Source organism: Rhineura floridana, chromosome 7 (genome assembly GCF_030035675.1).
Source record: "Rhineura floridana isolate rRhiFlo1 chromosome 7, rRhiFlo1.hap2, whole genome shotgun sequence".
Classification (NCBI taxonomy): Eukaryota; Metazoa; Chordata; class Lepidosauria; order Squamata; family Rhineuridae; genus Rhineura; species Rhineura floridana.
The window spans coordinates 98,973,601-99,463,710 of NC_084486.1; the positions used below are offsets into that span (position 1 = coordinate 98,973,601).

A 490,110-nucleotide genomic window follows, 5' to 3' on the forward strand; every position below is an offset into this window, starting at 1 on the left:
CCTATTTTTGTTTTGTTTTTTTACATTTAATGTATTTTATATGAATTTATAACTTTACAGATGTTTTGAGTTTATCATATAAGGAAAAGAAAGATATAAAATTATAAAAAAAGGTAAAGGTAAAGGTGTCCCTGCACTTGTAGTGCGAGTCGTTTCCGACTCTTAGGGTGACGTATAATGTGGGTAAGTGTCCTCTTTCACTTTAAATCTGAGGGGGATCCTGGGAATAGTGTTGCGCGCCTCCCCAATCTCTGAGCAGTGAGATTTCCGGGGGCCCTGCGCTCCTCCAGGGTTTGGTTTCCTTTGGGAAGAAGGTCAGCAGAGACTGTGGTGTCTTTATGAAATATGGTTTATTTATTTACACACATTCCAACCTGAGCTTAAGATGGAGGGGGTTCAAGGCATCAGCAGTCCAATATCCAGCTTTTCCATCTGGGTTGCAGGAGGCACCCCAAATGCCATGGTGCAGAGAGCCAGTCTCTCTGCCTGCCTCCAGTCACCAGCCTTTCTCTAGACACAGCTAAAAACACAAACCTAGGCTTCAGGAAGGAGGGGGGACGCTCTCCTGAAGAGTTTCAATGACAAAAGGATCTTCCTGGCCCATTCAGCAGTTGCTGGGCACCTAATAGGCCCATTAACTACCTGGCCACTCTATTTGTTTAACAAAAGAAATCCATCTGGCTAGCAGAGCCAGCCCCAAGGCACAGGATTCCAAATCAGAGGCTGGAAAGGGGACCCACAGGAATAATCCATTCCAACCCCCATGCTCATAACAATATATTGTTGTGGGTTTGGAGGTTGAGATAGGTTATTTCTATGAGTGCCCTTCCAGCCTCTGAGTTGGAACCGTGTACCTGGAGATGGGCTCTGCAGCTGAGAAACCTGCTCAGTCAGATAAGTCTCCTTTGTTTGTCTAATAGAGTGGCCAGGTGGGCTAATGGATCTGTCAAGTGCGCATTAACTGGTGAATGGGCCAGGAAGATCCTATTGTTCTTGAAACTCTTCAGGAGAGCCCCCCACTTCCTGGGGTCAAAAGGGAGGTTGGTGTTTTTAGCAAGTCTGAGGAAAGGCTGGGAAGTGAAGATACACAGAGAGGCTGGCTCCCTGCACCATGGCTTTAGGATGTTTCTTGTAAGCCTGATGGAACAGCAAGATCTATTGGACTGCTGATGCTTTGAACCCTTCCATCTTAAGCGCAGGTTGGAATGTGTAAATAAAAACCATATTTCCTAAAAGACACCACAGTCTCCGCTGGCCTTCTTTCCAAGGAAACCAAACCCTGGGCAAATGCAGGGACCCTTGCATAAATATAAACAATATTTATATATGCCATTATTAGCATTAGGCCACATTCACATTCCTCAAGTGGTTGAACAATCAGTCCCTCTTCCCAGAGAACTATGGGAATTGTAGCTTTCTGAGGGAAATAGAAGTCTTCTAACAACCCTCAGCACCCTTAACAGACCATACTTCCCAGGAAGCTTTGGAGGAAGCCATGACTGTTTAAAGTGTAATAATAGTGGAATAAATGTATGGTGTGAACAGGGCTGGCCCCAGGCATGCCGGAGCCCTTGGGCACCAGCTTGCCCTGGGCCCTGGCATGTGCTCATGCACATGTGTGCAACCATGTGTGCGCCCCACTTACCTGTCTCCTGCCTTTTGCAGCTATGTGGGCTGCACGTGCATCACTACCATTAACCAAGATGGCGACCAAGGTTTCCCAAAGGGGCTGAAGCCTCCGCCACCATCTTGCCTGATGGCACACATGCGTGCTATGCGCATGCATCTCTGCCATCAAATAAGATGGAGGAAGGGGCATCAGCACCTTAGGGAAACCTCGGCCGCCATCTTGGTTAGTGGTAGCGCTGCATGCGCACTGCGCACAGCCACAAAACAGGTCAGCAGAGAAAGGGTGGAGCGAGGGAATGGCAGGTGGCTTGGAAGCTCCGCAGATTGCAGAAGGGGAGCGGAGAGGCCCCTCAAGGGCCCTTGTAGCCCCAGGGCCCCTCAGCCAGGGCCCCACCTAGCTACCCTGTGGAGCTGGCCCTGGGTATGAATGTGCCCTTAGTTATTCTAGGCACTGTTTGTGTAGATCACCCTCTTCCAATTAGACTTAAGTGGATGGTTCACAGTAGGGAGGGGGGACATTTAATTTAGTTCACATTTAGGTGAATCTACTTAGTTCACATTTTCTGAAACAACAAGTGAAACAAAACTCAGCCATCCTTCCAAATTCACTGTTCTCTAAATTTTGCAGTGCAGTTCTCCAGCCAGGTAATGTGTACAAAAATGCATATACTAGTATAAAGTGTACATTAAATGCATATATTAGTGAAAATAAACACAGAAATGCATTATGTTAGGAACAATATACATATTAGGGGAAATATGCTTTGCAAAATGTGTATATTAGGCAAAATTGCATACAGAAATATTGAGACATTTGCACAAAAATGCTGATGAATTTTCACAATAACTTTTTTTTAATTGCGAATTGATGTGGAAATGTAGGGAACTGAACTTAAGACTGGAAAAATGAGAAACTGAAAGCAACCAAAATTGACATATTTGTCCATTCCTAGTTCACAATAATAGTGAATTTCATTTCACTGCACTATTTTTAATATGTTAGAGTTTATTAATGGTTGCAAGCCACAAACCATAACAAGTTTAAATCACACGAGATCATAGAGTCGCTTCTCCAGTTGGGGTGGGTTAGCTCTACTTTAATATCAATGAGCCTTGCAGACTTATACCAGTTAGCCCAGTTTTTCAGACTTGCTGGGTGGGATAGTTTTGTGGTAGTAACATAGGTAGCCAGACAACCGGATGTTTTCGTTCACCTGAACTTACCAGTTTGACAATGACTGTTTTAAAATAGCTTGGCACTCTATCAACTATGTAACAGGAAACCATAGGTTTATTAATGCTTCAGTCGAATTTCACTCTATATGCTGCTCCTCCCTGTTCCAGCCCACTTTGCCTTGCCTATCTCCTCCCACCTGCAGTCATATCTTTGTGTATACAGCTTCATCAATGTTTTTGTCTGTTTCAAAAGCAGCAAAGGATCTTTCGGGAGGGGTTTCTTCTCAGCCATACTTTAGCTATGGCTGCAAAGGTTCCTCACTGGCATAGCTATCTTCAGGTGATTCTGTCCCGTGAAAGCCAGAAAGTGGAACATTTCCAGAAAGCAGAGAACATTTTGCTTATTGTACTGGAGAGAGTCAACGCAATGGACCCCAGGTTTATAGTAGACTATTCGAGAAACCTGGAAGCCTTGGAATTTGCCCTCTCTGCTGCAGAGGATGAAATAAGCATGGAGGTTCCGTTGTGTATCGATGGTGATGCTCTCTTGATGGAGGAGTGTTCGGGTGAACACAGCGACTCAGAAAAGGTTAATCATGGGAACTACCAGATGCCAGGATCTTGCTATTTAGGGATACCCAAGGAAGGCACTCACCTTGAAAACTGGACCAATGAAGACGTATTCAGTGTTGTGGGCAGTACTGAATCCAGTGGTCACATCGTGCCAGGCAAGGTCCTTCATCTCCTGAAAGAACTGATTGTTGCTGCAATTGTACACTGCAAGCGTCAGTCTCTTATCAAGCCAGGTACTATCTAAAAGGGAAACAAATAAGGGTGTGTGTGGGGTGTGTGTGTGTGTGTGTGTGTGTGTGTGTGTGTAAGAGAGAGAAAGAAACAGACTGGCGGAAAGGAAAAGACAGACCAATAGAGGCTGCAAGTGAATTCTTTGGGACTTCTGAGTAAACATGTGTAGTATTGGACTTAGAGAAAGGGAAGGAAGAAAAGATCAGAGGAAGCGTACAGGAGGAGGTCAGATGCAGATGACCACTCTCATACAAGTATGTTTCTAAACTGGAATACATAAACAATATGACCCTAATGTGGTTGGGATTGAGGTGTCACAATTTATTTACACCTGGTGGGTGTTTTCATATATAGCTACTTTGAATTGTATACAACAAGATGGTGTATAAACATTTTAAAATAAACTATGTGTGTGAGTGTGTACACACACACACACAAATATGGTAATGGAAAGGTGAGAAAGCTGTAGGCGTGAGGAATCCTTTCTCCACAAAGTGTCTGCTAATGATGTTTTCGCATTTGTTCAATACTACCACAAGTTCTACCAAAACAACATGATATACTGTCTTGAATGGCGAATAGGGTGAGGAGAATAGCCATAAATATATTAATTACTACTGCAACTACTACAGTTCTAGACATGTAACTGCAGTGCAGAAGAGGAAGAGCACACAGTGCCTAAAGAATAAAATAAAACCTAAACATTAAAACATGTTTTGGCATTTCTATGGGGAAGAGGTGGGAGGAAGTAGACTTGCTAGTATTCACTGCTTTTGAAGAGAAAATAGGAGTTGTTGAGTGCTCCCATTTCATATCAGGGAAGCTCACAGCCCTGAAGGAATTTTGGAAAAATATGTGTGTTTTTTAAAGTCCACCAAATGGTGCAGAGATTGAAAGAGTTGTGTCTGCTGTTCTGTGACATTCATATTATCACATTCACAGTCACAATGGCAATTAATCACTTATATGGATGAAGGACTTTATTTTCCCAGAGACTAAATGCTGCATTTAGAATGCACAACAAATATTATACCCACTACAACAGAAATATAATATTGAAGGAAGATTTGAGTTTTATATATTTTTAAATGAGGAAAAATACTGATTTATTTCTCCATAACAAATTGATCATGCTCAAAGGAGACTGACAGACTGCCAGTGAAATAATCTGGCTTGTGTTATGATGAAAAAAACACAAAAGGTGTGTGATCATCACTATCATATTAGAGATCTGGTAACCATGTAGTTGGACTACTGAACTAAACTGCAAAGGTTGTAGTTGTACAGCTCACTTGATCTTTCTCTGGATGGCTTTAGTCAAAGCATCTGTAAGTGACAATCTGTTCCAATGCGTTGGAGAACACAAAGGCTATTGATTGCAAGATTCTCTTGTATACCATGCTTAGGCCTGATGGGCCAGATTATTTTGGCAGATTATATCAATAATGGGAGAATAAACTGAAAGAACAGAACCTCATATTCTATGTATTCCAGAAAATATGGCACTTTTGAGTTTGGAACAGAAAAAATTTGTTGGAGATGCAATTCATTTTTAGGTTTTTACTTTCCTGGTTTAGTTCCTGAATTTTTCTAATATTCCTTTACTGTTACCTTTGGCAGTTCTTCTTTCTGCCTCCTACAAGGAAGGGTGTGGACTCTCCATAATTGGAAGTTTTAAAAATAGCATAAGTATCTGTTGGGCATCTATTTAGCTATAAAATTTCCAGATTTAATGCAATGAGTAGTTCAGATTACATGTAAAATATCTTCCTATGTTGAGATACTGTGTTGATCTGGCAACAGTATAAAACACATGTGCAATAAATTCTTGCAATTGATTCCCATAAAAGGAGTATAACATAGCACACTGCTAACTAGTGCAGCAGGCCCATCTCAAGAGGCATGGCACCTGCTATGACTGGTAGAAGCTGAGACTTGAGGATGAGGAAGTAGTCAGTCATGGCAGCACAAATTTGGAAGCTTGTTAGCAAACTATATTCAGGCGCCAATCCTATATCTACATGGGGAGAAGTATGATTGTGGCATGATACTACCCCGAAGTGTTTGAAAGACCATTTCACATTCAATGTGTGGTAAGCTACCTCAGCCTGATGAAAATGGAAATTTGAGAGTCAGTTGGCTGCAGCTGACCGCCATCCCAGCCAGTGAAGAAAAGCGGAAGACAAATGTAGGAAAAGAGACACTTAAAGCTACTTGTCTAGTCTCCAATCCAAATTGATATAGGCCATGAGCCTTATGCTCCCTAGTAAAGGGGAACATGCCCCAATAAGGGAAGGGCAGAAATAAAAGCTCAGTGGTGCAGGCTGTGTTCTGGTGGGAAGAGCGAAAACAAGAACAGAGAACAGACAGGAACACTGAAATAAGAGATGCTACTGGGCATGAGAAAAGTGATTTTAAAAAATCACATGCTGGGAAAAGTGGAGAAGAGGACATAAAACAGAATGGGTTGGCGCACCTTCCGTATAAGAAACTTCTAAAATGTCTGGAGCTCTTTTACTTCAAGAAACAAAAACACAAAACCTCAACATGACAGAAGTTTAGAAAATTATAACTGGGATGGGGAAAATGAATACAGAGCCATTTCTCTCTCTCATCGTTCATTGCTAGTGCAATCCTAACAATGTCTACTCAGACATATTATGTAAATCCCTTAGAAATATTTTTATTATGCAATATATAAATTCTGATCAATAAAATACCTACCTACTTACATGCATGCATACATACATACATAATTTCCTTTAAAGATTAAAAAAAGTCTTCAAAGCCAAACAATGTATGAAGTACATTGTCTTCAAGTTCATGGTAATAATCACCTTACATTACACAATAACATGGAGCCAACTGCTCCTTCCTTAATTGTGGGCATAGATCAGTCTAGAAAGATTTCTGGTGTGTGGGCCATTATTGAATTTAGCGGGGCTTACTCCCACCTAAGTGGGATTAGGACTGCAGCCTGAAACCCTAGTCATTCAGTGAAATTGATTAGCAGCAGATTCAGGACTGACAAAAGAAAGTACTTCACATGGGGCATAATTATCTTATGAAATTTAGATGAACGTTTGGTCTCTGATCCATCCAGGTGGTTTTTAAGTACTCCCACTAACTGGAAGGATTTAATTGCAATTGTTGGAGAAACTGAGACAAAAAGCAAAACTCTGTTGATAGGGTTCCCGATCAAACATTCTGAGAGATACTCTGGGCCTGTGGCATATGCTCCATGGCAGGTATAGCTACCCCTGCTCTATGGAACTGAAAGAAATATTCTGAAATTAAGTATTGTGTATATATTGGGTAGTTGGCATCTACAGTACTGGCCACATTGACAAAGCAAGCTCATAGAACTGGGTGTAAAGATTTTAGCATTGCTGTCCTCTCATTTCAATGTTAACTTTCTGTTGTAGCCCCGGTAAGTCCACTCCTGTCCTAATGGTTTTCCTCTTGCCCTTACAGTGGCACAGCTGTTTGGTTATAGTTTTATTTGCTGCTATTTTTTTTGGTCTTACTGTTTTAATAGTTTATAATGTTATGCTGTCTTAACATATTGTAACCCACTTTGGGAGGGTAGACATCCTGAAAGGCAGGCAAAACTCTGTTAAAACTAAACTCAGCTAAATTAATGCAAGGGTAATTACAGCACTCTGGTGGAAAGAGGGGGGAAAGCACTAAAGAACATTTAAAGTACATGACTTCCCCCAAGGAATCCCGAGAACTGTGATTTACCCCTCACAGAGTTACAGTTCCTAGCACCCTTAACAAACCACAGCTCAGGATATTTGGGGGAAAGTTATGTGCTTTAAATGTGCTTTAAGTATATGGGGTGTAAACATCCAGAATCTGTTCTGGTTTCTGTGTGTGGAAACCGGCACCAATGCATGCTGGAATGGAATGGGTGTGTGTGTTTTCCTGGCAAGAAGTGCAGATTCTTTTTTAGCTAGTCATAGGATGGCACTTAAGCTGCTGGAGCTTAACTCAATACATAGGACTGAGCTCTCAGTTTTGTGCTTGTGAGTACTGTTCATCTGAGAAGGCACCAGTGCAAATGGATCTGCCTGAGTCGGTCATTCTGAAGGACAGCAGAAGAAATGACTATAAGCTGACAATCAGTTTTGCTATGTACTTCCCTCTTTCCCAAGCAGTGCAGTGTATAGGGGTAGTGCTACTGGTGCCAGCACACCGGAGATTTATACATCCTTGTAATATTTCTTATATTTTACAAATATATAGAAGCAGAGCATAGTGGAAGCAAGCAGATACTTTTACAGTAAGTTAACTGTGCATCAGGTTCCCAGTGAGCAACTTGTGTGTCTCTCCCCCTCTCCCCGCAAGTCTACACCTCAGTACCAGTTAGAAACTCCCAGCTCCCCCTTTCCCAAAATTCAAACTGCAGACTGGATCTCTGTCCCTTCCTCTAGCTCTGAGGGGTATCACTTTCTGAAGGCTGGATTGCAGGCCATAAGGAAAAACATCCTAAGGTCATTATGTGGACCATTCGGGTCTCCCGTTAAAGTTCCTCTGACCATTCATTCACAGTGATAATCACAGAGAAATTGACAATATATCATTCTGTAGTGGCCTTTGCTCTATCTCCTCTGATTGGAAACAAACACCAAGCTAGCTCTGGCCTGTTTCATATTTGAGGAAAGTCCTGTACTTGGTCTCTGTTTGCTTTTAGCCAAGTGCATTTTTCTCATAATCTGTTTGTTGATTTTCAGTCTCTTCTGTGCATGCCATTACACTCCATGGCAGTTGTGTCTTACCACACTGGTTCAGGTGTCCATGTCAAACTAGGAAGGAATTCAAAGAAATCATGCCAAAAAATGAATCAGTCAGTGCCTCAGGGTTTCAGAGTGCTACTTTTGGTTTCATAATCCTTTCAGTCAGGTTTGGCAATGTGGTGAGGGAAGACTTGCCAGTCTGGAGCCAGAGAATTTGCTGTGAAAGGGCCTAATGAGGCAAGGGATTATTTCAGAACATCCAGTAGAGATAGGCTGATGTTTCAAAAGCTAAATAAGTTACAATTCTGTCCATGCATGTTACTTGGCAGTAAGTACTACCGAACTGAATGGGATTTTATTCTGAGTAAACATTTATTTATTTGTTTGTTTATTTGTTTGTTTATTTGTTTGTTTGTTTGTTTATATTCCGCCCTTCCTCCCAGTAGGAGCCCAGGACTGCAAACAAAAGCACAAAAACACTCTAAAACATCATAAAAACAGTCTTTAAAATATATTACAACAAAACATCTTTAAAAGCTTATTAAAACAAAACATCTTTAAAGACATTTTTTAAAAAAGCTTTAAAAATAATTCCAACACAGACGCAGACTGGGATAAGCTCTTTCCTTAAAGATGCACAGGATTGCACTGTTAATTGTATTCTTAGTGAGCACTGGGTGGAATAGCGGTTGCAGTATTTTTTTTTCCTCATAAAGTTGGGTATTCGGGAATGAAGCCTGGAATATACTGCATTGGGGCCAAGACCCCACAGGCTGTCCAGCAGTGACAGCCCTGGAGTCTTGGATCTTTTCTTTTATTAGATTTCTGTTGTACCCTTCAGTAGAAAGATTATCCAGGAAGTTTTCCATACAAATATAAAATCATAAAAATACAATGAAATACCATAAAACAGTAACTAAATGAGAAAAATAAGAGCAGCAAGAAAACCAGATACTAAAACACCGTAGGAAAAGTCTGGGAAAACAATATTCTCTTGCAGCTAAAAAGACAGTAATGTAAATGCTGGGCAAATCTCTCTCGAAGGTGTTCCATAAGTGAGATACCAACAGGAGGTTCAGACAATCTCCCCACCCTTCTGGAGACTACATCAGGGATTTGTGAGACTGCATGGGCTAGCCCTATCACTAACTGTGCTCATCTTTAAAGGAATGTCTGCCCTTGCACTGCAGTCATTTTCAGACTCCTTTCTTTCAGTCTCTCTGTATGGGAGTTGTATAAACCCCCTTCTGAAAGAGAAGGCTGTCCCCAGTTACCACCCCCTTACCTCAGATGGTGGGGGGTATCCTCTGAAAGAGCCTCTGAAAAAGATCGCAGTGTGTGGGCAGGTTAATGTGGAAGCAGACATTCGTTGAAAGGTGAGCTCCAGCCCTTTGAATTGGGTTTGGATGGAGGCTGGTAGCCAATGGAGTTCTTTCAACACAGGCAAGCTGTGTTCTCTGACCAGTCCCAGTTCGTACCCTGGCAGCTGCATTTTGAACGTTTTGTACTAACTGCAGTTTGCAGACTGTATTCAAAGGCTGCCCCAGATATAAAATCATATAATGCATGACAGTGGGCAAACCTGGGCTGGAAGTTACCAGAGCTTGGAAGATTGTGGCCAAGCTATATGAAGTTGCACTGTTGCAGGATACTCAGTGCTTAAGGATTCTACCTATTGAATGGTTATGTAGAAAAGGCAATACATTCATTTTCATGTGCTTGAACAGGGGTGGGGAATCTTTTTCACCATGAGTGCTACTCTCCCTTCTAGGCAACCTTCGGGGGGGAGCACATGCCAGTGGAGGGCAGGGCCAGAAGCTGAAGTGAGCAAAGCAACTGATTTGAATTTTATCTTCGTACAGTAGGCTAGCTTCTACACGCATTCACACACCCCTCTCTACCCAGGCAAGCAAGAGACATTATCAAAGTTAAAGGAGAGTACAAAGAAGGACCAGTGAGAGTTGTGGCCTGGGGAGAGTCCCAAGGACCTGATAGATTGGCCTGGAGGGCCACATTCAAGCCCCAGGCCTGCGATTCTCCACCCCTGTGCTAAAAGATTATGGGGGACTGTTGTTTGAGATAGGGCTGTTAATAGGAACTTATGGGCCTGGAATAAAATGTGTTCTCAGTCCATACTCTCTCTCTGGTATACTACTCTTGGAGGAAGAATGCGATGAATATTACAGCTGACAAATAGATGATGTAGAAAAGGAGCCAGCATGCATGATTGTCCACAAACTGGCTACAGCCTAATCAAGTTCCAGCTCCCCACTTGTTGCTTCCACACCCAACCAGCAGAGGGCATTTTTTAAAAGCTGACACATGCAGGTGGGGATTGCCAGGTGGGTCCACTGACAAATTTCATATGTACCCTCCACACACAGGCCCATGTTCAAAACATGTTTGCTGTAACTTTAAAAGTCCCCCAAGCTATTTTGCTTTTCCTAAAGTGGTTCAATAATGCTATTCAAGTTTGTCGAAAGTTTCTATTGTTACAATCATTTTTTTCTATTATCCTTGTCAAAGTAAAATGCACACTACATTTTTTATTTGATATTGTTGGAAGTGGGGCAAGAGCAACTCCTGTTTTGTTCTTTTATCTATGTTCCACAAGGAAGGTAGAGCTAGGGTCCTCCAGATGGACAGTCTTGTTTACCTTTTACCTGTGACTTCCTTCTGTCGCTAGACTGTGACATCTCTAGGGAAGCTTACCTGCCCCTCCTCCTTCTGCCCTTTCCACTCTTTTGTCCTCTGACTGTCCAGGAGAGAGGAGACATCCCTTTGTCTCTGCTCTCTGCAAGCCACGAGGCTAACCCCTACACCTGGGCGTTATGCCTCCAACTTAGTTAAAACTAGGTTTGCTTTTCTATCTACTATGTATTTCTATAAATAAAGTAGCTTTTCTTATTTTACTAAGTCTCAAGTCTCAGTGATCCTGATGCAGGGTAAAAGCCTGCTTTCTTAGGTAAATGCATGCACACGCTGGCACACTCACATTTCAACATCTGCTGTTACTCTGCTGCTATAGTGTTGCTTTAAACTAAATAAAGCACACAATTACACACAGTGCAACAGATATAGGGTGTATCTTGCTGGCTGTCTCATTCCTGGTGCTTGGATGGAAGAATTCAGAGGGTCACATTCACTTCTTGTCAACCCTCCAGAGGTTGTACATCAGCAGTGGGTGTGGCCACTCTACACTCTTGCATACATATGTGCATACACACACACTGCACCTAGGGATGGAGGAGAAATTTGATTCATTTTGCATTAAAAGCCAAATCAAACAAATCTGCACATTCCAATGTGAGAACAGAAAATCAGCCCTTTTTCAAAATTCATACTTATTCACATTTTTTGATGCAGTTCTTCAACTAATGTTTACAAAAATGATGAGAAATTGTTTGCAAAAATATGTCCATTAGTCAAAACTGCCTACGCAAATATGTTTATTAGGATAAATTCACACTAAAATGCTGGAGAATTTTCAGGAGGATTTTTTTTTTAAACCACAACTTTCTGCAGAAATGTGAAGAACTGCACTTGAGACTGGAAAAGTGAGCAACTTAAAGAGCCAAAATTGACAGATCCTTCCATCCCCAAATGCACCCATGCAGATCAGCTTGGAGGGATGTTATCAGCCCTTCCTGCTCATTAAATTATTGATTTGGTGACTGGGGAGGGGGTAATTTGCATCCCGGTAAGGGTGCTGAGTTGACTGTGTCTGCTTATTCTTTTTTGTTGTTGTTTTTGAAAAAGTTTTTGCTGCAACTACCAAATTTATTGGAGTTTTGGAGGGCCAGGAATAAAATTGTTTGGAGAGCTGCATCAGTCCGCTGAACAGGTTATTATCCCTCACCCCAGTTTTTTAAAAACATATATAAAGTAAGTTCCTTTACTTCAGGGGTGGAGAACCTCTAGCCCTCCAGATGTTATTGGACTCTAGCTCCTATAATCCCTGATAGGTTGGGACTGATGGAAACTGTGGTCCAACAACATCTGGCGGGCCACAAGATCCCAACCCGTGCTTTACTTGGTTCTTCTTCTCTTTAAAATAGTCCTTTCCTTCATGGAAGGGAGCCTGGACACAAGCCGTAGGTATTAACACACCCCAGATGAGCAGAAATCCAAACTCAGCTCACATCAGTTATCCCTGCTACAGAAAGTGATGAAGAACATCATTTATTGTTTTAGAGCTAAGGCAGGAAAGAACAGAATTGGCACAGAGTTCTGGTGGCTGTGAATCCATCTTTCCACTCTCAGAATTCCTCTATATAGAGAGGCTTTCTCGGCAATTTAGATTCTGTTGTGCCAGACTATTTCTGGAACCTGGTTCATTGATATGATGCTAGGAAGTTTTGGCATCCTAGCATTTTGGAAAATGTGGCTCTTTTTATGCTTATAATACCAATACCTGGAAATTCTGGCTCTTAGGGATTCCATACCCCAGAGATTCAGAATGCTATGTTCTGTACGTAATGTACATTCAACTTGTGCCTACAATTTATTCCACAAATAGCTTGTAGGGACCTGGCTTTGCAGTTGTCACAATAATGCTAAATGAATAGGCTGGTCGAATTTTCCTAGCAACCTGTCAGCACTATTGAGAGACAAGTGTTAAAGAGAGCCAATTCTGAGCTTAGGGCTTGTTTACATGGGACCCCAGATCCACATTAAAAATGCTGCTTTTTCCATCGCGATTGATTTTGACAGTTCACATACTTCCGTCCTCGCTACAAATAAATTGGCTGTTTTTCTTTGTAGTATTCACACTCGTGTGCGTTTATTGCTATCAGTATTTCCTTGTTGCTGTGCCTGCACATTAGCATGTTAACTGCGGGGGCGGGGAAGGGGCGGTGTTTCCCTAAACGAAGGAATAGGTGCTTGAAAGAAAGGGAATCGCTCCCACCCGTGGCTGTTAGGCTGCCCCTGCGCTCGATTGGTGTCCCTTTGGCACTCCGGGACAAGCCTCAGCATGCGTTCTGGGAAACATAAAAAAACCCCAAACAATTATCTTTAGAGAGACATTAAAAGCAGCTACTAAAGGAAGCATTGACCGTTTAATATTATCGCTCTCTGTGAGTGGAGCAGATGCTGGGATGAGACACCAAGGCAGCTCCCCTTTCCCCTTACCCCAGCAGCGCCTTCGCCACCCTCCTCTCACCATGGCTGCAAAAAGGGCGCATGCATCAGCCCAAGGGGGGGGAGAGATCCAGCTTTGGGGGGAGCGTAGGGATGCTATGAGGCAGAAGAGGCCCTCCACACACACACTTTCTCACACTCTCACTCTCTCTCTCGCACACACACACATACTAGATGTAAACAACAGCGCCAAAACCACAGCTCCAAAGAAGGAATTTTACGAGCTCCAGCCCTGCTACCCTCGATGAAGGGGTGGGGAATGTGATTTTGTTTAAAGGAGCGGGCGAGGAAATGTATTGGGGGGAAGCGGGAGTAAACGGGAGAAAGGAAGGTGAGAGCAACCAGAAGTTGCTTCGTCAACCACAGGAAACAAAATGACGCCCCAAGACAGTGAAAGGGGCAGAGAAAAGGAAGGATCTAATGGCAAAGAAACTGCACAGCCAGAAAAGGTGCTTAAAAGGTAATACACGGTAGAAGCAGGTGCGGATTTTAAAAGCAAATGCTGGGTTTTTCGCATCCATTTAATCCGGAGTTAAAGGCAAAAGCAGTAGTATGCACGCGTGTTGGGTAAAACGTCAAGTAAATGGTCCAAGTTAAAAGGATGTGCAAAAAGCAGTGGATGCACATTTTTTGGCCATGTAAACAGGCCCTTAGTCTTATACTATACAAGTTTATTTTAACCAATCCAATTATCTTTGTTTGGTTATGATATGAGGAACTCTTCTGAGGTGCTGTTTTTGGAATGTATGCAACAGAGGGAAATACTGAAGACATAAACATATATAGAAACAAACTTTTGGGGCTGGGAATCTAAACTAGTTAAAAAATAGAGGTAGTAAGGAAGCAACTTCTTCAAAAGTAGGTGGGCAAATTGCTGTCTGGATAGCAGAGCATTGGATGAATGTTAGAGAATGTGAAGAGGAGTGGGACAAGCACTATTTGTGTGTTAGAAATTAGCGACGAGTGCTTGTCCAACTTTTTGTATGTGTTAGAACATACTTTATGCCATATATAACAGACTATAATTTAAACCATATAATTCTTTTCCACAAATACAACTTTCTTCTCTCCCATCACCTTCTACTCTTCTATAGTTCTTTCTGCCTACAGTTTTAGTTTTTTCTTTCTCACTTTCTTATCTTCAAAAATTGAAAAAATAAAAGAAGCACACACACAAAAAACGCTGTGATGAAAGAATAATGCTATCTGAAATTGTTTATGTGGAAATCAGAAGATGTTTCTGAGTAAAGGGGAAAAAAGAAAAAAAGAAATTCGCTATGATGATGTCAGTCATGGGCTTTGGACCCTACCTCATACAAATCAATAGCAATATTGCCACTGGTTTAATAAAAGGGGAGGGGAGGATTTTTGTGGCTAGCAACCCACAGGAATTATATTGAATTAGTTCTTGGGCTATACAAATACAATGGGGCACAATCTAATAAAGGTGAAGTCCCTGTGAAAATAACTGAAAAAAACACAAGTAACATCTAGCTTAATTTCAGTGGGACTTAATTGAAATTTACTTTTGTAGACCATCTCCTGAGCATACTGTGCTTGGTATCAAGTGGGCCCTATATTGCTATGTTGTTGCTGTTTTTGATGAAGGTTGCAAGTTGTGTCATTTCTCATTTATATTAGGGGTTTCTTTTCCATTATTTCTGATGGGAGTTCTGTTTCTAAAAGAAATAAGACCACACTGGGAGACTGGAGAAGAGGGGTGGCAAGGCATGCAAATCCATAGTCTTCTAATTGCATTTCTTCCCTTGACCCTCTCCAGGTGAACTCAGTGCTGAGAGGCTAAAGGAAGATGACATGCAGCTGCCTTTGCTAGTGTCCAGTGGCTGGAAAATGATATGCTTCAACATTGTCCCTGTAATAAGGAGAAAGCAGGATGCTCTGAAACTCAACAACAATTGGCAAGACAAGGCGTTTCCACATGGTAGCATGAGCAAAGCCACTCAGGAAGCTGACTACATCCCTGCTAGTTACTATCATTGGAGGTAAGATGTGGTCCTGTATTTTCCCAATAGATGCTACGTTAACATCTTTTACAGTGTCTCAGCTGCAATTGTCTTCTCCAAGGCTTGCTTGCAGTGCAACTAGATTTCTCCTGAGTTGTATGGGGAAGAGCAAAGGGTAGAAATCCAACATGCTTCAGAAATCATACACCTCGGCCACTGAATGACACGCACTTTCTTCACCAGAAAACTGTAGCGTGTCAGGACTGAAAATATATTTCTTTTTAAATGAAAACAGGAATTCAGTGAATGCCACCAATCATTTTCCTCTCTTTTTGTGAACCTAAAGAGTTTTAAGATAAAGTAGGGCAACGGAAGAAACAAAATATTGCACAAACATTAAAATTATGTTGTCAGTGCTGTCCTTAACATTTTAGTCAGTTCTAGAGTGACTAAAGTGACTAAAGTATTTCTACTTCAGGCTCCAGTTTAGCCAAGGAAAATCTTCAAGCATATTCACAGAAATGCTAAAATGTGGATTTTGCTTTGGAATGGATTTATTCTTTATTTTATTATGAATATTTATATCTCATGTTTCCATGAATCATACTCAAGGCAGCTAAAAACAATGATAGGTACATTTTAAAAAGCAAAATAGGAAAACACTGAAAACTAATAAACAAACGGCATTAAAAATCCATTTGGCTAATATCTTCACTAATTTTAGTGTTAGGCCACTTTTGCCAATTAAACAAAATCAGTTTTTGCATTTCTTGTGTTTGTATACTTGAATAAAAAAGCTACATTGACTATAATGTGCATTTGATTGAAAAATGTATATTTTCCATTTTCTATGTACCACACTATGACATTCACAACCAGTGCACTACAGACTAAAAGGTATTCTTAGCAACTTGTAAATTATTTTAATACTGCAGCATAGGGTTTAGCTTTGGCAAAATGCAAGGTTTCCCCCCACAGAAAAATGCTTATGCCTTTGGGGTCCTCCACATTGTCAGGAAATGTCCTGACTCTTATGAGAGATATAAAATATTGGATCCCTATCTACCAGGATGCTTTCGCTGTAGATTATCCCATCTTAGAATACAGTTTAGGTTAGATAATTAATTGCCTCCATAATTCTGTGATAACATGCTATAATGCCAGTTGAGGATACAAGGAATACCGTAACATACAATATCATAGGATCAGTGTTTGATAGTATCTATTTAAAATTGTCAGAGATGACGGATCTGCAGCTTTCCTAGGTAACTTGTTCAGGCATGAGATTCACCAGCATTATCTCATAAAATCTTTGAAGGGTGGGAATCAAGGAGGAGACCAGCCTGGATAGATTGTTTGTATTTTAAGAAATGAAGCAGATGTTATTTTAAATTCTTAATTGTTGTGCTTTTCACATAGGACTATGCAAGACATAACTAATAATTTCTGTGTGGAAAGGGGTACAATTCCAGACCAGGTTCTGGGTGGTTCTATGGGACAGACAGTTATGAGGTGAGGCCTTAGCATCATTTGAGATCCCAAAACAGTTGCTAAATTTGGTCCTTCATTCTCAGAGTGGAAGCTTAGGTTTTCCATAGAGCCTATAAGTGTGCCAGCCTGAACCATGGAAAGAAAGTTGCAGATGGAAGTAGATCATCCAGGTCTGCTCATTCACTTGAGACACTGAGACCCTGCCTACTGAAGACTTTGAAATATTTGAATAGGCTACCACAATCTGGGCAATGCTATAACTTTTGCACAGATGTTTTCAGCAGACAGATAGATTAGAAGAGAGTTCTGCATAAATCAAGAGATATTGATCCTTTGGTGATCACAGCTGCCCATTTATTTGCCTTCACCTTTGTTCTTGGGTCAGATCATTTGAGAAATGGCTCTAGGTACATTCATGCAGTTAAAATTGGATTTATACTTCTGAGTACCATAAAGAGGCAGTGAGATGAGCTGGTGGGCACAGAGGGCAGTTGACCCTGACTTGCTGTGGATAACTGTCCTAGATTTTTAGAGTGGTTTAGTGTACTTTCCCATCATACAGTTGCCATCTTGACACACACATCCTAAACACACTAGACATGAACTCAGAAACAAGATATGTCTGTCCTTGGATGACCTGCAACCAATATTGTCCCTATGAAAATAAGTCAGTTCAACTCATATCAGAATAAAGCAGATAGATGTAATCTGCCTTTGAGAGGATCATTATCTCTCTTTTAGCCTGCTTTTCTTAGAATCCAAGACATCTGTTCCTTAATTATATGCTTCCCTAATTATCAATATGCCAGCTTGGAAGGAGTAGATGGAGGAAGAAAAAGAGTTTTCTTGGTTGGGGCTGTCAACAACTGACCCAGGAGACATGTTTAACACAGTTAACTGTAAAGATCTAGCCAAAGTGATGTAATGGGAAGGTTACATAGTAGAAAGGCATTACAATCTGACCAGTTTGAAAGCATTCCTTTCTCCCCTTTCCCTCTTTTAAAGATCTGTCATGATGGTAATCAAAATCCCAATTTAAATTTGCATACATTCATTTAATCAATGTGTGCAAATGAGAAATGACACATTTACCCCATAATAGCAGTGAGTTCTGAAGCCTTTGCCTCTGTTGCAGCTGAATTTCAAATGAACATCAGGCTTTATCTGGCAAATCAGTATTTCTCCACAGTGTATGATTGAGATACATCTCCCACAGAGGTTAGAAGCAAACAGAAAAGCTATTAGATTTTGCCTGAACAGACATGAAAGACAATGTGTGGGATAGTATTGCCCACAATCCAAGCCACACATCTGTGAGGAACATGATTGCAGCATGAAGGAGAGTTATGGGTTTGGCCATTATACTTAAGGGTGATTTACATGTTACATCCTTGGAGGTATTTGCAGATAAGAGAGTGGCTTGAACATCTGCATACCTAAAACAAAAATAGCATACAGAGTAGTAACACTGGGAAAAGTCAGGCAAAATATTATTGAATTGGCCTAACCCATCCCTGATTACTATGCCTACATAGCGCATACGTGCACAGAATCATATGTGTATTCACCTAATAATGCACAAATTTTATCCCTCAAAATTGAGTGGATATAGTTCATGCGTTTTTGAGCATATTGATATAAGACTCTCTCTATATATATGCTGTGTGCCACAGAGATGTTACAGCAAATGCATGCTGGTCCTATCCGTCACATATTGACTCTATCCAGTTTGCCAAAGGTCTGTATTTCCCTGTTAACCTTGCCTACAGACAAATCTGTGTACTCAAGAATATGGGGATTTGTGGGAACTTGTATCTGTCTGTGGCTGAGATCTCGCTGCTAATGCTTTGCACATTATGTTCCTTGCTATATTATCAGTTTGGAAATAATGCATCCTTCCTCCGGGGATGAGGTGGGGAATGAAAGTTGGCAGTGACTGCCATCTCCATTGCCTTGTATGTAATCTGCAACCTCAGAGGGGCTCAGTTTGGGAAATTAGTGTACTGATATGATAGTTATCTAGTGTCAACTATCTATATCATGGTTGTCAGTGTGAGTTTTGGCACTCTGCTTTCCATGGCATTGAAACAAAGTGCAGCCACAAAGAAAATTCCAACTTGTAGCTGCGTGTTTCTCTTGTTAGGTATTCCACCAATCGCCCTATCCTGAAACTTGTTCAGATTGTGAGCACTCTAAAGGGGCATTGTCTGGACAGTCTCCGCCTCCTTGATCAAGTCAACCGAGAGAACTGGAAAGAAAAAGGGAAGAAAAATGGGCTTACATTTCACCACTTGAAGGTAGGCTTTTCTGGACTGCTAATATTTGATTTTTTTGATGTGGTTTATTTGCCTTGAAGCAAGCTGTTGTTTGTGCCATGGTAGATAAAACAGTGTCATATACTTGGCAAGTATGGGAAAAAAACAAGCTGCTCCGCCTCATTTGCTATTTTAAAATCCCCACACCTAGTAGTATGGAACACTAAGGCTGCTTTTAACACCTGAATCTGTAAACAGCCTATAAGGCAGCCTTTCCCAACTAGTGTGCCTCCAGATGTTGTTGGACCACAACTCCCATCAGCCTCAGCCAGCATTGCCAATGGCTGCGGCTGATGGGAATTGTGATCCAACAACATCTGGAGGCACACCGGTTGGGAAAGGCTGCTATAAGGTATTGCATAAGGATCCTCTGAGCTGTTTCCTGCAGAGCCAGAACAGTCTACTGGATAGCACATATGTGCCATGTAAGTATGGAGTGAGGGAGGGGAAGCACTGGTGCAAAGGCAGAGAAGGCTGAGGTTGGGTCTCAAACCAAAGCTATGACCTTTTTGTGCAAACCTGTTGGCTACTCTCTCTTTAGTTTGAGTCATATGAATTGGGTATAGCAAAACAGATATTCCTAATGTACATATGTATTAAAATGTCTTTCCTTTCGGCCTTAGGCAAGTGACTAGCTCTCACACTGCATCTTATTTGATAATGATAATGATAATGACCTACATCACTCTCAGGTGACCTGTGGTAGAGCCACAGAGAGAACAGGGTGATGGACTAGATGGGCCATAGGCTTGATTCAGCAGGACTCTTCTTAGGTTCTATGACATTGGCTGTTTATTAAGCATACATTCTGGGGTTTTTTGTGGGGAAGTTGTATGACATTGGATTAAACAATTTGTTATCTTACACGTTCCAGTGCCGTTTCCCATAATTTTACTTACAGTCAAAAGTCCAGTTTTTGGAGGAAGCAGGTTTTGTTGCACAAAGGCTCCAAATCCACTTTAATTGTGTAGCCTCAGATTGCCAGTGTGTGATTGAATTCCACTCACAAAACAGTCTGCAAGCACCCCTAACGTGAAGGCAAAGTAGCTAAATACAGTAGGGCCCCACTTTTCGGTGGCCTGCTTTTTGGTGTTCTGCTAATACAGCAGCTTTCAATTAGAGTAAGGCCCCACTCATACGGCGCTTGTTCTGCTTTTACGGCATTTTTTGGGCATCAGGCGCCATTTTATTGACAGAGTTCCGCTTTTTGGCGGGTTTTGCTTTTTGGCGGGGGTCTGGAACATAACCTGCCATATGAGTGGGGCCCTACTGTACTTGAAAGCTGAGAAGTGTTATGAAACTAGATGTGGTATTCATTCTCAAATGTTTTCCAAATGAATCTAGCCTCCCACTTCTCATACATTTTGCTTAATCCAAAATGCCACCAGTAGGGATGGGCGAGAAATTCAATTCAGTTTGCATCTCAAGTGGAATCTACAAATCCACAATTTCTGAAACAACATGAGAACCGAAACACAGCCATCTTTTGAAATTCACACTCATTCAAATTATGCAATGCAGTTCACCAACCAGCCAATGCCTACAAAAATGCATATGTGAGGGGAAAGTGTGCATAAAAATTAATATGAGTGAAAATAACATACAAAAATATATTATGAGAAATTGCTTGCAAAAATGTGTACCTTTAGTCAAAACTGCCTACAAAAATGTGTTTATTTGGAGAAATTCACACTAAAATGCTGGAGAACTTTCATGAGGATTTATTTTTTTATAAAAATTGTAAATTGCTGTAGAAATGTGGAGAACTGAATTTAACACTGGATAAATGAGAAACTGAGAGAACTGAAATTGACAGTTCTTAGTCATCAGACACATTTTTATGTTCTTGTTACACTGAGGGCCAAAGTAGACATGCGGGCGTTCCAAATAAGCAACAATGTTTGAGGTGAGGGGTGGGTAATTAGATCAAGGTTGTGGTGGGGAGGAGTTGTTATTTTGAACCCTTAATCCCTATGATGATTTCTTAGAGCTAATCTCACACCCCAAAAGCTGCTATTAGCCATGGCATAAAATATACATGCACCTTATGTTGTTGTTGTTATGTGCCTCCAAGTCGACTACGATTTATGGCGACCCTATGAATCAGCGACCTCCAAGAGCATCTGTCATGAACCACCTTGTTCAGATCTTGCAAGTTCAGGTCTGTGGCTTCCTTTATGGAATCAATCCATCTCTTGTTTGGCCTTCCTCTTTTCCTACTCCCTTCTGTTTTTCCCAGCATTATTGTCTTTTCTAGCGAATCGTGTCTTCTCATGATGTATCCAAGGTATGACAACCTCAGTTTCATCATTTTAGCTTCTAGTGATAGTTCTGGTTTAATTTGTTCTAACACCCAATTATTTGTCTTTTTCACAGTCCATGGTATCCGCAAAGCTCTCCTCCAACATCACATTTCAAATGAGTTGATTTTTCTCTTATCCGATTTTTTCACTGTCCAACTTTCACATCCATACATAGAGATCGGAAATACCATGGTCTGAATGATCCTGACTTTAGTGTTCAGTGATACATCTTGGCATTTGAGGACCTTTTCTAGTTCTCTCATAGCTGCCCTCCTCAGTCCTAGACTTCTTCTGATTTCTTGACTATTGTCTCCATATTGGTTAATGACTGTGCCAAGGTATTGATAATCCTTCACAAGTTCAATGTCCTCATTGTCAACTTTAAAGTTACATAAATCTTCTGTTGTCATTACTTTAGTCTTCTTGACGTTCAGCTGTACTGCTTTTGTGCTTTCCTCTTTAACTTTCATTAGCATTCGTTTCAAATCATTACTGGTTTCTGCTAGTAGTATGGTATCGTCTGCATATCTTAAATTATTGATATTTCACCCTCCAATTTTCACACCTCCTTCATCTTGGTCCAATCCTGCTTTCCGTATGATATGTTCTGCGTATAGATTAAATGAATAGGGTGATAAAACACACACCTGTGTCACACCCTTTCCGATGGGGAACCGATCGGTTTCTCCATATTCTGTCCTTACAGTAGCCTCTTGTGCAGTGTATAGGTTGCGCATCAGGACAATCAGATGCTCTGGCACCCCATTTCTTTTAAAGCATTCCATAGTTTTTCATGATCTACACAGGCTGTAATCTATAAAGCACAGGGTGATTTTCTTCTGAAATTCCTTGCTCCTTTCCATTATCCAACATATGTTTGCAATATGATCTCTGGTGCCTCTTCCCTTTCTAAATCCAGCTTGGACGTCTGGCATTTCTCGCTTCATATATGGTGAGAGCCTTTGTTGTAGAATCTTGAGCATTACTTTACTTGCATGGGATATTAAGGCAATACCCTGGGATCCCCTTTCTTTGGAACTGGGATGTATAAGGAACGCTTCCAGTCTGTAGGCCATTGTTTAGTTTTCCATATTTGTTGACGCATTTTTGTCAAAATTTGGACAGATTCAGTCTCAGTAACTTGTAGCAACTCTATTGGTATGCCATCTATTCCTGGTGGTTTGTTTCTTTCAAGTATTTTAAGAGCAGATTTCACCTTGCATTCTAAAACTTCTGATTCTTCATCATACGGTTCCTCCGTGAATGAATATGTCATCCTGGCATCTCTTTTATAGAGTTCTTCAGTGTATTGCTTCCATCTTCCTTTTATTTCATCTCAGTCAGTTAGTGTGTTCCCCATGTTGATTATTCAACATCCCTGCTCTTGGTTTAAATTTCCCTTTCATTTCTCTAATCTTTTGTAATAGGGCTCTTGTTCTACCCTTTTTGTTGTCCTCTTCTATTTCTATACAGTAACCATTGTAATAGTTCTCTTTGTCCCTACGTACTAGTTGCTGTATTGTTGCATTTAAGGTTCTGACCGTGTTTCTATTGCTTTTGCTTTCCTTCCCTCTTTAACCATTTTAAGAGTTTCTTCAGTCATCCATTGAGGTCTTTCTCTCTTTTTAACAAGAGGTATTGACTTTTTGCATTCTTTCCTGATAACGTCTCTGACTTCATTCCATAGTTCTTCTGGTTCTCTGTCAACTAAGTTTAAAGCCTCAAACCTGTTCCTTATTTGATCTTTATATGCTTCTGGGATGTTATTTAAATCATATTTTGGCATTATAATTGCTTTGTTGGTCTTCTTTAGCTTTACTCTGATTTTCAATATGACCAGTTCATGATCTGTACTGCAGTCTGCTTCCGGTCTTGTTTTTGCAGAAAGTATGGAACTTCTCCATCTTCTGCTACCAATTATATAATCAGTTTGATTCCTATATTGACCATTTGGTGATGTCCATGTGTACAGTCATCTTTTCAGTTGCTCAAAAAATGTGTTCGCAAGAAACAAATTATTGGCTTCACAGAATTCAACAACTCTTTCTCCTGCTTCATTTCTGTCTTCTAGGCCCCATTTCCCCACAATTCCTAATTCTTCTCTGTTCCCTACTTTTGCATTCCAGTCCCCCATGATTATCAGCACATCTTGTTTTGGTGTGTGATCAATTTCTTCCTGTACTTCTGCATAAAATCTCTTCAGTTCCTCTTCTTCAGTGTTTGCTGTTGGAGCATAGACTTGGATGATGGTTATGTTGATAGGTTTCCTGTTTAATCTCATTGATATAACTCACTCAGACCTTGCGTTGTAGCTCCTAATTGCTCTTGCTACATCACTTCTCACTATTAAAGCAACCCCATTTCTTCTTAATTTCTCATTTCCTGCATAAAATATTTTGTAGTTGCCTGATTGAAAATGTCCCATTCTCGTCCATTTTAGTTTGCTTACACCAAGTATTGTAATGTTGATGCGTTCTATTCCTTGCTTGAAAATTTCTAACTTTCCCTGGTTCAGGCTTCTCACATTCCATGTTCCTATTGTGTGAGTCATACAACTCCGGACTCTCCTTTCACATCTGTGCACATTAGCCTCTGGGCTTCCTTTCAGCTTTGACCCAGCTGCGTCATTAGTCACAGCGCTACTCGTACTTGTCCCTTGTTCTTCCCCAGTAGCTCAGTGAGTGCCTTCTGACCTGGGGGTCTCATCTTCCAGCACTATCTTGTGTTGCATTTTGGATACTCTGTTCATAGTGTTTTTGTGGTAAGAGATATTCAGAGGTGGTTTACCATATGCACCTTATAGACACCCATATTTTCCCTTCCGTGGTTAATAATAGCCTTAGTGAAGGGGTTTGTATCAGACATGGGACCAAGGGGTAAATCCCCTCTTCCCTTGTATTATGGCTCTGATCCAAATTGTGCCCCCTCTCCCCACAGCTCCTTTCTGAAAAAAGAAAACAATGGTGGGAGCTCCCATTGCAGAACTCCTACGCCACATCTTCCTACTTCACATGTTCTGACTGGAAGATGATATGATGGGCAAATTGGCATATTCCTTGTGCTGTTATGAGCTGGCTTCACGCTTTGAGAACTTCAGGTTTATAGTTCTGAAACATCAGTGTTCTCTTCCATGTGCTATCTGTATAGGGTGTGTTGTATGTTTTCTATATTGCTGCAAGCAACTTCAAACTTGATCCTTTTACCATATTTCAACATGCTAATAGCAGGATATCCTATGGTTTCCATTTCATTTTTTGAATGTGCTTCATCTCTCACCACTTCAGCATAGAGAACACGGAGCAGCAAAACATATTTTACAAAAACCTGGAAGTGTGCCATGTGGCTTACAGCCATTTAACTGAAGTTGTTGCACCTTTAATTGTAGCTAACTGTAAGATCATTCCGGGAACAAGGCCAATTTCAGAACAAACACATTTTAGCTTTATAGCTCATTTTTGTTCAGCTTTGTTTGCAAATTGTGTTCTTAATTGTCTTTAGTTTACTAAGCTTACCTGATTTGCCTTGACTTCATGAATCGCTTGGGTATGATAAAAAGCTGGCTTGCAATATTTGCATCTTGTGTCTCTTGACTGTCAAAAGAAGTGCCTAGCAAACCTTCATGCAGCAATATGAAGGCAACAAGGATAAGGTTCCCTCATAGCTAGACCACCAGCTTTGGATGTACTTTAGGGCTGACTATATTGGAATAAACTTTGTAGAGAATAAGCAACCCAAACCTCACCAGCTTCTTGTAGGTGGTGAAGAAAGTGCCAAGGTGGCACCATCCTAGGGCAAATACTCTAAGAAGCTTCCAGACAACATGCATGTTGTCTCCTGCAAGATGCTTTTAAGCCCAATAAGGAAGCCGAGGCAGAGCAACCACCCAGGGGAGAAGGACAAAAATGTTAAGGGCAACTGCACAGGGAAGAAGTGTATATACATGATAGATTTGGGTCATTTTTTGCATGGCAGAGAGATTTGGAAGGCCAGAAATGTAATTTACTTGGTTCAAAATAATTATCCAAGCCATTATAGTAAGCAGCAGTTTAAATGATGCAATAGGAGCCAAAGGCGGCAGCTTACACAATTTAACCCACCTCCCCACGCAGAGCAGTCTTGGGTTTAGGAAGCTGGTGGAACTTACACAGTCTGAAGTTAAGCTGACGTAAGTTACCCCTATTCCAAACTCAGTTCAGGAGTGGGGCTACTGGTGGCTGAGATAGTCCAGGGCTGTCACAGTAAAAAAACAAGCCTTTCAAATAGAGTTTGACTTATATCACCCTTTTTGCAAGCCTAAGTTCCACCAGGTTGTTAGGTCACATGATTGAGCTAAAAGAGGTTTACAATAGGTGTAAGCCTCTCCTTGCCCCATCCTACCCCTTTTTTGGGACTTACCTGGTGTAGGTTCTATTGGCTTAAGTTCCACTGGTTGAACAGCATAGCCCAGGCTGAGCCAGGCTGAGGGAGTTACACTGGCAGAACCCTGGCTGAGCCAGGATGAGGGACTGTTGGCTGAGTCCTGGCCTTGCTGGCATAGCCCAATATCCACCTATTCCAAACTTGCTCATCCTGCTGGATCTTGGGTTTGGAATGCAGTGTCAGTCTCTTAATGCAACAATATGTAGACCCAACCTCTTAATGAACAACCCTAAGCCTGCCACCTTTCTTTCTAATAAATTTTCCAAAGACAGATTTTGATTTCCCCCTCCCCCTTGAATTGCCTTTGCTTACTGTTCATATTTCTTCCTAGATGGTGTTGCTCTGGGCCACTCACTTTTTTTCTTCTCCTGAAGACTGGATGAATCTGGAGGGGTCAGTGTACCGCCTTCTGGTGATTTTGCTTTGCTGCTTGGTGACCAAACATCTCCCTCATTTCCTGTATCCAGAGCAAAATCTGTTCCAGGGCGGTGGCCTGGATCTGAACTCTTTGTATTCCAAAGTGGAGAGTTTTGCTAGCAATCCTGAGCATTTCCTGAAGTTCCATTTTGCCATAAGAGAAGACAACACACACCATCAGGTGGACGATGGTCTCAAAGCCTTGCTTCATCTCCCAGTTGAAGATAAAGCCTACTGGGACACTGCCTTCTTTGATATGCTGCTTGACAAGGTAATATATTCACAAACACAGGGCTTGCAGTTTACAACCAGAGATTTAAATTATGACTTCTTGCCTACGAGGGAGGTATGGGGGCTTTTCCATGGACTTCCAAGTACAACCACTAAGGAAGACATGGGGAACCTGTGGCTTCCTAGATGTCACTAGAGTACAGTTCCCATCATCCCTGGCCAGTGGGAGTTAGAGTCCACCAACAACTGGGGAGCCACAGGTTATTCATGCCACCTGCACTAAGGGTTGATTTTTATTTTATTTATTTTTAAAGGTAATATGATGCCCATGAGCATTTCCAAGAACAAGAAAAAATACACAAATCATATTAAACAGCCTGGGAAAATCAAAAACATTTATGGTGTTAGTTCAAAGAGCTGGTTATAAGTTAATAATAGGCAAGTGCTATTTCACAAAAGTAAGCACATGAATCATTTCAGATGTGATGACACTCTCATGCAATGTGAAATCAACACATGAGTACATAGTTGAGTGACTCCATTCTAACTACTATCTGAAGGTACAACAAACTGGGTGATGATGACTGAGCAGTGAATCAACAGCTATTGATTTAGATGATTTTCACAATCTAAATTTCATACGTTTTAACTAACATTAAGGTTAAAGGGTTTTTTAAAACACCATTTAAAAATACTATGAAAAACAAACTTGGAACCAAAACATCCAAAACTCCTTGATAAAGCTTTTTGATTTGAACTATTAAAATATCTCTCTAGCTTGGCTTAGTTTCATCCTAAGACCTGTAATTCAAGCTGCTCTTTAGGCTACTGGGAAGAAGCGACCGTGTGTTCCTTACTGATGTATGGGACTAAAGATAAAACATACTCAATTAAAAGTCAGATTTTAACTAGCAGCCCTTTCATGCCTGAGCTTGCAGCTTTCCCCCAAGGCTGTAGCTGAACATATCGGCTGTTTTCTCACTAGTTTCAAAAAGCAGAAACTTTTTTTATAGCTGTAATAAATATATTAGCCTGAAATGCTACAAAGTTTTTCAGTATTTTTTAATAAGTATCTGAAATTCATGTTTGGTTACTCCCTCCCCCAGGTCTGACATGGGCAAATGACATGATACAGGCAGCTACCTATACACAAAGAAAATACCCTCTTTTCCTTGGCAAAGCACTTTCAGAAGGGAATACTTTGTGCTGGAGAAAGGATGGCTGGGGAATGATTGATCCCTTCCCCTGTCACATGTTTCTCTTCCAAAACATACCACCACCCATCCCAGCTGAAATGTCACCTTTCTCTAGTACTGTCATGTTCCTGACCCACATCTAACTCACAAGTCCATGAGGTAAAAGCAGCTTTGTGAGCATCTATCAGGGAAAATTAGGCTGGGAAGAGAAGGGTTAAACACCACCCTGTCCCTTTTTTTGTGTAACGCAAGTACTGTGTACAACACATAACGGGATGCTGCAGTTTTGTTACATGCCAGTGTAACGTGCACAGCACAATCTTATGCATGTTTAAGTCAGACGTACATTCTACTGTGTTCAGAAGAACTGTCTCCCTAGTAAGGGTGTTTAGGATTGCAGCCATAGTATGATCAACACCCGTCTTTGAGATCAAAGAATCACAATAAGCTGACTTTTCTCATTCATATAGTAAATGCTGCTAACAAAAGTAGGGGTGTGCAGTGGATTTGGATGAATCCCAAACCAAAGTGGGGTGCTTCAGAGGGATTCTGGTGTTGTACCATGTGGTGAGGTGGGATTTGTAAGGCGGAACCCCCTGAAGTGCATCATGACATCTTGGTAATTCAGATGTTAAAAAAAAATACTGCAGACAAGTGTCTGCTTAAAGTGTAACTAGTCTCTGAGCTTACCATATAAAGAAAGTGCCAGGGTAGGATGATGGGAGAAGGGAATCTTCTATTGTGAGTGACTGGTCAAACTTAATAAGAGGGAATAACTTTACCTGGATTCTCCAGTCTAGTGCTTTGGGGGTGGGTTGTTATAGTAAATAAACAGCCTTGATCTCACATGCTTCTTGCTCTTTTGCAACCTCTGTCTCTGAGGAGCAGGAATGTTATTAGTTCTGGTGGAGAGGTTCAAGCAAGGCTTTTCTTTGCTTAAGCCCAACCCAGTCCGTCTCTTTACCTACCCTTTTCTTTCAAATCCTACAGTTCTGTTTCGTTTATTCATTTTTATTTAATTTTGTTTTTGAGTCATGTGTCTGTCCAAAGTAACTTTATTTCATTATTTATCATTCAAACTATATTCTGCCTTAATAAATGACCTAATAATAATGACTTAATATTGTTTTATTAATGACAAGACATAATCTGCTTTATTAAGTCTATTATAATTATTATTACATTCTTAGTGCCCGTGTGTGTGTGTGTGTGTGTGTGTGGCTGGCTGTTTCTCTGTCTCTGTCTCCCTCTCACACACATGCACATATGCACACACATGTCTGTTACTGGACTACAGTAAAGTACTCAATGTTGATGCAGCAAAGCATCACACAATACACATTTTGTTACTTATTTTCATCATTATTACACAGTCATGTGTTCATCTTAACAATCCATTATTGTGTCTGATAATGAGGAGTCATTTCTGGTTTCAATCTGGGTCAGTCATTACAGTGAGAGAACACCTGCATTCCATTGTGGTCTGGCAGCAACATCTCTCTTATTGGGCCCTGAAAGCTAGCACACACTGAGAAATGTGTGAGGATGACCGAGATGTCCCCTCCAGAAATGGTTAGTTCTGCAGCTCAAACAAGTGTGTGTGTATTGTCATATGCATGTGCGCAAGAGACTGAGAGGAAGCAGCCTCATGAGAAAAAGGGGCCATAAGGTCCACAAAAACAAGGTTGTATTTTGCAGGGAAAAGAACAGGCAGCTTTTGCATCATAGAGAACAGCTTGTCAAAATTCTTGTCAACCATATTGGAGAACATCTGCTGCCAAAGCAGAATACCCCTCCTTCTGATAGATATAGACCTTTAGTCATCAGCCATCCTGTTGAAGGGGAGGGTATAAATCCTTTAAATAAATAATAAATAAATCAGAAATAAGTCTTGTCATTCAGGGACACATGCAGACAAAGTTACCAATCTGAGTTCCAGAGCCACTGGCAGCTCTCTCTCCTAAAGCAGCAGGTAGATCTGGATCTACCAGTAGTTTTTGGATGGTTTGTGGTAAACTGGCAATTATTTCTGACTCCTAATAATTCAACAATGGGCTCCTACTGGGAGGAAGGGTGGGATATTCATCAAATAATAAACAAATAGATAACTAACAATAGGAGAACAAAATGACTCCCCTCTCTCTTGCCTTAAAGATATACTGTGGAAATGAAGAATGCTTGGGGTAACCATAAGAGGCTTTTTATGTGAAAATTTGTGAACTCTGCTCAGTTCCGACACTCAAAACAAATTCCTGAGCTCACAATTCTGTAATTCTAAGGTTTCATCTACATGGGAGCATTTCTTCCCATGTACATTGCATTTATCTTTGTTATAGATTTGCACTGTCTGCAATTCCTGTTAGCTGCCAATCGCTTTTTCCCATTCATACATGAAGATATTCCCTAGGGAAGGATTAGTCTCGGTGTTTCCTTGTGGCCCCGCCCTCTAATTATACATTTCCACTTCCTCTGGTTGCTAAGGTGACCAAGCATGCTGTTTGTTCTACCAACTGCAGTAGATTCCTTAAAAAAAAACCCAGAAGTGCAAACATCTGTGTTTTCCATGCCTATAGTTGGCAGGATACAGCTGAAATACCCATCTTTGTTTGAGCAGTGTTATGATTTTGCACATGTTGGGGAAAAAGAAAATAAAGGCACCATTTGCAGCAACATAAAAAAGGCCAGCAGAATGGAAGAGAGCAGCCAGAAGTAGCTTGTCAGCCCACAGCAAACAAAATGAAAGAAGGGAGGAGGAGATAGTGGGCATGGAGAGGGGAATGGTTGACACACCCACCTAAAAGCATCAGAGCAAAGTGTCTGCAAGCACTAGAGAAATGAAATGGAGATTTTTTCCCCCCTTTTTCGTATTTTCAGTGGATAGGTTAGTACAAATTTACAGGGGGAAACTGCGTGATAGCTTCTGTTTTCTGGTAATGTCAGGTAAACCATGCAAATTTAAAGGAGGTGTGAGTAGCACCAAACACACAGTAAACCACTGTGTAGTTGAGCCCTACGTGTACACATTTTGCATTTAGTGGATATCGGGGTTTTAGCAAAAAAAAAAAAAGTAAATCCTACATGGTTGAAATCTGCCCACCACTGTCCTAAAGTGCCTGCAGGTCATTTCAGAATGGTTACATTGTTTCACCTAACACCTAATTTTTTATTCAGTTTCAGGTGTACCAGATTAAGGACACACAGAGGATCTCTGCTATGTCACACCTCCTGTCTAGGACCAAGAAAGTGGTGAATAACCAGAGCTGAAAACATCAGTATGGCATCCTAGACCTCTCTGCCTAGATGGAATTCATTTTAAGTTTAGCATATTTCCTACGACAAAAAATTATATCTGTTATTAACTGCTTACTTGAATTTCTGGCACTCATCATAATTGCTTTAAGAAGAAAACAGCACACAAAAATGACAATTTCTGATTATAACCTGGTGGAAATCACCAGGTAGAAACTCCATCATTAGGGATGATAGTCCAATAGAAAAAGTGAATGCCTACGGTAATGTTATTTTCCGTGTATAAAGTTCTACAACAATTAAGTGAAAGAATTAAGATATTCATGTACTATAACAACTAGGGGAAAGATTCTGAGTCTCAGCAGAAAAGGCAGGCCTGTGGAATCAGCAGAAGATGTGAGATGCCTCCAAAAAAAGTAGGGCAAGTGTCCTTTCTCACCTTTGCAGGGTTCATGAAAACATGGACAACAGTCTGCGGGCATTCCTGCAGACATCCCTTGATCCTTCTCCTGTAAGAATTCAAGATCTGAGGAAGAAGCACACACCTAAACCTATAGGGATCTATTGCACCAGAGGGGTGTTCTGCAACTTTCCAGTTTTTCTCCGCTCCCCAGTTCTGTGCCTAGGCTGCTGTCAAGTTTGGTTCAGTTTTGCTGTGGGTGTGGAGCAGTAAGGGCAGCTATCTCTCCCCCCCCATCAAATCAAGGTGCAGTACCCATTAAAGCCAGCCATCCTATTTGGGTATTTCAGGCAGAAAATCCCACAAGCACTTTTCTCTCTCCTTGGCAGCAAAAATGCAACAATAATAAATTAAATAATAATTTGCTGGCCTTTTATGACACCCAAAATGTGTTGTCTGAGGCAACTACCTCACTCTTAACTAATGGTAGGGCTAGACTGGTGGGCAGTGCAGCCCAGGAGAGTATAGTAGCTGTAGGCTGTTCTGTGCATGTTTGTACTTTGAACACAGTTTTAGGACATACAGACTTTAGTGCAGCAGCCATTGTAGTAATTATGATTATTGGTATTAATTTTATTTGTCGTTTAGCTGTAAAATATGGTGCTTTGTTGCAAGTAGGGCCTTACAAAAGCTATGCTGGGCCATATACCGTTTTTTTGTTATTGTCACAGAATAAGTAACCTTCTGCATATGAAGAATTCATGGAATAACAGGTTTAAAGTATATCTTTTTGCATACTTGTATCAAAAGGTTTATGTATTTAAAAGTGCTTTCATATAGTCCTAATTACTCTTAAGATCCAATGAATGTATGTTAATTCTTAATTATGGGAAAACAGATATACTGATATGCATGAAATATGAGACCTGGTATCTGGTCATTAAATTAATGCTTGCCTTCCCATTCCTGTCTTAAAGTTTTACTTTAGACATTTCCTTCAGATATCCTTTTACAAATGCTGGCAAGATAATTTTACCAAGTTTCACATGTGCATAACAATTTGCCCAATATTTGTAAAGTGAGTTTTGGAAAGGTACTTGGACTCAGGTTAACCACATCAGTAGTAACTGAGCCGTAGATGCTGGTGCATGTCCCAAACACCCACTGAGATCCCATTTCCCCACAGCATTCACATATTCAATCAACTGAATGACTATGTGGGAATCCAGTATCATAGAAACAAACTCTTTAATGATATAAACAATAGCTCCAAATGCCATTGTGAAGTCATGTTCTATAGATTCTTTCAAGTCTCTCTTGTCCCCTCTCTCGTGTATACACACACAGAAAAATAAGACTGGATGGTACTTTAGCCCTCTGCTCAAGAAACACAGGTTAGTACATGACTGCTTAAAGTTAATGTTGTTAAAGCTTGTCAGATTGGATATTTCTATTTCCTCCTATCCATTCCGCAAATGCTTGGCTTTCAATAGTGAATTTTTCAAATGGCACATTTGGATACTTTTTGTTCTTGTTTTTTTGACAGCTTTTAGGGCACATTCTATGTTTTTAAATCAAGAAGAACCATATAGTGCATAATTTGAAAGGAAGTATGAACCTTCTTGTATAGGCACAGAAATCGACTTTGTGAAGCCCAAGCAATGACACATTTTATGGTGAAACTATCAGGGTCAGTGTTGTATTCTGATTGTACAAATGCAGAACCTTGGTTTGTCTTTCTAGTATTCATGCCGGGGGGAAAGGAATCATATCCAGACCCTTTAATCCTTCAGAGTGAAATAGGGTTAAGGGATCAAGAGGAATTGGGGGGGCAAATTTAGAGCCCCCTTTTCAACCATTGGGCTCAAAGTAGGTTACAAAAATAAAATCCTGACAAAATTATAGCAGAAACAATACACATTATAAAAAGGACAGATCCAAGCGGAATGACAATGAAATAGCATCTAATTGTAAATGGCTTATCTGAAAGGAAAGGACTTGACAGCTCATTTAAAAGGGCCTGTTCCCTGGATCTGTCTCGCAGAACTTGGCAATTGATTCCAGAGCTTGACAGGGCACTAGTCAAAAAGATCATTTAATGGTGGTCACCAATCTATAGATAATGGGATAGATAGCTAAAAAGTTTTTGTTCTCATATCTCAAAAAGTAAGCAGGAGCGCATGGAAGAAAGTGCTTCCTCAAGTATTTTGGGGTCAGGCCATAAAGAGCTTTAAAGGTAAGCACAAGCACCTTGGATTAAGCCTAGAAACAAATCAGCCATCAGTGGACCTCTTCCAGAACTGGTGTTATATGCTTCCTGAGATTAATGCCAGATATTAACCTGGCTGCATATTCTGGACCAACTGAAGTTCTAAACTGCCTTCCAGCCTAGCCCCATGTAGACAGAGCACATTACAGTTGTTGTTGGGAGGATACCAGGATATTGCTAGTATTTAGACCACTCTCTTGCAGGAAGGGGCATAGCTGATGAATCACCCAAAGTTAAAAACATGCTGCTGGCGAGACTTCCGGGAAGGGTGACTTAGCCTGTGCCTGCTTTTGAGACGGGCTCCTGCCTCAAAAGAAGCTTATTCAGATATATCAGTCAGTTTTTTCTTTTTTTTTTGACTGATTAAACTTCTCCCGGGTAGGGAGAAACGAAGAGATTAACCTCAAAGCCTATTTTTGTTGGGACGACCAGATCTCATTAATTTATGGGACGAGGTCCAGCCGACGAAGGTGGGACGGATTTTTAACAGCAAGCTCTATCTGATAAAGCGAACGTTCACCTTATCTTCTAAGAGAGAACGCACTAACAGGCAAGCACCCTTCTTTCTATATTTTTCTTTTACTTGACTTAAATTGTTGCTGTTTAAAAGAGATTTGCCAGATTGATCGGTTTTTGACATCTCACTGGGGAGCCATAACTTCTCTCTGCTACGCACTAATTAATAGCTTATCTCTGTTTTTGTTGCAAAAAGCTGCCCTGGATTTGCATTCTAAAGATATACACAGAAGAGGGATTTCTATTCCAGATTTTTATTTTGAAAAATATTATACTGTTTTGAGACTACTCTCTTTTTGGTCTATTTTATTTTGACGAATCTGTTTCTTGACGATTGCCATTAATTGTTTCGATCCTGGGAACTGCATTTTGTTTACTTAACTATTGGAGAGATAAGGCTGTCTGCTCTGTTTATACTGTGATGTCACCAAGTTTGGAGTATTAACCCAATTGTTGCTGAAATAAGAAGTGGTCTTCCTATATTTTTCTTTTAAAATGGCAATTAAGAAAGTGGCTGAAAATCTGGAAATAACTATGTTTCAGAAAATAATGGATGAGATTGAGATAATGAAAATTGAATTGAGTAAAATGAAGCAGGAGATTAAAGATATAAGGGTCCCTGTGAGAGAGGTGACCCTGGAAGGGGTCCCTGTGAGAGAGGAGACCCCGGAGATTGGAACAGGGGTCCCTGTGAGAGAGGTGACCCTGGAGACTGGAATAGGGGTCCCTGTGAGAGAGGAGATCCCGGAGATTGGAACCAACGTGGAACAGGAACAAGATTTGGAGTCTATGGACTTTAGAAATAAAATCTATTGTTTGGAACTCAATGTTATCTCTGAAGAAATGAATGAAGATTCTAGAGATAAAGTTATCAATGGCATGGATAATCTTCTGGACTGGAATGATGTGATGGAGCCCAATATAGAGAAAATCTATGGAATTAACTGCAGCCATGTGACAATGGAAAAACTTTTAAGAGATGACCCAGTGTATTTTGAAAAAAAGAACAGAGATATGATTTTACAGCAGTATTTCAGCAACCTATTCAGAATGGATGGCAAGAAAATATTTGGGATAGAGGTAATCCCCATCAGACTCTTACTATATGACTATGGCTTTGACAGCAAGATTATTATGGAATACTGATAATGGAAGATTGGATATTGAAATTACTGGACTTAACAAGACTACTGAAGATGGAAGATGGAAAATGGAACTAATAGAGATAATAGAACAATGGCTATTGAAATTATTGAACCTAACAGATTCTGATGTGATGGATTAATTGAAATGTTTATTTTGACTATGGTTATGACAATAAGATTATCATAATTAGTAATGAGATGGATTAATCGATATGCTTATCTGGAAAAAAAAATTGATAGATATATTTCTTAAAGAATTGAAACCTCTCTTTGACTTTTTGTGGAAAGAATAAAGTAATGTTTATGAGATTTGATGATTAAGTAAGATAACTACTGGAGGAAAGTGATTTTATAATATGACTTAAGAGACAGGATTGTTATATATTATAGACTTATAACTGATTTGATCTTTGACAAATGGGAAGTCAATATTTTACTCTTTATTTTTTATTTTTGTTTTTTTTTTCTTTTTTTCTTTTTGTTTAACTATTTTTGATTTTGTTTTTTGTCTTTGAATGTTTTATGATTTTGTCTTGTATGTTTTATGAAAATCTGAATAAAAATTATTGAAAAAAAAAAAAAAAAACATGCTGCTGGCCACTTAACTAACTGTATTTTAAGATCTGTTCTTATGATGTTTTAAAGTGTTTTAGTGCTTTGTTTGCCGCCCTGGGCTCCTTTTGGGAGGAATGGCGGGATACAAATTAAACAAACAAACAAACAAACAAACAAACAAACAAACAAACAATAATAATAAACTAGGACATCAGAGGGATGCCTGCATCTATAAACACTCCCAAGCTCTGAAGCTGAACTTTGGGAGAAGTGTGACCCCATCTAACACTCCACTGTGTTGATACACGGAAAGGACCATACCATATCAAAGACTATTTAAGGGAGAGGCTTTTCTCCACTTTGTATAACAGCAGAGCTCATAGCAATACAAATTATATCACGACTTAAAGAAGTATGAGTTAATATATAATTTACAGCTTTAAAGACATACACACTTCTTTAAAAAGGATATGTGTGGAACTCTGTATCAAATGATATCAAACCCATCCCTAAGCAGAGTTCGAAAACATCTCTCTTCCCGGCTGCTTTTGTGCAATGATGTTTGGCTGTGGACATTCATGGTGCTGATTTCTTCTGATTATATTGCCGTTTCTGGTTATACTGGGCTGTTGTTTTAATGTGCTAAATATTTTACTGTTGGTTGTTTTATAAAGTTTAAATTATATATTTATATGTATCGCTACTGCACACTCTTTAATGTATATATTTGTGTTTGTTCCCTTGTGAGGGTTTTCTTCTGAAAGGTGGGATATAAATGTATTAAATAAATACATAAATAAAAATTCAGATATGAATGAGACAGTTCAGACTTCAAGATTCCTTCCATGTATTCATATGGCTGTTTGGAAGGAACCATTCATTCCAATGACCATTGACTGTCATTTGTTTTAGTACATTCTGACTTATTTATTTGACAGAATTTGTATACTGCTTAATCGTAAAAACCTCTAAGTGATTTAAATAAAAGATGCATTAAAATTATGCAACTCAGAGATTAAAAACACGTTGACCTTAAAAAATGTCAAACTATAAATAAAACCAAATATAAAATAAAATTCCATATTAAAATATATGTCAACTTTATATATCTGAATAGGCTTGCCTAAACAAAAACATTTTTAGCAGGCACCAAAAACAGTGGATTGAGGGGACAGAACCTTTAAGTCTAGATCAAATGTCAAAGGGGGGACCCCCAATAAACCAAGGGTGATTGGTAGCTTACACAGTGGTTTTTAAGGCTGGTTCACAAATGGCCATTGGAATGGGTTATAATTTTGCACCCTGACCTGCGAGTCCCAGAACAAAGCTTGCCATTCTATGGCTATTTGGAAACAACTAATGCATTCCAGTGCCCATTCTCTGTCATTTATTTTCACATATTCTCAATCTGTTGAAGCATTTTCACCTTTGAACGGTACTTCCAAATTCCACAAGAGCCCTATTTTATGGTATTGGTTACTGTGATATCCCATTTGCACATACTAGCTAGACTGAGAAGTGGAAAATACTGTAGATATGTGTGTCCAGTGCAGAAGGTGTAATAAAGAAAAAGAACCAGCAGCTTCAGGAAATGGCTGGTCATTGTTGCAGGAAGAAGAGGACAACCTTGTTGGTGGCTCACTACTCTGTTAAAAAATGGGATGACTTGCCTTAGGCTGCTGTGTACACACTCTTGTTTACTCTGCGTCCAGTGTGCTCCCTCTGCTGATTTGGGAAGCGGTATACACAGACATTAGCCATAATCCATGAAAATGGACTGCTTTCAAGTCGATTCTGGTTTATGGCGACCCTGTGAATAGGGGTTTCATGGTAAGCGGTATGTGAGCTTCATGGCTGTGTGGGGATTCGAACCCTGGTCTCCCAGGTTGTAGTCCAACACATTAGCCACTACACCATACTGGCTCTCACAGCCATAATCCATACCTACCCTGTATTTATCCTGTTGATTCTTATGAAATACTGTGTTGTGATACATTTCCCCCCAAACTGGCTTTGATCCGAATTGGGAAAAAGAATGACCTAGCTGCGTTTTAAGTTGGTCATGTGTACACAGCCTTAGATGTATGTCTCAGTACAGGAATTGTCTGGCAAGGGAGCTCACACAGCCTACAGAAAACAAAAACATGCAGAGGCTCAGGCTCAAGATGATGATATCCCGTATGGGAGGCAATATGCCCCTGAATACATGGCTGCATTTAGTTGCTGGGTTAGATTGGCCTTTGGCCTGATCCAGCAGGATGGTCTTAACGTTCTTAAGCAGTTAAAAGGACAGCAAACATAAGTTCCTCACATTTCGAGGATCATCTAAAGGGGCCATGTCTATTTGATTTGGGATTACAGACTCTCTCTCTCTCTCTCTCTCTTATTTATTTCATTTATACCATGCCTTTCTTTCATCATAGAACCCAAGGCAGCATACATGTGGTTCCCAGGAAGTCTCCCATCCAGGCACTGAACAGACCAGGCCTACTTAGTTTATTTATTTATTTATTTATTAAATTTCTATACCGCCCCATAGCCGAAGCTCTCTGGGCGGTTCACAACAAGCAAGACATCAAAATACAATTAAAACCATTTACAGAACAATTTAAACATACTAAAATACAAATATACTAGCATACTAAGATGCTAAAAATAAGTTGAGATGTTAAAATGTTAAAATTAAAATTATTAAATTTATTAAAATGCCTGGGAGAAAAGGAATGTTTTAACCTGGCGTCGAAAAGATAATAATGTTGGCGCCAGGCGTACCTCCACAGGGAGATCGTTCCATAATTCGGGGGCCACCACTGAGAAAGCCCTTTTTCTGGTTACCATCCTCTGGGCTTCCCTCTGAGTAGGCACCCGGAGGAGGGCCTTCGATGTTGAACGAAGTGTACGGGTAGGTTTGTATCGGGAGAGACCTTCCATCAGGTATTGTGGTCACAGGCCGTGTAAGGCTTTATAGGTTAAAACCAGCACCTTGAATCGGGCCCGGAAACATATAGGCAGCCAGTGCAAGTGGGCCAGAATCGGTGTTATATGTTCGGACCGCCTGGCCCTTGTTAACAATCTGGCCGCTGCATTTTGCACGAGCTGCAGTTTCCGAACCGTCTTCAAAGGCAGCCCCACGTAGAGCGCATTACAGTAATCTAATTCAGAGGTTACCAGAGCATGAACAACTGAAGCGAGATTGTCTCTATCCAGATAGGGACGTAGCTGGGCCACCAACCGAAGTTTCAAAGCTGGTGGCCTCCTGTGTCTTCAGGTTCATAGCCTGGGACCATAGCCTTGGTACACGGGGTCCCAAGGACTACTCGAGAGTTTGTTATTAGTACTACACATCTTTTTATTGTTGCTGCAGAAATAGATGCCCTGAATATTTCTTAAACTATATTCTCAAATTTTAGGCAATCTCAGATTATAATTACATACTATACTGAAACAAAAGGCATAACCTATTGGATATCCCATTGGAGATTAATTTGGGGGTTATTTAGGCTATTAAAAAAAGACAAGGGGGCATCTTATCACATACGAGTGAGGAAAGCAATGAAGAGCTACAAACGGTGAATTAGCAAGCCATTCTTTACGGCGTATGATAAAAGTCATTAGTGTAAAAAACATATGTGGAGTAAAACTGAAAAAGATCTTCCTGGAGGAAAAGGAACAGGGCGAAGTGGGACGGGGGCAGGGTCACGGATTCGGGAAGACAAGACAGCTTAAAAGCAGGACAAGAAAGGCATATAAATCAAAGTGCCTGCGGAGTGGGACTAAAGGAGGCCGCGCCTGAGCTTCACAAAACTCCGCCCCGGTTTCTATGGGAACTCGGATGCGGCGCGGCCCAAGCGACTGAGAGGGGTGGCGAGACTTGGTCAGCGCTGGCATACTGGGACTGGCAGCGTCTCCCCCCCCCCCATCCGAGCGTTGGCTTTCCGCTTAGGGCCAGGCGCAATCCCGTCTCTGTTACGTTCCTCCTTAACCCTCAGCCCTTCTGCGGCTGCTGGGCTTAGTGGCGAGGGTCGTGGGTTCAGGGCAGAGTCAGACTCTCCGTTACTTTTGGCATCCAGACTGAATGGAGGCTGTTCGTGGTGCCACTGCTGGCCTTGGGTGGGTACCCGCTCTCTGAGCGGTGCAGGGGGTTTCCTAGCGATGTCTTCTGCTTGCTTCGGAAAACGAGGTTTCATGTCCTTTGGAGACCTCTGGCGGGAGCCCAGATGCGTCAGCGTGCCTAGGGTGGCCTGTTCTTGGCTGCAGGTGTGCACGCATGGGGGAGATTCGTGTGAATGGTGGAACTGGACTAGGTATAGATGAGAGATCTATGCCAAAGCGTAAGCGGACTTGCAGCCATTCTGACACGTGTCGGTGTGTGTATGTGTGTAGATGGGTGACATTTGGTGAATTTGTGGCAGTGTATGGACCTTGATGAATTTTTATTGTTTATTTTTATGTAAGCATTTATTTATTTTTGTAATGTAAATTGTTTTAAACTTTTTAGCTGCTTTTTAAAAAAGGACGTGGGGAAAAAGTAAATAATATGAATTTACTATTTGAATACCAAATAAAAGCATAATGTGCTTGGACAGGAGTAAAAGGCATATATGTGTATAGTAGTCTACCATCTGAGCATATCTGTATATACAGGTATTTAAAGCTAGTTGCTGCACAGTTCATAGAAATATTATGGTTGTTGCCCATAGGGTATAAAAATGCCTGTGTCCTCAGTAGGGTTAGAGATGGAATCAGGAGTGTGGTTTCACACATACCAATATTGCCTGTTGCAGATGAAGAATATACCTGTGCAGAGCCGAGGATTCCCAAGTAGCAAGGGATCATGAGAAGTTGTACACAGGACATCTGAGGTTTGAGTGTGATGCCTAATGTACTGAAGACTTACAAAAAAATAACTGGTGTGTGGTGTGCCATATACCAGTGGTACCAGTTTTACCCATCACAAGCACTATGGTTTGTCTGTCAGGCCAGTTTTAACCATTACAGGTAACTAGTTGATCTGACACCTCTGATGAATGCATTTTGGGAAAAATATTTTAGATAGCTGGGAAGAGAGAGAAAAGGTATGTATGTGTGTGTGTCTATTTGTGTACGTGTTTGTTTTTCTGTGCAGGAAGTACTTGGCTTATTTATGTGATTTCAGTGACATGAAGTTGTGAAGGATCAGTATGGGGGATTTTTCTTCTGTGGGGTAAACATTCTTATGCACCATTTGAGTATGATCGTTGGCAAAGCGTAGACTTGAACTTTCCACAGCATAGCTGTGGATATGTATATTAGGTTACTAAATTCTGCATTAAGGCATGGCTCTTTTCATTTGGTTGATGTGGTATGATTGGATGCATAAAAATGTTCCTGTGAATATACAGTATTTTATTAAATTATTAGGATACACACTTTCTTAAAATTATCTTAACATAATTTCTTTTTAAAACTGTTGTAAGCCTCAGACTAAAATCATTTTAAAAGTGCTCTTAATTTAATAATTTCTATGATTTTAAGCCTTCAGGAAGATAGCTTTTCCTATTCTTCCTCTTGTTCATGTGTTATGTTTTATCAATTTTTACAACTAATTTCTTTGCAGTATATCAAGTTGGTATTCTATAGCCTTCCCTAATTATACTGTGATGCGGAGGGCTTATCCAGATGGTACTTTTCTCTGCTGTTTTGCCAAATAAGTGGTGGGAGAGTATTGCACAAAGAGGTACTGAGTCACATAGGGATTTGGTGCAACGGTCACTTTGTGCACTAAGCATACTTATTTGCAAGTAAGGTACTTGTAAATCAGTGGGATTTCCTAATGTGTGTTTAGGGTTAGATGACCTCCGTTTGGTAGATTATTAGTGGCTCTTCCTAATTATGATTTCAGGGCAAACAAAGATGAAATAAGAGATGGCATCTCACGCGATGATGAAGAAGGAGAAGAAACTGAAACTGAGATTGAGCCAGAATCTGTACCTGATTTTGAGGGTGATGAAGAAGAGAATAAAGATTATGAGGAAGAAACTAGTGAACAGCAAGATATATTTTGTGAAGATGACCTCAACAATAACAAGATTGAATGTAAAATTGGTGTGCAAGAGTGGCCAGATGGTTCCAGCTATAGAGGAGAATTTGCATTTGATATAAAACTTGGATATGGAGAATTTGCGTGGGACAATGGTGAGGTAAACTGGTTTAATATTTAAAATGTGCTTATGTTATGTGTTCTTGCATCCAAAACGTTGCTATTACTGTACATAATATAATGCTAATGCTAATGCTAATATAATTAGTATTAAATGCTAGTCCCCCTCAGGGTAGACCCATTAAAATTAATAGTCATGACTAACTTAAGTTCATTAATTTCAATGAGTTTACTCCAAGTAGGACTTAGCTAAATACAAGCCAATGATAATAAAAGAAACTAGCCAAGGTAAGTTTTCATATCAAAATCCTCTGTGTAATGCTTGTTTAACAGCACAATCGAGACATGTTTACTCAGATGTAAATCCCGTTGGTTTAGACTGCAATCTTAACTCCACTAGGAGTAAACCCTATTGAATTTAATAGGATTTACTTCTGAATAGACATATTTAGGCCTGTAGCCTAATTCCCTAGTAAGCTTTGGTAATGTTGCAGCCCCCCAAAACATGCACCTTGAAAGGCAGCATGGCTTCTTTTCTGTAGAAACAACAACTTTCAGAAAATCTTAATAGCATTTCCATTGTGTATGAATTACCTGTAAATTGTTATTAAAATATGATTCTTTTGAATGATATCTTGGTTATTGTATTACTGAAAGTTGAAGTTAGGTGCTACTGCAATCTATTGTCTAAAATTATAGGCTGTGGTTCACAACCTTACTATTGGAAGCAGGTTTAGTAGGATCACCCTGGGCTCCTTCTGGGAGGAAGGGTGGGATATAAATTTAATAAATAATAATAATAATAGTATCAGTTAGTCATTCTCAGAGTTGACCTATAGAAATGAATGATCATGACTAACTTAGTGGGTTTACTCTGAGTAGAACTTAGCTGGATACAACTCCTTGCTTTTGTGTTACTTTGGTGATGGCATGGTGTGGAAAGGGCTAGGAGTCTTGACCTAGTTCTCCTCACTATTAGTGCAGGCTTCTCTCACACTTCATGGTCATGATGTATACTTGGTGAAAAAAAAACTGGACCATCAATGTGTGGCTAAGGCTGCAGTCCTTACACACACTTAACTGGGAGTAAGACCTATTGAGCACAGTGAAATTTACTTCTGAGTAAACATGCAAAAAATCAAGTCATGAGCTTCTTGGCATTCCCCAAATTCTGCAAGTGTTTTCATGCCAGTTGTGGAGGATACACTTTTGCCAGAGTTGTTATATTGATGCCTTCTGGATTTGTGATCCTCTGGAGCCTTGTCTCTTGATTTCCCCGCGTTTTGTGGAGAGACCTTTTAGGCTAGTTAAAAAAAAACCAGGCTAATAACTTCTATGGGCTTATTTGCAAAGTTGCTTTTGCATGTGTAGAGTCAGATCCAAAAGGGAGTCATGTGTGTTTGCATGCATTGATTTGTTCAACTGTGCAATTTGTCAACTAACCATAGCAATAAAAATATATTACCAGACCAGCACAATACCTTTTAAGTGCCAGTTTAAGTCAACAGGACCACAGTATCTATTTTAAAAAATTAAATACATCATTAGTTCCTACCTGGAAGTCCTGTAAAGTGGGTGGGATGTGTACAGCTACTTTTTTACAGGCCCCACCTGCTGTTGTTCATTTACCAAGATTACTGTGGTTGAAGGGTAGGCCAGAAGGGAAAATAGCACACAGATTTCTGAAGCGCATTCCCCAGCTCCAGTACATACATCTCTCACTGCCATAACATTCTCTGCTCTGCACAACCCCTATGGTAGCCCCACATCCTTCTTGTCCTCTTGTCCTCTCATTTATCTTACCCAAACATGAGTTTACCATACCATTTAGTATGGACTCAGTCCCAATAAATAAATAACTTAGGCCAGTTTAAAAACTAATTGACTCCAAAAACAGATTAAAACAGCCTCCTTTCTGGTCTCACTAGAGAGCAGAAGTCACGAATGATTCTGCTCCAAATGCACTTTAACTGTTGCAACTTGTCTTTCATCCATTCTTCCACCCTCCTGTCTCACTGGAGGGACTTCAAAAATTGGTGAGGCCCTTGTCTCTTGTTGTTGTCCAGAATGATACCCCAAAGGGACAAGCCTTTTTGGCAGTAACTGGTCACTCTTATTGGTCCCAGAGTAGTAGTTTCAACCCAGAAGTCCTTATTGGTCAAGAGTGACTTCTGCCAATATGCTAGGGTTGCTGCTGGTGATAATTAGCTGGTTAGCCTTTGCTGTGGCAGCACAGTCAGGCACAAGGAGATGAATAATTTTGTTTTTGAAAGACAGTTCTTCCCCTGGCTCACGGATGACCTAGCTGCCACAGTGGTTCATGCCTGCCATTGCTGGCTCTCACAAATGTGTAGATAAGTAATAGACACAAATGTGTAGGTTAATAAACAGTTTGGGTCTGCTACTTGCAAATATAATTACATGTATCTGTTTATTCCTTTTGTCAAATAGATCACTCCAACTTCCTTGTTTATTCTCAGTAATGTTTGCTAGAACAGAATGTAATAAATATTTCTCTAAAATAGTGAGTGTATGCTCATATCTAGTTGTTCTGATTTGAAATGAACGTGATTCACACTAATAAATCTGATATTAATGACATTTTCCAAGACTGTAAATCCTGGATTGAACAGAGTTACCAGCTTGTTTGAACTTTTATCCTCCATATATTCCATTTTTATTAAATGTTGTAATTCTCAATATGTTTCTCTTCAGTCATTTCCTCAGGATGAAGCCAAGTGGAATAACCCTCCCTGACTTGCAAATGAATGCTGCCATGTTCAAACTGTACTGAAAATATTAGTTAAATCCTCTCTTTATTTCTTTCCATAATATTCTTCATGAGAGTGCTGTGGTTTATATTTGCAGTTGGTGGTAACTTGTCACAGTACTTCACCTGTTCTCCATTAACTTCCTTTCTCTTTTATTACAGAGATATGTGGGGCAGTTTTATAAAGACCACCGTCATGGAAAAGGGGTTTACTTTTGGCCTGATAGCTCTAAATTTATAGGGTCATTTTATCTTAGCCGTAAGGAAGGCTATGGTATCATGGAATTTAAGAGTGGAAGAAAGTACCAGGTAACAGAAAGTATTTTTAATTACCATAGTGCTGTTAGATAGTGAATGTATGATATGGAGTTCAGCAAATAACTGCAGAAACCTTTTCTGTTCAATTTTTTCATGAATGTTTCAGTATATTAGTACAAATGTGCTGATTTTAAAATTGGAAAATTAGTACATTTCAAAGTAAGGTTGTCCTTGCTCAACACCAAAACACTCAGCTCTATCTCTCGTTCAAGTCCTCACCAGAGTTGGCTGTGGATTTCCAAGTGCCTGGAGTCCGTAAGTGAATGGATGGGAGGTAATAGGCTGAAACTGAACCCCGACAAGACCGAGGTGCTGCTCGTGGGAGACAAGAGAAGGTTAGGAGATACAGACCTGGTGTTTAATGGGATAAGATTGCCCCTGAAGGACCAGGTCCACAGCCTCGGGGTCATCCTTGACTCCCAGCTGTCCATGGAGGCTCAGGTCTTGGCAGTGAGCCGGGCAGCTTGGTATCAATTACATCTGATACAGAGGCTGCGACCCTACCTTCCTGTCCATCTGCTCCCACGGGTGGTACATGCCCTGGTCTCCTCTCGCTTAGACTACTGCAATGCGCTCTACGTTGGGTTACCCTTGAAAACGGTCCGGAAACTACAGCTGGTACAGAATGCGGCGGCACGTTTAATTAAGAACAGCCGTTGCCGTGATCACATCACTCCGGTGTTAGAAGATCTACACTGGTTACCAGTTGTCTACCGGGCCCAATTCAAGGTGTTGGTATTAACCTTTAAAGCCCTATACGGTTTCGGCCCAGTTTATCTGAAGGAGTGCCTCCAGCATCACCAAATATGCCGCCTGACGAGATCAGCCACACAAGACCTTCTCTCGGTCCCACCAGTTAGAACAGCTAGGCTGGTGCGGACCAGAGAGAGGGCATTTTCGATTGTGGCCCCCACCCTCTGGAATTCCCTGCCCTATGACCTCCGCCATGCCCCCTCCCTGCCAAATTTCTGCCGCGCCTTGAAAACCTGGCTATTTAGGCGGGCATACAAGCTTCCTGGGGTGGGCTAGTCTTATTTTGTTATAGTTGTGGGTGGTTTTAGCTCATTATAGTTGAGGTTTTTTGGGTTATCTGTTGGTATTTTATATCTTGTATTTTATCCTATGATGTACGTCGCCTAGAGTGGCCGTTAACCCGGCCAGATAGGCGACTCAGAAATAAAATATTTATTATTTTATTATTTATTAAAAACAACATAGGACCTGCCCTGCTACTCACACATCTTTTGCTTGAGAACTGCAGTCAGTTTGCACAGGATGTAAAATATGTTCAAGCAAGTGGTGATGTCAGGTAATTGCTGCTGGATATACACAAAACCTTTTCCCCTATTGTGCAGATTGTGTAGTCTTTTGTGTAAAAAAGGAAACTAAAACTGAGAAGAAAATGACAAAAAGTGCTTTGAGTCAGCTTACTGAAGAAAAACCATCTTTATACACACCCAAAGAGTCTGTGTCAGATGTGCCTAGAAACAGGAGCAGATACAGACTTTCAGCTGCTGGATGAGGTCTGCTTCCTCCTTTCTTTGCTCCTCAACTGACACGTGAAAAATATGTGGATTGAATCTTGATTGCCTCTTCCTGCTTATTCTTTTCTCCCCTCCCCCATGCTTCAAGTGAACTCTCTGCTTGTTTTCATTTTAATATTATTATTTTGAAAAACCAATCCTCTTTCTTGTTAAGTAAATCTGCCTGGGGAAGGTGGTGACTTCTTGGTAGACAAAAGGGCCTGCAGTCATTTCAAACAAAGGGACTCACAAAGGGTTAACTGACCCAGTGAAGACTAGAAATACTTGAAACACATTGGTGTGTTCTGACATTAAGGAGGAGACAGGAAGCTTTCAGACAAACTGTGGATAATCTTAATTGTGGTTTGCTGAAACAAGCCAGGCTTTTAAACTATAGTTTGAAGTTGGCTTGTTTCAATAAACCATACTTAAGACTAATCACATCTTGTTTGGGTTTGGACAATACAACAAGGTGCATGGAAGTGAAAGTTTCTGTACTTCTCACAGCTTTTCCACAGGAGGGGAGGCAGGGAAGGCATCAGCTCATGGCCTGCTGGAGTTCCTTCATGTAGTGCCAAACCGTGGTTTAACGTCATGGTTGAATGATGCCATTGGGTTTTGCAAAGCCTGCCTTGGAGCACTTTTTGCTATTTATCTCAAATTGTTTTCCCTACAGTCTGCTGCTGACCCACTCTTTTTCTAGCAAAATTTAGGTTTAAATTCTTTGGGCACTAAGAATTCTAAGCATATATGACCTAGTAGGGCAAGTTTAGGAATTGGGATAGGATAGTTTGGGGTTTCGCAGAATAAAACAAAATATAAAATACAAAACTACTTGTGAGATCTGTTGTGTTTATTTCTATTTATATCTATCTCTTTGGCGCATCAGAGGACCCAAAGATGACTTTATTTGAATTTGGTAAACATGTGGTTCGGGATCCTAGTACATAAAGGATCAACTCTTTCCCAATAAACTGGGCTGGACATTGTGTTAATCATTTGAAGCCATTCTCCCTTTTCCACCTCCAAAACAAGCACAAACAGACCTTCTCTGTAGTAGCTCCCCCCCATTTTTGAAACACTTTCTCCAGGGAGGCACACCTGGGCGCCAACTTTAGTATCTTTTTGGCACCAGATGAAGACTTTTTTTTATTCTCGCAGGCATATGGAAGGTTTAATGATACTATTATTACACTTACTCAATCTGGGCTGTAGTGTGTGTTTTTATAATTGTTGTACTGGTATTGTGCTTTGTTAAATATGATATTTTATTGTATTATATGTATTGTAAATGACTTTGAAACTTTTTTAAACTATAAAGCGATATTCGAATCAAATCAAATGATATAAAATTGCATTTAAAATTAGATACAGTCTCAATATTTACATCTTTTTCTGTACTCTTATGGACCCTACCTTACCATACCCCTTTTGGTTTCAAGCATTGCTTGTCACAAACATTCAGTGCTAATAATAAAATTCAGTGCACATCCAAAAGAATGGATAAGGGGGTGATTTTCAGCTAACTTTTTGTGATAGTGCAAGGAGTTTTCCTCCTCCTCCTGCACACATCCTGCACCATCTCCAAATCTGCTCCAGAGTGTTGAGGAACCTCCACAACAAATTTAAGGGACACGTGGAGGGAGGAGAGGGGGAGATGGTTGCATTACACAAGGAGAAATCCTTGAGCTGATGGAACCTTAGCCTTAGTGCTATGTTGAATTCAATCCAGGATTATTTAGGCACTTAACAGGATCATACCAATAACTTGGTTTGGTGAGATGAGAGCTTAAATTTTACAAAATTATGTTAACTTCTGTTGGTGGATTTCTCTTGCATCTTCTATTTTTTTTTTCTGCTGAAGGGGCTTTACAAGAGTGATGAGCGATTTGGACCAGGAATTGAAACCCATCCAGATGATAGTCAAGACGTTGGATTGTGGCATCGAAATCATATAATTAAACTATGTACAGAAATACCTGGATATTTTACTCTTTCAGATTTCCCAGAACTCGGTGTCTATTTTGATGCTGAGACCAGCAGAGAGTATATTTCAGAGGAGAGCACTAACTTTTTGGATCTGAATGAGAAGGACCCATTTTTCTACAATTACAAGCGTCTTCTTTTAAATGATGACAGCTACACATTGCCTGAAAACATGTACATATACTCAATAGATGCAGATCATCTTCCTCTTACTCGCTCCTTCCTACAAGAATTTGATTTCCAGTATTTTAAGAAAAGGAAACGGTTGGTTTATGAAAAACTGTGGCCTGTAACCAATATAACCCCTTTCTTGGTCAAGATGCAGAAACATGTCTATAAATACAGGTGAACATTGATGTCAGGGAAGGAGTAGATGTTGGGTATAATTTGATAGTACTACTAAAGTTTTCTTACTGCTTTTCAACCAGATGTAGTTCTGGCTTGTGTGACTTTTAAAAAAAGTTTATACCACATCTTATCAACTGCTGCTAAATTAGAAGGAAGCCCTGTGTTTACATCACACAGGCCTACCTAATGCCCCAAAGTCTGTGCTCATTCTTTGGTGCATTCATTTTCTTCCCCCATGACATTACTGGTGGCACTACTTGTCAGGCACTCCTATTTATTTATTTAGATTTCCCCCCCCCCAAATATAAAATCTTGTCACATAGGAGTAGACAACTGGTGGCCTTGGGCCAACCCTGCCTTCCCTTTCCCCTTTATCAAACCTTTGTTTTCCATCCCCCAGTAGCCCTTCCGCCATTGGTTTGTGGAGTTTGAAAAGAGGGACCTGGAAAGAGACATGTGCAAGTAGGAGAGAGTTGGAATTCATGGTCTTTTTTTTCCTGATGTGCCTCTGTCACTCTTTATCAAACCTGAGGAATTGTTGCAAGAAGGGAGAGACAGAGGCCTGGTTGTCACAGAGGTAGTTAGCCTATGATGGGGATATGCCACTTCAGAGTAAATGTGGATGCTTACGTGACTGAATGTTCTTCATATAAGAAAAATACTCCTCCACATAGTTTTTCTCTCATACTGGGGGGGAGGCTAAGATAAAACCCTTCTACTTATCAGCTAGTTCTGTATACAGAGGGAATATTTTAGTATGGAAAGCACTCAGTCCTGTGATACCTCATCACACATGCACATACAACCTGCAGCCTGAAGTAGTACAGATGCAGGTTTATCACCTCAGTAAAAATTGGGCCAGTGACAGGTACACACAGGAGGGGAAAGGGAGTATTCTGTACCCTTTCACTTTAAAGAGTTTTTTGGATGGTCAGAATTGGTGAGAATATAAATACTTGAATGGTCTTTTTCATTGTTTTTGTTAATTTTTAGGCATTGTCAGAAAGACTTGGACTGGGGTGTTAATTTCATTTTGGAAGGCTACCGGAATGGCTTTGGAGCCAAAGGTCCCAAAGAACTTGCTGCTGAAGAGTTGATTAAGAAGTCAGCAGAAGGAAACTATAACAGAGTTGATGAGATTCTGAAGGACAGTCTGGTCCACCCAGACATAGCAGATGTACATGGATACACTGCCCTTGCTGCTGCTGCTGTAAGAATCCAGATCTTACTACGTGTTACACTACCCTAAGGCAAAATAGGCTGGATTTAATTTTCTTTTTCCTATTTATTGTGAATGAATTCCTCTCTTTTAATGGTAATAGCTGTGAAATAACATGATAAACTTCACAAAAGCAGTTGTAAATATGAACACCAAGTAAAGGAAAAATCTCCCATTGCACAATATGAAACCTTATCTGTAGAGTATATCCAGCTCCACTGTCAATCCACAACCTCAAACTATTCCCAATTTTTTTAAAATTAGGATTCAGAAATTGTATTACTTCTGTATGAAAGTAACCCTAATAGTTTTTTCTGCAGATGAATTACCATAATGACATCATCAACCTTCTTCTTGATAGTGGGGCTGATGTGAATAAATGCAGTGATGAAGGATTATCAGCTCTATCTATGTGCGTTATTCATTATTTCCCAGCAGAATCATTTCAGCCCAATATTGCTGAAAGGACCATCACTCGAAGAGAGGTCAGTCCTTCATAAATATGTAAGTCTGAAATGGTGTTCAGCAATTGTTTCTTGTTCTTGTTTTACAGTTGCTTCAAATTAATATTTACTTGAAATAACAGCCACTCACTCAAAGTTGCAAGAAAGAACAGCCTGAAATGTCTTTTGCATTGCAGCTCAGAGACTATGGGATGGAGTGAATTGTCCCTATGGCCATGGCGTTAAGAAAGGTGTTGAGTCGTGACATGATAGTTATGCCCTGTGTATACCCTTGTGCCTCTAGACTAGACCATAGTGTATGGCTGCTCATGAAGATGACTGAGGAACTTTAACATACAGAATGCTGCAGACTGGGTGATAGCAGGCATAAATTGATATGGTCATAGAATCATAGAATAGTAGAGTTGGAAGGGGCCTATAAGGCCATCGAGTCCAACCCCCTGCTCAATGCAGGAATCCAAATCAAAGCATTCCCGACAGATGGCAGTCGTATTACAGCTAAATTGAAAGAACTTTGGTTATGATTTTGTTTCCTAGCCCAATGGAAACAACTGGTTCTAGGTGGTCTGGGGCTTCTATATGAGCCACCCTCAAGATTAAGATTGGCTGGTGAGGCCTTGCTGATATTGGATGCCAAATTGGCATCCACAAGAAGGAGCAGTGCTTTTCAGTGGTAGTCCCAGAGCTGTGTAATACTCTTCTGTGGGTAGTTTGTTTTGTCATTTTGCAAACAGGTAAATATGCTGTTCTGCCTTGCCTTTGGGAGATGTTTCTTTGGGTTTTGCTGATTTTGTTAGGTATTTTCTTATATTTGACATATTACTAAGATTTGGATTTTAACTAATGTTGCCTATTTATTGACTAATTTTACATCTGTGCCACTTTGAGAAAATTTATTGGGAAACTGTATAAAATTCAGTAAGCATATTTGTCTAAATTTTGCATGTTTGTCTACTTGATTTGATGGTGTGCTTTTTTGTAATTTATGTTTATTCTATTGTTTTTCTGTAAAGAAAAAAATGAATTATTACCATATTTTGCATATAGTGAAATAGGACAAAAGAGGTGGCTCGTTTCCTTAAATAATTTTTTTCTGCAGTCAGAAAATAGCTTTGGCAGTATTGTCAGCATGTAATGTAAAACGTAAAAATGGATTAGAAGGACATGTGCATGTGTGCTCCAGGCTTGTAGGATAGCAAGGTTTTAAATTATTGTAAAGGGCAATTATTACCAAAAGGCCAGAAATTTGAGACGTGAGCGCAGTCACAATGACTCACAGAAGTCCAGGAAACATATGTTATGGCTAACCCCCACCTCAAATATACAAACCTGATCCATTGGAGATTTTTTGACATGCATTATATATCAGCAAGGTTTTAGAAGTGTGCATGACCTTTTACAATTATTGCTCAGTGGAGGACAATTTTTGTCCAAGTAGCCCTCTTTCAGTTTTAAAATAATTTATTTCTCCTAGATGTCTTAAAAAACTTGCATAACTACAGGCATTGGGCACACTCAGAGTACACCAGCTGAAATCCATGTTTGTGAGTATGACTAACATTGGATATATTCTGATGGTTCAGAATCTAGGAAAGTCTTGATAAGAGTTCTGTATTTTTTGAGCTCCCTATTCCACTCCATGAGCCCTTGTGTTTGTCCAATTGTTCTAGATTGATAGATTCCTGGGACCTCCAACAGTCACTTTTGAGTATTCATAAATAAAAGTACACCCAATACGTATTTTGAATTCAGACATTTTTTAACAATGATGAAAATAAAGTTTAAAATCCCTATTAGTGCATGTGCTGTTCCTCCCTTATGTTGTGTGTATAGGAGCAAACTTACATACTGCTGTGAAAGAGTTGAGTAGCAGCCATTGCCACTTATGATAGCTGGATGTGTTTGTATCTTACAAGTAGCTTACAATAATAATCTAGTGAGTAGTACAAGTGGTATATAGAGTATAATCTGAAGGCTTGTAGTGCAGCAATCTTGCTGACGTGAAGCCGTTCTGGATAGGAGACTTCATAGGAATGCAGGTATGCTGGTTTGAGTTCCATGGAAGAAAGGTAGCATACAAATATATTAAATAAATAAAAGGAATGTGGTGCATTTGACAACTGTTTCTGTAAAATTCTTAAGGACAATAGCCCAGGTCAACTTCTTCACCATTTTGATTGCAACCTAATACAAATTGGATTTGCGTGAGGCTGAGTGTGTGTGTGTGTATAAAATTAACAGATCCTGACAATGCAGCGTTTTCATGTCAGAGCACAGCAATCTGTTTTTGAAAGTAGTAATATCCCAGTTGTTGGGGGGTTTTTTTGCTTGATACAGGCACCAGAGGAAATCCCAGAGGAAATATCTGCAGGATCTATACCATTTTCACAGTCAGAGGTATCTCAACCATCTCAGCCTTCTCAAGACAGTACAGACATCAAAATATCTTCAACTGCCACCCATGTATCACCTGCAGCATTGTCATGCTCTCTTGAAAAGTCGGAATATGGCACGGATTTTGAGGCTAGGTCATCAGAGGATACAGAGTGCAGTGCTGTAGATAAAAGCTCTGAGACAATATGTGGTGTTTACAATTACAAGATCAAGGTTTCTGCAGAAACCATACAGCGTGGTGCAGCTGCTCTTAGCCAACACATGTTAAAAGTGCCATACTTCTCTGACAGTGAAGAGCTTATTCAGGAAGGCACTATAAGAAGAATGGCAGTATCAATAACAGAGTAAGTGATGAAAGAAGAGCACGTGAGCAACCATCTGGAGCCAGTGACCATGTTAGCATTGCTGTTAGGGCAGTCCCAGCTGGGTCTTCCTCAGGATGGATAGCTTCTCTGTAGAAGATATCTGATTGTGCAGTGAAGAGTTTCTTGCAGAAAGGTTGAAGGACTTCACATGGTGTCTCTGAAAACAATGAGACAATTGCTTGTAGCATTGGTGTGTGTGGAGTGATGGTGGAATGCTCCGCTGAATGGCAGCTGATCAGCAATAGAAGGATCTCATGTTCTTGCCTATAGGTGCAATTGAGGGAGTGGTGTCAGTCCTGTGGGAAGGATCCAGTGACACCTGTCAATCATTGGTGGTGGGCAAGCACCCTGCTCTCTCTCTCTCATATCTAACCAGTAACCCACAATTTGTTTTGATTATGTGGTTATGTGTTCCATATTCATGTACTGTATATGCTGTTGTAGTAAGGGGTCCCTCCATGCAAACTTGTTATGCAGGTGTCTTCCTGAAGCTGAATGTGGAACATGGAGCAGACATAATGGTTCCAGTCCAGCATTTGTTCTCCTTCTTAAGAGGCCTGTGAAAGGATAAAAAAGCTACTGTATCCAGCTTCTGGCCCTGTGTTGTGCAGAATTCCAGAGATCTCGCAGCAGCAAGCTGCTATGTTTGTAGACCCCATTTTGTCTGCAGATTTTTATTATCCCAATTACTGGTTGAAACTCTAAAAAAAATCATTAAAAGAAACAACACTTTGGGAACACAAAACTTTTAATAAGATAGAATAGCTAAAAGCATACTGTATTTCAAATCTGTAGTGACAAAAAACATGCAAGTTAGGGGGTTCCTGTCTGTGTAAGGTAGGCAGTTATGCTGTGCAAATTTTGAGTTTATTAGCATTTTAAAAGCCTCTGCCAAGTGCACGGTGGGTTATTTTATGTTGTACGAGAAGGTCAGAAGTAATGTGAGGCTGCAAGAGATTACAGTAATGATGTATTTACAGCTGCTTGTATGACTTGTAGAAGAATTGCTACAGTTCTGGATACAGTTTGAAAGTCATCAGCTGGCTTCAGCCATCACTGAATTTCCAGTCTCTTATCCAGAAAATTGTTTCCTGTTTTTAGTGCTATCACAGTTTGATTGAGTGGCCTCCTCAGTCCAGTTTTTACACTAAGTGTTCCACATTTATCCTCCAAGCATACTGTTACTGTCAGATGCAAAATATATATTACACCTTCCTAGGCTCTTTGTATAGTTGAAAATCATCCTGACTCCCAGGTTTAGAGGGTAGATTATATCTAGTTGAACACCATCGTCACCTCCAGATTTTCACTGTAAGGTTTAGAAACATTGACATTTGCAAAGTGTTTAACAATTGATGGGGTTCTGTTTTCTGCTGGTTTTTAGACACACAAAGAGATTGACTACAATCAAGGTGTTGCTAAGGAGAGGCGCAGATCCCAATATGTGCCGTATCCCTATGTATGTCCTCTTCTTTGCTGTTAAAGCTGCAGATGCAAATGCAGTGAAAATACTTTTAGAAGCTGGAGCAAGGACTGACATACGACTTCCAACCAGAGTAGGGACACCTTGTTTGTGTGTGATAATTAGTAAAAAAAAAGTAGAATTTCAGTTAGTTATTGGACCAATAACATGAATGCTCTTGTGTGAATTTTAGTGTCTTGTACAAGCCTTCATAGCTTGTAACCTACCACCTCAAATACAGCTCACCTGCCAGATACTTGTCAAATCCCTGTTTCTCCAATCTGATGGAGGAAGCAAAAACAGGGATTTTGGTGAGTGAGCCCCTGGTGGGATGTGTCTGGCTTGATAAGTCACAAGTTGTACAGTCTTTGTCTAGTGGAATTCAGATATTCAGACTCAGCTTTGCTGTTTCAAAGGGGCTATTGCAATGAAACTGTTGAGTTGCTTGAATAAAATACTTTTCCCTAAAAGGAGATCTTTAAAAACACATCTGTAATATGAATCTGTGATACTACCAGCATTTCTAGTTCTTTAAAAAGACTGAGGAATATTTAAAATCTAGGCTTGGAGTATAACTCTAAAATCAAGTAAAGGTATATTCCTGTGCAATGGCACACAAAGTGGTCTATGGTTGTTGTTATGGGCCTTCAAGTTGATTACGACTTATGGCGACCCTATGAATCAGCGACCTCTAATAGCATCTGTTATAAACTACCCTGTTCAGATCTTGTAAGTTCAGGTCTGTGGATTCCTTTATGGAATCAATCCATCTCTTGTTTGGTCTTTCTCTTTTTCTTCTCCCTTCTATTTTTCCCAGCATTATTGTCTTTTCTAGTGAATCATGTCTTCTCATGATGTGTCCAAAGTATGATAACCTCAGTTTCATCATTTTAGCTTCTAGCGATAGTTCTGGTATAATTTGTTCTAACACCCAGTTATTTGTCTTTTTTGCAGTCCATGGTACCCGCAAAGCTCTCCTCCAACACCACATTTCAAAGGAGTTGATTTTTCTCTTACCCACTTTTTTCACTGTCCAACTTTCACATAGAGATTGGGAATACCATGGTCTGAATGATCCTGACTTTAGTGTTCAGTTATACATCTTTGCATTTGACAACCTTTTCTAGTTGTCTCATAGCTGCCCTCCCCAGTCCTAGCCTTCTTCTGATTTCTTGACTATTCTCTCCATTTTGGTTAATGACTGTGTCAAGGTGTTGATAATCCTTGACAAGTTCAATGTCCTCATTGTCAGTGTTAAAGTTACATAAATCTTCTGTTGTCATTACTTTAGTCTTTTTGATGCTCAGCTGTAGTCCTATATTAATAAGCAAGTCAAGCAGACCCACACTTTTTGTTGTTCATTGCAGTTCATTGTAACTGATTACTGCTCCATGTTAACTGGCTTTGTGGTGGTTGAAATTACTTTTACATAGCACATAGATAAGCTATTCCTAGTACTGTCTTCTCTTTTCCCCATGCTGAATAATGTCTCTGTTTTTCACTTCTAATGGTAATTGTAATAATAAATGTAGTTACGTAAACCTATCCTGTTTCCTGAAGATGGTACAGTGGTTCATGTGATAAGTCTATTGGGCTGCAATCCCACAAGTACAGTGGGAATTACTTCAAAGTGAGTATGTATAGGCTGGTGCAGTGAGTCTTCTTTTCTTAATGAATAAAAGCTAATGCTACTCTCCTGTTGCAGAGTGGCTTTTGAGCCTTTGGAGTTGTCTGCTAATGGAAGAAGAGGGGATGGAATTTTCCCTGATTCCCCCTGCAGCACCTTCTATGCTGTTTTGTAGTGTTCCTCAACTCTCTGGAATAGATTTCATGAGTGCATGGGGCTGCAGCAGGAGTGGTGTGGTGGAATTGGAGAAAATAATCTCTTCTCTTACATTAGCACATGTCTCCGCTGGATCAAAAGCTGCTCTTTAGCTGTTTTGCGCGTGGGACAGCAGCATTGGATTTCACCCTATAATTTTATCAGTGCAGAAGAAAATTATTTTTACTGATTGTTATTAGTTTGCAGCAATTCATCCCCATCTCTAGACATTAGAACAGAGAGATTCTAGAGGAATTTAATATTTGTTTATTTATTTGATTTATATCCCACCCTTCCTCCCAGTAGGAGCCCAGAGCAGCAAACAAAAGCACTAAAACACGTTAAAACATAAAAACAGACTTCTAAAAAATATTAAAACAATACATCTTTAAAAACATTTTTTAAAAAAAGCTTTACAAACTTTTTTTTAAAAAGGTTTAAAACATATTAAAACATAATTCTAGCAGACTGATTAGTGTCAGTAATAATGGAAACTTACATAGGAACGCTTGTGTGTGCATGTGTTGAGTTGGACCAGGTTCTCTATCCTCAATTGATCTTGGTGTTATAATGATGTGGTGGGTGTGTACTGAAGCTTTAACAGGGAACGTTCCCAAATAAAGGATCAGATTGAATGTGTGGATTTGCTGCTTTGCATAGACTCTTAAGGGGCAGAGATCTTTCTTTATGAATCTATCTTGCCTGGACTGGTTTTAAATTTAGACCATGCAGCCTAACCAGTCTCATCTTGTGGGAATTTATTGTATTTCTGACTACTTAGCTTCTTAATATGCATACCTCAGGTATTTATGTTACATGGGGGTTAGGTGTCTTTAATTTTAGCAGAAATGGTAAATATATGCCATTGAACATTGCAGTGTGTAGTTGCAGTGTTCAATGGCATATATTTACCATTTCTGCCATAATATAATATGCTAGGACTGCACAGTAGTGAAATATTTTTGTAATTTGTGATTGAATATTGGAGGTCAATAAAGCATTTGTTTTTCAGCTTGGAGGCATAGCTCCTCTTCATATTGCTGCTGCCCTTCCTAGTGAAGAAGGGGTTGAAATAACAGAATTACTACTGCATTCAGCTACAGACCCTGATGTAAGAGCAGAAGATGAGAATGATATATATAGGCTTGATAGGACTTCAGTCAAGGTATGTGTGTGGAATTCCATCACTGTCATCTGTGCAGGAGAAGAGCAAGGAATTAACTTGTTTTTGGCAAAAGTGGTGTGAAAAATAGTTGCATTGTAACCCAATAATAATTATGCTTCTTATCCTGAAACTGTGCTTCTGGAAATAAATGTAGCAGAAAATGGGGTCACAACAATATATATTCAGGGAGTAGAGAGCCAGTGTGGTGTAGTGGTTAAGGTGCTGGACTACGACCTGGGAGACCAGGGTTCGAATCCCCACACACCCATGAAGCTCACTGGGTGACCTTGGGCCAGTCACTGCCTCTCAGCCTCAGAGGGAGGCAGTGGTAACCACCTCTGAATACTGCTTACCATGAAAACCCTATTCATAGGGTTGCCGTAAGTCAGGATCGACTTGAAGGCAGTCCATTTCCATATTCGGAGTGTGGTCAGTTCCAAATATATATCAAATGTTCTATTGCTGTAAGCCTGGCTGTGCCTACTTCCTCTTCCTAAACTGGTTTGCTTTTTCAGGCAAGTGGGTAGAGGGCTATCAACATCTCCATCTAAAAGAATCTGGGCAGCTGGACTAGGAAAGATCGCAGCCCAAGAGTTTGGAAGGACACTGGTAGTGCTGGGATAGATGAACCTGTGGTCTGACTCAGTAAAAGGCAGCTTCCTATGTCTCTACAGCACATGGTGAGCCAGTGTGGCGTAGTGGTTAGAGTGTTGGACTACGACCTGGGAGACCAAGGTTCGAAACCCCACATAGCCATGAAGCTCACTGGGTGACCTTGGGCCAGTCACTGCCTCTCAGCCTCAGAGGAAGGCAGTGGTAAAACCACCTCTGAATACCTCTTACCATGAAAACCCTATTCACAGGGTCGCCATAAGTCAGAATCGACTTGAAGGCAGTCTGTTTCCATTTTCACAGCACATGATTGGAGTATATGTAGCTGTGAACAGTAGCAAGCACCTTTTAACTGCACTTTTAGAATAAGTGATGTAGATTTCTGAGGGAAGCTGTGAAATTCTCATAACAGATTATGACTACCGATTAGAGATAATTCAAGGAGGATGGTTGCTCTTTCACTCTACGGGAGCAGACTGTGAAACTCCTTGAGGTGCCTACAACCTTTCTACACCCATGATTCTCTCCCATTTCTACCTTACCTATAGAATGAACTTACTGAAGCAGTCTCTATTATTAGAATGAATAATGAATTGGGACCACCCAAAAGCTACTACAAAGAATGTACTATTATTCCAGAGGAAGGTGGGAGGACTCCTCTTCATATTGCCTGTGAGAGGGAGGATAATTATAAGGTGAGTGGTACCTGTGGGAATCTCCTTTCCACAAGCTAATTCTTCTTCATTAGCTTTTGTAGTCTGTATCCCTCTGCATCTTCAAAAGTTACATTGGTAAGGAGTTCGTGTTAAAAGGAGGAATTACACATCTCCCACATTGGAAGCCTTCTCTTTCTGGAAAGAGAAATTAGGTTGCTGATCTCAAATTTACCTATCCCAAGGAGAGGATGGATACAGTGTAGGTCAAGAGTTTAGATTCTGAGACTCAAACTAGGGATTCTACCTTCAACCTTCAACCATACTTGAGGCCATGTGTCCAGCGGGTTTCCAATACGCACAGCAGCTGAGGATTGGTAGGCGGGGAGGGGGGGTGGCAGTTATTTATCGGGAGTCCTTGGTTTTCACCAGACCCCCTCTCCACGAGACCAAGTTTGTCAATTGTATGTACTGGAGGTTGGGACCAAAGGGCAGTTTAGGGATTCTGCTTGTGTACCGCCCACCCAGCTGCACAGCAGACTCCCTGACCAAGGTGCTCGAGGTGGTCTCGGCTGTGCGGTTATTTACCCCGAACTTATTAGTTTTGGGGGATTTTAACGTGCATGCCGAGGCCGCTCTCACTGGAGCCCCTTGGGATTTCATTGAAACCATGACTTCGTGGGAACTGCACCTAAGTAATATGGGTCCCACCCATGTAGCCGGTCATACTATAGACCTTGTGTTTGTCTCGGGAGAGGAGGGAAGTGTTCTGAAAATGGGGACGGTTACTTCTAGCCCTGTGTCATGGTCAGATCGCTATTTGGTGAATATGGATCTCTCACTGCCACATACCCTTCACAGGGGACAAGGACCCATTAGGATGGTCCGCCCCAGACGTTTGATGGAGCCTGAAGGATTCCTGAATGCGCTGGGTGATTTGGAGCTTACTGAAGGACACCCGGTCGAAACCCTGGTGATGGAGTGGAACAGGGAGATCACTAGGGCAATAGACCGGGTGGCACCAAAACGTCCTCTCCCCCTGAATAGAACTCAGACTGCACCCTGATATACACCACGATTACGCGGTCTGAGACAGGAGGTGAGACGACTAGAGCGCCGATGGCGGAAATCTTGCGCTGAAGACGATCGAACACTGGTTAGAGCGGCAATAGCAGCCTACCAGCGGGCAACAAAGGCAGCGAAAAGGCAGTTTTTCGCTGCCTGTATTGCATCAGCAGAGTGTTGTCCCAGGAGGCTGTTCCAAGTGGTCCGAAGCCTGGTCGGTCCAGCTGCTCAGGAACCTATGGAACAATCAAAAGCCTCCTGTGACACATTTGCCAAACACTTTGCCGATAAAATCGAACGCCTAAAGGGCAAGATTCCGTACGCCGTGGTTACAAATAGTGTTCCAGAGGCGGCCAGTTGCATTCCGGTCTGCTGGGATCGGTTTCGCCCTCTTCTCTCTGATGAAGTGGACAAGGTGTTCTCTACTGTGAAGCCAACCACTTGCTTATTTGATCCTTGCCCTTCTTGGCTCATTATGAGCTGTAAAGAGAGACTGGGCAAAGGGATCAAGGTAGTGGTTAATGCGTCCTTGGAGGAGGGTGCAATGCCATCAGCCCTCAAGGAGGCAGTGATAAGACCTATTTTGAAAAAGCCCTCCTTAGATCCCCAAGAATTGAACAACTTCCGCCCAGTCTCTAATTTACCATTCTTGGGCAAGGTGATTGAGTGAGTGGTGGCTGAACAGTTACAGACACACTTGGAGGAAGCAGATTATTTAGATCCTTACCAATCGGGCTTCAGGACTGGACATGGAACTGAAACAGCCTTGGTCGCTCTGGTAGATGATATGAGGAGGGTGTTGGATAGAGGAGAACACACTTTCCTCGTCCTCCTGGATCTCTCAGCGGCTTTCGATACCGTTGACCATGGTATCCTTTTACATCGCCTGGAGGGATTGGGAATACGAGGCACTGTTTTACAGTGGTTCCGCTCCTATCTCTCCAGCAGATACCAACGGGTAGCGTTGGGGGATGAGGTCTCAGACCCTTGGCCACTCAACTGTGGTGTGCCACAGGGTTCTATCCTCTCCCCCATGCTATTCAACATTTATATGAAACCGCTGGGAGCCATCATCAGGAGTTTTGGGCTGCAGTGTCACCAATATGCGGATGACATGCAGCTCTATCTCTCATTTAAATCTTCACCAGAGTTGGCTGTGGATACCTTGTCCAATTGCCTGGAGTCCGTAAGTGGATGGATGGGAGAGAACAGGCTGAAGCTGAATCCCGACAAGACTGAGGTGTTACTAGTGGGGGATAAGAGAAGGTTGGGAAATTTAGACTTGGTACTTAATGGGGTGAGATTACCCCTAAAGGACCAAGTCTGCAGCCTAGGGGTCATATTGGACTCCCAGCTGTCTATGGAGGCTCAGGTTTCGGCAGTGAGCCGGGCAGCTTGGTACCAACTTCATCTGGTACAGAGGCTGCAACCGTACCTTCCTATACATCTGCTCCCACGAGTAATACATGCCCTGGTCTCCTCTTGATTAGACTATTGTAATGCGCTCTACGTGGGTTTACCCTTGAAGACGGTCCGGAAACTGCAGCTGGTACAGAATGCGGCAGCTCGCTTAATAAAGCAGAGCCGTCGCCGGGACCACGTCACCCCAGTGTTGATAGAACTACACTGGTTGCCAGTTGTGTACCGGGCCCAATTCAAGGTGTTGGTATTTACCTTTAAAACCCTATACAGTCTCGGCCCAGTTTATCTGAAGGAGCACCTCCAGTATCACCAAATATGCCGCCAAACGAGATCTGCTTCACAAGACCTTCTCTTGGTCCCACCGATGAAAACAGCTAGGTTGGTGCGGACCAGAGAGAGGGCATTTTCAATCATGGCCCCCACCCTCTGGAATTTACTTCCATTTGACCTCCGACATGCCTCCTCCCTGATGGTTTTTCGCCGAGCCTTAAAGACCTGGCTATTCAGGCAGGCCTATGGGATCTCTGGGGTGGGTTAGGTTTTTATACTGTATTACTGAAGGGATGGTCTTAGATAATGTGATCTTAATACTGTGATTGTTGATTTTATGTGTTTTATTGTGTTTTGTATTTTATATTGTTGTACGTCGCCCAGAGTGTCCGTTAATTCGGACAGATGGGCGACTAACAAATAAAATTTTATTATATTATTATTAACCTGTAACAAATTCAAGAGGAAATCTGAAAATACCACTGGAAATACGAGTTCTTTTCCAAACTGCACAATAAAAGAAGTACTTAACTGGTCACTGAGTGGTCGTACATAATAGTAATACCTCAAGGTTTAAACTTCAAGTTAAGTTATCCAGACAATTAAGTTACAGTGTGATAGAGCAGGGGTGGAGGACTTCTGGCCTGTGGGCCAATCTTGGCCTGCCAGGGGGTCCAGTTTGGCCCATGAAGCCATTTTCCCTCAAACTACGCCAACCCACCCATCTGCTGATGTCACGGATGACATTAGCTGGTGGGTGGGAGGACAGGGTTTAAATCTGCATTGGCTTTGTGCCCTGTTCCCAGTGGAGAACAGGAGCCAAGGCAGCAGAGCACCCTCTCCAGTATTGTAGAGCCCAGTTTGCAGCTTAGTACACCACTGAACTAAGGACAATGTAAAGGCTGGACAATGGCTAGAGCACAAGTGGCGAAATATGTGCTGTGAGGCTGATCGGGCACAAGTAAAACATCATAACCATACCTACTGTGTGGCGGTGATGGCAGCAAAGGAGGCCCACTTCTCTGCCTCCATAGCATCCTCAAGTAGCCGTCCAGTTGAGCTTTTTTGTATTGTCAGGGGTCTATTGACATCAACTCCAGGAAATGGAGTTTTAGACCCTTCAGAGGCCCGCTGAATTGTTTGCAAGGCACTTTGGGGTAAAGTTGCTCGCCTCTGTAGCAACCTTGATGCCCCCTCCACATGTACTGTTATCCCCAGTGAGGTGTCCAGTGCAACGTCTCCTGCTGTTTCTTGGGATCAGTTTCAGTTGATGCAGCCTGATGACGTGGACAAGGTGCTTGTGACGATGTGACCAGTAATGTGTCCTCTCAACCCTTGCCCTTCTTGGCTTATTAAAGCTTGCCAAGGCGGTATGACTGAATCAATCCAGGGTGTGGTCAATGCTTCTTTGTGGGAGGGAGTGGTCCCAGCCTCCCTGAAAGAGGTGGTGATCCAACTGCTCTTGAAAAAGCCTACCCTGGACCCACTGGTTTGTGACAACTACCACCCAGTCGCAAATAGCCCCTAGGGAAGATGAATTTTAGAGGGTTGTAATGCAGCAAACCCTCCATGGCACAGAGTGGTAAGCGGCGGTAACGCAGCCGAAGCTCTGCTCACGGCCGGAGTTCGATTCCAACGGAAGGAGGAAGTTGAATCTCTAGTAAAAGGGGTTGAGGTCCACTCAGCCTTCCACCCCATATATACGGTCTGCCTAGTAAATGTCGCAAGACGTCACCCTAAGAGTCGGAAACGACTCGTACTATAAGTGCGGGGACACCTTTACCTTTTAATGCAGCAATTGCAGGTACTCTTGGATGAAACACGTTATCTTAACCCCTTCCAATCTGGGTTCAAACCTGGTTATGGGACTGAATTGGCCTTGGTTGCCCTGATGGGTGACCTTTATTGGGAGAAGGACAGGGAGTGCGACCGTTATACTTTCTTGATCTCTCAGTGGCTTTTGATACCATTGACCATGGTATTCTTCTGAGCTGTCTTGGTGAGATGGGTATCGGGGGCACTCGTTTACAGTAGTTCCAATCTTATCTTCAATATCGTTTTCAGAGAATAGCGATGGGTGATTGTCTTTCGGTCCCCTGGCAGTTGTGCTGTGGGGTGCTGCAGGGTACTATCTTGTTTCCAATACTGTTTAACATCTATATCGAACCTTTGGGAGCAGTTATCAGGAGATTTGGGGTAAGGTGTCAGCAGTATGCTGATGATGTTGAGCTTTATTTCTCTGTAACGTCTTGAATCGGGAGAGACCGTGCAAGCCCTGGACCGGTGCCTGGACTCGGTGGTGGACTGGATGAGGCCAATAAACTGAGTCTGAATCCTAGTAAGATGGAGGTGTTGTGGGTTTGTGCCTCCTGAGTTTGGATAATTGGTCAGCTGCCTGCTTTGGATGGGATCGTACTCCCTCTGAAAGAGCAGGTCCATAGTCTGGGGGTGCTGCTGGATCCATCTTTGTCGCTAGAGGCCCAAGTAACCTCAGTGGCTAGAAGTGCCTTTTATCAGCTTCGGATGGAAAGATAGCTGCTGCTGTTTCTAGACTGGGATAGCCTGACCACTGTTGACCATGCACGGGTAACTTCCAGGTTAGATTACTGTAATGCACTCTAGGTGGGCTGCCCTTGAGTTTAGAAGCTGCAGCTGGTGCAAAATACAGTGGCATGACTGCTCATTGCAGTAAGGTATCGCCAACATGTTATCCCACTGCTGAAAGAATTGTATTGGCTGCCTATTAGCTACTGGGCTAAGTTCAAGATGCTAGTTTTGGTATATAAAGTCCTATACAGCTTGGGACCAGGATACCTGAAAGATCATCTTGTCTCTTATATACCCAGTCGATCACTACGCTGTGCAGGTGAGGGCCTCCTGCAGATACCATCTTATCAGGAGATCAGTTCCACAAAACATAAGGAGACCTTTAGTGTTGTGGCACCAACAATTTAGAAGCCCCTCCCCTTAAATATTAGACAGGCACCATCTCCGTTATCTTTTCGGCGCCTGCTGAAGACCTTCCTCTTTCAATAAACCTTAAGACATTTTGTTTTAATATGTGTTAAAGTCTTTTGTTTTATTATGTTTTAGAGTGTTTTTAGTGTTTTTGTTTGCTGCCCTGGGCTCCTGGGAGGAAGGGCGGGATAGAAATTGAAATAAATAAATAAATAAAACCTGAGCTCTGTTCATCAGCTAATGAAGGGATCTTAAAGCCTTTTGCAAAAGTGCACTTTGAAACAGCTCTGCACTTCTTCTTTGAGTGTGCTTGCAGCAGTGGCAGTTAGGCTCCTTTCTCCTGCCCCTCACCCTGCTGCCACCTGCTCACTCACCTGAAGGAGAAGGGGGAAGGTCCAATGGGAATGTGGGAGCTGTCTTAGAGCCCTTTGCAAAAAGTGCTCTGAAGCAGTTGCCTGCCTTCTCCTTTAAACATCAGAGCAAGCCGGAGGATGGGAGATTTTCCTGCTGTCGCCCACTTGCCTGCTTGCTTTGATGTTTCAAGTAGAAGGGTGATGGTGGCATCATTGCAGGAACTTTTTTGCTCTTAAAAAATACTTGATTTGATTCTTTGAATGCTGCTTATTCCCTGTCTCCATTGCATGTCTCCCCAGTTTGCCTGTCCTTGCAAAGATAAACATCAGGTTGCTATTCATTGTGCTGCAAAGAGACTTCTTATCATAACATAGGGCTAGGATATTGTTCTTTTGGCCCTGAATCGGAGCTATAGCGAGTCCAGTAGTAGAGCAACACTGGAGCAGTGTCAAACTTTGACCACTAGAGGTCCTTAGCACGTCATTAAATTAAAAGGCAGCTTCCCTTTTCAAGACAGAAAGAATTCCTGAGAACTGGTTTAAGCAAAAGTTCAACATTAAGAACAAAATAACATTTAGTTCACAGTTTGGAAGAAGTAGCACTGCTAAAATGAAAAATTGCTAGTTAAATTGTTGACTAGCCAACTACAAATGGAATGTCATTTACAGCCAATCTAGCAGTACATTCAGCTGGGAGGCTGCCTGCAGTCTAAGAATAGCTTATATAAGCAGTTTTCTCAGGAAGGGGGGGAAACACAATTTGCTATGTTTTCACATTACACAAGAAGTGTGTACAGCAAATTTGTGAGACACTTGTGATTCTCCTGTTCCTATATAGCATGTGAAACATTGGGCCCCAAGCCTGTAGCAGCTTTAGAGATACCCTCTTACAGATGCCTGCCCATTCTTCTCTATTGCCATACAGTGATAAGACCTGTGGCAGGGCTAAGCCATCTACACCAGCCTTGGATCAGGGGGTAAGGACAAACCTATTGCTGTAAAGGAGGCATCTAGTGTTTAAAACACTCTCTAGGCCTCTGACTGCAACTGAACCGGGGTCAAACTAGATTTAATACGGACGTTCCATGATCATGGATCTTGTGGATTTTAATAGCCTGTGTGTATCTCTGTGTGTGTGGCAAATAGGATTGACAGAGGGAGGGGCTAATCATTTCTACCCGTGCTATTTTCCTAATTTAAATAAATACCTAAAATTGCTATTTAACTTGCAAGGGAGAACACACTGATACTGTACAAGAGACCTGTACGTTTTCCCCATGGGGCAAATAGCTTGGCTGAAAAAATGGACTGCCTTCAAGTCGATCCCGACTTATGGCTACCATATGAATAGGGATTTCATGGTAAGTGGTATTCAGACGGAGTTTACCATTGCCTCCTTCTGAGGCTAGTCCTCCCCAGCTGGCTAGGGCCTGCTCAGCTTGCCACAGCTGCACAAGCCAGCCCCTTCTTTGTCCACAACTGCCAGCTGGGGGGCAACTATCCTCCTTGGGACTATGCAGCTTGCCCACGGCTGCACAGATGGCAGGCCACGTAACCCCTGAGCCACTCACTGTGGGGGTGATCTTTAGCTGGCCCTTGACAGCCAGGAGACACAAGCGGGGATTTGAACTCACAGACCCTGGACTCCCAGCCAGGCTCTCCTCCCCACTATGCTATACCAGCTCTCATAGCTTGGCCAGGGGATGCAATTTAAACTGGGAAACAGCCAGGGGAAAAGGATTGAACCTGCTCCCATTCAACACTGAAGCCCTGATCTGATTCGTCCCCTGTCACTTAGTGGTGGTTATTGATTTCTTTTCGAAAACTATAGGAGATCCTTACTTGGGAAATTCTGTATCACATCTAGTTGTACCTTCTAAAACAGTTTTGGTGTACCTTTGGCTCTGCATATGTAGATGAACTACAACTCTCATTATCCCTGGCCATTGGCCATGCTTGTTGGGCTGATGGGGGTTGTAGTTCCTCAACGTCTGGTCCCCCAGTTCTTCTCTAAAAGAAGTCATAGGAACGCATTGGTCACCAACCAAATTTTGTAAAGTAGGACATCCCAGTCAGGGAATAGTTATATGTTTGTATTCCAGACACCAAGAGAATAGCAAATAAATATGATTTCTAAATGTGTCCCTTGCCTTTACTTTAACAATATCCAAGCTTATGGTTTAGGATCTGTTGAAATAACAAAAAGCCTGGGTCTTACTGCTTGCTTTAATGGAATTTTCAACATTAGAAGATGAAAACTACTGGAGCATTTTTCAGTTCTCCCACTGTACAGAAACTCTTATACACTGGGAAAGAGAGCTTTTGCCAGATCTCTTCTCCAGTTTTTAGACCTGCATGAATATGAATAGCTAGGGCACCCTTCAAGTCTCTTGCTTTTCTTCCCAATCTCCATTCCTGCCCCCCCCCAGCTATTTTTATTTACTCTTGGATAGCTTTAATAGGGTGGTGGTTGAAAAGAGATAAGATGGGAAGTACTGTTTCTCTGAATTAAAATAGACAGTAAACACTGGTTCAAGGTAATACTCTTTGTGAGTTCACTGGGACTTACTTCAGGTAAGCGGCCATGGATTGTGGCCTAAGGCCAACTAGGAGGTGGTCGTAGTAAAATGGGAAATGTTAAAAATATAGTTCAGCACCATATTTGAGATTTCTCACTGAACAATTAAGTTTTTTATTTGTTAGTTACATTTGATGATTGAGTCCGGTAGATTAACAAAACTGGAAAGTTCTATTTAATCGGCTGCAATGTGTTGTGCCCAATATACTGTCTCATTTCAGGAACTGATTGTTTCATTGACATAGATTTCTTTGCAGTTTTGTATTGCTGCCATCAGTTACACAAATAAAGTCAATAACCCAACTTTTCCTCTCATCTTCTCATTCATAATTAACAATCTGTAATTATGGGAAGTCTTTGTTTATAGCAGGTTAGTCCATTTTTTTCTTGCATTGGTTTTCAGCTATGAAGCTCAAAATAGAAAACTAGTCTTTACTGGATTTATACTGTCTGTTTCATCAACCAAAAGATGTATATTTGCAACATACCATTTCTTTCAGGTTAGAATTAACTGCAGAATTTTGACTGAAATAGCCTTATTTAGTTTTGCAGTTAGATGAATCTCTTCCCATTGTCTCTTTGTTTCTTTCTAGCCTCTTTACAAATGTCTGTGCAACATTCTGTGCCATTTATCAACTCTGTCCCATTCACAACTTTGCCCCATTTACAAATAGTAGTTATGGGTTCACTTATTCTCAGCCTCAGAGGAAGGTAATGGTTAACCACCTCTGAATACTGCTTACCATGAAAACCCTATTCATAGGGTCACCATAAGTTGGGATCGACTTGAAGGCAGTCAATTTTCATTTTATTTTCCTCACTACTCATCTGATGTAACATTTCTGCAAGGCTGTTGTGTAGAAGACTTGCTTTTTCTATTACATTAATTAGATATTAAAACACTCCTTTCATCTTCCAAGAGATATTTGTATGAAAACTTTCAGTATTGGCCAGGATTGAGAAAGCTACTATATAGCTTTCTTTGAAAGACAGACACACTCATAGGCAATATCTTTTTGAAAGTCCTCTCAGTTTCAAAAGTGGTTTGCTGTGTGGCATGGAGGGCACCTGTTCAAGAGCATACAAAGTCCCATTGAGCATGTGGAACTAGTTCCACGGTTCTCTGGCTCAAAACCATTGTCTTATTCAGTGTCCTGATAACATTTGTCATCAATTTTGAATATTTATATAGACAATGTATAGACTTCTTAATGTTAAATAAAAAAATATCGAAGTGGTCAACACTGGGGAAGAACCAAAACACTAATATTAAAACACAGTGTACAATATCCACAGAGAGAAAAGTATCTGAAACATCAGCTACTGAACAGTAAGATTCAGCACTCCTATTTAACATTATCCATCAATAAAAAAAAAGGCTTTAGCTAGTTTCCAAAACATGCTACAGTTGGTGTCCCCTGGATCACATCAATACCTGATGTAGCTAAATATTTGCTCTTTATGTTTGGTCAGGTTGATGGGTTCAAGGCTTAAGTAGGAAAGATAAGCAGGCCATACCTGAAAATCTGTAAAAATTGTTTCCTTCCCTTGCCACTCCGTAAAACCCCAGAGATGAATGGTTGAAGTGCCATTTTTACTTAATTTTTTTTAATAAAAAAACTTTACAGAAATCGGTGTGTCTTTCTACTAGCTTCATTTATTATTTATTTATATTCTGCCTTCTATCTGACCACAGGTCTCCAAGGCAGCTATGATGAGAGGAAACTAAGCCATAGTAAACATAGAAAGATTTATTTTTTTTAAGGGCAGTTGTGACTGATGAAGGCATCGGGGATGATGACAATACAGAACTTCTTTTCCCCAATTCTTGTCTATTAGTTACTGCTCCTGCACCAAAGGCGGAAATTCCCCCAGCCCTGATGCAGAAGCAAGCAGGGCCAGGCAACACCAGGGTCTTTTGCCCTAGGAGTGGAGCTTCATGCCTAGGCAGCCATACAGTCTTGTTTTGTGGTCCCAGCTCTTTCTAGTGGCAGGGGTGACTGATGGAAGCACTGGTGGCATTGGTAAAGTGTTCCCCCCCAGATGCTATTCATGCATTATAGGGTGACATGCAGAGCTTACCATCTAAATTTATTGTGGGGAGGAACAGGCAAGATAAAATGGAAAGAATATCTGCAAATGCAGTTGCACAAATTTACGTTTCCTTTTTCTAAGGTGGGTGAAGGTTAAGATTAAGCCAAAGGCTTTTTCAGTTGTAATATAAGATCACCAAAACATGCACTTGGTATTAAAAAGTTCTGGATTGCAGCTTCTGTTAGTACTGTCCCTGTGTGGTCAAGTCACCTAAACCAGTACCCTCTGTGTGCTTCCTTCACAGAAGTGCATGAACAAGAGTCTTGCAGATGGAGGAGATCTGTTTGTGTGCATTGAAATCCCCATGTCCACAATGCTCTAGGAATATGTCTTTATTCAGAGGCTTAATTCTACGCCTTCATGTTGCTGCATCAAATCCTTAACTTCTGTCATGTCATACTGAACTGAAGTTTTTTATTGGTGTGCATGTTGGTGAATGTCCAATCCAATTTTTCACTTCACAATTAGAGATGTATGCATGTCTTTGCTTTAACATATGTTGTTTTAAATATGTAATTTAATAACAAAAAAAACCTTGGTCCATTATTTTTCATGTTAATTGTATTTTCCTCTTTCAGAATGCAAGCAAAGTTATTCGTCTTCTTTTAGATCACAGTGCAAATCCAAATGTCCTGTGGAGTGGCCATTCCCCTCTTTCGCTGGCTATAGCTAGTGGAAATGATCAGGTAGGTATTCTTCTCTTCACTCCATATTCTTTGAAAAAAGACTAGAACATTGCTGCAATGTGAGACTGATCATTACAACTCTTATTTAAAGAGTAACTGATTGCAAACAATTCATGCAATGACGTTAGTGCATGCAGTGGACAATTATAATAAATCTTCTCTGAAACACATAAAAGGAGAAATGTGCACATTATTATGTAACTGGGTCCTTTCTCTAACCTTTATTGGAATCTTACTGGACTCTTGGACATTGACCCAGGAAAATATTGCTAAGCACAAACTATAAACTACTTTTATAGCCTGCCCTATTTCATAGCTTTGCAAGTATGTTGATGTAGATTTCAATATTACTGTTAAAAACCTGATGGAATTTGGGGTGGGGGAATGAGGACAATGACAATGAACTGTGACTGAAGGCCGAACTGCATTTGACCTGATTCACATGGTTTGGCTTTGTGTGGCTGATTTATTTATTTAACATATAGCTTGCACAAGGGCCCCTGGGCTGGAGTCGAACTGTGGCATGGTGGGAGGAGAGATTTAATCCTTTGGTCCCATTGTGGTCCCAGTCAGAATCCCCCCCATGCCTGCTATTCGCAATGGGAGAAAAACCCTGACTGGCACATTTGGGCCCCCATTTGGGGGCAGCTGCCTCATAGAATCATAGTGTTGGAAGGTACCTAAGAGGGCATCTTGTCCAACCCCCTGCTTATTGCAGGAATCTTGCAACTATCGCATCTTAACAGTTGGCCATTCAGCCTGTACTTAAACACCTCCAGTGAAGGAGAATCCACGACCTTCCGAGGCAGTCTGTTCCGCAGTCTCTTACTGTTAGGAACTTTCTCCTAATATTTAGCTGAATTCTGCTCCCCCTGCAGTTTCCACCAACTGGAGCAACAGGGAATAAGTCTGCTCCATCTCCTGCATGAGAGCCCTTCAGATATTTGATGAAGGCTGCTAGAATGTCCTTCTCTTCTTCTTAGGCTCAACCTATCACTGGATCCCTCCCCATTCTAGTCATCCATTTGTCCACCATCCTCTTGACGTGCTTGAAGCTCACCTGCTACTTTTGCTGCACCCCTTTGCTGTTTCCTCGTGGTGACAGCCTCACATTTTGCTGCCAAGGCAAGACCAAGGGGAGGGAGGCAGCTGGACAGCCAGGGCTGCTTCATCCATCCAGTTAGCCCTGCCTGTCTCTTGGTCATGCTTGCCACCAGTGCAGGGAGATTTAAGAGTGAGACTATAAATTCTGTGAGTTGCTACTCTAATTTAACACAAACTCAAGGTCATGTTGAGCTGTAAAATGTGCATATTGAGACGGTTTCTGATTATTTTTCTTTGTGCTGCATTTACTCAGGCAGTGACTGAGCTTCTGGCTGGTGGAGCTGACCCAAATCTCCCATTAAGTCAAGCAATTGGAAGTGCCCTCTGTGCTGTTGCTAACCCTGCATATGAACACAAGAGGACATTAGTTAATAAGATTGCTTTGGTAAGAGAAATGTTAAACGTTCTGATCCTGGTTTCTCAAATATAGAGACCTACGAGTGGAGAAATAGCAAGAAAAAGGGGGTAAGAGAGCTGAAGGCACAGAGACTTGTAGATATGGGGTGCAGAGAGAAAAGAAAAGCCAAATGAGAGCTAAGAGATAGGGTACAGACTTAGAGATGATGTGTGATGGGGTGTGAGATCCAGAGTGCGCTATTGAGTGAAGAGAGAAAAAGAGGAAGGGAACAGACAGAGGTTCAGAGTGTTACAAAGGGAGGAGGGTGTGTACAATAAGGCACAGAGAGAAAGAAGATAACAGATGATTGGTTAAGAAGAAAACACTGTAGTTACAATTGTAACACAAATGCTTTCATATGGTTAATGTGGTGATGTGTTCTTTTGAGTTAGTGAAAAAAAAAACTGAGTTGTGCTCTACTGCCCCCCCAAAAAAAATTAGTTGACCGGTGAGTTCAACCATTGTATATCACCTAGTTGTACAGAAAGACTTAAATGTTGTCAGCATAAACCTCAGCTCTGACTTGGGTTGTATGCAGTACTTACAAGAGCAGTCGCACGAAACTCCTGAGGTTCTGCATTTATTTCTTTTCTTTCTCTGTCTCCCCAGATTACTACTCTAATAGCAGGAGGTGCAGACATGTTGATGCCAATTACTGTTGGGGATGAGACTAGAACTGCAGTGGGAACAGTGATGGACTATGCACATTTCAAATTCTATCAGGTATCTCTTCAATGCCTAGAACTTCAACATCATGTTAAAATTATGTGAACTTTGCTACTATAATTGACAAAGAAATCAATGCCAAATGCTGCAGATTGCTCTAGCATCTGTTCTCATTTTCCTTAGAACTCAAATTTATCTTTCCATTGACCTTTTACTTCAACAAAATTTACAGAGATTTTTATCAGATGTTGCCTTTGGAGAGAAAATGAATTCACACTTGATATTAAAGTTTCCTTTACATTATTATCAGTAATAGTCACCTTGTAAGATTAGAGGTTGTAGGTAGGTAAAAGGGATTCTAAAGACCAAACTAAATATGACATCAAGAGTACATTTGCGTTTACTGTACACATTTAAAAAAATATAAATAGCAGCTGCTGGGGTGGATGATAATAATCAGGATCACAGCAGGCAGGGAGAGGGAATTTAACCATTTCTTCCTGTGTTACTACACTGACAAAAACCATTATTTTAAAGTTCCTATTTGCGTTGGGAGCACCACTTTTTAAATAGAACAGTGTTAATGTAAATGGCTATGAGGAGAACAAGTGAAACTCAAGCTGCACATACATTTCTTTCCTATATGTGAATAGATCTTTTAATCTCAGGCAACATCTATATATACATTTATCTCTCTCTATAGATGTATTTATCTCTAGAATTATATTTTTATGATTATAAAGACATATATATCTATATATCGCTATAATTCACTGTTTCTAAAACTTGCTTACAATTTGCATACATGTCCTGTGCAGTGCACTGCATAGTCTGATGGTAATTTTCTTGTATTATTACTGGGTAATGAGAGTAATTCTGTGTTTGTGAAAGAAGAACACCCATAAGTCCTTGCAATTTTTAAATGATGATATAGTAGGATAAGAGGGAGTGTTGGATTTATTTATTTATTTATTTTTTTGCAGTTCGCTGCTGTGTTCCTTGGGCTAGAAAATAGGGCAGGAGTGGCCAGTTTCTGTATTCTTGAGGACCACCAGAAAGTGGTCCAAAGGCTGAAAATCTGTTCTCTTTAATAAACTGGCAACTTTACAATGAATCTAATCTAATCAAGAAGTAATATAATCATTAAGCAATCAAGAAGTAATCTAATCATTGAGCAACAAGGGCATCACAGTCACAGAGCACTTGCGCTTGGTGATGGCTGGTGCCGGCTTCGGTTTTGCTACATATTCCCCATGGGAGTTCCAGGAGCACAGAGCTTACCTGAGCTTGATTTCCGATCGCTCTCCTGGTTGGTGTTTTTGTAATATTTGAGATTACTTACAAATTCAAACATAGAATCATAGAGTTGGAAGGGGTCTTGGAAGTCATCTAGTCAAACCTTCTATTCAATGTATGATACAACTGCAGCATCCCTGACAGAAGGCCATCCAATCACTGTGCTTTCCCCCCTTTATTCTGCATACCTCCAGCGAAGGAGAGCACATCACCTCCTGAGGCAATCTGTTTCACTGCCAAACAGCTCATGCCATTAGAACATTTCTCCTAATGTGTAGTCAAAATCTCTTTTCCTGCCACTCCCACCCATTGGTTCTAGTTCTGTCCTCTAGAATAACAGAGAACGAGTCTACTCCATCTTCCGCATGATATTCCTTCAGAATGTTTGTAGGGTGCTATCGTGTCTCTGCTTCTCCTTCTGTTCTCTGGGCTAAACATATCCAGTGCGTTGACACATTCCTCACTGAACTTGGTTTCCAGATCTCTAACCATCCTGGTTGTCCTCCTCTGGATATGTTGTAGTTTGTCAATGTCCTCCTTAAAATGTGGCATTCAGAATTGGACACAGTATTCAAAGAGTATAGGTGGAGGCACAGCTTAACATTCCAACAGCAGCAAAATCCATTGCCCCATAACATTGCCCTCTGGAGAGAAGCACCCTGCATCTCCAGATTCTTTTAGCTTAGAGAGCCCTAAATGCAGCTCAGCTCCCCGCTCTCTCTGACCCTTTTTAATCTCTCAGCTTACTCAGAATGCAGTTCTCCTTGTTTCTTTTCACAGACACTTAGCTTGCCCCCTTCCTCCATCTTATTTAGCCTTCTTGAACTTTTACCAGTAATTTCCATAGCAAAACATATGCTTGATAACTTGGCCTGCTGATCATTAAATAGTTATATGAAGTAATTCTGGCTTCATTTCTCTTTTTCTGTCCAAACCATCAAATTCACAACAGTATAAAAGAGAGATGCAACCCTAAACTATGGGTCTTTTTCTTTCACAACTTTTGAAATCATTTTCCTTTTTCTTATGAGTGAACATTTTTATTATACCATGATTAAAATTTGTTGATGCTGCTTAGGATGCTGGTATTGCCTAGCACCTGCTTTGAATGCGTCTACCAGATGGGTGTCCCTAGCCTAGAATCCAGTGCTGATTTTGCTCTGCCATAAGCACTGCTGGTACCAGAATGCTGCATGCGCCAGAGTGACTGTGCAGGCACCATCATGGGTCATCAGTGGTAAACCCCCTTGCCTGCACAGAACTGCATACAGAAGTGGGTGGATTGGGCCTTTAGTTTCTAAATATGTACATCTTGTTCTAGGAAAGGTAGCAGGTACATATTATGTAACTGAGAGAAAAACAGATTTCGTTGGCTACAAATGATTATTCAGTGAGAATTTTACAGGGTGTTTTAATGCTTATATTACTAGTGTCATACTGGTTTTCCTGTGTGTCTTTCAGGCACGTTTCCTGCAAATATAACAAGGAAGTAGATTTTTGGGATGGTACAGATCTCCATGGCATCATGTGGGTGTTTATGTATTGCAGGATAAGAGATTATTACGTACTCCATACCATGCCTTATCACCAACGGAGCGGGAGACCTTCAGCACCCGCAAAAGGTTGTTGGATTTCCTTAGTGAACGTCTTCGAGAGAGCGTCATGTGGAAAGAAAAACAGTTATGGGATAGAGAGGAAATTCAAAAACTCAAACTTGGTGAGTCTAAATTAAACCTTCAGAAGTGTGAAAATACTGCAATGAATGTTCAGTTTGCATGCAAGCCTTCAATTTTCACATGCAACCCTGACACCTCTTTGTAGGATTTTTTGACCATGAGACCCCAAGAGTTAACAAGGGCAATGAAGAAATCAAAAGTAATTTTATTATATCAAAAGGAAATTGGTTAACTGTATTTACTAAAGATGTTAAACGGAACCGATCAACAGCACACTAACAACTGGCTACATTTAAAGGGTTTAAAACTAATAAAATAGTTAAAATAATTATATAACCTATTATTCTAAAAGCATGCCTGAAAACACGTAATGAAACTAGGATGCAATAAAATTGGTCATAGAAAGTGAGGATGGTAGCATGTTGGCTGAAGAGATGAAGGTGGTATTGGAAGGAAATGGATCCTGACTAAAGCCACTTGCTTTAAAAAGAGAAGGGGATGTGGTCAGAGCAAGAAGGTATTTTGAATAGTGATCTTGTGGAGCTTTGGGGAAATTTTTAGGTAAGAATAGAGCAAAGCAGATGGGAGACATTGAAGCAGTGGATGCGAGTAAAAGTTCTGTTTTTGCATTGGGTGGCTATGGGTCATGAGGGAAGGAGAATATGAGATTTGGGGGTGACACAGCCAAGGAAGAAGAAAAGAGCATAGAAAGGGAAAGAAAGGGAGTAGGTCTCCTTAAGAAACGGGCCTGATCAGGCATGAAAGCAGAATTTAGGGGAAGGGAAGAGAGTGAGGATTTGGCCAGCTGATGGGCTTGCCAGAGAGGAAGGTGGTGGTGGTGGGTTGGTCCCTGTCCTTATTTCTGAGAGATAGCTGGATGATGAGTTGGAGTAGGGATGGAATCGTCTCCTCTTTTACATTTAGTTTTTAAGTGTGGCCCCCTGGTGGTTGTTCATGATCCTATTCCTTTTTCCTCTGATACCTTTTCATTTTTCCAATCTCTTTTTTTTTGCTTTACAGAGAATTATTAATATTATAATCGCTATTTATTCACAAGTCTCCACTGGTATTAATCTTTATTCTGAACTCTGTAATGATTGCCTGTTTACATTCCTTTTCAAGGGAACTGCAGAGCAGATTAAGGCAGATAATCAAGTCAGTGTCTTTCCCCCTGATGCTTACAATCAACACCTTATTCCCCCCTGCTGCTTTCTGTCTGTCACTTACAATCAACAATTCATTGACATCAGTGAAAGGGAATACACATTTGAAGAGCTCACATAGAAAGTAAATCAATAAGAGTATCAACTATTGATGATTTCAAAGCGAAACAAAAAAAACAAATCAGAAAAAAAGAAGAATGAATCGGAAACCAGGCGCGGAGAGTTGCTACTTCAAAATTCTCTCTGCAGAGATAGAGAATATCAGAATAATAATTAATACAATGGTAAATCTGATTATTGCAGAAACAGAGGCCATCGCTAGGTTGGAATCAAAGGTGGCTCTTCAGTAGAAACAGTAATAGAAAAGGGAAGAGGGGTGGTGGTGGTGGTGGTGGGAGAGTCCACAGGAGAGTCCCTGAGCAGGAAAATCAGGTCTCTTTGGGATCCAGAAGATTCCTAGTTGCTAAGGTAAGAAGGTCACCTTTTATTCACAAGTTGGACTTAAACAAATTATATAAAAACAGACTACAAATCCTTTCTTCCTGGCAGTGATTGGATGTTAAAAGTTTTTAAATCCTGCCAGCCAGGAAGAATTTATTCTAAATCTCTGAGAAATGGCCTCAAAAATGCATTTTTACTGCCTTCCAGGTGAATTTGTTGGAAAAAAGAGATTAATATATCTTTAGGGTCTTTCTGGGAGGCACCTCAGACCACTGATTAGTTATTTTGGGGAGAGGGGAGGAGGAAGGTGATTATATCTTGGTTTAACACTTCCAGAAGGAGTTGGATGCTCTTTTAACTTTAAATTAAATGTACAGATGGTAAAGGAAGGCAGCAAAGGTTTACAGTGGAGATAGCAATCAGTGGATTTAGCAGGAGGTGTTGCTTGCAACTCAGCTTGCTTGAATGTGCCCTCCTTGAGTTACTGTAATGGGTGCTCTCTCTTTGCCCCTCTAAACCAAAACAGGTGCAGGCTACTATTCTTACAGTAAAAGCTAGATTTTAGGAGTACTTCATAATGTATTCCTCTGTGGTCAGGGTCCTCATTGTAGACAGCACTCCCAACAGTATAGGAGTTTCACAGTGGTTATGATCCCCATCTCTGCTTTGTGGATTTTCTCTGCTTAGTGCTTTATTCAGCAGGTTAAGGTATTACTACCAATATCATGGGATGGTTCAGGGTAGAGGAGACATCTGGAGGGCACTGGGGTGTATCATTGGAGAAAAAGGAAGATGTGAAGTTGCTCTACCATGTTTGCAATGTCTAGTTTTAGTCTCAGGCCTTGGACGTTTGACTGGTGTGTTTCGTTATTTCCATTAAAGCAAAAATGTTGACCCCGTGGCCCTTCAAATGTTGTTGGACTACAGCTGTGCTGCCATCATTCCTGACCATTAGCCATACTAGCTGGAGCTGATGGGCACTGGAGTCAAATAACAACTGGAGAGCCACACACTCTCCATCACTGCATGAAAGGATTGGATGATTCTGCTAGCAGGTCTGAAAGAAACAAGGAAGTGTTTGATGAAATGACTGCATCAAATTCCATAATATTTGAAACATCATTAAAAGTTCTAGGTGTACACTTACTCTGGCTTTAAGTGAATAATATTTGTTTTTGTGCAGGAGCAAGAAGGATAGATAAATCTGGAGTAGCAACACCAGAAACAGATGCATCAAGGTGAGATCAATGTTCCAAACTGTAACCGAATTCATTTTGCCCTTAGTAGCTTACATAGTCAGTACAGTGGGCTGTCTTGCAGTGTAGTTGCCACTTCCCATTGGGCCTAGCTGAATAAACATAAATACATTTTACTATTCTGTGGTCCTGTTCGTAAGCTGTTCAATATGTTAACCTATTATCAGGGTTTTACAGCAAACTCCCAAACTGATGCTTGAACTTTTTTAATGTGGTGGTGTAAAATTACCAGTTGGAAAAAACATTCAGAAAATAGGAACATGAGTATTGACAGTATTTGTATTTGAAATATCCCATACTATTCTTTCAGACTTGGAGAGAGTGGATTTAGAACAGTGTGTGTCTAAGAGGGAAGTGTTAAACATAATATTCTAATCTCAAAGTTAATATTAGAAAACAAAATATAAGCAAATAAATTCTCAAGTTTTCCCTTCTTTGTTAGCCACGTAATTACTTGCTGTGTCTATTTCAGCAAGTTAACATGTATAAATTTCACTGATGTTGTTTCTACATAATTTCTCTTTTGCAGACTGCTCTTCTTTAAATATTGCTACCAGTGTGGCCGATCAGTTGGTGTGACCCTCTCGCCTTGCCCACGCTGTTATGAGATCTTCACTTGCAGCAAGTCTTGTAAAGTGAAGGCTTGGAATGAACGTCATAAGAGAGAGTGTTTACAAGGTGGGTTGATTTGTCTGGTGGTGTATAGCAAGGTCTGTGTGTATCCAAGGGAGATTGCCAAAATACTACTTAGCTGAATGGTTTATTGCTAGTGGTTAGTTGCATAAAGAGCAACTCTGACTAATGCATCTAAATTTCAGGCAGCACCTATTTATTCACAACAGTTGAATATAAGAAACTTGTTAGTATAGCAGCATCAGTACAGTCTTTCTGAAAGCATGAATCAAAACTGGTAGCATCGCAAGAGACTTGCACATGCTCCCAATCTGGCTGTATGTGGGTTTTTATAAAGCAAACAAAACAAAAATATTTTATGAACTTTGGCATTACGTTTTTATGGTTTTTTCGTAGCTTAAAAAGGTAAAGGTGTCCCCGCACTTATAGCGCGAGTCGTTTCCGACTCTTAGGGTGACGTCTTGCGACGTTTACTAGGCAGACCGTTTATATGGGGTGGGATTGCCAGTTCCTTCCCCGGCCTTTCTTTACCCCCCAGCGTGTGCTGGGTACTCATTTTACCGACCACGGATGGATGGAAGGCTGAGTGGACCTCGACCCCTTTTACCGGAGATTCAACTTCTTCCGTTGGAATCGAACTCCGGCCGTGAGCAGAGCTTCGGCTGCATTGCCACCGCTTACCACTCTGCGCCACGGAGCTTACTTATTCAGAAACATGATGCATCTCTTTGTGACTGTTCCAAAATAGTTTACCAGAGGATCTCCATCATACACCTGCAATATGGTGTTCTGTCACAGTCTATTTCCAGGTTCTCATAGAACTGTAGACATTCACTTTGCTGGAGAAGTTATTGCAGGATATGAGCTTTGTGGCCCAGTTCTAATTTTGTCGTACATAGGGAGCTACCTGATACTGAGGCAGACCATTGGTCCATCTACCTCAGTATTGTTTACACTGACTGGCAGTGGCTCTCCAGGGTTTCAGACAGGAACATCCCCAGCCCTACCTGGAAATGCCAAGGATTGAACCTGGGACCTTTTGCATGCAAAGCAAATGGTCTACCACTGAGCCATGGCCCTTCCCCAAACTTAATTGAGTCTGGAATAGAAGAATGATCTACAATTCTCCTTGAACAAGAATAAGTTGAAATCTTGCAGAAAATGGGACTTCCGGGAAGGGTGACTTCGCTTGTGCCTACTTTTGAGACGGGCTCCCGCCTCAAAAGAAGCTTATTCAGATATAAATCAGTCAGAACATTTTTTTTTTTGACTGATGAAATTTCTCCCGGGCAGGGAGAAACATAGAGATCAACCTCAAAAGCCTGTTTTTGTTGGGAGGACTGGATTTCATTAATTTATGAGAAAAGGTCCAGCCAGCAATGCCGGACGGACTTCCAAACAAGCTCTATCTGATTAATGCGATACGTTTATCTTTTCTTCAAAGAGAAAACGGACTAACAGGCAAGCACCCTTCTTTCTATTATTTTTTTTACTTGGTTTAAATTGTTGCAGCAAAAAGAGATTTGTCAAATGAATCAGCTTTAAAGAACTTCTGGGTGAGCTATAACTCTTCTCTGTTATTCACGAAATTAACAGCTTATCTCTGTTTCTATTGCAAAAAGCTGTCCTGGAAGTGCATTCTAAAGATATAAACAGAAGAGGGATTTCTATTCCAAGGAACATTATATTGTCTGGGACTATTCTCTTTTTGGTCTATTTTATTTTGACGAATCTGCTTCTTCACAACGCCACTAACTGTTTTGATGCTGGGAACTAAATTTGTTTTGTATTCTTGAACATAGAGAGATAAGGCAGGCTGCTCTGTTTATACTGTGATGTCATCAAGCCTGGAATATTAACCCAATTGTTGCTGAAATAAGAAGTGGTTCTTCTTTATTTTTGTTTTGTTTTGTTTTCGTGGTTTTAAAAATGGCAATCAAGAAAGTGGCTGAGAATCTGGAAGTAATTATGTTTCAGAAAATAATGGATGAGATTGAGATAACGAAACAAACCCTGCGACAGGGCAGTAAGGAGCTGAAAATTGAACTGAGCAAAATGACGCAGGAGCTTAAAGAAATAGGGGATCCTGTGAGAGAGGAGAATGAGATCAGAGATGAGAAAAGAAAAAATAAAGGGAAGATACAAGCCCTGGAGATTGGAACAAATGTGGAATTGGAAAAAGATCTGGAGTTTATGGATATTAGAAATAAAATCTACTGTTTGGAATTTAACGTTATCTCTGAAGAAATTAATGAAGATATTAGAGATAAAGTTGTCATTGGCTTGGATAATCTTCTGGACTGGAATGACGTGATGGAGCTTGATATAGAGAAAATCTGTGGAATTAACTGCAGCCATGTGACAATGGAAAAACTCTCAAGAGATGAGCCAGTGCATTTTGTAAAAAAGAAGAACAGAGATATGACTTTACAACAATATTTCAGCAACTTATTCAGAATTGATGGCAAGAAAATATTTGGGATAGAGGAAATTCCCATCAGACTCTTATTATATGACTATGGCTATGACAGCAAGATTATTATGGAATACTGATAATGGAAGATTGGACACTGAAATTACTGGACTTAACAGGACTATTGAAGATGGAAGATGGAATTAATAGGGATAATGGAATAATGGCTATTGAAATTATTGGACCTAACAGATTTTGATGAGATGGATTAATCGATATGTTTATTTGGACTATGGTTATGACAATAAGATTATTATTATTATTAACGAGATGGATTAATCGACATGTTTATTTGGAGAAAAATTGATAGATATATTTCTTAAAGAATTGAAACCTCTCTTTGACTTTTTGTGGAAAGAATAAAGTAATGTTTATGAGATTTGATGATTAATTAAGATAACTACTGGAGGAAAGTGATTTTATAATATAATTTAAGAGACAGGATTGTTATATATTGTAGACCTATAACTGATCTGCGACAAATGGGAAGTCAACATTTTATTTTTTTGTTTAATCATTTTTGTTTTGTTTTGTTTTTTGTCTTTGAATGTTTTATGATTTTGTTTTGTATGTTTTATGAAAATTTGAATAAAAATTATTGTAAAAAAAAAAAAAGAAATCTTGCAGAAAATGAATGAATGAATGAGAAAATAAACTCATTTTATTCAAGTAATTTCTTTTCTGCCAAAATTAGCTGGGTACTCATCCTAGTGAAAAACTACTTTGTATTTGGGAAGACAAATGAAACATTGCCTGGAACAGTGGACTTATTATTTGACGCATAATGGGCACAATGAAAAGGACAGCAACTATAAGAGTTGTATCTCTGCTATGACAGGAAAACCCCTGTGTGTGTGTGTGTGTGTAGGTGTGCACAGGCTGAATCATGATCAGAATTTACACTTATTTTTTTAAAAAAAAATCACTGTTTTTTGTATAGACATAAATAGGGACTTTCAATAAAACATTTCAGTGTATGCTGAAGTACTGAACTCCAGTCGCAGTGCTGTAGTGCTATAGCAACATATACACTGTTGTGCTGGTGCTACAGCACTTTGATTCAGATCTGGGCATGTTGTGCAGCTGGTAGTATGACACAGCTACATACCAAGCCACATACTTAAAGTCAAACCTTCTGTCTATTTTGCTCATTATTGTCTTCACTGGCTAGCAATGGATTTCCAGGGTTTCATACAGGAATCATTCCCAGATATGCCTGGAAACACCAGGGATTTGAACCTGGGACAATTTGCATGGAAGTAATGTGCTCTGCCTCAGAAATGCAGCTTACTGTATGTCATGTGGAGAGTTCTGGGCAAAAGTGGCTGGGTGGGGATGTGTGCCCTATGGCTAATTGGACCACCCCGTTCCATGACACTGTTGACTCATTTTGGTAGAGGATTAATTGGGATCAGGGGAAAGTGCTTTTCTTCTGAGCTTACTTAGTATTTCCCTGGACAGCATCCTATCCTGGGTGGGGCATGTGCACTTCACTGTGCACATCCCTTGACTCTAATTCCCTCTCTTTAGCATACTTTAAGGTTGAGGGCTATCCCCCTGCCTCCCTATTTCTATTCCCCCCCCAACACACACTCAATTGCCCTCAATATTCTGTGCCTCCTAGAGGGCAATGAGTAGGCGCAGCATTGGGCTGGTCCTCCCTACTCCTTATTTTTAAAATTGGCAAACATTTTTCTTCTATATACCTCATGGTTATCACTAAGTCTGTATACTTCCCTCCCAGCTGTGGGTTGTCCCATTTTGCTGTCCTACTGGAGATCACACATGTATCAGTCACTTTGCTATTAGTAGGAATATTATTCTATGTTTGATTCAAACATGGAGTGTAGAGTACTGAGTTTGGGAATTATGGTGTGCAAGAGCATGGACTAGGATTGACAAAAGGGAGACTGAGAGTGTGCAGAATAACATGTTATTCTCTTGGCTGATGTAATCCACAAAAAGTCATAGTTAAAGCACATAGGTGGTAAAGACAGATGGCTTCATTCATCGTAACTGAACTCCTGGAACACTTGGACTTGAAAGTCAAATAGAAGACTGGTAAGAGAATGGTCTCAAAGGGAAGGTCAGGCTCATTCAAATGAATGGGAAACACAATGAGGCCTTGGAAGAGGATTTCTGCTGCCATATGGACTACATACTTTCTAGGTAGTGAAGAATGCTGGAAGTGAAGAACTCCTACAATGTATACATGAATATGATGTGGTTCTAACCACTGTGTTTTTCATAAAGGGTACTGTTTATTTCTTTTGGAATTATAGGAGGCATTCAAGAGGCAGCTGGACTGCCATCAATTGGGAATGCTTTGATTTGGATTCCTGCATTGAGCAGGCGGTTGGACTTGATGGCCTTATAGGCCCCTTCCAACTCTACTATTCTATGATTCTATTATTTTTTTGCTCACGTGATGAAAAAGTAAAATTCCTTATGTATGACTGAAGAGAGAAGATACACACACATCTCATCACATTTGGATGGAGTAATTAAAGCTAAGATTTTCCCAAACTTTCAGAGACTGAAATAGGGAAGTACTAATTTTGAACACCAGAAACATTATGTCTGTAGCTAAAATGGGTAGTGGAAAGCAAAGTCCTACAAAGAGACTGACTTCCTCTTTTCCTTTATAGAAAAAAGTGCCATAGGCAATGTCAATAATATGCTCTGCAAGTTTGTATATCTAACATCACTTTGCTTATCAGAGGTTATGCCAAACTTGTCAGATTGTTGTGGGATCTTTTGCCCATAAGGAATTGGACCAAACTTGCATCAAATAGTCTGAAAATCAGGGATGTGCTGATTATAATCCTAATTCATATCAAGCTTAGTTACATTTGAAACCATGAGCCTCAGATGGATGCAATACCAGACCAGTTAACAAAGCAAGATGGAAAATAAATACCATTTATAAACTGATCCAGTACAATCATCTTCTACAGCGTTAGTCTCACTATAGAGATGGGGTTGAGAGACAGTGACATCCTAAATCAATGCGTTTCCATGACTGAGCAAAGATTTGAACCCAGTTTTGCAGTGAACAGCATTCCTTTCAATGGACCACACTGGAAGATACAGTGAGATCTCCACGATGCAGAACAAATCACCGAATGGATAGGACTTTTAGAGTTTCTGTCCAATTCTTCTACCAAACAGCAATAAGAAAAAAAATCTTAGGATTACCTGAAAATATCAAATGGGGTGTGATTTAAACGAAGGTGGTGATTTTTCAATTGTAGCTTCTGATTTTCATTTGTAGAGTTTCCAGTGATCATGGATGTAGAAAATCTGAGGGTACATTCACATGAAAACTATTGAACAGTGCTCTTAAACAGCAAGTGATATCTATACTGTTTTCACACTATGTATAGTAGCATGTTCCTCATAAGAGGATCATGTTTAGAAAAATTATTAGATGACATCCCAGAGTTCTCATTGCTTTGCATTCTGGAGAGGGATAGATCAGAAACATTTCCATAAACAATAGAATGAAGTATTTCTCTTTTTGAAAAATATTCTTGTTCCCTTGCTTCACTTTAACTTCCTCTCAGTGAACACAGCTGGGGTTAATATATGTTAAGGAATGTTGAACTGAACTGATTGTTCATGTGAATGTAGTCAAGAAAACTTATTTTATGTAAAGACAAAATACCCATACAGAAGTTTTACAACTATGTAATTTCTATTTTGTATGCTGTGTATATCGAAATTATTGCTAAAATGGAAACATGTACTCTTTTAAGAATGTATGTATTGGGATCAGATTCCTTTGTAAATTCCATGACTGCAATAAATTAAATCTCATCATTTATTTTTAACATGGTGTAGAAGTTACTTGTAGTTGACCCTTCCATGGAAGGCACAATTCCTTTGAGGCATTCATAATATTGTGTTAGTGCTGAACATTCTGAAATGTCTTTGCACCTTGTTTTATTGCTGCAAAAGAGGCTACCTCTTCAGCTGAGTCTTGTGAGGAAGCAGAAATTTCATCTGTTATGGAGGGTAAGTAAATAGTCACTACTAATCTCTTTCATTAAGGATATTTTGGTTCTGCTTTTGTTTTCCATTGTTTCACATAATCAGTAATTGTAACAATTAGCTACTCATTTTCTTTTTTACTGAGACTCTGGTGCTGCTTATTATTGTTGTGTATCAGTTTAATTGCTGATGCCTAGTTCCTGTTCTTTTACAGATTTTTTAAGTCGGTATTTTTATCGATGTTTTATTTTTTATATTGCAAGCTTCCATAAGTGGAAGAAGTTGGGATATACATTTATAATATGTATTAATATTATATATTAATATAAAATATATTTATAGTGTCCTTATAGCAAGAGCAAGTACATTGAAGTTATAATATCCTTCCAACATATTTGCCCCTTGGTGTTTCTGTTATGTATGAAGGCCCAGGAGAAGGGAGAACATGCACTGTCTTCTTTATATTGACTTGGTGGGAATGTAAGGGGGCTGGAGGGGTGACTCAGCTTTCTAAATTCACACAACTGTCCTTCAGGTAAGAATGGACAAGGCAAAGGTAGTATCTTTTTTCAAACTTGGGAAAGAGAAGCTGGACTTTGCTACTTGACATAAGACAAACAAATGCTGTTAAGTTTGAGGGGAAAAATGAGCTAGGGTGTATATTTTGTCATATTATAAATTTCTAGTAGGCCAGTGCCAAATGTTTGCTCTTTTCTGTGAGTGGACTTTTGTGTACATTAGTGCTTTCAGAGGCAGCAGAAAAATTGCATAGGGGGACCTGCCAGTGAGACTGTTCTCCATTTTTCATGCCTGTTTGCATCCCTTGAACCTCTTATCTACTGCTGTTTCAGTTTCATTTGTTTCTTTGCTTATAGCTTCATTCTCCTTCACTACAGGACCTCAGCCAATCAGGGATCATATCATGAGTACAATGACTTAACGATGCTATATTACTAGTCGGGTTTGGCTACATGTTGCTATTTCTGAGGGCAAACAAAACTAATTTAGAGTGAAGGTAGTGCTTTCTGGACTAGTTTCATGGGTAATCCCAGCCAATGAGGAAGACTAGGACAACCAAAGCCTATTCAGAGTGATACCTCCTATATAGGTGACCACTTTTGTTCTTTTTGCAACAGTCTCTAAAAGATTGCTGAGGAGGAAGGATGCCTTGATAAAAATGTTTGCAAGAACTACATTTCTTTCTGCTCCAATATTAGTTGTCCTTACCTTGTTGGGAGTGAGAATAGGGAAAACCTAGTCAAACAATTATCAGTCAAGAAGACAACGTAGCTGAACATGCCATGTAGTTTAGATGTTGGAAACAGTCAATCCTTAGGCAAGGGTAGACCTCCTGAGCAGTGTTCGCTCCCCCCTGCTCCATTGCAACCCTCCTTTCCTTTCCATTTTTTGCAATGGTTTTTAGAAATGAGACCAAGACAGGAGATTATATGTATGATGCTTCTGTTCTTTGTGCGTTCTTGTCTTTCCCTCTTTTCCATTATCCTGAGCTGTTTCCTTTCTACAGAAAGATCAACGAGTAAAGGTAGAAATGAGTAAATTTATAATATGCCAGAATAATGTTCTACACCTTTATGGGTTCTCTCTGCCTTCTTCCCCTGAAGCATGGGCAGGAAAGATACTGACGGAAAATGCAGAGGAAGGCAATACACAATTGTAGCAATAATTTCATAGGGCAACTGATCTAAAGGGCCATTAAAGGTAATAGGTGTAATTAACCCCCTCCCCCGCCATTGCATTGAATAATTATTTTATTCCCACCTGTGGTAACTCAGTACATTCTTGCATATGCTTGTTATAAAATTAATGTCAAATATATCTATGTATTTTTGGCAGTGCGGTTGCGTAAGCAGAGTCAGAAGGGCAAAGTGGCTCTATCCAGAAAGCTAAAGGAGGTGAAAGAAGGCAAAGAGGCAGCGGAGAAGCAAACAAGCAGGCATAAAAAAGAAGAGGAGAAGAAGAAGAAAAAGCCACTGAAAGATGAGAAAGAGAAAAAACAAGGTCCAGAGAAGAGCAGCAGTCATGCAGATCTCCCTTACACTGGGAACTATAGTTACATTTAAATGCTTGTTCTGGTACAGCTTGGCTGTAATTTGATGTATAAATGTTATATAAGGGACGATGGGGTAAAAGGATGTTAGAAGATATTATAGAAGAAATTCTGCATTCTTGTCTCAATGCTGAAACCCACTTACTGTTTTTGAAGTGTTGCTAGGTAGCTTTATTCATGGGCTTTGTAGTAAAATGTCTGTATATTTCCAAAGTCAGTTCTTCAACACAAACATAAAACCAAAGTTTTTCACATTTAGGAAATACAGATATATATAAACAGTTCAAAAGACTTGGAATTCTCTGGTGGACCTCCTAGAGGTGCAACACAGTAGCAGCAAGAGGGAAATATCCGCTTGTTTTTCAACCACTGTCATGTCCTTCCAGTTTCTCAGTGTCTGACATATTGATACACGTAAAGGGCTTTAGTATGTTCCTTGTTTCCAGCGGAGGGTTCTCAGTGGAAAGTAGTCTTCTCACAGCTTATGCTTCAAGGGCCAACGACACTGAGTATCTTTGGCAGTCCAGACAGTTTCTTTGTTCAGGCACTCATAGGAAATGGGTGGGGTGAACTCTTTCCCACCTGTAGAGTCAATAGGAATATAAACAGAGCTGGTCCAGTAAGCTCTTAAGCACAGTCAATTCCAAGTCCTTAATCCTGTGAACATTTACTGACTTCAGGATAAAGCCCTTGGGATCTGAGAGAACGAAATGGAAGAATCTGCCTCAGATTCTGTTTACATTAATAATAAAATGTAGAACAGATCCTGATACCAAGCCATTATTTTCAAATGTGGACTCTGCTTGAGAGATACTTCAACGACTACATTTGTGATCTATGCAGTTACAGATCCTGTTGCAGTCAGTGAAATTTTTTTGGGGGGGGTTCAGCAGGTTTTTGTGGTTTGTGATTGCAACTGAACATGAAAAGAAGTCAGACCTTCTGGGCTACAGTACTGTACAGAGTTGTCATGCTTACGGTCATTGATTTTGCTGATTTGTGGCCCCAATATTAAATTGATTGTCTTCAGCTGTGTTTGTGTCAGACATAACAGATTTTAAATGTCGCACAATAAAAATGTTTCTCAAATAGCATTTTCTTATTATTTCTTATTTTAGTAGTGAATTTGAATGAAGGACTACAATGCATGTTAATATCAAATGTTTTATATAAGCATTATTCCATGTGAAAGAATTGCCTTCTAGCCCATGGGAACATAAAGACTTGCTGTGATTCAGGCAGCTGCATCTTCTGGATTGCATTCAGACCAAATCAGCTTAATTCCATGTATTTTTTCTGAATGGTGTTAGGGATTGGGCTATTCATCCTACAGTTTGGCATGACAGTATAGGTGGGTGCTTGTTTGTTTACGTACACAGTAGTGAAAGATATGCAGTTTATCTGTAACATGTAGTTGATGCCTTGGGGTGTTATTTACTCTAAGAAACAGAAATAAATAGTTTAAGATTTCCAGCCCTCACACCTGGAAATTCTGTGGTCTTGATCCCTTGAACCATGAGCACAACAAAAGACTATTTTACACATTCTGACACAAATTAGACATTTTTGGAACAGAGTCAAGAGTGGACTCAGTTTGGGCATCCTCTTCCTATCTTTCTGAAGAGGTAATTCAAATTGGGAGAACTGCCGTCTACAACTGAAGTTTACATGTGTGCTGAAATTGTACCCCTCAATAAATGTGCTGGGTACAGAAGCAGGTTTTGGATGCAAGCATTTTTTCAAGATCTGTGCATCTCAATCCACCACACACCATCCACACTGTGGATTGAAACAAGCGTACAAACTTTTGCAATGGCACTGTTTATCTAGAAATATTGTTCCTATGGTTCTCTGGATCATTTAGCATGCTTTAAAGTTTAAACTCCAATCCTAAATCCTTGGAAATGAGGGCTGATTAATATGTGACAGCTGCTCTATTCATGTCAGAGCTCCATGTGTTTGCTGTAACTCATAAAAAGCTCATCCATGCACTGGCCCATACTTAGGTGGCTGCTGCTCTGGTCACACCATCCTGCCATCTGCACTATTCTGCTCCTGCATGTACACAGACTGACACATGACAAAAAGCTGTTGTGGCATGCCGCTACATAGACATATTTTGGTGTCTGTCAAGTTTAACACCGGCTCACTACGATTACAACATCCAGCCATAAGGTGTTGGAAAGGCATACAGTCTGTTGTCAGGAACATCGATTTTCCACATTCACCACAGTATAGGTGCCCTTAGAACAAATAGCTAGGTGGCTCATTGACTTTAAGTATCAGCATTAATGATGCAATCCTAAATAAACTTCCAAAGGACTAAGGCCAATTAAACTCAGACTTCTGAGTAAACTCAGCAGAGTTCGTTTAGGAATGGCTAGTACCTATGGAGTAATACTCATTTGGATGGGGCATATATTTTAGCAGTATACTGAGGTGGCAAATCACTTCATGCTTTTATTATCAGTCATTTGATGCATACTTTGATTTTCAAGATGCTAGTCTGGCATGGGAGGCACATCCGCATGAGCGGGGGATTGAACGCGGAGCTCTGTACCCTTCATTTCTAAAATATACCAATAGCTGCTAAATACCTGACCGGTGACAACTTTTAGAGGTGCTACACATGTGATATGCACTCAGGCATTTCCTCAAGCAAGAACTGTAATCTTACCACCTTCTTAAAACCAGTTCTCAAGACTGTGGGACTGAAGGATAGCAAAGCTGCAACTTCCAACATGGCAGTCAAGACCAAGAATGCTAAGGGCAAGGCAGTTGCCTCTGCCTTGGATCCAATTTAGGCCCTTTCTAACAAGATCTCTGAATTGCATGCAGACCTCATTAAGAAATGGGGAGTGCAGCTTTCAATCTTTGAAATTAAAATTATAACCCTCTCTGCAAGGCTCATGGAAACAGAGAAATCAGTGGGAAACGCTGAAGTGGGCCTTCGACATGAAACACAAACCAAACTCTGAAGATGTCCCAGAGGGAAGTTCTCCTTAAGAAGATGACCAGGAAAATAAGGGGCGCAGGCAGAATATTTGTTGTTATGTGCCTTCAAGTGGGTTATGACTTATGGCAACCCTACGATTGACTTTTTGCTTACTTGGTGGAAGGAGCTCCTGCCAGTCTTGGAATTATGTCACAGAGGTATTGAGCGAGTTCACAGGAGGCCTGGGCCCTCATCTGAAAGAGAATGACCCCCCTGCAGGATGTAACAGTAGTGTTTATTACTTTTTCTGTAAAAGAGAGCCTGATGAGAGCCTTGGGAGACAAGGGACAAATAGAATATGATGATAAGCCCATCCTTTTTCTTCAGGATTTGAGTGCGGAAACACTCAGACAGTGGTGTGTATTTAAACCCGCTACGGAGCAATTGGGAGAGATGGGCATTAGACAGAGATGGGGATTTCCGTTCACATTGATTACTGAGGTGGACTGTATGCAGCATTGGGCGACCACTAAAAAAGAGATGGCTCCTATTCTCACACTACTCACACTGAAAATATCCGGGGAAGATGAAGACATAGTGACAAACGATGACAACACCGTTCCTGGATGGGAAGAAGTCCCACCAACAACGTGCAAAAAACAAAGACAGAAGGGACTGCAACTTCACAACTCGCCTTATACTTTTACGTTTTCATGCCCGTCTTTTTACAAGAGGTATTGAATTATTGGACTGTGAAGGATTTATTGGGACTACATTGTTGAGAGGTCATAGTTTGTTTTTCAAGACAATGAAGGTTCATTTATAGATTGGAATGGTATGGGTGTCTGGACTGTAATTTCTGTTGGGAGCAGGGAGGAGCATTATGATTCAATTTGTTTGGTAGCTCTCTTGTCTTTTGGCACGCATGGGGAGATTCTTCCAGTTAAGACCGGGCCCAGATGAGAAAGTACTCCCTTGGAAATACACAGTAAGGACTCCTAATCAAACGAGCACCTGTTTTGGGCACGGGGTAGTTGGTGGGATGTGGGGGTGAGGTAGGATGTGGGGGGTTCTGTTGTGTTTTTCAAGTTTTTTGGTTTCTGGCCATGGAGTGTGAGAAGTTGGAGATAGTAATTGTTTGGACACAGTTGCTAAATTTGTGAAACAGGTGGAGTTGGTGGCATAATATACGTCCTGGGGGCCAATGCCTGGCTTCAAAATTATTACATTAATTATTCATGAGTTAGGGGACGTGGTTAAGCAATGGAGGGTCTCATTATTTGAGGCGTCAGGGGCCCTTCATCATGTGCTTATAGGAAACTCACCATGAAGATGAAAACACCCATATTTTGGGCAGCATTTTACGGCTGCAGAATCTAAAAAGGCAAGGGATGTAGTGATTATTTTTGCTAAGGCATTTCCCTTCCAGGCTCACCGTGTCAAAAGAGATCCGCAAGGGTGCTTAATTTTTGTTTTGGGAGCATACGGGGAGGCATCCTACACTTTTGCTTCCATTTAGAGCCCAAATACCTGCCAGTATTTGTTTTTGTCCTCAATGCTGGGAAAACGGAGGACGTTTATTGAAGGAGTGGTCATTGTGGTAGGGGAACTCAACATGGTGTGTGACGGGTGGATGGACAGAAATGTCCATGATATTTGCAAGGTTCCTTTGAGAGACTCTGCTTTCTCCCATCTTTTACAGACACATAATCTGACAGACACATGGTGCTACTGGAATCCTGGGATAAGACACTATACTTTCTTTTCAGTGAGGCATAATTCCCCCCCCCAGTTATATTGTTTTATTGACTGACATACTGATTCCTACTGAGTGCAGCATCCTTTGCAAGCTCAGTCTCCTGGTGCTCCCATGTGGCAGTTTGACTCAAGACTGATGGGCAAAACAGCTGTGATAGATAAAATTGAAAAAGCTATGGCAGAATACTTTCAATTTAATATCACCCCAGAGGTGGAAGCTCATATAGCATGGGATGCTAAGAAAGCTTCCATTAGAGGGGTTTGCATAGCAGAATCTGCTCATCTTAAGAAAGTAGTTAAACCAGTTAGAGACCATCTTATTTCAGAAATGCAGAGACTGGACGTAGCCCATAAATGCACTGGGTCTAGCAAAATCTATTCAAAACTGCTGAAATGTAGGAGAGACTTGGAGGATGTAGATACTCAATTGCTAAGTCTTAATTATATGTAAAACAGATATTCTATGAAGGAGGGAACAGGAATTCCAAACTAATGGCACATGCACTGAAAAAGAAAAAAGCTAAAACCTGGATTCTTGCAATAAGGAGGGAGCACGGGATGTAAATTTTTGATTGAAAATATTATGCCAATTGATATAAGTCAAACTTACCTGAAGAAAAGGCCATAATGGATTCTTTTGACAAGTTACCCCTGCAACTGGTTTCTGAGGAAGTTCAGTCACAGCTTCATAGGGATTTCACAGAGGAAGAGGTAAGGTTTCCTATCTCAAAATTGAAACACAATAGGTCTCCAGCGCCAGATAGCTTTTACAAGAAATTTTTACAAGAAATTTCAAGACTCACTTGTCGTGTATTTAACTTTTATTTAATGTTATTTGGAGCGGGGGTAGAATCCCAGACTCCTGGAACACGTCAAGGATCATTGTTTTACCCAAACCAGGTCAGAACAAGAAAGAAGTGGGGTCTTATCGGCCATTCCCCTGCTCAATCAGGACCAAAAATTATTTACGTCAATTTTGGCATCTAGATTGAGCAGGGTGGTTGCTATTATGATCCACCCGGACCAGACAGGGTTTATCCCCAATAGACACATAACAGATCTGATTCACTGCCTGTTGAATGTTATATATGATAGTAGATGGTGGGATACTCCTTTTGCAATATTATCATTAGATACATATAAAGCTTTTGACTGCCTAGAATGGCAATTCTTATTGAAAGTATTGGGGCGTTTTCAGTTGGGCCATAGTTTTATTTCAGCCACTTCTAGACTTTACCAGATGAATTCTGCTATAGTCCATACAAATAACCTGGATGCACCACCAATACATATAAATAGAGGGACTAAACAGGAGTGTCCTCTTTCACCATTGCTCTTCACCCCCTCCCTGGAACCATTGGTGGTAGCACTGAAATGGCACAGCCGTATGAGAATCCCTATAATAGGGATTTTAAATATCTGGGAGTTTGCATACCCAAATATCCAAACACGTTTTATGCATTGAATTTTGGTTCGATTTAGAAGGTGAAACAAGACTTGCACAAATGAAAACAGTACAAACTTTCTGTTTTAGGTAAAATAGCTGCGGTTCAGATGATAATTTAGAGATTTTATATCTTTTCCAGGTGCTCCCCATTCTCCTCAATCCTTGTAAATTGACCATGTGGCAGATGATTAAAAAAATTGTTTTTCATGGAAAGACCCCTAGATTGGCGATGAAAAGCTATTATGGGAAACCGGATGAAGGAGGATGGACTACCCCATTTGGGATTGTATTATGAAGCTTTTCAGCTTTGACAACTATGTTTTGTCATTGCTATAACAAACTATGGATCACACTGGAGCAGGACATGCTCCAGCGTGATCAATTTGGGTTCTGCCTTTCCAACAAATTACTAAATCTTTATTGCAACAAATTCATAATCCATATACTTTATGTATGTTTATGATTTGGAAGAAATGGCAGCATGCTCTTTCCCCAGTATGCTCACCTCTGCTATCTCTTAGTCACCATCCGGAGCTTGTGGATCTGGGACTCAGATCAATTGTAAGGTCATGGGAGAGACTTGGAATGTTCAGGTTAAAGGATTTCTATGTTAACAACAATCCTATGTCTGTGGAGCAATTTGGAGTTAGGATTAACAACCCAATCTTATCATGTTTCTGGGAGAATCAAATTAGGCATTTCCTAGCAAGCCCCTCTATCAAAATACAGGCTACTCGATCCCTGACTAAGTTTGAAGCCTTATTATTAAGTAGAGGGGCTAGTAGCAAGGGATTGGTACCTGACTTGTACACTATGTTGTTGGATATTTTCACTGGTCCTCTTAAGGGTTGAAATCCCTTTGGGAAGAGAATTTACATATGGAGATTAGTGACTCTAAATGGAAACAATTGTGGTCCTCTAAACTCTACAAGTCTATATCAGACTGAGTTTGGGAAAGCTCCATGAAAGTGGCTTATAGGTGGCATCATACACCATTTCAATTATCTCGTATAACCTCCAGTGTGCCGGCAGTTTGCTGGAATGGCTGTGAAGCCAGGGGGACGTTCCTCCATTTATGGTGGGATTCCCCCCCTTCATAATTTCTGGGTGGAGGTGTTTCAAGAAATCTCAAAAATATTTCAGACGGATATTGCAATTACTCCACAACTTATGCTGTCAAATATTTGGGACTCCCAAATGGCAAACTTTCATGCTAAGGAACTGTTGGCATGGATGCTGGCAGCAGCCAGAATTTCTATTGCACAAAAGTTGAAGATGGCCCAGGACCTTCACTTACCCTTATGGTATAAAACCTTGTGGAATCTAGCAATCTCTGAGAAGTTAATTCGTGAGTTACGAGTTTCCTGTGGGACCGAAGACTCAGAATGCTTTTATGCAGGCTGGTGGGAATTTATTTCATATTCAGCTGATATCGAAACGTGTTGCTCTTTACCTGTCCCAGTGTGGGAAATGTGGATGTTGTGATGTTGTTTTGTTTTATACAATTCTTGTTTTGGTATTGGTGTCTGTCATTGTGGAATACCCTGCTTGGGCCTTGGTTTTGTATTTCATTTTTATTTTTGGATTTTTTCATATAACAAATATATTTAAAAAAGATGCTAGTCTGGCACCTGTTGTATTCTTGTTGAAACTCAGTAAAAACAGAAGAAATAAAACAGCATCTTGTTACAAGTGTCATTCATATACATTTAAGTCTCCAGCCTTTTTTTTTTTATTTATACAAGGATTCAAAGAACATAATTCAACAGTGCAAGATAGTTACAAGTACCTTGGTAACCAAAAGAAATATATAAATGGCCAAGAATGCCAGTAAGTGAAATAGATCTTAATATTGCAGATAGAACTGCAATTTTAAAAAGCCAATGTGTACTGTGGATATATTTGTACTTAAACCTCCAAAAAGCCCACCAGAAAATTATAGGTTGTTTGTCATTTGTAAATGATAAATATCAATGCTCTTAAAGACTCTATTGACTCTCGGCCCGCCACTAAAACAGACATTATGGCACAAAAAGAACAGGTTGTACATCCAAGACTCTGGTTTCTGGCCAACAGCTTTGCAAGGGGCCTGGGTGTTAAGTTCCTTTGCCCATCAGTAAACCCTATAGCAAAGTGGTTTTAAACATCAAAACAGAGCATTGCCATCTTGATAACAAAAAGAAACCTTTTTCAAAAATAAACTTTTTTAAAAAATTACAAAAGCTTCAGATCCTGTGAGCATTAGATACAGCACTTATCAAGGGACTGAGGCTCAAACTACATGTGACAGTTACAGACTCATTTATTTAAATATGGGATGGACCAATTGCATATAGAGAGCAGGATTAGGGTTTAGGTATCCAATTCTTAGAGCAAAAGGGTATATGGGCATAGAACTTTCCCGCATCCATGGTTTACCACTTTGTAGCATACCCTGCCATGTCACTTTTCCCTCTGCTGGGCTCTAATATTGGAAGTAAAGTTGGCTGGACAAAATGTGCCTCAGGGAAGAGGCTATAAGGAGGCAAGTGATGGGTGTGGAATGAGGGTCATCAGTTCCTATTTACACATTTCCTTTTGCTAAACAAAAATAAAAATTAGTTTCACCCACCCAATTCCTGTTTTAGATGTGATGGCACAGACTTAAGTTAAAAACAAAGGCTAACACACAAGGGCCTACTACTATCATATATAGTTTGAGCTTTATATAGGGCCCAGGACCGTGTTGAGCTTACAGCTCCAGTAGTTTGGCAGAAGATTTTCATTCAGGGGAGAGGAAATGGCAGCTGTTTCATTTTTGCCTGCATTTTGTATAGTGGCTCATTTCTCTGTATTTTTACCAACAGAAGGCTACATATACAACACTATTTGAATGTGGCACTCCACTGTTTCTGGCATTTGAACTTATGTTCAAAGGAGGCAGGATATTTGATTTTCATGCCTTATTTATATTCAGAATTATTTAAGAATAGTTTAACTGAAAACAAAAATAAACAGATTGATAACATTAATAATGAAAACAGATGGGGTATTGTTCTGCTTACAAGGGATTTAAAATAATGTGTGCAAAAGCAGGTGTTGCTTGGAGCAAAGAATTGTGCTGTCACCATACTTCAATAACATATTTGCAGCATTCAGGCAATGTTATTGGCACTCTCCAATACCGATTGGGGTGATTAGGAAACTAATTTCTCCCAGTGTTGTAGAAAAACAAATAAGGCCAGAAATGGGAATGATAATTCAACTGAATTAATTTGCTTGCATTCACTGTTTCAGCACTTCTAATGCCACAATGCTAGAATTGCTTTCCCTTGCTTCTAACTGGGCACGCTTTACGATTGATGACAGCTTCTGTAGTTCTGCCTTTTTGAATGCTGTCGTGAGGAAATACAACATTTGTCTTTGACGCAGAAGAGAAATGTTTTCAACATTTATGCAAAGCCTGTATATATATAAAATGTAAAAAATATGCTTTCACAATCCCTGATCCCTAAAAGGAAAGCCATGATATAAAACAAAGTTGATTAACAGCAAAGCTCATGTCAAGGGCTTCCTATTGTTCAGCAGCATGAATAGGATTGCCTTTGTATGCTGTATATTTTTGAAAGAGGAAAAATATGCTTATGGCTGTAAGTCAAATAAACCTAAGAACACAAAGCAGAGAGCTGTGCAAGCATGGATGCATCAACAGCAAAATACATATGTGAATATGTTTGTGTAGATTTGTGGTTGAACATCCCCTCTTACCTCTACTCCCAACCACCTTGATATCAGAGAATATTCTTGCCAAATATATCAGTCAGAAACTTAGCTAAAGTGATGAGGTTGTACTAAATAATGACTGGAGAGCATATGGTTAACTATGCCAACATGAGATGAAGAGGGGCAGTTTCCGACTGATTTGATGACTCAAACTATGGCTTTGATCTGCTTCTTTCAATCAACGTAATAGGTGGTACGGGGGGGGCATGTTCAAAGACCAGCAGTTCCTTGAAAATCTGATGTATCCAAGGAAATGTCCAGGGACATTTCTATTCCCTGGGCCAATCAGTCACCTTCAGGCTTCACTAACGGGATAAGTAATAACACACAAAACCTCACAAAACAGTTTCTTTGCATTATCCCTTTGGTAAAAATTGACTGTTGTCACTATTAACAGTAGGAAGATTTTCAGCCTTAAACTGAAAGCAAAGCTTTCACGACAGAAATCTCACCATGCATATTTCTATGGCAATGTTGCATATTACAATTCTGTATTGCATTTTATCAGTTTGACTGCTACTTTCAAAGGATCATGCAAAACCTAAATCTCACTGCAGTTCATTTAGATGTAGGAGAAATATTTGACTTCAGTGATTAATTTCAAGCAGACAAATTCCTGTATAAAGAATCCCTTTGCTAATCAGGATTATACAGACCAGATAGTCCCACATCAAAGAAAAGGAAGGGCCATTTGCCACTTGCTTAATGGAAAATGATGAACTAACCTCCTATTACAACATTTTGAAAATCTTTAAATTAGAAAGGTGTATTGTTTGGAACTCAGGTAGCATACCCTTGGCTACAGTTAAATAAGAATATGAAATAGTTGCATGTTTTATTGCAGTCAATAAAGAAGATGTTGCCTTGAGGGCAATTCCTCCCCTCCCCCTGTTAAATCCATCTGCCAAGCTCCATTGTGGGCCCCTAAGTGTCTCTTTGTGGCAAATTAATGACCTTAAAAAAATGAGGTACAGAAAGAAGGGCCCAGCATTCAAAGAAGACCAAAAAAGAAAGAAAGAAAGAAAGAAAGAAAACCAGCTCTAGCACTGCCAGGTTATCACAAACGATCAAAAACTTTTATCTCCCTCATTTTGCCAAGATGAATTAAATATAGTCCATATTTTTGGCAAAGTTAAGACCACAACCACCACAGTCTCTTTCACGGCTGCACAAATGAGTTACCGCCGCAGGTACTGTGCTGCAATAGCGGCCAGAGAAAGTAATACAAGAAAGGAAGAAGGCAAAAGTACACTGCTACTATTTCCACTGACACCTTGTCCAGACTGCTTAGGCATTGGGTGTGTCTCTGGCGGCATGGTGCTGGAGCTCTTAGACTGTCTTTTGACACAGATTTCATCAATGCAACCATCACCACTTCCAGAGCCGCTGATGTCGTCACCTGTGCAAGACAAAAGTTGAAATAAGCTTGGCAGTTCTTAAAAATCTGCAAGGTAAACTATAGCATGTGTATAGCCCTTGTCGTAAAGCCAGCGAAGACTAATTTGCAATGAACACAGGATTTGGTATGCAGTGAAGCAGGTGTTTCCACCTTGCCTCACACTTTGCTCACAATGTTGCCCACATTTAACAAGCTGCCAAAAGCTGCTGGGGAAAAAAGGATTGGCAATGGTAAAAGAGAGGCGGATCAAATTCTGTGTGGATCCTTTCAATCCACATCCTCAGCAAATGTAAGTTGGACATGTTCTCATTGTAAACTGTGATTAACAGAGGATATGAATCTGCAATCTCCAAAGGACTGATTAGAGAAAGGAACAGGCTGGTACACTCTAGGTTAACTAGTCTGTAACAAGTGCAGCCGCTAGCGCCATTTGAAATCCACAAAGGTTGGCATCAGTAGGGAATGACTGTGTACCACTTCTGAATTACCATCCTGAGTTAGAGCATCCTCCCAGTCTTAAAGACCTTGCCACTACTGTCTAGTCAGAGGAAAGCTGGTGTTTAATGATGGACAGGCAGACCTGGCATGTATTACGGAGACCAGGTTGGATGAGGCCTCAGCTCCCACTCTTGAGGCCATGTGTCCACCGGGTTTCCGTTATGCACAGCAGCCGAGGGTGGGAAGGCGGGGAGGGGGTGTGGCAGTCATCTATCAGGAGTCTTTAGTTTTTACCAGACCTCCTCTACTTAGGACTAAGTTTGTTGATTGCATGTACTGGAGGTTGGGCCCGAAGGGCAGTTTGGGGATCCTGCTGGTGTACCGCCCACCCCGCTGCACAGCAGACTCCCTGGCCGAGGTGCTAGAGGTGGTCTCGGCTGTACGGGCGTTGTCCCCAGAATTATTGGTGCTGGGTGACTTCAACGTGCATGCCGAGTCCACTCTCACTGGGGCCCCTCGGGATTTCCTGGAAACCATGGCTTCCTGGGAACTGCACCTTAGTAATATTGGACCCACCCATGTAGCCGGTCATGCTCTCGACCTTGTGTTTGTCCTGGAAGAGGAGAGAAGTGCTCTGAAGTTGGGAGTGGTTTATTCCACCCCTGTGTCATGGTCAGATCACTACCTGGTAAACATAGACTTCTCGATGCCTCACACCCTCCGCAGGGGTAAAGGACCTATTAGAATGGTCCGCCCCAGACGCCTGATGGATCCAGAAGGATTCCTGACTGCGCTTGGGGAATTGGAACCTGCTGAAGGCCGCTTGGTTGATACCCTGGTGTTGGAGTGGAATGAAGGGATCACCAGGGCTCTGGACCGGGTGGCACCGAAACATCCTGTCCCCCTGAACAGAGCTCAGTTAGCACCATGGTATACACCACGGTTGCGAAATCTGAGACAGGTGGTGAGACGACTAGAACGCCGGTGGCGGAAATCCCGTTCCGAAGATGTCCGGACACAGGTTAGAGCAGCAGTAACTGCCTACCAAGTGGCAATAAAGGCAGAAAAGAAGAGGTTCTTTGCTGCCTCTATTGCATCAGCAGAGTGCTGTCCCAGGAGGTTGTTCCAAGTGGTCCAAAGCCTGGTCGGTCCAGTTGCTCAGGAACCCTTGGAACAGTCCAAGGCCTCCTGTGACAAATTAGCAAAGCACTTTGCTGACAAAATCGAACATTTACGGAGCTCGATCAAGTACGCCGTGGATGCAGTGAATGAATCAGAGTTGGCCAGTTGCAAGCCAGTCAAATGGGATCGATTTCAGCCTCTCCCTTCTGAGGATGTGGACAAGGTGCTCTCGACTGTGAAGCCTACCACCTGTCTAAATGATCCTTGTCCATCGTGGCTCCTTGTGAGCTGCAAAGAGAAACTGGGCGAGGGGATCAAGGCGGTGGTCAATGCATCCTTGAAGGAGGGTGTAATGCCATTAGCCCTCAAGGAGGCAATTGTAAAGCCCATCTTAAAGAAGTCCTCCTTGGATCCCCAGGTTTTGAATAACTTTCGCCCAATTTCGAATTTACCATTCTTGGGCAAGGTCATTGAGCGAGTGGTGGCTAATCAGTTGTCGACACACTTGGATGAAACGGATTATTTGGATCCATACCAAACGGGTTTCAGGACTGGACATGGAACTGAAACAGCCTTGGTCGCTCTGGTTGATGATATGAGGAGGGCATTAGATAGGGGAGAATTCACCTTTCTTGTCCTCCTCGATCTCTCAGCGGCTTTTGATACTGTTGACCACAGTATCCTTCTACATCGCCTGGAGGGATTGGGAATAGGAGGCACTGTATTGCAGTGGTTCCATTCCTTTCTCTCCGATAGGCATCAACAGGTAGCATTGGGGGAGGAGGTTTCAGACCCTTGGCCTCTCGATTGTGGTGTGCCACAGGGCTCTATCCTCTCTCCCATGCTATTTAATACCTATATGAAGCCGCTGGGGGCAATCATTAGGAGATTTGGGCTGCAGCGTCACCAATATGCGGACGACACTCAGCTCTATCTCTCGTTTAAATCTTCGCCAGAGTTGGCTGTGGAGACCATGTCCAAGTGTCTGGAATCAGTGAGTGGATGAATGGGAAGGAACAGGTTGAAGTTAAATCCCGATAAGACTGAGGTGCTGCTTGTGGGAGACAGGGGAAGGTTGGGAAATGTTGACCTGATGTTCAATGGGGTGAGACTGCCCCTAAAGGACCAGGTCCGCAGCCTTGGGGTTGTTCTTGATTCCAAGCTGTCCATGGAGGCTCAGATTTCGGCAGTGAGCCGGGCAGCTTGGTATCAATTACACCTCATTCGTAGGCTGCAACCCTACCTCCCTGTTCACCAGCTCCCACTGGTAGCACATGCCCTGGTCACCTCTCGTTTAGACTACTGTAATGCGCTCTATGTGGGGTTACCCTTGAAAACGGTCCGGAAATTACAACTGATACAAAATGCTGCGGCTTGACTACTCACAAATTGTCGCCGCCGGGAACATATCACCCCAGTGTTGTTCGATCTTCACTGGCTTCCTGTTGTTTTCCGGGCTCAATTCAAGGTGTTGGTATTAACCTTTAAATCCCTACACGGTTTCGGCCCAGTTTACCTGATGGAGCGCCTCCAGCGCCACCAATTATGCCGCCCGACAAGATCAGCCACAGGGCCTTCTCTCAGTCCCACCAACTAAAACAGCTAGGTTGGTGGGGACTAGAGAGAGGGCATTTTCAGTGGCGGCCCCCACTCTCTGGAACTCCCTCCCGTATGATCTTCGGCATGCCCCTTCCCTGAATGTATTCCGCAAAGCCTTGAAGACCTGGCTCTTCAGACGGGCCTTTGGGACTTCCGGGGAGGGTTAATTTTTTAGGACTAATCGCCTATCACTCTGAACTGCTATTGTTCTTTATTTATAGTTTTACTGTTATATGTATTTTATGTCTATTTTATTATGATGCATTTATTGCAACTAAATTATATGTCGCCTAGAGTGGCCATCGACCAGATAGGCGGCTTATAAATTAAATTATTATTATTATTATTTTGTTCCCAGGTACACAAACCTTACGCAATGCCTACTTAAAGATATGGATATAATGGCCAACACTCTAGAGAAGGAGGAATAAAAGCACCAAGCATTTGGAGCTATGAAATAGCTCTCTTGCACTCTGGCAAGAGCTAGTTATTGAGTGTCAGCAGACGAGCAACACTTGCTGGAGCCATCTTGCCACTATTTCAGTGCACTAGCCCTATACAGAGTAACAGAACTATGAGTTGGACCTCTCTAATGTTCTATTGCTTTCTGAACATGGAGTGCCACAGACCTCCTTCTTTCAGCTGCTAATCAGAGAAGCAGCGGCGTCACTAGCGAGAGTGCGGGGGGGTGCAAACCTCTGGCATGCGCCCTCCCAGGGACATGGACAGGGGTGGTTGGTCACGTGCACGCTCACCGCGCTCCACGCTGATGGTGGAAGGCCTGTCCAGGCTTCACCACCAGCGAGCAGGCGCCTGCTTTCGGCACGCACCGGACTGGGTGCCGGGGGGCAGCGGCGTCACTAGCGGGGTGCGGGGGGTGCAGATCGCACCTGGGTGACACCATGAGGGGGGTGACACCCAGAGCCGCACCCCCCGCACCCCGCTAGTGACGCCCCTGCAGAAAAGCTGTGCTGCCTTCACAGCACAACACTGGTGCCTCTTGTTAGCACTGTACTTACTCGTATCCTGGAAATTCACATCATTCCCATTGTATGCATTGCGCAGTCGATTTGTCATAATCTTTAACTGCATGATTTGCTGGCGAATAGTCATGTCCGGTTTAGTAATGTCTACTTCAACCTCTGGGTTATTGATTTGATTGGCTAGACCGTCTCCCATCACGTCTGGAAGATACCTGCAAAGAGCATGTGTGTTCATGCAGAAAGCCCATTTCAGAGCATCAGATTGCAATTGAGTTAACAGTTAACATACTGACCTGGTTTGCACATTGTGGCACGGTCACAAGGAGGACCATTCACTTCCAAAAGTTTTTTATCATGCAGAACTAGGGGGGACTTTGGTTAGTTAAAACAAACCAGGACCAAACTATGGTTTAGAAGAGGAAGCAAATGCTTCTGGTCTCCCTGGGATCACACCAGGGGAGCGGGGAAAATGCAAACTCAAGGTCTGCTGCTGCTTATGCACATAACGTTACAGCCATTGTTTACAGCTGCATCTGAATCAGGTCACTATCTTGAAATTGCATCTGAACCTTTGCAACTCACCAACATTACTACTACATAATTACTATTAATAATGTTCTGGTCAAAACATTAGTGCTTTGTTTACACTTACAGAGCATGCTTGGTAAGATTGTAGAGACAAGGGCAGTCATAACATTGAACCTAGAATTCTGACACCATGGTTTAGCGAATGGGCTTCTGGTCCCATTCTTTTCATGCACAAATTCCTCTTGCCCTCTCATGAATATACTTTGCCCTGCTAAATTTCCTTCACATTTTGACCAGCCTTACCTGCTTTTGGTCATTCCGTTCCAGCACCTGTCCTCATTCACAGAACCAGATGAAACTTTTTCATTACAAAGTGTGCTTGGGAGGGCAACCCAGAAGTCCTTTATTTCTCTCAGCTTCCCTCTGGCATCTGAAACCTGCCAGATAAAGGAGAATCAAGGCCCAAGGAAGCATTGGTTTTAAAGGTGAAGCTTTTAAATTCTGAATGCCAGGCTTAATCATGGTAAATTGATCCAGAGCTTATGGGTTCAAATACTGGGTAGTTGTTATTTCAAACAAAAGAATGCAAGACTGCTGCAATTATTAACTAATTAATTAATTGCTTGTTACTTGAAAGTCTCCAAGTGACTTACAACTTTGCTAGAACCATCCTGCAATGTTCATATGTTTTAGGACAGAATAAAAGACAGGCTACTTCATCACTTGTGCTGTTTTACACATTGGAAAGCTTTCAAAGCAAAATTCTCCCAAGAAAAATCAAGGAAAACTACTCTTTCACTTGTATCTTATTTTCAAGCATTCCATAGGCATCTGGTTGACCACTGTGAGATCAGGATACTTGACTAGATGGGCCTTTGGTTTGATCCAGCAGACCTCTTCCTATGTTCCTATGAGAGGGATGTGGCATCCAGAATGCCTGAGCTGGGAGCAGGAGCACTAACATGGCAGACGAGCTCAGCAGTGACTAGGGCTAAGAAAAGAGATGGGAGAATGGGCAGGTTACTGTAGGGATGCATTAGCAGGTTGAAGATCAACTTCCTGAAGAAAGTGAAAATGATGGTGAAAATGACATTGGCCTATGCCAGTAGAAAGGTTGAATAATGGCTGGATAAGCCTGTATTGCTTGGCACTGGATGCAGAATTTCATTGACATTTTTGAGAGATGTCCCAAAAAACAAAAGCAGGGGGGAAAGACCATGTTTTAAGAAACTAACCAGAGAAATAAATGGGATGGTTCTAAATAATGTGCTTATAATTAGGGTGCAACATCATTGCGGGGAGTCTATATATTCACTCGAGACTTGATTATACTGAAGATGCCTGTGAATGCTTGAGCAGAAGAAGCAAAGCAGTGGCAGCTCATATTTCACTTGGTGCTGAAGTTATCATGGGGTGAGTTTCTCAAAAAATGCCAATGGTATTATTTAAAGAATAATTAAACTAGGGAGAGGAATTCCATTGCCAGTGTGGTGTAGAGATTGGGGTGTCAGACTAGAACTGGGAAGACTGGAGTTCCAACCACTAACCAGCCATGAAGCTCACTGGGTGACCTTGGGCTGCTGCTACCCTTTCAGCCTAATTTAATCTGCAAAGTTATTGTGAGGAAAACATGGGAAGGGGAGAGGAGAGCCTTGCCCTGGACTTCTTGAAGAAAGAGTGAGATAAAAATGCACTAAATAACATATTCGTAAAGGAAGCCATAGATGTCCTCAGCAGACCCAACAAATATTCTAAGCAATAAGCCACAAAGATTGTTTCAATACAGAAGCTTTTCTAAAAATATTAGGACTAAATCTCATACTCACAAGTTTCTCTGAACTAAGCCCTGAAGGTTTATCTTCACTAGCATACTTCCCCCTCCTCTTCTTTTCCTCAGCACTGGATGCTTTTGGGTTGATTTTAGGATTTCCACAACCTTGAAAGGTCTAAAGAAAACACACCAAACTTAATAGGCAAAGCATTTCTCCACTAAGTCATAGCTGTAGAATATTTCCCCCCAATAATAATATTTGTTTCTAATTTCACATTTACTCACACATGCCATTTTTAATATAATGGCAGTCTAATTTCCAGAAATCTCATTGCTTTTGCAATACAGGAGGTTGCCTTATACCGGTTCAGGCCATTGATCCATCTCCCTTACTAACTGGCAGCAGCTATCCGGAGTTTCAGACCTATTGATTTGTTCCAGTCTTACCTGGAGATCCTAAGGTTTGAACCTGGTACCATTTGCACACAAAAGTGTGCTCTACCACTGAGCTAGGACACTTCCCCCAAATCAAACCTCCTTTCAGCTGGAATTAGACCAATGACTTATAAGATTCAAGGTACTGGTACATCTTGGAACCAGGATACCTAAAAAAATAACCTCACCCCCTATATATCCATACCGATCACTGCGTTCTGCAGGTTTGGGCATCCTACAGATATCATCAGGAGATCCATTTCACATGAAGATGGAACTGGCCTTTAGTATGGTGGCACCTACTTTTTGGAACTCCCTCTCATTATATACAGACAGGCACCTTTTCTATTGTCTTTTCAGTACCTACTAAATATGTTCCTCTTTCAATGAGCCTTCTAAACTGAGTTCTTTATCCAGTTGGCATCTGTACTGGATTTGATTTTTTGTATGTTGTGGTGGTTTTAAATATATGTATGTATGTGTATGCGTGTGTATATATATTTGGTTTAAAAATGTTTTATATTGTATATGCAGTTGTTTTTAACTGTTTTTACATACTAACTTTTTATATATGTTTGTATTATACTGTATAATAAAATACAATATGCCTCATGGGAAACAATTCATAAATTTAATAAATAAACAAAATTCCTTTGTGGAGCAGCACCACTACAGATTTTCTACAGACCTCTGCTCTGCCAGCTGAGCTATCAAACAGACAATAACCCTCCATTATTGTCACTTTCTTTAAGAATGGTAAAAAAACACACCAGATTATAGAAGAAATATCTTTCTAAGGAGGAGTTTACCTTCCTTAAACTCTTTTAAAAGCTGGGATTCTCAAATGCTAGTATCATTATGGACTATTCACATCTGCCTGGAAATCCTGTGACACAGTAATAAACACATACTAGCCCACATACCCTTGCTGGCTCTGCTTGCAATCTAATGGACAACTGTGTTTTGAATGGTTGCATGTAGTCCCAGTTTCAGTAAAATCTTGCACATGGCAGCCTTTAACCATTTGTTGCAGAAGACAATCACTTGGCTAGCTTGACCTGGAGCAGAGTTTCAGATAATTGTCCTATCCTCATAGAAAATGCAGACGTCATCTTTGGTGTAATTTAGCCCATATCAGTGATTTACACAGCAACAGACAGAGAGTGTCTGCTGCCATAGCTGGCCGTTTTTTTTTAATACTTGCGTATAAAATATTCTGAAATTTGTTTTATGGACAAATGAATCTAGCTTCATCACTGTAGCGCACCCATGTATAGTTTATTACTGTGGTTATTACAAAGCAATTCTTCTAGGGGCATAAAAACATGCAAGAACAATGAAAAATAGCTTCTGGGAGTTATAGATTCATTCATTCCCTTGCATTCTCTGAATTGATGGCTCTATTTCTACATTGTATGAACACTATATTTGGTGCAGCACTGCTGTGTTCTCTATCCCTGCTTGGCCTATCAGTGACTTATCTACTTGCCAGTCAGTTCCCGATTCATTCTCCATCAACATCTGTTAGTTACAGTTCTTAGGAGTCATGGGGAAAGCAGCTGGGCTTCAGGAACACAAATTATTCAGTTGTTAACATCAGACTCAATTGGATGGGGAGCAGCACAGTATTAGAACTGATGGAGTGAATTCCTCCATGCAGGGCTAACATATCACATTTGGCTCAGAAACGCAGCTGTGAACATCTTTTAAAATCAAGGGGGATAAGACAGAGGTGGGTGGAATTTTCAGGAAAAGTTGGGTCAGTTCCTATGGCAGAAGGGAGACAGGGTCTGGCAAATATGCACAAATAAAAAAGACAGGTAACATAATAGTACTATTTCCACCTATCCATTACTCACAAAAGGGATGACCCATGCCTTAACATTTCCAAATCTTTATCTTGGAATTACCTCATTTGCCTTGGATGGTGGATATTAAAATGGCAAAGGCTCAAAACTCCTAGGGTGTGCATCTGAAGGCATACGATACAGCCACCTTGCTGAAGCTAAGCAGGACTGACTCTGATCCATGCATGGGTGGCAGACTGCCTAGAACCCCAATGTATAGCACTTCAAATTCCACAAAAGAGTAGTGAGATATAAATACATACAATACATTAAATATACATGTTAGGTGAACTGCATTCTCAGGTTCACAATCTGGTGTTTACCTTGGCTCTTATAGAGTCCCTGTTCTCCTGCATGTTAGAAATGGCTTCTGCAATTCTGGTATGAATTGTACCAATTACTATGTCTACATTGGATGGTCCATCAAAGCGGTCAGCCACCAGCAGCAATGAATCTATCAGGATAAATAACACATACTGTTTAAGAACATACCATGCACACATCTATCTATATAATTATTATATACCAGCACTGGACATGTAGGGTATCTAAGAAGGGATGTTGCATATATTCATTAGTGATAGGGAACAAAGTGCAGCCAAATACTGATACCCTCAGCAGAAGACACTATAATGGTAGACAGACCTTATTAATCTCAGTATTAATACCATTAAGTTCACAGCATACAAAATATAGGGAGAATATGGGCCATGTGGAATTTAGCCAATAAGGAGCACCAATTTTGTCTTCATATTCTTACACATTATATATATGCTAGAAAAACACTTTTCAATTTTAAAAAATGTATTCTTTTTCCACTGTTGAAGTCATAACACCTACGCCCAAGGTTGTCCTGCTACATAACAACCCTGTGAGGCAGAGTCAGGCTGTCAGAGAGTGTCTGGCCCAAAGTCATCCAGTGAGCTTAATGGCCAAGTAGGGATTTAAACCTAGGTCTCCCCAGTCTTAGTCTGACCACTATACCATGCTGTCTCTCAACACCAAATTGGTATTACATGCCATATAAGTATACAGTACCATGTATAGCGCTCAGACAATCTTTTTCAGACAATGGGTCTCCAGAAGAATCTTAAACAGACAAAGATGTCAGCTCCAGTGGTCCAAGCATCACATTGTCATGCTACTTGTATAAAAATTAATAAATTGTAACAATGGAACAAAGGTATATCTTTTTTTATCTTTCTTGTGTTTCCATCAGGTAGGGAATGTTTAAAAACTTTCCTTAACAAAAATGAAGAACAGCAGCTTGCTTTTTAACAGTTTTCAGAAGGAAAAGAAGGTGTTGACTGTGACTAATTTAACTCAGACTTTTCTTAGAGCTGAGCTGAACAAAAAAGCAAACTGACACACATTTTGCATGGTCAGTTGATCACCCAAAAGACATCCAAACGTCTTTCTCACCATCATCCCCAAGGCCCCATGTTCCAGGTTCTTTAGCTCATGCTTCCATTTGTCTTCCTCACAGGATAGAAAGAGGCAGGTTCAGGTCTACTTAAGGTTACACAGTTTGCATAACCCAGTACTAAATGGTAAATCTGGGATCTTCTAGGACTTTTTCAAAGGCCACTTTCCAACCCCTTTGTATTTAAAAGCATCCAGGCCAACAGCACAGGAAGCCTGAGATACAGGTGCAATCCAACTCATATTTACGCTGGTTTGAGGGGAGTTGGATATAGCAGATCCCCAGCTAAGTTGGCAGGATCCCGGCTCTGTCGACAGAAGCCCCTCACCCCAGCTCCACTGCAATGGAGCCGGGATCCTGCTAACTCAGCTCGGGGTTCACTGGGAAAACCCAGCCCGGCAGAAGGGGTGCCGGTGTAAGGCATGAAAAAGGGGGGTTCTGTGGTCATCAGAGGAGTGAGTGAGGGGGGAGTTATACAGTATTCAACTGCTGTTCAGAGGACTCCTGTGGGTCACAACCTGGGCCAAAGTTACGCCAGGAAAAAGGTTGGTCTAAGACAGCCTTTCCCAACTAGTGGGCCACCAGATGTTGTTGGACCACAACTCCCATCAGCCTCAGCCAGCATTGCCAATGGTCAGGAAAGATGGGAATTGTGGTCCAACAACATCTGGTGGCCCACTAGATGGGAAACGCTGGTCTAAGAAAATAATTGCAATGGAAGCCTATCGAAAGTGCTTACTCCTGGTAGGTGTATTTGTGAGAGCTGGCTTTTACTTTCCTCTCCCTGTGTGCAGCTCCAGGCTGAGCTCATGTTCAGATAGCCCTGAGGCTCCTGAATGGCAGCTGGATGCTAGACTTTCCTGCCAGCTCTTCCTCCTCCAGCACCCCTTCCGCCAGCTTCGCATGAGTTGGATTGCTCTGCCCATCTAAAGATAAACTGATGCTTCAAAGACATCTGCACATATTGATAGTGTTTAGAATTTAGTGCAAAGGGACCGTGAATGCATTTATCAATTGATCTGTTTGGTCTCCAGACTGCTCTCTACTAATTAAAAGAAGGAACATGAGCTACACACAAAGGCATAGCCAGTGAATTAATGTTATGCAGTTGTCTGCTGCTCTTACCGATCAGGTTCTTCCACTCAGTGTCCAGGTCTGCTTGATTGGCCAGGCAGCCTTTCAAGACATTGCGGCAGTAGCTGTTGCATGGCTTTACGTTGGACATGCCCCGACAGTGTGCACAGTACATCAGCTTCATAATGGCCCGAGTGCAATATTGACTCAGTGGGACCTTAAAAAAAAAAAATTGCTTAAGTGCCACACACACACACAAGAAAAAGGTTGAAGAAAAGGTGTACACTATAAAACTAAAGGTAAAAAGAGCCTTGACTGCAGACTTACAATCTAAATAAGCAAACTGACACACAAAGAAAGGAAACGGAAGTGATTTGGGGGGACAGGGACAAAACAATATGTACATTTTGAAAACAGCTTATTGTGCTCCTTAAGCAGAGAGGTAAATAGCTTTTTACTATCTGAAATTCATGGGTACAGCCAAATTTATCTCAAATTTAAGTCTATTATTAGAGCTGAGCTGAACAACAAAAAAACAACCCAGCAACATTTCAAGTTCTGTAATGTGGATTTTGATGAAAAGTTGACCTTCAAAATAAACTTCTGTTGAAATCTGAGTATCTTAGACCTCTTGGATACTCTAGACATCTTTCTTCACTTTCTTGACAACAGCAGCAAAATATTAAATATCATTTCTTGTCAAGATCAAAGCAAATATATTGAAACTGAATATAGAATACAATTAAAAGTCAAACAATGGCATAAAATATCATATTGCGGAGAGATAGCCATGTTAGTCTCTTGCAACAAAAACAACAATGAGTCTTCTGGGACATTAAAGGCTAACACATTTATTAAGGCATAAACTTCAACAGGTGCACAAAGTTTTATCCTGAGTAGGTGTATGTATGTGTGCAGAGCCTGGAAAAGTTACTTTTTTGAACTACAACTTCCATCAGCCCAATCCAGTGGCCATGCTGGCTGGGGCTGATGGGAGTTGTAGTTCAAAAAAGTAACTTTTCCAAGCTCTGTCACACATATACATGTATATGATTAGAAGTGTGATTGTAAACAATGAGGTCTGAAATGCAATATATAGAGAGATAGATAGTGATAACTACCTTATTATCAGTGACAAGGCCAAACCAAAGAATAGTAGTTGATAGTACAGACATTGGTATGCAAATTAACACATGTAGTATGATAAAAATCCATTGTGCAGATTGAATTTCTAAGTGATAGCACTGAACAGAGGTGGCTAACCTATGGCCCACATTTGGGGCCCTAAAGATTTTTTGTGCCCCCCTGGCAATGCAAAATTCGTTAGTTTGAAGCAATTTTTTTAAAGTATTTTTGTCTTATAAAATTGATTTCTTGTATGGGTCCCCCACTATGATGCCAATTTATTTTAGCGCCAAGCCAAAGATCCTAATTTTTTTCCATTTAATAAAAAAAATATCGGACACATCTGCTTTGAGACGCAGCCCTTAGAACAGCCTTTCCCAACCAGTGTGCCACCTGATGTTGTTGGACCACAACTCCCATCAGCCTCAGCCAGCATTCCCAATGGTCAGGAAAGATGGGAATTGTGGTCCAACAACATCTGGAGGCACACTGGTTGGGAAAGGCTGCCTTAGAAGGTTAACCTTGTGTCAATACGGTCCTCAGTCTGAAAAAGGTTAGCCATCCCTGGCATTGAACCTCTTGATGTATCGTCATTCAACAGTTTCACATTGCAATCTGCTTTTTCAGTTTGTTGGGTGGGTACTGTAGTCTGAGAAATGTCTGATGTAACATGAAAAAAAAATTATATCAGGCCGTTCTCAGACGACAGATACCCACCCAACAATGGGAAAAACACCACTACCACCACTAGCAGACTGCAACATGAAATGTTGAATTATAATACATGCATTTCCTTACATTCTGACCTCAGTGTTTACACCCCTCTCCCATCATGTATATATGTACTGCTACTCAGGATAATACTTGGTGCATCTGGTGAAGTGGACTGTAGCACATGCCAAAATAAAATACAGATCATAAGCAGGTTCCCTACAAAGAAAAGGCTAAAGAGTTGGGTCTTTTTAGTTCAGAAAAAGAAGTGGGGGTGGGGGAATAAGAGACACACAAAATAGAGGTGTATAAAATTATACACGGTGTTAGAGATGGAAAGTTCTGTCAGCTTCAGTTTTCTCAGTTTCTCATTTTTCCAATCTTAAATTCAGTCCTCCACATTTCTGTAAGTTTGCAATTTTTTTTAAAAAATCCTCATGAAAATTCTCCAGCATTTTAGTGTGAATTTCTTCTAATGAATGCATTTTTGTAGGCGATTGTGACCAATGTACACATTTTTGCTTTCTCATCATGTAATGCATTTTTGTACGTTATTTTCCCTCACATAATCATTTTTACGCACACTTTCCCCTATTTTTTTATATATATAAACATGGCTTGGTTGACGAACTGCCCTGCAAAATATGAATAAGTGCAAATTTCAAAGGATGGGGTTTTTTTGTTCTCATATTGTTTTGGAAAATGTGAATGTGATAGATTTGGCTTGAAATGCAAACTGAATCAAATCCTCACCCATCCGAACATGGTGTGGAAGGTACGGATAGAGAGATAGATATTCAAGAGAGATAAAACAAAGTATGTCTTCACATAATGATTCACATGTATAGAATTAACTGGGTGTTCATAAGCATTACATTCAACAAGTCTATAATCTGTGCACACAGCATTTGAGCTGTAAACTCGTACTGTTATGAGAGGCCTGCCATGATGGCTAGATAGGGAATCTCCATGTTTAGAATCTGCATGCAGCAGCATCCCAAGGCTGGGGTATGACCTTCATACCCCAACTGCAGGCTTCCGAGAGGTACTTCTTGCTTGGTGTAGGAAGCTGTGGGAAGTTGTGAGTGTGGTTCAAAATTTAGCTAGGGATACACAGATGCAGTGCCCCTAGCTGGGTTGGGGCATATAAGCCTAATGTCTGGGATTAAATTCACCTAAAATATTTTAGCTCCCTTCGGTTATCACTGGGTGGCGCTTTAATCCTGCTGTAAATAGCAAGGCAATGAAAGGACACTAGATTTAAACAGCAGAAATTAATCAACCAAACAAAAACAAAACACACACAATCCCATCTATTTTTTAAAAAAAATATCTAAAAGAGCAAGGCTCATTAAAAGCATAATTTAATATGAGCAATTTTCATTTAATATCCAGGATGTGATGAAGCATTATTGTGATATCAAGTAAGGGTGACAAGCAAAAATAATGCTTTAAAAGGGAAAAAGAATGACAGAGGCAAGACTGTTCAGCTGAAAAGTTTACAGAGCAGCAGAAGCTCCTTCCCTTTCCCAGCTAACCAGTCTTCTAGAAATAGGACCACATCATTAGATCTATTTATTAGATATATTAGTTGCTTGATACCTGAAGGTCCCCGAGCAACTTACACAATATTAAATCAAAAACAAATAAAACACACTATAAAACAATAAACAATAACAAAACAATAGCAATAGCACCCCCACGCAGCCACAGGAAGGTTTGGCAGCGTATTAAAACAACACATCATCTCAATCTATCAAATGCCTGGGAGAAAAGGTAGGTCTTTACCTGGCGCCAAAAAGATGACAATGAAGGCGTCAGGCGAAACTCACTGGAAGGGATATTCCATAGATGGAATCCAGCTTGCCCTAATGGAGAAAAACTTCATGGTTCCTTATTTCCAGAGAGGGAGCTGCACTAGTCTATTGCAGCAAGAACAGCAAAGCATCTCATGGCATCCTAAAGCCTAACACAATTTTTATGGCATAAGCTTTCATGGACTACAGTCCACTTTATCATTTTATTGTCTTTATTTAAATGGGCCTTTTAGTGGTCTATGACAAGCACAGGAGAACTATCAAAATGACCTCTAAGCGGTGAGGCAGTATAGCAAGGCCAGTAACAGACTCATCTTACTCGAGTTTTTCAACCAATCCATCCCTGAAGGCATGGGAGAGATATAGTGACAATCCCTTTTTCACCCCAATCCCTCCTCAAAATCCACCTTTCCTGCCAAGCCCTTGGCACAATCCCCTAGTTCTTATGCCCTACTGTGTAACGCCACACTTAGGTAAAGCTAAAGCACGGACAACTGAAACACCTGCACATGGCTTCCCTGGTTACCACTGCCTCTGCTTTCTTCCCTTTCCTCTGTTTTTTTAGGTATCAAATGTTTGGTTGTATAAGCTCTTTGGGGCAGGAACTCTTGTACTCTGTAAAAGACCGTGTACACTTATTGTGGTCTATAAACAACAACAAAACTCCAATGCAGAACTAAGCTCATTGGTTTCCATGGCACACAGCCACAGGGCCTTTGTGAAAGGCCCAAAGCAACTTTACCTGTGCCACAAACCAATCACTCCCATGGCTAAGGGGTAGAATTTGAGGCTTAGAGCCCAAAGCAATGAGGCTTGTTAAAAAAAGAGTGAGTAATATTATCAGCCAATAGGCTGCCAGAAACCTGGAAAACCTAAAGGCCTTAAGTCTGGGGGGAGTAGAGTGTGACCCTGGGAACATGAGAAACATACAAACCTAAGGAAGCACTGTATTATGAATGGTGAAAAACATTTTGTGTGTATAATAAAAAGCAGCAGCAAGAAGCCGTTCGTCTCCTTTTAATTTGTATGACAGAATTACTGTGCTGCTCCTCTCTCTTGTGCATCTCCAAAGCTTGTTTGTTAGTTTTGAAATACTTGATTTCTTAATGCTGCCATGTTAACATTTTCCAGTTACAAGTTCACTCCTGAGAGTGATTCTTATGGAAATATTAAAAACTAGGGGCTCTGCCCCTGCTCGCATTGCTTGCCAACCCCACCTACTGTTGATAGTGCTCCCCCACTTCTCTCTCCCTCCCTCTTCCCCCACAAGTCATCAGTGCTCCTCCTCCCCCCCATGGGTCACCAGTGCTTCCCCTCCCTCCCCCACATGGGTCATCAGCTCCCCCTCCCTCCCTCTCCCCTACAGGTCACCAGCTCTCCCCTCCCTCCCCCCACAGGTTACCAGGGCTCCCCTCCCTCCCCCTAGGTCACCTGCACTCCCCTTTCCCTCACCCCACAGAGCACCAGTGCTTTCCCTCCCTCCCCCCATGAGTCACCAGCACCCTCATGGGTTTCCCACCCACCCACCAAGGCCCAGGCCCAGGGTGCAGTCCTCTGCCAGCACAGCCTCAGATGCCACCCCTCTTACTTCCATCTCTACCTCCACCACGCTTCTCTTGATGCAGCATCACGCTACTCATGAACGCTTAGAAAAATAGTATATAGAAATAAAAGATCGTCTAACTTAACTTTGAGAGTGTGAGCTTTCAGAAACTCCAGTTTACTTCACTTTTTTGCATCCATTTCAGAATCTGACAAAGCAGACTGTAGTCTACAAAACCTCGTGCTCTTCAAAATAAAACAAGTTAACCTTGAAGGTGCCACAAAGATGGAAGGATTTTCTTTTTTTAAAATAAGAAACCAAAGGCTCTGAACCTGAATTTCGTGTGAAAATCATGACTGAAGGTGGGTTTTGACTAACTTGCTCATATTTAGATGCAGAGACCAGCAGGCCATCCTCTGCTTATTTATCCTCTGTTTATTTATTTGGGGCTTTTTTTATTCCTGATGTTCACCCCAAAGGGTTCTCAAAGACATGAACAAAGATTTAAAAGCAAAAAATACTGGTACAATAAAAACCAACAAAGTAGCAACAGCATATTAGTACCATAGCAGGTTAAAACAACAATCTAATAAAAGATCTAAAAAGGCTTGGAGAACCAAAGTTTTTCACCTGGCACTAAAAAGACATAAAACTCAGCACCAGTAAATCTCCCCAAGGAGACTATTCCATAGTGAGCAAGTCACAAGAGAAAAGGCCTTATCTCAGGACACCGTATGTCTAACCTCCAAAGGCTGGGGGAGTCAAAGAAGATTTGAGGACGATCTCCTTCAGGTAGGCTGTTTCCAAGCCATTTAGGGCTTAATGCCATCACTTTGAATTATACCTGGATATGGACTAGGACCCAGTGCTGTTGATGTAAGACTAGTGAAGTATGTTCCATTCATTTGGCCCCAATCAGCAATCTAATTGCTGTGTTTTTCACCAACTGTTTCAGCACATGCATGAATCTTTCCTGTGGACATCAATAGAACGTGAATGGCTGGATCATCTTCATGATCTGGGGGAAGTGCTGCTTTGATCCACTAAATTGTTTTTTAAAAGTATCCCACTCTCATTCTAAATTGCTGAAATATACCTGAAAATGCTGCTTTTAACTGAAATATCAGATTTCTCTATCTAATTCAAAGCTGATGAAAAGTTATATGGGGGGGGAATAGAGAGGACTCTTAAACTACAACATGCAATGATCAACAGATCAATAATAAAACCTTTTTATACTCCCAGGCATTTTAATTTTTTTAAAAAATATTCTATTTAAAAAAAATTGTTTTATAGTGTATTTTAAAACAGTATTTCATTACTGGTATATTCTGATGTTGTTTGGTTTTTGTTCTTTGTTTGTTTTGCTTTTTGATTTTCTTATATTTGTTCTATTCATATATTTTCTTGTTTATCCTCTATGTACACCGCCCAGAGAGCCTTTTTGGCTTAGGGCGGTATATAAATTAAAATAAATAAATAAATAAATAAATAAATAATCAGATTAAAGTCTGTCATTTCTGGGTGGCTGGCAATCAGAGCAGAAAAACTGTAGCCAAACCAAGGGCCAGCATAATTTGTTCCATTTTTAAATAATCTGGTGCAGTTTGAAGACGGCAGATTACAACTGATTTTGCCAGGCGCCATGAATACTGAAATACCTGGCTCCATTCTTGTCAATTGCACTTTTAATTAAGACAAGAATTTCACAAAGACCAGTTCATACCAGGTCAAATCTTCGGGACTATGAAGTCCTTTTTTAATATCACTTGACAACTTAGTGAAGAGCCATAGCAATGCAATCTTTTTGCAAACGCAGTTCTCCAAGTTTCTTCCTTATGGTCTCACTCAGCAGCAGTCGCTGCAGGGATAAAACCTGGTGACTGGGCACCTCTCTCATGAAGATTTGTTCCTACACGTTTTCATCAAGCAGGTGTGGAGGAATGCTCTGCCAGACGCTTGAGATCTGTCTTTACCTTTTAATTGAGGGGAATTAAAGAGGCATTTTCCAAAGGTCATATTGGGAAGGGATCAGGGTTAAAAGCCTTGTTCAGACTTGCCTAAATTTGCTAGTGAAGAATTTCTTTGTTCATAATATATATATGTGCATGTTAATCCTTTGAGAATGAATAAATAATTTAGATAAGTAACAGATCAACGTAAATGCAATGTGATATGCTCTTAACATACATGCCCTGGGCTCCTGCCAGGAGGAAAGGTGGGATATAAATCAAATAATAAATAAATAAATAAATAATTTTCGTGCCAAGGTATACTAGCTAAGAAGTCAACTAGAGATTAGCTCTTCACTTCAAATACACAGTAATATATTGCTTTTTTGTCTTTCTGAACAATTGGCTCAGAGATAGAAGGGCAGCTACAGGTAGTCTTAACTCTGACACAGATTCAACATATGCTTAGGAAGGACTTACCTTCTGTTACTCCCCTTTCAAACTTGACATGCAAGCTCAGCACCATGTTGACCTAGCCAGATGTGTAGAACTGGCAATAGTCTAAGGTGGTGTGACCTAATACCAAGAATGAATGACTGTAGGTTAAATATATAAGCCAAAAGTATTTACTTACAGACAGCTGTGAGTTTCCATCTACCTCCTTGTTTTCTACATTTCACCTTTCTCTCTCTCCCTATGCCCTGCTCTGTCCTGCCTCCATTTCTGAACTGCTTCAATTCATACTTTGCTCCATGGATTCTACTCAGAGGAAAATTGGGGAAAGGCCTCAGGCTTGTGTGCTCCTCTCTATATTGCAACCCCCAACACATAGGAGTCTTCCTCTGCAATGTCTACACATACCCTATCCATCACAATGACGGCACATTCCACTAGTTCAAACATTAAATACCAAATATATTATGACAAAACACATTAAGGGTTTGTGTATACCATCAGGAATACTGGTATAGTTGCAGGTTAAGGGTCTGTAATGATGATAATAGCCTCCACTGAAACAGATGAGTCAGAAATTCCTAATTACTCAAGGGTCATTTTCCTCAGCCTTTATCAAACTTTGAAAAAGCAAATTAGAGAACTAAGGGCCTAACTCCACATTACTTTAAATGCATTGCTTGAAGCGTCATTAGGTGGTTTTTTTCAATTAACGCCAAGCTGGGAGAATCCTGATTGGGATTATAGTGCCTGGAAACTTGGAGAGAGGAGATTTACTTGTTGTGATGCGGGGGGGGGGATCCCCCTGCATAGCAAATAGTGAAACTAAAAGAGCTCTAATTGGCACCAGATATATCACTATTTGCTCTATGAGGGAAGGGTGATTTTTCTGGACTGGAGCTGGAGGGGGAAGGGTTACGCCTCCCCTACTAATGCACCAGAGCTTGGAAAAGTTATTTTTTAAAACTACAACTCCCATCAGCCCCAGCCAGCAAGGCCACTGGGTTGGGCTGATAGGACTTGTAGTTAAAAACAAAACAAAACTTTTCCAAGCTCTGTAATGCACACATTGTGGCTATGAGCACACTAGTCGTCTACAGCAAAGGGTTTCCATTGGCCATATCTGGAGGGGCAACAGGTTGATCTGCCAATCAGTTGCGAAATCTGTCTTGAGCAAATTTTTAAAAAGAAAATACTCAAGATGATTCCACTACTTTTTATCATAAAAAAGGGGCAGGGTTTGACTAGTGTCATGTGTCCCCATTTTCAGAAAAGAGAGGTGGAAATGCACTGGAACCAGCAGAACAGTAAGTATGTCTCTACCCTTAGATCCTAATCTGGATCAGGTCTCCCTCACACACACACTTTATTTTAATTAAAATAAACACCCTGAGGCAGTATGTTCCTGAATACCAGTTGCTGGAAAGTGCAGGAGGGGAGAGTGCTCTTGCACCCAGTTCCTGCTTGTGGGGGATACATTTAAGGTGATGTGTAGTTATGGCTTACTTTTGAGTATGCATGCATAGGATTGTGGTGCTAGTGAATTAATGGTCTGTCAGTACACGGGGTCATACAGTATATACAGGAGTACATAAAACAGAATAAGGTAGGATGTTATTTTAATATTTAATACATCCAGAAATTGATTTTAGAGGCAAATGCAATAGAACAGGCACATCCCTTGGTGTAGCACCTTGTTAACTATAAACACTGACATTTCAAGAATGCTGTCACCAGCCATTATTGGCAGACATGGGGCTTATTACGTTAGTTTAACAGATTAAAATGGTAGCGCCCCAATTTCTAAAGTTTCTTTCACATTGCAGTACTTGTTGCGTTAAGAAATAGTAGCTTTTTCAGCCGATATACCGGCATTTTGTGCATATGTCTTTCACATGGCTGCAATGAACAATGTCTTGTTTTTGTCCCTCACCCATTATACACATGCACACTGTAGTTCCCCATTGTGTAGGAGGTTTAAGATCTCATCCCATCACCAAGCAACCTCTTCCTTTAGCATCTGACATATTTTTTTTTAGTTGTACAGAACAGGGGTGTGTAGGAAAATGCTGCTGCTACCCACACCTATGCCCAAATACCAGTACAATTTTTGTCAGGCAACCCCCCCATGTGCCTAAAGGGTGGGAATGCACTGCATGCCAGGATGCCTGTCATGTGAGTGGCTTCAGCTAGCGAAAAACTCCCACAATTTTCCGGGTTCCCAAGATTGCAAATGGATTATTTCTGGTATTATTTATCATGAAAATTAGCACAAAACTTGCACTATATTCCACAAAATTTCCGCAACTAGTCATGTGAAAGATCAAATATAATGCAGAAATTACCAGGTAAGAAATCGTTAGAATAATGGAATAAAGTGCAGTGTGAAAGCAGCCATTGTGTAGTTATGATACGTACTGAGAGATGCATTGAGCATCCTTCTGTGGATTGTCTAAAGTGTGCGTGTGTGTAAGAGAGAGAGAGAAAGAGAGAGGGAGGATCTGAAATTGTGGGAAAATGGGGCTTAGGAGATAGAAACAAAGCAGGAGAGAGACGTACTGAATTCTGTGAAGCCAATAATTTGTTTCTTGCAAACACATTTTTTGAGCAACCAAAAAGATGACTGTACACGTGGACATCACCACATGGTCAATATAGGAATCGAATCGATTATATAATTCGAAGCAGAAGATGGAGAAGTTCCATACTTTAGGGGAAAACAAGACCAGGAGCAGACTGCAGTACAGATCATAAACTGGTAATATCGAAATTTAGAGTAAAGCTAAAGAAGAAGAACAAAGCAATCATAATGCCAAAATACAATTTAAATAACATCCCAGAAGAATATAAAGATCAAATAAGGAACAGATCTGAGGCTTTAAACCTAGCTGATAGAGAACCAGAAGAACTATGGATTGAAGTCAGAGATATTATCAGGCAAGAATGGAAAATGACAATACCTCTAAGTAAAAAGAGAGAAAGACCTCAATGGATGACTGAAGAAATTCTTAAAATGATTAAAGAGAGAAGGAAAGCAAAAGCAAAGGAGAGAAAACACTGTTAGAACCCTAAACGCAACAATATAGCGACTAGTACATAGGGACAAAGAGAACTATTACAAATAGGTATTGTAAAGAAATAGAAAAGGACAACAAAAAGGGTAGAACGAGAGCCCTCTTCCAAAAGATTAGTGAAATGAAAGGGAAATTTAAACCAAGAGTAAGGATGTTGAATAATCAACAGAGGAACACATTGACTGACCGAGATGAAATAAAAGGAAGATGGAAGCAATACACTGAAGAACTCTATAAAAGAGATGCCAGGATGACATATTCATTCATGGAGGAACCATATGATGAAGAACCAGAAATTTTAGAATGTGAGGTGAAAGCTGCTCTTAAAATACTTGGAAGAAACAAATCACCGGGAATAAATGGCATACTAATAGAGTTGCCACAAGTTACTGAGGCAGAATCTGTCCAAATTTTGACAAAAATTTGTCAACAAATATGGAAAATAAAACAATGGCTCACAGACTGGAGGCATTCAATATACATCCCAATTCCAAAGAAAGGGGATCCCAGGGAATGCAGTAATTATTGAACTATTGCCTTAATATCCCATGAAAGTAAAGTAATCCAAGATTCATTCTACAACAAAGAATCTTACCATATACGGAGTGAGAAATGCCAGATGTCCAAGCTGGATTTAGAAAGGGAAGAGGCCCCAGAGATCATATCGCAAACATACGTTGGATAATGGAATGGAGCAAGGAATTTCAGAAGAAAATAACCCTGTGCTTTATAGATTACAGCAAAGCCTTTGATTGTGTAGATCACAAAAAACTATAGAATGCTTTAAAAGAAATGGGGGTGCCACAACATTTGATTGTCCTGACGTGCAACCTATACTCTGGACAAGAGGCTACTGTAAGGACAGAATATGGAGAAACAGACTGGTTTCCAATCAGAAAGGGTGTGAGACAGGGCTGTATTTTATCACCCTATTTGTTTAATCTATAGGCAGAACATATCATACAGAAAGTGGGATTGGACCAAAATGGAGGTGTGAAAACTGGAGGGAGAAATATCAATAATTCAAGATATGCAGACCATACCATACTACTATCAGAAACCAATAATGATCTGAAACAAATGCTGATAAAAGTTAAAGAGGAAAGCACAAAAGCAGGACTACATCTGAACAAGAAGGCTAAAGTAATGACAACAGAAGATTTATGTAACTTTAAAGTTGATAATGAGGATATTGAACTTGTCAAGGATTATCAATACCTTGGTGCAGTCATTAACCAAAAGGGAGACAACAGTCAAGAAATCAGAAGAAGGCGTTAAAAGCTAAGGGGAGCTCAATTGAGTCTGTTCCTAATCTAAACAAACGTAGCAAATTCTTATTACTCGCGTTTGAAGTTTCAGGGTTTTATTCATGTTTTATTGGATTGAAATTAATGTTTTATAAATGTTTTACAAATACTCTTTTTGTATGTTTTTTTATATTGTAATGGCCATTCGCTAAAAACAATAACAATAAAGTTACTAGAGAGAGATTATTCAGACCATGGTATTCCCAATCTCTATGTATGGATGTGAAAGTTTGACACTAAAAAAGTGGATAAGAGAAAAATCAATTCATTTGAAATGTAGTGTTGGAGGAGAGTTTTGCAGATACCACGGACTGCAAAAAAGAAAAATAATTGGGTGTTAGAACAAATTAAACCAGATCCATCACTAGAAGCTAAAATGATGAAACTGAGGTTATCATATTTATTTATTTTATTTATTTATTAAATTTATATACCGCCCGACTAGCAATAGCTCTCTGGGCGGTGAACATAGAAATACAAAGCATAAAAAATACAATAAATAACACAATATGATACAAAATAACACAATCTAAATCAGTGCAGTAACATTTTAAATTTAAATCAATTTAGATTAAAATGCTTCGGAGAATAAAAAGGTTTTAACCTGGCGCCGAAAGGAAAGCAGCGTCGGCGCCAGGCGCACTTCCTCGGGGAGACCGTTCCACAGGTCGGGGGCCACCACCGAGAAGGCCCTAGATCTTGTCATCACCCTCCGGGCATCCCTATGGGTTGGAACCCGGAGGAGGGCCTTCGTAGCTGAACGTAGTGTATGGGCAGGTTCATATCGGAAGAGGCGTTCCGCAAGGTAACGTGGTCCCGCACCGTATAAGGCTTTATAGGTTAATACCAACACTTTGAATCTAGCCCAGAAACATATTGGCAGCCAGTGCAGGCGGGCCAGGACAGGTGTTATATGCTCAGACCGCTTTGTTCTTGTTAGCAGTCTGGCTGCCGCGTTTTGCACTAGCTGTAGTTTCCCAACTGTCTTCAGAGGTAGCCCTACGTAGAGCGCATTGCAGTAATCCAAACGCGAGGTTACCAGAGCATGTACCACTGATGTAAGGTCCTCTTTACTCAAATAGGGACGTAGCTGGGCTACCAACCGAAGTTGGTAGAACGCATTCCTTGCCACCGAGGCTACTTGAGCCTCAAGTGAAAGGGAAGAGTCTAGGAGGACTCCCAGACTACGAACCCGTTCCTTTAGGGCGAGTGTAACCCCATCCAGGACACGGCATATATCCACCATCCGATCAGAGAACTCGTCCACCAACAGCATCTCAGTCTTATCTGGATTGAGCTTCAGTTTGTTAACTCTCATCCAGTCCATTATCGCGGCCAGGCAGCGGTTCAGCACATCGACAGCCTCACCTGAAGAAGATGAAAAAGAAGTAGAGCTGCGTGTCATCAGCATACTGATGACAACGCACTCCAAAGCTCCTGATGACCTCACCCAATGGCTTCATGTAGATATTAAAAAGCAAGGGGGACAGAACTGACCCCTGTGCGACCCCATATTGGAGAACCCACGGGGTCGAGCAGTGTTCCCCGAGCACTACCTTCTGGAGACGACCTGCCAAGTAGGAGCGGAACCACTGCCAAGCAGTACCTCCAACTCCCAACTTCTCGAGCCTCTCCAGAAGGATACCATGGTCGATGGTATCAAAAGCCACTGAGAGATCAAGGAGAATCAACAGAGTCACACTCCCTCTGTCTCTCTCCCGACATAGGTCATCATACAGGGCGACCAAGGCTGTCTCGGTGCCAAAACCAGGCCTAAAACCTGATTGAAATGGATCTAGATAATCGGTTTCATCCAATAGCGCCTGGAGCTGGCCAGCAACCACTCGTTCTAAGACCTTGCCCAGGAATGGAACATTCGCGACTGGCCTGTAGCTGTTAATATTGTCTGGGTCCAAGGAAGGCTTTTTCAGAAGTGGTCTCACCACTGCCTCTTTAGGACAGCTAGGGACCACTCCCTCTCGTAAAGAGGCATTTATCACTTCCTTGGCCCAGCTACCTGTTCCATCCCTGCTAGTTTTTATTAGCCAAGAGGGGCAAGGATCCAGTACCGAAGTGGTTGCACGTACCTGTCCAAGCACCTTGTCCACGTCCTCGAGCTGAACCAACTGGAACTCATCCAACAAAACATGACAAGACTGTGTTCCGGACACCTCACTAGGATCAACTGCTATAACTTGCGAGTCTAAGTCCCGGCGGATGTATGAGATCTTATTCTGGAAGTGATCGGCAAACTGGTTACAGCGGGTCTCCGATGATTCCACCATGTCCGGAGGGTTTGCATGAAGAAGCCCCTGGACAACTCGAAAGAGCTCCGCTGGGCGGCAAAGAGAAGATTTTATAGTGGCAGCAAAATGATGTTTTTTAGCTGCCTTCACCGCTCCTACATACAGCTTTGTCGAAGCACTAACCAGTGCATAATTGCATCCGTTGGGAGTTTGCCTCCATTTCCGCTCAAGCCGCCTCCTATCTTGCTTCATCGCTCTCAGCTCCGGAGTATACCATGGAGCTGTATGAGCTCTACACAGGAGAGGACATGCAGGAGCGATCATGTCAACCGCCCGGGTCATCTCCGTATTCCACAAGTCGGCCAGGGCTTCAACAGGAGCGCCAGTCCTATCAGCCGGAAAATCCCCCAGAGCCCTTTGAAAACCTTCAGGATCCATTAGTCTCCGGGGGCGGACCAATTTAATAGGTCCCCCACCCTTGCAGAGGGAAGAGGTTACTGAAAGTCTAAACTTCAGCAAGCAGTGATCTGTCCATGACAAAGGGAGTGTTTTGAGACTCCCCACATCCAGATCACTATCCCCATGTCCAGTAGCAAAAACAAGGTCTAGAGTGTGCCCCGATGCATGTGTTGGACCACTAACATATTGAGACAGCCCCATGGCTGTCATGGAAGCCATGAAGTCCTGAGCCGCGCCAGACAAAGTAGTCTCGGCATGAATGTTGAAATCCCCCAGTACTAATAGTCTGGGGGATTTCAGCAATATATCCGAGACCACTTCCGCCAGCTCAGTTAGGGAAGCCGTTGGGCAGCAAGGTGGGCGGTACACCAAAAGGATTCCCAGCCTGTCCCTCTGGCCCAACATAAGGTGCAAACACCCCAGGCCAGTAGTTGCATGAACATGGTGCTTGGTGAGTGAGATGGAACTCTTATAGATGACAGCAACCCCACCTCCCCGACCCTCAGATCTACCATGATGCTGAACCAAGTACCCCGGTGGGCAGAGCTGAGAGAGACCAACTCCTCCCTGCTCACCCACCCAGGTCTCGGTTATACATGCCAGATCGGCTGCCTCGTCCACAATCAGATCGTGGACAAGGGAGATTTTATTATATACCGATCTGGCATTTAAGAGCAGCAACTGGAGATCTGAGAGTTGGCTGAGAGGACTACTAACGACCTTGCGGGTGTGGGAAGGACCGGAACAAGGCACAGCCACAACATGTCTGGACCGCGTTCCCCTTACCTGGCATGTCCTTCTCACAACGCCATACCTTCCTTTGCCCGTCACTATGGCGATTGGGGCCCCCTCAAGTCTCCCCGCCTGGTAGATAAAGCTCTCTCCGAAGCACATAATAAAAACTTATATATACAACAATTATGTGAATGACTAAACATAGATACAAGCATATAAGCATACACACTCACTCACCCATACATTCAGATAGCCAGCCACCATTCATCTCAAATCAGCACACCAACGTGATCCCACACACTGTGCGCGTAGGAGCCAGCTTCAAGATCTCTCTTGGGACAATCTGATGTCAATAAACAGCCATACATACAAACATATAAACATACACACTCACTCACACATACATTCAAATAACCAGCCACCCATTCATCCCGAACCAAATCAACACCCCAACGTAGTCTGTGCGCGAGCTTCAAAATCTCTCTTGAGACAGTCAGATGACAATGGTGGCAGAAAGCATAGGCCACCAATAAACAGCAGCAACCGCAGCGGCCACGATGGAAAAGCACAAGCACAGCCGCAGAAAACGCCAGCAACAGCAGAGGAGCAAGGCCACATCCGTCCCGGGTCACAAGCCGCAAGCACAGCGCCAAGCAGTGGCAGCAGCCAAAGCCCGATGCGGCGACAAAAACAACAGCGAACCACCCGGCAGTGGTCAGCTGCCGTCCCGTCAAGCAGCAAACGCCACCCGACCGCAGCAGAAGGGATCGAAAAGCCAGCAGCAGGAGCAACATGAGAGCCGAGACAACACAGGAGACGATGACCGCAGGCGACAGCGAGTAGGCAGGACCCCCACGGTAGGCGGGACAGGCGACAGCAACAGAAGCAGCCCTGATGACGCCGACAAGCGACAACAAGCAGGGAGGACCCACCAAACAGGCAGGACACCCACGCGTCGCAACAGCAGCAGCAGAAGGAAGGCCCAAGCCGGAGCAGAGGCAAAGCCAACCCAGCGGGATCCGGTAACGGATGGCTCCATGGTATACCCCAGAGCTGAGAGCGATGAAACAATATAGGAGACGACTTGAGTGCAGATGGAGACGAACTCCTGGTAGATACAATTACACACTAGTAGGTGCCTATGGTAAGATGTATTTAGGGGCAGTGAGGGCAGCAAAAAACCAATATTTTGCTGCCACTACCAAATCATCAATCTGCCATCCAGCAGAGCTCTTCAGAATTGTCTGGGGGCTATTACAGGCTGGCCCCAAAGACATGGTAGAACCATTTGAGGTCCACTGTAATGAATTTGCTAGGCACTTCCAGAATAAAATCTTTAGCATCCGCCAGGACTTAGACTCCAGTGTTATAGCAGGTGAATCAAGCGGGGTATCCAGAGCACAGCCTTGTCCCAATTTCTTGGATGAATTTCAGTTGGTACAGCTTGAGGACGTTGACAAGGTGATTGGACAGGTTCGTACAACCACTTCTGTGCTGGATCCTTGCCCCTCTTGGCTAATAAAAGCTAGCAGGGATGGAACAGCCGGCTGGGCCAGGGAAGTGATTAATGCCTCTCTGCGAGAGGGGTGGTCCCTGGCTGCCTGAAAGAGGCGGTAGTGTGCCCACTCCTGAAGACCCTCCCTGAACCCAGAAAATCTTAATAACTATAGGCCGGTAGCAAACGTTCCATTCCTGGGCAAGGTCCTGGAACGAGTGGTGGCAGACCAGCTTCAGACACTCTTGGATGAGACCGATTATGTGGATCCATTTCACTCGGGTTTCTGGCCTGGTTTTGGCACGGAAACAGTCTTGGTCGCCCTGTATGATGACCTCTGTTGGGAGAGAGACAGGGGGAGTGTGACTCTGTTGATTCTCCTTGATCTCTCAGCGGCTTTTGATACCATCGACCAGGGCTGGCCCCAGACATGCTGGGGCCCTTGGGCACAAGCCTGTCCCAGGCCCTAGCGCTCCCCTTCTGCGATTCGCGGTAGGATCGCTGCTGCGGATCGCACGGCAAGAGCTTCGGGGCTCCGCCATTCCCTTGTTTAACCTACCTTGTTCTGCGGTTGCGCACGCAGCGGTGCCCTTAACAAAGATGGTGTCTGAGGTTTCCCTAAGGAGCTGATGCCTCTGCCACCATCTTGGTTCATGGCAGGGATGCGTGCTTGCATTGGCTGCCTGTATGTTTCCGAGCTTGATTCAATACCTGATGGAACGCTTCTCCTGACACGAACCCACCGGTAACATCCAAGGTCCTCCTCCGGGTGCCTACTCTGAGGGAAGCTGGGAGGCTGGCAACAAGGGAGAGGGCCTTCTCAGTGGTGGCCCCCAAATTATGGAATGATCTGCATGACGAGGTGAGCCTGGTGCCAACACTGTTATCATTTTGGCGCCAGGTCAAGACTTTTCTCCCAGGCATTTTAGCATGTGTTTTTAAATTGTTTTTTTTTTTAATTTTAAATTGTGTTTTTAAATTGTTTTTTGTGTTTTAAAATTTGTATATTTGTTTTTCATGTTTTTAATTGCTGTAAACCGCCCAGAGAGCATTGGCATGTTAATAATAATAATAATAATAATAATAATAATAATTTGAACACATCATGAGAAGACATGATTCACTAGAAAAGACAATAATGCTGGGAAAAACAGAAGAGAGTAGAAAAAGAGGAAGGCCAAACAAGAGATGGATTGATTCCATAAAGGAAGCCACAGACCTGAACTTACAAGATCTGAACATGGTGGTTCATGACAGATGCTCTTGGAGGTGGCTGATTCATAGGGTCGCCATAAGCCGTAATCAACTTGAAGGGACATAACACACACACACACACAGAAGACGAAGTGGTTCCAGTGAAGGTATAGCACCAGGGAATGCTCTCCTCTGTGCACAGCCACCCAGAAATGAAAAGATAAATGATTTTTTTGGGGGGTGGGGGGAATCAGGGTGTATTTCCCCACAAACTCCCATTATTGCTTTGAAAAGGTTACTTTGTCTCAGCCCTAATTAAAACCCATTTACATCCTTCATTTTCTGCAAAAATGTCCTTGAATGTGACATATGATTGGAAAGAAAAGTTAGCCTTAGAGACCAGCACCAGCAGAAAAGACAAAATGATCAATGAAAAGATAATCATGAAGAAGAAAATGTGCAGGGCTCTCTGAGTATCACCACAGGATGGTAGTCAAACTACAGACGCAATGACTAAAAAACTGTTTAGCATATGAAGCTTGAGATTATGCATCGGAATGTAGGATTTTTCTACTGATCTGGAGAATTTTTGTTTTTTTAAAAATAGCACATACCTTTCAACAGAAGCCTGGTGCTTGAATACTTCTATCCTAGTAAAGTTATAAAGTTTGTCAATGGGACACACACATTTTGCCTGAGCTTTAAATGTATTAGAAATAAAAAAAGTACACAGTCCATTTCATTTGCCTATTCAGACCTCCAAAAAGGAGGCAAAATCATGGTACAGACACTGCTCTCCAGAGATCAATACATCTAGAAGACTGAGGGGAAATAATCACTCTAAACCTCAACAGTCAGGTGTACAACATATATACAACAATATAGGCTATGGACTCAACTGCATGCAGGGTCTTTCACTTGACCTACTTCCACATGGTTCTCACCACAGGATAACTGACAAAAAATCATGTGGCGAGGTGAGAAAAGCAGTCATGTGAATCCATTCACAGTGTATCTTCTAGCACTGGCCTATTTTACTTAATTCTGCCAAACTGCAAGTATATTTAAGGAGATATGAAAAAATAGATTATCTTGTGGATAACATAAAATGTGCAATTTCAGTCACAGAATCAGAGCTGTTCTTGAGGAAAACCTGCACCAGTAATTACAATGAGGCTCATCTCAGCAGAGTCACCGTATAGCAAAACTTTCTACTGTTGTTAAAGTAAGAATACATCCAAGAGCGATGTTCAAGGGATCTCTACAAGGCCCTTGGAGATAATTATGTGACGACACACACAGCTCTCTCTCTCTGTTCAGTCAGTATCAGGAGAGACAGTGTACAAATGGAGAGAGCTAAAACAATGTCTGGAGGCGGTAATGGGCTGGATGTGGACCAATAACTTGAAACTGAATCCAGGCAAGAAGGAAGTACTATGAGTGGGTAGTTCCCATGTTCAGGAGTTGGCAGAATTACCTGTTCTAATAGAATTGCACTCCCCTTGAAAGAGCAGGTGTGTAGTTTGGGGTGTGTGTGCTCCTGGAACCATCTTTGTCACTCAAGGCCCTTGTGGCTTTGGTGGTTAGGAGCGCTTATGCTCATCTTCAGTTGGTGTGCCAACTACAGCCATTTCTGGATACGAATTGCCCAGCCATGGTTACCCAAGCTCTAGTAATCTCAAACTTGGAATACTGTAAGGCACTCTTTATGAGGCTGCCCTTGAAAATGGTCTGGAAATTGCAACAAGTGCAAAATGCTGCAGCAAGAATGCTGGTAGGGGTAGCAGGCTATGAACATATTACCTGTCTTAAAAGAGCTACACTGTTTACCAGCTGTTTTCCAGGCCCAATTTAAGGTGCATATATCTGCTGCAAGAACAACTTGACGGCAAACAACAAGTGATAAAACACTAAAAACATATTTTTTAAAAATATTTTAAAACATCTTAAACAATTCCAATACAGATGTGTTAGGTCCAAACCCAACACGCGAGTCGCCCTGTCAACCCCAACTCGCTTATTACACCCGGGAAGAGTGCGGAGTTGAGTGCAAATGAACCCACTATCAGAGATCAAGTAACACAGGACAACTCCTTTGCAAAGGGGACCCAATACTTACAAGCCGAAGCAGGTCAGCATGGGAACCTCGTTTATTGGTGTCCTAGGGTTTTACAGGCACTGGGGGTTTAAATTCAATCCTAACAGATGCCTCTACTTAAAAGGCTTGTTGAAAGAGGAAGGACTTCAGTAGCTGCTGAAAAGACAACAGAGATGGCAGTACTCTGCAATAGCCAATTCTGAAATGGTTCCTGTAGTAGGGGGTGTCAGACATTATGGAGGATGATAGGAAAAATCAGTACACTGCTGTTTTGTGTCCATGCACACACATTTACATACATCACTATGTGCACTAGTCAATATTTATTTAAACAGGTTGACCTGGCTCTTCTGCCACAAAAAGCTCCCAGAAAACTTACTGATCAACCAAGTCCCTGCCCTCAGGTTTATAATTTAAGTAAACAGATATGACAGAAAAGGGGAATGGACTAGGAGACAGAAATAAGCAAGCTCAAGTACTAGTTGATAGTTACAAGTTCTTCTTATGACCAACTGAAATGGAAATGGTTCCACGGTATGGGTATTCAGGCAAGCCCTGGGTCTCTTGCACTGGTCCCCTGATCTCCTGTCCGTTCTTCCTTTTTTAAAAACCACCATCTTGCACCCACCATCTTCGTTTGTCCAGAGGCCAGTTTGTGCCGAGTCTTTTAAGTACCTAGCAATGCTCCAAGGAGATGGTGGCGGTGGGGAGCCAAAAATCTCTTCTCTGTTGAGTAACACTGATGAAGTGGCCCTCTTCCCATCCTGTGCTGCAGACTTTTGGATACATTTTCCCATTTCCAAACATACATACACTTCAGAAATTAAACTTATACAGACCTAGGGGAGGAGTTAAAATATGAAGACGTCTAGTGCATGGGAATACACACTTAAAAAAAAAGATCCACACACAGCAACTTTCCAAATGACAAAACAGAAGCAATGGATTTACCCTGGGATACAAAAAAAAAAAAAAAGAGGGACAGTAAGAGGGTATGGAATGTGACTGGGACTCTGCCCACACCTGCCCCAAATCCCTCCCTCCCCTTACCTCCCAGTGCAGGCAGAATCACAGGGGCAGGAGGTACAAGAAGAAGTATTTTCCCTAGCAGATCAGGGACATGAAACAGGCATCGATGCTGCTGCTGCTGCCAGGCAAGTTGCACTCCAGACCCCCTTGAGGTGACTGAGAGCGGGGGAGGGGAATCCTTCCCAGCTGGAGGGAAATGGAGGAAGATGGGTGGGCAGGCAGCCAGGCTGGTGCGCTCGTGCTGCGTCCTTCTAGCTTTCTCGATCCCAACAAGACTGCACAGCTAGATGGCCAGTCTAGAAAACCAGAGATCCAGGGACATGGGAAGCCCAAGGTCTGGTAACCTTAACAGCCTACAATCCCTGCCTCTCCCTTTCCTGGAGCAATCTTGGGGAGGGAGGTAACTGTATGCAGGCACAGTAGTTCCCTCTCTGTGGCTAGGCACGCGCCCAGATAATCCAGACCACCTAATGGGCTAAGCGGGTGCCAGGTAGCAGGGCTATAATCTGGGTCAAACCTGGCTAACCGGGCAATATGGCAACCCTAAGTAGGACTGCCTTTTTATTTACTTGGCTGTGTTGTTTAAAAGAAGCATGTAGGGTAAGATCTGCCAACCTAGAATCCCCCAGACAAGTACACATTCAATAATTTAAAAATTAGCAATTATGACCTTTTCTAGAGCCATTTCCCTATTGCTTCCATAGCAGAGGAGAAATGCATCCAACTATGTATCAATTAGATGCCACAAACACTCAGTAGAACCCAGAGGTGAAAATCATCATCAGGCTAGAAGACTTTCAGGAATCTAGCATGTTATATCCAGTATCTGTTCCAATGCTATCTAGTACTCTAGGCCCAAACCCACTGACTTCTTCCTTTCTCCTGAACTTCACAATGCTATGGTTTACAAGAAACTGTTTTCTGAACTGAATCTCCACTTGTCATTCACCAACCCAGTACACTTCCCTTCTGTCAATCATGTTTCTGCTCATTCTTCTGTAACACCAAGTAATCAGGAAGAGTTTCAGGCCATTATGAATGCTCTAACACCATGCTTTCCTTTCATCAAGGATGCCTTTCCCCCCACTGTCTATTAGAAGAACTAACTCCTGTGGCTGTGGGCACAGTTCAGTAGCTGGGTCTACTCTAATGTGCAATTCCTTGAGCAGCTTCCATTCAGTTCTCTCTCTCTGCATGCATGCTTTTCAATCACTGCAAAAGCTTCTGCAATATATAGAGCCTATTGAAGTGCAAATTGAAAAGGGAGATGGCTGAAACGTTAGAATGATATGAGGTCTGACAGCTGGTGGCAAGGAAAGAACTTCAACTTAGGCAAAATGTGGAGGCAGAAGTCATTAAAAACAAATAAATCACAAGAGTCCTGCTTGTCATGTGGCCAGTGACATACTCCTGCTCTCCAATTACTTACTGGCTCTCTCAGAGACCCTGTTATGAATAGCACATTTCCCTTTCTTTTGTTTGCATCAAATTTACAGTGGGAGGAATCATCATGGATGTAATGTAATGAGGAGGAGCAGGATAGAGTGACATATCCTTGTTTGCCGGTGCAAGTACAAACACAGGTCAAAATGCAAATTAATTTCCTGGGCTTAAACATCAGATATATATTAGGAGAAGGGAATAACAGCAGAAGCTGTTGCCAGCAAGATACAGAGTGGATTTTCAGCCTCCAGCATGCCATGTTTTACCTCTTGTTTGCTGTACTGAAGGGAAATGCCTCACTTCACCACTTAGCCATCTGCTGGATGCAGACTTCTAATTTGATGAGTGGAGGTCAATCATTGGAAGATTGAGACTCTATGGAGGTAATAAAGCCTACCTCTTTGGTAACAGAAGAGCAGAGAGCAAATGAGACACGAATGCATTTACCACAGTCCAGAGCCCTGGATGCACTTTGATACATTCATGGGAACTCTTGAAAGTGCAAGCTGCCCCAATAAATGCAATTGGAAGCAGCCAATCTATGAGAGCAGTGCTCATGCATCCACTGAAATAAGATTCCTTCAACTGTAAGAAATGAATAGAAAGAAGGGTTGCTTGTAGAAGTGAACGCATGATGCCCAAACAGTGGTTCCTGGAACCCCACACCCATGAGTGGACCTTTCAGTAGGCATTTGAATTCATTTCCCCTCACTCTTCTGACTCTAGAGGCACGGAAGAAATGGGAAAGTGTAGTTAGGGGCCAGCTCATTTTTCAGACCCAGCACAAGACTTAGTTTTTATTATTTTCCTGTATTATTTTCCTGTATTTTCTTATCCTTAATAAAGATTATTTTTTTAAAAGAAGGAAAACAAAGATTTAAAAAAGTTTTACTTTGCTCTCATTTGAATTATGTCATTTTCCTGTATTTTTAATTTTAAAAAATCTGCTTGAAGTGTTATATGAGCATGGTGCTAATGAGATGTACAAAGGTGGCACTTTTGAATTATTTTATAATACCACATTTATAAATTAAAGTCCTTGCCACTGTTAACATTTGAATGTTTCTTTCCCGAGTTTGAAGTTAGAGCATCAAAGAAAACTCCCTTCTCCTAAGAATTCTGTCTGATGAGATCAACTGCTAGTATAATTTAAGCATTCACAATTTAGTCACACCCTGATTCTTCTTCAATACCAGTCAGTTCTGTGGTATAAAATATGCCAGTGGCATCAGCCTTCCTCCCCACTAATTCCTTCAAGCCAATCTGTGCACCTATGCTCTAAATAATAACCACTGAATGACACAGCACAGCACATTTTTGCTCAGAAATAGTATAACTTTTCAGAGGGAGATAAACCAACGAAAGCTTAGTTTCTAAATTCTAGTATGCACTCTCAATGCATGCTCTGATTTTTTTTTTACATGTGTGAGTTTCAGCATCAGTGCCGTTCATGGCAAAAGTGCAGATAGTCTATCACTTTCACTGTTGGCTTTCCAACATTTTTAGCAGTGTGGAAGCAGCTGTGAAGTGGCTCCATCCTTTGCCACTCGGAAATGTCAGAATGCCTAGACCATGTGAGAAGACCTCACACAGCATCCCCTTCCCATGCCACTTTGCTCTACTTCTTTGGAGGATAACCCTGTCATGAGAAGAATTTGTGATGTGAGCTCCTCCCATATGACCTCCAATTTCCAACATTATTGGCCAGCAAGGGAAGGAGTTATGTGGCAGAAGCTGCTACACCATAGGGCCTTAAGGCAACTACAATTTTATCAGGATGGCCAAGAGATTTTCTAGAAGACTATGCCAAGTAGCCATATTTTTTTAATTTTTTTTTTAATTCTACCTTGATGCTATGCTTGGTGAGTTTCCAAAAGCATCTGGCTATCCACGCTCTTTAAGAACATAAGAAGAGCCTTCCATCAACCTGTTATCACAGTGGCCAACCAGATGCCTATGGGAAACCAGAAAGCAGGACCTTGGTGCAATAGCACTATCCAAATGTACCATTTCTTCCCAGTGTCCCATCATCAGCTCATGGCATCCTTGGGCTGTTGCTAGGGCTCTCTTGCCCCAGCAGAGACCATTGTGCTGATGCCTGCCTGCCTGTCCATTTCCCTACAACTCTAGGATAGAGCTTTAGTGGCTGAAGTTCACATGGTGGATTCCATTTGCTGTATTTGTCTGATGCATTGCAGGTAAAACAATATAGCACTTCCTGGAGGCTGCTTCTCTAGAACTAAGCCACAGCTAAAAAGAGAGAGGGAAGCTTCCTGGTTGTGCTACACTGCAAGATAACCTCTCTCACAAATGTACACACTGCAAGTTTTAACATGGAAGCCCACTTTGCTGAAGGCAACCTCAAACCTGTCTGAAGTAATACTTTATATAATGTGTACGTACTGCCTTCAAGTCGATTCCGACCTATGGCGACCCTATGAATAGGGTTTTCGTGAGGCTGAGAGGCAGTGACTGGCCCAAGGTCACCCAGTGAGCTTCATGGCTATGTGGGGATTCGAACCCTGGTCTCCCAGGTCGTAGTCCAACACCTTAACCACTACACCACGCTGGTTCTCTTTATCCAAATGTACCACTTTATATAAACTGGAAGATGGCAGTTATCAACAAATCTGTTTCATATGAGACATGTTAAAAATAATTACCATCTGTACTAATTAAGATAAATAAATTCTTGAAATAGATTCTTGAAAACGTCTCAGGAAAGGTGACAACACAGGAATTCTAGCTAATGACCTACCTGAGAGACCTTTCTGACAACATCATTGCCCACACCAAGTCCCTGCACGAAGGAACGGACTGCAATGAAGGCCCTCGTTGCCTTCAGCTTCAGGTCCCTTGGAACCTCTCCAAAGGGTTTATGCTGCTCAGAATGCTTCACCATGCAATCCACGTACTCATCAGGAAGGTGGTACTGAGGATTCATCAACTTGAAGAGCCGCTCTAGCAGGTGAATCCAAAAGTCATTTAGAGCCTCTTCTAGGTTGATGCTGGAACCCCGGTAATAACGCCGCAGCTCACTATACAAGTCTTTGAAAACCTTTATGTTCTGGATGTATAGGTCTCCGTACATACCAGGAAACGTGTCATAAAGGGCCTTCTCAGACTTATTCAACAAATCCTGGAAATAACCTGCAAACAGAAAAAGGAGGGGAAACAAATCAGTGAGAGAATCAGAAATTTTGAGAAAGATTAAAAGAGAAAGATGGTGCTTCAAATAATCTTTGGATTAGCCTATCTAACCATTAATAAATGACAACTGAAAAGGCAGATATTCTCCGCTATGCTGGTATCTTCTTCAGGCACTGAAAAGGAAATGTTAATTGTAATCTGCTCACTTCTTTCTGTTCCTGTGTAGACGCAAAAGCTCTTATTTATCATGCTATTTTCAAAAGGCAGGTGTCCAAAAAACATTTCAACAACATTCCCATGAGTCTTCAAGTCACGGCACCCTATTTTCTCTGGGTTAATGTACAGCTGGAAATTAGCCACAGATTCAGCATTTTGCAAAAACTGATGGACAAATGCATCCTTGCGAAATGTGCCCAAACATATTTCATGGAGATTTTAGAGTGGTGGCAAAAGGTACAAGTGAAATTTAAATGCAATCACACTTCTTCTGACTGTTTAATCCCTAAGGCTAATGTATGCAAATCACTGTGTTAATCAGTATGACAAAAGGCTGACAGGACTAAAAGATGCTAAAAGCTTCTTTTCCATGCCATTACTCCTGAGAGGAACTAATGTGCATAAGCTAACAATCCTATTTAAGATAATATACAAAAAATTAACACATATAGGAAGAATGGTCCACACAGTTCTTAAAACGTTAATACTTGCTCTGTTTTAAGAAGACATGAAAAAGCGCTTGACACCTTACAAAACATTTGCTTTCAAGAAAAACTACACAGTAGATATTTCACTGCTACATTATCACCGATCTCATAATTAACAGAAGACAGCAAATGTTATGTCCTTTCAGAGCATTTTGTCACAGTGCTGTTGACATTTAGGATGAGGCAGTAGTTCCTTTCAACACACATTGGCATAGTGAACATGATGGCCAGAAATAGTAAGTCATTAATAGTGAAAAGAAATGCTACTGTTAGAATATCTTAGCGCAAACCTACGAGGAAAATGACTCCTCAAGGATTTGTCCAAATTTCATGTAAACCATCAATGAAAGAAAGGCTCCTTCCTAGCTTGGGTACCTTGACTGCAGGGTAATATACAGACAAACCTCCATTTTTGCCAAGATCCAACCCAAAGGAAACCAGAAGTTCTTATTACCCTGTTATTGGACGAGCATGAAGATGGCAGAGGAAGAGCCGCAAGCTAAGAAGCCAAAGCTGGAGCCCATTCAGCTTAGCGAAAATATGCTTTTTGGAATAGGAAATCCTCTTCTGGATATCTGTAGGCAATTGTGGAGAAGCACTCGGCAAATGGGGGCTTGAAACCAAAAGAGCAAATCTTGGCAGAGGAGAACCACAAAGAGCTAGAAGCTTCTCTTAGTTCAGTGGGACTACTCTGGACACTGGGATCAACAGGAACAGCCAGTAGACTGTTCACGTCTGCCATTCATATCTATGGGAAAAAATAAAGTGCTGCTCTTGGAAACAACACTGCAGTGGGGGAAACTTCTGTGATGAGTCTACTTCTGTAGTGAATCTACCCCTGGTTATTTTTGCTGTTCTGGTATTGATTTTGTATTTTCCCCCTGCTGGATTTTATTGATTATATTGTTTTTATGTTTTATCTATGAACACTCCATCATAAATTCTAATAATAATGATAATAGAAGTGAAAAGTGGTATATACATTCTCTAAATAAACAAACTATTAGTTTATGTATTATTTATTTATTTATTTATTTTATTACATTTTTAGACCGCCCTATAGCAATAAGCTCCCAGGGCGGTGTACAGCATAATAAAACAGGTTAAAATACAAAAACACAATAAAACATAATTAAAAATTTTCAATTTTAAATTCAAATTTTAAAATTTTTTAAATTTTTAAAATGCCTGGGCGAAGAGGTAGGTCTTTACCTGGCGCCGAAAAGATAACAAAGAAGGCGCCAGGCGTATCTCATCAGGGAGGGCGTTCCATAGTTCGGGGGCCACCACTGAGAAGGCCCTAGCTCTAGTTATCGTTCTCCGTGCCTCCCTATGCGTTGGGACACGGAGAAGGGCCTTCGACGTCGAGCGCAGCGACCGGGTAGGTACATAGCGGGAGAGGCGTTCCGCCAGGTATTGCGGTCCGATGCCGTTAAGGGCTTTATAGGTAAGAACCAACACTTTGAATCTGGCCCGGAAACATATTGGTAGCCAGTGCAGCTGGGCCAGGACAGGTGTTATATGATCAAATTTTTTTGTCCCAGTAAGAACTCTGGCCGCAGCATTCTGCACCAGCTGAAGTTTCCGAACCGTCTTCAGAGGTAACCCTACGTAGAGTGCATTACAGTAGTCCAATCTAGAGGTTACCAGAGCATGGATAACTGTGGCAAGGTTCTCCCTATCCAGATAGGGTCGTAGTTGGGCTACCAGCCGAAGCTGGTAGAACGCATTCCGTGCCACCGAGGCTACTTGAGCCTCCAGTGACAGGAGCGGATCTAATGACCCCCAAACTACGGACCTGCTCCTTTAGGGGGAGTGTAACCCCATCTAGGGCAGGTCGGACATCAACCATCTGGGCAGAGAGCCCCCCCACCAACAGCATCTCAGTCTTGTCAGGATTGAGTCTCAGTTTATTAGCTCTCATCCAGTCCATTATCGCGGCCAGGCAGTGGTTTAGTACATTAACAGCCTCACCTGAAGAAGATGAAAAGGAGAAGTAGAGCTGCGTATCATCAGCATATTGCTGGAAACGCACTCCAAATCTCCTAATGACCTCGCCCAGCGGCTTCATATAGATATTAAAGAGCATGGGGGACAGAACTGAACCCTGTGGGACCCCATATTGGAGTATCCAGGGACTCGAGTAATGCTCCCCAAGCACCAGCTTCTGGAGACGATTCTTGAGGTAGGAGCACAGCCACCGCCAAGCAGTGCCTCCAACTCCTAAGTCCGCAAGACGTCCCAGAAGGATACCATGGTCGATGGTATCAAAAGCCGCTGAGAGATCAAGGAGAACCAACAGAGTTACACTCCCTCTGTCTTTCTCCCGACAGAGGTCATCATACAGGGCGACCAAGGCTGTTTCTGTACCAAACCCCGGCCGAAAGCCCGATTGACATGGATCCAGATAATCAGTTTCATCCAAGAGAGCCTGGAGCTGGTGAGCGACCACACGCTCTAAAACCTTGCCCAGGAACGGAACATTTGCTACCGGTCTATAGTTGTCAAGATTTTCAGGGTCCAAGGAGGTTTTCTTTAGGAGCGGTCTCACCACCGCCTGTTTCAGGCAGGGTGGTACCACTCCCTCTCGTAAAGAGGCATTGATCACCTCCTTGGCCCATCCGGCTGTTCCGTTCCTGCTAGCTTTTATTAGCCATGAGGGGCAAGGATCCAGAGCAGAAGTGGTCGCCCGCACCTGTCCAAGCACCTTGTCCACGTCCTCGAGCTGAACCAACTGAAATTCATCCAATAAAACAGGACAGGACTGTGCTCCGGACACCTCATTAGGCTCAACTGCTACAATATTGGAGTCAAGGTCCCGGCGGATGTTTGCGATCTTATCTTGGAAGTGTCTCGCAAACTCATTACAGCGGGCTATTGATGGTATTATTGCGTTCTGAGGACCAGAGTGTAAAAGTCCCCGAACAACCTTATAAAGTTCCGCTGGGCGGTTAGAAGATGACTGAATGGAGGCAGCAAAGTACTGCTTCTTCGCTGCCCTCACCGCCTTCACATAGAGCTTGGTAGAGATCTTCACAAGTGCAAGACCACAGCCGTCGGGAGTTCGTCTCCATTTGCACTCGAGCCGTCTCCTTTCTTGCTTCATCACTCTTAGCTCCGGGGTAAACCACGGAGCCAATTGAGCTCTGCAGAGGAGAGGGCTCACCGGGGCGATCGTGTCAACTGCCCGGGTCATTTCCGTATTCCACAGATTGACCAGGGTTTCGACAGGAGCGTCAGTTTTATCAGCCAGAAAACTCCCCAGAGCCTTCTGAAAACCTTCAGGATTCATTAGTCTCCGGGGGCGGACCATCTTAATAGGTCCTCCACCCTTGCAGAGGGGAGAAAACATTGTGAGCCTACACCTCAATAGGCGATGATCTGTCCATGACAGAGGAATAGATGTAAAATCCCTCACTCCCAGATCACCATCCCCTGCTCCAGTAGCAAAAATTAAGTCTAGAGTGTGCCCCGAAATATGCGTAGGGCCAGTAACAAATTGAGACAGCCCCATGGCTGTCATGGAGGCCATGAAGTCCTGAGCTGCCCCAGACAAAGCGGTCTCGGCATGAATGTTGAGATCCCCCAATACCATAAATTTGGGGGATCGCAACACCAAATCCGAGACCACCTCCGTCAGCTCAGTTAGGGAGGCTGTTGGGCAGCAGGGTGGACGGTACACCAACAGTATTCCCAGTCTGTCTCGCTGGCCCAACGTAATATGGAGACACTCCAGACCATTAGCTACCTGGATAGGGTGCCTAATGAGAGGGATGGAACTTCCATAGACCACAGCGATTCCCCCTCCCCGACCCTCGGATCTACCCAGATGCTGAACCGAGTACCCAGGTGGGCACAGCTGGGAGAGATTAATGCCTCCCAGATCGCTCACCCATGTCTCAGTAATAAACGCCAGATCGGCCGCCTCATCCACAATTAAATCATGGATGAGGGAAGCTTTATTATTTACCGATCTGGCATTAAGAAGCAGCAACTGGAGATCCGAGAGTTGGCTGATAGAACTACCAGCAATCCTGTGGATGTGGGGAGGACCGGAACACGGTACAGCCACCAATTGTCTGTGCCGAGTTCCCCTCAACTGGCATGTCCTCCTCACAACGCCATACCTCCCATTACCCGTCACTACGCTAACAGGGGCCCCCTCTGGTCCCCCCTCCCAATACCCTATCCTCCCGCCCAGGCACATAATAAAATAAAATAAAAATAAAATAAAAATACACACACACTCACAACATACAGTCATACAAACATCCACTCATTCCATTCAGGTCTACACAACAACCACAGTCCTGTGCTCCATGCGCACCAACGCAGCTCTCAAACCGTTCTTCCCAGGAAAAGCGCCACCTGGAGCCTGGTCCTGCGAGGTGCCCACGTGCAGAGCAGGAGCCCAAGAAGGAGAGAGCAGAGATGTTGGCCAAGCAGCAGCAGCAAAGCAGGCAGATGGCTCTCCCTCCCTGGGCGGTGATGGTCCTCTTCCCTTGCAGGCACTGGATCTCCCAAGCCCCCTCAGCCAGCCGGCTTATATATCCCCTCCAGAGAAGGGACAGGTGGAACAGTATCAGGCACAGCTGGCTGAGTACCTGGAGCCTGGTCCTGCAAGGTGCCCACGTGCAGAGCAGGAGCCCAAGAAGGAGAGAGCAGAGATGTTGACCAAGCAGCAGCAGCAAAGCAGGCAGATGGCTCTCCCTCCCTGGGCGGTGATGGTCCTCTTCCCTTGCAGGCACTGGATCTGTAATTTTGTGATATTGAAATATACGGATGGGGTGGCAATAATTGATCATAGGTGTTATTTAACAATAGCTCGGTTCTCTGGAGTAGCCCTTTGTCTTACATAATTCACTCCTGGCTAGAACCATTCAAGCAAATGATAGGCGACACATAAATTAAATTTTATTATTTTATTATTTATTATTATTATCATATGGTACATTTTGATACCATACTTTCCCTAGTGATAACATAAAAAGGTAAAGGTGAAGGTGTCCCCACACTTGTAGTGGGAGTCGTTTCCAACTCTTAGGGTGACGTCTTGCGATGTTTACTAGGCAGACCGTATATATGGGGTGGGTTTGCCAGTTCCTTCCCCGGCCTTTCTTTACCCCCCAGCGTGTGCCGGGTACTAATTTTACCGACCACGGATGGATGGAAGGCTGAGTGGACCTCGACCACTTTTACCAGAGATTCGACTTCCTCCTTCCGTTGGAATCGAACTCCGGCCGTGAGCAGAGCTTCGGTTGCGTTACCGCCGCTTACCACTCTGTGCCACGGAGGGTCATAGTGATAACATAGGGCCATTAAAAATGACAGTTCATATGCTGCAGCAACAGCAGCAAGATACAATTCCTTCAAATGGGATGCAAACTTACCTAATAAAATTTGTGTAGTATAGCAAATATATAAGATATTGCATTCCTTTACAAAATACCATTTAAAATCTATTAGGAGGAACTGGACTTTGGTTCTGCATTTCATGAACATTCCAATATGAATGTTATTCACAAAGACATTTATAACATACAACAGTAAGCGGCTAACAATAATCATGAACTTAGTCTCCTCATGAAGCACATAATAAATCACTTTATCATTTATCTTAAAGAAACAATATCAGAATACCATATTAAAACTCCACGGATCTCTTCCAGCCCCAGAACAGTAGTTCCTGTCAGGTGACAGTAGTTCTTGTCACTGATAGATACTTTTTTCTGTTTGGTTGCTCTTTAATGTATTCTCTTCACCATTTGGCACCAGCCACTGTGCAGTGGTGAGTTCAGGCAAACCCTGTCCATGTAAGGATGAATAATTTTCTTATGCTTTCTTTCCCCACTTGGAAATTCATCAATACCTGACTTATCCAAATTGCATTTTTGTCAGGTGTTTTCTAGCTGGTTCAAAAGACATAGTAGTGTACTCAAGAATAAAGGGACGGGAAAGAAAAGGGAATGATTTGGGGCATTCTATCCCTGCTCCCTTGGGGGGAGGGTTGCTCAGACAAATCCCCTACTGTTAAAAGCATTCATGCATCAGGGTTGTGGGCTAGCTTTGCTCATGCCACTGATGTGCCTGCCAACAACATCCTTGGCTGACCATGCATTTGAGGAGCATGTGAAGTGATCCTAGGCATGTACTGATGTATACACACAGAGTGCCTACACAAAAGGGGAAATTTTTACCACTCAGGATTCCTCCCATGTGGAGATGAACTGGTACATGCATAGGGCTGCTTCACGCATGGGGTGTGTTCACTAGTGGAGTAGGCTAGCTCATGTGGTTTGTTAGAACCCCAGAAATTCCACAACTGGGAATAGAACTTGGTGTCCAATAACATTGCTCTTTGTTGATGCATTTGGTTCACACTCCAGCACTAGACTGATCACCACTATTTAGGACTGGGAAGGACGTACATACCCGACACCATTCTACTTTATATGTGAGTGGGATGACACACATTTAAAGTCATGGGTCCCCCACTGGCATGTATAATTTGGCTCCACATCTTCTAAAGCCACGTGCTCTGTAAGCAATTTTTTGAAAAGCACTTGCTCTCTTGCTTTGGAATGTTGACAATATTTTGGTCTGCTGCTGACTTCCTACTCTTTTCCTTTTTCCTTCCCTTCTCCTGCTACTAGATAGCTCAAACACATTCCAAGCCAACTTTTTTAAAGCATCTATAACTTTATGCAAATATACAACCTGAGACCTGTGTAAATCATTGGCTATCACTCGTGGCCGAGTAAGATTATCCTGAAATAAATGCATTGCAAGCCATTTGTGAGGAGGTACCTATATTATCAAGAATGGTTACAATAAAATATTCCAACCCCTCCCCCCTTGTGTAACACACTCCTAGAGGTTTGATGCTAGTAGTTATCTTATATTCACTAATGTAATACACATGGTGGTTTTTGACAGAGAAAATAAAATCTCTCAGAGTTCAGAAAACTCACAGAACCTTTTAATTAGGTCCCCAAGGGGTACCTGACTAATAACCAAGTTAGCACAGGAAGGAAATCAACTGCCTGTAATAAAAACATGAGGAGCAAAAGAAACAGGAGAAATGTGTGAAGATAACAAGCAGGTAATCAGTGATATGGGTATATTTCATAATGAAAAGCCAAGAAATACAAGCTGGTTTATTTACTGAGGGAGAGAATGAGTTCAAATCTAAGACTCAACCAGATGCAGAGTCAAAAGGTTGATTCACATATGCATGCATATAGAGCATCCTCATGTCTCAATGACTTGCAGCTAAACGCATGACTGTTTTTATTGGAAAGTACTGTTTAAAGGTACATCAAGTGAATAATATGGAGTTTGATTTATGGAGGGTGTTTCACATGTGGCCATTCACAACTCATCACATGGTATTGCAGTCATCAAGCTTGCTGACACTAACAATATGTATCATAATTTCACCTTAAAACACAAGTGTGCAGATGGCATGCATTATAAATGAGGATGGGTGGACCCACACACATTCACTCTGAAATTAATGTAGAGTAATCACATTAATGTCAGAGACAACCTCTGGAATTCAGAATCCAGAGTCAGATTGGGCTTGGATTAGCCTATGCTTCTATCTGAAGTTGCTGTGTAGAAGGAGAAGACTTGTTTGCAAAGAGAATCATTGCACTGAGAATTCTGGTGCTCCTTAAAATTACTTACACATCATATTTACATTGAAAGAAGCCAGAGAACAAGCAGTCTAACAGATACATACAGAAAAGCTAATTTTCAGCTTTAGGCTGTAAATTCAGATCTCCAAGAGCACTCTAATTTGCTTGTCCTGAGCAAATTCTTCTATTAACCCAAGGGACCAATTTTAAATATGCAGATATTAATTTCTAGAGTCATATCCTCCCTCAAGCAACCTTCACGAGACCATGAACATTTCAAAGTTTACAGTGCCATTCCGAGTTAGCATTCTTCCTCCTGCTGCTAGTTGATAGATTGTTTCTCTGCTTAAAGGCACCCTTCATTTGCATCAGCTCAAGAACAGTTGTTCAAAAAAGGTGTGCTGCAAAACCCTATGAGCAAACCTTGGGATATCTTTTCAGCAGTACAACCAATTTTTTAATTATTTATTTATTATTTGATTTATATCTCGCCCTTCCTCCCAGCAGGAGCCCAATATATAAATGACTGCTGCTTTTGATTAATTATATTGTTCTCCTGGGTTTACTGCTTCATAAGATACTGAATTGTTTTGGAGGTGTATATTTTTTTTTACAAGGAAAGATGGCTTATAGACATTTTAACAGATTCATTAAAATAGTACCATATACCTGTGTATGGCAGGATAAATATGCTGTACTATCATGTGCTCCTCTTTCATTCTGTCCAGGGATACACTGCAGAATTAAAGCACCTTTTCTGAAAAGTATTGTTAACAATTTGACTTCCGTTTTGTTTAGGTTTAGGCTTGGTGACTTTTATGCCTATGTATTCCACACCGGAAGAAAAAGTGTTGCATATTGCTACCATGCCCAGTTTCCAAGGCATTGTCTGTCTGCTGTTCTTAGAGCCACTACTGAGCTAGATGGACCGTTGACGTAAACTAGTTTACCAATTCTCATGTTGTTCTTAGGGCTTAACTACAGACAATGCTGAATGTGTCATCGCCAGTCACCTCAGCGTTTATTTATTTATTGAACAGCAAGTGGTCATCTACGTCCAATTTTTATTGGGACTGCAGCATGCCGATTAATTTTTATCACAACTGCAGCATGAAGGGAGGGGAGATTTTACCCTTCCTTCCCCAGCTGCAATCACCATGAAAATTACCCCCAACTGCAAATAGTGACAGGAAAAAAATTCCCATTGGTGCCAATATCCTCCAAATGCTATGCTCCTGCACCTCCCTTCCCTGTGCCCTGTGGTACTGATAAAATCCCGTGTTTACTATTAAATAAAGAAACATTCCTGATGTGACTGGCAGCAATGCAGCAATGTAGCGTGGCCCTAACATTCCAATAACTTTAGTGAACTATGTGAATATGTGTTTGTGCCAAAAGTACAGCAACTGCAGCTGGTGGGTTGCAGGAGTGGCACAGCAGGCAGAAAAGAATCAGAAACTGAAGCGCTGGTCAAACAGGGGCTTAAGAAAATTAGAACTGAATCTGTAGATCAAGTAGGGCCAGATTAGACATTACCCACAAACGTGTAGATTCAGAGTGAAAAGCACTTTAGATGGGGGTGATTTCAACAGGAAAAAATGGTTTGGTTCTGTCCATTCCCTCTTAATTCAGGAAGAAAAGGAAATAAAAGTGAAAGAAGACTTAGGGGTCTTAGGGATGGACAACTAATTCAGCTCCTCCACCACCACTCCCAATCTTGGTGGCTCAGCTGCTTTTTTTCTTCTTTCCTTCCAAGTTTTGTAACACCTCTATACATTAACAGACAGAAGCCATAGCAAGAGTACTGTTAGTAAGGAACTGTGGAATCGCCTGTTTCTGCTTTTTTTAAAGACACGTTCAGGAGGCTGTGAAGAAGCATCCATGTGGCACCTGCAGAGGAATGGCTGTAAGGATGGACACACAAAACCTCTCCTGCCTTTGGGTCTCCAGTTCCAATGACACCAAGAATAGTACTGGAAGACTGAGTGTGAATTCTGGAATCTCTCTTTAAAAGCTATTTTTGGTCTAATCCTGTGGTTTCTTTCCCCCTGGTAACTATTTGCTTCTCTCTCAAAAGCCTTGTTGAAAGTGTGTTTGCACAGCAGTCTTCATAATGTCAAGAAGTCCTTGGGAATATTTGAGCCTCCTAGAAAAGTACTCTATGATGGAGGGTTCTTGACAGCGAGAAAAATCAGATGTTTAACCATTAGTGGCTGCTTTAGCTGAATCTCTTGGCTTAATCAGCAGTGAAAGCACATGGACCACCAGTTGATACATCATCAGATGTATCAGAGAAATTAGATTATCTACTATGCTTGCTCATATTAAATAACTCATCAACAGTTATCTCTTCTCTTTCTCCACAGTATTCTCTACTGAAAAACTTGCTGTGAGTGAATCTGATTGGCACTCAATTCCTATCCTAAACCACTATTACTTGGAAACAATTACTATTGATTTAAAAGAACTTACTTACAAGTCAGTGCATTTGTGGCCTCATTGTTAATGTTCTAATGAAGACAAGGTTAACCTGGAGTTAAGCTGTGCAAGTTGAAGACTTCAGTACATATGAGTTAGCCTATTGAAAGCAGACTGCAGGGTTTGGCAAGGTTAAACCTTGCACAGCTCTTGGGATATGCTGGTCCAGTAAAATATATCTGATTCTTATTTTGTATACACACATCAATGAGACAAGCATTCCATAGAAAATCTATTTCTTTTTTGTTTGCCTCCATTGCAAATTAGATCCTAGCTGAAAGAAGCTTAATCTCTCCGGTGGATGTGAAATATTCTATACACAATCATCCTAAAAACAGTGTTGTCTGTCTTTGGTTCTGTTAGGGCTGACAGGCTTAATGGCTGGTTCACATATCATGCTAAACTGTGCAAATTGGCTCCTGAAGAGGATATAACACCTGTTTTGTTCCTCCACGGGCATATTGTGGCGTGACAGCTAAACCAAGGTTTGGCTCAGTGTGTTGTCTAAACCTGAGATGGTAGTTATGTTTTTTCCCCCTTGGCTACAGATCATGATTAATGAGGAAAGAGCTTAACCATGACCCTGCGCAGCAGTGTCACTAGCCGGGTGCGGGGAGTGTGGACTGCACCAGGGTGACACCATGAGAGGGGGGTGTCACCCAGAGTAGGGTTGCCATATTGCCCGGTTAGCCGGGTTTTACCCGGATTCTTTGCATGCCACCCAGCGCCCGTTTAGCCCCTTAGCTGGCCTGGATTCTCAGCTTTAATTTTTTAAAAAAAATTAAGTTTCTAGGTGGTCTGGTTCTCGAGATATACATAAAAATGTCAGCCCCCCCCATTAAATCTTTTTTTAAACTACTGTACAGCACTTTGTAGCTTTAACCCCGCCCGTTCAGGATTGCAGCCAATCAGTGAAGCGTTTGGTTGACCTGTGGCAGTGTCTAGTAAACCTCATTGCAAGGCCAGAAAATGGTGGTTTCCCCCCCTGTTTATCTGAAAATCTCATAAATTGGGTAAGTATATACATCTCAGTTTTTTCCCCTCTTGTGTGTAGGAGTCAGATCCTGGGCAGTGTTTTGAAAACCTTCCCAATACTTGCTTTTGCGGGGGTAAAAGCATTGCTAATCCCATATCTAATCCCATTGCTAATCCCATTACCTTGTGTACATCGCCCTGAGAGCTTGTTGCTATAGGGCGGTTTAGAAATGCAATTAATGAAAAATAATGTCCAGAGTAAATCCCACTGAATTCAATAGGATTTATTTTTGAGTAGACATGGTTATGAATGTGCTGAAAATCAATGGGACTTTGGAGTGAATGTAAAAAAGAATTGTGTTTGTGTTCTCTTTCTGTCTCCCCCCCCCTCCAGTCCTATTTTAAAGCAAGTAGGCAGGGCTTACTTAGGTATTACAGTTTTTATTCTGTAGGAAACTAATACTGATTTTTAAAAAAACTAATACTGATTTTTCTGCAATGACCAACTGGTTTGACAATAAACTATTATATGGGCTGTATGTATTTATACATCTGCAGTGTGTGTGTGTGTGTGTGTAGTCTTTCCAACAACCCTGTGAGCTAGGGTTGGAAACCAAGGCAGCTCACAACAAGAAATAAAGCCATTTAAAATCCAATAACCATAAAAACAAGTATAAACAGTTGCAAAACAACGTAAAGTGGCATGATTCAGAATTTTGGGTTGTGTGAATGAAGTTGCTTATCACTTGAGGTTGCATTTCTGTCCCTGTTTGAGCAAGTTCCACTGAATACACTGGGACTTGCTTCTGAATAAATAAACCTAGGATTGCACTATAAATATCTTTATAGTTTGTGTAAATAATAAATATATTTGATAGTCATGCTTATATAAATATTTCTTCATTTATCATATTTTTGGTTTTTGGTTAGGAATCCTGACTGGTTGTGAGATGCTTAGTTTTCTGCCTTACTCATAGGAATCTTGTTGTGGTTGGTATGGTATTACATTTAGGAAAGTGTTACTGCCTTCTGTGTTTTTTTTTCCTATTTGCATTTCACTTATCTTTAACCTCACTCCATTACAGCCATAGAAGCAACAGCAGCATATGCAAGATAATTAACCCATTAGTGATAACAGCAAGAACTTATAATTATTATTTTAATTAAAATAAGAGGCATATCAGTACTTTGAAGAGGACCAGATATTTATTTTCTTTCTGAGCCCAGGACTGGGTCTTTCATGATGCCTGGTGGGGGGGGGGGAGCAGAAGAGTAGTCGATAAGACAGACATCCTGGCATTGGTAATCTAATTAGCAAGGTATGTGTGGGGTTGTTGCACACTTCCAGGCCCAGTTTCATTTTGAGTAGGGAGGTGGAACCTGTGTAGATGTGGTGGATCAAAGGGAGAAGAAATTTTGAGTTAAGCAAAGCTCTGCTTTTATAAAACCTAAGAAACATACAGATACTTTGAATGTCTGAGTGCCTGCACCAGTGGAATACTGGAGGAACTTGTAAAACTTGCTGCAACAGTATTTAGAACTGAGCATGTGGCATGAAAGACTCCTTTTCCTCACATTTTGGCTTGTTTTTCTCCGCCCACCACATCTCTGAAATATATTGTATATGTAATGGTTAACTGTACTGCTGCCCTGACTTACTTTATGTTTGTTGCTATTTTGTGTTTTTATTATGTTTTTATATTGATTGTGCATTTTTATTGTTTTTATTATATTTGTAAGCTATGCTGAGCTCTGTTTTTAACAGCAGAAGGGCAGGATATAAATCCTCTTAATCAATCAATAAATATTCCATAGTGTTGGAAACTAGAGTCTAGGCATTTAAGGCTGAAAATGTTAAGTTTTTTTAAAAAAAGATTTCTCACATCTTTCCCCAGTTTTTGGTGGTAATTCCTAGGCACAAAAACAAAACAACTGGACAATCCAAATATTAATATACAAATAATTTGCATAATATGCAAATTAGCCTGCCGGATTTGTGGAACTGGAATATGGCAACCCTAACCCAGAGCCGCCCCGCCCCTAGGCACCCTAGGTCTAGTACGGGAGGAGGTCATGGGGGTGACACCATGAGTTACCGCACCGGGTGACACCAACCCTAGTGACGCCACTGACCCTGCGTTCGAATAAGCTAAACCAAACCTCGGCTTTGCTGCCATCCAGTGCTCAGCTAAAAAGACCAGGGAGGAGAAAAGTGATGGCAATCTCTTCTCCAGCAGCCACCATGTTTTCACTAAGCCATAGTTTGGCTTAGCATTACCTGCAAAAGCTTCCAGTAACATAATGATTAATGAGTTTCCTACTTACCCATGATTCAAGGCCTGGTTAAGAGAGTAATCTTGGTTGGCTTTAACTGCAGTTTATATCAGTGGCATCATATCTCATAATTGCAGTTAAAGTAGGAGGAAAAATTCACTCTAGAGGCAAGAGCTTCTGTTCTTTTAACTGTGGCTAAAAGATTGGTTTCATTACAGCTGAATAGGCTCACAATTTTTAAGCCCTGATTTTCAAAAATGGAATTTTGTCTTACCATGAATTTCTGTGCACAGATACTGATGTAGGACATTCCTTAAAGACAAAGAAAATTGTGCATGCCTATGCTCTGTTGATGGATGCATCCCTAGATGTGCTTCAGATTGGCATGAGGTCAATAACGGCTATGATGGTGGCTCATAGAAACATTCAGCACAAAGGCACAAAGTTGTTTGGGGAGCCTCTGGAAGCACATTTAATTGAGATCTGTGACAAGTGGAAGCCCTTGCCTTCCCAAGGAGGAGCAAAAGGGATGCCAAAACCAGTAGAAACTGTGGTTGTTCAACTGTTAGATGTAGAGGGGGTTCATTAACTCCACCAAATTCTCCAAGACTCGTAAGAAGCCTTCTTCTGCCTGACATCATCCCATCTCTGATTGTGTGTCCAGTGGGGTGTGTGTGTCAGGCTGTTACTATTTGCCCACCATTGGCTGGTTGTCACTTCAGGCAGGTGGGTCCTGAATAATGTCTCCAAGGCCTATGGACTGGAATTCTCCCGGGTCCTGCACAGCAAATTTCTACTGATTCCTTAGTCATGTCCAGCGAAAGAGCACCAGAACTACATCAAAGCTATCAATCATCTGCTGGACATTCAAGCTATAGAGAAGGTCTCTCCTTCAGATATTTCTGCAGAACCATAGAAGCTTGCATAATATTTTCCCTCAGCCCTTTTTCAATTTGGTTTTTAACTGCTGGCATGCATTATGATGACTATTAAAGAATGCAGTATGACTTGGATTGGTTCCCCATCGGAAAGGGTGTGAGTCAGGGGTGTATTTTATCACCCTATTACTTTAATCTATACGCAGAACATGTCATATGGAAAGCTGGATTGGACCAAGAGGAAGGAGGTGTGATAAGGATGAGGGAGAAATATCAATAATTTAAGATATGCAGACGATACCATACTACTAGCAGAAACCAGTCATGATTTGAAACGAATGCTGATCAAAGTTAAAGAGGAAATCACAAAAGCAGGACTACAGCTGAACGTCAAAAAGACTAAAATAATGACAACAGAAGATTTATGCAACTTTACAGTTGACAATGAGGGCATTGAACTTGTCAAGGATTATCAATACCTTGGCACAGTCATTAACCAAAATGGAGATCATAGTCAAGAAATCAGAAGAAGGCTAGGACTAGGGAGAGAACTAGAAAAGGTTCTCAAATGCAAAGATGTATCATTGAATACTAAAGTCAGGATCATTCAGACCATGGTATTTCCAATCTCTATGTATGGATGTGAAAGTTGGACAGTGAAAAAAGCAGGTAAGAGAAAAATCAACTCATTTGAAATGCGGTGTTGGAGGAGAGCTTTGCAGATACCATGGACTGCGAAAAAGAATTGGGTGTTAGAACAAATTAAACCAGAACTATCACTAGAAGCTAAAATGATGAAACTGAGGTTATCATTTTGGACACATAATGAGAAGACATGATTCATTAGAAAAGATAATAATGCCGGGAAAAAGAGAAGGGAGTAGAAAATGAGGAAGGCCAAACAAGAGATGGATTGATTCCATAAAGGAAGCCACAGACCTGAACTTACAAGATCTGAACAGGTTCATGACAGATGCTCTTGGAGGTGGCTGATTCATAGGGTCACCATAAGTTGTAGTCAACTTGGAGGTGCATAACAACAACAAAGCAAGTAGTATGACTTGGATTGGAAGAAGGTCTTTACTGAATAATTCTGTAACTGAATTTCACAGTAAAGCAGCAAGGGGAAAACACTGTTGAGTAAAGCCAAAACCAAAGGGAAAGGTTTATCTTTTTTTAAGATGAAAAGAAAAGAATGAGAAATTATGGTTTCTATGCTTGACAGAACCTTCAAAGAAAAATGTGAATCCTAAACAGCTATCATTTTACTAAGGCTCTATCTATAGTATAAAATCTATATAACCACTTTGGATGTCCCCAAAAGTATCCTGGGAACTGAAGCTTGCTGAGGCGCTAAAAATTCTCCACTAGAGCTCTCTCCTCAATGAACTACAAAACTCAACTGCCCCCTGGGAAAGAGTCAAATCAGTTGAAACCTGCAGTGTTCTGAGAGGCGTTGGCCATGGTTCATAGGGATAACCAACATGGTGCCCCCCAAGATGTTGCTGGATTACAACTCCCATCATCCCTGACCACTGGCTGTGCTGGGTGGGGCTGATGGGAGCTGTAGTCTAACCACATTGGTTACCTCTTCATAACAAAAATGCTAATTCTGTTTATAAATTATTCTGAATTGCTAGGGCATGGGGAAAAGGTGCTATTTTTTAACACAGTTTGAAGGCAGCTATCTGTGTCAATACATAATATTAATGGTTGCTACCCCACTTTGGTGCTCCATAGCATTCAATGCAGCTCACAAATAAATAAAAAAACCAAACTGAAACAATGAAATCTAATCAACATCTCAATTTTGTCTGTATCACAGTTTATAGATATGCTATATGAGAAACATTGTTATTTGCTCACCATCTAAAATGATTATTATATTTGCATTTGTAACTAGTTTTGTTCTATATGCAGTTAAGAGTTGCTAATGAAGAGATACCTCTGCTTATTTTGTTGGGTCATGTGACACTTGCTTATACCAAGTAGAGAGAGATAGTGTTGAAACATGAATTTACTGGATTTTCTGACTGGTTTATGAGGAATTAATTTGGATCAAGCAACTCACTCTAGACAAGGCTTTCAAAGCCATTTCTCAAGCTGCTCATAAACCTGCTGTTATGTGGAACAATTCTTCTCTAAGTGCATTCTGCAAATGGGCAGTGCCATTCTTAAATGTTAGAAGCTTAGCAACAAATTCTGCTCTAGAAATCTCAGTGTGGGATTTTTCAAGGCTGTAAACTCAGCAAAACTTTCTTTTTACACATTGGCAGATACTGCTCATTGCTAGATGTTACACAGTCTGAATTTCATGTAATGGTATCAGACTGTGATTTTTTTTAAAAAAAAAAATCTTCTGCTTATGTACATCAAATGTTTTCATTATTGCCTTGCTGGCCTTAGAGGTTGACTATTTTTGCCCCATGATATAATACAAACTGAGGGGTGAGTGGGAGGAGGAGAAAATGGCCACAAGAGAGTGGCCATGTGTGTCTGCTTCCACACCAACCTGCCTGTGCATTGAAACATCTTTGGAGACCCTTTTTCCATATGTACCTACCAAATGAGGTGAGATGGGTGGTGACTGGGAAAGAGTGTTTTTTGGTTATGATGCTCCATTTAGGAAATTCCTTCCCCAAGGAAGCTTGCCTAGTGCTTATGTTAGTAGGCAGGGTACACAATATCCCCCTACCAAATGCATTCACTGAGCACATGAGAGGGGAGTGGGACTGTATCAAATGGCATGTATTGGCATACAGTAAAATAAAAAATGCAACCTGGTAACTGTTATTTGTCATCTGAAGTACATGCATGTCAGAGCAGTCTAACTCTCTAGAGAACATCGAGCTGCAAATACTTTATATAATTCAGCTCATTTCTGAAAAGAGGCAGAGGAGAAAGGTATCAAATGCTGTATCACTGTTTCTCAACTTCAAATGAATGTAACTCTCTGAGAAATGGATGGTTGCCAAGGAAGAAATTTTATCGATGACTATCACAGTAAAAGAGACATGAGTGAAATATACTTTCTGTCAGTACAGCTATCATATCTCAAGCATCTTTGGTCTATAAGAATATGAGGAGTAGAAGTAGAGTGTGGGGTGGACTATATAATATTAACAAAGCAGAAAGAAACATGCAACTGTTTCTTTTTGTAGTTTTCAAAACTCCCACGGAGAGGCAGCTACATTTTATTTATTCATTTATTTTATTTATATCCCGCCCTTTCTCCCAGCAGGAGCCCAGGGCGGCAAACAAAAGCACTAAAAACATTTTAAAACATCATAAAAACATACTTTAAAATATATTAAAACACAACAACCATTAAAAACATATTAAAACAAAACATATTTAAAAACATTTTTAAAAAAGCTTTAAAAACATTAAAGAAGTTTAAAAATGTATTTTAAAAAATCATTAGCATGACGCATATTTGAAGCCAGTCTTTATCATCTTAAATCCCAACACTCTATCTCATCCAAAGCACTTCTTAAATCAGCCTTTCATACTGCAGCAGAAGAAATTACGGAGGCAAAAAATAAAATATAAAATAGGTGTAAGCCTTTTGAAAACCAAATTGTGTCTTTTTTGTACATTTGTGTGTGCAAGCAGCCAATCATTTTTAGTGACAATGTAACAGGTCCTACTGGATAAGACCAGGGCTGCATACACACTATTTTGAAAGCACATTCAATGCACCCCCCTAAGAACCCTGGGAACTGTAGTTTGTTAAGACTGCTGGGACTTGATGTTCTGTGAGGTATAAGCTATAGTTCCCAGGATTCTTGGGTGTGCGCAAAATGTGCTTTGAATGTGCTTTAAAGGTAAAGAGAATATGCAGTCCAGGATCTTGTTTCCAGGAAACCGGCAAACATTCACCTGATTTTTTAATTTGTATACCATCTTTCTATGTTACTGTACTCAGCACAGTTTACAACCCATAGACTGTGTTATACATTGCCATTCTAAAGCAACTCAAATAAAACCATGATAACTCAAATATAACAAAAAAACACAAATTAACATGAATCCATTCCCACGCAGGCCCTATCGTTAGGCAGAATGAGGCAGACACCACAATATCAGGCAGCCAAAATTGGGTGTTATGAAAGGACAGTGAATAGTTAATTATTTAATCAAATAAGGAGAGGTGCTTGTGGAATTTTCTGCCTCAGGTAACAGAATAACTTGGCCATCCTTGGACACCATGGGGGTGAGGGGGCACCATTTGCCACTCCACCTAAGGGAGGAAAATGTCTTGGGCTGGCCTTGTCCATTTCACATAAAGTATGATAATATCAATAAAATATCAGCAACAATGAAACAAAATCGCCCCATCAATTATAGCAAATGACTAAGACAACATCAGTAAAAATACAGTAAACCAAAATGCAAAAGACCATGCCGAAAGAACAATTGAGCAGCTTAGTCTCTCCTCCCTGAGCTGTGGGACCTGTTCATCCAAAGGGGGGGCAGTCATGTCACCAAGCCACTCCCATTCTGAGAGCCGAGTACCGTCTACTCCATAGCTTCAGGATCAAAATTATTTGAGTTGGCACTGCAGATCCGGTGACATAGCATCAACTCCTCGTTCTCTTGTAACAGGCTACGTGCCACAAGATATAAAGGTAGTAAGTAGCTGGCCTCAGCATACTCCCTCTGAAAGCCATCTAAGGTAATGGCCACACAACATTTTGTTGCAGCACATCCAGGGTTGTAGTCATGTGGGGTCCAACGGGGTCTTACACCCCTTACTTTTTTGGCAGCAGGGTCCCAATGTCTCCAGCATCCTACAAGTCAATCAGCATGAAAAATAGTGTGTTAGCCACTGAGAAGAGTCTTCTAAAATGCTTCCTTATCATTTCCTGCTGACTGGAGCTAATCAGAGTGAAAAGAGGCGAGTCAGCCACTTTTCAGTAGCAAACACTCCCTCCTTTTGTGCTGATTGGCTCCTAGGGACTTCTGTTGTTGTGGGAGAAAGCATTAATAGTATCTCATACTTAGCCCAGCAGCGAAAAAGGGAGGGGGGAAAGGGTGTGGCTGTGACTGTGACTGTCATGAAGGGACACTGCACTGCTGAATCTGCCACTATGCACTACTGAGCACATCCCATTAAGGCAGCAGTTGAGGAACCTCTGGCCTGTGAACCTAATTAAGCCCACCAGGCCTTGCCATTTGACCTGAGAGGCTGTTTCAGCCAAGCCATGTCTACTTGCCCTACACCTGACATCATATATGTCATCAGGTATGAGGCAGGTGAAGATGAGGCTGGGCTGAAAGGGGGTTTGCAGAGCTTGGAAAGTGGTGAGCATGTGGGTTTGCCAGTGCTCGGATGATCAGCAAACACGATGTCTCTGCCTGCACAGTTTGCTGTTGTCAGAGGGCTTTCTGCAGTCTCCCAAAAGAGGTGACACCAGTAGAAGCTCGTGTGGTGGGGAACAGCCATGAAACTACCCTCTTCTCTGACACTAGCATTGCTATAGCTTACTGGATGGTGTTGGGGTGGGTCAGGGTGATGGCAAGGTCAAATGAAGCACAGTTAAACAAAGCAAAGTTTATTGGGCTGAAACAAATACTGCCATACCAGACAAGTGGGATCACACTATTTCCAAAGAATATCAGGGAGTTGCCTGGAATTACAGGTGGCTTGGTTTAGCTAACTCCAAAGTTAATAGAGGACTGAGTCAAGAATTTAAGAAAACAGAAAGTGAATTCTGACAATATGGTTTGATTTGATGTGGGGAACAGGGAAAGGAAACTAGACTGATTAAATGGTTAGTTGATCAGGAAGTTTATGGAACTTCCCAAACTTTGATAGAAAAGGCTATATAAAATATTTACCCAAACAAGAATTTCAACCAAGCCAAATAAAGATAGAGAATAATTTGTCAATAAAATATGGATGCACTGTAGTTTTGGAGACCAAATTTTGTGTTGTTGGTTAAGATATTGATGCTGTTATATGTTAGACAATATTTGTCTGAAAAGCAGGGTATAATATAATAATAGTTTAATCATAATTTTATGTTTTTCTTTTTCAAATGATCCATTTCCATTCTTAGGCAACAAACTTCAGCAACTCTGTCCACACATGTACTTTACAACATAAGTCAAGAAGATATGCAAATATAGTTATCTTGATGTTTTAAGAGGGACAGGACATATGCATCCTTGCCATGAGGATTGCAAAAGAAATAAGCAGGGCCTTTTAGCAATCCAACATCTCAAAAAGGATAAAGAGAGATTTGTGCTGCAGTGTCTCTGACATAGTGATTCTCCCCAGAGAGAGAAAAGAAGAGGATAAGCCAGATGCTGGAATAACCTTTCCGTTTCAGGCACAATTCTCCTTATCATCTGTTCTTACCACAGCCTCACACAATTTTATCTCTCCCCCATTTTGTCAAAAACCATTTCCTTTGTTACTTGGAAAGAACTAGAACTAAGATGTTTCCAGAAAGTATTATCAAAATGGCTGCCTTCACTGGAACCATGCTCCCAACACTCTCATAAATTCTCTCAAATTTTGAAAATGTGCAAAGCTGATTTAATAATAAATATCAAGGTCGGGTACACTGAAAATGTTAAGGCAACTATTGCTTGTGTGCATTCCTCTTACGTTAAGTAATGTAGTAACATGTAGAATGCAGAATGCTAAAAATAGCTGGCATAATCATTATCACCAATATCAGGGGTTTTCTAGCTCACCCTTCCAACTTGGAACTATTTTTATTATTATTATTATTATTATTATTATCAACAACAACAACAACAACAATAATGATTTTGTATCCTGCCCTTCCCCTCAAAGGAGCCCAGGGTGGCAGAAACATAATCTGAACATTGTTTTGTATTGCTCAATGTGGTGGGTTTCCTCATAAGATGAAGTGTTCATTGTATGGATTCCCCTCTCCCCACACCATCACCATTCTTGGGAGGTGGGTGGGTAAGTTTGTGGTTCTATGGAGACAATTCCTGAGATGCTTGGTGGGCTAACAAACACAACAACTTGCCATTTGGAGAGATTTAAAGCAGGCTTCACCTGATTTTGCTTCTGTTATTGTCAAAATGAATCTGTTATTTTTTTCCATGCATTTGAAAATGCCATATATATATCCATATTGTGGTCAACAACAGCAGGCTCCTAGCTAGGTTCTCCTAGCTCCAGCGAACTGTGGAGGTACCACAGCTAGCCTATAGGGGAGTTCCCAGTTCCCAGGCCCTGGAAGTGAGTCACTGAATCAATCCTTCAGTTTGTCTCATCAAACAGGGAGAATTGCTCCCGTTGGAGTAACCTACAGCTTAGTCAGAGTATATGATCTCTGGAAGCCCTCCATTAGTTCATGTGACTAGTATCATCCCCATCTCAACCCAGTATGCACTCACATACATAAGAGAGAGCTTGCTGGATCAGGCCAAAGGCCCATCTATTCCAGCATCCTGTTCTCACAGTGGCCAGCCAGATGGAGAGATGTTAAGATGGAATGGACAAATTAAGATGGTCTGCCCCTGGAGACTAATGGAATCCATTGGATTCCTGCATGCTCTGGGAGAGTTCCCAATAGACAGAGCAGTTGACTCTGTTGAAGCCCTTGTCATGCTGTGGAGCAACAAGGCACATCAGGTTTAGGTTGCCTCTGAGTGCTCTCTCTGGCATTGTGGAACCTGGTTTGCACCTTGGTACACCAGTAAACTAAGCGCAATGAAACAGGCTGGATGACAGCTAGACCGCACGTGGTGAAAGACATGCTGTAAGGCTAATCGGGCATGAGTAAAACATCATAACCGTGTCTGCTGTGTGGTGGTGAGGGTGGCAAACAAGGCCCACTTCTCTGCCCCCATCGCATCCTTAAGTAGCTGTCCAGTAGAGTTTATCTGTATTGTCAGGTGTCTGTGGACATCAACTCCAGGAAGTTGAGTTTTAGACCTTTTGGAGGCCCACTGTGAATTGTTTGCAAGGCACTTTGAGGGTAAAGTTGCTCGCCTCTGTAGCAAACTTGATGCCCCATCCACACCTACTGTAGTCCCCAGTGAGGTGTCTAGTGCAATGTCTGCTGCAACTTCTTGGGATTGGTTTCAGTTGATGTGGCCTGATGAAGTGGACAAGATGCTTGTGACGAGGTGGCTAGCCATGTGTCCTTGCCCATCTTGGCTTATTAAAGCTTGCCAAGGGGGTAAGACCAAATGAATCCAGGATGTGGTCAATGAGTTATTGTGGGAGGGAGTGGTTCCAGCTACCCTGAAAGAGGGGGTGATTTGATTGCTCCTGAAAAAGCCCACCCTGGACCCATTGGTTTGTGACAACTACCGACCAGTCGCAAATACCATCTTCTTAGGGAAGGTGCTTGAGAGGGTTGTGGCACAGCAATTGCAAGTATCCTTGGATGAAACAGATTATCTTGACCCATTCCAGTCTGGGTTCAGGCCTGGTTATGGGACTAAATCGGCCTTGGTCGCCCTGATGGATGACCTTTATCATGGGAAGGACAAGGGGGAGTGCAACCTTGTTTTCTTACTTGATCTCTCAGCGGCTTTTGATAACATTGACCATGGTATCCTTCTGAACTGACTTGGTGAGATGGGTATCAGAAGCACTGACAGTGGTTCCAATCCTACCTCAAAGGTTGTTGTCAGAGAATAGCCTTGGGTGATTGTCTTTCGGCCCCTTTGCAGTTGTGCTGTGGGGTGCCGGAGGGTACCATCTTGTCCCTGATGCTGCTTAACATCTGTATGAAGTCCTTGGGAGGTGTAATCAGCAGATTTGGGGTGAGGTATCAGCAGTATGCTGAAGATACTGAGCTCTGTTTCTCTGTAACATTTGAATCGGGAGAGGCTGTGCATACCCTAGACCAGTGCCTGGACTTGGTAGTGGGCTGGATGAGGGCCAATAAACTGAGTCTGAATCCTAGCAAAATAGAGGCGCTGAGGGTTGGTGGTTCCTGAATTGGGTAATTGGTCAGTTTGTCTGCTTTGGATGGGGTCGTACTCCCTCTGAAAGAGCAGGTTCATAGTATGGAAATGCTCCTGGATTCATCTTTGTCGCTAGAGGCCCAGGTGACCTCAGTGGCTAGGAAGTGGACCTTTAGTGTTGTAGCACCTACCCTTTGGAATTCCCTCCCCTTAAATATTAGACAGGCGCCATATCTGTTCAGCACCTACTGAAGACCTTCCTCTTTCAGCAAGGCTTTTAAGTAGAGACCTTATCCCAGTCTGTGTCTGTGTTGGAATTGCTTTTTAAGATTTTTTTTAAAAATGTTTTTAAAGATGTTTTGTTTCAATATATTTTGAAGTCTGTTTTTTATGATGTTTTAGAGTGTTTTTAATATTTTTGTTTGCTACCCTGGGCTCCTACTGGGATGAAGGAGGGGATTTAATAAACAAACAAACTAGCTACAGGACAAGAGGCTATTCAAAAACAGTGTCATTAGGAGCTTTATTTTTCAGTATGCATGCATGACAAAATGCTTAAATTAATCTGTTAAAAGTCTGTGTAGCGGCAAACTTTGGGGACAATTATCTGGATTATGGTTTTTAAGCAGCTGTTTCTGCAGTATAAGCCTGCCACTGTATTCTCCTTATATTCCTCAGTGGGTTTAGATTTGAACTTCTTCTGCCTCCGAGTCTGCACTTGCTGCCTCCATGAAGAATATCAGGGTAAATATCTCTGGTTGTGCTTTTACCCAGAATGAAAGCCCTTTATGAAGATGACACACTACAGAATCCACATTTTCAAAGTTGCTCTTAGAGCCACCTTTAAAGCATTAATGAGAGTTTTCATAATTTGTTTTCAAAGTGTAACTCTCTTTCAAAATTACAATTTGAAAACATGTTTAAATGATTTTGATTTTTTTTTAAAAAAAACCCTATAAGCAGTACCGCACAAGTTGACAGATAATTTCACTACAATGATCTGTGCGGTGGGGGTGGAGAAAATCAACTCCACAGAACCATAAAGAACTACAGAGTATAGCTTGTGCTACTTTGCCACCTCTCTAAACACACGAAAGTTCAGAATTGTTACTTTCCACTCCACTACCTTTCAGCATTTGAAAGGGGAAAACAGGTATAATGATTGACATTGCACAAAGAGGAAGCTCACAGAATGACAGTCAGTTAGCAGCTACCATTTTGGCAGAATGTGAAAGAATTTTGGAAGCAATAACTTCAAAATACACATATTGCATACATTAAAACCAGCAAGCACACATTCATTTCAGGATTTCGTTTGTCCATTTCCGCCAAATTCTCACTCTCAGATTATTGTAAATAATCAAGAACTTCAGAATTCAGTACATACTAGGAAGTCTGAGAAAGATAAACATCATTCTGAAAACAGATAGGTATTGTATGGGTTAACCAGATAGGTGCATGTTGGCAGAAGCATGCTAGTTCAAGTACACATCATGAGAAAATAGGTACAGTAGAAAAGTGCACATTCCTGGCATTATAAAAAAATCTAGACCTCATAAAATAGCAATTAAGTAGGAATATGTGTGGGTTAGGAAGTACTCATTAAGATGTACTGAGGCTCACTATCCCCCAGCCTGGAGAATGGCCTCATTCACATGTTCTTTTATCTTTGATGTATTTTAAACTTATATTGTAAGTAAATTTATTACGGTGAAAGACCAGCATATAAATATATAGCATTAAAACAACAAGGTATCATTAAAATTCAAACATCCACAAAATGATTCTGATAAAAAGCCAATTATAAAACCTATATGTGCTATTGATTTGTCATTGCTCTCTGGCATATAATGGCTGCTGCACAAAAACTGGCCACTTTAGCTGTGACTTGAGGAATTTGATCAGACAGAAGATACTCCAGATAAAATGTATCATCTCTACCAGGAATTGTTTGTAAAATCAGGGTAATGAGAGAGAATCGAAGGTCATGATAAAAAACACAATAAAGTAAAACATGACCCACTGTCTCTACTTCCCCTGCATCTTCTAAACTTATATTGGATGCTTTAAAACAATTTTAAGTTGCTTTGAGACCTTTTTTTTGTAGTAAGCGTAATAAATAAATAAATGCACGCTAAGCTAAACCTCATCTAAGTGCAAATGAGCAAGTGTGCTAGTTCACAGTTGAAAACTGTGGCTGCTTCGCTCCTCCTCTGGTCCTGTCACATTATAATGGGAGCAAAGCCATTGTTTGGCGTAGCATTTAGAGATGACCCTGGGCTCATGGTTTGTCTTCCCCAACCAAACCATCAGTAGCAAGCCCATAATGAAGCTTGTTAACAGCTCATGGTTTGGAGCAAGGCAAAGCATGAGCCTGAGTTCAGATGTAATACTAAGCCAAACTATGGCTTAGTTCCCAGTAGCATGGCAGCTACAGGAGTACAGGAGAAGTGAAACAGCTATGTTTTTCTAACTGTGCACTAGCATAATTGCTTATTCACTCTAAGCCATAGTTTGGCTTGGCATAATGTGACAACCAGGTCAGTGTGAAAAACCTTACCTCTCTGAGGGACAACTGCACATTACAAGCACATGAAATTGTAGACCACAGGTCTCTCACTGTTGCAAAGTACCCTCAGAGATGGGTGGAGGAGATGGAGAGGTAGGACTTAGTTTTTCTCCAGCCAGTTGCTGTTGCTCTGAAATTCCTCCCCAGGCATTTTTATCCTGCTATTGTTGCAGATTCACACTTACCTTGCAAACACAGGCCTGAAATTCCACAAATGAGGTGGTGGTGAATAACTGGGGGGTATTTCAGAGAATAAATGCAGCAGGGAGAGGTAAAGCACCCTGCAAAGCCAACTTGCAAAGCGAAAGGGGCGCTTGAGCTATCATTAGATTTGGCTGCAGCAACATTTGTAGTTTTGCTCTGATTGATCAGCAAGTAAAGCAGTGCAGAGTTCTTATATTTCCTGTCAGGGTCAAAGCAGATGTTTCTAGCACCAGCTTGCCTCCACATTGAGACGTTACACAAATACACAGATTCAGAACCATTTTGTCTGGAAACCATCAGCTAGCAAGGTCCAGCGTGTTAGAACAGAATGCATTTGCAGTTCCCACTGACATCTTAATTGATGAGCCAGCTCTACCAGACTGATAGCAGCCTGTCCTCTGCAAAGAATTCTGTTCTCAAAAATAGATTGCTGATAATATGCACTTTTTTTCTCATATGCTATATGTTTAATTGCTCTCCATTCCCTTCTCCACTACAACAGTACTGAGAAAGTTGAGCAAGTGTGGGAGATGGCTGCAGAGAATGAGCTTGCTCCTTAGTGAGCATGTGTTGCTAGGCATAGACAAAAGGAAGGGGACTTGCCTATGGATCTTCTCTTCCCTGACAATAAAAAAAGGTCTGATAAGATGACAATCCATTGCCCCTTTCTTTTACTGCCTCAGATTCTCGGCTAGCATAGTAAAATCACCTGCAGGAAATAACAGATGAGGAATGCCAATGTAGATCATCAACTCAAATGTACAGCTTATTCTGACCGGGTTTGGGGACTTATCTTGTATCCTATCCACTGGATATTATAAAATACCCACACAAGCCCTCTGCTAATACTACTGTCAGTAAAAAAATCCATATGCAATAGCTGTTGTTTGGGGAACAAATGCAACACTTGACTGCATGTCCAGGGTAGTATGCACTTATTATTCCAGAGGATAGTTTCATGGTGCTATCCAGAGCCAATGGATAGCTTCATAATCATAACTCTAGAGCCAGGGCTCACTCTTCTCAGATGTTCTGCAAAGATTTGTCTCCTTGTCCTATTGCTTTAAAGCAGCCTTCCCCAACCTGAATGTTTTAGACTATAGCTCCTAACAGTCCTAGCCACTGTCTGGGGCTGTTAGGAGTTGTAGTCACAATGTAAGAAGAGGCCTGCTGGATCAGGCCCAAAGCCCACTTAATCCAGCATCATGTTGTTACAGCAGACAATCATATGACTATGGGAAGCCCACAAGCCAGACCTGAGTACAATAGCACTCTCCCTAGTTGTGATTCAGGTAACAAACATCTGAAGGACACTAGGCTGTGGAAGGCTTAGAACTCTAAGGGACAACCTCTGTCTCTCATCTGATGCTTCTAAATAAGGTTACTCACTGCTTTATTTAAAATAACACTGCTTGTTCCTTTGAAGGCCACTACAAGCCTGCCAAAAGAGAAGTTATCTAATTTTTGAACACTGTCTTTCTTGGGAGTATAACATTATCAAAATACAAAGATAAAAAGAGAGGGGAGGGAAGAGAAAGAAACAGAGCAGAGGCTGCCATTTGATGGTGCGATCACACTCTGAATGGCAGCTTTGTGTGAACATGAGTCCCCTGACTGAGGATGCTTGGCTGTCATGTGCAGCCAAGCATTTTGCATGCACAGAAGCCTTCACTGTATTTCTGTGCTCTGCATTGATCCCATTTCCAATATAAACACAGAGAAAATGTTTTTTCCCAAGCTTTGGTTTTTTTCATGTTTTGGTGTGCTAATTGCAACATAGATAAAAGTTATACAACAGCAGGAAAGAAAAAAAAAGATGCAGCTCTGTGCCTCTCTGTGTCTAGAGTACACCCACTAGAAAGTCATACTGTTTTATTCACACAAAAAAGGCATTATGGTAATGCATCAGTTAACAAAGTAGATGCATTCTTGGACATTACTTCTTTAACATAAACTTTGGTACCAGAGGTAAGAATAACATGGGAAGAATAGGGATAGGTTCCTACACCTGCTCATAGATGGTGGGGGCAGCTTCAACAGGGGCTTTAAAGAGTGCCTACTTGAGGGGAAGGGTGACTTAGCCTGTGCCTGCTTTTGAGACGGGCTCCTGCCTCAAAAGAAGCTTATTCAGATATATCAGTCAGTTTTTTCTTTTTTTTTTGACTGATTAAACTTCTCCCGGGTAGGGAGAAACGAAGAGATTAACCTCAAAGCCTATTTTTGTTGGGACGACCAGATCTCATTAATTTATGGGACGAGGTCCAGCCGACGAAGGTGGGACGGATTTTTAACAGCAAGCTCTATCTGATAAAGCGAACGTTCACCTTATCTTCTAAGAGAGAACGCACTAACAGGCAAGCACCCTTCTTTCTATATTTTTCTTTTACTTGACTTAAATTGTTGCTGTTTAAAAGAGATTTGCCAGATTGATCAGTTTTTGACATCTCACTGGGGAGCCATAACTTCTCTCTGCTACGCACTAATTAATAGCTTATCTCTGTTTTTGTTGCAAAAAGCTGTCCTGGATTTGCATTCTAAAGATATACACAGAAGAGGGATTTCTATTCCAGATTTTTATTTTGAAAAATATTATACTGTTTTGAGACTACTCTCTTTTTGGTCTATTTTATTTTGACGAATCTGTTTCTTGACGATTGCCATTAATTGTTTCGATCCTGGGAACTGCATTTTGTTTACTTAACTATTGGAGAGATAAGGCTGTCTGCTCTGTTTATACTGTGATGTCACCAAGTTTGGAGTATTAACCCAATTGTTGCTGAAATAAGAAGTGGTTTTCCTATATTTTTCTTTTAAAATGGCAATTAAGAAAGTGGCTGAAAATCTGGAAATAACTATGTTTCAGAAAATAATGGATGAGATTGAGATAATGAAAATTGAATTGAGTAAAATGAAGCAGGAGATTAAAGATATAAGGGTCCCTGTGAGAGAGGTGACCCTGGAAGGGGTCCCTGTGAGAGAGGAGACCCCGGAGATTGGAACAGGGGTCCCTGTGAGAGAGGTGACCCTGGAGACTGGAATAGGGGTCCCTGTGAGAGAGGAGATCCCGGAGATTGGAACCAACGTGGAACAGGAACAAGATTTGGAGTCTATGGACTTTAGAAATAAAATCTATTGTTTGGAACTCAATGTTATCTCTGAAGAAATGAATGAAGATTCTAGAGATAAAGTTATCAATGGCATGGATAATCTTCTGGACTGGAATGATGTGATGGAGCCCAATATAGAGAAAATCTATGGAATTAACTGCAGCCATGTGACAATGGAAAAACTTTTAAGAGATGACCCAGTGTATTTTGAAAAAAAGAACAGAGATATGATTTTACAGCAGTATTTCAGCAACCTATTCAGAATGGATGGCAAGAAAATATTTGGGATAGAGGTAATCCCCATCAGACTCTTACTATATGACTATGGCTTTGACAGCAAGATTATTATGGAATACTGATAATGGAAGATTGGATATTGAAATTACTGGACTTAACAAGACTACTGAAGATGGAAGATGGAAAATGGAACTAATAGAGATAATAGAACAATGGCTACTGAAATTATTGAACCTAACAGATTCTGATGTGATGGATTAATTGAAATGTTTATTTTGACTATGGTTATGACAATAAGATTATCATAATTAGTAATGAGATGGATTAATCGATATGCTTATCTGGAAAAAAAAATTGATAGATATATTTCTTAAAGAATTGAAACCTCTCTTTGACTTTTTGTGGAAAGAATAAAGTAATGTTTATGAGATTTGATGATTAAGTAAGATAACTACTGGAGGAAAGTGATTTTATAATATGACTTAAGAGACAGGATTGTTATATATTATAGACTTATAACTGATTTGATCTTTGACAAATGGGAAGTCAATATTTTACTCTTTATTTTTTATTTTTGTTTTTTTTTTTCTTTTTTTCTTTTTGTTTAACTATTTTTGATTTTGTTTTTTGTCTTTGAATGTTTTATGATTTTGTCTTGTATGTTTTATGAAAATCTGAATAAAAATTATTGAAAAAAAAAAATAAATAAATAAAGAGTGCCTACTTGGTACCCACCCACCCACCGACTCCCACTCCTTTTCCCTCCCCTCCTTCTCCTCTGAATTGTATTGGATCCTTCTCTCCCCAGCCCTAGGAAAAAGCAAGAGATCTCTTTAATGTAAAGCAAACAGACAGGTTGTCAGTTTCACCCTAGCAAAGCAAAGGCACAGACTGATCAGTTTATTGTTAGCAAACAACACAGGCTGGTCAGTTTCACCTTAAAGCAAAGGCACAAGCTTGAAAGTTTATGGATAGCAAAGCAAAGCTAGCCAGTTTCACCTTAAAACAAGTCTTCCTCAAAAGGAGCTTTGTTCTTGGAGGATTGGTTAACGGAGGTATTAGTGTGTACTCTAAGAATAACCAATACATGAAATTTGAGGGAAATATTCTCTAACACAAATACAGCATATTATTTTTTCTATGTTTTCTTACAGTATTTAACCTATAATTCTGAACTATAGCATTATATGTATAGTAGCACCTGTTAAGACAACTACCCTTCTAAGCACTGTGTGGCCCACAGATTAATATTAGATGCTGCTGTGTTGAGTTTTTTTTAAAAAAGTTGCTAGTTCTCATAGTTGTGGATTCTGCGATGGAAAGACAAAGAAAAAGAGAAGGAAAAAAAAGAAACATTCAGTATATTTTCAATATGTTGCTTCTTTTATTATTTTAAATGTGCTCAAGGACTTCTTAAAACATATCAAGTCACTCTCAAAATATAAAAGATTATTATAACCAGAAAAACAGTAAGAAAACCACTGATGTGCCATTTGAGGGCAGATTATGTTCACCTACAGCCACGAAGTCCCCTCCATTCATACAAAATGTACATTTTGGTCACATCCACACTATACATTTAAAGCTTTCCCCAAAGAATCCTGGGAACTGTAATTTAGTCGGGGTGCTGAGCTGACAGAGCTGCCACTCCCAGCTCCTTTAATAAGCTACATTTCCCAGAACTATCCATGACTGTTAAAATGATATAACAGTGCCTTAAATGTACAATGTGGATGTGGTCAACATTTAGAAATGATAGTAATTGTTCTGTGTCTCCCAGTAAGTCTCCAGAGTAGTCCTCGGGGCTACAGAAGCTACCCACAACTGCTTGAAGAACTAACCTCATTTCACAGACATGGTAACAGGAAGTTGTGTTATTTTATGAAGAGATGGATAAGTGTGAACAGTAGTTTTGCTTTATGTTATGCTATTGTTAGGTATGGAAATATTAGTGATTTGATATAAAGTAGATATCGGTTTATTTCCCCATGACCTGACCCTGAACATTCCAGTGGCTGAATGAATAAAAGCCTGATTGATCTGGAATTGTGTTCCCCTCCCATTTCCCTGTGCATATCTATACTCAATGTCTTGTAGAATGTTACAAACTGTATTACAAAAGGAATGCCTGGGCCCCATTTCCCTAGTTGGAGTCCTTGACACGCATATGCTTACAAATGTAGAAATGTAACTTGAGTGTAAATCTTAGTTTAATGATCCCACTTGTAACCGAATCTCCCTTGCTCCTATCTATTCTTTGTTCCTCTGACTCTGAGTGCTTATCTCAAGGTCGTAGAAACTATGCAAGTCTATGCCTGAGGAAAAGAAAGATGTTCCTGGCTTTTGTTATCCTAAGAACCCCATATTCTTTATCTTAGATATTACTATGTCTAGTGCTGTTTTTCTATTCTTTATGACGTCTGCTCCCCACTTTTGTAACCACTGGGGAAAACTATATAATCTGCTCTCTTTCAATAAACGGGGTTCCCACTTCTAAAAGGCATCTTGCTGGCAGGTCTTGGGACCCCTTTGCAAAGGTAATATTGTGTGTTATTTCCTGGCCTCTGGTAATAGATTATTGCTCTCAACTCCGCACCTTCCCGGGTGGATGTGAGCTGAGTAGACAGTGACGGCTTGCGTGCTGGGTTTGGACCTAACACTATCCATGGCAAGCATACTTTTTATCTACTAAAATCAGTCATCAATAGAAAGGGTGGGGGAAAGGGAAGGAGAGAAAAAGAAACCACACAGAGATTGGCTGCCGGTTATTCCTCTGGCCTCCCCCAATCATCTTCCTTACAATTGCCCCGGATCCACCACCAGAATGTTACCTGAGAATAATAAAGGATACCGGGAGGATGTGGCTGGATTTAAAAAAAAAAAAATCTTTACCTTGCCTTCCAGTTTAAAAAAACTTGCAAGGTGGCTTAGAAGTTAAAAGAAAGGATTAAAACAACCACAAAATAGTGCCAACATAACATTAAACGAGCAAGAGCAGATACAATAATAATATCAGCAGCTGAAAAATGGCAAAGTAACAGCAACAACAATTCAGCATATTATGTTGCCTGGAGATCTATGCACAATGCCTAACAGCCATTAAAACCAGAACCAGGAATGTCTCCTGGGAGCAGCATCTGTAAGTAAGACACCACAGCTGAGAAGACTCTTTTCCCTGATGTCTCATGACCATTTATATAAGATACATTTTCTACATATAGAGGCACATGTACTTTTACGCTGGGAGGTCTACATTTGGCCCTAGCTACATTTGTTTAGCTAATGAGCAGTTTAGAGCACTGTAGAGTCATTGTGACATGTAGCCACAGGCTGATGAAATTTCAGTGAAGACCTAGTAGGCTTCATTATTTATTCTTCATATTACAAAACCTTTTAACATCATATTCCAATATGTTATTTCTTCATTTGTTTTATACTGTTTCTTTCCAAATTAAATAAGACCTTTTGTGAGTAACAATAAATTACTGAGATACCAAGTTATTTTAAAAAACTAAAGAAAACAAACCTTTCAATAGCTACGCTGGTGACTTGGTTAAAATATTAAAATACTTTCTGCCATATTACTCCTGACAGAATGGCATGGCAAGGCGCACTGGAGAGGCATGCTCTGTTGATAATGCTAGAAGTTTGGCAAATTATTATTATAGTTGATTAGACGTTTCTAAAATCAGTTAATGAAACCAATTAATCACTGCAGCCCTTGTAATTAGGGAAAGAACCTTAGTTCAGAGGTGAAGCTGTCACTACAAGTATGATCTAACTGATTCTTCCCATTTGAAAAAAGTACAGAACCAAACACCTCTCTGATGTCTGACTTGGAGAGAAATTGGCTCGACTGAAAGCCAACTGCTCCCAGCCTTATTTGCTGCCAGTTTCTCTCCTTTCCTAAACTTACCTTGTGAATGGGGACATGGGGGAGAGATGAGAGAAAGGGACAGGATGGGATAGGTTTTGCTGCCATTTTCTATTCTGAAAAGGAGGGAATCTAGTGACAGAATGACTAGGTATATGAAAGGACTGTCAAGGAGCCATTCAGACTGAGCAGATCTTGCAAAGGGGAAGAACTGTAGCCCATGCAAAATGTCACCAGGTAGTACTGGGAAAAGCTCGTCAGAAACCCTGTACAGCCACTGTCAGTCAGTGTTGACAGTACTGAGCTAGTCAGACCAGTAGTCTGACTCTGGCAGCTTCCTAGGCTTGTCATGAAAATGGCTATTGGTGATATGCTGATGCAATATTATCAGAATTGATTTAACATTACAAACACAAATATGAAGGATCACCTGTTCCTGCAAGAAGTTGCCCTGTTCCTTCAGAGCAGTCCTGGTGCTAGCAGCTGGCCAGGTTGGGCACTGGCCGAGGGCCTCTGTAGCTGGGAGGGTGCAGGTCCCGCTTTGCGATCCCCACCAGCATCAAGTTCCAGGCTGCAACTGCATGGTGGTGCAGATTACAGAGCAAGAACTCCGCTCTTCGAGCTGACATTACCCCCCCCATGCACACAACCAGTGGGTGCTTAAATGGGCCCAGCTGCTTCACCTCACGTCAGTGCGCATGTCTGCCTGCCAATGGCAGGCATACGCCCAGATGCTCAAGGTGAAACAACCAGTGTGTATGTACACGAGCAGGCATGTGCAAACATGCACACATGGGGGGGTAGGGGTCCACGATGGGCTGGTGCTTAAGGGCCTGTGGTGAGCTGGTGCTGGCGCTGCTTCAGTGGTTAGGCAGCTGTTGACTGAGGTACAGGGTCTTTCCTTGGCAGTTCCCAGTTTGTGGAAACATGCTCCCTAGACACATTTGTGCAGTGCTGACTTTATTGTCCTTTAGGTAGCAGACTCAAACAATGTTATTTACCTGCTTGCTGGATAGCATGTTTTCTGTTGTTCCTTTTGTTTATTTTAAAGGGGGTTCTTATGTTCTATTGTTTTTAATGTGCGCAAGCCATCTTGAAGGCTGCTTTTTTTTTAGCAGAAAGGTTTGTACAATCTAAATCAAATATTAATAAATAAGCCCATGTCTCTGAAATATATTTATTACCCCTAGACAGTACAGCACTTAAAAAACTTACTTTAAGTAGATTATGCTAAAAGGAGTTGAGAAGAAGAGAGCTGTGAAAAGAATCGTCCCTTTCCCACCGTCCAAGCCATTCTTTATAAAAGTCAAGGCATGGGATGGAACCTTTATTCAAGTTAGGAGAAAATATTTCCAGCCCAGCTCTCAGTATAATGGGAAGAGAGAATACCAGCAGTGGGAGATAATGTAATCTCATTGTTTCTTCAAGGCTGTCTGCCCCAAGGTTTTCCATACCTCACTCCCAAAGGCCAGAGATTAAACTCTCCCTATGGAGGCTCTTTGCCTTGCACTTTAATACATTTTATTATTGGAGGAGAGGGAAAGACGAGGGGGGACAAATCTGCTACCGAATTGGATATTGACTTTTGGTGGAGCTCGGTTGCCTTTTCTAGCTCAGAAACATGTTGAATTAATTTGTTCGGCACAAATAGACAATAAAACCTAAAAGACCCAGAACATGAGAAAAGCTTATTCTACATTATTCTATCTAAATGAAAAGAAAACAACCCTATATTTGTTTTAAATGAATCCAAGCTCTGTGATTCTCCCCAGTATGGAAAGCGCTGAGGTCAAATAGCGGCTATCCACCCCTGTAAAGATCACATGGAGGAGAGAATTCCATGATCATCCTGTAAATTATCATGGAAATTTTTTTCCCTTAGAGGATATCTAACACTTCCCACTACCCTATGGAATAGGAAGCATATGTATTATTTCATCCCACTTAAAAGTATTATCCACGTTTTGTTTCAGAGCACATAGTGACATTCACTTATTCAAATAACAGCTCCACCACTCAGACGTTTCAACATTTTATACTGTTATCATTTACTTCCTTGACTTGCTCATCCCCAATCTTCTTTCCAAGCGACAAAGTGCTAGTCTTTTCTTACATTCACCTTCTTTTAAATTATGGCTTCTCTCATCCCTCCTCCCTCCCAAGCTTCAGACTGTAAGCTGCTTGGGATAGAAACTAATGGTTTTTGTTCATGCTGTAAAGTGACATGCACACTAATGGTTCCATTGGAAGTCCTGTAAAACCCATTTGCCACGCATAATCTGCATTCTGAAAATAAATTTTAAAAGCTGCATAGTATGCATTCTGTGGTCATTCATAGCTACAAACACTGAGTTCTTTATTGTTATCCACATTGGAGGCATTCTAGGTATGGTTTACAATGTAAATGTCTACATTTCAAAAATCATTTCCTGGCCAAACCACCAATTTCTTTTCAAACTTTCCTTCAAAGTGCAAATTACCCAATGAAGAAGAGTCAAAGCCACATTTTTAGAGTGTTTCAGGATAAATACTTATAGGCTTTCTTTTTTCAAATTACAAAAACTTCAGTGATCCGTGGGCACATGAAACTAATACATGGAGTGCAATCCAGAAAAAGCAAAGTATGCTTCAAAGGGTGTTGAAAATAAGTGAGATGTAAAAGCTTCATGGCCGTGATCACAATTAAGCACTTGTGTGCTGTATTTCAGCTAAAGCTGTGTGCAAATGGCCTCAGAAGAACATAAGAACAAAAGAGCAGCTTGCTGGGGCAGGCCAATTTCTCAAGGAGGAGGAGAAATTCGTCACAAGTCTCTCAAGCAGTGGCAGTAACAGTTTCTTTTCTTTTCTTGCTGCTGCATATGGCAGCAACTGCGTTGGCAGCCTGGCCACCATGCTTTGAATCTAGCATTGATTTAGGGGTGGGGTGGGGAGCCTTTTTCACCTTGGGGGTTGCGCTGCCTCATAGTCAACCTTCTGGGGGTGGCATGTCATGTGGCCAAAGGCAAAAATGGTTGGAACAACAGATGCAACTCTTCCTTTTATATAGTGGGCTGTATTCCAGTGATGCAAAGGTCGGAGGTTTCTGCACACACCTCTCCCCATCCAGGCAAACAAGAGGTATTGCCACATCTCAAGGACACATTCCAGACAAGCAAAAGCATTCAGGGAGGGCTTGGAGCAGGGCCACTGTGGGGTGTAGCCTGGAAGGATGTGACCTGCGGAGGAATCATTGCCCGAGGAGAATGCAGAGGGATGGACAGAGAGGCCTTGAAGAACACATTTAGGCCACAGGCTTGAGGTTCCCCACCCCTGTTTTAGGGTGAAGAAAAATCAGTGAAAATTTTGTAAAGTGGCTTTCATTTTTGGGGAGGGGGGACTTTTCCTGGAGAAAATCTCAATAATTTCTCTGATAAATTTTAAATTTGTGTTTTTAAATTGCCTTTTTTTTTAAAAAAAATGTGTTTTTAAATTTGTATATTTGTTTTTAATGTTTTTAATTGTTGTAAACCGCCCAGAGAGCTTCAGCTATGGGGCGGCATACAAATACAATCAATCAATCAATCAATCGTGACTCTGCTCTGAATTACATCAATAGGACTGGAGTTTGACTGATTCACTGCAAGGGGAGAGGGGTGATTGTAGCCACAGGAATGAATCAAGTGTATTAACAGAGGTTTAGGTTGTTTTGTCTTCTACCTAAGTTGATGAGCACTATTTAGACAAATGCTGGAAGATTTACAATTGCCACAATCTGAATAGACTAACAGTTCTTGCAACAAGAATTGACCATTATTTTATAAAAAAAATACATGCTGCAATTTCATAAAAAACACACACAAATAAAAACAAAGTTCACAGATCACTAGCTAACTGTAGCAGTTTCCCCATCTTTAATTCTCCACATAACCCTGGTGGAACAGAAAAGCAAAGATTTAAAAATTAATAGAGAAGACACCTGCTGAATCTGTGCTGGAAGCCTGGATCAGCAACACTGAAGTTCAATATGCATCTACCCAGAAGTAAGCTCCATTGGAGTCCCAGGTAAGTGTATATTGGACTGCAGCCTAAGCCTCAGAAATTTCCAGTGTTCAAAACTGTGTTTGCTTCCAAGTTGACATGTGCAGGGTTGCAGCTGCGCAGCTTGAGCCTATGCACATTGACTTGGAAATAAGACCTACAGAGTTCAAAATACTATTTACTCCCAAATAAATATGCACAGGATTGCAGCCTTAATTTCTATGTCTAATATTTATCTAAGTTTGGCCAGTTTACAACAAGATCTGTGGCACTTAATTGGAACAAACGAGGAGACATAAGATGAAGCAACTAGCTTGCTACAAAGCAGATGTCAAAAGAGAAAAAAAGATGGAAAAAAGAGGTGACTATCACATTTTGTTTAAATTTGCAACACTGTTGTTCAGTTGTGGAAAACACAAAGACCAGAATAAATGTAAATGACAGATGAATAATGAATTCTTGGGTAAAAGATCAAACATCCTAGCCTTAATATGGAGCATGCAGAGGAATGCAGCCACAGTTGTCTGTTATTAGGAGTAAAAGTGATTGTGACAGACAGCTGTCAATTGGATTGCTACAGCTGGCCTTGCTTCTTTGGTCGTGGTCCTTTTGCGAGTGACTGCATTGGTCCTAACCCTGAGCTCTTCAAAGCTCCTTCCATCTGTTCATATCATAACAATCTAGCTTTGCATGCTGATCGCAGCTGCCCAGTGCAGCTGGTCCCTCTCCATGTTCATTCAGGCAACTGTTAAGCCTCTCTTCTATCACACTCCGCAAAGTCTGACTACCAGGAACTGGAACTAACCCACTCACAACAGAATGAGCATTTCTGAACTGTGACAACCAGCATATCTGAGCATGACTTTTTGAACTAACGTTAACACCAGAGAGAGATTAAATATTTTCTTTAACAAGATTATTATGGGCAATCCCACCCCTATAAACAATGGAACCAAGAAAACATAATCTAAAAGATAAATCACATTAATTCTCTTACAGTGCATTCCCTTGTACATGTCTACTCAGAAGTCAGCCCAACTGAATTCAACAGAAATTACTCCAAAGTAAGTATGTACAGAATTGCAGCCCTTGACTGTATGACATATATTATCTCAGGGGAGCTCTGTGGGAAAGAAAAGAGTAAGTTCAAGGGATCTTTAACGCAGATTAAACAACTTTGAGACTGTAAATCTGAACAGTGCAAATTTAGGGAATGCACAGCTGAAGTACCACCTTTACTTTATTGGATAATCTGTTCGACCTCGGAGAACCAGCTTTTTCTGAAGAGCCTGAGGACTTGCTAAAATAGGCTGGAAAAATACGTGTGTATTTGTATATGCAATTTTATGCACACAATTTTTCACACAAGGATCCTTTCACCTTTTCTAATGGGACACACAACCCAAAGAGTAGAAAATAGAGTTCTGAAAGCCACATGCAGATTTCCAGACTGTAATGCTCTTAGTCAAGACACTACTTCTACTTTATAGCCTTTAGAAGAAGATTTAAAATGTGACACCTGGGCCAGGTTCCAGAGATCTTCTGCCTGTGGGAACAGGCTTCTGCTTGTGGAGCACCTATTTTTCTTTCACAAGGGGTAAAAAAAAAAGCTTTACGTAGAGACACTCTTCAAAATGCCAAGTCCTTGTACATTGTTTGAGCAAAGGCCGGCACATCTACACAAAGAACTGCATTATTTCCCTCTCTCTGGATCCTATCTCTAATGTTTGCAAGCAAGCAAGCTGTGTCTTCAAGTAACCATTTGAGTATGGGAATATCCAAAAATAGCTTTCGGGGCAGAGACCAGATTATATTCAGAGAATATAGCTCTGCATTGTTTATATTAATAACTGTTACTACCGGTACATGCCTTTCTGTTCCATAGCATTTTTGCTCTTAATCCATTTATTTAAGAATACTCAGATTAAATTTTGCTTAATGTAATAAATGTGTTCATTTTATAGATATTTACTGGTTCCACTGATTCCTAGTTCATTTTGCTGGGGAGTGAGAAAGTGCCATCTCTTAAGAAGAGTGTGTGCTCCCTGCCTCTCCAGAACAGCCCATCAGCTCCTGTTGGCACTACAGACAAGATTGCCCATGGTTTATTACAACTGTATCTACAAAATCACAGACTGCCAAACCTGATGACAGCTCCATAATCAAAGCACAATTAGATATATGACCATACTTCTGTCAGCTGGTTTGTGCTGGAAGGTTGGAATTAGCATGCTTTCTAACTGATGCAATGCTCCATATCCCGAGTGAAAAGCAGGGTTGAAGGAAAAGGAAAAAGAAACAACCCAGTGGTTTTCAGGCCCACCACAGTCAGAAGGAATGGTTCAGAGAAAAACAGCCACAAATAGCTTTAAACCAATTAATAGCATCTACACAATAGTTGTCCACACAAAGCAGACCTTTAACATTAATGGGAGTTAATATCTGAAGGGCCATAGGTTCCTCAGTCCTGCTTTAGACTCTTTATGGTACTGGTACCAGATACGCTTGGCAACAGCAAGCTGATGCGAATCTCTGTCTGCCCTCTCATTTCCCCTGTCTGCTATGACACTTTGTATTGATTTACAACCTCTTCCCCAGTCCCTCTTAACAGATTAATTTTGGGGCAGAACACTGAATTTATCTATCTAACTTGCTGTATCACTCCAGAAAGATCTGCCTTACCTCTGCATTCAGCACTGAATCCAGTCTCTCAAGCAGGCCCAGAGCCAGTGGGTAGCCAGGCCAACTACTGGCTGAAGGCCCCTATGGCCCAAAAGGGCCCCTCCTCAGGCTGGAGGGTGCAGTTCCCGCTCCATAATCTGCAACAGCATTGGGTTGCTGGGCCCTGCATCCCTAAGGGGCGGATACCTCCCCCACCATCTTGGGTGATGGCAGGCAGGCGTGCGTGCACAGCATACTAGTTCCCTGATGCAGCAATGCGGTCAGTAGGTGGACCGGGTGGGCCTATTTAGGTTCACACCGCCTACATCAGGAGGAGGTATTGGGAAGCGCGATGACATGGGCCTGTGGCAGACTGGTGCCCAAGGGCCCAGTCATGCCTTATACCAGCCCTGGTCCCCAACAAGTTCTTTCTGCAGCTAATCTTTGACTACAGGAATAGTTTTTTAAAGCAACTTAGGCTAAAGTGTTCCTTCTTGAGTTACGTCAATGCCAAATTAATGTCCAAATTAAATATTCATACGGATTTTTAATTGTATTTTTACTGCTTTTATTTCTCATATTGTTTTACAATTTGAATTCTACGGAATAATGTAAAATGCAATATATGAAATAAAAGAGGCAACAGAAATATAATAAAAAATCATACAGCATCTAGCACAGCATTACAATTGATACAACCTGTCGAGTATGCTTTAATTTGGATTCCTGCACTGAGTAGGGGGTTGGATTTGCCCCTTCTAACTCTACTATTCTATGATTCTATGATAACAGGCAGAGAAATCATTAAGTGGTCTGCCAAGATCATTAGCAATTTTCAAGTGGTCCACGGAAAAGAAAGTTTGGGAGCCACTGATATATGCTAATAGCAAACTCAGATGCTGAATTATGACAGCTATGTAGCCCAAATAAGGCTACAGTGAAACAAGAGTGAAGTTTCAGCATCCTTTGCAGAAGGTTTGCAGAAGTGGAAACAATATTTAGGACCCCCCCTCAAAAAAACTTGTCCAGTCAGGACTGAGCATGCTCAGTGGCCACAGAATGCTGATTATCTGTTGGGGGTGGGGAGAAGACAACATAAAATTGGGAAGGAGGGGAATGGAATGGAGTATTCTGAAAGAATGGCCAGCTGGCTGGCTAGAACATTTAACACTGCAGCATTTTGTTGCAGGTCTCATTTGCTATTTCTATTTGTGAACCAGGTTCTAACCCTAACTATGCAAGGAGCCACTTGGCCCACAATCTAAATATATTTGCAGAAATTCATGTGCATACAGAGAGTACAGAATTCCCTGTTACTTAAAGCAGGCCAATATCTTGGACGACAAGATGCAGGAATTTTAGTTTGCCTCCGAATGTATATACATTAGAATTCTATGTGCATTACCTTAGAAACTTCATTAAAATTTCAAACCTGTATTGTGATACTAAATGACACAGAAAACTGATGAAAAGACCAGCGGGGGAGCTTCAAACTCTCCTTTGATACCTTTGGCGTATATTAATGTTCAACACCTGCTGAGGAGGATTTACCAAATGCATTGACAATGAATAATCTAAGAGACGTGCCAACTGGCAATGCTAGGCAAAGGGGTGGGGGCAGGGACTGACACTCCATCTATGAAAGGCTTGAGAAATTTTGTGAACATGAATTCCATTCACCCTAACCTAACATGCCTTAAAAATGGTGACTAAGTGTCCAGAGTCCAGAAATAAATTTCAGAAGTAGAAATGATATGGTGGCCTGCCAACAGGAAATCTGGAATCTGTTATCTGGCCAAAGGAACACTGCCATACTCTGAACCAATTTTTGCTTTCATTAAGCTGCCTTCTACAGTCTTTAGTCTTTAGTCACAATGTGATACAGTGCTATCCCCATATCCTCATAACTGTCTCTCAAAATCTTGACGTTGAAAGGATTTGCTGCTCTGCCTCGTGACCATAGCTATTTTTACTCAAAAGTAAATCTTATGGATTACACTGGGATTTCCAGAGTTATGCTATACTTGTTTGTTCAGAAATAAGCCCCACTGAGCTCAATGGGATGTACAGGGTGGTATGCAATGCTAGTTCTACTCAGAATAGACCCATGAAGTTACTAGACATGATTAACTTAGGTTCATTAATTTCAGTGGGTCTGCTCTGAGTAGGACTTAGTTGAATACAACCCGCTGTTAGGTAAGCGTGTGTAGGATTGCAGTCTTGGGCACCCTTCACATCAGGTGGGAGGAATATTTAGCCCTCCAGATGTCCTGAACTACAACTCCAATCATCCCTGGTCACTGGTCATGCTTGCTGGAGCTGATGGGAGTTGTAGTTCAGCAACATCTGGAGGGTCAAAGGTTTTCACCACCCCTGCTTTACATGCACCCCAACTGGTACCCAATTTCAGGGCCGGCTCCAGGCATGCGGGGGCCCTTGGGCATCAGCGTCCCCTGGCCCCCCGGTGGGTGGGTGGGTGTGCGTGCGTACGTATGTGCATGCACGTGCCCCCCCATGCCCCCCTACTTGTCTAGTCTTTACCATTGCCCTTAATGAAGATGGTGGCTGCAGTTTCCCTAAGGGGAATGAAGCCTCCGCCACCATCTTTGTTGATGGCACACGTGCGTGCTACGCGTGCACATCTCTGTCATCAACTAAGATGGTGGCAGCAGCTTCAGTACCTTAGGGAAGCTGCGGCCGCCATCTTCATTAAGAGCAAAGCTAAAAAGCCAGCTGACAGGTAAGTGGGAGGTGTCGGGGGCGCGGATCGCGGAAGGGGAGCGGAGGGCCCCTCAGGGGCTCCTGTAGCTCTGGGGCCCTCAGGCCAGTGCCCAACCTGGCTGCCCTTTAGAACCGGCCCTGCCCAATTTCCTCCATGCTAGTTGGGATCAGTGTAAGAATTTCTGCCATGTAGCTTCTTCAACAGCAAAGCAACAGCTGTCCTCTTCGTGAGAGGGAAGGGGTGGTATTGTCTGGGTGGCAGATATGCTGAATATGCAGTTAGAGGAACCATATGGGCAGAAGCCTTTCCATAAACCCTTATCACCATGGAAGCAACCACACTGGTTGAGATATAAAGGGTTCTAATTCCTAGGTAAATATGCTTAGGATTTCATCTTTTTGTCCATAATGATACTCATGGATTCTGTAACAGAGCAATTCCATCTACATTTCTTCTTTTTCTTTCGTAATCTACCTTTTGAATTTACAGTGTAAACCACTGTTTTTGACACCATACTTCATAATCAGGCAAACATTCTGAAAAAATAAACTACTTGAATGATAGCTTTCTATAGACAAATCCAGCTGAATGCCATTCCTGCTTTTCAAAAGGTATCAATTTGATACATATCTTAGAAAAATAAATCTTTTATTCAAAGCAAAACTCAAGTAAATATTGGAGTAGGGATTTTTTTTCCACCTTGTGCTTACAGCCTGGTTTATCTGACTGGTGTACATGAGAGAAATTTGATAGGCAATTTCTGCACAGACAATAAAAAGCAAAGATACAGGAGAATACAGAGGAATGTTAGATCTTGTCTAAGACAGTGGTCTTCAGCCTTTTTAGACCTGGGACCCACCTTTAACCCCAATCTTCAAAATGGCAATAATAACAACAATAATAACAATAACAACAACAATAATAATGTCTATTCATATACATCTTTCTTCCTCTCTTAAAAAGACCCTGTGAGCCACTAGTACAATCTACCTTAGGTTATGGCACACGTCACTAACTGAAGACTAATGGATTAAGGAAATAGCCATCCTATATTACTGAAGTGACATGCAAACAGGCATTCTTTCCAGATGGGTTATCTGATACTTGCACTGTTACATGTTAAAAGTCATATTAAGAATATGAGTTATGGAAAGAAAACACATAATTGCAAGAGACAGTAGATTAGATAGAATAAACTTAACTGAAATCTAGAAGATGCTGTGGGAAAATCAGGAAACTTAATTTGCTCAACAGCAGCAAGAACAACATCCCTATGAATACACTGAAACCTTTTCCATTGTAATTTTATGGCACCGTGTACTTGGATGGATCAAATAATGGCATTTTTAGACACAACTGCATTGTATTGTGCTATTGATATGTGCACATCATACAAAGCTCACACCCTCCAAGGCTACCGACTCCCAGCTCTACCTGTGTGCAATAGGTAAAACATTGAGTAAATTCCAGTGCTAGTCAGAGTATGACATAGTATACTCTGTGTGTGACATAGATATCTATCAGCCAAGTGTTGTTGAAGAAAGCAGCAGAACCCATAAAGGATCCTGGACACATATCCATGAAGTGTGTATGACAGTGCTGGAAATAAAAGCTGAATCACAAGAGAATTCCAGTGTCAGGTCCCTCACATGAAGGAAATTCTCTCAATAACCTGCAGCACAGCATAAAAATCATTCACAAAACACAAAGTCATTACGCACAAAAATCCAATTTTAAAAGTAATGTGCCCATTAACAGTGTGTGTGTGAACTAGACCCAAACTTATTTGACAGGATTAATTTTGTACCTGCAAATGATTAACACTTTATTAGCAATTTCTTGGGAGATTTTTCTTTGGTTTCTTATTCCACACTCTTCTCGGTACTTTGGAAATGACAATATGGAACACCTTGCATACTCAGAATTACCAGACATTTTGTGAGAAGTACCCCTATTCATTAGGTTTTGGGTGTGTGTGTGGTTGTAATAGGAAACTGCAAGCTTTTTACTCCATCTGTGTTCACAACTATAGACAGCTGTACAAAACTAGGCAACAGAAGCAAGAGTCTTTGAGCTATGTCCTTTGGCAGTTATAAAACAGCACAGCTCTACTAGACATTAGAAGCTGTGCTGCTTTATCCCAAAGGAGGAAGAGCCATTTCTGTGCACTGTATTCTGGGCAAGACTCTACATCCCAGGAAGCTATATCTTAACAGACCACAGCTGCCTGACAAAGGACGCAAAGGTTCTGCAAATTATGAGTTGACTTGTGGAAAACATAAATATAAATTCTCTCAATAATCTGCAGCAGAGCATAAAATCATTTACAAATACAAAGGCATTATGCACAAAAATCCAGTTTTAATCCAGTTTCAAAAGTAACATGCCCATTAAAAGAGTGTGCGTGTGAACTAGACCCGATGCAGGATTAGCAACTATGCTGCCAACTTTAGGAATGCTTGCATCTAATATGCTTTGTTTGGATTTGTGTTAATAAACATTAGAGACATCTATGTTCCCTCTTACTCAATGGTAACTAAACCAGTAGCCCTTTTCCTGGATCTCTCACTGCTCGGAGAAATGGAAAGCAACAATATGTTTTCTCTATTGTTTGAGGCAGTAGTGATTAAAGTGCCTGATCCATTGTGCCATCTCTTCTCCAAATTTCAGAGGAGGTCTCTGTGGTGGAAGAAATGGCTTCACATCTGCCATCTTTTTATCTGGATGACAACTTGAAAAAGGTCTACCATGTTTGCTGAGACCTTATTTCCTGATACTATACATTTGCTTTCTAGTGCAGGAGATAACATCAGTGCCTTTAGAAATCCTCAGGTGGCACAAAGGATCAGGAGCCTTAATCACTACTGGCTCAGAGCCCAAAGAACTTCATCTGACTCTGGTTTTTCTCGAGCTACAAACAATGGTTATTGACACCGTGCCACCACAAATGGATGACTTCAGCAATTTTCCATACAAGTATTACAGTCCTTTAATAAACAGCCTCTGAAAAATAAAAGAGTTACCAAAACATTAGAGATTTTAGCGGAACTTTTGTCTGCTTTGAATTTTATCCAAAATAGGCGAGACAGAAATTATGAAACAAATACATAAAAAACACAATTTTCCTAAACTGAAATATCAGTATTTGAAAACTATTATTTTCTGCCTTGAAATCAGTCATTTAATACCCCTTTTTGGAAGGGAAAAAAACAAGTATTTTCTTAAAGGTAAATCACAACTTCATAATATACTTCTCTAATTGTGTAGTATTATTGGAAATGGATTATGGTTACAATCTATTGGAAAGTGCTCCTGAAAACACTTCAGTGGAATGATGCGAATGGGAACTACTTCCCTTATCAAATATATGCAGCACAGACTGTAATTGCTTTACTTACGAATGTCCATAATGTTAGCTATTACCATCCAGATACTGTTGACAGAAATATGAAACAAGATAGCTGCAAGGGGCCTCAGTGGTCATTTATTTACTCTAACCTTCTATATTAGCTTTCAAGTGAAGGTTGTCAATTCCTTTCCTGACTGTGGTTCCCCTACCTTTAGCAACTGAGGCGTAGAAAGAAATATAAGTGGAGCAGAAGATGCTTCTCCTTATCACTGCAACTCCATATTAAGGAGTGAATGCACCTATTAAATTTATTTATTTTCCCAGAATTGGGACTCAAGGCACCTTACAAAAATTAAAACAAATACAACTGAGAACATAAAGTAAAACATTCAGAAAGTTACAATTAAAATGTAATTAAGCTACAGAATTAAAACCGTTTAAAACATAACAATTAAAAAACACAAAATAAAAATAAAATACAAAGTAAACAGCACCCTATTAATAGCCCTTGCAGTCAAGTCTCAAAAGCCTGTCAGAATACAGAAGTTTTCACCTGCGGACAGACGGAGAGCAGGGAGGGAGCAAATCTAACCTCCCTAGGAAGGGAGTTTCAGAGCCTGGGGGCAGCCATCAAGAAAGCCCGCTCCCGTGTTCACACCAGACATGTCTGTGAAGATGGAGGGACTGAGAAACGCCCCCCCATTATCTCAGAACTTGGACTGGCTCGTATGGGAAGATATGGTCCTTCAGATAGCCTGGACCCAAGCTGTATAGGACTTTATAGATCATGGTGTTGTAACAAGGGAGTCCTGTGTGTCTTATTGTAGTTAGCCACAAACCTCCACTGTCAGAGAAGCAGCTGTGCTATGAATAATGCCTCTGACTCCACAGATGCATGCAAAAGAATATTACAAGGCAGTAACGTTTAGATTAACTACAAGGTGACAATTTTGTTATATATATTATTTTGCAATGTAATTCACAATGAAAAAATATTGTTGTTATGTGCCTTCAAATCAATTATGACCTATGGTGACCCTATGTATCAGTGACCTCCAAGAGCATCTGTCATGAACCCACCCTGTTCAGAACTTGTATGTTCAGATCTGTGGCTTCCTTTATGGAATCAATCCACCTCTTGTTTGGTCTTCCTCTTTTTCTGCTCCCTTCTGTTTTCCCCAGCATTATTGTCTTTTCTAGTCAATCATGTCTTCTCATTATGTGCCCAAAGTATGACAACCTCAGTTTCATCATTTTAGCTTCTAGTGATAGTTCTGGTTTAATTTGTTCTAACACCCAATTATTTGTCTTCTTCACAGTCCATAATAAGTAGAATAATCACAAAACAAATATATGCAGAGGGAAAATAATAAATATGAACTAACTCTAACGCTAAACTGACCAAATCTAAACATTAGAGTAGCTACAGTAATATTTTGGGTCGTTATCTCTTCCTTATCCATAATTATTATGATTGGAGGAATCCCAAGCCCATGTGGAGTGCTGTTCCCTTAAGTGCCTTCTCTTTCATGCATGAGCTCTCTATCTTCTCAGACAAGCTCCAGGACTAGGAAGATCTGTTAAGTGAAAATGGGGTAAGTTGTTCTTTTACAAGCAGCACACAGTAATAACTCATGAATGGTGAAAGCCTTTACAGCATTTCATGCATCAAATAAGCTCAAGCCAATGAGTGCATGGTAACAAAGCTGATGCAGTGACAGCAAGTTTGGATTCCCTCATCTGGCCTTTCCCCCCATAAATATTGAATCAGTTGCTAAGGGAATTTTGCTTGACAATATGATATCACTTGGTTATTTTCAATGGTAGCTATAGATCATCCTTGGAAAACAAAGGCGTGTTGTTTAAATCCAGATCATAATTTCTTGTCAATACAGCTGGGGTGGGATAGTCTTAGGAATCCATTTCATAAGCTGCTTTCTTCAGCTGCTAATGCTGCCAATATTGCTTTGCTCAAAAAGAGAACATGATATTTCTCTAGTACAATGGGTTATTCTGGAATGCATTTTAAAAGGGGAAGAAGGGGAAGGCGGTAACATTTTAACAGCAACAACTTTTCACATGAAGAACTGCATTTACAAAAACTGGACACATATTTTCTGATTCCAGTCCTTTCCCACACAAGGTTGCCAAAAGCACTTCTTCCTTGCTCCAAAAAGGATACTCCCATAACAGTGAATTCATCTCAACGTGAAGTTATTAAAGCAGGAAGTTAAAGTAGTCCTGTTAAAAATTATGCTGTAAAGTATCTTAACAAACCATTTGCCCTTTAAAGCATCCTCATTTCAAATGATCAGATAAGCTTATATCTTAACTGAAGGACATGCTCCATTTTTTTTTATTTTTACAAATCTACCCACCTCTGCTCACTGGCCTCAAGAGTCCCCCATTTTCCCACCTCTCACCACTCAACAAGTACAGAACAGGTAGGATTTAGCTAGCATCCCTTACACTGCTGGGCACTCGACCCAAGATTGAAAGACTGTGATTCTACTTCCATGAGCCGAAGGGGGCTATGCAACTGGATCTGTTCCATCCTTAGTTGCCAATAAGTCCCAATGAATTCAATGTGTTTTACTCCCAAATAAATATGCCTAGGATAACTGGCAGACAAAATCATGTTAATTTAGGCAGGCCTTTGGCCCTTAAGCTGGTCTGTAAATATGCTATCATTGGTTTTAACTGGTTGTTTTGATTTTATTGCAGTTTTACTTACATTTTTTAAAACTTATTTTAACTGTATATCATTGCGATTTTACTGTATTTGTGCTGTATTTCATTGTAGTTGTGTTGTTAGCTGCCTTGAGCACCATTTGGTGGAAAGGCAGGCTACAGATATAATAAATAACAGGCTAGGTTTTCTTCAACAGTAGTTGCTCATGATGCATGGCAATTTGCTTTTGAAATGGAGATGAGTTTCAAATATGTAGTGTGAGGAAAAAGAAGCCAAAATTCTATTCTGAGGTGCGAAACCCTTGTGATCCTTTGGATTCTGCAGTAGCTTTTACCGTATCAAACTATCCACTCCCTAAGATTGTTGGATGAGATCTTCCTGGTCGTGCCATGACCTGCAGAGGCTTGTTCAGTGGTGACCAGTTGTTTTTGGTATGTGCCTTCAAGTCGATCACAACTTATGGTGACCCTATGAATCAGTGACCTCCAATAGCATCCGTCATGAACCACCCGGTTCAGAGCTTGTAAGTTCAGGTCTGTCGCTTCCTTTATGGAATCAATACATCTCTTGTTTGGTCTTCCTCTTTTTCTACTCCCTTCTGTTTTTCCCAGCATTATGGTCTTTTCTAGTGAATCATGTCTTCTCATTATGTGTCTGAAGTATGATAACTTCAGTTTTATCATTTTAGCTTGTAGTGACAGTTCTGGTTTAATTTGTTCTAATACCCAATTATTTGTCTTTTTTGCAGTCCATGGTATGTGCAAAGCTCTCTCCACATTTCAAATGAGTTGATTTATCTGCTTTTTTCACTGTCCCACTTTCACATCCATACATAGAGATTGAGAATACCATGGTCTGAATGATCCTGACTTTAGTGTTCAGTGATACATTTTTGCATTTGAGGACCTTTTCTAGTTCTCTCATAGCTGCCCTCCCCAATCCTAGCCTTCTTCTGATTTCTTGACTATGGGGTCCATTTTGGTTAATGACTGTCCCGAGGTATTGATAATCCTTGACAAGTTCAGTGTCCTCATTGTCAACTTTAAAGTTACATAAATCTTCTGTTGTCATTACTTTAGTCTTTTTGACGTTCAGCTATAGTCCTGCTTTGTGCTTTCTTCTTTAACTTTCATCAGCATTCGTTTCAAATCATTACTGGTTTCAGTGGTGAGCAGAGGGAAGGCTTTTTCAGAAGTGAGACCATATCCCCTCTGAATTGCAGCAAATGCTTACACTGAAAGCAGTTTTGGTACTTGCGGAAAACCCATTTATATTCCCAGGACTTTGCTGGCCGCTAACACTAGTTGGTTTCTTTTTAACTTATTTGCTGTCATCCTAGCGGCTGCCATTTATTCTGAATTGTAATTTCATTGCACTTCTAATTTTTGTTATTGCCTTTGAAAGGTAGCCTATTACAGCAAAAACAAAGGGTCCAGTTGTTTTGTAGTGCCCATACACATAATTATGCAAACTCACAATCTACATGTTGTGATATTAAGACATGTAACTCAAAATAAATTTCCATCCATGCTTTCATTACTTTTTCAAGGGTAGTGGGGAAAATAAAATAAAAACTCTCTGGAAAGGGATCTTTTCCTTCAAAACAACAACAAAAACTATAAATTTAGAGCTGGGGAAAAATCCTTCCTGTTTAATTGTCCACCAAACTTTCAAGACTGTAGAAATTTCTGCTTACATACAAAAAATCTCCTGTTCCAGTTAAAGAACTAGTAGTTTGTCCAATTATCTCCTGTATTGTTCTTATGATAGTGAAGCCTCCAACGCCAGGCCCCAGGTACCCAGCCAGCCAGGACTTGATTCTTACCACCTGTCCCTCTTTGGAGGGATACATAAGCCGGCTGGCTGAGGTGGCCTGGGAGACCCAGTGCCTGCAGGAAGAAGAAACCATCGCCCAAGGGAAGGAGAGGCTGCTGCTCTTGCTGCTCTTGCTGCTCTTGCTGCTCTTGCTGCTCTTGCTGCTGTGCTGCCGCCGCCGCCGTGGGACCACCACCTCCACCACCCTTCCCAGAGGGACTTCTGCCTGGCAGGACCAGGCCCCAGGTACCCAGCCAGCCAGGACTGATTCTTACCACCTGTCCCTCTCTGGAGGGATACATAAGCCGGCTGGCTGAGGTGGCCTGGGAGACCCAGTGCCTGCAGGAAGAAGAAACCATTGCCCAAGGGAAGGAGAGGCTGCTGCTCTTGCCGCCGCTGCCGCCGCCGCTGCTGCCGCTTTCTTTTCTTTTTCTTTTTCTTTTTTGTTGGTGTGTTGATGCAATTTGAGATGAATGGGTGCCTGATTATATGAATGTATGTCTGAGTGAGTGTGTATGTTTATATGCTGTATATATGGCTGTTTTTATACATTTAATTGTTGTATATTTTAGTTGTATTATGTGCTTCAGAGAGAGCTTTATCCATCAGGCGGGGAGACTTGAGGGGGCCCCAATTACCGTAGTGACGGGCAAAGGAAGGTATGGCACTGTGAGAAGGACATGCCAGGTAAGGGGAACGCGGTCCAGACATGTTGTGGCTGTGCCTTGTTCCGGTCCTTCCCGCACCCGCAAGGTCGTTGGTAGTCCTATCAGCCAACTCTCAGATCTCCAGTTGCTGTTATTAAATGCCAGATCGGTATATAATAAAACCTCCCTTGTCCACGATTTGATTGTGGATGAGGCAGCCGATCTGGCATGTATAACCGAGACCTGGGTGGGTGAGCAGGGAGGAGTTGGTCTCTCTCAGCTCTGCCCACCGGGGTACTTGGTTCAGCATCATGGTAGATCTGAGGGTCGGGGAGGTGGGGTTGCTGTCGTCTATAAGAGTTCCATCTCACTCACCAAGCACCATGTTCATTCAGTTACTGGCCTGGAGTGTTTGCACCTTGTGTTGGGCCAGAGGGACAGGCTGGGAATCCTTTAGGTGTACCGCCCACCTTGCTGCCCAATGGCTTCCCTAACTGAGCTGGCGGAAGTGGTCTTGGATATATTGTTGAGGTCCCCCAGACTAATAGTACTGGGGGATTTCAACATTCATGCCGAGACTACTTTGTCTGGCGCGGCTCAGGACTTCATGGCTTCCATGACAGCCATGGGGCTATCTCAATATGTTAGTGGTCCAACACATGTATCGGGGCACACTCTAGCCCTTGTTTTTGCTACTGAGCATGGGGAAAGTGATCTGGATGTGGGGAGTTTTACAACACTCCCTTTGTTATGGACAGACCACTGCTTGCTGAAGTTTAGACTTTCAGTAACCTCTTCCCTCTGCAAGGGTGGGGGACCTATTAAAATGGTCCACCCCCGGAGACTAATGGATCCTGAAGGTTTTCAAAGGGCTCTGGGGGATTTTCCGGCTGATAGGACTGGTGCTCCTGCTGAAGCCCTGGTCGCTCTGTGGAATACGGAGATGACCCGGGCTGTAAACACGATCGCTCCTGCACACCCTCTCCTGTGTAGAGCTCATACAACTCCATGGTATACTCCAGAGCTGAGAGCGATGAAGCAAGATAGGAGGCAGCTTGAGCGGAAATGGAGACGAACTCCCAACGGATGCAATTATGCGCTGGTTAGTGCTTCGACTAAGCTCTATGTAGGAGCAGTGAAGGCAGTTAAAAAACATCATTTTGCTGCCACTATTAAATCATCTCTTTGCCGCCCAGCGGAGCTCTTTCGAGTTGTCCGGGGGCTTCTCCATTCAAACCCTCCGGACACGGTGGAATCATCGGAGGCCCGCTGTAATCAGTTTGCCGATCACTTCCAGAATAAGATCTCATGTATCCGCCAGGACCTAGACTCTCAAGTTATAGCAGTAGATCCTAGTGAGATGTCCGGAGCACAGTCTTGTCCTGTTTTGTTGGATGAGCTTCAGTTGGTTCAACTCGAGGACGTGGACAAGGTGCTTGGACAGGTACGTGCAACCACTTCGGTACTGGATCCTTGCCCCTCCTGGCTGATAAAAACTAGCAGGAATGGAACAGGTAGCTGGGCCAAGGAAGTGATAAATGCCTCTTTACGAGAGGGAGTGGTCCCGGGCTGTCTGAAAGAGGCAGTGGTGAGACCACTCCTGAAAAAGCCTTCCTTGGACCCAGACAACTTTAACAGCTACAGGCCAGTGGCGAATGTTCCATTCCTGGGCAAGGTCTTGGAACGGGTGGTTGCTGGCCAGCTCCAGGCGCTATTGGATGAAACTGATTATCTAGATCCATTTCAATCGGGTTTTAGGCCCGGTTTTGGCACCGAGACAGCCTTGGTCGCCCTGTATGATGACCTATGTCGGGAGAGAGACAGAGGGAGTGTGACTTTGTTGATTCTCCTTGATCTCTCAGCGGCTTTTGATACCATCGACCATAGTATCCTTCTGGAGAGGCTCGCGGAGTTGGGAGTTGGAGGTACTGCTTGGCAGTGGTTCCGCTTCTACTTGGCAGGTCGTCTCCAGAAGGTAGTGCTTGGGGAACATTGCTCGACACCGCAGGCTCTCCAATATGGGGTCCCGCAGGGGTCAGTTTTGTCCCCCCTGCTTTTTAATATCTACATGGAGCCGTTGGGAGAGGTCATCAGGAGTTTTGGAGTGCGTTGTCATCAGTATGCTGATGACACACAGCTCTACTTCTCCTTTTCATCTTCTTCAGGTGAGGCTGTCGATTTGCTGAACCGTTGCCTGGCTGCAACAATGGACTGGATGAGAGTTAACAAACTGAAGCTCAATCCAGACAAGACTGAGATGCTGTTGGTGGACGGGTTCTCTGATCGGATGGTGGATATATACCCTGTCCTGGACGGGGTTACACTCCCCCTAAAGGACCGGGTTCGTAGTCTGGGAGTCTTTTTAGACTCTTCCCTCTCACTTGAGGCTCAAGTAGCCTCGGTGGTTAGGAATGCGTTTTACCAACTTCGGTTGGTAGCCCAGCTACGTCCCTATTTGAGTAAAGAGGACTTTACATCAGTGGTACATGCTCTGGTAACCTCACGTTTGGATTACTGTAATGCGCTTTACGTAGGGCTACCTTTGAAGACAGTTCGGAAGCTACAACTAGTGCAAAATGCGGCAGCCAGATTGCTGACAAGGACCAAGCGGTCCGAGCATATAACACCTGTTCTGGCCAGCTTGCACTGGTTGCCAATATGTTTCCGGGCTAGATTCAAAGTGTTGGTATTAACCTATAAAGCCTTATACGGTGCGGGACCATGATACCTTGTGGAACGCCTCTTCCGATATGAACCGGCCCGTGCACTACGTTCTGCTACGAAGGCCCTCCTCTGGGTTCCAACTCACAGGGAGGCCCGGAGGGTGATGACAAGATCTAGGGCCTTCTCAGTGGTGGCCCCCGAACTATGGAACAGTCTCCCCGAGGAAGTACGCCTGGCGCCGACTCTGCTCTCCTTCCGGCGCCAGGTCAAAACCTTCCTATTCTCTGAAGCATTTTAAGTTACACTGATTTACTTTTTAAAATGTTTATTGTATTGGATTGATGATTGTATTTTAGTATTATTTTGTTATTCATTGTATTTTTATGCTATTTTATGTTCACCGCCCAGAGAGCTATTGCTAGTCGGGCGGTATATAAATTTAATAAATAAATAAATAAATAAATAAACGCTGATTGGTCAAGCTGTTGTGGTTTTACAGAAGGTTCACAAACATTCTAATTCTAATGAAGTTTACATTACTGGTGAGCACAATCATATTTGTTCTACGTTAGCTGTCCTTCACATTAAAAAAAAATGTCATAACATCTACTAAAAAGTCACAGCACAGAGTAAATAATACTAAGTTCCAGCAACAGCTGGATGCTAACAAACGTGAGAGGAGGTGTTATATAGAAATATGTTTGCTGAAGCAAATCATGCTGGCTTCAAATGACCTTCCAACGAATATAAAAATCAATATTCAGATATTAAATATTTGTAACTATCTCCTCTGCTAGTCAAACTGTTTTATGGTATGCATTAGTAGAGTTCATCCTATGCTCCTCCCTTCCCATTGAATGAAAATTATGCAAGATGACAGATGCAATTACTGTTCCTGTATTTTCTGGAATGAATGTATGCATGTTTCCCCCCTTCTTCAGGGTAATGAAATAAAATAAAACAAAAATGGAAACAACCGAACGTTATTTAAGGTCTAAATTTGCAGTGCAGATGTTTGGAAAGTGCAGCTTAGGTTACAGATGTTTGGATTTTACAAAGCCTAAGGTGTGGCACCACCCACCCACTATGATTTACAAGATTATGAATTTTCAGCTTCTCCTTCATTACTGCACTGATGCAAAGCAGTGACTTTTACCGGCCTAGGATGAAAGGATCAAGAAAGTAAAATTCTTACTGTTGAGTCAAAACTAAGTAGAAAAAACAACATAACTCTTTTCCATGCTTGAGGGGAAAACAAAAACATTTAAAAGAGTGAAGAAAAACAGGGCTTATTTCTATATGGGAGTTTTCATTAGACCCTTTTAAAGTATTTGTCATATCCAGACACGTATCATTTAGATGACTTGCTGGTCTAGAATGCCAGGATACTAGACATAGCTCCTGGTCTTAATGTCAGCATATTGATAATTTTATTTGTGCTTCAGTTTTCCTATTCCTAATAATTTGAGCAATACCATCCACCCACCCCAAAACTTTATATCACTACATATTCTGAGTGAGTAGTTTCCTCAACTTCTGACCTGTGCGGCCATTGATTCAGTCCCAAACTTAACATGCATCACAATGACACCATGCTGCGTGTCAGGGCAGTGACCCAGAAAGGCCATCACTTTATGTGAGTTGAGTGCCTGTTTTTGTCCTCGCCTCTTGTGCACACCATGACATCATCATGATTCATGTTACTAGGTGACGTCTGCTGGTTTTTGGTTATACAAAAACCACAGTGTAGCACCACCCATACAGCCACCCACCACGATTTGGCAGATTATGAGTTTTCAGCATTTTCAGGAGAAAAACTGAATTGCTATGTATTCTATGGCAGATCAGGATGCCTTAAGAAACGAAATGGACTGTGAAGTTTAAAAAATCTAATTCAGTGTTTTCAATGTATCACCTTGAATACAGTTATAGGTCTCTCAAGCAAAGGGTGTGTGGTTAGTTGTACTCAAATTTAGATATTTAGGAGTGAAAGCAGCTAGAAATCTTAGGAAAACTTTCAAGGATAATTATATGCCAATTCAGAAAAAGGTTCAAGCAGATTTAAAGAAGCGGTCTAAAATAAAAATGTCATTATTCAGTAGAACTGCAGTAGTAAAAATGATGATTGTACCCAATTCATTAATTTAATTTATTTGTATTTGTTTTATGTGTTGCCAATCGCAGTTCCACAGAGGTATATGAAACTGTGGCAGAAAAAATTAGAAAGGTTCCAGGCCATCTAGAATCATAAAAAGCTATAGAGGGAAAAAGGAAGGAGGTTGGGGAGTACCTAATCTAAATCTCTGCTGTGAGGCATTTCAAATCCGACACCTTCTATATTTTATGGATCACAACATTGTGAGACAATGAGTACAGATGGAAATATGTCTGTTGCAAAATGATAATTACAAAAGTATTCCCTATATAAAAAAGAGGTCAGAAAATGTTGTAAAAAAAAAAAATACAACAAAGGGCTCAGTTTTTGAAGTTTGGAAATGAAGGAAAGAGATATTCTTACCTGGAATGTCACCATTGATTCCAAGAGGCAACCACCCAGACTTTTATAACCCAGCAAGACTGGTAGTTGATGTGGTACTTATAGAATTAGATAGGTATAGACTGAAGGATTTTTAGAATAGTTCCCCGCCCTTTAGCTGGGGATGTCTGGAGAGACAAACTGCAGGATAAAGGGGCCTTGGCTGGTATGGTATCAGCTGAGCACATTTACATGCAAGCTGAGTATAATGGAACAGGGGACCAGGCCACTGACAACAGGAGAGTGGTTGATTCAAAATTTGGGGAGTAAGGATAAGGGTTTGGTTATCAAATTATGTTCTTATTTGATAAATAAGGATATGAGTATGTATTTAATATTAAAACCTCAGTAGAAAGGAGAACTAGGGATAGAGATTGAGGAAGAAAAGTGGAAAGAAATGTGGAACAAATTCCCCTACTTGTCAATAGTGAGTTCTTTTAAAGAAACTGCATTAAAAAGAATAAAGCACTGGTACCTGACACCTATAAAATTGGCTCATGTTACGAAAATAACTGCCACGACGTGCTGGAGAAATTGTGGGGGAACACATTCATACAAGCATATGTGTGGGAATGTAGAATGGTTAATTTTTTTTGGATAGACAGAAATTAGTAAGATTACAAAACAGACATTACAACTGACATCAGTTGATTTATTAGATTTTTCTCTGAACACAAACTTGGAGTTAACACAAGAGACTAATTGGGTATATGTTAGTAGCTGCACGCCAAATAATAGCTATATGTTGGCGAAATCTGGCTGGTATGTCATTGGATAGGTGGTATAGAAAGGTGTGGGAAATACTGTTAGTAGAAAAATGGTCACAAAAATTAAAGGTAGCTGCTTGGATGAAAAGAAGGGTACAATATGTTGGCAGCCATTTATTTTATGCACTGCACAGATAGAAAGAGGTAGACAAGTTCCAGGCCATCTTGCAAAACTTTGGGTTTTATGATTATGGTTTAGAAATGAAATGGAGGGATGTTTAAACACTGCCCTGGTCCTACAGTATGGATTCCCCCCCCCACACACACTAGGTTACAGCACATAATGTATACATGTAGGCACCTATCGATATCAATTTTTGTTATTAATTGCTATATCATTAGCATGAATAGAGCAGAATGCTGTATATACTACAGTTTGTGAAAACCTTCAATAAACTATGTTAATGTTCATCTTGTAGTGTGTCCCTTAAACCAAAAGGTATCTACAGATGGCTGATATAGATGTGTGTGTGTGTGTGTGTAAAATGCAACAAACAAGAACAACACACAAGTTTGGGATTGTCTTTCTTGATATCCATAGGTTGACAAGTCTCCCATAGATCCCATTTATTACAACGAAGCCTTATTTGCAATAATGCTTGCATGAACATTGCCAAAGGGTCTATGAACTACATATTGGACAAGATCCTATCCAAAGTGTGTGTGTGTGTGTGTGTGTGTGTGTGTGTGTGTGTAAAGAGCTTTTGCATGAGCATGCTGCATGGCATGCTTCTGGTGGTCTCATGGAGAGCCACTCTTGAGGGGCTGGTCTTTGGGGAGAGTGCAGAGGGCTGCTGCCAGAAATGGGACCTGGAAAGCTCCTGTGCACAAATGTAAAACTGTGTGTGGTGCTTTTGATCCCAGGACAACTCAGCATAAAAGCAAGAGTCCCACCTCAGCGTATCTACTGAGGTTCATTCACACAGCAGAGTTGAAAAACACTGGATCTATTTAACAATCTGAGATACACATACTTATTGATCATTTATGTGCAATTCGACTACAATGTATAGGTGTTACACACACAAAAAGGAAGCACATTTAAAGGCTTCCACCCTAGGACATGGGTGAGCTCTAGGGAGAAATAACAATGAGTTCTGAGAAGTAATAAAAATATTATTATTATATTAAAGTATATCAGCATAATTTAGCAGCCTCTGAAATAAGGGAATTGCAGGTTAAATTGCTTGGAACTCATAAACCAGAATAACACCAAGTCTTACTAATATGGGCATCTTGAATTTATTAGTGAAGGTATAAGCCATCTGAACTTTAAGTTTTCAGAGGAATTTAATATTTCTTCTCCCTCCCTCTCTGTTAATGAGAACATGGAAAACACCCTGTTATGCAATACAGAATGGACTTCTGAAGAGTTTCTGACTATTATTAAATATTATTAAATGGTTTTATTTTAATTTTCCACATTGATGCACTTTTATAAGATGTTGTATTTCCAATGAGCAATTTAGCAAATTCCTGACTGGTTTCCCTACAACTGTATTGCTATTCTTGCTTCAGAAACTGTGACTAGGTTCACTCTTGACCCTAAATCCTCAAGATTTCTTTGCTCCTAAAGCTATTGTTCTCAAACAAATACTCACATCTGCAGAGGAATCACCCCTCCAACAAACCCTTTACAGGAGTGATATTAACATGTACAATAATTTTCAATACAGAAAAACTAAATTTTGGTTTACTGGCACTTTATAGCTGAGAGGAAGGCCTCAGTGCCCTTTACATCCTATACAGCACGTGTATGGAATCTTCAGCCCATGGGGTCAAATTTGGCATGCGAGGCTGTTTTCCTTAAACCACACCCATGTGCCTGAAACCTGATGTCATGTGTAACATCAAGTGTGGGGCAGGTAGAGAGAGGAATGGCTGGATCGGCTGTGCCACTGAGTTCCCTGTGGAGAACTGGATTGGGCAGCCAATCCCTACAGAAAGCAAATCTGAAGTCACTGCCCATCAGCTGATGAAATGGTGCGTTCAAACCTGCTGGATTGACTGAATGATTAACTTCCTCGTGGGGAACTGTATTGCTCAGACAACCCTTGCAGAAAGCAGCTTTGCCAGCCTATGCTTGAGCATAGGGCTAGCAAAGTACCTTGCACACTGTGGTTTCCAAGCACCCCAAAACCAGCTGGCTGTCAGATCTAGGGAAGTGCTCTGCAAGGGACTTTAACATGTGGGAGGGACAACTCACCTGTCAATCATCTAATGTTATAATGATGTCAAGTGATTGACAGGTTTTCCCACCCACCTGTCCAAGACAGCCCATGGGGTGGGGATAGATAAGGATCCAGCCCACCAAGACAAAAAGGGTCTTCAATCCTGCTATACAGGACCACTGCTAGCTGTCAAAGGCCCCCAGTAAGGTGCCCTCTAATGCCCCCATCCCAGTTGAAGGTTTACTTGGATGCAGTAGCTGAGTCTGGGAAGGCATCCACCACCATGTTATGTTCTCGCAGTGCCCTGGTGAAACATTACATTAGGCATTCCAGAAACTTCACATGATGGCACTTTCTTGGTCCCAGATTTATTTATTTATTTATTTTGTTCAATTTTTATACTGCCCAAAGCCCGAAGGCTCTCTGGGCGGTGCACAGCATAAAATTATTACAACTATAAAATACAATAAAATCACAATAAAAACATCAAAACATACATTTCAAACATTCAACATCCTAAAACATTATTAGCTACAAGTGAAATATGTTAAAATAAGTTCAAGTATTAAAAATATTAAGAATATTAAAATGCCTGGGAGAATAAAAAAGTTTTGACCTGGCGCTGGAAAGATAAAAGAGTGGGCACCAGGTGCACCTCGTTGGGGAGACTGTTCCATAATTCGGGGGCCACCACTGAAAAGGCCCTAGATCTCGTTGCAACCCTCCGAGCCTCTCTGTGGGTCGGAACTCGGAGGAGGGCCTTTGATGTTGAACGTAGTGAGCGGGTAGGTTCGTATCAGGAGAGGTGTTCCGCCAGGTACTGTAAGGTAACTCTACGGACAGGTGGGAGGCTGCTTGGGCCCCAGCAACTGCCCAAGGTGCCACATTGAACTGGCCGTGATGTTACCAAGATACAAAATCTCAGTGCTAGAGATAAAAAATAGCAAACAAAGAAATACTGTGTTGCTATCAAGGAACGGAAGAAAATACAGATAAAAAGGAACTTGAGGCACATTTAAAAATCCCTCTGTCACAGACAGATCACTGCTTGCTGAAGTTTAGACTTACAGTGGCTTTTCCCCTCTGCAAGGGTGGGGGACCTATTAAATTGGTCCGCCCCCAGAGACTAATGGATCCGGATGGTTTCCAAAGGGCTCTGGGGAGTTTTCCGGCTGATAGGGCTGGCGCACCTGTCGAAACCCTGGTCGAGCTGTGGAATACAGAAATGACCTGGGTGGTTGACATGATTGATCCTGAGAGCCCTCTCCTGTGTAGAGCTCGTACGGCTCCATGATATACCCCAGAGTTGAGAGCAATGAAACAATATTGGAGACGGCTTGAGTGCAGATGGAGATGAACTCCTAGTGGATGCAATTATACACTGGTAAGTGCCTATGGTAAGCTGTATTTAGGGGCAGTAAGGGCAGCAAAAAAAAATATTTTGCTGCCACTATCAAATCATCAATCTGCCGCCCAGCGGAGCTCTTCAGAATTGTCCAGGGGCTATTACACTCTGGCCCCAGGGACATGGTAGAACTATCTGAGGCCCGCTGTAATGAATTTGCTAGGCACTTCCAGGATAAAATCTTTAGCATCCGCCAGGACTTAGACTCCAGTGTTATAGCAGGTGAATCAAGCGGGGTATCCAGACCACAGCCTTGTCCCAATTTCTTGGATGAGTTTCAGTTGGTGCAGCTTGAGGACGTTGACAAGGTGATTGGACAGGTTCGTGCAACCATTTCTGTGCTGGATCCTTGCCCTTCTTGGCTAATAAAAGCTAGCAGGGATGGAACAGCCGGCTGGGCCAGGGAGGTGATTAATGCCTCTCTGCGAGAGGGGGTGATCCCTGGCTGCCTGAAAGAGGCGGAAGTGAGCCCATTCCTGAAGAAACCCTCCCTGGACCCAGAAAATCTTAATAACTATAGGTTGGTAGCAAATGTTCCATTCCTGGGCAAGGTCATTGAATGAGTGGTTGAGGGCCAGCTCCAGATACTCTTGGATGAGACCAATTATGCGGATCCATTTCAGTCGGGTTTCAGGCCTGGCTTTGGCACGGAAACAGCCTTGGTCGCCCTGTATGATGACCTTTGTCGGGAGAGAGACAGGGGGAGTGTGACTCTGTTGATTCTCATTGATCTCTCAGCGGCTTTCGATACCATCGACCATGGTATCCTTCTGGGGAGACTAGCTGAGTTGGGAGTGGGAGGGACTGCATTGCAGTGGTTCCACTCCTACTTGGCAGGTCGCCTCCAGAAGGTGGTGCTTGGGGAACATTGCTCGGCACCCTGGACTCTCCAGTATGGGGTTCCGCAGGGGTCAGTTCTGTCCCCCATGCTGTTCAACATCTACATGAAACCATTGTGTTTAACCCTTTTTTTACAGATGTTTTTAAAGCTTTTAAAAAAAATGTTTTAATGTTGTTTTGTTTTAATGTATTTTAAGGTCTGTTTTTATGATGTTTTAAAGTGTTTTTAGCGCTTCCGTTTGCCGCCCTGGGCTCCTGCTGGGAGGAAGGGCAGGAAATAAATAAATAACCGTTGGGTGCAGTCATCCGGAGCTTTGGAGTGCGTTGCCATCAGTATGCTGATGACACGCAGCTCTATTTCTCCTTTTCATCTTCAGGTGAGGCTGTCAATGTCCTGAACCAGTGCTTGACTGCAACAATAGACTGGATGAGGGCTAATAAACTGAGGCTCAATCCAGACAAGACTGAGATGCTGCTAGTGGGTGGTTCTTCTGACCGGATGGTGGATGTCCAACCTGTCCTGGATGGGGTTGCACTCCCCCTGAAGGAGCAGGTTCGTAGCTTGGGAGTTCTCCTAGAATCATCTCTGTCACTTGAGGCTCAGGTAGCCTCAGTGGCATGGAGCGCCTTCTACCAACTTCGGTTGGTGGCCCAACTACGTCCCTATCTGGACAGGGATAACCTGGCTTCAGTGGTCCATGCTCTGGTAACCTCTAAATTAGATTACTGCAATGCACTCTACGTGGGGCTGCCTTTGAAGACGGTTCGGAAACTGCAGCTTCCGCAAAATGCAGCGGCCAGATTGGTAACAGGGACCAGACGGTCCGAATATATAAAACCGATTCTGGCCCGCTTGCATTGGCTGCCTTTATGTTTCCGAGCTTGATTCAAGGTGCTGGTTTTGACCTATAAATCCTTACACGGCTTGGGACCACAATACCTGATGGAACGCCTCTCCCGATACGAACCCACCTGTACACTACGTTCAAGATCAAAGGCCCTCCTCTAGCTGCCTACTCCGAGGGAAGCTCAGAGAATGGCAACAAGGGAGAAGGCCTTCTCAGTGGTGGCCCCCAAATATTTGTCTGACGAGGTACGCCTGGCGCCAACACTGTTATCTTTTCGGCACCAGGTCAAGATTTTAGCATACGTTTTATATTGTTTTAAATTTTTAAATTGTGTTTTAAATTGTTTTTTAAAAGATGTATTTTAAATTGTATTTGTTTTTAGTTACTGTAAACCGCTTCAGCTATGGGGCGGTATACAAGTATAATAAATAAATGAAATAAATAAATAAATAAATAAATCCTTCTTATTTAATTTCTTACCCACCTTTCACCATGGGGTCCCAGGTTTGAGATCAAGTGTTCTTAGGCACTGTCACAGTGAAATGGCCATAGATTACTCTATGTATGTATGTGAATATGTATTATAACAAAGAATAATTTATGCATCGGTAACCTCCTGAATAAGTATGTGGACTCCCTGAGGGGAAGGGATTAGGGAAAAACAAAAAGGATCCCAAAGCACTTCACTAGAAGTGTAAGATGGTGGCGGCATGAGCAGCGGCATGAATGGGTTCCTGCAGGGTTCCTGCTGGGTTTCAAGAAGAGAGCGGAGAGAGAGCAGCAGGCAAGGTGCTGGTGCTTTATTTTGAATACCCTTGCCACTTGGGACCTGTGCAGAGCAGAGTTACTGGCAGAGGTGCACTTGTGCAACCTTTAGTTTTGAAAAGCTCCGGAGCTACTAAACGCTGCCCATTCATCTCTGCTGCCATGTCTTCATTGCCGCCGCACTTCCTGCTGGGCTTTTTGTTGTCCTGTTTGGTGGAGGGGCAGCTGTACCATCTTCACCTTTGAAAGCCCCAGAGTCACCAAGCATCGCCTGCCCGTCTTCGCCACCGTGACTTTTTTTTTTTTTTGCCGCTGCCACTGTCCTCTCCTCTGGGCCTCTCATTGTCCAGCCCAGTTGTGATGGCGGACCCGAACCAACTCTCCAACAATATGAGCTCTGGCGCCGGGGCCTCCACCGCAGGCAGATCCATCTACGCTGAGCAGGCCTCCACCCCCTTTCCTCTCAGAGCCCATCATTTCCATCTCTCCTGTGGGCAGACCCACCCATGCCAAGCAGGCTTCTACTTCTTTCCTTTCCTTTCTTTCCGAGCCCGTCGTTTCCACCTTTGCAACGACCTACAAGAGCTGGAACATTGACCGCTTCATTCCTGCGATCAAGCTGAAGTGCTGCTTACTGTGGACACTGTCTAGGTTGGCAAAAAGCTGGACTGCTCCTGCTCCTTTTCCTGTGTTAGGACTGGCAGATGCAGTACCAGCAGGACATCTCTGTGGTATCATGTTGTGATGTCAACATATTGATGTAAGAACTAGCAGACATTGTCTAATTGCTTGGAATATATTAGGAAATTGTTAGGAAAGTGTGATTTGTTGTATTTTCACTGAAAGCTGTTGTTGTTGCTTTTTAATAATGTTATTACCTTGTTATTTAGTTTTTGTAAATTGTACTGTTTTTATTGATGTGTATTTCTATATTTGTGTTTATTTTTTGTAAGCCGCCTTGAGGGCCTTTTGGCCAAAAGGCAGGATAGAAATAAACAACAACAACAACAATAATATCTAGAAAAAGAAGACCACTTTGGACGATTTTCTCAAAATATTCTCCACCATTTTTTGGTGGCAGTTGCCATTTCCCTCCCCGCCCCATACCTTGCAATGATGCCAGGTGACTGGTGGAGGGTGCACTTCCATGCTGCAAACCTGTTTCTTAAGGGAGAGGAGATCGTAACTCAGTCTGGCACAGGATGACCACCACTCCGAGTGATTTAACAACGTCCTTCTTCCCAGGGAACTGTAGCTTTGTGAAGGGAATAGGATCTCCTAACAACTCTCAAGGCCCTTTACAAACTACAATTCCTAGGATTCTTTGGGGAAAGCCATGACTGTTTAAAATGGTATAATACTGCTTGAAACGAATGGTGCAAATGAGGCCCAAGAAACAAATCAGTGGTTCCTAACCTTTATGAGTACAGGACCCGCTTTGTATCCTCAAAACTTTTTGTGATCACCACACGCTAATTGTTGTAATTTTAATCTGTTTGTTGAAAAAATATATAATGAAGTGTTAAATAATGTCACTTTTTAATCATCACAAAAACAAATATGATGATGATATTTATTACCTGCCCTTCACCAGAAGGTCCCAGGGCAGGTTACAGCAATAAAAGCAACTTTTAACAAAGGAAATGAAAGGAAGGAGATAAAAGTAAACCATCCAGAGTGGTGAACAGAACCTGGTTATTGCCAGGGCATTTGGACTCTGGTTTTAAGTGTTCCACCTGTATACAACAGTACCTCCTCTTTAGCACTCAGCTTAGGAAACTCCATTTGACAACAACAACAATGATAATATATTTAATAGACAGAATGTCAACAGGTAACGCTGCCACCATATTGTATTTCCATACTAGAAAAGGCTTAATTTGTTTAATTTCTGCCTGCCACACAGTTGTTAAAGACACAAGAGCCCTGTTCTTCCCTAATGCCAACCCTAAACCATGCAAACAACTCAAGTAAAGAGTAAAAACAACAGAATTTGGGCAACTTAACATATATTAAAATATTTAAAAATATATTTTAAATGTCTGATAGGAATTTCCTCCATCACAGATATTTTCTTGCCATCAAATCCAAATGTATCACTGAAGTATTGTTGCAAAGCCGCATCTCTGTTCCTCTTTTCCACATGATACACTAGTACATCTCTTGAAGGTTTTTCCATTGACACAAAACAGGGATTAATTCTGTTAACTTTCTCCATTTCAAGTTCCATCAAATCCTTCCAGTCCAAGAATTTTTTTGAACCGATAATATCTTTATCTCCAATCTCTTCAATTCCTTCAGGGACAGCGCTGAATTCCAAACTGTAATATTTGTCTCCAGGATCCATCACAGCCAGGAAATCCAAATCTTTTTTCATGTCCATAATTAAGCCAATCTCCATAGTTTGAACCTTGCCTTTAATTTCTCTTTCATCCTTTTTTTGTTTTCCAGATCTATCTTTATTCTCCTTTCTCATAGAATCCTGAGTTTCATTCAGCTCCTGTCTCATTTCGTGAAATTCAATTCTCCACGCTTGTCTATTATTTCTCAGTTCTTGTTTTATTGAGTTAATCCCATTCATTATTTTCTGAAACATGTCTAGAGATAAAGTCCCTTCTTGTACATCCATGATCTTCTTAATTGTCATTCTTAAAGCCAAAGGAACAAAACTCCTTCAATTTTCAATGTCCCAAACAAAGAGCAGCTTATTTCTTTAACCAGTTACAAAGGAGTTAATCTTTCCAACAAACTAACGTCACACGCTAGACAGCCCTTATCTCTTATCTGCCCGGAAGTGTAAGAACGGCTTTAGTTCACAGCGTCGAAATAGCTAGTAGCAGAGAGAATGAGCAGATTCGTCAAAAAAAAAGTAGATCAGGAAAAATAGTCCCAGCCATAAATCAAAAAGATTTCTTATCTCTTCCAATCAGAAATCTCTCGTCCGTTGTAATCTTTAAAATGCTATTTTCCATGTCAGCTTTTTGCAATAAAAAAAGATAAGCTATTTATATTTTCTTCCCCCTTAGTTCCGTGAATAAAAAAAGGAAAGTCTTACCTCACCTAGGTTATCTCAATTGCTGTTACTTTGACAAATCTCTTTAGCTGTATAGATAAGAAAATGATGAATGTAGACAGGAGGATGTTTGCCTGTTAATCCGTATTAAAAAAAACGGGTCACTTATCCAGCTGAGCTAGCATAAAAATCCTCGCTCTGTCTGAGCTTTTTGAGATACTGGGAAATGTATCTTTCTAATATAATATTCTCCCATCTAAGGAAGACTCTTACAGCCCTTCAGTTTCAGGCTATGTATGCAGCTTATCAGGAACAGAGATATTTAAATAGGTGCCAGTGTATGTGTGGTCCCCTGAGGACATTGCGTTGTACTGCTTGTTGGGAGTGCCTCGATTTTCAGCTGGGATTCTTGAAGAGAGAGATCAGACTGTGGAAGTTAGTACAGCATAACAAAGGACTAGGTTAAAATAATTGTTTAAACTATCTTTTGTTAAATAAATGAAACATTAAACTTAAGAAGACCGGCATAATTCTTTACTAGTGCACCAGAGAGAAAGCATCACAAGTAGTCTAGTGATACCTTTGTGGCTGAGTCATGGTCTTCAAGTACCAGGACAGAAGGAAGATGTCAGATGAAAACTCAAGCAAGCCTGTCAGTGAGACAGCAGGCTCAGAATTGTTTTGGTCCTGATGAGAAAATATATCTCTGTGGACACCAGACACACCTTTCTAGGAAGAGTATTTCACAGCTGGAAGCCACTGAAAAAGACCTCTCTCACACTGCCACCCTCCATGCTTCAGAAGGAGGGGACACTCACAGAAAGGCCTCAGGTTGATTATTTTAGGCACAGTCTTCTTGACCTTGAGCCTCAGGGCGCTCCCTGCTTGAACGGGGAGTGAAGGAGCCGGCTGGGGGCGTGGAGCAATGGGGCCACAGCTCGGACACAGCCATCTATACCACCCGTTTTCATCTTCCAGCGGCCTCGGCTGCCGGCGGCGGCGGCCCCTTGGGACCTCCTCGGAGCCTCGTTTGTGGTGGAGGAGGGAGAGGCCGTGGTACCATCGATGCCGGCCGCTCCGGAGGAGTGGGATTCGAGGAGGGAGGAGGACGACGGGACGCTTTGACCTCGGTGAGGACGAGGAGCAATCGGGTGCGCCGGGAAAGCAGCGAAGAGTGGGGATAGCGGTGCTGCCTAGACCAGGAGGGAGCCGTGGCAGATGCCCAGGAGCAGCAGAAGACGAGAGGCTCATCGGCTACAAGCGAACCGACCCTGCCTCGTGGAGCAAGAGAGGCACGGATTTAGGGGGGGCGGCCTGATTGGCAGACAGGGAGCGAGACATGTGCAGACCGGAGGGGGGTACGGTGGGGAGGGCGGGGAGCCATAATATTAAACGGCTAGGCGGCAGATCCTGGAGAAATGTGCGTGGCAGGCCACGCCAGTTTAGAGGAACAGAGGATAGATGTTTAATATCCATCCCCTGTTCCGGGCCTATCCATGACCAGAAGATAACTGGGGGAAGCAAGACTCCATCCGACCTTCGACTTCCGTTGTGTAACGCCAGGTCTGTGACGCAAAAAACAACGCTCATCCACGATATGATCCTGGATGAGCACGCAGACCTGATGTGTATTACGGAGACCTGGCTGGATGACGCCTCAGGTCCTATGCTGGAGGCCATGTGTCCAGCCGGCTTCTGATACGCACAGCAGCCGAGGGTTGGTAGGCAGGGAGGGGGAGTGGCAGTCATCTATCGAGAGTCTTTGGTTTTCGCCATGCCCCCTCTCCACGAGACCAAGTTTGTTGACTGCATGTACTGGAGGTTGGGCCCAAAGGGCAGTTTAGGGATCCTGCTTGTGTACCGCCCACCCCGCTGCACAGCAGACTCCCTGACTGAGGTGCTCGGGGTGGTCTTGGATGTACGGGTGCTCTCCCCCAACCTGCTGGTTTTGGGGGACTTCAACGTGCATGCCGAGGCCGCCCTTACTGGAGCCCCTTGGGATTTCATAGAAACCATGACTTCTTGGGAACTGCACCTTAGTAATACAGGGCCAACCCATGTAGCCGGTCATGCTCTTGACCTTGTGTTTATCTTGGGAGGGGAGGAAAGTGCTCTGGAAATGGGGGCTGTTTTTTCTAACCCCGTGTCATGGTCAGATCACTATCTGGTGAATATAGACCTCTCGATGCCACACACCCTCCGCAGGGGACAAGGACCTATTAGGATGGTCCGCCCCAGATGCCTGATGAATCCTAAAGGATTCCTGAATGCGCTGGGAGAGTTGGAGCTGACTGAAGGACGCCCAGTCAAAGCCCTGGTGATGGAGTGGAATAGGGAGATCACTAGGGCAGTTGACCGGGTGGCTCCGAAACGTCCTCTCCCCCTGAACAGAACTCAGACAGCACCCTGGTATACACCACGGTTGCGAGGTCTGAGACAGGAGGTGAGATGACTAGAGCGCCGGTGGCAGAAATCTTGCTCTGAAGACGATCGGACACTGGTTAGAGCGGCAATAGCTGCCTACCAGATGGCAACAAAGGCAACAAAGAAGGAATTCTTTGCTGCCTCTATTGCGTCTGCAGAGTGTTGCCCCAGGAGGCTGTTCCAAGTGGTCCAAAGCCTGGTCGGTCCAGTTGCTCAGGAACCCATGGAGCACTCTAAAGCCTCCTGTGACACATTTGCTAAACACTTTGCCGATAAAATTGAGCGCCTGAAGGTCATGATTCCGTACGCCATGGATACAGGAAGTAGGACAGAGTCGGCCAGTTGCAGTCCAGTCCAGTGGGATTGGTTTCAGCCCCTCCACTTTGAGGAAGTGGACAAGGTGCTCTCTACTGTGAAGCCAACCACCTGTCTGTTTGACCCATGCCCCTCGTGGCTCATTATGAGCTGCAAAGAGAGGCTGAGTGAAGGGATCAAGGTAGTGGTAAATGCCTCCTTGGAAGAGGGTGTAATACCATCAGCCCTCAAGGAGGCAGTAATAAAGCCCATCTTGAAAAAGCCCTCCTTGGATCCCCAAGAGTTAAATAACTTTCGCCCAGTCTCTAATTTACCATTCTTGGGCAAGGTGATTGAGCGAGTGGTGGCCAAACAGTTACAGACACACTTGGAGGAAGCAGATTATCTAGATCCATTCCAATCGGGCTTCCGGACTGGACATGGAATTGAAACAGCCTTGGTCGCCCTGGTGGATGATATGAGGAGGGCGTTGGATAGGGGAGAATATACCCTCCTCGTCCTCCTGGATCTCTCAGCGACTTTTGATACTGTCGACCACGGTATCCTTCTAGATCGCCTGGAGAAACTGGGATTAGGGGGCACTGTTTTATGGTGGTTCCATTCCTATCTTTCAGACAGGCATCAACGGGTGGCATTGGGGGATGAGGTATCAGACCCTTGGCCTCTCAATTGTGGAGTGCCACAGGGTTCTATCCTCTCCCCCATGCTATTCAACATCTATCTAAAGCCGCTGGGGGCCATCATCAGGAGATTTGGGCTGCAGTGTCACCAATATGCAGATGACACTCAGCTCTATCTCTCATTTAAGTCCTCACCAGAGTTGGCTGTGGATACCATGTCCAAGTGCTTGGAATCCGTAAGTGGATGGATGAAGGAGAATAGGCTGAAGCTAAATCCCGATAAGACCGAGGTGTTGCTCGTGGGAGATAAGAGGAGGTTGGGAGATATAGACCTGGTGCTCAATGGGGTGAGATTACCCCTGAAGGAACAGGTCCACAGCCTTGGGGTCATTCTTGACTCCCAGCTGTCCATGGAGGCTCAGATCTCGGCAGTGAGCCGGGCAGCTTGGTATCAATTACATCTGATTCGGAGGCTGCGACCCTACCTTCCTTTCCATCTACTCCCACGGGCGATACATGCCCTGGTCTCCTCTCGCTTAGACTACTGCAATGCGCTCTACGTGGGGTTACCCTTGAAAACGGTCTGGAAATTGCAACTGATACAGAATGCGGCGGCACGCTTGATTAAGAACAGCCGTCGCTGTGATCATATCACTCTGGTGTTAGTAGATCTACACTGGTTACCAGTTGCCTACCGGGCCCAATTCAAGGTGTTGGTGTTGACCTTTAAATCCCTATATGGTTTCGGCCCAGTTTATCTGAAGGAGCGCCTCCAGCATCATCAACTGTGCCGCCTGACAAGATCAGCCACACAAGGCCTCCTCTCGGTCCCGCCAGTCAAAATTGCTAGACTGGTGCGGACCAGAGAGAGGGCATTTTCGGTTGTGGCACCTGCCCTCTGGAATTCCCTTCCTTCCGATCTTCGCCATGCCCCCTCCCTGATGGGGTTCCGTCAAGCTTTGAAGACCTGGCTATTCAGGCAGGCCTATAGGATTTCTGGGGTGGACTAATTTTTATGCTGTTATTAACTGGACGGGTGGTTTTTAGCATAATTTGTTATTATGGTATTTTGATATTGTATTTTACTGTGTACTGTATGTCGCCTAGAGTGGCCGTTAACTCGGCCAGATAGGTGACTTATAAATAAAATTTATTATTATTATATTATTGAAAGGCTTGCTGATAGAAAATATTTTGACAAAACTGGTTATCTTTTATGAGACCAACAAGCTTGTTATGCATAAAACTGCTTTGTTTGCTCTCCTGGTGCATGCAAGCGCATGCACACACACACACACATGAGATATATATGCAGCAGAACATGGCATTATACTACAAAGATCAATTATTTTAAGATTACATTTTTCATCCTTATAGTCTTTTATATACTCTTTTATACCATACCTTTGTGAAGACCTTCAGTTTTAAACAAACAAATTGGACTGAACTACCACAGCATTTATTTAAAGGAAGTTCCATTATTCCAAGAACTATGCATGTAGTTATGTTGTCCAAGCTATTAAACGAGGGGAAGATAATTTAAAGGGGAGACCAAAAGATGTGAAATTGGGTTTCCAAAACAAGGCTCCTTTCTCTCTCTCATAAGCCGAAGTATCACCGAACATGCAAGTCATTGTATCATATAAAAGAATAAAAACAGATTTCATTACAAATGCTCTGCTGTGATCACTGAAATAGTAAGCTTCCATTGGGCAGTGATCTAAGGATGAAACACAATGGAAAGGGCTACAAAAATCATCAATAGGTCTTTAGAGAAAAAGAAAGCTCAGACTGATGGCTCTAAAGTGACAGGTGGGGAAGGAGAATATTCTTAGAAGTCTGATAAAGTCCAGGAAATTTATCTGGAGCAAGAGGAATGTGGTTTTTACAGTAAAGGGTTGGTATCCACACAATGTGCAAATTAAAACCCGGAGGCAGCTCAAAAGCAACAACTAACAATTAGACCAAGCAAATACCCTAGTTAGCTCTATTTAGAGCCATTACAAGTCTTTAATTTGAAAAGTAACAATTTGCAACTTTCTAAGTCAGAGAATCATCAGTAGTTGCTGTGTTGCCATACAACCTAGTGGGTCAGTTTACATAAACATGTTACATTCTGGAGATGGTGGTAAGCAGTTCAAATATACACATTTAACAGGTTCTCATGTCTTTTCTTTCAGTTTCCAGGCAGTTTTCAAAAGGAAGTTCACTAACTCTTACAGACCAATGTCTGTATTGCTTAGTTCTCCCAACCCACAACTTTGAATTCACTTTGACTTTTGTTTTAAACTTTTACTAAAAATTAGATGAAAGAGTGTAGCCTTTTGCCCTTCTCAGAGCTGTTCTTCCAGTGCACTCCCATCAGTTGATTCTGTTCCAATCAGTCATATACCTGGGATCCCTACTTGTCATGATGAGCATGTGTGAGAAAGAGAGCCTTGTAGAGAACAAAAGCTTGCACACATGCATCAAAACTGGTTCAATAACAACAACAATAATAACAATAATAAATCTCTTTCAAAGCCTAGATTTGATATCAAGCCCCCAACATTTTGACACTGAGTTTGAAACTGAAACCCTTAGAGAGAAGATGCTTCAAAAATTGAGTTGGAATTCAATACCACCTTATAGGGATTACCCCCCCCCTGCGCAACAACTTGGAAAAATATGGTTCTGTGCATCTGAGGAAATAGCATTGTAACTAAGCTCCACACTAAGTTACATAACCCTGAGTCTTCTTGACCTGTACGCTTGCTTGAGTTATGACCTGTGGTCTGGAAAAAATTGAAGGTGTTCTACAACTATAATCCCTTCTGCAAGACATCCAGCTCTTGCTCTGCACTGCTGTTGTGTAGAACTTGCAATTTTATATGATTTCTTAAAGCTCAGTAACTAAAAGTAAGAACTGAAATTATAAGAAAAATGAACAGGTTTCTGAATCACGTGTTAAACATGATTGAAAATACATCGTAATAACTTTTTAAAAAAAACACAGCATTGATTCTTAGCCACCAAAGGGCAGTCTAGTTTGGGGCATCTGGAATAGGCAACAATGCAATCAAATGTTCATATTCTCCAGTACTACAGTATAAAATGCAGTGACAACACTTCCACTGAATTAAATGCTAACAGCAATTCAACTCAGGGGAAGCTAGTGTTCAGTTGTGCCTGACATAAAGTTCTGTCACATCCAATTGTCATTCAGGAGCCTCTGGGTTGGTTGAATGCTGACTCAGCCAGGAACTGTGAGCAGGGACCAGAAAGTAAAAGCCTGCTCTCCCAGATACCCTTAGAGGGGAGTAAGCCCTCTCCATTGACTTCTATTGCAATTAATTTCTTAGGCCAACCTTTTCCCTGAAGTAACTTTTGCCAGGATTGGGACCTGCAGGAGCACTCCAAACACGAGCTGGATGTAGCCTCTCACCTTGGACCCTCCCCTGACATGCCCCTGACACAAACATTTTTGGGGCCTTAAGCCAGTTTACGCCACCTTCACTGGATCCCGGCTCAGCTGGGTTGAGGGACTTATGCCAGCATAGCCCAGGTGAGCCAGGACCCAGCCATCTCAGCTGGAGATCTGCCAAATCCAACTCCCCTTAGCCTGGCGTAAATGCAAGTTGGATTGCACCCTAAATTATGAGACTAAAATTGAGCAAATGCTGACATGCTGCCCGACTTTAAGACCTTTTGGGAGTAACTGAAAATATATATCTACCACCTTATCAAGTAAATTTTAATATAATGACCTTTCACAGAATTAAGCCAACTAACTTTTGTTCGTGTCTCACAGGTATTACAATCTGTAACAGTCATCAAAGAAAATAAAGCAGCATATAGTCTGTGATGGTAGAAATTACTTATAAATAACACTCCACAAAAAGCAATTACTGTTACTTTAAAAAACCTAGAAAAGCATACGACACATTTTAAAGATACGTTAATTTAGCTCAGCTAAAAAAATATTTTGCCTCTTTTGTAACTCTGTAGGCATAATTTTCAAATATATGTCAATGTATTGTTTGCAGTTTTATTAAGGCATTTAAAATAAAATGTGCTATCTAAACCCAACTTGTACACGTCTATGATCTAGACAGATTTCTGTGGTTGAGGATCTCTGCAAAGGAAAATTTAGTAATATTCTTTAATTTCCCTCCCCACAAAAATAGATGTGTTGGTCCACCAGAAAAATCCAAATAGGGAAAGTAACACAATACCTTTATTAGGATTGACTAAAAAGCATAAAGCATGCTTCCAAGATTCACAGAACTTGTTATCAGGGTTGATGAGAGGACCAGAAGTATTTTGTCAAATTTCATGACTTTTAAAAAACTTTCTCTTTCCTTCTATCACTCTCTCACACACTTTCTTGTAGAAAAAAGGCTGTGGCTTTCTTGACACATCAGATAAACATTGCATTTTCGTTCTGTATAATGCTACTTTTATTGTGATTTACCAAAACCTGCCCAACAAAAACTGAAACAGCAACTGAAACAGACATGCACAGAGAAAAGCACAAACAAAAATATAGGTTCGGAGGGGATGTGACAAATAAAGCATGATTCATCCAGTGATAGAATTCCTTAAGCATCTCTAACTCACATTTTCTTTTTTTCATTTGTAAGTCTTTGATCTGTTCTTCATACATGTAAATCATTGCAAATTCATGGGGAATTCATCCTCTGCCTTTTAAAAAGATTTATTGTAAATCCTGCTGGGAGGAAGGGCGGGATATAAATCAAATAATAAATAAATAAATAATATTGCAATGAAGTTACTATTCAGTGAGAATAATTTAATATCCTATTTTCTACTTTCATTTTTCTTTAGTATTAAAACATCATCAACGATAAATAACTGCAAATAAAACAATGTTTATCATTATTTTGAGAAATATGATATAAACAGTAATTACATATAATATTTTAGATATATTTATTATACATTTTTTCTCATCCTTCCTCCAAGGAATTTAGGGCAGCATACAAAAGTTCTCCCACCCCATGTTATCGTCACAACCACCCTGTGAGGTAGGTTAAAGTAAGTGAGATTGACTTGCACAAGATCACCCAGTGAGCTTCATGGTTGAGCAGGAATTAGAACCTGGATCTTTCTGCTCCTAGTTCAAATCCTAATCTAATTCAAATCCCTAAACAGAATCATACTGGCTATCGTTGTTGGGCTGGTGACCAGTAGGCATTACTGTCTCTAGTAGTTTTCCATGAAGCCTGCAAGTGTGAAGACGTAACTGTGGTTAAGGGGGAGTTATGTCTATGTCCTGTCTGGGAACGGACGGCCAGGGCCGTTGCTATGGTAGCCATCTGATAACAGCTGGGAAAGTTGTAACAGAGTCTATGTGAGTTGTTGTTCTTCTGAATTATGCCTCTGAGCTGAGAGGCTGTCTTTTGTGTTTATCTATGGAGAGAGATGTACCAGAAGGGGGGTGACTGAAGAATCTCTACATGTATTTACTCTTAAGCCTCTGGCCTTAATGTCTTTCAATAAAGACTCTTAACATGCTCTGAAGAAGTTTCTTGCTCAACTTAACTCCAAAGTAATGCATGCTGTTTCACACAACAACGCACACACGCCAACAGTGGTAGCAGAGGATGGTTACGCTCCACAGCGCATTACACCGGAGTAAGTTGCTGGTCTGAACGGCAGACGGAGTTCCAGAGAGGGCAGCTTGATTGATTGTACCAGACGGAGGTGAGCAACATGGCTGTAAACCTGTCTGGGGGAGGCTTGCCGATGGAACGACTTAATGAAAAGAATTTTGGCAGCTGGAAGCCGAGGATGAGGGCTTTGCTGATAACAAAGGATTTATGGGACGTGATTGAAGAAAAACCCCCGGCGGTATTGACCGCGGCCTGGAAGCATCGAGACCAGAGGGCGCAGGCGTTTATAATCTTGGCTCTATCGGATTCTCTACTGATGTGTGTGAGAGATGAGCCGTCGGCTAAAAAGATGTGGGACGCGTTGCAGGAATTGTCCCAGGAATGGCAGCGGAGGCAGGAGGCGCTGAGAGCCCAGCCGGTGGAAGCTGTCAGAAGCAAGGAGGAGAAATATGCCAAACCGGAGCAGGCTGCCGAAAGCAGACAGGAAAACAAGCGGGAGCAGCAACGGCTGAAGTCTTGTTTTGCCAGTGGGGCTCGTGGGCATCTCCGTAAAGATTGTGCAGTCAAGCGAAACTCCAGGGATGGAGGCTTGAAGCAGGGCAGTGTGAATTTTGTTTGTAAACAGAAGTCTAAAGACTTGGAACAAATTAACTCTATTGTCGACAGCGGGGCAAGCCATATATTAATTAAAGAAAGGAGTCTGTTTTACACGTCTACAGATGAGCAGGACTTTGTTTTACTTGCTGATGGATCATGGAAATCCGTAAAAGCACGTGGTCTGGTTAAATTTGACAAACTTGGCATAATGACAGACTGTTTGTTCGTTCCGGACTTGGCTCATAATATTTTATCAGTTAGAAAACTGGTGAGTTGTAATTATTCAATTTTGTTTCACAAATACCAATGTTTTGTAATGAGGGGAGATCAAGTGTGCATGCAGGGAAGCCTTGATGATTCACAGTTTAAAATGTCCATGGGTGTGAAGTGTGCTGATGCCTTGAGTTTAATGGGGCGGAAAGGGAATGACCACCAGAGCTGTAAGAAGACAGCTGTTAAAAGCACACAGCCACAGTATTCATGTAATGCAGTCAGGCTGATGCCTGAAAGAGTGCATCGCAGCCGAGTTTACAAGCCACAGGGTAAGAGACGTGGCAAACGTGCACCTAGAGCACAAGAGATTGCATATTTCAAAGTTTGGTGTCCAGAAACACAGCAGTTAATTCTGAGCAGAAGCATTAAAGTCTCAGAAAAGCCTTGGGATCAAAGGGAGACAGTCCTTCTTACAGGAACAAATGACACACAAACACAAACACGAACACAATCACAGAAATTTCAGCCAGATGTTGACATTAAAGTGGAAGGTACACAAATACCTCTCAGAGATGCTTTGAATGAGCTCATTTCTGGAAAACGCAGATCAAAGAAACAAAAAGCAGAGGAAATGGAAGCTCCTGCGCAGGTTGTGCCAAGTACAAGCACAAATGGGGGGGCAGAGAGAGCCGAGGCTCTGGTTCCTTTAAGACGCTCCACGAGAGCGAATTTAGGCAAACCGCCTGACAGATTTACTGTGGGATTAATAACAAGTCCTGGCATGAATAAAGTTGTAGACATGGATCCTGAGACACTTTATTTGACATGTGTTGAACCAAAGTTTGATTGAACAACGTTTTAGCTAAATGTACAGAGAGTTTCTGAAATGTACTGCTATGTACTGAGATGTAAGTTTGAACTGTACTGAACTGAAAATGCAATGTACTGAAATGTATTGCAAGAGGTATTGTAGAAATGTATGACTGTATGACTATGTATTATGGAGATGTATTTCATGTGTATTTTGCAGTCTTAATGGAAAAAAGGGAGGCTGTTGGGCTGGTGACCAGTAGGCATTACTGTCTCTAGTAGTTTTCCATGAAGCCTGCAAGTGTGAAGACGTAACTGTGGTTAAGGGGGAGTTATGTCTATGTCCTGTCTGGGAACGGACGGCCAGGGCCGTTGCTATGGTAGCCATCTGATAACAGCTGGGAAAGTTGTAACAGAGTCTATGTGAGTTGTTGTTCTTCTGAATTATGCCTCTGAGCTGAGAGGCTGTCTTTTGTGTTTATCTATGGAGAGAGATGTACCAGAAGGGGGGTGACTGAAGAATCTCTACATGTATTTACTCTTAAGCCTCTGGCCTTAATGTCTTTCAATAAAGACTCTTAACATGCTCTGAAGAAGTTTCTTGCTCAACTTAACTCCAAAGTAATGTATGCTGTTTCACACAACAACGCACACACGCCAACATCACTGTGCTTTTTTTTCCAGGATAAATTGTCTCATTAAGCAATACGCTGGGAGAAAGGAATGAAGGAGAGAAACAAAAACCAAGACTATGAAGTTGCATAGTCTTTCACTAAACCAGAGACAGAGGAGAAAATGCCTATTATCCATACTGTTGTACTGATGGAGAATGGAAGACTATGATGTGGAAAAAATGGGAATTGGGAACAATTGGATGGACTAAATGCAACTTCCCAGCAAATACAAATAAACAATACATTGAATGAGATTGATGGTCACAATAAGAATAATGATGGATTGTAATAGGACAGTGAAGGAAAACAACACCAACAGTGTCTGCAACAAATCTAACTTCTGAGAATATTTGAGCGATGAAAGGAGAGTATTGCCAAGAGTTGTCCAACAGCTTTGTTGGTGGTTGTGCTTGCACTGAAATAGGACCTTTATTCTCCAGTAGGTACTTAGCGCTACAGCCTCAGTCACAACTAAATTTTGTTGGATATGGGTTCTAGAACAGATGGGAAATCTTTCCTATAAAATAGAAAGAACTATGGGGAAAAAACCTAAATGTGATCTGAACTGAACATATGATCTAACAACCTGATCTTATGGAAGCAATTCTCATCCAACAGGCCTTCCTTCCTTCCTTCCTTCCTTCCTTCCTTCCTTCCTTCCTTCCTTCCTTCCTTCCTTCCTTCCTTCCTTCCTTCCTTCCTTCCTAGAGAGTTTAGGGTTATAGCCCAGGTGAGAATATTGTTGTTTACAGGAAAATGAATTCATTCATATAGTCTATAAGAATGGAAGCTATTTGGAGACAGCTGCACAAGTAAAATCTATATAATGCATATTTGTAGAAAGATTTTTTATACATTTTCTCATGCACTGATGAGTTTGTAAACACTGATTCTTTCTCGGCTTTTTTTGGGGTACATTTGAATGTTAGACTCTCGTCACATATTAAGCTCTATAAATAAGCAATTACAAGTTATTCCTCAAAAGTAATTTGAGTTTGACAACTGTTACAGAATAGTTTTGTTGCAAGGACACACTAGAGAAAAGATGACACTTTCCCCTTAATTTTTCGCATAAATGCTGCCTAACGTTCTGTAATAAATGGTGGTTTGTGAACTACATTGAAACTGCTTTTAAAATTTGGGGCAAGTGACATCTGATCAGAAAGAAAACCACCAAAATGTAAGGAAATGGGTGCTGTATTTCTGGATATAGGTACTTGATAGTTTCCCATTCTGCAGAGAATCCTTTATCAGTGGACTAATCCACTGTGCAAAACACTTTGCAGATTTATTGTAAGATTTATATACTATAAAATATACTGTTTGTATCAGCAAGGTTATAAATTTGCTGCAGTTGGATCCCACCTTTGCATGCGCACACGCAAGAAAATATCAAACAGTCCAGTTGGAATGATAAAATGTTTAGTCCATGTGCCACAGCCAATCACTCTGGTCTGGTGTGGAAATATTTCAGCCACATTGCTCTTTGTGGTCTGCACAGATACCAGCTGTTATCTTGGAATAGTTGTCCCTTTCAAATATATTGCACAAGAGGGAGGCAGCCATTTTTATGACAGCACAGATTCGAATCTATTTAATCCTTCCAATGAAAATTAATCACTGCATCCTTTGAAAAAAGGATGATATATTGCTGTAACTATTCCTTTAAATGTTTTTTTATTCCTTTAAATATTTTTCACTGTTTGAGAATATTTCCTCCCATCTCTCTGGCTGCATATCATCTGTTTCAGGAATAATAATCAGGCAGGTTCTTTATATTTATTCACCATCTCGTAGTATCTGTATGGACTAACATATCTCTAATAAAATTGCCATCGCCTTTTAGAAAGCCTATAGAGAGGGCATATGTACAATCAATGAATGGATTAAAATACGTAAGAATTCATTGGTGTGTAGCAGATTATCCGAGAGCACAGACTAGGGAATGGGCAGGTAGCAAGTACTGTATGGGATTTCCAATTCCCAAAAGGAGGAATGAAATGAAGTTTTATTAGACTTGTTTGAACTGGTACCCTGTATTCCAGCTATTTCTATTTACCAGAGACAGACCCTATTTTCTGGTATCTGTCCTGGATGAATGCCTTGTTTGAATGCTGTTTTTGTGTGCTGCTGACGTTGTCATTCTTGGGGGTTCAGCTCCTTCCCCAGAATCTCCAGAAGATAAATCTCTGAGCAGGAAATAGTATGCACATATACATAAATCCATGCACATAAACACTAAAGCACCTTGAAGTATTCAGTGTGCCATAGTAAACCTAGTTAGGGTTTCCTGCTAAACCACAGTTTTGTTTACTGGACCATTATATATACAAATCAGCTGTTCCTCCTGGAGGCATTGGAAGCATTGCTTCTGGTTTCAACTAACCTCAGTTTGTTGTTTTGTCTGAACCAGAAACTATTGTTAGTTTTAACTATGGTCTACCTAAACAAGCTAGGATGAGAAACTATGGTTTGATCTTGCCTTGTTCTTACAAGCTATAGTTTAAGCCAACCACATTTTGTGCTGGTTTGAATAAAACAATAAAATATGGTTAGTTGAAAATGGAAGTGCATACTTCCAATCTCCTCCTTGCAACCACACTGGAAGAGGAGAGCAGGTTAATGGGCCTAAGCTCATTCACATAGCACTAGACTATGGTTTAGTCTAGGATGGGCAACCTTTTGCCTGTTGAGTAACACTTTCCCCAAAGGATTATCAAGGGCTACATCTACTAGTTTGAACTGATAGCTTGCAGAGGGCCTTTTGAAATTAGGTCAAGGACGACCTGAGGCCCTAGGGCTGTAGATTGCCTACCCTGCTTTAGTGTTGTGTCCTAGCACAGCCTGGGACTGTTGAGGATTCTTTTGTAATGTTGCACAATAGGACAACTAAGGTTTTCATGCACACCTTCAACATATTAGCCCAATACAAGAGATACTACCAAATAAATTTGGGACAGGGATTGGGTGGTGATACTCAGCACGAGAATTGGTGTGTACAAGCATGTCCTGGTTTGCACCTCTGAAATGTTGAGGGGTATGACGTAGTGAACCAGTTATTGTTCCAAGTCAAAACAACAGAAAGCTTTAGATACACCTATGTACAAATGTAAACAACTGAAACATTTAACATGTTAACATTTAACTGAAACATTCAAAAAATTGAATTTTTTGGTTACAAGAAGAGGAGGAAGATGGGCAATAGCCAGCGATTCCCAACATGGGCGGTAGCTCCCCCCGGGGGGCATTACAGCCTTTCAGGGGGGCGTTGGTGTGACTACAAACTTTAGGGGGGCGTTTGGGTTCATTAGGGGGCATTGACATTTGGCGGTCTGATGGGACAGTTGAAGCATTTAAGTTTAATTTTATTTAATACACAAATCATTAATTTTTAAACTGCTTTGTCCCCAGTTAGAATGTATTTAATAGTCTCAATTCATGGAAATAACACTATAAATAGTGTGTACTCTTTAGTAAAGAAATTCTGAATAGCGGCCAGTGTCATATCAAGGAATGGGGATACTAGCCATGCCCCGGCACTAGGTAATGTTCCGATGTTGTCTTGAGGGATGTTGGAACCAATCACGAGAGAGTGTTTGATAAGTTGGGTGTATTGGTGGAGGGCGCATTCTTCCAACGGACGAGTGCTGTGTGCAAACAGGTGACGCAGACAGTCAGTTATTTGCTGGTTTTCTTCAGGAATGGGACACACTCGCTACCCGTTGTTTCTGTGATGTTTACTTTTCTATAACTATGTATGTATATTAATAAATCATACTAAGAATTCAATGTATAATCTAAGTGCAATAAAAAGGCATGATAAAAATGATCAGTAATAATTGAAAATACCTTTTATGCATTACTCATATTTTAAGGGAAGAATAGGAAGCATTGGCATATACTTAATATGAGGGGGCGTTGGGCACAAAAAGATTTTGCAAAGGGGCGTTGGGTCGAAAAAGGTTGGGTAACACTGGGCAATAGCTATTCCTTTTGAGCAGGGATGAAGAACCTGTGGTCTTCTAGATGTTATTGGAGGACAACTCCTGTCATCCTTGATATGCTACCTTGAACTGATAGGAACTAGAGTTCAAAACTTCTGGAGGGCACTGTTCGGGGAACAACTGTAGAGTTTTTATATAAATCCATATAAACAGAATAATAAATTCAAATGTTGACCAACAAAATGCTTAAAAGCCTAAAGTTTTCATTCTTTTCACATCCTACAAACCCAAACTCAACAGTGTTATCGTTTAAAGGATTATTTTAAAGTCTAAAATTAACATCTCACATTAAGGGACCAAAGGGCAATAAGCTCAGTGGAAATCAGGTGATTTGTGTACTCAAAACCAGACAATGCGGAATCTTTTCTTTATTTTTGGTGAAAACAAACATGACTTTACGTTGCTTCTCTTTTCTTAGAAAGAAATGCTATTCTTCATGGTATATAATTATTTACTGGCAAACTTTTTTTTTAGTGTAGAAGCATCTAGCTGTATAGATAAATTGCATTTTGGCAATCAATTTTCTAAAATAGTCCTCTCCTTGCAGAAACACAAATACACATCCACATAAAAGAATATGTTCACAATCAACAAATCCTAAATTTATAATTAAACTATATTTTTTAATATTTCTTCTTGTCCACATTAACTTCAAAAAATAAAGGGTACTTCTGCTAGAACTCCACAAGATGAAAGAGTATTTTGTAGATGTGTAGTGCAATCCTATGCTTGCTTACTCAGAAGTAAGTCCCACCATGTTCATTTGGCTTGTTTTATAAATGTGTTTAGAACTGGCACCTTGAAGTCTGATTTGCAGCACAATCCTAGGCATATTTACTTGGAAGTAAGTCAGACTGTGTTTATTATTTGTTTATTTATTTGATTTATGTCTCTGTCTTGCTAGGATTGAGAGTCAATTTACTGGCTCTCATCAAGCCCACCACCAAGTCCAGGCACCGCCAGGGCTTGCACGGCCTCTTCTGATTCAGATATTATAGAGAAATAGAGCTGGGTATCATCAGTGTACTGCTGACACCTGGCCCCAAGTGGGGCTTACTCACAGGAAAGTGTGCAGAAATTTGCAGCCTTAGCATACTCTTTTTATAAAGAAGCCAAAGAGTAAGCAATCAATGCCAAGAGTAATAAGCAAATGTTTACCAGTCACCAATGGTAAGAAAGATCAAACATTTTATTCCCTGTTTTGTTTCTGCAGCTGAATAGGCTAGAATCACTTAAATTATATTTCATGGTGCTCTGAACTTACTGCAAGCTCATAAAACATATTTATATAGCAGACTTAATCTCTCAGTAATAACAAAAAAAGCCATCAACACAGAGACTCTGGTAATCAGCTGATGACCTTATGCACATTAATTGTAGGAAGATAACAATTGTGTATTTTAAGGCCATAAGGTGCCTACCAAAAATGACTGGGCTAATATGCAACTAAATTCATGTAGAATGAAATGCAGGTGTCTTGCTAGACACAAGTGTATGCATGTAATGGGGAAGAAAAGTGGAGTCATAGCTCAGGCAAAAGAAAACTGGGGAACTGTCAACAATTTCAGAACTGCTTATCTAGGCTTTATTGTTTCTAAAAACAAAATACAGAAATACATTGTTTCCAACTGGAAGAATAAAGCTAAGAAAAACCAAAGAAAGAAGATACAAAGAATTTCAAAAAGTTTATGTATACTAACAGTGGGAGCATTACATCCTCACTACATGAAACGCCAAAAATAGCTGGGCTGAAAGATTAAGCCAAACTCCAATATATGCACACAAGTCATGGCTCCTCCAGCAAGTCTGATACAGATGTGTGGTAGGGGTTTAATCCATTCGGTTTATCATCATCATGCACTGATAGCGGGTTAGACTAGATGAATATTGTGTTCCCTCCCACCTCTATGATTGATGCAGCATCAATGTACTTGATACCTTACAGCAGGGGTGAAGAAACTGTGGCCATCCAGATGTTGTTGGATTACAACTTCCATCATTCCTGACCAATGGCCATACTGGATGGGCTAGTTGGAGTCCAACAGTTTTTGGAAGGCCACAGGTTTTCCTCTCCTGCTCTATTGAATAACATAAGCAATGGAAAGTCGCCCTTGCTTCTTAAGTTTTGATACAGGGGAGAACAGGGTGAAAAGAAAGGGAAGGACAGCAATAGAGGAATATGAGCACATCTGTTTATGTGCATTTAAACTTTATTTCAGTTGGTGGGGGCAGAAGTGAGAGTTTAAGCCAACGGCTTCCTGTAAAAGATTACAATGTAAAAGATGCACTTTCTGGACACTACTGTGCAACTTCATAATGAACTTACATGCACCACCTTACACAGGAAACCACTGAGCACTACACATACTTACAGGCCTTCCAACTTCAGAATACACCACAAAATGTACAGCCAAGTCCTATTATACAAATATTTATGCATATTTAATTAATACCTCCCTAAGGGAAGGTTCTGTGCCAACTTTGTTGAAGGAGGCTGTGATAAGACCTTTGTTAAAAAAGCCTTCGTTATACCCTGAGGATCCTAACAACTTCTGCCCAGTCTCTAATCTCCCCTTTCTGGGCAAGGTGACTGAGAGGGTAGTGACTGCTCAGCTCCAAGTTTTCCTGGATGAATCGGACTATCTAGACCCTTTTCAAACAGGCTGCAGGCCTGGTCATGGGACAGAGACTGCCTTGGTCGCTCTGCTTGATGACCTATGCCAGGTTTCAGATGGGGGAGTACATCCCTGTTGGTGGTGCTGGACCTCTCAGCGGCCTTTGATACCATAGACTGTGGTATCCATCTGGGCCGTCTAGCTGGGATGGGATTGGGAAGCACTGTTTTACAGGGGCTCCGGTCCTACCTGATGGACAGGACCCAGAAAGTGGTGCTGGGATATGACTGCTTGACCCCCTGGCTGCTGGCCTATGGGGTCCCACAGGGTTCCATTCTGTCTCCCATGTTCTTTAACATTTATACGAAACTGCTGGGAGAGGTCATCCAGAGATTTGGAGTACAATGTCATCAATATGCTGATTACACTCAACTCTCTCTCTCCTTACCATCTGATTGTAGGGAAGGAGTGCTCATCCCAAACTGATGCCTGGAGGCTGTGAAGGGCTGGATGTGGGCTAACAAACTGAAACTTAACCCAGACAAGATGGAAGTGTTGCTGGTCAAGGGGAAAAACTGCGCCAGGGATAGGGTTGCAACCTATTCTGGGTGGGGTTGCACTCCCCTTGAAGGAGCAGGTTCGCAGCTTGGGAGTCCTCCTGGATCCTGCCCTGCTGCTTGAATATCAAGTGGTTGCAGTAGCCAGGAGTGCTTTTTGCCAACTCAAACTGGTCTACCAGCTGCATCCGTTCCTGGAAGCAGTTCACTTGGCCAGTGACACATGCATTGGTGACATCGAGGCTTGACCACTGTAACACGCTCTATGTGGGGCTGCCTTTGAAAAAGGTTTGGAAATTACAGTTGGTTCAAAATACAACAGCCAGAATGTTAACTGGAGCATGGTGCAGGGAGCATATCACACCTGTGCTTTATTGACTCCTTTGAGTGATGAGATTTTGATCTATGTAGTGTTACAGACAGACGGGAGAGGGGTTCTGAAGAAAGTTTTAGGAGTGAATTATAGATTTGTTTTTATATTTTGGATTGTGTATTTTAAACGTTGTCACCCACCCTGAGGTCTTTTGATGAAGGGCAGGACAGAAGTCATATAAATAAATAAAACAAACACATACATACATATATATTGAAAAACCAATGCAGGAACATTTTAAACTCCCAGAACACTTTCCAACAGGCCTTAAGGTGGCCATACTGGAACAGAGGAACTTCAAATTGGAGACTGCAATGTGAAACTACTGAATTACAACAAATGGAGAGGTCCAGTGCTCTCACTTGAGGACTGAATTGACATAACTGACATGTCTTAATTGGCTTACCAGTGCCAACGTATCTGTGTTGTCAACAAAACTGTTTGTTGGTAGTGGTGATGATGGTGAAGAGCCACTGTCATTAATGTAATTATCACTGCTTGCAGCTGATTTCAGTTCAGTCTGACCTTACTCTTTTCAACTCTATCCCAACCATCTATGTTTGTGTATATGTATATGCATGTATATGTACACACTCACACACACACCTGCAACTCAGGATATCATGCATCTGATGAAGACATCCATGAAAGCTTATACCATTATAATAAAATCTGTTAGTCTTTAAGGTGACGCAAGACTCTTTGGTGTAAAAGGTCAGGTTGTGAGGACTGAATTGAAAGAAGATAGGCAAAACTGTCTTGTGGTTTTGGTAAGGTAAAACAGGCAGAGATATTCCAGAGGAGGTGATTTTGGGGCAACTGAGAATGCAGAATATTTGAGGAACGAAGTTCACAAGAAAAGATCCAACAGAAAACAAGGGCAGAAAGAGGGTAGGGCAGAGTTGTGGAGGGCTTTAAGAGCAGGGGTCTGGAGATTATGCTAGATGCAGAAAGGGTGGGCTTCTAGTCTGGATATACAAATACAGAAAAATGAACTGTAAAGCTCCTGAGGTGGCAGAATGGACTGTATCACTTCAGAATGCAGATGTGAGATAAACTATATGAATGTTTATCAATGTTTTAAAAAAATCCCTGCAAATAGAGCTAGCACAGTAGGGAGAAGGAAGGTCTACAACAGGGGAGGGGGACCTTTTTCAAACTAAGGGCCACATACCCTTCCGGGAAATCTTCTGGGGGCCACATACCAGAGGCGGGTGGGCCAAGAGGTAAAATTGGTCAGAGCCATGGATGCGAATTTTACCTTTATACAGTAGGCTTGTTTCTTCATACACATCCCTCTCTATCCTCCATCCAGGCAAGCAAGAAGTGCTATCAGAGTTCAGGGACACATGCCAGCCTGGCAAAAACAGTCAAGGAGGGTGCAAAGCAGGACCATTAGGGGCCTGGGGAGAAGGGGTGTGGCTGAGGAGGGCACTGAGGGCCAGACAGAGAGGTCTAGAGGGCTGCATTTGGCCCCAGGGCCTGAGGCTCCACAGCTCTTGTCTAGAACCTCTTTCCCAATACGCTAGTTTTTTCAGAGGAAGGTTACAACTGATGACAGCATTCAAATATTGCATTTCAAAGTGGTGTAGTCTATGCGACTACCTTGGGACCCAATTACATCTGGAATTTTCTACATCATTCTGATTCCTGTGTAGATCTAACCTCAGGGAAGGCAACTGAGGAGGGGTGCCTCATTGTTTGAACAACAGGTGAAGTGGGTTATTTTGGAAGCAGAGCTTTGGATAGAGGTGAGGGGACTGAGGTATAAGAAGGGCAGATGAGGAAGGAAAAGATTGCTGTAGTCAAATTCCCCCCCCCAAGTTTTCTTCATTTAAATCACAGTAGCATGGGAGGCAGAATGACAGAGACTTAAAAAAAGAACTGTGTTGATTAGAACTTACTGACACCTGAAAATTAATGTTAGCTGGCATCAGTTAAGATACCAGCATTTTGAAGTTTCTTTTGAAAATGAATCACAGCATATGCTAAAGTATAAAAGGACAATGGGCTAACACCGTTGTCACTGCTACTTTAGAAGTGCAAGTTAACCAAACAGCATTCCATTCCCTACAGAAGGGAATCGCAATAGCAAGTTTACCACATACTGCAAAGCAATATGTTTATTGCCATTTATTACTCCTAAAGGACCAATTTATTCATTTTTACTGGCATTAAAGCAGGGCTTTATGTTTTATAAGGAAACCACTGTGCAGTTTGAGGCCATCATAACAGCTTGGTTGGCTCCAGCATTTTCTACCCTCAATCCAGACACTGTAGCCAATATTTTCTAGCATCTTGCATGATGGGAAAAATGTCCTTTAGTTGTTGTTTTTTAATACTGACTTGACATTCATTTGAAGGGAGATGTTAACTTGATTAATGATTTTCTTCTAATGGTCCCGATCCAGCAGACATGCTACAGTGCATTCCTAGCTACCTAACAGAGGCATAATATTGCCATTTTGCAGTACCAACCTGGGTGTGCAGAGAGGGCATTGCAAGAAAATCCAATCCCTCACCTCACCCTTTCCCATCTCCCCAGCAGGAGGACAAAGCTATAGCCCAGCTAATCCCACAGGACTACAGTTGAACAAAAAGTAATAAAGAGGAACAAGGTTGTGGCAGCCTCAGCTGTCAGAACTGAACACACCTAAGACTTGTGTGATTACTGGTAGAGTCACAGCATTTTTTTCACAACACAACTCTCTCAGGCTACAAGGGTAGCATTTACTGCCTAAATTAGAAGGTACCAAGAATATGCAGCTAGGAGAACATGTGGTCACTGCTTGCTCATTTGCTTGCAGTCGAGCAGTTTAGTAAAATGGCTATTTAAGAACAGAAGGATTACTGTGATAGAACAGACCAACGTCCATCTATTCCACCATTATGTCACCAACTGTACTACTACTACAAAGAACAAGTGGTTCCATTCTTCTGTTTTTTCTTCTTGCCTGTAGCCTTTTCTGCCCAGATGTGAAAGACTCTTCAGGATGTTGCACTTTCACTATGTACACAGGAGCACCCATCATAATTGGTCTCCTAAAGGGTACTATAAGGGTGCAATGGCATGGCAATTTTAAGATGGAGAGGTCAGGGATACCTCCAATCTATAGATGACATCTGCTCATCCCTCATCCAGGTTTTCTGCTAGTTATGGGTTCTCTGCTGATCCACAACACAGATGGTAGTAGGGTTGCCAAGTTCATGGCCTGAGACTGATCCTGTATCTTTAGGAGAAGAGAAAATCACCCAAATGCAGGTGTTCTTGAGCTCTGTAATGGGAAAAACCACAAGGTGGAATTCTGCCTTCCCCCTGCACAACTTTTGAAAGATACAGAAGACCTCTGGGTTGCCAGGCCCAGCCTCCAAGAGGTCTTCTGTATCTTTAAAAGTTGTGCAGGGGGAAGGAAGAATTCCACCTTGTGGTTTTTCCCATTACAGAGCTCAAGAACACCTGCATTTGGCTGACTTTCTCTTCTCCTAAAGATACAGGATCAGTCTTAGGCCATGGACCTGGCAACCCTAGATGGTAGTGATTACATGACCAATGTGGAATTGATGTGGTTCACATGATTCAAGGTGAGATGTAGGCTCCTGTATCATAACACATACTTGCTTTTAAAAAGCTAGCACTTGCGGGCAAACTTTGATGTATCAGAAGCTGCCATAAAGATGGTAAGCCTTGTAAAATCTCTTAACTTCTACAGATAAGGCCAACTGATCTTTCTTCTTCACTGTCACAAATGAGCAAAAGAGCAAGACATTGAAAGAAGATAATAAAAATACTCCCGCATTCCAGATTTTTGGCAACAGTTTCAGACTGAATCTTTTCATGAAAGCCAAGGATAAAGGCAGTGCTACATCTCTTTTGCCTTATGTCCAGGTGTCTTGAAAACAGCTAAGCCAAAGCTTTAAAATGATTAAAGACGAGGGCTGCAGGAATTAATTGATTAAGCAGTGTGATTACAGTTTAATGGCTTGTTCACATATTCAAAATGAAGCTCTGATTAATTGGAGCAGGCCATCTGGTTTTTACACTCAAGCACTCCTTGATCCTGGTCAGTTTTTTTACTACCTTCCCTCCCTGCCCCACCTCTGTGATTTGACTCCAGTCAGTTCTTGCCACCTGAAGGGTCTGCTAGATTGTGAGTATATTTCCTGTATGGGTTTGGTGTTGGACTTGAAAACACGCTGGCAAAATCCATTGGGAACTAGTAACTCAGGCCATATGGATTCTCCTAAGTGGAACAAAACCGAAGGGTACGAAGTCCTTCTCCAGAAATGAAGTAGCAAAGAAGAAGAGCAAGCTCCGGAGGCTAAAGGAACTGAGATTCTGCAGTATAACAGTACTGTAGCAATTCTGAAATGTGATCCCACTGGATAGAAAGTTCAACATGTATCCAAGCCACCCAAGTTCAAGTCCTGCCTCTGCCAAAATGGCAGTGATTTCCAGAAGAAATGTTTTGACACATTCATAGGAGTGGAGGGAGGCAAAAGAGGAGATGGAGAAAGAACTTCTGATGGATTTGGAGGAACAGATTTGGGAGGGGGGATTACAGTTTTCTTTTTAACCAGTCAGAGACAGTAGCAGAGCCAGAAGCTTCTTCATTTTAAACCTTGTTGCCACCACTTTTCCACAGAGGCAGAGATCCTTCTCCACTGAGGGCCACCTTCCGCCATAATGCATTTGAGGAAGGATGAAGTGGCACCTCCATTTTTTTATTTGTAAAATGGGTCACGAAAAACAACAACTACCCCACAATCAACCTCTGCATAAAACTATGGTAACAGTAGAATTATTATTATTATTATTATTATTATTATTATTATTATTTATTACATTTGTATACCGCCCCATAGCCAAAGCTCTCTGGGTGGTTTACAATTAAAAACATTAAAAACAAATATACAAATATAAAAACACTTAAAAAAACAATTTAAAAACACATGCTAAAATGCCTGGGAGAAGAGGAAAGTCTTGACCTGACACTGAAAAAATAAAAGTGTTGGTGCCAGGCGCACCTCGTCACAAAGATCATTCCATAATTTGGGGGCCACCACTGAGAAAGCCCTCCCCCTTGTTGCCATTAAGGAGAGTCAATCCTTCCATCCATCATCCCATCCATATGCGCGCACACACACATCAGTCTTACTCTGTACTTTACTACAGCACTCACAAAGAACAATATTTGACTGCATTACTTGGGGGGGGAGGAATGATAGGTATTGTTATCTGGGTGTTAATTACTGCTAATCATAATCTGGTGCAGACCTTGGCTGGTGTAACAGGACTCTTGGAAGGAGAATGCAGAAAGAATTTAGCTGATCCTATCTCACTTTACAGTTCTGAACTCAAGCCAGCTGGGTGACTGTGACCATATTCATCATAATGCCTCTTCAGTGGTCACATTTTTATCATCAAAGCTGGGCTGATTGACTATATGCTCCACCAGTGCTGTCCTCTGAAAAAAAAACTGATGACATGTCATTTACTTAATGCACACAAATGTATATCATAAAGCTTGATCTACATTTGAAGTCCCAAAACAGATGTCATTCCACTGTTGTCTGAGCACTACAGATTCATTTGAGACACAACATGGTAACATCTGCTGCGCCGCTGAAGAAAAACACTTTACTCTCCTGACCTAAATTTCAGTTATTTTAAACAAAGCAGCTCATGCTACATGCCAGCTTCTGCTCTCTGTTTTAGATTTGTTATTCCTTGTCCAGTGAACCCAGGAATGTCTTCTCATTCACACAGCAGACTTAAAAAAGAGGGAGAAATTGTGCTCATGTCATTCTTTAGAACAAACAGCTGTGCACACACAAAATCATGCCTGCAATGGAAGCGGGTAGCTTTAATGGGAGGAGAAGGGGCTGTGTGTGGAAAGCAAACCTCCAGGTGCTCAAGCTGTTACAGGTGAATAGAAGCCTTTGCTTCCCTGAGGCAGCTCTCTGTCAGGTTTAATCTCCCCAAGTTCTGGAATGTGCTTTTGATAGACATCTTGCCCCCATGTTTAATTAAACCAAAAATACTGAGAGGGATGCTGCTGCTCACTCTATAAAAAGGAATTGCCTCTTTGCCAAGGCTTGATTCCTGCTGAAAGTAGCAGGATCATCATAAATCACTTCCTGTTGTTTGGGTTTCTCTGAAGGTAGATCTCCCAACTTCTCCACAACATGCAAACAGCAGGGCTGCTGAAGGCTTCCTATCGCCTCACGTCGAAGAGGAATAAAAGGTGTTAGTTCCCTTTGTTCTGAGCCTTGTTTACGTCTCCTACATAAGCCTCAGACTTACCAGTCTGGGATGACACATTGCGTTTGTCAAGTTCAAAAAAACTGCTTCCCAAACATCTATAGCACAAGAAAGTGAGATGAATTGATAGAACCAATTCTGATGTTACCTTTCAGTTACTGAACCAATGCACTCTTGGGTCAATAAGGCTTTAATGGGAGTTTCAAACAAAGGGCTGCTTCTCACATATCAGTTTTCTGACATAAATATCTCTGGAGTGTATCTGACCCTGCACCTATTGTTAAGTGCTGTACAAGTGTGCTTTTTGACACAAATACATCATTTGGTAAACTATGGGATAAATGTGACACATTCAGTAAGTAACCATGTATACATTTCCCTCTCTATACAGGATTCATCATCTTCTTGTATAAGTACATAAGGGGAATAGACAAATTTTAGCTGTACTACTTTAGAGATTCAGCTGCATGCTCTTTGACCCACGTAAATCCCCTGCTAGCCCCCAATGCTAGCAGGGGGCTGGCATGGGCAATACTGTGTGCTTGGATGGCTAAACTCCTAACAAGAGTATGGGGATATTCCACAGAGGAAGTCACAGAAACATTTTGTCTGTTCCCAACTGTGAATTGCAGCACACAGCCAGGATCGTAAGAAGCTGCTGCCTACTTGTGCTTTAACAGTTCCAGCTGCTGTTGTGCCAATGAGATTGCTGAACGGTAAAATAAAGCAGAATCTGGCTTGTTATCTATAACTGGACTAGAAAGCCTACTGCCAATGAACGTTCTAGTTAACACAAGTAAATATGTGAAATCCAGCTTTCACTTCCTGCTTCTTGGTCCTCTTGCTCTCTTGAGGTGTCAGATCACAATGCTGCAATGACACTAGAAGCTACATCGGTCAGAATTCCCCTTAAATTTACTTCTTAAGGAGGGGTGGGGAACTCATACCACACAGTGAACCAGATCCTTACCTCCATGCACACCTGTGTGCCAAGGTAGGCGGCCCTGCCCACCTGTCAAACACTTGATGTCATATTTCTGCCTGTGAGGTTTGAAATCAAACTGTGTTGCCAAAACTACGCGTACAGAGCTCCTCAAGAGCCAACTATCAGCTGATTGTTGGTGCTTAAGAAGGCCTGTGCAAGGGACTTTGCAGGTACTGCTGGTCAGCTGTGCCTGCAAAGCATCTTTCATCCCAGTCCCCCCTTTACCTGCTCCACACTTGACACCATATATGATATTAGGTATAGAGCAGGAGAATGTGGCTTGGAGTAAATTGCCCGGCAGGCCAAATGGGACAGGCCTAATTAGGCCTGTGGGATGGAGGCTCCCCATATCTGTGTTAAAGGAACAGCAAATCTGTCATGGTCTAGGCTAATTTTACAACTCCCACCAGCCCCACCAGCATGGCCAATCGTCAGATATGATAGGAGTTGCAGGTCAACACATCTGGAGGGTATCAGGTTGGGGAAGGCTGGTCTAGACTGTTTATTTATTACTAAAAGTTATACCAAACCCATCAAATATATTATCAGGTTGGTTTATAATACAGTATACTCCACCCTTCAAATATATTATGAGGCTGGATAGAATAAAATATTTAAAACATAAAATAATGGACATATTAAAATAAGCTAAAACCAGCAGTCTGTGAAATCAGCATTAAAATGTTGCTCTGTTTACTTGAATTAAAAGTTTAAAAGCGTCCTGGATGACCTAAACTCTGTAAGATTACTTCAGAACTCCTCCTTGCTTCAGTTCCCTATCTTCTTTGCAAACATAAGCATGTTGTTTCCTTACCTGTTGCAATGTTCACACCAGCTTAACCAAGCAGTGTCAAAGGATTTATTGTTCACAAGCAGAACTGCAATATAGATGCTCTACCTCAGATCTGATTGGGAAGTACCCAAAAGTGTGGTACATGGTACCATGTGATTTTTTTGCTCAGGTATTTGTATGCATGCTAAGTATTGAGATTATTCACACCACTCATCAGTAACCGTCCACTGGTGTCAAGGATGTGCTGTTTTAGCAAGTTTTATGAAGCTTGACCCACACCAACCTAAACTGGCCCAATAGATAATATTTTATACAGTCATCTCCCACTTTAAACAGAAACATTTGAAAGAAATATAAAAATTCTGCTATCTTCCAGCCCACTGAAATGTTATCTCAAGAGACATATATTTTTACATTGGTCCTTTCATTCCTAAATCTTTCATGTCTACACTGTTGGAATAGCTACACTGCATCTCTTCATATAAAGACTACAGTGAAAAATGTTGTGTGCTTGAAATGGTATGCTAATGTAAATGAATTCCTTTTACAAAGCTGCATTTGTTTGGACTTGAAATCTGATGCAAGAGTGGTGAAAAACACTATAATTTATTAATAGTCAGATTGTTAGTCTTCAATTCGTGACTACTTCCAATATAATCTTCCTTCCTTTTAATGTCTGAAGTAGTGATTCAGTTTTAAGAGAATATGTAACTGTCCACATAAATTGCCACAGTCATTATTCCAGTTGTCCTCTTTGTCTTATTTATTAATGTATTCATTCACAAGTAAAAGCTAACAGGCTTTTTAGATGACATCAAATAATTTTGCAGGCGGTGTGCTAAAAATACATAATTGTGTTTACTTGCAACAAAAGAGCTTGCAAATAATCTAGCCTTGTTCCAGTTTATAAACTATCTAGATTTTTAAAGAAAACAGGATTATTTTTAAAATTACACATGACTATTTCCTTTAAAGGACTAAATAATTTTGAAAATGAAAATGTCCTGACTTTCGGCTAAAGGTCAGCTGTCACACAGTCTTTCTAACTAAACTGCATCCAAGTATTGAGAAGAGAGAAACAGTACATTATTACAATCAGAGAGAGAGAGAGAGAGAGAGATGGGGGAGGAAGAGTTTAGGGCTTAACAATTGAGCTTTCATTAATGTCATAACAGCAGCCTTGTTATATTCACTGTGTAGCCCCTCATTGTCACTTCCTGTTGACAAACTCCTCTTGTATTGCTTTTTACCAGCTATGCTACCCACAGCATGTAGAATATAAGCCCTTGATGTTCAAGTTTTAGGGATATCACTGGGATAACCACAGGTGGGAAGAGCAATCCTAAACCCTGGCCAGGAGCAGGAGAGGATCACCTGCTGCTTCTGAAGCCCTGCCAACTCACACCAGCCAAGGCAGAAGGTGTGGATGGCAGTCTGTGTACCTTTTTTTTTGCTATGCCACCTCCATGGCTCAACTGACCCCCCCTCCCAAGTAGAACAGCTGTGGATCCAGCACATCCATGACTGGACTGCTCTGCCCCCACCATACCATGTGTTGGCTAGCATAGCATCTGATGGGAGTCATGCATCTGCCACACTTCCTGCAGCCACAGCGGGGGTCTCTGAGGGAGTGGATTCCTTCCCCAGCAGAGACCACTGGTGGTCAGTGGACAGGTACATCTCTTACATCCTAAGTCTCTCCAGCACTAAGGATTGGGGGTTAGGATTGCAGCTTTAGTCCCATGGGTTACATTCAAAATGTTTGAAACATTAAGAGCAATCAGAACAAACTGTTAACATTAGTACATAGCTTTCTGTGTTTGTCTCAGACATTTTTTACCTTTCTGTGCACAGGCCATATTAACTAGTTCTATTAATGTTTTGGAGCAAAACCAAACTATCACAATGTTTTATTGAAGGATACATTGCAAATATTAAGATGTTCAGAAATATCTGCTTATTTGCAGGTGGTTAAGCAAAGGTACGTACACAAAGCCTTATCTATATAAGACAGACAAACCACAGTCAGGGTTACAATCCTATGGATGCTTTCAAGGCAGCAAGTTCAACCGAAATAATTTACGTCTAAGTAAATACATGGCAAAATGTAATTTGAAAGTGTTAGAATTCTATGGCTATAGAATTGCAGATGGCACAGCTGAAGTAGTAACATTTGGCCAACAACCAGCAGAGGGCACACCTGCCACTTTTTGCTGACCAAAATAGTGATGCTTTGCCACTTTTTTGGTGACAAAAGTGGTCATTTCCCCTTAATAATAGACATCATTGTGAACCATACCTAGTTTGAGGTCAAATTCAATGCTCCTGTGAGTGTGACTACTTTCAAAAGTGTTCTCTAAATGACTCTCACAACCTACTAAAATGAATGTTGAGTGTTAAGCTTTTAAGTGTTGAACTCCAGAGATTCAATCATGACTGCATGAGGAATTGAGTCCAGCTGCCTATCTGTCCCATCTTGCTCTGTCATGGCTTTTCCAACAGTCAACACTCTGTGCAGCTGCTGAAGAGGACAAGTATTCCAGCTTTTGGAAGGGAGGATCTACCTACTGGGGTTGAGCTCTGGTCTCCACTCTACTGCATCTCATAGAAAGCTGCCAGCTCAGTCTTGTCTACACTGACTGGAGGTGACCCTTCAGGGTTTTAGAGATTGTCTTCCCAAGCCTACCTCAAGATGCCGGGGACTGAACCTAGGGCCTTCTGCATGCACAGCAGATGCTCTGCCACTGAACTACAGCACTTCCATTCTTTCAGCTCTCTAACAAATAGGCCTTTAGCAGACGACTGCTTGCAGAAAGCATTGCCCTTCAGACGGCTTCTCGATCTGGTTATTTGTGATGTGCTTTTTTTAAAAAAAAAACCCAACAGATTTTATATTTACAGTGTCATTTTTATTTCATTTGGCTTCTTTTACTCTCCAAACTGTTTGATTTCCTTAGATTGAGAGCCTCTTGGGGACAGAGCTATTAACATTTAGAGAAACTGCTGTAAGCCGCTCTGAGCCGATGGGAAAAAGTGGGATGTAAATCAATCAGAGTACTAAAAGCATAAGGAATTCCCAGTATCACTACTGCAGATAAGTTCAATATTTCAGATTGCCAGTAGAGAGTATATATGAATAAGACAAAACTGTGGACAAACAAAGAAGAAAATCCAACTAACATAAGAATGTAAGAAAAGTCCTGCTGGATCAGACCAGTGGATCATCTAGTCCAGCATCCTGTTCTCGGAGTGGCAACCAAATGCTGTTGGGGAGCCCACAAGCAGGAACTGAGTGCAAGAGCACCCTCCTTTCCTGTGGTTGTCAACTACTGGTATTCTGATGGGTTGTGTGTATGGCCACCCCTTTGGGACAATATTTAATACAACAACGAGGAAGGCAGTGGAGGCTGGTGGCTCCATGCCAGCATGGCACTGGAATCCACTCTAGGTTTTAGTCCAGACTTTCATGAAACTGTCCAAGGTGCTTCAGAATCTTGGACAGCTCCTTGAAAGTTCAGACTAAAACTCAGAACAGATTCCATTGTCCCACTGATATGGAGCCACCATCTGCCATTGGAAGAAGGCCTGATTCATAGATAGCATTCTCTGTGTAATCCTCACCAGGCTGTGATCCCACTGACAGCCCTGTGCACACCTGGAGATGTTTGCTTGGGAGCTATCAGATTTATGAAAGGCCCCTAATTTTTTTCTTATTCTCCCCCAAAGCCCCCAAACTGATACTGGCTCCTGTATCTTGTTGGTGGTGCCAAGGAATTTGAAACATTTTGTGGGATTATGCCAGTGGTGTTATCTATGATAGTATGATCCACACAGCAGGAAAGAGAGACGTGAAAACAAAGCAAAGGCTTCATGGCCAACATGGCACCTACTATACAGGACTTACCAAACAGGTTCCAGTATATTATTTTAAAGATGCTATAGTAGGGGTAGCTACTAACAGCCAACACATCATTTTACCCAACTATACTAACATAAGGCTTGTTTATAAGAGCAACTTTCCTGAGATAACAAGGATCTGATCTAATGCCACCTTCCAATTTGTTTACACGTTTAAGAGATGAACCAAAGATTCTGAATACCAGTTGCTGGAAACCACAGGAGGGGAGAATGCTCTTGTACTCAGGTCCTGCTTGCGGGCTTCCCACATGCATCTGGCTGGCCACTGTGAGAACAGGATGCTGAACTAGATGGGCCACTAGCCTGATCCAGCAGGCTCTTCCTATGTTTATCTAAGCTATTTAGAGAGAGAACAAATAAGTCCTTCCATGATGGAAGGCTCTTAATTCACAGTTTTTAATCACAGCAATATAAATGTAACCCTAATAATAAAACACAATTCTAGCTACATCAGGGCAAGTCGTTTTGTCACTCTCCTATGCATATAAATAAAAATAGTCTTTTCCTATTAGAAAGATACTTGCAAAGGATTTCTTTAACACTGATTTTACTAACATCGCATTTATATCTGAGTACATCTGTATTCCTTTTCTTTGCTAGTTTCCTTCCTGAGTTCATTTACCAAAGCACAACAAGAAAATAAGTGAAAGATACAAACTACGTCGGTTTTTAAAGAAAACAAATTCATGCCATGATGTATTTTCTAACTTAAGCCCATTGTCAAATGGCATTGTCAAATGTTGATAAATTTGCTGTTAAATTGCTTTGGGTTCTTAATTACTACTTTAAAATTTAACCAAGAACTGATGGTTCAGACAGATTGAACATAAGCCATGCAAGTTTCAAAGTTTCATTCTTTTTGCTGTTATTTATACTTTTATTGAATTTTATATTAACAATATAGACTTAACAGGGAGGCAAGAGAGAAGGGGGAGAGGGGGATACTAGTTTGGGATTTCAAAACAAATACAAATCAGTTTGCATAGATTATAGCATAATACAAAACAAACAAGGAGAATCAAGCATACAGTTCAGTGTACCCAGTCCGAGTGTCCTAGTAGATGTCAGGGTGCTTTTGTCAATGATAGGCTGTATGCTCAAATATACAGACAGCAGTGAGATCCTCAGTCCATCGAAGAATTGGCGGCAGAGATCTAACCTTCCAGTACTGGTCTCCTTCCAGCCACAAGTGTTCTCACAATTTGATTATGTTGCCCATCCAACAGTTCCCAGAGCACAGCAATGTATGTTAGAAGCAAATTAATATGCAAAGTAACTTCATCCAAAGGGAGCAACTATGGGACATGTCTACTGTTGTAGAATCCAGAGCAGACTACAATGCTAACATTCCTCTGCCATCTCTGCTATCTTTTCGGTGCCTTTTGAAGATTTTCCTCTTCCAACAAGCCTTTTAAGTTGAGACCTATCCCAGTCTGTGTCTATGTTAGAATTGCTTTTAAGATGTCTTTTAATATCTTTAACCCTTTTTAAAAGATGTTTTAAAAGGTTTTTTTAATGTTTTTAATGTTGTTTTGTTTTAATGTATTTCAAGGTCTTTTTATGATGTTTTAAAGTGTTTTTAACCGGGGAGGGTTAATTACTGGATTGAATTGCCTCCTATCTTGTTTTAATACCCTGTTTTAATATCATTGTCTGCTGCTGTACTGTTTTTCTATTGTACTATTGTATTTTATCTTATTGTGCTTTAACTGCTGTACGTCGCCTAGAGTGGCCATTGGCCAGATAGGCAACACAGAAATTCAATTTATTATTATTATTATTAGTGTTTCTGTTTGCCGCCCTGGGCTCCTGCTGGAAGGAAGTGCGTGGTATAAATAAAATAATAAATAAATAAATAAATTTAGCAGATAGATAACACTTTTTTTTGTTAGTAATAATAATAATAATAGTAATAAATTTAATTTTTGTGTCGCCTATCTGGCCGAAGCCACTCTAGGCGACGTACACATTAAAATGCAGTAAAATACAATGTAATACAAAATAAAATACAATGCAGTCAACACTAATGTAGCAGTATAAAACCATGTAGGGCAATCAATAACAATTATAAAACAATCACAGAAAAATTAGCCCACCCTGGAGATCCCAAAGGCCTGTCCAAAGAGCCAAGTTTTCAAGGCTCGGCGAAATGTATCCAGGGAAGGGGCATGGCGAAGATCGAACGGGAGGGAGTTCCAGAGAGTGGGGGCCGCCACTGAAAATGCCCTCTCTCTAGTCCCCACCAACCTAGCTGTTTTTGTTGGTGGGACTGAGAGAAGGCCCTGCGTGGCTGATCTAGTCGGGCGGCTTAATTGGTGGTACTGGAGGTGCTCCTTCAGGTAAACTGGACCGAGACCGTGTAGGGATTTAAAGGTTAACACCAACACCTTGAATTGGGCCCGGAAAACAACTGGAAGCCAGTGTAGATGAAATAACACTGGCGTGATGTGATCACGGCGGCGGCTGTTTGTAAGCAAACGAGCCGCCGCATTCTGCACCAGTTGTAATTTCCGGACCGTTTTCAAGGGTAACCCCACGTAGAGCGCATTGCAGTAGTCTAATCGAGAGGTGACCAGGGCATGTACTACCAGTGGGAGCTGATGGACAGGGAGGTAGGGTTGCAGCCTCCGTATGAGGTGCAGTTGATACCAAGCTGCCCGGCTCACTGCCGAAATCTGAGCCTCCATGGACAGCCTGGAATCAAGAACAACCCAGAGGCTACGGACCTGATCCCTCAGGGGTAGACTCACCCCATTAAGCTTCAGGTCAACAGCACTCAACCTTCCCCTGTCACCCACAAGTAGCACCTCGGTTAGGTGCATGAAATAGTAGTTTCTATTGTATTTAGTTTTTCAGTTTTATTCTTGACATCGTTTCTCTAAGACCCGCCTTTTATCTTTTAAATCAGCTGCTTTTACTGCAATAGTGCTCCTGTACTACAGAAATGCTTTAAAGAAGCCACAGTCAGTGAATATCCAAGACTCCACTTTGCACTGAGCAGAAGTGCTTTCCACTTGTACCATGAGACCTTTGGATGTAAGGCATTTAAATTAACTGTTGCAGCTTGGATGTAAGGCATTTAAATAAAATGTATTTTGCAGGATATTGGAGGCTCTGTAGCAATTTGGGAAGCTTGGTAAGATGGCAGCTGTGGGGAACCTTCTCCATGACTCAATCTCACATTTAACCCACAAATAATTATACCCCCCATCTCTACCTGTCAGAAAAAACAGTTACTGTCTTTGTGTACCACTTGTTCAGCCCACATCTACCTATCTCAAATGAACATATCAGAGATGACTACTGAATCCAATTATTCAGTTATTCCCCCCCCCCAAGATTTTTATGGGGAAAAAAAAGGATATGTGTGTGCTCCTTTTCCCCCTAAATATAACTATGGACTCAAAATCACTCTGTTTATATTTAGTAACAAGCTTAATCATTATATAGTTAGATGCCACAATCACTATTAAAATGCATCACTTACAGAACTATAACATAATCTCAGTGACAGAAGTTTGCAATGAACCTCACTGAGTGCCATGAAAAACCTAACGCAAAAACAAACACACACCTAGTCTTGGGGACAATTAAGCTCACTAGTTTGTAGGGCCAGTCCCACTATTATTTATTTATTTATTTATTGTTTGATTTATATCCCGCCCTTCCTCCCAGTAGGAGCTCAGGACGGCAAACAAAAACACTAAAAACACTTTAAAACATCATAAAAATAGACTTTAAAATATATTAAAACAAAACAACTTTAAAAACATTTTTTTAAGTTTTTAAAGCCTCTTTAAAAAAGGTTTAAACACACACACACACACACACACACACGTGTAATTGTGATTAACAAAACAGAGGTTTTTATTGTATTAACAAAACGTTTCAGCTTCCGCCTTCATCAGCTGCCAACATACAAATGCTGTTACCAAGGTGGCAGTTATAGAGCTTTGAGGATGGAATGCTCAGAGGGGCTTCCTTTGCACAAGCTAAGTAGTGGTGGTACTATATATAAAGATTTAAAAACATATTAAAAAGCAATTCCAACACAGATGCAAACTGGAATAAGGTCTCAACTTAAAAGGCTTGTTGAAAGTTGAAGGTCTTCAGTAGGCACTGAAAAGATAACAGAGATGGCACCTGTCTGATATTTAAGGGGAGGGAATTCCAAAGAGTAGGTGCCACCACACTAAGGGTCTGTTTCCTATGTTGTGCAGAAAGACAACTGCCTCAGGTGGCAGATGCCAGACAGCAGTGGCAACCCTCCCAGCCATTCCTTCCAAGCCCCCTGATCATTCCTGTCCTCTTACTTCGTGCCTCAGCAGCGGTAATGCATACTTGTGGATGGCCTAGGATCTGTCTCATCTAGTTGCCTTCTCTTGACAGTTTGTAGCTGACCAAATAAGCAGGCAGAGAGGGAGTCAGTTCAGGCCACATAGTCCAAAAAAGCATCAAATGTGTTTTTTTTGCTTTGCTCACATGGCACACAGTGGCGCCACCACTACATTCCTATATTTGTTTGAGTAGGCAGAACGCAGGTGCCATGCGGAGCAGACACTGAACAGCAACAAGGTATCAGAGAACAGAACTCAGCTGTGTGTGGCACAGGACATGCCTTGCTTTTTTGACAAACTAGCCTCTGGTTCCAAATTTGGGCTTGTGGCCTGTTGAAAATGGCAGATGGGCCAGAGTCGAACCACTTGGAACTGTCTTATTTGATTTCAAAATCCTATGTGTGTGACTGGACCTCTCTTGGTGCATCTGCTGCGTGACTGACTAGCAGTCAGGGCAGCTGGACAGGCCTGTCTGGACTCCTCTGAGAGCTGTGTCTAGGTGCCTAGGTCCCTAGTCCCCAAGTGCAATGGAAGATGCTGTCCTGGTACCAGTCAACTGACACCTAGTTTCGCTCTGAAAATGGAATAGGCAGCAATGTTTCTTGGATCAGTCCTATTAGTTTGAGGTCTATATCACTAAAACAGACATTTAGGAGAAATTCCAGTGTGCGTGTGTGTGTCTAGTGTGGTATATTTCAGGCCGGCATTGGAATGTCTATTGATGCTGTTATCGTTCTTTCTTGCTATACCCCAAAACAGGGGAAGTATGGGCTTAGCTCATGATGTGTGGCTTCTGGGGATTAATGCATTGACCAAGCTCTTCTAATCACTGAATCAAGCTATCATGTCAAGGACAAAGTTTCTAGCCTATCCTTCTCCCTTGATGTATAGGATTTTTATTGCAGAGCACAAAGCAGATAATCCACATTTTAAAGTAGTGCAGTCCTAAGAGGGCCACATCAGGGCCATGTTCACACATAATTGTAAGACAGATGTTCTGGTTTATCAGCACACTGAAGCATGCTGTCCAATCATTTCCCCTTTGCTCCTTCCTTGGAGTGAGCAGGATAAACAGTCAGGAAACCTTGGTTCCACTCTATGTCTAAACCAGGGATTGCAATTTGTTGCTCCCTAACAAGCCTCGACAGCTAGCTAACCTGAAGCCATGATTTGTTGGTTTGCTGATCATGGTTTTATCTGAAATATTTAGCAAGCCTAAAAAGAAGTAAAAGATAAGCTTTGGATAAATTAGTGCCAGAAAGATCAGACCATGAATAACTTTGGTATAATCATATACCAAATATTGATTGCAGCAGGATTTAAGCAATCTGAAAAAGATGCGATGGAAAAAGGAAACATCTTCACAAGCCTAAGGCTGCCACAGAGAAGCAGTGATTTATACATTATAGTTGGATAATGTAGTATTTTGTTTGTTTAACTGAACACAAACATTGCTTCAGGACCAAGATAAAATGTATCCTAGAGAAATAAAAAGAATATTCCTAAACTGCTGGAGAAAAACACAGATAAAGAAAACATGCAACTCCAGTCAGTAGTTTTAAGATAGAAGCAAGTCTTTGGTTTAGGGGGGGGAAGTTAATTATTCAACAATGTACATCCCTATCGGGAGATTTTTGTTTGGTCTGCAGCATATTATATGGCAAATTCTGCTTTTAATTACATTCAGGACAAGAGACTGGATTTGTTGAGGGTCGTACATTATAAATACAGGCAAAAGGTCGGCTCACAGGCCAAGATATTAAATCAACTAGCATTTTCAGGAGATAAAAATGAAAGATACACTTTCCAGTACTCCAGATTTCATGGTATTTTAACATATGCACCCATGTGTGTGAAATCACAACACATTAACAGATAAGAAAAAATTGTATTTTAGCACCATGTGGACGAGTCTGTATGAGCCCAAGGTAAGTGTCAGGCTCACATACTTTGCCCTCTCCTTGTGCAGATGGGAGGAGTTTGTCCGAGCTCAATTTCACTTTTATTTTTTTAGCATTATCTTTGAATCAGGGATCCTGGTTCTGAACAAATTCTGGTCATTTCATATTAAGCCAACGTCAAAACAGTTAAACCAGCCAGACTTTGAATCAGGATATCCAATGTGAATAAAATACTTTGCTGAGATTCCTTACAAGTGAAGCTAAACTCTGGCAAAGTCCTCCTCCCAGTGGCTGGGGAGGAGGAGAGGGGAGAGAGGAGCAAGCAATGGGTACAAAGCCACAAGCAAGGACAACTAGTTTCCCAAATTGGGCCAGGCTGTACATGCTTTGCATTACTTACCATCAAAGTTCTTGTACTGGGCTGTTAAGATTATTTGCACAGAGCGTGTGGCTTCCTTCAACATGCCTTCAAATTCATTCCGACTCTTGTTGGCAAAGTTTTCCTCCATCTCACTAGTACAGCAAGTATAGCCTTGTGGGCAAATCCTCAAATGTTCCCCTGAAAACAAAAGACAGACAAATGTAAGGCACTTGCAGAGAGAGAGAGAGAGGAGTGGGAGAGGGGGAGGGGGAGAGGGAGAGAGAGGGAGAGGGAGAGAGAGAGAGAGAGAGAGAGAGAGAGAGATTGTTGTCAACAGGATTTTTAAAATTTATCAGATTGTTCCTGGAAAGGGTAAATCTGGATTAAAAGGGGAGGGGGGATACGGGCCAGCATTTTGATAAAAAATGTGTATGCATGAGGAGCACCCATCGCACAACGCACTCCCATTCTGGAAGTGCCCCAGGTCTCAAGGGCTGTGAATTCACTCCTATCAGAGCAATCTTATAGAAAATCAGAAACCAGAGCTGTACATCTGCAAACACACCTCAGATCCCTCCTCTTTCACTTGCTGACAGAAATTCACTTAAATAAGATAAAAGCATTGAAAAATGTATCTTGTCTAACCATGTGCTAAAGTAACCCAATTATAAGAGTCAACACGCATAACGTAATTCGATTGTGATTGCCACAATCCTGCCAGTGCTGTTACAAAATGGCTACAAGCATTTACTGAAAACCATGCCTTGCATTATCGGTTTCAAAACCCAGTTCTAAGCAGCCCTGCAAATGGTGAGGTTGCCATTGGAAGCCATCCATATGCCTCCAAGCATATACTGTTCAGTGCTGGGGGCCTTAGGGCTGTTTTTCTCAAAAGTGATGAATTTGTGTTGGTCTGTAAATCACGGTGTAAACTGTAGCACTGGAGAAAACATTGTCAGTGATATTTCAGATTGGCTGGATAGATAAGCATTCAATATTTGGCAGCAACACAGTAATAGTTTACCCCGTCTAGAATCTTTTCTCTAATCTACAGCACAAACACCAGGCTGCAAGACTCATTGCTTGGCCCGCCTGTTGGTTCTTTCCTGCTTCTGCCTGATAGAAACAGCACTGAACCTCTGCCAGTACTCCCATTTGAGAACAGCAGGCAACCAGAGGAGAACCATAAACTCTTTCTCTCCCTCCACCCCCAAAACAAAAAACAGTAATGGTGCATATTGTCCTCAGATTCTAGATTCATCTCTGCAATGGGAGGAAGTAGGAGAAGCTATTTACACAATTATAATCCACACCATCCTTCAGTGAATACTAGGGGAATTCTACCTAGATGACATTAACAACCAAGTGAGTTTAGTTATTAAACTGTACCAGGGATGGAGAACCTGTGGCCTTCCAGGTGTTGTTGGATTCCAACTCCCATCATCCCTGACCACAGGCCACGCTGGGTGGGATTGATGGAAGCTGGAGTCTAACAACTTCTGGAGGGCCACAGGTCATGATGTTTAAAGATCAACTTCTTCTTTATTGATATATGGTCACAGACCTGTTCAAATAAAATAATCAATAAAACGTCAAAACAGTTAAAATACAGAAATATAAAAGTATAACATAGAAATAACAGTTAAGAAAAAAGAATCCTCTTGCAACTCCTTCAAAGTAAAGAGGAACTTGGCCACTGTCTCTGTTGTGGACTTGTTAGAATCAGCCAGGAAATATTTCAGAAACCAGTCCACAGACCTACCAGGAAAGTTCCTCATAATATTTATTTATTTATTTTATTTATTTATTAAATTTATATACCGCCCGACTAGCGATAGCTCTCTGGGCGGTGAACATAAAATAGTATAAAAATACAATGAATAACAAAATAATATTAAAATACAATCAACAATACAATAAACATTATTAAAATTAGATCAATGTAACTTAAAATGCTTCAGAGAATAGGAAGGTTTTGACCTGGCGCCGGAAGGAAAGCAGAGTCGGCGCCAGGCGTACTTCCTCAGGGAGATAGTCCATAGTAATAGGGTCGAGTTGTCTATTATGATCCTCCCTATAAAAGTTACATACAAAAAAACCATGATCCAATGATTCAACTTCATCTCCACAGGGACACAGCCGATCTGCATAAGGGGCACCTTGGTACCACCCTTCCAAGAGAGCAGAAGAGAGCAGAAGAGTTAAACCTGGCTCTAGAAAATACATGGAGATACTTAGGAATAGACAGATTCTCCAAATAATTAAGAGTATTTGAGAAACTGAAAACTCAGAATAAGATGAATAGGGGACCATATTTTACATGCATTTGATAGAGAAAACTGAAAATCAGTATTCTTAATTCTTTGATCTAAAATGAATTTAGCAGTCCCAAATTTCTGTGTATGAATAAAATCAAAAGAAAAACCTAATAAATGCATTTTAACAATAAAGAATTAAAACCAGAAACTGTTATCTTTCAAAAGAAGATTTAAATTTCGTAAAGAAGGATTGCTGAAAACAACCTTGAGCCAGTATCTAAAAGCAAGGGACCATGCAGCAATGGAAATAAGGCCAGCCTCAAGTCATAAACCCACAGCTGTGACACACCTTGGCAATCTGAATAGAGAACTCAGGAATTTTGAGAGGACGCTTTCCACAACTGGATTAGATCCCTGAATCCAGATCAGAACACCATACAATAACTGGGGCAAAATTTTAGCCTTAAATACCTGAATGCCCGCTGGAATATATTGGCCCCCCTTTGTATAGAAAAAGTGAAAGACTGCCTTGGTAGTATTCTGAGCTACCTGCACTGTATGTTTTCTGTGAGTAGCCCAAGAAAGAGTTGAATAAAGCATAATACCCAAGTATTTAAATTGCTTGACTTGATCTATATGTTGCCCATCAATTATCCACTTATTTGACTGAGTACGCCTGGGAAAAAAACATAATTTTAGTTTTACTAAAAAAATTTAAAAAATGAAGTGGACCGACTTATGGCGACCCTATGAGTCTGTGAGTTCAAATCCCCGCTTGTGTATCCTGGGTGTCAAGGGCCAGCAAAAGATCATGCCACAGTGAGTGGCTCAGGGGTTACGTGCCCTGCCACCTGTGCAGCCGTAGGCAAGCTGCATAGTCCCAAGGAGCCCGGTTGCCCCCCAGCTGGCAGTTGTGGGCAAGGAAGGGGCTGGCTTGTGCAGCTGTGGCAAGCTGAGCAGACTCGAGCTATTATTATTATTATTATTATTATTATTATTATTATTATTATCATCTTTATTTATACCCCGCCCTTTTTCCAAACTGGAACTCAAGGCGGCTTCCAGATAAAAACAAGTACACATCATTAAGAACCTATAAAAATATAAAACATATAAACATATAAAATCAGCATTAAAACAGGATTAAACTATTAAGATGTTAAAACCAATTACTCTTAAAATACTGCAACCCAGTTTAGGAGCATACAAGTAAAACAATAACATACAGCATCCTCTTCAGTCACTACCCTTAAAACCTTCAGTTCCAAAGGCCTGCCGGAAGAAAAAAGTCTTTAGCTGTCGGCGGAAAGACTGCACAGAGGAGGCCATTCTTGCCTCCCTAGGGAGGGAGTTCCAGAGCCTAGGGGCAGCCACCGAAAAGGCCCTATCTCATGTCCCCACCAGTCGCACTTGTGAAGGTGTTGGGATCGTGAGAAGGGTCTCTCCTGAAGATCTCAGGGCCCGGGCAGGTTCATATAGGGAGATACGGTCTGACATACAGCCTGGACCTAAGCCGTATAGGGCTTTATAGGTCATAACCAGCACTTTGAATTGTGTCCGGAAACAGACTGGCAGCCAGTGGAGCTGTTGCAGCAGGGGAGTTGTATGGTCCCTGTAACCAGCCCCAGCTAACATTCTGGCTGCAGCTCGTTGCACCAGCTGAAGTTTCCGAACAGTCTTCAAAGGCAGCCCCATGTAGAGCGTGTTACAGTAGTCTGAGCGGGATGTAACTAAGGCATGTGTCACCATAGCCAGATCAGACGACTCCAGGAACGGGCGCAGTTGGCGCACTAATCTTAACTGTGCAAAAGCATTCCTGGCCACCGCAGAAACCTGGGCCTCCAGGTTTAAGGCTGAGTCCAGGAGTACACCCAAACTGCGAACCTGCGTCTTCAGGGGGAGTGTAATCCCATCCAGCACAGGCTGAACCCCTATTCCCTGATCCGCCTTTCGACTGACTAGGAGTACCTCTGTCTTGTCTGGATTAAGCTTCAGCTTGTTCACCCTCATCCAGTCCACCACTGCTGTCAGACACTGGTTTAGAACTGAGACAGTTTCCTTGGAATTAGGTGGAAAGGAGAAGTAGAGTTGGGTGTCATCTGCATACTGGTGGCACCGAACCCCAAATCTCCGGACAACCTCTCCCAGCGGTTTCATGTAGATATTAAATAGCATGGGGGACAGAACTGAACCCTGAGGGACCCCACAGGCCAACGGCCAAGGAGTCGAACAGGAATCCCCCAGCACCACCTTCTGGGTTCGACCCTCCAGGAAGGAACGGAGCCAAAGTCCCATCCCGGTAAGGCGACCCAGAAGGATACCATGGTCGATAGTATCGAAAGCCGCTGAGAGGTCCAACAGAACCAACAGGGACACACTCCCCCTGTCCAGTTCTCTGCGTAGGTCATCTACCAAGGCGACCAAAGCCATCTCCGTCCCATAACCAGGTCTGAAACCAGACTGAAATGGATCTAGATAATCCGTTTCATCCAGGAATCCCTGTAGTTGGGAGGCCACCACACGCTCTATTACCTTGCCCAGGAATGGGATATTAGACACTGGTTGATAATTATCCAGAATAGAGGGGTCCAGGGAGGGCTTTTTCAACAAAGGCCTTACAACTGCCTCCTTTAGGCACATTGGAATTCTGCCTTGTTGTAGGGAGGCATTGGCCACTTCCTTCACCCACTCGGCTAGGCCCCCTCTGGCACTTTTAATAAGCCAGGAAGGGCAAGGGTCTAACAGACATGTGGTGGGCCTCACCTCCCCAAGGATCCTGTCCACATCCTCAGGTTGTACAAGCTGAAAAGAATCCATTATTATTGGACAAGCAGGAGCCAAAGTTACATCCACTGAGCCTGTATCAACTACAGCATCCAAGTCGGAACGAATCTGAACGATTTTGTCTGCAAAGTGCCGTGCAAATTCGTGACAGCGGGCTGATGAGTGGTCTATATTACCCTCTCGGGGGCCAGAATGTAGGAGACCCCTGACCACTCGAAACAGCTCTGCTGGTCGGCTCCCCGCAGACACAATGGTGGCTGAAAAGAATAATTTCTTTGCTGCCCACACTGCCATGGAGTAGGCCTTCAGATAGGCTCTAGCCCGTGTTCGGTCAGACTCGCTCTGAGTCTTCCGCCAACGTCGCTCTAGTCTCCGTCTCATTTGTTTCATCACCATCAGCTCCCTGGTAAACCAGGGAGCTGGTTTGGCTCCATTCCGTGAGAGGGGACGCTCCGGAGCGATCATGTCCACCGCCCTGGCCATTTCCCCATTCCAGAGGTCAGCCAGAGCTTCAACAGAATCGCCTGCCAAGGTGACAGGAAAAACCCCAAGAGCTCTCAGGAAACCATCTGGATCCATCAGCCTCCTGGGGTGGACCATCCTAATTGGTCCCCCACCCCTGCAGAGGTTTTGAGTCCCAGTGAGTCTAAACCCAACCAGGTAGTGATCTGTCCATGACAACGGAACTACAGAGAGTTCCTCCACACCAAGATCACCATCATCCCATCCAGCACAGAACACAAGGTCCAGAGTGTGGCCAGCAGCATGAGTGGAACCAGATATTACTTGGGACAGACCCATGGTTGTCATGGAGGCCATGAAATCCTGAGCCACTCCCGCCAGAGCGGTCTCGGCATGGTTGTTGAAGTCCCCCAGTACAACGAACCTAGGTGATTCCAACACCAACCCCGAGACCACCCCGGCTAGCTCAGGAAGGGAGACTGTTGAGCAGCAGGGTGGGCGGTACACCAACAGAATCCCTATTCTGTCCCTGCCGCCCAACTTCAGATACACACACTCGAACCCTGAAGACTGTGGGATAGGGCACCTGGTCAGGGGAATGGTATTACGATAGACCACTGCAACTCCACCTCCCCGCCTCCCAGGTCTTGCCTGCTGCTGTACAGAGAAACCTGGTGGGCAAAGCTGAAAGAGATTAACCCCCCCATCTTCATCCAACCAGGTCTCTGTAATACAAGCCAGGTCGGCGTGCTCATCCAGTATCAGATCCTGAATGGCTGTTGTTTTACCATTCACCGACCTGGCATTCATAAGCAGCATTTTCAACCCAGGGGGGTTATCACCCCAGCTATCCAGACTACTACTCGAGCTAGCTGGGGAGGACTAGCCTCAGAGGGAGGCAATGGTAAACCCCCTCTGAATACCGCTTACCATGAACACCCTATTCATAAAAATGTAAATGTACTGCCTTCAAGTCGATTCTGACTTATGGCGACCCTATGAATAGGGTTTTTATGAGGCTGAGAGGCAGTGACTGGCCCAAGGTCACCCAGTGAGTTTCATGGCTGTGTGGGGATTCGAACCATAGTCGTAGTCCAACACCTTAACCAGGGTCGCCATAAGTCGGGATCAACTTGAAGGCAGTCCCCATTATATTACATAACATATGATGGTAATAAAGAACAAGCAAAGCACACCCACCAACAAAAGCTAGTTCATATTAGTCACTGGTTTAGCAATCAATCTACAAATCTATATTTTCAAATAGCCTGAATAACAGCATCAACTCTTTTATAAAATCCAAAATTTATTCTACTTATTGAAGGGCGTATCTATGACATTTGATATCACAGCATTTCAACTCAATAGTAGAGCAACATTTTCATATTTGCTCTTTGCAGTTCAAATTTATTCCACGATGCAAGGGGGAAATTGTTTTCAAAGACATCTTTTCGTTTTTGATCTGACCCCACAATGGTGGTATTCTCTGTCATTTCGTGCCTGGCCAAGAAAATATTAACCGCACTCTTGGGTTTGCTTCCTGCTTTGTTTCTCATTTCTCCTTTACTGAAATAGCACCCAAATAGGGACAACGAGGGGATGGGGAGGGGCATCTTCCTTCAACGGTTGGAAGCATGCAATCACTCAGACTAGTAGCGACTTTCACACTGGGATTGTCGCCAGGATTTCACAACGATTAACAGTCAATGATCCTTGGGCAGGGCAACTATTTCCATCTCTGAGGCCACAGCTGACTAAGCAAAACAGCTATGCTGACGGCAATGAAATATTCTGAGAAGCATAAAACGAAAGGATTCAGGAGAAAGGTTCAGAGGTACTGGGAGTGGGGGCAGGGGGAAGATTGCTCTTTTAGCTATAGGGTTCTTCTGCCTAAATAATATTGTGTTCATTTGGTTTGCATTTGGGGCTGGAATTCAGACAGAAAAAGACCGTCCAACTTTCCATTTATAGCAAAGGGGATCCTCAGTAACAGGGCCTCATTTTCCTCTTCAGAAGTAGATGATCTGACATATGGTATTCCAAAAAGAGCCATTATTTCCTAAACAGTCTGAACACAATTTTATGCAAAAATCTAAGCTATGTCTTAAAGGTAACCTTAGAGCAGTACTCTTATTCCCAAAGCTGCCCTACAACCACGAAACCATACCAAACAGGCGCTGCTGCAAGGCAGAAAATCCCCCAGAGAACAACGTGGGCAGCCACCCAAAGCTGTACCCCACATTTCAGCCAACTTCAGTTAGAGTTTCATCTTCTCTCCCCACCCCCCCCAACTCCAACTGTCAAGAGCATTTAGAGATATGTGGCTCACTGGAGTGAACAAAGGCTGAAGCAAGACTGTACCAGTTACTCTGGAAACTGTATCAGTCACACTAAAAATAAGAGAGTGAATGTGCTGCATCTTGGGGAGGAAGGCAGTTTTCAAATTCTAGCATTTTCAAAGAGCATTTCAATTGCAGCAATACATACCCAGTTGCTCTGCTGTAGTTTAAGATGGGGGGGACCTGATGCCCTCCAGATGTTGTTGGGACTACCAAGTTCCATCATTCTTGATCACTGGACTTGCTGGCAGGGCCACAGTTTAGCCACCCTTGGTTTATATCGGGGTATCAAATTGCAACTTTCAATTCACAGCAACTTTGTGGCTCCCCTGTGTTTGTGTGTTAGGCTTTTAGGGATCACTTTTTGAGACGCTGCTTGAATAGGAAACTTACCAGACAGCAGCCTTATTGGTTTTCAATGGACATACTCAGAAGGAAGCGATTTGCTATCTACAATAAAGGCCACAGGGAAAAAATGGTCAGGCCAGATTAATGAATGCTTTTAAAAGCCCAGCTGATCATTACTTTGGCTGTTTATAGTTGGATAAAGTCCAACACCCAAGCCACCAATGCACCTATAATTCACACAATGAATTGGAGCTGGGGCTAGGGCTGGGTGGGAGAGAGCAGGAACAAGAAGAAAGCATCATATTTCAACTCACAGATCAAGGTCTGACATCAAATATTTTGATCTGCCTGCCAAGGGCTTCTGGAGCTATCCCACTCACTTCTTTCATTAGTATAGGGCTGAGATATCATCCTTCTGTGTGCACTTAACTCCAGGTAAACATTAGTGAAAGGCACCTGATGACATTGATACGGAAACAGAACTGTCAGCCCTGGCATATCCTGCTGCTTGCATAGTCACATCAAGGCATGTGTAGCAAGTGACAAGCAACGCAGTACAGCAACAGCATGTATCCACAAACAAACACACAATGAATACATTCCTTCGAGAAGTGCTGTATTCAGCTTTGAAGTAAAAAAAAGAAAACTAAACTAAAACTACTAGAAAATGATGTTTTTACCTCCCCTCAAACATGCAAAGAAAAAGAAAAGTCCACTTTGTCAACGTTAACAAACATTGCCCTATTTAGAAAATGCATGCAGGAAAAGGGTTTGAGAGTCTTTATTACTCTTATCCTGGGATGCCAGGATTACTTGGCAAACGGAATGATATACAGGGAGTTATTACATCATCTGTATCACTAGGACTACAACAGAAATCCTTGAGCTTTGACTAGCCTTAGTATCCAGGCAAGTATATGCTCACCAGTGACTCTGCCTCTACCCTAAGGGAGAGAAGGGTCTTGTGTCTGATATCACACTGATTTTCAAAAGTCCTCTGAACACCACAAGGCCTAATGCAACTGTGGGGCAAGGGACTGAGAAATGTGCAGCTGGCGATCAAAACTATGGATCCCTTGGGCTACATCTAACTCATATGCACTGTAAATCAACAATTGTCACAATCTACTGAGCAAGGAATAGAAGCTCTTACTATGAGGAGTAGTTGCTTCAGCTAAGAGATCTAACTAGGATAAAAAGTTGCAACTCTGACAGATTCCAAGCCCTGCTCATCCAACTCCTGTAAAGCATTATCATCATGATAAAAACTTAACATTACAAAGATGAAGACTTACATTTATTTGTTGTTTGCATACCACTTTCAAATTTATCAGATCTTGGAAGTGGAAGAAATAATGATACAGAAACATCTTTAATATATTTTAAAAACATAATGCAACAGTAAATGCAGCATAACGTCATAACTGCATCACATGCAGGAAACATCAGAACATAGACAAGCTAAATACTCCCCAAATGCTTGACACATAAGAAATAGGTAGTCAGAACCAGACACAAATATGATTCATGAAACTTGCAAAGCTCTAAAGACTTCTTGGCTATTAATTCATCTGACTTTTATGCATCAAAAGACATCTTCAGCCATTCACTAGCCATCTCATCTTCAGCCATTCACTAGCCATTTCACTGCATGTGGTTCCATGGTGCAAGTTGGGAAGTGCCATGCCAAACTGATTTCACAAGGTATTTCGTGAACGTTTATAAGCAAAGCCCTGCCTCCTCCTCGTTGTTTGTTTATCCCCAGCAGCTAGTATTCAGAGGAAACACAATGTAACTGAGGAAGACATAACTAGCCATGCATCTTTTGCGGACTGAAAGCAACAACAACAGTGAATACAACGAGAGACTGGTTTAGAGTCAGATGAGCTCTCTGACATGTACCCGCTGCCGTTGCCGCTGCAAAACCTCAACAACAACAACGTGGAAAGCGCCAACTGGCAGTCCTTCCACCCCACCCTGCAAGAGAGGAACGCGCTCACCGTCATGCTGGCATGTGGGGGTGAGAAAGAGCGCTCCTCACCACTGCTTCCTGGCACAGGGCCTCCTGCTCAACAACAGCCACCACCGCCGCATCCTCCTCCTCCCCCTGCTCCAGGCAAGGCCCAGGTCCTCGCCGCTGCTTCTCGGTGTGGGGCCCCCTGCTCAACAACAGCGTGCGGGGCCTCCCGACGTGGGGGCCTCCTGCTCAACAACAGCCCGGTGCCTCCTGCCCAACAACAGCCTGGCATGGGGCCTCTTGCGCGGGGCCTCTTGCTCAACAACAGCTGCTGCCGCCGCCGCCACATCCTTCTCCTCCTCCTGCTCCAGGCAAGGCCCCAGGTCCCTGAGCCCAAGCCCCCACAGCCGCCCCCCAACATAAACCATCACCAGCAGCAGAAGCCCAGGGAGCAGCAGCTGAGCAAGCCCAAGGACATGGAGAGGAAGACAACACTGAACAGCAAACAGCTTTGCTGTAACAAATGCCTGTCGCCCTTCTGCCTCTTGGGAGCCCCCCCCCCGCTAACACCACCTCCTCTTTCTTGGCGGTGCCGATAATGATAATGTTATTTGTTATTTAATTTAATTTTTGTAAATCATATTGCTTTTATTGTGTTTTTATTGTATTTTTATACCTGCGTTGATTTTTCTTTGTTATCCTCCTTGAGGGCCTTTGGCCGAAAGGCAGGGTATAAATAAAATTTAATAATAATAATATTAGTAGTAGTATTAATAACAATAACAACAATAATAATTTTCAATACATGGCTCATACTGATTTACTCCAGCATATCTTAAAACTCCTAGGCAGTGATCCCTATCAGCTACTAATCAACAAATTTTCTTATTGCCAAGCTGGGCTGCTGTAATACCTTCCTATGATCTAGGAGGCTCTCTAATGTTGACAAATAAAATAAAATATAGCCAATTTCTGGTAGGGTTACTGCCACCACTCACTGTTTTGCCACATTCCCCTGGCTAGGCCTGGAACACCCTTAAACTTTATAAATGTAAATGCAGTAGGCTATGTTGAGGATAAGGCACTGAGGGAGAGAAAAGCATACCACACTTTCATTTGATTCCTAAAAAGGGGCTTACTTTATTGAAAGAAAGACTAAAAGGATAGGGCTTGCAGGTGTAAAACAACAGTAAATAATATACAGATCATACACTCAACCTTAAAAGAAAACAAACTTCTTACAATGTCTACCTTATTTTCACTATATGTACAATGTAGTGGAGAGCTTTAAAACAGGATTAGAAAATCCTTGGAGAATAAGGCTATCTATGGCTACTAGCTGCAATGGCTATGTTCTACCTCAAGATTTGGAGGCAGTATTCCGCTGAATACTAGTTCCTGGAAATCACAAGTAGGTAGAGTGCAGTTGTCCTTGGGCCTGTTTGTGGGCTTCCCATAAGCATTTGGTTGGCCACTGTGATTCTGGGCTGCAAAACAGGAACAGCTGAGTCTAAAATATTCATTTCCCCATCTCAAAGCTGTGTAAAAATTGCGCTTTTCTACTGCTCCCTTTTCTCAATTCCAAATGAGCTTGGTCCTCCAAGCTGTTTTTGGAGAGATCTCTGCAATTTTTACATAGGAAGCTGCTTTATACTGAAGTCAGACCATTTGGTCCATCTAGCTCAGTACTGTCAACACTGACTGCCTGGATCTCTCCAGGGTTTCAGAGGAGAGACATTCCCAGCCCTGCCTGGAGATGCCAGGGATTGAACCCGAGGCTTTCTGCCTGCAAAGCACGTGCTCTGCTGCTGAGCTATGGCTGTTTCCCTTTGCAATATGTAGCTCATCCTAAATTATTCCTTTCCAGCCGTCTGAAATCCCCAGCCATTCCTGCCGCTAGTTTTCCTCCTTTTCAGAGCAAAAAACTGTAGCAGGTCCCATCTTGTGCCTCCACCCCATCCTCTGGGCAGTCAGAGGGCATGTTTGGAAAAAGAGAAATTGGCAGCACAGAAGTCTAAGGGCAGCTAGCATTAAGTCAGGCTAGTTACTAGCTGAGTTGGACTTCAGAGGAGCATTGGGTTCTGTTTGTTTTTTTCAGTTGGGGAAACAAGCATGATTACTTGGGAGTAAATCCCATGGAACTCAATAAGTACACAAATGATCAAACCTGCCCTCCCCTCCTCCTCACTCCCATCACCTCCCTTTTGCCCCTTCCCTCCCCCTTCCTTCACCCCTCCTCCAGCCCTCCCAATCTCCTCCTCCCTCCTCCCACTCCTTCTGCTCCTCTCTCCCCCTTCTTCCTTCTCTCTCCTCTCCCCTCCCCCTACTCCTCCCCATGGTCAGTTTTACCTATCCTAGCCGTGATTGCACAGGAGTATATCCCATTGAACTCAATAAGCAAGCAAATGATCAGACCTGCCTTCCCCCCTCCTTCTCTCCCTTCCTCCTCCCTCTCTTCCTTCTTCTTCCTCCCCTGTCCACTCCAGCAGGTGTTGCCACCACTCACCATATGCTCAGAGGCACATGTTACCAAATTCTTCTAAGCTACACAGGAAGTGGATTGGACTGTGAAAGACCAACCCAAATTGTGTTTGTATTTTGACAAACGTGTAGGCAGTACAATATCTCAGAGAGGAGGTCAGGTCTCCTGCTTCCCTGGTGCATTCACTATAGCTGCCCAGTTACCCTGCTTTTTAAAGTTTGATAGAAATATCTGTTGGCTATAGGTACCTTCTTAAACCACAAGGTTTTTTGCCTATTAGTGAATATAAACTATAGAAAGATCAAGCAAAATATTGGCATAGGCCAATTCTTCTGTATTGGCTCCTGCTCTGTTACAAACTGGTGTAGAATATTCAAAACTCAAAATTACATTCCAGTCAGAAAAGAAGTTATTTTAAGAAACAGGCGTTTCCAACCATAATGAAAATGTGCTGAATCTTAACACAGAGAAGGATCTAGCTGTTCTGTATGGAAAAGCATCAACATATGACCAGGAAATTTTGCCAGTATTGGTAGTTTTTAAAATTAGTGCTGGGCTTCTGTGGGATCCTAAATATAACTTTGACAAACAGTTGCACAATCATTTTGTGGTTAATCATAGCTGTTTGTGCTACTCCTGTTAGATAAATACTTACTGAAATATGTGTGCCAGAAGTCACATGAACAAAGAGAAGCAGACCACATAAAACATGCTCTCCAAATCATCAAACAGAAAAAACAACGCACAAGTTGTAGCATGATCAGGTCTTGGTAAAATCATGTAGGGAATAATTACAGTGTCTCCCTTCATAATACCATGTAGTTACAGAGTTAGTCAGGGTTTCCACTTAAGGACATTGGTGTTTTTTTTATAGAAATTTATAGCTCAGCTGCAAAAATAGCTTCCCATGAAACTTGGCAAGAAAGGTTCTGGTGCAAGCAAGATTTCTGATTTTTATTGGTGATGTATCTAGTTTGCCTTAAATACATTTCATATTTTTTAAAAATAAGAATCAATTAATCTTCTGTTGCCCAAACACTGCTGGGTGCTTTCAGATGTTTTGTTTTTGCAATTCAGAATCACTTTAACTCCCACAGGAGGCATGTGATGCCTATCAAGGCTGAGTGGACAGGTTGGGAATTGTCGGGAGTTCCAAGAATGGCAGAAGACCTACCACCCCAAAAGTGCTGCCATGCTCACTGTTCATGGAGAACCCAAGACGGACGAGGGCAGCCTGAGAGAATTCTCAGTTTGCGTGCCTCACTTCTTCCAAGTGAGTATTATGTGAATTTTGGTTAAACCCAAACTTTGTATGAGCTCAAATCACTGTCTCTCCTTTTTAATTGGTCCCTTTGTCAGGAAAGCCGTACAGAATGTTGATGTTTCCGGGCCAAGACAGACTTTAATATACGAAGCAGTGGAATATGGAAACTGGAGAAGTTAATGAACAATTATACAAATATATTTGGAAAATTAAACAGATCTTTTTTATTTGTTTGGCTTTAAGAGAAAACCAGTTTTAAAGTAAAATCTAGATGGTATTCAGTCCCATGGAGGTGAAAAAGGATGTGGGAGACAGATACAGGAGGACCACATTGGAAGGATGTAGAAGGGCATTGGCATTCTAATACGGGAATGCATCCTGCAGAATGTTAAGAATGAACCCCATAATTTGATATAGCTTATGCTGGTGGCAGAAAAGATTTATTTAGTCAAATTATGGAAGAATATGAATATTCTGGTAATTAAGGGCTAGATATGTAAACTTTGGTATATGGCCATCATGGCAAAATTACTGCCCATATTAAATCAAGGGCAGAAAATAATGAATTTTTTACATCTAAAAAAAGAAAGGGTGTTTTTATCTAATTTTGGAAAGACTATGGATAATATATGGCTTAAAAAAACTGTTGTGCAAGTGGAAAAATATTTTGTTATGGTATAAGTTCCACAACTCCGCCCCCCCGACCGCTTAAAAATTGCTGAGGGTCTTAGCAGACCTCTTAATGATTTTTCTGCCTATTGTAGAATCGTACAATTGTAAAACATGGAGCTAGATATGTTTGATTATATCTATATTGCTTCTTTTATTACTTATATTGTATCTGATTGTATTACAATGTGAATTCCATAGAATTCCTGTTGTAAGCATTCTTCATAGACACACCATTGACCACCTGAATGAAGCTCACAGACCACTAGTGGGCTATGTTCATGGATCATAGTTTGGGAGCCCCTGGCATAAAGGGATGAAATGTCATTTTACATAAAATATCTATAAAAAAGAAATAAAGAAACAGCACACATATTTATCCAATTTTTGGGTGGCTCTCCAGTATACTCAAATAGGTGCTACAGTACTGTTTTGTATAGTGATGGGTTTCATGACAATGTAAGATTTCAGGAACTTTCCAAGCCTTTTTAACAATCAAAATATGAAACAATTAATTCATTCACCTCTTATGGTGCTCCCAACTACAATTTTCTCTGATACAGCATTCCTTCTATTGGCCACAGAGTTACTGGTACCGGTACCAGTACCAGTTAAGTGTTCACTTACAGACTTCCTCAAGTCTCTTTGGAGACTTCTGTCCAAACCCATCCAAGAATCAAAGAATGCTTTTACATTGCTTAGGTTTCATTGTTGATCAAGACAGAAAAGGCTACCAGAATCCTTGTAATTGTCCATGTGCCACACATTTAGGAACATACGAAGCTGCCTTATACCAAGTCAGACCATTGGTCCCTCTAGCTCAATGCTGGCAACACTCATTGTTGTGTATCTTGAGGGTTTCAAATAGAAGTCTTTCCCAGCTCTACGTGGAGACACTGAGGACTGAAGCGGGACCTTTCAATTTGCAAAACATATGACCCTTTCCCTTTGCAGAACAAACTGAATAGTGGGGGGGGGGGAGAAAAGAAATATTGTTTTGATGGTCTGCCCCTAGGCTTCTGGAAATAACTGTGGATTATCAAGGAATGATCCTAGGAACTCTTGTCCATTTTGTGGCTTTACATAGCATATTTTCCTAGATTATGCATGAGAGCAGAAAGTATAATGTCCTCTTTGTGCTAAGGAACTCAGCAGGCCTGAAAAGTTACTTTCCCATCTGACATGTGTATTCCTCAATGCATACTTTTTACATAGACCAGAAAGCTTAACTTCTCAGTCTGTTCCTCCTCTATTACTCTAGAAAGCTCTGGCTTGCATTCACATTTAGCAGTGCATCTTGCCAAGCCAAAATGAGTGCTTGCAGCATCCAGACATAATTATCCATAGCTCTGTCCACAGCTGAAGCACAGTTTGAAAGTCTGAAGTTTCTATTTGCTAAATGTCTACAAGCTAGTAAGTAATATTAACTTTTCTGGAGCTTCTGTGTTTGTTGGAACTGCTTGTTATTGAAGCTTTAGAACATCTGTGACTGCTTCAAACCCTTTAAGCCAGCTTGGAAAGCAATTTATAATAATAATATAACAATATATATTATATAACAAATATATAACAAATAATAATAATAAATAAGAATAATATAATAAAATATTATATATTATATAACAAATATATAACAAATAATAATAATAAAAAGCCTTTGTCACTATCATTTGGCTATACTCCACTATATACAATCAGGTAAGACCGATACTGCTGTGAAGAGGGGCCCCGTGAATGCTCTTTGCCCAGGGTCCCCTGAAACGTGGCGCTGGCGCTGGTCTACTTCATCATGATATATGTGCAAAGTGGTGTTTGGTGCTGAATAAGCTCAAGCCCTTGGCACAGTCCGTAATTTTCTAACAATCTAATGGTTTAGCCTTACAATGAATTTCAATTCAATTTCATTACTACCCTGGAAAACAGTCAAACTTCACATTTCACCTTCAGTGTTGGTTTCCACCTTACAAATCAATCCCAGCCCCTCCCACCCTGCCCTCAAGGAGTTCTACATCTGTCTTGATAAGATATTTATAAATAACAAAAAACTGCGCTTTGATTAGCAATTGCCTTAAGCAGAAGAGATGCTGAAATTACAGACTTCTAAAGCTGCATTTGCCGAAGCGAACAAATGGGAATTTATCTGATCTCCTTTCAGAGAAGATGCTTTTAAAAAATTCTGATCCTTTTCAGCATGATGGGAAGCATTTGCTTTAATTTTCATTTGATGTTCACCTAAGGAATGAACCAGCTCTCATGCAAGTCAACCGCAAAACTCCCACTAGTTTCAAAAGTCAGTGGATACGATCTCCTGGTGTTTCTAAGAGTTTTGTAACTTGGTTGTACAGTTAGTAGTTTGTACTCTGAGTTATGAATAGCACAAAATTTCTCAAATGTCAGCCCCATGGGAAATTGTCTTGAAGAATTCACATTAGAATGCAAAACCTAACCTCATTTGAAAAGAATAATGCTCCATGTTTCCCTACTGGGTTGGCAAGGAACAATGCACTTTCTCCTTGGGTTGTGCATAAGGAAAAAGAAACCTTCTGCTAGATGATTTTGGCTTTATAGAAATTACTAGCTGCAACCAGGCTACTCTGAATTTAGGATGCCAGGTATCTGTAGTTGTTTCATATCCCACCTGGTCAAAAAACAGATCCAGGCAGCTTGTATAATATTTTTGAATTTTGTAAAATAATCCATAAAGCCACAAAATAACCTAAGTTCATAACCAACAAAATAATCCAATAAAAACAGATGCACAAGTTGTAGGCCACCATCACTGGAGCTGCTTGAATTCACTGGGAGCCTCCACTTGCAAGCCTCTCTCCATTTCAGTGTCCAATTTAAGCGTAACAGTGTAAAGCAACTCAGTAATCTACATAAGCATCTTGGTTCATGTAAAGCATGTGGTTCTTCAAAAGAACTGATACACTGAAAGCTGCCATGAATTTGCCTGAAGAGAGAATTACATGAAATGGTTCAACAAACAGATATCCATCTCAAATATCTTTCTACTCAATCACATGGACCATCCTTGATTTGTACAGAGTTCACATGATTTGTTTATTTTAATCCCCAGTAAATTCAAACCCCCTGCCAGCAAGCATTCACAAAGAGGTTACAAGGGGACAGCTAACCTCCATGAACAGAGGTACACTGTGAAAGAACTAAAGATCTGGAAATAACTTCCTTTTCCAAGTCTCTCTCTCTCTCAATCTTCACCCCTAAATACATCTCTAATTATGTTTCTTCTTTAACTTGCAAAAAAAATTACAATTTTGAATCATAGAAAATAACATTATCTGCTACATACACACCAAAATTTGACTACTGCCCTACATACAAATAAAACATATTTTAAATTGAGTCACTACTTACACTTAGGGTTAAGGTGCCCACATTGGTCAAAGGCCTCACATAGTACAGTACACTGATACATGAAGTGACAGCTGGTTTAATGTATTTATTAAATTAATATCCTGCCTTTCTTCCAAGAAGATCAAGGCAGTGTACATAGTTCCCCACCCCGTTTTATCCTCAAACAACCCTGTGAGGTAGGTTAGGTGAACAGTGTGTGACTGGCTCAAGCTTGTCCAGTAAACTTCATGGCTTTATGGGGATTTAAACCTTGGTCTTCCCAGTCCTAGACCAACAATGTAACCACTTTGGCTCTCAAACTGTAAGAGCTTGAGCACCAGCAGGCTTCTTCATATGACAGCTACCAGCTGCTAATGCCACGTTGTAGTTGTTTTTCAACATCCATTGAGAAACATCAATCGGGATCTGGAATCCATTAGTTTTGGCCAACCCTACTAGAGCAGCCAGTAGGGCATGGTTTTCTCGTTTCCAGCTCCTCAGGACAGAATGTCTCTTTTGTAGTTGCAACCAAGTGAGGAGCAATCGACATAAATGCATTTTGTAGCAACTAAATCTGATTACAATGATATGGTGCTCCAGCATAAGATGTTGTCTGGTGTCTCTGCTCTCTGCATTTGCTGGTGGTTTTAAAAAACATGTTACTCCTGTGGTGGAGACTATGAGAGGCCTTCCCTGCTACTCAGAACTGAAACTCTAGTTGCATCTGGCAGCCTGGAGATCTTATTTATGGACTCCCTGATCAGCATGGTATTGCCATAAACCAAATGCTATGGTGGGAAATGTCATGAACCTGTCATAAACCTGACCCAGTTCAGTCCCAGGACTCAATTCCCAAACCCAGGGCAATTGATCCTGGCCAGGCACAACCCGTGCCTCCCTTACCAGGGCTGAGCAAGTCACAACAACCCTGCCAACCACCCCTTAAACTGGTCAACCACTCTGGGCTAATGGGAAACCCAAAGTGCCAGAAATAGACCTGCCAAGGTTTCCGGCAGACAAGAGCCAAAAATGCATTACTTTTCCTGGAGCCTTAGGCAAATAACCAAATACACGGAAGTCCGTGGGCAAATGGCCAAGGTACCAGATTCAGAGCCACACTCCTCCTGAAATGAACACACACTGGTAAATAAGAGGTAGCTTTATTAAATAAAATATAAGTGCACAAAAACAGCAGCAAAATGGTTCCTTAAAACCCATACCCACAGGGCAAGGTAAAATACAGAGAGTTACAGTCACAAAACAAAAACAACAAAATTAACTAACCTATTCTATATTTACAAAGACGTAACAATTGTATAGCTTCATGGTTCCACATCTCCCCAGAGATGCATAGCCTGGATAGCAGATGGAAAATGGAACCCCCACACAGGTAGCACCAACAGGCATGATGGAACCCAGGGGAACAAAGGCTAAAGTTTGAGTCCTATACTTATGGGAAAGTTCCTAGCAACAGTCAAGAATTAATTAACCAATCAGGGGGCTTTCACATGATGCAATGCTGCTGGAGTTTTCATGCCTAACTGGCACATACCCCCCAAGCCTTTCCCAGGCCTGTGGCTTTGATCCTACCAGTCACTGCTGATAAGCAGGTGTTCTTGCTTAGGCCTAATTAACTAGCTTCAGCTGTGAAAAAATGTAAGCCATTGCTCTCCCCAGAGGCCCATTTCAGACAAGATGAAATCCCCACAATTCTTTGCCACAAAGCCATTGTAGAAACCAGGCATTCTTGACAGGAAATAGTGAATATGTCCCCACCAACTGTATCCCAGTCTTGGGAAGCAAATAGACAGCCTTCCTGAATCCTAAGCAGTCTAGCAGTTTTTATCTTTGATGGGCCTGTGTCTGTCATTACATCTTGGGCAGCTGGAATTAATTATTCTAGCTAACCTAAGGAAAATAAATTTGGAAAAAGGGAATTAAAGAAACCTTCTTGGTGGTTACTAGGCAACCAAACGCTTTTTCCTTTCTGCCACTTTCAGATTCTTTGAAAGCATAAAGGGAAGCACATAGATGCTTACAAGGCAACCATTCTCTCTCAAGTCCCTTCCCTTTCACCCTGGAATAAATACAGGACAGATCAGTAGGGCATGGAGGTAGTGACATATATTGTGCCAAATTAAAGCTTTGGGTACACTGACTAGGACATCTGACAATTTGCACCTGCCCTGACTATTGCAACACATCATTCCCTCTAATAGCAAACTTGTGTGGCTGAGTCCCTATCAGCTTGGAAATGAAATGGGATTATCCACAATTAAAGTAGAAGTTTCTACATATCCAGGGGAATTCCTAGGTATGCAAGAGTATATACATTCTATGGCGCCTGGAGAAAGGGGACATAGGTCAGTGGCAGAGTGCATACCTTGCATGCAGAAAGCCTCAGGTTCAACCCTGGCATGTCCTGTTAAAAGGAACAGGCAGCAGGTGATATGAAAGGCTCCTACGAGAGACCCTGGAGAGCTGCTCCGAGACAAACTCTGGAGAACCACTCCAAGACACTACTAGGCTTGATGAATAAATAGCTTGACTTGGTATAAGGCAGCTTCTTATGTTCCTACCATGCTATGGGAAGGCCCATAGCTCAGAGGCATAGCTCATGCTACGCATGCAAAATACCCTACCATCTCCAGCTAAGGCTGGGAAAGCCTCCCTTCTGAAACCAGTAGCAGTCAGTGTGGGTGGGCGCAGCTGCCTTCCCAGTATTGATGTCGCTGCACCTTACCTAGATGGGACAGTGTCAGGGCTCCACAGAAGCACTGATGGGAGTGCCAGACTGGCTCTACTAGTGCATCTGCCTCAGCCTTGCTGCCAACCTACCCCATCCAGGTAAGATGCAGCGACGCCTATCAAGAGATGGCTCCACCTTACCACACCATCCACAACTGCCTAAAACCCTAGAGTGATGCTTCTTGTCAGAGTGGACAATACTAGGCTAGACGCATGGATGTTTTTACTTCATATCAGGCGGTCTCTAAAGCTTTTAAATTAAAAGGATTTTTAAAAACCACCTCAAAATAGCCTGACAGGGAACCTCCAAACTTACAAAATGTTGGTGGCCGTTGAGCCAAGAGAGAGAGAGAGAGACAGACAGAGAAAGACAAAAGAAGAAGTTTTGGATTGCTATACACACTCCTGCTCTCCGCAAATTGTTTTCTTCTTTTTTTGCGGGAGGATATATATTATGGGACATGTGGTGTGCCTATGTAGGTTTTGTGTGAAATCCTATACGGAATCAGGATTCCAAATAACAGGGAGAGCCTGTGTGCATACAGCAGGCTTCCTTTTACAAATATTCCTCCCAGGCATCGTGGGGAGGGCTGTGACAGTGGGGCCAGAGAATATAGCCCACTCCATGCAATTGTGATGTATAGAGGGGAGGGCCTGCACAGGACTTGTGGGAGTCTACCAGTTATGTCCATGGTAGAAAACAGGTGAGCATTTGGGACACAGAATGTTAGAGTGTTCATTGAAAAACAAAACAAAAAAGGAAAATAGAGGGCAAGGGGGAATCAACCTGATCAAATCCCTGTCAGTTTATAGTAAGAATACTTGTGTGTGTTGAGGGGAGAGGGAGTTGAGGGAATGTGTGCTTTGACATTACAAATCTGCCCCCTCATTATAAAAAATGTTTCAGGAGAAGAAAGGAATGACACCTTTTCCTTTTCCCTTTCCCAGTCTCCAAAACTTGTACCTTATCAACACTTTTCACTACTGAGGAGGATGTGATTCAGCAACTCATCTCCTTCCCAGGCCTTCTATAAAGACTCTGCTAATTATGTAATAATAATAAAAAATTTAAATAGCAGTGTGTTCTTATTTCAGCTCTGTAGTTTCATTTCAATCTTCTCTCTTCATTGAATGGGTATATCTTTTAATTATAGAACTAAGATCACATTAATGTTATCGCTTATTCTAGCTTAACTGCTTCACAAGACAAGAGCTAAAATAAATCATGAGAAGATGCCTGTGGGTAAAGGGAATGGTTTCTTCAACAATGAAAGTGGATTACACGTTCTGACAGAACTCCCATAATATTATCATGGTACCATAAGCCTACTTGTACCATGGTAACTTCCATACCTGTCTATTCCTGTTCACCTTCACCACTGTTTTTTTAAATTATTATTGTGTGAAAGATGGAAGATTAAGATTTTTACTTCTGATGAAAAAATGTGTAGGTAAAAGTATTGCCTCCAAGAGACAAGGGTCAGAAAGAGAATGCATCAACAACCTCCAGATCACTCAACTTAGTGTGACAACCTCACTGAGCCATACTCAGTTTTAAGCTGTGTTCTGATGCACACAGCCATAATGGCTACATTCACACACAGCCATGGTTTGATCAACAAACAGGGCTGGCGCCAGAGGGCGGCCAGTTCGGGCCCTGGCCGAGGACCCCTGGGTTCCTTGAAGGGCCCCTCCTTTGAGTGGGTGGGTAGCGCTCCCTTCCATGATCCGTGGCAGTGTTGACTCCCGACCTTGCTGCAGTTTGTGATAGGGAGCTCCCGGGCAACCCCCCTACTGCCACACAGGTCCATGATGCCCGCCTGCATGCCCCACCTACCTCTCCCTTGACGTAAATGTTGGTTGTACTGTGGGCAGCCTGCCATCAACCAAGATGGCGGTGGAGGCATCAGCCCCTTAGGGAAGACTCAGCCACCATCTTGGTTGATGGTAGGCATGGGTGCACAGCGTGGGCAGCATTCACCGAGGGAAAGGTAGGTAGATGGGGCGTGCGTGCATGTGTGTGCCGGGGCAGGCTGGTGACCAAGGGTCCTGGCATGCCTGGTGCCGGCCCTGTCAACAAACCTCAAGTTATCTCAGATGACCAAACAAGCTGTGGCTTGTTTCTCCACAACCTGCTTGTTTTCCAGCTGTTGTTGCCTTGTGCTTTTGTTGCTTGGTGAGTATCTGGGGTAGGGCAGCCAAAGAAGCCATGGTTAAGCGAAGCTATTTGGTTTAGATATAATGCCAAACCATAGTTAAAAACAAACCATGCATCATAAGCCCACCAAGTGTAGCTTCACATTGTGACTTGTTGCAGAAAACAAACCATGTTTAGCCTGCTGGGATGGTTTCAGATGTTCAAACAAACCACACTTGGATGAAACAAATCATGGCTCATGTGCAAACCAGGCCAATATTTCTGTACCTACATATAAAACACAGCAAACAAGAATGACTATGAAGCTGACCTAATAACTTTATGCAATATGCCAAAATATTGCTTAAAAATGTCTGGGGATTCAGAAGAAACTCTGAAGAAGATCAGAGACTTTTAAAGACTAAAGAGCTTCTGGTGTATGCAGCAATACTAATTAATATTTTTCTACTGGAATATAAATAGACCTTCCCCAAGGAATTGATGTATTACTGTAAACTTAAGCAGTTTTAGAAACACCCGCTACATTTGTTTTGAACCTGAGGGCAAATTCACAATTTGTGAGCCAGATGAGTCTCCAGTATGCCTTTGTCACAATGAGCAGCACTATGAAACGTGAAGGAAAGATGCTAGTCTAAACATGAGATGGGCACACATGAAGGAGCTGTGTCCCATTACAGGTCTCTAGAACATATTTATGAAATGTTTATAGACTCACATTTGTACACTTCAGTCTTCATGCTATCTGGTGTCTTCAGGCCAATTCAGTTTTTGGGGGGCAGGCACATTTTCAACATGTACTATAAACTTTATAGTGCTCACCATGATGCACAGCGTGTACATGTGGAAACACACCTGCTGCCCACAAAGTGATTTGGCCCAAAATAGAGCCACAACAATCTGTTTCCTCAAAAGAATTAAATTTCATTTGAAGTCTTGTTTAAAAAGGAAGGCCTTGGCATTAAATAACCAAGGAACAAACTGACTGTACCCCAGGACATAACTGTTTAAGTATTCAGCCAGCAAAACACACTTTTTTGTAGTCTGCTGGGACTTGGTGGTAACATCGTTTTTTAATCGCCCTTCGTAAAGTCCTTCAGATGCCATTTAACAACTCTACAAGCTAACAAAGTGCAATTTGGAGCTGTCTGTCATTGCTACCTACAATCACTACTTAAGACTGCTAGTGACAGATAATTGAATCTATGGTATTTCCCTACCCCATGGGGGTGGAGCATCAAGGAGAAAGCAGATGATGAAAACATTTAGTTCTGCAAACTCTTATTTATTTATCTGTCTAGCAGCCCCAAAACAAAACCTCTGGGTGACTCACAAAGCAAATAAAATAAAATTTAAAATTTAGAATACAGTACAAACACAAAATTAAAAAATAGCATAAAAGAAAGCTGAGGTGGGGGAACCTCTGGGCCACAGATCAAATTTGGTCTGCCACGCCTCCCCATTTGACCTCCGGGGTCATTCACCCTAAACCACATCCACCTACTCCACACCTGACATTATATGTCCCACCCAGCTGTTAAAGTTGGCCCAAAAGGGTGTGGGGAGATAGTGATTAAGAAGGATAGAACTCCCAGTGCATCAGCTTGGTTGGGATGTATGAGAGTGTCTCCCACATAGAACTGAGTGGCACAGCCAAATCTTGCAGAAAGCAGGATTTTCAGCTGATGCACAAGGAATTTGATCCTGCTTAGTAGATATTTCTCCCTACCCTTGAGGGCCAACTTTAACTGGGGGGGGGGACCTACCTGTCAAAGTTGGCCTGTGGGGTGGGGGTGAGTAGATAAAAATTTGACCTACAGCCCAAAAAGTTTCACCTGCTCCTGCAATAATGAATATAACAAATTAATTTTAAAAAACTGGAAACTCAATAAAAAACACAATTTAAAACTGAGGGGCCCAGACTGTGAAACACAGGTTATTTGAAAGGCTGGGTAAATCTTCACCTGCCATCAATAAGACCATAAAGATTGCACCAGGAGAACCTCTCTAGGAAGACTATTCCATGACTGAGGTGCCACCACCAAAGAGGCCCTCTCCCTTGTGGTTTCCTGCCTCATGTCATTTGGCAGGAGCACTTGGAGCAGGGATCTCATCTGGGTACATATGGGCACACTGCTGTCCTGGGCTCCCTTTTGGAGGAAGGGTAGGATATAAATTTAATAAATAAAACAGATAACAATTAAAATAAATAAATATGGGAGAGGTTTAGAGGTTGCAGTGTTACGGGTATATACATTGTTGAAGCAATAAATAAGCAAGCTATTTAGGGCTTTAAAAGCCACAAGCAGCACTTTAAATTGGCTCTAGAAATGGACTAGGAACCAGAGCAGCTGACACAGCACAGACATAATATGCTGAAAATGCCCAGTCCCAGTGAATAATCTTGCAGCCCTAAATCTGCACCAACTTTATTTTGAAGGCAACCCCATAAATAGTGCATTACAAACGGAAGGTTACCAGACACAGGTAACTATGAACAGGCAGTCCCCACCCAGGTTAAGGTTGTAGCTGACCTATCAGCCAAACCCAAGAAAAGTTATTTCTATCCCTTGTTCTTCCCAACAGGCTGATCAAGAGAGTTTGATTTTCTTTCAAGTATATATAATACACAATCAAATTAAACACAAAGAGAAATCCTTATTTGGAAGCATCACAATGCATCTAATGATTCACCCCCTTGCAAAACAACAATAACTTTACGGTCTGGTGAAATCCTTAAGTAAGGTGAGCTTACTTAATGCAGTGCAGTAGTGGCTTCTTCCTGAGTCATGTTCCACTCACAACACAGCACACAATGTCTGCTCAAGGCAAAAACATGAGTGTGATCTTTACCAAAGAAATATTGGTTTTGCAACAATCGTGGGTTGTTGAATATTTCTCTGACCACCATGCTGGATCTTGCAGGTGTCTTACTGTGGAGAACTGAAAACATTACAATGTGGTTGAATCACTACTCATCACCTTCAGTTTTATGCAAAGGACTTAAAAGAAACTCCTCAAAATGTCTTGCAGCCTGCCCGCTTATAAGTGGCTATAACTTGCCCATTAGGAGATGATAGCAAAGGAGGCAGTATTAATGTCACCCTCAACAGAACAAACTGCATCTGGTTGATACTGTGTGGAAAGACTACTTCTGCTATATTGGAGTAAAACCAAACAAACTACCTGCTCAAAATGGAGTATGATGAAATTGTAGCTATCTAGATAAGATAGGGTGACCTGGCACCAAAAGGGTTGTAAAGTCAGGGTTAAGCTGCTGCTGCTACTACTACTACTACTACAACTTAGATGTATATCCCACTCTTCCTCCCAGTAGGAGCCCAGGGTGGCAATTATGAAATTATTAAATTGAATAATTATGAAATTATTACATTTGATTATAATTAAATTAAAACAAAGCTCTATTGTTTTAACTGTCCCTAAATTGTTTTTCTGAAGGTTTGGACTTAATGTTTTACTGTATTTATGGTTTGGTGGTGATTAATGTTTTTAAAATAAAAAATAAAGAATAGTGTAGCCTTTTCCAGCTATGTCCCCCAATGCTGTTGTACTACAATGCCATCTTCTTGAGCCAGCATGGCTAATGATCAGGGATGATGGGAGCTGTAGTCCAACAACATCTGGGGATCTGTTAAATAATTAATTATGCTTACAGCACAATTTTTCAAATAGAAGGCTTTATTGATTTTATAGTTATTCATGTTGTAGCAATCTATATGGCTCTTCACAGAGCAATGTAAGTAAAAGAGATAGGTCCTTGCCCTTAGGGACGGACAAACTTGTCAATATCAGGTTCTCTCAGTTTCTTATTTTTCCCAATCTTCAATTCAAGTTTGCCACATTTCTGCATCGGTTTGTATTTTAAAAAAAAAAAAATCTTCATGAAACTGTCAGTGTTTTAGTAAACATTTCTCCTAATATGCCCATTAACTGCTGGGCCAAGTTCAAGGTGGTTTTGGTGTACAAAGCCCTATACAGCTTGGGATACTTGAGAGATTGTCTTACCCCTTATATACCTAGTTGATCACTGCATTCTGCAGGTGATGGCCTCCTGCAGATACCATCTTATCAGGAGGCCCATTCTGCACAACATAGGAAGCGAACCTTTGGTGTAGTAGCACTTACCCTTTGGAATTCCCTCCCCTTAAATATTACACAGGCCCCATCTCTGTTATCTTTTCAGCGCCTACTGAAGACCTTTCTCTTTCAACAAGCCTTTTAAGTAGAGTCCTTATCCCAGTTTGTGTCTCTGTTGGAATTGCTTTTTAAGATGTTTAAATTTTTTTTTTAAAAGATGTTTTGTTTTTAAGATGTTTTTAGTGTTTTGTCCTTTGTTTGCCACCCCTGGGCTGCTTCTGGGAGGAAGGGTGGGACAGAAATTTAATACACATTTTTGTATGGAATTTCCCTAATATACACATTTTGCACCAAATTTGACTAATAGAGTGCATATTATATTATATATGCATGAATATATGAATTTTTATAAACACTTTCCCATAATATACACTTTTGTACACAGTAGAGGTTGGAAAACTGCATCACAAAATTCAGAAAAGTCCAAATTTCATAGGGTAGCTGCCTTTCAGTTTACATGTTGTGAGAAGTGACAATTAGGTAGACTTGCATTAAAATGTGAACCAAACCAAATTTCTTCCCCATCCCCACCTGTTCCATGGAATTTACAGTTACATTTTTATATAAGGTCTATTCAAGCATTGCTCATCAAATGAGGACCATAAATGGAAACAGGGCCACCATTTTAGTTCTATTTCCAGGATTGTGTAGTTCTTCCTGGCCATTTAGAGCAAATGTCTGTAGAGGGGAGCTCTTTGTATCTGTGGAAACCATCTGTGCACTTAAGAACCTCCATAGTTGCAAAAGGCTCCCTGGTGCACACATTCAACATGTGAGGATTCAGGAGAATTCACATGACCTCAAGGGTGGAGCTAAAAGTGTGGCCCCACATCCCCACCATATTCATGTTCTTTATTTGGTGTGTAGTGCCCAAATAGTGTTAGAAGAATGCAACAAGGGGAGATGAAAGATACTTGCAAGTGCTTTAGTCACCATTGTTTTGAATTGCAATTCAAACAATGTCTTAAACTGGATATATCCTAATTAGTCAACAGGAATCTTGGATTCTTCAGAGGTGAAAAGGATAAAAATGAACAAACAATGGGATACATAACTTCTACGATGAAGAATTTCATATTCAGGACACGATCTAGTATTGTCCCCGGGAGAGAACTGTCTTTCAAAGCAAGCCAGCTTATCTGTTTGAAACCACTGCAGTAAGGCCCAAGTAAAACACTTACATTAAGAAGTTGGCAATTATTGCTAGCTCATTTGTAGATACCCAAGTATTGCTATAATTCTTGAATAGCAAAGAAAGATTCTGGCAGTCATTGTGGTTATTTCTTCATGGATTTTGAAAATGGCCTCAAGCTGAAAAGATCAGTTTATGGAGCATACCAGATAAGCAGAATTTAAATGAAAACAGCACCCTTAAAGACTAACATATTTATTATAAGTTTTTGTGGACCACAGTCCACTTCAAGGTGTCACAAGGTGCTCTTTGTTGCTTTTGCTGCAGTAGACTAGCACAGCTAACCCTCTGGAAAGAGTTTAATTGATTTCAAAGTGAGGCAGCCATTATTCATTTGTGTCAAAAGATCTGCTGTTTGTTCTTGTATAAAGAACACAAAGTGTAGCAAATCGGAGAATCAAAGTAAATAGATGTCTACTAAAACTGCAAGAGCTAGTTTTCCTCTTCTTGTTGCCCTTCCCACCCCAACAGTATTCATTACAGCCCAAAGTGGGACATCATGTGAATGCTGTTTAAAAACTTATCAAACTACAACTAAAGAGGTATACTGCTTCAGACAGCAGGTGGGGGCTGACATGGCTGAATGCTCCTCCATACAAAAATATCTGAAAGACCATCTCACCCCTTATATACCCAGTCAATTTGTGTGCTCTACAGTGACGGCTACCTGCAGACCATTTTATCAGGCGGTCTGTTCTGCACAATGTAAGAATTGGGCCTATAATGTTGCAGCACCTACCCTTTGGAATTCTTTTTCGTAAAGTATGAGACAAGCACAATTTCTGCTGTCTTTTCAGCATCTACTGAAGACCTTCCAACAAGCCTTTTAAGTAGAGATCTTTCCCACTCTGCATATGTATTAGAATTGTTTTTAAGATGTTTTATTGCTTGTTGTTTGCCACCCTGGGCTCCTTTGGGAGGAGGAATAGGTTATTAAATAAATAAATAACAATCCATGCACCTATAAAACTAGACTATAGTGAGAAGAGTCCTAGTTTAGCTGTTTCCGTTATATGCTAGTCTTCAGTGGAAGGATTTATTTTTGTATGGCCATGCCAGCTTCAACCTCCAATCTGAAGCCAAAGAACCTGGACACATGCTTATGACTACAACAAGAACTAGGCCTGAGTCTCAACGGTGCGTACTGATGTCCTCTTATCTGCTCCTGTGCTGACAGAGTGTGGGAGATGAATAAGTAATCTGTGCTCTGCAAGTCACTGCGTGTCATGTTCTCATAACAATGCTGCCGCTTCTGATCTCTTTCTGACAACTGGCAGTTGACAGTTTTTCTTTATCATGCTATTTCTAATCTGCAGGGAGGAGATGGCAGTTGAGAGAGCAGATTGGTCCAGAAACAGCAATCATTAAAGTGTCTGGAGAACTGGAAGCAACTTTCAGTTATGTGTGTGCCGTACAGAAGGGCAATTTTGGAACAGAAGCAACAGAAGCTGTCAGTTTCAAATAACTCACATCGTGGGGAGGTGGTGGAATAGCTTTATCCATTCAAATTGCCACTTTCTACTTGTTGATTACTTTTAGTGATGTGGGGAGTCTTTCCACATAGGTTGATCTGGAGCTGGCTCCAGAATGGTCCTCTGTGCTCCCCTCCATGATCCTGTCCTTTGGGAATTTACCAGGCAATGAGGGTGTGACTAGTAGTAGTGATGGGGATTGGGCAAGCAGCATTGATGGCATATCCTCTTTTGCTTCTGGCCATGCCTACCACTGGGCATATGGCCCCTGGAAGATTGCTCAGAACAGCTGAAAAAGATTCCCCAGCCCTGGATTAACCTGATAGCCCCTTTAACTCCTTGCAGCCATTTTGTGTTCCTTTCAGTGCTGATCAGCAAGGGATTATTTTCTTCTTCTTAAAAGTAATAGCCTGCACTAGGCCAATGTTTTCTGCCTTCCTGCTCAGCATGAGAGGAGTGTGGAGCAGCTGCAGCATGCAAAGGAGCCATCAGTTTAATCCCTACCCAAATCCCCTGATGTAGTGTTGCTCCTCTACTGTAGGCAACAGGGAAGGATGACACTGATTTGCTAATGAGCAATAGCAAAAGAGAGAGGTGCCACCAGTGGCATAGTCAGAGAGCAGTTGTGTGACTGCTGACTGTCCTTAAGAGGCCAGCATCTACTACTGCAGCAGAAGAACTAAATTTAGGATTGATTCGCTGGGTTGCCATTCCTCTTCCTAGTATGTCGGCAGTGCATGGTTACAATTTCCAGAGCCAGAGGAAGACGAAGCAAGATTTGCAGTGTTTTGGTGTGCTCCATCTCTTTCCCCTTGTGGTTAGCAGTATCATAATAAATTACGTAAAATAAATATATGCAAATATCCACATATCATACTTATTCAATAACGGTGCTGAAAGCATAGTTGGAAAGGTTACAGTGAGCACCAAAGTAACTGTGATAATTGTAGGACACACTGTTACCAAGCAGCAGTCTGCCAAAGATCTGTTTCTTGGTAGGATGTCCAAAGATCTGTAAATTCTGTCATTACACTCACAATATCTGAACACAGCAGCCACTGTGCAGAGAAGAAAAACATGTTAATGGTGTATTTAGCTCCATCGTTTAAGAAGCTGGGTAAAATTCACTGACATTATTATGTGTTGCCTCATTTTTTAAACACTCCTATCTGCAAGAGGAAACAAGCACAACTGGAAATCAGCCAGCCCTAGGCCTCCTGGGTTAATTCTTTGCAACACCATAGCTTCATTTTATCATCTAGCGTTTCTAGTGCAGATAGTCTAGAACTGCAGGGATAGTGGGCTAAAAATGAGAGCACAAATTCCAGTGTTTAATAAGTAGGAAGCTGCTGGCATTGTTCATTCTCCACTGCAAATATTGGACAATTTCTGATCCATATTGCTTGGAAACACTTTAAAAGCAAAAAGAAAGCATTGCTGAAAGCCCAACTTTTGAAACAAAAACCTCTTTTGTCAACTCCGTTCAACACATGACAAAAGCCAAGGACATTGAAGTGTTCTAACGGTGCAGCCAAAATGAGTGGACTCAGTGGCAAATGTACAATATGCAATCATTCTGCAGACGAAAGCAGTGTTCAAGCAATCAATAGAGTTTTCCTCTTGTTTTTAACACACAAGCCACATGTTGAACAGGCTGATCATGAGATTAACACAAACACACAATGGAAAATGCTACCGTCATACCACCAAACAACCTGGGACAAGAACTGTAACAGCCAATGGGAAATTAACGATAGCATTATTGCAATTTCCATATAAATCCTTGTGTATAGACCCCGTATTAAACTTTTGTTAGATAGGAGATGCATATATTTAGGAACAGCAACATCAGGCCCATTAATTAGGGCCTAATTTCAGCCAATTGACAAGACCAAAGCTGATTTAGAATATTCATACTAATGAGAGCCCTTTCAAATTCTGCAGTAGAGATCTCTCATTTCTGTCCTTGAAATTAAAAGGCAGGTGATAGTTTTAAGCTTATAACGAGTTAAAGTAAAATTCTGAAATAAAAGCAAAACAACAACCAAAACAGTATATTTCAGGTGAAGGCAAGTTACACAGGAGGAAAATGGGTATTTGAAGTAGACCTCATAGTTTTATGCCCATCAGAAGAACATAAGAAATCGAGACGACTGAAACTTTCTTTGTATCTTGTGAAAGTTATACCCACTGTGTTCCTAGCATTAAGAAAGAAAATGTACTTGGACTGCCCCCAACTACAGCACTGCCAGTATTTCTTCAGTGAGTTCACTATTGACACTGAATAACAATTGGAAAGTATGTAGGAAATGGGAGAGAAAATGAGCTCAGATTTAAGTTAGCTACAAATCGCATCCGTAAATTCCCATATTTAGAATGTAACACCAATCACAGCCGCATTTCAATCAGATGTCAAGTTCATAAAGCACTCAGATTCACATCTTAGAAGCTATACAATAGGTGGCTCTTGAGACGCAGCCAAGTTTCAAATAAAGAATAGGAATAGTGTAACAAGACAACTTACTGCAAACTATCAAGCTATTTTCAAAATTTGGTATCAATAGAATGGTAGCTTAAAGACAAATACTGTGCTGAGGGGATGCAGTATCTCTGGTTTAATACATCGTTGGCACTGTTCTTTTTGTGGAAGAAGGACAGGGTACATTTTTTCATCCAGCAAATATACGTGATGCCAACAATTCTCCTTTACTGATGGACGTTTTTTAAAAAAGGATATGTATTACAAGGATACACACAATTCACCAATTTTTCTATAGCAATCACTCATATGTTAGAAGAGTTACCGATTCACACATATCTGTAATGAGTGCTATTTGTAGATTACTGATGGTCCTATCTAATGCAAACATGACAAAGAAATTAAGAAATCTGAAAGAAGGTAAATAAAAACAAATCTCTAAACCCTAGCAGAATTATTCACTGCTTATGTGATGGTGTTTTACCTCTTTTGGTTTTGCATGAAACAAAGCAATCTATATAAATCCAGTGTGTGTGGGTGGTGGTGTATAATTTGATTCTAGGTTATCAGCACATAAAATAGTCACACAGAGTCCCACTTCCACTGCTATTTATGAGAATCTTCTACAAATCCAAGCTTACGATTCACAGGGATGCTACTGCAGCTCCAGCACTACATTTAAAGTGTCAAATTTTCATGAAAACATTGCAAAATAGAAACACATCTGACATTTCCAAAGGTTTTAAAAACAGTTTCCATGAGTTCATAGTTCATAAGTGGAGGGGAAAATATGTACTTTATATGCATTCTAAAGCTACTGTTGTGGACACATCAACTACTTGTGTACAAGGCGTACATCTGGGGGTTTTCTGCATTGTGATGTCAACAGCTGACCCAGGGCCAGCGTGGCCACATTGGGCCCTGGCCGAGGGCTCCTGCAGCTTCAAGATGGCCATGGAGGCTTCCCTAAGCAGCTGACCCTCCCAGCTGCCATCTTGGTTGATGGCAGGCATGCACACTATGGATACATGTCATTCACATGACATGAGAGGTAAGTGGGGTGCGTGGATAGGCTTATTAGCCCTGTGCCACCTGTATCAGGGAGTTTTGAGCTACAGTGCCACAGGCCCACGGCAGGCTGGTGCCCAAGGGCCCAGTCATACCTGGCACCGGCCCTGAGCTGACCAGCGCCTCGTCAAGAAAAAAAAGCTTCCCATAAAGAATATCCCATAAAAAAAGACCAAGCTGAAGTTTGGATGGGAGCCAGCACTTTTTTTTTTTAAATAGCATTTGAGAAAGCACCTCTTTCTAGTAAAAATGAAAGACCATTTGTACTCTTAGGTCCAGCATAGCTTCAAATCATGATTCAAAAGTTGGTTATGAGGACAATTGCAGTTGAGAACCAGTGTGATGTAGTAGTTAAGAATGTCAGACTGGAACCTGGGAGACCAGAATTCAAATCCCCACTCAGCCATGAAGCTCACTGGGTGACCTTGGGCCAGTCACTGTCTCTCAGCCTAACCTACCTCACAAGGTTGTTGTAAGGATAAAATTGGGAGGGGGATAACCATATTTGTACGTCACCTTGAGCTCTCTGGGGCAGAGAAGGCACACCAGATACTCCTAATTACCCAACCATGGTTAGAATATTGGTAATTTTGTATCTGCACTGAACGCTAGTAGCATTAGAAGTCTAAGGTTCAAACTAGACAAAATGTTAAAATACATTATCACATTTTCCTATATTTATTTATAGGACTGTGACATGGGGGAAGAGGAACTTAACTCTTTCCCCGTATGCTATTTTCCCCTTGATTTTTGTCAGAAAAATGGCACGGGGAAAAAGATTAAATCCTTTTCCTCCAGTCCCTGATCATAAGCTCCACAGCTGCTGTTTAAAATATATATGGAAATGTGATAATTTATCTAATGTTTTGTATAGTCTGACATTAATAGCAACCTCCTCTGAGCTTGGCACATGTAAAAGTGTACATATCGCCTCTAGTTCAATTCTATAATATTCTGAACTATTGTTTCCAATGCTGAAAATATCCTTACAGCTTTTCACAAAATAATGATGTAACAAGAAAAGGGAATTACATGCCTCTAACCAACCAGTAAGCTGCATGCACTAGACTCTAATTTTGATTACAAGCAATAGAAATAAACCAGGGAAATCTGGGTGAACCACAAGGGGCCCCATTGTCCCAGCTCAGGGATGTAGGAGAATATGACTGATGAGCTCCTATTATAGTAGTGGGTTTTTTGCACTCCAAAACTCATGTGCACAAATCCAACAAGAGTTATGTTATATTCCCTCAAGTTTATGGCTCAGCAGTTTTGAAAACCAGCTGTTCTGAGAAGCAATGTGAGCAAATAAGTCTACTAGTATTTCTTTTACACAAAGGTGTTTACAGTCACACTATGCCTTTAACCAGATCACAGTATCACACTACTCTTTTAGCCAGAAATTTTAGCCAGCTTAGGTCTCACTGTTTTGATTCACTTGGGTGTTGAAATTGTTTGAGTATTTTCCAATGAACTAGAGACCTGAATTTTGGTGCACATGTGTTCTGAGATACCACAATGACAAAAAATAAAATAAAAACAGATTATTTGCATGCTAAAAGTGCCAAACCTGAGGTACAAAATATATTTCAAAACAGACACCAGTATTCTACCACAGGTCTAACCAAAGCAGGTACAAACCTGAATATTAGGATTGCCTCTTTAAACTTGGATTTGGGGAAAGATGTATACTTCCAGTAAGGGCCGCCAAGAGCGGGTTTGGGCCCCGGTGAAATTTTTTTCCAGACACCCCAGCAAGGGCGGACCAGCTAAAATTCTTTACACTTTAATCTTTTATATCATTATTATATTCACCGATTTTCAAAAACAATAGACAAATAATGATACTACTGAGAAAGACAAAAACATATGCAACATAGTCAGGCTCCGGGTCCCCTTCCAGACCACCAGGCCCCGATGACTTGTACCAGCTCCCCCCGCCCCAATCGGCCCTGCTTCCAGTTGAACTGATGCTTGCAGAATATATATAAAAGATATACACATGAAACAAAGCTTGCATTCTGCAAGCATCTCATACACACAATTCACTTATGTGGGTGAATGTGTAGTAGGCATAGCTAGTTCTCAACATCCTGTTATGTTTTTCCAACATTCCAATAAAAACTGTAGCAGGACTATAAAACAATACCCTGTCCATGGCTATACAGATGGAGACTAGCTTGGTGTTCTGTTGAGTATGCTTTAACTTAGATCCCTGAATTGAACAGGAGGTTGGATTTGATGGCCTTATAGGCCCCTTCCAACTCTACTATTCTATGATTCTATGTAGTTCTGTTCATGCAAAGACTTCTGCTTGCACAATGGAACTTCCCTTCCTCTTCTCCCTCCATGCACCCCTCAAATCTGTTCTGGGTTCCCTCAACCATCTGGAGAATGTGCAGAGCACATGGCAAGAGTAAGTTCCATTGTGTAAGTGGAAGTCCCTGTGCCAACAGGATGATTTTGATGGATACAACCCATTAATACCTCCTTGATATTATTACAGTGCAATAATCTTGCACCTCTTTTAAACACAGATGAAGGTTACTATCAAGTACTAGGGTCATTAGAACCAGAAGTCCACCAGCGAGATGCATTTGACAAACATATTTAATACATTTTTTAGTAATGGGGTAAAAATATACATAGGCCGTACCTGAGTTTCATATGGTTCCCGGTGTTAATTTTGTGAAGGGGATCTCACAGAAATCCCCTATTACCAGAGATGTGACAATCATCCATACCAAAAGGCTAGAGTCTCCAGATCTTTTGAAGTTGCATTAACACAAAGCAGCCATTGTGTTGAGTGTGAGCCGTTATCATTTTGGGGGTAATTTAGACCTCCAGTATATTGGATGTGCAGCATTTTTTTCTATTTGGTTTAACTAGGGTCTAATTGATTCCACTACCCTTTTAATGAAATGCTCATTTCACTCATGCAGCTGAAACACAAAGCAACCAACATCACCCTCCCTCCTCAGTTTAGGAAAATCTATGCTGTAAATGGTATCACAGATTTGGAGAACCAACCCAGTTATTCATACGCAGGTGGATTTGTAAGATGTTAAGCATTCAAAATGGCCTGATCTAAGTCCCGGCCATTGTGGAGTCTAAATAGAAAACACAAATAAGCAGGAGCTATACTTCTAAAGCTTCAATTCACAGGAGCCCATGAACAAGGATACATCAGGGACGGAAAAGCAGTAACCCTCCAGGTATTGCTAGACTACAACTCCAAGATCATGGGAGGGGTGTTTGTAGCTTCCCCACCACCCCTTGCCTTCAGGAGCTTTATAAGAAGCTGCTGCAAGACTGAGACTCCGAGTAAGATCATGGGAAGGGTCTTTCTAGGAGCAAAATGAAACTGTCAAACTCCCTTCTTTTTTGCTATTGCCAGAGAGTGTAATGCTATGACAAGAGATACAATGTGGCTATGCTCATAGTATTGACAAGTTGTTTTTGTCTGCTGCTATGTTATTGTTTTACTATTTTTGGTACTATGAAACTGTTTCTGCAATTGTTGATTTTGATATCTATTTCTGTTCACCTTGCTGTAAGCCGCTTTCAGCACATTTGTGTGTGTGAGAGAAGGAGGCATACAAATAAAATGATGAATGAATGAATGAATGAATGATCCCTGACCACTGGTCATGCTGGCTGGGGCTGATAGGAGCTGGAGTCCAACAACATCTGGAGGGTCACAGCTTCCCCATCCCTTGATCTATATCTGAAGGAGCCTTCAAGGCGACTGCAGCAGCTAAATGTTGCAGCAGCTGCTACCACCCTTTATGGACAGCACTCTCCTTGCAACGCTCTCCCTTCTGGCAGTGCCTGGCTTTTTGTCAGACTTGGAGCAGCAGACGGGAACAAAGAAACTGCAGAACAAGGTTATGTTTTTAGCCAGGAAAAAGGGGGCCGAAATTCACTCTTCAACTGTTAAAATTCCTGCAAATGTGCTCGCAGATTCTATAACCAAAAACTATTTGGCAAGACACCTCTGAAACATCCTGCCCTATATATGTTAGGAGGTCTATTCTTAGTCCAAGGCAAGCTGTGGAAAGGCAAAATTATTTGGAATAAAGCAAGGGCGGGGGCCTTCTATGGGGGTGAAAGAAGAGAGGACATTCTATACTTCTACAATAGTAAATAGTAAATAGTAAATAGTAAAGTATGTTCATAAAGTAATGTTTTTCTCTATAGCAAACATTATGTTCATACCTGAAATCACATAAATGCAGGCTTGCTCCATGTTGAAATATACCTGCCACAGTGTGCCACTGTACATACCACGCCTTAGCGAATGGCATCACCACAAGCCACATCCTCTTGGAGGGCTCATTTTGGCCAAGACCCATGTGTCAAGAGTTGCATCTCCCACTCACAGCAATTTAGCCATGTTCACAATTCACCCATTGAAAAGCACCCCTGAAAAAGGAAGGAGTAGGTGGAGCACTTGACCAATAAAGACCACCCACAATCCCCCCAAATTTAATGGCTCATAAAAAAATTCTGAAAACTCCACATGCACCCACAGTGTCGCAACACTCTCTGCACACAGGTCTCCAGCCTGACAATACTTCCTACAATTCCCTTAAGAATCCACAAATGTTACATGGTCACTCAGATGTCCCAGGGAGTGCTACCTGGCTGGAAATCTATATGCAGAGTGCCTTGGGCCACTGTGAATGCATGCACGGATTAAACTAAAATTTTATCAGCAACAACTTCCCCCCCGCCCACCTCAAGCAGTTAACAAGGTAAACACACACACACACACACAAATCCCATCCCCACCTCACCATTCTCCAAAATTTGAAAATGTCCTCCCCAAAACTGCAGAAAACTGGCCCCCAATTTTACCTTTGGTTTAAATGCAGCTCCTACACAATTCACTCCTCAAGAGACACCTCTGAATGTGATACTTCTGTGTTATGAGAACAAATTTTTCATTTTTGCACAAGCCAATCTTTATTCTTTTTTTATACTTTAGGGCAGACTTGGGATATGAGAAGGTCTAGGAACAGGTATGTTGATTAAAGTGATTTTCATTTTAAAAACAGCAAGAAACTAAGGAACATATTTCATCATTAAATTATGTTATAATGGAAAACTAATAACATTTCCCAGAAGTACTAAAACAGTGCAATATACCTGTTAGGCATTCCATAAAACAGTGATCTCCTCTGACCCCACAATCATTTGGAGGGGAGGGGAGACTCGATATAGTTCAGATAGTCATTCCTATTCCCCCGACAGAGCTCCAGTGGCCAGAAAACAGTCAGCTCCTCTTCAGGGGATTGTAGCTCTGAAGGGTGAACAGGGCCTTTCTGTTGGCGTGTGTACGTTGTTGTGTGAAACAGCATACATTACGTTGGAGTTAAGTTGAGCAAGAAACTTCTTCAGAGCATGTTAAGAGTCTTTATTGAAAGACATTAAGGCCAGAGGCTTAAGAGTAAATACATGTAGAGATTCTTCAGTCACCCCCCTTCTGGTACATCTCTCTCCATAGATAAACACAAAAGACAGCCTCTCAGCTCAGAGGCATAATCCAGAAGACAACAACACACAGACTCTGTTAGAACTTTCCCAGTCGCTATCAGATGGCTACCATAGCAACGGCCCTGGCAGTCCGTTCCCAGACAGGGCATAGACATAACTCCCCCCTTAACCACAGTTATGTCTTCAAACTTGCAGGCTTCATGGAAAACAACTAGAGACAGTAATGCCTACTGGTCACCAGCCCAACACTTTCCTAGCAACTTTCAGCACCCTTCACAAACTATACTTCCCAGGATTCTTTGGGGGAAGCCATGACTGTCTAAAGTGGAATAAAGGTCTGGTGTGGATGTGGCCAGGGACAGCTTTGGTTTAAATTTGGGTGGGAGACTACATGTGCCTGCTGTAGAATAAAAAGGGGGGGAACCCTGAAAAATAATGATATTGTTCACAATGTTTTCCTTTTGGAAAGGAAAGGGGCTTCCCGTCTGCCCAGTGCCCACCCATCCAATCTCCTCCCGTTCCTCCCCCTTCTTGCCCTCCCCCAAGTCAGTTCCACCTACTCTAAGCATGATTGTACAGGAGTAAATCCCACTGAACTCAAAAAGCATGCAAATGATCAAACCTGCCTTCCCCTCATCCTCCCTCCTATCCCCTCCCTTTTGCCCCTTCCCTCTCCCTTCCTTCACCCCTCTCTTCCCCTCCCCCTCCCTTCTTCCTTCCCTCTCCTGTCCCCTCCCTTCCTCCTTCTCCATGGTCAGTTTTACCTATTCTAAGGATGATTGCACAAGAGTAAATCCCACTGAACTCAATAACATGCAAATGATCAGACCTACATTTCCTGTCCCCTCCCCCTCTTTCATCTCCTTCCCCCTCTTTCCTTCCCCACTCCTCTCCCTTCCTTCTCCCCTCCCCTCATCCTCCGTCTTCCTCCTCCTCCCCCACGGTCATTTTCACTTATCCTAAGCATGATTGCACGGGAGTAAATTCCACTGAACTCAATAAGTATGCAAATGATCAAACCTGCCCTCCTCCCCTCCCCTCCTTCCTGCTCCCATACCCTTCCCCCTTCTCTCCCTCATCTTCCCCCCCCCGGCCGCTTGCTCCTCCTTCCCTCCCTATCCCCTCAGGTCAGTTTCACCTATCCTAAGCATGATTGCAGGGGAGTAAATCACACTGAACTCAATAAGCATGCAAATGATCAATCCATTCTCAGTAAACTTGCACAGGATTGTATTTCATACCTCCTGGATTAAAGAGCAGAGAAATTCACTAATAGGCAAAAAGCCTTGCGGCTTAAGAATGTACCTATAGCCAACAGATATTTCTACCAAACTTTAAAAAGCAGGGAAATTGGGCAGCTTTAGTGAATGCACCAAGGGAGCAGGAGACCTGACCTCCTCTCTGAGATATTGTACTGCCCTATAAATGTGTAAAAATGCAAACACAATTTGGGTTGGTCTTTCACAGTCCAATCCACTTCCTGTGTAGCTTGGAAGAATTTGTAACATGTGCCTCTGAGCATATGGGGAGTGGTGGCAACACCTGCAATCAGCCCAAAGAACAGAAACAAGACACGTGTTGTGCTGATCTAGTTTTAGCAGGGAGGAAGCAACATTATTAAGACAGTTGAAATAGTTCAGATAGTCACTTTAAATATGTTTGATTTACTTCACAATTTTAGTGATGTTTCTATAGTAAATCATTTTCTTTTGCTTCTGTTTCTGTGAATATGTGAAGTACAGCAACACTTAGCAAAATTTACACTAAAAAAACTCCAAACACAATTGTGGAATAATGGCACTGACTATTCTGCAGAATAGTTTCAGTGGACATGAAGAGTGTCTCAGTTTGTACAAGATAAAACAGAGGGAGGTGAAATATATTGTGGCTAATTTCTAGGTGCGCTCTATGTTTTTAATTGACCATGCCCACCTTTCCTTAAGTGGAGTAGTTTAAGCATAGCAGCCTGAAAACATGCATCTTGGGCAGGCCAAGTCTGCCTACAGCTAGAGTCATTGCTTAAGTAGCAACATATTGTAATCAGTCTGATTTTACATCAAACTGTAATGCATCCAAATTCAACTGTTAATGCATCCAAAATAGCAATTGAACATAGCCTCCAGTTTGAAACACAAAAGCCTGTCTTCACCAGCATATTACACTGACCAATCAAAAGGCTTTGAAATTAATAAAAATAAATTTGACACAGATTTCTAGGCTGAATAATGAAAGAAACATAATTTTCTAGGTTAGATTCTCTGTAGAAACAGTAGTAACACAGGAAAGAAGCAAAGTAAGAAGAACACCAACAAACATACAAAAATGTAATTCTCCATCTTTGGAGATGGCAGGGGTTGCCACCACTCACCATATGCTCCCCAGGGTTTTTTGCCGGTTAGTGAATCAGATCTAGCACACACAAGAAAAATCCTATAAAAGGGAGTGAAAATGTGTCATTAACATTTGCCTTGTGAATAAGCTTAATGACTACAAAATATTATTTTATGACAGGGCCTCCAAAATTGGATAATGACACTGGGTCTCAGACAGAAGCTGTCTGGGAAATAAAAAGCTCTCTTAGGTGCACTAGGTTAATTTAATGCAGATAAATTAAGGGTCAAATATGAATCTGAAAATTGTTTAAGCTTTCTGAAACCTTGATAACGCCAAGATGCTAGGACATTGCATTTGACCAAACTAATAAGGTTCATGAGAAGCATTAAGCTGCTGGTGCTACTCTTAGCCTGAGACTGCAGGGTTGAGAGAGATTCTGCAGTGAAAATATATACTCCCTCAATAATCACTCGACAGCTCTAATAAATTGAAGGAAAATAACATGTTGGCCATTTACTCTGTGCCCTTTGTTTGCTGTTCAAGGAGAAATGTTCAGCTTTGCTTATTCTAAATAATCTAAAAAAGTTTCTCCAAATAAGAGTTGTTTGTCATTGTGAATAAACTGTGAAATTTATTTCTAATGGATAGGTTAATTAAATTGTTTAATTAAGCAATAAAACAATATGGAGTGTAGCAAGCTGAGACATTCACTGACTCCGAAGGCATATTGGTAGGCAAGAGCTGGAGCCATCCAAGAAACAAATGTTTTGCAGAATTCACTGGGCACAATTCACAAGGAAAGCTCTTCCGTATCAGTCCCACAAAATCAAATAGGAGCTGCACGGATTTTAAAGAGCCAACATAACACAAACTTCCTGATTTTCAAAACATGGCCTGAAATAACTTCCCTTAATTGCCACATGTTTGGAATCATAGTGTAAGGCATCTAACAAGCATTTCAACCCACTCAACAGGGATTCAGTGAACATTAGGCAGTATGATGGTTATTGGTTTGCATCATCTGCTAGCTAGTGGCATTCAACAATCTCTACAGACCAGTTTGGGCATTCAGTTCACCTAATTACAACCCTGTGGAGTGGGAAAGCAGGGCCATGACTGTTGACCCCACCTCTGTGTACCCTCAGCCCTGCCTTCTCCATGGATTGGGAGGGGGTGTCTGTAGAGGAAAGTCTCCTCTATGCACATAAACTCCCCATTCCAATGATGTAGTATCCTGATCGCATGAACAAAATGCCCAGATCAAGCTTTTAAATTATGTACATGTTCACTGAGACTTCATAAGCTTCCACACTATGCTTGTCAACAAAGAAGCAAATTTCTTTTTTATTTATGTATATATTTCACTATTTATAGGCCATCTTTCAGGGATGCGTCTTCTAAGGTGGCTCACTGCGGGTAAAAACGCACGCACAAAATAACCAGAAACTTGAAGCAAAATTTTAGAGCCCCAAGGGAGCTTTCATTCAGAACAGCTTGCTTGCCCGACTGTCCCAATTCAATCAGGACAGACATGATTTTTCTGGGCTGCATCTCAGGCAAACCCCCACTCTACAATCATCTTGATTTTAAAAGAAGCAACTATGTGTGTTTCACACACACACCCCTTTTGGCACTATGTAATATGCCTCTGTGTAAAGCCTTGGAAAGAGCTGTCCACCAAAGTTGTGTAATTATACTTCCCAATTTTATTTATGGTGATACCAGGAACTATAATGGTTGATCACATAACTATGAGGCAAGGAAAGAAACTTTAAAATGCAAGTAATTTCCTCCTCAAAACATTAATACTAAATGCAAAAATTAGATGCTTTTACTAGTTCTCTGCTACTCCGCCCTCTGTCCCACTGAGATCAGATGGAAGAAACAGGAGAGGGGGTGAAATTTTGGCCAAAGGAAAAGCCCCAGCCACTTGAATGTAATAAATATCTTAGACTACATCAGTTAACTTCTTCCACTGTGCTAGTAAGTTGTTTAGAAACAGGGGAAAGGGTGTCTTTATTTTGTGAAGTGGGCTGCTGGAATGAGGGAAGTGAGAGGGAGAAAGAGAAGAAACCATCAGTGGATTTGAGGGTAGGAGGGGAAAAGGACTGTGGACTCAGGTCTCCTACTGGCTTAGAGATAATTGCCTTAATTCTAAGTGTATGGGGATGCAAGAGACGGCAGTTCTTCAGTGGTGAAGGAAATGAACATGGGAAGGGGAGAGAGCTGGGAATAGAGAAGCACTCTTATTATTTCTGTTTAAGAATTCTCAGCTATGGATTAACTGACTGATCTTCGGCTAGCCACTTATAGCTGTGCCTCAATATTTCCCTGCTGTAAAAATGAACTAAGGTTCTCTAAATGGACTAGATGCAATGCTGTGCATGTATATTGTGTGTGTGTTTACTTGTCAGTGGCTTGTTTCACTGTTTTTGTCATCTGCAGGACAGCCTGGTACATTAGGGCAAGTGGGGCACTGCTCTACAAAACTTGGTCTGCCCTCAGCAAACCCCCATCAAGTTTCTTTCTTTCTTACATCCTATCCAAAGGATGACACCGGCTGTCAGCCTCCTGCTCTTTAGTCCCAGTGTTGCCTTTGCAAAACTGAGCAGGGAGGAGAATGAGGACAAAATTAGTTGGCTCCCTCTTTCTTTTTGGCTCCAGCTCTGCCAGCCATTTTGCTCTGGCTCCACCTACTGTTGGCCTCCCTGCCTTTGGCCCTACCTGTCCCAATGGGTCACCACACTCCTCTGGTCATGTGGAATCAACTGCTTGTATTTTTAGTTCCTGCTTGCTTTTTCCTTGTAGCACATTGGGCATCTAAATTGTTGTCAGATCATACCACCAGGCTCCAAGCAAGTCCCGTCCACTTATGTGCCAGAGAGACCCTATATTCATCTGTGAAACGTTGGAAGCTCTGAGAGATGGCCAAGCCGGGCAGGGGAGAGGAGAAATAGAACTTTCATATTCAATTAGATACAACCATAAATTACAGTTTTGGAAACTGGCATGTTGATTAACAGAGGCATTAATTGTCTTGCTTGTAAAATAATATTTTCCAAAAAGGATCAAATTCAACCTTCTCTCCTCTGTTCCCAGGCCTGTAGCTGATCCATTGCTTTTCCTCAATGAAGCAGTTGTTCTCAAACTTTTTCTCCCATATGGACCACTTAAAAATTGCTGGGGGTTTCACATCATCATAAAAACTAGTGATGTATTAAAATCACAGTCCCTAGGACAGGCCCCTTGAACAGGTTATTTTCTAGGGGGAAACAGTGGACTCTACACGTGCCTTTATTATGAAAACCGGGAACCACTGTTAGCCTGTTTGATAAATCTGGTCGTGGTCAAAAGGGTCTCAATAACTGTGAGAAAAAAAGATATTCTTGACCATTCTGCAACTTCTCCATGGACCATCCAGGACACCAGCATTCTGCAGCACAGTTTGAGAACCTTTACCGTAAAGGATGCTCCTGAATAAGCCCACATCGGAGATCAAATAGATGGGATTTGGTTTCAGAGACAGCATCCTCTGATACTGATCCTCTGGCTGATCAGTATTAGCCAAACACATCATGTCTCTCTTTAGTCTACTAGCTAAACGCTCAAATGTTATACATTTTTTATAATGAATTCCTGGTTACCCTGTGGCAACCCCATACTATATTATCAAGTTATATTTTGCAGGTTTCCCTCAGCAATTTAGAGTGGCCGTTCATTCGGCCAGATAGGCGGCCTAAAAATAAAATTTTATTTTTTATTTATTTTATTTAAATGTTATTGGATTTTAATGAGAAACATCCTTTCAAAAAACAAAACAGAGATGAAGGTCTTTCCTGCTTTTCGTACAGTAAGTTTCTGGATATGATGATGATGATGGCTACTACTACTATTAGTAGTAGTACTTAAAACACATTCTTAGTAAATGCCCAGCAGCATTTACTCCACTGTAATAAAATACGCTCTGCTTGACTCCAAACAGAAATACATATTGGATTCTGTTAGAGAGAAGAAATGCTCACTTGTATAAAGCCAGTTTGACTTGTCACTGTAAGGGTCCTCCCTATCAGTGATGGAAGAAATAATGCAAATTGCCCCTCTCTGTGGCTCTGCAACACTGAGAACATGTTCAATATCAAACAACCACATACAGCTCTGGGGCTATCGGAAGAGCAATTCTGTGTGACTTAATTTTTCACAGTTAGACGCCTCTGGCCAATATTAGTTAAATGACTTCTATATCTGTTTTTATTAGTATGTGCTCATAGACTATAATTAAAAGCTAAAGCTGGAGAAAAGAGCAATCTAAATCAGTTAGCCAGACACCAATTGCTTGAGAAAGTGTATAACGTGCATAAAATAAAAAAGAGGCCATTGAAAAACTTAACCCTGTGAGCAAGCAACTATTCTCTAACAGGAGAAACCACTTCAGCATTGAGAAGCATACTGGAAATCTTTGCAATGATACATTTGGATTTATCTCTTCAATAATGAAAGCTATGGACAGTTTTGAAAATGAAAGCTAAGGTTTCAACAGAGTTGCTATAAAGAAGAGCCAGGGGAAGAGGCCAACTGACAAAAATTGTCCACCAAGGGTCAGGGGCTAAATATGAGCTTTGAAGAGACCCAATCTATTGCTGCCCCATAGAAACACTGTCTTCATTAGCTTCCTCTTTTCAAAACTCAGTATTAAATAACATACATGCATATTGCTGTTAACACACTTCTCACTTAAGGGGCAGCCCCAGGGTTGCTGCACTTACTCAGGTTTGGTTTCCTCTGGGTGGATCAGTCGAGATTGAAGGCATTTTGTAAAATATGAGTTTATTTACTATTATAAAATATAGACTTAGGTGAAGGCACCCCAACAGCCAAAACCCACTGCCTCACATCAGATCTCCACAGAGGCAGGTTCCAAGAAGCTAAGACAGGGATGGGAAACCTGTGGCTCTGCAGATGTGGTTGGATTACAACTCCTATCATTGCTGACCATTGGCCATGCCAGCTGAGGTTGATCGGAGTTGTAGCCCAACAAATTCTTGTGGCCCACTGGTTTTCCACCGCTTATATACCCAACAGATCATCACATAGCATCAGGTTTACATCTTTCCCGCCACCACTGTGGTTTTTTGTTTCCTTCTACAAACTGGATCACACGGATCTACACAACCAATAACGTAATACACAGGAAGACACATGGCACCAATATATAACAGCACAGAAATTACGCAGATCATCATAGAAGGGTGGAAAAAACCAGGCAGGGTACAGAGCCGGCCCAAGAGGTGAAGGACAAGAGGGTGCCCCCTTTCTGTTTCACATATGGAGCCGACTGGACTGGCAGTTGAATCTTACTTTAACACTGGTGGCGGGATAAGCATCTACCACCATGCCTCAGGCAACAGGCCTGATTAGGGGACACAGGCGAGGCTGTGAGGCAATAAAGAGAAATGCCTGGGGTGGGGTTCAAGGGAACTGCAAATATTGCAGTTCTGAAGAGGAAATGGTGACATGGAACTTGGCAGTCCTATGAAGAATTTCTTATATAACAAATCAACTCATTTGAAATGTGGTGCTGGAGGAGAGCTTTGCGGATACCATGGACTGCGAAAAAGACAAATAATTGGGTGTCAGAACAAATTAAACCAGAACTGTCACTAGAAGCTAAAATGATGAAACTGAGGTTATCATACTTTGGACGCATCATGAGGAGACACGATTCACTAGAAAAGACCATAATGCTGGGAGAAACAGCAGGGAGTAGAAAAAGAGGAAGCCCAAACAAGAGATGGATTGATTCCATAAAGGAAGCCACAGATCTGAACGTACAAGATCTGAATAGGGTGGTTCACGATAGATGCTCTTGGAGGTTGCTGATTCATAGGGTCGCCATAAGTCGTAATCGACTTGAAGGCACATAACAACAACAACAACAACTTTTTGAAAAAGATCTAGTAAGATCTTTGGTAAAGATCATCTAGTCCTGTAAACAGACTACTGCTTCATTCCATGGCTGCAGAACATTTGGTTGGATCTGATCTGAGGATAAAGATGGCACAACACCAATCATTGGTTTGCTGTGAAGTTGTGTGTGTGTTTACTGTTGGGAAAAAGAGAACAAACAGTTCACTTAGCATGGATGTAGGAGACAGAAGGCCTCCTAAGGAATAAAAACCAGACAAGCCATGGGAAGATGAATGAAAGGAAATAAAAAGCTGCAGAAATTAGTCTTCTTGAAATGTTCCGCAAACAGTTCTATTACAGTGAATAACACCTACAGTTAAAGATACATAAAATAAATTGGGGGGGGGGAGACATTAGGAAAGCCTGCTGACTGCTGCCAGTTCTTGCTGTATATTCTGACCACAGGCTGTTAATAAATTGATGTGGAATAAAAAATACCTAGTATGCCTCCCAGCACATTTCCCTGGCAAATCACTCTTCTTATTCAGAAAATTCTAGTGAGGAAAACCTAACTAGTGGTTCTTGCTCAAGAAATACACATTATATAACCACCACGAGAAGACCAAAAGCAGCCATACTGGATATATATAGAGTGTTAAGGTTTTAAACAGACACACCCTGTGATCCAAGCTTGGGAGTAATGATTTACCTAATTCCAGCTAATTGTGTCTGTGCTGATCTACTAGGGAAGGAAATGCAAACTCTGTAGTTGCACATGAGCATTCTAACACATTCACATGTTTCAGAGCTATGGGCTGACAATCAGGACAGATTTCAGGACTAAGCATGCCCTTACTCAAATTAAGTTGTAGCTCAGAGTGGGACCTTGACCAGTATGGACTAAAGACCATGTCAGACATCAGTTCTTCCTTTGCTATTTTTTCAGCATCTCATCATTATTCTTATTGGTTGCTGGAAAATTTGCATACAAGCAAGCTTGATTTTTGCTTATTACAAGAGTTGAATGGTGCAAAGAGATTTTTGGCATGAACTTCTGGACTGTGTATGCATTGCTACATCCACTTTAAAGGACAAACCACCAGTCAGATGTCTGGGCACTGTGCCAATGCACAAATGGGCTACACTCACTCTACCCACCTTTCCTGAAATGAACCTCTAGGTCTAGGGCATGCTGTGCTCCATGCTCTGCTATGGTGTCCATGCAGTTCTGTTGTGCACATACAGTAAAGTTCATGCTGTGCTGCTTCAGAAGCAGAGGGCTACCACAAAGACACACTGTATGGCAGAAAAACCTGGGCCAGGACTGCAGGCTCCTTCAGGAAGACATCCACAAGCAGAAGGGAACTTTATTCCCAGCATGTTAACCTGGTGATTGGTCCAAAGCACACAATGATGGCCAACATACACAAAACGTATGAGGTACGGCCTGACTCTCTTGTTCCCTGGCACATGCAAAACTTATATAACAGGACTGACTGTGACCCACATCCACCCAACACTATTTCTCTACTTATTGTAACCCCAACAGATTTATTTAGGTTATTAGGATTTCTAAGTTTTTATTTTTAAAAAGTTCACTGCTACCCATCTATATAATTAATTGTTACACTGATGGTAATCAATTGCTCTGAGTTGCCACAGTCAAGGTTAAATTAATTAAGACTGAAAAACAAGAGAGTATTAATTAAGGGCAGGGAAAACTTGTCTCGTGACAACTCCTTCCATCCTCAGACTGCAAGCAAAGCTTAGAAATCCTGTGGATAGAACAGCAGCTTTTTAACTTCTACTCCATTTTTTTATTGCTGTGTTTAACCAATCTTGACAGCCTCAAGCAAGCACCATACATTATGCTGGGTTTATTTAGAGGCACTACTAATGTGTTTGTGTAGCATGTTTCTAAGGCTACAGACCAAAACAGACCCAGGTAATAACTAAGTGGCAGGGGGAGGGGAAATCCCCAAGGGACAGGCTTCAGGGCTTAGCTGCTGAATGATCTTATTCAGAGAGAAGCTGAAGCTTCTTTAATTGTTCATCAATCAATTAACTGGACTCTCAAATGTCTAATTAAGCAGACTATTGGAATTAAACAAAGGGCATCTCTGAAAGGCCAGCCTCTCAAAAGCAGACACTCCTTGCATTCAAGTGACCACTTGATTAAGGTGTGCTTGCCGAAGAGCACTCAGCTGCACAGATTAGTATGCCTCTCAGGCAAACATATGAAGGTGTGTGCGGTGGAAATCAATCCTTTGCAATACAACTTAACCTTCACATCCACCGATGAGTGCTTAAGAAAGACTGTGAAGTGCAAAATGAATTAGCCTCTCTTAGCATAGAGGACTGTGACACAAGCATTGAGATGCCCTCTCAGCCTGCACATGCAGGGGCTGAATACGTGAAAATGATGTTAACAGCCAAGAATATGTAAAAATGACTGTAATAGCTAAGGGACAGCAGGAGCAGAGATGATGATGGCAACAACCAAGGTGGCTGGAGGATCTCCTCTGCCACCCCATTTGCTAATAAGCACCATCTGCAGAGGGCCATGATTGACCCTCTTATGCACAAGGAAGCTGGCAACCCTGAAGGGAAAAGGCTATCAATCAGTGACCTCAGCAACAGGATCAAGAAGTTCAGCGGTTCAGCAGCCACTGGTCAGGATGAAAAAAATGAGATGTACTGCCTTCAAGTCGATTTCGACTTATGGCGACCCTATGAATAGGATTTTCATGGCAAGCAGTATTCAGAGGAGGTTTACCATTGCCTTCCTCCGAGGCTGAGAGGCAGTGACTGGCCCAAGGTCACCCAGTGACCTTCATGGCTGTGTGGGGATTCGAACCTTGGTATTCCAGGTCGTAGTCCAATACTCAAACCACTACAATCAAAACTGGGGTGGGGGGATCAGGGGAAGAGGCAAGGAAAGAAATCCAAGTTTTTCTGGATGAATTGGACTATCTAGACCCTTTTCAATCAGGCTTCAGGCCTGGTCATGGGACAGAGACTGCCTTGGTCGCCCTGCTTGATGACCTACGCCGGGCATCAGACAGGGGGAGTGCAACCCTGTTGGTGCTGCTGGACCTCTCGGCGGCCTTTGATACCATCAACCATGGTATCCTTCTGGGCCATCTAGCTGGGATAGGACTGGGAAGCACTGTTTTATGGTGGCTCTGGTCCTACCTGACAGGACCCAGAAAGTGGTGCTGGGAGTCTGCTGCTCGACCTCCTGGCCATTGGCCTATGGGGTACTGCAGGGTTCCATTCTGTCTCCCATGCTCTTTAACATTTATATGAAACTGCTGGGAGAGGTCATCCAGAGATTTGGAGTACAATGTCATCAATATGCTGATGACACTCAGCTCTATCTCTCCCTACCACCTGATCGCACAGAGGGAGTGCTCACCCGGTGCCTGGAGGCTGTGAAGGGCTGGATGTGGGTGTGATGCCCCTGTAAATGTTGTACAGTAATTATGGTAAGTGTCGGTTTTTGTAGGATAAATGTGGTACATAGAGTGAGTGAGAGGTGGGAGTACATGGGTTGGAATATTGAGGAATGCTGAGTTGTGATTGGCTGAGCGTCTGGGTAATTAAAGGTATAAATGAGAGAATGACAGTTGGGGAGTTGGTTGTTGGTTCTGGGATTTGGAGGGGTGGATTTGTGTTTAGGCAGGTAGTGCAGGTTTTAGAACTAAGAGATATAAAGCGAAAACTATTATATGTAACCACACGCATGTTGACTGAACTTAAAGTAATCTTGTTTATTCCTTGTGTTAATAAATAAATAGTTTTGGTGTAACAACACACCTGATCCTTGGCTGGGATATTACAGACCAGAAGGGAGGGGCAGAGCAAATACCAAAGCTGGGAACGGTATCAATGGTGGCAGCGGTGAAGGGATAGTGTAACAGCAGCAGGTATCCAAAGCAACCCAGGGCTGGAATCTTTAAAGGCAGAAAGATACGGGGGGAGGCTGTAAGTGCACCCAGACACTACATAGCAATCTGTGGAGGAGACTAAGGCACAGTCTCAGGGCAGTATTGCATTACAGAGTGTCAGGTGGTGGCGCCTAGTAGTGGGATCATGAGAGACCTGTGCTGGGGCCAGTGTGAGAGATCCATTACAAGACCAGACCCAGATTAGGGGCCTGACAGTGGGCTAACAAACTGAAACTAAATCCAGACATGATGGAAGTGTTGCTGGTCAAAGGGAAAACTGCGCCAGGGATAGGGTTGCAACCTATTCTGGATGGGGTTGCACTCCCCTTGAAGGAGCAGGTCTGCAGTTTGGGAGTCCTCCTGGATCCTGCCCTGCTGCTTGAATATCAGGTGGCTGCGGTAGCCGGGAGTGCATTTGGCCAGCTCAAACTGGTCTACCAGCTGCATCCGTTCCTGGAAGCAGTTGACTTGGCCACAGTGACACATGCATTGGTGACGTTGAGGCTTGATTACTGTAACACACACTATGTGGGGCTGCCTTTGAAAATGGTTTGGAAATTACAGTTGGTTCAAATACAGCAGCCAGAATGTTAACTGGAACACAGCGCAGAGAGCATATCTCCCCTGTGCTTTATCGACTCCACTGGCTCCCAATTTGTTCCCAGGCCCAATTCAAAGTGCTGGGTCTGACCTTTAAAGCCCTAAACGGCCTTGGACCAGTGTACCTGAGGGACTGCTTACGCCCATATGTACCTGCTTGGGATTTAAGATCATCTGCCTCTAGTCTCCTCTACGTGCCTGGAATGAAAGCTGTTAGACTGACAGGCACACAGGAGAGAGCCTTTTCAGCTGTGGCCCCCAAGCTTTGGAATACCCTACCCCAAGTAGCCCGCTCTGCTCCCTCCCTGATGGTTTTCCAGAGACTTCTGAAAACTATCTTGTTCCAGAGGGTAGAGCCTGACACTGACTTTATGCCTTCTATGTTAATTTTTACCTCTGTATTCCCTTCGGTTCCACTCCCTATATATATGTATATGTGTGTGTGTGTGTTGTATTTTATGTATTTTAATTGCATTTTATGTATTTTAATTTATTTTAATATTTTTGTGATCTTTATTGTGTACAATTTTTATTATGTACATGTTCGGTTTTATTGTAAGCTGCCCTGAGTGCCCTATTATAGGGTAGACGGGCAGGATAGAAATATTTTAAATGAATAAATTAGATTAATTGATAATTATGTTTTGATTGTCTATTGTATTTTCATATGTTGTTGTAAGTCGCCTAGAGTGTCCGATAACTCGGACAGATAGGCGGCTAACAAATAAATTATTATTATTATTATTATTATTATTATTATTATTATTATTATTATTATTATTATTATTATAATTGAATAAATATGTCTGGTTGCATGCAGCTGGAAGGCAAATGCTGGCAAAGTTGTCAACTGATCCTCCCCAGAATGAAACCAAGATGGTTACTTGATGGAGAAATAAGGATGGTTCTGAAATTATTCTGACTGCTCAAATCTGATGGTCAACAAAGAGGTTGTTGTGATTTATGGCGGGGAGAAAAAGCAATAATTAACACAGCAGTCCCCCATTCCTGGATGGGAATCTTGAGGAATAAACAGAATATGCCAGATAAATACCAAATTAAGTAAAGAGGTGACACAGCATAATGCCACTTAGTTTGAAGACTCCTCTCCTCACTCATCCAAAGAATATCATCTGCTGAGAAGATGGTAAGCAGCACTCTTTAGACTGGATCAGTTTACTATATTGTTGGCAAGATATTTCACAAATCCCTCATATTATGTAAAGGGGTAATTCCAATGTAACATTTTCTATCTGCAGGGTGGCTTTGGGAATGATTCCTGTATGTTCATTCACTAAACATTTCAGCGGACTAAGTCACCCATGCAACATGCTCAAACATGATCCAGTGAACTGGACCTGAGACAAAGTTCTCACAGACAATGATTTAGGCAACAAGTCTGGTTTTAGACTGCCGCATTTCAGCCTGTAAGTCAGAGGTTAATATGAGAGAGTGCCCTTTGATTTTTTTTAAGCAATTGTGCATAGAAAACTAGATGTCAGGAAGAAGAGCTCTGACCTAACGTAGGAATAAGATTCTGATCTAGCTTTGTACACAATATACTGATCAAGTGAGCCTCACACTTGCAAGCTGAAGTGATGCAGCCCAGAAACAGCTTTTCCATGCTACCTGCTCTTTGTGAGAACTACAAATACAGGCAAGATCTCCTAGGATTTTCTTTCCATTACACATTTAGAACAACTCTGACTTTTAAAACAGAATCAAAGCCCATATAGCTGAACAATATACCCTGAGTGAGATCTCTCACTCCATATGGCATAATTGCTTAGTTGTTCTTGCATCATCTTGTCAAGTAGCAAGGAGGCTTTTACGGCACATCAAGTGCAGAGATGTGATGAAATGTGGCAAAGTGCTCATCCATATCTATGTATGTATTTCCTATGCAAAGTATAACGTTTTCTCATGCATGGTTCAGGATACCATGCATATGAAAAACCAGGGCATTATTGGTGGTTGCAGCAAGTGCTGATCCCCCCCAAAGTTGCTTCTTAAAGTGAACTGTTTAGATACCACAAAAATAAAAGATCTGGGGAAACATAAAGGTGACTCAAGTTACTTTACAGTAGCCAATTTTATTTCTTGTATTAAATCCTCAGAAAGAAAGATTAATTTCTAATTAAGAAATTAATCTGAAAGGATTATTCTGATATATGTCTTCACAGCAGAAATTTCAGTATTTTGTATATCTTTCACAGTCCCCATGAAAATGAGCATGGGAGTTTAGGTGGAGGTGGAGTTTTGCTGTTGCTGTTATGTGCCTCCAAGTCGATTATGACTTATGGCAACCCTATGAATCAGCGACCTCCAAGAGCATCTGTCATGAACCACCCTGTTCAGATCTTGTAAGTTCAAGTCTGTGGCTTCCTTTATGGAATCAATCCATCTCTTGTTTGGGCTTCCTCTTTTTCTATTCCCTTCTGTTTTTCCCAGCATTATTGTCTTTTCTAGTGACTTATGTCTTCTCATTATGTGTCCAAAGTATGAGAACCTGTTTCACCATTTTAGCTTCTAGTGACAGTTCTGGTTTAATTTGTTCTAACACCCAATTATTTGTCTTTTTCGCAGGCCATGGTATGCCCAAAGCTCTCCTCCAGCACCACATTTCAAATGAGTCTGAATGATCCTGACTTTAGTGTTCAGTAATACATCTTTGCATTTGAGGACCTTTTCTAGTTCTCTCATAGCTGCCCTCCCCACTCCTAGCCTTCTTCTGATTTTTTGACTATGGTCTCCATTTTGGTTAATGACTGTGCCTAGGTATTGATAATCCTTGACGTTCAATGTCCTCATCGTCAACTTTAAAGTTACATAAATCTTCTGTTGTCATTACTTTAGTCTTTTTGATGTTCAGCTGTAGTCCTGTTTTTGTGCTTTCCTCTTTAACTTACATCAGCATTCCTTTCACATCATTACTGGTTTCTGCTAAGAGTATGGTATCGTCTGGCTTTCTTAAATTATTGATATTTGTCCCTCCAATTTTCACACCTCCTTCAATCCCACTTTCTGTATGATATGTTCTGCGTACAGATTAAACAAATAGGGTGATACAATACACCCATCTCACACCCTTTTCCATTGGGAACCAATCGGTTTCTCCATATTCTGTCCTTACAGTAGCCTCTTGTGCAGAGTATAGGTTGCGCATCAGGACAATCAGATGCCGTGGCACCCCCATTTCTTTTAAAGCATTCCATAGTTTTTCATGATCTACACAGTCAAAGGCTTTGCTGTAATCTATAAAGCACAGGGTGATTTTCTTCTGAAATTCCTTGGTCTGTTCCATTATTCAATGTATGTTTGTGATATGATGTCTGGTGCCTCTTCCCTTTCTAAATCCAGGTTGGATGTCTGGCATTTCTCGCTCCATATTGGTAAGAGCCTTTGTTGTAGAATCTTGAGCATTACTTTACTTGCATGGGATATTAAGGCAATAGTTCACTAATTACTGCATTCCCTGGGAACCCCTTTCTTTGGAATTGGGATATATTGAAAGCTTCCAGTCTGTGGGCCATTTTTTAGTTTTCCATATTTCTTGACAAATTTTTCTCAAAATTTGGACAGATTCTGCCTCAGTAGCATGTAGCAACTCTATTGGTATGCCATCTGTTCCTGGTGATTTGTTTCTTCCAAGTATTTTAACAGCACCTTTTACTTCAAATTCTAAAATTTCTGGTTCTTCATCATATGGTTCCTCCATGAAAGAATCTGTCATCCTTGCATCTCTTTTATAGAGTTCTTCAGTGTATTGCATCCATCTTCCTTTTATTTCATCTCGGTCAGACGGTATGTTCCCCTGTTGATTATTCAACATCCCTACTTGTGGTTTAAATTTCCCTTTCATTTCTCTAATCTTTTGGAACAGGGCTCTTGTTCTTCCTTTTTTGTTGTCATCTTCTATTTCTATACGATAACTATTGTAATAGTTCTCTTTGTCCCTACGTACTAGTTGCTGTATTGTTGTATTTAGGGTTCTGATCGTGTTTCTATTTCCTTTTGCTTTTGCTTTCCTTCTCTCTTTAACCATTTTAAGAGTTTCTTCAGTCATTCATTGGGGTCTTTCTCTCTTTTTAACTAAAGGTATTGTCTTTTTGCATTTTTCCCTGATAATGTCTCTGACTTCATTCCATAGTTCTTCTGGTTCTCTGTCAACTAATTTTAAAGCCTCAAATCTGTTCCTTATTTGATCTTTATATTCTTCTGGGATGTTATTTAAATTGTATTTTGGCATTACGATTGCTTTGTTGGTTTTCTTTAGCTGTAGTCTGATTTTTTATACGACCACTTCATGATCTGTACCGCAGTCTGCTCCTGGTCTTGTTTTCGCAGAAAGTATGGAACTTCTCCATCTTCTGTTGCCAATTATATAATCAATTTGATTCCTATATTGACCATCTGGTGATGTCCACATGTATAGTCGTCTTTTTGGTTGCTCAAAAAATGTGTTTGCAAGAAACAAATTATTGACTTCACAGAATTTCTCCTGCTTCATTTCTGTCTCCTAAGCCCCATTTCCCAACAATTCCTAGTTCTTCTCTGTTCCCTAATTTTTTATTCCAGTCCCCCATGATTATCATCATATCTTCTTTTAGTGTGTGATCAAATTCCTCTTGTACTTCTGCGTAAAATCTCTCCAATTCTTCTTTTGTTGTTGGAGCGTAGACTTGGATGATGGTTATGTTAATAGGTTTCCCGTCTAATCTCATTGATATCATTCGCTCAGACCTTGCATTGTATCTCCTAATTGCTTTTGCTACATCACTTCTCACTATTAAAGCAACCCCATTTCTTCTTGATTTCTCATTTCCTGCATACAATATTTTGTAGTTGCCTGATTGAAAATGTCCCATTCCAATCCATATTAATTCACTCATGCCAAGTATTGTAAAGCTGACATTTCTTGCTTGACAATTTTCCGCTGGTTCATGCTTCTTACATTCCATGTTCCTATTGTGTGCGTTGTACAACTCTGGACGCTGGCATCTATGCGCATCAGCCTCTGGGCTTCCTTTCAGCTTTGACCCAGCTGCTTCATTAGTCACAGCGGTACTCGTACTTGTCCTTTGTTCTTCCCCAGTAGCTTGTCGAGTGCATTCTGACCTGGGGATCTCATCTTCCAGCACTATTTTGCCCTGAATGTGTACATCAACTTTCATTCTAACACCTGGATCTTCAAGAGTGATATACATTGCACTGTACTTGGCATATTGTCTCTTTCTGAAAATAGGTGGAGGTGTTGAGCTGGTATTTTAACTTCAGGCTTAGACTTGTGTCCTGAATTGTGTTGTTTCAATAAGTCAATGGAGTCATAGCATTACAACAAAACTGGCAGGCAGAGTGCGGAACAGCTGAGTTAAACCAAAGATCTCACTTTGCTTTGCCAATCAAATGGAATCAAATACTCCTCTGTCAAGAAAATGATGAGGCTAAAGCAGTATCACTTGCAGTGTTAGAATTCCAGCATGCAAATCCAAAGCAATAACTGACATTTCTATTACTGGCACTGCCCGCATTCACCCTGCACTTATGAAAACACCACAATTGAGTATCCCTGAAAGAAAGCAAGATCCAGCTTTAATATTACTGCCACTTGTCAATTTAGAAGCCTTCTTCGGCTACTTGATCGTTAAATAATGATTTGCTCATGCACAGGAGGAAAAAACACAACCTACACCAGCTCTGAGAGGTCAGATAACTAAAAGTAAGACCTTGTGATCAGAAAGAAAAGTGAAATGTTCAAGTAAAGTCAATGACAAGAGAAATAAGAAGCTAGTGTGATCGATTGCTGGAGACAAGCCCTCTTGTTAATGCTGAGGCAAGTGGCACACAAAAAGAAGGCTAATTCTCGAGAGTGGAATTAAACAATTGCCAGTAACTGCACGAGCAAGCAGAGCAAATCCATTCTGTTGGTCCTGAACATTAAAACTCCCAAGACAGCATTTTACAAAAGAGACTAATGTTTACGTTCCACTATGGAAGGCTTGCAAGGAAAACATTCTCCCTGCTAATCCTCCTTTTAAACCACTCCACCTAGCACATTGATTAGCTTCCTACTGCTGTTCTAACAACTGCAGTACAATATGTTGCCTGTCACTGTTTAATATGAAGCACCAGTGCCAGAACACAAGTGCCTTTTCCTGGCTCATAACCAAATTCTTTATTTAAAGTGTTATTTCTGGAGCCTTTGCTTGCAGATTTGCAGTCAATCTTCATATCTGTGGGAAGTAAGAAGAATTGCCCTCCAACCTTCTGTGATACATTCTCTCATAAACAAAACTCTACTGTATCCCTTGCAGCCAAGCCCTTTGTGAACTATTTTGAATACAGTAGATGACATAGAACCCTATTAAGGCCATCCGCTCATTTGAATTTACACATATGTCCCAAGAGAATATTTGAAAGTGTCATAGAAAACAATAGTCTTGCGGCACACTGAAGGCTAACCAATTTGGCATAAGCCTACTTTGTCAGAAGCATAAAGTGAAATCTAGCATTGAACATCACTTGTGGGTTAAATCAAGACAAAGGATTTTTAATCACACGACATGTATTAATTAGCTTACCAATGCCAGGATATCTGTGCTATCAATGATTGTTGCTTATAAATGTATTACTGTATTAATATGTGTAGTGGGCAGGGATCCAATCATCTCAGCAATGCTGAGTAAATTATCACCAATTTGTTAGTGTAAAAGGTGTACCTATTTTAACAAACACCTGAACTCTAATTATCACTAATTGCTATTCAACTCTCACTTTGCAATTTTCTGCTTTATATTCTTGCCAACTAACATTTTACTTCATGTATCTGACAAAGTGGGCCTGAGTCCACAAAAGCTTAAGCCATAATAAATGTGCTAGTCTTTAAGTTGCCACAAGATTCTGTTGTTTTTGCTTCAAGGGACTAACGCAGCAACATCTCTTGATTTTTTTTAGCAAATAATTGTTTCATTTGCTCACCCATGGTTTATTTTAACAACGATTTGTGCAAGAAACCATGAGTCATCTCAAAGATAAGCAAAGCTTGGTTTGTTTTCCAGCTGCTTTCGTCTCTTGCCTTTATATCTTGGCAAGCAATTGAGATGGGTGTCCAAACAATTTTTTGGCTGTTGGGTTTGGACATAATGTTAAACCACAATTAAAACAAGCCATGGTTCATAAGCCAACAACAAACCATGGTTTCACACTGTGATTTGTTCGCATATAACCATGGTTAATCTGCTGGGCTAGGTTCACATATTCAAACAAACCACAGTTAGGCTAAACAACCCATGGCTCAGCATTGTGCGTGAAGCAGGCCAGTGTAAGGAAGATTGTACTCCTTTGCTTTGGTATCTTTCAGACTTTCAACAAACTTCATTAGGGTACAATCACTTCTTTCCATACAGGATGGCATAAGAAAGCTGAATCTAGTGTGCACGCTTCAGGTTACTGTATCTAGGTAATCCTGAGAAAAGTGTAACTTATTCACATCAGTGAGGCCTGTCTAAACTTACTTTTCTGAAAATATATAATCATGATCCTTTCATTTAAATTTTTTCTAAAACCCAATACACTGCATCCATCTATAAAAGCTCTCTCAAAGCTAAATCCCAAAGGACTATCTGTCTTTTTCTTCACCATCTTGGTCATGTCAACTGATCTATAAAAGGGGAAGAACTAGATTAGTTGCATGGTTTCCTTAATAAATGAATATCTGGAGCTCTGCTAATTGAAAGATGTGACCTTTACTACTAAACCTATAGATTTTGTTTCACCAACATGAAAGAAAAGGTAAATAATGACATCTGACACAATAGCAAATCAACAGCAAGCAAGACAATGTCTTTTATTTATCACTTAGCCTTTTAACTATTGGAAGCAATATTCTGAGTTAAGCAGAATACTTCTTCAGCTTCATCTGTTCCTTCTAAGCACCAAACAGCATGATCCAAAGTACATTTACTCAAAGTCCAGATATGTGGAATGAAGTTTGCTCCCCAGTAAACTACTTCCCCAACCTATCTCCTGTTGATACACAAAATGCTTTGGTTGAATGTTAATCGATTATAAACTGAAATAAATATATATATCATAACCTTAACATAGGTAGTTTTTAGGTTATTGAATTGAACAGTATAGTCTCTTTTGAGTACATGTTCATCAAGGCACAAAAGCTGCCACTTACTGTAAGTCACAAAGGCCTTCTTCAATATTTCCCTGTGTCATTAATTTGGGAAATGCCAAATGTATAGTCAGAAACGCACATTTAAAAGCTGTACTGTTCATTAATCCAACTCCACAAGTGCCTCCCTGCAGAACTGCAGGCTTCCCTACATGCATCCCCACTGGACCAGGAAGTGTGTGTACTGTACACAACGTTCCCAGCACTGGGGAACTTTTGCAATCCAGCACACAGGGGCTTTGGACTAGGAATCACACATATAACATTGAACCAACATGCAACACTGTCAGACTTGACAGTGGTAAACATCCATATGCAGAGGACAGGGAAAGTCAATATGGGCTCACATCCTCCAACCTAAATACTAATCGTGGTGAACCCATTCAATTATGATCCTTATGTAGCCAAAATGGCACCATTCATACGCAAGAGTGAAGTATGAGCAGGCTTGGGGGAACCTCAGGTTTACAGAAGTATATTTTTTCAAAGAAAAAAACACCCTAAGGGGGGAATATACCCCCAACAGGCCAAAGAAGCTGAGCATATTCAGTGGCTATAGAATGTTGTTGTTGGATGTGCCTGTGTATGGAATGGAGTATCCTAGTTGGCTGGCTGGCACCCTGAAAAGAAGCACTCCACACACGGCAAAATTTTGTTGCAGGTCCCACTTGTCACTTTCTTTGGGGGACTTTATTTACACTGCACTGGCAAAAGCCCACAGTGCTATCTGTTAAATAGCTGAGCCTTCAATTTGCAGCACTAAATGCATCTCTCTGGAGCAGGGCCACCAATTTCAATTGAGTGCTGTCAAACTAAAATGCCTGTGGGTTCTTACTGCTGGAAGGAAAGCCATGTGGTTTCACCCTGAAATGTAAAATATATTTTTTTTAGCTTTTAGTTACAAACTGAAAGCCACCTTTAAAATTATTTTTCATCAAATCTGGCATAAGGAAGAGGGAGTCAGTCTGTCTCTATGCAGTGGCGTACTCTTCTATAGATTTACCCATTGATCCGTGGGCAAATTTATGATTAAGACTTTGGATGATTCATGCATGCATCTCTCCCTCCCTCCCTCCCATATATATATGGTATACACACACACACACACACACAAGTCATGTCTGATAAAGCTCAACCATTAAGCTTTGCAAGCAAATACAAAATTAAATGTCGGCACTGCTCTTTTTTTGGCAAGGTTTTGTCTCTTTCACTCCCACACCACAACTTTTGTCAGAAGCTGAAGAAAAACATTGCAAGACTGCCAACACAACTTCACACCACTGAACACACACTGGAGACAGCCTTTAACGGGGGGGGGGGAGCACTACATGTTGCTCTCGGAATACATAATAGCCACAGGCATGTTAGCACTGCAGATCAGCTGTATCTGATTCCTAAGATAAAGCATATGTGATAAACTCTGTGTGACTCATTGCCAGAGTTTTGGATTAGTAACATGTGTTAAAAGGTCAGTGTAGGAATAACCAACCTCCGCATGCAAACATTCACAACCCCACACAAGGCATAACCCTGCTATATTTGCCCACCCCAATGATATTGTCTTCTAAAAGCAATCTAAAATTGGGTGGAAGTGTTTGTTTAACATAAAAATGGCTTCAATCCAGCCCCTTGCATTCTTCATTCTGTTCTTTGCTCTACTTCCAAATATTTCACCTCAAAATCAACCTTGAAGATTAGCTTCCCACCACACACACAGATACCTGAGTTTTTTTTCCCATAGACATCACTAATTCATCCCAAGTTTACTATCCACAGAACTATTTTAGATCAGTTATGCCATTTGAAATCACTTGGCAAAATCACAGTTCAAAATTCACTGGTCTTAAAATGGCAAACCCTAACACAAGAATGCTCTTTTCATAATGTTTACTAGCAACACTTGTGAAGCAACAGGGGATAGGTCCTCCCAAGATCAAACCTTGTTCCTTTCAGTCAAGAACTCTCCAAGACAGAGACTGGATAAGGTATATTTACTGAAGCCCTTAGAAAATGCTTTCTAGTACATCAGTCACCTGACTGCCATATTACTCCATGTTTAGTAGCATTCCACCTCTGCAGACATTGTGTTAGGGCAGATGAAGGGCCACATTTGTGGCATGTTAAACTCAAAAAGGTACAGAAGAAGCATATATGGTGTCCAGGCTGAACAAACCTAAAGCTGCATCCACTTGTGTTGACTACCAACCTCTTTCTCTCTCTCATACACCCTGCCTCAAATCTGCAGTCGACTAGAGCTGAGAATCCAGCCCATTTTAGAGGGAGGGTGGCTACTTAAACACAAAAAGAGAATGCTCATTTGCATATGCTAATTTATGGTATAGATGCAAATTTAGAACTGATTATAATATAAATAGAAATACAATACATCTCAGCATAGAGGGGAAGACTGTGACCAGATGACTTGTGTCTGCCTGCTCAGTGCTGTCCAGGTGCTGACTGTTGATGGGCAACTTCAAGAGCCCTGCTATCCTGTCTTATGGTTCTTTATCTTTACACTGGATTTGGACCCAACAGCCCTTTGAATAGAGCATGGTTCTTCAACCTTGGGTCCCCAGAGGTTGTCGGATTACAGCTCCCATCATCCTTGGCCATTGGCTAAACTGGCTGGGGTTGATGGGAGTTGTAGTCTGACAACACCTGGGGACCCAAGGTTGAAGAACAGTGGAATAGAGAACTGCCATTTATAAAGTAGCACATGTGGCCATCCACATTTAAGAGTTGTGCACACGGAAAGGTCTGGAAGGTCTAGTACACCAGGTGCCTCCATCCCACATCATGCTTTTCTCCCTTCCCCCCTATCTCACACCTCTGGCACTGGATTCTCACAAGCAGCACAAATTCAGCCTATGTTTCCATTTTCAGCCCACCTGTATGGTCCACTGCCTCTAGTCTCTGAAGAAAGGGAACCAGGGTTTGCACAGATCCCCTTTAGGAGCAGAGACAGACTCAATGGCAACTTGGGACTGGATTCTGAAGGCACTCAATATATTTCCTACTGAACTGAGCATTCAGAGAGAGAGAGAGAGAGAGAGAGAGAGAGAGAGAGAGAGACTCTAGGGAGGAAAACAGACAAAGCTTTTTTGATTTCAGATATGCCTGTTTTTAACAGAAGGGCAATGGCCTGTAGTACAGAGAGAGAAAAAGATCTGTCTAGGAAACTTAAAAGCTTTTCAATGAGAGATCCAACACAAAACCTATTTGACTGCTGAATTCTCTTCCATTGAGAGACTAATAAAGTAAGTTTAGCTCCAATCATTTCTTTGCACATTCACAATGCTGCTGCAGCACCAGTTAATGCCAGGACAAAGGGGATAATTTAATAAAAGACTCTCCCTTGGCAAAAAGAACCCACAGGGGGGAGGGGGAACACCTTCAATCATGTTATTGGAAAAGATGTCAAAGTCTGTTTTCCGAAGATGAACGATACTAGAAAGGAAAAATATGAGACCTGAAATGCTACCTTTTGTTTTTCCTCTCTTTTTCCACCCTTCCTAAATGTCAACTGGAGCCACATTTTGTAGATGTGGAAGCAAATTATGTCCAATATCCAGAATGTGTCAATCATGAAGGAGGCCATTTCCATCTGCCAATTATTTTGCACTCATGAGCCTCAAATAACAAGAACAGCTGGGAGTCTGTGCAATGTAGACAACTGTCTGGATAAAAATTGCTTTTGAAAACAATACTAAAAACTCAAAATTAGGCAGTAGGATTTGGCCAATAACGACCTAAGGCAAATTTAGCTAACGCATTGTATTTTTAACATTGCCTCAAGATTCTGATTTTGGGCAAGGACCATAATAAAGTCTCTCTAGGAGTTTCCAGCCCATGTTCAAGTTATTAGACAAACACAGGACTCAACATTTCATCATTTTAATGTATTTTTTAAAAGCAAAAGTTAATGTATTTTTTAAAAGCAAGGACAGCAGCCTTGTGAGCACACATGCATACATGAATCCCCCAATCAGCCAGTTCTCCAAACACCAACACAAAGAGGTGAACCTTGGGCCTTCGATATTGCACAGGAGCCACACACTCAGCAAATAGTTTTTCCATTACAGAGATGCCATCTGTCACCCAGATGTTGAAAGCTCAGTACCTGTTAGGAAACTTTTTGGAATCCCAGAACAAGGTGGGGACAGGAAGCCTGATTCTACAGAAGAGCATCTCTTGAATTCGTGGGTTATTTTTGTGGCATCACAATTTTTTCTCATTTTATCTTTATGCCTTCCTTTACCATCTGCAGCAGCTATAAGTGGGGCACACAATCTCTTGTACAATTGGCACTCCACTTCCTGTTTACTTTGCTGTTGATACTATCTTGCAAGGATGCCTCTCAATTAAAAGTAGGCAGTAGCAGGTAAGGATGATAGTTAGAAACTGAGGTTACTGTTCACAAGTAAAATGGAAATTTGCTTTAAAAACACTCTCAATGGAACTGTAATCTTAGGTGATATTAGGCCTAAGGAAAAGCATTAATTAAGTACATGGGGATGATCTTAAAGGCGGCTGGGGGGGGAGGGCAGGCAAGTCAAATCTCAATAGGCTAAATCCAGAGCAAGGAAAAAGTCAGTGGGGGAATACACACGATTCCCCAAGTGGCAACCTACTACCATGTGCATATAAACCAGTTAAGAACATAAGAAGAGCTTTCATGTATAAAGCTGTTGAGTTAAAAATGAAACATTAGTTAAAATAAGATTGATTTCGGCTTATTTCCCCCTCACCAGACCCCACATCCCAGAAAGCTGTGTGAGTAAAAGCTTGGTTCAGGTTGAATCCACATCTCCATATGTTTATTGAGCTTTAGCAGACATGTCAGGGGATGAAAAGCCTTTGACCTATAAAGAATACACTCTGTATGGGTTCGGGAGTTCTGCATTTTTCCTGTTTGTTGTGTTAAACATTCTGGCACCAGCCTTATCTCAAGGCTGTATAATACGCAAGGCTGATCTCCAAAGGGGGCAACCTGCCCCTGGCAAATCTGTCACCTCCCCTTCCTTACTCCTTCCCCTCCTTTTGCTCTGTACTGACATGTAGTTTTTTCTTTATGTTTTATGACCTTTTACTCCCCTAACCTGTGACCTCTGTGAGGGTATATAATCTGCACCCCTTTCAATAAACGGGGTTCCCATCTCCAGAGAGCATCTTGCTGGAAAGATTGGGACCCCTTTGCAAAGGTACTTGTTGTCGTGTAAATTTCTGGCCTCTGGCAGTGGGGGAAAATTATCCAACTTCGCACTCCACCCGGGGTGAATGAGAGGTGAGTAAGGTTGTGGACGGCTCGTGGTTGGGTTTGAACCTAACAATTTGGGGGCTCGTCCGGGATGCTCCTGTGCAACCCTCTTGCTGGCAGCGCTTTCTCTCTGATTCAGGCAACAGGCGCCACGAGAGATTTCTCTTGGTTGCTCTGGATAGAGATCTTTTGCTGACAGCTTGCAGGATAAGCAGCAGTTGAGGAACCCCTGCCAGACACCAAAAAGGGATGGAAAATTGCCGGTTCAGAAAGGCATGAAGGAGAAAAGGATGACTGAGCTCTGCGTGGAACGATGGACACGCACAACTGCAGTTTCGGCCCCTGGTAAAAGAGGGCCGAGAGGTGGTTCCTTTGAAGCTGCCACCTTGAGAGAAGTAAGGTGGCGGATTGAGGCTGACCACCCGGGACAAATGCATTTCTGGCTCCTGTAGCAGACAGGAGCGCAGAAATGGAAAGGAATAAGAATAATGGCTGTTAGATCTTTGACCAGTGAGGATCCCCTTCTTATTTATTTTACTGATGATTCAGTAAGGAGGCGCGCTCAGCCTGATATCTTCTGCCCCGCCTTTGCCTTCCAGCCCCGGAGGTAAAACTTCTCAGGCAAGGGTAGAAGGGACTCTCCACGGAAAGGTGGAGAAAAGGAGGGGGTCCTCAGGGGGAATGGTCACGCGCTTGCGAGAAAAAGAGAAAATTAGGAAGAAAAAGAAAGAGGAACTGAAAAAAAAACAGGCAGCAAGTTATGAACACAAGACGTGGTTGAAATGGCATCTTAAGGAATGATCTTGTTTGAATAGAAGTGTATGAATTGACATACTCAAGTGTGAATTGGTTATATGTGTGAAGGTGTGAAAGTTTCTTTGAGTGTCTGTATGAAGGTTTTCTGTGAGAATGTTATAAGGGAGCTTCCCTCCCTTTGCTGTAGCTTCCTAAAACATGTTTTATCCTTGCTGCTTGGATCGGCTGTGCTGTCCATGCTATTATTTCTGCTTGCTGTCCTTGTTTTTCACAGGATTTAAAGAACCTAATTTGTTCATTTAGTAGCCTTTAGCAATCTTTTAAGTTAGTGTGAAGAAATTTGCTCTGTTTGTTTAAGCAAGTGATTAAGAGAGATAGAGAATGTGAGGGTGAGGAAAAGGGAGTATAGAGGTGATCCTGGAAGTTTTAAGCTTCCCTACAGCAGGCAAAAGCATAGAAAGAGCATAGTGACATCACCTTTAATGAAGGGTGGTATGCGGAGGCAGAGTGGTGTTAAGATTGAGGCATACAGGATGTAGACAGAAGGTTTGAGCTACGTAGACAGTGAAAAGGTTAAAGAGACGGTGACCAGTCGTGATGGGTAAGAAACGTCTTGGGCAAATTAGTGGATTGTTTTAGGGAGAAGGAAAGAGAATAATTTCTGTTCTATAATGTCAGAGTTCCTTTTTCTTTCTTTGCTACAGTACTGGGTTTAGTTTTCACTATTGCAGCTTTGTTCTCTGTGTATGTGTGTGTTTAAAATTACAACCCCTCCTTCCTTTCCCCAAAATAAACAGCCAAAAGAAAAACGCAGTCGCTGCACCCCCCCAGCCTGTCAGAAATCAGCCTGACACTACAAATACAAATTGGTATGATTCTGTTATATCTTTCAGTTTATTGTGTAATTGCATTGTTTTTGAGCACATAAATCATGTTTTAATTATAGGAATCAGTTGTCGACTGACCCAAGATTTTCTGCTGACACCTGCACGGACAGAGGGTTTTCTTTATGCATCTGTACATGATCAGAAGTCTAATCTTTTTATCCCATTTGCCTTTTTTCGATTATAGGATGAAGCAGAAGCCAGGAATCTCCTTTTATTACGGGTTTTCATTTGTCTGTCTTGATCGATAAACGTTAACAATGTTTGTTTTGTTTTTACATGGGTTTAGGGGAGAATCTCCTGGATCTCCCTTTTGTCACTCTGGTATAGTGTTAAGAAATTAAGAAGTTTTCTACTGTCTGATTTAAAGCATAAGTATATCTTGGTACTTTAAGAATGTAGCTACATATTGTTTTTCTTTCTCTCTCTCCTTGTATTCCTCTGTAGAAGATTTTGTTTTCCTTCGGAGCTCCCTTCTCTTAGTTGGCATATTTATCTTCTAAGGAATTTGTTTTGTTTTCTGATATTGTAGTTCCTTCATTCCTGGATAGCAAATTAAGTTCTTTCAGGTTGTTTTCTCCAGTCTGTGTAGAAGCTGCAAAGTAATCCCCCTTCCTCCTAAAGGCTACTTTCCGTGGCTACTTTCATGTGCAACCTCTGTACATGACCAGAGGCTAGGGAAACTCGAAGGTTTTTAGAATGTGTAGTCCTGTTATGTGTTTGTCTGTCTGAAACTATTTTAATTATATCTTTTTTCACTACTAATGGAAATACTCAGTGCAAGGTGCAAAGCAGCTAAATTGTTAGTTGCAACACAATATTTTGGTTTTTGTCCACTTTTGTTCAGAAGTCTCATCTGTGACCATGAATACATTTTATTTTTATATTTTCTTTCCTGCGCTGAATGATTTGTAAAGGAAGCATTTTCTCCCAAAGGAACGTTTCCGTGTGTGTGTGTGTGTGTGTGTGTGTGTGTGTATGTGAGAGAGAGAGAGAGAGAGAGAGAGAGAGAGAGAGAGAGAGAGAGAGAGAGAGAGAGGAGATTTTATTGCAGGCATTTTTGACTGGAGCCTCACAGATCACTGACATGAAGCCGGTACCAACGCCTTGGGCCAGGACATGGCTATGCAACTGATGCGCCATCCTCCTGCATTCGCTGCAATAACAGCATAGAGGCCTGCTTCATTCTTCCCCAACTACAGAAACTGACAGGTCTACTTTGGCCATCAACCTGAAATGGACGCCACTATTTCTTCTGGCGAGATGTCCCATGTTGTGCAAGCTTGCAACCCTTATCACAGTCACTCGGGGGAGGGAGAGGGAGTGATTATTCTTTTCATTATTCAAGTTTTTTTCTGCCTAGCATCGGCGAACCATACACAGTTCAGTTACAGCTTTCACTGAACATGACCAGCTGGTTTCCTGAGGATGACTTTGTACAAGCCTGCAGTATGTTTCAAGACCATGATACTTGTTTTATTTCCATTGTAATGTTGAATGTAATTATTTATGCATTGTCCTTTAAGGATGTGTTGACCGTTGTTATTTTTCCTTTCATAATTTACATGTTATGGCTGTTTTGCTTCTAGGATGTTTTTTACTTTTTTAAATCCCTCTGAGTGATTTCGTAACAGGGAGCTTACAGAATTTGGCTATTTCAGATGTGGGGTTCACCAGTGTAGAGTATTGGCCCATCGCATAATTGTTTTCTCACCCATTTGTTTACTTTCCCACTCTGTCATAAAAATGGTTAGGAATAGTGCAATGTTCAGGAGTGCAAGCTACATTTCAGATAACACATGATCATCATGCAGTCACTCATATCAGAGTTAAGCCCTCACAGATAGAGGCACATGGATGGTGGAATTCCCTATTTGGCTGGGGTGAGGACGCCAAAAGAGGTTTTAACCTTATACTGTACCCCGTTGTGTTGGTTTTGGTCTTTGTCTAATTGGCCCTTGCAATGTGTATCCATCTCATATGGCACAGTTACACCGATTGGAAGTCAGCATTGGAGCCCGGGGGCAGAACTGTCATTACTAACATGTGAAAGGTTATCTGTGTACATCTGCCTTTCAAATAAGGGGGGAGTGTTACGGCTTGGCTAACCCTATTTTAGTTCAAGTGGACTCTAGGAGGTGCAAGGCCAAGAGCTATAACTCCCACCCCCACTCTCACACACCCCCACCTGATGGTATGGCTGGTGATGCGTTCCAGACGTCTTGTGCGAAGAAAAAACAAGGGCAGAGTTAAGAAAAGTTACTGCATAAATGTTCTGCTTATACTTTGGCAGATTTCCCCCCCACCCACAGTGAATTCCATTGTTCTTAGAAAGAGCTTTAGGTTTTTTTTGGTGTCAGTTAGAAATACACTGCAGATGCGCACACACTATGGGGTCTCCTCACACTGAGACTCCTCCTTTTCACATTGACCACACATGGCAAATGGGGAACTCAATACATACTGCATGCCCAACAAACATAGATGAAACCACCCTTGCAATTGAGCACAACGTGATCACATATCGCCCACAAAATACACTGACCCCAAAGTTCTGTGTAGGGATAGGAGCCCTCACATGCTATGAAACTCTACGTGACAAGATAAGAGCATGTCAACACCAGGACAGCAATAAGAAAGCACACATAGGCCTGGATCTAACAGGGATAGGGGCGCCCATAGGCAGCCAGGGATGGGAGGGCAAACACCCTTTTGGCCTTATTAGAGGCTGCAGCTCCAAAACAGGGACCTGTTACGTCTGTCCTCTTTCATTTTTCATTCCCGAACATTACAGCTGCCCAGGAACTAGAGGGGGGGCTAATGCTGAGTGGGTCGTTGAGCAGTGAAGTATGTGTCAGTGAAGTATGTGTCAGCAACACAGCTAAGATAATGGAGGCGTGATTTGCACACACACACCATTTACCCTACAAGCCAGAGCAGCTGGGGTCTTCGAAATGGGACACGTGTTGGATAATTCTACATGGATCACCACAAAGAATTAGATGCAGCTTACTGATTGATCTGGGGGTTCAATCAGTGCTAAGAGGGGGGACTGTTGAGTTAAAAATGAAACATTAGTTAAAATAAAATTGATTTCGGCTTATTTTCCCCTCACCAGACCCCACATCCCAGAAAGCTGTGTGAGTAAAAGCTTGGTTCAGGTTGAATCCACATCTCCATATGTTTATTGAGCTTTAGCAGACATGTCAGGGGATGAAAAGCCTTTGACCTATAAAGAATACACTCTGTATGGGTTCGGGAGTTCTGCATTTTTCCTGTTTGTTGTGTTAAACATTCTGGCACCAGCCTTATCTCAAGGCTGTATAATACGCAAGGCTGATCTCCAAAGGGGGCAACCTGCCCCTGGCAAATCTGTCACCTCCCCTTCCTTACTCCTTCCCCTCCTTTTGCTCTGTACTGACATGTAGTTTTTTCTTTATGTTTTATGACCTTTTACTCCCCTAACCTGTGACCTCTGTGAGGGTATATAATCTGCACCCCTTTCAATAAACGGGGTTCCCATCTCCGGAAAGCATCTTGCTGGAAAGATTGGGACCCCTTTGCAAAGGTACTTGTTGTCGTGTAAATTTCTGGCCTCTGGCAGTGGGGGAAAATTATTCAACTTCGCTCTCCACCCAGGGTGAACGAGAGGTGAGTAAGGTTGTGGACGGCTCGTGGTTGGGTTTGGACCTAACAAAGCCAATGGTGATCTAGTCCAGCACCCTGTTTTCATGGTAGCCAACCAGATGTCTATGGAAAGCCTGCAAGCAGAGCCTAAGCACAAGAGCAGTCCACCACCCCACCACCCTGGTTTTCAGCAACTGCCATTCAGAAGCATACTGACTCTGGCAGTGGAGGCAGAGCTTAGTCATCACAGCTAGGAGCTAGACCCATCAAGTGGCAGGGAAAATTGTACCAGTCCTTTGCTTCCTCCAGCTTCTGATTAGTTGTGGATGCTCAGAAAACTTAACCTCACCAATTGGCAGAATGTTGCACACCAGCTTGCCAAATGGGAATATGTGCACCATGGAAACTTACCACAGGGTAAAATGGTTCTTTCCATTCATTCAGAGTTAACTGTTGTGCTGAGAGGAATCAAGCTAAAATAAAAGCACAGCTAGGCAGAATTCAGGATTAAAAATAGCGTCTTCGGTTGAGAGACAAAGAATACTGGACATTGCTAAAAAAAGAAATTAGTGAAAAAACTTGAATGAGTTTTCAGATATATATTTGAAAATATGAAGGTACTGGATTCCTTGATCCATGGGAATTGCTCTGCACATGTTGCGGAAGAAGCCTCTGGTGGCTCAGGGATTTGTATACCATCCAATGCACATTCTAAAAACAGGAGACACAGCAAGAAACACCACAATGGAGTGGACCTAAAACACCTCTAACTAAAACTGAAGAAAGCAAGCACCAAATAGTCTATTTCGGAGGAGAATGCTGGAGGACTAAATGAGACAGGAATTCAGTCATGTGAAATGTTAAGTAATTACTCTCCCTGCATATGCAGAGGGATCATCGTAAGCAAATACCATCCGGTATTTGCTCAGAGAACTATCGTCCCACATGATTACAGGGTCAGGCAAGCAGTGGTGATATGCAAGTTGTGCACAGCCGTTAAACCTCTTGAAGTGGAAGAGATTTATTCAGGGGCTCAGCAACATAAAAAGAAAAAAAAAGGGACTGTGTGACCTGACTTGCAATAATCTTCCATAAAAGAAGAGTTAACTCCTGAAAGAGAAGGCAAAGGCAAGGAAAGGTTGAGATTTTCTTAAAAAGCAGGACTAAGAGAGAGGGCTTTACACCTACAGAAGGGCATCAGTCCCATTTTGCTAAACACCAAACACACATGGGGAGAGTGGACACATCAAGAATGAAGAGATTAAAGCAAACTGGAGGTGAAATCTGTAGTTGGCCTTCTTAACCCATTAATTTTAAACATCTTGCTTTAAACCAATCAGTAGGCATAGCTTCAACAAAACAACCAATTCAGGAAAGAAAGGAAGATTATTATGCTTTCTCTCCCAGTGCACAAAGGGGGAAGGGTGCGAGGGCAATATGGAAAGTTCAGTGGCACTGTAAGAAAAATCAGCAACTCTCTAAAATTCCACCCAAATGAGCCCACCTTTCATTAGATCTTTTCAGGTTCTCCTCTACATATTCCCAACTATGGAGGTTAGGTCGGTGGTGATTGGGTAGCAACCTGATTATGAAACACCCTCCCTACAAACCTTTTATTAGCAGCACTCTCTTCTGGTATTTAGGCAGCAAATAAAAATGGAGTTTGTTGAGGCATTTAAATGATGGCTGTTTTACACTGCTGCCAATTGGTTCAATCTTAGTTTATTGTTTGATGAGTTTTTATTATGTTTTTAAAATAACTTTTGTAAGCCTCCTTGACATTTTGTTACAATGGAAAGGTGGGGTATAAATGCTTTAAATAAATAAAATAATGAATTACCAGACTTCTGGCAAGGCTGCCAAAGCCATACAGCCTTGGGCAGTTAACACTTCTCAAAAAAAGTCAAAGAAATGCCTGTTACATTCAGGCTGGGAAAAAATGAGGTTTTCTTGAATTATATATTAATTCATAATTTGAGGTAGAACTAGAACCAGAACTAATTTGAGAAATGCACAATTCTATATGCTCCTAATTGGCCTTTGACATCTGATGGGTGATGAGAAAATACATAAATTTAAAATCAGTTCTTTCTGTATATAATGGAATGCATCCTAGAAGATACAGCGGAGGAAGGTTTGCTATAAGCATCAATCAAGGATTGCCATTTACAGCAAGCCCCTGCAGAGGGAGATGCTTTACATCCCTGGCTTGAATTCAAGCTGTGATTCAAAGACAAAATCCAGTGAGCACTCTTGATTCTTTTCAGTTGCTGCAAGATGACAGAAAAAAGCTCCAAATTAAAAAACCATATACTTTTTTATTCTGATTCATTTTAGCTGCAGCTTGATGTTGATGTCATATATGATTGCCAGGTGTGTGAAAAGGTGGGTGTGATTTGCTTGAAACAGTCCAGCAGGCCGGCCAATCTCCAAGGGCTGGCAGAGCTAATGAGACCCATGCAGCAGAAGTTCCGTATCCCCGCCATAACTGAATGGCTACAGACATTCATTAAAGGATCCAAGAGAAGCAGAATAATTGGATGGTATACAATATATGTGTGGGCAATATTTTCTGTGGCCTGTTCAGAAAACAGGATTTTTAATTGATTCTTATTATTAATTGCTTCAGGCACTTCTAGCTTAGATGTCACCCATGAGAACTGTTCGAGATTGGGGGAAGGGACAGATATTATGAAGAGTCTAAGTTTCTCATTTGCCATAAAAGAGAGGACCAGGTCAAATTAAGGGCAAAAATAGACAAACACAAAAAACAAAACACACATCCTTATGTTATATGTTGACGCACAGAAAGTGCTATGAGAAGCACACAGAAAGGAAGATGAATTAGTGCATGTAACAGAGCATCGAGCAAAGTTGCTGAGTTAGACCCTATGGAGCTATTTAGCCAACAATAGATGCCTCCTTGAGGAAAACCATATATTACAAAGACTAAGCATCAGTGATTAAATGGCCATTTTCTCCTGTTATTTCTACTATTTCTTATTATTTTCCAATAACCGTATAGTACAGTGTGGCAAAACAGCAACTTGAACTTTTGTCGACCTTTGAAATTTGAACTTGTGAGATGGGAGTTTACTATCCTTCTCCTGCCCAAGAAAGGTCAATACTGAAAAGGATTTTCATTATTTTGTTGTGAAGAAGCTCTCCCCTTGCAACCATGAGTGACTACAAACTACCAATTACCAAGCTGTAATTTACCACAGGGTGCATACAGCCACTTGCAAAGTGTCTGACTGAGCCTTTACAGAGAACCATACATTCTACAATACACCTGTGTCCGATGCGTCATACAATTCTCTGTAGCACTTGGCAAAATGATACAAATGGTCAAGTTACCTCAGATGAGGAACCTGTGACCCTCCAGATGTTCTTGGACTCCCACCTTCCCCAGCCAGAATGGTTAATGGCCAGGGATGATCAAAGTTAGTTCAACAACGTCTGGAGGATAACAGGCTCCACATCCCTGCCGTAGAGTGAGTTTTCTCACTAGAGTAAATGAAATGAACACTTTGATTATGACTTATGGCGACCCTGTGAATCAGCGACTTCCAACAGCATCTGTCATGAACCACCCTGTTCAGATCTTGTAAGTTCAGGTCTGTGGCTTCCTTTATGGAATCAATCCATCTCTTCTTTGGCCTTCCTCTTTTTCTACTCCCTGCTGTTTTTCCCAGCATTATGGTCTTTTCTAGTGAATTATGTCTTCTCATTATGTGTCCAAAGTATGATAACCTCAGTTTCATCATTTTAGCTTCTAGTGACAGTTCTGGTTTAATTTGTTCTAACATCCAATTATTCGTCTTTTTCGCAGTCCATGGTATCCGCAAAACTTTCCTTCAACACCACATTTCAAATGTGTTGATTTTTCTCTTATCTGCTTTTTTCACTGTCCAACTTTCACATCCATACATAGAAATTGGGAATACCATGGTCTGAATAATCCTGACTTTGGTGTTCAGTGATACATCTTTGCATTTGAGGATCTTTTCTAGTACTCTCATTGCTGCCCTCCTTCAGTCCTAGCCTTCTTCTGATTTTTTGACTGTTGTCTCCATTTTGCTTAATGACTGTGCCAAGGTATTGATAATCCTTGACAAGTTCAATGTCTTCATTAACTTTAAAGTTACATAAATCTTCTCTTGTCATTACTTTAGTCTTCTTGACATTCAGCTATAGTCCTGCTTTTGTGCTTTCCTCTTTAATTTTTATCAGCATTTGTTTCAGATCGTTGCAGAAAGTAGTATGGTATTGTCTGCCTTTCTTAAATTATTGATATTTCTCCCTCCAATTTTCACACCATCTTGGTCTAATCCTACTTTCTGTATGATATGTTCTGCATATAGATTAAACAAATAAGGTGATAAAATACACCCGTTTCACACCCTTTCCGATTGGGAACCAATCGGTTTCTCCATATTCTATCCTTACAGTAGCCTCTTGTCCAGAGTATAGGTTGCGCATCAGAACAATCAGATGCTGCAGCACCCCATTTCTTTTAAATCATTCCATGGTTTTTCGTGATCTACACAGTCCAAGGCTTTGCTGTAATCTATAAAACACATGGTGATTTTCACCTCCATATAAACTATATTTTATTTTTATTTATATCCCGCATATCCTGCAAAGAGCTTGAAGTGGCAATACATGACCCCTGCCATGCACAATTTTATCTTTACAATAATGCTCTGAGGTAGGTTAAGCTAAGAAATAGTGACTGGCCCAAGGTCATCCAATGAGCTTCATGGCTGAGTGGGGATTTGATCTCTGCCCTCTCCTCAGGTCCCAGTCCAACACTCCAACCACTACACCACACTGGCATGGGTTGATCTCTTCTTCCTATTTCCTGCCTTTCTATAGCAGAAGTGATCCATATCTATAACTTAATAAGCAATGTCCTATAATCAAGTGCATATTTCATTAATATTACAAATCATGGCACACTCTGTTTTACATTCAATCCAGCTTTATCCCATCTGAAATATGAGGTGGCTTCAAGCTATTGTGATCTATGTTAACATGGTGTGGTCCTTGCTAAGTGAACCCTTTAACTATAGATTATTTTTATAAATCTTTTAACAGCTTTCATAGGATAGATTATGTTGTCTCATTAAAAAAGTGAAGCTGGAAGACTGTGATTGTTTGTTGTGGGTGGAACACACTATGACACAGGCAACCACAGCTAACCCCCTACTTCCTGGACCATTAAATTAACTATTTGCTGTAAGCAACTTATTTTAGCACAAAGGAGCAATTCTTTAAAGGAAGAAAGACTTCTCTAGATCCAAGGTGGGTTTCCAAAGAAAGCAGTGTTTAAAGCTTTAATATATTCATCTTCCCATGTCGCAACATGTATCCCTGCTAAACACAAACACACAAAACATTCAGTGACTACACACTTTTATATAACACTCTTTATTTTAAAAGATAGCTGCAGGCAATTATGCAACGGAAAACAGTTCAAACCTTGGCTACAGATTGTGACTAAAAAGGAAGAAGCTTAACTACAATCCCAGGTTCAGACAATACCCTACACCAAACCTTGGGTTAGCTGCTGTGCTGAGCTAAAAGGAAGAGAGAGGGGGAAAGTTGGTGTGACCTTGTCTCTGGGAACTGGCATGTTCACGCAGTCCTGGTAGATCATAATTTGGCTTATCATGATGTGTGAACCAGGACCATATCTCCTATCTAATTACAAATGGAAGTTATAGCAGCAAGGAGTTTGAACTGAGAGAAAGAAAGAAAGAAAGAAAGAAAGAAAGAAAGAAAGAAAGAAAGAAAGAAAGAAAGAAAGAAAGAAAGAAAGAAAGAAAGAAAAAGATTTCACACTCTAAAGATGTCAGTCATTAAAAAACCTCTGGCTCTAAAAGGCATCTTTGTTATTCATTCTGTGTAATTCAATATGTGCGTGTGTGTATATATCAATTTTGCTTAGTTAGTTAGTTAGTGAACTGTCCTCAAGGTTGCTCACAACGAACTTCTACTTATTATCAAAACACAAACCCTAGCAAGGAATTCAGAATGGACTAAACAAACAAACAGACAGACATAGGATAAATTCCGTATTACAAAGAAATAACCTAGAGTTCAGACATAAGTACAGGACCAAATCAGTGTTAATGGGCACAAACAAATAAATAAATATAACTAACTCACACTACATGTTAGGGTTCTTCCAGTGGTTGCAAAACAGGTCAATGGCAACAGTTTTTTAAATTAACCAGATTTTCCATGGAAAGGACAAATCCTGATTAAAACTTGGGGCAGGGGGAAAATACAGGCTGGTATTTCATTGTGCAGCTGCAACCCCCCCCCAAAGCCTTGCATGCATGCATAGCATGGATCCTGCAACAAATACCCATCTGGAATAGGGTTGCCAGGTCAGAAGCATCCCAAAACCTGAGATTTGAGAGGCAGGCCCGAGTGATGTCACGGGGCAGGCCCGAGTGATGTCATTAAGCATTATACATTAAGCATCAATCACAGTTGCTTGGAGCGTACAATTAAAAAAATATCTGACTGGAAATATTAAGCTAGACATCTTAGCTAAAAGATGAAGCCTGGGTAGGGAACATTTAATCTAGCCTACTTGCTTTCGCCAAGAAGGGTTTAAGTGCCTTCAGGCCAGGCCAGTCACCAGAAGATCACTGTAGGAAGAAAGGAGCCTAGTGTTGTGGAGATGTTAGATGCGAGCATTCGGGAGTAAAGATGGATGTCCCTGAAGGCTGCAATTCTAAACACACGTACTAAGGGACTAAGCCCCCATAGAACTTACAGTCAACAGGACTTACTTCTGAGTAGATATCGTTTGGATTGTGCTGTTGGTAAAGCTTGACTAGGGATCCTCTGCAAAGACATCCATATCCAAGCAGGGTTGGAAACCCCCTGCCTGGAATGCCCTGCCCTTATCTTTTAACATGGCTGCTCCAAACTTCTTTACAGATTTGACTCTTCACTTTAGAAAGAGGTCTAAGAAATGAGTAAGAGTAAGAAGATTTTCTACCCTTTCTGTCTGCATAGATGCCCTCATCCTTCCCCTGCGCCCAGCAGAAGCTCTAGGCCAGGCGGGACGCAGTGGCATGTCGTAGAGGACACCCTCCCCTTTCCTGGGATGTATGATTTGTGCTGTCCCAGAGCAGATTTCGGGGTGGGTACCCACAGTTACTTATTTTTTCTATGTGTTTTTGTCCATTTTGATTTTGCATTGATGTCCTCTTCCGTGTCCTGAGCCAACAGAAGCTCTGGGCCAGGCGGGACGCAGTGGCATCTCATAGAGGACACCCTCCCCTTTCCTGGGGTGTATGATTTGTGCTGTCCCAGAGCAGAACTTGGCGTGGGCACCCCCAGTTACTTATTTTTTCCTGTATGTTTTGGTCTGCTTTGATTTTGCATAGATGCCCTCATCCTTCCCCTGCGCCCAGAAGAAGCTCTGGGCCAGGCAGAATGCAGTGGCATCTCGTAGAGGACACCCTCCCCTTTTCTGGGGTATATGATTTGTGCTGTCCCAGAGCAGATTTTGGGGTGGGCACCCCCAGTTACTTATTTTTTCTACATGTTTTTGTCCATTTTGATTTTGCATAGATGCCCTCCTCCATCCCTGCACCCAGCAGAAGCTCTGGGCCAGACGGGACACAGTGGCATCTCATAGAGGACACCCTCCCCTTTCATGGGGTGTATGATTTGTCCTGGCCCAGAGCAGATTTTGGGGTGGGCACCCCCAGTTACTTATTTTTTCCTGTATGTTTTGGTCTGCTTTGATTTTGCATAGATGCTCTCCTCCATGCCCTGCGCCCAGCAGAAGCTCTGGGCCAGGCGGGACGCAATGGCATCTCGTAGAGGACACCCTCCCCTTTCCTGGGCTATATGATTTGTCCTGTCCCAGAGCAGAGTTTGGGGTGCGCATCCCCAGTTACTTATTTTTTATGATTTTATGACATCATTATGTATTTATTATAATATCAGAAGCCTGATGATTTTGATTGCATAAACGTATTGTTATTCTTGATGGGGAGAGTCCCCCGATCACAGTGATATATCATACAGGGTACCCCAACATATATTTTGGGGTTCAGAGACATGTTAAATTTGGTTTGAAGTTGCTGTAGTTGTCAACTCTTCTTTTTTAGTGTTTTGAACTTCCAAGCAAATAAGGAACTGGGAACTAGGAATCAACTTTAGTGTCGTCGTGGGGGCAGCGGCTGACGTTTTGGTGTATATCTCGGGAACCAGACCACCTAGAAACTTAATTATTTTTTTAAATTGAAGCTGAGAATCCAGAGATTAAGGGGTGATTGTCGGAGAGCCAGAGGGCCTCCCAAAAAAACTTGAGACTCTGGCTGAAAACCAGAGACCTGGTAACTCTAATCTGGAATCATCCTAGTGTTTCTGCCCTCCAAAGGGCCAGAGCAGCCTGGCTCAAATACAGTTCAGAGGGAGCAAGGTCTTCTAACTGTGCTAGTAGCTTCATAGCTGGCTCTATTATCCCACACTCCAGAGGAGATTGGCAACAGCAAAAGGGAAGTGCTGGGGGGAGGATTGGGAAGTCTTCTTCCGCAGCCTCTCAGGTGGTTCAGCTGTTGATCCTGATCCATTCTGGCTTTCCCTTAACTGTTCCTCCACTACAGTCAACTCTCCCTCACTCTGTTTTCACTCTTTACCAATCCTCAATTTCTCCCATCCCCAGATTGTTAATCAAATGCATATTATAAGCATCTAAAATAACATCATTCCAATTCTAACACATCCCCTAGCATACTGTGGGTATTAATGCTGGTTGATGGGTAGTTATCTGCAACATTTTAAATTATTTATTATTTGATTAATATTCCGCCCTTCCTCCCAGCAGGAGCCCAGGGTGGCAAACAAAAGCACTAAAAACACTTTAAAACATCATAAAAACAGACTTTAAAATACATTAAAACAAAATAACTTTAAAAACATTTTTAAAAGCTTTGAAGACATCTTTAAAAAGGTTAAAAACATATTGTTTAAAAAATGTTTTAAAACATATTGAAAAGCAATTCCAACACAGAGGCAGACTTTTATGTTAATCTATAAAATAAAATATTTTATTTTCTCTCTATCAGAATGTGAGGGGAAATAAGTCTTCAACAAGCCTTTTTTGTGTAACCTGAAATGCTTTTGCTTATCTAATGAAATGACACTTTAAGGTCCTCAGAAGTCTCTCCATCTCAATACGCATTATTGTTGTTGTTATGTGCCTTCAAGTCGATTACGACTTATGGCGACCCTATTAATCAGCCACCTCCAAGAGCATCTGTCATGAACTACCCTGTTCAGATCTTGTAAGTTTAAATACACATTATACCTGTAAACAAATATGGATGGCATGAAGCTGTGAAAATTCTGTGTGCATGTTATTTGCACTCAGCACTCTTTTTAAAATTTTGTAATATATACGCACACACATACACACTAACATTTAAAAAAGAAACAAAGAATATCCATTCAATTATTTATTTATACTATTTTAAACATCAGTATGCCGTCCTCCATCCAATAGATCCCAAGGTGGTGAACCACATTAAAATACATAATAAAACCACGATATGAGGCAACAGCTAAAAGAGCTATGGGGAACCTTTGGTCTACAGGCCTAATTAGCCCGCCCAGCCTCTCCATTTAGCCTGTGAGACAGTTTTAGCCAAGTCACACCCACTTGCCTCACACCCAGTGACGTCAGGTGTGGGGCAAGTCATGACCCTGCTTATGCCAAAAGTGAAGTTTGCAGGCACAGCTTGCAAAGCACTGTGTCTTTGTCCACATGGTTTGATTTCAAATAGCATGGGCAAAGGAAAACAGGCCTGTGGTGGGGAAGGTAAGGATTTGGCCCATCAGCCAGAATCAGTTCCCCACCCCTGAGCTAAAACTTACAGCGGGGAAGGCATCACAAATGTCTTTAATCTAGTGCCGGGAAAAAAAAGTCATGTAAGAACCGGACACGACCACTACCACCAAAAATGACCTCTCCTTTGATATTATATAACAGACTTCTGATATGGAGAACTGCAGCAGAAGATCTCAAGGCATGGGCAGGCTGGTACAGGAAGAGCTACTCCTTCAGGTATTTGGTTTCCAAGCCATTTAGCATCACCTTGAATTGGGCCTGGAAGCAAATAAGTAGTCAGTGCAGTTCTTTTAAGATTTGTGGGATATGAGCAAACTTGGGTGAACCAGGTAAAATTCTAACAGCCACGGTCTAGACTAACTGAAGTTTCCAAGTGGACTTCCAGGGCAGCTCCACATATAATGCATTACAGTAACCCAACTGGGAGGTTACTGGAACATGAATCACCATGACCAGATTATCACTCCAGTTAAGACAGCTCCTGAACTGAATTTTTTTACCTTAATAGAAAAAAAGCTTAGTTAGTCTGAGGAAAAGTTTTGTTGATTTTCAGCTGGAACTTGTGGAGAAAGGAGCACAACGTTTAAAATAGCCAGCTCAAGTTTGGCAGCTACAAATCTTTACAATTTTCTAGGTCACAGAACTAACGTTTTCCTTATAAAAAGTGCAACAAGGCCTGCTTTGAAAAAGATTGCAGTAGAATCCTATAACCAAGATCCCTCAACAAGATGACAATTCAGAAGGGACAACTGAGCAGCTAAGAGTAACATTTGCTACCTGAAAAAACTCACGGCACTCAAGAATTTGGGGTGGGAGGCAGATGAAAGAAAACCTCTGCGGCAATTTCTTCAGGGCTTCCTTGATTTCTCAAGCTGCGTGTAGTCTACAACTCAACACCTAACACAAAAACAGCTATGCAAATAAATCACAACTTAATTCAAGGGAGATTTACTAGAATCTGGTTCAGTCCACATTTTAAAGTGTACCATTCTAATTTGCCAGTCCTTTACATGCAGATTGGAACACAGTGATCAGATTATACACTTCTCCAAATTTTGTGATATAGTTTCAGTTTTTAAAATACACACCAAAAATAGTATTTTATGGGAGAATGTGTACAAAAGTGTGTATTTCTAAGCTAGACTGTATAAAATGTGTTCAATTTAAATGCAGTTTTTCATGCTTTTAAAAATAATCTGAAAACCGAATGGTGCAGAACATACACTTGATAATATTTGAAAGTGACATGAAACAGAAATAGGTTGATTCGCCTGTGTCTAGTTAAAGGCATGCCAAGCTCCAGATCCTGTATAAAAGAGGCTAGAGAATAGTCAGCCCCAGAAAGGATGGCTTTCTACTGGTTTGCATTAACACATTCAGTTGAACACAGCCCTCCCTCTTCCTCTTCTGCCTTTCCCAAAAGAGAGAACTTTTCTCTGACAAAATCCCACAATGAAACAGAGTTGTGGAAGAAAAGCACCAGGGGGCGCAGATCAAATCTGGCAACATAATGAACAAACCAGAAGTGAGCCCTGCTTAAGCTTAGCCTCCAGATTTTTCATCTTCACTACATCTGTGAGGTAAGCTGAGAGCAGAATGGCTTTTCTCACAGACAAAAAGCTGGGCTACAGCCAGGAACAAAACAAAACAAAAAACTCTCCACAAACATGATAATAGCTATAATTCAGGCAGATAATACCAAAAATGCTGTACATGCTGCGCTTCCCATGCTACTCTGGAACTATTTTTATGAACAATTCAAACTCAAAATTAGACATGTGGGGCATGATCCAGCCAAATGTATAAGCACTTTTCAATACCACAACTTCTCCCATTGAAAATCTATGTAATTTAAACATGCTCAACTTTGTGTCTGGATTATGCCTCAGGTATTTAGGCAGGAGCTATCTCCTGCTGAATTTCATCCAGATTAATATTTTTTTAAATATGCTGCAACACTCACTAGATAAATCAGTTTGCAATATATCTGTCCTGATCCACAAAGTTTGGAAGTCCACTGAGAGTTGGAGAGCTATAAAAATCAAAAGCCAAATCACTTCTGCTTTAATATTGTATCAAGAAGAATAAATAATCAGAATACTCCAAATTGACACTGTTAGGTGACGCATTCAACTAACATGTTATTTCTTTTAAATCAGCATTCAAAAGACCAATAATATACCAATTATGAACTTGAACATTTAATACAGGAGGGTAAATATGACTTGATAGGTTTAATTGAAACTTGGTGGGATGACTCCCATGGCTGGAATATGGCAAATAAAAGATATAACTTGTTTAAAAAGAACAAGGAATAGAAAGGGAGGTGGAATCATGCTATATCTTAAAAATACATAACCCTGCACAGAAATACAGGAGGATGAACTTGGTATCTCCACCAAGAGTATTTGGATTAAAATAAATGGGGCAAGGATAAAAGGAACATGGTAGTTGGAGTCTACTACCAAGCACCCAATCTAGGAGAAGATGAGGATGAAACTTTTGAAAAGCAAATTGCCAATGTTTCAAGGAGGCGTGATGTTGTAGTAATGGGGGATTTCAATTACCCCAATATCTGTTGGGAGACAAATTCTGTCAAACACAGCCCCTCCAAGAAATTCCTGACTTGTGTTGGAGTTAACTTTCTCCTACAGAGAGTGGAGGAAGCAGCTAAAGGACCAGCTATCCTTGACTTGATTCTAACCAATGGAGATGACTTTGTGGATTAAGTGGCAGTTATGGGAACTCTGGGGGAAAGTGACCATGTTGTACTTGAGTTCTTGATTTTAAAGTATGCAAAAGCTGAAAGGAGCAATATGCTTACCCTGGACTACAGGAAAGCCGATTTTAATAAACTCAGATCAAAGATCAGTCAGCTTCCATGGCAAGCGACTCTAAGGAAAAGAGAGTCCAAGATGGGTGGGAGTTTGTAAAAAAAAGGAAATTATAAAGGCACAATTGCAAACAATTCCAACAAGGAAAAAAGGTGGAAGATAGCAGAAGAAGCCAATGTGGCTTCACAGAAAGCTTAGAGATGACCTGAAAACAAAAAAAGGACACACAAAAAAGGAAGGCCAGATCACAAAGGAAGAGTACAGACAGGTAGGATGGAATTGCAGGGATAGTGGCTGCTTTCACACATGGGGCTAATAGCGCTAGTTTAACGGATTAAAAAGGTAGCGCTTCGTTCCGGATTTCAAAAATCTCTTTCACACTGCAGGACCTCTTGCGACAAGGAACAGTACTTTTTCAGACGATATAGCGGCATTTCACGCAACTGTCTTTCACACGCTGCACTGAACAGAGCCTCGTTTTCAACCCTCTCCTGTTATACACATGCGCACTGCAGGTCAAGTGTCTCGTCCCATTGCCATGAAACCCCTCTCCCTTTACCTTCTGCCATATAGTTGAAATGCTGCTATCTGCTATTTGTGTGACAGGGCCACACGACAGAAGGGCGGGAATGCATTGCATGCTGGGATGGCTGTTGGTAAGGGCGGGAATGCACTGCGTGCTGGGATGCCTGTCATGTGAGCAGCGGCAGCTAGAGCAAAAATCCCACGATCTTCCATTTTCCCAGCCTTGCTATCGGAATTTTTCTGGTATCATTTATTGCGGAAATTAGCGCTAAACTTCCACTACATTCCACCAGAATTCCGGAGCTACCCGTTATGTTGTGTGAAAGCTCAAATTTTATGCGCAAATTAACAGGAAATAAATTGTCAGAATAACGGAATAAAGTGCAGTGTGAAAGCACCCAGTGTCATGAAGGCTAAAGCTGAAATGAGCTGAAGTTAGCGAGGGATGCTAAAAGTAACAAAAGTGAAAGCTTACTTCAGGTACATCCATAGTAAAAGACAGAGAACAGAGATGGTGGCACAGCTACTCAATGAAGATGGCAAAATGATAACAGATGACAAAGAAAAGGCAGAAGTGCTCGATTCCTACTTTGGCTCAGTCTTCTCCCAAAAGAGGGTCTATGACCCTCCTGGCAAACATGAAGTACAAGTTGAAGGGGCAGGATTGTAGCTTGAGATTGATAAATGGTCAAGGAATACCTAATCATTTTGATCAAGTTAAATTTTCCAGGACTCAATGAACAGCATCCTAGAGTATTGAAAGAATGGCTGAAGAAATGGCTGAAGAACTCTTAGAACCATTATTTGCAAAATCGTGGAGGGTGGGTGAACTGCCGGATGACTGGAGGATGGCTAATGTTGTTCCTATCTTCAAAGAGAGCAAAAAGGAAGAACCTGGGAACTACAAACCAGTCAGCCTGACATCAATCTCTGGGAAAATTCTGGAGCAGATTATAAATGTGGTCAATCTGTAAGCACCGTGAAAACAATGCAGTGATTACTAGAAGCCAACATGGATTTGTCAAGAATAAATCCTGCCAGACTAATCTTAACTATTTTTTTTTAATCTGAACCTCCCTGGTAGACTGTGGGAATGGACATAACATATTTTGACCAGCAGAGCTTTTGACAAAAGTGCCCCATGATATTCTAATTAGCAAGCTAGCTAAATGTGGGCTGAATGGAATAACTATCAGGTAAATCCACAGCTGACTACAGAATCAGACTTAAAGAGTGCTTATCAATGGTTCCTTCTCAAACTACCACTCTAGGCTTCTGCTGGGAGGAAGAGAGGGATATAACTCAAATAATAAATAAATAAACTGGGGAGAGGTAACGAGTGGGGTACCGCAGGGCTCGGTCCTGGGCCCAGTGCTCTTCAACATTTTTATTAATGACTTGGATGAGGAAGTGCAGGGAATGCTTTCCAAATTTGCAGATGATACAATACTGAGAGGAATATCTAATACCCTGGAGCAGTGGTTCCCAACCTTTATGAGCACAGGACCCCCTTTATAAGCTGAAAATGTTTTGTGACCCCCTCCCCCCAGGGAGGGAGGCTGGCTGCCAGGAAGGAAGGGGGAAAGCAGCCTTTCTTTGCAGACTTGCTTCTTTTTGCTTCACAAAAAGCCCTTTCCTCTCATTCTAAGTAAGGGCATTGCCAGTAGCAGCAATGCAAGGAGACGGGAATCAGTGATAGTAATCCCCTCTTCTTCCTGGTAGCTCCACCCTCAGCCTCCTTTGGCATCTGCCATGTATTTTATAGGCAGATGCCTGCCCTTTGTGCTCCTGAAAGATGCTCTGGCGCTTCAGCAAAAGGCCTCCCTTCTCGTTTGGAGCAAGGGGGAGGTGTCATCTGCAGCAGCAGTGGAAAGCAGTGTCGAGGGAGTGAAGACTTTTTAAAAAAATTAATAAATAATTCATTTCTTTACTGTTCACGGCCCCCTCTGGATTACTTCGCAGCCCCCCTGGGGGTCCCAGCCCCCAGGTTGGGAACCACTGCCCTGGAGGATAGAAACAAAATTCAAAGTGATCTTGATAGGTTGGAGCATTGTACTGAAAACAACATAATGAAATTTACCAGAAGTATGTGTGAAGTTTTACACCAAGGAAAAAGAAACCAGATGCACACTTATAACATAAGAGCAATACTACATGTAAAGGATCTTAGAATTGTTGTAGATCATGAGCTCAACACGATCCAACAGTGTAATGTAGCTGCAAAAAAGGCAGATACTATTTCAGGCTGCAGTAACAGAATTATAGTTTCCAAATCATGTGAAGAACTAGTTCCCCTCTAGTTAGGCCTCATCTTGAGTAGTGCGTTCAGTTCTGGACACCGCACATTAAGAAGGATGCAGACACATTGGAATGAGTTCAGAGGAGTGCAACAAGGATGATCAGGGGACTGGAAACAATGGCCTATGAGGAGAGACTGAAAGAAGTGGGCATGTTTAGCTTTGAGAACAGTAGGCTGAGGGGAGATAAGATAGCACTTGTCAAGTACTTGAAAGTTTATAACACAGAAGAGGGCCAGCATTTCTTCTCAATCATCCCAGAGTACAGGACATGGAATGATGGGCTCAAGTTACAGGAAGGCAGATTTCGACGGAACATCAGGAAAAACTTCCTAAACTGTTGCAGCAGTATGATAATGGAACCAATTACCGAGGGAGCTGGTGTGCTCTCTAACACCGGAGGCATTCAAGAGGTAGCTGGACAGCCTCCTCTTGGATATGCTTTAACTAGGATTCCTGCATTGAGCAGGGGGATGGACTTGATGGCCTTGTAGACCACTTCCAACTCTACTTTGCTATCATTCTATGAAAACAAAGTAGAGAGAGATGGTTCTATAGGTGAGTATGTTATTTAGAATCAAAGAGTGTGTTCCACATTTGAGAGTTCTGTTGTTTTCAATCTTACATACGCGTTCAAAAACTGCCAGAGAAATTGGACAGGAGGTATGTTTGAATCCTAGACTATGCTTTCAGTATTTGTTCATTGCAATTCTGATATTACATAAAAACCAGCATGTTCAGATGTGGCCCAGTTATGGAAGGCTGCCTCAACTTATCAGCTGGACAACTGGTTAAAAAAAAAATCCTCTCTTCACAGCCTTCTCTGAGAAGCTGATCCACCATCTGCGGGTGGTCAGGGGCAATGCAGATCCTCAAAACTTTGCAGCCACTTGGTGGCAACTAACAACACGAATAGGCAAACGCACGGTTGGCCTGTTCCACCAAAATATGATTTTATTTGGAGAGCTTTGTAAACTCTGATAATTTTGTTTTTCTTAAAATGATCCTTACTTTTGTTCCATGTACATCCTGTACCTCCTCCCTGCAGCCCATTCTCAATATTGATAAGGTATTAATGTGTGCATATATGTCCTCCTTCTGATTGTATGTTTCATGTTATCTGTATTATTTTAATATGCTGTTTCTCATATATACTAATAATATTTTTTTTAAAAAACTGCCAGAGGATTGTTTCCCAGGAAACATTTTCCAACCATAGGAGCGCTCCTGAAAGTCACTTCTCTGTCTAAATCATCATTACATGGCAAGGCTTTATGTACAATCTATGCCAGAAATACAAGAGGACCACAAAGGCCAAGGAACAGAGCAGCCTATAAATCAAATAAATGAAAGCCATACCAGAAACATAACCACACCTGAATCTTTCTTGCAAGTAGTATAAGCTTTTCTCCTGCCCATGTTATAGTTCCTGTCCTCATCCACATGCTTTAATTTAAAGGATCAGAGGTCTCTTAGAATCAGTGGATGCTATACAGTCTGCATGGTTGGCCTCTTACTCTGTATTGCAGTATACCATGGGAAAAAGATACTAGCCTCCTAGTTGTACACTAAAGCACCAAACCAGAAGTTCAGGCATACCCCAGTGCATGAGCAACGTGGTGCACAATTCAGCAACTTGTAACTGGAACATGGAAAATGCAACCATACATTTTATTTAAATTTTTAAAAAAGTTTGGATGCCTGATTTTCAAAGTTCCAATAATCTGTCAACTTCCTACAACTGTTTCTGACACACATTTTTCTTTACAGCCATTAAGAAAGCACATCACTACTGTGTTCCTTTCTGCATTACCATCTAATTATTCTAACCCTACATTTTCATTATTAGTTCAGAAGGTGTATTGACTGAAACACTAACAAATGGCTTCTTTTAAAATTTACTCAGACAGTATAACTAGCTTATTCAGCAAATATGGGCAACTGGCAAAATTAGCTGATTTTGAAGCTGATTTTAATGATAGAAAATATAAAGCCCTTACATAAACGTAGCTATCCAAATGCAGCATTTAATATCCTTCATGCAGCCGCAACAGCAATATACTTGCCCCATATATCTAGTTAAATAGCACTAGTGTCACTGATCATCGTTTCAATGATTTTGACAGTTGCCATGAAAATGGAATTTAGCTCTTGTTTTTGGTAACTGCAAGGGTGTAAGTCATCCGGGGACATGGGGGGGAGTCATAGACCTCTTACTTTTTTGGAGCAGGGTTCCTATGTCTCCTTTGTCCTGTGGACCAATCAGCATGCCAGGGGAGTGTGCTGGCCACTGAGAAGAGTTTTCTGGAAGTTATTGTATTCTTGCTGAATCTCAAAAAGACATACCCTCATCCTGTATTTATCACTCAACAGAACTCCAAACAAAGTAAGAGACTGAAATCTCATTTTATTGTATAATCATAGAAGGAGGTGTGATGTGATTATCATTAAATGACCGTGCACTCCTGAATTTGCCACTACACTACTGGGTAATAGACATATGTTTGTGCCATAGCAGAAAAACAGAGAAAAGGTTCCTGAAATGGAAACCCCCATCTCTATAGAAGATGAGTTAATGTGTGTGTGTATGTAGATCACAGGGGAGGAGATAACTTCCTCAACCTGCTGCCCACCAAATGTTTTGTACTTCAACTTCCATTATCCTTGACCACTGGCCATGCTGACTGGGATGATGGGAGATGTAGTCCAAAATCTACGGATGGCACCATGTTGGAGAAGGCTGGTCTAGGTTAATTTGATGGGGGGGTTATTGGTACATGTAGAGATGTAGTCTCTTCTGCAGTGCCCAGATCTTTCCTAAATCTTCTGTTAGAAAGCCTGAAAAGAAAGCCAGTAAAAATACATTCTCTTCTCCTGTCCCTGCTTTATAGCAGTTCAAGGTAAGGGGAAAAAACCAGGGGAGATGATATTTTCCTCTTCTTCTCTAAGTAAACAGAAGTAATCAGGGCTGGCACCAGCCTCACCCGGGCCCACAGCAACAGTCCGTCCCACCTACCTCTCCATCAGTCCTTAGTCCTGCGCACTGCACACACATGGCTGCCATCAACCAAGATGTAAGTGGGGGCTTCCCAAAGGGCTGATGTCCCCACCACTATCTTGTTTGATAGCACGCATGTGTGCTATGCTACATGCGTACACACATGCCTGCCATCAACCAAGATGGCGGTAGGGGCATAGCCCCTTAGAGAAGCTTCCACCGCCATCTTGGTTGATGGTAGGTATGTGTGTGCAGTGCACACATCATTCACTGCAAGGGAGAGGTAAGAGGGGGGTGCGGAAGAGTGTTGGGGGTCCATGTAGTCTGTATGGGTGGGCTGGAAGCTCCCTATCTGCAATCTGTGGCAGGGTCGGGAGCCGACATTGCTGCAGATAATGGAAGGGGAGCGCTACCTTCCTACCCTAAGGAGGGACCCTCCGGGAGGCCCTCTGGGTCACAGGGGCCCTTGGCCAGGGCCCGACCTGGCCACTCTCTGGCACCAGCCCTGGAAGAAATACACGCTAACTAGCTGTCAGCTCTACACTGCATCAGCAGTGTCAGGGGGGGCTGGAAATTCCTGGGTCTTTGGCAGGGAAGGAAAGTCCTTAGCCAGCAGTCAGGTTGTAAATCTGCCAGGCCTATCCGAAGTGTACTTGCCGAGTCAGAAGTCCAGAAGCGAGGTCAGTGGAGGTCCGGGATCAATTGCCAAGGAGGTCAGTCAAAGAGATGCTACAGGGAAACTAGGTCTACACAAAGCCACGCCTGACGTTGCAGTCAGCAACAAGCTGCAGCCAAGATGTGCCTTATAAAGAGCAGGATGGACAGCAGGTGTGAGCCCTCAGCGTTTGGGCCTTAAGGAGACCGGCCTGCCTCTCTTCTGCCTGACCTTCTGCTGTCTACGTTCTGCAGGTGAGGGGGGAGTATCCTGTTCACTGTCTGTGTCTGGCTGCAGGGCCTCTGCTGTCCCTGGGGTGCTCTGCAGCTGAGGGGCAGAAGGAGCTGGATTCTCAGGAGGCTCCTCCGTGTCTCCTGCTGCTCCTGGGTCTGCTGCTGTTACTCCCGAGTTGTCCTCATCTGAGGAGTCCTCTGACGGGGCCATGACACTATCCCCCGCCCCACGACCAACCCTCTGCCTCCCGCCGGGGCCCGGCTTATCCGGGTAGCGCTGGTGGAAGCGCCGGACCAGACGAGGGGCATGCACCTGCGCCACATCTTCCCATGAGCGTTCCTCAGGGCCGTACCCCTGCCAGTCTATGAGGTACTGGAGGCGGCCCTGATGCCTCCGGGAGTCCAGGATCTGTGCCACTTCGAATTCCTCTTCTGCCTGACCTTCTGCTGTCTACGTTCTGCAGGTGAGGGGGGAGTATCCTGTTCACTGTTTGTGTCTGGCTGCAGGGCCTCTGCTGTCCCTGGGGTGCTCTGCAGCTGAGGGGCAGAAGGAGCTGGATTCTCAGGAGGCTCCTCCGTGTCTCCTGCTGCTCCTGGGTCTGCTGCTGTTACTCCCGAGTCATCCTCATCTGAGGAGTCCTCTGACGGGGCCATGATACTAGCACAAAAATCAAAATTCATTGAACACCTCCAGAGCCCAATGCTTAGTTCCAACATCAGATGAGAAAAATACAAAAGCAATTTATGGCTGATCAGCCCATTTTCTGCCATTAGATTCAAGAGAGTATGCTTTTAAAAAGTTATATTCTTGGCCTTTGCGATATTCTACCGCAATATGTTTTACAGAAAACAGATAAACAATTCCCCTAGCACAATTCATGTGAAAAACTGCTCACCCTCAAACACTTCCAGTTGTTTTAAATTTGTTGCTTCCAAAGACCCCAGTGCTCTATAGCAGGAATCACCAAAGTGGTGCTCACAATAGGGATCAGCCCTGGTCCCCACAGGTTTCCCTCCCCCATCTGTCTCCATTGAAAGCATTCTGTTTTAGATAATAGAATAGGTCACAGTGTATGTTTGGCTGCGGTGTATGTGTGGTGCCCACAACAGGTTCTCTAGTTTGCAAATGTGTCCACAGGCCCAAAGATGGTTGGCAACCCCTGCTTTCAGTCCAGTCTCCAAGTGGTGAGAGGTTTCAAGGGTCCCAACGTGCACTTTGGGTTTGGCTTCCTTGGAATGAATGTTACTGAAGACTAATAGCATTTCTGTGATATAAGAGCCAGCGTAGTGTAGTGGTGAGTGTGTCGGACTGGGACCTGGGAGACCACGATTCAAATCTTCTGCTCGGCCATGAAGCTCACTGGGTGACCTTGGGCCAGTCACTATATCTCTCAGCCTGACCTGCCTCGCAGGGTTGTTGTGAGAATAAAATCAGAAGGGAGACAACCATGTTTGTATGCCATCTTCAACTCCTTGGAGGAACGTTGAGATATAAATGCAATCATAAAAAAAAAAAACAGTTTATTACACATATATACAAGTTGAGTGTAAGAAAGAAGATTCACAACATTAACACTCCAACATATCTTGCTCTCTCCTTGAATTTCTATGGGGGGCTTCAAAGCCATATCTTTGGATTCTTCCAGGGAACAAGTCAGACCTCTGTGTCTCTTTGAGCTCCAGTTCCAAGACTGCCAGTTTATTTTGTTTTTTAACACACAGATACCTTGGTGATATCACATGGGGAGGGGGAGGGGAAGGGGAAGGAAGACATGCCCTTTCCACTCATCATCCAGAAGGATCTTAAGCTAATTAGCTTTTGTGATATCTCACTGACTCAGCTTACATTACAAAGAAGAAACTTAACTGATCTGGCTGGGCTATTTACCTAACAAAGAAACTGGTTTGACCATTTTAGCTGTCCTCTTTTTCTGCAGAATTCCACCTTATAGCTAAAATCACAGGATTGGAGGGAACAAACACCAATTTAGTCTAACTCCAAAACTATTACAATACAAACTCTTAAATCTTTTTAATGTCAGTTAGGGAGGATTAAGGCTCTCTGCTTCCTGGGCTATAGAAGATGAACTTTGAAGACACCTAAAACCAAACTTTTTTTACAATGAAACTTTGAAAACTGTTAGACTGTCATAAATAAGATAGTATGAGCAGGCATATTATGTGAGAGACATAGTGAATAAAGCACATTAGAGTGGATGCTTTTCATAATGTTTTCATTACTAAGTGCAGTCCGTGCTTCTTGCACATTTAGGGAAAATGAAATTTTCTAGTTGGCTAGCAAGATGGACCTCTCAGAGCATTTTCAAGCTAAAGATTGCTAGGCTCATTAATGGTGAGGATTCCTAGTCTCTCATTTCCCTTCACTATGGCAATTGCTAACCAATTGATGTAGATCTGCACAGTAATTAACTTCAATGGAATTTGTAAAAGAATGGCACATTTGCACATTCATTCAGTACACAGCCAAGCTCTTCAATCAATGAATGCCAGTCCTTCAAGCCAGCACTGGTCCACCAACTGCCTGCACTGAAAACAGGACTAGTGCTGACTGCGGCTGCGCACTGAACACAACCCAGTATATGGTATCAGCATGGGGTTCTGGCTTACTGCTAATGAAAGTGTATGTGTAGGTGCACCTTCAGCAGGCTAAGGCACTTTCCCACACTGTACATTATTAAAAGTTCTATACATAAGATAGGAGCCACATGTATGCAATATAACATTTATGATGATGACGATGATGTTCTGAATTGTTTTTATTATATTGTTTTGTTCTTGTTATGGAAGCCGCTTTGAGGTCACCTGGTGATGAAAAGCAGCATACAAATATACTAAATAAATAAATAAATAAATAAATAAATAAATAAATAAATAAATAAATAACATGGGGTGCAGATCTAAATATGATTCCTGAATACACAAGTACACCCTGGGTCACATATTATGATATATGCATGGTAGGATGTGCACACATTCCTAATACCCAACTGGGCTCCTGCTGGGAGGAAGGGTGGGATACAAATTAATTAAATAAATAATAATAAATAAACCGTACGCATGCTGTGTCTAGCTTGCAATTGTGTTCATCATCCTATGGTGTAAACCCAGTCCTAAGTATTGACCTTGCTAAATAGCACTTAAAATATATTCATAGAATCATAGAATAGTAGAGTTGGAAGGGGCCTATAACACCATCAAGTCCAACCCCAAGAATTAAGACTAATTTTTTCTTTATTTTTAATATAATATTTTCTGTAATATTCTGTATTATTTAATGTAAAATTCTGTAATACATGCTAATTGCTCAGTATAGCACAATGAATTAACCATCCTAGAAGACATTTAAAATTGGATATGAATTTGGATTGGTATTATTTCTAAAAATCAGAACCCTGATTGCCTTCTTCAGAGAGATTTTCTCCCAAGGGTTTAACATTTTTGGAAGGGAATGCATCCTTAAAAGAATATTCAAAACCCTCTTTGGACTAATTTACCCAAAACTGCACAATGTGGTCCTTACTGAAATTATGTTGAACATCAGTACAGTTGAGAAATTTCAAGGTAGAGAGAGATATTTGCCCCTCTCAAAACCAAAACGTTTTGGATTTTAGGATTTAGGAATTGAATTTTTTCCCAATTCAATCTCATTCTCAAACAACCAACGTATATAATGCAAAAAACACAGTTCTTGGCTTAGAATACAAATAATCTTGTACACAAGACCACTTGATTACAAGGACAATGTTCTATGACCTTTTACAGATGTTGACATTTACAATGGTTGAATAAACGAGAGTTGCAAATGAAGTGCTTATTTGATCATGCACCCACAACACCATGCCCTTGCTGAATGGCATTACGACAGAGACATGATTATGAAGTCTGGGGATGCCAACCAAGAGACATGTTCCAAAGAAAAACACAGAGTGTTTTGCAACTCTAAGAAAATTGTGCTGACTGTTGAGAAGATAAAAAAAGTAGCACAAAGGTTTAGCCATCAAATGACAGGCCAAGCAACGTCTGCATTGCTTATGTTTGTTTTTAGCAACCCTTCATAGGAAGAAAACTCCCTGCCTAAAGGAAAATAGGTAGGAATTTGCCTGCCCCCACAATTGTCACTCAGCAGCTGTAGGCGGTTCCACCTGATTACTTTTCTATCTGCTATCACCATTCAGAATTAGTGCATGAACAGAACAGCTATGAGTGCTCTACTTGTATTGGGGACATACAAGAAAGAGTTAAGTACTGGGTCGTACTGATTTTCCCCATTCTGTATTGGCTCTATCCTGGATTCCATTCTACTCTCTTGTGATCATACATGGAACATTTCTATAATCAACTTCAAAAGTGACACATTCACAATTTGCTCTTGCAATCACATTAACATTCATTTTGTCCTTGCTTCCCTGTCTTTGAAAAGGAGAAAGTGGAAATTTACATGCCCATTATCAACCCTTCATATCTATGCCAACTAACATAGTTCATGCATATTTTGCACTTATGGACAAAACCTACCTGAGAGGCTCCCCTCAGCTATGATATATCCAGTCCTTTTGATAGGGCATGAATCAGGCCTTTGCATTGTCTGATATTTTCTACACAATGGGGGGAAAGTCAAGAATCCCTCCCCCTCCACTTTTCATTTGGCTCTGCTGTGAGACAGTGTAATGCATCGGATGCCATCTGCAGTATTGTGACAAATTGCAGTGCTTCAATGGTGTTCATCTTCCATAGATTTCCCTACATCTCATCTGCTATGTGACTAAAATAATTATGCCCTTGAATTCTCTACACCCGCACAGTAGACTGAGCAGGTTGGGCACAAACATAAATCCAACTCTTAGAAATGGAGAGACACGTGGATTGCATATGTCTTTCCTATTCCAATCCTCTTTCTCAATAGCTCTCTTATGATCCTTATTCACCTTCAGCTCTGTGGAACGCACCCAACCCTTCAATTCCTTTTAATTTAAAATGCTCCATAATGACTCCAATTAGTCCTAATTAAGCAAAGAAAGCATGCACAGATCATACTGCATGGAAAGGAAATAGTTCTCTTCTGCTGCTTTTATATGATACTATATTTATTAGCTGGCTGCATCACTAAATTATTTGGCAAAAACTGAGTTGTAAATCATTTATAATAACCCAAATATGACTGCTTCCCTCTACAGTAATTAATACTGATTTATAAACAATTGGGATTAGGGAACAAATACTTAATTCTCTTTTAATCCCTCAGCCAGCAGCATTTTGTATTTGATGTACAGGAATATAGATTAACCAGCCTTAAATTAATAGCATTTGAAGGACAGAGCTGATCAGCCGTGCGTAACACCAAGACATTGCGGTCTGCTTTTGGCACAAATTTACTGTAACCTGTGGGATTAGGACAGATTCTGTAGACTGCCATATTTCTGGTTTATGTCTAATGCAATTTCCAGCTTTCACTGTAAACTCGTGTAACACGAAAATTAGAGGCATTAAAATCTCTACATTATCAAATGAGATGTGTTTGCACGACTGGTTCAGCTAAACTGCTAGAATGATGTGTGATATACAGTCTCTATTTAGAAGCACTGAATCCATCCTACTAAGAGTTGCTAAATTAAAATTTTAAAAAACAAGGATCACTCTATAAGCAACATCCATTATTTTTGAAGGGGACAGAATGATCTGGATGATGGCACAATACGTAAAGAGATGCTACTGCTCTGCTGCATATATGACTAGTCGCTATCAATCTCCACATTCCAATTTCCCATGTATCACTTCAGTTGTTGTATCTATTTAAATAACAACTGTACAGTGGTTTTTCACTAAGCAGTGCTCTGCACTCAGAACACATGGTTTTCTAGGTTATCACTTAATACAAAATCACATTTTATAAATAGTAATATACTCAAATGAACTGAATTCAAAACAGTATTCATACATGTGCAAGCAGACCACAAATCCTGGCTGCCCTTGGTGCCTAGCCAAAGCCTGTAGTCATAAGAAATCTACGGGTATCACTAAAAAATCAGTGCCATGTTAAGGTAACTGTCTCTAAAGGATTTTATGCAAAGCACAAAGCTGACCTCTGTCCACAAAAAGGGCACAGGGTGCTCTGCCGCTCTCCCTGGGTCTATAGCACGGCTTAAATAAATGTCTCCTTTTCACTCTGGTGGACTCATACAGTCAGTTGGGAGCATGCACATCGATGTCTCCATCATGCAAAAACCTGCAGAGACCATTTGTACAAGGAGCACTTCCCTTACTGCTGAAATGTAGCCAGCTTAATTATGCACATCAGTTTATACATCCGTTCGAAAGAGTATTAATATACGTGCAGGAGACCACAAACTTTGGCTGCCCTTGGTGCCTAGCCAAAGTTTGTAGTCATCTTAACCCATATCTTTAACATCACACTGAGCTTCAGAGATATTCATGGTACCTTTGAAACACAGAGCATGCTGAGGGATACACTGTGTCATGACAGCTGGTCATTTCCTCTGCCCAAGCAAAGGGCAGGAACTAGTCACACTCCGCACAGAATGTAGGGACATTTGCCATGGTGACTGAATTTTTGGATCCATGTACATTTGAATATACTAACGCAGACGATGCCACAATATCGCAATGTGAAGAAAGCAGCTGTTGAAGCCTCACTAAGTAAAATGTACAACATGATACATATTCTCTAAGGATTAAAAAAGGCATGTGGAAAGGAAGCATTGCTAACAGATCTATGGAATTTCTACAGAAGCTATATAAGTGATATATCAATCAATCAATCAATAACAATAATCACCACATTCTGGGTAATTTCAGGTACAGAGCCCCCAATTCTGATTGGGACCAGTGCATGGGGTGCTTTACTCCATCCTTCCCAGTCATGAACCAGACAAAAACTGGAACCCCCGTGCAACTAAAAGACTTAGAAAAAAGTCACAAAAACTTGGTAAGTGGGGAGGAGTATTGTCCTTGGCCCCTCTAAATAGTTCACTGAATGCACACACATTTCATTAGTTAAGAATAAGAAATTGGCATTTCACTCATAAGAAGGAAAATAATTTTGTAAAAGAATATAGGAAGATATTAACTTATTTTGGATTCTACTTAGGTATATTAAACCCTGCTTTGAGAACTGATAGGAAAATCAATGCAATTTTCTCAAAGGCTGCTCCGCTAACATTGCTCTGGTTTCTCCTCTCCCTTCCCCTTTCATTACAGTCCCTGCATTTAACGTCTGTTCAATGACCATCTGCCGACTAAATACCAAACTTAAGAATGAAAAGGCTTTCTGATCCCAGCAAAAATTTTCTCTGTTTTAGAAATTCATCTGCTGGATCATTTGTTGTGGAGGAAAAATGCAAACTCAGATCTTAGCCAAAGCACAGAAAAATGCCTTCTTAAACTGCTTTTAGGTTAGGATGAACACAGTCAAGGCCAGCTAAGCAACTATAGCCAAGAAGCTTCCGCAAAGTCTGCTAGGGCAGTAGTTTCTTCACGTACCGTAAAATGAGAAGGAGGTAGGAGACATGAGAAGTTAGGGAAAGAATCAAACCCGTAGCTGGGGTAGGGGATGGGGGAGTCTGCCCCCCATTTCTCTCTCCCCGCCCAATATTTTACAAAAAAAATAAATTATTTTATTACAGAAAAAAATCCCCCCTACTTTCAAGGCTGGCTATGGGCCTGGAAAGAATTCATGTATTTCAGTAGCTACTTAAGGCGCTCATAGGTCTTTGTGTTGATGGGATACTGTCAGTATAAGCCTATGCACATTTTCTCAGAAGTAGGCCCTGAAGAACTGTAGCTCAGCGGTCCCAGGTTCAATCCAGATAGAATTGGGAGAGACTATCTGTCTGAAGCCCTGGAGAGATGCTGCCAGTCAACCTAGACAATACTAACCCAGGTAGACCAACGGCCTGGGCTCAGTATAAGGCAGCTTCCTATGTTCCTACATACTGAGTTCGAAAAGAGTTACTCCAGGGCAAGTGTGTTTATGACTGCAGCCTGAGTAGCAGGAAAAAAACAAAAGACAAACTTAAAATCAAGCAAAGATCATTTTCTTCAGCCAGTACAATAAGAAGTCTACACAGCCAGTACCACAAGAAATCTACGGGTATCACTAAAGAATCAGTGCCACAATAATGTAACTGTCCCTAAAGGATTTTATGCAAAGCACAAAGCTGACCTCTGTCCACAATAAGGGCACAGAGTGTTCTGCCGCTCTCCCTGGGTTTATAGAATGGCTTAAATAAATGTCTCCTTGTCATTCTGGTGGACTCATAATGCCAGTTGAGAGCATGCACATTGCCGGCTCCATTGTGATGCTTCATAGCAAAAGCCTACGGAGTCATTTTGCAGATTCTAAAGAGTATGAAATAATCCATTTGTATAGGGAGCACTTACCTTACTACTGAAATGCAGCCAGCTTAATGATGCACATCAGTTTATAAATGGAAGCAAAAGACCTCCTGTAAAAAGGGTGAAACTGATACCTTGAATTGCTTGCTTCTGCTCCCTGTTCCCCACTGGGCCATGCTAATAGTTACAAAACAAGCTCTCTGGTCTCGGTCTACCTGCTGATGTCAATGTAGCCTATTCAGCAAAAACCAGCCCTGTATTCTCATTTAGGCAGCTTGGAATCAGTCTTCCTTCCTACTGAAATCACTTGAAGCACTGCAACTATTGCTCAGTGAATGAACTTCTTTGAGCCTGGAAAGCCCCAGAGATCTGGGATGAAGTAAACCATTTAGACACCTTTGTATTCCTCTGCCAGGAACTGCCAGACAAATAACTCCAAACTGACTTTCATTAATATGTCCAAGGCAAGTAGAATTAAACGTCAGTACCTAGGCAGAGATAAAACAGAAGCAATTCCAAAGTGAGAATCAAATAGGAAAATTGCTCATCTTTATTTTACATACACCACATGTGATAACCTAATGGGCAATTATGTATATTCCTATGATGTATGTGACGTGAAGTATATCAGCAAAGTTCTCCACTATAGAGTGCTGCAGCTTAGGATGGTATTGAGAAGAAAGAAAGGTTCAGAAATATGATTGAAGATATTGTACATATTATATATTGCCCTTTATGTAATGTATTGAGAGAGCAATACTTGAGACAAAGTTTAGGGAAGAGAAGGGAGAGGTCTGACCATGAGTCTGCAATTTACTGGGTGAACAACACAGATATACAACTGTTAAGACTGCACACTTTCTATCTGTAGTAATAAGAGAAAATTCTTCAGAAAATGTTGTGTCTTACCAGAAAGATTCAGAATTTTAAGGTTGTTTTATGCTTTTATTCATTGAAGTGTTATTTAATTTTATTCAGATTTGCATAAAGATATTCCATCCCATTGTTTACATTTTAATTTCTTATTTTAATATTTGTTAAAAGACAGAGTTTTCCCTTTTTCATTTTGAAAGGAGCATGTTGTGACGTGCCACAAAAATGTGGGATTTTAAGTTTGTTTCTGTTGTAGTTTATTAGGGTCTAAGGTAATCTCTATTGCATTGCTTTAATACTGTTTAACTTTTCTTTTGTGATGGTCTGAAGACTAGATACAAATAAATAAATCTAATCTAATTTTAAAAATCTAACCTATTGAGGTAAGAAAGATGAAGGTGCGAGTCTAATCTTTTGACTAAACAGGAGTGAAACTCTAGAGTTTTTCCTTGCACAAAATTAATTACAAGGAGAACAGTTATGACTAATTCCTCTAGATGCAAATAGCTACCGATTGTTCATATGCCAAACTACAACATCAGACAATTGTTGAAGATTGCAAAGAACAGTCCAACTATTATAGGAAGAGGAACCGCACAGGAGAAAAAGTTCATAGGTAAATGGCGGGGGTGGGGGGTGGGAGTGAGTGAGAGAGAGGAAAGCACAGCTAGTAATGAAACACCACCTGATCACAGAACAGGTGTATGTGACACTTAGAACACAATAAGTAACAGTTCAGCTATCAGCTTTTAAGGAGCTTACCATCTAAAATTAGACTGGGAAAGGGGGAAGAGAGGGAGTGGGTGAATCGGTGAATGGGAAAGACAAGGGTAAGAAGGACAAATATGAGCATGAGGATTAAGAAACTAAACCAAAGGCTTAACTGAAAAAAGTCTTTATTAAAAAGAGATTTTGAGAAGGAGGGGAGAATGGAATGGATGGTACCATATAGTTCCGTGCTTTTCAATCATTCCAGCTTCAGGAAATTCTTTTGACATCAACTCCTCTGCTGAGGAACTCCTGTGCAGATCTATTTAGGGGTTAATATCCAGAGTTAACTAAACACAGGAGGAAGGGCGCCTTGGAATGAGTGCATTAACGCAGCCCCCTGTCATCATTCCCTGTTTCCTTCCACGTCTGAAACAGGGAGCCTACTGTACTCATATAGGCTCCCATGCCTTTTAGAACCCTGATTTTCCACAAGTGCAGTAGGCTCCCTGCTTCAAGACGGTCATCCTCCAACTCCTGGAGGGCAACAAAAATGATAACTGGGGTGGGGAGTAGAGCTAGCCTGCTCAACTAAGTAGAGTCCCCCTTTGTGTTTTTATTTCATGCTGGATATGAACACCTGAACACGCCTTGTGTTGTTAAGGATTCTGAGGACTCAGTTCACTGAAGATGCTGGTGCTGGGCCTCACTCTTGTTCCACGTGAATCAAGTGCACACATAAGAGAACGGCCAATATTCTAGTGACTACAAATTGCAGAAGGACATTGGAAGTGGTGGGAAACATCTATTTCAGGAAAGCATGCTGCCCATCAATTATTTTTATAAACTAGATGACCCTTAAGCTTGCAAGGAACCCCAGGGTTTCCCAGGCTCCAGTCTGAAAAACAACCATTGCAGGCATTCTGGATTTCCAGGCATTTTAACAGAGTATGATGAAATGTGACAGTGAAGACTCATCATTCTATCTTCTCTGACCCTCAAACTCTGAAGCCATTCTGAGCTTTCTTTTACAACATTTATATTGTTTTCCAGAAACTATTACTATTGAAACAAACAGAAATGAAGCCCCACTTACCTGCGCAGCATGGATAAGCGGGGCATAGTTGCGAGGAGGGAGCGATGCTGCCGCGGCCATCTTCATTAAAGGCAACGTCGTGTGTCGCAGCGTTATGTGTGTGTGACGTGCGGCAGGGAGGGGAGGGGCCATGGGCCTATTTAAGGCCAGGCCGCCCCTCCTACCTCCTCTTTCAGCGAGCAACACCCACCCTGCCCTCCCTCTCTTATAGTGTGTTCAATGGTCGCTTCGGGACTGAGTAGGAATATTTACCCTGCCCACCCTTGTTTGGCGGGCAGGTTTTTTGCCTACTCCACACTGTGAGAGTGGGATGGAATTGGGTTAGGGGGCGTTGTGATTAATAGGTGAATTTGGCTAATTTGGCTATTTTGTTATGGTCGAAGTTTAATTGCTCTAGGAGGGCAGTTTATAATTGGGGCACTGGTGTGGGAAGGTGCGGAAAGGGAAATAGGTAAGGACAGCTCGGTGGCCCCCTTAGGCACCTTTGGAGGTGATTGGCGGTTCCAGAGGCCTGTCTGTCAGAGCTTTGCGGCTTGAGGGCAGGATATGGGCTGCTTTTGGGGCCAACTTAACTCATCCACCCGAGGGTTGTGCGGCCCCGGGGGGTGGTGACCTGAGAAGGCCCCCCTACTCACCTACTGGGTGTGGCTGGCGGAAGGGGTAAGCAGATGGGGCTTGCCCTTGTCCCAAGCAGGGGCTGGTCACCCATGAGCTGTATGGCAAGATGCTTGCTTATAGATAGTTCTGCACCTAGGCTTCCCTCTGCGGGTCACTTTAAAAGGTATTTTTGTATAGTTTAATAAAGTGGCCCTTGTTCAACCCAAGCTGATGTGTCCTTGTCTTATTTCGCCCCTTCACTCGCAACTCAGAAGTTCCACTGGTCAAAGAAGGAACAGTTTCAGCATTTGCCTTACCATCTCACAATACACACCGATAGTCACTTCTATCATATATAGCCTCTTTTTGCTCATATTTTAAATTAATATGTCTATAGCTATGTTCCGGAAAAGAGCTACACTGTAGTCCGGGCAGGGTATGTGTACAAGTCCCACCCGCAATGCCCCTGGACTGCTCTTTTGATCAGAGTGAACGTCTGAGGAGAGCTTTTAAGTGTACGCAATTGAATATACTTAGAAATCTTCCCATGAGAGTTCCAATCACAGGAAGAGTTTCTAAGCATGCTCACTTGAACATGCTTAACAATCCTCTTCAGACATTCATTCCAATTACACCAAGATTTGAAGAGCACAGACTTACAAGTTACTTTGAGTTTTATCTTTATTCACCACCAACATGCCTATTGCATAGGAATCTTACAACCAAACATGCCAGGCTAGCTATTCTCTGCCTCTGGACAAGGTACATGCTAAAGCCACTGACCAATAAAAACAAGCATTTTTACCCAGGCTTGATATTCTGTGCTCAGGATGTTTAAATCAGGACTATTTTGAATATTTCCCCATTTGGGGAGTTCTATAGGTGAAATATTTCCTGAAGAAAGTTTGCTTTTTGATTCTGCCTTTGCTCCCTTTATCAGGTGCCACTTTTTCTGAATTGAAAGTCACCAATGTGGCAACATGCCTACCAGGATGGCCACAAAAGGTCTCAGCACATATCCCCTCAAAAAATTATGCTTTAACTTGGATTCCTGTATTGGACACCCAACCTCCTTCTGTTCTGAACAGAGGAGAATAAAAAAGAGCTTTTCTTTGTGAGCAAGCACAGCAGTGGTTACATAGGTGCCTTTTCCCCTATTGATGAAGGCGGGGGCATGCCCACACCATTTTGTGATCCTGTCTCTTTTTCTGCTCTTTTAGATGTGGCAGCCATTGTACGTTGCATCATGCCCCCCACAGCAGCTATTTTGTGTTGTGCCATGCCCCCCTAGCACTTTCTCAAAAATCCCAGTGTGCCCATTGGCCCCCAAAAGGTTGGCAACCTCAGGGCTTTTCTGTCTAGAGTAGACATGTAATTAATCCCACAAAAATTTCTAGATGCAATCCCTCCCCCCCCCCCAGCTTGTGGTCAGCTAGCCAAGGATATCAATCCCTTCTAAAGCAACCCACTGCATTTCTGTGCTGGGTGCAGTGGTGGTGATTTCTCACCCTCTCAGCACTCGGTATCTAATACTGGATGCAGAGGAGGGATGTAATGCTCAGTTTTTCCTCCACATGATCACCAATGAATATCAAGCCAGTGCTTTAATAAAAGCCTGGCCTAGAGTGATCTCAGCCCATCGCTACAAGGTGTTACCATGAAGTGCAGAGCTAACATATGGGGGGGGGGACAGTGAGGACAAGTGTGCAAGCTCTACCCTGCTCTGTCCCTCTCTGCCATTGTTCCCGTCACTCTCAACTCATGGAAGGCCAGTGTTTGAAGTGCGAAGCCTTCTGTATCCATGAAGACATTTTAAAATCCTGATTTTCCAGGGCTTAAAAGCATGTGGGGGTCCTCCATGGATACAGGAGGCTCCCCACTTTACATAGTCACCCTCCACAAGTTGAGAGTGACAGGAATGATAATGAGGGAAAGTGGTGGAGCTAGTGCGGTTGTGTCCCTTTCCCTTCCTACACTTCATGCAAATGCCTAAAGGGGGCAATTACGTAGCCAGTTTTGGCTACATACTGACATCCCTGAGAGCAAATGAAGTTCATTCAGAGTAAATACAAATCTTCTTGAATTAGTGAAGCATTTTATCCCCTTTCAAAGCAGTCATTTAAAGGACCTCCAAATGGGGGCACTATTTTATGAAAATGTTCACAAAAATTACACCCGTTTTGGCTCTGCCTTCTGATATATAACAATAGTAGATTATCCTTGTTCTCTCCCCCCCCTCCATGCCTCCAAAACAAAATCCCACTCCCCCTACAATCATCATGCAAGAGGAAAAAACAATTATTTGGATACAAAAAAATATTGATTACGTATTTTGGAGGGGGGGAAATGGCAATACCGTTTAAAACAGAAATTTGATCTTGTTCTTTGGACCGCTAACATATAATTGTAACTTGGTGGATGCAGCAGAGAATATTTACATTACAAATTGGTATTTTATGGATGTGTGATCAGCCTACCCCACACTTCAGAAATATGTGACATATTATCCCTCCATCTGCAATTTTAAGACTATTGGAAATGAGGATTATATTCTCAGAACACACCTCTCAATTCTGCTTTCTCTTTGCACAAATGTTATGTGTGCATTTTAAGTTCATTTTATTTGCAGTTCTCTATTGCTTCCCTTCTGCTTGGGTTGCTTTCAAGAGAAAGAGATAGTGTCTTATTAATCAGTGTTATTATTTCCTGGTAGCAAACTATGAAATCATGGCTCAATAACATCACACCAACTATCTATGTTCAAGTGTTATCGTATCTGTGTTTAAATGTTAGCATATGCATGCTCTTAGATGTACATACCATTTTCCCTGTGCCTGTCTATGGTGAACAAGGCAATTGGTAAATGATACTTTAATATTGCAGCTGATCACAGCAACAGAAAATGTGCATCCACCAGACTTCTGAGTTAAAGCACCATATTTCTAGGGACTACCACTAAAACAAAAAATGACCATTTCCAGTTTTACATGTTGCAATATCATATTCAAAGAATTATTTGTGAAAATTCCCATAGACAATATTATCCAGATTTGGCAATGAACTGACCTTGGATTTCATTCTTAACAACGGGCTTGAATCCATTCTCATGTGTTTATGTACAAAGGCAGCAGTGAGTGTAAACCCATGTAGCAGGCTGCATCAACCAACGGTTTTGAGGCTAGTGATGTTGCTGAAGTTTTGGAATAAAGCATCTTTCCTCTTGTAATGTTTAACTAAGTTGCAAATAAAGCATTCATTTCCCCAAGAAAGACTTTCCCACCTTGGAACCCAAATTAAGCTTCTGAGCATGGACAAGTAAGTAAGGAACCCTGGGACATTGAGTTTTATTATAGCACTTCTTATCTTTGCTGAGGCCAAGTTTCTTTTGTTTTGTTAGTGCCATCAAGTAAAATCTGTCCATGAAGTATTTCCACTAGCAGCCATAAGATTAGTACTCATATCTGATCCAGAAAGGTTCCTGGCTGAAAATTCTGGATTTTACAGCCTTCAGTATACAAAATTAAAGTTCAGTATACAAAATTAAAGTTATCCATCTTCTGTCATGGTTAAGATCATCATAAGAACAGCCCTGCTGGATCAGGCCAAAAGTCCATGTAGTCTAGCATCCTGTTCTCACAGTGGCCAGCCAGATGCCCTTGGGAAACCTGCAAAGAACTCTTCCCACTTGGGATTCAAAAGCAAAAGCCCAATAGTCATTTTAAAGAAAACAGCCAAAAATGATATGAAAAACCAAATTAAGAATTGCAAACATCATACAATAATGGGAATGTAGAATAAGCAACCTACACTTTAAACAAGCAAAAAGGACAGGAAACCAGTGAGATTTAGTTATGCCTGTTAACTGACTTTGAAATCTTAGAACTTCATATACTTAACAGCCCACTCTGCACGTAACACTTAGCCATGGTTTAGCACTATGTGGATGAGCCTCAATGAACTTCAGTGAAGTATTGGGCGTGTGCGCTCCCCCCTTCCTCCTTTGCAGGTGGGAGGAGTCTTCTGCTTAGTTTAGTTTCACTTTTAAAGAATGTCATAAACCAGTTTCATAATCCATAAAATGAAGCTGGTTTAGTATGAAACTTGCCAGAGTTTGTTTTAAGACAAGTATCACTGGTTTGTACATGACACTAAGTCAAGAGACACCCTAAAAGTGAAATCAAATTAGGCAGAAATCCTCCTCCCAGCTGCACATGAAGAGATGACATGAGTGGGGAGAGTGCAAGCTTCATTCACTGAGGTTTGCCTACATCAAAGAGTAAAGGATGTTGTTCTTTCAATTTATTTAATCACTTGTCTCTAGTTGGAACACAATTACAAGAGTCCTTCAAATTTCAGTTCCAATTCAAATGAAAATTTTGGCCATTATCAAGGTGAGGCACCCTCCAAAATTTCACAGATGAAAACAGGGACACATTTGTATGTGTGCAACATACCTATTTTTTGTAGCAGTAATAATTCCTGATCCCTTCCCCTAATTATACTTTGTTGAAGGCTCTGTGTGTGTCATATATTAAACTGACAATAAGGGATTTTGAAAATAAAATTACCGCTTTAAAGTGTTTTCATAGAATATTTAACCCCACAATGGCTCTGATTATCTACTACGGGATAAACCAAAGTTCAGACTTATCCAGTGACACTATATCTGGATAAGTAGTATACCATTGAAGGGGGCTTCATATAATAGAGAAGGCAGCAGGGTTCCATAGCTTCTTCCATCACCAACATCCACAGGGGAAAAATCTACACCCTTAGGCATCCCTGGAAGCTGGAACACTAACTGTGCAGGCTTCCAACCTCTGGGGAGGCCTACACGCATAGGTTTTCCCATTGTACACATCCGTATTTGGGCTAGGGGGTAGATGCCTAACTTTACAGCTGGGGTCTATAGTGCAGCCCCAATGCCTCTTGATCTGATGGAGACTCTCTTCACATGTTTAGTGTGTGTGTGGGGGGTTATGTGTGTATGTACATATATAAGCAAAATGCATCTGCTCAAAAATTAAAACTTCTAAGCAGCTCTGCATCTCCCCAACCAGCAAAATATGAACAACGATTGACCAGGAGCAGGTACCTGAAAAATAAGGACTGACAAAGGGAATGAGAGTTGGACCACAGGATGTTTCCTGTGACATGTTCCAATCTGACCCCTAGCATGGATCCCTGTAAGCCATTGTAAGTTTGTTATAAAGCTGAAGAGAAGAAGTGAACAAGTATTATTCACAGCAACTACATGGCAGATGTTGTAAGCAGTGTTTTCCAAAGCCTGGGGACAGGACACATAAACGTATCTGAATTCTTCAATTTTAAATAAATAAATCTGCAAGTCACCTTAGATGCAGAATCTTCTCAATATATATATATTTAAAAAATATGAAATATGGCTTCAGCAAAGATACAAAATTGGGGGGCACAGCTAACACTGTGGAAGACAGAAACAAAATTCAAAGGGACCTTGTTAGGCTGGAGCATTGGGCTGAAAACAACAGAATGAAATTCAACAGAGATAAACGCAAAGTTCTACACTTAGGAAAAAGAAACCAAATGCAGTTATAAGATGGGGGATACTTGGCTTAGCAAGACAGCATGTGAGAAGGATCTTGGCATTGTCATTGATCACAAGCTGAATATGAGCCAACAGTGCGATGTGGCTGCAAAAAAGGAAAATGCTATTTTAGGCTTCATTAACAGAAGTATCGTTTCCAAATCACGTGAAGTATTAGTTCCCCTCTATTCAGCACTGGTTAGGCCTCATCTTGAGTACTGCGTTCAGTTCTGGTCTCCAAACTTCAAGAAGGATGCAGACAAACTGGAACAGGTTCAGAGGAGGGCAACAAGGATGATCAGGGGACTGGAAACAAAGCCCTATGAGGAGAGACTGAAAGAACTGGGCATGTTTAGCCTGGAGAAGAGAAGACTGAGTGGAGATATGATAGCACTCTTGAAGTACATGAAAGGTTGTCGCATACAGGAGGGCCGGGATCTCTTCTCAATCTTCCCAGAGTGCAGGACACGAATAATGGGCTCAAGTTGCAGGAAGCCAGATTTTGATTGAACATCAGGAAAAACTTCCTAACTGTTAGAGCCATACGACAATGGAACCAATTACCTAGAGACGTAGTGGGCTCTCCAACACTGGAGGCATTCAAGAGGCAGCTGGACAGCCACCTGTCAGGAATGCTATGATTTGGATTCCTGCATTGAGCAGGGGGTTGGACTTGATGGCCTTATAGACCCCTTCCAACTCTATTCTTCTATGCTTCAAATAAGTTTTCATCATTCATTACTTCTGAGACAGGAAAGCAGAAGCAGTGAAACCAAGTTCCAGAAGTCGCCAGGATCCTGACACATCAAGTGATTTGCATGAGCTTTAAAAAGGGACGAGCTGGAACTGGTTAAGAGGGTAGAAGGTCAAAAAACTCATCTGTTGCTCCTACATGGTAAAGCAGCAGATAAACTGTAATATGTTGCATAAGAGGCCACTAGCAAATTAATTCTAAATGCTGTAGGTTTTAGATACAAAGAAATTAGCATGTAAGAGGTTACAGAAACAGTAACTGAAATTTTAATTTACTGCCAAGGCATAAGAGACAAAGCACTATATTTGAAACAAAGTGAAACCAAGCACATTTAGCAAGCACCTCCTTATAGGGAATTCTCCTCCAACTGCCAAGCCACCTATAAGCATTTGAAACTGCAACCATCTGGGGAGCACTTAAAAATAAATTAGCAATGAAAGTCATTAGAAGGGTAATAATGCCAAAGAAACCCAAGTCTCAGAAGCAGAAAATGAATGAAGAAATCATAATGGCAGCCAACTGGGCAAAATCAGTGTTATAAGGCAACCTGTTTTCTATGAAAGTTGTGAAGAGGTATAGCAAAGTGTTGCAGAGCTTTGTTTTGTTTTTGTCTTACATGCTACTGAAGCCTTCTCCAATGTGGTACCTTATCAGCATCAAGCAGTACTATTGTGCAGAGGAGCCAATATCCACAAACTTCCAGGCCCAAGTCTGTGGCTCCTACTACCAGCGGGGTGAGGGGGCGCTTTTACCTCCTGCAGCAGGTGCCTACTTTATCTGCTTCCTACTCCACATGCACCATTTCCCCCCTTCACAGCCACCAAAAAATCAGATTAACACCTCCACTACGGTCTGAACCACCAGCTGTTTCTCGTCACTCACAGCCTCAGTGCACAGATGCAGCACATCAAGTTGCACATGCAGGCTCTGGGAACAGAAGGAAGCAGCAGGAAATGTGTATGCCCTGCCGCCACCAACTCCATCACCTGCCTGCCCCCAACCTAGGAGCATCCACGCAGCCCAGGAGCAGGAGGAAGTGAAGAAAGAGCAAACACAAACAGCTGCTAGAACCGCCACATGCACATGCTTGGTAGCTGTGGAAATTTTACTGGTGGTGCTGCACTGTGCCACTGCTGCAGTCAGGCCCATCATTAGTGGGCTGCCACCACCTAGGAAAGGGTCAGAGCCACAGCAGCTGGGAACAGGCAGAAGTGAAGCAGCAGCAAACACTAACTGCTGCTGCCGCCGGCGCCACATGCACACACATACGCCACCTTTGCCCGCTCAACTTGTTTGTATTTTAGTGTGGCAATAGGCAACATTAGTTTCTGGGTGTCTGAGGCATGTTGAGTGGGGTAGGTTTGCAGAGTGCATTTCCTAGGGTTCAGCTGAACATGGTTAGAATGCCTCACATGGTCCAGCAGCCTACTTGATCAGGGTCCCCAACTGCACGTAGATGCTTTCAGATGTAAAAGGGACTTATGGAAGCATCATGTGGAAGCTGTAACATAAGAAGGAGAAAAAAATCCCACATGAAAAAGAATGCTCCTGCAATTTCCAAGAGCCTACACACCAGAGCTCTTAAAAATGAACTTCCTAATGGTGGAGACATTAAACAACATTTGGTTTAATCATTGAAAAATGAGGTGGAAGACATTTATTCAAGTTGGGCAAATGTAGCAAAACCCAGATAGAGTTTACTTGTAAAGGTGGTTAGTGGGAGACTTTAGACTTGGTCTTATCCTAACCTCACCCACACCTGCAAAAACAGCACTGTATTATTTATGAAAAATAATCAAGTCTAGGAAAAGGTGTGCTCATGCACAATGCTATTGGGAATTTCCTTGGTTTGGCTGATTTACCAGTAGTACCTGCTCATCAGGCCAGAGTTTGGTGGCGGCATGCAGGTGAATCAACACACAGATCTCAGGTTCAGGACCTACTGTGGGCTTGAATCCTGATACCATTGTTTAATTTATCACACCTTACACTGAGCAAGTTTTGTGCACCTGCATAAGCACACAGAGGATTCTACAGTTCTGCTTTCCAAGCGTTCTAAACTACAGAGAGAGGACCAAATACTTGTAGCGTACCAAATCTGCTAACCAGTTAAAACTCATAGTCAGAGAATTATTTCATAATGTATATTTTGTTTCTGCCCATTTGTATTGATTTACTGTTGATAGAGATTTGTTCTGACCAAAAGAAAAGAAAAAGAAAAAGAAGCCTGATTTATCCCTTTTGATTCACGTCATCGCCATACACAGAATATAAAGTTGCGAGTGAAGGGGCGAAATAAGACAAGGACACATCAGCTTGGGTTGAACAAGGGCCACTTTATTAAACTATACAAAAACACCTTTTAAAGTGACCTGCAGAGGGAAACCTAGGTGCGGAACTATCTATAAGCAAGCATCTTGCCATACAGCTCACGGGCAACCAGCCCCTGCTTGGGACAAGGGCAAGCCCCATCTGCTTACCCCTTCCGCCAGCCACACCCAGTAGGTGAGTAGGGGGGCCTTCTCAGGTCATCACCCCCCAGGGCCGCACAACCCTCGGGTGGATGAATTAAGTTGGCCCCAAAAGCAGCCCATATCCTGCCCTCAAGCCGCAAAGCTCTGACAGACAGGCTTCTGGAACCGCCAATCGCCTCCAAAGGTGCCTAAGGAGGCCACCGAGCTGTCCTTACCTATTTCCCTTTCCGCACCTTCCCGCCACAAAAAGGGGACAAATCTCTATTTAGTCCCCTTTTATCCACTGCTGAGAAGCACCTCTCGCAGACACCTCTGCAGGTCTGCCAAAAAGATGTTACCTGCGTCAGACAGGTGAACGCCATCGGCCCTGTACAGTTCACCCATCCAATGCTGAATGCAGGGTGTGAAATAGCCAACCCCCCCTGCCCCAGAATAGCCAACCGAATTTTCCGGTTGGCCTTCTTTCGCGCTTGGTCCATCCCAATCAGGCTCCAGACACCACGCCAAACCCTTCGCGGGAGTATGTCTGACCAAAGCAGACGTACCCAAGGCCGACGTTTCCTTATTAACTGCATGTCATGCATGCCTGCCAAACTGAGGGCCATGCCCTTTCGTTGCAACTGAGGGCCATGCCCTTAAGTAACCGAGGCCATCGTTGCCTCCTGAACTGCATGTCCGCACATGCCTGCCAAACTGAGGGCCATGCCCTTTAGTAACTGAGGCCATCGTTGCCTCCTGAACTGCATGTCCGCACATGCCTGCCAAACTGAGGGCCATGCCCTTTAGTAACTGAGGCCATCGTTGCCTCCTGAACTGCATGTCCGCACATGCCTGCCAAACTGAGGGCCATGCCCTTCCGTTGCCTCGCCAACTGCATGTCCACACATGCCTGCCAAACTGAGGACCATGCCCTTAGGTAACCGAGGCCATCGTTGCGTCCCGAACTGCATGTCTGCACATGCCCACCACCTGAGGGCCTTGCCTCAAATACTGAGGTTATTCCCAACTCGGGGAATGACCACCATATGCGGAGATGTCCGCACTGAACCAAGCTGGAACAAAGTGGGTAGGAGCCTGTCCCAAAGTATTCCTCGCCAGCCAAGCCACCACACGGCAGCCCATTGACTGAGGCCTAACTGTAAGCCCAGGATAGGGTGCGCAGCTGCTCCATCCCTGTCCAGCAACATTGCCGGTCCATCAATGTTATAAAGGTACAACTTTCTTCCATGGAGACATCAGATTGCTGGAGGGCCCGTCGAGACAAATCTCCCTTGGATCCGGCCACCACCTCACCTATCCTAAAAGCTCCAAAAACCAGCATAAGGGCTGCTGCCTGGAATAGTCTGGCTTCATCGCTTGAGGAGCATACTGTTTTTCACTGGCCCACCATACTCAATAAAATGTCCCGTGAGAAAGGGCAACGGGGATCGAGAGTGGCAGGGTGTTCTCTAGCCCACCCAGCTAACATACGGCGGACTCTAAAGTCCCTGGAATAAGTGGGGAAATCATCAGCCTTTACCTTGAAGTGCTTGGACTGAGAGGCCCAGTCTCCAGCCATTCACTAGGCAATCCCAGCAGGTGACTCACTGAATAGGCCACTCTGGTGCATAGCCCTTGCCGGCCCAGAAGTCCTGGGAAAAACCCCTCCTGCATTCTGATAGCTGTGGAGCATGCTGGGGCGACAAACCGGCTTATGGCCATCTTTGACTCTGCTCCCCAATCTCCCAATGTGCGGTTGCACAGCACAGCTGAACCGCTCCACCTGAGTCTACCTTACCATGCCCCAACAGAAAACATTAAAATCTGGGCACTAGAGAACAAAGGAACAGACAAGGGCCATAACCCTACCGTTCTGAAATAGAAGGAAGTCACAGACCTGTCCCATGACCATGTTATCCCACTAAAATGGATGGGAGAGTTCCCAAGCCTCACTGCCTATAAGTCCAAGCCTGCAGCCAGCACAAAAATCCCAATGCATCCACACACTTCCAGTTCTACCTCCCAGCCCTACCTAGAGTTGCTATGGACCTTCAGCCTGCAGTTCAGAGGCTGTAGCCCTGAGCTATGTCACGTAATTCTACAGCAAGTTAGTTAGTTCTTCTCCAGGAGTGTGGGAAAACTAGACCAAATGATTTGGGCCAGAATATAAAATGTAACCTGCAGTTTGGCTCTAATTTCTTGATCAATATTTGATCACAACAAGCATTAAATTATTATACAGCCACAAACCTGAACCTGTAGTAAGGCTGTGAAAGCCCTGCTACGACCTCATAAACCACCGGAAATACCTGGAGGGCAGACAAGAAACACTTTCTTGGCCTAACTGGCATGAAGCCCTTACTGACTGACCACATGAGTATGATTGGTGGTGAATTAGGTGGTATGCCCAGGAAGGTTAACACCGGGCAGGAGATGAACCAGTTACATAGCCATTCCATAATCTGTGACATCAGGGGTTAACATGCATCCAAATTTTTTACCCTCTCATCCCGACAGCCCCTTCAAGGAAGGAGCTGAAGCGCTCCGTGCGAGAATAGAGCAGCCTATATGTAATGCTCTACCTCATAGAATTGACTGAAAAGGCAAAACCCCAGCAGCTATAAATCCCCTTGTATCCCCACAGTAGATGAAAAAACAGATTAGATGTCATACTTTCCTATAGGCAGTGCATTAACTAACTGGTAGGAAGCCATTACTGATTGACATTACGTCTATGCCCAAGACAAATTTAAGAGCGCAGGCCCTTAAGGCAAGCCCTGAGACTACAATATGGGATCCAGAAACTGAAAGAAAACCCCATAACAAAACAAACCTCCCCAGGAACTGGGCAGTCTGCAAGCAAGGTCCCAGTACCTTGAGCTTAACAGGGGAGGAACGCTTTCCTTGAGCAGCTACTGCTGGGTGCTTCTCCTCACTGCTGTGAGGGCCACTGGCCTCATATTTCCCTGTTTCACATAAAGAAAGGAAATAATTTATGAGTAAGCACACTTTCCCAGCCACCATTTTAGTGCAGCTAACCCAGTTCCCCAAAGCACAGATACTGGAGATATGGTGCTGCCACCCATATTTGGCCCACTGCAGCGGCCTCTCCCTTGTAGGCTTCCAAACACCTATCATAATAGATGTCCAAAATGCAAAATTAACATCCTATATCCCTTTCTAGTAAATGATATCATAAATCCAAGAGCAGCAGATGCTGAAGATGTGTTGCTGTCACCAATATGTGGCTGCACTATAGCAGGTTTTCCAACACATATCTAAATAGATGAGCCAATGCAACAGTTGCATGCTATATGTAATTCCAGGTAATGATATCAGAAGTCCTAACTAAAATGTAATTTCAGGGCTTTCCTCTTTGTTCCTATTCCCCAATCAATATGATTACCATCTGCTAAACTTTCCATTCCTAACTAAATTCAGGTAAATGCCTCTTCTGTCTCAGAGTGAACAGATAGCCTGAAATTAACACTTGGAATGCAAAAGGATCGCTCACTTAAGATACAGCGATTTAGACATTTTCTAGCAAACTGTTATCTCCGCCCTTATTATCATATAACTATGAAAGGCCCAAAGGCTAAAAAGGCTCACTGGGCCCCACCAATATACTAGTATGTAGTATAATAATCATATAATTAAGTACTTCAAACCTCATACATGCCTGGGCCTAGCAAGAAGTTGTACCTATGCCTGGGCCTAGCAAGAAGTCATAAGCCTCACGAAAGGGCTCTGCCATCACATCATGCATCCACCCTGTAATAATATAATAAAGAACCAACCTGTGTATATCATCAGGGGGGACTAAGCTGAACCTGTTGGGGGGAGAGTGCTCAGAGGGAACTTAAACTAGAAGGATTAGATACAATTTCTTCCGTTCGTCCCTTTTATTCTGATTTATTTTTAATTTCCCTTTATGTGCATGAGTCTGTCTTTAACCAGTGTATTAGCATGACTATATTTAATTTTGTTTGTATATCCAGTATAGTCTCATTTATTTTTAAACTTCCAGTGTCTTTCTTTTAACCAGCAGCAGCACTAACGTCGCACTGCTCAATAAAAAGCCTCAATCAACCCCTCCACAACTGCTAGGTGGGGGGGGTATCGGACGTGCCGCTGCTAGGCCCCACTACGAGGCCCACTGGTCAGGTCCCTTTACGAGGCCTGCCCCAGTCGCAGCCACGCTGCAACGGTACCACCCACAGCTGTTGGGGCTCCCAAAACCCCCTCTGGGGGTAACCAATTAGGCCTAATAGGCCAAACCAACGCCGACTGTCGTGCAGCTTTCTCTGCTATGTCCCTTGTCATCCTCTCGTCGCTCGCTGAAAGAGAAGGTAGGAGGGGCGGCCTGGCCTTAAATAGGCCCATGGCCCCTCCCCTCCCTGCCGCACGTCACGCACACATAACGCTGCGACACACGACGTTGCCCTTAACGAAGATGGCCGCGGCAGCATCACTCCCTCCTCGCAACTATGCCCCGCTTATCCATGCTGCGCAGGTAAGTGGGGCTTCATTTTGCTGTGCTTTAGACAGGCAAACACAGCCACATTATATCACTCCCTCAGCTCAGGCCTGCCACCGTGGACTTAACCAGCTGTCCAGCAGAGCTATTTCTGCTTGAGTCACAGCAGGCTCTCTCATTTGTCATGAGACAAACACTTTCCCCCAAGAATGACTAATATTCATTTGGAAGAAAAAAACTTGATATCAGAAATATTGGATGCTAGCCCTCTACTTGAGCAGCTTGGCATTGCATGCCACTGTTTTCTCAACAAAATATGTACATCGTAAATTGCTTGAGCATCGATTGGACAGAAAGGCACTTTAGAACAGTATTAGTACAAATATTGCTGAAATAACCATGCCAGTTTCCCCCGCCCCGCCCCCATCATGCTCCCCTTGTTACCTTGCAGGGCGGTTACCACACACAGAAGTGCTACAATTACCAGCCAATGTGCACCTTCCCCCATGTTCTATTCACTCTCCACCAGGGTGGCTGAAGGTGTCTACACAGCACAAAGGAGTCAAGAGATTGTACAATGGTTCACTTCTTGGTGCAGTTGAAGGAACCGATCATCATTTTTAAGGCCCTAAATGACTTGAGACCAAGAATATTCAGATGCATCCCCAGTGGCATGGGGTGATCCCGTGGAGAACCAGTTCCCATCATTGTACAAATGAAGCAAAGAATAAGGATGGGGACATCAAGGCCAGAAAAAAGGCCCTTGATATTGATTTAATGCTTATGGATGTAATAGATTTATTGTATCATTGCTCTGACAAGAGCGTATCTTTGACTTGTTTTATATTTTGACATGTGCTATCTTTTTGCTTTATATATTATTCTGATGTATTTTGCCAACAGAGCTGTTTTCTGTTTGCCACTTTGGGCTTCCTCGAGGAAGGAAAAATAGGATATAAAGGAAGTAAAATGCCACAGAATTTTGCATGATACAGAATCCAGCTTTTCCTAAATAAAAACGTTGGCTTACAAAGGCCCACGGTTGTTATCTTTTTTGTTGAAGAACATAACAAATCCTTCTTATGCTTATAAACATATCTAATTATTCCAAACTCAGAACATGGTACACTTTTAATTAAATGATCCTTGAGGTCTATTCATTTATTAAATTTGTATCCTGCCCTTCCTCCCAAAGAAGCCCAGGACAATTAGCCACTCCTGATGATGCAAAGGAGCAATGGGATATTTTGGAAAGCCCATAACTCAGTCACAGTAGACGCTGTGGTGGGGCTGCACCACTCCCCTGCCCACTGCCCGGCTGGCTTACTGCTACATACTGGAATGGAGAGGGGTAGGGGCGAGGTGGCAGCAAGGTCAGCATGGTGCAAATGTGCTGGCAGGAGCGCCAGACTGGATTTACTGGTACGTTTGAACCGTGAGAACGTGGCTGCTGCCTCCCTCTCCCCCCTTTTCCCCAGTATGCAGCATTGACTCAGCCAGAGAGAGGTCAGATGGGCAGTGTAGCCCCACCACACTGTCTGCTGCTGCTCAAGTTTCACTGAGGAAGGAAACAAGACAGGGTCCCATGTAAAACCTTTCGATAATCTGAAATGTTCTTGGAAATGGCATTAATGTGTTTAAGGAATGTCCTATGTTCTAACTAAAGGAGGAGGGAGGAATTTACCCATTGGGATAGGATGACTCAAAAGATTTCCATCACAACCCAGAGCTTGGAAAAGTTACTTTTTTGAACTACAACTCCCATCAGCCCAATCCAGTGGCCATGCTGGCTGGGCTGATGGGAGTTGTAGTTCAAAAAAGTAACTTTTGCAAGCTCTGCACAGACATGGATTTCTGTTTCTACAGATATCCTTACAGCAGAAGCCTGTTTGCCAGCTGTGTAGAGTTAACAGGAAATTTCCGTCAGAAAGTAGTTAAACAAGAATAAGAAACAGGAATGAAAGAGAACTTGGCAAATCTTCTGAGAACTTATCAGCATAACCCACTGCCTGTGGAAGGTCTGGGTGTTGGGACCCTCAGTCTTGAAGTTCATCAGCTAACTCTGTCAAATCTTCAAGTTAATTGCGCTAGTCCCAACTTCTGCTTTTCTGAACAGTACATCTTGTAATAATGATGTTGCTGGGATAACTACAATGTACATCAATGTCATGTCCGAATTATAGAAAGATAATTGTACAAAAAGGGTTTTTAAATTATATTTGTTAGACATGACAAAAAAGGAAGCCATCTCTTGAACTTGAACCCTGCAGCTCTCTGAAGCACGCTTATGCTTCTCTATAAGACAGAAAGTCTCAGGGTTTCTATTGCTACACAACTAGAATAGTCAGAAACATACCAAACTCTGTGGTGGATCCAATAGGCCCACAGCAAAGCAGCAGAAAATACATGGGCCTCTGCCATTTCTATATACAGCAAATGGTAATTAGGCAGCCTAAGTACTCCTCCTCCTGGCTTCCACCAATGGTCTCTCCCACAGAGAGGGTAGATAAGTGGGAAGACAGAAAGTGTAATGAGCTACATTGGCAGGAGTTGGCAGTGGGCTCACTGGCTCTGTTAAGTGCACAGTGTTGATGACCTAATGCCAACCTTGTGTATAAACACGGAATTCAACTTGATTAAGAATTGCTGTGCTGTATAGATACATCTTTGAATGCTCTTCCACTAGTCTACCTCAAGGTGGTAGAGGAAAGTATGGGAACCTTATCTTTACATCAGCAAACTTTATTATTGATAGACCGCTATTTTGATTTTGGTTTAAAAACAAGGAAACTAGTGACCATTGAATTTCCTTTTTGGGGTCAACATGTGGCAGGCTATGTGAAAGATGTCCAGAATAAAAGTCAACTCAATGATGTGGAGCAGAAATACTGTCAGGGATAAATTCTGGTTATGTGTGAAGCACTTGAATAGCCACACAATATATACAAAGATACACATACAAGTAGTGAGTTGTTGATGGAAAGGCCTACTGCTTTGCCTCCAACTGATGCAAAATGAAAACACCTTTACCATTTACTTAATGTTTATATGATAAAGAATGGTTAAGGAAGTACAAAGGCTACTGGAGTAATATTCTGTGCAGGTTCCCTTAATATTTAGATGTGCTCATACAATGAAGAGGTTAAAGAAAGGGAATCCAGATCTTCAATATGCAGTTATCTGCATATTGGTGCCAGCTGAGTTCACATCTCCAGATCTTCCATCCATTTCATGCAGATGTTAAACAGCATGGGAGATAAAATACAGCCTTCATCTATACAATTCCTCGAGTATTCCAAACACTTCACATACAGTGGCTGAGTTCACATATCATGGCACACAGGTAATGGTTTACAGTGAGCACACTAGGCTGGACTGTTTTTCTCCTCTCTGCCAGTGTATGGAGGAAAGAAATCATGATCTCTAGCTTAGCATGATGTCCATCCTGTGGATCAAGGTGTTTTGCTCACACAAACCATCACTGGTAAGCCAGGAACAATCCTTTGCTGCAGACTGTGATTTGTTGGGATTCCACAATTCCCAGTTCAGCCAAAATGACATAATGCTAAGCCAGAGCTATTTGTTTTCAAATGCAGTAGTGTGGAGAAGCAAAACATCCCAGATTGGCAGTCATGGTACACCATTAACTATGGTTTACCATGATGTGCAAGCTTGGCCACTGTCAGTAACTCTTAAGACTCTCCTGTAGGTTAGACATTATCCCCATGTTGCAGATGGGAGCTGGAGGTGAAAGACAGTGGCTTGACTTAAGGCCACATAATTTATGGTGGCTATGAACTGAGGTGTTCTTAATTCACAACTCGCACTCTTTAACCCATACCACCTCTAACAGCACTAACAAGAGTTGGGCTAACAAAATGCACTTGCACAAAAAGAAAGCTTCTGCAATATGGAGAGAGTTGATATCTATTTTAACTTTGATGGCAAGGAGTCAGACACAGACGTCTCCTTTAATTACCCACCTTTGAAGATGCACTGCTTATACCCAACAATTCCAAATCTGACACCTAAGCTTCTTGAAGTCTGTGTTCTAACCTTTGTGTCCAAGTTGTTATCAAACATAAAAAGAGAATGTAGTATTTTTTTCAAAAAAGCATTCATAAGTATGAGGGGATGGAAGTGTGCATCCTAGCTCCGCCCCCGCACCCTTTACAAATGAAGGGCAGCTGTATAGTACTCGTGGCAGCTCCTAGTGCATTTATATAAAGGGTAAGATGATATTTCAGGTATCTTGGTCCCAAGTTGTACAGGGCTTTATACACCAAAACCAGCACCTTGAACTTAGCCAGGAAGCTAATGGGCAGCCTGTGCAATTCTTTCAGAAGTGGGGTAACACGTTGCCGATAACCTGCCCCAGAAAGCAATCAGTAAGCAATCATGCCACTGCTTTTAGACAAATGCAGTTTCAAATATAAAACGAGCTTGTGTTGTCTTCCATTCCTTTCAGGATACCTGAAAGACCATCTTACCCCTTATATATACCCAGTCAATCTCTATGCTCTGCAGGTGAGGGCCTCCTGTAGATACGATCTTATCAGGTGGTCTGTTCTGCACAATACAGGAAATGGACCTTTAGTGTAGTGGCACCTACCCTTTGGAATTCCCTCCCCTTAAATAACAGACCAGCACCATCTCTGTTATCTTTTCAGTGCCTACTGAAGACCTTCCTCTTTCAACAAGACTTTTAAGTAGCAACCTTATCCCAGTCTGCATCTGTGTTGGAATTGCTTTTTTAATATGTTTTTTAAACTTTTTTTAAAAAAAGATGTTTTAAAGTTTTTAAAAAAATGTTTTTAAAGATGTTTTGTTTTAATATATTTTAAAGACTGTTTTTATGATGTTTTAAAGTTGTTCAGTGCTTTTGTTTGCCACCCTGAGCCCCTACTGGGAGGAAGGGCAGGATATAAATTTAATAAATATATAATAAGTAGGCTCCTTCTCTGTTATGGGGAAACTTCTCACCAATATCCAAGAGGAGAAAGGGAAGGGGACAAAGCTGCCACCAGTCTTAAAAATGTTCAGTGATTTCAGAGATCTAAAATAGTTGGTGAGTACAGGAATCTCTTTTATAACCATAAGATGTTCAGCAAAGGTAACCTGTTATAGGCATTCTCTCTACAGTTTTATTTATCTAGCACTTATGCTTTAGATGCAAGCTGTTTAATGTATAGCTTATTCCCTTTTTGTTGTTTATAGAATTCCTCCAATCCACTTCATAGTTCAATGAGTTTTATTGCATTCATTATGTCTCCTAATGTTTCCAAATATACTGCTATAACTTTATAAGCTTTCCAAAACATTTGAAGCATGAAGGCCAATGGGAGTTGGTGCTTCTAAAACAAAGATGCATTTGCTCCTGGGTATCTGTACATATTCTATTCTGACAAACACCTTCATCACAGTGGCACTTTGCAGGAGCACATTCAGTAATGAGCAGTATAGAATTATCCACCAAAAAATCTGAACACTCACTTTTAAGGCCCAGTGTAACTGCTTCTTGAACTCCAACTAAGGCATCGAGTGCCTCCTAAGGCTGGATAAGAAACCGCATAATGTGCAGTTTATAATGTTATGCGGGAGAAGAAATAAGTAGAACCAGAGCTTGGAAGATTAATTTTAAAAAGTAATAAATTACAGTTACAATTACTTGGCCCAAAAAAGTAGTAATTACCGTTACAGTTACAATTGCTCTGAAAGTAACTGATTACTTTTTCTCAAAAGTAATCACTACAATTACATTTCAGTTACTTTTTTTTAAAAACTCCTACAAGGTGCTGGCCTTGGCTGCTGCACATCTAAGAAGCCTAAAACAATATTAAAAATAAACACACACACACAGGGGGTAGTAGAATAAAAAAATTTATCCATAAGATTAACATAATGGCATAACAGAATCTCACATCCCCCCAAGCAATGAAGATACCCCAACTCCTGAAATCAAATTTTACACTTGAAATGCTTTTATAATATGTTTCTGTTATGTCTCAAAAGAACAAGATGCTCAAAGAGCATGTCAGACAAGGAATGTCTTTTTACAGTCATTACGTTGCCACCAGTACTGAACAGGCGTTCTACTGCGGCGCTTGAAGGCATAAGAACATAAGAAGAGCCTGCTGGATCAGGCCAGTGGCCCATCTAGTCCAGCATCCTGTTCTCACAGTGGCCAACCAGGTGCCTGGGGGAAGCCCGCAGGCAGGACCCGAGTGCAAGAACACTCTCCCCTCCTGAGGCTTCCAGCAACTGGTTTTCAGAAGCATGCTGCCTCTGACTAGGGTGGCAGAGCATGCCTGTGTTGTGCTGCAAAAAACACCGCAGCACACGTGGAAAGCCATGGAGTGATGACACTTCCCTGCTGGGAGACCTTAGGTACCTCACCAGTTCCTCCTCAGCAGTGTCCACTACTGACTTCTTGCCCTGGGGCAGAAAGTTAAAGAAGTAATCTTCTAAGTCATCTCCTTCCTGGTCTTTATCTGAAGACTGATCACTGTCCTCATTAAGTACACCCATCTTTATTTCAGCTTTCAACAAGGCTTCCATTGTGTATCTAAGAAAGAGAGAGGATATGTTAACACATATATGTTAGGAAACCATCATCTGCTCTTCATTTCCTGATGCTTGTCATGTCCCCTGGTTCAGGGTCCAGCCTGAGCCTGTGGATGATGACATGGAAGGTAGGAAGGTGACCAAGTCACCACACTCATGGGGCAGCACAGCAGACCCTTAAGGATTACCTGCAGCAACCCAAGGTTGTGATGAGGAGCCCCAGGAAGAAAAGGCCCAGCCCCTGCCTACCACCTTAAGCCCTCTGATGCCTCCCTTGAGACAACATTTCCCTTGGAGTAATCCACCCAAAGGGCTTCCCTAATGTTCTTACTTGTTGGTATGGGTGGTGGCCTGACACGATTCCAGCCAATCTAGTTTGAAGCGAGGGTGTAGGCAGGCTGCCAGAAGAAGCCTCTTGTCCTCCCAGATAGCTGCAAACCGCTTTCTTAGGGCTTCGCGCACACCTCTCAGCAGCTGAAAACAGTATGTGTACCTCTCAGGTTTGTTTTCCTTCTAACTTGCGGTCCAGATTGCAGAGCGTTGGTAGCAAATACCCCATGAACATGCCGTTCTCCCGTTGCAGGATATCTAGGGACTGGGCTAGTGGCTCCATAATCTCTGTGTATTCCTGTACCACTTCAATCTCAGCAGCTGTGATCCTGGACAAGGAGCAGCGGTCCATTATGGCATGCATTTTTAGTGGCACAGTTGACAGGAGCTCATGTAGTTGCTTCAACGCATCAAAGGTGGAATTCCACCTGGTCTTATTCGGTACCTTCAGATACACACCACATTGCTCACGGATATACTCAGCAATCTGGGCTGACTGGTTCTGCTTGGACCACAACTTGCTGCACTTTCCCATCAAGGAACAAAACTGTTTCTTGAAAGGACCAAGAAGACTACTTTTGGAGGAGTCAGAAAGCATGGCCTCTATGTCTTGTGTTGCCACAAGGTTGAGGGTGTGGCTAGCACATCTCTGGTGTGGTGCAGAGCTTGGAAAAGTTACTTTTTTGAACTACAACTCCCATCAGCCCAATCCAGTGGCCATGCTGGCTGGAGCTGATGGGAGTTGTAGTTCTAAAAAGTAACTTTTCCAAGCTCTGGTGTGGTGGTAAAACAAAATCCTCTCCTGAGTCTGCAGCTTCTTCCTCTGCCTCAGGTCCTGTGTCCAGGATCTCACAGATAGGCACAAACTCCACCTCAGCCTCCTCCTCCTCCTGGTTATCACCATCATCGTCACTGGTGCCTGCAGCTTCCACTGGTTCTTTGGCCATGAAAACTCTGAACGCTTTCACAAAGTTGGAGCCATTGTCTGTAGTAGTGCACATAACTTTGTTGTGGATCCTGTACTGCACATGTACATCATGCAGTGCTTTTGAAAGGACATCGTATGTATGGCGCCCCTTCAGACGCTTACAAGCCAAGGCCCTGACCTCACGTTTCAGGGTAGTTGGGTTGATCCAGTGGGCTGTTACCCCAAAGTAACTCTTCTTGCCATTGGTCCAACAATCTGCAGTGGTTGCTATATATGCCACAGCACCCATTCGGTTTGCAAGAGTTTCTCTCATGTGGCATGCTCTCTTCTCAATTCTGTCTCTCAGAGTCTTGGCACATATGATGGTGAGATCTTTGGGGAGTCCAATGCGAACCAGATTAATGAATGATGGTTTGTCCACAGTCTGAAGTGGTAACGTCTCCTCTACAATGAAATCAATGATTCTCCTGTCGAGATTGCTCTGGGTGACAGGCTCCCTGCCAGATCCCCACCTCTCAAGGGTTGTCTGCTGCTGCTTCAGCATTTTGGGAGGAGGGGTGTCACGCATTGGTTCAGGAAGGCCACGTCTCCTTGCCTTTATTGCTTCTTCAATTGCTCTCAGCTTCTCAGGGTGTGCCCTCTGAGGAAGAAGAACAAAGCATGAATCCAAGAAAAAATGGAAGAGGAACTTCACAATTTAAACATAAATAAGACAATGGACTCTCTTTGAGGACCAGCATGACAAAGGCTTACCTCAAAATGTTTCTTCACATTGGATGAGGAGGAAACAGCTGATCTCAGATTTTTGATCCTTGGAAGGCAGTAATTGCATTGTACAACAACATTTTTCCCACTCTGGCTCACAAATGTACAAGCTTTCTCAAAGCCAAACCATGGTACTTGCTGTTCTGCAGATGTGGCTGTGGGCAACTGGCACTGCTTCATGCCCTCCTCCTCCTCGTGCACAGGGCCTCCTTTCTGAACCTCACTTTCTAGTTTTGCCTCCTCAGGATCAACAAGCTGTGACTCAAGTGGCCGCACTAACTGACTGCTGCTCTCAGCAGCAAAACCTGCAACAGGCGTCCCTGTAATAAACAAGAAATAATGCTCCTATATGGGTGAACTTCAGCTGTGATGTGCCCCCATCTCTTCCCCATGCTGCAAGATGCCCCAGTCAGAGTGGAAGTAAGCAGGTCAATAGCACAATTAAAAGAGATCCTATTTGCATCATTTTTACTCACTGAATAACCCTGCCTGGGCCAGTCTAACCTACTATCTCACAGGGTTGTTGTGAGAACAAAATGAGACTAGGGTTCAAATCCCCACATAGCTATGAAGCTCACTGGGTGACCTTGGGCCAGTCACTGCCTCTCAGCCTCATGAAAACCCTATTCATAGGGTCACCATAAGTTGGAATCAACTTGAAGGTGGTACATATATTTTTTATTTTGAATATGATGATTATGATAATAAATATGCAGCATTTCAAATTAATTCTGTATGAGAAGCATTCCATGCCAAGCTTGGAAAACCAAGGATGAGGTATAAAATGTAGACAAAAATACTTTTGACAAAATGCCGTTTATCTTTTATATCTATATCTATAATAAGCAATACAGCTGAATGATGTATGTAAAGTATTTTTTCTTTCCCTTTTCTTTTTTATTAATATTTTAGTACTACTGCTAAAGTTCTGATGAAAGAATAAAGCATTCATTAGCCAAATTCAAATGATTAGAACACATCACATAAATTCCACTGAAGTTGGAGTTTTTGCCATAGAAAATGAAAAAAACATATAACCTATGATAGCCCAATAGTCAATCAGAACTAATATAAAACCCTATTGCTTCTCATTTGCAAATCTTGCAAGATCTAAGGTAATTCTAGATCATGTGAGTTCAAGTGATGCATGTTATGTACATCTGTATAGATATTAGCAGAGATTGTCAACAGTCTATCTCTCTCTGGGACTGGGAATCTCTCTCTTTCTCACAGAACATGAGTTTGAGAGCTGGGGGACTGAGAGGAGGAGCTGCAAGGACCCTACTTCTCACCTCATCTCTGCCAAGAACAAAAAAATGAGCCTTAAGCCATTTATTATACGCCTAATGATTTATTATTATTATTATTATTATTATTATTACTGAGACAGTTTTTGTCCCACATACAATTCAGTCTTGTGATTAAACAGGACAAAAATACAAATAAAAAGAAAGATGGAGTTCAAATAAATATACAATAAAAAGCTAGCCGGCATTTTAAAAGGCAGGAGTGCTCTGTCTGGATAAATACAGCACACAGCTATGCATGGGAACAAGGGGGAGAGTTCAAAAAGGGGGGGGAAGAAAGAGAAGTAGGCCAAAGTTTCAGAAGTGCCTTGTGATTGATGGAGAGGGTGGCAACGAGGCAAGGAGAGGCAGTGGGGGGGCAGAAGGGGCCGCGGGGGGGCAAAAATGCCACAGGGGGCAGAAGGGGCCGCGGGGGGCACACACACAAATCATCATCACTCACCTCCACAGCTCTTCACCATTCTGCTGCTGCCTTCTCCTCCGTTGTCCTTGCCCTGGCTTTTTCCTCCGGCGTCCATTTTTTCCTCTCAGACGCTAGCAGGCCCTGCCTATTCACCTCTTCCCTTGTGCCTCCTAACACAGATCACGAGCGAAGAGACAGTCTGCGCAGAGGTTCAATCAGTGTGAGGCACATGTCTTGTGTTAACCAATCACAGCCAGGAGCTGACCCCCTTGTTCCCGCCCCCAAGTAACGTCCAACCTAACGTGGAAACGTTAAAGTTGCAGCTGAAAAGTAGGGAAATTACTAGTCGTTCCGTTACTTGCCAAATGTAATGGAATTACCCACTCGTTATTTAAAATTGTAACGAATTACAAGTAACTCGTTAAAAATAACGAGTTACTTCCAAGCTCTGAGTAGAACAGAAGGAAAGGAATTACTAAAGCAGACAACATACATGCCTTCCCAAGTACTTGACAATAATTTTCACCATCATAGCATGCCCTAAAGCAGAGACAGCCAACATGGGGCCTTTCAGAAGTCATTGGACTACAACTCCCATCAACCCCAGTCCGCATGACCAATTGTCAGGGATGATGGGAGTGGAACACACTGGCTATCCCGCCCTAAGGGAAGAGAGGACTGAGGTCAGCTCAGATACTTGTCTCAAGGCCTCTTCTCATGCGGACAGTTAATATGTTGAGGAGAGTAAGACCATGCCTACTGGCCCCACACTATGGATTATTAGATAAAACATGAGGACTGTAAATGCATTGGGCACCTTACACCATGGAAACGTTAAATGAGGTTTGTAAATGACTTTAAATGTTTCTGCCCACATCATAAATGAATCCATTTGGTGTTTTATATATTTGAAATTAATATAGAAAGAAGCACGCTTCAGACTTGAACATACCTTCTTTGCCATAGAACAGGGGTAGAGAACCAGATCTAACTGGTGGGAGCATTTTCTTTCCTTTCCAGAGGAAGCAGTTTGTCTTAAGAATGTCCAGCCCCTTTGCCTACACTACAGACCTCCCAAAGGGAAAACTCCCCACTGCAGCTGATTCCTGCTGATTGTTGAGGCTTCAGCTGTGCAGAGCTATCTTCTCAAGTACCTATAAACAGCTGATTGTTGGTGTTTTCAGAGAGCCCTGAGCTGTGCTTTAAAGCTCCAATAATCAGCTGATTGTTGAGGCTTCAAAACACCTGCAAACCTCTTTTTGGCCCAGTTGCAACATTACCTACAGGGCACATAGGCATGGCTGGGCCATCACTGCCTTGGACTCTTTTGATGTATAGTGGTCAACAAATATTTTAAAATAAATAAAATTTAGGAAGAAATCACTGGGTCTGTGAGATATTTCAAGTTCTACACATGTTAAAAGATGAAATGAGGTGTGATTAAGCCAGACATGTGCTCCTACTGTGATTACAAGTGATTCTTTTTTGTGGGGGAAACAATATCTGAACAGGCCCAGGGGGTGTTTACTCCCTAGAGTCTGGCTTGTGTCGAGAGCTTCTGAATAGACTATTTAAATGGCTTCGCAGGGGGAAAAAGTCAGTATATGTTGTTATCATTTTACTCTCAAAAGTTGTCTGTAATAATTAAATTCAACTGTAGCACTCAATTCTATTTAACAGTCTTTTCTGTCAAGATAAAAAATTAAGCTGACGGCCTACTTCCCATAGGCTTGAAAACAGTCTTCAAATAAAGCAACCAATGTAACACAACTCCAGACATCTCAACCCATGAAAATAATTGCTAACATGCACTGAAGCCTACAAAGAGGGTAGGTGACAGACACTCAAGGGCTAAACTCTATCGTCTGTTCTTAATGTATGTTTAGAAGGACTCGGGGCAACTTTCAGGGAGCACTTTCAGGGAGCAAGCCTACCTACCTGGGGGAGAAGGGATGGGGGCAGAGATCTGGGGCAAGCAGGGCAGGAAGTGGTGGGGTTGGGAGTTTATTCTTTTTTCCTCCCCTTCCAATGGGAGGGAATTAACTTGCACCACTTCTAAGGAGCTTTTTGGAGGAGTGCCAGGGAAACAAGTAGCCATAGTGTCCTGCAGCTCCACAACCTTGTGAGCCGCACTGAGGGCCTTTTAGCCAAAAGGCGGCATAGAAATAGAATAAATAATAAATAAATAAATAAACTTCACACCAGGTGAACTTAAAGTGCTTTAAATGGCTTCAAACGTTCTTGCACCAACAAGCATTCACACCAACTTCCTTCCCTTTTCAGTGTGAATACTTAAGGCAGTTTAATGGCACAGCTGGGGCAGCCTCATATATAACCTGTTACAAACTCATGTTCTAGAATAGCAACCTTTGCAAAACACAGCTTTGCAAATCTTTCACCTTGTGAACATCACTGCAGCTTATGTTAGGTAGCTGGAGTCCATTGCTGTTCACAGCATGTTTCTATAGAATTCCAAAAGTGAAAGCAACAGGCTTGTACCTCTGTTAATGGGTACACACCACAGCTCTGTAACTTACACACATTGACACTGCAACATGCGAAGAGACCCTTGAAACCATTTAAGGGCTTAATTTTTAGCAGAGCTCAGTCCTGGAACTAGTATTCAATTCCAAGGCTCAGCTTGAACACCTTAATAGAGAATAAGCAGAGATACACCACTAAGTAACAACAGACCAACAAACTGGATTGGGATAAAAGCTTGAATCCCAACTCCTCTTCACTTAGAAACATTTGAACAAGGGCAGCCAATGTGGTATCCTCCACATGTTGTTGGCTACAACTCTCATCAGCCCCAGCCAGAATATGGAGACCACCACATTGGCTACCCCTGCCTTAGAAGATATTGCTGTTATTTGATACTCACAATTTTGCTTGATGAACAATTCTGAACTTTGCACCAAGTAGCAAGGTCTGAGATTTACTACATCTTGAAAAACATTAGAATTCAAGAGATCTGCAAAGCATGATAAGTATCTGTTTTCCCCATGTCAAAATTTACTCTGAATAAATGTTCACCAAGTGAAAATTATGGGTAAATGAAACATCATGATTGAACCATACAAAAAAACCCCAAATCTCTTTTAAGTGGCTTTAAAACGGTTTAAACTTCAACAGTTTAAAATGTTTTTAAAATCTTTTGTGAACATCCTGCAGACTTTGGTTCCCAGATCATGAGAGTCTCTAGGACAGGAGTGGGGAGCCTGTCGCCCTTCAGATGTTGCTGGACTACAGCTGACCACTGGCCATTCTGGCTGGGACTGATGGGAGTGGAAGTCCAAGAACATGTGTTGGACCACAGCTTCCCTGCTCATGCTTCAGGGGAAAGATGAAGTTCAATGTGATTTTCCCCCTGCATGTACCAGTCTCTGAAACACATTGAAAATACTATCTGCCTCACAGCAAGAGGAGTTTATTAGTCACCACATTAAACTCAGTAATTAAAGTATAACAGAGGAGTAAAAACGGGGGTGGATTATAAAATAACTTTTTGTTACCAACAAGACAAACAGTTTGGGTAACAGATATTAGCAGCAAGCAAAACCACCCATCTCAAATTCAGGATGAATTTGGTAAGCAAGCAAAACCACCCATCTCAAATTCAGGATGAACTGGGTCTTTCCAACTAAGGGGAAAAAAGTTTGGCTTTTTCTGACTTCTGCAAAGCTCAGAAAGACCCATTTGAACTCCGGGGAGCATTTTTTTAAAAACACACCATCCAATGAGCCTAGAAAAGGACACTTCCCAGAGTTCACTTGCCAATGCAGAGTCAGGAACCTGTGGCCCTCCAGATGTTGCTGGACTACAACTCCAATCATCCCTGACCTTTGACCATGATAGCTAGGGCTGATGGGAGTGGGATTCCAGCCACCTGCGGAGGTCTTAACCATCCCTGCTGTAGAATGCCAAGGACTTAGGGAGAGCTCTTTGCTGCTGTTTTCCCTTCTCCTCTGGCCTTGGTACCTGGTAAGGTTGGGAAAGTGAGAGAGGAAGTGAGAGGAAAAGAGAACTGGTTCCTCAGCTCAAGTTAGGTCCAGTCTTGTATACCTATGGAAGAATGCATCCAGGATGGACATATCACCATGCTGAACATTTCAGTTGAGGAAATTAACTGAACGCCTAGACGCATAGAACTATCCCTGTGTCACATGAGAAAATAAAGGGGCATTTCAAACCCAGGTAGACCCTTGTAGGAGAACCAATGAGGTGCAGGAGCCCCAGTAACCAGCCCTCCAAAAATCCAGTTGCCAGTAGAAATGGGCAAGCTCACCCCAGCCCTCCTCTTTATGAATTCTGCTTCTCCTACCTTTCTTGGTAAGTTCTTAGCTTTTCCAAAGCTATTTTCAGAAAGTATGGCGGGGGGGGGGAAACCACTCTCAGGAAGCTTGACCCTTCCTAGCACACTCTGATAGTTCCTCCTTTCCCAAACAAGTTTGCCCTTGCAATTTGAAGATAGGGCAGGAGAGAACTGGCAGCAGGTAGTACTTACTGCAAGGCCTCTGCTCTCTCCATGACCCCTCCCCAGTGCACAATAGCATGTTTGCTTGGAAAAGTGGAAAGGGAGAAGGTCTGGCTGGCAGAGAACCTATTATAAACTGAACCTGAATTCTGTCGGTGTTTAGGCTCAGGTCATAAGGTCTTGCATGCTTCAAAGCTTAGCCAATATGAGAGTTCACCCACCCTTGGCATTAAAATGAGTAGTGGTTCCCTGACCAAGTGCCCAGAAGCCACTGCAAAGTACAATTCCCAAGGATCTTTTCAATGGGAACATAATTATAAGCTCAGCCAAAATTCAAAGGGTTTTTGCCTCACCACAAAATGGTCATTTCTGACCTTCCTCCAGTATTCAGCAACATCGCTACTGTTAATTAATACATTTCATATGTCCTTTGATCCAGATTAAAGTTATCCTGCTTTTGGTCCCATTCTGAAGGGTTGCTTTATAAGTGGCATCTCCTAGATGGAAAGTGGATAGCTAAATCAAATTCAGCAAGTCAAGATGCTGAAAAGCTGCTGGTGATGGTACGATAAAGCAGGCGAATTACTTCTGCAGGATACAGACACATGACTGATGTTGCAGTTATATTTAGGAATTCCACGCCTAAGTGCTCTCTTAAACATTATCAGAGTAAAATATTTAATTTATGACTGTGACATGAGACTGCTTCACTGCAATGCAAGAAGGAAAGTTACTTAAAAGGACACAGCTCAACACCCTAGACGGTTGACCCAGAATTCAGTAGCAAACAGTATGGTATACTGTATGTGGCAGAGTTCCTTTGTTAGCAAAAATGAAACACACCTCACATTAGCAGCATTCACTTTCCACTTATTTCCATGAGAAAACACAATAATATGTAATATTTGCTTTTGCATTCAAATATATTAATGCAATATTACATATTATTGTATCAATTTCTCCTGAAAGAGAAATTGCAGAGCAGTTGCAGGAAAGTAAACAGGAGCCTTTGAAGCGAATTTAATTTATTGTAACCTTCTTCTACAAACAGCCTACCAAGTCATTTTTAACTAACAGTTATGTGTCCAGATGGACATCCATTCCTAATAGTTATGTGTCCAGATGGACATCCACTCCTAGCTTTTGGACATCAAGTGGAGACAAAAGGACACATACTGTAAAATTTAAGCAATGAACCAAGGACACATTCAGATTGGAACCCTGAAACACTGACTAGAGGTGTAAAATTTTAGTGAAATTGAATAGAAACAGTAAAACACAGGGACACATTACACAATTCTTAGGATTATTACAAGCCACCAGTCTTTATGAAAAACCTCTTAAAATCTCTCTTTGGACACTGTTATGTCTGGTTCTCTGTATTTTCGCTCTTTTTTTGTAAGAATTCTACTACAGCAGGGCATGGATCATAAGCAGCAGTTTTTAATTTTAATTTGCTTTTTCATTCATGTATTTACTAGTTGGTGGGCAGGCCAGTAAGAGTTTTGTTAGATTAATAACTTGTGTAAACCCATTTGCAAGGCTGTATTCACACACACACCCTTTTTAGGTTGAACCTGTTTCACCTCAATCCAAATGTCAGGGCTTGCACATGCCAGAGAGACTTCCATTTGAATGAAAAAAGATACCCGGTAACAATTCCTTCAAAAATGCCCTGCAACCTAGTTCTTTGATCAATACAACAAATATTATATATTTCAGGGAGAAGCAACAGGAAGCTGCACTGTGTTCCCCTCATTCTGCCTATTTCTACTGACAGCATCACCATAAGACAACACTGGGCTTGTGTAAGGAAATATCCCTTGATGGACTTTCCCCAAACTGGAGGGAAGACTAAGGAACTCTGGAAGTCTACAGGGAGGACGTATGATTCCAGTGCAAGCTTAGAGGTTATTCCCATATCCAGTACTGGGGCACCATGGGCAAAAAGGGCACAATCAGCCATCTACTGTTCCCAGGAGCTTCCCAAACTGAATTAAAAGAGGCCCAGAAACAGAAGACATAGGAAAGTGGGCTGGAAGATGCCAAGAACGCTGAGAACAAGAGGAAGCATCCATCCGGCAGAGCCTGGACATGCCATGGAGCAAGGAATGGAACATTAGAAGCTAGTCTTCCAGAAGCCCCTGTGAGCCAAATCCCTCTTATAAAACACTACACCTAGACTTCATAGGTTTGGGCACACATGCCAGACTTACCAGCTGCTGATACATGATAGAGCCAGGTCAAAATTTCTCAGAATACCTTTTTTCCTGAAATATTTCTGAGATTTTTCTTTTTCTTACCCTTCAAGAGAAAGGCCACTCTGCAGGATTTCTTCCAGATATTCTCCATCACTTTTTGTAGTGGCCACTATTCCACCCACCCATCCACCCTTTAGCTCTATGCCCAGGGATGATGTTAGGCCCAGGGCATTGTGAAGGATGCAAAATGGTGGGCAGATTGCCAACACAGATGCTGCTGCTGTCACTTGGAGCAGCAGGGGAAAAAACAGAGAGAAAAATAAAGAAAAATGTTTATGCTATTCCCACTGCTAATGGTGAATTCCATCCCTAAGAAACTATTACATAAGTTCTCCTCTCCCTGGAGAAATTCAGTGTATTTGTCCCTCCAATTTCTCTGCCCACAAATAGGATGGTGAATTTCAAGAGGCTGTGTGCGCACAGCTCTAACACAGCATTCCAGGCTTACTTTTCTGAAGTAAAGTATGTTCCTTAAAAATCATTTTATAAAATGTAATATATTATAAATGAGACAGACCTTTCAGAAAAGTTGATTAGGCCTTATTAGAGATTAAACAGATTTCTAATGCCATACTTGAGAATCAGGTATTTTATCTTAAATTCAAATGTGTACATCTAGCTTCTTTTATTGTTTCTCTAATTCATACAGTCAACAGTAATGTCTATTTGTTACAGTACTTTCATTGTGTGAATAGCTTAATTCCTCAGATTCCAACAACTTCAGAAGAAATGACTCAGTAGTAAAATCCAAATAAGAAAGATACAGAAACAACAACAAAAAGTATTAGCCAGAGAGGCAACACAGAACTATAGACTTTACTGTTAAGTGTGCTTCACATTGTGATACACAGCAGCACTATTCAAGCCTAAAATATTTGTTTTAGATGTTTATATTGAGACTACTAAAACTCCAGGCTAATTTTTTTTAAACCATTAGAAGGCAAACTGAAGCAAGCATATGAAAGAATGGCCTAAACATACCTGACCACAAAAACTACTGAGCCTGTAACACATTATTAATTTCAGAAGTACATGATGAGACCAGCAGCTACTTTGGCTCACTAGAGCACTATTATGCAGGGAAAAGGGAATGTGCACATGCACACACTTCTCACTTCAGAAGCACTTTAAAGGAGCCCACAGTGACTTCACTCATACATCCAGTGGGGAAGAGGGCCTTCTGGATTTCAGTAGCTTTCTCTACATTAAAATGATCACCAGAAGTGGTTGAGGCAGAATATTTCCCCCACATATAATTCAATTAACGCAAGAAAATTCACGCTTAGAGGCAAACACAAGAACATAAGACGAGCCAAAGGCCTATTTAGCCCAGCATCCTGTTCTCATACTAGCCCATGGGAAGCCTGCAAGCAGGACCTGAGTGCAAGAGCACACTCCCCTCCTACGGCTTCCAGCAAATGGCATTTGGAAGTACACCACATCTGACTTTTGTTGTACCAAAGTACACTCAACATTTTCAAGTCTTATGAGGGATGAAAGCCGGCAAATCACTCTTGTTTTGAGCAGAAAGGAAGGAGGTCTATATCTCCACTTTGGGATGAAGACCACCAGCCTTCACCTATTGCCCTCTCACAAAAGCTACAATTTATTTTTAAACATTTCTACCCCATTCCTCTCAGAATATTCAGAGCATTTAACAAAGTTACAGCCTAAAATCACTAAATGAAACAAAGAGACAGCACAGCAACCCATCAATAAAAGGAGTCAAAGGCCCACTGAAATAAAAATTTCATAGCCCACCTGAATCCCAACAAGGATGATATCCTGTTGGCTTCAGACCTCTCAAGAAGGCATTTCAATGATTCAGTACCATGACAGAGAAGGTCCTGCCTCTTGTGTTCCCACACTGCATCTTCAAAAATGGAGGATTATAGGAACATAGAAAGCTGTCTTATACCGAGTGCTTCTCATGGAACAGGGCCACCAATGCAGATCTCTGCATTCAGGCAAGTTCATATGACTGGTGACAGCTCTTAAAGATTACTTACTCCTATACTTATTATGCAAGGTTTCATGGTTTTAACAGCTTGTTGTCAACTTCCTTGAAAAGGGCACTATGAAACTATTATGTCAAAAAAGTATCTCGCTTTACCCTAAAGGGATTAATGAAATCAGAATGACATCTCTCAAAGTGGCAACCAAAATGGTTGAAAGGAGGCATCACAAGGTTAGCTCAGAGATGCCGACTGACAAAATCTAGAGCTGCACTATCACCATAGCAGGTCAGAAGTATCTCCCCCTAGCAAGCAACATGGTACTTGTTCAGTGCTACTTCACCCATCCATCTCTACTCATGAGAGTCAAAAAATGTCCTTGCTAATGACTATCTATTGCCCTAACATTTTGGATACAACAGAATCCACCTGTCTTACTGGATGGAAGCAGAAACCACATAAGTGTTATATGCTGCCAGGATGCTGTTAAATATGGTGTGCTGACATCTTCTTGGAAGGGAATCTAAAATGGATGATTTCCTTGTTGGGGTTACCTAGACAGTGGGTGGACTATGAATCTGACAGAGGGAGCGCAGAGACATTGTACCTTCTGCCATTCAGCTATTAAAAGATTAAAGTTAAATATGATCTGGGCATGTAGATTAGTGCAAAGGGATGATGAGTTTTATATCTTTAACAAGCTACATCCATGAATCATCAAGCATTGCAGAGTGATATGAACAGTATTAATTAATCTTATAATAAATCTCCCGGTGCACATAAATCACTGCTTGCATACTGCTTATACTTGCTAACAGTGTGTTGTGCTTCTTTTTTTATGAAGCTACCTAAGCAGGGAATTCCACTAGAAATTTCTGCAGTTGGGGGGAGCGGGATGACAGAGAGACCAAAGGCATGAGGTGTAGTTTACTAGATCAAACACTTTTTTAAAAATGGCATGGGGCGGGTTATATAACTGTTCTTATAACTGCACATAACCAAGCTAATGGGCCATACCTAAAGATTATGATATCAGACATTTATTATGCTGTCAATTTTGACCTCTCACAGTATTTATGAATGAAACTTCACAAACCCCTATTCTGTGAGACAGTTACAAAGAGTTGCTCATTTGAAGGGGAAGAGGATTTAAGCTACAATCCGAAGCCAGACCTACTACTCAGCAGGTTTTGATACACTATTTAAAAACAGATACTTGAATACTTGTACCGATGGATGAAAATGCAGTTCATTGTTTTCTGTCTTAGGCTCCCAGGTTTCTAAAGCAATCTCGGTTCAATTCACAGCACATGGTTCCAACTTACAGCAGGACTAGGAACAAACTCCACATGATCGTATTCCTTCTCTTCTCTCAACACCTTGTCTGCACTGTATCTGCCAAGCCTCCTTTGCACAGTAGCATGTGGCAACTTGCTGCTGTTGACTAGGAAACACTAGTTTAAACCTCAAAGGTTTAAACACGGCTTGGGACCACAATGCTTGATGGAACGCCTCTACCGATACGAACCCACCCGTACACTACGTTCAAGATCAAAGGCCCTCCTCCGGGTGCCTACTCCACGGGAAGCTCGGAGGGTGGCAACAAGGGAGAGGGCCTTCTCAGTGGTGGCCCCCAAATTATGGAATGATGTTTTTGACGAGGTGCGCCTGGCGCCAACACTGTTATCTTTCTGGTGCCACGTCAAGACTTTCCTCTTCTCCCAGGCATTTTAGCATGTGTTTTAAATTGTTTTAAATTTTTAAATTGTGTTTTAAATTGTTTTTAAAATATGTGTTTTAAATTGTATATTTGTTTTGATGTTTTTAGTTGCTGTAAACCACCCAGAGAGCTTTGGCTATGGGGCGGTATACAAGTACAATAAATAAATAAATAAAGGAGTAAACCAATTAGAAGATAACTCTTCCCCCTCTCCTCCCCTTGCACGTCTATTTAGAAATAAGTCTCCCCACGCAGATTGGGATGAATTCCCAAGTAAATTATATTTGTTGTTGTTATGTGCCTTCAAGTTGATTACGACTTATGGCGACCCTATGAATCAGTGACCTCCAAGAGCATCTGTCATGAACCACCCTGTTCAGATCTTGTAAGTTCAGGTCTGTAGTAAATTATATACTTCTCCTAATACTACTACTGAAGACCTTCCTCTTTCAACAGCCTTATCCCAATCTGCATCTGTATTGTAATTATTTTAAAGATGTTTTTAAAGATGTCAAGGTAAGCCATAAAACAGGGCTTACCATGAATGAGCAGCATGCTAGTGCACAGTGTTGAACTGCATCTGTTTCACTCCACCCTTCCTGGAGTCAGGAGCAGCAAACCACAAGTCTTGGTCTACCATGATGTGTGAACCAGAGCTTGTGGTTTGTTCCCCCTCCCCCCCAAAAAACCCCACAATCAGTAAGCTAAGATCAAACCTTGGCTTACTGATTGTGGATTGTTTGGAGAGATGCAAATCACATTTGTTGGTTCACACATCATGGTAAGCCAAGTCACTTGACTTGTTGCTCCCAGCTCTAGAGAGGACAGAGATGTAAGCAACTGAGCAGCATGAACTAGCACCCTATTAATGCATGGCAAGTCCTGAACGGTAGCTCAGTGAGACTAAAGTTTCAGTGCCAAAAAAGAGATCCTCTCTCTAGTAGCCACCTATCTAGGGGTGTAGCTACAGGAGGGTAAATGAGGGCATTACCCCCAAAATGATAATTCTGCCCCCCAAAATAAAATGTTCCTTCAGTCCCCAAATTTATAGCTTTGCAGTAACTTAAAACTTCAGTTGAGCTTTTAGAAATAAAGTTTAGGCATCCAAAGAGAGTGGCAGGGCAAAGTTACCAAAGGAATGCGAACACAGTAAATATAAAAATTAAAAGCGTCAATGAAGTGAACACAAGTCTTGATCAATGGGAGAAGGAACTGGCAAACCTAAGGTTTAGCAATTGGAGGAAGAAGGGGGGGAAGGACAGTATTAATACACACTGCAGACCATCTCTCCCTCCCCCTGTAATGCTCAACCAGCCTCTGGAAGTGGTGGGTATTATTAGTGCATCTGGCAGATGTGCCTAGGCTTTGGGGCCTAGACTGTGCAGCAGCCTAGCCTAGTGCAGGGCAGGACCCAAGAAGAAGCAGGGAGATGAGTGCTGGCTCTCCAAGGCCGTGGTCTGGGGGGCATTTCTTCCTTAGTTTGTTGGAAAAGTTGAATAATAATAATGCACCTTATTTAACATTTCTCATGTGAACTTATGTACTACCAAAATAGGGTGTGAGATTTGCCGGTAGAGCCATCAGAAGCAGTGTTAGCTGGCTGGCCCAGGGCCTTTCTGTAGAACAGAGATTGTGTGCTTGTACAGTTCATTCTAGCACCTGTATAGCTGCTATGTGACATGCTGTCAAGCATTTCCTTATGAAAAGTGATGTTTATAGGTACTAATTTAATTTTTAAAGTGAAACTTCTCTTAATTGCTTTCCTGGCATGGCAAAGGAGACCAGGGTAGTTAGTTCCAGGAAGCAGCTGCCTCAAGAGAACTAAACTCACAGTTCACGAGCTTACTAAAACATTGTACATGTAGAAGGAAGCCTTTCCACACATGTACACTTTGTATGTTGCAGGACTCAACCTTTGGTGTCAACAGCTGTGTGTGAAAATTCATTCTCAACTTTGACACATGTGTTGACACCATACTGGTGTTCAGTTGTTCATCAGAGAAAAACAAACTTCATAGAATCATAATAGTGAAAGGAGCCTATAACGCCACCGAGCCCAACCCCTTGCTCAATGCAGGAATCCAAATTAAACCATACCTGACAAGTGGCTATCCAGCTGCCTCTTGAATGCCTCCAGTGTTGGAGAGCCCACCACCTCCCTAAGTAATTGGTTCCATTGATGTATGGCTCTAACAGTTATGAGGTTTTTCCTGATGTTCAGTTGAAATCTGGCTTCCTGTACCTTGAGCCCATTATTCTGCGTCCTGCACTCTGGGACAATAGAGAAGAGGTTCTAGCTCTCCTCTGTGTGGCAACCTTTCAAGAACTTTATGAGTGCTATCACATCGCCCAACAGCCTTCTCTTCTCAAGGCTAAACATGCCCACTTCTTTGTCTCTCCTCATAGGTCTTTGTTTCCAGTCCCTTCATCATCCTTGTTGCCCTCCTCTGAACCTGTTCCAGCTTGTCTGTGGTTCCACCTGATAGTTATTCCATCCAGCCCGCATTTAGCTAGCTTGCTAATCACAATATCATGGGGCACTTTGTCGAAAGCTTTGCTGAAGTGAAGATATATTATGTCCACAGCATTCCCACAGTCTACCAGGGAGGTTACCCAATCAAAAATGTGTCTGGCGAGATTTGTTCTTGATCAATTCATGATGGCTTTTAGTGCTCACTGCCAGGGCCGGCTCCAAAGAGCGGCCAGGTGGGGCCCTGGCTACGGGCCCCCTGAAGAGCCCCCCATTACGGTGGAGAAGTAGTGCTCTCCTTCCGCAGCAAGCTCTCTGCTGCGGATTACGAGGGAGCTGCCCGCTCGCTCTCCCCCCCGCCCGCCTGCTCGCTCTCCCTCCCTCCCCCCTGCCTGCTCACCCTCCCCCCACCCGCTCACTCGCTCTCCCCTCTCCCGCTCGCTCACTTGCTCTGTCCCCTTGCTCACTCGCCCTCCCCTCCACTTGCTCATCCTCCCCCCACTCCCAGCTCCCCACTCACTCGCTCGACCTCTCCCAACCCCCTGCTCACTTGCTCACATGCTGTCCCACCCACCCACCTGCCTGACTGCCTGCCTGACCTCCCACTCTTCCACCCGCTAGGTAGGTAGGTGGGGCATGCATGTGTGGGGGAGCCAGGGCCCAAGGCAGGCTGGTGCCCAAGAGCCTGGCATTCCTGGGACTGGCTCTGCTCACTGCATAGTTTTCAAGGTGTTTACAGACTGATTGCTTTATTATCTGCTCCAGAATTTTCCCAGAGATTGATGTCAGGCTGACTGGTCTGTAGTTCCCAGGTTCTTCCTTTTTCTCTGTTTGAAGATAGGGACAACATTAGCCATCCTCCAGTCATCCGGCACTTCACCTATCCTCCACGACTTTGCAAACATAATAGACAGCGGTTCTGAGAATTCTTCAGGCAGTTCCTTCAATACTCTAGGATGCAGTTCATTGTGCCCTGCAGATCTGAACTCGTTCGAAGTGATTAAGTTTTTCTTCACCACTTGTCTGTCAATTTCAAGCTGCAATCCTGCCCCTTCTACTTCATGTTTGCCAGGAGAATCATAGACCCTCTTTTGGGAGAAGACTAAGCCAAAGTAGGAATCGAGCACTTCTGCCTTTTCTTTGTCATCTGTTATCATTTTGCCATCTTCATTGAGGAGCTGTACCACCATTTCTTTTCTCTGTCTTTTACTATGGATGTACCTGAAGAAAGCTTTTTTGTTGTTTTTGGCATTTCTTGCTAACCTCAGCTCATTCTCAGCTTTAGCCTTCCTGACACCATTCCTGCAATGCTACCTGTCTGTACTCTTCCTTTGTGGCCTGGCCTTCCTTCTACTTCCTGTATGTGTCCTTTTTTGTTTTCAGGTCATCTCTAAGCTTTCTATGACGCCACATTGACATCTTCTGCTGTCTTCAGGCAGCAAACTTTGTAGTCTTGGCTTTTGGAAGTAACATATTTAAAGTAATTTCAAAAGTTCCTCCGCAAGTTTGCAGAGAAATCAATATGCATTAGACTTTATTAACAGTTCAGATAATTATGGTAGGATGATTTGCGCAACATACAATTACCTCCTGGTCACTGTTAGTTACATAACTATCTTGCATGTGGAAAATATGGTATTTTAATTTGATTTGCATTTTTGTAAACTTCACAAATCATGGTTCCTAATTAAAATGCATAAATTGGGGTTTATTTTTGTCATTAACTAAGAAAATTTCCCCCCAGAAACCTCTTTTGTAGTGACCGATGCCCCAAGCCCTCTGCCCCCCCAAATTTTTGTCTCTGAAATGAAAATTGTCTCACTACACTCCTGCGCCTATCTAAAAAGTTACCCACTGTGAAATAGAAAAAAATCAAGAGTTGTTACTCCTCAACCCTGCCCTCCTCAAGAAGCCAGTCCCTCTCCCAGCAGTCAGTAAGCAGGGCTTGAAGAAAAAAAACAAGTGCAGAAATCACTTGTTTGATCAGGAAAGTCAAACAAGTAAGGCAAACAAACACCCAATTATTTGTCTTTTTTGCAGTCCATGGTATGTGCAAAGCTCTCCTCCAACACCGCATTTCAAATGTTGATTTTTCATAACTGTAGAGCGCACTGATATTACAATGGTATGTTGTAGCAAGAGTTTGTAGCATACGACCATGCATCATTGCCAATTTTTTTAAAGTGGATTTTTCAAAATATAAGCATTTCTGGATGAACCCCTAATGTTGCAAGCAAACAGCTACACAAGGCAGACAAGTAAATAGCAGTTGATATTTCAAAAGCAAACAAGAAAATCTAATTGAGAAAAGCAATGTTTCTTTGATATCTACAAAATTCACCCGCTGGTGGGCTTGTCACATCTCCTCAGGTCAGAAGCTGTACATTGGTTGTGGCTCACTGCACATAGTCATGCAAATCAGCCATGTCCCTCTGACAATAAACCGTGTTCTCTTGATACTCTCAAGCAGTTCTGTCTTGTATCATAATATTGCACAATATTCTCACAATTAACATGGAAGAAGTGTGCATCCAGATTCATTGCTTGCTTACTGAGAAGGAAGTCCCACTGTGTTCAATAGTGCTTGCTCCCAGAGAAGCGTGCCTAAGAGTGCACACACTGAAGAGGTAAATTTTACATTTGTTCCTATGCCCACTTTTGCCTCTGACCATGCCCACCACTGGCATGTGGCCCTCAGAAGGTTGTCCAGAAGGGAATGTGGCCCACGTGCTGAAAAAGTTTCCCCACCCCGACCTAGAATCTATATAATTTTGTCTCTTCCATTCATTTTACACTGGAAAGATTCGCATTCCCTGAAATTCTCCATCATAGTAAATCTCTGTAGGACTCATCTAGAACAAACTATTTAAAAAGATGAAATCATACAGTTTTGTTGGCAATATTCACTCTTGTTCAAAAGGGTTATGAAAACTGTGTTGAAAATTAGACTTGTAAACTCTCTGGAGATGCCAATTGCCCATGAAAGAGGATGCCCAATGGCCCTTAGAAAATGCAAATGGGAGGCACATAGCTAAGGGGGGGGGATCAGTGTATGAGTTTGGCAAAATTCACACAAAATGCTTTACAATCAAATCAATTTGCCACATTTTCTGTTTTAAAAACAATCTTCCCTCTACATACGCATGTCCTCTTTCTCTGTTTCAGAGCACTTTCAGCACCATTTATACCAGATTCTTCTGTTTATAGGGTATTTTTGTTTCACCCCACTGAGATGAAATTTGCAACTATGTGAAAATATACTGGAATTGGCCAACAAATTATAATCATGCAGTTTTGCTTCAGGCAAGTATTCCACTAACACTAGGGAATGTTTTGCCTGCCATGGAAAGCTGGGAATGTTCTTTGTGAATATTCAAAAGTCCTGGAATAATGGGCAAACAGCATGCTTCCCACCTATGTTCTCCACTTGGAGAAAATATACTGTCCTAACATTACCAGTGCAAATATAACAATTATTAAGTGTGAGCATTAGAATGTCGGGAAGCTTGACTCTTCTATTTATTCAGATCTTTAAAAAATTACTGTGATAACAGTCTTGGCACAGGTTTCTCTCTCTTTCTCTCAACAGGCTTGTACATTCTAAAGCATTTTGCTGAGCAGAACAGACTTACTTCTTAGTCATAATCCTCTGCTAAATCATAACTAAGAATGGAGATTAAAATGTGCAGAATATACTGTAAATGTTCTGGAATTACAGCAAGTGCTATTAACTTGTTCAGAGCATCAACACAAAGTCACCTGGCAGTCATTTTCATACACAAGGCTGAAAGGAACTCTTGCTTCAAGTAGATTTATAATGTGACTATAAAGCCTGCACGGTCCAGCATGCTCATTCACATTACAAGTGCCTCTTCTAACATGAGTAACGATCAGAAGCCAGCATAACCAGGAGGGTAACAGCATCAACAATAGAGCACACCTTCAGTGTACCTGGATTTCCCTCCTCATTCCTTTTTCCTTTATATAGTGAGCCTGAAGATAGGGTCTGTCTTATGCTTTAATCTCTACAGAGCACTTAGAACATTTCAAGCATTTTATAAGTGACAGATGATGATAATGGTAATGGGGTTGGTGTAGACCTCAGCAGCTGTTTGAAATATCTGCAAATCATCCTTTTTTTTTACCCCCTCCCCTTTTATCTTTTTAGGAAACCTGAAGCACAATTACCCTGTGGTTTTTTCATCTCTTCTTAACTCCCCCCCTCCACCCCAATGTAACTTACTAAACTATCCAGGGTCTATTGACATGAAGGGGAAAGTTAAACTACCAAACACCAGTCTATTCCCAACAGCTTCTCTAAACAGGTTATGGAAAACCTGCATTTTGCATGGATATTGTTACCATTTTTGTATGGTTATATCACTTCAAGAGTACTAGTTTATTTTTTCTGGTTTTATATTTAAAAAATCTGTACATTCCTGTGCTCACAGACACACACCATCCACTGCAAAGGACTTAACGGATCCATTGGAGTAAATTTGCCCTAGGGAGATGATTCCTATCTAAGCAAGTTTAACTTGTCAGAAGTTAACTTTGTGGGGTCCAATATACCCCAATAGATTTTGTGTTTATTGGAATGTGATACTGATCAAACCTATTTTTTTCTACTAAACTGGAGTCACTTTGAAATAAGTCATAATTAGGGTTGCCAGGTCGGAGGCATCCCAAAACCTGAGATACCATGGGGAGTGGGTCCTAGTGACATCATGGGGAGGGCCCTAGTGGCATCATTAAGCATGATATATTAAGTATCAATCACGGTTGCTTGGAGCATACCAATAAAAAAAAAATATCTGTTTGGAAATTAAGATAGAAATCTTACCTAAAAGAGGGTGTTCCTAGGTCCAGCTGAAGTGACAAGGTCATTCCTTCTCACCAGTTTAGGGAGCATGGATAGGGAACATTTAATCTAGTTTACTTGCTTCTGGCAAGAAGGGTTTACATGCCCTCAGGCCAGGCCAATCACCAGAAGGCTACTGTAGGAAGAAAGGAGCCCAGTGTTGCATAGATGTTAGATGGGAGCACAGATGGATGCCCCTGAAGGCTTCAATTCTAAACATGCTTACTAAGGAACTAAGCCCCATAGAACTCAATAGGATTTACTTCTGAATAGATATGGTTGCAGCCATGTTAAGGACAAGGGAGGGCATTCTATGCAAGCAGCATTTTGTGTATTGCCACAAAAACTTAGAGGGTTCTTAAGCAAGCATTTCTGAGTTCAGGACTATAAGTTTTGTAAGTTTTTGTTTTGAAATGAGCTTATAGGAAGCAACAGAATGGCATGTGGTATATTTTCAATTTAATATGGCGGAATGCGAAAAATCCATGCTGGCTATAGTATACAGCCACTCTTGTGGCTGTATAATATCCATCTACTCCAGCAGAGGCAAACCAGATGCCATAGGGAAGCCCAGAACAAAACAGTTAGCCATTCTATTATATTAGGATGCAATTATACAGGATGATCCTGGGTTCTAGTATCCTGAAAGAATTTCTATATGTTCTCTCCATACAGTTTGCATGATGTCCTCCATTATAAATAGTCCTTTTTTTTCTAAATTAAGATTCCCCAATTTGGTAAGTGTGCATGGGATTGCAGCCTTACAAGTGCGGTATATCCTATAGAAATCAAAGGCTATTACTTCTGAGTAAGCATTTCAAAGAGTATACTGTAAGTCTCTTTACATGGAAAGAATTCCAAACCCTGATCACTTACCTTTTTCCAGCTCTATCATCTCCTTTCAAAATGGGGAAAATTTAAACGGTAGTCTACATGTGTTATATAAATGAAGGTGTGCATCCCTGGAATCTGGACAGACAAACTATGAGACCCTGTGCTGACTCAGCTCTGTCCACCTAGGTACTCTGGGGTGCACCAATCCAGACCAGCAGGGTGAGCTGCTATTGTCCATAGCTTCCATCCCTCTCTTCAAGAGGCTTATCTACTCTGTGACTGAGTATGAGGGTTTGGACTTTATGTTGGGTCAGAAAAACTGAGAAGGAATGCTGTTGGTGTACCACCCACCCAACTGCCCAGCGGCCTTCCTGACCAAGCTGGTGGAGGTGGTATTGGAGAATCGCCTGCACCGATTGTTCTGGGTTGACTACTGTAACGTGCTATATGTGGGGCTGCCCTTGAAGACAGTTCAGATGCTGCAACTGGTGCACAGTGCAGCAGCCAGACTGCTGGTGAGCAGTACTGTATAATTTGATATCATTAGAAAGTTTAATTACCTCACTGTACCCTGCTGACTACAAATCATTCATTACCACCATCTTCAATGTAAATCCTTGTGGGACATCACTGCTCATTTCTCTCTGTTGTGAAAACTGTCCGCCTAATCCCACCTTTAGCCAATAACCAACCTATAAAATGATCTGTTCACTTAGTCAAAGACTACTAAGATTTCTGAGGAGCCTTGAATATCATTAAAGGCTTTTCAGGAATCGAACTACATCAATGTCTACGGGACCATCTCAGCGCTTTGCCACGTGAAAACATTTACATGCAGCTCTTGCACCTGAAAACATCAGCAATCCCCACCATAAAATCTTCTGCATGTCACCTTCCAGTATCCAAATCACATGTTCCAGCAAAATACACTGACTCTTATATAGCAGTCACTAGATTGATATTAGCACAACACAGATGTGACTTTCTAAATTCTTACCAATTACCAAGTACATATGGCAACCACCAACTAGGAACATGAAGAATTCCTTTTAAAGTACGCAGCTGGCAGTGCTCTAAGCAGATGGCTCAGAAGACACTACACTCCCATTCTCTCATTTCCCACTGTGTACTTCTACAAGCTTTCATAATGATATCTATGTAACTTCACCGCTCATTACTACATGCTGTCAAAAGACAGAGTTTGATATAGTTTAACACCCTGGTCATTTATATATATGCTCTTCAGATATCACAACAGCAATTCCTAAAATTAGCCCAGCCCATAACTTTTAACTGTTATTATTCCAATAATCTAGAAATTAAAAGTTAATGGATTTAAAACTGGATTTAAGTGATCTTCCTTATTATTGATGTTGCACGAATATATTTTCCAGCAATAAGGGCATTTTTTTTTATTCTGGACAGATCCACATTATTCTCTAAGCTTTGGAGAAGTGTGGGAGTTGTCAGTGACCTTATGCCGAGCCTCAGATCAACAAACACCTCCCCAGCTCCCCATCTGCTAGATAAGGACTCTTCCCAGTACCACATTGGGCCTCAACCGCCCAGTAGGGAAGCCTTTCAAGATTCAATATGGTGCCATCATATCCTACCACTCTGTTCCTGAGAAGGGACAAGGTTGATGGCAAGCATAAATTCTGGCTGGCTACCAAAACAAAGCAGAATGAAGACCCCTGATTCATATCCTTTCATATGTACAGGGAGGGATAAACAGAAATATCTCTCTCGTTGCTCTAAGCTTACTGCAATACATATGCTGCTGAAATTTGTGATTTCCAAACTTGGATTATGAACTCTGGTAGATCAAAATGCTTCTTTCAATTTGAGGGCAACTATCCCTGAATTCCTTCTTTCTTCCTACCACTAGAGCAGCAACCACCAGGTAAGCTGGGGTGGAAAAGGTGGAATTTAAGAGGGCCTCGGGGAGTTCACTGGGAATGGGAACTGTCCTTATTGGATTCCTGATGTCAGTGAGTGTGCAATGGGGTCCAACTGGATTCATGATTAAGCTCAGAATAAGCTAAGCTATTTTCTACAATTTTTTTGGGGGGGGTAGAATAATAGCTCAGTTTGCTGAGCCCAATTATAAATCAGACTGAGCAGGGAGAAGGCTCACAAATCTCAGACATCATTCAGCAGTGCAAAGGGCATGTAGGCACATGATCAAAGGATTATGCTCCTAGACTGTATAAATGCAGTCTGTTTAGTGACAAACCAATATGCTTTAATGCAAACAGTCAGTATACACGCGTGTTCAGGAAATACATTTTTCAAAACAAGAATGTTATCTAAGTTGCCTTGTTTTTCAGTGCACTCAGCTGTCAAGAGGTTGGACATGAAGCATAGTAACCAGGCATCTAAGCAGCCACATTAAACAGAAGGAATAAGAGCTTGGATAAGCGACCATATGCTATACCAAATACCAAATACTATGGTACTGTTATTTCATTTCACCCAAACAGACTTGAGTTCAGTCTTCTGCTAATACTGCTGCTGACTCATATTCATTAAAGTCACACGTCAGACTTTTCACTTCTGGTTTTGTTGCTGTCCAAACTAAGCTGTCTGACTAAACTAGGGATGGGGAAGCCATGGTCTTCCAGATGTTGCTAGATTGCAATTCCATCATCCCTGATCATGCTGGCTGAAGCTGATGGAAGCTGGAGTCCAACATCTGGAGGGTCACAGGTTCCCCACCCCTAGTTTAAATGGCCAAGGGGAAAAATCCCCTTTCAAACTGTCTGATTACCCTGAATAAGCAGCTGCAAATACCAGACACACAGGCCAGTCCCACACCATGTTTCCTGGGAAGCAAGTCCCACTGATTTCCCAAGAACTTACTCCCAATCACGTATACACAAGAATGCAGCCTTAGAGAGCAACTAGCCTCACACTGCAGAAAGTTAAAAACATATTTATTCCTTAAACAGTGCTTCACCAGTAAAGTTAAAATATTTCAGCACTAAAGAAATTGAGGAGCCAGGATGTACTGTGGATAACTGCAAACTAAGAAGACAACTGAAACCACTCTGTAGGAGCCATTCTTTCAAGGCTCATCATCTTTGACTGAAAGCAACAATGGGCTGTATTCAACATCAGTCATACTCAGATTCATGGCTAGGTTAGCTCTGTTGATTTCAGTGGGCCTACTCTAAGTAAAACCAACATATCTGCTTCTTCAAAACTATTAGGTCTGCCTGATATACTGCTAAACAACAATCCTAATCAAACTTATTTAGATGCAAGTTGAATCTAAATCATTTTGATCAGAGTAGACCCACTGAAATTAATGGACCTAAGTTAGTCTTGTCCTTTAATTTCTATGCGTCTACTCTAACTATGACCAACATTTGATACAACTCATTGTTAGAAATTGGCTGTAGGGAATAATTTTAATGAAATGTTTCCGTGGGTTGGCTTTGATCATGCCTACCCTGAGTTTAACCTACTGTTACGTTTCAATAAGAAAGTTCCCCAAAGTCAGTTAAAATTTGCTATTTCCCCATCAGACCTTTGTATTTACATATTTTGTATGTTTTTATGGACATAATAAGAAAAAAAAATCCTCTGAATGTATCCATAAAAAAGGAAAGCCATACATACAGAAGAAATGCATATTTTATTGTAAGTTAATAACCAAATTAAATTCAGGAAAAGACTTTCAGGAGCTACCTCTATCTGCAGCTTCAGCTAACCTCCTCAAACAGCTGTCCATGTGTGTCCCACTTTTTTTAAAAAAATTGCCAACTGATCTTCAAGCCACTTTGTTCCCAAAAGAGGACAGGGCACACCACCTCTTCTCTTATTACCTTGTCGCATTCTCTAACTTTGGAACTAATCGCAACAGTTTTTCATTATCCACGCCACACTTCTGGCTCAAATCCTCCATACATTGCAGTGATATGCTAAGGGCAGACTTTTTTATTATTATTTAAAAAAGCAGATCGCCCCCAACATCACATAGCCCTTAGCAGTGGGGGGGGGAGTGCAAGAAGACAAGATAATCTCTACACCATAAATAAAACTCAGGCAGCACTGCACATTTTGAGGCAGTGGTGGAACTAGGAATGATGGTTTTGGTGACGGGTTCTTGGTTTGAAGGAAATGTCTCACACAGAGAGATTTTCAACACTCCCTTCAAAAACAAAATCTTCAGCAGATGCTGGTTTTGCAAGAACCGCCTTGACACAAACTCAAGTTCCAGGAAATACTGTGGTTGGTTAAGCTGTGGCTGACACAAAGGGAAAAAATGGAAAGGCGCTGAATAGAGGGAGGTGGGAATAGAGAATGAGAATAAGGAATGGGCCTCCAGGCTTTCCCTTAAATTAATCACTTAAAACACCAACATCAAAATGGTTTCTTAGATGTATGATGATTTATAGAAACTGCATCAGTAAGAGTTAGTCCCCACCCTTCAGAACACAAAGCAGGGTGGTGTTCAATACGGGATATCAACTATGGGATGTACACAACATCCCTTTCAGGGGCAGATCCTGCATCCAGTGCCCAAGTTTTAACATGAAAAACACCAGGGCTCAATCAAACCTTTATAAAGACACACCTTTGCTCTAGGAGCCCGGGCCATGAGTTTTGTCTACAGTTGCTGGCACCAGGAAAGACACGCTCGAAGAAAGACTCTTATTTAGGGATTACTTCACACGTCCCAAGACTAAGCTACAGATAAAAGGGCTCAATTAAGTGCCGCTCCTCTCATTTCTTGCTCAGAGTAGTCACCAAAAGCCCAGCAGCCTGCCTGAACCAGGCATCCCCGTAACAATCCTGGCTACCAGCACGCTTTGAGCTTTGTCGCAAAGGAGCCCGGATGGTTCCCCGTCCAAGAAGCTGGGGCTCGGAGTTCCCGGGGCAGAAAAGCTGAAACGGGAAAGGATAATGATGATCGCAGCAATGACGCGCCTACTCACCAGAGATCTCCGCTTGGGGGACTCCGTTCGGGCTGAATCCTTTGGCCCCGTAGAGTTGCCGGAGCTCGGAGCAGCTCCTGGGCTTGTTGCCACCGTCACTCCTAGCCAAGGAGGACGCGACGACACACAGCAGCCAAAATCCCCACGGGAAGAAACGCATCCTGTCAGCGCAGCCCGAAAACCCTACGCCGAAAAGAACCTCCAGCCGCTGCCTCAAGCTCTCCCTGCTCTCTTCTCCAGGCAAGAGATCCAGCGGGTTGCGGAGAGGCGAGGAAGACCCGATCGCTCAGTCCCACCTTCCCGTGGGCATCCCCTCCCTCTTCCTTCCTTCCCTCCCAGCTCCGCTTCCAACAAGCAAGCCCCCCAGGGGTGGGTAAGGAACAATACAATCCCCAAGCAAATCGAAGCGGCGGAGGCGGAGGCTCGGGGCGCAAGGTGGCCAAGAAAACAGCGGGGTCAAGTCACGTCCAAGAGGGGAAGGGGGAAACCGCCAAAGGGCGCTCCTCGGTCTTCGGGTGCCGGAGCTTCCACTTCAGGGAGCCGTTAAAGAACAGCCCGCACAAGAAGATCTCAGGAAATTAAATCCGCGCGCCGGCTGCCGCGATCAAGGCAGATATTTTTTTAAAAAAGGAGAGGGGGGTGTATATAAGAGGGAGATATGCGTAGAAGAACCGATCCAATTTTCTCCTTGTTTATGTAGTTATACAGCACACAGAATCCTCAGACTACTGTGTAGTTAAACGAGAGGCTGCATCTTCTCAGGTCTTGCCCAGAGGCGGAGTAGAGGGAGTTGCTGAGATTGCCAAAGAGAAATAGAAACGATTGCAAGCCTCAGTGGGCAAAGTTTGAGGCTGGAAAGAGACGGAGGAGGAGCTGGTGGCTAGCCGGCCTGGAACAGCCGATTGTGCAGGCAGCGGCAAAGAACTGCGCGAGGCGCGCGCCTCTCTATACGCGTGCATCCGAGCCAGCCGGCGAAGAGCGGCGGCCAGCGCAGGAGGAGGAGCAGCACCACCTGCAAAGAAAGCCAGACCCCGAAAGAGGCGGCTCTACACAGCAAGGCAGGGCTTCCCCGCCGGACGTGGCATCACGCCTCCAGACAGCCAATCACAGAAGAGCTTAGCTTCTTTCTCCCCCTCCTCAAATCAAAGCTCCACCCCCTCTCTAGCTACATACCCAGCCCTGGGATGTATTCTTTAAAAAAATCGTTGCTTGGCATTGTCTGAATTAGAGTTGCGGGCGTCGCGGATTCTCCGGAGGCCGTCGGCGGGTTTACCAAAGCAGCAGCCGCATGATGCGATCGGAGGCAATCCTGTAACTTTTTGTCAGCTGCGGATTGGGGAAAGAAGCTCTTTACTGAACGCTCCTTTTCTCTCTCCCTCTCTTTCTTCTGCCGACCGAATTAAGGCTAGCATTTGTTAGCCACCGCCTGGCAGAAAGGAAAACAGAAGGGGTAGAATCGGTTAGTGCAGCTGGAGAGCCAGAGTCGGGCTTCTAAGCAGCGACTTGCTCACGTGGCCGGCATCCTTCTGCGAAAGAAGACCGCGAGAGCCTTTTCGCCTATCCGTTGCATGGCTAGCAGACGAAGCTAGCTTTCGCCTTCCAACTCCATTAGGTGGCCTCCGTACGAAGCTACTACTTTACTGCTGGACTTTTCTTGGGGCGCTTTATTAATAGTACAGGATGAAGGCTAGTCCGAATCTTCACACACACGCATACGCGGGGATATTGGTGTGATCTCCAGCACTATCTCAGCATCGAGCAACGTAACTCAAAAAGATTTCGCTGTAAAGCATCTCCAAAGGCTTGAAAGCCAGGCAGGCAGCGCGCCGCTATGCTATTTTTTCAGCCTCGCCACATCCCGCTAAAATCGTGATTGACTGACTTAAGATGCTTAGGCCCAGCTTCTTTGATTCCGCTCAGGAGTGGCTCTAAAAAAACATTAGCCAGGAAAACAATAGGACTGGTGAGGGAAGCCGGAGGAGTGGGTTTGTCTCCAAGATGTTCTTCCTTCCCCAAATGTGTCAATAAGTGCTTTGCTCCAATAGCAGTCGTGAGAAAGACAGACCACGAGGTACATACAGAACAAGAACAGCCTGGCCCTACGGGGTGCCCAATTTGCTACAGTGCCTTTAGAGCAGGGCTGTACTGAACCAGTGCAATTGGCCGCAAATTATACTTCTGTGAGGTTTCTGCCAAAAAGACAGTCAAATGTGTCTTTGCTTCAGCTCCTTGCAAGCAGACTCATAATTTACCATGGGGAGTTGCTTGTTTAAGATATTATTCTGGGAGAGCAGAGTTATCTCTGTGCAATTACAGTTGTACATTAAAGCTGCAATCTTAGGCATGCTTGTTTGGGAGTAAGTTCCACTGGATAGTAACCTCTGAGTCAATATGCAGAGGATTGCAGGGTTACAGATAATAACCTCGCTGAGGCCTAGAAACACAGCTAATTAGTGTAACTAAAATCCAGAGATTCAAAATGTCAGTGGTAGTTCAGGATATCTCTCCTCTGAAGCCAAGGGGTTCAGACACCAGAAGCAAGCTTTACAATCTTAGCACTATCGCAAAAAGAGGTGACCCGGAGGGGAAGAGAACATGTTGGCTATTCCAGGTTGGGAAGACTTGGGCAAAATATTAGCCCTGAAAAATAACAAGAGGAAAAGGGTAAACAAAGGTAGCTTACAAAACAGGAAACCCATTGAGCAAGGCCCCCCAAAGAGTTGTTTTTCTCTCTGACAAGTCACAAGTTTCACAGAAAGGTAGCATGTCTAGTAGGTTCTCCATCAGTCCTAGAGGAAAGGAAGCAGGTGCCTCACTGGTTTTTGTGCATAAGGCTAACTATTGCCTTTGGTCTGGCTCTGGGCTGTCAATCATTACTGCTAGGGGGTCTTTGACTGTTTGATTTAGACTATAACAAAATTTGGGAATCCATAAACTGTAGGCATGGTATTTTTGATAATTATTCATCTCCCCCCCCTTAGCTATGTACTTACTGACCTATTCCACCCTGAATAATAAGAGGGGGAGGGACTTCTCTGCAGTGGTCCCCCTTTTTTTATAAAACAGCTTCATCTCTGTGATCTGACAAGTGCCAATGCTAATGTCATTGGGTTCAATGGGACATACTCCTAGGTAAGTATGTATTGGATTGCAGCCTTAGTGTAATAGGCAGTACATACATATTTTTATAAATAAAATAATAATATAAATATGTGCATGCTACATTCTGGAGGCACACCCTCACCTAACACAAAATCATTGGGCCAGCATTATTTTCAAATTTACAAATATTCCAAGGTGGCTCCATCATTCTACACCGCCTTCACACTGAAAAGGGTGTTCAAGTTCTTGAAAGAGCAGTATTTTGGATAAGATTGGGTAATCAGTGTGAACAAAGAGAAAAGAAATGACTCCTAATTTGTAGATTTTAGCAACCTGAAGTCATTTAAGGGAAACAGTAATTTCATTTAAGAGACCCATAGGAGAAATGGGGCAAGGGGGGGGGGAGAGATAGAAAGAGAGAGTGAGCAAAATAGAATATGAGACAAGGAAGTGTATAAAGAGAGAAAGCAACAAAGAGAAAGCCAGTGACAGAGAGAGACAGAAAATCCATCCGGCCACAAAGAGCACTGCTTGTCAGTCACTAAGGGGAAATGCTGTCTCCTGAAGAGCTGATTCAGGCATTAGAATGTGACGGGGTGATAAACAGGGGCCATTGCACCTGGCACAAGATATGAATGGGGCGAGAGAACAACAAGGAGGTGGCAGACATTACAAACAAAAAAATCTATGATTTCCATGGAACTCTGTAGCCCTGGACAGAAAAATTAAGCATACAGAGAAGCGTGTGGAGGAAAAATACAATATTAGTACAAAAAGCCTAGGCTTTGGAAAAAATATGACTTGTGGATTGTGGCATAATTCAAATGACAGGGTTGAGGCTTTCATACTTGCTTTGTCAGAAGCAAGTTTGACTGAAATCAATGGTATTTACTTCCAAGCAAATATATTTAGGTTTAGATATAAGACTGCAATTGTACAGCCATAGGCATTGGAACTGCTGAAATCATAGAGACATATTCCTAATTAGGTATGTGTAGTGTACGATAGAAGCTGCCCTACCCATAGTCCTCTGCATTGATTATCAGGATATGAGCATGTTTGCTAAAAGCTCTGATTTGCTAAAAGCTATGATTATCATCAGTTAAGCCATAATTAGCTTCTTAGAATAAGCAAAGTAGTATTGTTTCAGTCAGGATTGGGGAACATACAGTCCTCCAGATGTTGTTGGATTCCACCTCCTGTCAGTCCCAGCCAGCAATGGTCAGGAATGATGTGAGTTGCAGTCCAGCAACCTCTGGAGGGCCACATGTTCCCCACCCTTGATTCCTATAGAAATAAGGAAAATAAACTATTTTTTGTGGCAGATTTCCACTCACTGTCCCATAAAACATCCTCACTGCTATCAAACACAGCATGTAGAAAACAATATAACTCAGTTGCCCAGTTCAGATGTAATTCTGAACCGTGGTTTAGCATTACCTGAACAAGCCTGATCAGACCCTGTGAGCATGCACTCCCCCTGTCTTCCTCTCCTCTGATGCAGCCACAAGGCGGAAATTGGAAACAGCAGCTTCCTTTTCAATACTAATCATGGTTTATCATTCTGTTCGAAAAGGCCAACCTGTGGTTAGTGTAAACTATTGCTTGGTTTGCATGCCACCATAAGCTAAATTATGGTTTACCAGCATCATGTGGACTCCTGTTGCAGCCACTATGCTCCTCCCCAGACTTTTATGCTCCTGGGTTATGCTGAGCTGTGCTGCTAAGCCAAGGTTTGGCTTGGTAAGTTGTCCGAACCTGGGTTCACGGTTAAGGTCTCTCCTTGCTAACCACAAGCAAGGTCAAGGTTTATTCATGTGAAGCCAAACTATGATTTAGTGTTGCATCCAAACCAGGCCAATGCCACCATGTGAACATTTAAGCAAAGGGCTGTATTATTGTTTGCAATAATATTGGCTCTCTAATGCTGCCAACATTTTGTATGAGCTCCATCTCCAGCAACTGGTGTATAAGCCATGTGTTCCTTTTAATTCACTGTGTGATTTGGGTACATTTTGATTTTAAATTTAATTGACTTAATTTAGACATTTTTATCCCACCTTCCTCCAAGGAGCTCAGGGTGGTTTACATAGTTCCCTTCATTTATCCTCACAACAAGCCTGTGATGTAGGTTAGAGAAAGTGGCTGGCCCAAGGTCATCCACTGAGCTAAATAGCTGAGTGGAAATTAGAACCAAGATATCCCCACTCCTAGTTCAGCACTAGATCAAATAATGTTTTGACTGTGAACACTGACTGCATCAGCCTATATAGTGCATCAGAGAAGCATGATAAGGGAAAAGAAAGTTCATGCTATTCACCATCAAATATTTTTGGCATTTCCAGTGTAAAAACAAAAATAATGTTTTGTTTTAAAAGGCGTATTTTGCCCAATTGTTATGGACTCCCATAGAAATAATTTCTGAAGTTGTTGTGATCAAAAGATGGAGCAAATCAAATTGTCTCTATCAACAGCATCCATATCACAGTACACTAACACCTTCAACCAAATAGCCACTTGTCCAAATGAAGAGCTATGGTTCTTGACAGCATTTGTGCACACATTCAAGAGAATATTCATTTTTTGTTCATCAGAGTTATTGGTCTATATTAAGATGTAGTCCAACAAAAAGGGAGCTTTCAAACTGAACACAGCAGAAAGAATGAAAAGATATCTTTATTCAGAAACAAACACACACCCCAATGTGTTTTGAGCCACATATGACTCTTCATTGGGGAAACTATTCATATTAAGAACATAAGCAAGCATGTTGCTCCATTAGAGAAATGGCAAAATCCACAGTAGGGCAATACCTTTATGAGTGCGAATCAAAACGTCACAAAATAGTGAGCAAGTTTCTAACATCAGGCAGGATTTTAAACAAAATGGCAGCAAAGGGGAGACCAAGGAAAATCTAGGAGTTATGAAATTGCATACCAGGTCTGCGGTTTATAACCATCTTGAGCTGAAATGTAGGAGTTTTCAGACATAATTAGATTAGCATCCCAAGGTGCAAGATAGATTGTGAAATGCATTCAGGGCAATTGGGACAAAAAGGAATGTTGCCCCAATATATGAGATAGGGGTTAAACAAAGCAATGGGAAGGGGGTAGAAAGAACATTTTTGCTTTTTTTGTTCCACTATCCATGGATGCATCTTACAATCTGCCTAAATGGTACCGTGGAAATAATATGAAAGCAACAAAAAGAGTTAGCCATTAGCTGCTGCGCTAAGTTCAAGGTTCTGGTTTTGGTGTACAAAGCCCTATACAGCTTGGGACCAGGATACCTGAAATATCGTTTTACCCCTTATATACCCAGTTGATCACTATGCTCTGCAGGTGAGGGCCTCCTGCAGATACCATCTTACCAGGAGGTCCATTCCTCACAACATAGGAAGCGGACCTTTAGTGTAGTGGTCCTTTGGATTTCCCTCCCTTTAAATATTAGACAGGCACCATCTCTGGTATCTTTTCGGTGCCTACTTTCTTCTTTCAACAAGCCTTTTAAGTAAAGCCCTTATCCCAGTCTGCATGTGTATTGGAATTGCTTTTAAGATGTTTTTAAAGATGTTTTGTTGTAATGTATTTCAAAGTCTGTTTATATGATGTTTTAGAGTGTTTTTAATGCTTTTGTTTGCCACCCTGGGCTCCTGCTGGGAGGAAAGGCGGGATATAAATCTAAGAAATAAATAATAAAATAAATAAATAAAAATAGTTGTCAGATTTTAGGTCATTGAAGAAACTGTTGTAGGGAACAACCAAGGAAATAAATATTTAATGCTCATATCAAAACTTTAATGGAACAATTTATCTGAAACCTAATTTGAGAGATCTGAAAAAGATAGCCATGATTAACTGCATAGGAGTGTTTTTACATTGTCAAAGCAGTGCCTAATTTACAAGGTGTAAGAGCCAGTTACAATGGTAAATACTTATAAAATATGTAGGTATATTATACCCCAGTTCTAAAAACCTGAGTTAGAAGCAGAGCCTACTGTTTTGAATGGATCTTATGACTGGGGAATGAATTTCATTGATGGAAAAATGTCCCCAAACACTTGTAAAAATCTAAGCAGGCCTCTGCTTATCAAACAACATATTCCATTTTGTTTCCACTGATTTTCAACCTTTGTTTTCAGAGTGTTTTGATAATCCAACAGGATGGTCATTTAACAAATTCAAAAGTACAGGATGGTCATTTAACACATCCAAAAATGAGGAAATGCATTACCAAGAAAAGTGAAACAGATTTGCATAAAATTTGCATATACTAACATATGGATAGATGCAAATTTAGAAATAATTATTATAATTTAAATGAAGGTACAATACATTTTACCATAATGGGACAGACAATGACCAAGTGACTGGTATACCTGCTCAATTTGCTGTCTAGGCGCTGAGTGTTGATGGGCAGTTTCAAGGTCCTTGCATTCCCTTCTTAGGGTTCTTTATCTTTAAACTGGATTTGGACCATAGAACTCTCCAAATAGAGGACTCCTTCAAATGGAGGACTGTCTTCTGTAAAGGACATGAGCACCTTAAACCACAGGCCAATATCCATAGCAAGAAATAGGAACCCACAAAATGTGATGAGGCCAAGGGGTCAGAGAGAAGAAGATCTCCATTATCCCACCCTTTTTCCAAAGCCCTTCTTCCTCCCCACATCTCACACACACAGTTACACCCCTGCAGAGACTCAGATGCATACTCCCTCAGGTCAAAATGATGAAGGGGGCAATGTTCAATGGGAAAATAGCATGAGAGAAAGGATACAAACCCGTCCTCCTGCACTGTGATCCCAATCCAGACTGCTAAAGAGAGAGAGAGAGAGAGAGAGAGAGAGAGAGAGAGGCGCCAATTGTAAGCATTATTTTGAAAGCATGTGCTTAATGTAAGCATGTGGTTTGGAGCAAGTTCTGAGGCTAGTGTGTTATAGGGCCTGGTGAACAGGGCCTGGCCCTTGGAGTCAGCTGACTGAATGCTCTGGCAGATTGGCACTGCTGCTTTAACAGCCTCAAGCCCCAAAGTATAGTCCAGACTGCCAGGCTTTCAGCAAAAATAGCATACTAAATAGCATTCTGTTTCAGCAGGAGGTCAGGTACCAGAGCATAATTGCTGTGAACCACAGGTCAAGACCCTGCTGACTCTTCACACCAACTTAGACATGAACATGCACAGACTCTGGCAGGGCACTGCTATGTTGGCTTTCATTATTATACTCATCAACATTTCCTGAAGTGATTTAGGCTGCAATCCTAAACATTCTTCTTATGGAGTAAACCTCACTGAATATATGGAGTAAACATGTATAGGATTAAGCTGTATCATAATCATAATGATGAATCGTAATTTCAGTATCATTAAAGGCAAACACTAAAGAGTAGGATTGCAATCCTGTTCATAGTTTAGTTGCCTAAACCCATTAGTCAATGAGATTTAAGCAGCCTAGGGATGTTAGACTCAATGGCTTACAGTTTATGACACTTCAACACTTCAGTCCACAACAATGTAACTAATGCAATTATCCTAGGTTCTTGTCAAATGTTTACTGTTACATATGATGAAACCTGCTTCCAGCAAGTGCTTTGATTATAGTTAGTAGATGTTCTAAGTGGCTTTGATTCATCCTAATGGACTTTCACACTTATTAAACTTTGTTGACACTGGCAAAATTACTTGTTACTGACAAGAGATGTCATCAACAAGTGCCAATAAACTAGAGCCGAGCCCAGCAAACCTGGACAATTACATACCTTCTCAAGTATTATTTAAAAAGAAGGAAAAAGATTTTATTGCATGTAGACCTTCCCTTTGGCAATTGCCTGACAGAAACATAAATAAGATTGTCAGCATTTCATGTAAATTATAATATATATAGTTGTGCAAATTATACTAACACTTTGAATTATATTAATGCACAACAGTAAAGGCTACACCACTAGCATAATTGGCCTTTCAAAAGAAAAGCATCAGTGAATAGATGTAAAACAGTTCTACTAGTGGCTGAAAGCCATGGTAGCCAAGGGCATAACCTTTCTTTTCATAGACAATGTATTACTGACTACCAAACGCTGGTTATTCAAGACTACATGAAGTACACTGGTCTTGTATTGCATTCTGCAAGGTCCTCTATAAACCTCTGGCTTTTCTGCCTGTCTTAAGCTGTAAAAATAAGGGGACTTATAATGCACTAGCAAGGGTGCAATATGTGGCCTGGTAGGTCGCACATAGTCATAGTGCATGCAATACAGAATTCATGTTGTACAGTCCTGATTGTGGTAACACTACCTGTCTAGTCAATAGGCATTTAGATTGATCCCCCTGTGTGTGTGTGAAAGAGAAAGAATGTTAAATTTATTTATTTATGTATTTATTAGATTTATATCCTGCCCTTCCTCCCAGTAGGTAATGCAAAATACAAAGGAAAGGGTTAGAGAGAATTTCACAACAGCTTTTCCAAACACTGCTTTTCCTTTAGCTGGTACAAATATGTATGTAGTTTGAAATGAGCATATTCACATTTTGCCTTTTATACTACTACATTTAAGAACAGTACTGCTTATTCGTAACATAGCCTAGTACTCAATGCTATTGCTATCTGACATTTATTTCACATATTTCAACTGCACGATTTAGGGAAGGCACATACGGTTTCTCTAATAAGCATTGTTCTATAATGTGCAGTCATCAGGTTGTCTCTAATTATTGTCTCATACTTACAGAAAGATTGATAAAACTTTTATCATTTATCTCTTGCACTTAAGAGAGCTCCAACCATCAGGGACAGGGTCTGGCATTTTCCAGACTCCTTTCAGGTTTGGATCTAAGATGGCATTATAGGATTTGGTCTGGACAAGAGATGTGGTAGGTTCAAGCCCAGGACAGGTACAAGGCAAAAAGCAAATCTGGGTCTTAGAGCCAAATCAAGGAAAGAGTGGCATAGCATGCAGGGCAGATGGCATTAAAAAGCCAGAGAGAAAGGCAGGCTCAGAATCCCCTTCAGAGACCAAATACTCCAAGAATTAAATGCAAGTGTTGATCACCTTGTCAATGGCCTCTTTGTCCTTCCTTTTGCAGAGGATGCTGGGAGGCTTGGACTAATAAAGGCAGAGCCTTTATCTATCCTGTATACCTCAAATATAGTGCAGGAGCAGCAGTACAGTAAGCCCTGACACTTCCAAATTATCAACAATTGTTTCCAAATGATATTGTGTAATATTTTGGCAGAAGTCTACTAAGGGCAATTGGGTGGGTAAGGTTACAATGTGTGATTACAGATGCCTTAGCATAGGTGGAAGAACTGGGGCGATAGAGTAGCCACATGTTATGATGATTTAGTGGATTAGTGCCATTGTAATGGCACTTGAAATAATTGTATGTGCTTGCAGTCAGGAGTCCTGTTGCTTTTTGTTCTTGACGGAGAGAGTAAGACAATCAAAGTTCTTGTCTTGCTTCCTGCCTACCTTTTAAGGCTTCCACAACAATGGTCCATTTGGTATTGAACTAACATTCCACAGCGTAACTACATCCTCAGCAGCAGCAGGCTTCTTTGGGCCCTTAGTTTATTTACATCTTGCAGCTAGCCACAGCTCTTGCCAACCATTAATGGCTTCGAGAAGCTTGTTTTCAGATTCTTCTGAAAGCCTAAAGCAAGTTGCATTCTAAAGCATCATTTCCGCCCTACAGTGTAGTTGTTCAGGGTCTTGGGGGTGTCTTAGGCCCCCAACATTTTGGGTAGCAGAATCCCAGCAGGGTCCCTATATCTCCATCATCCTACGAGCCAATCAGGATGAAAGGGGAGTGTGTTAGCCACTGGGAAGTGTCTTCTAACATGCTCCCTTGTCCTTTCCTGCTGATTCGAGCCAATCTGAGTGAAAGGAGATGAGTCAGCCACTGAGAAGACTCTTCTCAGTAACTAACACTCTCCTCTTTCATGCTTATTCACTCCTAGCAATGTCTGTTGTGAGAGATAGCATTAACGAGGATCTCATTCTCAACCCCACAGCAAAATAAAGGGGAAGGGGGCTGGGTTGTGACTAACACGAAGGGACCCTGCACTTCTGAATTTGCCACTACGCTTCTGCTGGGGATCATGGGGTCTGTAATCAGAACTCCGTTCCATGATTTCCAGCAGGAATTGACCCATACACATTATGTGCAGCCAAGCGGAAGCCTCACAGGGCCTTATCTGTATGAAAGTGAAAGTCCTTCTTGCTACTTTTTATGCCCTTTCCATTCTCTAAGGTTATGCTTTTTTCTCTCTTTGGGGAAGGCAGAAAGGACTAGGGTGTAGGACTAGGGTGTGTGTGTAGGATGTGTGCGTGTGTGAATGCACAGAAAGCTCAATTGTGGTTTGTGGGGGGCAAGACAGAGGGGGCTGTCTAACTCATACTGATCCTGAATTCATGCCCCATTTTGCTGGTGGCCATAGATTTGTTTCTCTTCTTTTGCTAGAGCAATTGTTGAGTGATTTGGATATTCATAATGGCCAACTAGCTCCTTCCACCAGGTGCCATATAATTTCCCCTGCCTATTTCTGTTTTGAAAAGCATGAGGGGGGATACACCTCTCTACCAGGACAGTACATGTTTTACAAGGTTGGATTTTGCAAGAGACAGCAGAATATGTGCCTCAAAGCTTTGAGATTAAAGCAGGTGTCGACATCCAATTCCCCTTCTGCCAAGAACAGACATTATATGAAAACAGGGAGAAACACACAGAAGTCAGGAAAAAGAGTTGGTTGACTTTACCAGCACATCTCAAATTGTTACCTTCAGCTTTACAAGGTAGCTTTCAAGCATGGCATTAATGTTAAATTGCTCGTAATTTTTGCCCAAGGCTAGAGTTTTTCCCTTGTGGCTAAGCAGAGTTTAGCATGACAGTCACTGCTGCAGTGAATGCCAGACTATATTTTTTCCACAAGTATGTTTTACATAGAAACCTGACTGTGGATAAAATAAGACACAGAACTTTTCAAATCCCTGATCACTGTTTTATAAAAGCTTGCCAGTCAGGTGCAATGACTCACCCAGATTGACATTTTGGGAGAGAATGCTTTCTTTTATAATAATGTTGATATTCCCCCACTGATGTCTCAACACGGAACAATTTAGGAAAGAATCATGTAGTGCAAGGGCAAAAGGTTACAGGGCAGCCATGGCACTGATGAGATCACGAGACCATTAAACAGATACAAGCTCTGGGAAGGGGGGGTTGGAAAGCCCTTAGAAAAAGAGCCAACTTTCTGAAAGGTGAGATATTTAATTTGAACTCACCCCCTATGTACTGCTGGACAGAAATGAAAATGGAACAGAAGCCCCCATGTAGTGATACAGAGTGAAGGGTGCAGGTCAGGATGTATACTTTCATAGGTCATTGCTGATCTGGCTGAATGGGCTGAGAAAACTATGTATAATGGAGTTTTTCTTTTTCAGAACTTCGTGCAGTCAGGCCACCACCCTTCTCTAAATATATTTTTTTCAATATCTACAACTCTTGAACTGCCTATTGACTGTGAAATTAAATTATGAAACATTAGATTGTTTGTAGTTGTTGAGTTCTGCCTCATCCTCTGTTCTTTTGTTCTGTCAACTTTGTTTTAACCTCTAAAGTAAGATTGTTGTTGTTGCCTGCATTGAGCAGGAGGTTGGGCTCGATGGCCTTATAGGCCTCTTCCAACATTATGATTCTATTTTATAAAAGCTACGTGGCCTTGAAACAATGGTTATCTGTAGTATTTTCATACAGGACAGGCATTTAGGGAACACAATAATTATAACAAGTCTTTACAGTTATATTTCACTCCCATTCAGTAGTGTAGTGGTAAATTCAGAACTGCCGGGTCCCTCCATGATAGTCACAGCCATGCCCCCACTTTTTTTGCTGTGGGTTGAGAATAAGATCCTTGTTAACGCCTTCTCCCACAACAATAGACATCCCTAGGAGATAATAACCATGAAAGGGGAGAGTGTCCAGCTACTGAAAAGAGTCTTCTCAGTGGCCAGTTCACCTCCTTTCTGATTGACTCCAATCAGCAGAAAAGGCCAATGAAGCATGTTAGAAGACTCTTCTCAGTGGCTAACACACTCCCCTTTCATACTGATTGGCTTGTAGAACGCTGGAGACATAGGGACCCTGCTGGAACCCTGCTCCCAAAAAAGTAAAGGGTCTAAGACCCCCTGAGACCCCAGACAACTACACCACTGTTCCCATTACAGTGATTGTTACCATCTGTTAAGTTTTGCCATTCCTTCCTTCTCATGTTCATCTCCATAGAGAGCAATGGGGTGAGGTATGGGATTGTGCCTACCTCCCCTGCCCTCATCCTCTGCAAGTAGTCCATTCCTCATGATCAGGAAAACTCATCTTGCAGGACTCTTAACTGTATTTCTACAGGTGGAGAAATCCTATCTTTCTCTTTGGTCCGATGTGTGGAGGCTGAGGAGAGGGCTGGACCAGCAGGTGCAGAGAGGCCAGGGGTGAGGACACACAGCACAATCTCAGTGGTTTCTGACATGCACTGGTAATGTGCAGCAGCCAGAATCCCACTGACAAAGAAACTGCCTGCTGTTGCCTATCTCCACTGCTTCCTGACAGTGAACAAAGTGGCACAGGATTTGGAAACAAGGGGCAAGGGTCTTTTTACTACTCCTGTTATGCGCCACATGAGCAAGCAGTCTCAATTTGCCTAATGGTGGGGCCAGTTCTGAAGGTGGCTTTATACATCGGTTCACATAGTTGCACCATAGCATCCAACAAATTGAACATATGGACTGGTTCATGTTTAATTGCAGGGCTGAAATAACTGAAGTCTTTCTCCAGTTTCTCTAGGGATGGCTTCCCATAGGTTTAAATTATGTATGTGATTAATCTCAGAGAATAGTTCCTTAGAAACACTGGTCTGGTATAGACATAATGCAAAACCATCGTTGAGTATTATGTGCACAAGAGGGGTCTCCTCTCATTGTCTGGCACAGCTGTGGAGATTGCATCTATTTTGAACTAACCAGTTTGTTATACTTTAATAACCAGGAAAAGTGGTTAGTTTTAACTATGGTTCACCCATTAAAACCAGGATCACAAAGCATGATTTGAATTTAGCTTGTTCAGAAAAAAAAGTTAAAACTAACTATAGTTGTGGTTTGCCGCAAATGAAAGCAAATGCTTCTGATCTTTTCGTTGTGGCTACACCGGAGGAGGAGAAGGGAAGGGAGAGTGCTTGAGCCCAAGGCTTACTCATGTAGCATAAAACCAGCCTCACCCAACCTGGCTACTTCTAGATGTTTTGGAATACAACTCCCATCAACCCTATCAATGGGCAACAATCAGGAATGATAGGAGTTATAGCACCAGGTTAGGGAAGGCTGCACTAAACCATGGTTTAGTGTTATAGCCAAATGCAGCCACGGTTCCACTGAAAGCTAGCCTACAGGTTGGAAGTTGATCATATGTCACCATTTATACAAATAGTATGATTTTAGTGGGGACTATATTTGCATCTGGCTCCTAATTATGTCACATCACTCATTTTAATACAAAAACCTAAATAAAGCCAGCAATATGCATTCAACCCAATGACAGTAGTGCTAATCATAGTTATTATTTTAGCTGTTTTTATGGTATGTTTGTAAATACTAAAAGTATTTCCTACATCTTCCTGCTATTCCCATGTTTTGCAACTGTCTAATTTCCTTCCAAAATGAAAAATGAGTTTCCAAACCTCAGTGCCCATGTTACATTTTTAAAGCAGAGTGATGGAATTTCTCCAAAATCTCTCTTTATTAATGTTTTGTGAAATGAACTGTTCAAGACCATTCATTTGAAAAACAGAAGATCTCTTCAAGAAGTGCCATAATAAATGCATGGTTTTCTCCTTCTGGGATGTGTTGCATAAGCCATGAAAACTGGTGCTCTGCTTCTTGATTCATATCTTGTGCTGAAATGCTATTACCCATTCAATTCATGTGATCTTGACAGCATTTTCCATTTTTTGTCCTTTACTTTTATCCTTTTCATCTGTTGCTCCTTGACAAACAATAAAAGGTACAGAGGTCCTGCACCAGGGAGAACTTGTACACTTGGCTTCCTCTTCAGGTCTTTCAGGTTACAAGCATTATCCAAAGACAACACTTCATGCATATGATAAAGTAGACTCTAGTCCTTCAAAGCTTAGGCCATTATAAATTGGGTAGCATTTAAGGTGCTACAAGACTTTTTTGTTGTTTTTGCTTCCTGAAACAGACTATCTTGACTACAACTCTCTAAGATTACGAGACTGCTGATCTCTTCTCAGACAAAGCCTCACTTGAGAGTCACAGATATTTGCTTTGTGTTAGAAATACACAGATCTACCTCTCAGCACTTTCAGCTATAAACCTGCTCATGTCAAATTGTTAAAAAATTAGCCACAGTGTTCCAGTTAGTAACTCTTAAAATTCTACCATAATCTATCTACCAATTCCATTGCTTCTCATCACTGTCTGCCTCAGAAATTGAAATTTGTATGCATGTGGGTGTTGAATTTTCAGAGGGCTGAGGGGTGAAACCTTTAGTCCTTGGCAAATGTAGTCACGCTGAATGGCACCATAGTAACAACAACAACAAATCACAAACATTTTTGATTCATTTTTTCCTTATTGCATTGTTCCTTGACTGGATTTCCATGCGAACGAGCTGTGCACTGTTATTAATGGTGGTTGTAGCAATGATCCTTCAGAACTGTTTTGGCACCCTTTCCCCCTTTTGCCAGAAATCCAGTTTCCTCTTTGTCCCTCTTCTTCCCATGCAAATTAAAGGAAACATGGACCTCTCCATTAACTTCCATTAACTATTTGTAGAGGTGCGCATGCTTGAATGCATTTCCCCACCCCCTAAAAAGTGACCTTTCAAGCACTATTCACTTCCCACATGATGGTTTTAAAACACTTTTTATTGTACTTCATAGTAGCATGCAGCATGTAATGGCATAAAAGGAGGTACAGTGTTGTAGTCCATAACACATGAACGGCAATCAGATTTGCAAAAGAAAAAAGAAAAACCAGTACAGCAATGCCTTGCAAGCTAAAAGGTCTTCCGTGTGGATTGTACTCAAATCTAGTTGGCCATGAAGAGACATGATATCCTCACACTCAGTAGTGTGGTGGCAAATTCAGAAGTGCAGGTCCCTTCATAATACACAGCCTTGTCTCTTCTAAAATTATACAACCTTCTAAAATTATAGAATAATCTGGCCAGGCTTTAATACCGCTTTCTGCTTCTCTATCACTGTCACCATTTGACTATCCTTTCTTACTGTCAGAGACACTGCCTGAATTACTGAATTCAGTGTCTACATGTTTATCTACCTGCTGCTAGAGTCTTCTCAGTGGTTGACTCAGCTTCTTTCACTCTTATTGGCTCCAATCAGCAGGAAAGGACAAGGAACCAAGTTAGAAGACTCTCCTCAGTGGGTAACACACACCTTTTCATGCTGATTAGCTCATAGGATGCTGGAAACATAGGAACCCTTTTGGAAGCTGACTCCCAAAAAAGTAAGGGTCTAAGACCCCCCAAGATCCTGGACAACTTCACCTTGCTTACACTAGCTAACGTGATCTTTAATTGGCTTGAATCAGATAACTAGAAAGAACTCCATTTTGTTTTTGTCTTCTTTTTAAATAGCGAACTCCTGCCCTTCTCAGCAGCTGCTTTAAAGTGGAGTAAGAAAGCTAACCTCTGTGGGAGAAGTTTGGTGAACATTTTGGGCCTCTACAAGCCCCCGTATTGCACTGAAAATATTTCCCCCCTGAATTTTTGCATAGTCCTGATGTCAATGTATCCAGCCCCAAAACACATATCCATATGTATTTTGGTGTGTTCACACTTTGAGTTCTTAGTAGTGGGTACAAAGACATCAAGGCATGCAATATGCACATGACTAATTTTCTATTGTGCAAAATGCACAATTATTCTATTACTAAAACTCTAACCTGGTGTTGTCAAAGAAATGAGATGCACGCGGGAGAGAGCTTTTTCAGCGGTGGCCCCCAAGCTTTGGAATACTCTACCCCAAGAAGTTCACTCTGCTCTCTCCCTGTTGGTTTTCTGGAGACTTCTGAAAATGATCTTGTTCTGGAGAGCCTTTGGGAGGGACTGAAGGTAAAACCTGACACTGATTTTATGCCTTCTGCGTTAAATTTTACCTTTGTAGTCCCTTTAGTACTAATCCCTCTATATGTATGTATATATGTATACAAGCAATCAATATATATAAATAATAAATAAATAAATAAATAATGTATAAAGCAATCAAGGTAGCATTTTGCCAACCCCCTAATTTGCGCAGACTGTTGGTGAGAGCTGTGCTTAAGCCACCTATCACCAATCCAGGGTCTCATCCTTGTCACTCCAAACGCTGTATCACCTGTGTGTACCTCAGGGAGACAGCCACTTTTACAAGCACTAGGACAGGCAGGACATATTACATCAAACAGAACATCACCTGCAGGTCCTGCAATATAGTTTACATCATCGAGTGCAGAAGACCAGGATGTCATATCCAATACGTAGGAAAGACCACAACTGACCTACGCAAGTGCTTCAGGAACCACAAGTCGGCAATTTTGACAAAAAAAGTGGAGCAACCAGTTGCAAAGCATTTTAACATCAAGGGTCACAGCCTGTTGGACTTTTCCATTACAGCGATAGAGATGCCAGCAGATCCAGCAGCATTGACCAAAAGGGAGAACTTTTGGATTTACTCTCTGGACACATTGGCACCACATGGCCTGAACCTGGAGGACAGTACCACCACTACTTAGCTTCTGCAAAGGAAGCCCCTCTGAGCATTCCATCCTCAAAGCTCTATAACTGCCACCTTGGTAACAGCATTTGTATGTTGGCAGCTGATGAAGCCGGAAGCTGAAACGTTTTGTTAATATAATAAAAACCTCTGTTTGGTTAATCACAATTATGTTTATATATATATAGTATTTTATGTATTTTAATTGTATTTTATGTGTTTTAATTTATTTTAATGTTTTTGTGATTTTACTGTTTACAATTTTATTATGCACATGTTTGATCTTATTTTTGTAAGCCGCCCTGAGTGCCCTACTATAGGGTAGAAGGGCGGGACAGAAATATTTTAAATAAATAAATAAATAATGGTGATTTCTCCTGAGTGCTCTGCTCATATAAAGATGCATCTGGCTTTTTTTCTCTCCTTGCTTTGCTTGAGCTCTTATACTTCATCTAGGCATCCTCCTGCCTGATTCAAGAGCAGCACTGGCAGTCTGTCATCACTGCTTTTTAATAATGTGGAGGCCTGCTGCTGGATAATGCAAGACACTCTTTTTCCTTCTCTGGCAAAATGGTCATCCTTTCCTGGTGGACCCACGTTGTTCAGGGAGCAAGAAGCCAACTACAGCAAGTGAACCCAGCTCAGCTAAATGACAACACAAAGCAGTGAGACAGCTGACCTTTCAGTCAGTTTAGTTAATATTCATTCTGCAATTAAATGCATTTGATCAGAGTGTAGAAAAATATGTTTTCCATAAGTAGTCAGAAGTCAACATCTCGCATTGGGCTTAAATTCCAGAGACAGGAATCCTGCAGCCACAGGTTTGAATTTGCACCAGGTCAGTCAGGTTGCAAAGTAGAAATCAGAACCCAAATGGCTTAGTAAGCAAGCCAAAATCTGGAAGCCAGGCAAGTCCAATTACCAGGGTTCAGATCTAAATAAAAAAAGGCCAAATGGATGGAATCAGAATTTGAAATGTAGGTTGCCAAACAACTAACAGCAGTGCAATCCTATACACGTCACTTGAAAAAAAGCCCCACTATTTGGAAGAAAGCCCCACTGAGTTCAGTGGGGTTACTCCCAAGTAAGTAAGTAAGTATAGGATTGCAACCAAAGCAGATGGAGCATAAATTTAAAAAGGCAGTCTCACAGTGCAATCCTTTGCATGTTTACTCAAAATTAAGTTGCATTTTATTCAGTGGGGCTTACTGTCAGGTAGTGTGCATAAAACTGCCGTCTATGGCTTATCTACACAAGAGCATTACTTTGTACTACAGATGCTGTTTTTACCTCTGTTTTCTGTTTGTACCGTCCACAGTAAGGGCTCACTGCCAATTCCAAATATGGTGTTTCCTATTCACAATGAGGGGAAGGATCACACAGTTTCCTAATGACCATGCCCTCTAATTTAACATGATTGACAAACCCACCTAAAAGCACTGGAGCAAAGCATCTGCAAGCACTAGAGAAATGGAGTGAAGAGGCTTTTTTTCTTCCCTTTTCGTATTATCAGTGGATTGGGTTAGTACAGATTTACAGGGGGGAAACTGTGTGATAGCTTCTGTTTGCTGGTAACATCATATGAACCATGTGAAATAAAAGGAGATGTGAGTAGCACCCAACACACAGTAAACCACCATGTAGATAAGCCCTACAATGTCTGAAAAGGTGCACATAGGACAGTCCAAGGAGATAGAGGATTTGAGCAAGGGTAAGTGGAACTAGGGAACAAATGAACACAGAAGTAGGATCAGCCAAGGTTAGATCCTAAAATCTCTTGTCATTAATAAGGCATCTTCTCAGTGGTGGCCCCCAAATTATGGAATGATGTTTCTGATGAGGTGCGTCTGGCGCCGACAGTGTTATCTTTTCGGCGCCAGGTCAAGACTTTCCTCTTCTCCCAGGCATTTTAGCATGTGTTCTATATTGTTTTAAATTTTTAAATTGTGTTTTAAATTGCTTTTAAAAGATGTATTTTAAATTGTATTTGTTTTTAGTTATTGTAAACCACCCACAGAGCTTCAGCCATGGGGCGGTATACAAGTTTAATAAATAAATAAATATGCAAAATATGTTATCAAGCCATTATTATTCCCATTTTATAGATAGTGAACTGAGACCAAGAGATAGTGACTTGCATACTTAGTTGGCCTATGAAGAGATGAGGCTTGAAATCCACTGCAGCTAGTCGAATGCTACCTCATGGACAACAGCAATGACTGTTAGGAGTCTGTTAAGTTGTGGAGACACATCTTGTCACTTACCCTGAGCAAAGTAGATCAGCAATCCTAAATGCTAGTTGTGGCTTTAATTACAGGGCCCTGAAGATTGAGTGTTTGGGGGCAGTGAAACAACATTCTTGGGTACCAGATGTAAACCACATTTTATGACCACCTGGATCTGCTACAAAAATAAAGGATGAATAAATTCATGCTACCAGATATTCTATACCTATCAAGTTTTTGTCAATTGGAAACGAAGCCCACTTGATTCCCATTTAATTCTTCAAAAAATAAGGGCCTTAAAACAAAAAAGAAAAGAAAAACAAACCTACATGTATCTGCAATAGCTGTTGTCAATCATGGAGTTCAAACAAGCCGATGATCAATCCACTGTAGAAAAGTCTAAAGTTTCAGATTTGGAATTGGCTTGAGGATTGTCATTCCTGGCATCATGGAAAATGTTATACATGGCCCAGATGGAAAACATTTGTGCATATGTTCATTCATGGGACTTAATCTGAGTATCATCCATTTTATGATGGAAAATGCAGGTATAGCTGGACAAACAGTTTTGTTTCTAGCTCAGCTATGTGTGATATTCACCAACAAAAAGGTGCACATGCTAAGGATACATACAGCATCACCATCAAAACAATTCTGCAGTTTTGGCTTGGTTCATCCTTGTTAAAGTCCCCAATGTGTAACAGCTAAGTGGCCCTGCCTACATGGAGGAAGGAACACAAGGCTGTAAAACCATGCAGCTTCTGGATGTCAATTCAGGTAAGCATTTTTTTATCCATCATGCTTGGATAAATTGTTGCTGGGAAGATACAAAGTACCACCACTTCACATGTTTCTTCCTTTACATGACTAGAACCAAGGGATTGCTTCCCTTTGAAGGATTTTAGCATGGATGAAATAGGCCATAGGTTATGGCTTCTAATGAATCCAGAACCCTGGCTTCATATGATAGAGACCAAGGCGGTCCTACCATGAGATGAAACTGCTGCAGGTAGTGGGTACAGAGCACCATTTATAGAAGCAGAGTGCAGAGGGGACAGGTAGATCTAACCCATGGGGCACAACCTATAATTACAAAACATGCACAAACCTTGATGAAAAATGAACAGGAGCTGTGGAAGAGCACAGCTGAACAGCTCCTCTTCATGCACTGGAGCTTGAGCAGGAGTAGCTCCCAGTGGCTTATGTCCCACATTTCTTAGTGGAAGTTGGGACACAATTTGCATTTGCTCCCCCAGGTGTCAAGTGTCTTGGGGTAGTCCTAGCACAAAGCACCCTATGAACAAGTGTTGTTAAGTCTGCTCAAGCTTGTTTTACTATTGTATCTATTCATTTATCACTGATATTACTTTATCTGAAGTGGAATGTAGCTGGCCTAGCCCTTCCTCCCCCCATAGTTTATGATGCAGCAGTTGTCTCAGAGGTATTGGTAGGTTCAGTTAAATCAGCCTCTTTTTAGGAGAAAGTTGTGCTATTTTAAACATCTGCTCCTGCCAACTTTTATCCACTAATAGCAGTAGTTATTTTACTGGATGTTCCTCATGCTAATCTTTACCATCCATAAAATTAAGAGATACTATGGCTGCGAAGTATTTTATAGCCACCTCACTGAAAATCAATCATTTAAAACAGCTCTTGTTGCAGAGAGAAAATGTTTAAATATGATAAATAACAAAATGTTCTGTTTATAAAGCTTAGACTTTCCAAAGATACAAATGGATTTCCATTGCCAGAAGTAATACATTCTGTGTATTTTCACTGATTATACAAGGACATTCTTAACAACTTTTATGCACTGATAGAACTACTGGTTTCTATAGCAATCTATACCAATATGAATAATTGGGTTTAAGCCAGAGGGTGGATGCAAATCTTCCAATATAAATACCTTGCTTAAAAATATAGTTTGTTGCTATGCATTACCGGTACTATTTCACTATAAATTCCAAAGCTTGCAAATATACAGGAACAAGATAAACTGATGCAATGAAAATTACACTGGTAAAACTGTACCCATTCTTAATAAATGATGACTGAACTAGACTGAGATGAAAATGATAGCTGTAGCCAACAAAGGGCTTTCCCCCGTAAAGGAGAACATAAAAAGAGCCCTGTTGGATCAGACAAGAGGATCATTTAGTCCACCATTCCATTTTACATGATGGCCCATCTGACGTTTCTGCAACAAACCCACCAGCAGGGTATGAAGGTAGCTGATTTCCCCTGCAGTTGTACAGGTGGAACTCACAAAAATTGTTGTTACTGGTGGGGGGAACAAACTGGTCAAAATGTATTTCAGGTTAGTCTGCTGAAAAAGAACTGCTGAAATAATGGTATATTATTATACTATGCTTAAAACTTTTTTGTTTATGTCCAGATATATAGACGCTGTTGTGTGTTAATTTATTTTTGTCTGTTGCTGTTTTTAATTTGTTTTAAACATGTTTTAATTAAATTACTTGTTTTTAACCAATTTAATGATAATTTTAATGTCTTTTGTAAACTGCTTAGAGGTTTTTTACAGTCAAGCAGTCTATAAATTTTAATAAACACACACACACACACACACACACACTCTCTCTCTCCTAAATATACTCTCCTCTTAAATATATTTCACTTGAAGAACATCCCATTAAAATAAACAGAGCTAACTTTCATGTAGGCAGGCTTAGGGCTGCAGCTTTATTTTATTTTGGTTTCCAGTTTATAATTCAATTATAATTTGTACGTGAGAAGTGCCTTTCCTATGAATAGTAACAGGAGACTAGCAATGGGGTGGGTGAGGTGGCCTTGTCCACCTCTAATGCCACATATGTACAGTTATTCCAGAACAACCAGTATTGAACAGCATACTGTATCTGAATACGGAGTTTCTACAAACTACAGTTCCCAGGATTCTGTGGTGCGATTCATGTGCTTCAAATGTGTGTTGAATGTGCTTTAAATGGATAGTGTGGACCTTCCCTAGGTATGATGTATATTCATTAGTGAATTGAAAAGAACAATTTTAAAAGATACTTTTTTAAACAGGGGAAGGGCTGCAGCTCAGTGGTAGGGCATATGCTTTGCTTGCAAAGATCCAAAATTCAATCTCTGGAAAAGCCTATTGCCTGGAATCCTGGAGGCCAATGGTAGTCGTAGTCCATATCAGTACTGAGCTAGATGGTACCAAATGGCCTGAGTTGGTATAAGTCAGTTTCCTTTGTTGCTAAAAGTGGAAAGAGACCCAAGGGCCACAGTGATCCCACAATTTATTTATGTATTTTATTTCCAATATTTATATACCGTTCTATTGTAAAAAAAACCGCACAGCAGTTTATAGAAGGAATTAAAATAATAAAACTATTGGCAAAAGCAGTTAGAGACAGGTATTTAAAATATTCAAAACAATAAAACCAACAATGAATTAAAACAGATAAAAACACAAAAGCTTCTGTATGCCTGGGTAGGCTTGCCTAAACAAAAACGTTTTTAGCAGGTGCCAAAAATAATACAATGAAGGTGTCTGTCTAATGTCAATAGCCAGGGAGTTCCAAAGCATAGAAGGTGCCACCCTAAAGGACTGATCTTACAAGAGCAGAACAAATACTATGTGGTACCCGTAACCTAGAATGCACACCTTGAACTTGGGCTGATAGCAAATCAACAACCAGTGCAGATTTCAGAGCAGAGATATTATGTGCTGATAGGGTCTCACTCATGTCAGCAATCATGCCACAGCATTTTGCACTAACTGCAGCCCCTGGGTCAGGTTGTGCTGTATGGGGATATCTGTGACCTTGGCTGACTGGCTACCAGGAATTTTTTACTTTTGGTTTTTTGGTTAGGAGTCCTGACTGGTTGCGGGATGCTGAGTTTTCTGCCTTACTCATAGGAATCTTGTTGCGGCTGGTATGGTATTGCATTTAGGAAATCATCATTGTCTTTTGTTTTTGTTTTTCTATTTGCATTTCATTTACCTTTAACCTCACTCCCTTACATCCTTAGAAGCAACAGCAGGGGTTCCATACGTTCAGCTCAACCCCCTTAAATTCACTGATAATGCACCTTGTTGCTTGCATGATGGGTTGTTTCTTGCCTAATAGTGGTAAAAGAGAATTCACATACTGGGAAGTGTGGCTTCAATTACTGTTGTTCCCAAGCTACTGCTCGTGAAGGGAGACATAACCACATGTGTTTTCTCTGTTTCAGTTGTTACTCATTGGAACTGGGTTGGTTGTCAAAGTGAGTTTATAGCAGCTCACAGGGTAGGCAAAAAAGGGTACAGAATCCTCTTACTCTTACTAATTTCTCAAATCTCTTTCTGAACTGAAGGGTCAAGCCTGTGAAGAACTTGTGATGAAGTGCCATCTAAAAATTGGAGAAATAATTTAATACAATATAATAATGTCTCAATGCCCCCCCTTTTTTAAAAAAAAGAAATTTCAGAAAGTAATCCTTATCCCCCACCTGTTTTTTTTCTTTGTTGGTGCTTTTCTGCCCCAAAGCACCCTACAACCTGTTCCTCCTCCCCCTGAGGATAGGCTCATATCTTGAACCCTACGGGGAGAAAAGCAGTTGGGGTGCATTATGTTGAGCAGAAAAAGGTGAAGCATCTTCTGCTGCTGCTTCTGGACTCTAAATTTCCCCTCTCAGAAGTTTTTGTTTTGCTCTTTTTTTAAAGTAAATACAGTATAGATCAGGCTAGCTGTAACGGTCAGAGCCAGTGTGGTGTAGTGGTTAGAGTGCTGGATCAGGACCTGGGAGACCAGGGTTCAAATTGCAACATGAAGGGTGGCCAATCACAGTTTCTCAGCTGAACCTACTTCACGGGGTGAGGAGGAAAACTATGTATGCCACTGTCAGCTCCTGGGAGGAAAGGTGGGATAATTGTAAAAATATTCAATTAATTGTATCGATGGCACATTACATGTGCAACATGTAGTTATTACCCCCTTGCTGACCATTGGGTGCATTGCTCCTCACCATTCTAAGTATCATTAGCTCAGTTGTAACATTATCATGGTGCTGCTGTAAGATTATTGGGGTACTGTTTGCGTGATGTCATCCTTCTTCATGCTGCAAGCAACCACTCAGCAGAGAGCAACACTGAACAAATGCAACAGGACGAGGTAGCTGTATTATATGTATATGGATGCAAGGACTATGGGAGAGGAGATACATAGATTGTGGAGAAGTTACCTGCCCATTTGTTTTAAATGTTTTATTAGCAAAAGGGACTAAAACAGTTGAAAAGGAGAACACATTTTAGTCCCTGTAAAAATAAAATAAAATAGATGAGGCTAAATGTCATTAGTACTTTACAGTGGAAACTAAAGCTCTGTGGAACTTATGTTTTGGGTATATACCCAAATATGATCTCACAAGCATCATATAGTGGTTGTTGTTGGTCGTCAGTTTTGGGATTTGACCTTAAGCATTCTTTCTACATGACAAAACAATACAGCTGGCAGTATTGCAACTGTGACGGTGACGAGTAAGTAACAATTGCTGGGGAGGTAGCCAAAAATAAAGGGCAAACCTCTGAAATATGTCTCACAATCTATTAGGAGTGGGTAGTTTTCAGATAATACCACTGTCATTACTTTGTATCCAGGGAGCTGTCATCAGGGTAGATATTGAAAACTCACTGCAGGCAGATCTGAATCCTTGTTCCCAACTTTAATGACATCTTTCAGAAGAAAGGGGAGAGAGCAGAGTCAGGGAGATAATGGAAGAATGGAGGATTTTATCTGGAAAAATGAAAGGTTATTTACTCTGGCACTATTATAAAATACTCCCCTTGGATTTGTCCTGGAAATGTCAAGATGCCTTTGTTCAGAATGGGGGTGCCCAGTATCCATCTTTCATTTCTGGTTTGCTGCAGCAACAAAGAATCCGGTGGCATCTTAAGGGCTAGCACACTTTTAATGGTATATGCTTTTACGGACCAGAGTCCTCTTTATCAGAGGCATTATGTCTGCATCCTAAATGTTCACACTTATTTAGTGAATCAGTGAATAATATCCTCACAGAGGGCATGCTGATCTCAAAACGCCAAACACTGTTGATCCAGCAGTGTTGCTGATCCAATCATGTTTGATATGTTTCTCAGCTGGTAAGGAAGTAGGCACTTCTCAGATCTGCAAATGATGCAAAATCACGACTTGTGAATATTCCAGAGTATGATCACAAATCAAGTGTATCAAAATAAACTAAAGAGCAGGAGTAAATTTCAACAAGAACAAATGTTAAGTGTTAAACATAAGGAAAAAGAGCCAAATGGGCAGATGTAAGGCAGTGTGGGATGGAAGGTTGTCTCTTCTCCATCCTACCCACTGAGAATGCAACCTGTACATGCCTTATACTGAATCAGGCCATTCTCTCACCAAGCCTGATGTGGACTCTGTTCAGACGCTCCAGGGTTCTAGACAGAGGTCTCTCCCTGGAGATACCAGGAACTGAACCTGGAAGTTTCTGAATGCAGAACATGTGCTTTCCTACAGAGCTATGACCGTTATCTTATTTTACCTAGTAGTATATGCAGAAACAGGCAGCTTTGAGAAATGCTGATCCAGAAGCCCTGACCACCAATCCATATGCTGAAGAAGGAGTTTGTGTTGCTTCCTTTTAGTTCAGGGGTGGGAAGCCTGAGGCCTAGGGGGCTAAAGGGGGCTATTCAGGACTCTCTGGACCTCAGGATTCTCCCCAAGCCTCACCCTGCCCTGGCCACAGTAACTGTCCCCAGAATGCACCTCCATGAGTGTGTTTGCCTGGCTTGCACTCTGATAATGCCTCTTGCTTGCCTAAATGGAGGATGGAGAGGGGTGTGTGAGTGTATGGCTGTATACTATAGTCAGCATGGATTTTTTGCATTCCACAATGTTAAATCAAAAATACCCCCATGCCATTCTGATGCTTCCCATAAGCTCATTTTAAACAAAACCTTACAAAACTTATAGTCCTGAACTCAGAAACGCTTGCTTAACAACCCTCTAAATTTTCATGGCAATACACAAAACAGTCAGAGAGCATCGAGAGTTCAAATTGTAAAAAGAGAAAGAACCCCCCCCAACCCCTTTTGGACTTTTTTCTGACAGAGTTTTCATAATTTGTTGAAATTCATTAATAATCAGCCATGTTCACAGAGTACCTGTAATCCTATTACTGACCTTGCCCCATACTCTGACCTTCGTCTTCTCCAGTTTAAAAGTTTAAAAAATGCCTGGCTAATTTTTATTTAATTTAAGAAATATAGCATTAAACTCAATGATAATGTTGGGCATGCTCAGTAACAACCAGCTGTCAGTGTTCTAAAAGCCAGACTCACAGCTGCTTGGCTTGGCTAATCAGGGGATCACACCCACACCAGACCTTTATTTCACTTTAGACTGTCATGGCTTCCACAAATAATTCTGGGAAGTATAGTTTGTGAAGGGTGATGAGATGAGACTCTTATTCCCCTGACAGAACTCCAGTGGCCAGAGTGGTTTAACAGTGAGCCACTCTGATTGAAGTTCTGTGAGGGGAACAAGGTGTCTCCTAGCAACTCTCAGCACCCTTCACTAACTACACTTCCCAGGATTCTTTTGGAGAAGCCATGACTGTCTAAAGTGAAATAAAGGTGTGGTGTGGATGTGGCCAGGGACAGCTTTGGTTTAAATTTGGGTGGGAGGCTACAGGTGCCTGCTGTAGAATAAAACGGTGGGGGAAACCCTGAAAAAGAATGATACTGTTCACAATATTTTCCTTTTGGAAAGGAAAGAGGCTTCCCCTTTGCCCAGTGCCCACCCATCCAATCTCCTCCCCTCCCCCTCTTCTCCCCCTTCCGGCCCTCCCCATCTTCTTCCTGCCCTCCTCTTCCCTTCTCTGCCCCTTCCCGAGGTCAGTTTCACCTATCCTAAGCATGATTGCTCAGGAGTAGATCCCACTGAACTCAATAAGCATGTGAATGATCAAATCTGTCATCCCCCCTCCTCCCTCCTATCCCCTCCCTCTTGTCCCTCCCTCCCCCTTCCTCCACCCCTCCCTTCCCTTTCCCCTCCCCTTCAAATCCCCTCCTTCTCCCTCCTCTTCCTTCCTCTCCCCTCCACCCTCCCCCTTCCCCATGGTCAGTTTTTCCTATCCTAGGATTGACCTGGGAGACCAAGGTTTGAATCCCCACACAGCCATGAAGCTCACTGGGTGACCTTGGGCCAGTCACTGCCTCTCAGCCTTAGAGGAAGGCAATGGTAAACCACCTCTGAATACCGCTTACCATGAACACCCTATTCATAGGGTCGCCATAAGTTGGAATCTACTTCAAGGCAGTCCATTTCATTTTCAAGCATGATTGCATGGGAGTAAATCCCATTGAACTCAATAAGCATGCAAACCTGCCTGCCCCTCCTCCTCCCTCCCAGCACCTCCCTTTTGCCCCTTCCCTCCACCTTCCTTCATCGCTCCCCCTCCCCATTCCCTCCTTTCCCCTCCCTGTCCTTCTGCTTCCCTCTCCCCCCTTTCTCTTTCCCTCTACTCTCCCCTTCCCTTCTTCTCCCCCATGGTCAGTTTTACCTGTCCTAACCATGATTACATGGGAGTAAATTCCACTGAACTCAATAAGCATGCAAAGGATCAGACCTGCCTTTCCCCTCCTTCCCCTCTCCCTTCCTCCTCCCCTCCCCTCTTCCTTCTTCCTCCTCCCCTGCCCACTCCAAGCCTCCCTCCGCATGGCCAGTTTTACCTATCCTAAGCATGATTAAATGTAAATGTACTGCCGTCAAGTCGATTCCGACTTATGTTGACCCTTTGAATAGGGTTTTTCATGGTAAGCGGTATTCAGAGGGGGTTTACCATTGCCTTCCTCTGAGACTGAGAGGCAGTGACTGGCCCAAGGTCACCCAGTGAGCTTCATGGATGTGTGGGGATTTGAACCCTGGTATCCCAGGTCATAGTCCAGCACCTTCACCACTGTGCCTGGGAATAAATCCCACTGAACTCAGTAAACATGCAAATGATCAAACCTGCCCTCCTCCTCTTCCTCCTGCCTGCTCTCCTCCCCCCTCCCCCTCCCCTGTGGTCAGTTTCATCTATCCTAAGCACGACTGCAGAGGAGTAAATCCCATTGAACTCAATAAGCATGCAAATGATCAATCCATTCTCAGCAAGTTAATCTCTCTCAGCTCTGCCTGCCAGGTTTCTCTGTGCAGCAGCAGGTGAGACCCGGGGGACGGGGAGGTGGAGTTGCAGTAGTCTATCATGATACCATCCCCCTGACCAGGTGCCCTTGCCCACAGTCTTCAGGGTTCGAGTGTGTGTATCTGAAGTTGGGTGGACGGGACAGAATAGGGATTCTGTTGGTGTACTGCCCACCCTGCTGCTCAACAGTCTCCCTTCCTGAGCTAGCCGGGGTGGTCTTGGGGTTGGTGTTGGAGTCCCCTCGGTTTGTGGTACTGGGGGACTTCAATATCCATGCCGAGACCACTCTGTTGGGAGTGGCTCAGGACTTCATGGCCTCCATGACAACCATGGGTCTGTCCCAAGTATTATCTGGTCCCACTCACGCTGCTGGCCACACTCTGGACCTTGTTTTCTGTGCTGGATGGGATGATAGTGACCTTGGTGTGGAGGAACTCTCTATAGTTCTGTTGTCATGGACAGATCACTACCTGGTTGAGTTTAGACTTACTGGGACTCAGAACCTCTGCAGGGGTGGGGGACCGATTAGGATGGTCCGCCCTAGGAGACTGATGGATCCGGTTGGTTTTCTGATGGCTCTTGGGGATTTTCCTGTTGCCTCAGCAGGCGATTCTGTCGAAGCTCTGGCTGACCTCTGGAATGGGGAAATGGCCAGGGCGGTGGACACGATCGCTCCTGAGTGTCCCCTCTCTCGGAGTGGAGCCAAACCAGCCCCCTGGTTTACCAGAGAGCTGGCGGTGATGAAGCGAACAAGATGGGGACTAGAGTGACGTTGGGGAAAAACTCTGAGCGAGTCTGACTGAACACGGGCTAGAGCCTATTTGAAGGCCTACTCTGTGGCAGTGCGGACAACAAAGAAATTATTCTTTTCTGCCTCCATTGAGTCTGCGGGGAGCCGTCCAGCAGAGCTGTTTCGAGTGGTCAGGGGTCTTTTACATTCTGGCCCCCGAGATGATAATATAGACCACTCAACAGCCCGCTGCCAAGTTTGCACAGCACTTTCGAGATAAAATAATAATAATAATAATAATAATAAATTTAATTTCTGTGTCGCCTATCTGGCCAATGGCCACTCTAGGCGACGTACAGCAGTTAAAACACAATAAGATAAAATACAATAGTACAATAGAAAAACAATAGAAAAACAGTACAGCAGCAGACAATGATATTAAAACAGGGTATTAAAACAGGATAGGAGGCAATTCAATCCAGTAATTCCAGTAATTAACCCTCCCTGCTCAGTTTCGTTCCGACTTGGACGCTATAATTGATAGAATCTCAGGGGATGTAACTTTGGCTCCTGCTTGTTCAAGGATAATGGATTATTTTCAATTTGTAAAGCCCGAGGATGTGGACTGGATCCTGGGAGAAGTGAGAGCCACCACATGTTTGCTAGACCCTTGCTCCTCCTTGCTCATTAAAAGTGCCAGAGGGGGACTGGCCAAGTGGGTAAGGGGAGTGGTTAATGCGTCCCTACAACAAGGCAGAGTTCCAATGTGCCTAAAGGAGGCAGTTGTAAGGCCGTTGTTGAAAAAGCCCTCCCTGGACCCCTCTATAATGGGTAATTATCGGCTAGTGTCCAACATCCCATTTCTGGGCAAGGTAATAGAGCATGGCACCCCAGCTCCAGAGATTCCTGGATGATATGGATTATCTGGATCCTTTTCAGTCCAGTTTCAGGCCTGGCTATGGGACAGAGATGGCTCTGGTCGCCTTGGTGGATGACCTACGCAGAGAACTGGACAGGGGGAGTGTGTCCCTGTTGGTTCTACTGGATCTCTCAGCGGCTTTTGATACCATCGACCATGGTATCCTTTTGGGCCGCCTTGCTGGGATGGGACTTGGGGGCGAACTTTTTACAGTGGCTCTGTTCCTTCCTGGAGGGGCGTACTCAGAAGGTGGTGCTGGGCGATTCCTGTTTGACTCCTTGGCCATTGGCCTGTGGGGTCCCTCAGGGTTCAGTTTTATCCCCCATGCTATTTAACATCTACATGAAACCGCTGGGAGAGGTTGTCTGGGGGTTCGGGGTTCGGTGCCATCAGTATGCTGATGAGACCCAACTCTATTTCTCCTTCCTGCCTACCGCTAAGGAAGCTGTCCTGGTCCTAAACCGGTGTCTGGCATCAGTAACGGATTGGATTAGGGTGAACAAATTGAAGCTTAATCCAGACAAGACGGAGGTGCTCCTGGTCAGGGAAGATCAGGGAATAGGGATTCAGCCTGTGCTGGATGGGGTTACACTCCCCCTGAAGACACAGGTTCGCAGTTTGGGTGTGCTTCTGGACTCAGCCTTAAACCTGGAGGCTCAGGTGGCTGCAGTGGCCAGGAGTGCTTTTGCCCAGTTAAAGCTAGTATGTCAACTGCGCCCGTTCCTTGGGACACCTGATCTGGCTATGGTGATACATGCCTTAGTTACACCCCGTTTAGATTACTGTAACACACTCTACGTGGGGCTGCCTTTGAAGACTGTGCGGAAACTTCAACTGGTACAGTGAGCTGCAGCCAGAGTGCTAATGGGGGCTGGCTACAGGGATCATACATCTCCCTTGTTACAACAGCTCCACTGGTTGCCAGTTTCTTTCCGGGCACAATTCAAAGTGCTGGTTTTGACCTACAAAGCCCTATACAACCTAGTTCCAGGCTATCTGTCAGACCATATCTCCCAATATGAACCTGCCCGGGCCTTGAGATCTTCAGCAGAAGCCCTCCTCACAGTCCCAACACCCTCACAAGCACGAAGGGTGGGGACGCGAGATAGGGCTTTTTCGGTGGCCGCCCCTAGGCTTTGGAACTCCCTTTCTAGGGAGGTAAGAATGGCTCCCTCCTTGCTGTCTTTTCATCGGCAGGTGAAGACTTTTTTATTCCAACGGGCTTTTGGAACAGAAGGTGCTTAGGACAGGGCCTTAAGAGGTATGCTGTATTGCTCACAGTTTTAATTGCACTATTTTTAAATTGTTTTTAAGTATCTTGAGTGTATGTTAATGTTTTAATGTTGCAAACAGTTTGATTTTAGCTTAATGCAGATTCTTGTATCTTTTCATTATATGTATCCACTTTTATCTGTAAGCCGCCTTGGGTTCCAATTTTGGAAAAAGCGTGGGGTAAAAATAAAGATAATAAATAAATAAATAAAATAAGCTAGCACAGGATCCCATTTCTTACCTCCTGGATTAAAAAGCAGAGAAATTCACTAATAGGCGAAAAACCTTGTGGTTTAAGAATTATTTTATTTATTTATTTATTTATTTAGTTTAATTTATATACCGCCCTATGCCCGAAGGCTCTCTGGGCAGTGTACAAAAAGATAAAAACAAGCACAATATATAAATACAATAAATACAATAAATAATAATAAAAACAAACAAACAAACAATAACGAACCAAACAACATCCAAAATACGGAAATGCTGTTTAAAATACACTTTAAAATGCCTGGGAGTATAAAAAGGTTTTCACCTGGCGCCGAAAAGATAGTAGCGTCGGCGCCAGGTGCACCTCATCAGGAAGACTGTTCCACAGTTCGGGAGCCACTACTGAAAAGGCCCTGGTTCTAGTCATCACCCTCCGAGCCTCTCGATGGGATGGTACTTGGAGGAGGGCCTTAGATGTTGAGCATAGTGTACGGGTAGGTTCATATTGGGAGAGGCGTTCCACCAGGTATTGCGGTCCCATGCCGTGTAGGGCTTTATAGGTCAAAACCAGCACTTTGAATCTAGCCCGGAAACAAATAGGAAGCCAGTGCAGACGAGCCAGAACAGGTGTTATATGAGCGGACCTTCTGGTCCGCGTCAACAATCTGGCCGCTGCATTCTGGACTAGCTGTAGTTTCCGAACAGTCTTCAAGGGCAGCCCCACGTAGAGCGCGTTGCAGTAGTCCAATCTAGAAGTTACCAGAGCATGAACAACTGAAGCGAGGTCGCCACTGTCCAGATAGGGACGTAGCTGGGCTACCAATCGAAGATGGTAAAAAGCATTCCGTGCCACCGAGGCCACCTGGGCCTCAAGAGACAGGGAAGGATCGAAAAGAACTCCCAAGCTACGAACCTGTTCCTTCAAGGGGAGTGTAACCCCATCAAGAACAGGATGAACATCCACCATCTGAGCAGAGAAGGCACTCACCAACAACGTGGTGAGTATCTATAGGCAACAGATATTTCTATGAAATTTTAAAAAGCAGGGAAATTGGGCAGCTAGAGTGAATGCTCCAGGAGAGCAGGATACCTGACCTCCTCTCTGAGATATTGTACTGCCCTACACATTTGTCAAAATGCGAACACAATTTGGGTTGGTCTTTCAATCACCCAAGGCTATTCTCTGAAAATACCCTGCAGATAGGATCAGAACCACTGTAAAGCAGTGTCCCCAATACCCATCACACCAAGCTGATTCAGAACGATACCATGGTCAATAGTATCTAAACCCACTGAGATATCAAGTAAGAGTAACAGGGTCACACTCCCCCTGTCCTTCTCCTCATAAAGGTCATCCATCAGTCCCATAACCAGGCCTGAACCCAGACTGGAAAGGGTCAAGATAACATGTTTCATCCAAGAGTACTTGCAATTGCTGCGCCACAACCCTCTCAATCACCTTCCCGAAAAAGGGGATATTTGCAACCGGACAGTAGTTGTCACATACATGTTGGTTATACATACGTTCTTAAACCGCTTAGAGGAAGGCAATGGTAAACCACCTCTGAATATCTCTTACCATGAAAACCCTGTGAATATATCCAAAAAAGATTCATAGTGCCGCCATAAGTCATAATCGACTTGAAGTCATATAACAACACAAGTGAATATTGTATAGATTTTTTTCAGTCAGACTGCACTAAAATATATTAGTATTTGGGTTTCTTAGGACAGCCAAAATCCTGGGAATGGTATGCATTTTTCATTATTGTGAGAGCCAGATCAGCCTAAGGCTCCAGGAACAGTAAATCACTCCATTCTGTTGCTTCTTCCTTAAAGGCAAATGAAACTCTTTCCCTGTCCTCTCCTTCTTAGACACAGAAGAAGAAATCCTGAGACCTAATTCTACCTTACTGTAATTCCAGTGACTGTACCCAGGGATAAATTTTGCTCCCTGTGAATGTCACTAGTGTGTCTCTTATGATCCATCAAGTCCTCCAAAGCAGGAAGATTTTCCATTGGAATCAGAGCAGCGTGAGAAGGAATGTGTGAGATGCAAGCTCTCAAATATGTATTTTTGTAACTAACAAAAGCCTTGAATATTTTTTGCAAACTAGTGTAGTATACACCACAAAGTTATTATGAGTGTAAATTTGCAATTCTCTGCTGTCATTTCTCATTCCACCAAAATTCCCAGAGCAATTTACCAAAATCATGCCACATTTGTCCCTAAGCAAATAGCTATCACTTTTTCCCCCTTTAATGGTCTGCTTTTCTCAAATTGGTCTTCGGGAGCCCAGCTTGCATTTAACACTGAAACAGAATTGCCAGCATTTTTCATCGACATTTATTCCTTCATTCATTTGATTTGGTTCTTGTAATATCACCTCTCTGGGACTCTGCTTAGGCTGAAGCTTTCAGTAATGATTTTCATCTGCTCACTGTATTAAAAAGTTAAAGTACAATATTCCTTACTTTGCCATATGCTGCCTTTTATTATCGATTGTCTTCAGAGGTCCTTACATCCAGCTTTATGATGGGAGATTGAAGGCTGCAGATTTCTCAGCAGTGACAGAAAAGAGGGGAATAGTTGGCCTCCCCACTCAGCATTTCTATTTAAATCTGAAGATTCTGGTTTTTTTAAGGAATTTAGTTATTACATTGATGTCTTACTTTTTTGCTCGGGGCATAAGAAGAAATGTTGTAGTAGTGGCTGGCTACATGTGTGTTCCAATCACGAAAAAGGGGCAACATTTCTAGATACTCTAAATGACTGTGCCTAGAACAGTTGTTCTTAGAACCGACCAGAGGGGCAGTGACCCTGGACATAATTTTAAGTGGTGCCCAGAATCTGGTGTATGTTTTGCTGAACCTATTGGGAGCAGTGACCATAGTGCTGTTAAATTAAACATGCATGTAAATGGCCAATTGCCAAGAAAATCCAACATGGTCACGTTTGACTTCAAAAGAGCAAACTTCCCAAAAATGAGGGGATTGGTAAAGAGGAAGGTGAAAGGCAAAGAGGGTCAAAACACTCCAAAATGCTTGGGAATTGTTTAAACACACAATATTAGAAGGTCAACTGTATAATGCCGATCAGGAAAGGTACCACCAGGGCCAAGGGGATGCCAACGTGGTTAATGAGCAGAGTCAAAGATGCTATTAGCAGCAAGAATGCTTCCTTTAAAAAAAATCTTGACCAAATGAAGAGAACAAAGAGGAACACAAACTCTGGGAAAAGAAATGCGAATAGACAATAAGGGATGCTGAAAAAGAATTCGAGGATGCACATTGCTAAGAACATAAAGATTGACAACAAATAAATTCTTTAAACACATTAGTAGCAGGAGACTGTCTAGGGAGGTGGTTGGACCCTTGGATGGCAAGGGAGTAAAAGTGGTGCTAAAAGAGGATAAGGAAATTACAGAGAACCTGAATGAATTCTTTGCATCTGTCCTCACAACAGAAGATATAGGGAAGATCTTGGTGCCTGAACTAACTTTCGCAGGAAGGGAGTCTGAGGAACTGAGGCAGATAGTGGTGACAAGTGTCGAAGTTCTAGGCCTAATGGACAAAATAAATCCTGACAAATCCTGACAGAGTCTGGAAAGCATCCACCTGAGAGTTCTCAAAGAACTCCAATGTGAAATTACCGATATTATAACAAAAATATGTAATTTGTCCTCAAGATCCGCCTCCATACCTGAGGAGTGGAAAGTGGCCAATGTAACACCAATTCTTAAAAGGGGATCCAGGAGGGATCATGGAAATGACAGGTCAGTTAGCTTAATGTCTGTTCTGGGAAAACTGGTGGAAAGCATTATTAAAGATAAAATAACTAAGCACAATGACTGGGATGTATAGGTCAGAAACAAATTACTGTCACCTGTGATTTGAACTCCTGACTTTGCTTACAGAGACCCTGACTGAAGACTGCAGAAGAATTTGTGCTATGGATGTTTCCTTAGAAGATTTGTACATTCACTGTGTTGTGTAAAAGTAAGTAAAAATCCATTTGCTTTGTCTTTTTAAGCAGCTGAGTACCTTGGGCTTACTTCTATGCTTGGGTTAATATAAGTGTCTACTGGGGATATGCAGTTTAACCTGGGCCAAGAAAATACTGCTGGCTAAATTGAGGGTCTTGAATCCAGTATTGCCACCCAAACCTTTTAGAAATATGGTGCTGATTATTATTATTTTATTATTATTTATTAAACTTATATACCGCCCGACTAGCAAACAGCTCTCTGGGCAGTGAACATAAAAGCATATACAATAAAATTACAGGATCTAATATAACAAATACATAAAACACCATTTAAAATAAGATTATAACATTTACTTAAATTAACTTAAATTAAAATTAAAATGCCTCAGAGAAGAGAAAAGTTTATATCTTTACTTATATGCACAAGTTCTTTCAAAGGTAATTTTAAAAGAGTTGGGAAACTCATGTAAGCGATTCTAAATACAGCCAGGTGCAGATGATCACATCTTTGGAGACCAAACTGAGCAAAATAATAACATCTAATTCCAAAATGAACAATTTCATACAAGAATTGATGGCAGGTTCTGGTATTCCACCCTCAGGCTACAACCATCAGTTAATTTAATTAGAGGAGTACTGTAGAAATGTAATATTACATTTTATTCTGGAATAAGTTGCCACAGTTTATACTGCCTTTTTTGTTTGACTTCTGTCTTCTGATGTTAAAGTGGAAAGTGAACACTAAATTGCTTTTTGTGGTGTTGAGGAACACACAGAAATGTGTGGATGTGATAGAATGTGAAAAATATACAGTAGTTCTCATCTTCAGGGTTTTGTCTCAACTGGTGAATCTTACATCTGTGGGTGGGAGGCAGCGGTCTGTTTGCAAACCATGCCCCCAGTGTCCCCATATGTATTTCCCTGCCCGCTGAGTTCCTGACCCTCGCGGTATTGACCAGGAAGGTCTGCAGAGGACTTTTACTTGCATTCACTTGCGCAGAGGGTTCTAGTCATGTTCACTTGGGGACCATGTTTTATCAGGATCCCTGATTGCATGGAGGGCTCTACTTCTGTTCAAGCAAGTGTGAGTAAAAGCCACCTGAGACTTTCCCCAACCTTCCGCATCTAACAGGGGAAAGGTTGGGGATGGATGGAGTGTGCAGGGCAACACACATGGAGATGTTGGGGGTGGAGGTTGCATGTCAACCCCTTTTCCTGTCCATGGTTGCTTTATCCACCTGCCAGGGTAATTTAACTACTCTAATTCTCTGACCATGATGTAATAAGGAGATAATAGAGAACATAGCTATAGCAACAAGATAACTTCAGATTAAGAGCTGAAGAACTGTATTTGCTGGTAACTTTCCATAAACAGAACCAATGACTTCAGCAGAAAGTGGGGACCCGAGCATTCTCTGGCATTTGTGGAGTGGGGCAATAGACCTCTAATGTCTCCACTGCTGTTGTGGGCTCCATCCCCCACAGCAATGGTTACTCCTTCCTTTCTCATGCTGTAGTGTTCACCTTGTCTCCACTCCTGGCTCCAGATGCAACCTAACACAGCCTCTTTCCTTTCATATGTTTTTTTTTGGGGGGGACGACAAAGTCCCAGTATAAATGTTTGGCCATTCTTATTGCAGAGTCAAGAGCTCTGGCAGAAGAGGGAGGGATCAATAGACTTGGGGATAAGCCTGAGGTTTGCATAAGAATAAGCATGATCTTTAGGGGGGAAAAGCCTGACTGTATGAGAACCCCCCAAATAGCCCAATGAGGACCCAGAAGGCTCATTACTTATTGAATGCTGACTATTGAAAGGAAAAACCTCCTGAAAAATAGGTGGGAGGGGGTGTGGACTGGAGTGGCTGGAAAAGGAGCATGAAGGAAGTGACACATAGATATAAAATAGATTGAGATGGAATAATCTAATCGTCTGGATAGATCATTTCCTGGTTCACAAAGGGAAGCTATTTTTAAATGTCTGCAGGGGCAAAAGTGAGAGCTGCCCATAGAAATCAATGGAGAAATACAAGATTTTAATATAACTGGGACTAGGCACCAGTGAGTCTTCCGATGAGGACTGAGCATGCTCAGTGGGCACAGAATGTTGACTGATAATTGGTCAGATTTTTGACCCTGACTACTTGTTCTTAAATTGTGGGGGTGGAGACAGAAAAAGAGGAAGGGAATACGGAATGGTGTGGCTGGAAACTTAGCCAGAAGCACTCCACACTGCAACATTTTTTTGCAGGAGCTCACTTCATTCTTAATTTCTGTGTATAATAATGGACTGCCTTCAAGTCGATTCCGACTTATGGTGACCCTATGAATGGGGTTTTCCTGGTAAGTGGTATTCAGAGGTGGTTTACCATTACCTTCCTCTGAGGCTGAGAGGCAGTGACTGGCCCAAGGTCACCCAGTGAGCTTCATGGCTGTGTGGGGATTTGAACCCCGGTCTCCCAGGTCATAGTCCGACACCTTAACCACTTTGCCACACTGGCTCTTTGCCACACTGGCAATTACTGTGTAGGAAAATATTATGTTTGATATTTGCAATGCAGATACGTGCACAAGAAATAAGGTCTTGGATGGCATCTTCTCTCAAACTATAGTGTAGCCAGAGAGAAGAGCCTCCATGTCTGCATCCATCCTGCTAATCACCCAACATGCTTCAGAGCATTAGCTATAATTACAGCTTTTGGTTGCTTCCATGTCTGAAGATCAAAGCACACAAAGCAATGTGGACACCCTAATCCTAGCAATTCATAAAGATACAGAGTTTTGTCCTAGAGGTAAAATTTAAATGGAAAACTTCCTTTGGTGTAAAGAGATAAATTAGGTATCAATTGCAATGGAAGAATGAAAACCACCTCTCCAAAGGTAGTTAAGATAATTTACTGGAGTAAAATTCAAAGAACTAGAGTATACTTTGTTTAGCATATGACTTATGTGATTACCTTGCAAGGTCATAGAAAGCCAGGGAAACACTTCTCAAAACGTTCCCAACATGCTCTTTGAAAAGAAAGAGAACGCAGAAGGGGGGAGGGGGAGGAAGCTGTACAAAAATAGACGATGGACAAAGGATTGGTTCTGTGAAAAGAGGGAAGAGACCAGATTGAGGCTTCTTTGTGAATTCTTTTATTATGAGTTTTGAATAAAAGTTTGCTGAAATATGTTGAACTGCTCTTCTTTTTAGTGGTGCAGGAACCTATCCCTATTCTTTCCATGTAATTCCTACCTCTGGTACCAAAGTTTATGTTAACAAAGTAATGTCCAAGAATGCATGTACTTTGTTAACCGAGGTATTACTGTACTAAAGACACTTCTCACATGCTCAGACACTAGTCTTTTTAGATAAGATGATCGACTGAACTGATAATATTGAAATCTTTATTTCTATCTGTGTTACAAATTGTAGTGATGTGTTCATTTTATATTTCCTACTTGTTGGTATAGACAACCTCTTGGTCATAATATTGCTTTTAATTGATGCTTTGCTGCCTTTTTGTTTTATGCTGGCTTTTTATACTGCTGCATTGACTTGTTCTATGTTTGTTTCTATTTTGTGTTTTATGATGTTTTTATATTAATTGTGTATTATTATTGGTTTTTATTATGTTTGTAAGCTGCCCTGAGCTCTGTTTTTACCTTTGGAAAGGCAGGATATAAATCCTCTTAATAAACAAATAGTGTTGCAAACTAGAGTCTAGGCATTTAAGGCAATGGTATCAAAAGCTTGTAATGTAGTTAGCTAATAGTAAACAGCATAGTGGCTTTGGCTTTGGTCAGCCATGCTGGGGAGGTAATGTGCCCAGGTTTATGCCTGTAATTATAAATCTGGGGTTATTAAATTTGAGCACAGTGAATTTCTGGTTTCTGAATTATTTTTTCTCCTGTAGGTATAACACATCTTTAAAGCTATGTTATACACATAACAATAGTTTTAATTCAGATCCCAATCTCTTGTGCCATTATTATCCTCTAGTCTTCATAAGAATGTGTGACACATGAATTATGGGGAAAACAAGTTCGATAAATACAGTTCAGGACTTTGTGATCACTATTGGCGATACGGTTGTCCTCAACAATGTCTAAAAATAACCCATTGTGGTGTACTGCAATATATTTGTGTTTCCCCCAATCTATAAAGAAATAAGAATAAACTAAGAGAAGAAACAATTCCCCTAAAGATAGCAAGCACAATATGCTAATAGGGATGGATGTATCTGTCTGTTTTGGTTTTTCACAGTTTCTCATTTTTCCAGTCTTAAGTTCAGTTTGCCCCATTTCAGCATCAGTGTGTGATCTTTTACTTTTTTTAAAAAAAGCTTGTATGAACATTTATGTGCATTTCTCCTAATATGGGCATTTTGATAGATAATTTTGCCTAATATATACATATTTACAAGCCACTTCCTTTATATTTATCTCTCTCTCTCTGTATGTGTGTGTGTGTGTTATTTTCACTGTCACACTTTTATATGCACTTACCCCTGCTTTTTCCTCTTTATTTTCATATTTTTGTACTCATTTTTTATTGGAGAACTGCATCACAAAACACAGAAGTGCAAATTTCAAAAGATAGCTGTTTTGGTTTGCATATTGGTTCAGGACTGGTAAATTTGGTAACAAACAGAACACACTTCTCCCCATCCCTAATCCTGTATTAATCAAATTTCATAACAGCACTGACATTTTGACATATAAAATGAATCAGTGCTCCAAGTGGGGAGTGGGGTTTGGCAGGGAATTTAGAGTCAATTTAGCCTGCAGTCCATTCACTGTCTTTAACTGAGTAAAATAAAAGCATTTGCTAACAAGCTTGAATTACAATGACAAGCTTGAATTAGTATATTTCAGAGTGTGAATGATTACAATCAATTACAATCATTACCATGAAAATCATCCCGGATTTACATCAGGATTATGAAAAGTCACTTGATCCACACTAGAGCTGACATTTTCATGATAAAAATCTCCCCCCTACTACTATTTACCCCAAACCTGTATTCCCTCCCCCTTTATGGAGCAGCTGCTGATGGTGGTGGTGGGGTTGATTGGGATAAATGTCACAGGGGATTGGATCAAACACACTTCTAGTACTACCTCTGGAAGCAACATTTCCATCTCCTCATGGCTGCATTTTAGTTGTTTTTAAAATGTTGGGATCTCCTGTGTAACATGTAGTTTGGCCCTCAGAATCCAATCAATGGGATTGTTTACGTTCAACTGTTTTTTTAAAATATTCTTCCAAACTATGCACAAACAGGGAATACACAACAAAGAAATGAGAACACAGGACACTGCCTTAAACTGAGTCAGACCAATGCTCCATTTTCTGCAGAACTATGGCTGTAGCACACTAGTTACCTACAGCAAAGGGTTTCCATTGGCCACACCTCGAGGTGCAATGGGTTAATCTGGTGATGACTTGTGAAATCTCTGTGAAGCAAGTTTTTTTTAAAAAAATGCATACAATCTGATCGCGCTAGGTTTCACAGTAAAAAGGGGTAGGGATTGGCTAGTGTTGTGTGCCCCAATTTTCAGAAAAGAGAGGTGGAGATACACTGGAACCAGCAGCACAGTAAGTGTGTCTCTGCCCTATCTGTCTGCATAGACTGGCTGTGATTCTCTAGGATTTCAAAAAGGATCCCCCCACCCAGCCCTATCTAGAAATACCAGGAATTGAACATGGGACCTTTTGTATGTAAAGCATATGCTAAACCAATAAGCTACAGCCTTTTCCAACTCTTGACTGTCCCTGCCTCCCTAAACTGAACCCCCAAGGAAAAGCACTATATAAATATAATGATACAAAAAATGCTTTGCTTACAAGAACTCTAATTTATTTCACCCTCAAGACTTTGTTTTCACATCTACTTAGCTACAGGGTATGGTGGCACAAATCTTGTCTTTTAATCCACCGACTTACTTTATGAATACACATAAAGATCTTCTAGTATTTACTGGTTTGAACCCCACATGATATGTGGGCAGCATATTTAATTCCATGGCAAGTGATTCACTTCCTAGGAACTATTTTTGAGAGGTGCCAGTATATATATGCTCTCATAATCTTCTGAGAACAGTGCACCTTGGGAGTCCCAAGGAAATGAACCAGGTGACATTAACATCCCATAGGAAAAAAAAACTTGGGGCCTTAATATGGGGTAGGAAGCTGTTGCTCTCTTTTCAGTTCATTAGCATGGCAGTTAATAGATTGGGAAGACTTGGCAGGAGCTGCCAACAGGCTGGGAGGGCTGCGTAAGCTATTTTTGTCACTTGAGCATTTTTTGTGCTAGAAGAAAGTCTGTTCCAAGCTTTACAGCTAAATTGGGAAATGTGATTATTTGAGAGGAAAGAATTCAGCCTAAAAATAGGAGGAAATCAGACAAAATTTCTGAAAGGGCTAGTCTCAGTGTGTTTTGTTTTTATTTTTATTTTTATTGCAGAACTTAAGAGAATCATTTCATGAATTAAAAGCTATACTGTGGCCTTCCTAAGAGGATTTTTTTTTCCTTCTGAATTTGGGAAGCAAACGTGAGAAAAACTTAGTGAACAATTTCAATGAAACCTTAACAGTGGTGTCACTACTCGCTTGTCTATTTTACTACACAGACACAAAAGAGGAAAAGAAGAATACCTGCTTATTCAGATCCTTTCTTGTAGACAGACCATTAAAAGTGAAATCAGATCTCTGGTCACTAACACTTGTTCGGCTGCCACTTGTCAATTTCACACCACTCAGGCATGATCTCTGTGCCTCTCCTTGTCATCTTTGTTGTGCTCCTTGTCAATTTTATGCCATCGAATGGGGAGGAAATTGGCAACCTGTACAAAGATCAGAAAGATAATTTGACTGAGAGAGTGGCAGAAAAACTCTGCAATGCTTGCACTTTTTGAAAGCAATGAAAAAAGACAGTTTGTGCTATTAAGACATCAGGAATGTTAAACTACACCAAACTGTGAGAGATCAGAAATGTTACTACTGTAAAAGAAGAGAACACTATGAATGACTTCAAGCTATAGGCAAGAGATTATGCTAAAGCAGGGAGCAAGTGGGAGGTTTCCCAGGGTTCTGCTAGAACTAGAAGTGTCTCACTGTGTTCTTTTAGGCGGTATTTGTATCCAATAGCAGGGAAATGGTTGAGGTTCATACAGCGATGGAGGAAACACAGTGGTTCATCTCCTCCAGGAGTGGGAAACCTTTTTAACTTATCAGGATCAGCCTCGCTGGGCCAAATATGACAGGTGGGTGGGGATGTCCACCTGCTAATCACATGATATCATGGCAGGTGGCAGGGCTGCCTACCTGTCAAAAACCCTTTTGTGGCTTTGCGAGTCTCCACTCCCTGCCCCTTTAAACCCCTGATGTCAGTGGTTTAAAAAAGGAGTGTGGGGAAACTTACAATATCCAAGCGAGCAGGTGGGTGGCAGTGTGGGAGAGGAGTAAGAAGCAGGCTTCTTTCTCCTTTGCTGCCGCCTGCCTGCTCAGATATTTAAAGGAGAAGCACTGTGCCTTTCAGACAGCCCCTGCTCCTGTTTGAACCTCCAGGTTTAGGAGGCTCAAACAGGGCTGCATGCACTAAGCAGGATTTAAACCCTGTTCATCAGCTGGTGAGCGGGGATTAAATCCTGTTGCCTTGGCTGTGTGCCCTGTTCCCAGGAGAGAATAGGATTGCACAGCCAATGCAGGATTAAGCCATGGCCTCCCAAGCCAAACTGGGCCCTCTTGCAGGCCAAGATTGGCTTCTGGGTTGGAGATTCCCCTCCCCTTTTCTACAGTAACTCTCTGTCTCAAGACAGAATATCTGTACATAAGGCATTCCAGACAGATTTCTTCTATAAGCTTTGAAAACCTCCCTAAAAGATTTCCTCACCTCTCTGGGGAGGTTATTCTATTGCTAGACTGCCATGGGAGGGCCTTAAGATAATACTGATTGAGTCAAGGGCTATTAGTGATACACTGTCAGAAAAACCACTCCCATCCCTGCCTGGATGTGACAGAGATAAAAAGCAGCAACACTGCAGTTGGTGCTCTTAGAGTTATTGCTGTTATTTAGGGTCCATAACTTTCCTTCCATTCATTGTTCTTCCTCAACCTGCTGCAGCTAACTTTATGTAAAGCTTGCTCCACACTCCTTTCCTAGCACAATTTATTTCCCACATTTCAAACTGTGGGTTTTACCTTGCCAATAAAACCTACGATCTGTCTATATGGATGCTTATGTGGTTCTCCTCCCCCACAGTCAGTGAGCATGTAGTCTGCCAGATCGTTCTCACTACTAAATTATCTAGGATGAAGCTACTCAAGAGGCAGTTTGCCCAGTTCACTGTAGTAGGAGATGCTTCTTTAAATAATTTCTGTTACGCAGTAAAATGAAGTATGCTGTCTGGAGTTTTGGTTAGCGGGTGCCTCACATGAATTTCCAAAGGATGCACCAAACCTCCTGTTGATTAACTTGTGTATGGACATGAAGTTGCAGGTTGTGTGGGACCTTAGGTTAACTTTTGGCACTAGGCCAGTGGCACACTGAAAATGAATGGGATTGCCTTACATATAGTAGTGATGGTTGCAGCATATTTGCAGCTGTAAAGAAATGGGGGTGCCACAGCATCTGATTGTCCTGATATGCAACCTATACTCTGGACAAGAGGCTACTGTAAGGACAGAATATGGAGAAACCGATTGGTTCCCAATCAGAAAGGGTGTGAGACGGGCGTATTTTATCGCCCTATTTATTTAATCTATACTATATGCAGAACATATCATACAGAAAGTGGGATTAGACCAAGATGAAAGAGGTGTGAAAATTGGAGGAATATCAATAAATTAAGATATGCAGACCATACAATACTACTAGCAGAAACCAGTAGTGATTTGAAATGAATGCTGATGAAAGTTAAAGAGGAAAGCACAAAAGCGGGACTATAACTGGACGTTAAAAAGACTAAAGTAATGACAACAGAAGATTTATGTAAATTTAAGGCTGACAATGGGGACATTGAACTTGTCAAGGATTATCAATACCTCGGCACAGTCATTAACCAAAATGGAGACAATAGTCAAGAAATCAGAAGAAGGCTAGGACTAGGGAGGGCAGCTGTGAGAGGACTAGAAAAGGTCCTCAAATGCAAAGATGTATCACTAAACACTAAAGTCAGGATCATTCAGACCATGGTATTCCCAATCTCTATGCATGGATGTGAAAGCTGGACAGTGAAAAAAGTGGATAAGAGAAAAATCAACTCATCTGAAATGTGGTGTTGGAGGAGAGCTTTGCAGAAACTATGGACCATGAAAAAGACAAATAATTGGGTGTTAGAACAAATTAAACCAGAACTATCCCTAGAAGCTAAAATGATGAAACTGAGGTTCTCATACTCTGGACACATAATGAGAAGACATGAGTCACTAGAAAATATTATAATGCTGGGAAAAACAGAAGGGAGTAGAAAAAGAGGAAGCCAAAACAAGAGATGGATTGATTCCATAAAGGAAGCCACAGACCTGAACTTACAAGATCTGAACAGGGTGGTTCACAACAGATGCTGTTGGAGGTTGCTGATTCATAAGGTCACCATAAGTCGTAATCAACTTGAAGGCACATAACAACAACAAATTCAATGTTGACCATTTCAGTGCAGCTGGGCAGGTAATTTTCCCTTAGATAATCTATTATTGCTTTCTGGGGGTTTTCTTCTTTTTTAACAATCTTTTGCATTTTACATTCTGTATTTTTTAAAAAATCTGTGGTCAATAGACTGTAAATAAATTATATCTGTATTTGTATTTATAACATCTGAATCAGGAGAGGCCGTGCAGGTCCTGGATCAGTCCCTGACTACAGGGGTGGGCAGGATGTGGGCCAACAAACTGTAGCTGAATCCTGGGAAGACAGAGGTTTTGTGGGTGAGTGGTTTTGAGGTCTGCATGACAGGTCAGTTACCTATTCTGGATAGGGTTACACTCTCTCTGAATACCACTTAATGTGAAAACCCTGTTCATAGGATTGCCATAAGTCAGAATCAACTTGAAGGCAGTACATTGCTTGCTTGCAGCTGGTGCAGAGTGTTGTTTCTAATAATAATAATATTTATTTATTTATAATGCCCCTTCCACCAAAGGGTGGCACACCAAACATATACAATTAAAATAACAATACATAAACTAACATTGTTATTGTTATGTGCCTTCAAGTCGATTATGACTTATGGCGACCCTATGAATCAGCGACCTCCAAGGGCATCTGACATGAACCGCCCTGCTCAAATCTTGTAATTTCAGGTCTGTGGCTTCCTTTATGGAATCGATCCATCTCTTGTTTGGCCTTCCTCTTTTTCTACTTTCTGCTGTTTTTCCCACCATTATTGTCTTTTCTAGTGAATCATGTCTTCTCATTATGTGTCCGAAGTATGAGAACCTCAGTTTCATCATTTTAACTTCTAGTGACAGTTCTGGTTTAATTTGTTCTAACACCCAATTAAACTAACATAACAGCTGCTAATATAAATCAACGTTGTAAAAAGCACCTAACACCATCATCAAAACCAAATCATGTATTCTCCTACAAACCAGGTCCCCACCCCAAGCCATTTCAACCACAATCAATTAGCCCATTCATTTCCTCTGGCAAATCAAAAGGGAAGGTTTTCAAATCCCTCCAAAAATAGGTAAAATCTTTCTCCAGCCGAAGTGCCACAGGAAGGTCATGGGTCTACAGACACGGAACCAAATCCTGAAAGGTTTGCAACCTTAACAGGGCACTTTGCATCGCCAGCCAGGATGCCAGATAATTGGGAAGATTGGAACGCAGGGCCTTAAAGGCAAGGACCAGAAGTCTGTACCTGGCCCTAGCCTGAATGGGCAGCCAATGAAGGGCCCTGTGAGTAAAGGTGGTATTGGAGTAGCGGGGAAGATCCAGGACGACCCGAACACCACTGTTCTCGGTCAAAACCAAAATACAGAGAGAGGACGAGGGCAGACCCGCCAAAAGACTATTGCAATAATCCAGACGTGAGGTAACCAGAGCCCGAACAAGCAAACGCACAGTCTCGGTAGTCAGGAAGCTGCAGATCCTACGGATATTCAAAAGATGAAATTTGCATGCTTTCACTCTCGCCCCAATAAAGGGGCGTGAACAGGCTGGTGGTTAACTGAGGCACCCTGCCATCAGTCCCTGTTGAAGGATCTGCACTGGCTTCCAATTTCCTAGTGGGCCAAGTTCAAGGTTTTACTGTTAAGTATATAAAGCCCTAGTCAAGTTAGGACCTGGTTATTTGAGAGACTGCCTCCTCCCTTACTGCCCTACCCATTCACTGAGGTTATCTGAAGAGGCACTCCTGGTGGTCATCCTGCCTCCATTTGAGATTCGTTTGACAGTCACTTGGAAGTTTAGTGTAATAACACCCACTGTATGGAACAAACGCCCTTTTGATATTTGACATACACCAGCATTTGTCTGTTTCTGGTATTGTTAAAGATGTTTTTATTTAGGCAAACTTCTAGGAGTAGCAATGCTGCCTTTTATCTGATTTTACAGGTGTAAACAGATTTGCAAAATTAATTTGTCATTTTACATTTTGTTGTTAATAAGTTGTATACTGCTTTGAAACTTTTTGTATTGGTGGCCTATATATTATGGTAGATAAATATTCACTAATAGGCAAAAAACCTTGCGGTTTAAGAATGTACCTATAGTCAACAGATATTTCTATCAAACTTTAAAAAGCAGGGAAATTGGGCAGCTATAGTGAATGCACCAGGGGAGCAGGAGACCTGACCTCCTCTCTGAGATATTGGACTGCCCTACAAATTTGTCAAAATGCAAACACAATTTGGGTTGGTCTTTCACAGTCCAATCTACTTCCTGTGTAGCTTGGAAGAATTTGGTAACATGTGCCTCTAAGCATATGGGGAGTGGTGGCAACACCTGCCATCTCCAAAGATGGAGAATTACATTTTTGTGTGTTTGTTGGTGTTCGTTTTATGTTGCTTCTTTCCTGTGTTACTACTGTTTCTACAGAGAATCTATCCTAGAAAACTATATTTCTCTCATTATTCATCCTAGAAATGTGTCAAATTTATTTTTATTAAATTCAAAGCCTTTTTATTGGTCGTTGTCTCATGATGGTGAAGACAGCCTTTTGTGTTTCAAACTGGAGGTTATGCTATATTAAATTTTGGGTGCATTAACAGTGGAATCTGAAACTGCAGTTTGATGTAAAATCAGACAGATTACAATATGTTGCTACTTAAGCAATTACTCTAGCTGTTGGGGAAAAATGTGGCCTGCTAAGATGCATGTTTTCAGCCTGCTATGCATAAACTACTCCACTTAAGGAAAGGTGGGCATGGTCAATTAAAAACATAGAGCACACCTAGAATTTTGCTAGAATATATTTCACCTCCCACTGTTTTATCTTGTGCAAACTGAGACACTCCTCATGTCCACTGAAAACTATTCTGCAGAATAGTCAGTGCCATTATTCCACAATTGTATTTGGAGCTTTTTTTTAGTGTTGCAAAGTGTTGCTGTACTTCACATATTCACAGAAACAGAAGCAAAAGAAAATGATTTACTATAGCGTCACTAAAATTGCAAAGTAAATCAAACATATTTAAAGTGACTATCTGAACTATATCCACTATTTTAATATTGTTGCTTCCTCCCTGCTAAAACAAGATCAGCACAGCATATGTGTTGTTTGTGTTCTTTGGGCTGATTGCAGGTGTTGCCACCACTCCCCATATGCTCAGAGGCACATGTTACCAAATTCTTCCAAGCTACACAGGAAGTGGATTGCACTGTGAAAGACCAACCCAAATGATGTTTGCATTTTGACAAATTTGTAGGGCAGTCCAATATATCAGAGAGGAGGTCAGGTCTCCTGCTCCCCTGGTGCATTCACTGTAGCTGCCCAATTTCCCTGCTTTTTAAAGTTTGTAGAAATATCTGTGGGCTATAGGCACGTTCTTAAACCGCAAGGTTTTTTTTGCCTATTAGTGAATTTCTCTGCTTTTTAATCTGGGAGGTAAGAAACAGGATCCTGTGCAAGTTTGCTAAGAATGGATTTATCATTTGCATGCTTATTGAGTTCAGTGGGATTTATTCCCTTGCAATCATACTTAGGATAGGTGAAACTTTCCACAGGGGATGGGGAAGGGAGGAGGGGGAGGAGGATGGCAGGTTTGATCATTTGCATGTTTATTGAGCTCAATGGGATTTACTCCCATGCAATTATGCTTAATATAGGTAAAATTGACCATGGGGGAGGGGGAGGGCGGAGGGCAGGGGAAGGGGAAGGGGAAGGGAAGGATGAGGAGGGGAAGGATGAGGAGGGGGAAGGAGAGGATTGGAAGGGGATGGAGAGGGGAAGGGAGGGGTGAAGGAAGGGGGAGGGGAGGTGCAAGAGGGAGGGGATAAGGGGGAGGAGCAGGGGAGGGCAGCTTTGATCATTTGCATGCTTTTTGAGTTCAGTGGGATTTACTCCTGTGCAATCATGCTTAGGATAGGTGAAACTGACCTGGGGTAGGGGCAGGGAGAGGAGGGGGAGGGGAGGAGTTTGGGTGGGTGGGCACTTGGCAGACAAGAAGCCCCTTTCCTTTCCAAAAGGAAAACACTGTGAACAGTATCATTCTTTTTCAGGGTTTCCCCCATCTTTTTATTCTACAGCAGGCACATATAGCCTCCCACCCAAATTTAAACCAAAGCTGTCACTGGCCACATCCACACCAGACCTTTATTTCACTTTAGACAGTCATGGCTTCTCCCAAAGAATTCTGGGATGTGTAGTTAGTGAAGGGTGCTGAGAGTTTCTAGGAGATGCCCTGTTAGAAGGTTGTTAAGCAAGCGTTTCTGAGTTCAGGACTATAAGTTTTGTAAGGTTTTGTTTTGAAATGAGCTTATGGGAAGCATCAGAATGGTATGGGGGTATTTTCAATTTATCATTGTGGAATGCAAAAAATCCATGCTGACTATAGTATACAGCCACTCTTGTGGCTGATTACGTATAAGCAGTGCAGGCTCCAATGTCAGTGGGTCAGTGAATCCACTCCAAGTTCTAGTCTGGAAAGCACCTTGGACAGCTCCTTGAAGTTCAGAGTAAAACCTGGAGCAGATTCACTGCCCCACTGACGTCGGAGTCACCAGTTCTCCACTGGGTACAAGTCTGACAAATACAAATAGTGCTTGTGGCTCATAATGTTTTATGTACTGCCTCTTATGTACTGCCTAGCAGATCAACCTCCCTGTTCTACAAATTGTACAAATTATAGGCTTATCAAAACAAGGTAAAAAACAAAACAAAAGCAGCAGCCTGTGCTGATACCTTTTCTTCTGCAGACAGACTTTAAGGCTACTAGAAGTTGACAGTGGAAAATGAGTGCACTTGTTTAATATGACACGAACAAAGAGTACATGATATGGCTGTGATCAAAAATTTACATGTGACCATAAAAAGCCTTTTTGAAAAATTAGCTTCCAAGTATATAGCTTCCCCCTACAATTTAGGACCAATTTGTATAATCACAGGAAGAGTGAGGCAGCCATTGAATCCCATGAAAGAACCTGAATATATATTATTCACATATTTAACTGCTGCAAGTATCCATCAAGGTTGGGCCGCTTTCTTGAGCACATGGAGGTCTGAAAGCTGGCTGAGTTAAGGCCATATCAGGTACAAGTGGTGCAGTGGTCAGAGTGCTGGACTAGGACCTGGGAAACAGGGTTCAAATCCCCACTCAGACATGAAGCTTGCTGTGTGACCTTGGGGCAGTCACCTTCTCTCAGCCTAACTTACCTCACAGGGTTATCAGGATTAAAACGGGGAGGAGGAGAACCTTGTATGGCACCTTGAGCTCCTTGGAGAGAAGGTAAGATATAAACCTCATAAATAATTTGCCCTCCCTGGTGCTCTTCTGGATCATAGATGAGATAACAGCACTGTGCAATTGGTTGGGATATGTGTGTGTATATATATCTATATTCCGTGTAACACACCATTGCGCATAGGCAGAAGGCCCCTTCCTCCAAGAGCTTGCCACTTGTGTCCCTTTGGCTATACCTGATTCCACATTTGTTTTCTTCAGTGTTTTCATGGCATTTCTAGTGAGGAGACTAGAAAGGAGTGTTAAGTCAGTTATGGAGAGCAGAAGTGTGTTTGTGGCAAAATGGGGATTGTTTGTTAATATTAATAAATCTGTTATTACACCTGCAAAATAGACACGGTTGGCAGATAATGTTCTCCACTGCAATACCTCAACAAGACCTTTGGATGTGGCTTCAGCCAGTCTATAGAACTGGGATGCCTAAAATGAAAGAGGTTTTAGTTAGCAGTTCTAATGGGCCATTCAGAAGATATCCCAGTCTCCCCATGGCTTCCTAATTCCAGTGCTACCAAACATGCCTATTATCTCTTGCTAAATTCCATAATTTCACAATGCCCATTATAATTGCCTGTTCTGGTCCCTTACCAAATACAATACAAAAAAAATATGAAAATCATGTACAATCCCTACATTTTGCAGCTATGCCAAAGGATGCAAATGAAATACATCTATGTGAATGTTGCTGGGGCACAATGGATAGAGACTACTGCAACACACCTAAATGTACAGCCTTCCCATTTAGTTCGAATGATGGGTAGAGAGCCAGCCATGGCATGTTTGCTATAATAGGCTTAAAGCAGCATTTGAAACCTGACTCAGCCTTTTCAAATTAATGGGCATCTTTCCAGGGGGCTCAGTCCCAGCATTCAATCATGTGGGAAGGAAACCTATACTTAGAAGTCCTGTGACCACATTCACCTCTGACAGAAACATCTGACACTTTGCTGAAGTCCTGTGAGATTACTGAGCAGGCAAATTGAAGACCAAATGCCATTTAAGGTACGGTTCTACTTTTGCATGAAAATAGCCATGCTCACCACCTGACCAAAATGATTATCGCTTTGAAAGACTCATCCCAGTGATTCTTATTTGAGGTCAGGAAGCACTGCCATGTGAATTCTAAGATTAAGAGATTCAGGTGTGCCTCATCATGCACATGTAATTAGTAGCTCAGGTTTAAGATTCTTGTGAAACTTTTCAATTTTTGCTGGGCTTTCATACCTGGACATTCAAATGTAGTATATAATTGGGAAACATAATACATAAAGTATACAATCTAAATGACATCATATTTGTATTAAAGGTTTCACTTGGGTCCAATGCATGTCTGTTATGTAGAGTTTGCATTGCCCTAACCCCTGTCCCATGTCTACTGCAGTGAGATTCATACATAGTGGCAGCATTGTCAAAGCAATCAGAAGTGGCTTCATGGTATTGTCATATATTGCTCTATATCTCATCTATCTGTCTATTATATTTATATCCATCTTTCTTCCATGTCAGCCATTTCTGAATTGTGCTAGTTTAGCTACAGTAGTCCAGGCACTGGTAACCTCCACATTAAATTACAGCAATACATTATATGTGGGGCTTTCCTTATTGTTGGTTAGGAAGGTTCAGCTAGTGCAGAATGCTGCCATGAACCTATTGAAGGAGGCATGCTATTGACAGCGCATAACAGCTGTGCTGGGTGCCATTATGCTGCAGGACCAAGCTTAAGGTCTTGCTGTTGATGTATAAACCCCTGAGCAACTTGCTACCAGTTTACCTCCAAGAATACCTTACCTTGTATATATTCAGTATACTCAGTCACTTTGATTTTCAGGAGATGCATTCTTAGCAGTGCCATGTGCTCCCGAGGTTTATCTTATGCCAATAAGAACAGGGCCTTTAGTGTGGCATTATTATCCTATAGAATTGGTATGTAGATGCCTGCATAAAATTCATCTGTTCACCCAGGCTTTCCCCAGGAGTGATTCAGCTGTACAGATGTATTAATCTCATCTACTAATTTGTGATATATTTTATACTTGTTCTATTAATGTAATTATAATTGTTGATTTTATGCTGTTCACCATCATGATTTTTTCCGTTAATGTTGGTGGTATAGTTGTGTTTTTTTTTGGGGGGGGGCAAAGAAATACATGATGGAACTCAAGGCAGTGTACACAGGCTTCCCAGGCAATGTCCCATCTGGGCACTGGTCAGACCTGCTTATCCTGAATGTAGTTGCTGCATCATGTACCTTGGACCATGGCCTGGCCCCTAGCTTATTAGTCCTGCATGAATCAGAAGATTCCATTATGCTTCTCTTCATTCAGTTTCAGTAATTGCCATTGTCATTGATCAGACAAAACTTTACCACAAAGCAATGTGAACATTTATGATGGAAATACTATTTTCTCAGTATTAGCATAATAATGTTGTGAAAAGCAACACAGAAGGAGGCTTGGCTCTTATTAAAGTACTTTGAAATCAAAATGTGTCTTGCATGTAGGGTTCATAGATGAAAAAGGATGGCTCGGTAGATTTTGGCCATGTTTGTCTGCTCAGACTGTTTTATGTCCAACATAATAAGGGATAATAAGGAAAAATATGCCCAGGAATATATGTGGGAAAAAAGCCATGAAGGGATGGAAGGAGGAAGATATCTATTCTTTGAAATGTGGGATGCAGTGATTACTTCCTGGGGAGTAGTAGGGAAACATATACTGGGAATTTAAAGTTTCCAAAGTTCTTCAGTGGGGCATGCCAGTTGCTAGAACCACTGCAAAAAAAGAGTTGCCCATGGAGCTACTTTCTCTTAGAATTTGAAATAAGGGCATGTATTTTGAAATGAAGGAAAATATGAGACATGATTATTCTGAATTGGAGGCTGACACTTTTACACATAACAAAATCAGATCCAATTCAGGCCTAAATGGCACCAATATGTGTGCTACTTCAAAGCAACCTGGCTATCATATATACCTGAAGTTACTTTTGAGAAGTGTATTGGATGTTTCCATGTGGACATCATATGAATGGGTATCAGCCATGATGGCTAAATAAAACAGCCAGTGTGCTACTGGTTATCAGGGACTGGAGATGAAAGTGAGGGTGCCGCCTTTATTTCTTGCTCATGGGCTTCTCAGATGCATCTGGTTTGCTACTGTGAAAAACAGCATGTTAGACTAAATTGAGCTTTGGCGTCATTCACCAAGGCTCATGTTCTTGTGATAACAATGACGGTGGTCAGTGGGAGTGTTCCCAGACATTTAGCTGCTTGAGGTGAGCAGCAAATACTCCCCACCCCCCACCAAGTCAAGGTGTATAGCATCCAGGGTTGGCCCAAGCTATTTTGGCATCTGATGCAGAAAATCCCACAAATACCTCTTCCCATTTCTAAAAGCATGACGAGAATAACAACAGTAACTTAAACAGCCAGCATTTTGCTGCACTTTCATGATACCCCACTACCTCATTCTGCCTAATAGTAGAGCTGGCCCTGTGGGTCGCACTGATCCTACCGGAGTTCTAGCAAGGCAAGAACTTTGATATGCAATTGTAATCTGTTGCTTGAACAACATAGTCAGTCTTTGTTTTGCAATGACTTTTAAAAGGATTTTGTAGGAACATGTTTTGAGGCATCATTATTTGCCCTGGTTTCAAAGCACCCCATGCATGTCCAAAATGATAAAGGATTCAGGTATTCCAAATATGATATGTGGCATTTGTTTTCAAGTTTCCACCCTCATATTATTGCAAAAAAATATTGTGGGAACTCTTCTGTATACCCTATATAAGAACCTAATATTAAAAGCACACTTTCCCTAAGACATAAAAATAAAATAGTTTGGCTGCAATCCTTGGAAACTGCCTTATACCAGGTCAGGCAATTTTCCCATCTAGCCAAGTATTGCTTTTTCTAGCTGGCAGCAGCTCACCAAGTACTCAGGCAGAGATCATTCTCATCACCTGCTACATGAGATGCTTTTAACTGGAGATACCTGGTGTCTCCTGCATGTGAAATATGTGCTATGCTTTACCGCTGAGCCATGGTAACGCCCCAGTCTTATTGCTCTTGAATGCAGTGGAACATCAACACACAAATGTGTTCAGAACTTGACACAATTGCTACTGCCAAGTACATTATTCAGTTAAGACAGCCAATCCTTTGTAGGTATGGGTGAACTCTTTTTGCTCCATTGGCTTGGTAATTACAAGCTTTGTTTGGAAGCACTCGGAAAATCTCACGGCGTCTTCCCACAGGCTCTCTAGGAAGTGTGCTGGCCAGGGTGGCTTGCCTGGCGAGTGCCAGAGTTGTAAAAGTCCTCTCTGTTCTTTTTGACATACAGTAACAATGAGCATAACATTAAGGCAGTGTTTAAAAGTAGTAGGCACTTAGCATTTTTGAACAGCATAACTTTGATTAATCAGAGTTTGCAAGCTGCAATCATCACCTGGAAACATAATTAAGCAACCCTTCCCTTGTTACTTTGTCATAATCTCAAATTCTTGTTAGTTAGCTGATTGCCTCTCCTGGTCTTTCATGGAGTATTGTTTGTGGAGTCCTTGTTTGTTCCCGTTCACAAGCTCATATACCCACTGGCTGGATCCAGTTCCGCACACCTGCTGTATAGGATGTAACTGGAACAGGCCAGTATAATCATATTGGAAGCAGTACTTTGTCACCCACACTGCCTTCCAGTTTGTTTCTGGGCCCAGTTCAAAGTGCTGGTGTTAACCTTTAAAGCCTTAAATGGCTTGGGGCCAGGTTGCCTCCTCCCACATACCCAAACTTTTAGATCATCTTCTGAGGCCCTTCACCAGGTATCTCACCAACTGAGATACAGTGGGTGGCTATGAGAAAGGAATAGTTTTCAGTGATGGTACGCGGTTGTCCAAAGCCATCCCCAACGAGGCTTTCTTGACACCTATGTTGTGGTCTTTTTGGCACCAGGCAAAGAACGTTTAATTTTCCCAGGCTTTCCATTCTTAAAGCCTGTTATTGCTTTTTAGATCCTTTATCATTTTCTGTGGCTAGTTTTATTCTGTTTTAGATTTCATGGTTTATATATATATATATCTTCTGGTTTTAATTCTAACAGGTCAATCATGCAGAGAACCTTCATTATTGGGTAGTATATAGATTTTGTAAATAAATAAAGTTGCAAGACATTTTAGGAATTATTTTAAGGCCTAATCCACTTGTAGCCATGCACAGAAATTGGTTCCAGATGGGAATGAACTGGCTGGTTGTGTCGTTTGATGCACATAAACAGGAAAAAAGCATCTCCCTTTGTATCAAAAGGGATACCAAATCAGTTCAATAGAGTAGAGCATATATGAACCCCCCAATATGGTGCAAGTTAATATCATCATCTGCATTGGCTATGTGCACAGATTGTGCACAGTCCGTGCTGGACTAAGATAATTCTGTGGAATTTGGCAGCTAATAACGAAGGTTATTGTTCCACTTACTGTTGCAATATCCCCCGCCCCTGCACACACACAGAGGGGGGAAAAGAGCACAATACATTGAAAAGGAAAATGTCCATTTATTCACAAAAAATGTACCATACCCGAATGATTAATTTCTTCCTCTCTTGCGCAATTGAAGCAAAGACTTGCTACAACAAAGTTAATTGAGGTTTTAACATTGCATTCTATCGTTGCTTGGATGTTTGCTCATGAAAACAGTACTTAGAGATTATTCTTCAACACAATTACTGTTTGTTGCTTTCTAATGTTACTGCTATAACATTAGTGGTCCAAGCAAACGATGCAGCGAAAAGAAAAATGGCAAGGTCCTATGAATGTGCTTAGCATCAGGGTGTGTGGGCTGTGTAGGAAAATCAGAGGAAAACAGTTTGCCCGGGCGTGTGCTACCCAGTTCTGTCTTATGCTAGGCTGTATCATTCACTCCTTAAAGAGCAAACTTCTTCTGTGAACTTAAGCCGCTCCTTAGATCTTGCTGTGGTGCCAGAAGCATTGAAACACACACCCCATGGCCAAGAGGGGGCAAGAGGAACATCCTGGGGTTAATATGCAGCATCTGCTGTGTGTTTAATTATAGCTTTCCACAGACAGAAGAGAAAGAACCAAATACAAGGACATTGAAAAAACTACAACCCTGAGCCAGTTTTTTTTCATGGGCTGCAGGTAACAATGAGAAAGCGTCTAGACTGGCCTTCCTCCAACCTGGTGCCCTCTAGTGATTGGACTACCATTCCAATCATCCTAATTCAGCAGGGCTGTGTGGGCTGGGACTGATAAGAGTTGTCACCCAAAACATCTGGAGGGCACTAGGTTGGGGGAAGGTTGATCCAGGCTGACTGCTGTGCTTCTTCACAGGTGATACTGTCATCCCCTCCTCTGGTATGGCTCAGTGTGCACTTCCCTGAGCTGGAGTTTCAGGTGGGGAAACTACCCCAGAGTGAGGCTGGAGGAGGACAAAAGTGGCCAAGAGTAAGTTCCCGTTGATTTGACAGGGAGGGATGTCTGTACTGGGTTGCCCTGGGTTGCCCTACTGACTGGAGCTCCTTGACTGCTGCCTTTACTGCTCTCTGAAGTCTCCTTCCAGTATCTGTAGCTGTGAAGGCTGGTGACTCTGATGTCAGTGGGTCAGTGAATCCACTCCAGGTTTTAGTCTGAACTGTCAAGGAGCTGTCCAGAACCTTGGACAGCTCTCTGAAAGTTTGGACTAAAACCCGGACGGGTTCACTGCCCCACTGACATTGGAGCCACCAATCTTCACTGATCTGTAGGGAGGAAGAGTGGACAGACCGGAACTTTCTTGCATTGATCTACCCTGCTCTCCCAATTCTTTTGCAGGCTGCTGCTACATCCCAGATGTTAAGGTTCAGATGGCAGTGCAGTGGCAATGGGTCAGTAGTACCCTGTCCCAAGGGCATCTGGTTCTCTCTCACCTCCTCTTGACTATCTGGTACCTTGGTGATTTCTGTGGCAGAGTTGGGAATCCAAAGGCGATGGTTGTGATGCGTCCTTCCCTGGCTCTCCCTGTCAGGTTCCTACCTGCACATGGTTACTGCCTGTCTCTAGGCACCACCAGGGACTCCACCAGTCCGGACCGCTCTCTCTTATGATTTCTCTCCCCGCTCTAGCACAGATCTCAACAGATCCCCCTGCTAGGCAACCACCAGTAACATCCCAATACTAGTATTCCCAGAGACTCTGAATACTGGTATTGTTATTCTCTTCACCGCTGCCACCATTTGTTACAGTTCCCCTTCAGCCTTGGTCATTACCTTACCCTCCCTTCTGGTCTGTGAAACCCCAGCCAAGCATCAGGCCTTTGGTAAACCAAATTAAGTATTTATTACAGATAACAAAGCTAACAAGATTAACAAGATTTCTTCTTAAGGCACATAAGCATATGGTTTTACTCAATACTAATCCGAACTCCACCTCCCTCCTGGTAAACAACTCTCTAAACCCCACCAAGCAATCCACTCTTTCTCTTCTCCCCCCAGATTCCACAATTCACCACCTCACATTCACCCAGATTTACCTGTCATCCTTTCATTTATACTGTCAGCCATTTTAAACATTCAGCCAATCATCAAGCATTCTATTGCCCATTCACTCCCCCTCCTCTTTCACTACTTACCATGTATACTCTAAACAACCAGCACTTACCATATATACACTAATATATAGGAACATCACATCCCCCCCCCCTTAAACAACTGCAGAGTATTATTCCTGTTCCAGGATTTATACGTCGCGTTAACAAATAAAAGTCTCTATGGGGAAAATGTCTTTCTTTGTTCCTCTGTCTGGTCACGTCACTGCAGTCCCAGCCACTTGCCTGGAAAGTCCATCGGCCAGTACATTGTCCTTGCCTTTGATGAACTGGAAGTCCACTTGATAGTCCTGTAGGGCCCAGGACCACCTCTGCAGCATAGTGTTATGGTTTTTCATAGTCTGCAACCATAACAAGGCCCGATGATCCGTAGTCACTGTGAATCTTCGTCCCCACACGTATGGGCACAACTTGTTCAGTCCCCACACGACCGCTAGGCACTCCTTCTGGACCGACGAATAGTTTTTCTCCCTCGGCGTCAGCTTGCGACTCAGGTACGCCACTGGATGTCTAGTGCCTTCTCTCTCCTGCAGCAAGACGACTCCCAGCGCGAGGTCCGACGCATCTGTAGCCACGATGAATGGTTTCTCATAGTCTGGTGCTATTAATATGGGTCCTTGGCACAAGGCTTGCTTCAGCAGATCAAAAGCCTTCTGACATTCATCCGTCCATACCACACGCTCAGAACACTTCTTCTTTGTTAGTTCATGCAAGGGGGTTGCTATTTCCCCAAAATTTCTCACAAACTTCCTATAAAAACCAGCCACACCCAGAAATGCCCTTACTTGTTTTTTGGTTAAGGGGATCGGCCACGCTTGTATTGCCTCCACCTTGCTCCATAAGGGGGTGATTTTCCCACTCCCCACCTTATGTCCTAAATAGATTACTTCCTTTAGTCCAAACTGGCATTTCTTAGCTTTTATTGTGAGGCCTGCTTTTCTTAAGGCCTCCAATACTGTTGTCAGGTGTTGGACATGCTCAGGCACCGACTTGCTAAAAATGGCCACGTCATCGATATAGGCCACTGCAAAATCTGACATGCCTCGCAACACAGTATTGATTAGCCTCTGAAATGAACTTGGTGAGTTCCTTAGTCCCATGGGTAAGGTCACAAACTCATATAACCCATCTGGTGTACTGAAGGCAGTTTTGGCTCTGGATTGCTCGTCTAGTTCCATTTGCCAAAATCCTTTACAGAGATCTAGTGTAGAGATAATGGTTGCTGCCCCCAATAACTCTAACATAGCGTCTACCCTAGGCATAGGATACGCATATGGGACAGTAATTTTATTGATTAGCCGATAATCAATGCAAAACCTTGTCGTTCCATCTTTTTTCGGAACCAGGACAATACTTGAGGCCCAGGGACTGATGGATTCCCTGATCACTCCTAATTCCAGCATATCTTCCACCTCCTTTTTGATCCCATTCAAAACTTTCCCATTCACACGGTACGGAACAGATCTGATTGGGGCATGATCTCCAGTATCAATGGAATGTATAACTATACTGGTTCGGCCAGGTTTGTTGCTAAAGAGATTCCAATAGGTTTTCAAAACTCTCAGAATCTCTTCTTTTACTTCCTCCTCTACCTCCTCTGACCATTCCACTTGATCTACCCCTCCTTTGTCTTTGCTTTCCTGTACCAAATCTGGAAGTTCAGGCCCACTTCCCTCAGGGAATAAGGTAACTTGCAACACCTGTGCATCCCTGGTATGGTAAGGCTTCAACATATTTACATGAACCACTTTGCTTTTGTTTAATTGGTCTGTGGTGATTACATATGTCACTGTGTCAAGCCTTTCTCTGATGGTATATGGTCCTTCCCAGTTAGCCTGTAATTTGTCATGTTTCCTGGGTATGAACGCCATAACCATATCTCCCACATCATACACACGTTCTCTGGCTGTTCTGTCATACCAGTAACTTTGCTTCTCCTGTGCATGATTCAAATTCTCTTTCACTACTTCCATCATTAATGTTAATTTATTGCGGAATTCCAATACAAAATCTACTACAGAAGTTTTGTACTCTCCCAGAGTTCCTTCCCATGAATTTTTTAGCAGTTCCAAAGGTCCCCTCACTTTTCTAGTGAACATTAGTTCAAAGGGTGAGAAGCCTGTTGACTCCTGAGGGACTTCTCTGTATGCAAATAAGAAGCATCCCAACCGTTCATCCCAGTCTTGTGGGTGATCTTGAACATAGCTTCTTATCATGCCCTTCAAAACTCCATTGAATCTCTCAGTTAGCCCATTAGTGGCGGGATGGTAAGTAGTGGTCTTTAGATGTTTTAGACCACAACATTTCCACATACATTGCATCACTTCTCCCATGAATACACTGCCTTGATCTGTCAGCACTTCATGAGGGAAACCCAGCCTCATAAAGATTTTTAATAAAGCCTCTGCCACTACAGGGGCTTCTACAGATCTCAGTGCTTCTGCGTCTGGGTACCTGGTGGCAAAATCCACCACCACCACTAGATATTTCTTGCCATGCCTTGTGGGTTTGGAAAAAGGGCCCACCAAATCTATTCCCACTCTATAAAAGGGTTGTCCAATTATAGGAAGGGGCTTTAAGGGTGCCTTGGTCTTTACTCCACTCTTTCCCACCTTTTGGCATATTCCACAAGATAGACAATGTTGTTTTACATCCTTGGAGATATTTGGCCAATAATAATGTGCAGCCAATCTCCTCTTGGTCTTTTTTATTCCCAGATGTCCTGCACATGGGACATCGTGGGCTACCTCTAGCAATCTGGTTCTGTATTTGCTAGGTACTATCAATTGCTTCACTGTTTCACATTCATCCTTTCTCTCAGCAGGCATCCACAGTCTATATAAAATCCCATTCTCACACACAACTTGATTCCTCAGTTTGTCAGTGAAAGGAATCTGTTGGGTCAGCGCTTGTTCCTTTATCTGCTTCAGACTTATATCTTTATGCAGCTCTTCCCTGAATTGATCTGCTTCTTCCCCAGAGACCACTTGATACAGTTTGTCTTCTTCAGCAGGCCTGCTAGTGGTTGCTATGGTGACCTGAGGCTGGTTAACAGATTCCACCCTGTTTGTTTCAGCCCCCCTTAATATGGCTTCTTTTTCTCTGCCAATTTGCTGTCTGGTCACTACATATATTTTCCCCTGTGCCCCCATAACATCTGTTCCCAGTATTACTGGTTCTTGTTGCTGGGCATTAATACCAACTTTATATTGGCCCTTTCGGCCTCTCCATTCCATTTTCACTAGGGCCACAGGCAAACTCTCTGGTTGACCCCTCACTCCTTGGATAGTCACTGTTTCCTGAGGTAATATTTCTTCAAATTTTATTAAATCTGGCCTCAGTAATGTCTGAGTGGCACCAGTGTCAAGCAATGCCCAATAAGTTGCCCCTTGTACACTCACTTCCTCTCTCAGACTTGAATCAAGGTCTGTTACTTCTGTCCAGTTTATCTGGCAAAACTGAACCTTTTTCGCTGTTTCTAAAGCCTTGGGCTCTGTTTTCACTGCCCTTGTCTGAGCAGGATTACTAATGGGGTTGGCAACCTCACATTGAAAACGTAGGTGCCCTGGTCTACCACATTTGTAGCATAATTTCTCCTCACTTTTAGGGTACACAGATCCACTCTGGGGTGTCCTGTGCCCTTCAGATTTTATTGGAGGACTCACTCGCTGTGGTACCACATCCCTTCTGCCAGCACTATATGGTCTGGGTTTAAACTCTCTTGATGTTTTCCCCACCCAGCCAGTTCTATTAGAGGCGAAGTGATCCGCCATCTCTGTGGCCTCCTGCACAGATGTAGGGGAACGGTCTTTGACCAGGAGCCTTATTTCTGGTGGTAACTGATGGTATAATTGATCCAGTATCATGAGGCTTTTCACCTCTTCCACTGACTGAGCTTTGGCACTACTCATCCACTTTCCAAATATATCCATCAACTTTGCTCCCAGTTCCACAAAAGACCTCCCTGTCTGTATCTGGCAGTTTCTGAAAAGCTTTCTAAAATAATCAGGCCCCAGTCTGAATCTTTTAAACACTGCTTCTTTGAATTCAGCATAGGTGACGGGCTTGTCTGAGGGGAAATATTGGTATACCTCAGCCAATTCCCCTTTAATCAGGTTTGATAAATACTGCATGTATTTATCTTCAGGTAGCCCCCACAACTGAGCTGCTTTTTCAAAGGTGCTGAGGTAAATTTGAGGATCTTGACCAGGCTCATAGACAGCAAAGTCCTTTGGAGTAATTTTTATTTTTGCTCCATCTCTCTCTTTCCTTGTCTCCTCAGAGTGAAATTTCTCTCTATCAAATTTTAACTTTTCTACTTGTAATTCAGCATCCAATGCTCGTTGCTTCTCCCTCTCCTCAAACCCCAATCTCATTCTCTCAATTTCCAACTCCCTCTGTTTTTCCTTCTCTGCACCTTCCATCCTCAATCTCTCAGCTTCCAACTCCCGCTGTTTGTCTTTTTCCTCAGCCTCCATCCTCAATCTCTCAGCTTCCAACTCTCTCTGCTTGTCTTTTTCCTCAGCCTCCATCCTCAATCTCTCAGCTTCCAACTCTCTCTGTTTTTCCTTCTCTGCACCTTCCATCCTCAACTTCTCTCTCAAGTACTCTATATAAGCGGGATTGCTTAAATATCCTTCTGGGGTCTCTTCCCTGACAGGTTGTTTTTGCTGGGCAGTTGCAAATCCTATAAGTGCTACCCTCAATTCATCTACCCCTTTACCCTCATGAGGTAAATTGAATGTTATGCACTTCTCCACCAGCTCCTCTCTTTTCATTTTTATGTATTCAGCCATGGTGTTTGAGTTCACTCACTCTTTGCCACACACTCTTTGCCAGTCACTCTCACAAGAAATCTTGTTTTGTTATTTCTGTTTGCCACACAACTATTAGGGATTGTCTAGTATTCGTATCTCACTGCTACAGCCAACACCTGTGACGTAGTCTTCTTTGTCACCACGTGTCTTTGGGACTCTCTTTGGTTCGTATCTGGATTCTCTGTTGTTCGTATCCCACCGCTACTGACACCACATGTGATGCATCCTTCCCTGGCTCTCCCTGTCAGGTTCCTACCTGCTCATGGTTACTGCCTGTCTCTAGGCACCACCAGGGACTCCACCAGTCCGGACTGTCCTTTATTTTATTTTTTCTCTCCCCGCTCTAGCACAGATCTCAACAGATCCCCCTGCTAGGCAACCACCAGTCACGTCCCAATACTAGTATTCCCAGAGACTCTGAATACTGGTATTGTTATTCTCTTCACCGCTGCCACCATTTGTTACAGTTCCCCTTCAGCCTTGGTCATTACCTTACCCTCCCTTCTGGTCTGTGAAACCCCAGCCAAGGATCAGGCCTTTGGTAAACCAAATTAAGTATTTATTACAGATAACAAAGCTAACAAGATTAACAAGATTTCTTCTTAAGGCACATAAGCATATGGTTTTACTCAATACTAATCTGAACTCCACCTCCCTCCTGGTAAACAACTCTCTAAACCCCACCAAGCAATCCACTCTTTCTCTTCTCCCCCCAGATTCCACAATTCACCACCTCACATTCACCCAGATTTACCTGTCATCCTTTCATTTATACTGTCAGCCATTTTAAACATTCAGTCAATCATCAAGCATTCTATTGCCCATTCACTCCCCCTCCTCTTTCACTACTTACCATGTATACTCTAAACAACCAGCACTTACCATATATACACTAATATATAGGAACATCACAATGGTCTCTGCCATTTGTTCCCCAATAGATACTGGGGAGTGGTTTTCGTTACTTAGGGTCTGTGCAAGGTGCATAAAAGGGCAACCACCATGATCAAAGTGTTGCACCACTTTTGCCCTTGAGGAAATTCTAAAGCACTTGAGGGATTTTGAGTTTAAGAGTGAAAATACTAGTGGGTTTATAAAAGACTGCACAGTGGATAGAGAGAAGCTTCTCCCATTCTTATCACACTAGAACTTGAGGTCATCTGATAAAAGTGATATTGGGAAATTCAGGACAGATTCTAGGCACTATGTCAGGGGTGGGGAATCGTTTTCAGCCCAAAGGCTGTATTTCCTCAGGGGCTATGTGCTAGTTGTGGCCATGGCCAGAGGCAAACGTGGGCAGGGCAACAGATGTGACTTTTACTTATGTACCATAGGCTCTGTTCCAGCTATGCAAAAGTCAGAGGCTTACACACATATACCACCCCCATCCTCTGTCCAAGGAAGCAAGAGGAATTGTTGTACTTCAGGAATACATTCTGACCAAGCAAAAGCACTTGAGGAGGGTGTGAAGCAAGGCTGGTAAGGTCTGGGGAGAGGGGCTGTGGCCTGAGAAAAGTTCCAAGGGCCAAACAGAGAGGCATTTGGCTCCCAGGCCAGAGGCTCCCAACCCCTCCAGTATGGCATTGCCAGTTCCTGAGGGACAAAAAAGCAGAAAAGGGCTATTGTGCTCATATCCTGCTTCTGGACTTCCTAGAACCATCTGATTGGCTACTGTGGGAAACAGGATGCTAGATAGATGGACCTTTGGTCTGATCCATAGGCCCGGCGCCAGTGAGTGGCCAGGTTGATCACTGGCCGAGAGCCAGTGGGGCTGGGGTTGGGAGGATGGAGCTCCTGCTCCACAATCCCTGCCAGCATCCGTTTGCAGGGTGTGACTGCAAATCATGACTGGATGGTGGCACAGCTTGTGAAGCAGGAGCTCCATTCTCCCAGGCAGCAGCATCCCTGCATGCGCTTGAAGCTGGGGCACGCTTAAATACACCTGGTCATGTAACCTCCTTTGTTGCTGCATCAGCGCGCTGCATACACGTACCTGCCATCACACATGATGGCAGCGAGGGCATCAAACATCCACACTGCCACATAGGGTGATGGCAGGCATGCACACTGATGCACTGATGTGGTGACGCGAGAGGTGATGCGACCAGATGTATTTAAGCATGCGGGGGGAGGGGCCCACTGTGGTCTGGTGCCGGCCCTGCTGATCCAGCAGGGTTGTTCTTTTCTTATAACTTCTTGTTCTTAAAATTCTGCCGTGTTTTTATATGTATGGGGCAGAGCAATCCAAACTTTCTTATACTAGTACCATCGTGGCTATGTGGAGTGGCTTAGCTACCAATGCATCCACAGCCCAGACTGGCAATGACGGAAGGTGTGTGTATATGGGGGAAAGGGAACAGGCAGATAAGACCAGTGGGCCTGAAGCTGCCAGACAGGTCAGCTGAGTTGGCAGAAGTGGGTAGAGCGACACCTCAACTCAATCCAAGCTCCCTACAGCCCAGTGCAAAGGGGGGAGGGAGGGATTTAGAAAAGCACCAGATGATTATTTGGGCAAAAATAAAATAAGCAGGTCATGGCATGGAGGCAGGAAATGGTACAAAAGAGTCCAACATTCCAGTACTGGGATATGATTCTTAACATGGAACTTCTGGGCCTCATCTTCATCAGATCAGACCGTGAGGGGAATTTTCCTCTACATATCGAAAGCCTGAAGGCCTTGGTTCCATGGTCTTCCTGTGTCCATTGATGTGAAGCTTCTTAATGGAACTGCTGTTGTGCATTTGGTCCCCGCTACCAACATTTTGACATTTGATGAGTATGCTGATCAGGTATTTGTTCCACACATCATAAAACAATTGGAAAACTTCAAAAGAGTTGATATAGTATGGGACACATACATCCCCCAGCAGCGTCAAAGAACTTTTTGCATTCCTTTCCAACAAGATTGCCACTGTGGATTGCCCCAAAGACAAGGAAATCATCATCACAGCTATTCTTTGAGGAACCAATCGATCCATGGCACCATGTGATCACAAGGAAGCAGACAGTAGGCTGCTCTTCCGCTTTCAGGATGCCTTTCTGAATGGCTGTACTAACTGTCTGGTGTGTACTGTTGACACAGATATTTGTGGTGATTGTCATTGGCAAGTTCCATCACCTGATCACCACGTGCCAAGATGTGAGCATTTGGGTTGCGTCTTATGCAGGTAAGACCTTTACATATAATCACATCAGTTCTATCTATGAAGACCTGGTTAGGAAGAAATCCCCGGCTCTCTCTGTCTTCCATAGTTTCAAGGGATGTGATACCACTTCTGCATTCTTTGGATGAGGCAAGAGGTCAACATGGGAGGCATCATGAATTGCTATCATGATGTGACATGTGCCTTTACCTATATGGCACTCCATCCTTATACAAAAGTAGAGCTTGATGCTCAACATTTCCAGCTGCTGGAATGCTTCACTGTTATCTTGCATGATAAGACCAGTGTCCTGCAACATGTGAATGAAGCCAGGAGGAAGCTGTTTTGATAGAAAGGGAAGACAATGGAGATACCTCCCCCAACCCAGGATGTACTGTTGCAGCACTCAGAGCGGGTTGCATATCAGGCTGGAATATGGTGCACCACTAAGCAGAGTGAACAATATGCACCTAATCCAGAAGGCTGGGACTGGAGCCTGTGTGGACCATGTTATCATGTTATCTCCAAGACCATCACATTTACAGTTCATGTCGTTACAACTGCATTTTCAGTGATTATGTTACATTGGAAGTATTCCACCTTATTTTGTTCTTGCAACTTTTATGTAGTTTAATTTTTGTGTTAATAAAAAAAATCTGCTGCTTTTCTAAATGGCATAATTGTATTCCTTGGCCCAGAAAATGTATATTTAGGCACCAAGATTGTGATCCTAAGTGGCTTAGAAGCTGAGTTACTGGTGGATATAAGTTTTTACATGAATTTTCAAGATTTCTGCCTTGATGTATCTGAAGGAAGTGGTTCCTATCAAAAAGAGAAAGCTATGGCTTTGCCACCCTGGGCTCCTGATGGGAGGAAGGGCGGGATATAAATCAAATAATAAATAAATAAATAATAAACTGCAATGCATAGCATGTAGGAAAAATTTGGCACTTTTGTCTGGAACGTCCACATCCATCTCAAATCAGGTCTTAAATTGCTGGACAAATATTTCTACACACGGCATTGCTTTGCATTCCTCTTGATGGTTGTATAAATGATTAGTAGGTAAAGGTTCTGCTCAGCTTGACAGGCTTCCAGTCTGAGGGGCAGCAGTTGGGGTGCTTTTGCATTAAAAAGAAGCATCCTCTGCTTGCCCTCTCTGACATCTCTCGCAGGAAGGTGTCAGTTTGCTGACTGACGCTGCTATAAGAGGGAATGGAGGGGGGAATCTTAAAATGAAAGGATATGCCAAAATATCCCATTGTTGCTTTCTTGACTACATGAATGATTAATAGGTGAAGGGTCATCTTGACTTTTCCTCAGTTTTGTCTGCAGATCCACCTTCTTATATGTGAATAAGGGATGTTTTAACATCTGCTTTAAAAATCCATACCAATGTAGTTTGTCAAGAGTGCTGCGATTTATTAGGAGACCCCTATTCCCCTCACAGAGATATCATTCCCAGAGTGGTTTAACAATCAGTCCTTCTTCCCAGGGAACTCTGGGAACGTTAGCTCTGCGAGGGTAATAGGGGTCTCCCAACAACTCTCAGCACCCTTCACAAACTACTGTTCCCAGGATTCTTTGGAGAAGCCATGACTGTTTAAAGTAGAATAATAGAATATGTGTATGGTGTGAATGTGACCCTACAGTGTTGCTTTGAATCCAAACCCCTTCCTCCAGCCCCTTTGGCTGCACTAGGTCTTTCCGGGGTGTGGACTCCCTCGCAGGACTTGGTTGATCACTGTTGACAGGGAGTCCTGCTTGCAAAGGAACAATTGGGGGCACCTTTAAGCTTGTTCCTTCCTAGCTGCTGTGCCCATACCTGCCAAATGCCTATGTCACATATAACTGCAGGTGGGTGGAGTCGGTGGGCTTGGTTTGTGGGAAACAGCCCCATGGGTCAAATTGGGACCCATGCCAGGCCTAATTAGGCCAAAGAGGCAGAGGTTACCCACCCTTGATGTAGCAAAAAGAAAGATAAAGGCTGCTTTTGCTGGAAGCTAACAAGGAGCCATTGGAAAGGGGTTTTTGCTTTGGAGTTTCTAGGGTCTGATCTCATCCACACCATACTTTTAATGCACATGGAATCCCCAGAGAATCCTGGGAATTGTAGTTTGTTAAGGTTGCTGAGAATTGTTGATCTGTGAGGGTAAACTATAGTCCCCAGAATTCTTTGGAGAAGCAATGTGTTTTAAATATATGGTGTGGATATGACTGTTTGTGAAAATCATCTTGCTTTTAAAATTCTACTAAGCTACCACAAAAGCTTGCTCAATTGGAGTTCAGCAACACAACCTTTTCTCTGGCCAGAAAGAAAGAACTATAGCTCAGGGATGGGGAACCTGTGTGCCTCCATATGTTACTGAACTATAGTTCCCATCAACCCTTGCCAGTATGGCCAGTAATCAGTTCAGAGCTTGGAAAAGTTACTTTTTTGAACTACAACTCCCATCGGCCCAATCCAGTGGCCATGCTGGCTGGGGCTGATGGGAGTTGTAGTTCAAAAAAGTAACTTTTCCAAGCTCTGAATCAGTTCAGCAATATCTGGAAGGCCACAGCTTCCCCACCCCTGATCTACAGCTAGGACGGAACATATTACTTGTAGATGTGCAAATGACTAGTGAAAGCTTTTTATCAATGCATAAATAGAATTTAAAAAATTAACAGCTTCAACAAGACTGTTCTGAATCGTTTGGTTTTATTTAGCAGCTGTGGAGACAAAGAGGTTTTTTTTTTAAAAAAACAACATCCTGCATTACATTATGAATGCTAAGCATACCTGAAATAATTTTGTGTTTATTCTTTTAGCTGTACGCATTACATCCGTGTGTGTGTATATACACACACACACACACACACACACATTTGTCTTACAAAAAATGATTCAGAAAGGTACAGGAGCAAAGACCCTGATTGGTTTGGGGTAGAATCTAGGTTTGTTAGTTCTTCAGGGCACAATCCCCCAAGTATCTCTCGTGTACAATCCCTGATGAACAGGGTTTTTTTTTGCAGTGTCTCTAGTAGCTTCAATGGGGCTTGTGCAGGAGGGCTTTCTGGTGGGTGGATTACACCTTTAGCTTTTAATAAACAGAGAGAGGTTTTAGTAATTCATAGCCACAGAGCCTTTTCATTGTATATATATATTTTCCTTCTGAAAAGAAAAGGGGTATCTTGAGGAAATGGCCTAAAAAGCACCACTTTGAGGGTAAAACCATGGATCCATATTGCTCTGGCCAACTTGCAGTTCAACAGTGATGAGTGTAGAAGAATAGCAATTTGAGGTGGAGACACACTCCTCAGTTCCTCTGTGGTAATGAATTTATGTGAAGTCTTGTGTGTGTGTGTGTGTGTGACAGAAAGAGAGAGAGAGAGAGAGAGCGCACAGATGCAGCTAAAAAAGCAGGGCTTGCAGCCAAGATGGCAATGACGAACTAAAAAAAAATCCCAGCAGTGGATTTACTGGACTAAAATTGAGATGTGCAGAAATGGCATTCAAGGAATAAGTGTTTTTCTTCTTTGCTTTCTTTAGGTAAAAAGTGTTCTTTAGTCCTTTACCTAATTCCTTTGTCTGCATGTGTAGCATGCTAAGACTAAAAATAAATGAGAAGCAATGATAATTAAACTATGCAGGAGCAGGAAGTATGTTTAGCACTGAGGATTAGATTACAAAGAAACAAACTGGAGGACTGCAGCTAATTTAAATGTTATGTTGCTGCATAATTAACAGGCCCTTTTTGCATCATTCTGTGTATTTCCGATTGGTTATTAAGCCCAGATCCACCCTTTCCCCCAAACATTGGGCTCATATGGAAATACACTCTTGCTACTAACACCTGACAAGCCTGAAATACTCCACTAGATTTGCATGATTCATTCAAAAGATAACATTTCAAGGAGGATAGTTAAAAAATAGAAAAAATGGCAGGGGCAGACAGTTGTCCTGAATTAATTCTTGGATAAGTCAAATAAATGGTGGACAAAGGGCCCCTCCAGACATTCTTTTTATTATGCATTCATGATGACTTGTGCTCATGGCGGTACCAGGGTGGTTATATATAAGCCCACTTTCATACTGTTTCATTTCCAGTCAGCGTATGTCCTGCAACTTTCTGCTGAAATCCTGGAACTTTTTATACCACAGGAGTTCCAGTTTATGGTTGTACCACTTTTGTGATGCCCTTGCAGACAGCAATAATGTGGTAACATTGGGGAAGCATCCCAGCACAGCTAATAAAGCAGAATGATGTGTGGATGGTTCAGTATAAATCCACCACTAATACACTATTATTGTGTCAGTGACATCTTGTGGTAGCCCAATACACTTGCAAAACAGCAACAAGAGAAACAGAACACTGGTCTGGAGGGCCAAGACCTTTCCTCCCAAAGGAAAAAAGAGCCCTAGCTATTGCTGATTCATATATGTTAGAACTGTAGCACTGAGATATAGATAAAAAGAATGGCTGGGAAGACTGTGTGGTCCACAGATAGACAAAACCTTTGGCCCAGCTGAAAATTGGGCAGGTAGCAACTTCTGTAAAAGTCATATATCATCATGTAGTGCAAAAGGTGAAGATGGAATCTTCTGAGACATTGCAAAGAAAAAGTACAAGGTTTGTTCAGGGTCACAAAGGAGCATGCAGCACAGATGAGAAGTGAATTAAAGTTGCACAATCTTCTGCCCAGGGTTTTAACTATAAAACAATACTTACAGTGCCTCCTCTGTTATTTCCTACCTCCTCAAAGCAATCAGCGACTTAAAACAAACCAAGGATAATAATGTACTTCTTCATCCTCTTTTGATTACCTGCTACTACCAATTTAAGTGGCAGTACATTACATACTTGGACTAACAGCATTTGCAGTCCAGTAAATGAACACTAAAACATGAAAAATATCTCTCTGATTTAAGATGCTTGAGAAAGCACTCTCTGGGTAGCCAAGTACTCAGCAATAACGTGGTCCTTTGGGTAGGAGTAAAAGAAAAGGCAATGTAATGCAATAGATGGAAGGAAATCAAAATATAATGGCAACTAAAACAAGTACAAATAAACCAGTACATTTTTTAAAGAAAGAAAACATTCCAGCTCTCAATTTATTTTCTTTGAATCAGCTATGGGATCCACTGCATGACCAATCTTTAGATCTTTATGCTGGCGCAAATGTTGCTTCCAGCCTGGATTTCTGACCTATTTTGTCAACTTAGGTGACTTATGCCAGAGAATTGTTGGGGGGGGGGGAGGTACAGCCTTCTTTCTTCTGTCAGATCTTGTAGTAGCTTTCGATACCGTTGAGCATGGTATTATTCTGGATCATATCACTGGAATGGGGCTTGGAGGTACTGTATGGTCCAGCCTTTTCTGGGACGACTTGTCCAGAAGGTGATGTTAGCCTTTAGGGTACCACAAGATTGGCAAATGTAACGCCAATCTTCAAAAAGGGATCCAGAAGGGATCCTGGAAATTACAGGCCAGTTAGCTTAACTTCTGTCCCTGGAAAACTGGTAGAAAGTATTATTAAAGCTAGATTAACTAAGCACATAGAAGAACAAGCCTTGCTGAAGCAGAGCCAGCATGGCTTCTGCAAGGGAAAGTCCTGTCTCAGTAACCTATTACAATTCTTTGAGAGTGTCAACAAGCATATAGATAGAGGTGATCCAGTGGACATAGTGTACTTAGACTTTCAAAAAGCGTTTGACAAGGTACCTCACCAAAGGCTTCTGAGGAAGCTTAGCAGTCATGGAATAAGAGGAGAGGTCCTCTTGTGGATAAGAAATTGGTTAAGAAGCAGAAAGCAGAGAGTAGGAATAAACGGACAGTTCTCCCAATGGAGGGCTGTAGAAAGTGGAGTCCCTCAAGGATCGGTATTGGGACCTGTACTTTTCAACTTGTTCATTAATGACCTAGAATTAGGAGTGAGCAGTGAAGTGGCCAAGTTTGCTGACGACACTAAATTGTTCAGGGTTGTTAAAACAAAAAGGGATTGCGAAGAGCTCCAAAAAGACCTCTCCAAACTGAGTGAATGGGCAGAAAAATGGCAAATGCAATTCAATATAAACAAGTGTAAAATTATGCATATTGGAGCAAAAAATCTTAATTTCACATATACGCTCATGGGGTCTGAACTGGCGGTGACCGACCAGGAGAGAGACCTCGGGGTTGTAGTGGACAGCACGATGAAAATGTCGACCCAGTGTGCGGCAGCTGTGAAAAAGGCAAATTCCATGCTAGCGATAATTAGGAAAGGTATTGAAAATAAAACAGCCGATATCATCATGCCATTGTATAAATCTATGGTGCGGCCGCATTTGGAATACTGTGTACAGTTCTGGTCGCCTCATCTCAAAAAGGATATTATAGAGTTGGAAAAGGTTCAGAAGAGGGCAACCAGAATGATCAAGGGGATGGAGCGACTCCCTTACGAGGAAAGGTTGCAGCATTTGGGGCTTTTTAGTTTAGAGAAAAGGCGGGTCAGAGGAGACATGATAGAAGTGTATAAAATTATGCATGGCATTGAGAAAGTGGATAGAGAAAAGTTCTTCTCCCTCTCTCATAATACTAGAACTCGTGGACATTCAAAGAAGCTGAATGTTGGAAGATTCAGGACAGACAAAAGGAAGTACTTCTTTACTCAGCGCATAGTTAAACTATGGAATTTGCTCCCACAAGATGCAGTAATGGCCACCAGCTTGGATGGCTTTAAAAGAAGATTAGACAAATTCATGGAGGACAGGGCTATCAATGGCTACTAGCCGTGATGGCTGTGCTCTGCCACCCTAGTCAGAGGCAGCATGCTTCTGAAAACCAGTTGCCGGAAGCCTCAGGAGGGGAGAGTGTTCTTGCACTCGGGTCCTGCTTGCGGGCTTCCCCCAGGCACCTGGTTGGCCACTGTGAGAACAGGATGCTGGACTAGATGGGCCACAGGCCTGATTCAGCAGGCTCTTCTTATGTTCTTATGTTCTTATTCCTTCTTGTCCCTCGTGCTTTATGACATTTACATGAAACTACTGGAGGAAGTCATCTGGAGGTTTGGGCTGCAGTGTCATCAGAATGCAGATGGCACTAAGCAATGCCTCTCTTTTCCTTCACCTTATCCCAGGGAGGCAGTGGAAGGTGTCTGCAAGCAGTTTTGGGTTAGATGAGGGCAAAGGGCTAAAACTATATCCTGAAGACAGAAGTCATGTAGGTTGGGAAATTTGCACCCTCCTGGAAAAATCAAGTACATAATCTGAGGTTTCCCTTGGGCTTTGCATTATCAGTGGAATTGCAGGTGGCGTTGGTGGCCAGGAGTGCTTTTTACCAGCTTTGGTTTGTTCCTAGCTGTGGGCCCATTTAGATAAAGCAGACTTTGGAACATAGGAAGGAGCCTTATACTGATACCATTAGTCCATCCAACTCAGTATCATCTTGTGACTGGCAATGGCTCTCCAGTATCTCTGGTGGGGGTCTCTCCCAGCCCTACCTGTGGATGCCAGGGACTGAATACCTGGGACCTTCTGCATGCAAAGCAGATGCTGTACCACTGAGCCACAGTCCTTCCTTTCCTCTGCCTCAATGACACACTCTGGTTACATGTTGGCCAGAGTACTACAACATTCTGTACATGGAGCTGCCTTTAAAAGTGGTTCAACTTCAGTTGGTACAGAATGCAGCAGCAAGAATACCTGTGGGAAACAAACAATCAGATAATATACCTATTCAGCATTGGTTACATTGGCTGCATATTTGTTTTTGAGCCCAATTTAAAGTATGGGATTTGGCCTTTAATGTCCTAAATTATTTGGGATTAGGTTATCTGAAGGACTGCCTGCACCTGTCCAAGGTCTGAGATCAGCTTCAGAGGCCTTGCTTTCTGGCTCATTGATGAGGGAAGTTAGGCGGGATAGGGCCTTTTTTGTGGTGGCCACATATTTATGTAATACACCACTCCATGAAGCATATGTGGCTCCTTCATTACTGAATTTAAAAAGAATTCTTAAGACATTTTTATTTTGATTTGGTTTTTATTAAATGATTTACTGCTCCTTTCAAAAGGGTGTTATGTAGGTTTTATATGACTGTTGCATGCTACCTTGTGAGGGCAATTGCCCTGAAAGGCTGGATGAAAATATTTTAATAAATTAACTGAGTCAGAGGTATCTATTAGAATATTTTTCTGGCCTCAAGAATAGACCTAACTTTCCTCAAGTATAGACAAATCAACAAATATAATGTGTGAGCTAGGCAATAACAGATTAATTCAGCAGCAATTCACATGTTCATATCAGCACTTCTTTTCAGCTTTGGAATTGATGCTGACCGTACCCATGTCTTTACCCATATACACCTTGATCCACACCTCCTTGCCTATTCACCTAGTCTGTCCATGAGAATACATTCTTGAGGATGGTTGGCTCTGCTTACATGAACAGAAATGGTATTGAGAGAATCATTCTTTAGAGGTTGAACTTCATTTGGACCTCCAATTTGTCCTGATAAGTGGATCCAAGTGGATTTTCTGAACTAGTCAAATATGTTCAGCTCAATTACATTTGCAGGAAGTGAGATTTTAAATAACACACCCAAAGTTTATTAGTCTTTGATTGTCTAACAAACTTTGATCATGCTTTTTGAAACTTTCAGATGTTCCAGTGCTCACTGGATCTCACTCAGCACTGTCAAACACTGGAGGAAAAACTGGTCATCTGAATCCAGCCCCACTTCTCTTTCAACCTGTTTCCCTGTGGCAGAGCACTTTTGAAGACAAAGCCACACCTGTTCCCTATTTAGAATGGATACTCTTGGTCAGCCTTCCCCAACTTGGTGCCCTCCAGATGTTTTGGATTCCAACTCTGTCATCCCTGACAATTGGGGGTGTTGGGAGTTGTAGTCCAAAGCAGATGATAGATATCAGATCAGGGAAAGCTGTTCTTGATGGTTGGAGGAGATTAGAAACCTGAAAGGTTCCTCATACGGGAACAAATGTGCTTCAATAAATGTAACAATATAATTTTGCTTACATTCTGAGACCAACAACATTCCAAACAACTTCCCAACCAAGCCAGACACCTGTCCTTAAGATTTTGAGCCAACAGACTGTTCAGGAAACAGAACACATTCTGGACTACCTCTAGCCAAACCTTTTACAAGAAATGGCTCCTGGAGGATTAACATAGTATGTGTCTGCTGCTGGGGATTTTGACTCTTAAACTTTTGCTTGACTATATACTGTAATTACCAGGCTTCCTTCTGCATCTGTGCTGCAGAATTCTCCCTTGTGCATCTCCAACACTGTGGCTGGCTTAGCAGATCACAATAATAGTCCCTAGACAGATATTCCATATGTTAGTTAACTGTTCAGCTGCTAGCAATGCGTTCGAGGATCTATCCAATGTGTTGATGCAGAAATCATCAGTCAGAGGCAGGCTGCCACAAAATGTTCCTGTGTGAATCCACACAGAGTTTCTTAGTACCCCCTCAAGTTTTATGTTCTTTTAATCACCAAATCCTTCAAAATCACTAACTCATAGTGCTCTTTCCCACATATTTTTCTCCTGCCCCTGAAGGAACTATTCTTAATAGAGGCTGAAGAGTTTCTAATTAGCAGTGAAGCAAACTGCTGGAGTCTGGATGTGGACTTCACAGAATATTTACACCATAAAAAGATGCAGGGTGCCCATTATCCATGCCATTCACTAACATAATTAACTATGCATAGTGGTACAATTAACTACATCCTTGCTTATGCTCCACAGACGCAGTTGCGGAGATCACAAACACTCAATCTTGCTAATGGAAATGGGATATCCCGGTGTGAGCTTCAATCTTCCGTTTTCCTAGGCAGTTATTTTGAAAGCAAAATACTCTTAGGATTGGATCACACACCCAATGGATCCCATGCAGTTATCTCTGGGTGTGTGCAGGCCTGCCAGACTTGTGATGAGAAGGGTGTGCAAATGGAGATATGGTTTATATACACCAGTATCTTCACAAAGAGTGGGGAAGGAAGCTCCAATAATAATAATAATAATAAAATTTTATTTCTAGGCTGCCTATCTGGCTGAATTAACGGCCACTCTAGGCGGCGTACATAGACTAAAATATAACATAGAGTAAAATATAACATATAATACTAAACAAAACCCCAGTAGTCTATAGACATCCCGAGCAGCAGGTTCACGCACACATACACACACACAGTCTCTGGCCCCTTCAGCAGTTGCTGCTTTTGTAGCTGGAGAGAGACAGGGCCCCACCCTTCCAGGCCAGGTGGAAATCAGCCAGAAATGCAGGGAGCAGGTCTTGCAGAAACTCACACAGGTAGATGGTCTCTGGCCCCTTCAGCAGTTGCTGCTTTTGTAGCTGGAGAGAGACAGGACCCCACCCTTCCAGGCCAGGTGGAAATCAGCCAGAAATGCAGGGAGCAGGTCTTGCAGAAACTCACACAGGTAGATGGTCTCTGACCCCTTCAGCAGTTGCTGCTTTTGTAGCTGGAGAGAGACAGGGTGTATGAAGTGTATGAATCCAAGTGTATGAATCAGCGTTTGGTTCTTAAAATCAAGAGGAGCTTAAAAAGTAATTTTGGGATATTACAAGTCAAAGAGGAAAACTGAATTGGAGGCAATGATAGATCATACTATTGTGTAGTTGTACCTGATGTCATTATCTTGCTTTATAACAGAAGAGATACACTGATGGTGCTATAGCATCCATAACCATCTATATAGATGGCATTTGACACTCCATAATGCAGTTAATTTCTCAGTTGATGGGGGTTGGTATTTTATTATGGGTGTCAGGGTTGATGGCCTGGTGAAAAACAGGTGCTTCTGCAGGAAATTAAGCAACTCTATGAGCAACTCAGCCTGCACCCAAGTAATATTGCTCAGACTGGGAAGCCGGGCCATCAGCGGCTTCGTAAAACCAAATGGGGCCCTATTAGCTCCAAACCTCATTTGATTCCTGCTGAGTTTCAGTTGCAGCACAACAGAGATTGGTCCAGGAGTTTCCTCTATTGTCATTAGTGGTTCAAGTAGTAAGATGCCTGGGTCCTGCTCTAGAGTACAAGCAAAGCATCAACATATGACATCTTCAGGCAGCTGCTGAAGTCCACCACTCCTGATGCCACTGTCCAGAGCCCCCTTTTCTGTCATTTTGGAGAGTGCTCAGGAGCTACCACTGTAAGTGCCCACAAGGCCTTTTAGTGACACTATGCCACTGTGTGAGCATTGGGGCAATTACAGTAGCAGGCACCTCGTGATCATGAGAGGAGTCCCACTACCACCTCTGCCATCTTCCTCTGGTAGTAAGTCAGCTCCTCTGTGCAGAAATAAATAGGGAGATGGTGAGGGCCCCATAATAACTGGAGATCTCTATAAACAGTGCCTCTTTAAATCTGGAGTCTCCACTTTGGGGCACCTGCCTCCCCTCCAAATTATAACGGGATTCTGAAAACTTGGTTGCATTAGCTGCCCAATTGCCCTATATTATGGGGATTTCAACAGCTAATGAGCTTGAATGCTTCTAAAAATTCTGTTTCTAATTGCTTTGCAGGTTTAAAATTAAACTGCCATGGCAAGAATGTTCAAGTTACATGAATATATGACTGCTTTTAATATTTAAAACAACAACAATCTAGCTTGATGAAAGGAGAATAAAGCCTATAATAATGCTGTTATGATTTTATGGAATTTTATAAGGATTAGGTAAACTAGCTATGATCTGTCCTGAGTTAGTTTCCTTTGATTCTCAGCAAGTCCTTTCATGTAGTAAAGTACAGCAGATTGGCCATTAATCTAGTAAACATTATATGGAAAGAGCAATGTTGAATAGATCTGCAAGTTAATACAGTGGCACAAATCAGGTTCTTCATTTAGAGGCTAATCCCACAAACATATCGACAAGCAATTCTTAATGCAGCTATAAGTTTTTATGCAGTCACTGGATGACGAGGAATGATCCAGCAGCAACTGTGTCTTAGATTTATACAATCAGGCACTTAAGAGGGTATATTTTGGAACAGCAGAATCCTTGCATATTTAAAAAAATGAAAGAAAAAAAAAAGAATTTAACTTGCTTTTCAACATAGTCCCTAAAAGGTATCATGGGTATCAAATGTACATGCATATTTTCCCCCTCATAAGAGTTAGATCACACACTGGCTGGCACCACACCCACTTTACCTTTTGAACATTTATGGGGACAGAATTGTATAAACACAGAGACACTCTCAAAATATTCCCCACCATTTGTTTCTGGTTGGTGTCACTTTCCTTCCACACCACCCTGGCATGATGCTAGGTTCCAGGAATTGTGGAGGATGCAAAATGGTAGCCATGGTCTCAGCATAGTTGCTGTTGTTATTACTTGCAATGGCAGCTTGAAACCAACCGTTGGAAAGAAGAGAGAAGCTGTGCTACTGCCACTGACAATAATGAGTCCCACCACACAGAGAAATTCAGTGTAAGGGTGTCTCCTTCCTGCCTGCACCCAGTTACTCTGACCACAAATAGTGTGGAGAATTTTAAAAGCCATTTGTGCCCAGCTGTAGAACAACACAAGGTGCTGTAACCTCACCTAGAAATTGGGCAAACCAGCATCTGGGTCAGTTGCGTTCTCCATGTTCAGTTCACCTCTTCTTCTGATTCCCTACCCCCTGGTCTCTTTGGAACAGATAATTCTTCTACATGGATGCTCCATGCTCCTGTCACACCGAGGTTTTCCTTAGGAATGTCCTCCTATATATGTATAATATATATTTAGCCATGGAAGATTTACTTTTCTCCTTCAAGTATTCTTCGAGGACAAAATCTAAATTAAGGCCTAAGTTGCATTTTTTTTTAAAAATGTGGCTTTCGTAGTGACTTTACAATGCCAGTTTTGTTTGGTGAAGTCTTTATATGGAATAGCAATCATATGAAAATAAAAAGTTATCATATCAGAGGGAGAAAAAGTAAAAAATGACTCAATTAACATGCATGTGGTATATGTTAAAATATTGGGAAGGGCCTCAGCTCAGTGGTAGAGCATCTGCCTTGCATGCAGAAGGTCCTGGGTTCAATCCCCGGCATCTCCAGGTAGGGCTGGGAGAGAACCTTGTCTGGAATCCTGGAGAGCCAATGCCAGTCAGTGTAGACAATAGTGAGCTAGATAATCTGACTCAGTATAAGGCAGCTTCCTACGTTCCTAAAATTTGCATGACCACTTGGCAAGGTGATACAGACAACCCAATTACCTGTGTTGAGAATACGTACTGGGGTAGACTGGTTGTCTGTATGGACTCTTTGTCTTGCCAGGAATTAAAAAAAAATGTTTCTAGCCACCAGTTCCTAGAGCAAATAGATGACCTAAATGATTAATCATCATCATAATGTCTTAAAGAATGCATGGTAGCCACTGTCTGAAATTCAGTGTCATGTCAGCAGAGACTCTATAGTTGTCAAATGCTTTTTAAGATGCAGGAAGGAGATGCCATATATGCTGACATGGTATGGATGTTTGACATTAATTCATGGGCTGTCAATCAGAAAGGTATGGCTAACATAGTATTTTGAACTTTTTTTTTCATCCAGGCTTTATCTTTCTTTGAATGAGACTTATGGCTGATTCTGACAGGAATAAATTGTTCCATACAGAGCTGCCTGTCAATTTCTCAGTATGCAGCACCATCAGGGAAGAAATGGCTGATCTGGGGTATCCATAATAGGCTTGAACTAACCCAGCCTTTCCCAACTAGTGGGCCACCAGATGTTGTTGGACCACAATTCCCATCTTTCCTGACCATTGGCAATGCTGGCTGAGGCTGATGGGAGTTGTGGTCCAACAACATCTGGTGGCCCACTAGTTGGGAAAGGCTGAATTAACCAATATTTTTCACTGTTGACCTTCTAGTACAGTTGGTCCTCCAGATGTTGCTGACCTGTAACTCCCATCATTCCTGCCCATTGGAAATCTTGCTGGTGCTGATGGGAGTTGTAGTCCAGCAACATCTGGAAGGCCAAAGGTTCCTTACAATTGTTCTAGTAGAAAAATCTCCTCCTACCAATAACTTTGTGCATCGTTGTTTTTAGTCATAATTGGCTGCAGCTTCTTTCTTCTTCCTGGATTAATCTCACTGGTGATTCCAGATAGTTAGGGGTTATGTAGTTAATGGAATGGCATTATTAATATATCCTGTCCTTAAATACTGACACTGTTAGGGAGGCTAGCAATGGGTTGTATCCAACTGAGTCATACTTGGACATTTCAGCCAATGTTTAAAAAGCCACTGAAAATGGTACAATCTTTGCCTGGTGCCAAAAGACATAAGAGATGGCTCCAGGGAAACCTCCCTGGGGAGAGCATTTCATATATGGAGAGCTACAGCTGAAAAGGTATTTTTCCTGGTTTTGATGGTACAACCTAATCTCTAATGGCAGGCGCACCTGGAGAAGGGCCTCCGAAGATGACCTTAATACATGGGTGGGTGCATGCATGCAGGGGAAGGTGGTTCTTGAGATACCCAAGTCCCAAGCTATATAGAACTTTAATAGTTCTAGGCAACTGGTGCCTAGAAATGGACTGGCAACCAGTGTAGCTGTTTATATACTAGTATGTTCCTTAGAGCTGGTCCCAGCTAGTGGTCTAGCAGCAGTATTCTGAAATAACTGCAGTTTCCAGGAAGTCTTCAAAGACTGCTCCATATATAACACATTACAGTGATATCATCTGAACAACTGTGGCAGCTAGGTTCTGTCCAGGAGGGGTTATATACAAACCTTAGCCAGTAGAAGATGCTACATGCCATGGAGGCCACTTGATCCTTCAGTGACAAAATTGGGTCAATCAGCAATCCCAGACTATGGACTGGATCATTCAGGACAAATGTGATCCCATCTAGAACAGGCTAAACATCACTACCCAGCTCATATAGCATCATGGTGCTATGTAACCGATCAGATTTGGTCACATGGTGATATCAGTGAGTACAAATTTGGACAATTAAAAGTGAGGGCAATGCTTTTTGGATTGGTCCCACAGATGATCTCAGCCACTCAGGGAGCATGCAGCCAACAGGGTGATGTCATTATGCTGTGTAGCCAATCAGATTTGATTGAGGAGTCAGAGCAAGAGAGGACAATGTAAAACAATAGGTGAATATTTTCACAAAGAGTTCTAGGAAGGGAAGCATTTTGGGCACTGGGAAAAATGTTTGTAAGAAATTGTGGGTGGTTTGGACTCAAACAACACTAATCCACAGATGCATCTTTTACTTCCCAGGAGGGATTCTTGTGATCAGCAGCACATTTTTTAGCAACCACATTCATGCTAATTGACACTGGGTGGAAACATTTTGGAGCCAGATATTATATGTAATAATAGCTTAAGTTTATACTCACAGAGGCTAAAGTTCAAGCCAAGCTTAAAAAAATAAAACACCCACAACTGAGGAAGAAGAAGCACAGAGTTGTGGTTCACACATTCACTTGGGGGCAATGCTGCAATGGTCTGGTAGAAAAGTGACAAAAGTACCTTCCCCTTTCCAAAGTGGGGGAACTGACTGGGTGCTCATGTGGAGAGCCTGGTTGACATTGCAGACTATCTACCAGGTGGAAGAGAGGGGCTTGCATGGCTCCTCCCACCTTGCTATTGCGATGCTACCTTCAGCAGAATGTTTCAAGTAAGGCTGTGAGGTCATTTGTCATTTTTCCTCAGTAAACAGTCTCCTTAGCTCCACCCCCATTCAGTCTGGTATCCACATGGGAGATGCCTGGCTCCTGCTGCTGTCCTTTAGCATACAAGCAGGAAACAGTAACCAAAGAATAATAATAAAAAGAATGCTTGTAGGATGCGTCAGGAGTTTTTTGCATGCTCACATTGTTCTTTCCCCACACAGACAAAGCAATCTGTGCTCAGCCTACATTTTGCTGCGACTGTACATGGATATAAAGTGGATTTGTGTGGGTTGTCTCATGTGGCCTCCGAGAATCAATTGCACTGAATGAAAGCACCTCCACATCTAAGAAAACGAAATACGGAATGTCATTGTAAAGTCTTATAGCAGGAATGATTTAGTCTTGTCTTTTGCCTAAATATATCCTCTTTGAACATTAAGGCCCAGGAGAACTGCACACACAGAAATGTTCTCTTGCTCCCAGAGTTTCAGTGAAACGTTTTTGCTTTTTTGCTTTATATTAAGGAAGATTTACTCTAGAAGGTTTAGCTATGAAGCAGGATTTTTCAGGGTGGAAAGCGAATACATAGACTGAATCCTAACACTTTGAGAGATTGCAGATTTAATAATAAATTCACGGCTTAGCAAAACAACATTTCAGTCTGGAAATGGATACAATTTGTTTAAGGCTTAGATGATTTTATATAAGGGTAGAGACATACTGTTCTGCCAGTTCCAATGTGTCTATATCTCTCTTTTCTAAAAATGGGGGCACACAATGCTGGTCAAGTTCCACCCCTTTTTACTGGTGGGGTCAGCTTGAATGTATTTTTAAAAATTCGCTTCAAAGAGATTTCACAACTGATTAGCAGATCAACCTGTTGTCCCTCCAGGTGTGACCAATGGAAATGCTTTGCTGTAAGCGACTAGTGTGTTCTCAACCAGAGTCTTCTGCATGGCACAGACGCTTTTCCTATGACCTAACATTTGACAATGTAGCATGTAGAATTAAGTAACAGGCCCTATACACTGTTCAAGAATATATCCATTTTTCTGGGCATGCTGGCTGTCCTTTCCATAATTCTGTGTGGCATGGAATTTGTAACAGATATGTTTCAGCAGCAATCCTAAGCTTTCGTCCCAAGACCAGTGGAAAAAAGGGTGATCAACGGCACTTTGCAGTATTATCTAGATGTTGAATTTAACTTTGCCTCATCTCTTAGTTAGAGGAAAAGCCTGCCCTCACCAGCATTTCTCCTTGAGGAAAATAATTCCTTGTGGGACTGTTGATAATCCTGGCTGGATCAGACAGAGATTCTTTGGTATGGTCTTTGTGAAGAGTTCCTAAGTTTCATTGCAGTTTACACACAGCTGGAATGATGAATTCTCTTAAACCCTCATTCTTAGTGAATTATGTCCGCAAAGATCCTGCCTGTGATACTTTACTACTGCGTCTGAGTCAAACTGAGACAGGGTTGGATGGGACCTCAGCTTTTCAAGAATGCTTAGCAATTAGTGACATTTACTAATTGCCTCTGTACAGCAAACATTGTGAAAAATGTGGTGTGTTACACTTCCACTGTTAATCTTCTGCCTTTGTTACATTTGCTCCTGGTTTATAGGCCTCGTAGGAGGATAAATGATCAAGGCATGCACTTATATTGTTATTTGTCTGTGGAGCAATGCACATACTCAGCACTAAGGAAAAGTTATTTTTCATGGGGAGTACAGCTTTAAGACTTTTCAAGGTCAGAAGGCTCCAAGAAACAGGGCATGCAATTGTATCTGGGTCATTACTTCCAACTTTCCCCTTTTAACTAAGAGTGTATATTGAGATAGCCTGGAGTGGGGTCCTCAGGAGCTTAAGATGCCTGAAGGAAGAGCTTCTATCGAAACGATTCTCCTATTAACTTTTTTTTTTTTTAGCACAATATGATTCAAACTAAAAATACAAGGAAGAATAAACCTTCCTCTTCAGTTTCTTGATATCTGGGATATCTGTGCTGTAAGCTCCCGGTTAACCAAGCTGATTTTGTGTTGCTCCTGTGTTTTTAATTCTATGCCATTTTTATCACCAGTTTTGGACGTCTCTCTCCTTCATTAATGATGAAACCCACAGATGGCACTGCACGTATAGACAGGACAGGTCAGCCCCTTTGATGGTATGGTTCCCATAACATGCTCTAATTGACAGTGGAGAAAAATTGAGAAATGGTGTAGGTATGTCATACCCTGAAAACACCAACACCACAGACTTGAAACCAAAACCCTTAAGGATAAATATAATGTGTATTGTTGTTATGTGCCTTCAAGTCGATTTTGACTTATGGCGACCCTATGAATCAGCCACCTCCAGTAGCATCTGTTGTAAACCACCCTGTTCAGATCTTGTAAGTTCAGATCTGTGGCTTCCTTTATGGAATCAATCCATCTCTTGTTTGCTCTTCCTCTTTTTCAACTCCCTTCTTTTTCCCCAGCATTATTTTCTTTTCTAGTGAATCATGTCTTCTCATTATGTGTCCAGAATATGAGAACCTCAGTTTCATCATTTCAGCTTCTAGTGATAGTTCTAGTTTAATTTGTTCTAACACCCAATTTGTCTTTTTCATGATCCATAGTATCTGCAAAACTCTCCTCCAACACCATATTTCAAATGAGTTGATTTTTCTCTTATCCACGTTTTTCACTGTCCAACTTTCACATCCATACATAGAGATCGGGGATACCATGGTCTGAATGATCCTGACTTTGGTGTTCAGTGATACATCTTTGCATTTGAGGATCTTTTCTAATTCTCTCATAGCTGCCCTCCCCAGTCCTGGCTTTCTTCTGTTTTCTTGACTATTGTCTTCATTTTGGTTAATAGCTGTGCCAAGGTATTGATAATCCTTGACAAGTTCAGTGTTCTCATTATCAACTGTAAAGTTACATAAATCTTCTGTTGTCATTACTTTAGTCTTCTTGACGTTCAACTGTAGTCCTGCTTTTGTGCTTTCCTCTTTAACTTTCATCAGCATTCGTTTGAAATCATTACTGGTTTCTGCTAGTAGTCTGGTATCATCTGGATATCTTAAATTATTGATATTTCTCCCTCCAATATTCACACCTCCTTCATCTTGGTCCAATCCCACTTTCTGTATGATATGTTCTGCATACAAATTAAACAAATAGGGTTATAAAATACACACCTGTCACCCTTTCCAATTGGGAACCAATCGGTTTCTCCATATTCTGTCTTTACAGTAGCCTCTTGTCCAGAGTATAGGTTGCGCATCAGGACAATCAGATGCTGTGGCACCCCCATTTCTTTTAATGCATTCCATAGTTTTTCATGATCTACACAAGCAAAGGTTTTGCTGTAATCTATAAAGCACAGGGTGATTTTCTTCTGAAATTCCTTGGTCTGTTCCATTATCCAACATATGCTTGCAGTGTGATCTCCGGTACCTCTTCCTTTTCTAAATCCAGCTTGGACATCTGGCATTTTTTGCTCCGTATATGGTAAGAATCTTTGTTGTAGAAACTTGACTATTACTTTACTTGCATGGGATATTAAAGCAATAGTTCAATAATTACTGCATTCTCTGGGATCCCCTTTCTTTGGAATTGGGATGTATATTGAACGCTTCCAGTGTGTGGGCCATTGTTTTATTTTCCATATTTGTTGACAATTTTTTGTCAAAATTTGGACAGATTCAGTCTCAGTAACTTGTAGCAACTCTATTGGTATGCCATCTATTCCTGGTCATTTGTTTCTTCCAAGAATTTTAAGAGCAGTTTTCCCCTCACATTTTAAAATTCCTGGTTCTTCATCATATGGTTCCTCCGTGAATGAGTCTGTCTTCCTTGCATCTCTTTTATATAGTTCTTCATTATATTGCTTCCATCTTCCTTTTATTTTATCCCGGTCAGTCAGTGTGTTCCCCTGTTGATTATCCAACATCCCTACCTTTGGTTTAAATTTCCCTTTAATTTCTCTAATCTTTTGGAATAGGGCTCTTGTTCTACCTTTTTTGTTGTCCTCTTCTATTTCTATACAATAACTGTTGTAATAGTCAGAGCTTGGAAAAGTTACTTTTTTGAACTACAACTCCCATCAGCCCCAGCCAGCGCCATGCTGGCTGGGGCTGATGGGAGTTGTAGTTCAAAAAAGTAACTTTTCCAAGCTCTGGAATAGTTCTCTTTGTCCCTACATACTAGTTACTTATATTATTGCATTTAGGGTTCTGACCGTGTTTGTCTCTCCTTTTGCTTTTGCTTTCCTTCTCTCTTTAACCATTTGAAGAGTTTTGTTAGTCATCCATTGAGGTCTTTCTCTCTTTTTAACTAGAGGTATTGTCTGTTTGCATTCTTCCCTGATAATATCTCTGACTTCAATCCATAGTTCTTCTGGTTCTCTATGAACTAAGTTTAAAGCCTCAAATCTGTTCCTTATTTGATCTTTATATTCTTCTGGGATGTTATTTAAATTGTATTTTGGCAATATGATTGCTTTGTTTTTAGATGATATGAGGAGGGCGTTGGATAGGGGAGAATATACCTTCCTCGTCCTCTTGGATCTCTCAGTGGCTTTTGATACCGTCGACCATGGTATCTTGTTAAACTGCCTAGAGGGATTAGGGATGGGGGGCACTGTTTTACGGTGGTTCCATTCCTATCTCTCAGGCAGGTACCAACGGGTAGCATTGGGGGATGAGGTTTCAGACCCTTGGCCTCTCACTTGTGGAGTGCCACAGGGTTCTATCCTCTCCCCCATGCTATTTAACATCTATGTGAAGCCGCTGGGAGCCATCATCAGGAGTTTTGGGCTGCCGTGTCACCAATATGCGGATGACACTCAGCTCTATCTCTCATTTAAGTCCTCACCAGAGTTGGCTGTGGAGACCATGTCCAAGTGCCTGGAGTCCGTTAGTGGATGGATGGGCGAGAACAGGCTGAAGCTAAATCCCGATAAGACCGAGGTGTTACTCGTGGGTGATAAGAGAAGGTTGGGAGACATCGACTTGGTGTTTAACGGGGTGAGATTACCCCTGAAGGATCAGGTCCGCAGCCTCGGGGTCATTCTTGACTCCCAGCTGTCCATGGAAGCTCAAGTTTCGGCAGTGAGCCGGGCAGCTTGGTATCAATTACATCTGATACAGAGGCTGCGACCCTACCTTCCTGTACAGCTACTCCCACGAGTGATACATGCCCTGGTCTCCTCTCACTTAGACTATTGTAATGTGCTCTACGTGGGGTTACCCTTGAAGACGGTCCAGAAACTCCAGCTGGTGCAGAATGTGGCGGCACGCTTGATTACACATAGCCGTCGATGGAAACATATCACCCCGGTGCTGATAGATCTTCACTGGCTACCAGTGGTTTACCGGGCCCAATTCAAGGTGTTGGTATTGACCTTTAAAACCCTATACGGTTTCGGCCCGGTTTATCTAAAGGACCGCCTCCAGTATCACCAATTAAGCCTCCTCACAAGATCAGCCACACAGGATCTCCTCTTGGTCCCACCGGCCAAAACAGCTCGGCTGGTGCGGACCAGAGAGAGGGCATTCTCGGTAGTGGCTCCCACCCTCTGGAATTCTCTCCCCTACGATCTTCGACATGCCTCCTCCCTGATGAGTTTTCGCCGAGCTTTAAAGACCTGGCTATTCAGGCAGGCCTACAGGAACCTCGAGCTAGATTAGTTTGTAATGTATTAACTGATGTTTTTGATGTTAGTTTTAATTGATGAATGTGGTTGTATTTTATTGTATTGTGTATTGTATTTTATTGTATTGTGTATTGTATTTTGTTGCTGCTGTAAGTCACCTAGAGTGTCCGTTAATTCGGACAGATAGGCGACTAACAAATAAAAATTTATTATTATTTATTATTGTTTTTCTTCTTTAGCTGTACTCTGATTTTTGATCTATACCATAGTCTGCTCCTGGTCTTGTTTTTGCCTAAAGTATGGAACTTCTCCATCTTCTGCTTCCAATTATATAATCAATTTGATTCCTATATTGACCATTTCATGATGTCCACGTGTACAGTCATCTTTTTGGTTGCTCAAAAAATGTGTTTGGAAGAAACAAATTATTGGCTTCATAGAATTCAATGTCTTTCTCCTGCTTCATTTCTATCTTCTAAGCCCCATTTCCCCCAATTTCTAGTTCTTCTCTGTTCCTTATTTTTGCATCCCAGTCCCCCATGATTATCAGAACATCTTGTTTTGGTGTGTGATCAATTTTTTTCCATACGTCTGTGTAAAATTTCTCCATTTCCTCTTCTTCTGTGTTTGTCGTTGGAGCGTAGACTTGGATGATGGCTATGTTAATAGGTTTCCCATTAAGTCTCATTGATATCACTTGCTCAGACCTTGCTACATCACTTCTCACTATTAAAGCAACCCGTTTCTTCTTAATTTCTCATTTCCTGAATAAAATATTTTGCAGTTGCCTGATTGAAAATGTCCCATTCCCATCCATTTTAATTCACTCAAGTATTGTAATGTTGATGCTTTCCATTTCTTGCTTGACAATTTCATGCTCCATGCTTCTCACATTCCATGTTCCCATTGTGTACGTTGTACAACTCCGGACTCTTTCGCATCTGTGCACATCAGCCTCTGGGCTTCCATTTGGCTTTGACCCATTAGTCGCAGCACTACTTGTGTTTGTCCTTTGTTCTTCCCCAGTAGCTTGGTGAGTGCCTTCTGACCTGCGGTGGGTCTCATCTTCCACCAGTATCTTGTGTTGCATTTTGAATACTCTGTTCATAGGGTTTTCATGGTAAGAAACATTCAGAGGTGGTTTGCCATTGCCTTCCTCTGCGTTTGGATGCATCTTAGTCTGGTGTCTCAGCTTTGACCATTCCGCCTTGGGTGACCCTGCTAGGAGTATAGCCTTTTGGTCTAGACTTCTGATGGCATTGTTCTTAGCTTCTTTGACACTCTCAAGCCCCCTCACTGCGTTAAAGTATGCATCGTATAAGAGGTACTGTGTATTAATTAGACTAATTAATGGGCAGATATTTTCAGGCTTGGCTCTTATTGAATAAGGACTGCTATTTTGTGCAAGCAGTTCATGATAAACATTTTCTGAATAGTAATATAATAATAAGGGATGTCGTGATTAGTATGCTTTTGGGGTCAGGCACTGTGTCTTCATTATACGTATGTACTATGTTTGCATAATGAAGTCTTGATTCATGACTCTGCTCCCTTGGCAATTTCATTATACAAATAATAGCCTCTGCTCTAGTAGTAGCTACACTGCGAGTCCATTTATCAAGATGGCTGAAGGTATGGCAAAAACCCCATCCAAATTGTCACAAGTTCAGATAGGTGTTAAATGTTGAATTATTGTTTATTACAGTTATATCTTTGGGTACTTCCAGATGGGGCTTTATATAACATATGGGCCATTCCAATATTACAAATGGAGCATTGGGAAGAGATTTTTCAAATTTATTGGAATGCTTCTGAAGTGGCTTTTGGAGTGGCACTGGCCAACAGATCCCATCCCTGGTGGACACTGTGCAAAACAGGCATGCATGAGCAGCATCTCACAATACACCCATCTGGAAGCAGCCTCTAAAGAAGCTCAGGGCAGTTAAACAGTATTATCCAATTTTATCCTTGCAACAACCTTGTATGGTAGTTTTTATCCTTGCAACAACCTTGTATGGTAGTTTAAACAGTGAGAGATTGAGAGAGAGATCTACCCAAGTTGCCCCACTGTGGTCAAGGCAGGATTTGAAATTCAATCTTTCCTAGTCCACCCAATACTCTTATCCATGCACTAACATATCCCTTATCACACTTATCCACAGAGGGGCTTAAAGAGACAAAGGGCTAAACGGAAGATGATGCATTTGATTTAAAGTAATTGCCAGCAATTGTTTTAATGCAAGTTGCATTGAAATAAATAAATTTGCAAGAGCACACCCATGGGGATCATGTGCTAGTTGCTTTAATTAACTGACGTTTCTTTTTGAAATGAATGTATAGTTCAAAATACTTTTTTCTCTCTTTCTGTCATCAGCAGGGCAATGTCAGTGAAAGGAGAGAAAAGTGTGTGTGTATAGGGGGAACATGTTGCCAAAATAGGTATCAGGTAGTGCCAAACATCTGGCCTCTGAATCCTCCAAACATAGCTCCATTCGCTTGGAAAGTGATACCAAGTATTTATTAAAACACAAAGGATGTCTTGAGAGACCCCTTCCCTTTTACAGCCCCTGATTGCCCCATGCTCCTGTGTATTTGCCTTCCTGTTATTGCAAATCTGTGGAGGAAAGCAAGAAAAATGTAGTGCTGTGGTGCTGAATTATTTGTTCAAAACTTTCTTTCTTACATATATATTATATAAATAAAAATCTGCATGAACATGTTAAGGAAAGAATAATCTGGTAGCCATTACGGATTTCAGGAATGCATTTGGTAAATGTAAATGAACACATTAATATTTACCGTATTCTCAATGTGTTGGTTTTCACAGAAAAGAAACACTTTTGAAATATTGTACTGCTCTAGGTAAAAGTAAATTCACTGATAAGGGGTTTGCTTACAGGGAGCTAGAGAGGGTATGCACCAGGGTGAGGCAAGGCAGGTGGAAATAGCCTCCCTTGATGACAAACAGATCTCTCTCCCATCATCCATATATACCAGACTTGCACAAAACAGTGGGGATATAAAATAAAATAACCAGTGTGTGATGTATCCAGCCCAACCCACCAGCAGCTCACCAAGGAACACCTTACTAATGGAAGTAGGGATGTGGCAGTGGTGGCTCCACGTCATTGGGGTAGTGGAATCCGCTCTGGGTTTTAGTCCAAACTTTCAAGGAGCTGTCCAAGATGCTGAAATTAGATCTGAGAGGGAAGCCACATTTGCCATTCATGACCAGTAAGGATATTTAAAAATGGGAGGTCTACAGTTTGCAACAAAAGGGGTGCACAGGTGAGGAGAGCTGACCTTCCCTCCTCCCATGTGCTATCTCCCCATGTTCCTTTACTGAGGGTACATAGGTCCTAGCCAGACTCTGGGACTGGAAGTGCTTGATGTGACAGAGTGCAGGGCAGTAAGGCTGGCGAAGGGGCCAACTCAGCCCTGTAGTCAAGGTGGGGCAAATGGGTGTCCCCCTGGGATAATTTTTGGAAAATTGTCTTTTTAATTTGTGGCATGACAGACAATGACAGCCTCCATTTAAAGAATGACGGCTTGTTTTAAGAACAATTTAAGAATAGGAACCTCTGGAAAAAAAACTAGTGAATAAGGCAGGGTGGTTGCACAACAAAAGCCTGATCTAGAAGAGCCCCCCAAAATCTGCTCACTCAAGACTTTCCCTGGCTGAGGGCAAATTTTTCATGATCACAATCATCCTATAATTACTTAAGGGATCCTGAGCAGAAACTGCAGCATGTATGACCCTTGAAGAGTTAAATATTAGGACTTTATATTATGGGCTAGGATTAGATTCCACCCCTTGGACTTTCCTTTACTCTGCTTTTCTGTTTCAATTTCAGTTTTGGTTGTGTTCTGTACCCAGCCAGCAATAAAGTTGCCTGCAGTATAAAATAAGAGTTTGTTTATTCTGTGATTACCATGATGAGTACAGCAGGATTGGCCCTCATATCCTCTCCACCAGTGAGGGGGGGATTGGCTGGTGCTATGTGCCTTCCCCCACTTAAATGCCCCCCACCCCAATGTGGCTGCCCTACCTAACAAGGGAGGCTAGCTACAGGGCTGGGAGCCATTTCCCCTCACCTGTACTCACCCTTTCTTGTAATAAGTAGTTATTCATGGGAAAGACATGAATAAATGTATGTGTGCCCCATCGCATGTTGTTAGGATCCAAGGAACATAAGGGAAAGGGAAGGAAAAGTAGGGACTTCTGGGAATCCCTACATTCAGGAAAGAAAGTTAAATGCAAACAAACTGGTTAATTAAGAGGAAGAAGATATATAAAGTGGAATCTATGTTGTGTGAAACAGCTGAATGATACGAAGCAGCTCAGCTACTTCCCATGGAGTGAACCTGAGGCAACTTTGTTGTGGAGATGGCTTTGACTACACAAATATCACAAAGCCATGGAATATGTTTGGGAATTGAAGGAAAATGCCAGCAAGCCTATTATTTGTTTATTTAGTTGCTTATTGTGCTACAATATACACTATTAATTTTTTACACCCACATGAAACAGCTAGGAATTTTCATCTACCCTTACAAACATTTTCATATAAAGGAAAAGAATGTGTTTCATAAATGAAAATAAGCCAGTAGATGTATTGCAGACGGGTAGCTGCAGTTGCGATACATTAGGAGGGGTCCCACTGTTGTTCTGCCCTCCTAGCTGGGTTGGTGTATTAGTTCATTGCGACAAGAGCAACAAAGATAAAAGTTACAACACTCTGTTGTTTCCTCCTACTCCGACAAGTATGTATGTATTTGATTTATATCCCCCCCTTCCTCCCCCTAGGAGACCAGGGCAGCAAACAAAAGCACTAATACCACTTTAAAACATCATAAAAACAGACTTTAAAATATATTAAAACAAAATATCTTAAAAAAAATTTTTTTTAAAGCCTTAAAAACATGTTTTAAAAAAAGGCTTAGAAACATATTTTTTTTACAAAAAGGTTTAAAAACATATTAAAAAGCAATTCCAACACAGATGCAGACTGGGATAAGGTCTCAACTTAAAAGGCTTGTTGGAAGAGGAAGGTCTTCAGTAGGCGCTGAAAAGATAACAGAGATGGCACCTGTCTAATATTTAAGGAGAGGGAATTCCAAAGTGTCAGTGCCACAACACTAAAGGTCCTCTTCCTATGTTGTGCAGAATGGACGTCCTGATAAGATGGTATCTGCTGGAAGCCCTTACCCAGGGCCGGATTATCCTTTAGGCTTAGTAGGCTGAAGCCTAGGGGCCCGGGGCTCTTGGGGGCCCGTGCAAGAGCTTCCGAACCACTCGCCATCCCTCCGCTTCACTTACCTTTTTCTCCGCTGTTTTTTGCGGTTTGCTATCAATCAAGATGGTGGCCGAGGTTTCCCTAAGGGGCTGAAGCCTCTTCCGCCCTCTTGGTTGATGGCACGCATGCGTGCTACACGCGCACATTGCTGCCATCAACCAAGAGGGCGGAAGAGGCTTCAGCCCCTTAGGGAAACATCGGCCGCCATCTTGATTGATGGCAAACCTGCATGCGCAGTGTGCGCAGCCGCAAAAAAAAGCGGAAAGGTAGGTGAAGCGGGGGGGATGGGATGGGACGGTGGGCGGCTCAGAAGCTCCTGTCCTGCGATCCCTCCTGCGGCTGTTTCCACGGATCTGCATAAGAGGAGAAGGGGGCCCCAAACACCAATCAGCCTAGGGGCCTTCCTCAGCTTAATCCTGCCCTGCCCTTACCTGCAGAGCTCAGTGATCGACTGGGTATATAAGGGGTAAGATGGTCTTTCAGGTATCCTGATCCCAAGATGTATAGGGCTTTGTACACCAAAACTAGAACCTTGAACTTAGCCCGGTAGCTAATGAGTAGCCAGTGCAATTCTTTCAGCAGTGGAGTGACATGCTGGCAATACCCTGCCCCAGTGAGCAGTCACACTTCCATATTTTGCACCAGCTGCAGCTTCCGGACCAACCTCAAGGGCAGCCCCACATAGAGCGCATTACAGTAATCCATCCTGGAGGTTACCAGTGCATGGACAACAGTGGTCAGGCTATTCAGGCAGGTCCAGAAACGGCCACAGCTGTCTTTCTAGCTGAAGCTGGTAAAAGGCACTCCTAGCCATTGAGGTCACCTGGGCCTCTAGTGACAAAGATGGATCCAGGAGCACCCCCAGACTACAGACGTGCTCTTTCAGAGGGAGTACGACCCCATCCAAATCAGGCAATTGACCAATTATCTGAACTTGGGAACCACCAGCCCACAGCATCTCTGTCTTGCTAGGATTGAGAATCAGTTTATTGGCCCTCATCCAGCCCACCATCGAGTCCAGGCAGCTGTCCAGGGCTTGCACAGCCCCTCCTGATTCAGATGTTACAGAGAAATAGAGCAGGAATCATCAGCATACTGCTGACACTTTGCCCAAAATCTCCTGATAACCTATCCCATGGGCTTCATATAAATGTTAAACAGCATTGGGGACAAGATGGTACCCTGCAGCAACCCACAGCACAACTGTCAGGGGCCGAATGACAATCACCCAATGCTATTCTCTGAAAATGACCCTGGAGATAGGATTGGAATGACTGTAAAACAGTGCCTCCGATACCCATCTCACCAAGTCGGCCCAGAAGGATACTATGGTCAATGGTATCAAAAGCTGCTGAGAGATCAAGTAAAAATAACAGGGCTGCACTCCCCCTGTCCTTCTCCCGATAGAGGTCATCCATCAGGGTGACCAAGGCCGATTCAGTCCCATAACCAGGCCTGAACCCAGACTGGAATGGGTCAAGATAATCTGTTTCATCGGGACTTCCCGGAAGGAGTGCTGGCTGGTGGTTGTCTCTGAGGGAGCTCTGCCTCAGAGGAAGCTTTTTTCAGGTTAAAAGCCAGCCAAGAGGAATCTTGGACTGGCTTAAATGTTCTCCAAGGTATAGGAGAACCGATCAGATTTTCCACAAGACTTCGTTGAGCTGTCGGCGGCTGGAATTGATCAGGAAATCCCTGAGATAAGAAGGCATGCCGATCGGCTGAAGACGGAGTCAAGATTTCCACGCAAGCTGTACTGGAAAAAAGCGAAGCGTTTTTTTTCTTCTTCTTAAAAAAAACGTTCTTAACCAGCGAGCCTACTTCTGTCTAAATCTTATCATTTGGCTTAAATTACTACAATAAAAGGGATTTGTTTACGAATCAGCAACTGAGAAACCTGGGTGAGTCATACTTTTTCTCTTTTAAATATAATTAAGGAAGAAAGAAAATGTAAACAACTTATATACTTTTTTTACGACAAAAAGCTGGCCTGAATTTGGAGTTTTAAAGTTTAAAAACGGATGAGAGGTAATTATTATATTTTGGACTATTTTTCTCTTTGGACTATTTCTTTTTGGATGAATCTGCTGCTCGTATATGTTACTAATTGTTTGGTGTTGGCAACCAGAATTGTTTTGCATTCTTGGATGTAGATAAGAACTGTGCTGTGCTGGCTGGACTTCAATAACAGGCCTGGAATATTAACTTTTTTGTTGGTGGAGGAAAAAAAAAGAAATAGACTGCCTCTAGGTTTTGGAACAGTGATTAATATCAGAAATTAAAGGCTTTTCTTGAAAATGACAACTAAAAAAGCAACTAAGACCCAGGAGCGAAGAAGAAGTTCTACTGATCCACAGGAAGGGGTTATACCCCCAGATATGTTTCAAAAAATAATGGAAGGGATTAATGATATAAAACAGGAAATGAAAACTGAATTGACAGATATAAAAGACTATATTAAAACACAAGTGGATGAGATTAAAGGGACAATTGGGCAAATAAAGGAGGATGCAAAAAACACTAAAGAAAAGGTACAAATCTTGGAGAATAGAACAGATATATTAAATCTGGAATTAGAAAAAAAACTTGGACTATATGGCTGTGACTGAAATGAAAAATAAAGAACATTGTTTGAGATTCCGTGCAATTCCTGAGGAAACAGGTGAAGACATCAGAGATAAAATTGTTAATGCTCTAGTAAAATTTCTGGATTTGAATGAAGATCGGATGGAATTTGAAATAGATAAAGTGTATAGAATTAATTCCAGATATGCAACAATGAATAAAATTCCAAGAGATGTGCTTGTTGATTTTATAAAGAAGACGACCAGAGATATGGTATTACAGCAACACTTTAAAAATACCTTTAAAATTGATGGTAAGGAAATACTGGTGATGGAAGAAATTCCTATTAGACTTTTACGTAAGAGAAAAGAATATGCTTTCCTTACAGAGAAACTTAAGCAACGCAAAATTCAATTTAGATGGGATGTTCCAGAAGGAGTGATCTTTACATTCAGACAACAGAAATATAGATTGAATACTGTTCAAAAAGCAAGGGACTTCTTGAGAAAAGCTTCAAAAGATATGGATGAAGATAAACTCAAAGATATGGATATAATTCCTGGGGAACAAAGTCAACAAAGATATGCAGAGGAAGGAAAGGAAGATGATGGATTAAAAGGAGCATCAGGCACATTTTAAAATACACGCTTAAAGATGGATTACAAATATCTAACTTGGAATATAAATGGAGCTAATACGGCGCAGAAGAGAAAGAAAGTGTTTCACTATTTGAAAAAATTAAAATTGGATATAATTTGTTTACAAGAAACTCATATTAAGAAGAAAGATTCCAAATATTTGATTTGTAAAAATTTGGGTGAAGAATTTATTTCGGCTGGACCAAAAAAAAAAAAAAAATGGAGTTGTTCTCTACATTAACCCACAATTGCTTCCTAAATTGGTATTACTGGATGATAGTGGTAGATTTGTGGGGGTTGAAATTACTCTACAGGGTACAAACATTTTGATAGTGGGTATCTATGCCCCCAATGAAGATAAAACAAGGTTTTACACAGGACTTATGGAAAAATTGTCAGAGTTTTCATATGACCATTGGTGCGTTATGGGTGATTGGAATGGGGTAATCTCACCAAAAATTGATAGGCTTTCTGAAAAAAATATCAAAGAGACACAGGGTAAATTACCGAAGATTTGCTTTGAACTGATGGAACATTTAGAATTGGTGGATACCTGGAGATATATAAATGATAATGCAAAGGAATTTACTTATTTTTCAGAAAGACACAAAACATTCTCGAGGATTGATATGATCTGGATGTCTAAAATTTTAGCGAAGGACACTTTTAAAATGGATATATTACCAAAAACTTTTTCGGATCATAACCCTGTGATATTAACTTTAAAAAAGAAAAATCTTGGATTTAGATGGAGACTAAATGAATCTTTATTACAGAATGACAAAGTAGTACAAGAATGTAAGAAGAAACTAAAAGAGTTTTTTGAACATAATTTACATAAAGGAACAAGTGAAAATATCGTTTGGGATACAAGTAAGGCATTTATGAGGGGATATCTTATTAAATGTAACTCTGAATTAAAAAAAAAGAAACAACAGAAAATGCAATTAATTTTGGAAGAAATAAAACAAAAAGAGGAAGAATTGAAAAAGAATCCAACTAAAGTTTCTATTGTAAATCAAATCAAAATGTTACAGAAGCAAGTATCAATGCTGACAGTTAGAGAAATTGAAAGAAAACTAAATTTTGCTAAACAAAGGACTTTTGAATTTGCAAATAAACCTGGGAAATGGTTAGCATATAAATTAAGAAAAGAACGTCAAAAAATATCATTTTAAAGATACAAGAAGGAGATGAGACGTTGACAGATAATGTAAAAATTAAAAAGATTTTTCATCAATATTATTCAACATTGTACCAATGTCAGGAAATTCCATCTGAAAAAATAGAAGAGTATATATCTAAACAGAATTTGCCTAAAATTACAGACTTTCAGAGACAAGCTATTAATGGCCCTATTACGTTAACAGAGATATCTGAAGCTATAAACAAAATTAAATTAGGAAAGGCACCAGGACCAGATGGGTTATCTGCAATGTATTATAAATGTTTGGAGGAAGAACTCTTACTACCTTTACAGTCTACAATGAATCTTATTCTGCAAGAGGGAAAGATACCGGATAGTTGGAAAAATGCTAATATAACATTAATACCTAAAGAGGAGCAAGATTTAACTAAAACAAAAAATTATCGACCAATATCTCTATTGAATAATGACTATAAAATTTTTACAATGATCTTGGCAGAAAGATTGAAAATAATATTGCAACAATTTATTCAGGAAGATCAATCAGGGTTTTTACCTAAAAGACAATTACGTGACAATGTCAGAAATGTCTTGAATGTCTTGGAATATTTAGAACAACGAAATGATAAACAAGCAGCTTTGATTTTTTTAGATGCTGAAAAAGCATTTGATAATTTGAATTGGAAATTTATGTTTCAGGTTTTGGAGCAAATGGATTTTGGAGACAATTTTATAAAATGGATTAGATCGATTTATACATCTCAGAAGGCTCAGATAATTGTTAACGGAGATTTAACGGATTCATGTGAAATACAAAAGGGTACAAGACAGGGATGTCCTTTATCTCCTCTTTTATTTATTCTGGTCTTAGAAGTGCTGCTTAGAGATATAAGGCAAGATAAAAGAATTTCGGGATTAAAGATAAAAAAAGAAGAATATAAATTGAGAGCATTTGCTGATGATTTGATAATTGTACTAGAAAATCCTTTGGAAGGAATTAATGTATTGATGGACAAATTAAAAGAATTTGGACCGTTAGCAGGATTTAAGATCAACAATCAAAAAACAAAGATGTTGGTGAAAAATTTATCTTTAAGGGAACAGAAAGAGTTAATGGACAAGACAGATTTTACAATAGAGAAAAAGTTGAAATATTTAGGTATCATTATGACAAATAAAAATTCAAAGTTGTTTCATAATAATTATGAAAAATTATGGACAGAGATAAAGAAAGACTTGCTAAGATGGGATAAACTACAACTGTCATTAATGGGTAGAATATCTGTGATAAAAATGAATGTATTACCGAGAATGATGTTTTTGTTTCAAACAATACCTGTAATATCCTCTGATTTACCTTTTAAACAATGGCAAAAAGATATCTCTAAATTTGTATGGCAAGGAAAAAAACCAAGAGTCAAATTTAAATTACTACAAGATGCCAAAGAAAGAGGAGGACTGGGATTACCAAATCTGAGACTTTATTTTGCTGCCTGCTGTCTAGTCTGGATAAAGGAATGGATCTTATTGAGGAATAAAAGACTATTGGATTTGGAGGGCCATAATTTGAAGTGGGGATGGCATGGATATCTATGGTATGACAAAGTAAAAGTAAATGTAGACTTTAACAATCATTTTATAAGACGTCCTCTGTTGAAAATATGGAATAGATATAAACCAAGGTTTTATTCAAAAATACCATTATGTGTCTCAAGTCAAGAAGCGTTTTATAGAAGAGAAATGGCTGGAAAAGAGAAATGGTTAACTTATCAAGAACTATTAGAAAATGTACATGGAGAATATACAATGAAAGAGAGAGAACAACTGACAAAGGAAGGATATAGTTTTCAATGGTTTGCCTATTTACAATTGTTAGAAAGATATAAAATGGACAAGAAAATGTATGGGTTTGAAATAAGTAAATCTGATTTTGAAATAGGACTGTGTACAAATGATGAAAATATAATTGCGAAAATGTATAAACTCTTATTGAAAATGGATATGGAGGAAGAACAAGTAAAAGAGTGTATGGTAAAGTGGGCAAAAATTTTTGGTTATAATATACAAATGGATCAATGGGAAAATATGTGGAAAAAAGGTTTGAAATTTACACTATGCTATAATCTTAAAGAAAATTTTTATAAAATGATATACCGTTGGTACATGACTCCAGAAAAGTTGTCAAAAATGTATAGTAATGTTTCTAATGTTTGTTGGAAATGTAAACAACAAGAAGGATCATTTTATCATATGTGGTGGTTATGTAAAAAGGCAAAATCATTTTGGGCACAGATAGGTAGGAAGATGCAAAAAATTCTAAAGATAAATATTCAGTCAAAACCAGAATTTTTTTTATTGGGTTTTATGGATAAACAAATAGAAAAGAAATATGGAAGAATAATATTATATATGATTATGGCAGCAAGATTATTATATGCACAAAAGTGGAAAATGGAATCAACACCAACAATGGAAGAATGGCTATTGAAATTAATGGACTTAGTAGAAATGGATAAATTGACATGTTTACTTAGAGAAAAATCGACGGATACATTTCTTAAGGAATGGAAGCCTCTCTTGGACTTTTTGTTGAAAGATCAAAATAAAATGATGATACTGGGATTTGACGATTAATTAAGACAGCCTATGGAGAAAAGGGATTCTGTATGTATATATTAAGGGACAGGTTTGATGTATATTATATACTTATAGCTGATCTGTGACAAATCGGAAGTCAACTATTTTATTTTCATTTTTTGTTGTTGTATTGTTATGTTTTTTTGACTTTGTTTTGTTTGTTTTTGGAAAAATTTGAATAAAAATTATATATAAAAAAAAGATAATCTGTTTCATCCAAGAGTACTTGCAATTGCTGTGCCACAACCCTCTCAATCAGCTTCCCTAAGAAGGGGGTATTTGCGACCGGGCGGTAGTTGTCACAAACTAATGGGTCCGGGGTGGGCTTTTTCAGGAGTGGTCAAATCATCCCCTCTTTCAGGGTGGCTGGAACCACTCTCTTCCACAACAACGCCACTGAGAAGATTCTTCTCTGTAGCTAACACCCTCCCCTTTCATGCTTATTGGCTCCTAGGAACGTCTGTTTTTGTGGGAGAAGGCATTAACAAGGATCTCATTCCCAATCTAGCAGCAAAAGATAAAAAGGGGGGAAGGTGTGTAGCAAGCACATTTTTCTTAATCTAGACCAGATTTTAATCTCAGTTTTCTTTTAAAGTTTTAGTGGTTATTCTTATTAGTTGTACACAGTCCTGGAATCCACATATTATGGATGTATACAAATATTATCTATAAATATGTCTGCTATCTTTTCGGCGCCTGTTAAAGACTTTCCTCTTTCAACAAGCCTTTTAAGTTGAGACCTATCCCAGTCTGCGTCTGGGTTAGAATTGCTTGTTAATATGTTTTTTTAAAATAATGTGTTTAACCCTTTTTTTACAGATGTTTTTAAAGCTTTAAAAAAAATGTTTTAATGTTGTTTTGTTTTAATGTATTTTAAGGTCTGTTTTTATGATGTTTTAAAGTGTTTTTAGCGCTTCCGTTTGCCGCCCTGGGCTCCTGCTGGGAGGAAGGGCAGGAAATAAATAAATAACCGTTGGGTGCAGTCATCCGGAGCTTTGGAGTGCGTTGCCATCAGTATGCTGATGACACGCAGCTCTATTTCTCCTTTTCATCTTCAGGTGAGGCTGTCAATGTCCTGAACCAGTGCTTGACTGCAGCAATAGAC

The 490,110-nt window shown here is 41.8% G+C and overlaps 3 protein-coding genes across 3 annotated transcripts; 2 read left to right on the forward strand and 1 right to left on the reverse strand.

The window, feature by feature from the left end:
* Nucleotides 1-3,032: 3,032 nt before the first annotated feature.
* Nucleotides 3,033-32,438, forward strand: MAB21L4 (mab-21 like 4). The gene is made up of 5 exons (XM_061636695.1): nucleotides 3,033-3,611; nucleotides 15,271-15,493; nucleotides 19,089-19,242; nucleotides 26,314-26,670; nucleotides 30,998-32,438. The coding sequence occupies exons 1-5, from the start codon at nucleotides 3,107-3,109 to the stop codon at nucleotides 31,088-31,090; spliced, it is 1,332 nt and encodes a 443-aa protein (XP_061492679.1). The 5' UTR covers nucleotides 3,033-3,106; the 3' UTR covers nucleotides 31,091-32,438.
* An 8,395-nt stretch (nucleotides 32,439-40,833) lies between these two features.
* ANKMY1 (ankyrin repeat and MYND domain containing 1) lies at nucleotides 40,834-88,881 on the forward strand. The gene is made up of 17 exons (XM_061637719.1): nucleotides 40,834-40,958; nucleotides 41,842-42,139; nucleotides 45,032-45,178; nucleotides 48,575-49,041; nucleotides 50,038-50,254; nucleotides 50,584-50,748; nucleotides 53,065-53,465; nucleotides 54,871-55,042; nucleotides 57,783-57,939; nucleotides 59,115-59,242; nucleotides 70,519-70,626; nucleotides 71,984-72,115; nucleotides 72,737-72,850; nucleotides 75,638-75,806; nucleotides 78,553-78,607; nucleotides 79,155-79,303; nucleotides 87,579-88,881. The coding sequence occupies exons 1-17, from the start codon at nucleotides 40,834-40,836 to the stop codon at nucleotides 87,803-87,805; spliced, it is 3,231 nt and encodes a 1,076-aa protein (XP_061493703.1). The 3' UTR covers nucleotides 87,806-88,881.
* Nucleotides 88,882-95,630: 6,749 nt separating this feature from the next.
* On the reverse strand, nucleotides 95,631-389,663 carry GPC1 (glypican 1). The gene is made up of 9 exons (XM_061636696.1): nucleotides 388,609-389,663; nucleotides 240,320-240,478; nucleotides 135,753-136,144; nucleotides 110,365-110,530; nucleotides 108,140-108,270; nucleotides 105,590-105,709; nucleotides 104,067-104,200; nucleotides 103,272-103,447; nucleotides 95,631-99,093 (listed from the first exon to the last, which is right to left on the reverse strand). Exons 1-9 carry the CDS (start codon nucleotides 388,766-388,768, stop codon nucleotides 98,873-98,875), a joined length of 1,659 nt encoding a protein of 552 aa, XP_061492680.1. The 5' UTR covers nucleotides 388,769-389,663; the 3' UTR covers nucleotides 95,631-98,872.
* Nucleotides 389,664-490,110: the final 100,447 nt, after the last annotated feature.

Bases quoted from the DNA above. Each gene is read 5' to 3' on its own strand.
- GPC1 (XM_061636696.1), bottom strand. From the start codon at position 388,768: ATGCGTTTCTTCCCGTGGGGATTTTGGCTGCTGTGTGTCGTCGCGTCC. The intron at 110,531-135,752 runs GTAGGTCATTAG...TTTTTTTTTAAG, and splicing joins TTGTCAGAAAGGTCTCTCAG to GTCCCACTGAGTCAATATTG. The intron at 105,710-108,139 runs GTAAACACCAGA...TGTTTTCTTTAG, and splicing joins GGGACTCTATAAGAGCCAAG to ACCTTTCAAGGTTGTGGAAA.
- ANKMY1 (XM_061637719.1), top strand. From the start codon at position 40,834: ATGCCTAATGTACTGAAGACTTACAAAAAAATAACTGGTGTGTGGTGT. The intron at 57,940-59,114 runs GTGTGTGGAATT...TTACTGAAGCAG, and splicing joins TAGGACTTCAGTCAAGGTAT to TCTCTATTATTAGAATGAAT. The intron at 79,304-87,578 runs GTGGGTTGATTT...TATTTTTGGCAG, and splicing joins TAAGAGAGAGTGTTTACAAG to TGCGGTTGCGTAAGCAGAGT.
- MAB21L4 (XM_061636695.1), top strand. From the start codon at position 3,107: ATGGCTGCAAAGGTTCCTCACTGGCATAGCTATCTTCAGGTGATTCTG. The intron at 15,494-19,088 runs GTAAGATGTGGT...TTCTCTTGTTAG, and splicing joins GCTAGTTACTATCATTGGAG to GTATTCCACCAATCGCCCTA. The intron at 19,243-26,313 runs GTAGGCTTTTCT...ATTTCTTCCTAG, and splicing joins TTACATTTCACCACTTGAAG to ATGGTGTTGCTCTGGGCCAC.